The sequence below is a fragment of the Argopecten irradians genome, chromosome 14 (assembly GCF_041381155.1).
Source record: "Argopecten irradians isolate NY chromosome 14, Ai_NY, whole genome shotgun sequence".
In the NCBI taxonomy this organism is placed as follows: domain Eukaryota; kingdom Metazoa; phylum Mollusca; class Bivalvia; order Pectinida; family Pectinidae; genus Argopecten; species Argopecten irradians.
Window position 1 is genome coordinate 24,080,032 of NC_091147.1, and position 481,136 is coordinate 24,561,167.

General features: G+C 34.3%; 18 protein-coding genes across 25 annotated transcripts; 8 read left to right on the forward strand and 10 right to left on the reverse strand.

Annotated features, from left to right (window-relative positions):
- Window positions 1-2,449: 2,449 nt before the first annotated feature.
- Window positions 2,450-3,864, reverse strand: LOC138308300 (uncharacterized). Its single transcript, XM_069249291.1, has 2 exons — window positions 3,550-3,864; window positions 2,450-2,751 (listed from the first exon to the last, which is right to left on the reverse strand). The coding sequence occupies exons 1-2, from the start codon at window positions 3,848-3,850 to the stop codon at window positions 2,450-2,452; spliced, it is 603 nt and encodes a 200-aa protein (XP_069105392.1). The 5' UTR covers window positions 3,851-3,864.
- An 11,192-nt stretch (window positions 3,865-15,056) lies between these two features.
- LOC138307104 (leucine-rich repeat and coiled-coil domain-containing protein PF3D7_0703800-like) lies at window positions 15,057-15,365 on the reverse strand. The gene has a single exon (XM_069247735.1). The coding sequence runs from the start codon at window positions 15,363-15,365 to the stop codon at window positions 15,057-15,059; it is 309 nt and encodes a 102-aa protein (XP_069103836.1).
- A 109-nt stretch (window positions 15,366-15,474) lies between these two features.
- Window positions 15,475-27,374, reverse strand: LOC138307105 (uncharacterized). Its single transcript, XM_069247736.1, has 6 exons — window positions 27,344-27,374; window positions 26,984-27,181; window positions 19,877-20,064; window positions 19,466-19,626; window positions 16,508-16,689; window positions 15,475-15,557 (listed from the first exon to the last, which is right to left on the reverse strand). Exons 1-6 carry the CDS (start codon window positions 27,372-27,374, stop codon window positions 15,475-15,477), a joined length of 843 nt encoding a protein of 280 aa, XP_069103837.1.
- Window positions 27,375-30,887: 3,513 nt separating this feature from the next.
- LOC138307106 (sodium-coupled monocarboxylate transporter 1-like) lies at window positions 30,888-44,373 on the reverse strand. The gene is made up of 9 exons (XM_069247737.1): window positions 44,176-44,373; window positions 41,155-41,223; window positions 37,959-38,032; window positions 37,287-37,424; window positions 36,474-36,609; window positions 33,179-33,387; window positions 32,324-32,424; window positions 31,626-31,744; window positions 30,888-31,181 (listed from the first exon to the last, which is right to left on the reverse strand). The coding sequence occupies exons 1-9, from the start codon at window positions 44,371-44,373 to the stop codon at window positions 31,095-31,097; spliced, it is 1,131 nt and encodes a 376-aa protein (XP_069103838.1). The 3' UTR covers window positions 30,888-31,094.
- Window positions 44,374-54,634: 10,261 nt separating this feature from the next.
- On the forward strand, window positions 54,635-55,486 carry LOC138307107 (uncharacterized). The gene has a single exon (XM_069247738.1). The coding sequence runs from the start codon at window positions 54,635-54,637 to the stop codon at window positions 55,484-55,486; it is 852 nt and encodes a 283-aa protein (XP_069103839.1).
- Window positions 55,487-83,901: 28,415 nt separating this feature from the next.
- LOC138307108 (sodium-dependent multivitamin transporter-like) lies at window positions 83,902-94,852 on the forward strand. Its single transcript, XM_069247739.1, has 16 exons — window positions 83,902-84,234; window positions 86,185-86,253; window positions 86,679-86,730; window positions 87,353-87,420; window positions 87,801-87,881; window positions 88,277-88,350; window positions 88,677-88,814; window positions 89,447-89,582; window positions 90,259-90,347; window positions 90,684-90,796; window positions 91,562-91,632; window positions 92,495-92,581; window positions 93,003-93,274; window positions 93,788-93,888; window positions 94,304-94,422; window positions 94,784-94,852. Exons 1-16 carry the CDS (start codon window positions 83,902-83,904, stop codon window positions 94,850-94,852), a joined length of 1,872 nt encoding a protein of 623 aa, XP_069103840.1.
- Window positions 94,853-100,884: 6,032 nt separating this feature from the next.
- LOC138307109 (sodium-dependent multivitamin transporter-like) lies at window positions 100,885-112,850 on the reverse strand. The gene is made up of 16 exons (XM_069247740.1): window positions 112,518-112,850; window positions 110,923-110,991; window positions 110,228-110,279; window positions 109,396-109,463; window positions 108,953-109,033; window positions 108,710-108,783; window positions 108,252-108,389; window positions 107,197-107,332; window positions 105,861-105,949; window positions 105,118-105,230; window positions 104,515-104,585; window positions 103,430-103,516; window positions 102,546-102,817; window positions 101,893-101,993; window positions 101,329-101,447; window positions 100,885-100,968 (listed from the first exon to the last, which is right to left on the reverse strand). The coding sequence occupies exons 1-16, from the start codon at window positions 112,848-112,850 to the stop codon at window positions 100,885-100,887; spliced, it is 1,887 nt and encodes a 628-aa protein (XP_069103841.1).
- Window positions 112,851-139,856: 27,006 nt separating this feature from the next.
- Window positions 139,857-145,997, forward strand: LOC138307693 (ER membrane protein complex subunit 5-like). 2 transcript variants are annotated; one of them, XR_011206035.1, is made up of 5 exons: window positions 139,857-140,010; window positions 142,058-142,110; window positions 142,460-142,563; window positions 143,175-144,005; window positions 144,629-145,997. XR_011206035.1 is itself a non-coding variant. In XM_069248529.1 (4 exons), the coding sequence occupies exons 1-4, from the start codon at window positions 139,938-139,940 to the stop codon at window positions 143,269-143,271; spliced, it is 327 nt and encodes a 108-aa protein (XP_069104630.1). In that variant the 5' UTR covers window positions 139,857-139,937; the 3' UTR covers window positions 143,272-144,377. The 2 variants fall into 2 exon arrangements, 1 of the variants encoding a protein (XP_069104630.1); XM_069248529.1 differs by lacking the exon at window positions 144,629-145,997 and having other exon boundaries at window positions 143,175-144,377.
- Window positions 145,998-150,137: 4,140 nt separating this feature from the next.
- On the reverse strand, window positions 150,138-284,342 carry LOC138307694 (unconventional myosin-XVI-like). Its single transcript, XM_069248530.1, has 42 exons — window positions 284,003-284,342; window positions 280,775-281,042; window positions 278,233-278,303; window positions 277,030-277,173; window positions 276,275-276,383; window positions 275,586-275,710; window positions 274,807-274,932; window positions 274,366-274,619; window positions 273,218-273,464; window positions 272,726-272,836; window positions 272,113-272,178; window positions 271,597-271,818; window positions 270,214-270,328; window positions 269,724-269,871; window positions 268,375-268,483; window positions 267,499-267,616; window positions 267,137-267,208; window positions 264,857-264,992; window positions 263,060-263,132; window positions 262,824-262,973; window positions 262,119-262,212; window positions 261,691-261,843; window positions 261,067-261,224; window positions 260,352-260,417; window positions 259,838-260,043; window positions 259,320-259,434; window positions 258,471-258,567; window positions 255,962-256,148; window positions 254,776-254,876; window positions 203,228-203,436; window positions 202,910-202,990; window positions 201,095-202,484; window positions 199,868-199,960; window positions 199,080-199,280; window positions 163,389-163,436; window positions 162,679-162,782; window positions 161,565-161,687; window positions 159,004-159,027; window positions 157,476-157,574; window positions 157,030-157,134; window positions 155,819-155,860; window positions 150,138-153,281 (listed from the first exon to the last, which is right to left on the reverse strand). The coding sequence occupies exons 2-42, from the start codon at window positions 281,010-281,012 to the stop codon at window positions 153,093-153,095; spliced, it is 6,519 nt and encodes a 2,172-aa protein (XP_069104631.1). The 5' UTR covers window positions 281,013-281,042; window positions 284,003-284,342; the 3' UTR covers window positions 150,138-153,092.
- Window positions 284,343-290,924: 6,582 nt separating this feature from the next.
- Window positions 290,925-298,010, forward strand: LOC138308351 (EF-hand domain-containing family member C2-like). Its single transcript, XM_069249343.1, has 10 exons — window positions 290,925-291,089; window positions 292,053-292,392; window positions 292,694-292,917; window positions 293,203-293,559; window positions 293,900-294,038; window positions 294,324-294,632; window positions 295,243-295,439; window positions 295,883-296,214; window positions 296,615-296,707; window positions 297,549-298,010. Exons 1-10 carry the CDS (start codon window positions 291,048-291,050, stop codon window positions 297,745-297,747), a joined length of 2,232 nt encoding a protein of 743 aa, XP_069105444.1. The 5' UTR covers window positions 290,925-291,047; the 3' UTR covers window positions 297,748-298,010.
- Window positions 298,011-299,794: 1,784 nt separating this feature from the next.
- Window positions 299,795-314,960, reverse strand: LOC138307255 (uncharacterized protein PF3D7_1120000-like). Its single transcript, XM_069247897.1, has 9 exons — window positions 314,839-314,960; window positions 313,339-313,413; window positions 312,846-312,893; window positions 311,919-311,973; window positions 311,478-311,570; window positions 311,093-311,156; window positions 310,093-310,159; window positions 300,649-300,775; window positions 299,795-300,276 (listed from the first exon to the last, which is right to left on the reverse strand). Exons 1-9 carry the CDS (start codon window positions 314,876-314,878, stop codon window positions 300,165-300,167), a joined length of 681 nt encoding a protein of 226 aa, XP_069103998.1. The 5' UTR covers window positions 314,879-314,960; the 3' UTR covers window positions 299,795-300,164.
- LOC138307254 (uncharacterized) lies at window positions 301,431-307,286 on the reverse strand. Its single transcript, XM_069247896.1, has 2 exons — window positions 302,291-307,286; window positions 301,431-301,619 (listed from the first exon to the last, which is right to left on the reverse strand). Exon 1 carries the CDS (start codon window positions 307,284-307,286, stop codon window positions 302,607-302,609), a length of 4,680 nt encoding a protein of 1,559 aa, XP_069103997.1. The 3' UTR covers window positions 301,431-301,619; window positions 302,291-302,606.
- A 5,264-nt stretch (window positions 314,961-320,224) lies between the features above and the next one.
- On the forward strand, window positions 320,225-344,300 carry LOC138307725 (uncharacterized). Its single transcript, XM_069248578.1, has 18 exons — window positions 320,225-320,280; window positions 321,438-321,492; window positions 323,404-323,549; window positions 323,911-324,041; window positions 330,284-330,413; window positions 331,653-331,721; window positions 332,365-332,480; window positions 333,829-333,910; window positions 334,288-334,455; window positions 337,270-337,356; window positions 338,455-338,549; window positions 339,568-339,669; window positions 339,865-339,925; window positions 340,759-340,863; window positions 341,415-341,479; window positions 341,863-341,934; window positions 342,832-343,001; window positions 343,303-344,300. The coding sequence occupies exons 2-18, from the start codon at window positions 321,438-321,440 to the stop codon at window positions 343,524-343,526; spliced, it is 1,878 nt and encodes a 625-aa protein (XP_069104679.1). The 5' UTR covers window positions 320,225-320,280; the 3' UTR covers window positions 343,527-344,300.
- A 3,744-nt stretch (window positions 344,301-348,044) lies between these two features.
- LOC138306899 (uncharacterized) lies at window positions 348,045-374,641 on the forward strand. 4 transcript variants are annotated; one of them, XM_069247452.1, is made up of 19 exons: window positions 348,045-348,171; window positions 351,256-351,310; window positions 353,165-353,219; window positions 354,594-354,739; window positions 355,200-355,330; window positions 360,378-360,507; window positions 362,246-362,314; window positions 362,875-362,990; window positions 363,486-363,567; window positions 363,904-364,071; window positions 364,473-364,559; window positions 365,433-365,527; window positions 366,029-366,130; window positions 366,448-366,508; window positions 367,718-367,822; window positions 369,073-369,137; window positions 369,529-369,600; window positions 370,178-370,347; window positions 371,123-374,641. In XM_069247452.1, the coding sequence occupies exons 3-19, from the start codon at window positions 353,165-353,167 to the stop codon at window positions 371,335-371,337; spliced, it is 1,869 nt and encodes a 622-aa protein (XP_069103553.1). In that variant the 5' UTR covers window positions 348,045-348,171; window positions 351,256-351,310; the 3' UTR covers window positions 371,338-374,641. The 4 variants fall into 4 exon arrangements, with proteins under 4 accessions (XP_069103553.1, XP_069103550.1, XP_069103552.1 ...); XM_069247449.1 differs by having other exon boundaries at window positions 348,132-348,171; window positions 351,237-351,310; XM_069247451.1 differs by lacking the exon at window positions 348,045-348,171 and adding an exon at window positions 350,724-350,747 and having other exon boundaries at window positions 351,237-351,310.
- Window positions 374,642-375,479: 838 nt separating this feature from the next.
- LOC138306900 (uncharacterized) lies at window positions 375,480-392,927 on the forward strand. Its single transcript, XM_069247453.1, has 19 exons — window positions 375,480-375,605; window positions 376,206-376,445; window positions 377,059-377,107; window positions 379,483-379,628; window positions 380,312-380,442; window positions 381,780-381,906; window positions 382,413-382,481; window positions 382,933-383,042; window positions 383,496-383,577; window positions 384,094-384,261; window positions 384,735-384,821; window positions 385,558-385,652; window positions 386,997-387,098; window positions 387,791-387,851; window positions 388,262-388,366; window positions 389,370-389,434; window positions 389,667-389,738; window positions 391,113-391,282; window positions 391,794-392,927. The coding sequence occupies exons 2-19, from the start codon at window positions 376,425-376,427 to the stop codon at window positions 391,991-391,993; spliced, it is 1,860 nt and encodes a 619-aa protein (XP_069103554.1). The 5' UTR covers window positions 375,480-375,605; window positions 376,206-376,424; the 3' UTR covers window positions 391,994-392,927.
- An 8,119-nt stretch (window positions 392,928-401,046) lies between these two features.
- On the forward strand, window positions 401,047-422,132 carry LOC138306937 (uncharacterized). 4 transcript variants are annotated; one of them, XM_069247521.1, is made up of 12 exons: window positions 401,047-401,169; window positions 401,505-401,539; window positions 405,829-405,960; window positions 408,080-408,106; window positions 408,492-408,533; window positions 409,121-409,147; window positions 409,309-409,356; window positions 410,118-410,156; window positions 410,525-410,560; window positions 419,644-419,743; window positions 420,243-420,581; window positions 420,810-422,132. In XM_069247521.1, exons 3-12 carry the CDS (start codon window positions 405,868-405,870, stop codon window positions 420,998-421,000), a joined length of 942 nt encoding a protein of 313 aa, XP_069103622.1. In that variant the 5' UTR covers window positions 401,047-401,169; window positions 401,505-401,539; window positions 405,829-405,867; the 3' UTR covers window positions 421,001-422,132. The 4 variants fall into 4 exon arrangements, with proteins under 4 accessions (XP_069103622.1, XP_069103624.1, XP_069103620.1 ...); XM_069247523.1 differs by lacking the exons at window positions 401,047-401,169; window positions 401,505-401,539 and adding an exon at window positions 405,031-405,345; XM_069247519.1 differs by lacking the exons at window positions 401,047-401,169; window positions 401,505-401,539 and having other exon boundaries at window positions 405,386-405,960.
- Window positions 422,133-425,515: 3,383 nt separating this feature from the next.
- On the reverse strand, window positions 425,516-436,282 carry LOC138306938 (angiopoietin-related protein 7-like). Its single transcript, XM_069247524.1, has 5 exons — window positions 435,728-436,282; window positions 432,860-432,969; window positions 432,059-432,155; window positions 429,568-429,732; window positions 425,516-427,274 (listed from the first exon to the last, which is right to left on the reverse strand). Exons 1-5 carry the CDS (start codon window positions 436,026-436,028, stop codon window positions 427,030-427,032), a joined length of 918 nt encoding a protein of 305 aa, XP_069103625.1. The 5' UTR covers window positions 436,029-436,282; the 3' UTR covers window positions 425,516-427,029.
- A 27,356-nt stretch (window positions 436,283-463,638) lies between these two features.
- On the reverse strand, window positions 463,639-471,199 carry LOC138306943 (angiopoietin-related protein 7-like). Its single transcript, XM_069247528.1, has 5 exons — window positions 470,792-471,199; window positions 469,415-469,527; window positions 468,402-468,498; window positions 467,434-467,598; window positions 463,639-464,365 (listed from the first exon to the last, which is right to left on the reverse strand). Exons 1-5 carry the CDS (start codon window positions 471,075-471,077, stop codon window positions 464,118-464,120), a joined length of 909 nt encoding a protein of 302 aa, XP_069103629.1. The 5' UTR covers window positions 471,078-471,199; the 3' UTR covers window positions 463,639-464,117.
- Between the last annotated feature and the right edge of the window lie 9,937 nt (window positions 471,200-481,136).

Here is a 481,136-nt window from a genome sequence, read left to right on the forward strand (position 1 = left end):
AAAATGTATATTTTGTGCTGGAATAAATGTATGTTTGTTACAAGTGCTTGGATAAATGTTTTAAATTTGTCTTCATTTTGGATTCTTTTTATGTATACGAAGAATTAGTACGGCCATCAGAATTTAAATATTAACATACATTTGTAGCTTATTTTTGAGAAAACATGCATTTATGTATACATCGTTTATTTAAATCACTTATTCACATATTTTGGACAGCTACAGGTAAATATTAAACTGTCAAACGTAACATAGTGGACATCGATAGGTGAGAAATGTGATTTCTACTGGATACTGTACTCGAACCACAATGAATGACATCACGGCGTGAAAAGAAAACAATAAGAAAAGGAAACGAGGACTTAAATGCTATGATTAAGGAATGGTTATCAATAATAGATAGAAAGTGACATTAAAATGTATATTTAGTTCTACAAAAGAAAGCACTTTAAAAATCTTACATACAATTGATATTTTTTGTTATATTCATATCTTTATTCGTTAAATTATTCGAATCTTTCTACCCTGTTGTGTTCGGTTTTTTTAAAATTAATTTCTATATCCACATGCATCACGACTAAAATAGGATTAGAATTATAGACAGGTTTTATGAGCCCCTCCCCCCAGGCTATACGTTATGATTATATGTGATTTACCTCCCTTTACCCTCTAACTAGTAACATGCGTATAAAACGGTTATGCTGTTTTTCTTTACCTGTCACTGTTTTCTGTTTAATACATCTCTGCACACATCACTATTCGAGTGAGTCATTTTCCTTCGTTAAAAACAAAAACGTTTTTGGCTTTATTAAATAACATTTCTCCTGTTTTTGAGGAATATGTACATTATAAAACGATATTACATTTTTCAAGCCCCAGTGATGGAAAAAGGTATGAGTAATGTCTATCAAACAAAAAATCACTTAAAACACATGCATTTTTGTCAAATGGTTGTTATTTTGGTAAGGATAATTCAGGCACAAAGAATTGCCATTATGTGATTTCTATTTCTCGAAAATAATGACTCCTACTCACGTTATATATTAACTATTGTAAAATATATCTATTGTAAAATATTTAAAAATGTCATATTACTATAAAAAGGCTCTGTAGAGATACAATACCGACTTTCTTATACAACATGTAAAGGCTATTGTATGCATAGGCAGATTATGGTATGAAGTTGCTGTCGAAAGTATAACGGTATGGGGCTACTGATTAACTATAGGCCAAGGCTGGCAACTCCGCCACGTGGAAATACCCACTTACCCTGATTAAGTCATCTAAAAAACACATTTAATCCAAATACCATTTAACAAACTAAACACGGATGTATTCAGGAAATGTTTATTTTTTACCTCTCTCCTGTATCACTCATTATTGACACTTTTATCCACACGAATTAATCTGAGAAAACATCGTCAAATTCAGTCGATTTCCCAGACAACTGCCAATTGGTGTAAAAAAAACGATCAATATGCGGGGATGACAGGTTGTAGGGTTATAATTCAATTTTGGTTTTTACGAGCATTTTCACTGGCTTAAAAATTTACTTTATCAGCCAATAAAGGAAAAAATGGCATCGCCGTTTGTAACGTTGCTACTGATTGGCTGAGATGACGGCGCAATGATTTCATAGACAAAAGAGTCCCAAAATGAATTTTGAGTTTTTCAGTGAATTCATCTTATGGAGGTATAACACAAAAATCTGAGTGTACTCTCATCATAAACCGCTTCGCGGTTTATTTAGAGTACACTCAGATTTTTGTGTGTTATACCTCCATAACATAAAAAATGTATTCAAATTAATCCTTATAATTAAAATTACTAAGTGTCCAGAAGCTCTCGCGATTGGGCCTTTTCGGTTTTCCCCGAAATTGGACGGAGATGACCGAATGGGTTTCACAAAGCACTCCTGGTATCTTTACCAAAAATGACAGTAAAAGCCTTATGGTACTTAATGTTTCTTGGAAGTTTATATTTGATTTTGATTTTATTGCAAGACACCACCAAATCAGTCTGATGATGACACTTTCAACGGATTATCTTTCATGTAATTCACAAAATGTCTATCAGAAGTGTGAAACAGGTCAACTCTCCGCCCTCGTATACGGATCAGCCTAACAACTAGAACACCAAACAACGTTACATCCTCAGCTTCCGAACGAAAGTAATGCCGGTAAGGTAAGATATACACTCAAAATATTTTGACTCATCACAAATAACGTACAGTTGCCTACCATACTTTTGATAATTTAAAAAAATGAAAAGAACAAAATCATTCAAAATTGTCGAGATATAAAGACCGAACACCATAGGGATAAGGGGAATAGTCTCTATAGCGAAGTAGTCTTTATTCACGGGTCCATAATTGTTGATATTGTCAACTTGGAGCCCCCCGTTATTATATAGGAGTGATCGATATCATATCATACCAACATCACAAGGATTAATTGTAAATAATCACCCGAGTCCGTTCACTCGTTGCAATGCTTCCGTCGGCATCTTTTGCGAGGCACCAGTACAAACTGGAATCATATACGACAGTGTCAGTGATCGAAAGAGATGCGTTTTGTGTGGAGTTTGCTTGGGAAAATCTGTTATTAGAGAAATTCACGCCATGAAGAGGTAGATTCCTGTGATTTGAGATCCACCAAACGTCTACAGCATCAGGACTAACGGAACAGGGCACAGTTATGTTCGTACCGTTTGAATCCCTAACTAGTTCTGGGGTTGTAATGTTCGGTCCATCTGTAAACAAAAAGGATATGAATTGAATAGTTCAATTTTTAAACAATAATTGTTGTTATTCGTTGAATGTAACGGGGTTCATTAAACATCTCGCTACTTATCTGAAGGTAGCAGAACTAGTAATTTTCCAAAAAAAAACAAAAAAAAAACCAATGGTTGCAACGTTTTTAGAAGACTTCCTGGTTCAAATTGGGGTGCCGTGGATACCAAACAATATGTACAATGAAAATGTAGTCTGATCATGGATCTGTACAATCTATCCCATGGTGCATTGCGGTCCCCGTAATTTCTAATCTCTCTCAGGGTGCATTGCGGTTCCCACAATTTCAAATCATTCCCAGGGTGCATTGCGGTCAATACAATTTTACCTCTTTAAACGGCCCAGCGAAATTTCAAGATTCTTGAAAAACGTATTTTGGATGCATACTAAATTCTTAGATAGATATTGTTAGTTTCTTTTTGTACCATTTTCCTGTAAACGACTGTCACTTCTGACATAATACAATTTGATCATTAATATCAACCAACCAATAATGGATTCTTTCGCGGATACATTGAATTTATTTGTAAGTAAATAGTCACGATTTGCATACGACGTCCTCCATTTCAAAACAATCACTTTGACGTCATATATAAAGGGGGCGCTTTATATTTTACGTCGTCATGACGTCATTCTGTGACCCGAGGTCAACGGACTGTCAGTTCGTGAGCCGTTGACAGAGGTGAATGTTGGGACCGCAATGAACTCTAGGAGAGATTTGGATATTTGACCACTAGTACAAACACAAATCTACTTACGTCCGACGATCCGTAAAGTTAGGACAGCGGTCGATGCAGACCCTACGCCATTTTCAGCAAATGCCTGATAGTACCCAGAGGCATTGGTACTTGTGTTGATGATAGTTAACGAAGGTTCCAACAAGTTTGAACCTAAATATTTCTGATTGTCAATATCCAACTTATGGAGGACATCATTGTTCCTTTCTGACAATGGTTGAAATATCCAACGTACATCAACAAGAGCTGGGTCCGGTGAGTGTACTGAAATATTTATCGTGAAGTTTTCGAAGTTGTCGACATCAAATGTTATGTCATCCATGTGCGTAAATATCCATGGTCTTACTGAAAAGGTATATCATTGATTAACGTAACAGGATGAAATACAGTAAAATTTGTCTACACAATAGCAATATCTCCCAGGGTACATTGCGATTTTTTGCGTGGTACCGCCATGAACGCTGGGAGAAATTGATACAGTAGATTAAACATTCTCGCTATACCGACGTGGTCTTAATATATCCGTCATTTTAGTTAAAAGTCGTGATTTGGGATCCCATAAATGCGGACCTATAAAACAGCTGATTATTGAACAGGTATAGCTGGTAAGACCGGACGTACTATTGTTTAAACATTTAGAGATGTTATTATTCAGCTCCCATGGTATTCTATATAATCAATATAACATTAGTTAAAATGAAAAAAAAAAATCAAATTTCCAAAATTGGATGATCCTAAAATTTCGTACATATTAAGACCAATTTTGAGTAGAATAACCTGTTATACCTGAAGTACATCATATTAAACCTGCCTACCTCCAAAGACTGTCAACCCGTTTGTTGCATTTCCTGTTCCTTCTCTATTGGTCGCTGAACATGTGTAAGAACCGGTGTAATTCGTGGTCGGATTAATTATTTTCAGATCGGTGGAATCCGCTCCAGAAAATCTGGTATCGTTGACCTCCACGGATTCTTCTTGCTCTCCATTTGTTCTCTTGAATGACCACACTACCGAGCAGTTGTCCGGCACAGCATCCACTATACATTTCAAGGTAATAGATCTTCCCGTTTTTACCCTTTTTGGTGCCAAAACCACACGTGGAGCGTCTGGAATGAAATAGAAGAGATCACACATTGAAAGATACGCTTGTTTGTATTTTATGAAGTTTTGAGGAAATCATTGAAGCGGCCATTTTACGATAAACTGTTCAGAACATGTACATGCATGATCTATGTCTGGACAATGAGTTTATCCGGTATAAAATGTGTTTAGTTATATCAAAGCTAACATTTAACATATATGTTTTTGTACCAGATGAAATTTGATGTAGGTTTAATCTTACATGGGCAAGCAGCAAGACTACAGGGAAATGTTGAATTTCTCTCGGAATCCCCGTAACACGGTAAACCTCCCGGATCAGGGGGAGGGTTTGTACAAGTACGTGTTTCAGTAGCTGTATAATAACCCGAGCCACAAGTTACAGAGCAAGGTGCCGCTTCATGGGAATACGAAGACCAGCCACCGTTATCTACAATAAAAAATCGATTATTTAAAGGATAAAATTGGAAAGTGTTGATCGTTACATACGTGAAGGAGTTGGGAAAATATCGATATTTGCTGACTCGTCACTAAACTGAACAGAACAAGTGGTCACATATCAAATCAAAACGTACGAACAACAAAAATAACGAAAGACGAATGAAATAAAAGACTTGAATGATGGCTTGAATATTGCAATTTAAGCCAGAGAAACATTTTCCGGTCATTGGCAATTCAAATCGCCCTTAAAACAACTTACTTTGGTTGTGTTCATTAGAAATCACATTTCTATTAATAGATTTTCAACAAACTTTTGATTCTCTAATACTTCTATATGCAGTACTTACTAACACACGTGTAATTCGGTTCAGACCATTCCCCGTCAAGTGCACATGTTCGATAGGCTGAACCGACCAATATCTTGTCACCTAAACATTGCATCTTGGCGTAGCCCGTCCCAACACTGCGGTGATCGATTGAAGCAGTGTACGTGTTATCAGATAACTCGCCCGGGCACTCTGAAAACAAACCACGACAAAATAGAAACTATTTTTGAGACTTGTAAGTAATGAAGTTGCCTAATGCTAATAACGTGCTGTTCACTAAAGAGCAATTATGATTTTTCTCACATAATTACTTTGGAATAAAAGGCAATGTGAGGATTAAAGTAAAATAAATATGATGACAGAATCAATCTACTTCAGAAGGAACTCCTGTGTAGTGCAGAAAACGTCTTCACGATAAAACTGTACAATATTAAAATCGTAGAACAGAACAGTTGTTAGACACGTACTCAGTTGTATAGCTTATTTTCATAATTTTACAATAAGGGTCGTTCATGATTTCAAATTCTTTTAGCAAAATAAAAAATACGAACAACGTAAACTTTGATTACGTCACCATGGATCAGAGTCAGACGTAAAGTTACGTTGTTTGTCTCAAATAATTATGGGAATGGAGGAAAAAATCATACACAAGGAAAAATATTTTTTTATTCCACTTTTATTCCATAATTTAATATCATTATAGCTTGACAACGGAAACATTCACAAATGAAGTCCACCAAATCTGGCATTCGATCTGTTTGTGTGCGTTCATTTAGTGTTCTTAATCAATAATTATAATCGACGAAAGATTTCGGAAATATATACACTGTAGCAACCTGATGGCATAATTGACTGACTTAAAGACATTTAGATATAGAAATTGCTGAAAGAAAACTATGAGAGGAACGTCTTTTTTTTTACATTACTTCTTATTTGTACTTATGTTTATAGCCAAAGAACAGACAAAAAGAAATTGTACAAGTTCTAGGGATTTTATCAACATTTCAAGATGTCTGTAATATTTAAAACAAATTATGTTTCGATTCAGATAGCGTTACAGTTGAATAATTTCGCAGGTAGTATTAATCGTTAACTAAACTTAACACGAGAAATTACATCTGCAATACAAAGACTTGGCATTGCATTTTTTTTTGAAAATATTACCACTGAACAAACAGTCATAAATGCTTACTGCGACGCAAAGTGATATGATTAAGGTATCTTACATTTCCTTCCAACCATTCGCCCCCATGGCCCGATTTGGACCAGGTTCTGACCATACCAAGTTGTTTACCACTGTAGACGCTACATGTGACACACCATTGAAACAAAACCATTACCTGATTTCTCACAGCTAGTTGTCCCGTTCTTATGCACAATACACTGGAACCAAGGCGGACACGTCTTCCGACTGCATGGGAAAATAATGGCCTGGAAGGAAATAAGTATGATTTGTGGAAAACATATCGGATATTTCGCTATTTCGAGGGCATTTATTTATTCGCGAGACTCTGATCCGCGAAATATTAAGAAATGGGTGAATCATATATACCCTTAAAACCATATCGTGAAAATTGAAATCGCTAAAATATGATTTTGTCTTTTCAGACCAATTTGGGAAAAAAAATGACCCAGGAAAAAAGCCGGCTATACGGTATTTAAAGGTATCCAGATATTGATTTTAAGTTTTTACATACCACCGCATGTATTGGAATAATTATTTTCTGAATACTGTTAAATCATCAGTCAATTAAAGCTATTTCTAAATGCTAAAATAACGGGTATGGGAGATAAACTGCAAGGACAAGGTGAAACTGCCCAGGACTTCCACTAAGATTCACACCCACTCGTAATACACATCCACTTATAGAAACAGTCTACAGATATTGGAAATCTATAATGTTGAAGACTTCTGTCTTCGAGTATTACTTTGATGTTCGGAGTAAACAATTTGAGAGTAGTTATAATTAAGAAATATAGAAAGTGTCAATAATTCAATGTGTGAACGACTTACATTGAGAGTAATCATCGGTCGTAAGGCACGGTCGAATGCTTAATAGATATAAAAAACACTCTAAAAAGGAAATGTGTTGATATGCGTGATAAATAATTAACAAACCTGACCATCTCATCATCCGATTTATATATTTCTCTCGTTTCTCCTGTATATCTTTTGTTAAAGAATAAGGAAGGTTTTGACCCATGCGTTTTTCAGACAGTAAACAAATAGAAATGTTTTTTTTTAATCCAGTAAACTTAAGTTATTTCAACTGGGTCCCATTCCGGAGCCTGGTCAAATGTTATCATCAACGTTACATTCACGTCCTTTATTCTACGTCTCAATCTTTTTCATTGTCCGCAGGTGTCTTTGTTAGAAGTTTTAACATATTTTATAGGTAGAATGGTTTTCTTGTTTTTGTATCCTTTCAAATCATATCATTATATAGGCATTGTTAATTCTAAACAGAACAAATCCATTCACAGAGAGACATTTTCACTCCGACACCTCATTTTTGTTGTTGAGAAAATCTGTACGAGTTTCTACAGGAGGAAAGCTGCAAAAATGATATGGTTGTGTCTGTTCAGTACCTATTAGGATATTGTCATTTGAAAGTGTTGATTCTTTGTCCAAAATCAATCATAAAATAGTCCTGAAAACAAAGGTAGATTGATGGCAGATTTATCTATACAGAATGTACATGGATTAGATAGAGTAATGTTTATACCGGGTATGCTAAAATAAGCTAGAGATGAAAATAATATCATCAATCATTTATAAAACGACTTTCATTAGTATTAGGTAAGTTCGAAAGAAAACTGGTTGTAGCTCGGAAGTCCACTAGAATATTGAGGAAAAGCTTACACATTTCTGGTTATATTAAAATATTTTGCAATAGAAAATTATTCTTAATTTTCCTGAAGTAGTATATATATATATAACAATTAGGGTCAAAGAAGTAATATCAACAGGATTTTACAGATGACACGAGATCCAATCAAACGTAAATCTGTTGGATACGAATTACTTCAAATGGTAAATATGGGACAAGGAAGTAATTCCAACCGTGTGGACAAAACAAAATTTATCAAGACATACAAAACGAACACGATTACATTATACGATACGAACAGTAATGCGGGACAAAGTAGACAAATATTAAACTATATAGCACAGTTGAGCGCAATTTACCCTTCGGCAAGGGGCAGCCGAAGGCCGGATCTACAAAAATGTACCCATGCTGTTCGGCAGAACGCTATAAGGTATTCACCTCGGTTATACAAAAGGAAATAACTTTCTATTTTTTTATTAAATAAATACAGTACCTCGCGCCATTGCTCCATGTCTCTAGCAGTGAAGTAACCAGAGAAATGCTCAACTTCAATGCCATAGTTTGTCTCATTATGTGGTAACTTAAGCCCTGACATTGTTGCCGGGACAAACACTCTCCAATACATTTTATCATAGAGCGATTCTGAAAATATACATTTTGGTTATTCCATAGGGAGACACTTTTAATAGATACATACCTCAGGCCATTGCGTCATGTCTCTAGCTGTGAAGTAACCAGAGAAATGTTCGACCTCAATTCTATCGGTTCTCTCATTGTACAAGAAACACAAGAGACTGTTCTTATGGTAACTTAAGCCCTGACAATGTTGACGGGACAAACACTCTCCAATACACTTTATCAGTGAGCGATTCTGTAACAGATTCAGTTTAGTATCACTCGATATCCTCTTACCAATTTCTAAATGTTCCATATCGAAAAAAGTAATGGCCATAACATATGAAATACACATGAGTATCACAACTCCTGTCACAATACATCTTCTTGGCAAGTGCATAGTTCGGTATCAAGACTCCGCTGTCCGTTTAAACAAATCACCATATAATTATCAGATGATTAAACACCGTATGTCCATGTACCTGTAATACCCTTTAAAGTACGACACTAAGACAACGGAAGAAAAATCACAGACTAGGAATGTACGTTAGCTGGTAGCTGAAATCACTTCTCTAAAATATGCGTTGATCATAGGTTTCTGTTTACCAGGTTTTTAAAAATGGAATATTGACACGGTAAAGCTAGAATCACAATCAGTGAACATTAACGATTTGTGAGGACACTCCGTAATTACGTGCTGTTTGGTTGGTAAAACAAAACTACTTATAAATATTAATGCTATTGTACTCCAATGGCTCAGTAACAGAAATCACAGTTCCATCAATACATAATTGTATTTCTATTGGTATAGGGGATCTTTTACCAAAATCATCACTTTGTATTTGACCACATTTTGTTTTTTCAACACACCAGCTATTACACAATAACAAGACTGTTGCATTTTTGTTTGAGAACTAAATTGTTTCTGAATCTATGAATACGTAGGTATTTGTTTATTATGATTTCGTTATGACACTTAATGATAAGGACATTATTTACTGTTAGCCTATAGAAAGACTCTACTTTGCTAGCCTTTTTAATGTTGTAGTTTAAATCAAGGTTTAAAGCACAGAGCTCATCCATATGCAGCAAATCAATGTTATTTTTAATGAATGCGTTCCGTATATTGGGTTTTGTTTTGTTTTTATTTTTATTTTTTTTTTAATTTGGGTCATTTAACTTTCCCGGTTTCTGTAAGCATCGTTTCCTTTTACATAAGTGCCTTTCAAAAGATATTAGCAACTTTTACAGTGCTTATGCATTATTCCAAAACCATTGAATCATCATCGAATTGACGAATTCTAATCAATATGCTGCAGTGTACCTCTTAACCGTCATGTAGATCGCTATCTAGACATTCACTATGCCTAATTTACACTTCAAATTTTCTTCGGCATTTCATAACGTGCATTTTTTTCTTATAAAATTCACATTTTTATTAACAAAACGATTGAAAACTATTCTTATAATTATTTTAAATGTTAGAAAAAAAATCGTCATTGACATGCCAGCTTTGCCCCAGAGTGTGACAATTTTTAGCATTTCACAACGTGCATTTGTAAACCATTTCATCAATGAAGATTAAAAATCATCCTTATAAATATTGTAAATGCTGGAAACAATACTTTAAACGTTTTTGACATGCAGGGTTCGTCACAGACTGTGGCAAGTACATATGCCTATTTCTGACTATCGATAGCCAACCACGAACGAGTTGAATACTGCGTATTCCTCTAACTATGGACCGGGTCCCCTACTGTTCGAGTAAAAGGGTTTTTGCTGTACGTTGAAAGTAAAAAAACCATACTGAATACAGAAAAAATAAATAAAACTCATATAAAGAATTAGGGATACATTGACTTTTTAATATTTGATAATTATATATATATGGGTTTTTCAAAAGTATTCATTTCATATGAGATTGTATGAAACAGGTCTAAGAAGATTTTATTTTTGCGAGCTTTGGCGAGCAAAATTAAAACTTTTAGATGAGTTTCGTAAAATATCATATGAAATGAACACAAATTTAACATCATTTTTATCACATATCTACAAATACCTACATAAAAAAGAATTTCACGTCAAAATATAGTCCGAAAGAGGCCGCCATTTTGTCCCGATGTCCTCGTAATCTTGACGTCACGTCATTTTTCCTGACGTCATTTTATTGTTTCCGACGTCACAATAAATTTCCAGACAATGAAAATCGCTCCAGCTCATATTACACTAGTAGCATATGCAAAAATATTATAAGGGCGAAATCACTGGATATCAGGCGGATTATGTTATGAAAATAATCTTTATCCAAATCACAATTCATTTAAGTGACCTAATATGAAAAGATCTTTGGCCTAATATTTGCTTTTATAAGACCCAATGTTTTGTCCATATTAGGTCACTAGCAAAACACATTCATCAAGTCAAATGCCATTTGAAATAGATGTATAAAAATAGCTGCAAAAGTAGTAACAAAAAATATCTCAGATCTTTTGCAATTCAAACCTTATCGTTTGACACAAATACGTTGTTGTTGTTGTTCCCCATTTCTTGTAATGTCTCATTTCTTTTTGGGGTGTCATCAACATTAAATATCAAAGGTTTTGTTTTCATTGCTATGGGTGTTGTCTGCACGAAGCGGTTCTTGGCCGCAATCTTGTTGCTGCATAGCGATTCTACTAGATTTTGGACATCACGTGACTTCGTTTCAACTAACACACTATAGGAACACACTATTATTGCTTTGGTGTCAGTACCATCCCGTTCCGTTTCGATTTCATTTAAACATTGATGTAGCTAAATTTTTATATGTATTTTTTGTGTGTTTTTTTTTAATTCCATAGTGATATTACAAAAACTGTACATCCGCATAGCGGATTATCAAAAAAAAAAAAAAAAAAAAAAAAAAAAATGCAAGAATTTTTAGATGGAAATACAAAATAGTGACAACAATGCTTATTGATATTTTAAAACTATTTGATAAAATTAAATATATTTTAATGTAAGATTCTGCAGACATTTCAAGGAATTATTTTTTTCCAAATCAATAAAAAAACGTTTATATTGCTATCAGGATAACGTCGGATTGTCGCAACATTATCGGATATAATATAAATAAAAACAAAGGAAGACAAATTGTATGTATGTTAGATCTTTTCTGCCTTTCCGACATTACAAACAACAACGATAACGACAATATACATTATGGTGGTTTTATTTACAGTTTGTGCAAACAATCACTAGACAAAAATGAATTTTGTACCCAACGAATGAATCATTGAATAACATGGGATGTAAGTTGTATAGAAACATTAGTTGTTTTAGTTGAATCTATGGAAACACTATAGCATATTCATTGTTATAAAAATTGAACTACGAATTTTTCAACTCAAGACCTACTTTAGCGTATATCAGATGTTTTACATCGATTCTGAAACAAGTTATACAACTTATTCAAATCACTATCGATGGCCCGGATGTAAGCGCGCGAGGGATCTTAGTATGGGAGGAAACCGGAGTGCCCGGAGAAAACCCATGTGTCGGGCAGGCGACCCCTAACCTTTCCACAACCGTGCCGGGGATCGAACCCCGGCCGTCTAGGTGAAAGGCGATCACCTTTAGATTGAATTATCAACCCAACAAATAACTGTCAGTCCTGAACGTCACAGATAAACTTAACATCTAATAAATACGATGTGGTTATTATTATTTTTTTTAACAAAATTAAGGGTCTTTAGTTATTTCCTATGTTCGTCATAAAAAGATAATGTAAAACTGTTATGAATTTGCTCAGCATCCTTACGTACGAAGCTCTCTCTTAGATACGTTTTTTTTGTGATTTAGGTAAAGATGTAACAAATAAGAGTAATGTTATAAGCGACCGCAGAACCAAATGATTTCCCATAGACGACAATTAATGTTAACGTTTGCAACTGTCCATGTTGATTGAAGTTTTAAAGCCTGGTTACCCATCTCTAATATTGAAGAAGGTCATTTCACAAACCTGTGAATACAAATGTTTTTTTAGGATCTACCATCTTGCAAAGTGGGGAGGTTTCCATAAAACGCTTATAAATGTTATAAAAGATCACTACATCATCCAGAAATATACAGTTTTCAATAAAAGCAATACACTTCAAAAGAACTTTGAAAATGATTGGAAAAGGTGGTTACCGTAGTAATTAATATGACATTAAAGTTTTTTATGTCCCTAATATCCATAGTTTATATATCAATACCCCGGCAAAGCACCAAGTATTTTCGGAGGTCTGTGATCACGTTTTTTTCTTTCTTCTTTCCCTTATAAAATCTCTCTTCTTAAAATATATCGCTACACTATGATTGATGATAGTGTAATGTAGTGTATACATATTTAAATATTGTCAATCCTGTCCGTCTGCAGTTGTCAGGGTCTGTCTGTCTGTCCGTCCATGTTTCTGTTTTGTTTATACTTCTCCATCCAATTTGTGTGTGTGTGTGTGTGTGTGTGTGTGTGTGAATACATTTTGTATAGTTTGTTTTGTTTTATCTGTCTCTACTCTTCATTTTTTGTATCGTTACCCCTACCATTAATTTGTGTCTTAATTTGTCCTTCTTGTATATCTGTTCAAAAATATATTCTGGTATATGTTTGCGCCTACTTGTCTTCCATTTAAGAGTGTTGTGTTTATACATGTATATCTATGTACATTTGTATGTGCATATTTGTGTACTGAGTACTTATCTATTGACAAGAATATATATACATATATATATATATATATATATATGGTGTTTGTTGGTGTGTGATTGCATGTTTGTCAATGATGGTAGGTGTAAGAATGGGCCAAGTGTTAACATTTTGTGTGTTAGTGATACAATCAAACCTGTCTATAACGACCACTGAAGGGGAGACAGAAACACGGTCACTATAGACAGGTTGCCTTTATAGACAGGTTGAGGCTTTCGTGCCAACCAACGAGCAAGTAAATGAAACAGAATTACATTAATACAAAACAGACCTGCTACTGGATGTTTATATATTTATTGCCATGCATTATTTAAGAAATAATTGTGTCAATAAATTTCCGTGATTTGTGTTCGTTTTTATTTTAATGCAATCGGAAATTTCGATCATAACAAAATCAACTCGTTTTGATACATAGTAGATTTTTTTTCAGCTATGAACTTAATCATTGCCTAATTACTGACTTCACATGGCCTGGAATTATCTGTGAACGATTATTTTCAGACAATGTATGCGTGTAATATTTTTTCACAACACTTACTCGCTGGCAAGTCGTATGTAATGTTGCCGTGTAACCAGTTTTGACGGATTAATATCGGAACATGAAAGATCGATTTGGAGTCATTTTCTCACAATATACAGCTTAAAAACTATTAAAATCACAATGCAGGTACACATATTAAATTTCAGTAACATTTTTACCAAGTAATGGGACGTATTTTATTTATAAACACGTCGAGAATACCCGGGTTACATCGGGCGATAATCCGACTGACTCAATAGTGAAGAAGTCGAACGTAAATGTATAGGCCTAATTTAAAATAGCTTAAGTACAGGCCATTTCTTAGTTATAAAACAATGCTATATATCGACAATGAATATGTAATTAAGAATAATACTAAATTGAACTGGCTGTATATACAGGTGTGTGAGTATGAGACTGAGTGTGATTATGTGTGTTTATTTTGCATGTATGTATATTCTATATCTGTGACTTTTTAATTTATGTAAAAAAAAACTTTTGAAAAAATAAAACAATTATTAAAAACTTTTAAGTGGGGGTGCTATCTTATGTTGAATTCCGCACCAAAAAATTACCAAAATTTTCATAAAATTCCAATCTTCATTACATCCCCCTGTCAGAAACAGACTTGACAGAATTTTAAAATTTCTTTACATATTTTACATCTACACATTAACAACCCACAAATTAAACATTTGAAACTGATCCACTCTGAATATCCAATCAGCAGCCTCCGAAACATTCACCCCTCTATGAAATCAGCGGTCCCTATAAGGGCTATGCGTCTGTGGTATCTGTGGAGTCTTATGGATCCGTAATTTACAAACATATATATCAACATATATATAGCTGCTGAACTTTTCTACGTAATATTATATACAAGCTACTTTTACATAGTTCATCGGGTTAATTATTCAGGTCTGGTCGTATCCGTCGATTCCTTGGCCTTTTTAAACATCATCTGCTTGTTTTCATTCCATTTCATCTACCGTTTGCTTGTCTTCATCCTCTACCATTCGCTTGTCTGCATCCTCTACCATTTGCTTGACTTCATCCTCTACCATTCGCTTGTCTGTATCCTCTACCATTTGCTTGACTTCATCATCTACCATTTGCTTGACTTCATCATCTACCATTTGCTTGACTTCATCATCTACCATTTGCTTGACTTCATCATCTACCATTTGCTTTACTTCATCATCTACCATTTGCTTGACTTCATCATCTACCATTTGCTTGACTTCATCATCTACCATTTGCTCGACTTCATCATCTACCATTTGCTTGACTTCATCATCTACAACTTGCTTGTTTTGTCATCTACCATTTGTTTGTCATCATCTATCATTTGCCTGTATCCATCATCTACCATTTGCTTGACTTCATCATCTACAACTTGCTTGTTTTGTCATCTACCATTTGTTTGTCATCATCTATCATTTGCCTGTATCCACCATCCACATTAGCTTTTTCTACGTGCGTTCGAATCAATGTTTAATGAAAATTGCAAATACATCTGCGCGCCCGTAATCTGTAAAAACACAAACGAAGTGGACTAGTACAACATGGAATAATGGGAGGGTGGGCGAGTGTTGAATATTTTATTATAAAATAAATAAATAAAAAGACAGAGTTCGATTCCATTCTTTCCAAGAAAGATAGCAAATAGGCTGTCCTGTATTTTCTGTGTTTTTCCCCCGTACAAGTGGCTGTGCTACCTAGTTCGTTATTGTAACAATATATAATAATATAGTCACGAATGGTTAAATTTTTGTTCTGCCACCAAAAGTAAATTCTAAATAATAATTCTGCTGCTAGCTCTAATAAGAATCTTCGTCATTTTTTGTGGGGTTTTTTTCACGGCGTCAGACGAATTTTGATAATATGCAGAACAAATCCAATAAATACCTCCTTCGTTTGAGAAATCGTTAATATCAAATTCGCGTCGGCAGACGAATTTTGATAATATGCGGAACAAAACCAATAAATACCTCCTTCGTTTGAGAAATCGTTAATATCAAATTCGCGTCGGCAGACGAATTTTGATAATATGCAGAGTAAAACCAATGAGTAACGCACTTCGTTTGGGGACACTTAAGTAAGCAATTCTTTATTTCAGATTTGCAATTTGCTGTGTATTTTTATCTTTTATCTTATCTTTTTATACAGTTGCCAAATGCTAAATAGGTTCCGATACACATGGTAATAATGGTATTTAAGTCGATGCATGATTCACTTATAATGCATTCCCAAATTTGTATTTAATACTATTGTTATATTGTAAATAAAATAAAAGATAAAGCTGACTCGTATCAGTCTGGTTGGTGTTGGTTCCTGTCACCGAGAGAAATCAATAGCCCATGCCACTAGGCCGTACGTTATGCTTGAGTTGTATCCATGTATATTGTATGCATTGTCTTACCATTATGTTCCCATCTTGTCACGGTCTGTCCTCTAGCGTACAGAAAGGCTGGTTTTCCCGGGTGATTATTGTCATAGCCACACGAACACAAGGACATCAACGGATCCATGATGATCATCCATCCAAGATCATTAACGCATCCGCCAAAATCCTTATTTATATAAAACGTCCGCTGACACATGCTGTACACAGTAGAAAGAAGGACATTAGTATGTCTCAAGTTATTTATCTGTATACAAGTATGTGAATAGTTTCTTACTGGTTAATATGAATATTGTTATACATATTTTATCTTTTTCCTTTTTTTGTGTGTTATTTTTCAAGACATAATCCGTTTTCAATTACAATTTTTTATGAAAATAGTTTGTCGTCATAATCTAGTATTATTTAAAGATGCTCCACCGCTAACAACTGGTATTTTTTCACTATCCAAAACAGAAGCAGACTATTTAGTATTTTTCTTCTGTTACAAAAGTTACTTACTTTACACCATTACCGCCATTGAAAAGTTTGAGCTTCTAATTTTACTTCAAGTTAAAAATATGAAAAATAATTAATTGCATCCCGAAAAAAATCCGTGGCACTATATTCTATATGAAATGAAGTACTGATTGCGCATGCACCAAAGGCGTAATAAATTATTTTATATTATTTTTGTGTTAATTAGGCATATATATACACGATTAAACACAAATTATTGTTCGAATGATGAATATCATTTATGCTCTATCGGCGGTGGAGCATCTTTAAGGATTAAAGTATCTTTCTTGTAGTTGAGTAGGGTATCGATATTTGTTCGCGGTCCATTTCAAATATCGATACACTGCTCAATTTATCCTTCGATTAAATCACAAGGAAGGTACTTTAATCCTTATATTTACAGTCTTAACTATTATTTTTATAGCCTAATATTTACCATATGTAGTGTTTATGACATTTATAAAGTTAAGATAGAACTATATAGTTTGGCTCTGACAGGCATTTAGCACAGCCACTCGTTTGGCTCTGACAGGCATTTGGAACAGCCACTCGAAGTGGCGGGCATTCCCGCCAATGTATCAATGAACATACAAATACAATGAGATCCATCTAATGAAGTATATATCGGGGGGTTTCCTAGTATGAAACTATTAGTCATTTTATTTATCTGATATTGAAAACTACACAGTGCAAATCAATTTGATTTTTTACGTTTACCATTACCCACGCTTACACAATTCATAACGTGGCAAGATATTTAACGTAGTTATGACGCGATTCAAACCGCCCGTTTCAAGAAGGTGTGACGAATAGAGAGTTTCTTCAACTTTGTGATCGCTTGAGTTCTACTTTGATCATTTCACGTTTTGAATAACTTGAATACATGGATGTTATAATGGGTACATGTTATTATTTGCGGATTTTTGAGATTTTTAAATGAACAAACAATACTGTAGTTGTAGGAGGCCTACACTGTAAGTTACATATTGCCGCTCTCAAACATGAAGTTGTATCGTTGTGTCAATCACTTCAATAAATCCTACATATTTCGATTATAAGTATCGTAAAAGCTACAACAGTAGGAATCAGTTTTATTAATATTTCGAATCACCCAAACGTGTGTAGGACATAGTCTCCGGCGATCACCGTAGTCTTGATAACAAACAGAACTTTTCAGTCCCAGGACTTCCTTGATCGAGCTGTATTGTCGTGCTAGTTTTGGTAAAACTTGTCCTACTCAAAGACTGGTGTTTTTCTGACATATTTTATTCTTTTGTTTGAAACCAAATATGTTATAAATACAAATAGGATGTACATGTTGTAGCGGAGAACACAGTGTTGCTAACACAAGATGTAAACATTGCGACGTCATCGGAATGTGTAAAACCATATATTATACAACATTATATATTTATCATACGCACGGAAGCATAGCTTAAAAAGAGGTACGGTAGTAACATAAACAATATAACTTTTCTACGTTTCACACATACATGTATATGATCAAAATTATTTTGATACATGTTCTTCGGTCGTACGATCGGTACTGAAAACACTAGCATTTTCTGATGCGGACCATTATACAATAATTTATTCATCAGCATGACTCCAAATTACACGTGACTCACTCAATTTATCGAGAAATAAAGTTGAGTAGTCTTTGGTTGAACTCAACGGGGTTTATACTATCAATTCACCACTGACTGTAAATATATAAAGTACACAAAGGAAAGAGAAGAATAAATGCAAATAACTCTAGATAATTGCAATAAATATAAGTCATCGGACCACTGATGAAAAAGAAATAAAATTAGTTATAGATATTAAATTAAGATTATAATATAAAGCTTTCAATGCGTTTGCTTCAAAAATCATTTTTTTTGCAAGTGTAGCAGCATTCCTACACCACTTGAACAGAAACAAAATACACAATTTTAGCTACTGCAGAAAAAAGTAAATTTTAAGAATAAATATATACATCACTAGAGACAAATAATGCATTTAAGGGAGGATCTACCGTACAGTCGGTGAAAATGTTCTCGATTTGATCTTAAAACGAGAAAATCAAACGGTTTTTAATTGTAATGCCCCTAAGCATATACATGATTTGTAAAAAATTCCTGGATCATTTTTTTGGTGATCATAGCGATGTTCCGCGAAATTCAGAAAATATGGTTCCCGCGAAGATAATCGGACATACTATTGGAAGACAAATCACTGAATATTTAGGTTATTCGAAAGTGTTTCTCTTCATAAATATGCATTAAAATGTGTATTTCTATTTTCAAGTAAATTAACTTTTAATCGTCTGAAACAAGAAAAATTAATAAGCTAAATTATCTTGAATGGCATTGTATATCAGGATATGAGAGTGATTTCAGAAAAAAAAACGGATTTAAATTAGAATGGTGAGATTTTAAGGTAAAAGACATCTGAAGGATATTAATATTCATTTGTTAAAAACGATAATATACACACCCAAGTATAGAAAAGTGATTGAATTCCGAGTTGATAGACATCATACTCCAGCTACTGTCAATGAGCCTGTTGGCGTCAAACCAGTTGTCTTTTGTTGATTTGACACCATCGAATCGAAGGTACACAACTCGGTTGCCATCTTCGTACAGTTCAAGTTGTACCTACAATTTGACAATGAGCCTCAAACACGTCATTCATGTTGGAAAGGTTGGTTTATGTGAAAAATATTTTTTGTGAGACATTTCGATGACTTTTTTAATGTGTACACAAAATTGTCTGTCGAAGGTGACTGTGTGTACATCGTAATAATCGTTATTTTCCATCCAAATGATAATAATAAAATAAAAATGATACCTCTTTTAAACTAACATTCATTTACCGGATATTAAATATTGATTCTGATAAATGTACCTCAGTTATATTTTCGGAATCCCACGTGTCCAGAACTTCATTTCTGTATATGGTCGTGCATTGTGTACTTGTCAGTAGACGACATTCGTCTTCAGCTGGAAGCAGTGGTAGTGACGTTCCCATCCAAACGTTATAGGGACTCAGATTGCTGTAGGCATGCGCTCTGAACACCAGCTCCCAGTCGTCTTCTGTTGACAAATGGCGATCTGATATTCATGTGAGGTTTCGTGTAGTGAAGTCTTTCGAACTACCAATACAGATATCAACTGTATATAGGATCTTAAAAAAATGTTCATTTTATATGAGATTTTGTGAAACGAGTCCAAGATTTTTATTTTTTTATTTTTGCGAACCTTTGTAAGATAGATCTTCATGTTAAATTTTACCACATAACTACAAACTACATCTCGTAGAATCTCAAACATGGTCAAAATGTGTTTTAAAAATCCAACAGAAGCCATTATTTTGTCACGACGTACTCAAATCTTTACGTCACCTCATTGTTTAGTGACGTCATGAAGTCACAATGGCTCCATGCTATAATACAATAACATTATTGACATATGAAATTGTTGCAAGGGAGAAGCCACAGGAGATATATAGGCAAGATTATCTGATATATATAGAGAGAGATAGAATACATGGCCAGTGTCTTAAAATATAATCTGTAATTTGGCGAGGGATATTTGTCCCGAGTCCAACACACAGCTTATATTCAAAATCACAGGCCATATATATTTTTGTATCCTGCAACATTCAGTTGAAACACACACATGTAAGCAGAGAAATCCTACTTTATACTTCCTACTGTCTTAATAGATTTTAAATCTATGAAATATAACTCTTCTTTCAACTGAACTTTGGCAGACTAGCTTTGCTAAACAGGTTTTTATCATCAATAAATAAAGTTTTTATCATCATTATTACCAAAATATGTAGTAAGAACTTTCAATATACATGTAATTTGATTCGATTTATTAAACAGTCATGCATTCTTGCATATTCATTAAATATCTTTTAACAAACTTTGTACTAAATTGTACAAAATGTTGACTGTCTGAATAATTAGTAATGTTATCACTCCTGTACTACACATATATGGATCAATTGCCTACCATTATCTACTTCAAACGCACATGTATATAATGAACTCTATAATAAGGACATAAGGTTCCTATTGTATACCGGGCAATAGGACAGACATGTTAAACCTACAGGCTTCTAAAATACTATCCTTGATATTCCAGGGGTTACTATCGCTATCGTTAGATCCACCTTTTGACTATGCCATGACAAACCTGAAGGCTATGTGTTCGATAATAGATCAGGCAGGAAGCTTGGACATTTGATGGTTGTCAAAATAATCGAAGGCAACAAATTCTGGTTGACGTTACGTATAGCTTTGGGAATGATGGAAGACTATGTAGGCATAGGGTTGTTCAGTATTTTCCTTTAAGGTTTAATTAAGTTTTATAAGAAACTATTATATAGTGGATATTACGACAGTGATAGTAACCCCTTGAATCACAGTACATATGTCTGCATATATATTAGATGTTTGCCTTATTATTGTAGCTCTCGATGGAAGAGTCATATAAATGGATTGTTGTAGACAAGATAACCAAATTAAAGTTAGAGTATTCAGGTGAAAACCGCACACTAATATATAGTTGTTTAATTTCGAAGGGGAAAACTTGCAAGGTTTTCTCTTAGATACTGATTTTCAGAGATACGTTTTCGAGCACTGTCGATTTCAAATAGTAATTAGCAATACATGATATCTCTCTCGCACAAATTAGTTTTAGCCCAATTGGATATAATTATATTCTATCAGGAATAGCAATCCTAGACAGCAGTGAAGGCTCTGGGTTCTTTACACACCAAAAGTCTATAAAAGTGGTAGCTTCTGGTTAAGCATACGGGTGTTCGCCCGTTGTCCAGTATAATGGGACAGGTGGGGTGTGTTGCCTTGTTTATTATAAAGCACTGTAAAAAACCAACAGTTCCACTATTTTGAAGCACAACGTGAATATGAAACGCAGTCTTTTGCGATCATTCGCGATCTACGCAAGGCAAATACAAGGCCTTCCTTACATAGATGTTGAAAGGACGTTGATAAATGCAAAAATAGACACTGCTTTTCTTACGTTTTATTGAAATTTTTAAGTAAAAGTTATTAGCTTACTGTTGACACTACACTGATAAACCTCAGTCATTATCAACAATTAATATTGATAGGCATGCTGTTTACATCAATTGTATATTTTAGTCGAAATCGTTAAGCCTTATCATCTTGGTAAATAATTAAAGACCCACGGAAAGATGATATTGACAGGATCCAAGTCATATATCATGATCCGTGATGATAAGGTACTGGCTTGCCTAATAGGGTAGAAATCAATTACATTTGATCAATAGCAGTTACGTGTTAGAACAGTTTCTTATTTCAGGAATAACTAGACTAGATTTTTCATGTTATGAAGATGAAATACAAAAAACTGAGAGTTCCTTAAATTGATTGTGAAAAGATGTTTTAAATATAAAAGTTGTGGTTTATTTAGCGTTCATTCAAATCTATCCAAATCATTCCTTATAATTCAACCAACTTTAACCCTTCATTCATTAAAATACTCTTTTTTCCATTAGTTATTGAATTATAAACAAGATAATACATGTAGTTTTCGAGACTTCGGCAAGGCCGAGGGGAAAAAAGGAACTTGCTATATCTCTCAACTATATATATTACCAGTTATAATATGTCGATACATGCAAGAATATTTAAACGCTTTTTTCATGTTTCTTAAGCATATTTGCCCCCTGTTTATTAATTAGAAATTATCTTAAATTTGAAATTGAACTTAAACACAACCTATGTGATATAATGTTGATATTTGATACGGAAGTAGAAACTACAAATTGTTCCTGCTAGCGATACACATATCGTTAATGTCCATTTGATCATTTATTATTGTATTCAAACTATGCTTTCGAAAACTCTTATCAATAATTCATCAAAGCTTGAGAGGTTTTAATATAATGCTATTGTTCGTTCAAGCATGCCAAACATGCTAATGATCAAAAACGATTGCATTTGTTTTTCAAACATTTATGAAAATAGCCATTTTCAAGCAATTCCTTTGAAAAGTTTGCTGTTACTTATGGTCTGTACATCGTTTACTGCACATATATTATCGCTTTTTGTCAATATATACTATATATATTCTTGTCTACAGCTTGTTGACTTTCTAATTATTAGGTCCGTAGCAAGTTACGTCGCTGAATCAGAAACTGGATCCGCCCAACATTCCCGTTGCTTGGTAACTGGTGGCGTGCGCGGAAACTAGCTACGCCCGACTCTATGGTGACAAGATCGACAAAAATACCCGACTGAGGATGTGCGCTAGCTCGAAAAGTCTTACGCACAGCTAAGGGAAGTTTTTTGAAAAAAAGGGGAACAGAGACTACCATTCAACGCTTTCGAATATTCGGATCCCGACGTCACATCATTTAAAAGTTTTGAAATTTGGACTTTAGGCTTTGCTAAACAGGTTTTCATTCTCATTAAATAGATTATTATTATTACCAAAATATGCACTCTGTATAGTATTTACTTTTCACAAAATATGATCAACAGATCAACAGTCATGAATTCTTGCATGCACCTTAAATGAACTTGTTTACAAAGTATGCCTGAAAACTTTTTGATTAATTAAGAAGATACTCACACATGCATTACACTTATTTGGCTTGTATCAACTTCATTCCATGACCTTCTCAAAACGCACATATACTGTATATCCTGAACTCTGAGAAAACGAATAACGTTCCAATTGGGGTATATGTCGATAGGAAAAACACTAAAAAAACTATAGGCTACTAAAACGACCATTCTCGATATAGTAAATTTGAAGGCTGTTTGCGACAGTAGATGAGACAGGCGATTTGGTCCTTTGATGTTTTTCAAATGAAACGAATGACGATTAATGGAAGACTTTATAGACCTGTGACCGGTCAGTTATTTTTCATCAGAAATGCCTTCAGTTTTACTATGATCTATTACAGGAGTGGACATTATGACAGTGATAGTAACCCCTGGAATCACAGTACATGCATTGGAGACAGGATAACCAAATCAAAGCTAGTATAAGAGTATAAGAACATTGTAGGCGAAAACCGTACACTAATGTATAGTTATTAAAATTCATAGGTTTTCTCTTTGATATTGATTTACGGAGATATTTTTTCGAGCACTGTCGATTTCAATTAGTACTAAGCAATACATGTTATCTGTCTCACTAATCATTCCATTTTCTTCAGGAGTATTTTACGTTCGCGCAAATAACTATCAAAGTGAATACAGCGAATATATTACACTATAAAAACTAACTGTTATTCATAGACTAAAACAAATGTATATACGAATAATTAGCCCGGATAAGTGCAGTAAATATGTTGAAGGTTCAACGCAAATTTAAAACTGTTAAACAAATTTAACACAGGCTCCCGATAAAACTTAGTCATTATCAGCAATTAATATTAATAGGTATGTTATAACCAAACATCGTAAACTTTCATTCGAAATCAATAAGCCTTATCATCTCCGTAAATCAATAAAACGACTTTCTACATGAAAGCCCACGGAAAGATGTTTAATGATAAGATTTAAGTCCCAAGTAATGAATTGTGAATTGTGAATGAAAGTGATATGTATTAGGTACGAAGCGCATTTTCGTCTTTAAAAGGCCGCTTCCTTTCCGAAACGGCTTTTGATTTTAAAATGGGAATGTAAAACGAGATTGATAATTTTGTAGAGCAGTAAAAGATAAAAGCTTTACGTTAATGCTACGCCTATCATCATTTTTAATTTGAACAATTTAATAATAACGGATTAAAAGTTAATTTTAATAACGGGTATCGTCTTATGTTTTCTGCTGTCATCCTAATTACCGCGCGTTAGTTGAATATCACTGCGCCAGACGGTAAAGCAGCGAAATGAATTTTCACCGTTGATACAGATTACGCCAGGAATTTTGCATTTTTCTAAGTGTTGTAATATCATCTTAGGCTATCCAAAATCGATTTTCTGATGTTTTTGCTGTTTTATAGGAACTTTCTTTTTTTTGTTTCGGAAAGGTTTTGGGCATTTAAGAAATAAAATGAATAGATCTGTCTTAGCGTAACATACATTAACTTTTTTTAATGTATCGATACATACAAGGCAAAAGGAAGTAAATGTTTGCTTTACTTGAATACTTGTTTCACACGCTATATCCATGCTCTTTTAATTTGATTGAAATTGTCTTACCACTAATTCAGACAACATGTGTTTTGGGGCTTTCGAGATATCGTGCGCTTTACAATCATAACATAGAAAATTTCACCCTCGATATTCCAGGGGTTACTATCACTGTCTTTATATCCTCTCCAGGATAAGTCAAAGTGAAACTGAAGGTATCTCTTGAAAAAAAAAACCCTGACCAATCACAGGCCAAGAGACTAAATTTGAAAATATGTACTGCTGTCGCAAACAGAGGCTGTTTCGAGGTTTCTCGTATATGGTATTGAAGCAAAAACGACGCATTAAAATCAGGGACGTGTACTTCCCTATTAAACCTTACAATAAAATATTTGCAAAATGTATTTTACATGTCGTTCGGAAAGCTCAAACTCTTATAAATAAAACTCCAATGCGTACAACGTTTTAATAAAGTCGTATTGTCCATGCGTGAATTGAAAACTATGCTTATAAACACAACAACAACAAAAATTATAAATATAAACAAAAACATTTCGAAAGGACCATTTAGAACGCGTAAAGAGAATATTTTCAAAAAGGTTTGTAATTTTTGTTTCATTATGGTATTAAATTTGAAAAAAAGATAGTGACATTAATGCTTGGACAAACAGGTCTCAACTCTACTAAGTATTTTCTTTGGAATTTATCGAATTGACTATATTAAAGTGAAGTTTATTGATGCAAATAACAATAGAATATTTAAATGAAGACTACTTAAATATGTTATAGTTATTCTAACAAAGTCTTACTCTTTTCATTTCAATTTAAAGATGTTCCGCCGCTGACAAATGGTATTTTTTCACAATCAAAAACAGGAACAGACGATTTAGTATTTTTCTTTAGTTACAAAGTTACTTACTTAACAGCATTACCACCATTGAAAAGTTTGAGCTTCTTATTTTACTTCAAGTTAAAAATATGAAAAATAATTAATTGCATCCCGAAAAAATTCCGTGGCACTATATCCGACATGGAATGAAGTAATGATTGCGCATGCACCAAAGGCGAACTAAATTATTTTATGTCATTTTTTGTGCTAATTAGGCATATATATAATATATATTGTTCAGAGGATGAATATCATTTACGCTCTGTCGGCGGTGGAACATCTTTAAAAATACAACAAAGTGTTAAATACACACCCACAAAAATATTACTCGCAACAATACTGTAAACAAACTTTCTTTTGCGGCTTCTAATTTTCACTGTCACCATTTCAAAACAAGTTTGCGAGGATTAACATAAGCGAATTAAAAAATTGAATGGAAATTCCTGTCAATATATAAAGAGATAGATATTAATTCGCAAAGGTAAACTTTCTTCGATTTACTTTAGTCACGAAAGTAATTCACACATAAAAAAGTAGGTTTACAGTAATGTGTGATGTGCTACAGATGGATTTACAGTCCTTACGAAGAGAAGGCAATACTACTCTTTGACTGGTGGCTATAGGTTTACAGCAATGTGTGATGTGCTACAGATGGATTTACAGTCCTTACGAAGAGAAGGCAATACTACTCTTTGACTGTTGACTATAGGTTTACAGCAATGTGTGATGTGCTACAGATGGATTTACAATCCTTACGAAGAGAAGGCAATACTACTCTTTGACTGGTGGCTATAGGTTTACAGCAATGTGTGATGTGCTACAGATGGATTTACAATCCTTACGAAGAGAAGGCAATACTACTCTTTGACTGGTGGCTATACATTTACAGCAATGTGTGATGTGCCACAGATGGATTTACAGTCCTTACGAAGAGAAGGCAATACTACTTTTTGACTGGTGGCTAAAGTGTTTTGCGGCTCACCTTTTTGTAGATAATAAATTGCCCAGTCCGCCGCCTCTTTTACAGCTGATGGTTTTGTATAGGGGGAGTCTGCATTCAATTGACATTCTCCGTTCATATGGTGGTAATTAAAAGACAAACAATGTTGATTACCAATGTTGAAGCACATGATCGCACATGTTGTGGTTGAATTATTTGAGTTTAAGATCGAACCGTTACCTGAAATAAAATATCCATTTATGCGAATGTATTCTCCACTAGAGAAACATGACACATGAAATATTGTTAATGAAATCACGAAAAGTTGGAGTAAAATATTCATATCTTCGTCTGTAAGCTTCTACGGATAGAGTCAATGGGACAAGAGATGAAGTGAATTACTGCTATTTAACACTGCACTGACTGTGGACATAGTGTATGTCTAGGTATACCAGGCGATCGATGAGGATCGATACATGACGAAAAAGATATGTTAATGCTTAAACTAATTTTTTTATATATATATTTTACAGATCACAATTTGATATCAGTATAATTAATTATCATTACGCAAACTATAACTTTTCGTCAAACATTTGTTTATGTACATTTTTATTCGATATGAAATTGTGACAGCTGATGTTAACAAAGCATCGACTTTGAAGGATCGACTTTGATAGATGTTGATGTTATGTAGCTATAACACAAAAATCAGAATATGATCTAAATAAACCGCGAACAAATGTCTCCGCTAATAATAGTGCGTGTCGATAATATACTGACCCCTAAATCATTATACATGTATATATATGTGTGTATCGACCCCTAGACTGGCTAGAATATTAAAAAATAAAAGGGGAGGTAATCTAGCATTCAAATTCTGCTGAGAAAATCCTATCAAAACTTAAAGATGCTCCACCGCTGACAAATGGTCTTTTTATACTAACAAAATCAAGAGCAGGCGATTTTGTATTTTTCTTCAGTTACAAAAGTTACTTACTTTACGTCATTACCACCATGGAAAAGTTTGAGCTTCTAATTTTTTCTTCAAGTTAAAAATATGAAAAATGATTAATTGCATCCCGAAAAAAATCCTTGGCACTATATCCTATATGGAATGAAGAACTGATTGCGCATGTAAAATTATTTTGTATTATTTTTTGTGTTAATTAGACATACATATATACACGATTAAACACCAATGAATATCATTTATGCGCTGTCAGCGGTGGAGCATCTTTAAGATCTGGTGGCCAGCCTAATCGACCTCTTTTTATTGTTATTTCATTGACATGTATACTGTACTGTACAAGCGCTATGACAAACAAACAAACCCTAACCCTTCTCTGAAAGTTTGGTGTTACTGTGTCTTATTTTTTATTTTTATTATAGAAAATAATTTTTATACGGCAAACAGCCTGAAGAGATGGAAGATCTAATAAACTTGTTGTTTTAGCAGTTTTAGCAAGTTTACAAACCGCCATTGATTATAGCCACTCATTGCACAAGTGCCAAGCGTGTATGATTTTAGTGACACTGTAATATATGTACATGTATCTGTGAGATTCTGTGTAAACAGATCAAGTTTCCTCCACAACAGAAGTTGGAACCAGAATTCGAAAAATCATTGAACAACGAAGTTGGCAAAGATTTTAACCTTTATTAAAAGTCCACTTGTTCATCTATATAGATTGATATTTTTAATAGGAGTTAACTGTTGGTAGATTTGGTAAAATTGGTAGTAACTTGTATGTTGCTTTGGCGTGTTAGCTTCATACCCAGTTGATTTCATTTACATTTTACATATCATATAAGAAAAATAATGTGATTCATAGAGTTATAGATGCAGAAACAGTACCGATATAAGCTTTATACAATATCTATAAATTATTTTGATATTATATTAAAATTGTTTTTAAGTAGTAAGTCTTTTGTAAATGTAACACATAGAACGTACGAAACATACTGAGCCATTGGACAGGTGTCGAATATTCAAATAAAATGGAATTACTTCAATAAGAATAAGATGAAATGTACTTTTGAAAAGGATAAATTTAGTCAATGCAGCTTCAAAGACCATGTGCCTAAAAACATGAAGGATAAGACTTAGATACATGTAGGCTTTGCATGCAATCTAATCCTTATATTTACATTTGCCCCTATATAGTCAACGGGAGGGGAGATGCGTTCAACTTAGCGTAATCGCAATGACGTATGAATACAAACGCAGTGCAGGTTCTGACTAAAAAAGAAACATTGCAGGTAGCCTATCCGAAACAATATCATCAGCTTTACCCCCAACTTTGCATTCAAAATAGGCCTACACACACATACTTGCAAAAATCACATTTCATGTTTTTTTCAGTTTCAATTTCAACAAATTTTATTGATATATATATATATATATTTCTTTCATACCTACGGGTGTAATACTGGCTGGTCTAGGGCAATACACTCATGTCGCCTGAGGCTGTATTGCATGGCTACCCATGCAATAAAGCCTCGTGACGTCACGGCGTCAACAAAATCTCTAATTCCCCGGTAAAATTTTAACCTTTTTTTCACGAATACGACTGGCTTTTTATGAAAGATTCAAACAACGGAATTTGTTATGAAAATATCACGTAAATTTTCATGTATGGAAAATTGACTTCCAGTCGTCGATTTCTCCGAGTTTATTTCGAAATGGCGGGATATTACAGCTGTAAAATTGCAATAAAACATCGAGGTATGAAAGAAAAATACTCTTTATAAGTGGGAAGGATATGAAGGTCACAAAATGATAGGGATATTCTACCCTCGGGATCGCAAAATGTAGCAAAACCCTCGGCAAGCCTCGGGTTTTACTACATTTTGTGACCCTCGGGTAGAATATCCCTATCCTTCATATCCACATATGAAAGAGTCTTATAATATTATATACAGTCGAATAGAGATTGAACAGTGTTTTGATTGCGTTAAAGGTTGTACGAACGCAATGGGATACACACATATTATACATATAGCGCTAATGCACTACATTGAATATGTCTGTATCCCATTGCATTCATACCACTTTTAACGCAATCAAAACACTGTTCAATCTCTATTTAAGGAATATATTTTTTTATTTTGTTGAGGTTATGAGGGTATAATGATATTGGAGCACTTGTAAATTATGAACCCCGGCGAAACATGTTTACATAAAATTTACACGGGCTCCATTATCATTATACCCTCATAACCTCTACAAAATAAAAAATATTCCTCATATTTACAGTTTTTCACGTAAATGAATATTATTTGTTCTCGCGGCAGTTGCATATTTATTTTATTAAATTCCCATATTTTTTCTCTCACGTCTTCGTCAACGGATTCGATTGAACAGCTGATTGGAATCGAGTCATTCATATGTTCCCACCAAAAGCGGGGTAATGACCTGACGTTGCTATGCCATCGACTATTCCCGTAATAATAGAATCGCCGCGCGTGTTGTGCTATCATTATACACTGACATTGATAATACTAGAGAACATGGTTATTAAGTCCATGTCAGTGCAAACTGTAAATATTTGACTGTATATGATATATATATCAATATAACTTGTTGAAATCGAAATTGAAAAAAAACAACATGAAACGTGATTTAATAGGACAGACTGTATGTAATACACATGTTTTAATAGTATGTTTTACATGCGTTTACATAAACGCACGTTGTACGTCTGTTCAACAAAGTGTTGGGTATGTTTACAGAAGTTTGGTAAATACGTTTTACATACGTGGTCCGCGACATGCGCTAATGTACGTTTTACCACGTAAGTATTAAACACGTGGTTAATGGATGTAAGGATACCATTTTACTCGTTAATATTACGTCCTTGAACCATATATTAATCAATATCAATAACTTTGACAAACTAACACGATAACAGCAGATAATGCGGAAAGATACGACAATGGACATGTACGAAATAGCATGTTGAAATCATATGCTTTGAAAACATCCCATGGTTTTGCATTCGTTCCAAGACTATTGCAAGTTTGCATTTCAAATTAAAAATCAACATGAGCGAGTTAGTCTGTCACTGATATGTATCAAATGCCTGATACATTTAAATCAGTCCATCTGTTTATATCATATTGCTTTTTGGAGTTATTTATTATTAGACTTCTATATCGGCGTGGTCGTTATTTCGTGTGTCGTTATTTTTTCATTTGCTGCCACTTCATCTTCGCTAAGTTTTTCCCCGATCGTTTTCTGAAAAGGAAATAAAATGGATAATACAGCATAATATACTCCGTATATACTTTCCTGTATAGTTATCAAATAGATTAAACTATATGATAGCCTAACATAAATAAGAATAATTATGTAAAGAACGTTATACATTACTATTGTTACCCGCTTAAACTCGTTAGAGATGTTTAGTAGTTTCCTGTACAGGGATGTAGGTAACAAAACATAAATGAATAAACGCAAATGAAATATCCTGATAAGAAGATAGGAGCGACTGACGTATCAAGTTTACAGACTGACGTATCAAGTTTACAGACTGACGTATCAAGTTTACTTTGAAAAAAAAATGTATAGTTCGGAAACACATTCGTACCGACTAAACTTCCCAATATTGTATTCTTTCGTGGAGTACTGAAAATTATTTCCATTACAAAAGACGGTTTATGTTTATATTATCATACTCACATCAATAGGATCAAAATGTTTTACTCCACGCCGTAATTTCGTTCTGATTGGCCAACACAGAAAACGATCCAAGTAGTTACACACGGGTATATACAGTGACGAATCAATCGGTTTGGCAGCTGTAAACATGCCGTGAAAATTAACAGTGAGAAATGTCATCATCATAGATTTTATAGTGTATCATACCGTCAAGCGTGTACATATGATTTGCACCATAGACCTGTTTTGGTGTAACAGACCCCATCAATGAATCAGTTAACACTAACTTCTCCGAAGTACTTGGGAATATTACCTTTTTTACTTTCAAGCAATACATTATATATTTTTAATTAGTTTTTTCTTAAATATTATTATCCAATTTCATCCACTTAATATAAAATCATATTTTTGCTTACAGATATGTCAATTATTGTTAATATACGTTTTTATTTGTCACTATCTTTTCGTAAAATATCTTAATTCAAGATACCATTCTTGTCGTTTTCCTTTAAGGTCTTATGGTGCGTTTAAGTACCAGCCTGCCTAAGATTCAAGCGGGGGTGATTTATGACCTTCGAGGTTTTCATTTTAAAATCGAATAGCATTGCATGACTGAATATAGAAGTTCAGATTGAATGCAAAATTAACGCATGCGAAAAGCATTTCTTTATTTTCCTAAAACTCGTTTTACAATATTAGGTATATAAGATGAGACTTACCCTTCAGACGGCTGGCTAGTGATCCAATAATGAATACCAGTATAATTCCTAGCGGTAACAACCATTTATAGGACAGAGAGTACAGTATGTCTAGGCCTTGTCTGTGAACACACATGTTCCATATAGAAGGAAACATAAGGTCAAAATAAGGAAATAAAAGTTTGAAAAAAGTTATTGTTCTACATGTGCATGTAGGTAATTAATGCTTTATAAATATAATTATTTGGAGAATCTCTCATTAACAAAACATGTACGGTTCCGTTTACAAGCAGATATAATCATAAGACTTTTATGACGAGTAATAAATTGAAAAAAAACCCGTTTCACAAACTTAAACCGTAAATCAGTTTACCTGCAGAAAACCCCCCAACAAATTCAAAACCGACAATTAAGCTGCAGTTGTTTTACTATTAATGCCGCTTATACACCAGTCCGGCTTATACCAAGAGAAAACATAGATGGTATACGCTTTTCATATTTCGGTATTGCTTTTCATTTCAGAGTGAAAATGTAATCATATGTGTATTTTTCATATAAATACTCGTATGTGGATGAGGATTCTTATTTTGTCGAATGCGCTATAATTATCAATATATTTTCTCGTTGGAAAATTTAACAATATTATGTATGATATAAAGCCGAACTTCTTTCAATTGAATCCGTAATCTTTGATGCATTTCAAGCATACTTTTGGTTCATTTTAACGTTGTGTTCATAGATTTACATATTAATCTTAGTTCGAATACTCGAAATAACTCGAAGTATTATCATGGCGACAACGAATTTGACTTAACGAAGACAATTTAATTTAATTAAAAAATGAGAGCAGAAAGTGAAATTAATCGCAATACTCACGGTTCAGTCAAAGGCATATATGTAGGTATACTAGAGATGTTGACTGCCGTGTACGCTACACCATCACTCCAAGATGTGTTAACGAATGGACAATACTCAATGGAAGCGGGCGGAAGTTTGACGTTGACCCTTACTCCGGAAGAAACCAACTTCCCAATGGAAATCCATCCAATGAAGCAGCAGCAAGCCAGACCACCGATCAAGGCGCCCTGGATATAATTGAAATAACCCCGTTTCTTTGTCATTTGCCAATGTGATCTGTCATAGTTACTTCCCTTATCTCACATTATGTCGAACAATAAAACATTCAATATAAGATATATTTTCTTTTGTTGAAATAGAAAATAAGGTTTAATCTAATGATTGACTTGAATATAGTTTTATGCATATCAAATTAAAAATGAGTGAGAGATGGAGGATAGTATTTCAGGAATAGAAGCATTCTTTGCGTCTTAGTCAACACACACAATGCAAAAGACAAAAGGACAACCTTTCGTCAAAGACAACTTAATCAGAAGGCGCGAATGTGATAGATAGTTGTTGAGGGATCTTAATATCACTGATAGTACAATGGATATATCCAATTTCGAAGATTTATCTCATATTCTAAGAAGTAAAAATATCCTAAGACTAGTTTGTTTTCTAATATACAGTCAAGAGACATGTGTATTTGTCACTGTCATTATTTGTCAATATGTTTCATGTATTTTCAGATGTTTGTCATTTACACTTTGGTTTTCCTCCTAAATTATCGTTATGAAATAGTTCACTCAAGTAAGACCAAAAATTCAGATAACGGTTTTGACAAGCAAGGAGGAAAATGGCAACTCAGGTGTTTACCTGTGTGATCAACATTGATGTCACAAAATTGAGGCAACGGGAAAATATGAAAATACTGTCATAGAATATTTTTCATTATGTCTGCGACGAAAGTTATTTGACAAATTATTGGATTTTATATGAATCTGCTGTTTCGACTACATTGTATATACACGATGTATTAAAAAGCTATAATGTCCTAATGGGCTGTTTAATATGTACATTTAGGAACATTTGCAGACTTAATTGTGCAGTTAACTTCTTTAAATAATTTTTTTTTTAATAATACTTTCTTTCCTCTGAATAGCAACACATGCTACACGTTCCCCCTAATTTTGAATTAGCAGATTATCATTTTAGACGTTTATGCTTTATCTAACCTGGTTAAAACTAGCTGAAATATATCGCTCGGCTAGAAAAAAATCTTAAAATTCTTGTATATATAATATTACGAAAAACAGATTGAGCATAATTTGTTACCGCATATGACAATTTATTACAAATTAAGACTCCTTTTTGTAGTCTAAAAATAAATAAATAAATAAATAAATAAATAAATAAATAATAAATAAATAAATAAATAAATAAATAAAAGTAAATAAATAAATTTTAATCTAGGATTAAAGGGGCTTTGATGAGACTAAACATCATCAGAAAATATTCTTAAATCCTTGATTACATAATTCAAATGCTAACTTCTCTAGCAAATGTTGAATATTAATACAACTTTCTTTTTACACTTTTACACAACTAACTTCTGCTTTTAACGTATTTGTATACACTATTCAGGCATGTTTAATCAAAATAAAAAGTACAAAATGTATATGATTGATGTCTAAGTATACCATATGCAATGCTAAATAGATAAAATATACATATCGAAAGATTCGCTCGCTGTATATTATAGAAGAAATCAACATTTAAGTATTACATTACCTTAATGAGGCGCTAAATACTGAAGCTAAAAACAATCCTGGGAGACACGGGGTGTCATGGAAAATGTCTCGGACCAATTTCGCCATCAACTGAAGAAACACTATATTGTTAGATTAAAACATGTATGGTGTATCGTGAAATGTAATGTGGATTTCGTTTTATATTGCCTAACATCCTAACAACTGCTGTTCTAACGCCCTAACTGTACCGTCCCATGGGTGATAATAAAAGGCAATCTTTGTGATCTTATTCGATTTCCTCTTCCTAACTGGCTTTTGAACGTGTTCCTTGGCACCGGCTCAATTTTGGCCTTCAGTTGAGCGCTCGCCCCTGAAAAGCTAAAGGTTTTTGTCTCCTGACCGATACATACCATAGTCTATATAAGTGCACGTAGAATATGTTCCTGCTTATAAATAAGTGCTCAGCATAAAGGGAGTGGAATGACTGGTTTACCCGTTTCATTATCATGTGACTAGGTCTTGTGCGGTGTTTTTTGTTTGATTTCCTTGACGACGTTCTTAAGTGAGATAGCATTGTACCATGACATAATTCCATTATGTTCTATTATTTCAATTAGACACAACACGAATATACCACAGCCTCCTAAAGGTCACATACAACACATTTCATACATGATAGGTCATCCTTAATTGACCTAATCTATAAATAGAAGCCCTATAAACGTACCAACCCATTAACCGTTACGCTCATTTAAGGAAATCCGCTCGGAGTATAAACGGCATGTTGCTTTAGAGACTGCATCCCTTACAAGTGCGGAAACTCGTGCCCATTGTATAGAGCTATTCTTCCACGTAAGCATACCGCCAAAGGCATCGAACGTCACATCAGTCACATTATACTTAAAGATGCTCAACCGCTCACAAATGGTATTTTTTCACTATTAAAAACAGGAGCAGACGATTTAGTATTTTTCTTCGGTTACAAAAGTTACTTTATTTACACCATTGTGCAAGTTTGAGCTTCTAATTTTACTTCAACTTGAAAATGTAAAAAATGAATTAATTGCATCACGAAAAAATTCTGTGGCACTATATCCTATTTGGAATGAAAAACTGATTGCTCTTGCACCAAAGGCAAAAAAAATTGTGTGTGTGTGTTAATTAGACATATATTTACACGATTAAACACCAATTATTGTTCAAATGATGAATATCATTTATGCTATGTCGGCGGTGGAGCATCTTTAAACTAGCAGAGACGTCCACTAACCAAGTGATACATCTATACCCAATACGCCAAAGAAAAGGTCCGAGACATATTCTTAAAAGAGATGAACGAACTATTCATACCAAGGTCTAAGATATTTAGAAAGAGAGTTTCGAGATACCAAAACGACGTAGGTTAACTTAAGTACTTATACCGACTGCCGCCCGACGTTCCGGTCATTATAGAAATGTGGGACTTATCGACGGTAAATTGTACTTTACCGACGTCGTTTGGTATATCGTATTATCTTTTAAATCGATGTATTGCTTGTTCAGATTAATCACAAAAGCACAAAACCTGTCTACACTAATACCTGGTTTTGATTGGCCACTTGTTTGACCTCAAGAGGATCGCAGCCCTTCACATGATAGTACGCAAACATAACACCGCCCTCCAACACCGCCAGTCCGGATATGGTAAGGGACAAGATCATAGCCAGGATAAACATTCTGTAACATAAAACGCATCTTTATCTAAAACCTTTGCAGAATAGGTAATCAATGGAAAACATTTACATTGCCACTACAAACTACCAATATGTTGCTACTAACCAAAAGGTATGTTATTAGCATTGTCAGTAAAGCTCTGGCGTACTAATATTTAGTCTGTTGTTCAAGACAAAAGGCGGAAGACATTGCCAACCTGTATTCCCGCCAAATATAAGGCTGTTAAATCGACTGATATTTTTCTCTATACAGACGTTTACGTTTAATTTTCATACTTCATTTTTATCTGTTTCTTTTTTAAATGAAAATGACTACTTTAAATGTAAATATAAGCATTGGTTGTCATATTTTTACATGCCTTGGTAGGCTACATACATTGGGTATTCTATCATACCTGCGATGGTGCGCTAACGCGCACCACTGGATGTGCTAGAACACCCAATGTATGTTACACACCAATGCATGCCAAAACTATGACAACCAATGCTTAAATGGTTATAATTTCAGATGATTATATAAAGTATTGATATAAGTATTGATATAAGTAATGAAATGTTGTTAAACTCTTGGCATGACTCGGTTTTTACAACATTTTGTGACACTCGGGTAGAATATCCCCAGATTTATAATATTATATAAAACTGTCATTATTATTTACTGCATTGTTAAGCTTCACGAACTTCTTTGATGTTGACACTGTCCGCGTCGCTTTGATCCTTTGGAAAGATTGCTGACTGAATAATATCTCTAGTCCGGTTGTCATGCCGTTCACAGTAAGGCTCCAAAACGACTGGCGCAGTGTGGGATCAGGGTCAAAACTGGGAAATAATGTACACATTATTATTAATATAAATTACCCAAACGCATCAGAATGCATCTACAGTTCAAACATGTTTAAGAATCAGACATCTTAACGAGATCATCTATTCGTATTGACAAATATGTAATGCTTATTCCAAATGTCTATAGATCTTCTCGGGCGCTTGAAATGATATAAATATTTGATTATCATATTATAATATTAATAATATTTCATACTAGTTAAGATACAAATAAATCCTGCGTCCTGATCGTAAGAGGCTATAAGTGTACTAGTCGTCTCTGTAAATTCCGAGCTGCAGCGTCAGGTAGACAAAAAGCTACCATCAGTAATGTAAAATATATATTTCTCAAGGAGACAAAACCCCAAAATATAACTAAGACACTTAACTCTAAGAATATTGTTAGACAGTGTCAAACAAAAGCATGAGGATCAAGGCAAAATATAAGGTTCGAAATATGTATGTTTCGATTCTTACGGCCATGAAAGACCATCAATTCTTTCCTCCAACCTAGATAATATCAAAGCTTACTTGAGCATATTAAATCTTCCTTTGTCTATAATGATATCCCATGTCTGAGTGAATCCACCTGCTTCCATTGTACCCTTTTATATGTAAAAATGGCAATATTATGAATGAAAACATATCCGACATGATCTATAATGATACACATATATTACTTTTATGGGAGTTAAAATGAGTTGAAGATTTAAAATATATTGGACAATTTATATCATTTCATATCGTAGTTTTATAACGCCATTAAATGTAATACTGCCGATAATATGACACCGGCTTAATGCCAATACTGTGACGAAATATTGGTTTAATGACAATACTATGACATAATACTGATCTAAAGGGACAATTCACTCAGGCAAATTCTTTCACATAACCAAGAAGCAAAATATGGCATAAATGTATTGTTCTACATTTCTTATGAAACATATAATATAAAATATTGACAAATTTCACGTCATTGTTTGGTATTTTAATTGATACCGTAGTAATTACAAATCGTTGGATCAATACGATTAAGCAGGTACAATATGTACGCTGTACCCATATCCGAGCCAAAGTCACACACGTTAAACAAATGATTAACATAACCACTGTGGAGGTGCTAAAAAGTTTAGGCAAGACAATTCACCTAATAAGGTAAACACACTACAGTCAGAGCGATTTGAGCAATTCTAGACAAAAGTAGCATAACTCTACGAGCAAGGGACAGGGGTCAGTTCGCCTTACAAGATGTTCGACCACAATGTGTAATGGCGGACAGCGAGCGACTTTGAACATTTCATACGCATTTCACCACCATGGGTATTTTCTGGCATATCACAGTAAAACCGACTGATCTATTTTCCATTAGAACTGGGTTTTTTTGTGATACATGTACAAATTTTAATGTTCCCTTAGACGGAATTGTCCCTTTAATGATATTACTTTGCCAGAATCATCACAAATCAATACAAGTTTATTGAGGTCAACGTATTTTGTGTTTAACTGTAGAATAACACTGCTAACTTATAAAAATAATTTATTTCTAATTCCATTGCAAAGTTAATGATTAACAAATACAACATTTGATGTAAAAGCTGCAGTTATTGATTGTGAGATAGCTGTGTTTGATATCATAAGCATAATGTAATTAGATTAACATTTATCCTGTGGTGGAAAAAAATGATAAAAAACAATTTTGGAATGATTTAATAAAAATTAATTAGATTGAAAAAAATGATAAAAAACCCAAAGAAATAAATTTGTCGTTGCTCCCAATCATACACATTGTATTACCTTGATTAACACTGCAAGCATACCGCCAAACATGAATAGCGTTTGAAACACATCTGTCCACACAACGGCGCGAAATCCTCCCTTAAAGACAAGAGTTCGCATTTATACTCTTTTGATTTTCATCTTAAATGATATACAGCAAATGCACGTGTTAAGAAATTGTCTAATAATCAACTAAAAGTACATTTTTTGTCGAAGAAAACAATATAGCGCAATCGTGAAATATAGTGCGCTTTGAGACTTCTAGATACATGTAACAAATATGTCAATATGGATAATTTTTTTTTACATTTGCATAAATTCATGCTTGTTTAGGATGGTTAGCATAACTACTGCAGCTGCAGTAATACAGTACAACAAACAGGGCCCAAAAAGGCACCAACACACACATTTCTATTTTCGATTAAAAGAAACTTACGATTATTGTATAAATCGCGACTACACCCATCAGTGTAAGAATGGATACCCACACAGGCACTCCAGCAACTGTGATACAGCCAATATACAGAACATTAAACACAAACATCATGCCATACCATAATAAAACTGCAAGCGACGTCTAAAATTTGATAATATCATAATCTTATTCCTTCTTTTCATATCACATAGATTTTTTTCCAGTTGGAGAGGTATACATTGTGACGTCATTATATTGTGAGCGAAACTCAGGTGATTTTCTCTGAAAATTATGACGTTACGGTCACAAACTCATGACGTCACAATCAATTCTTAACCGCAAGTGCAGATACATCTGTAACATGCAAATCAGTAATAAGTGTGCTGTAATATCCAGTAACACCTTTATACTGAATACATAACACAGTTTTATCGTCAGTTAATTCGAAATTAGTTATTCTAGTTACGGATTGGTGTCACTATTTTCTAATTTCATAGGGATATGAACATTTTTTTTTTTTAAATGTTTATATAACCAAATTGTTTTTAAGTTTCTTTGAAAAAAATATACAATATAAAAAGTATGATTCCATTGATTTTGCTATGGATTATGTTCCAAATCAATACGCAGAGTCAAAGTCTCTATGGTGACGTACTGATACTGACATTATTTTGCGCCATTTTCAGAATGTGTTTTTGCTTATGAAAAAATAGTCAATCAGAAAGTCAGATTCAATTTAACAATAAAGAAAAAATGTATTATTATCAAAATATTCTAATTTAAAAGGAATTTGTTGGTCGTTTGTTCAATATTGGATAGTCTACGTGTTCCCTACCAGGATTTGGAAAACAGGGGAATTCCAAATATTTAAATATTCAATCAAAAAAATCATAGAGGCAATTCTAAGATAAAACTTTCGTACTTTACATTAGTCATATTGTTCTCAGAATTACTGCTGAATCCAAAAATATCATAAAATAACGAAAAGGTCCTTTCATAGGTAATTTCCCGCCATATTGTCAATCTTACCGATTTCCAACGTAACAGCCGGCACAAACACCACGTTGCCAAGGTAGTTTGTCTGTTTATTTTGTAAAAGAAACGATCATAATGAGATAATATTTTGTGTAATAGAAAACTATGCATTTTGATAACGTATGTTTAAGATTCGCATTCGATTATTAATTGATAATTATTGTCACCCTTATTCACATGTTTCCAGAGGAATGATCTTGCGATACTAATTAACAATTAACAAACTAGTTAATTAAAATATATGAAATCGATGAACAGTACTTTGTTTTGTTTGGTTTGGTTTTACGTCCTATTAACAGCCAGGGTCATGTAAGGACGTGCCAGGTTTGTTGGTGGAGGAAAGCCGGAGTACCCGGAGAAAAACCACCGACCAGCGGTCAGTACCTGGCAACTGCCCCACATGGGATTCGAACCCGCTTCCCAGAGGTGGAGGGCTTGTGGTAATATGTCGGGACATCTTAACCACTCGGCCACCGCGGCCCCATTAACAGTACTTACGACAGCCAGCAACCGTATGCAAGAAGCGAACAGTCGGAGTGTGTGTGAACTGTAACGAAGCTCGAAGTACTGCAACAAATAGAAATGGATAATCAGGGGATTTTCTTGGCAATGTTTTATAAAATAAACTATTAGGAAACGCTAAAGATTCACTGGTTTGTTCAGCCGATTGTCAGTATTCCACATCTAAGAGTTATCCTCCCCACGAGATCATGAAGAAAAGCTAAGTCGTCATTTACGATTACCTCTTAAATTATCCTACATTCAGTGTAGGTGTTGCTTGAAATAAATTAATAAAACAAGTATGAATAACTTAGAATGTGTTGTTAACATGGAAGGACCAGAACATTCTTAGTTGACAGACGACACCATTATAAAGATATGACCTAATTTAACCCTGTCACCTAGCCCATTTGACAATCGAATATAATCATCTGAAACATATCATGTCAAGATACACATACAGTACTAAACACCAATACAAAGCTATTGAACCAGTGCAAAAAATAATTCAAGGATTCATTATCAATTTTGTTGTTTGCATTGAATGATGGAGAAAAATTAATTTGCACGAGATTAACTTTCTTGATCAGACAAAACAAGCAACACAATTGATAATCAATTTTATATTTACATTAACCAATTTAAAATTCCAGCCGATGAAACAACTAAGATTCGATGTACTTCACTGACAGTACTGATAGTGCAGTGGATGTGTGACCCCGTTGCTTGATTTAGCATATATCCCGTTCCGAAGAATTGACAGAAGGTATATATATTATATAATCAAACTTTTTAAAGTTATTGTGCCTTATCTTTATACTAACGAAGCAAGGTATTTTTCCATCTTAACAGACATAAGGCATATAAACAGAGTTTTACACTGCATTATTTCTGTTTTGTAACTAACGATTATAAGACATCATGTTTGCTTGCCTATTTGAATTATTTTCAAAGCATAATAAAAAAAATATGTTGGTTTCAATAGGGTAACTGAATGGTGTCTGCCCGTCTCGTAATTAGTTTAGTTGATATTTAATTAAACCTGGTGTGAAGTCGAGCCCCTGTGTCTATGGTATGCGATGCAATCAAATACCCTAGTGCTTTCGGATCTCGATAAAATATGTTAAATGTGGGATTAAGTTGCAGATCATTGGAAAAGTTCTGTGTTAATTTTGAAATGTGGTTACTTCTTTGTCAGATAAATACATCGATTTGAAATGTTGGCGGTTACCAATGATCCTCCATTGTCGCGGGTTTTGACACGATGCTAGGCCTAATGTCACATTAACTGTTATTTTTTTATAGTTTTAGCGTGCTTTCTTAAAATAAATTCTTTCTGCATGTAACTGTGTGTATACTGTTCATTGTAGTATCGATTCACTTTCGATTATGCCTAGGCAATTATGCTTGGTCCGGGGACTTGAACCTATGTCAGCGTTTTATCAAAGTATGTGTATTCTTCTTAATTGTCTGCATAGCACTGATAATTCCTGTCTGTGTTACTGGACGATATTACTACCTTTTTAGGTTAGGCCTCATAACAAATAAAAAAAAGATGTAATATTAGGCTACTAATGCGAATATCAATGTAAAATGTATTGTCATGGCTGTCAGATGTCAGCGCGTGACCAAACATCTTCATTGAGAAATGTAGTGATTGGAAATTACTAGTTTCATTAAGGCGGAGCGAAGTACAAATATAGAAATTTAAAAGTTTGACACAAAAATATAATAAATGCTTAATTAGGTCAATGTGACCTACTTTTTCATCTGGATTTAAATTCACAAGCTCATGAATTACAGTCACATACTGATAATGAGGACAGTGACCTCTAAAACTATGAACCAATACAATATATGTTCTAATAGCATAAATTATGTACCGTATGTCGCTGACCATAAGATGTCCTCATATTAATTATTTTGTTTATCCCTGAATGGCTGTAAGAAGTGATAACGTTCCTTTGAGTTCATTTCATATGAAAATTTATAACCGTCTTCTCAAAGTTGTATTTTCTTCTATATAAAATGAACACTCATTTATGTAAAGTGTTTTACTGTAAATTAATATTTCTTATCAAAACAACTTCGCGAAGATTTAACAATCGCTGATTTAAAAATTGAATAGAGATTCCAAGGAGTGTCAATGTTATAGTTAATTCGTGGAGATATACTTTACCGAATTTATTTGGATCGCGAAATTAGGACAGTAAATCGTAAGCGAAAGAAAGTTCGTACACACTACGTAGATAAAGTTGACTAGTTTATGTTATGTACTTTCTGATGCTATTGTGAATTCCTTTATTCTGATAATTCAGATGAAGAGACACCACACATGGGCTATACAATGTTTTCAAATCTAATATTGAACATTTATAAAGTACCCAATGCCTCTATTATCAATAGTTTTCTCGTCTAAGACAGATGAACATAAGAATCGATTTTCTCATTTATAGAGACTTAACGTTAATGCCCACGTACAGCCCAATTTTAATAGTTTGGTTTGGGCTCTTATATTACGGCATCATATGTAATATCTCATGAAGCATTTCGGCGAAGACACCGAACAAAACACCTCACCCGTGACAGGAATAGAAATCATTATCTGAGCCGCAGAATCAAACCAAAAATAGATTTCTGGAAATTCCCTTTTGAGCATAGTGTTTCATCAGTTTCAAATGTTTTATTTGGGTGTTGGACAATACATGTAGATGTAAAATACTTAAAGAAATTTTGCAATTATTACAAATGTGTTTCTGAAACAATGAAGTAACCAAGATTGGAATTTATGAAAATTTGGTCAAGTTTTGGTGCGGAATTCACAAATTCATAACTCTCACCTCAAAAATTCAGCAAGATGGTACAACTTAAAAAATCACAGGTATGTGATATGACTTTCTCCAAATTTAGTGACTTTATTTAAAAATGGACAGTGATAAACATTACCATTTTCGTTTATGGACATTCCTTTGGTTTTGTGGTCTCTAAATAGAAGCAGTTCATATAATGATCTCTTACCTGAGTCAAACTTGTGATGTTAAGTTGCCTCTGCGTGGGTATAATCAGGTGCATCACCAATATATTTGATACAAACATCGCAATGATTGAGATATACCACTGCATGCCGTACATGTAAACCTCCGCTGGAATCGACAACATCATTATCCCGGACTCAAACGACACCATCATCGAGAGTGCCACGGGTAATATCGCCATATTTCCATCTCCGATTAAAAAGTACTTTGTAGTCTTTTTCTTGGTATCTCTGAGGGAATAATATAACCCTATTCCCAGTGAAAATATCAGAGTTACAATGAATATAATATAATCCTCCCATTTTAAAAACGCCATCTCAGTAAAGTCTGAAATCTGAAAAAAAATAATGACAAACAAAATAATGGACATCAAGTAAGATAATAGTTCATTAAAGTCTGACGAAGATAATATCAATTGTTTCTTGCATGTATGGCGTTAGAGTTGTGCCTTTTCTCCCCACTGTACCGAAAATATATTTTTTTCTTATACCAGATGCTAATATTCTAGGCAGTCTGTCTTGTAACATTTCATTAATTATTGCAATAATTTGAGAAATTATTGTTCTTCCTTTTTCCTGTAACAAGATATATTTGACATACATATTTTCCATTCATAATTTCAACATATAATTTGTTATATCGTTCGTTATCAACATTATTTCCTCTATTTGCAATACTCACTTTTTTCTCGCACTATCCCTTTCTCAGTTACACATACGTAATATCATACCACTACACATAGACATTCAGTTATTCGTATAGTCATAGTCACGCAAGAATCTCACGGCCCTTCACAATGAAACTATTTTATATACATTAGCCATGTATACATAACAAAGAAACTTCCCTTGTACTTTCTGTAACTATCTACACATATAACCACAATACGTGTATTTACATAATAAGTATTATTTGTTTCAAATATAATTTATATTTATGTTTGTGTCTCAATATCTTGTTACGGTTTTGTGCACTCAGCTAAGTAATTATAGTCAAAACTGTAATTTCGACCACCTCTGTATAAAATATTGTTGTTTCATGACCAAGGAACTGTTTCCCGGGGAGTGAGGACGTTTGCAGCGTCGCTTCTGATTGGCTGAGCTATTGTCGCAATGATTTCATACGGAAAAGACTCTAAAAATCAAATCTTGAAGGTTGTCGGTTTTTTTTTCTAGAATTACAACCTTGGTCTATAGAGGTTAAACGGTTATAGGAACACTGAATGATGGGTCAAATGATCGCCATGGACACCGATTAGTATTTGCTCTATGCCAAAACAGCAAAGTACCAAGAGGAAGAGAAAAGGTTGTTTTAAGATTGTTTGTGTGGTGGACTTAACGGAACACTGACAATATTCAGAATATCACTGTCGTCAGAAAAATAATTTAGACCAATACTAAAATTGTGTTTTTGAACAGGAAAAAAAAAGAATATGTGCATCACGTTTTCTTTTCTAATATCTGTAATTGTTGTCTTTTCTAATATCTGTAATTGTTGTGTTGATTCCAAAACATGATATTGCTTTAGATTTATGATTATTTCTCGATGACTACTGGTTCTGGAATTGGACCATACAAAAACATTCAAAACTTGATCTTCAACATTCAATCCTAAATACAAAAAAAAATCATAATAATACTAATAAAAAAAAGAGAAAAATATATAGAAAATAAAAAAAAATACTTAAAATAAAATCCTCTCAAAACAATCTGGTATATTTAACTCAGACTTTAATACTAGAAATTACATACTAAAGAATATTAAGAAGAAGAACGGAGATATTTTAAATGGCTTCCAATCACAAAATTCGGTCGGGGGCACGGCTGCCCTTATTTAAGCAGTTTAACACATTGAGACATTACACACAACAGTGTGTTTTATGTGGTGAAAACACTGCCATTTTAAGATCTATTATTAGCTTCCTATAAAAGTCTATGCTCGTCCTCTGATAAATGACACATACACTTTATTGAGGCTTTATTTATTTTTCCTTTATTATATACACCCATGTCACAATTCTACAGAACAACAAGACACATCCTAATGTTTATAAAAAACCAATAATTGATTTTTCAAACAACAATGTTCACTTTTTCATATTGCCTCAACGACACAAAAACTGCAGTAATTTAGTTTCTCAATGAAGATGCTTGGTAACGCGCTGACCTCTGACCGGCGCAAGAATACATTTGGTATTGTTTTCATTGGTAAACTAGCTAGTTTGACGCCGCTTCAGTTTTGAATGAACTTTCTGCAATGAGTAATATCGCTGCACATTTAGGAACACAAACAGATTTGGGTATTGTCAGTAATATACATCCAGTTTAGAGGAATAAGCATACTTTAGCATCTAAGTAGGCATGAATGACGCGAATAGTTACGATAATGAACATACATACGGTGACATAGATGTAGAAACGATAGATTAAATGAAAACATGCACACATTACGAAAAACGAAGTACGAAAAATGTGCAGGAGGACTTTTTCTTTCAAATGGGCATTTTTAGAACACCTCTCCCCCCGCTTCTTACAATGTACGCCCCTGCGCCTTTGCACATGATTAACTTTCGACTCAGGCAAATCAGACAACAGAAGTGACAATCAATCCCCAAATATTTATACAAGATAGGACAGTCAGGACGATTTGCAATGGATTATAACATAGAAATACAACAGCTATTCAGTGATAGTTCAACTCTTGCTTATATTCTCACTTTTCCCAGCTTTGTCCATTCCGCGTCAATGTCTACAAAATGTCACATTTGATACTGACGATGAGAATACAATATTGACAGTTTAATACAAATAATGACAATTTCTAATAGGAAAGATATACCAATAAAATTGTCATGTCTACAATCGTTGCCTTTGGTCCATGGTCGATAAACATTCTTTGCCTGTTGAGGTTGCCCCATAAACAACATTCTCACATGACCTTGTCTATTTAGGCCACCCCTATCCACACAATCCACATACATGTATATGACCTTGTTTGTTCAGAACGCCCCGATGCATGTTATTCTAGTTATGAGATGCGTCTTTTATTTTACAGATCTAGTTACGAAAACAACGCGAGAAGGAAAATCCTTTAATGCACTTTTTTCGAAGCAGTTTACCAAACATACCATATAAAACGAAAGTGAAAGAGTGGTTCACTGTCACTCCGATATATGACATGAAAAAGGAAGTCAGTATCAGCTTCTGGACGCTGTCCATTATAAATTTATGTTAATCAATAAAAGCGAGATGGACACCCTCCCCCTATCCCCACCCGCTGTAGTTTGGTATTTGTTGTAACATTAAATGGAATTTTTATATATTTTACTCCAATTTTCATAATATTTATTGTTAAAAGTTGTATTCCATTTTCTATGACAAGGTAGTATTATATCTGACTTTTTTTTAAAGTTATAAAACAGTTTTGATCCTTTTCTATCTCTGAGAAAGAGTTGCAGATTGGTAGGCATAGATTGATAATGATTTGAAATTCTGCCATTTTTCTTTAGTCTGGTGGACTCTTTTTATTCGTGTAAGTTTAAGAGAATTTATAAAAGCTACGATATTTATCATTTTCAATCCTGCATGTTGTGTGATTATCTCCTATTTAATTTAGTCAGGTTTTCCATTCCATAAATATTCAAATAGTACTGAATTGAGTTTGCTTATAAATATATTGTCTGATTTAGGTAGAGATATAAGAAGATGGTTGAATTGTGAGATAAGTAGGGATTTGATAATGTGATTTTTTCCAATAGATGTTAATTATCTTCATTTCCATACTTTCATCAAAGATTTTAGTCTGATAAGTTTTTTTGTCAAAGTTAAGTTTTGGCATTTCATGGAGATTTACACTAAAAACAATACCTAGCAATTCAAATTTTTCCTTCCCTACCGTAACTTAAGTTTCGGTAAAAAAAGAATCCACTACATTTCTTTCTACCAATCCAAATCACTTGCGTTTAATCAACATTCATTTTAAGTCCAGAATTTTTGCAAAAGTTAAATAATTGATTCTTTAAGAGTTTTCTCCAAACCGTCGAGTATATGTGAAGTATCAACTTCCTACTTGGATACCAAATAGAACAATTTTCAAAATTTACACCTTTTATATCTTAATCATTTCGCAGTTTTATAGCCAGAACTGCAGCAAAGAATAAACAAATATGGTGTGATTGGGTCTCCCTGAAGGTAGCTCCTCCTAATACCAAAGAAAGAAGAGATATTTCCACCCTGATTTGTAGGGTATTGAACATTACAATGTTGAGTTTAAAACCAGTTTATAATACTATTTCCGAAATCAAATGAAAGAGGATTTTTTATATATGAATAGCCAAGACACCGAATCAAAGGCTAGTTTACACGAATTCAAAGAATCATTCGAACTCAGCGGTACTTTTGCGTTCTAGAATGAGCCGATATTCTATAAAAAGTATTGTATGTTTTCCAGTTGTTGTCACTAAAAGGAAATGGATCATTCGATGATAACCACATTCTGGTTATAATTGGAAAATATATATCTGAATCATGAATGAAACATGTAAACTAGCCTTTGGATGTTTACTGGATCCGGAATATGTATTTTTTGTAATTATAATATAATTATAATAATTATTGTAAATCAATCCTTTTATAACGCAGATATAATGGTTTAGACAAGAGTTGTTCAATTAAAAATAACTGTTACAGTGTGTTTTGTCAGAATACATGGATTTAAATTGATCCTTTTTTTCGGCGATGGTAGTGGTGGTGGCGAGGGGGCTATATTTCCCTCGCTTATTTCCACCTTAATCATGCGATCTATCTTATAATGCGAAATGACTGTTAGAAAGTGTTTTGTTATTCATTTTTTTTGTTTTCTTCTGATGAAAATTATTACATTTATTAATTTTTCAGTGAAAACAGTTGAAAATTTCCCCGCAATTTCACAAAACTGAGAGGACGTTACGTCAAAAATTGGCCTGTAAATATTAGGTTTGTGAAGTTCAGTTGAGAAAAGTAGTTCACAGTGACTACATTAAGCATTTATTCTATTTTAGTAATAAAAACTTTAATATTTTTGTTGAAAATTAGGATTTATCAGAGATTTGGTAGCTTGAAATCGATGTTTAGTCCTGCATAAGAATCTTGATATGACCTGCTTAAGATGATTACATCCTAGGGTCACATTGGCTAGGTCAAGTGCATAAATTAGGTCATATTCAATTAATGGTATCATCTGTCCAATAAGCATGTGCTGTTTCCCCATGTTTTAAGCATGATTTTAAATCTTTAAGACTTGTTTTATGAGCTTAATTTCAAGCAACGCCTTCACTGAGGTAGGATGTTAGAATTATGCCTGCTGACCCACTGCATGATTGTGAAAGACGACTAAATTTGGAATCTGAATTTCGGGGTTATTGAGATGAAAATATTTCATTTTTTCAACCATTTCAAGTACACGTACTTGATTATACACCAATTATAGTTCAAATGATGGGTATCAATTATACTCTGTGGACAGTGGAGCATCTTTAAACAGTAAGAAGGAAAGAATAGAGAAGAGCCCAAACTACCTTTTTGGTCGATTAGGTGAGTAGATTGGGGGTAGATATTGGCTGATGAAAATAGGATCCTCCGCTATAATTTGGTATAAAGGCGAGTATACCGCGCTGCTTTTAAATAAGTCTGAGAGAAAGGCATCAAATGACATAGAAGTCGGCTAAAACAGTAAGAAGGAATCATTGGCTGATTAACTCTCAAAGATCAAATCGCCAACAACGCATACTAGCTTTGTTTTGCTTCATAAACAGCAAGTGAGACACAGACCAAACATATCATGATAATTCATTTTGTATTTAAGTGTACAGTTATATCTTCGCTACTAAGGAATGGCTTGAAAAAGCTGACAACCCTTATGATCAAATGATGTCACTGTAGATATAACGTTCTTTCTTATAGAAAACCAGAAAAAATGGTCTTTATAACTAAAGTGGTCTTCATACACAGGACAATATGTGCTGAAATTGACCATCTGTGACCCCTGAGAAAGTGATTTTAATATTACCATAATATTTGTAACCTTTCCAGGAGTGACTGCCCGGCCAAGTCCATTGTTATCGTGCGTCGGATTAAGGTGAATATCCCCTGTTCTGATCAAAGCAGTTTGGATAGCATATCAGAAGTATTTTGTTCTTTTCTTTTGGATATTTTAAAAGTAACACAAAACAAATTCGTGTTCGTGAGTCATGGCCAAGACAAGCTTATAGAAATGGTCATATCTTTCTACGATTACATGTATTATCAAAACTATAAATGTGATGTTCGACGAAAGGTTAGCCTTTGGTAATACAAACCTTTAGTGTAATTAGAAATGTTGGTTTATAACGAGATATATAATACCAACTGTCTCAGCCAGGTCTTTCGTTATAAGAAACGAAACACACGATGTTTTAAAGGCTATTAAAATACTTTATACATCCAAGGCTATCGACCTTGATCAGATTAACCCCAACCAATCAAAAGTCCTATTTAGCGACCTCATCCCCCAGGCTTAAACAAATCTTAAACAAAACACACGTAAACTGCTGATGTCATAGATGGTTTTTTACGGAGACATAAACCATTCATTTCAGATCACATTAGTGAAAAGTTACTCTTGGGACCGCTGCTTTTTAGCAGGTATTATCTATATTTAATCACCAATGGAGATCAATGTCAACCAGAAAATCAAATCTAAAGCTTCGAATCAACAACACATAGTGTATTCCGTCTTTGCATATTACAGAGTTAGCTCCCTTGCGGGTAGGTATCGATTGTTACGTCATTATTTTGTGAGCGCAATTCACGTCGTTTTCTCCGAAACGTATGACGTTACGCTCGCAAACACATGACGTCACAATCAATACCTACCCGCACGTGCAGATAACTCTGTAATATGCAGAAATTCAAATCTAAAGCTGTATCCCAGAGTTACCTCCCATGCGGGTATGTATCCATTGTGAAGTCATTTTTAAAACTTACTTTACATGTCGTTTTGTCTGAAAAAGTATGACGTTACGCACGCAAACACATGACGTCAGAACCCATACCTTCTCTATGCAAGGGCATATACCTATGTGAGATGTAAATACAGAATATCATAGATTGTGTTCTACTAATGAGATATTATATCAGAAACACTAGTGACGTAGAAAAGCAATATTTTGACTGGTGCCCTATCCTTAGTTATGCAACTGTCCACTTTTTGCATATACAATTTGTAATGCCGAGTACAACATATGACCAATAACGATACTACATGGAGCTTCCTGTAGAACTAGTGAATTCTACAAAGCGACAGTGGACATGACCTTATCAGAATTCAACATTGTTCTGACACATTGTTTAAACATGTATTAGTAGTGGAGTAGCAACATTTATGATTGCTGTAAGCATTTATTTTTTTAATGGCAATGGTATTTATACCATAATTTCGTTTCTCTATGAAAAAAAAAAAAAAAACATGTAATAAATTCCATACCAATTGTTTATCGTTTATGGTTACACACCGGGGTACCTCTGATAGGTCAGTTCTAACATTTCTTGATTCCGATTTGCTTTCAAGTTTGAACTTCTTTTTGCATCGCAGTTTCTTTTAAATATTATTGCATTTACCGTATAACAGATTATAAGACTCTTTCATATGTGGATATGAAGGATAGGGATATTTTAACCGAGGGTCACAAAATGTAGTAAAACCCGAGGCTTGCCGAGGGTTTTGCAACATTTTGTGATCCCCAGGGTAGAACTATAAGACTCTTTCATATGTGGATATGAAGGATAGGGATATTCTACCCGAGGGTCACAAAATGTAGTAAAACCCGAGGCTTGCCGAGGGTTTTGCAACATTTTGTGATCCCGAGGGTAGAATATCCCTATCCTTCATATCCACTTATGAAAGAGTATTTTTCTTTCATACCACGACGTTTTACTGCAATTTTACAACTATAATATTCCAAGTCAATTCCCATACATGAAAAATTACGTGATATTTTCAACACAAATTCCGTTGCTTGCATCTTTTATAGTAAAACCAGTCAATTTTGTGAAAAAAAATGTTAAAATTTTACCGAGGAAATAGAGATTTTGTTGACGCCGTGACGTCACGAGGCTTTATTGCATGGGTAGCCATGCAATACAGCCTTAGGCGACATGAGTGTATTGCCCTAGACCAGCCAGTATTACTCGTGTAGGTATGAAAGAAATCCCTATCCTTCATATCCACTTATGAAAGAGTATTTTTCTTTCATACCTCGACGTTTTATTGTTTTATAATATCCTGCCATTTTGAAATAAATTTGAAGAAATCCACGAACGAAAGTCAATTTTTCATACATGAAAAATTACGTGATATTTTAAAAAAAACTTATGTTGTTTGCATCTTTTATAGTAAAACCGGTCAAGTTTGTGAAAAAAAAAATGTTAAACTTTTACCGAGGAAATAGAAATTTTGTTGACGCCGTGACGTCACGAGACTTTATTGCATGGGTAGCCATGCAATACAGCCTCAGGCGGCACGGGTGTATTGCCCTAGACCAGCCAGTATTACACCCGAAGGTATGAAAGAAAACTGCTTATTTAAAGTATTAAACAACAGAAGGTTAGATTTCTATTTAGATACAATAATTTATTGCGGAAAGATATTACATTTGTATGACATATTGCATGATGGTAAGGTTCTCTGAATGTAGACGAGAAACAAATGATCACCACGGTAGAGTTTAAGAAGTTAAGGGATAAACAAGTTCCCCAGGGCTTTAATGTTATTTATAATGTGTGATAAACATGATAAATAACATTCACTTGTTGGGGACTTGTACTCTGGTGTGTTTGGCTCTAGACATGTTGCTGACATATGATTGTTATAATCGTATTACCTACATAACGCTACCATATATAGCTATTATCGCTGTATCAAAATAAGTACAATTACAATTGTAATGAAATATCGGTAATCAGCTTTAATTTATTAGTTTAACTTTCCTGTGAAATAATAGTAATATAAGCGTGTTTAAAAAAACTATTTATAATAGATATAATTATCATGATAAAAAATGTATGTCAAGTCGACGTTTATCATGTGAAGTCGATTTTAAATATCTATCCTCGAAAACCGACTTACTTTATAAAGCCGAGATCCACGATAGTCACTCGCGATAGTGAAACTCGACTTTCCAATATGATTATGCGGATATGTCGTGTTAAAACCCGCCTTACCGACATAGATATCTCAACAATTATATTGGATTAGTCGCGTTATTGTTATTCGACCTTAAATAACATGATTGCAGAAATATGCCACCACACACATTATCATCAGCATTGATACATATATGGATATCCTATGGTTGTATATGTTTGTCATCGTGTATAGTTCAGGTCGCGTTACGTTCACAAAATAATTGTGTGGAACATCTTATGACTTTACTTTTTAAGTTATTTATTTAGTAAGACGAGTTTTAACTGGACATATTCACATGATGATAATGGAATGTCGAGTTACACAATCACAACTGACTGCCATGGATATCGCCGTGATAAGGACTTAAAAAGCGAATTTTGTCGGAAAGTCGAGTTATATTTTGAATTGTCGATGAATTAAGACGAGGTTCGTGATAGCCAGGTCACAATATTATAACTAAAAATTCAATAAGGTGATTATGACGACAAGTAATACTCAATTTGCCGACATTAATATCACAACTAATTAGATTATAACTGATCAGGTCTAGTTACCGTGCTGCGACCTAAAATAACACGGTGACAGAAATATGCCACCATATTATCCGTAAGTGGTAATATATAGTTAACTAAGCTCACAGCTGGTACAGCAATACCTGAATAATAGTTTTGTACATTACTAGTGACAGAAAAGCATGATAAAAACACCAATAAGCGTACATCTGTCTATCTTTATGAACATTTTATTTGAAAATATACATTAACTACTCGGCTAATTTTTCCGATAACTATTAATTGCACTACAGCCTTGTCAGATCGATACCAGATGATTGGGGAAAAAATCATTTTAAACCTAAAATTGATCTTCCCTTGGATAGGCTTTAGTTGAATCCCACCTGTCTCTGTATCCTTCTGGTAGAATTACTATGCAGATGATACCAGCTAACGAAGCAGGAAAAGTGTGTACATAGTCTGTTCACTCCTGGTCCAAATTTCTCGAAACAAATTGAGTCAAAAACTGACTTCAGTCAATTTTTGTGACATAAGCAACATAAGGAGAACAATTTTTGACCTAAGTTTGCACTTTTGTTTCGAGACATCGAAGCTCGGTCAGGAAGCACATGCATTGGGCGAGGACAATGTGGTGAGTTTTCAAACCTTCAGGTGAATTCTAAGCCAACATTCATCGTCGGTAGATTGTTGTGTGTGAATACCCCGTTTTGAAGAGCTACCAACATCACAATGGCAGATTCGGAACTAAGGAATATCACAATTTCGATACCGTACGTCAACACCGGAAACTTCCGCTTCATGGGTAAAATAAAAGCAATGGTTGATGTTGGTGTAAATGTATGGTTGTTGGATGACCGCAACAGGATAGTTCTGTACAACACGGAGACAAAATCTGTGTGTAAAACACTGGAGCTAAATGAAACCGTACCCGATATCAGTTTCTGTCAGAAAAATCAGAGTCTGTGGTATTGTTCTCAGACCAGTAAGACAATAGGCGAGATAGAATCAGACAAGAAAGTAGTCCGTTTTGCGGTGGATAAGCAGCCATTGTCTCTCTGTGTTATTGCCGACTCTAAAGTCGTAGTAGGGATGATCGGAACCATCACAATTTACACCAATGAAGGGTCAGAGGTCACCTGCGTCATATCACAGGACAATTATACTGTTCGAACACCACAGCATATGGCCGAATGTCCATCTACAAATAACTTGGCTGTCATTGACTCGGATTGGAAATCTCATGGTGGAAAACAGCGACCACGAGTTGTAATACTTGGCAAGTCATTGACTATTCTACATTTCTATTTCGGCCGAAGAAAATTTGAGGACTTTCGACCAAACCTTGATCGCATCGAGGAGGCTTTTAGTCCCCGAGGGATCTTCTATAACACGGATGGGGACATATTTGTGAGTGATTTCTACAACCACGCAGTGATACGACTTTCGGGAACAGGAGTGTACCTTGGGGAGTACCATATTCATATGCCGACACCTACTGCTATTTGTAACAAAGCTGAAGACGAGCTGTGGACACTGCACCAGCATGACTGGGTATTTGGATACAAATATCAAAACCTGTAATTTTCTAGCTCACAACAAAGCGATTCATTTGCCGACTTTCGTCTTTCATTTTAAGTTTACATCCAGTTGTTTGATTTTTTAGTTTGTTTACTATCACTGTCCTATAAGACTATTCGTTTTAACCATTAAAGTGTTGTATGTATGTACGTTCTATTAAAATGTTGTATGTATTTACGTACATGTACGTTATGATTCTTTTACTATATAACTCGGATTAAAGATATTTTATTTTCCCTGATATGAACAGAGTAAGACCATGTCAGTATATAAAGTTCCCTTTTGTAACAGGGGAGGGGTATATATTTCCCAATACACCGGATGCGTTATTTGTATAACATCGAGACATTTAATCAACTTCGATGGCATCTTTTTGTCTGTACTTTGACTGCCTATTTTAATTGTTTTATTTTGTCAATATCATTGTATGAGGAGGGGGACTTGTGTGGTGATGGATATAAATAGATGATATATAATTTGCTGTGATGTAAGTTTTTGGTTAAGAAAACATCATTCAAGATATTTACTTAACATCACTTTCCATTATGAAACACATATACATGATTACATTTTAATTAGATATTATTGATCGTATCCATGATGTTGCGTAGCTTTTTTTCCGCAAATAAAGCAAAATTGATTATAGTAAACAAGTCTTTTGTGTTCGATCGAGATAATTATAACAACATACAGAAATTAACATTTAACCTGAAACAGATGGGATGAATCAGTGAGTCGCCTCATATTTCATGCAGATTTATTCCCTAGATGATATATAGTCGTATATCATTGTTAGCTTAGGTCGCAGTGGTTGGGGTGTTACTGAGTTTAGTATCGAAATACTGTAGAGTTGCAAAATTCAGCGGGTGCAAATTTTCGCGAGTTTCTGTTCGCAGAACTTATTCGCAGTGTTTTATTTTCACGAATTAATTTTGTAGTCTTTGCGTCGTTCATACGACAATATACAATATGTAAGTCATGACTTTGATACATTATGCGAGTTATCAAATGTTGCGAATTTGGCTGAATCCGCGAAATTAATGTTGCGTCTTAATATACTACCACCACGTGGTCGCCATTTTAGGTTCTACTTTATTCATGTCACACTACCAGATACATACGCTTATAATATTCCCACGCTAGGAGATTGTAATAAATGAACCCAGCTTGATATTTACGGTATGCACATATGATTATAGTAAATACACAATTATTAAAACTCCTGCAAATATTAGCAAATATACAATATTAACCACCACCCCATACGTCTGTGTTAAATTGGCATATGTGTTACTTTATCTGTTATTAAATGGTTTCTTAAACGTTGGATGATCATCTGGTGTTTAAGTATTTATCCTATCTGGATTTTCTTTCTGCAGGAAGTCAGGCTTTCCACCACTTCTATTTTCTTAAGAAAGGCAAACTGGATACACGGAACAATCTCCTTAAAATATCCTGACTTAGTAATAAGTCGTTAACCTGATCAATTAGTCAACATCCATGTAATCGGCATAATAATGAAATAGAGAAATAATCTATCGATCAATTATTTCAAAATCAAAATGATGAATAAATAAATGGTATTGTCCATACTATGAAAATTTGGATTTTTGTCGTCATGAAAAACATACATTTCCAGGCGGATTTTATTTCTATTTCAATAATCATGGGAAAAATAATGTAATCAAACAATAGTGGAATACTGAAAATATATAGAATCACAAAATAACATTCAATTAGTTTTCTACTTTTCCAGACTACATTTTTCGTTTGACATGCTTATTAATGATTAATATTTATAGAAAGTAAAAAACAAAATAAGTTATCAAAAATAGAAGAGACTGCGTATTTATTCCATTTTTCCCCATTAGACTTCATTTTGCGTCGGAGACACGCTTATTAATAATTAATTTTATAGAAAGTAAACATATGTTATCAAAATATAGGAATCTACGTATCTATTTGTCTTAGTAACGATTCTTCATATACTTGCATTTGGTCCGACAAATACATGCCCTAATGATTGGTTTATAATTATGTCCACGCAGGGAACATTGGTCGGTGGCGTGATATCATTTCTCGTTGTCGGCTGGATATCTTTGGGGAAATTGTGGATGTCTTTGGGGAAGTTGTGGATATCTTTGGGGAAGTTGCTATCTTCGGGAGTACGTGTCAATGTAAAATTAGAACCTGCGTCTACAAAGAAGTGCAATGTATTAAGCAATTCCGGATAAGTGACCGAGTATGATCAAAATAGCTCATATACAGTTTGGAGAAACAATGACAACTCAAGTATCCATCACCAGGCTCGAGTCGCAAGTTAACCTTGTAAAGATCGTCCCGAATTTATGAATTGTTAATTTAAATTTAAATTCTGAAATATTATTTTATTAGCAAAAGATATATTGAAATGTTCATATATTGATTAAACATCAGATATAGCCTATCTCAGTCGTCTCCTGATACCGCTGGTATAAACAATCAAAATAAGTATGGAACATATACATAATATAAATGAGACATGATATGGTTAGTGGTAAAGTAAAGGAAGGTAACTCCCTAATAAAGAAATCAATTGTACGTATTTACATGTACGTAGCATAATTGTACTGACTGCAGTTTCTTATACTGTTCACAGACAAAGCCTTGAAGTGCTTTACTCTTTATCATATAAATGGTTATTACCAATCGGTGTTGGTTTGGTATTTGCTGTCGGATCAATATTTAGTCGTTTACAAGGTATTATATTTAATGAAGGGTAATTATGTAAATTTGAAATTAAAAAACATATATTCAAATTTGTTCCATTCTTGTAATGACATACTGATAAGATATATTAATGCGTTTGTCATTTATGCTTTCTATGGAGCCCGAGAACGAACATAGAGTTTAAGTCCATTACCTATGATTCCATAACGGTGATCTCGGATTACAATAGTAATAATGTATTAACCAAGACCATGGATTGGCAATTGGAGATCATGGATGAATAACCTTTGAACACGATTTAGGTATGCGAGGTCACGGTCGAATAATCCGAGGTCACAGTATAGTAATCCGAGGTCACATTCTAGTAATCCGAGGTCACAGTTAAGTAATCCGATACAACGGATTTAAAAAATATAAATGTCCCATTTCGAGCTTTGTAGTTTCCAATGTAAAATGGTTGCCATGGTTATAGTCATTTTGCGTTTCGAACGCTTTTTTTTCATTTTCACAACTTAGACATTACAATCAAACCTGTCTTAGTGACCACTCTTCTACAAAGATCACCTGCGTAATAAGACTTCAATGTACATATCCAGTGTCAAAAATGATCATCTGCAACACAATTCAACCTGTGTATAAAGAACAACAAGCTAAAGAAAATATTTTCCTCTGTTTCATAGGTGATCTTTATAGACAGGTTGGTATCTAATTTGAATATTTTTGTCTTAACGTGTATTAATAAAATATTTTTTGTAGCTAAGAAGCCTGTTGATCCTTCCTTTGTGATAGCAGTATGTGGGTGTTTGAAGCATGACACTTAAGAGGAAGACAGATTGTGTAGTCATTATTCAGATACAAACCAGGTAAAACTGATGATAAGACATTAGCTGGGAGCAGACAAAACAAATACATGTAAGACCAAAATGGGGGAACTCTCATTTCTTCTTTTTTAACTTGTAAATGGAAAAAATCAATTTCCATTTCATTCCCGCTCCCACCAATGTATGTTTAGTTCCTATCAAATGATATTTGTTTTCACATGCCATTACTTTATCATTTTTGTTCGTACATGTACCTAGCCACCGTAGATTTTAGGTTGGAACATCTTGCTATGATTAAGATTTGTTTATAATCAGGATATAACTCATATTACATTATATGTAGATAATACAGAGAAGAAGTCTTCAATTAATTATTCTAAGAAATCTGTTTAAAAACAACAGATACAGTGTATTTTTCAAAAGCTCCTATTTGGAATTGCAGGAAACACTGCGAACAGATGAACAACAACGAATATTTAAAATGAACACTATGCCAGATGGGAATTAATACATCCGAAATAAAACTCGAAGCTAGAGACCATCTGCAAGTCGTTATAATGGGCGAGCGTTTCGATGCAAATGATGACGCACATTAGGAAACAGCAAAGAATGGATTCAAGGACGGATGGAAATTAGAATGTCTAAACAAGAAACAATTTAATACTCGTTCTTTTACAGATGAAGTAAAATGTTCCCTTTTGTACTTCATTATTTTGAGCTCTAGTGCCTAGTGTGAATTTATCTGAGATCGATCACATATATGTACAACATATAAAAGCGTATTACTTGAGGATCTTAAAATTATAATTTGGTCGTCTTTGCTTTCATATTTGGATATGTTTTATAAGCTCTTATCAGACGATGGATATATTATTTACAGGACCGTACCAATCACAAAAATACACGTTGTTATGCTAAAATGCAAGTCTCAGATTTTACGTTCTCGCATCACTTTACAAATCGCTGAACTCCGAGGCTTGTAGAAAGTACCATTCATTTTATAATATACATGTATGTATAAAAACCGTTTATGGTGTCCATGAAATTATTTGCAAAGGAACACAAACATCAGCGTTATATCCGATATTATGATCGAACCAATCACAGCCACTAGAATAATGCAGGCCACGCCTCCCAAGACTTTACTGATCGGCCTATCGTCATTGACACTGATCTTCGTACGCCGGAACATCGTGGTGGTATTCTTAATAACGTAAAGTTCCTTCCGGATCTTTGAAATAGCATTCCCCAGCTCGGTGGGGGTTATTTGTGTGATGTTCTTGTGTGAACAACACCCACAGGATATACTCATCCTTGGTGGGGTGGCGAGTGTGGTGGCCATGTCTGTTTTGGTTGCTATAGTTATATTGGTTAAATCGGTAAATGCGATTGGTGTGTTGGTTGAGATGGATGGTGTCAGGGGTTCCATGGCAACTGTGCTAATCGTGGTCGTTGTAGCACTTGATACGATACGTGTATTGGTTAGGTCAGCGGTAATGATGGGCGTCGCCGTTTCCATAGCTACCGTGGTGATCATAGTCGGTTCAGCACTTGTTACTAAACTTGGAACGGTTGCGTCTGCGACTTTGGTGGACATCACCGTTCCAACATCTAGTGTGGAGGTAATGGGCCGGTTGACACGAGTTGATACACTTGTTTCGGTTAGGTAAGTTAGGGTGGTGAGCGCGGTCCATTCACTAGCTGTTGTTGTGGACAAAGTCGATAATGACGACGAAAACTCTGAAACTTTGAAACAGATATAAATCAAATACGATCTATAATATACGAATAACAAATAATAGGAAATTCGTGTAAATCGTAAAGGCACATCCATTGCGTGCAAACATCTAAATTGGAGCCAAATGATAACTGTCCGTGTGGTATTGTTAAAAGACGCAAAACCTGTGTATTAACACCCCAAACCCCGAGAATACCAAACAGAATAAAGCTTGATGGCTTAGTGGTTCGGTCGTCCTGGCAATTCAAATTACCAAAAACATCTTTGGATAGATGTTATGGCGCCAGGTACTAATCACCGGTCGATAGTTTTTTTTTCAGTTTGGTTACTGTTGATTTTCTCCATCTCCTAACCTGTCACCTCTATAAAGAGCTGTTAATAGGACGCCAAACACAAGACATGCCAACTAAACAAAAACCAGTACTGCAAGTAGGACATACAAATACTGTATATAGTATAACTTTCTTTACTATTAAAGTTGTATTACTGGTAATTTTCATTGTAACGATATGTCGCTTTAATATTTGAACATGGATATGTAACTTAATGATTAAGCTCCCCAAAACCATATGTCAGCCTGTAAGAGAGCCGAAATCTTGGGATCATATATTCCTGGTTTTGAATAAAACGCCTTCAATCACCGCCATGTTCAGTACCTTCGGGTTTTGTCGGAATTCCGAATCGTATCACGTGACTGACGTCCACACGTACGTCCTGCACGTGGTGATCAAGGTAACTAACGTAAGCGCACATGTGTTTGTTTACGTTTTCCTTCTGGCTAAAATGAGCAAATCATGCTGGTACATGTATATGTATGTCCACAGAGCGAGTATTTGAAACATCCAATACACGCATTGACGTAATTCAATATTTTGTGTATCAAATATTGTAATGAGCGAGAATTAATTTCTTTGTAAATCCAGTTTGCTGAGGTCGACCACATATTTTGTTTATGAAAAATTGTTGACATTTTCTCTTGGTTTTACAACTCTCGTGTTACTTCGAGATTGTCGCGACGACGTTCGGAAGAGTTCGGAATGATTCGGCATCTTTCGAGCCTATTTTCCACGTGTACACGTTAAAAAGATTTTTTTACATTTATAATTAAAAATACTTCCGGTGCTGTAACTTTATAAAAAGTGGTAAAATTAGAAAGTTTTTAACTCAGACAGACGGCAAAAAATATGTATAACACTTAAACAGTTTTCATTACGACAAAAAGAGCGAAAGTAATAGATCATACAACTTTAATATTCATGTCTCTTTAGGGAATAATAACATTGATTTGTTCTGGTACATTGTATGAATTTTTGAGTGACGTCTGTCATTACATATGGCAGCATGGCACATAAAAATGCATAAAAGCAATTTACATAATAGGTTTATGTTTTGTACATCTTCTGTTGTGAGATATTGTCACCGCAGACACACAGGCGTTGTAAGGGATACATAACATCACTATATTCCCACTATTATTTATTCATTTCCAATTAAAGTTCAAATCAGTACAAAATCCAAAATAGAATGCAACTGAAAAAAATCAATATCAAGACTGATTTAGAATAAGCTATTTCGCTAAATTCGACCAAACTCACCAAATAGTTATCATACTTACCATATTCGCACATAGCTGCGCGCATGGCGCTGACACATTTCGCCGTGAAGAAGACACCGTACCGCACCTTAACACACTGTCGTTCTGAACATCTAGCGGGTTCACCAAAAGCCCATTTACTCCACGTCATAGGACTGCCATTGACCCATACATAGTTGGTGCAGTCAGTTGATGTAGTAGATAGACCAATACTGACGTTGTCAGTAAGTCTGCAATAAAAACACAAAGTAAACTAAAACATCAACATGTCGGACTCCTTTCGAAGCAAATCATCAACAATACTACAGATAAACTGGTTTTCCTGTTGGAATAAATCCCGCGTGTTTAGCAATCACGAAAATAAACCGCCGTAAAATACAAACAAGTAAAGTTAAATTAAAACCCAGGAATTCATTCGCCTTGAAAATGTCCCTAAGTATAAGAAAAGCGGGGTTATCAGTAAGACGCAACGCGAACACAAGGTTGTTTACAGTACAGTAACATGAAAGACCAAGCGTGATTGATATTGTTATATCGATATAATAATAATACATAAAATATACCATATGACAATATTTATAAAAAGCCTTGTATTTTGAGACAAGACTGTTTGACCCTCTGTTTATTACAACCAGTTACCTTATCAAATGTAAATTACGGTAATACATACCATTAAATAGGCATTGTGTTCTAGTTACAGTTTCTTTTTTACTATGAAGTCATTGACAAAAACATTCATCATTTATGTAATTGTAGCTTAATACAGTATAACTCCTCTAACTCGAACCCGCATTCCTCGAATGACTCCCATTTATGAATATTTTAAATGCTAGAAAACTATCCTTAAATCTTTATTGACACGCAAGCTTTGTCACAGACTATGTCAAATTTTAGCATTTCACAACGTACATTTTTATAAAATTCACATTTTATTAACATTACGATTGAAATCATCGTTATGAATATTTTAAATGCTAGAATACAATACTTGTTATCGATATGAGAGGTTTGTCAAAGACTAGCCATTTTCAGCGTATCACAACTTGCATTATTATAAAATGCACATTTTATTTTCATTACGATTGAATATTGCCCTTATAAATATTCTAAATTCTGGAAAACAATACTTCAAACGTAATTGACATGCAAGGTTCGTCACAGACTGTGGCCAGTATATATGCCTATTTCTGACTATCGACTAATATCATATCTGATTCAGGCAACAACTAAGCCCAAATTTTTAAAATTTAGTTGTTGCGCATTAATATGCAATTAGGTAACTTTTGCGAATGACTGTGCCACTTTTAAAAATGCCCGGGGAAACGTTCCTTGTACTTGTATCTGATGTTATGATAATCGAAAAAGTGAAGCAAAAGATAATTAATAAGGAACGTATCACATCGAGGATTGCTTGCTTGTTTTATAAAGCTTAGACTTAAATTTCTGTCGGCACTGTCATTATATTTCTAAAAAAAATACGTGAAGTTGGAATACAACTATGAAAAAACTTACGTGACGTTTCCATGGTGTTTCACGTCCATTTCGAGTACATAGTTATACTTGGTCAATGTATCTATGATAACCAACCGGCCATGCAGAGTCTCACAGGATAACTTAGCTTCGTGCCAAGTCATTGTGGAATTAAGTGTAAAGAACGGTGATTCATAGTCACAAACGTACTCTGTAATAGTGAAATGTTATCGAATGTTCAGTGTAAACATTTGGTCTTTGGTAATCCTCCATTGTCTAGGAGTTACTATCACTATCGTCACATCCACCCTTGACTATGTCATAAGCTTTATTAGCGTATACAGCAAATTACCAAATTTACTGTTTCGTATGAGTCAGTTTTGCTATGGCAAATTACAGAGGTAGATATAATGACAGCGATAGTAACCCCTGGAATACCAAGGGTGATCTTTGGTAAAAAAAGTTACAAGCATCATTAACGAACGGTAGAAAACTGCAAAAGATATAATGTTAGTGAAAATATTCGTAAGGCCCTTAATACCATTTATCGCATAAACTACTCGATGTATAGTTTTATTTGCTTATGAATATCCGTGCATAAGTTACGAATGTGATATGGTCTTTTTATTGGTTGTGGCGACCAGAAAATACATTGTGATAACGTAATTGAACATTGACGTGACATTAGCGAAACAATAGCATAACGCCAGGATTTAAAGACGACATGCCGAAATGACTTGTTGTGCTAAACGTACCGACGTTAAAATAAAATACTTTTAAATGTAGGATGTTAATATTATGTGATTTATTTCAAACTGTGTTAATTTTGTATCATATTTTAAGAACCTTTTTTCATAAAATCTCTCGCTTCATAAAAATGAACATGAAACTGAATACACATATGCAAGATCTTTATGATTTTTCCTTAAAGTACATACAAACGTCTAATACACTTTGCATATTGCCGTAAGTTATTAATTTTTTCTTTACATTTTCTTTTTATTTTTCTTGTGGTACATACAAAGGGCTGATATATTGCCGTTGTTTGTTTAAGCTGTCTCCATTTTTTCTCGTTACGTTAATGTAACTCCGCTAGATTTTTAAGACTTCCTTCCTTTTTCATTATTCTATTAACGGTCCGCTTGAAATTCCAATCCGCAAGATACAATATATTTAATCTATTTTGCATGCATAGGACATATCTTGCTGTTACCTTGACCATTATTCTAAACACTGACGGGCTCATGTAAAGTCGTATTTAATAATCAATTTAGAACAATGATTTATGATAATTGGTATATTGAAAAGGAAAAACAATTAACAATAAAGGATTAACTTTAAATTTAGAAATCTAACGGAACACGGAGTATGTGTAATATGTACGTGGATTATCGCCGCCATGATGATTTCAACATAAAATATACTCTTCAAAAAAAAAAAAAAAAAAAAACGCGTACTAGATATATTTCAATTATTTTTTCTAATAATGGAAAATCAAATTTAATTTCAATTGTTATATGTGAGATTAAGGACAATACCCAGGTGTCTTTTAAAACGAACCGGTATTGCTTGAAGGTCATTTACGTGAACTGTCCTACATTAAGGTCGAATTTGAATTTGTTTGATTTTCTCGCTCCGCTTGCAAAAACCTGTTCTGATGTCTTTCACATGAAACTTAGACTAACAGTCTATAAAAGGCATGGGTTCTCGGTTTTGAACATGTGCAATGAACTGTGTATAACTTGAAATTTAATAATTGTGTTGACTTTCAATTACCTTATCTATATAAAATATCTTTTTAACTAACATTTGTGTTTATTTATTATCAGCCTCAAAATTCAAAATGTCCTTAGAACGAAATAAGCAAATACCAGCTACTCCATAAGTTGAACAAGTAAGACATGTCACATTTAATTACAGTGCAATAAAAAGGTAAATAAATCATACGAGATCAATTGACAAACAACATGTTGAAAACAAAAAAAACAAACATTAAAAGAAACATATATACAATCAATTTAACACTAAAACATTATTTTTTCGAAATAAATGATCCTTTCAGAGTAAAAATACTGAGAGAACCGCATAGTGTCCTATTCTTACTGCAAATTATACTGAATATCGTTTCATTACGCATAAAGAAAAGACATTCATAAATATTTGAAGAAAGAATAGCACAAAAATATCGGGTCGCCAATTCGCTCAACAATGCTACTTTGACAGGATAATATTTAATATAAAAATAACAAAAATAATGTGTTACACTACAAAATCAACAAAAAAAAAAACCAAATAACGACATCATTAATAACAATTAAACAATACTTAATGATATAGAATATAATACTACCTTTGAAATTAGCAATCGAAATCCAGAAGGAAACAAAACCCAATTTCAAATTTCCAAGGAGCGGAGACATTTTGATATCTAGCTGCCCTGTCGGTAAGAGCGATGACTGATATTATTTCTGGTTTTTAACTTTTCTAAGCACCCTTATTAACATATTGCTGTGGTAGATACATGTAGGCGCTTGGTATGCGGGTTGAATACTGGATGTTATAATACCTTACGGTCCATGGATGGATGCCGGCTAGTAATGTAGTCAGTGACCCGTGACTATTTGAGGCTCCCGGGTACTGGCTGATTGATCGTTTCCTAGTCTTACTGAATATCTACAACCTCATTTCTCAACAATTGTCATTTTGTTTCTGGTAGCAAACCTAATTTGTTTATCTATATTTTATTAATGCTATTTCATATCCTCAAAATGAAAAAAATATAATAATATACGCTTCCGAACCAATTACAATGTTTTGGTATCTTACTAGATTAAAAAACGAATACATTATTTTCTAAAAAAAAACCCAAAAAAACAACAACAACATTTTATAGTTGATATTTGATTTGGGTTGATTAAGAAAAGCGAAATCAATAATTTTTCGGCGCCTTTTTCCTATCATTTTAAAGGGTTTTGGTACCTCACGAACTATGTAAATCATGCAGTGATAACAGAGATATTCCAAACAGACAAACCTGTCTCCTGTGAAATCCAATTATGGCTAGAACGAATATACGTACCCGGCCTACTTTACGACACGTATCACGTTCACGTACAATATATTTTCAATGCGATTGATAAATCAATGCAATGATGTGACAATATAAAATGATTTACCGTATTCGCCCATAACTGCATGCTAAAAGTCTATGCATTTTGCAGTTTTGAAGAATCCGAATCGCATCTTTGCACATTGTTGTTTTCGACATTTATCGGGTTCATTTAGTCCCCAATTACACCAAGTTAAGGGTGTACCATTGACACATAGTAGCTTGTGCAGATGTTGGATGTTGTGAAAAAAATCCGATAATGACGTCCTTAGAAAATCTGTTACATGGCAAATAGAACACTTTACGTTATTGCTAATATATAGAACAACGGAGTATAGAAATAAAAAAATATCAATAGGAGAAGCCACCTTCGGTTTTCGAATGATGTGTACTTCACTCGAAACAAGCGCTTAGTTGCAATGTGCAAATATACCTATGCTCAACGTTCCATCGATTTATATGTAAACTCATTTCTCTGTAAACCTACATGTTTTAATTGGTTTTGGTTTGATAGGTGAAAGTACGGTAATGCACGCTAGGTGACACTATGTTATAGGTTAAGGTGCATTGATGGACGTTGTCCGGCATCGACCTTGGTTGATGAAGGTTATTCTACGTCAAAATTGATTTGAGGACAAGATTCTCAAGGTTCTTGTGGGGAATGTTTTAAGAACATTGTTCTCAAGATTTAAGAATCAACTGTCACCTATGAGCCATCATAACCTTCAAAAAGACAGATCGTGCTGGTTTTTTTCATTAATTCATTATTTTATTTTTATTTATTTATTATTGGTTTTTCATCTGTATAACTTTAATTCAAACAAACTCAACTACTCACCAGGCATCAAAACATGTCTTCCTCTAAAGATGAAATACAGTTGTGTGGAAAAAAAAGTTCGTGAAAAATACAAATGTAATTTTGAAAATATAATTTTACGGTTTTATTATTTCTACCAATAGTTTAAATGAATTTACAGATATGTATACACATTTAAAAAAAAAATCAAACTTTTATACACTAAAAGCTATCAATTTAGGTTTTTATTTTCTTTATGTTGCCTTTATAAGAAGAAACTGAACAAAGCATGTTTTGTTTACACCGTTTTTGTGCCGTTTGTACCATTTATCACAAGATTCATGCATAAATGTATGTGAAAAGCTATTGCTTGACTAAAACTTCGAATGTTATTTCAGTATATATGAAAAGCAGGTTGATTTATCAATATAATGAAACAAACGTATACAAAACAATTAAAACAGTAAACAAATTAATACAGAAAAGTAATTACACATTTAAAGTTATTGTAAGACAAGTTTGTATTATATTGTCATAGTGTTTGGCTAGAATATAAGACGTAAGTAGTCTTTGTCGATTCTTTACCACTTAATTCTGATGAGACTCGTCACTCAAAAATGCAACACAGCATCACTGTCTATCTAACGCGGCACAGGAGTCAGGGAAAACTACTATTCAAACTACTTGATGCCATGACCGTTGTTCTAGTAAATACCAGGAGTACACAAAAATGGATAATAATTGAAATGTAGCCTACGTGATGTTTCCGTAGTATTGTGTGTCAAGAACTACGTCATACTTGGTTGATTTTTCCATGGTAACCAGTCGACCTTGATGTGTCTCACAGTACAAGGTGGCCTCAGTCCAGGTCATAGTGGCATTTGATGTAAAGAACGGTGATTGATAGCCCTACACACATCCTGAAAATACGTTAAAGTGTGTTATTTTCGCGGGGATGTTATTTTCACGATTTCATGGGTCATTGGTATGATCGCGAAAATTTGATTAGCGACATATTGAGAAATGGTCGATTTATATATACCCGTAAAGCAAGACCACGAAAAAAAAAAAAAAAAAAAGTTAGAACACTTTGAATTTAATTTCCTCGTTTTGAGAGCAAATTGCGAAAATTTTGACCCGCGAATATACGTAGCTACATTATGTGTTGACGGTAATACATGTAGTATACACAGCCCTTCAAAACGTCTGTTACTGATGTAAAAGTTTGCTGGCAGTTTATCTCTATGAAAACTCTCGAAAAAAAATTAATGGGTTAGAGAAGATGAATAAGTTGATTAATAGTATATACTAGTTCTTATATTAAAAAAAATTTAAAAACATTTTTGTACTTTATGTATATCTGTAAAACTGCACGTCTTACAGATCTTTTGGAGGGCAGTGTATCTATCAGTGATAGTTGTTCTCTTCATTTTATTCGAATTTAGAAACTGTAAAATGTTTTTAAGAAATGGGCGAAAATTTCAATATAGCAAATCGAATTGGGTTTTTTAAAGATACGACAATGAAAAATGATACGAATATCGATATTAGGAAATGAGAAAAAAATGAAATTTCTAGGATCTTCTTGCAACTAGACTGCGATTTGTAATAGCAGTATGGTTAGTAGATGCAGTCAAGGGATATAACTCTTTGGTGCTATCTCTATCACTATGTATTTCATATATATTTGATTTTTTTATTGAATGGGTAATCTTTTTATTACTTTTCTATGAATTGAATTTTGCTAAGAATATGATAACTAACGTTTTCTATATCTCATATTTGCGTGTATTGGCGGATCGCCAGCCGATGTATAGCCACGCCCCCAACAATTCAAGGGAGATCACTCCTGTTTGCTCCGACATCAGTCTGGTAAACAAGATGGCGACCGCCAATATTTCAGATGACTGTTCATCCATAATTTCCTTTTAAACCAATCATTCAACAAAAACAAAGAGCAATATCGTTTTTCAGTGATTTTAAAATAAAAACTGTGAAATTTTCAATTGATATCTTGTAAACTTTCATACATGTATACTGTAGTCAATGCAAGTCAGAGCACCCGCATTCTGTAACCTGTCACAGTTAAATGCATAAGTATCGCTTTCTATAACCGTGTTGAATGACATTCACTGTTTATTATTTAAAGCATGATTAGTAATTATTGTGTGTGAATAAAAGTATCTCCAATTTAGATTTGTTTCTTCTTTATTCCCCAGTATTTCCAGCCATAATTCCAGTATATTTTGCATGTACTTTTTTTCTGTTTTCTGACATTGTCCCTAGACCTAATATTTTTTTTCAACCTTTTTCCAAATACATGTTGAGGTAATGATTATGACAGGACATTTTTCATAAATAAAAACACATAACTAGTGAATAAATTTGATGATTTAATGAACATATATTAAATCAACAATACAAAAAATTCACAGAATAATAAGGTAGAATATTGATGTGCAATGAATTAAACAGGTCAGAACTAATGTAATTAATATATACTGTACATCATTTATAATGTACCATCAAATATATCAAAAAGCCTATATCTTAATGGTTTAATTTATAATATCAAGATAGGTTTGTTGGAAATATTTGTATCTTTATGTTCATTAGAATTTAAATATTAGAGTGTAATTAATAGGAAAATAAAACAGTATATTTTGTCAAAATAATAACACTAAAAATGTTGAAATACATAAAGTTGATAAATTAATGTTTTTGTTTAATCCATATACAATATATACATTAAATGTTCATTAAAAGCACATTGAACATTCAATATTTCAATTCACAGCATGGGGGGACAATGTTCCCATGTATTAGCACTAATCATGATCCTCATCATGATAGTTATAACTGTACATGTACATGTGTGTATCTATGTACATGTATGTGCTGAATATGTCAACTCTTTCATGACTGACAAGTACAACTGGTGGTATGTTTTCCTCTTCAATGTGTTCACTATGAATGACACTCTGTTTGAAAATAAATATTCTTTATTGCATATCTCTCATTCAATTTTCTATTTAGCTGATATTCAGCAAGTATCATATTCAAATAGGGTTCAAGGAATTACCTCTTTACAGAAGATAGCTGTTACCTGATAAGGGAAGTTTCTTAGATTTAGATTTTTCATTCACTTAGATGTAATGCTTTACTTTGGAAAATTTTAAGTTAAAGATAACTTAAGATTTCTTTGTTAAGAAATGTTCAAGAAACATATTGAAACTATGTTCAGTCTATAAATGAATTACTGGGTAAATCAAATCAGACATCACAATGACTTTCAGATTGATATTTGTACTAGTATATGCATGTAACAGAATATGAAAAAATCACAGACATGATGCAACAAATGATAGAATTATGTGTTGTATACATTAAACATTATTATGTTGTAACTATATATGTATTGAAACCTGGTCACTTCTCAAAGCTGTTTTCAGCAGGGTGTGGCAAGCTTATACACATAAGTACAATACACCAGATTAATCTAAATATATAGATCACATTTCAATAATAAGAGTCATTCAATACATGATTAAGAAAGGTTGGGTATAGACTTTTGGAATGCACATGTATATAAAAAATTTGAAGAAAAAATAATGAAGCAGGCTGTGGATCACTCAGGGAACTATGGTTGGCCCTCCATGTTTGAAGTGCTGATCATGATGAAAAAAATAGATATAGTATAGTGTAAGAGTTCAAATAATTACTTTCAAGCGCCTTTAATTATAAAGGACAATGAGTTCTCATCTTAGGAAGTTTTACATAAATCAGAAACTTAACTACCATATATATGTAAAGTTTTCAGTATGTTAGGAATGTTATTGTAAATGTACTTACATGTACTACATAGTGCATTTTGTATAGGGAGTGAAAGTACTTACTAGTTCTGATAATACATACTTGACTCTTTGATTGTATCTAGTCACAAGGCTACACATACACTTGCCATATTTGTAAAAACAAAACTGGAATTAGAATGACATTAATGTACAAAAGTACGTATGGCAATCGTACATTGTATAGACCGTGAATACAGACATGACATGGCCCTGCAGACAAAAAATGTTTTTGCCTAAACCATACAACCATACATGTATCTAATATGGTATTGTACACTTTTGGACTATATATATATCGTTAGGAAGTTCAGTCACGGCCACACACTTAACCGACATTAAACCTTCAAAATATACATGTATGTAAAAATACAATACAAACATTGTAAAGTAATGACCGATTGCACTGACTCTGGGTCCAGTTTCTTAATACTAATATTTATAAGCATGTACTGAACAGTATATGTAAGGCCTATAATGTACGTGAACGAAGAATCAGAAATCAGTAGGTCTTGATAGGAACAAATTTAGAACTAAGTTCAACTAACACTTCTTTTTGATCTGTATAAATGTAACATATGCACAACGGAAGATAGTATGAGTTACTTTAAAAACAGTTTTACCTTTGGGCACATGTGTAAGCTTGTAAACGTGCTGTGACACTGTCTTTCAGATCATCAGCTGTTGCCTCGGGCGATTTTATCCACTTTTTCACCGATCTTCCAGGTTCAGGAAAAGGTTTTAATGAAGTATGTCCAACAAATTTATCTGGATGTCAATTATTGCTGGTATATTTATCTTAACACCAACGTAAAACCTGTATTTCAAATTACGCCCGCCATACAAGTCTACAGTGTTGACGTAAACAAATGGCTGTCATGTCGGAGCATTCGAATTGGCGGCTAAGGTCACGTGCAAAAGGGGGCGGTGCCAAGCAGTTTGATTGACAGCTGGCGATCCGCCAATTGTGAAATAATTAGTGTTTATTTACTCATGTAAACACTGTAGCCGCCATTTTCCTTTTCATCCATACTAAAAAGTAACTTGCAAATTTGACCTCAGGATTATTAATAATTTATTTTAAAAAAATGGAAAAAAAATGCGAAGATATATCAGATACAATGGAAGTCACTACCAGTGACAAATGCATATGTCACCTGACTGTAGCTACATCAATGATTATGGAAAAAAAACACTTTAGTACATTTTATATGTATGACACTGCTAGTGTAGATCCAACTCCACACGGCAACAAAAAACTTCATTGTATTGCCAAGTGTTCGTTGTAAAAAAAAAAAATGAGGTGTCTGTACATAAATCAAATATAAAAAGTCAATTTGGTAAACATACATATTATGATATTATCAATTAGACGTGATAAAGACAGTTCGTTGTTTATTTTTTTTTTTTATTTGTGCAGGTTTTTTTGTATCTTACTATAGTAGAGTGTTTATTATTATCACTAGGTCACGATGACCTGGTCATTACGCTTTCCTAATATTTAAACACTATTCCTTAACACATTGTTCGTCGTGATAGATTGCTTAAGGCTTTCATCAGTTCTATTTCTGATTTCATTTCCGGGTATAATACTAATGCTATTAAGGTTATATTAAGTGTTATAACTGGGATTAACCACTAATCGAATTTTACTAGTGTGATGAAGGTTTTTATGAAGCTGTGGTGGAATTTCTGAAAACCTCCTGATCGGTGGTAGAATTTAAGAATATTCAAATTAAGGCTTTCCGAACTTCTACTACGCCCATTAAAGCTTTGAGAAATTCTACCACCAATATATAGGTTTTCGGAAATTCTATCACTGGGAGAAAATTTCAAATATTTTAATTCATATTTTTTTCCCTTGCCATTATTTGTTAAATCGCAATAATTACATTCTAGAAGTAGGAATAATAGTTGAGACCAACACGTACTTCTGTCAAATATGGCGTAAATTTATTGCTGAAGTATGAAAGTCAAGTCATTTATATTGTATATAACAGCGTATAGCATACATTAATAAGGGCAAAGAACAGCAACTCTTGTAGAAGTGCAGAATCAGAGTTAGGCTTTTCTGACAGACCATGCTAAATGTAAGATATATTTAAGTTATATAGACTTCACCTGTGTGTGATGGCACATAACGAATACAAAACCAGTAAATACGTAGCAGTATATTCCGAATTTGCATATTACAGAGTTATCTGCACTTGCAGGTAGGTATTGATTGTGACGCCATGTGTTTGCGAGCGTAACGTCATAGTTTCGGAGAAAACGACGTGAAATGCGCTCACAAAATAATGACGTAACAATCGACACCTACCCGCAAGGGAGCTAATTCTGTAATATGCAAAGACGGAATTGGTGCAAATGATTTATTAGAAATGAGATTGACGATAAGTTTGTATTTATTATGACGACTACATTAAGCAGGCCGATTATAAGCATTTCTAACATATTAATATAAGAAATATATTCACCTTGATGAATTAATTGGCCTTTGGAAATCATGTAGTTTGACGAATATCATTTATTTCAAAAGCATAACGTTTAAGGGAACATAACAGCATACATAGTATACAAATTAAAAATAAAACCAAAAACATGGATCATATACTAACAAAATTCGTATTTGTATTATACAGAGTTATCTGTCCTTGCGTGTAGTATCGGTTGTGATATCATATGTTTGCGAGCGCACTGTCATATTTTTTCTGAGGAAACGTCGGGATACTCGGTAGCAAAATAATGACGTCACAATGGATACTTACCCAAAAGGGAGGCAACTCGGTAATATGCAAAGACGGAATAGCTGTTCGAACAATGATATCTCAAAGCGAGTAATGCGATATGACAGTCTTTATGGATAACTGACATTCAGTCGCATTTTGACCATGTTAAGTCATGACATATATTAGTTTATGTACATACGGTATGCATGTATTTAGATACATTAATTAAGCACGAAAAATTATAAACATCACACAATCTACGTTCACTAACAAGTTCCTCTTTGTAACCTTCTGAAATATGAGGCTTTGTTTGTACATTATGCATCACTGTAAGACCGGTTTGCATCATTTAAATGTAACATGAAAAATGAAAAAACGCACAAGGCAGATAATTACCTTACTGAAGGACGCCTTTTCCTAATTACCTTATATTACCCAAGGACACCCTTTCCTGCAGTAACAAGCAGTACTATTTTTGGCTTTCCTAGAAGCTCCGTCAATCGCCCCCACAACTATGCTGCCACCCCTTTTTGCTAAGAAACCTGCAAAGTTTAATGCAATCTGGCACAACGATCGAACCAATCACAACAACTAAGACAATACAAGCCACGGCTCCCATGAATTTACAGGTCGGCCTATCCTCATATACACTGATCTTCTTACGGCGAACCCTCGCGGTATTACTTTTATTGACCGAGAGTTCCGCCTTGATCTGTGTGACGGTATCTTGAAGTTCAGTGAGGCCCGGCTGTGTGCTAGGTTTGTTTTCCTCTGAGCAACATTCACATGATACATCCGGCGAGGCCGTTTTTGAGGGTGCCCTCATGGTAGTCTTTAGCGAGTCGGCACTCGATGTTTCAGTTGCATCGGTTGAATTGGTAGTGGTTGCGGGTATACCTATTGCAGCCGTCCACGAAGATGATGGTGAAATTAGCGTATCTGAAGCTTGAGAAACAAATCAGGCATTTCAGTGCTGGTATCCATGGGCTCATGAACATCATATTATGAGAACAATCACGATAGATTTATTGTTTTGATGATTGCCGAAGTGGTAGTCATCATCGACCCTGTAATTTCACTTGCAATATATTTTCAGATAAATTTGACCTGAAATGAGCTTTAACTGAAATTCACCCGAAATTCAACAGAAAATGACCTGATATCATTTTATGAAGTTATCTAAGGTCTTTGTGGCGGTTTTTGGGTCAACCCCACTTAGGCTAGCATAATTTTGATAAAATTTTATTCTTTAGTTGTAGTGATTTGGATTTTGCATTGATAATCGTTATTTCTTGTTTTAATCCACATGGTTGATCATTAACAATAAATTTAAATGTCGCCCTTTTGGGTGTGGCTATTTCAATTTCATTTAGTTGTTGAGTTGTTCTTGATATATGTGGAGGGGCATAAATATCCGTTTCCATTAATGTATGAACACGCTCCGTTATTCTGTTTGAAGATTTCTTATTCTAAGCAAAACATATTCATAATGATAGTTTTCAAAGATGTAAGACTTGTCTGTAATCTCATAGACAAGCATTATGGGTGATGATACAGTATTAGTGGCCGGCACTTAGCAAGGGAGCGGAATTCAGACAAAATAAAACAGATAAAAAATCTATGTCAATTTCGCTCCGCTGAACATACACTGAAATTAGGGTATTTAAAAAGAATATTGTCTAGAAAAGTGTATGAATATTTGATCTGCTGCTTTTACCGAAGACGTTAGAAACTATTAAACATTACTTGAGAAGTCTTAATATAGTTAGTTAGGTGATTTGATAAGCTGCATAATATTAACATCCTCCTGAGAGATAATTCAAGGGCAAGCAGCAAAGACCGACTTTGAACGGTAAGACGCATTATAAAATTGATTTTTCTTTATTTCAGAAAGAAACATATCCCAAATTCGCATTTAGTTTTAAATTCCTTATACTGTCTGTATTTTGTGACGTAAATATGATAGCATTCGTAAAAAATGTAATTTTTTATTTTCGATTTAAACAGAGGATTTTTTGTATTATGTAATATATACTTTGGGATTTAGCACAATTTTTTCAAACTATATTAAAACCCATTCCCAATACAAGTTTATAGCATATATAAGATAAACAAGATGACGTTTAAAAATGAGATGAGAAATGGTATGCAGAGAGTTATGTACATGTATCAAATATAAAATATTTGTCTTTACTGTAGTTCGTTTTGTCTTTCCATTCCATTGATTATGTTACAGGTCGGCTATTAGCACTGTATCGAATATCAAGGGAATCAAGGGAACTTTTTTCAGGTAACAATTGCCTAGCCTATATTTAATTAATTTCATTCCTTAATATATGTGTTGATGTGGCATAGAAATTAATCACTGACAGTAGACGCGCTGATCATCTTAAACTAAATACAGATTAAAATAGAAATAAGAAAATAAATATTGAAACACAAGATAGATTAGACCTATCCCTGACAATGCAACGACTATGTAATAACCCATGTTAACCTTATCATTTAATACACGAATAGAATAATTCAAATCACCATAAAATGTAATCATATTTACCATGTTCGCATAAAAATTTACGAATGACGCTCCCACAGTGTGCTGTTTTGAAGAATCTGGATCGTAGCGTGACACATTGCTTATCTAAACATCTATTGGGCTCCCCAGGGCCCCATTTACTCCACTCCATATGTCTGCCATTAAGCCAAACATAGTTTGTACAGTCGGTAGATGTAGTATAGAGTCCGATGCTGATATCACGAACAAGTCTGTAATGTAGCAACCACCACTATTTTGTACGAAAACGTCAAAAAGTTCGATTAATGTGTATATTCAAGTTATTTATCAATTATTGACCTTTGTTGAGGTTCACATGGTGTTATATCGTCCTTGTGGAATTAAAGGTTTTTAATTTCTATATGAGATATCTAGTGTCTTTAACAAAAGCCAAAAGTATTCTCCCAAGTAAATGTTAATTGCAAGACATACGACGGTCATAGGACGCCATCCAGAAAAAACAACTCAACATTAGCCAATGATAATAGTGGAAAATCAGAGCATATGTAATATAGAGCTATTTTTGCCTTTTATATGTATGTCATGTTCAGGTCACCTTTGCGTTAACCAATCAGATTGCAGATTACAAAATTTTGAAAATTGCATTGGCCATATGATAGTTCGGTGTTTATGATTAAAATATTCTACTGAAGACAGAACATAAAGAATATTTATATTTTGGGCAATAAGTTATGTCTGAAGACTCACTATTTTTCTGAAACAAAACATTAAATTTGCTTCAATAAAATAATAACATAAGAAAGTTTACATTGCCTAACAAATGCAAGATTTTCAGCGTAATTTATGTAAGCAGTGAAGATAAATTTCGATGTATTGCCGTCTGGCGGTAGTTACTGTAAGGCGACGGCAGGAAACATAAGAAAATAGGTAAGTCTTACATAAATTACAGAATAAACAAATTTGAGACCTAAGCCTTTCTCCCAAAAAGAAAATAAGCCACAGCTTATTTTCGATATGTCAGGATATTACAAATACCAAGTATATCCAATTGCATGATAATATTGCAATCATTTGGACATATACACGTTTAGATCGACTGGGTAACATAAAGGACTCAAGATTTATTGATAACTACTATAGATATTGCTTACGTGAGATTTCCATGGTATTTCATATCCATTTCTAGAAAAAAGTTAAATTTCGTCAATGTATCCATGGTTACCAGCTGGCCAGAATTTGCCTTGCAGTATTCATTTGCATCGTTCCATGTCATGCCCCTGTTGGAACCAAAGAAAGGCGATTCTTCGTTCCGAACAAATTCTGAAAAATGAAAGTACATGTATAATCGTATAATCCATAGCTTACTGCAAAAGTGAAATTATTGGCGGGGCAGAAATTTTCGCTTTTTTAAATACCCGCAAATATTCGCTCGTGAACAAGTTTTAAATGCAACTTACTAGATGTTTCAAGTTTAACTTAAGCTCCTGTAAATCACGAAATTAAATTAATGTCAGAAAGTAAGACAAGAGACATTAAATTAGATTGCGAAAATAAGGTTGTTTTAAGCAATCAATACAAAGCTTAAAACTCCTTGAGGCGTGAACATCATGGATACGGAACATTTGCATGATATTGTCTTCAAAATATCGTAGGCTTAACATTTTCTCTAAAACCATTGACTTTTGTTGATAGTCTAATTGTAATTCGACTATTTTAATTTTGTCACATGCACAGCTTATGCCTATGACATAGACATACATATACTAGTGGAATGGCTTCTCTTTATGTTCCCTGATGTATTAGATATGGCTTACATGTAGAACGATACATTTGTATGCTGATACTTCCATATAAATTCCGTAACAATAAAACCACATTGGTTATATAAATAAAACGACAAAGAACAATAGATTAGTCTGAAATGACATGTATGTGATTAAAAATGATACATAAATAAGATAAAAAGCAATACAGATCAACATTGTCAAATACAAAGACATCTCAAAGATAGAAACAAAAAACAAAGCATTAAACTCTAACAAACAAACTGAAGAATCAGAAAGATAAACATTAGGAAAGAAAAAAAAAAGATTAATTACTTGGAGTTAAATAATAGTGGTATAATACCATTGGTAATGACGATCCAAATCCAGAAGACAAAACGAAGAAGGCGAAAAACATATTTCCACATATCAACAGCGCGATCAGATAGCGACAGTTCTCTGTTGGAATGATACTATTGAACTGCAATGTTTGTCACCAATTCATAAAATACCAACAACAATACATGCTTAATGATAAACACGTAAACATATATGTGCGTCAGAGCGATGTTCTGACGCGGTTGGTAAATTTCTTATAAACTGAAGTTATAAATATTGTGGTATTTGTATGTCCTTGCCACTGCTGAGCGTGGGGATGTTCCGTATCTAGAAACAACTATCCAGAGAGATCCACTCTCATTTACCAAAACAAATAAACTCTATTGGTCTTGAATCGCTTCCATTATCTAATACTCATGAGAAATACACAAGGTTATTTTCCATTTCTAAATATGATTTTCTGGTGAAAAACAACAATGTTATATGAACTTGGTCTGGATCGACCACAAATATTCGCCGCGCAAACGTGTCAAATATAAGTACAATAGAATCATGATTCTAAATCGCGATTTGTGTGTCTAATGGGATATTTGGTTTATGTTTCCTTACGGGGTAGATTACATGCTGTATCAGGTGGTAAACTTCATATATATTTATGAATTGCAACAGTCATTTCTAAAACGGAGCATCTGTAATGTAAACAGTTAATATTTATAGAAATAGCCTGCGTGCATGCATCGTTTAAATGTCACAGACTACAAATGCACTTATGTATTATGGTGAATTCCGGATTCCCTTGTTAGGTGACGGTCACTAATACTGTGTCACCATTACATTATATCTGTATGTCAGTTAGCAGGCAATAAACTTATCCACCTCAAAAATGCTATTAGGAAGTTTTTAACAGTTAGATTAAGAATTCTTTAAATAAGATAAAGGTACATATCTTTAACCAATAAAATGAAAAAAACCTATTTATAGGATTGTTACTATTGTCGTTGTGAAAAAAAAATAAACAGAAAATAAAATTATCATATTTAATGCCTTTGGAGATTTCAAAATATGTTGGCGACAGAAAAATAATCAAAGACCACAATCTTTTAAGTTTTGGTTTTCTCTTAATAACCTTGTTTAATTTCATTATTGATAATCCGTGTCTATGAGTTTAAAGGTGAGTCATTCGCCGTCGCTTATAATCAATATCACAAATACGATAAAGGTACACGTTTATGGGACTTGAGAGAACTAGAGCGTAGCCATGTTGATAGGGTACAATTGGACATTTGTGAAAGCGCTGAAAGAAGCAGCTTAACATGTATAAATAACACACATTTTTTTTAGATAACTGTATATAGTCTCACATTTATTACATTACTGATAAAATCAGACGTACCACTACTACCTGATCAAGTAGAGAAAAATATAAAATAAAATAAATTAAAATCAGTAATTAATAGAATAAATGAAAATAAGCTATCAAAATGCTAACTGGTGTTATTATATACATGCAAACTATCGGTAAATTCAGTTCAATCTCAAGTCAATTTCAAGTCAATTCCTTATGAAATTCCTGAAATCATTTTCCTGAAAAGATGTAAAAAAAAAACCAATGTAAGTGTCATTAAGCCATTTTCATGTTAATTTGAATCTAAAAACTGATAATTCTATATTGCTTGTTTTTATATATGAAATTGATCTGAAATTCACTTGAAAATTTACCTAAATTCACATGAAATGAAACTGATCTGAATTTTGCTTCCTGTTCTTATGACTTTCTGATAATTTCAGTTCAAGCTCTTTTCAGGTAAAATTGGCTTGAACATACAGTTCACCTATGGAATTACAGCACCGGTGACTATCTTTTCGCCAATCAACAAAACAGCAAATCTATCAAATGTATGAATGAGTCACAAATCTATATTTATTTGGTAGATGAGTTTTATCTTAGGCCATTGATAGATATGTTCTGGCGTTTTAGCTGTGACTGTTTAACGTCTGCATTATGATTTAGAGTTATCAAATAGTCACAGAAAATCAGACAATAAACAATTTACATTTAGACTTTTAATTGGCAAAAATGGTCATGGCTTCACAGACAAATACCCTCATGAGCTCTGGGAACAGAAGCCCATGAATATTAATAACAAACTAAATTTATTTTTGAAGCTAGGCACTCACGAGAATGATCAAATTCTTGTTCATAAATCTTGTTAATAACTTGTTCATAATCAAATCAAAGAGGCAAGACAACATCGGTGTTTCGCCACTCAAACACAAAGGCACACTTGGAACTGACAGTAGGGGCAAGGCCGAACTTTTGTTGAATCAATTCAAATTCATGTTCACTAAATAAGATCAAGGACACATGGCATCAACAACCAAAACAACAAAATCTCATATTGGAAATATAACAATCAGAACAGACGGTCTTACAAGCTATTACGCAAAGTGAATCCAGCAAATGCACCTGGACCCGACAACATCCCAAATAGAATACTTAAGGAATGTGCTGTACAAATCTCACCCGGACTATCAGCAATATTTCAAAGCTCCCTAAAAACTGGACTATTACCGACAGATTGGTTTTGCGCAAACATATCAGCCATTTTTAAAAAGGGTGAACGACATGCAGCAGAGAATTATAGACCAGTATCATTAACATTGGTACCATGCAAGCTGCTAGAGCACATTATATGTAAACACGTGCTTAACCATCTAGAGCATCACAACATCTTAACATCGCTCAACCATGGATTTCGTTCTGAAGTTTCCTGTGAAACACAACTTGCCGTCACTGTGGACGACCTCATATGCATGAAATCATTCGATAAAAACAAATAAGTCGATCTAGCCATCCTTGACTTTTCAAAAGCATTTGACACTGTACCAAACCAAAAACTCCTACACAAGCTGAACCAATACGGCATCAAAGGAAATCTACACAAGTGGCTCTCAACCTTTCTGACACAGCGTCAGATGAGAATAGCCCTTGGAGGAGAATTCTCTCGAGAAGCCTATGTAGATTCAGGAGTCTGTCAGGGAACAGTACTCGGACCGCTATTGTTTCTCTGTGACATCAATGCTCTACCTTAATGTGTTAGTTCAAACATACGACTCATTGCAGATGACTGTCTCCTATATCGAGAAATCAACAAAGTACCAAGACCATCAATCATTACAGGATGACCTACACAATTTGGAACAATGGGCAAACAATTAGGGAATAAAATTTAATGCAAAAAAGTGCTACATCATGAACATAAAAGGAAAAAGTCAAAAATTTTACACCTTAAACGGACATATCCTGGAGCAATTAAAAAACAATCTACATCTTGGTCTTACAGTTTCGGACGATTTGAAATGGGACACTAATATAACAAAAATAGCAAAAAAAGCTAGCTCCACATAAGGCTTTCTAAAACGGAACCTAAAACACTGCCCAACTACGTACAAAACATAAGCCTATATTTCACTGGTGCGCTTCATTCTTGAGTATGATGCAATGATTTGGGATCCTAATATAAAAAAATATATTGACAAACTTGAAAGAAAAACAAAGACTAGCAGCCAACTTCATTTCCAACGACTACAAGACCAGAGAAGAAGGATGCGTTACAAGAATGCTAGAGGATTTGAAACTACCATCACTTCAGATCAGACGTGAACAACACAGACTGACCTTCCTATATAAAGTGGTGGAGGGGATGCTACCATCAATACCCTCATATGAGTACTTAACCAAACAACGACACAAAAGAAACATCAAAGCTAAGTATTACGAAAATCACATCACCACAAATATTGTTGAAAAAAACGTCACCAGAAATTCAAAACCCCTCACGGTACCGACACACAACTGTGAGCAAGACAGGAATTCCTTCTTTGTGCGTACAGTCATTGACTGGAACCACTTAGAAGATAAGGTACATTGGAGGCTTTTAAACATGCCCTGTAAGATCCTCTCTCTATCGTTGTGTTAAAACCGGAAACGGGTTCTACTGTTCTTACTGTATCAGCCAGCTGCCAGATTCGACGTTGCCAAGCAAGAAACCATGACACCATCATGAATTAAATGAGTTAGATCAGTAAAACATTCCAACCAAAGGCGCTAAGATATCACAAAAAACTAGGCCAACCCAATAATTGAAATCTTCAAAATACCATTTTTTGATCTGAAGGTGTAAGTAACCCTTCCAATTTAAATGGTAAGTGAGAAAGTGATGTCTTTTGTAATCTGTCTCTGTACTGTTATATATGTGTAAAAAGCAATTTTTTTAAAAAATTGTTTTTTAATGAAAAAGGTGCTAATGTAGAAATCAATGATATTGCGTAACATATATTTGAATTCATCCATATTCATTAAGGAGTCATTTTTGTGATGCCTCCAATAACATTTGATACATTAAGCGGGGCTTGATCTGTTCTCTAGTAGACCTGAGAACATCGCAAAGGTATGTATAGTTTGTATCTTTGTAAACTTCTAATTAATTTGTTTAAAACACCTTTGAGTCCAACAAGCGAATGAAAACAAAAACAAATTAATACAAAATATGATCGTTACAATATGCTAGAAAATCAGATAGATCCATCCGCTATGCACTATCGTCGATGATTAACTTCGGCCTATCATTAAGATAAAGTAAACAAATTCATCCAATTAAGCATTGCCAATTTAAACATGTTTTACTCTACTTAATGGATACATGAACAATGATTAGTATATTTTATCAAAATAACATATGAATGTGAAATAAATCCCATAAAACTCTCTTCTTTTGAAACTTTGAAAAAATAACTCCACGTTCTCTTATCTCTTTAACAATTGTATGACCAAATCATATTATTATTTTCTTTTTTCTCTCTCGATATGTTGATACTCATCAATATTGTTTTCTTTTTAAAGCGCTTGCATATCGTGCATGCATGGATGTATTTGTGTATATATGCATTCCTGTATATCATTGATTTCCATTTCATTTATAGAATGGCGTTTTTGAAATGGGAGGACTACACCATATTCATTGTGACCTTGACCTTGTCTTTTGGAATCGGGCTCTTTTATTCTTGTCGGAGTAGAAAGCAAAAGACGACGAGGCAGTTCATTCTTGGCGATGGGCGTATGGCCACACTTCCGGTGGCTCTGTCGCTTCTGGTTACCTATGAATCTGGCATCATAATGTTAGGAATTCCGGCGGAAGTGTATCTGTATGGAATGCAGTGGTACATGTCCGTTTTAGGATTCCTTGTCGCCAATTTATTGACCTATCATCTAATACTACCGTCACAGTGGAAACTCAACATCACCAGCATATTTCAGGTAAACCGATTCTTTGCATGCATTGAGAATAACGTTTAAGTTAAACGTGAATTACAATTGATACATAATATATATTTTTCGATAAAAAGTAATAATTTAGTCGATTATGTATACGATTCAACTTCAAAAGCTTGGAAAAATATATGGGTTTCTTAAAAAACATTTATTTTACTGTCAACAATTCTTTGTAATGTATCCCATATGGCTTAGAGTACTCTACGTACATTGTATTACACAATGGCAGGATTGTGTTTCATGTGTATGAACTTTTGATCAAATATAGCGTCATTCTTGACGTATAACAAAATGGTAATCAATATGTTATTATATACTATAAGACTATTTCATATGAAGATATGAAGAGTAGGGATATTCTACACGAGGGTCACAAAATGTTGTAAAACCGGAGGCTTGCCGAAGGTTTTATAACAGTTTGTGATCCCGAGGGTAGGATATCACTATCCTTCATATCAACGTATGAAAGAGTATTTTTCTCTCATGCCTCGACGTTTTATTGCAATTTTACTCCAGAACTATAATCTTCCGCAATTTTGAAATAAATTCGAAAAAAACGCGACTGCAAGTCAATTCTCCATACATGAAAATATGCGTGATATTTTCATTGCAAATCCCGTTGTTTGTATCTTTTAAAGTAAATGCAGCCTACTTTATGAAAAAAATGTTAAAATTGCAACGAGAAAATAGTAATTTTGTTGACGCTGTAACGTCACGAGGCTTTATTGCACGGGTAGCCATGCAATACAGCTTCAGGCGACATCTGTGTATTACACTGGACCAGCCAGTATTACACGTGTAGATATAAGAGAAATGTATTATCATATATCCTAAATTGTGTATGTATTCATGAATATATATTTTCATTTCCTTTTTTGTACCCCATATTGGAGAAATAAGAAATGTATATGATTGATTGATTACGTCCCACAGAAATGCCTTTGCGTTCTGAGCCTAATTGAATGGAATACTGATTGTGGATTTAATTTTGTTTATCTCTAAGTGTCAATTATACAATTAATTAACCAAATGCTAATTATTGCATTTTTTCTATCTGCGGTATATAGCTATGGTATGTTGTTAAATGTCTATTCCAGCTTCACAAATGATTCCTTCTCATTGATTCCGAGTATATTTATGTGAGATGTAAATTATCTACATATGTTGCCGGCTACGATAAGATTTTATCAAATCGAATCAGTGTAAGGTGCATTAAAATTTTAAATCCCTACTCGTTACATTGTAACATGAGAAGGTGGACGACATCCTGGTTAGTTATATAATATGATCGGATGTGATATGTAAATGTAATGTACGGAAGACAGATGAGAAGACAACGCATAATAGATTTCAGTATGGTCATGGATAATACAAAATGGTCACATTTAAACATTTTCGTTTTTAATAAAAATTGGCTGAAATCATTTATCCGTAGTATCGATTTTTCTTTGGTACCCCCACGTACAAATCTAAGCCAAACAAAGACAACTAAACAAATTAATATTATTTTAAACAGGCAATAAGACTTAATGGCATATTTACATTGCCACCATGTTGTATATGGGTAACTTCAGTTACAACAAACTAGTTACCCCTTGTGTTATAATTTATTTCACCCAAGTCTACTGCGTATAGACACCTACTTCAGCTAATGTGCTTTTTAATTGACTTACAAAAACAAAATATTCGAATTATCCCTGAACAAGTAGCTTACAAATTCTGCATTATGCAGTTTTAAAACATTGTTTCCTTGTCAATTGAAATCTGACAATATTACCTTTCTTGAAATGTTTCACTTGATAAGGTATTAATCGACCATGCAACAATCTGTCTTGAGATGTGCCGCCGAAACAATAAACCCAAGGGGGATAAGCATCATTTATAAGTTACATGTATGTAACATATTAACTTTCTTTTTATAATTTCTAATTTCAGTATTTTGAACTTCGGTATAATTCCCGTGGAATCCGATTGTTTGTTACAATTCTCTCACTGTTGGGTATGGTAAGTGATATTGGTTGCCCTGAACATCATTATAATAAGTGTCTTTTGTTTCTTGTTTCTAACAAGCATTCATTAAAAACATACAAAAATTGTTAACATCTCACAACGGGGACAAATTAATTGTGCGTCGAAGATTAAACAATGTAAAGATTTTGTAGAATAGGAAAGTATCCTTTATGGAATTCGAAATATCACAGGACCATATTTAATTTCATGTGGATCAATGTGATTATATATTTTGTCATAACTGTTTTGTTTTGTTTAGTTTATTTAGAGCACGCTATGTGTTTGGTGATATGTATCCATATAGTAAAATATCAATTCAAACATATAACATTTCAACTCCTTGTTTACACATATTAGGATTACATGCATTCAGAATTTATATAAATCACCAATAACATATGCTGATTTCTAATTACTAGGTAAACTTTCTCGGAAATGTAGTATTTGTCCCGGCTATCACACTGGAAGTTAGTAAGTATTACTGCGATTGATATTTAATTTTGCTAAGATAATATCATATCATTATAACAAAAGAACAAGATCGTTTAATGATCGTTTTAATTCAGTTTCACGTTGAATAATTAAGAGTAAAAACACTAACCTATATTATATGATATCGATATTTCAATTGACTTTCTGCATCGAATTACACTGCCTTCAAATACTGTATAGACGTATAGAAGTGTGCCGGCTTGTTACAAACGTTTATTTAAAACCTCTGAAGCTGAGGTATATATCTTTCTCCGAATCAATTCTAAATATAGATTAATCACATGTGGTGTCAACAAAACAAGCTTTCTCGCCTTTCATGATCACTTATTTGTTCGTAAATCTACTATAAAGTAGGTTTTTTTGCGTTGGGATTTCGCTTTTTTGTGATATGTTTCAAATCACAAATTCAAAACCATATTTTGATAATTGCATAGTGAGCATATATATACTGAATCTCGGTGTAATGCGATAATTAATTCCATAAAACATTGTACATATACCAGAAACCTGCCTTCTGTATACAAACATTGACAAATGTAACTATATTTGTATAGTGTCATCAGTGAACTGTGACGATATGAATGTCAAATGTTTGTTCCAGTTGCTGATATCTCGATGGAGATCTCTATCATCGCACTGATGGGAATAGTTCTACTCTATACAATTATTGTGAGTAACGTATCTGATATATAATTATATGTCTATTATTGCTAAAGAGAATTTTTATTATGCAGAGAATCAAGGAATTGTGTTGGGAATTACTCGATAACTTATAAAATTGACAATTTGTCGCCAACGAATTAACACAAAAACATGACAACATATTCTACCTTAATGTATTACATTATCCATTACTCTTGTGGTAAGATATTGACATGTCATTTGCGTTTTAACACACAAATTTATTGACGCAAAAATAATTTTCTTCACTCATGGACCAAATGCCCTCTAATATGCAATGCTTAACGCGCACTTGGACTATTCAACTATTGATCTTAATAACCCTTAATGTCCATTGATTATTTTGTTTATCTTTATGATATTTATAGGGAGGTTTCACAGCTGTAATTTGGACAGACGTGTTTCAGGCCATTCTCATGTTTGGGGGATTATTCGCTATTATCATCAAGGTAGTTATGTTAGCTGCAAAACCGAAAGTGCTACTAAATATTCAAAGCTAGTTCAATAAAAATTATTGCATAGTTTTATTTCTAAATGAAGTTATTACATAGTATCCGTGTTTCTAGAAAAAAAACACAATTCTGTGTTCTCTATTGATGTAGGATCATGCATGCATAAACTAAGTTTATCATATGAAATAAAAGGATTTTTTGAGAGAGAACAATACTAATTACTGTATTTGAGAAAATTTGCTTTCTTCACTAGCATGTTGATTTAATACTCAATGTGTATAAAATAATATGAACCTCATATGAGCCTCATATGAACCGTATTTATTGAAGTTTATTTACAATTTTTATCCATTATCCTTTTATCAAAAATTTCGAAAAAAATTGATTGACAGGGTACAATAGAAGTTGGTGGAGTCGCAAGCACCTGGTCCAAGATAACAGAAAGTGGACGGTTTAATATGCTAGAGTAAGTATCAACACGTGTCTTCTACAAGCAAATTCGCCTAAGCAACACCTAGAATATATACATCAGATAAGTATAGAAGGGAAGGTCAAATATACATAGTATGAAGTACAGATTTATCAATAACTGTATACTCCCTGTATAGAAGGGACTAGACGATTCAATGTGATAAAGTATTAAACTTTTAAAGGTTTAAAAGTGTGCTACATTCGTTATGTTCAGAATATCATAAAAGGACGACTAATTGTTGGATGTCCCCTGGGTATTTACGACCTTTGTTTTACCCCAGGAATGTTTGTGTTGCACGATCATTTTTTTTATTATTTCAGTTTTAATCCTGACCCAACAATACGCCAGTCATTTTGGAGTCTTTTTGTTGGAAGTGCCATCGCTGGGTTCAGACTACAGTTTAGTCAAGCTACGTTTCAACGAATCAAGGCCTCACAATCCCTATCAGTAGCTAAACGGTAATGTAAATGGTATACGATTGGGTGAAACGTAAACAATGACGATGTGATTGTATTTACAGCATCAGTGGCGGATCCAGAGATATATCTGGAGACGGTGGCTGTCATGAATCAGAAAATGACGGCAAAAGGCAAAAAAAAGCAAAACAAAAAACAAAACCAAAACCAAAACAAACACACAACCAATCAATCATGTTCTGGATCCTTCACTGCAGCAATACGTTGTATACTTCTATGTGTAATAATTTACCTCTGTAGAATAATGGTAAGTAATGGTATGGCATGTACCATTGCACATTACCTACAATTGTTCTAGGACCAGCCAGTTTCCTAAGTAATCGCAATGGTGCATTTGATGTTTGTGTTTGCCTTCGGTTTATGCACAAACTCTCCCAGTGTGATTCGTTGTTCGAAGGGGACTGTAATAAACCTGTGATAGATCGATTTCTACAATGTGTACAATGTTTAATAATCACTGTATATGATTTCCCTTCGCAAATGTGTATATATGTTTAAACACGAAAACACTGCTTTAAGGTTAAGAAGCAGCCGAAGAAAATGTGCAAGATCATTTTAGTGTTGATATACCATAATATGATGGAAATTTAAATTTAAATTTAATTTAATTTCAGAATGTTCTTGACTGCGTCCGTGCTATTCATTGTAATGGAGGCATTAGCTGTTCTGTCGGGAGGTGTGATGTTCGCTTATTATGATACACTTGGATGCGATCCTCTTGTGGCCAAACAAGTCAGAAACCCAAATCAGGTACTCAAAGTGTAAAATTCCAAATCATGTGATATATTTCATAGTTCTTCATTAAAAATTGAAAATATATAACCAAATTATCACTAGATGTATTGTTGGGTTTACTAGCGAAATGGGATAGGAATAACTCGAAAAAAATAAACAAAGAATGTGAACGGTTTCACTTACAGATAACGTTTTACGTCAATGTCATTTTGGTGAATTAAGCATTATCCTCAATATCTTTTGGACTTATGAAGTCATAGACAAAAAAACGGAAGAACATTCTTAATAGACGCGAAGCGTCTATGAAAAAGAATGTCCGTCCGTTTTTGTCTATAACTTCATAACCCCAAAAGATATCAAGAATAATGCTTATTATTTAATTCAGATAACTCAATCAGGTACTAAGTAGGCATAATTTTACAAACTTTTACAATAAAACAAATTGAGTTGCGGTGCATTGGGAAAATAAACATAATTTCCAGACTACAAAACATATATAGGATATAAGTTATGAATCACTTATAACACCATCAAAGCGTTAGTTAGAAATATAACAAAACTCATCATACATTGAATAAAGATATGAGGATAATATGATATCTTTTGTTATAATTCTATGTCTGTTATCAGAAAATCAATTTAAAGAAAATTTAACAAAATAAATCTACAAAAGCATTCTTTTAATTTACAGTTGATGGCATGGTGGGTCAGGGACATCTTTCACGATACTCCTTGCCTACCTGGACTATTCCTGGCAGCATTGTATAGTGCTTCACTGAGGTAATATGGTACTGATAATAAGTAACTAAAACTATTTTAAATGGCGAAATAGGAAATACTTTTTGGTCTTTAGCAAATGTATCATTTTATATTTTCTGAATGTATTAGTCATAAAGATCAATATTTACATTTTCGTTGCATCACTACTAGATAAAGCTTTGCGAGCCCATTTTTTCATATTTTTTTTATTCCTTTTTAATATTACGCATTTAGTGAATCGGTATTCGGCAGGTTGAGATGTTTTGTATATAAATCACATGGATTCTTCACAATCTTTTGATGAACTGTTTTTACTGTAGGAAGTGTTTACAAATATACTGTTTTGTTTAACCTTAGTACGATGTCATCCCTACTAAGTGCAAGTTCTGCCATGTTTTTGGAGGACATTGTCAAACCGTATGCTAAACCGATGTCAGAAAAAACCTCAATACGCCTTGCCCGGTTTTCAGGTGAGCTTTTCGCAAAATGTTTTGTAAATTTTTAATAGTGTAAACCACATTATTCAAAAATGCTTTAACTAAAGTTCCCTAAAATTAAGCCCTGCGTTTTTAATTACGAAGTATATGTACGTAAGGTTGCCGCATAAATAAGTTGATTTGCAATAAATATGTTTGCAAATGCAGAATAGAATGCTATCGTTATCAATGATCATCATCACCAGTTTGGCTAGATATGAGCTACCAAGGTTTGAATAATAACCTTGCCCTTTATTCAAGGTCACAAGAGTCAAAAAGACTAAAATGTTTAAATGAATTCAAACTCTGGTATATTGTTCATAACGTAGCGAAATTGGTCCCGTTTAAGAGAGTTATCTCCCCTTTCTCTGCTCTTCATATCATCCGCGACACTCCTTCAGGTATCGCCGAACTAGTAGCTAGATTTCGCTAGACATCTCTGTTGAATAAACTTAAAAACGGTAAGGTTGTTTATTTTCGTAGAACTTAAACGCACAGTGTGAAACTTTACACTGAATAACATAAGTCACTTAATTTAAATACTTAGTCACAGTTGATCTCCAACTAAATTTTTTATGAATCTTGATTTATATAAATACCGTTATCTAACGACTATAATTAGATTAATTTATTGTCGTTCATATGATGTACAGATTTCTATATCACAAAACTGTAATTCATAACAACCGGTCATTTCAGACCAATCAAATTATTACCTATCAAATTATACATATACTTATTGTTAATACTTTTTGTCAGTTTTTCTGTTTGGGGGACTTGGTGTCTTGGTTGCCTTTGTGATATCAGGAATGAAAGGACCCATATCGCAGGTAGGTCAACGATAATGTATGTATTTACTAAATACCGATTTCATAATACAATTATATGGCACATGGATAGGTAAGATAGACATTAGTTAAAAGAGAGCGACATTAGATACAGGAATACATAATCAACGTCGTGTTTTGTATAAGAAGACAATGTTAGCACTGTAGTGTTATAATTGTCACAAAAGTATGTCAAATCTCTACAGCAATTTTAGGGAAATATTTTTTTCTTGGTAAAAGTAGTGTATGCATTTATCTTATAGGTATTTGTTTTAAATATGACTTGCATCAAAGCGGATAACATGTCGAAATATGAAGTGTTTTCATTTTAACATGTTTATAACATTATAATATTATTCAAACAAACGATCTTACAATAAACTGATGTTCTTCACTGTAACCTGATATACAAATATGAATATGCAACCTATTAATCAATATAGTTTATGAGACAGCAGCGCCAAAATCTGCGAATTTCCTTTCACATCTTTTGTTACGATTTTTTTATAATAAGACATTGTATTTACATGTTAACAAAGGATTCACTTTAATAAACTTTTTATACGATGGAGATATAAATGAAATAGCATACTCAACGCGGTTTATAATAAGAGAACACTATGTTGTTTGTATTAATTAACTCCACCCACATAAATCGATCAAATCCCCCAAAAATAATTCCTATGAAATCCCTGCGCCGCTTTATTAGCCAATCAGTAGTGCCGTTACAGACAACGTCATTTACATAATGAGATGATAACTTATTTTCATTTATTATTATTATTTTTCAACCAGAGGAAATTCTCATTATATGCCAGCTTGACTTATTCAGTAATAATATATTCAATAAATTATATATTAATAGATACTTGATGTGACCGCCGCATGTACGAAGGGTTCGTCGACTGGTATAATGATGATGGGCTGGTTAGTGCCGTCATCAAACGCATTGGTACATGTAATTGTCATTCATTTTTTGTGATATTACCAATCTGATACAGTTATGTTTGATTATATTGATTGGTATTTTAGAAATTAAATACAAACCCTTAGATTAATAAATATGACTTTTCAAAAGATAAATAAATAAATAAAAGTAAAAAAGAAATCTTTTACATTTTCACCAGTTTCCATTCAATAGTGACAGTGGCTCTTTAATTGAAGACTTAAATTGGAGATTACTATCTCGATTTTATCTTTGTTATTTGCCAAATATATCCATACATTTACTGATTTATAATCATTCTGTTCAGCATTTCTACTTACTGTTCGTCGGGTAACAATAGTTTTCCAGCAATTTTCACATATGTCTGTTAATTATAGTGAATGAATTTCTTCGTGACTTCATCATCAATCTGTTTTTACTTTAAAAGGGGGCTATAATTGGCGGGACTGTGTCCTTCCTATTTGTCGGATGGATAGCAGTAGGGAAGATAACGTCATCAGGAACACGAGTAAATATCAAATTAGATCCTGCTTCAACAGAAAACTGTCGGATGTTCAACGAGTCAGGTTTAATATCTGACTTTGGTCAAAACTTGTTCAACGAGTCTGAGTTAATGTCTGCCTATGACCAAAACGTTTCAGATATCGTTAGGAATAGTATTATATCGACAACACAAGCATCCACCTTCATTTCAGAACCGTAAGTAGAATGAATAGGAAGCAATAGTTAGCATCCGTATCTTTTGTAATTATTTATATACAAGAAGACCTTTATATTGAAAATCAATAAGAAATAAGTTTAATATCCTATTAACAACCAAGTTGATTTAAATGCGGCCTAAAGTGGATGTGATTAATTTGTTGCTGTATGTGCGTGTTTTTGGATACCGCAGTATTTTCGTGTTGTGATTCGTTATAAAAGTGTTGCTATTTAATTATCTCAATGAAATACTTACTTGCAAAGCAGACAAATTGTCTAGAAATACCAGGCGATGCATAGATATAAGGCTTACCAAGTATCAATGGAAATGTATTTATATTGAAGTGTTTTTATTTACAAGTACACTATACAATTCGGTGACATTAACCATTATTCACACACAATATGTCTTATAAGTATATTTGCTTTTTACAGAAGTTGTCGCTAATGCTGGTTTTAAAATTGCATTTGTGCATCATTGTTTTGTGTTTTTTTTTTTTTTTTAAATAACAGACAAGGTCTAGACATTCTGTATTCGTTGTCCTATAAATGGCTGTTACCGGTCGGGATATTATTGGTATTAATCGTTGGATCGATTACAAGTCGTCTCCAAGGTAATGGTAACCAACGTAAAATTAATTAATTTACATAAAACTTTAAAGTATCAATAAGGCTCAAAACTTTGAGGTTGAAGTTTCAATTTTTACTTATTAAACGACATTTAAAATGAAAATGGAATCATATTTAAATTATGTGTGTAATAATGAATCAACTGTATGTCATATATATATATATATCAATTCTTTATATATCTGTGGCAATGTCGTTTCGAAAACATTAAAACATCACATGATTTAGGGCAACTCTAAAAATGCAATAGATAGAAAAATGAGTACTTCTTGTATTTAGGATTCTTTGAGTATTTGGGATTTTATTTTTTGTTTTAATGATGCATATATATATTTATAATATGTATTAGTGATTCATACAATATACTTAAATCAGTTTCCTTTCTTTGTATTTAAATAGCTCGACAGCCTGTTGATCCCACACTGGTTGTTCCGGTATGTGACTATTTGTGTTGTTGTTTACCTGAAAGAGTCCGCCGGAAGTTCCGGTGCGGAGTGAAGTATCCTGGGATAGACGAGGTAAGAATAATAATTGGCAATACTGTAAATTAAAATTATCAATCCTTCAATTATGTGTAAGCGGCCTATTATACCCGATATTTACTAAGACTAAAGGGTCAATCAACGTTCGGTTACATGTTGTGTTTCAACAAAAATCACACAGTCGTGACGTCACCCTTTACAGTGCACATATGTGTAAAATAGTACAGTCTGTATCTAAATAGTTTGCGTAATGGTCACATATCTATATTAGAATAACTAGCATCACAGATTCTTTAAAAGCTTGATATTTGGTTAGCTTTCTTTACGATTGAAATCTAGACCATAAATATGTCCACTGCATTATGTATATATATATATATTTGTATTATTTCTACAGATAACTGACGGAGTTAAAGCAGAACCGAATGAGACCATATTATTGACTGAGGATAGAGGAAAACGTTAAAGAAGAAACAATCACAAATGCCCTTACAAATATCCTTACAATTATATCCAAATACTGTTAATGTATTAGGTTTTGACAACCTGTTAAAACCATCATGAAGTGACATTCTGGCTTTTAAGTTATATAAACTATAATATGACTGTACGATTCTTCCTTGTTATAAACATAACCACGAATACACCAGTTCGTGATCGACGTTTAACGATAATCGTGATTTTATTTAAAAACTTGTTAATAATGATTCAATTCGCGTTCGATCTATCTCGCGACATTATGTATAAATTGTGTATCTCACGAAAATAAAGGTATATCTTATATCCTATATTATTATTATTTATTACTAAATAGGAATACTTTAATAATTAAATATTAGTCCTCTGAACATAACAATGACATGGAAACACGTCTTTCCGGTTTGAAATCCTTCCTATAAAAGAGGGATAAAATATAATTAAGTTTAAGTTGTCGACAATGGTGTGTCTCGATCAAGGGACAGGATACAAAGCCGTCATCACAGGGCGAGCGCAGGTGGAAGTCAAAACGGATGAGAGACAAGGGAAACGTTAGGAAGAAGAGTAAAAGATAATATCATAAATTTAGTCGCCTTTTATATTCATGCATTGAGGGAGCAGGTAACCAGTGTCGCTATAACAGACAACTATTATGACAGTTAAATAAATGAACTCAAAATAATTGATTTGAGGGCAAAAAGGGCCCTAATCATGTATTGTCATTTGTTATTTAATATATTTTGTACAAAATTGCACTTGCTTTGAAATATGTTATAAGGATTAATCGAGATATCGAGAAACCACCTATCTCTTCTGGCAAAATCAAATATATCATTTCGACCAATGAGATATATATGCTTCCAAGAGCTAAATCGTAAAACTGAAAACCCATTATGATATTTGTCTATTAACTTCACCCATTCACAATTGATCAATTACAGTGGACTGTCAAATTCGTGGTCGAGTTTATCTCAGCGTTTTTAAATATTCTCTTAAAACAAATGAAACAAATGAGAAGTAAGATGACGTTTATAACGTTAAGAAAACGTGTTCCTGCGCATTAAAATGATAAAGAAAGTCCAGAATAGTTCTTCCTTCAAAATTTAATTACCACATTTTAATTATTTTCATAATTATGAAAATACCCTGTTTGTAAATTGTAAAAAAAACAATGTCGTTTTCTTAAACAATATATATACATGTATATGTAAATGCGCACTTTTAAATTGAAACATTGCACTAAATTTAAGTTGTAGGGCTCTCGTTTTGACATAGACCATTTACGGTGTTCTACATATTTTGAAAAGTTCTTGTTTGCAAAATAAGTAAATACATCTATGTGATTTCTTTTTCTCCTGTCCATGCTTAAAGAATTCGTACCTTTGTGATCTACTCGCTTTGATTTGTGACGGTTCTTTACAAATGCATGATATTTCAACCAACCTTTCCCACTTTTTTAATGGTATTTTTGTTTTATACATCTAAAAGATCACAGACATTGATCCATGTTTAGACATTGTATGATGTTTAACAGTTTGACGGAGTGAAAATAGCATTAAATACAAAGTGAAATATTTGATAAAGTAATTTCGTTTTCAAATTAGGGATCAAAATGAAATTCAAAGTGTATTAAAGCAATCCGAAACGGACAAATACGGGCAGACCGCGGTATTTGTTGGATAGATATTCTGGTAGAAATGGCAGATATTTCAAAAGAATGTATTTGTTGTTGTTAACTGGTGTGTAAACTGCATTCGTTGGACGGATATTTGAAATGACGTGCGTTATATTTACATTTCAACCGACTATTCTTTTATAGGAATGTGATTCTGTAACAAAATTTCGTCTATATGAATTTGATCTATATTTGCTGATGCCATTAACGGAGTTGGTGACTAGTGACAGAAAGCATATATATTGCGCTTAGTTTGATGAAAAATTATATGTTATTTGTTTATCCTGCAACTGTCCCACATACTGACCGATAACTACTGCGGATAAACTTGCGTTTGATCCGTCAATACGAAGTGCTTTTTTCCCTCAATATATAATTACATGTACGTGAATTTGTTTCACATCTGACTACGGCGGCGTATTAGGGCCACTATATAATTTAATTTATCTTGTACGTACAAGTTAGTATCTTGTACGTACAAGTTAGTATCTTGTACGTACAAGATAGTATCTTGTACGTACTAATTTGTATCTTGTACGTACAAGTTAGTATCTTGTACGTACAACTTAGTATCTTGTACGTACAAGATAGTATATTGTACGTACAAGATAGTATCTTGTACGTACAAGTTAGTATCTTGTACGTACAAGTTAGTATCTTGTACGTACAAGTTAGTATCTTGTACGTACAACTTAGTATCTTGTACGTACAAGTTAGTATCTTGTACGTACAACTTAGTATCTTGTACGTACAAGTTAGTATCTTGTACGTACAAGTTAGTATCTTGTACGTACAAGTTAGTATCTTGTACGTACAAGATAGTATCTTGTACGTACAACTTAGTATCTTGTACGTACAAGTTAGTATCTTGTACGTACAAAATAGTATCTTGTACGTACAACTTAGTATCTTGTACGTACAAGTTAGTATCTTGTACGTACAACTTAGTATCTTGTACGTACAACTTAGTATCTTGTACGTACAAGATAGTATCTTGTACGTACAATATACTAACTTGTACGTACAAGATACTAACTTGTACGTACAAGATACTAACTTGTACGTACAAGATACTAAGTTGTACGTACAAGATACTAACTTGTACGTACAAGATACTAACTTGTACGTACAAGATACTAAGTTGTACGTACAAGATACTATCTTGTACGTACAAGATACTAAGTTGTACGTACAAGATACTATCTTGTACGTACAAGATACTAACTTGTACGTACAAGATAAATTAAATTATATAGTGGCCCTAATACGCCGCCGTATCTGACAGATGAAGGAGTGAAACATCATTAAGTCTCAGCTAAAACGGGATGTCATATTCACCGCAATGACGTCTTTTATAAATCTAAAATCTAGTATGGTAGTGTTCTCTTTTTCTTGGCTCATGGCAAATGTGCATATTGTAAAGAAATTCTTTGATTGATAATTATTGTTTTTTAGTATTTCCATATTGTGTCAGTGCTATTACACACTGAACCTGTTTGCAAATGTGCTTATATATTTCCCACAGAAGAAAAAAGAAAACTCTAATTCGGTTTAGTGAATAAATACTTTCCTCCGCATCAAAGAAGCGTCTCGCTTCGAGCGAAACCAAGTAAATAACACGGAAAACCGAGATGACTCGGCAAGCCTCTTCATCTCGGTTTCAAGATGAGAGTTCAAATATCGCTGGATATAATTTTTGTTTGGCAATTAAATAGATAGACTAAATTTACAAGCCTGTAATGACACAATATAAAATTCATTAAAGATGAACAGGCAACGGTAATGAAATAGTACAAAAAGCATTCAGGACCATGTTGTTTTGATTATATCTTCACTAAGTTAAAATTGACGGTGTTATGAATCTTAAAAAAAAATTGTAAACTTTTTGGATTACGAGAAATTATTTATCTTGATTTGATAATTGTTAAACTGTGATTAGCTGTATACGCTTTCGCGTTTTGATTTAGTTGTGTTTTTTTTCTTGCATTTTAAAGTTTTATTTTAAAAGTAACCTTGATAAAATAGTCCATGTATGATCAAATGTATGATTTCCAAACTGTTTTCATTATTAGTTCGAACAGAGAGAAGGTCAGACTTATGGAATCCACGTTGGCTGTGGTTAAGGTTTCAGTGCAAACCGTAAAGTAATATAACTATCGGTAACAACTGGTGCTAATTATTACCAGGCTTTATTTATTATGATGGCATTGAACATAAATTTTAGGAGAAATTAAGAATATGAATTCTAAGAGGCCAATACGGCAACCGTTCTAAATTAAGTTTTTGGTAAACGTCGGTTATCTGACTTTTCTGTATGCACAATCATTCTAATGGATTGAATATGATAATTGATCTTTCCAAAAGGCCCAATGGGCCAAAATGTATGTATATTTTCCTTATATTTGTATAAGGAGTATATTTATCATTTTGAACAGAGACAATCAATTTAAGAAATATAGCATAAAGGTCCTAAAAATTTCAAGAGACCCACTAGGCCATATACACTTGAAAAGTTTAAATCGTATGCAAGGCTACCAGAGACCAGAGAGTTTTGTTGTTCTAAAAATATAGATTTACATACTAAATGTTACCTTCACATGCTCCTATATTTTCGGTTAATCTTATTTTGATACGAATTTTTCAATCCGTCTGGGATAAAACACAAGTAACTCAATCCACGGAGACGTGTTAGTAATGGATGATGTGACATGTAAGTAATGTCGTCGTCTCCATCGCTTTGACGTCATTGTATTCTTGTCGTCTACTATAACTGTGACATCATACTATTGTGAGAAAGTGCAATAACCTCATTGTCCTTCGCTTTGCCATATGATGAGAAAAAAATCTCAATTGCCGATATACCTGCCTTGGATAAAAGAAAACATTCACAACAGTAGAAGGAGGGACTGGTACCATCCCACTTGGTACACATGTACTTGTATTGGAAGTCTCCGCACAAACTCATAAACGATACATTTTGCCAAGGATTTGAATTTAGTTTAAGGTCACACTACTCAAAATGAAAAAAAAACTATTTGTTACATGCGCAAGTCTTCTTAGAAGTTTAAAATTCAAACTCTAGTATGAAATTAATGACTGAAAACAGCTCCATATAAATAGTCGTGCGATATTCCCAAAAGTGCATAATGTTTAAAAATGCTTAAAATTATTGATAAATTGGACAAGTTGAATAAGTCGGTGATTCAAACAAATCAAAAAGTGTATTAACTTAAATTAGTGGTAATGTACGAAACATAAGGCATTTAAAGATAATCCATGTTTTACCTAAAGGATTGGTATTATTTAATTTATATGATATTTCAATGCATCTGTCATTTACTTGAAGGCGAATTCTCTTTATTTCAAACAGCATAACACGTGATGAAAATTAGTAATAATTAAATGTATAATTTAAATATGTATTGTATGATAAACAACAAATAAATATAGTAGTAGAGAAATCATTTATACAAAAATAAGATGAAATCAGAATACAAATTAGGGATGTTTCCTCTGTCATATGAAATGTGTATTTGTATGTGTATTCCTAAAGGGACAATTCAGTGAGGCTAATTCTGTTACATAAATACGAAGGAAAATATGACATAAATGTATCGTTTTACATTCTTGGTAAATACCATAAGAATGATAATTATCTTAAGTGATAGCGTTGAAACAAAGGCATAATATGCACTCTGTACCAATACCAATGTCACGTACATTTACGTTAAATGAATTAAATGCATAACCACTGAGGATTTGATGAAATGATTTTATAGGCAAGACAATATACATTATAAGGTAAACACACTACTTTAAGATCGGTTTGAGTTGTTCTAGACAAAGTTGCTTCGGCATACAAAATGTCCGACCACAATGTCTGATGGCGGACAGCGAGCAAGTTTGAACATTTCACACACATTTCACCACCATGGAATTTTCTAGCATTTCACAGTAAAACCAATTAATCTAGTTTCCATTAGAGCTGGTTTGTTTCCGATTTATATGCACATTTTAATGTTCTCTTAGACTAAATTGTCCATTTAAAGCTGGTATATGAACGGGCGATTTCAGACCATTCTGATGTTAATCAAGGTATTTTGCTATAAAATTCACTCAGTTCCATTGATATTATAGAATATAAGATGCACTGTCAACCCCTTTATTTTCGTGAGATACACATTTTTGCTTAAAGTCGCAAGAGAGCTCGAACGCGAATGGAAAATTCAGTAAAAGCCGCCTCGTCGATTGCGAAAATAATCAGAAAGTCACTCCATCATTACTATAACGGATAAATTTACATTATAAAGTATTTGGATAAACTTGTAAGTATATTTGTAAGGACATCAATCCTCTTCTCCTCTTTCATGTTTACTTTTATCCTCAGTCAATAAGGTCTCATTCGGTTCTGCTTTAACCCCGTCAGTTATCTGTAACAGATAATATAAAAATAATTTACAATATTTTATGATCCACACCTCATTCCTGGAGAAAAGTACATTAAAACCAATATCAATCTAAATAATAAAAGAATAAATTAGTTATTCGCATATACATTTTACAATACGTAAACTGTTCAGATACAAACTATACTATTGTACACGTACATGTGTGTGCACTGAAAGGGATGACGTCAAGATAATGTGGTTTGTGTCGAAAGACAGCACGGAACCGAACGTTAGAGTTGAATGATATTTTAGCTTCAGTCCATACCAGGCATAACAGGCCAGCAAAACACGATATAAAAGACACGAATATTACTTTGCATCATTGCCTTTTATGACTCTTACCTCGTCTATCCCAGGATACTTCATTCCGCACCGGAACTTCCGGCGGACTATTTCAGGAAAACAACGACACAAATAATCACACACAGGAACAACCAATCCTGGATCAACAGCCTGTCGAGCTATCAAAAACAAAGTACGGGTACCGGGTTTAGCATATTGTACTTGCAGAACATTGGAGAATATATGTAGAATTTGTAGACCGACACAATATCAACCATAACCCTACGTTTTGCCACCTACTTTACTCTCAATTAAAACAAAGATTGAATCATACATATATATATTTACAACATACACATATACAGTATCATAGTATACTTAAACATAAAATGATCAAAACTGCAAAAAAAATACATTAATATCGCTTGCGCTTTCAGGGTTTGCCCATCTCACGTAGAAAATGAATAATTATACACATGATTTGATTAAGGTTTTTATCAAGTTCCATTTCTATCTTAAATGTTGCCTTCTAAGTAAAAAACTGAAATCAAAATGTTTTGAGCCTGGTCGATATTGCGATACCGTATTATGTAAACTAATTAATTTTCCGCTTATTACCATTACCTTGGAGACGACTTGTTATAGGTCCAATTATTAATACCAATAATATCCCGACCGGTAACAGCCATTTATAGGACAACGAATACAGAATGTCTAGGCCTTGTCTGTTAATACCAGGGAAAAGAAGAAAATAATGCATAAAAATACAATACTTAAACCAAGTATAAGCTACAACATCGGTATAACGACAACATACTGTACCTATAAAGACCATTATCTTGGTGCCTTGAATGGGCGATGTTAAAACAATTGTACATATGGAGAACAATTGCCGTGCATTCCATTTGCGGATTCGTAACAGTTGCACTAAAGTGATACGGCACCGCCAAATGGAACGCGTTTGGGTTTTTCCATGATGGCGGCACCCCTGTGTAAGATACGCTTCGAATATAAAAGCTAAGTATTTTCGGTGTTAACAATTAGATTGATATAAAAAGCATACCTAAATAGTTTCAGCACACATTGAAATAAACGATCCATGTAATTTTATCGGACATAAATACGCTTTGCATTGTTTTCAACAAAGAAAATATTTAGGTGACAAATGAAGAGTCTCGGGTCCGCCATCTTGGATACAATCCTTTGTTTTCTTTAAATTTGGAATTAATTACAAAAGAAAATTATGCTGCATATTGATTTTTATTGATTCTACTTACGGTTCTGAAATAAAGGTAGATGCTTGTGTTGTCGATATAATACTATTCCCAACGATATCTGAAACGTTTTGGCCATAAGAAGAGATTACAGAAGACTCGTTGAACAAGTTTTGACCAAAGTAAGATTTTAAACCTGACTCGTTGAACATCCGACAGTTTTCTGTTGAAGCCGGATCTAATTTTACATTTACTCGTGTTCCTGATGACGTTATCTTTCCCACTGCTATCCATCCGATAAATAGGAAGGACACAGTTCCGCCGATTATAGCCCCCTTTTAATCGAAATATAGATTTATGATTAAGTGACGAAGAAATATATGCAATAAAATGAAAAGAAATATGTGAAACTTGCTGGAAATAATATTACCCGACAAACAGTAAATATAAGTGCTAAACAGAATACTTACATATCCGTAGATGTTTGGATTATTTTCACGAATTTGAAATAACATCGAGAACGTAATCTCCAATCTAAGGTTTCAAAGCATTTAGAGAATCATTGACGCTATGGAATGGAAATAGTTGATTCTGATTTTGGTGAAGCTTTTGTAATATTACCGTCATATTGAAGAAAAACGTGATATTATAAGAAATCAATAATTATATACAATGAAGATATTACCATTATGTGGATTAGATTAGAATAAATATACTACTAATATACTTATATAGGTAAGTACAGTGTATTTTGAGTGGTGGCATTATCATCACATGTATGAAGTAATGCAAGTAACCTCCATAATTATACAAAAATACTACACATACAGATTATATTATATTTTCATTTTACATGACTATACATTTAACATGTAACGTTAAGTATATGTAGATTACATCAATTTTAAAGGGAGGTTATGGATGTATTCAAAATAAATAACACTTACCAAAGCGTTCGATGACGGCACTAACCAGCCCATTATCATTATTCCAGTTGACGAACCCTTCGTACATGCAGCGGTCACATCGAGTATCTTTTGATATAAAATTTATTAAATTATCATTTAGGAACATCTTGAATATATTATGTTATACAGATATAACAAAATAATCTGAGTGTACTACGCTGCCGCATTAATCAGTCAAACGCGACGTTTAAAAAGGCAACGTCATTTTTTCATTATGGCTTAACGTGAAAAATGATGTCGTCGTTTGTAACGCCGCCTCTGGTTGGCTAATACTATAGCGTAATGATTTCATAGATACAATTTTCTTTATTTGATTTGATTAAATACAAAAATCAACGTAATCAATGCGGTTTATGATAAGAGAACACTGAATACATGAAAATTAACTTTATACGTCCATAATATAAAACAGTTTTTTTTTATTCAAATTAATCTTTTATCAGCATATAAATAAAATGTCTTATCATAATATACCACATACGCTGTAAACGGACATGTTTTCTCGGATGTCATCGATGATATCACATAGACTAAATGTGACGCCATATTTATATTATATGTCAGGTCGCAGTGAAGAACAGCAGTTTATAGTGAGAGCGTTATGAACATTGGCTTGGATAGTTTATGATGCTATGAACATGTTAATATATATATATATATATATAAAACATTTCAATTTAATATATTTTGTTTTCCTTTTTGGTGTTTGACATTTTTAATATTCACCAGAAGTAAATGTATATGTTTCAACTTCTGGTATTTATATAAGCTTTCCCAAACTATTCTGTATTTTTCTTTGTATATAATATATGAATTTGATACTGTTTAAGCTAACTATGTTCACACAATGTTTGTCATGGCATAAATAATTTCCGTAAAATTGCCTTAGAAATTTGATGTACAATTGTGGAGCTGTGTTGTCTTATTTTCCATATACGACGTTAATTATGTATTCCTACTTTTCCTATTTCGCCCTCCTTTAATTTATATTTAGCAAATTTATCCATATTGTGGTATATAATTGTATGATACAATCGGTTTATAGTAAATAAATATCGACATACCTGTGATATAGGTCCTTTCATTCCTGATATTACAAAAGCAGCCAAGACACCAAGTCCCCCAAAAAGGAAAACTGAGGTAACAAAATATATGTATAATTTGATCGATAATCATTTAATTCGACTGGAATGTCTGGAAGAATTATATTTTGTGATAATGAAATCTAAACATATGTACAGAGTTTAATATCAGGATTCATTTAACATCTATGTGAAAATCCGCTGTGACTGAGTATTTAAATAAAGTGACAAAGAAGGTTTAGATTAAAGTTTAACATTGTGCGTTCAAGTTCTTCCAAATTAAAATAACAGTTTATGAGTTAATTTCAAAAATATATTGCGATATTTCGTTATTAGTTTTGTAATTATAAGTTTTCTTACAGAAATCATCCATGATGCAGAAAACAGCATATTCTTTATTTTAAAAAAAATACGAATTACAAATCAGCCAATTTTTACGGCGATCTTACTACACGATTTTTACAGTTGAGTATATCTGTAGATAAAACACTTTCGAAACGCTTTACTTTAGCGAATATGAATTTAAAACTTTATTACATTTGTAATATCGTTAAAAATATCCAAAACTTTTTACGACAAACTCACCGGAAAACCGGGCAATGCGTATTGAGGTTTTTTCTGACATTGGCTTAGCATACGGTTTGACAATATCCTCCAAAAACATGGCCGAACTTGCACTCAGTAGGGACGACATCGTACTAAGATTAAACAGAACGGGACATTTGTAAACACTACCTACAGTAAAAACATTTTAATTATTAAACGTTTGTGAAGAATCCGTGTGATTTAAATAGAACAATGAAATTCTTTCTGTCGAATACTTGATTTTTTTTTAGTTTTATTAATTTAACCTCCTATTAACAGCCAGGGTGATGTAAGGACGTGCCAGGTTTGTTGGTGTAGGAAAGCCGGAGTACCAGGTGAAAAACCACCGACCAGCGGTCAGTGCCAGGCAAATACCCCACACGGGATGCGAACTCGCGACCCCGAGGTGGAGGGCTTGTGGTAATATATCGAGACATTTAAATCACTTGGCAACCACTGAATGCGTATTATCAAAAACAATTAAAAATAAGTAAATATATAAAAATTAGATAAAAACATTTTTTATACACAAAAAAATACAAATGGAGCTGGTAGAGCTTATTATATATTATATATTGATGATGCAACAGGAATGTAAATATCTAACACCCATCATTGCAATTTATGCCAAATAAATGCAAACTAATATACGTAAAATAAAGAATTTGATTAAGATCAAATATTATTTTGTATTTGATTATTTTGGTTTCAGTCACATATTACACCTTAAGGTGACGTTTTACCTCAGTGAAGCACTAAAGAGTGCGGCCAGGAATAGTCCAGGGAGGCAAGGAGTATCGTGAAATATGTCTCTGATCCACCATGCCATCAACTGGTAATTACAAGAACGCGTTTGATAATTAGTTATGAAAATTGATTAACTATTTCCCAGAAACATATATACATAGAGATTAGAAACTCCTTCTTCGACTATGTTGACAGGCAGAGGGACCTCCAGTTTATAGGCATTTTCCTTTGGCTAACTACTTTTAAGTATATTCTTTTAATATTTTGATATTTTTTCATCAACACAAAGTTTAAAACATTAAATCATGGTTTGATGTGATCAGTTTTGCCAATTGATGTTATCTAATATGATTTTTGAAAGTATGAAAATGAGCAATTTTACCTGGTTTTTCGAAAATCGGGCATTCAAAACCGGAAGTGCATTTTGTTTTATTAATATATAAGTTAAAATATTATTTTTCTTATCAAAATCGTACTCAAACCATCTGAAAATTACTTAACTTTTATAACTTATCAAAGTTATTCTGCTGCATTTAACTATTTAAGAGTTTATCTAAAAGCCCCTGGGGACATACAGAGGTACATCTGCCTATCATAAAAATGGCGAAGTTGCCAATCTCTATGTATATATGTTTCTGCTATTTCCACAATCAATGAAAGTAATACTATTTTTATATATGCAATGATATGAATTAAATTTAATTGTGCAGCGGTGTTGCTTTGAAACTGTTAACTTGCGACCAATCTTTTGTCTACCGTTCTAAGATCAACACATTGACGTTTTGTAAGTAATATATATATCCTGTAATTTGAGGGAGTGGGAAAAGTATATTTATTTGGCAAATGTTTTAATGTGAAAATCTCTTCATTTGGTAATACTGTGTATGATACTACTCACGTCAATGACACGATCTCAATTGAGTGTACAGTTTTTGTTGAGCTGAGTTATTTGTACTGCGCATGCGCTTGCTTTCGGTCTTGATATGTCAAGAGTGTCCTATTTATACCCTGCTTTACCAACACTGATAATTTAGTGTCAACTTCCTTAGAAAAGATGGTCGATTCATCAGCAAACTATTTAAAATACATTTTTGCATTTTAACTTGCATTGTAAGCGTTTAGCATTGCACATACTCATTTATCTACATTATAAAAATGCAGACAGACAAGTGGAATACCAGTTTATCTATTCATATATTTTCTCAATGTTTCATTTTAGATAAATCATATAATTCTACTAAATAATAAATTTGTGCTGAAATCCGGAATTCATCCCCTTCAATATGTCACAGTTTCTACATTTCGTGCGGAATTTTCCAAACATACACATACCTGATTTGGGTTTCTAACTTGTTTGGCTAAAAGGGGGTCACATCCTATCGTATCATAGTATGCGAACATAATCCCACCTGACACAACAGCTAATGCTCCCATTACCAGGAACAGCACGGACGCAGTCAAGAACATTCTGAAATTAAATCAAATATAAATTTCTATTTCAGCCATACGTTGATATTAACACTAACATGCATGGTCATGCACATGTTCTTTCCTTGCTTTTTGTGTATAGTGTTTTCCTGAAAAGCAAGATAGGTACACTAAGTGCAAAATACCATTGCGCATCACAACCAAATATTACAGAAAAAAAAATGTTTATACTACGGTGGCTGATTTATGCCATTTCGTCTTTTCGTCTTTTCGCCCCGAAAAGACGAAAATTAACCAATTAAAATTTCGTCTTTTCGAATGTTTTCAAAATGACTTCCACACCGGATCGGAAGACGAAAAGACGAAAATTAAGTTTTGTTAATTTTCGTCTTTTCGGGGCGAAAAGACGAAATGGCACAAATCAGCCACCGTATTATACATACATACACATGTGCGACGATTTAGTTCTTATTAAGGGTTGAACTCAATGTAGACCTATCACGGGTTCTTTTCCATCTCCTGTGAACAAGGGATCACTTTGGGAGAGTTTAAGCATAAAGTGAAGGTAATCATATTTTCTGTCCAAGGTATCAAATTGTGTTAAAACCAATACTTCGGAAACTAACTTATCTTACAACAATAACATGTAATATGTATCATTACCTGCCTTGCCATCTTACAATTGATTTCTAATTTATAATTACACATAGAACTATTGAAAATATTTTTGCTGTGGCGGATCCATGGAATGTTTATTTGTTTGTTTTTGTTTTTAAGTGGGGGCATGGGGTAGGGCTTCATAAAACTCCTGTTTCTACTATTCTTTTCGTAATTTTCTAGTACACATTCCTGACAGCCCAAACCCCTAGATATATATCTAGATTAGCCACTGTTAATGTTGTAACAAGACCAAATCGTCAGTGTTTACGTATTACCCGATCGTGTACCATTTACATTACCGTTTAGCTACTGCCAGGGACTGTGAGGCCTTGATTCGTTGGAACGTAGCTTGGCTAAACTGTAGTCTGAAACCGGCGATGGCACTTCCGATAAAAAGACTCCAAAATGATTGACGTAGTGTCGGGTCAGGATCGAAACTGAAATTATAAAATATATTCCTGTAGTAAGCTATTAAACAAGTGTCATAAATACCTCAGGGGACCCACAAGAGCCCCTTATCTGAAATATTTAAGAAACCTATTGTTGCCCTCAGCAACCAGCTTTATCATATTGAATCACCTAGTCCCTTCTACTTTCACCTACAAATGTAGATTATTGGATATATGGAACATATAATACTTAATCTTATGTATTGGATCTTGTCTCTTCTGTATTTTTGACGTATAAATAACTGTTATATTCATAACATCGTTCATTTGTTTATCCCAAAGGCTTGAAAAATCCAGATAATACTTACTTTAGCAAATTAAACCTTCCGCTTTCTGTTATCTTGGACCAGGTGTTTGCGACTCCACCAACTTCTATTGTACCCTATAAATTCATATGTTAAAAATTTTCTTGCTAGTAATATACAATATTATTATATTGTCATGTTAGCAATTAAAAAAGAAAGAAAATTACATGTAATATCTTATCCAGATTTCAAGATTATAGCACTAAGATGCTATTTCCGTTTTGCATTTAACATTACTCTATGTACCTTGATAACAATTGCGAAAAATCCCCCAAACATAAGGATGGCCTGGAACACGTCTGTCCATATCACAGCTGTGAAACCTCCCTGTAAATGTCATAAAGGTATACAAACGATCTCGAATACACGCGCCATCGAGGATAACAGGTTGAATAGTCCAAGCGTGCGAACATGACTTTGCATATTAGATTAGTCGGTCCATGAATGAAGGAAATGTCTTTACGTCATCAATTTGTTTGCACAAGGAACTACTTAACGCTCTCAAACATAAATGACATACACATAAGCAATGTATTATGTATCAAGCTACGATAGAAAACAGTGGTGCTATGATCTTGTCCGCGACAAATTGTCAATTTCATGAGTAATCGAGTTATTCCCAATAGAAATGTTCTGACTTTTTCCATAACGGTGTAGACACATAATTATACATCAAATGCGTTACTCACAATAATTGTATATAGTAGAACTATTCCCATCAGTGCGATGATAGAGATCTCCATAGAGATTTCAGCAACTGTAACAAACATTGGACATTCATGTCGTCAATCCCAAATTACTGCATCGCTTCACGGTTAACCGATAATGAAATAAAAATAGAATTATACTCGTCATTGTTTGTATGTTGAATGAAGCTTTCAATAAACTGTAAAATGCTTTAATTACTCGGTGCCTAAATTTCGCCTTTTCCATACTGGAACTTTTTGAGATAGCCCTAAAATTGGCAAAACCGATTTTTGGTATATATAGGTTCCCAATATGGTTAAATTTTCCGCTGAAATTTTGAAATCATGCTTAAAAATAAATCCCGAATACAGTGAATTGAACCCGTGCAAAATAAAAACAAAATTATAGTGGCTACTATTGTTTTTATATATTATCTATATGAACAAATAAATTAGTGGCAAAAAGACTTTGTTGTGACGCCGCATTAGGATTATCGACATATAGTATTGCTTTGGAGAAAAAATATTTCCTGATATCTTGAAACATATTGTCTGACGTAGCTTCAGAGGTTTTCAAAATTGTTTGCAAGGTTTTGTAACAACCCCGCTCACTTAACAAGGAAACATCTATAGAATTGTATTGTTCCTAAGAATCATATTTGGATTATCATGCAGTTTGCGAAAAAAACAACCGACTTGTTCATTTTCAAATAATTCAGGTTAGTACTTTTACTCTTACTAGCAATTATTTGATATGAAATTGAATTAAAAAATCATTATAATATAATATGTAATTATTTTAGCAGAATTAAATATCAATCGCACCCATACTTACTAACTTCCAGTGTGATAGCCGGAACAAATACTACATTTCCGAGAAAATTCACCTAAAACACATTATTTTTTCACATTAAATTATCCGCTCAAAGTAAAATTGCTAAATGAATATGAGACACGTATGTTGGATATATTCTTACTACAAATTGTAATGATTTTTTTTTTTCATTATTTATAATGAAAATATACTCCGCAAAGTTTGCAACTCGGATAAGGCCAGCATTCGGGTCACAAATTCACTCAGCAATTTTACTTTGACAAGATGATTTTCATTGAAAAGTAACGCGTTTTGATAAAAAAAAAGAATAAAAGTCAGATTTATTGATCCGTTAGTCACTTTACAAAATGATTTCATGCCTAAATAACAGGATATGACATTTTAAAATAGTCTTTGAATAAATATTTCATGATATGAAGATATAACAAAAACTCAGAGCCTAATCTAAATAACCCGACAAGTAGTCAATGAACAGATTTATGGAAGTTAAACATGATACATGTATATAGGATGTTGAATGTGTGATCAGTTCAGTGGTGATTTTATGAAGCGAGAGTAAGAAGTTATTTATTTTTGCGGACCTTGGGATATTTCTATAACTATGAAAAGTGAGACATTGGAAACCTTTCGACCATTGAGAGTCTTATTATAATGACCAGAAAAATGTTGATTTCGGGGTGATAAAAAACACTTACCATACCCAACAGTGAGAGTACTGTAACAAACAATCGAATTCCACGGGAATTATACCGAAGTTCAAAGTACTGAAATGACAAATTGAAAAAATGTAAATATGTTACAAGTAATGTACATAAATAATAAAGGAAGCTATTCTTCTTGGACTTCTTATTGTTTCGCATCGCACAGCTCATGGCAGATTGTTGCATAGTCGGTAATTATTACCTATCCAGTAAATGTTTGATAGGGATTATTATTTTTAACGTCCTATTTTAACAGCCAGGGTCATGTAAGGACGTGCCAGGTTTAAATTTGTTGTTGGAGGAAAGCCTGAGTACCCGGAGAAAAACCACCGACCAGCGGTCAGTACCCGGCAGCTGCCCAACGAGGGATTCGAACTCTCGACCCAGAGGTGGAGGGCATGTGGTTATATGTCGAGACATCTTAACCACTAGGCCACCGCGGTCCCAGTAAAAAATTTTTAAAGAAAGGTAAAAAATGCTACATTTCAAATAATAAGGAATATTTTATTTTTGTACCTTAATTAAAAAAGCACATTTGTAGAAATAAGCACTTAAGGTAGAAATAGGCGAATTAGAAAAAGTAGAAGTATGTGAAGCAAATAGTACGTCATGTTTTCAATTAATGATTTGGTTTGAATTATGTGTGGGCGTATCAAGACTACGAACATGTGATGTCAACAAGCTTGTAATTCAATACTGTATCGTATAATGTGTACATTTCTACTTTCCATGACTTTACTCTTAATCTTCCGTACGTTGTCGTCACATTCGTGTTACGTACATGTATCTCTCATTAACATATTATATAAGATCATATCTAATCATTATTATCTTATAGCATATTGTTAATATGTACATATTTATGAATTTATCAATCGAAACTCAGACTCAAAAATGCCAACTAATACTTCCAATTTCTTTATGGAGATCTATTGGACGTGGATAAGTTAGCTTTCGAACAAACGACCAATATTTTTTAAGTTTATAGAACAGTCTTGTATGTTCATAAAACTGTCCCTTGGACTGAGGAGAGTTGGCCTGTTCCCAGTGTAAATCTTATATTTTCTCATGTTATTGTTGCTGTTCTGTTGTTTATATTGCCGTTCAGTCACTATATAATTGTCAAAGAGCAATAAAGAACTGAAATTGAAATTGTAAATAATTAGAATGTCTTTTGTCTCTAATCAAGTTTTATAGAACCATAAACTGATTCGACAGGGCAATATCTTATCATAGCTGGCAACACACTATAGTGTAGATCATTTTCATTTGATTTTAATATACTATTTAGTGTGAAGGATTCAATAATGGAGCTGGAATGGACAATATATTATATCTCAGCAATATTAAAGGTGGGTACACAGCCAACAGCATTATAGTCAAAAGTTATCAGCAATATTAAAGGTGGGTACACAGCCAACAGCATAAAGTCAAAAGTTATGACTTTGTTAAATACTCATGTTATTAATAGAGAAAGATCTGTTATTTTTTATATACATTTTATAGAAAATACAATGTATTGGTTGTGATTCACGTTTAACCCTAAATTGATGTTTCAATACTTGTAAAAAAAACTGCGCATGCTTTACCTGAAATATGCTGGTGATATTCAGTCTCCACTGTGATGGTAGGATGAGATAATATGTCAATAAATGAGCGACAAAAAGCCCTAAAAGGGACATATACCACTGCATTCCATACATATACACTTCCGCCGGAACTCCCAACATTATGATGCCAGACTCATAGGTAACCAGAAGCGACAACGCCACCGGAAGTGTGGACATTCGTCCATCGCCAAGGATGAACTGTCGCGTCGTTTTTTGCTTTCTACCCCGACAAGAATAGAAGAGTCCAATTCCAAGAGAAAAAGCCAAAGTCACAAGGAATATAATGTAGTCCTCCCACTTCAAGAACGCCATTCTGTACATGAAATGTAAATAAATGATATACAGCTATGTGCATATATATATATAAAATACAAACTATATATACATATGAATTATTTCGAAGTTTATAAAATACAAACTATACATACGAATTATTTCGATGTTTATAAAATACAAATTATATATACGAATTATTTCGAAGTTTATAAAATACATACTATACATATGAAGTATTACGAAGTTTATAAAATACAAATTATATATACGAATTATTTCGAAGTTTATAAAATACAAACTATACATACGAATTATTTCGAAGTTTATAAAATACAAACTATACATTAGAAGTATTTCGAAGTTTACAAAATACAAACTATACTTACGCATTATTTCGAAGTTTATAAAATACAAACTATACATACCTTTGCGATGGAGTCGGGTCTACTAGAGAACAGTTAAGCCCCTGCTTAATACATCAAATGATACTGAAATCATTAGCAATGCAAAATACGAAAATGACTCCTAAATGAATATGGATGTATTCCCTTCTCTATCATATAACATCATTGATTGTTACATCATATATGTTTACACATAATTCTTAAGCGATATAGCACCTTTGATTGGATGATTTAATGTTCTTACCACTGATAGATTTGTTGAATTTGTGATGACATCGATATGGTTTGCTTGGTAAAATCAAACATTGCAGGTGGCTATTGGCGTCTTAAGACGAAGTGCCAACATTTGTCGGTAGCCGAGTGGTTAAGATGTCTCGACATATAACCACAAGCCCTCCATCTCTGTATCGCGAGTTCGAATCCCACGTGGGGAAGTCGCCAGGTACTGACCGCTAATCGATGGTTTCTCTCCGGATACTCCGGACGTCCTCCACGAACAAATCTTACATGACCCTGGCTGTTAATTGGACGTTAAACTAATAAACCCACATTATCCTTGAAAGACAAAATTAAATGTGATAGTGATGATATCGATGATTCGACGTATGCTGACGACTGATCGCAGGTTTTCATCCACCATCTAAAATGTATTGTGCCCGTAAGAAATGATTCAGTTATAGTACTAGGGTTTATGTTGCGCTTCCATAATTGATTTTTAAAATAATTCTTAATTCCTAATTTTATGACAATCAAATTTATTTATGCCATTAAGCCAGTTAATGCCTGATAGGTTAGGTCACAGCCCTTGGTATATTAAATGTGAACAAAAGTATGCTGAAGTTTTTGCGCTTCGGTGGAGGATTGTAAAGCATTATTTTCCAGTATGCCAAGTTAACTTCTGATCATTCACATGTCGATCTGAGCGACCGTCTGCCAAGTTAACATCCGGTCATTCACATGTCAAACTGAGCTACCGTCTAAGAAGGTACAGTGTGCAGAAAATTTGAGTTTCAGCAACGCGCAGACGCAAAGTGCGCTGGCCAGAAAGTGTTTCTATGTGTTAACTCTAGATTCTTTCTGCATCGCGATCAAACTCAAACTATATTGGGAGCTAGCTTATTATTTTTTGTACCAGTTATTTATTAATTTAATTTGTCTGCATAGCCTGCGGGGTTAGTGGAAAGGATTTCGTCAGATAGTCAACCCCATGAGACAACCGACAATAGGCGATTTCGAAATATTAAATCGTATATTCTGCGGGCAATACGCAAGGAATCGTTAAAATTTGTCAACTGGTAACAGAAACAAAAAATGGTATATCAAATTCAGCTACTAAATGTTAATGACGCCATGAAAAATCCCCCATCGCGCTGTTTGGAGACAAAGCATACGTTTTCTGAAACACTGACACATGTGTAGATTACACATAGTCGCTAACTTTCTTCAGAAAATGCACACGATTTCCCCAATGCATCGGACTATATGGTAAACATTATATTTCTAACACTTTTTGAAACCAACAATGTTTTCATATAGGTCCTACTAGTAGTGGAAATGTAGATGACAACACGTTATAAAAACGTATCAAAGTTAAGAGATCATCAGAATGTCATTATGGTGTAAGTGATATTTAATTTTATTTTAATCGCAGTTTTGGAATGACTCCATATGTAGAAATAGTTGAAGATAACATACATGGAATATATCTTCATTTCGATATTTTTTGCATTCTCATCGTAAAATATATGTCGATGCATAAAGTGTTGGTATAGGTATCGAACACATGACTAAAATTGAGACTATGGCTGAAAATTAATAGAAAATCGTGGAAAAAAATATACATGATGAGACATGCTGGACAATTTTGTAGACTTGTAAAACAGTAGAGTAAATGTGATATTTACACGTATAACACTAGATAGAAAAAAAATGTGTGGGTCCTTCAGCTCAGACTCCAACCATTGAAGCCATTTCGAAAATCAGGCGCATTTTGTGCTTAAAAATACTGAAATTCTTAATTAGAAATGAACGTTTTTATCTATTCATTATGAATATTGATATTTTGAACCTTAATCTCAATCTGAACTTCCAAATTCGCATCATGGTTATCTAGGAATAATTACCTGTCATGAATATTTTTACTTTTGAAATAGTAAGCAAGCCGATCAGCGACCAGGCCGAAATTCTATCTCTTATACACAGGGGCCATTTCGGTCTTTTGTTTAGTTAGTTTTTCCCTTATAAAGACTGCAGAACCAAATCATTCCCCATAGACAAAGATAAATAGACATAGGTAAATTATATGTTTCTCTATGAACTGTAGGAATTACATGGAATGTATATATATATATATATATATATATATTGGATGAGAAAACTTATAAATATTCGTAATTACTGAAACTGCGAAATTTGCATGCCTTATCTTATGGACGGATAGATCTTCTATTTAGATATGATGTTGATTTAGCATCGGAATATGCATACATATACAATTATTATGAAATTCAACACCAGTTGAATGCTGTCAGGAAGTGTTAGTAGACATTGGCAAGTATTAATATACAAAGTCTTTTATATAATCGTCAGTAGATTACGAGAAGACGGACCTTTAGTATAAAAGATACGTCTAATCCCATTTATATTTAAGCTAATAAAATGTTTATTTAGGATTAAATATCGGAAAACTACATTTTAACATTTGATATTTTCTCTAAATCTTGAAAACATGGTATTGAGAGAATATTAAACCATGAAAGTGAGTACATGTTCACTTAGAATGCCAAGAATTACCAATTCCGATTACCCACATATTTGATAACAGTTATTACATCATACCAATGTAAATATTGAACTGATGTATCTGCGATAGACTAGAAGTAAACAGACTTCGAAAGGGTAGCAGCTGCTTGTCTCATAAATATTATTATATATTTACATTTTGCCCAACGACTCCCATTACTCTAATGATAACCGTGATCTGCATTATGAGCCAATAAATGCAGCCTAGACTTGGTGTAGTAATATCTTTATAAATTGATATGAGTCTTGTTTACTAATACCATGTTAGTCCGCGCGGGAAAATTGACATTGTAGTTGAATGAACCCGTTTGGTTATGAAACTATAAAAAAGACAAAAAAAAAAAACAAAAAAAACAACCTTTTAAATGTCTGGATAATTGAAAGTAAAATGAAAAGCTATTGAAAAACATTCAATTTTTTTTTGATCTTTTCAATTTTTATGTGGACTATATTTTTCACATTGCACATCATAGCTGTCGAAGTTAAATGGCTGAAACGGGAAATTAGAATTTTCCTTCGCATCTAAATTACGTTTTACTTTGAACGAGAAAGTAAAATGTAAATATAACAATTCAAAGATTGTTAGATTGCATTTATTGGAGATATAAATGCAATTTGGATGGCAGATAAATAGAAAAGCGCCCTATTCTATTTATCTGACACCCAGATTGCATTCATATCTCCAATAAATGCAATTGATAGGGCGCTATGAATATTTATCTGCCATCCAGATTGCATTTATATCTCCAATAAATGCAATCTAACAATCCTTTAATTGTTCAATAAATATGTATGCATCTTTTCAGCCTAAGTACTGCTGTGCATATATTTATGCACATGCATGAATGTATGCATTAAAGTACTATTCACAAATAAATGTTTGCAGTTGATTAACTCTCGTTTTTTCTTCCCTCATTTGACGAAGGTTTAAGTAAATTGGCTAAAGAAGCACCTTAAATATATGTGCACCTCCCTAAAGTGGTCAGGAAATTTTGTTCTCCAGCAAAACCCGTTAGTTTATACAATGTATATTGAACTCGAATTGAGCGGTCACCACTTGTACGCGATAAGTGACCATTAGAATAGTGTCACAATTGCGTTTGTTGATGAGCATTTTATGCATGTTTGTATATACATAAATACAGTTCGTTTAAACATTCACATATTTATATATAAATTTCATGTATTTTATTAGTTAAAATATTCTAATCTACCTGGTTTAAGCAGTCTTTTAGCAGCAGACTAATGCCATATAAACTGACCACTCATTTATCTCATATGTTCTTTGTTTTTATTATCCCTATTTCTTTTAGTCTTATAGGAAGAAACTTTTTCCTCATTTTGAATAAAGTAATGTTTTTAATTGCATAACAGCCTCTTCATTGAGAGATGTTCTCAGAAACTGAACTGTTTTGAACTAGATATGTGAAATACTGGCAACAATTAATGTTTTAATCAACTACAGTGTACATTTGCCAAAACATGCGCTATATACATGTACTGAGTGCGAATTGCTCTGTTTTGTTTAATATCTCGTACAATTGGCAGTCGAGTGTTGTGTACATATAGAGTCACTGGTCGTCTCTGTGTAGCCTGCTAGCTGTGTTATCTGAGCGCCTGTAAAAATATATATATATATACTTATCATACAGACTTGCATAAAGTGAACAGTCGGGCAAGGATAGCTAAAGTCGGTAAAAATGGTGTGAATGTATCCAGTATAATTTCTTATGAAATAGAAAAATAAAATCTCTCGTCAAAATCTGTCTGCGTACGAAGAAATTGATTTAAAGTATGGAAATTCTAAAACGTCCTCCCGGCTCGCTATGTCCGTGGTTACATTTCCACGCAGCCTCGCTTTCAATGCTTTCAACTTTTCTTTACTTTAACGGTAAGAACTGGGAAACTAAGCAGAACTTGACCGTCGTATTAATATGTGAGAACTTTTGGAAGGCCAATGAACGCATTTAGACTGGTTTTCTTTGCCCGACTATTCACTTTAATATGTTTTGTCCTGTTTGTATGTAGAATAATAAGCTAATTATCTAATTGTTTGGATATTGTCGCAAAAACAAAACGTTGTCTTCAAGTGTCAATAAAACTGATTCGGAAACAATAAGAGATAATTCTAAATAATCTCAGTTTCTTGGTGTTCCCATTTAAAATATCCAAGTACTTGAAAACAATATTAAATTAAAAAATGGTGATATTTCACTGTTTAGACGTATTTTCATAAGGTCGTTTAAGTAAAACGGAACTCGGAACCAGACGGAACTCGGAACTGGAGCTCGAAAATTGGAGCTCTCAGAAACTAAATCAAAGTGGATTCATCAACGCATTGCAAAATCGACAACAGGTAATATTTCTCATATGTCTAAAGTACTAAAGCATATTGACTGAGTGAATTTGGTTCCGAGTTCCGTTTTACTTAAACGGAACTCGGAAATGGGAGCTGATCGAAAACTAATCACTAGTAACGCATGAAAAAGACTACAGGAAACATTTCTCATATGCCTAAAGCATATTGACTGATTTTCTCTAAAATGATAGAAAATTTCCTTAAACGGGTTCCGAGTTCCGTTAAACGGAACTCGGCGATTGGAGCTGATCGAAAACTAAAGATTCATAACTAGATTCATAACTAGTAACGCATGGAAAAAGGCTACAGGAAACATTTCTCATATGCCTATCCTCCTCAGACACCACGTGTACCAAAAAAAATGAGGCCCTGGTGCGACCATAAGGCCACCTGTTCTTATGCGTGACAAAACCTCTTCTAATCTTGAAATATGTGAGTCGAAGTCTGTTGAAAAGACAATGATGTCGTCCAAATATATAAGACACGTCTCCCAATGTAAACCGGCTAATACACACTCCATTAGGCGTTCAAATGCTGCAGGAGAGTTGCAAAGACCAAATGGCATTACATTAAAATGATATACTGCAGTATTAGTTCTAAAAGCTGTCTTTTCCTTATCAGAGGGGTCCATTTCTACTTGCCAATATCCTGACGCTAAGTCAAGCGTAGAAAACTATTTGCTTCCATTCAGAGCATCTAAAGAGTCATCTATTCTAGGAATAAGGAAACATTCAATGGAAGTGGCTTTGTTGAGTAATCTAAAATCTGCACAGATTCGTAAAGATCCATCCTTCTTTACAACAGGAACTATGGCAGCAGCCCAAGGTGACTTGCTGGGCTCTATGACCTTTGCATCCAACATCCGTTGTATTTCTTTATTTACGTCCTCTCGTTTGCTAAGAGGAATCCTCCTTGGAGGTAGCCTAAACGGTTTATTATTTCCGGTATCAATACGATGTTTTATGATATTTGTTCTTCCTAAATCGCTTTTGTCTTTTGCGAAAACATCCTTAAATTCTGTCAATAGTTGACGTACAGCTTTATGTTGTTCTGGAGTTTTGTGCTCTTGACATTTTTCATCTAATTTCTGGAGATTATCTGGTAGGCCTTCATCTTAACTTACAGATCTAACTCTCTCGGATATGTCCATAGTACCTTTGTATAGGACATATGCTTCATTGTCTGTATTTGCAACTCTAATAATGATTTTGTTGTTTTTAGGATCAGACAAGGGCCTGGCTCTTTGGCTAAGCGCTGACTTGATGGCTCTACTAAAACTGCCTCAAGGTCTGTGTCTGATATAGAAGTACCAACAATATTTGCGTTGATAATCATCTCTGACTCCGAAGGTTTAACCACATTCTCGGCTACAGTGATGGAGAATACTGAACCCATTTGACTCTCTTTCTTGCATTGTAGATTATCCCCATCAAAATGTAATACTCCACTACCCATGTCTATCTTGCAGTGATGTGAGTGTAGAAAGTCATATCCCAAAATAGCTGGAGTGGTAATATTAGCAATGACCATACGGAGCTTCACCAATTTTTCACTGATCTCCAATGTTGCGTCAATCGCCTCTTCTGACACTACCAAACCTCCGTCAGCTACCTTAAAACTGGTATGATGTTATCTCAATACAGGTCGATACTTAACATCAAAAGCAGCAAATTTCTCTGGATGTAATACTGAAATAGTAGAGCCTGTATCCAACAAACAATGGATTTCTACCCCATATACTATAGCTGGTATAACTCAACCATCTTTCCAGACCCTTGATAATTACTTCCGGCTGACATAGGGTCTTCTATCCCAGCCTTCTTTAGTTTCCCGCCTTCTGTCCAGCGTTTGCGTTTTCCTCATCTGCTTTCCTCTTCTTACAGTCTCTTGTATATAATATATGACCTGGTTTTTGACAGTAGAAACATTCCCGATAGTTTATGTTGTTGTAGTCCTGTAATGCAACAACTCTGTCTGTTAATTCACTCAGTTTATCTTCTAATACAGATGTGCTGTCAATGCTAACCTCTATGTTGACTTCTAACCATTGCCCTTGTAGAGCTTCGCTTCCTACGTCCGGTTTGAAATGCTTCAAACTCTAGAGCAATCCTTACAGCATCAGCTATTGTTCTAGCCTTGCCCTGATGTATGGCCTATTCCATATCAGCATCATTTAATGCTGCAATTAAATAATCTAGTCCAAGTTGTTGTCTAATTTCATGTGGAGCTCCAGGATAAGTCAACCTAACAAGTCGCTTAATATCTTGTGCAAGTTCTGGTAAGGTTTCATCTTTCTACCTCAATCTTTCCTTGATCTGTGCTTTGTATATTTCAGCTTGGTCCTCATGCTGAAATCTGCCTGTCATCATTTTGACAAGTCTATGATAATTCAGTCTCTCGTCCATCGTCTTATCACTCAAAATCCCATGTGCTCGTCCCCGTAATGCTGTAGAAAGCTTCAACGCCTTGCTTTCATCATCCCATTTGTTACATCTTGACACTAGTTCAAAGTGTACTAAGTAGTCTTGCCAGTTCGCTGCACCATCGAATGTAGCAAGCTTAGTACCTAGGGATGGTTTACCTCCCTGGTCCTATTGACTCCTTTGTTCTCCCCACCCTGTCGATATTGGACCCCTATATGCCCCCGGCCTCTCAACTTCACCCTGAGTAGAGCCAGACATACGGTTAACGGTTACATCTCCCATGTACCTTCCAACATTACTCTCCCTGGCAGTGTTAACGTCCGTGCGCAATCGACATTGAGAACGCCAAGAACCCACCTCCTCTGACCCGGCACCGCTGTCAGTATGAACGCCGGCTGTGTTACCCACTGTCCCAAGTAGTCCACAACGCTGTTTCATAACAGGTACAGGCTCGACCCCCTGACCTTGCCCCTTGCTACTGGACAAGTCCAGGTCTGATCGACCATACAGGTCTCTTGGCTGCATTCCATCATATCCCCTGTATGAGAGGACCTGCATCAGTTGTGCAACAGAGCTCCTTTCTGCGTCTAACACCTCTTGTATGATTCTTATTTCTTTTGTAATTCATCATTTCTCTGTTGTAGCTCTGATTCCAGAGAACTACTTCTATACTGTAGCTGGATCCTATGTCCACAATGTCTTTCCTGACATTACTACGGGACACCCGGTTTTGGATTGGTGTATCTACGTTACTGTCCGCGAAAGTTTCCGAAGACATCCCTCTAAATACTTTTGGACGTACGCCCAAACTATTGTTGTCACCATTACCGCTGGTAGCAGTTGTTACTCTGAATTGTATTTCTCCACTTGGGGATCCAGCTACATACATCCGCGGATTTCTCATCCTTTCCCTAGGAGTTATGGTCTGTGGCAGCAATGGCCCGTCGGCATTGGATGAAGTGTAAAATGGTAAATCCACACTACCCAATAAATCCACCTCATCTACAACTCCTTGAGGAGTTTCTTTAACATGCTCATCTTGTTGATCTGTATGTATTTCTTATATCATTCTATTTATTGCCATGGTGAATGATAATGACCTCTAAGTGTCTAGGTCAAGGACACCGTTGGATGACTGAAAAAAACTATCCCACCGCTGCCACCAATTGTAACGAAACTGGGGTTGTGTGTAATTCAGGCTCTTGCCCTGCTCTACACTTTCCTTACAATCATGTTTCCTTGTGGGTCAAGTCTTACCAGGACAGACACAGACCACTTTCCTCAATCTATTATTCTTCAGGTCCTCTTGGACCACTAGTAGAAGTATCTTCGAGTTCTATAACCATACGCCTTGTCAAATCCTTATTTATCACTTCCAAAACACTTAACTTAAAAGACAACTAGAAGTCCAAAGATAAATTACTGATTCCTTGTATTATCAAACATTTTCAACTCAACAATGACAATTAATATTTACAAGACATTGGTAATGGAAAATGATATTACAGTATTATAATAATAAATACATGGACAATATTGGTAATTATCCAATTACTTATGTTTTCTCAATGAACAACTCCCTCTTTGTATTTCTGAATTTGTAAGTTTTACAATCAAATTAGAGAATTGCCCATAGAAACTCTGTCACAATAATTTAAGCAAGTCAATAATAAATTAAGTCATCAGTTATCAGTAATAGGTCTAAAATATCAGATTACAATACCCTAAGTGAATTTCTGATAATAAATGAATATAACCTGTCCTAGGAGACAATAGTATTATTTTAAGACTTTGAATCCAGTCTAAAAATAGTTACATGAACTTATTATCTATATTAGAAACAGGTATAAACCTCTTCCACAGAGAACTATTACTCTTGTAGGTACTATTTTCCCTAATCCATACCAATAATATTCAAATTACTATACAATAAATTTTAAGTAATTTCTCTATAATATACCACTCCTCTTCCACAAAGTAAATAAATACTTTGTAGGCAATTATCTTTAACCTATACGGTTATAGGACACTTCGATCAGTGAAGTAATTGATAATAACCAAATCTATGCTGCCCATACACTTTCACAAAATCTTTCGAATATAAGTACCTGGGCTCTGAAATGGGACATAAAGTTTAACCCCACTAAAACTGAATCATTAATATCTTCAAGGAAACGAAACGTCATTCATCCCGATATATACTTTGACAATAACACGGTTCATACAGCTAGCACACATAGACATTTAGGATTTTACTTTCTGACGATTGTAAATGGACTCATCACATAGATTATGTATACCAGAAAGCATTTAAAAGGATAACTATTTTAAAAACATTAAAAAAAGAGTGTCACGTAAAACTTTTTTAAACATTTCTAATAGTTATATTTTACCTATTTTAGAATATGCTGATGTTTTATGGGATAACTGTACTGAACAATGTAAACTTCTGTTAGAGTCTGTTCACTTAGAAGCCGCTAGGATTTTAACGGGATTGCGCAGAGGTACCTCCTATGATATACTTTATAAAGAACTAGCTTGGGAATCTCTCTCTGATCGGCGTCAAAAGCACAAACTTATACTTATGTTTAAGATACTCCGTGTCTTTACTCCACAGCATGTGATTGAAATTGTACAACCATTTTTATATCAGCCTGAAAATGAGAGATATCCACCAAGGATGACAAGATATTTTAATATTCCTATGTGCAGAACTGCAAGTTACTATACTAGTTTTTTTCAAGTACCTTTAGAGAATTTAATTCTTTCGCTTTAAACTTTGACTTATCGAATGTTAATACTGTTGCACAATTTAAAACACTCATTTTTAACATTAACAAAATGGAACATGATATAACAAATACCTTTATAAACAAAGGTTCTCGAATTATGAATATTACTCTATGCCAGCTCAGAAATTCCTCTAGCAATCTAAATTCTGACCTATTTCGCGATCATTTGAGAGATTCTCCAATTTGTTCTTGTGGCCTTGGTGATGAAACAGCCGAACACTATCTTTTCATATGTCCTTTATTTAATGAACAAAGATCATCACTCAGAACCAAAATACATAACTCTAGGCCTAATATTCCCCACTCGCATTTTAACACAAAAACTTTACTGCATGGCTGTGACAATTGTGATGAAGAAAAAAATACATATTTATTGCAATGCATATCAGAATATATATCTGAAACTAAAAGATTTTTTTTTTAGATTTTTCTACTATGATAGGTTGGGGAGATACACTAATAATAATATTCATTCATAATGTAATGTTAAATGTTATAATATTTTGTTGATAATTGTACTATACCGGATTTGTTTGGAAATGGCTAATATAGGCTTTGCCTGTTGCCAAATCCATTTGCATATTATTTGCAATAAAATTTGTTGAAATGAAAATGAAAAAAAAATGAAATGAAAAAGGACCTGGTATATTATCTAAAATTTCGTAGAATTTACCAAAAGTTAATAAAGGCTTCGGGCACGAAGTGCGAAGCACTTTTAATGTAACGCATACATGAAAATACAAGAAAAACAAAAATTCAAAATTCAATCCTACACACTGACAGCCGCCATTTTTTTACCCACTGTAAAAAGTCCCATCAGTGTGAATGCGATGCTTTGAAGTCGGCTCAATATATAATCAAGCGGTTCAAACGCTAATCTTCATCCGGCAGAAGCTTAGTGCTATTGCTCTTTATTTGGAAGCGTTCAAGTGATAGACCACTTTCCAATATAATCATCTGACCCAAAACGGAATATCTGTTGAAAATTATTGAAAATTTCTTCTTTCTCTTATGTGAGCCTAACTCGATTTGCCCTCTTCTACTTCCAGAATATAACTTCCATTCGCTCGATTGTAGATCTTCTACTTCTGGAAGCTCTTAATTCCGTCTATAGGCTTCTCTTTTCAGAAGAGCGCAAATCGAGTTGAACTGTGGATTTCCTTCTCAAATGAGGGTTTTGGGACAAGGACAGAGTGTGAATATATGAATAAAAAATAAACAGTAAATTCGGCTCCGTTATTTCAATAAATTGAACCATGAGATACACTGTAAAACTCATCTCAGTCATTCTAAATCGTAATATTAATCGTAATCGTAATACCCCCAAAACTCGCACGCTAATTTGCGTATTCATTAATTTCCTGTTTGCGACGCCACTGTGTACAAGGATTATATGTAATGATATATGAAAAAAGTATATCAAGTACCTCCTGTGGGTGCGGGGCGCGCGAGGGAGGGGGTGTTACGAAATATTGAGGACCCCCCCCCCCCCCCCCATTACGTTTCATCTTCCTACGCCACTGAAGGCATCTGTGATGTATGGTAGCATATTTCTGCCATCGATTTGCCGACTTACGACTTAATAATGTCGACATCGTTAATGCATTAAGTCGACATCATATCGGAAGATGTCGACATAAACAGAAGAATATGTCGACTTACCACATGTACATGCTCACATAATGATTCCAAGATATTTATGTAGACAGTCGGTAACTCGGCGATTAATGTGTTTATGCTCGGGTGTGACACCGACTTGTCTGAGTTATTGATGTCGACATCTAAACTAAAAGATGTCGACATCTGGTCTTGAAAGTAAAAAACCAAAGGCCACCCTTTCATAGAGCACTGTGTATATGCAGCAAAAGCCATTCAGCAGAGATCGACGTTGATTTTGTTAATTCATGTTTTTATTTATTTGATTTCAAAATAAAAAAAATTGTGATCCTGCACATCCCGGCCATGAAACTGTAGCCTGCGTGTACGTAGCTGTTAGCCCGAGCTAAGGAAGTGTACAACGAATTATTAATATATATAACCGTGGGTTGAAAATTCGTTTCAAAACTGTGTGTGTGTTTTGTTGATTTGCATTCGTACCAAGTCCATGTAGTACATACCGTACTATACTATATTAAAAGAATGAATGAAAAAAAAATAAAAGAATAAAATTAAAAAAAAATTGTATGTTGTATTTTCTTGTGAATCCCGAAAAATACCAGTTACGTAATTTAAAAGCCAAAAAGGTCACAGTACAGATACACAATATATACATAAATATTTACATCCCTCGATACATTTATATAAAGGCACAACGATTTTTTGTTACGGTCTTAATGGTCAGATTCAACCTTTGGGCTAAAAATTCTCCAGGGACACGGTTTTAAACTCCCAACTCGCGATACATCTGTATGGTGGCATATTTCTGCCATGGAGTTGCCGACTTACGACTTAATGATGTCGACATAATTAAGGCATTAAGTCGACATCATATCGGAAGATGTCGACATAAACAGAAGAATATGTCGACTTACCACATGAACCTGCCCACATAATGATTCCAAGATAATTATGTAGAAAGTCGGTAACTCGGCGATTAATCGTGTTTTTGCTCGGGTGTGACACCGACTTGTCTGAGTTATTGATGTCGACATCTAAACTAAAAGATGTCGACATCTGGTCTTGAAAGTGGAATTCAAAGGCCACCCTTTCATAGGGCACTGTGTATATGCAGCAAGGCACCATACAGCAGAGTTCGACGTTGATTTTGTTAATTCAGAATTTTTTTTATTTATTTGATTTCAAAATTAAAAATTGGGATCCTGCACGTCCCGGCCATGCAGCTGTAGCCTGCGTGTACGTACACATTGTAGCTGTTAGTCCGAGCTGAGGAAGTTAGAGTGCAAAAGGACTCTGCTTTGTACAACGAATTTCCATCCTCTTGGCCATAATCATTTATTAATATATATAATCGTGGGTTGAAAATTCGTTTAAAAGCTGTGTTTGTGCTTTGTGGATTAGCATTTGTACGAAGTTCATGTGGTACATACCGTACTATACTATATTACAATGATTTTTTCATTTTTTTGCGAATCACGAAAAATACTAGTTACGTAATTTAAAAGCCAAAAAGGTCACAGTACAGATACACAATACCCATTTGGAAACCAGCTTTACTTGTTAGCTTGCCCTGTCCATATATGTATATACATAAATATTTACATCCCTCGATACACTTAAATAAAGGCACAACGATTTTTTGTTACGGTCTTAATGGCCAGATTCAACCTTTGGGCTAAAAATCCTCCCGCGGGACGCGGTTTTAGCTCCAAACTCGGGATATATCTCACTGTAGTGCAACTAGTACGGCAACGATGTTTTGATCCGTTTCCGGTATCGCTTCGATATACGAGTACCGAACAGGTAGGTTCCAACTTGTAGAGTTTAAATACATTGCGCATGGTGTTACAGACCGATATTCAGCTCAAGTGTTGATTAGATATCCTACCTTGTATTAAGATCGTGATTTCACGCAAAGTACTCACATTTATCATACAATTGTGACACTTACATACAGCTTGATGCGAGTTCCTGGCAAAAACGTCAAGTTTTCATCTGAATCTTGCTTATTATCCAAGATATTCACAAAATATGACTGAGAAACAAATTATTAGGTTCATATGTATTAATCTGATATGCGCTTTGCTATATTTGATGAAGAATAAAGAGTGTTTGACCCATTGTTTACATCGTTGTGTCAGTCTTTGCGCAACGGTTTTGATCGATGATATTGCGAAAAAGTGTACGGTTTGGAGTTTGGGATTGCAACGGTTTGGCATTATTTATATGATGGCATCTCCATGCGTAATAAAATTCAACTGTAGCGTATTAAGCACAGGAATCTGAGAATTAGTTACAGTTTTTATAATTATGGACCCACCAGAGTGCCAATAGACTATTTTAAGACGTTTTAGGGACCTAGATAAAAAAAGCATTAAAAATTCTATTCTACATTAAACACACATAGTACAATGTAGAATAGGATGTTTACCGATTTTTTTATCTAGACCCCTAAAACGTCTAAAATGGTCTTTGGGTACTCTTGTGGGTCCACGATTACATTATATATAATTAATGTACATAAATATATAAACTGTAAATAATTATTCTATAAAGTACGTTCATATGTATATATTGCGAAAGGTGGAAAGCTCCCCGACAAAAAAAAACAAGAAAAATCTACCACGCCTGCGCTTTAGCAGCCAAAAATCATATTTCTAGGAAGTCTAAAGAAACAGATTACTAACGTTGGAAAGAGCGTTACTTTTTCCTTTTGAAATCGTATAAAATGGTCCATAGGCACTGTGTTGGGTGTACATTGATACAAACTTTATCTCATTATCAGACTTGTGGGCGTAACGTCTTGGTTTCTTGATGTCTCTTCATCGTTTTTGAAATTACGTCAGATTGAATTTCCTGCCCGTTAATAACCGATATTTATATTGTCGCTGTACACATGTACAGTACCTATGTCTGGCTATTAAACCAAATGTATGATAATTCTCAATATTAACATTGGCAGTTACATGCAGATTTTGGTGTACTAATAATTTCTTCAGAGTTCAAGCGGTCACAAAAACACTGAGTTTAAGTCAATGTGAGAATTCATTGAATATTGAAAAAGTATTCTTATAATTGAAGAAGTATATAGATATATATTTGTATATTTGGTTTATCGGTAGTCAGATACTGTCATTGTTTAATCGGTTGCTCATGACAACACACCGGAAGAAATCGAACAAAGTTTCCCCAAAAATCATCAACTGTTTATCAAATAATATTCTAACTCTATACAAACGTATACGAACGCGTTTTATTATTAAACTTCAGCTTTTTTTTCTTTATAACTGGAACGACTAGTGATTTTGCCCGTGTATTTATTTTTGCATGTATCACTAGTGTAATTAAGCATTCGTTGTCATATTTTGACATGCATTGGTGTGTGACATAAATGGGTTGTTCTCGCATATCTATTAAGGTGCGGATATATGTTAAAACACAGTCACATGATATATATATTTTGTACTATTATGGTGTGCTAATTTGCACCAAGTATTTATAAGTATATTTACATTGTAAGTCCTTGTGCGTGATATTTGATGTGCTTTTTTTAAATTAAAATAGCCGATGTATGCAAAAATATGACATGAACAAGGTTACTGTATATCAAGCTCACTACGGGATAACTAGTATATCCATTTGTAGTCTACTACTAGAACGAATATACGTACCCGGCCTACTATACCTTTCGGCCGCGTAGGAATTGGTACCTATGTGTCTTAGTGGAGCATGCGCAGTGCCTCCGAAAATCACTGGGGCACAATTTTATATACTTTTTGTAGGTTTCCAATTATTTTGTGCGTATACAAGCATTTATATATTATTTTTGTCGAAAACAAACATACAATGTAAGTACCATTCTTAATATCTACCATACCGCTCACAAAACGTCAAATTCGTAAATTGTAGACTTGCTGTATAAATTCTCTTCAGAAACGCCTTCATATGTGTATATGTGTAAAAAACGTGTCTCGCTGAGAATTTGATATTTTACATGGTTCATTTTCATGGCCTAGTAGGTAAGCGATATCAAACAAGTACGATTAAATGCAAACAAACTTTTTATAATGGTTTACATATATAATCATTACTTTGCTCCATTAGCAGTAATAGGCGCCAATTGTAGTTCTAAAGACGACACCATTTTCTGTCTAAAAGTCTTTTGAGCTACAATATTGCAGCTAGGCTACTACAAAATTAAGATTGCGTTTCTTACTTTACTTGAAGCTTTCCTAAGTCGCCTAACCGCGTACACGTTAAATATTATGTCTGATGAATTTAATTCTAATAATAGTACACAAATTGGTCTATTTTCATGTCATTTTCTGAAAGATAGAAATCCAAACCGTACACTCACTTTTGTTTTTAACTTGTGTCTCAACCGTACACTATTGAAATTCAAAACCGTTGCGACACTAGTCTGATATCGAACACAAATTGTTGAATTTCATAAGTATTTTTTTACATTAATGTAAACAAATTATATACCAATGGAAACGGGAAAGTCCAAAGATTTCCAATATTGAATCACAGTAAAACTATACCTCAATAGAAGTCGGCAAATCGAAGCTGAACGAAAAATCTAGCTGTGTTTTCTGTCATGTGTGATATTCAAATCCATTTTTTGAAATATAAGAAAACAGATAATAATATATTTTTTGGTTTGGTTGAAACTTATCATACTCTTCAGCAATCACTACATACCATGAATCATGGTATCATCCGTAACGCCAGCAAATTAGTGATACAAAGCACAGTACCGTGGTCTTCATGTCGCCGAAGCGATACCGGAAACGGATCAAAACATCGTTGCCGTACTAGTTGCACTACAGTGGTAAGGAGCATCTATTTTTTTGTAGTAAAAACGTAGTAAAAAAAAGTCACGTGCTTATACTTCATTCATGCCATTGGCCGGAATATACAATTGTATTATGGGTAACTAGTGATCACGTGATTGTGTGTTTACTTCCAAATATGGTGATAGTTTGCTTGCCATTTCTTCGGAGAAATTGATTTATTTGAAAATATTTAGACTCCAAAATGTTATTAATATTGCATGCATATCATTTTGACTTGCACATATGCACTGTTTTACTATAAATAATGAACTGAAATGAGTTGTAAAACTGCCATTTTTCACGTTTTGTAAATAAATGATATAATACGAATTGACCAATTCAATAGGTCTAACCGTCTAATCTAAAATCAGCGAAGATCGGCTACTCCCGGCTAAATTCGTAGAATTCTAAATTTATATTTATATATATTATTACCTGCTTTACGGTTCAGAACATATACATATAACACAGAGAAAATAAGACCTTCTTCAAAAGGCCTAATTATGTATAAATACCAGGTCAGAGAAATCACTCTATTTGGAAGTAAACACACACTCATGTGATCACTATTTACCCGTAGTACAATTCCATATTTATTTCGGCCAATGGCATGAATGAGGTATAAGCACGTGACTTTTTTTACTACGTTTGACTAAAAAGAACGCATGTTTTTACTACGAAAAATAGATGCAGATGTATCGCGTCCCTGGAGGATTTTTAGCCCAAAGGTTGAATCTGACCATTAAGACCGTAACAAAAATTCGTTGTGCCTTTATATAAGTGTATCGAGGGATGTAAATATTTTTGTATACATGTATATATATATGGACAGGCCAAGCTAACAAGTAAAGCTGGTTTCCCAATGTGTATTGTGTACCTGTACTGTGACCTTTATGTATTGAAAGCCATAGCTGCCTTATATTATAAATGTCCTTTATATGATACGATTTCATCGTTATATGATACAAAATCATCATTATATGATACGATATCATCATTATATGTTACGATATTGTCATTATATGATATGACTTACCATTATATGATACGATTTCATCATTATATGATGCGATATCGGCATTATATGATACGACATTGTCATTATATGATACGATATCATCATTATATGTTACGATATCGGCATTATATGATATGACTTATCATTATATGATACGAATTCATCATTATATGATACGAGTTCATCATTATATGATGCGATATTGGCATTATATGGTACAAGTTATAATTATATAATACGAATTTTCGAGCCACCGTACCTCTGTCTCCGGACGCTGATGCAGGTGCACAGGTGAATTTATCCCGAGAAATTGTACCGGTCCTAGTCACGTGAACGCTTCTCATTAGCATATTTTGCCAGCATATAATGGTGAAATGGTATCATATAATGATGAAATCCCGTCATATAATGATGATTATCGTATCATATAACGCTAAATTCGCATCATATAATGGTGAATCCGTATCATATAATGACAATGTCGTATCATATAATGACAATGTCGTATCATATAATGGTGAATTCGTATCATATAATGGTGAATTCGTATCATATAATGGTGAATTCGTATCATATACTGGTGAATGCGTATCATATAATGGTGAATTCGTATCATATAATGGTGAATTCGTATCATATAATGGTGAATTCGTATCATATAATGGTGAATTCGTATCATATAATGACAATGTCGTATCATATAATGTAATGATGAATCCGTATCATATAATGGTGAATTCGTATCATATAATGACAATGTCGTATCATATAATGTAATGATGAATCCGTATCATATAATGGTGAATCCGTATCATATAATGACAATATCGTATCATATAATGGTGAATTCGTATCATATAATGGTGAATGCGTATCATATAATGGTGAATTCGTATCATATAATGGTGAATTCGTATCATATAATGGTGAATGCGTATCATATAATGGTGAATTCGTATCATATAATGGTGAATGCGTATCATATAATGGTTAATTCGTATCATATAATGACAATGTCGTATCATATAATGGTGAATGCGTATCATATAATGGTGAATTCGTATCATAAAATGGTGAATTCGTATCATATAATGGTGAATTCGAATCCGTATCATATAATGGTGAATCCGTATCATATAATGGTGAATTCGTATCATATAATGGTGAATGCGTATCATATAATGGTGAATTCGTATCATATAATGGTGAATTCGTATCATATAGTGACAGTATCCTATCGTATAATTACAACTTGTACCATATAATGCCAATATCGCATCATATAATGATAAATTCGTATCATATAATGATAAGTCATATCATATAATGCCGATATCGTATCATATAATGATAAATTCGTATCATATAATGATAAGTCATATCATACAATGCCGATATCGTATCATATAATGATGAAATCGTATCATATAATGATAAGTCATATCATATAATGACAATATCGTATCATATAATGATGAAAACGTATCATATATTGGACATTTATAATATAAGGCAGCTATGGCTTTCCATATTTATAGCTTTTAAATTACGTAACTGGTATTTTTCGGGATTCACAAGAAAATACAACATAAAAACTTTTATTTTTTATTTTTTTTTCATTCATTCTTTTATATTATAGTACGGTATGTACTACATGGACTTGGTACGAATGCCAATCAACAAAACACACACACAGCTTTGAAACGAATTTTCAACCCACGGTTATATATATTAATAATTCGTTGTACACTTCCTTAGCTCGGGCTAACAGCTACGTACACGCAGGTTACAGTTCCATGGCCGGGATGTGCAGGATCACAATTTTTAATTTTGAAATCAAATAAATAAAAACTTGAATTAACAAAATCAACGTCGATCTCTGCTGAATGGCCTTTGCTGCATATACACGGTGCTCTATGAAAGGGTGGCCTTTGATTTCCACTTTCAAGACCAGATGTCGACATCAATAACTGACAAGTCGGTGTCACACCCGAGCATAAACACATTAATCGCCGAGTTACCGACTGTCTACATAAATATCTTGGAATCATTATGTGAGCATGTACATGTGGTAAGTCGACATATTCTTCTGTTATGATGTCTGATATTCTTCCGATATGATGTCGACTTAATGCCTTAACGATGTCGACATTATAAAGTCGTAAGTCGGCAAATCGATGGCAGAAATATGCCACCATACATCTGCATCTATTTTTCGTAGTAAAAACATGCGTTCTTTGTAGTCAAACGTATTAAAAAAAAGAAGTCACGTGCTTATACCTCATTCATGCCATTGGCCGGAATATACAATTGTATTATGGGTAACTAGTGATCACGTGATTTTGTGTTTACTTCCAAATATGGTGATAGTTTGCTTGCCATTTCTTCGGAGAAATTGATTTATTTGAAAATATTTAGACTCCAAAATGTTATTGATATTGCATGCATATCATTTTGACTTGTACATATGCACTGTTTTACTATAAATAATGAACTGAAATGAGTTGTAAAACTGCCATTTTCACGTTTTGTAAATAAATGATATAATACGAATTGACCAATTCAATAGGTCTAACCGTTCTAATCTAAAATCAGCGAAGATCGGCTACTCCCGGCTAAATTCGTAGAATTCTAAATTTATATTTATATATATTATTACCTGCTTTACGGTTCAGAACATATACATATAACACAGAGAAAATAAGGCCAAATTATGTATAAATACCAGGTCAGAGAAATCACTCTATTTGGAAGTAAACACACACTCATGTGATCACTAGTTACCCACTAATACAATTCCATATTTATTTCGGCCAATGGCATGAATGAGGTATAATCACGTGACTTGTTTTACTACGTTTTACTACAAAGAACGCGTGTAACTGTTTTGTACCATTATGGGGAAAATCCTCCGCAGATCGTGGTTTCATTTCCACCATTTGAAATTGTTAGCAATACTATCATATCATAGTTTATTTTCCATAGTATTTCCAAACAAATAGTTGTGAGCTTCCGCATAGCCCACTTAGCTTTTTGGGAATCTAATACATACATGTATGTACACATATACTAAGAAACACGGGCTTATGTGCTTACATGGCAGCTTCGACCCGACTGGTAAATTGGGACCTAGGACCTAACTCATTATGCTTCGGTAGGTTCCGTACGAAAATGTATCATTTTGTTTTTCAGAATTACTCTTCATAGATTGAAAGGTCTCAAGGCCCTCTAACCAATATTGTGAATTTCATGGCCCTGGGGTCTCGGAATTTTCCCCAGGGGATAGGGTCTTTACCATAGTTTATATAGGGAAACACATTTATGAGCATTATTTGCTCAATTTTCATAGGAAACAGATGTAATGGAATCAAATACTCTTCATATGTTAAAAGGTTAAATTGATATCACCACTGGCTGATTTCATGGGCCTGGTAGGCCAATATATGGTGCTTATATACAGTGTATGTATTTGTTTCATTCTGTATCCGAACTCGGGTGACCAATCAGAAAAAAAAACATGGCTGACATGTGGCTATGTGTTTTGTTATTCCTGCTATATAAACTTCATTTTTAGTTTTCCCATGTTATAAAACATTTCCAAGAGGAAAGAAAAAGGTAAAGAATTACAGAAATAGAGAAAATATCCATCTTTTATTGGCATGATTTACATCAGTCAGTAGTGGGTACAAAGTTCATTAAACTTTTTAAATGTGCAACTACAGGGGCGTAGGAAGAAAAGGGTCCTCCTGCACATTTTTCGTACTTCATTTTAGAAAATGTTGCCGCTTTGCGGCGCATTTCCTAAAAGTTCAAGCACGTAATGTTCAAACCTTTAATAATAAAAGTTCAATACACATGAACTAGACTAAAACTGTCCATCAAGGGATTCTACTATTTCAAAAATGTTTCTTAAAATATTAAATTGTTTTTATGTCTAAGGAAGACAATTAAATCAATTCATTATTTTTTTTAGTTGAACAACTGTTCAGATCGAGCACGGTTGCATAATGATATGACGACATTCACAATTATAATTTCTAAATGCAGGTAAATGTAAATCGAAAAATTACCACGTTAAGAACGCATTAAAATCTTCAAAATACACCGTAAAACTTATCTTGGCCATTCCAAATCGTAATATTTTTCGCGGGGGAGACCTCCGGACCCCCAGAACACCAAAGTCTCGCGCATTCGGCGCTCGCAAAATCATCAAAATCGTAATATTTTTTTCCGGGTGAGACCCCGGACCCCCAAACACCAAAATCTCGCGCATTCGACGTTCGCAAAGTCATCAAAATACATCGTAAAAATTATCTCAGCCATTCTAAATCGTAATATTTTTTTTTCCGGGAGATACCCCCGGACCTCCAAACACCAAAATCTCGACCCTTCGACGCTCGCACGCCATTTTGCATGTTCATTAATTTCCTGTTAGCGTCGCCACTGATATGGATGTGTACAAGGATTATATGTAATGATTTATGAGAAAAAGTATATAAAGTATATATGGTTGTGTGTTGAATTAATCTCCTCCTGTGTGACCTATTGCAATTGTCTTTTGGCCGGCATCATCCAGTGTCTGTTGTAAACCATTTACAATTTTCTTTATAACCAAGAACCTCATACATCGACATGATATTAGGCCATAGCATGCTGGGATGAAGGGATACAAAGTTTGTTCAAATCAATGATCTTGACCTATGTGCAAAGTCACAGGGCTGAGACATATTTATTTGTTTGTTTAAAAGCAAAACATTATTTATAACTGTGCATATCGAAATTCAGGTGACTGTTAGACATATATATCCTTATTGCCTTCTGCTCATTTTCAACTCTCATCCATTTGTAAACAATTAAAATTTTAACAAACTTCTTCTCCACAACACGATTTTTCTCATTTTACAGCAAGTACAAAAACAACAACAATCAAATTACAATCATGAATATTTTGTATTGATATTAATTTTTTTGCAAATTTTCAGCAAAACAAACATGTTTCAAATTAAATTAATACACATATTGATTAATATATTTGATCTGCATTCATTATTGAATTTAAAAAAAATGAAAAAAAAAAATTATATCATAGCAAAGGTACATGGTTTGTCATTTTAATCAAGGGAGATAAATCCGTTTTGAAGGATTTTCCACAAAGTGGAAAAGTTAAAATTAATTCACTTTCCATGCATTATTCAACCAAAATTTAGCCTGGTACATTTCCTGGTCAACATCAATTATAATTTCAACACAGATTTATTAGATGATGTTTCAAGTAATTGTCGAGTATATATACATGAACTTTGACATCTGCCATGGCACAACATGTAATCTTCAATTTATCAATGTTTCACAATCAAAGTCTACTCTAAGCCTTCTGTTTCAAATGGTGGAATGAAATCACGATCCCAATAACTTCCCAATAATAGTACAAAACACGCGTTCTTTGTAGTCAAAAGTAGTAAAACAAGCCACGTGATTATACCTCATTCATGCCATTGGCTGAAATAAATACGGAATTGTATTATGGGTAACTAGTGATCACATGAGTGTGTGTTTACTTCCAAATAGAGTGATTTCTCTGACCTGGTATTTATACATAATTAGGCCTTTTGAAGAAGGTCTTATTTTCTCTGTGTTATATGTATATGTTCTGAACCCTATCTGAATCAGGTAATAATACATATAAATATAAATTTAGAATTCTACGAATTTAGCCGGGAGTAGCCGATCTTCGCTGATTTTAGATTAAACGGTTAGACCTATTGAATTGGTCAATTCGTATTATATCATTTATTTACAAAACGTGAAAATGGCAGTTTTACAACTCATTTTAGTTCATTATTTATAGTAAAACAGTGCATATGTGCAAGTCAAAATGATATGCATGCAATATTAATAACATTTTGGAGTCTAAATATTTTCAAATAAATCAATTTCTCCGAAGAAATGGCAAGCAAACTATCACCATATTTGGAAGTAAACACACAATCACGTGATCACTAGTTACCCATAATACAATTGTATATTCCGGCCAATGGCATGAATGAGGTATAAGCACGTGACTTTTTTACTACGTTTTTACTACAAAAAATAGATGCAGATATATCCCGAGTTTGGAGCTAAAACCGCGTCCCGCGGGAGGATTTTTAGCCCAAAGGTTGAATCTGGCCATTAAGACCGTAACAAAAAATCGTTGTGCCTTTATTTAAGTGTATCGAGGGATGTAAATATTTATGTATATATTGTGTATCTGTACTGTGACCTTTTTGGCTTTTAAATTACGTAACTGGTATTTTTCGTGATTCGCAAAAAAATGAAATCTTGAAAAAATCATTGTAATATAGTATAGTACGGTATGTACCACATGGACTTGGTACGAATGCTAATCCACAAAGCTCACACACAGCTTTTAAACGAATTTTCAACCCACGGTTATATATATTAATAAATGATTATGGCCAAGAGGATGGAAATTCGTTGTACAAATCAGAGTCCTTTTGCACTCTAACTTCCTCAGCTCGGACTAACAGCTACAATGTGTACGCACACGCAGGCTACAGCTGCATGGCCGGGATGTGCAGGATCACAATTTTTAATTTTGAAATCAAATAAATAAAAACTTTTCTGAATTAACAAAATCAACGTCGAACTCTGCTGTATGGTGCCTTGCTGCATATACACAGTGCCCTATGAAAGGGTGGCCTTTGAATTCCACTTTCAAGACCAAATGTCGACATCTTTTAGTTTAGATGTCGACATCAATAACTCAGACAAGTTGGTGTCACACCCGAGCAAAAACACGATTAATCGCCGATCGCGCGAGTTACCGACTTTCTACATAATTATCTTGGAATCATTATGTGGGCAGGTTCATGTGGTAAGTCGACATATTCTTCTGTTTATGTCGACATCTTCCGATATGATGTCGACTTAATGCCTTAATTATGTCGCCATCATTAAGTCGTAAGTCGGCAACTCCATGGCAGAAATATGCCACCATAGTGATACTTAAAATTCCAGTTTTGGATATTTATTATAATTGTGAAATATACAATGTTATATTATATGGGTATGAACAGAGAATGTTAGCTGTAGAACACGGAATTGTGTAAATATATTCACTTTTCGATTTTAAATGATTTTTCTTGTCTACTGGGTCTTAAAATTAGTTTTGCCCGGTCGCCATTACAACACTGCTACTGGTATACGGAATTCATTACAGCCTACTTGTGGGTTATAAACATCTGAATTTGATGATTTTTCGAGCGCCGAAGGCGCGAGATTTTGGTGTTTTGGGGATCCGGGGGTCTCCCCCATGAAAAAAAAACTGTATGAAAAAAAACTGTACCATTTATAATGGCAGAGATGAGTTTTACGATGCCTTTTGTTAATTTGCTCGCGCCGAAGGCTTCTTGATGTTTTGGAGGGTCTGGGGGTCTCCCCCGGGAAAAAAATTGTACCATTTATAATGGTAGGGATGAGTTTTACGATGCCTTTTGTTTAATTTGCTCGCGCCGAAGGCTTTTTGATGTTTGGGGGGTCGATTTTACGGCTTTTGTTTTTTGATGTTTGGGGGGTCCGGGGGTCTCCCCCGGGAAAAAAATTGTACCATTTATAATGGTAGAGATGAGTTTTACGATGCCTTTTGTTTAATTTGCTCGCGCCGAAGGCGCGAGATTTTGATGTTTTGGGGGGTCCGGGTGTCTCCCCCGGGAAAAAAAAATTTACGATTTAGAATGGCTAAGATGAGTTTTACGATGCATTTTCCAGAATTTGCGAGCGACGAAGGCGCGATATTTTGTTGTTTGGAAGGTCATAGGTTCTCCTCCGGGAAAAAATTACGATTTAGAATGGCAGAGATGAGTTTTAGGGTGCATTTTGTTGAATTTGCGAGTGCCGAAGACACGATATTTTGGTGTTTGGGGGTCCTGGGTTCTCCCCCGGGAAAAAATTTACGATTTAGAATCACTGAGATGAGTTTGACGATGCAATTTGTTGAATTTAGAGCGCCGTAGGCGCGAGATTTTGATTTTTGTGGGGTCCGGGTGTCTCCCCCGGGGATAAAAATACGATTTAGAATGGCTAAGATGAGTTTTACGATGCATTTTGTTGAATTTGCGAGCGCCGAAGACACGGTATTTTGGTGTTTGGAGGTCCTGGGTTCTCCCCCGGGAAAAAAGTTACGATTTAGAATGGCTGAGATGAGTTTGACGATGCAATTTGTTGAATTGGCGAGCGCCGTAGGCGCGAGATTTTGAATTTTGTTGTGTCCGGGGGTTCTCGGAAACAAACAAAGTGTGATTGATTGAATCCTTTGAGTGTGACTTGCCTTTCCTAATGTATAACCCCGTAGTACATTCATTTGGTTATGTGTGGTTGAAGCGGGAGAAAAACAGTTCCCTCTCCCAAATTGTCTCAGTTTTATGAGCTGAAACGGTGTATACCAAATTTGTTTAAAATCCATCAAAAGAAGAGATCAGGAAAATTAAGAAAAGTTGTAAATACATGAAATACATCAGGAATAATACTGTCTCCATAACTCGATAACAGTGCATAACTGTTACACGTACAGCAATAAGTATAGTTTATGCTGCAGCTACATGGACATGTGCATATTGATCATGAGATGTCAGCTAAAATCGGGTGCAGGCAGTACAGCGTATGTTACACATAAGGTATCAAAATATCAGCCATGTAAATTGTTAAATTGTTAAGTTAAAGATTTAATTGTCACCGCCATCTTTGTTATGAGTTTGATTCTGCAACTAATAGTTATTTTTGAAAAATTTATTCCGGAATATTTTCCGGATTCTCTAGTTCTCTTGTTTACTTATTAGTTTTCAAGATTAACTTCCGGTACTTGTAACAAGATGGATTTTCACAAAACGTGTGTGATAATCGGGCTACTTGCGATGGTACATGCTGCTTATTCAGCGGCACAACGTAAGTATCAGTTCATTTGATAATCCTACCAATTCTGTAGATCGATGTCGTTCACATTTTAAAGTAAATCTTCTGTTTGGATGATCGATGTCATCCACGATCGGCGATCAGAAATTTATTTTGAAACCTAAGTTATCCCCCTTACACCCTAATCCAAGCAATGAATTTGTGTCGTATACCTAGACCGAATGATTCTGTCTCTTAAAATGAACCTTTTTATTATTTTGTATCTCTGATTTGTTCATTTTAGAATCAATAAACAAAAATCATTTTAGAGACAGAATCATTCGGTCTATCGTATACCTTGAAAATGATACCAAATCAGAAACATATACTGATATATTACTACCATGAGAGTCGACTGGTCAGCCGTTTTTTTATCGGACATTATTTTGTTAGACACGACTTAATGTTCCAAAAGTGTCTCGTCGTGCTGTACCTCTAACATTGTTGGAGTAATAATATATATGTTTCTGACCAAATTAACAATTTTACTGTCTATTTTTGGAATTTATAACATTTGTTAATCACACTATGATTAATGTTATATGAACTAGGGCTACCTGTTTCCAATGAATTGAAACAAAGTTTGCCTCTCAAAATGCAAATATTTACTTTTAATTTAAAAAACATCTTACATGTACATCTTTATCCATTTTCATTTCAACAAATCCTGCATTTGCGTAACAAAATTATCCCTCAAATACAGGACTTATATGAATCATGCACGGCATGGCAAGAGCGAAGCTCTACTTGTTTATTTTATTTTCTATTTCATGTAGAAGACATAATTTAGAAATAAAAGGACGTACTTTAAACTATAGAAGTATATGATATAATAATTGTCTAGCATAAACTCAAAGAAATGAACTCAAAGATTCAGACTTCTCTGCGTCTATGCAAGGCCTGGAGTGCCGCATATGTGAATCATAAGATTTTGCGCCATTTGTTGACGTGATGTGATGTCATGATTCCTTGTGCTCATCTTCGCTTGGTGGATATTTTAACTGTTTTTAATTTTCAAAGTGTTATTATTATTCAAAAAAATAATAAAAATGTTTAATTACTCCTTTTATGCATTTGCATTAGTTTAACATATGTTTACTGGGAAGAGCAACACCGGAACAATAACGCACAAACCGGAATAATTTATTGAACTGAATCCAGTTTTAACACCGTCTCTGGTTCAGATATAGAATATATATATCTATTTGAATATATAACAAAAATGACAATTTTCTTTTCAACCATGATATGACGTACTGTGTGCGAAATACAGGACAAAATATAATACAATAAAACATCAGTTTTGCTTCTACGTATTGGCCAAACACTCTTATTGTTCCATGGGCAAATTGCATGTTTGAATTCTTGACCGCGAATTGAACACCGAGCAAATATTTAGCACATACGCTCCCCCAGACAACAGTTTTCTATGTTAAAGAAGCGTTTCCACGAGCGTAAATAGCGTAGCCCCGTTTGTACTATATATTAGCCCCGGTGTAATATATCAATCAGAAAATTCTTGACATTTTTTCAAAGGAACATACCTAATATAGAAATTAATGACCCCAGGCTACATCCTTTGACCTTTTCTCCCCTTAAATGATGGAAATTATTCGCATAATGATATTTGTCAGGGAAAATGTTAAGCAGGATTGCAGTGTACATTTAAAATTTTTATCCTCTTTAATATCAAATATGTAATTACATTTACCAAGATTATGCTCTTTTTGAAATTCACTACATTTCATTGTGTATTAATATTTTCAGTGTCAAATTTAAAGAATCACATAAATATTACTTAGCAAGTTTACTACAGTTTTTTGTATCAAAAGCTGTTATAAGTGTTTGTTTCATTTCAAGCACTGCATGTTTGTATATAAATTCCAGTTACATTGTCTGTTGTCAGACTATATAGCTATAACAAGTCTTATATATAATTAGGACTAACGGGCCTTCAGACTTTTGGGCTAAAGCTATATATATAGGGATATCTTTAAGTGGTAAATGGATAGTTAACATCTTGATTTCTTTGTTTTTCCAGACAGATCATATTTAAGATTAACAGAACAAGAATTCACCAAACTTCCTATTGATGTAAGTACATGCTGTATGAGAAATTTAGAATGTTGCTGTCTTACAAAATAAGTTGTTTATTTAAAATTGCACTGTAGATGTTAATACAAATGTTAATACAATGATTTTTGTCAATACAGTAGTTGTAATTATAAGGCTACAATGATGTTGATAAAAAATCATATCAATCAATCAACAAAAACTTGTTTCTATAAAAAAAATAATGATAATTCAGAATTAGTTTTATAAAATTGTTTTTGAAATGACATATGTTAAACTCAACTTTAAGTCAGTCATCATCATTCACATGTAATCTAATTATAATCTATCTACATTTGTATAAGTGGTTAAGAAAATCTTCTATTTACAGATAATAATCCAGTGCTTTGTTGGGCTGTTTCTTACATGCTATGGTGTTGTACACATATCAGGAAATTTCAGAGAAATACGAGCAAGCTCTGAACAAGACAATAAGTAAGTAGCAGTATTTACAATCAGGAAATACAAACAAGCAACGCAAGCAAAATTTAAATAAATGTATAGTGTAACCCCAACCCCTCCCCAAGTTGCTACAGTTTAATTTTCTTTCACAAATTAAACCTGGCATGTCCTAACATGACTCTGACTATTAAAAGGACTTTGAAAACTTCACAAAATTAAAGCCCTTAATTTTTGTAATATGAAAAATTTGTATACCACAATTTTCAGAGATAAGTATAAGTTATTACATGCCCGATTTCCAGACAGAACAGTTACAGCTTATTCACTGCCGTGTGTGGTTTCTTGATTAATTTTGCATATTGATTTATGATTTGCTTTGTGAAAGGTCCTAGTTTGGTCCTATTATTTAAGTCACCATCAATAAGTCTCATCTGATGGTGAATGTGATGTTATACTTTGAGATGATTTTGTGACGTCACTGAAAGGTACAACGTAATTGACAGTAAAGCGTAATTTACCCACATCGTTTTGGTATCTTAAAACCTCTTATTTTCATTGTGGTGAAGCAAATTTATGTCTCTAAGATCTACATTAGGACCTCAGGGAAATTTCTGATAATACAAATACTGCATGTCTTTTTGCAGAACATGGGATATGGTGAGCAACAGACAGTCGTTTTACTGTTTTAACCATCGCGGAAAGGCCATATTTCCTCGTAGAGATGCAAACTCTTGTGGCTAGAAGTGTAACACAGACATTAACCAGTGTGTGTCGTCAGAGGAGAGAGGAAGAACGTCTGATTGAAGAGAAAATGGTGGACTGTGTATCGTTCTTGTAAAGTTTCCTTAATGAGACGGTGTGTATGTTTAGACTGTGAGTTTCAGGTTGGTCCTGATGAGTAGCAAGTGTTTTCTGTGAAGGTTGCAGTTGTTGGTGCTGATTACCCAGGATTTTAAAATCTTCTCACAAGTAACACATGATAACTTTGTGTAAAAATACTGTATTATTTATGCAAGCATTCCTGAAACAGTGCTTTAAGTCCTTATGGTGTTGAAATGGACTTTGTTATTAGTTTTCCATTCAAGTCACCGTTAATGGAGTAATCACTACTCCTGTGTTCAATCTACTGGGAACTGAAAATCCACTACCAGGTAGTTATATATCAGCAATAAACCCTCCCCTCCCCCAACATATTTTAGATTTATTTCAGTACATTTATAAGTATGTGCACAGGCATTTCAAAGTTTAATGGGGCCTATTCGTGACACAGAGTTATCTGCCCTTGGGAATCTGTATTGATCGGAACATTATTACTTTGTGTCAGATGCAAGACAGATAACTGTGAAATGAAAAATAATATTAAAATACTGGTAGTGGTAATTTACAAGATGGTGTATATATACAGTAAAGTAAAGAGAGAAAAATGTGTGTTGTAATTTTTTATGTTGTACATGTATTTGAATGAACCACTACAGGTTGAAGTGTGTTAATTATATAAGCAGAATGTATGAATACCTATATTGTAAAATGTATGATCACTTTTCAGTATGATTTCCGTATTACTGTTAACCACTTTATTTTGGTGTATACAATATTTTGTGTTTTAATTTACCTTGTCAATTTCAACATGTTAGCATATATATATTCACGATCAATATTTTTTACACATGATCTGACATTCATATACAGTCCAACCTGGTTACGTACTGTAATCCAACTTTTATTCCTGTGCGATTTACTTTCGCGTATTTCACGATCGACTAAAATTCGTGTAAGTTAATCGCCGCGAATTATTATGGTAACATTTGTATGGCTGAATAGTTTAAAAATACTTTGTTAAGTTGCATTTATTTCATAAGTAAACTATTTATAAGTATGTGCACAGGCATTTCAAAGTTTAATGGGGTCTATTCGTGACACAGAGTTATCTGCCCTTGGGAATCTGTATTGATCGGGAACATTATTACTTTGTGTCAGATGCAAGACAGATAACTGTGAAATGAAAAATAATATTAAAATACTGGTAATTTATACAAGATGGTGTATATATACAGTAAAGTAAAGAGAGAAAATGTGTGTTGTAATTGAACCACTACAGGTTGAAGTGTGTTAAGCAGAATGTATGTATACCTATATTGTAAAATGTATGATCACTTTTCAGTATGATTTCCGTATTACTGTAAACCACTTTATTTTGGTGTATACAATATTTTGTGTTTTAATTTACCTTGTCAATTTCAACATGTTAGCATATATATATTCACGATCAATATTTTTTACACATGATCTCTGACATATTCATATACAGTCCAACCTGGTTACGTACTGTAATCCAACTTTTATTCGCGTGCAATTTACTTTCGCGGATTTCACGATTGACTAAAATTCGTGTAAGTTAATCTCCGCGAATTATTATCGTAACATTTGTATGGCTGAATAGTTTAAAAATACTTTGTTAATTTGATCATATTTGATCAGAAGTAATATAAACTATCTATGTTCTAAAACTAAAATGATGGTCTGATCCACAAAAGTTAATCTCCGCGAACTTGTTTTGAAGTTGAATTCGCGAAATTGAGCAGCTGGGAATAAAAGTCGGTTGACAGTATAACAAATTCCTGGGGACCCTTGAAATTATATTATATTATGTAAGTTTCATACTAAGTGAGTTAGCATTTGTACAACAAATACAAAGAATGAAACAATATGAGACTTAAGTCAGGGATATACTATTGTTTTATTGAAAATTGGTCACCACTTGTGTAGATAATCCACTATATAGGCATAGTTTGAGTATATGTGTCAACAAACAGCAGTGATCAATTATCACAACTTTAATACATGGTTTTGTCAAATAGCATTATGTGGGTTTAACATAAGACAAAATGTACTCAGTGTTACTGTTACTCAAATATTGTCTTGTATTACACAGATTTTTGTAATATTAAGTGATTTGTGCTAAACAGGTAATAAAAACAGATATAGAATTTGCTAAACAGGTAATAAAAACAGATATAGAATGCAGTTTGCAGGGAATTTTAATTCCATTCAATAAAACAGGATTTTGTATTATCCAAGTTCATATTAAATGGGTTGGACTATATATACATATTTACAATTATTTGCGAGCTATTTGAATATATTTGCGTTCAAGCTCTCTCACAAAACTTAGGTAGTGTACATTAATTGGTCTACACTTCTATTGTTAGAAAAGTAGAAGTCAGTCATGTGGAATATGAAAGGTATGAATGTGATATCTTAGCTCTCTGTTTTGTATTAATTTCAGAATTAACTTAATATTGTACCGTACCCTTATTGAAATTGTTCTACAGCAATGGATCCAAGTTTTGTAAACTGAGAAATAAAAGCTACAAAATATGAAGGAAATCCCTGTTGTCTTGTTTAAAGTAATTAGCAGTAGGTCAAAACTTGGCCCAAGATACTGTGACCTTGACACCAGACTTAAGACATTATGACAGATAGATGTGTAGGCCTAGATATCTATCTGTCATAATGTCTTAAGTCTGGTGTCAGGGCCACAGTATCTTGATCAGCTGGCTAGTCAAACCTTTGAAGAGTTCAACTTTACTGGAGGTTACAAAATAATGGTCCCTGGAGTGGATTAATGAATTTAATGTGGAGTCAAATTAAGATCAAGAAGGAAAACTGAACTACCGATGTGATGTCATCTGTCAGTCCAATTTCAATATTTCCATAATGTTTGAACAACTTTTCAATAACCTTATTCCTTCTTTGCATATTACAGAGTTAGCTCCCTTGCGGGTAGGTATCGATTGTTACGTCATTATTTTGTGAGTGCAAATCACATCGTTTTCCCCGAAACGTATGACGTTACGCTTGTAAACACATGATGTCACAATCAATACCTACCCGCAAATGCAGTTAACTCTGTAATATGCGAATTCGGAATGACTTATACCCTCGATATCCAGAGGGACCCTTGATATCGAAGATGTATAGATAAAGGCCTTTGTTAAAGTATATACTGGTAAATAAATGATCTCAGTAGCTTGCTATGATCTTTGGGCTCTTAATTCATAAGGCATCCATGACCTTGACTTATAGCGTATTTGAAATATGAAATATATATATGTATAGGACAACCCCCATGTAGTATAATTTTTGCTTATAGCACATGATATCGAAACTTAAAATCAGTTTACTTTAATGAAGACATTTTAAAGGGACAATTCAGTCTAAGAGTACATTAAAATTTGCACATATTTCGGAAACAAAACATTTCTAATAGAAAATAGATTAGTTGGCCATGGTTTTACTGTGATATGCCAAAAAAGCCCACTGTAGTGAAATGAATGTGAAATGTTCAAGCTCACTTACTGTCCGCCATAACACATAGTGGTCGGATGTCTTGTACATGTATACTGCCAAACCCTGGCCCTTGTCAGTGTAGTAAAGAAATTAAAATGGTTGTCTAGAACTACATATATCTCTCTTACAGTAGTGTGTTTACCTTATTAGATGTATGTTCTTGTCTTAAATAATTTCATCAACTCCTCGGTGGTTATGTATTGCATTTGTTTAATGTGCTTGACTAAATTTGGCTCGGGTTTGGGTACAGCATACATGTTGTCAGTATTTCTTACTGGTATATGTTTCATAAGGAATGTAGAACAATACAATTATGTCATATTTTGCTTCGTGGTTATGTAACAGAATTGCCCCTTTGACTCCATTTTGGTTGCAGATTTAACCACATACATATATTCTCTTAGTGCATCATGTGACAAAATACTGGATACCGATTGGCTACACACATGGGTACTATTTGCAATAGTGCCAATGCAAGGAAGCGGCACTTTTGAAGTGGCGCGAAATTGAACGTTTTGGGCCTGGGCACTATTCCATCCCTTGGCAATACTATGAGGCAATAGTGCCCTCTCAATTAGGCCATAATAGATAAATAATACTGCATTGTTGTGAAATATGTAGAATGTCTGAGACACTTTTGAAACATTATGTCGTCCACATATATCTCACCCATGTAATCGGTTGAAGTAATGATATCTATTTGACAGATGTCACCGGGATCTCTCTTGTTTTTGTTGTAAAAAATATACCGTATCAAACTCTTTGATGATGACTACTAAGAGAAACAGAACATCAAAAATAACACAAGGCACACAATCTAATGGATTTTGTTTATTTACGAAAATGCATCATGGGCATTCTTGCACAGAGAAAACATCATCTCTCATTTATATCAACAGCTATACAGGTACTATACTAATAGAGATCTAACATGCCAGTAGATTTAGGGACCTAGATACCAGTACTTGTACAATAGTTGTACTGTAATTGCTTGGTACTTGTACAGTAGTTGTACTGTAATTGCTTGGTACTTGCACAATAGTTGTACTGTAATTGCTTGGTACTTGTACAATAGTACGTTGTACTGAAATTGTTTGGTACTTGTACAATAGTTGACATTATTGCTTTGACTTGGTACTTGTACAATAGTTGACATTATTGCTTGGTACTTACATAGTTGTACTGTAATTGCTTGGTACTTGTACAATAGTTGTATAGTGATTGCTTGGTACTTGTACAATAGTTGACATTATTGCTTGGTACTTACATAGTTGTACTGTAATTGCTTGGTACTTGTAGAGAAGTTGTATTGTAATTGCTTGGTACTTGTGCAATAGTTGTATTGTAATCGCTTGGTACTTGTACAATAATTGTATTGTAATCGCTTGGTACTTGTACAGTAATGGCTTAGTACTTGTACAATATTGTATAGCAATCGCTTGATACTTGTACAATAATTGTATTGTAATCGTTTGGTACTTGTACAATAGTTGTATTGTAATCGCTTGGTTACTTGGTATTAGTACAACTATTGTAAAAGTACGAAAAATAATAGCAATTGCTTGATACTTGTAGAGAAGTTGTACTGTAATTGTTTCGTACTTGTACAATAGTTGTATTGTAATATGCTTGGTACTTGTACAGGTATGGCTTGGTACTTGATATAGAGATGAATATCAGTAATTGTACAGTTCTAGCTTACTTGTACATCATAGTTGCATGAACACTTGTTAATCATTGGTTTATTGAGTAGTTGAAAAGTGATGGGAAACACAACTAAGTTACAATACATAACATAGGCTGATTTATTGAAATCAGAGTGCTTATTTGTAATGCTTATCTGTTTATTCAAAGATGTGTATAAACAAATATATATAAGTAGATATAACCATATCTTTGGTTGCAATGATTTAAGGATTTGGGAATGGACTCCAAATGACATCACAAATATATACCTATAGTGTGCTTCTCAGCCACATGGACTCAACATAAGCCAACCAGCTGTTCATGTATACATAATGTACATAATTTATAATAAATACTTGTATGTATGTATAATGTCGGTGGAATGCCAATGTCCTATGCCCATAAATTTGTTCAAAATCCTCCTGAAAACATGTATATATTTGAAAAATCACCATAAAGACTACTTTACATGTGACAAGCATTTCTCTCCCTACATTTAAATTAATCATATAATATGCCACTTGTACCAAAAATGATATCAATTCCTTAACAATTTCTTGTGATGTTAATGCTAGCACGTCTGTGAAGCTATTCTGAAAAACAATTTCGTAGTAAAGCCTAGCCTGTGCATGCTAGTGTATGGTTTATGAGGTCCCAGTACTCACAGGGATAAATCTGTACCAAGCCAATCAGTAAGTGATTGTAGATACAATTAAAGTACCTTGTAACCTAGAGAGAATCAGATGTAAAGCTGATGTAGTACCTTATATCATTGGAGAATATAAAACTCTGAATTTCCTCGTTTTTGGGTAGTTTCTACCAAGAACTTGAGTAAATAATGTCTGTACTGGCTATTCTAATTCAGATCTTATCAGAATCACATGTGATAAAAGCATTTGTTGTATGTATAGTTAAATCAATTTTAGGACTTTCATTGACACGTTAATAAATTTAAGCTATAATCAATTTTACGACATGTTATTATAAATTGATATAATTCAGAAATCTTAATTACCTTAATTAACAAGCAACATTTTGTGGTTGTGAGTATTTAAATAATGGTTGGAAACAAAATATACTCCTAAAGAAGAATAAATAAGAGAAACAAACATTGCATGCTTGTGGTGACAACTTTAAAAAGCTCAGATAATATACAACAACATGTAAATAATAAGGAAATCCTTAATTAATGACAATAAAAATATCGGGTAATACTACAATAAGCTGCACAATACTATACACGTGGTACACCGCCGTACCTTGTAAATATTAGGATTACCGCTGTCACTCGTTGCTTTTACAAGGGCGTTGTATTTCATTACAAGAGAAATATATATATTGCACATGTCCTCTCTCACATAGATTGTCTCAGTTTTAACAGAAGTTCACAAAACGGTTAAAAATTATTAGAAACGTTGATTTGACCATTTGTTGACAACAAACAGAGATATTTTACAGATTATTATAATATATGACGTATCATTTCAAAACTTATATATAAAATATTGAAATCCTTGATTCATTAATATATTAGAGTAATTGTCTGGATTATTGACGGAGTAAATGCCATATCAGATATAATTATACAGGTCAAATCTGTCAGATGAATTATATTATTTTATGACCTTTCTGATAAAGTCTATGATAAGAGTTACTTCCCTTTGTTTCATTCCTTCAATACAAAATAGCATCTTAGAATTAGTAGACTTTGGAGGCCAAAAATGATCCAATTTGATTAAAATACAGATCCCCATTATATATACTCTACGTTATAACGTACGTAGTGTATAATGGGGATCTGTATTTTAATCAGATTGAAAATGATCCTATCTTCTGTTGTTTTTATTCCAGTTTCTTTTAACTGGGACAAAACTCAAAGAATGTAATTGTCTCACCATTCCGATCTACCAGAATCCCTTTGACATATTTACACAAAACATTTGAGTGTCAAATACTTAAACATAAATACAACTGTATAACCAAGATGGATTCACCAGACAAAATTTTATATCATAAAGTAAGAATATTCAGAATAAGGAGATTTCAGTATGAGCATTTTGATTGATCTTAGAAATGCAGAGATAAGACAAAATCATCATTCTCAGAAAAGTCTTGATAAACGCCACATACACAAAACGATCTTTTAGAAAGCCAATCTTTGATACAAAAACTTTATAAAAGCCACGCATATATTAGCTAGTTAGTTAGCACCCAGCAACATACATTCATAAAACAAATAATGATGACAATGATGATGGCTGACTGCAGTTACAATACAGGATGAAATGTACATCATGATGTATGCATGATTCACGGAACTTGTGATATTGTGTATGAAATATGAAGTTTGTCTTCGCAATTCAGAGTTATCTCCCCTTTTCAAAAGACACTGATTGTTACATTTTCATTCCTGGATTATTTCACTCATGAGAAAATTAATGATGTAATAATCATTACCTGTTCACAAGGGCAGATAACTCTGACTGAAAAAAAAGTTGTTTTGAATTAGCCTCTATAGAAAGCGAAGTAATCCTTCTTTTTGGGTCTATCTCAGATCTGCTCCATTAAGAAAAACCACAACAAATGCTAATGTAAAATTGCTGCAATTATTTAACATTTGTTTTTTTATAAATAAACTATCCATAGAACAAATATGTCATCCTAAATGTTGAGTATTAGAATAGAAAAGTAGAATTGTAGAAGAGATGTCTTATAAAAATGCAAGTTCATGGTTCCTAAAACCACTTTATAAATAGTTATAAAAATTCATGATCTTCATAAATTAACTTCATACAAACTTTTGTTTTGATTTTTTGTGAAACCTTCGTATGGTTCAAGTTCACATCATTTATATATTGTGCAACAATAGGTCGTTACGTAAGAAAAGAATACTAAAGCGAAAATATCACAAATTTAAAAAAAAAAGCATTGCGTCCATAACATTAATACATATAATAAAATCAATTAGTCGACATTCTCATTTATATAACAACAATTAGTGGTTCTCTTTTATTACATGGCATATTCTTCAGAGTATTTACAATTGTAATTGTATATTCCGTATTTGCAAATTACAGAGTTATCTGCCCTTGGGGGTAGGTATTGATTGTGATGTCATGTGTTTGCGAGGGTAACGTCATACTTTTCGGATAAAACGACATGAATTGCGCTCACAAAATAATGACGTAACAATCGATACCTACCCACAAGGGAGCTAACTGTATAATATGCAAAGATGGAATACTCACAATAGAATACTGTAATATAATCTGTGTATGTAAAGTACACATATATTTCTTTAAAAACAAGAAGTTGGAACAGCATTATGATTCTATACCTATAAATTTAGATATTGCAGAAAGTAGCAAAAGTACCGTAGCTGGATTTGGTAGTATTAAACTTAAGTTGGTAGCAAAATATCAGAATTTGGATATATCTAATTTACAGAATTGAGTAAAGCATATATACGCTGTAGGATCTATTCCATTTAATAACAAAATGCATTAGGTTTTGTCATAAAATTCATTTGTTAGTTGAAAAATTGCAGTTTTTCAGGTGAATTTAGGTACAAATATCACATCATACTGACTTTTACTTTAACAGATCTACTGCCTGATATTTGGAACTTGTACACATATATAATCCAATATAATTTCATGGACAAGTAATTAAGCCTTGCTTACATTTTACAAAAATAAATCTGATATATAGACTAATTAATTTATAGCCACTGTTGCTGGTAGTTTAGGTGATCAAGTCTCCATCTAAATACTGTAGCATGTCAACAGAACAATTCTGTATTGTTCACAAGGATGTCATTCCTTAAGTCAAATATCAAACTTTACTATGGATACCATACAAGTTTTATAGACAAATCATTAGTTGATTCTGGGAGATTCCCATACTGATAAATAAGAGAAAAATATCGATCAGACCAACTGGTTACACAGAAAGAGGAAGAAAAAAAGATATACAGGTATGTACAAAAAATATACATGGTTTTCATATTTGATCTTATCTGTCTATACATCTGTTAAGCTGAGAACAATCTGATACGACCAATTACTCTCTTATATTCCATAGAAGCAAAACTGTGAATATCAGATGTATGGTTAGCTTAATGCATGACTTCATACATCAATGCAGTCTAAGCAAAACTGGTTGACATGATATAATGTAATGTAAGCTTATTTGCCTGGATATCAAACTGACAATGCATTACCAAGTGATTCTGTTCTCAGAAACCTATATTTGGCTTAATAAATTTTTGGGTCAGCCACAGCCCAATAGCTCCTGTCGCACACGCCTGGCCGTAACATTCATGATGTCCCAGTGTCTCATACTAATGTCAGACTGTTTTAAACAATGGGATTGTTTGATACTGCTTCTTACCTAAAAATCTGACTCAGTAACTCTGCACACCTAAGTATGCTAACAATACTTGAAACACACGACTTGTCACAGTAACAGTGGCTGATGATTGGCTCCAATATTATTACATATATGAATAATTATTATAACATTGCTCATTGTTCTTGTTGGATGCCTTCATTTTCCTCCTCCCGCTCATCGCCCCAGTTTCGAGGCGCACCACCTCGTTTGTTCATGATTTCTCGCTTCCACGCTGGTACCGATGCATCTTCTTCCTCCATCATACGTTCTTCTGCTATTTGTTGTCTTTTTTCTTCTTTCCTTTTTTGTTCGTCCTCTCTTTGCTGCAAATACAAAAGAAAACAAATCAATATTCTGTTCCATACCTGGTTACTTTAATTCCCCAATAATCTAGCTGGTTCAGTGTAACATCGTCACTGAACTCCAAAATGTGCTCAACACTACACTTATAGCCTCAAATAAAGTTAACCAAAGTGTTTTCGCCTAGTTTTCATACCCAATAACATTTTCAGGTAAAACACTCTGTCATACTTCAGTTTAATCTTTTATTGAAGATTTATTTTCACATATTCTAATTGCCTTCAAAATTCATAGTCAGCGAAAAACAATTGGTTCACAGTATCTGAGATTAATATGTCTTTACATATTAGTTACTTGCGGGTAGGTATCGATTGTTACGTCATTAAGCGCAACAGCAGTCGTTTTTTATATGACGTTATCGACAGTGATTCACAATCAATATACCCGCAAATAGATAACTAAGTATCTTCAAAGAATACTCAGACTCCAGATGTTTTATATAACATGGTATAAGTGTACTAAGAATGATAAGTTATCAAAATTATTTAGATTTCATAGATAGCAGACTACATTTTCTACTTTTGAGATGTTTTCGTATAAATCTGCGACTGTTTTAAGCTCAAAGTAACAAATTAACTTCAGATCCGAGTCCAGATTTCCAGTCTGATCAAAATACATATCCTTATTTACACTCTGTTCCATGGAGGATCTGACAACATTCCATTAGAGGTTATGTTATAATGATGACCTTTCAAATTGACCAATCAAATCGCTACAATCTTTGACAAGAACCAAATAGTTTGCAGAGCTTGTATTTAGTCATTGCATCCAATGAGAATACTACTCCTTGGATAAAATGACTACATAAATACACAGAGTGGATTTTGGAAGCTCTGGGCATATATACATGCTGTGAGGAAATGTCAATTTTAAAGTTTTAATTACGGTAGCCAGATAAGAACACAAAGGTCACAAGAACGTGACCCTGAATGGGATGTTGTCAGATCCTTTATGAATTGAAGTGAACAACTCTATTGCCAGACTTCTCAGTCGTTGGTAAATTCAACATTCATAAGTTGGCAAAATGGCATCACAGCATATTGGGAAAGCTATCTTATACAGAACAGAACTCAATAGCGGTCAACCTGAAGAAGCTGAAACGGATTACATTAACAAATACCAGGATTGCTAGCTAGATCTTCTACGCACACAAGATCCTGTGATGCTCATTAGAGAAGGAAATGGACTCTACATTAGATTTTTTATGAAGTATCTTGCGACTTGCACTAATTGCACCGGTCAATAATGCTAGATAAGTCTTACACACACAAACAAGATCCTGTGATATTTATTGAGAAAGAACTTTCTTCATTGAATTTTGTATGACAAGTATTCTCATCAATCATGATAACCAGATCTTACCCACACAAACAATATCGTATGAAACCTAAAGCAAAAGAACTACACCTTTATCATCTATCTGAAGAAACTACTGACATAAGCATAGATCAGGATCACTAGCCTAATCTTCCACACACAAAGACATTCAAGCTTGTCATAGGTTGAATATTTTTGGTTTCACTGATATCGAGCTGTTTTAATGAATGGAAAAGATAGAATTGTTGTTGTCAACTTGTTAATTGTAAGAATCAACCTCTTTCCCTCTACCTTTAGGAACTTTAACTTTCCTCAACATATAGATAAAATTAATAGCACACTTCTTATAAAATAGCAAGGGTGTATATGAATGCCATCCAATAGGCATAGGTATATCAACCAAATAATATCCCGTAAATAAAAAGCAGAAGCGTATCAAGTGAAAATCAAAATGAAACTGAAAAAAACCCATGTTATTAAATAATGTTTATTGATTTCTTGATTTTGCAGTAAAAATTGAAGAAAAATGTGAAGAGTATTATGTACACATATACTTATATGTATACATTGTATTTCATGTATAACAATAAGAATTTGCAGTGAACCTGGAATATTTGTGTCATCTCGAAATAAGTACAATGTATAAAGATCTAGAAAAACTAGTAAATTAAAACAATGTAATCAAATACCTTTTCAGTAAAAGTGCTTCGATCATATTTAATCAAATTTGGTTTATTTTGAAGTCATTTAATTACTTTCAGAATATTTTGTCAAAAATTGCAATATGCATCAGGACTTCTTTGTAACCATTCCAATCATGATTCATTCACCCCTAAAATTTCAAAATGGACTATTCTAGCTTAAGATCTGGAAGAATCTATATTTGAATTTAGGGGTGAATGAGTTTGAAAAAAATATGATGCAATATTTTACAGAGATGAGCTGAAGATTTTATGTCTAAATTGCTTTCCACTTTCAGGTTTTAAGACATTATATTTTGACAGAACCTAAAACTTTTCTAATTATTTTCTTTGAGCTTTAATTAACAAAAATTCCAGGAAAAGCTTTGAAGAAATGTAAGAAGCATGCACATGCAGGGATGTATAAGCCTGGTATATGTTAGATATGTTGGTTGATGGCGTTATGATTGGACGATGATGAGCTATAATGAGAGATGTCTTACAGTTCCATCAGGTGTCACAGGGGACATCTTTTTCTCCTTTACCTGATGACAAAGGAGGAAAACAGGTGAAGCATGAACGATTTATAACAGAAGATTTTGTAATCAGTATCATGCTACCTAGATTACAGAGGTACACCAATAAGGTACTTAAAATAAGTTAATCATATTCGACGCTTAAATACATTTCAAGTTAACAGATATTTTAATTATTTACAACACTAGACATAATTTCATTCAGTTGTATCTTATTAAAGAAATAGCATTCCTGACATAGCATTAAGCATTACTGTTTTAAAGATGCTTCTTTCTGCTTCAGCTTTATACATCTCTGTAGCTGTATATAACTACTTATAATGTAATTTCATGCTTTTAGAGCTTCAAGTTTTCATTAGTTCAGCTACATGCTGTTTGAAACATTAATCACTATCGTGTTAATTACTAATCAAATGCCATACATGCTTTAGTTGTACAATTAATACATTAAAATTAGAGTAAATTTGACAGCAACTTACAAAGCTATAATACCTATAACCTGTTGTTCATGTTGTGGGAAAATTGATAATTTGATTATTGTAATTTCAAGTTATTTGTATTAGATAGCTCCATACAGTGTACAAATGTATGTGTCCATAGGTAATTACTACCCCCTAATATCAAAATGAACTCTTGTTTTTCAGTGGGACCTCCAAATCTTTTTCATATTACTGTTTTATGTAATATAAGATTTTGTTTTAATGCTGGTTTTGTTGTCTTTTTATGTATATATATAATTAACAGAACTTTAATTTGGATATTAAATTTTCTTGTCAAGCAGTAAAGCTTTCCTTTCATTTCTTATATCTTATTAATTTTGCTCATACATGTATTTAAGCAAACACTTTCAAGTTCTTGGTTGTTTTATTTCTTGCATCTATATTTTATTAATTTTTCATACATTTAAACAAACATTTTCAATTTCTTGGTTTTCTTTACATGCATTTGTAGTATCTTAATTTGTAAGAGAATGGTGCTATTTTCTCATAGAAATTATTATACAAATTTTCAATATTTACTTACAAGAGTGATGAATTTTTGATATTGGAAACAATGTTAAAATTGAACTATATACAGAATTCCCTCCACCATTAAAGCAGTATAATTTGTATATTTACATTAATATAGTTACGGTGTATATAATATGTGATACAGATATATATATTTGTAGACTATACCGGTGTGTTTGGAGGAGGAGGGTCGAGGTTGATGTTTTGTGAAATAGGTTTAATGACCTTGACCTCCTTCTCGGGTGATGCGACAATTGGCTTCACCTCCTTAACCTAAAGGCAAATAAGAATCATTTATAAAATAAACGTAACTAATTCAATACCACCACCAGTGATCTCAAATGGTTTTTTTTTTTTTTTTTTTTTTGAAATGTCTAGATCTAGTATCTGTTCTATTTATTATCATTGTGACTTAAGTGTCAAAATAAGCAAATCATTTATCTATAATCTTTATTTTCAACCTATACACCTGTAGTCTTCTTTATCAAAATGAGATTTTTTTCTGTTTAAATATGTATCACTTGTCTTTTGTAAATTACTTGTATGAAGGTTTACTGATTATTAAGATCTCGACCACTATAGTATATATATAAACGGAGATATTTTTGAAGTACCAGAGGGAAAGGTGCTTGTTTTTCTGGACTGATCTTGGCATTAGTTCGCTCCAAGATTTCCTCATCAGTGAGAATACGTATCTTCTTTTTCTCTTTTTCCTGGTGATGAACAAGTGAGAAACATGCATGCAAATACTATAGATATCACAGGTACTAAATCTTAGATTTCTAAAGTAGTCGTGATATAACAAAATGGCTGACTAAATCACTAACGTGATCAGTGAAGGCAATATCGGAAACCTAACAGAAACCTGAAACCTAACAAACGATGGAGAAGATTTAAAAGGATTTCTGACAAAGTTGTGAATGATCGACTTAATTTGAATGAAAAAAATATGAAATGTGAATGAAGTGGAATATTACTACGACAGAACTAGGAAAATAGGTGATAGGAGTTGGGCCAAGACAGCGTCAACATCTTAGGTAGATAGGTCAGTTGAAATTGAGGTGGGATCTAAACAAATCATACTCATTGGACAGTGTCATCGGTTATAAGAAAATCAAGGAACACGTTCTGAGAAGGCTAGGAGTAAACAAGTTATTCAATACTTTTAGGTGATCTTCTTCATTCAAGTTCATTTCAGAGGAAAGTTTGGATGATGTTGGGAGATTTCTAAAATAGATACTCAAAGAAAGGAAGAATAGCCTGGGGTATGGATAAGGGTGAACAAGTAGACATATAATGGCCATTGGATAGCTGTCCAATACAGATCACACAATTAAAACAATCCTTCAAGTAGATAAAACTAAGGTGAACTCAATATTTTCAGTTTTTCATGAGATAAAATAGAAATGTGAACAATATTAAGTATATCACCATACACATCACACAATTTAAATAAAAATAAAATCAGAAACTTATAAACTATTATGTCTATATATATGTATTAAAATACAAATGGCCAGGGTCCCAGTATATGAGCAGTAGAACTTGTTGAGATATGAAAAAGTAACAAGCAATGTTTGCATGTTTTTTGCTTTCATTTTGTTTCTTTTTAATTTTTACTGAAATTTCTTCTGTCATGAGTATCAAATGTCTGTAAGAATTAAAGGTTCACCAAAATAGTATTTTGTTTTCATTAAAACTATGTTAAGAAAATACAGGTAAAAGTAATTGAATTGTAACATACATATAAATCACTTGCTTTTTTGTTGCAACAATTCAATTACTTGCATGTATCATCTCTATATTGAAAACAAAGGCTCGCAAAAGTTTCAGAAAGACTGTTTAGAAGAATATGCTAATAAATTCCACCTTTGCATACCAAAGATTTAGCTCCCTTGTGGATAGGTATCCATTATGACGTCATGGTTTGCAGGCAAAACTCACTGAAAAGTGTGACGTTACGCTTGCTAACACATGATGATACAGATTATACCTACCTGCAAGAGCAGATAACTCTGAAGTATGCAAATAGGAAAATACCAACGGGAGGATAGCCATCTGGTAGAAAAATCTGTAAAGAACTTAGTACAAGGAGAATCGTGGACAAAGGAATAGATAGTTAGTAAAACATGTCATGCTTACTTTTCTTCTTCTCTCTTCTTGTTCCTACAAAATAAGACAATCACATCTCCATGTTAGTTCATGCCAAAACGTTTCTACGTATTAATAAGCTACGCCATCATCATCAACAAAACTGTTACGTAGGTAATGCAATTCAAAACCTTGTGTTAGATACAATTAAAAAATATTAGTTATACAATAAACAACATTTAAATAAATTAAATTTTTCATATCAATGTTAAATATTGAACATTGAATAAGCTTTCTTTGTCATACTAGTGGTTGGATTAAATCTTGTTCATTTGTTTTACAACATTCAGTTTATAACAAATCATGTTAGCTTTGCAAAACATATTAGGCAGATATACCAAGTTCTTTTTAAAACTTCAGTGCAATTTAATGAACAATTAAGGCATCTCCAATGGTAATTTTCTCAGACAGAAAACAGACACAACAGGAAAGTGCGATGAGAGCATCTCAATGAAGTCTCACTAAAATTATTGTCATATTTTACATGCCATGCATTTTGCAAATACTCCATTCCAGGAAAATCAATAAATCTTTTGAAAATAAACTGCAAAAATGTTTTATAGCACATGCATGCAGTACTAACACAACAAACTAAATACTTTTATTTTTATTGCCATATATATTATATTTTTATATCTTTAATTTACACAGATTTACCATATATGTCTGCATAAACAATTCAAGGAGTCCTCAGTTGGATTCAGAAATAAATCGAAAGATAATGAACTTGTTGAAGACATACAAGTTTATATTGACTGGAGGTCAACATTATATTGCATGCCTTTCAAGTCTGGAGAGTCATTGAAAAAACTGGATTGAATGATGATGAAAAGTACAAATCATTCTTTTCAAGTTTAAAAGTCAAACTGAAGTTAATGGAATAATATAAGATCATCAGAAAACCTGAATTGAATGATGATGAACATGCAGTACAAGTAATGCTATACAAACTTGGAGAGTAGTTTGAAAGCTTGTATCGAATGACGATGAACAATTAAAGTCCTGCTTTTCATGTTTAAACAGTGGTTGAAAAGCTTGTATTGATCATGTGATGATGAACAGCATAAAACATACTTTTCAAGTTAGAACAGAATAAGAAATGATTCAAAAGGAGAGTCGTTGGAAAGCTTGTATGGAATGAAGATGAACGGTATAAGTCCAGCTTTACAAACATGGAGAGTCGTTGGAAAGCTTGTATTGAATGACAATGAACAGTAGAAGTCATGCTTTACAAACATGGAGAGTCATTGGAAAGCTTGTATTGAATGATAATGAACAGATTAAGTCATGCTTTACAAACATGGAGAGTCGTTGGAAAGCTTGTATGGAATGAAAATGAACAGTATAAGTCATGCTTTACAAACATGGAGAGTCGTTGGAGAGCTTGTATGGAATGAAAATGAACAGTATAAGTCATGCTTTACAAACATGGAGAGTCGTTGGAAAGCTTGTATGGAATGATAATGAACTGTATAAGTCATGCTTTACAAACATGGAGAGTCATTGGAAAGCTTGTATGGAATGATAATGAACAGTAAAAGTCATGCTTTACAAACATGGAGAGTTGTTTGAAAGCTTGTAATGGAGTGATAGTGACCATGCTTTGCAAGATTGCACATTTGTAGTACAGATACAGATAATTCAACAGGAAGCAGTCATAACAAACAACAATATATCCACTATTATGTGAATACTCATATCTAGTGAGAAGGTATATGAGTGACACAAGTAAAAAGGAAGAAAGAGTGACAGAGTGATGAAAGGAGGAATATATTGTCTTCCTCAACAAAGGCTTACCCTTATAGCCTGATGGGAGAAACAAACAACAGAATTTGTTAGTAATGGAAACATTGTATTAACTTAATCTCATTCACCCCTAAATTTTATTAATGGACTGGTCTAGTCTTTGATTTAGGAGGGTCTAAATAAGTTTTTAGGGGTGAATGAGTTAAAATAAATGATGGGATGAAACAAATGATTAAAAAAGCAACAAAAGAAATGATTTGATGAATGATGTGCTACGATTTCAACAATATCGGATGTAGCCACACCATCGTTTTAAGGGAATCATTATTCATTCTTTCAAGTTGTATGTAATGTTGGTAAAAGGAATACAATATTTGTAATTGTTGTATCAATTGCATAGATTTGTAGGTCTCTTACTAGTATGTACATTTCTCACTATGGTTGTTTAAATAACGAATCCAGGAATAGTATATTAAATTTTTTTTTTTTTCATACACGAATAATTTCCAGTATCCTAACATGTTTACTGCATATACATTAGAAAAGTTTAAAGATGTATTGAAGTTTGGACACATTTCATATTGAATAATTGGCTACTTAATAATTCTAAAAAGCAAATTTAAATTACTGAAACAAAGTAAAACAAATCAAGCACATTTGAATTACAAGGTAACGAACACAAAAAATCATCTTTTTTAATTTATTTAAACTGTTAAAAAAAATTGATATTAAATGAACAGCTACGAAATAGGATTATTTCTATCACATTTAACAAACATGCTCTATTTTGAAAGATTGCTACGTACTGCGTTTGTTTTCATTTCATCCTCTTCTCTTTTAGTTCTTTCTTTTTCCAGTAATAATTTTCTCTTCCATTCTGGTACGTTTTTCCATTTTTCTTCTTCTGCTTTCCGTCTTCTCATTTCATTCTGGTAGGGAAGATATTGATATAAATTGAATCACATTGGATCCATTTACAGAATTTTGAAAAATTGTGAAAACGTTATCTGACAAAAGTCATAGTCTACGAACTTTGAGAAAATATTATGGAATATCTTTGCTAAGTATTTTATACCAGATGTTTTATAAATTGTAGGTATATATAATTTCTTCTATAAGTTGTGAAATTTAATTTTCTAATTTCTGATAAATGACAAACCCAAAGACAAAGGGTGATTTGGTACTCAAATGCTTAACAAAAGAAATTCAGAAATTTCAAGTAAACGGGGCATGTTCAGAATAGTGAGAGCTAAGAGAGTGAATATCGCCCATTCTCTCAGCTGGTTTGGCCTTATTTCAGACAGATTCATTGATCTGCACTCTTGACGCGGGGTTCAAAGTCGCCTGTTCTCTGAGTGACTCTACCCGACACTGCCTGTTTTGGGCTTTTTAAGAAAATAGATTACAATAAAAGGTACCACGGTAAGTAGGTACTAAATTGAACAAACTACAGCTACAGTTGATACCATCATTTTTATTTAGAAACCGCTACACCTCCTATAACTGTTAACCAACTTTTATTTGCATGAGGTTTACTTTCACGATTTTCGCGATCAACTAAAATCCGCGAAAGTTAATCTCTGTGAATTATTATCGGTATGATAGTGTATCATACTCTATCTAGTGTGCTCTGCGAAAATTAATCTCCGCAAACTTTACAGTACAAAAATTAGGGTCAGTCCGGTAACCTAAAACAGACATATTTTTTTTGGCCTAGTAGGATCTTGTGTGTCTTCCTAGGAGTAGACTTTGAGAAATGAGTGAGAAGGTGTAGCAGAATCAGACTGCATTGAATATCCATGACCACAGTTACACAACATATGAAAATCATCTGGCTAGTGTTCTGAGGTTCTGGGTTTGAACCCTTGTCTGTCCACTACATTTTCTTCCTCTTAATCCTGTTACAATTGTCAAACTTACCAAATACTCTTCTAATTTTTCTCTATTCTTCTTTTCCACCATGTCTCTTTTCCAGTTGGGTATGGAAGCATTGATTGGGGTATACCCTGGAATTTGGCTGAAGTCTGCAAGGAGAGGAGCAATAGCGTAATTCAATACAGTGGCTAATGACAATAGTGTAATTCAATACAGTGGCTAATAGCAATAGTGTAATTCAATACAGTGGCTAATAGCAATAGTGTAATTCCACATAGTGTTTAAATAAACACAAGTTATTTGTATCTTTTGGAGAAATTCATGTATTTTCCTTCAAAGTAACAAAGAGTATGGAAATCAAAGTATTTACCACAGTTTTAAACAATATACTGGAGAGAATGGTATAAATGAAAAGGTTTCTATGGCAACACTTGAACAACAGGTACTGCAAGGTATGCTACTATGTGTTGATATTCTATTCATCCTATTATCTCGTTCAATTATATAGTTTAGTTTCATCAACATTTCTCAACTTGATTGAATTCCTTAACTTAGAATTCTACATAGGAAAGCATTACAGAAGTTATGGAAAAAATCATACGTAAAATATTTTCCCCTTAACTTCCCTAATGTTTCTCATGGATAATTCCTAATTCTCAGTTATGGAATTCCATGAAGTTGAGGAATAATGATGAAACCGGGACCAGATATGAAGTTTCTAATATATCACCTTTTAATACTTGTATATTACTTACCAATATCGTCCAAGTCTATTTCCATACTGGAAAGACTGGAGTTACTACCTGGAAAAGACAAAAAACAGTTGATCAGAAAAAATAGCAAAAAACGACTTGATGTATTAACTAGACATGGTATATTCTTTATACCAAATATACATGTAGCTTCATGGAAGGCTTTGTGAAGTGAGCTGGAACAAACATGGTTCATTTTGGTATTTCTTTTTTTTGCCCTGTTTTCTTCTGCACATCAAAACTACATATGGTTTTCTTCTATTAATAGGATATTCTTCTGTTTTTTTGCTTATCAATTTGATTATATTTACAGTAAACCACAGTTTTCTTCTAATACAATATGAAGGCTTAAAATAAGGAAAATTGCTTAAGATTGTAGATTGTTCAAAAATAGTGACTTATCTTGTTTTGCTCAAATTTAAAGAAAAAGGTAAGAGAATTGGCAGTAAATTCTTGACATGTTTATGCCTCATTCAGCATTAAGTGCTGTCTGCCCATCAGTACAGACAAAAACACTCAATACACAACCTTCTAAATATAAACCAAGTGGATCTGGAATTTTAATTAAATCTAAATCAAGAAGTCTTTTAAAAGTGTTGACAATCATAAGGGCAACAAGTCAGAGAAAACGTGAGGCCCATTGAGAAAGCCGAGAGAACAGAACCTACACATGTAATATGTTACATGTGGGCAGGTTAGACAACATTCCTGAGATGTGTGTATCCCCTATATCTCAGACAGACCTCTTCACTACCGTCAGACATGCGGTTTCCTTCTCTAGCTGTTCATCTTAGATATAGGAAGGGTATCTTAACATCAAATAACTGAGGCTATAATTTGTACTACAGTTAACGCGGGGAAGGCCACAGAAGGCAGTGTCTGAATGCAGAATATGTTGCAATGGGGTGCATCTAAATGCAGGCAAATACAACATTGAATGTCTTATTGCAAAAGAAGAAAACACTGCAATTGGGAGCATCTAAATGTAGAATCTGTTGTGATAAGATGGGTATAAATGCAAAATATGTTGCAATAGGAAGCATGTTTCATTACAGATCATACATGTGTGACTACTTGAATATCTTACTTGTAAATTTGCCACAATTATTTTTCAAATAATCATTCCAATAGCATATCATATCTGAAAAATATGCATTTTTTCTTCAAAATAACATATCATGCATAGCTTTCTCTGCCAAAACAGTCAAACGGATGAGGAAGCAATGTCTGTGTGATTATCAGGATTGGTTTGTATGAGAAACTCAAGGATCAGTGCACTTAAGAGTCTTATCAGCTGGTGTTTGATGTCCAAAACCCTGACATTTTACAGCTTACAACCATGTACTGTATCAGGTCAACGTTCTTTGAATCAGAATCCCTTTTATAGCTATGACCTCATCAACTGAGGGATTGACTTCAAATGTCATGCATGATTTAACATGATATTACACATTACATTCCAAATGAAGATATACTTTGTATTAAATGAAGGTCTTGTTATTTAATTGGTAGTCATGCATAAAGAAAACATAAAATGCAGCTGGTAATATCAATAGATGAACAGGGCCAACATTTTTTGAATAGAAATCTTGCTTTAAGGTAGATCACATCACCAATGCAATGTTAAGTACTTTTAGATTTTTTTTTTATTTGCACTTTGTCCAAAGGACATCCAGGACCAACAGATAATTTACATTTACAGATTTGCACTTACATTAATTGTTATTGAGATATTGAAGAATGCCAGAATATCCAGAGAAAAGTCTGACCTATTTAGTACAAGAAACTGCCCCAAATGGGCCTAAATCTCAAGACTCTGAAGTGGATTTTTGAAATTTTCACATTTTATCAGTTATATATAAATCATGAAGTTCTATTAATCACATTGTTGGACAATTCAGATATTTGAGTTACTGATTTAACAGCTGTACAATAATGTTCCATACCTTTCCTACAAGATGACAGGGAAGTATACGTAAACCGGTAGGTATGTAACTTCCGGAAGCACATTAGTTGTGGATACACATAATGTTTATTAAATGGTTCATTACTTACGATATGGTAATGGCTCATACCAAGAAATATCCTAATAATTCTGTGTGTCTTTTATAGGGTACATCATGTTACCAACAACAAGATAACCATATATTAAATGCTAATGTTGTGTGTGTATACATACCTAACATTGGTAAATATCAGCACTGCAGGCAGACATTGAAACATTTTGTATTTAACACCAACAAACTGATTATTGGTCCAAATATTATGCACATAACAGATTGTTTAACCAAAAGTGACAATTATTGACCTTTACATTAATTGTTATATTCATTCATCTTTCAGTTCCATAGAATGACCTTCACGTTATATTTACACACATCGACCTTCCCATTACATAGACTGATCTTCTGTCACATGGTAATAATTATAAATATTTACATAGAATGACCTTCACGTTATATTTACACACACTGATCTTCACCTTACATAGACTGATCTTCTGTCACATGGTAATAATTATAAATATTTACATAGAATGACCTTCACGTTATATTTACACACACTGACCTTCACCTTACATAGACTGATCTTCTGTCACATGGTAATAATTATAAATATTTACATAGAATGACCTTCACGTTATATTTACACACACTGACCTTCACCTTACATAGACTGATCTTCTGTCACATGGTAATAATTATAAATATTTACATAGAATGACCTTCACGTTATATTTACACACACCGACCTTTACTTTACATAGACTGATCTTCTGTCACATTGTAATAATATTTACATTTAGAGTGACCTTCACCTTATAGTTATGATAGACTGACCTTCTAACACCTTTTATTTACATAGGCTGACCTTCACCTTGTTTTTATTTAATTTGAACTTTACCTTATAATGTACCTATTTGTTCTACTAATGTGAGTTAGTAATGTGGATGAGGAACAATTTAAAATGATACTTTTAAAGTTGACATATGGTAAATGGCAAACCCCGGTCGGATGATTCTAAATACTGGTATACTATTTATCATCATCATCATTTGTACTTAAATATTGCGGTCTATAACACTGCACTGACATCTAGCTTTCTAATTTTTTTTCTCGTTCAAGTTGGAACGATACCATATGACCCCAGTTGCTATGGTAACCTTGAAATGAAAAAGATGTATCAGCATGTATCCTGAAGCACATTATTTAATTACATGCTTTTTTACTTAGACATCTCTGTTTTATTTCAAAAGCCAAGCAGAACAAGAATGCAGAGGCCAAGAAACAAAACGACAAGATTCAAGAAGCCCATACAAAAAGCACAACTAAATGCAACTAAGTCAAAAAAGATCTGTTTGAGGACACACATTAACTTCCACCTAAAAAAGAATTTATTTAATTTTCATTTTTTTCTTCAGTCTTTCCTTTCCACTCTATTAAATATCTATTCATCTACCTTTCCACTAAGTTTTATTGATGACTCATGCCCATTTCCCTAGCATATCTTCCATAGGATTCAAAACATGCGTTTTTTCTGTTGAAACATCCATTGCATGTTACTTATTGTAACTAATAATATCCCCCTGACCTTATACCTATACATTGTAGTCCAAGACGAAATCTGAGGTATTAATACACATACATGAATCTTTTGATACTAAACCAGAAGTTCATATCTAGTACATACGGACATGCATGTCATATCTTAAGGGTACTTTGTAAAGGTTAGAGATACACACGTATGCCATATCACACGTAAAGCCGAAAGGTCATCATTTCATTACGTCATTCCCTCCAATGTGTGTCTGAAGGATCACATTGAAACATGTTCTTCACATCGTGGATTGTAACTATAAAATTGCACCTGCAGACAATTAAATTTCAAAGATGATGAACTTTGCAATCTCCATGTTATATATGCAAAGACACTAAATGCCTTCAGCAAGATCACCGTCTACGAGTATCTGTGAATCTCTGAACTTCAATATTGAACACCACATCCGTAGATCTCTTTCTGAGTGACTCCAATAAAGAAATAATTTAGTACACAAACCTTTGTGTTTGATGATGAATACTGATAAATCTTACCTTCCTCCACTGGCAACTCTGTGAACTGTGTATTTCCCATTTTGTTTTGGTTGCACTATAAGATAATCTTTTGATAAAACCTTTTACAATTCTTCAATATACTCCACAAGAAACACAACTTGCATTTACGTTTCACACATGTTTTTCTACCTATAACTAGAATGACAATATCAGTATATAGAACATATGCGGGTCGTCCTAATGCTACATAGCTAATACTGGTATGAAACGAGAGATTTCTCAGCAGATAAAAATCCTCTACTTATTAATGTTTAAGTGTTCACAGCTGATGAAGCATTGGTTCTCCCTTACTATAGATCTAGAGATGCCATCAACGTGGTGTTTGAAATGATGCTGTGTTTCAGTGAACAAATTCACTGGTTTACAAAGTAATTGTACACATATGTGTGACTCAGCGTTTCTAATCTTCCAAATTCCTTACCATAAAAGATCCTCATCAAACAGATTCAAACAGATATGAAACAAATAAGTCTGGCACAAATTTGAAAATCTGATACTTTGTCTAGAATTTGTTAACATAAATACAATCATAAAGCCATCACCACATACACAAAACAAAGGCCTTGACAAATGTTGCTGTAGTTCATGGACAGTTGCCCAGCTAAGATATGAGAGACCGATCGTGGACATTAATGACAAAATCCATTTCTAACATCAAACTAAACATGCCTAATGAAGATGTTTTCTGAGACTATAATTTGATAATTTGCATAGAGCATAAGTGACTTAACAATATTTTTTCCCTTTCCACTTAAAGGTTGTCAGGTTTACATTAATACCATGTATGCATGTCTAACTTTGGTCCCCAATTTCCATTTTAATGCCAATCTCGGAAAATATCCAGACCATCACTCCATAACAACAACAACAAAAATAAAAAGCTCAATTCTATCGATAATGTTAACATTTTAGAGACTGGCTATCAGTTGTACTAATACCTTGTCAGTAAAATTACATTTATGCAATGTTGGCAAATTATTTAACTTACAGTTATAATTTATCATTTTTCTTTGGTATACTTTGAGACAATTCTCATGTCTACAAGCAGAAAAAGACCCGGTGATATATGTTTTTCTCACTGGTAGGTATAAAGTCACAGCTTTTTGATATTAGGTACTGTAGTAATATCTGTACATCTAGTAATGTAACTGTGAGATTACTGAATCGTAGGGAGATGGTATTGATAGACAAAGTCATGTAAACGACCAATAAAAGAAATCTAAAGGGATCAGCTTGGTTATCTTGGTCATAAAACAAACATTTGGATTCAGAAAGAATAATCTGGCACCAGCATCTACCTACTAATTTACAGAATAAGGAATTCAGCCAATGCCACTGACAGAAATAAATAACACTACAAAGAATAAGCAACAGGGAAAGGCTAGAACCTTAAGGAATATCCAGGAATTGGAGCACTTATCTCAATAACTTTTATGTGGATTCACATTGTTGGTAGAATTATGGAAGCATCCTGGTCGTGGCACCATTATTTACGGTCAGGAACCTTGCCTGTCCTGTTCACTCCCACCAACAGTTGTGTAATGTGATGATGAAGTGACAGAGAAACAAATTAGTCCCAGCATTGATATTGTAGGAAGTGCCAAAATACATGATACAGCGTAGAACAGCCAACAAACAAAACATCAGCGTTTGTGTATGCAGGCAAGAGATCTGCCAACATAATAGAATCATACGAAATTTAGCATTCCAATAGAAATAATTCTTTTAAATTACATTTTAGCTTCTGCACACACAGTTCAAGTGATAATATGAATATTTGATCATTTAGTTTTTATTGGCATGCAATAAAACATTCTGCATCCATGAATATACTGAACCTTTTTTTTTAACTTTGATTATCAACATCTTTCTGAACAGTGCTATAGAATCCAGAAATTTTATCATTTGGTTTAATTAACCTGTATTCCAGAAAGTTGTTCTGTATTAAATTTGTCAACAAGGTACTGGTTGTCTATTATATAATGACTGTCTAAGTAAGTACCATCACACCAATACAACTAATGTCTTGAGTTATTGGATATCCCGGATGTCGGTGAGTTGGCTAAGGTTATGAATGACGTCAGTTTCTGTACTGTATTTACTGGACGAAAACAAAATAATTGTCATGTACAATACACCAAAACAGATCAACTCAAATATTCTTCTGGCTACAATACATAAGTTTCGTGAAAAGTTGGCATTCACTTTCTCTAAAGTTAATGATCAAGGATAAGAGTAACATTATTCACAACATAACTCCATGTTAATTGTATAAAGAAATGTACTATTTCCATAAATTTGAACTTTTCAAATAATCAACAAAAAATTTTGAGGCGACTCAAACAAGTACCCAGTAATTTGCAATTAAAGCAAAGCACAAAAAGTTTACATAAATTTGGTGAAAAATGTTAATTTTAATTATGATACAAAAAGGGGAACATTTTGAAAAGGTAAACAAAGCAAAAAACACCTGTTGATTAATTTTGGGTGGTAAATGTTACATACCTTCATCATCAGTTGTAGAGCTTTCAATAGTTACTGTGTAATATAAACTTCCCAAATCCATGATAAGTATTTATGTTTTCTGCCAAACAATGCACATCAATGTCCCATAAAGATGTCAACTAATGTCAGATTAAAGATTCTATTTACAAACTGATATGTAATTGTTACGGCACAGATCTTTCCTGTTGATAGTTTTTAACTGACAATAAATGTTTTCCCTTTTCCTATCACCAAGGATATGAACATTCAAAACTAACAAAACATTGGAATCTACATCTTTAACCTATAAAATCAATCTGATCTACCCATAATTAGGACATAAACCCAACCATCTTAAAGATCTGAAGGTTCTATTACATGTTTTAGGGGATGCAATTATGTAACAACGTTTAATTACAAAGGTATCTTTCATTTCATTGGTTAGAAGAGATGTGTAAACAAACTAAATATGGTTTCCACGATGGCAAAGTTCTATAAATTCCTCCAACCATGTGGTGTTGATTTTGTAAAATAGAAAGAACAGTGCCGACATATTGATGAAACCCAGTTGTTAATTAATGATCCCTTGTTTCTCCAATCTGGGATATGCTGGAAGTTTAAAGAATTAACAGATACAGGGAACTACAAATTGATAGATATTACCCTTCAAACAAGAAAAAGTTACACAAACTAAAGTGGTTTGCTTCTTGAAAGCTCTCAGATGAACCATCGCCAGAGTAACGTAGATCATGCATACATTCCTCGGTATTTGATTTAGTAACGAACTGAAGATGTATCTTGTAATATCAAGAGGTTTTTTTATATGACCCATATTCTAACTGACCCATATTCTATCCAGGTTAGCAGGAAACTATTCTGTATAACTTTAGCAGATCTATATGCTACAGGTTAACAATATCGACATTTGCAATCTTACAATCATGTTTATTTACCATAGCTCCATTTGCTTTGAAGCATTTTCGTTGTTTTTCTTAGCCAACGGGAAGTGCAAAATTTGTGTACAGACTGTATGTGGCACATTAAAGTTATGCATGATACAGGTAATTTGTATGACATATATTGCTGTATGCTGCAGACGCATTCTACACAGGTTGACACATTAAACTGGTAAAATATATAGGAGATTTTGTGGAAGGACTTTGAATGTGACGTATTAGACAGGGTGACGCATAAGCAAGTTCAACTATACTCTCTTTCTTACTTCTGTAAATTCAATAAGTTGATTATCAAACGGTAAACTGTTCAAACCAAATAAACTTATATTGTGAATGTAACCAAGTACAATTTCAAATAACCTCAATGTGTAACAACACTGCATATTCCTTCTGTACTTTAAATAGACATTGCCAGCTGAAGGCCAATAAAATTCCATTATAACAGGGAATATTAATTCTTTTAGAGTAGAATTATAAACAGTATTGTAAAAGAGACACGTACATGCTATCATTTCATTAAAAACTTGACACTGTAATGAAAACAAACTGCATTGCTCTCTGAGTCCCAATCTAAGCACCATTTGGCAACAATGGAAATTATAATTCTGCATTTCAATATCATTATGTGTATGATACAGTTATAACCCACCCACTACTCACAACAGGTTGTTCTCTCAATGTTTCTCCGCTAGAACCTTCTACAACAGCGTGCCAAAACACGCACCTACAAGAGGAAGCCATGTTCTGACTAGCTATAGACCTACCTACCATAAAACGTCCACAAAATATCAAAGTTTTCTTTATCTCAGGAATTCGGCCTCACTGCAATTGCAATGTCAGCGAGAACAATATGTAACAAATGTTCCGAGGTGTTGCCAGTATTCACTCGATATGTATGTAATGTATTAGTAGCGTTTCATCTTCTTTTTAACTTTGTACCTGTGTTAATAATAGATTTTGATAAAGTCACTTTCAAGTCAGACATTTAGTGTAGAACCTGGAAGAGTCTAAAGTTCCCAAACATTCCTGATGCAACAAAACACATGTTGAAGCAAAGACTTTGTGTATTATTTCCGCACTTTTAGAAAGTTTTTGTTGTAATGTATAATCGTCGCCATATGTTGGAGATTCAGTTCTAGTCCTGTTGCCAGGAGATCTAGCAATCATTGTCTTCCTTTTTAACCATTAATTGATGTACACAATTGGTAAGTCATCTTCCAAGGACATGTCTCGAGAAATTTCTGAAACTGTATTTTCACAGTAAATATTGTTGTTTCGTCTATTTTTGTTTTACATCTAGGGCTCTCTTCACATTTTCAATAAACAACCATGACCGTGTGGATTGGATCATCATACAGGCATTCATAATCATGGTCATTTAAAGAGGACACAGAGGCAGGATTTGATAGTGGATAATACAACTTTTTTAGCCGACAACATACAATAGAAATTTTTTAAGGCTAAATTAACACAATTTAAGTTTCATGTCTGAGGTTACCACCAGTATTTAACCTTTCAGTGACCTTTATATCATGTACATTATAATGTTACCCATCAGGTTTTAAATTCAACACTCAATGCACCAAAATGTCAGAGAGAAAATATTACTGGTTCATATCTTTGATACGCAATTGACCGACTTATACTTTCCTATAGTGGTTTACCTACATACTCGGGTGCTACATATGTACAGTAGACATGCTAGATATATCATTACCCTGGCTAATCAAGAGCCCCAAGAGGCATGTAAGATTTCTAAGTCACCCTAGCTTTGGTAATCTTGTAGAGGCTCCATGCCAGGCTTGTGTCAGTTATACAGTAATCGGTGGTTAATATACCTAGACGGCCTGATAACCCTCCAACACTTTGTAATTCAGTGGTTATATATAATATACCTAGACGGCCTGATAACCCTCCAACACTATGTAAGCAAGGTACATTCATCCAAAGATACACATTACCACACCACCCCATCCCAAAGATACACATTACCACACCACCCCATCCCTTGTGCCCAAATTCATCAATGTTTCTGAAATTCCTTTACTTGAAATATCCATAGAAAAGTATCACTAAAATTAGCTCATTAACTCAAGATAATTCCTTTAACTTTTCGTTAAAAGAGTTCCTCAAATCTAAAGATTATTGATGAAACTAGAATTCTTCATGTAAAATAGACAGTATCAAAATCTAGACCCCTTACAGATTATATTAGCTTTGTCAACTGCAAAGTTTATATCTCTGACTAACAATTTAAAGATGCTCCACCACAGACAGATCATAAATTAAACCATTCGTATAAACCATTCGTATGATCGCACTTCATAATGATTTTATTTTCTATAAGCATGTTGTCTTTTCTAGTTCTAAGTTTATAAATGGTACACAAATTGGTAACAAAGCATGGGATCTGGTGGTAGTCTATCGATGGACTTAATAGTTTGCCAGACTCAAACATCTTTAAAATAACATCAGACTCTGCTCGAAAGTAATCACAATAAATATCTTGGTGAAAACTGTTAAATTCTGTTTTTGTATCATTATCTGAGACTCAATTCTTGACACTATCATTTCTTTTAGTGGATGAAAACAGAATTTTGCCAGTAAAAACTTCTTTTAAACAGTTTCCATGGGGATTACGTAATGCCAGTAAAAACTTCTTTTAAACAGTTTCCATGGGGATTACGTAACAATCCTAAACAAAGAAAAGTAAACATCTAAATCAGCTACCTGTTTATCTCAAAGTACTGATGCTGGAACACTGGAATGCTGACTTTCATCACTGTATTGTCAAGATAACAAATCGTACACAAAGAGTTCAGCTTCAGCCAGAACAATGACCTGTCTATGGGTCAAATTCCATCCATACCTCCAAACCTTAAAGCCTTGTTAGCTGAACCAAAAAAATTTCTTAAGATACAATTGGAGATAGAGTTGAGTTTAACAATTCAAGCAGTTGTACGATTTTAAAGAAAATCAAACAGCTTATCTGAAGGCCTACAGTAAATTCATATTCTGTTTACACCAGGTAATATACCTTCTTCTTTAACTGACCAGATATGTCCCAGTTTCAAGAATGTTCATAAACATTAAAGTATTCCATATTCTCTAAAGGAAGGCAAAACGAAAGTTACTGTAAGGTAAAAACTCTGAAATTAAGGAGCCTTCCCCTTAAAATATGAAATGTTTTCCGAGAGGGGATTTTAAGTAAAGAATTCCTTAAGGTGAAACTGCATGAGCCAAATGCTTATGTAGTATTCACTGTTTGTTTAATTTTTCTCTGCACCCCCAACAGAATGAAGTGTTTATACTATTAGTATGTCAGACATGATCTGACAGATGTGATCTACACCCTCCCAACCCCTCCCCCCTCACCTAACCAAAGTCCAGCAGACTCTATCAGCCATACTGTTTGACCAATAGCCCTAATTCCTTCCCTAACTGAGGGGGAAATGTTTATTTTCCATCTTACAACCTTGTAAACCATGGTTCAGTCTGTTTGACCTTGTAAACCATGGTTCAGTCTGTTTGACTCTAGTTCATAAATAAAGATCTAGATAGTAGGATTCCTATCCTGTAATTTCCATCTAGCTTCTGTATTTATCCTCACATAAGACTCCCCTCCCTCCTCCCCCACCCATACACATATGAGAACAAAGAAAAGACATAGAAGTCAAATGTGGTGGAGGTTGTAAACAACTCACCCCCCCTCCCCTAATTGCATCAATGGACACGATCTTGTATTTGTGAACTTCTGTCAATGATGTAAAAGTCATTCAGACAGGTGATGTTGTTATGTCCTGAAGACTCTTTGAGTTATAGATATCAGACAAATCTACTCTGGTGAGGTTCTTCAAAAAATCTATCTACCTACATGTTGGACTTCCAAACCATTATCAATATTCAGCATGGTTACAGCATACATGCAGAATGAATACAGCATGAAAATGCAGCATGAATTCCGCATGGATGAAGCATGAAGCATGCTTCCCAATTTCATCCTCTCTATATTCTTACTAGCTTACCAGTTCAGATGCCAATTTTGCCAGCTTCATTAATTTCAAGTTACATAAAAAAAATAATGACATTAAAATGTACCTTGCATACTAAGATTTACATCTCTGGACATTTAGCCATACTTACTAATATCTTGTTGTGTGTCCTGAAGATTCCTTATAGCTAGAGATATCAGACAGATCTGTCTGATTTTGGATCCTCAATACAGATGATACCTATCTATACCTGTAGACAGCTGTAGGGATATAAACCTCTGAATTTCCAACTGGGAGCTTACCGTGATAATCCAATGACAATAATAATGATTTGGTTACCATGGTGATCAGTCCTTCTCATACCTACACCTGTATAATCTGTGGAGCTATGGAATGAGAATTATCTGTATGTATTATAACATCTGTATACATGATCTTCATTTCACACCTGATCATATAACCTTCCTGTTGGAGTCATGTATTGACTCTTCTGTTCAGCAGACAGAATAGCCATATTCGCAACTAGGGTATGCATACACTTTAATACTTTTGGGAAATTTTATTTTTTGTCAATATGATTTTGTATTAATTGCAGTTTAAAACTAAGGGGAGATAATTTAGCACATAAAGATTCAGACAACCATCAAAACTAAACTCTTAGGATAACTTGGCCTGAATCTAAAGGACATAACAAAGAATACCAAAACTTTGAAGAAAATCTTCAAAGATTTTCTATTAAACTATCTGTTTTAGTAGGGAGATGTCTCTGTAAAAACAACATTCCTTAATTCAAGTACAACTTAATTAGATGAATATTTGTTTTTTTCTTTCATAATCATGTCCAACAGTAGAGTGGTATAGGATTACTAAAATCTGAGTATATCTCCAATAAACAGATACAATTCTTATAAAATAGTGGACATTGTGTGCTTATTGATGAGCATTGGTTTATCACCTATGAAACTGAATACAGTAACTCTACACCCGGTGTAATTTGGTTGCCATGGTAGCCATATGACAGCAGTAACACCAATTCTCCTGTTTCAGCCAAATCTGTAAAAGGTCTAATATTCCCCACAGCTCATTAGGAGACTGATATTGGAGAGTTCACACAAACTACCTGTTATGTTTTTATATTTACCTGATATACTAATAGAACACATGATTTAAAGGTGAAAAGGTTGCTATGGTTACAGCTCTTATATCCATTACACTGTATCTACAAGTGCATATTAATTTGATTCACCATGAGAACAAAGCAACCTCAGAATGATATCACATCTATTTTGAGTATGTGTACAGAATATAAGTATCGTGCTTATCAATACAAGGGTAGATAATGTGAAATAATTCAACCATTAATGTTTGTCACTGATATCAAAAATCTTCAATGAAAATAAATTCAATTCAATTATCTGATATGTGTTACAATGAAAGTCTTTCTACTATCATTTTGATAAACTCCAAAATTGAATCTGTTGAGATTAAAACCAAATTGAATTGTGGGAAAAACCTATCTGTTTCTTGATAGCTTTGCTCTTTTCCTTTCTTATCACCTTTATTTCTATAATAAAGTTTTCTATTTTGTTGTTTCTTTCTCCCTCCCTTTCTATAGTTCTCTTCACCTTTACTATATCTGTAACATGTCACAGTTTAATGAGTATATAAATCTTGCCTCCTGTATGTTTCGTCTGAGCAAAAATAACGCTAGAACATTATGAAACACCCTACCACCATGGGGCCTGGGGAGCTATCAAAATGCCAACAAAAAACCATTGACATTCACAAAGATATTTAGTTTAAAAACCAAAACTTTATTTACGACTGATTTACTTTAACTCAGCCCTTAGATTCAGAATGAACTATTTATTATTTACAACCAACCTTAGATTCAGAATGAACTATTTAACGATTTACTTTAACCCAACCCTTAGATTCAGAATGAACTATTTACAACTGATTTACAACATGATTTACTTTACTTACCCAACCCTTAGATTCAGAATGAACTATTAAAACTTATTTTAGACTTTTACAACCCTTAGATTCAGAATGAACTATTTACAACTGATTTACTTTAACCCAACCCTTAGATTCAGAATGAACTATTTACAACTGATTTACTTAGATTCAGAATAACTTGATTTAAAACTATTTACTTTAAACCACCTTAGATTTAGAATGAACTATTTACAACTGATTTACTTTAACCCAACCCTTAGATTCAGAATGAACTATTTACAACTGATTTACTTTAACCCAACCCTTAGATTCAGAATGAACTATTTACAACTGATTTACTTTAACCCAACCCTTTCAGAATGAACTATTTACAACGATTTACTTTAACCCAACCTTAGATCAGAATGAACTATTTTACAACAGATTTACTTTAACCCAACCCTTAGATTAGAATGAACTATTTACAACTGATTTACTTTAACCCAACCCTTAATTCAGATGAACTATTTACACACAGATTCAGAATGAACTATTTACAATGATTTACTTACCCAACCTTAGATTCAGAATGAACTATTTTACCACCTTAATTCAGAATGAACTATTTCAAGATTTACTTTAACCCAACCCTTAGATTCAGAATGAATATTCAAAATACTTTAACCCAACCTTAGATTCAGAATGAACTATTTACAATGATTTACTTTAACCAACCTAGTCAATGATATTTTTTTTAATGAACTATTTACAACTGATTTACTTTAACCCAACCCTTAGATTCAGAATGAACTATTTACAACTGATTTACTTTAACCCAACCTTAGATTCAGAATGAACTATTTACAACCTGATTTACTTTAACCCAACCCTTAGATTCAGAATGAACTATTACAACTGATTTACTTTAACCCAACCCTTAGATTTAGAATGAACTATTTACAACTGATTTACTTTAACCCAACCTTAGATTTAGAATGAACTATTTACAACTGATTTACTTTAACCACCCTTAGATTTAGAATGAACTATTTACAACTGATTTACTTTAACCCAACCCTTAGATTCAGAATGAACTATTTACAACTGATTTACTTTAACCCAACCCTTAGATTCAGAATGAACTATTTACAACTGATTTACTTTAACCCAACCCTTAGATTCAGAATGAACTATTTACAACTGATTTACTTTAACCCAACCCTTAGATTCAGAATGAACTATTTACAACTGATTTACTTTAACCCAACCCTTAGATTCAGAATGAACTATTTACAACTGATTTACTTTAACCCAACCCTTACTAGATCAGTCATTGTGTTGGAAGAGTTCAATATGCCTTCAGGGGTGAATGAGTTGAATTAAAGTTCCCAATAAAATGACCCATTTACTTTTCACATGATGTTTGTAATTAAATGATCAGACCCAATAGACAGATTTTGTCAAGGAAAATTACTACAAAACAATTCCAGTGTAATTCAAGTGTGCTGAAATGTCAAAAGTGTGTTGGTTGTTATATTGGACTGGGATTCTAATGACAGTTATAAAGTTTATTTCAGTAGAGAATAATCTGTCACATATGGGCTGGGGAGGGCCTATAAGGGATTGAGGATGAGGAAGGTCAAGGAAATGGGCATGGAGAGGGTTCAAAGGCCAGGAACAGGGGAGGGTCTATAAGTTATAAAGGATGAGGAGGGTATAGAAAAGGGTAGACTGACCACCAGTCTCTACAATATTGAAAACATCACTTAAATTTGGCTTTATGATGTATGTCTCTACTACATGTCTGATTCTAAGTATCAAACTAGGGGGAAATAATCAGTATAGAACTCAGTGGAGAGAGTCTTATCAACAACTTAGGGTATGGTGGCCAGTCTAGGAAAAAGGGTATGGGGAGGGTTCAAGGGGGTTTTAGTGACAGTTCTACAGAAAGACCTGCTATTTGTCTCTATAATTAAAATCAATGCTAAAATTTGTAAACAGCACACTTTTTCTTTGAATCATAAGTAACTAAGCTGCTTCGCTGGGTCGCTGGCGGGTGCCCGCTCTTGAGGAATCGAGCAGGGGTAGTGTCAAGTATACCTCCATCATGTTATGAGGTACAAAGTGGGATATTATCATGTCACTTACATCATAATCTAGATAAACAATGATGAGGCAAGTTTTTACCAATTAAAACTTCAAATGAACTTATATAGTCCTTCAATTGCTCACTTTTAAATTTCCAGCATAATTCCTCCTCCATAGGTTGTCTGTATATATCAAGTATGTATTAGCCAAGTGGTTGGGTTGGGTGTTTTTTTCCCTTGCCTAAATCAGTATGTCCTTAAATAACTATAGAAGCTAGAATATACATTCCATTATTGTGCATTAATTCAGGCACCAGGTACATGTACAATTTATATAGTTTTCACCTCTGTATACGGTATAATCATTATATTTTCAATTCAAACCCCATTTGACTATTCAGATCTTGTGCAATTAGTACCTTGTACATGGAAAATTACATATGGTCAGTAGAATTGTTAAAGTTTACCAAAGGTAAGATAAATCTTCTCTGCAATATTTCACACTCATCACTAAAGATTCTGATGAGTTCAAGATCCCCTGATGCAGGCTAGTCTCTTAGACAGGGGGTGTTTTAGATCATATGGTAAAACAAAATGCAGAAGGAAATTTATTACCTTACATAAAACAGTGGAGAGTTCAGAAAAGTCTTTATCTTAAGATTTTACAATTATGAATATACTGTAACACCATAACTTATACAAATAAACATATACAGACACTAATGGCAGGTTTATCAGGTAAAGAGGCTGCCTCAATCCCCCAGGGGAGGGGGTAGGGGGATACATTATTACCTGGGGTAAGGAATATACATTAGTATAATATGCACAGCAGTTTATCTCAGTGGGATAAGATTATCCTGACTGATAGGTGAGAAGGGAGGCATGTAAGGACAGAAGAGAGAAGTGGGGTGGGGGTTACTTATTGAGATACAGGGCGAAAGGTACAGAAGATTTCTGAGAGGTGGTATGAGGTGAAAATACCAGGAAATGGCTGTACCGTTCTGATCCATGATGAAGATGGACCAGTGAGAGGTCAATATATTAGGTCCCATACTAGTGTTTAATAAATATTTTCTGGCCTCCTGTTCCTGCCATTCATCTTAACATCTGATTTACATTAAGATTATAAACTAAACTTCTATAGTTACAGAGCTGTATGTAAACTTCCCAACAGTTTGTGGTGGTCTTCATGGCTCCCAGAACAGTCAGCCATGCACTTAACACAACATACAGCAACAAACAGCATACATGGGAAGCCTGGCTGTAAATAAGACCTTAATCTAATCATCCAACCACTCATAAATCCTTTTTACTTAATTATAATTAATTGATTGTATATAGGTGAAAGGTATAGACTAAGTCCTGACTCTTACTTTTTTTTCAAAATAAGGGGGAATAAATCAAAATAAGGGGAGATAAGTTGAACTATGACTATTTAGACAAAAATGTATTCATAACTTGTTAGAAAGAGGCCAACAGGTAGTAAAATTAATTGATTGATTTATGTCTTTAGAGAATCTTCCTATTATATGAAGACTTTAAATACCTGTAAAAGAGTGATATGGCAAGCAGCTAGATATTTTAAAGTTTAAATAAGTAAATCCCAGATACATCTCGCTTATCTAGCTTAAATTTGAACAAGGAAGCCATTTGTAAACTAACCAGTCATGCTGAATACCAAGTAGACTCCATACAAAGGAGCCATTTTTAAGCTAACCAGCCATGTTGAATAATACCACTTAAGACTCCACACAAGACAGCCATTTTTAAGCTAACAAGACATGTACACTGAATACCACTCAGACTCCATACAAGGCAGCCATTTTGTAGATGAAGCTATGTGGTTTGGCCAATCTCACACATTTAACTCCCTACTGTGCATTGTTTACTGTAGTCGCATTTATTATTTACACAACATATGCTCCTCTCCAAACATACAAAAACCCTACATACATGAGAAACTGCAGAGGGTATATAATAGATCTTAGAAACAAATATCGGTCAGGCCAATAATACACTCAAAATACACAATCAAGTGCTACTTAAGTTTCTCAAAAAACCACATCTGCAACAGTCATCTACTTATGAAAGCTTGATATATTCCCTTAAGTAAGTTACCAAGTGAGATAATTGTGTCAAACTTGGCAAATTCATCAAAATGTACAGTGCAATGCACTATAAAAATCTCCCAAAAGATCTAGCGACATAAGTTAATTGTTCTGTGTTCCACTTGAGGACATCTAAATAAGATATAATATTGTTGCAGCACAATATACAACTCAAGGAAATATTGTCGAAAAAGAAAAAGCTAAAAGATTAACACGATGAAACTTTATCCATTTATTAATTGTTACCCTTAACTTCAGTGATAGTTTCTAAACATTTGATTCCAGTTTATTAATTTGTCAGCCCTTAGGGGTCAGACCAGGCTTATTTATATAAAAAAATAATTGTCTTTTCCAAATGATGTTTCATACCAAATATGGATGAAATCCATCCAAGTATGAAGGAGGATAGGATTTTAAAGCTAAAATTAATAAAATTTGCCCCTTTGAGGTCCAACCCATCAGCCCCTAGGAGTCGGACCGGGCTCATTTATGCAAGAAATGATTGTCTTTCTACAATGATGTTTCATACCAAATATGGATGAAATCCATCCAATGATGGAAGAGGAGTAGGGTTTTAAAGCTGAAATTAAAAAAATATCAAATGCCCCTCTGATCAGGACTAGCACAGTAAGAGCAGATACTATAACTTTAATTGAATCACAAGCTTTCCTCTCAGGAACAAAACAGCAACCAGAACAATTTTCCTTCTATCAAATAGCAGAAATGACAAACAGGTACAATTACTATGCCATATACCAGTATACACCTGTGGATACAATAAGTCGTGTACCCGGTATTTAATTTGCTGCAATGAAATTAATGAAGAAACCTATTTCTATCTTCCCAAGTGTTAAGAAAGAGCAGAAAGTGAGTCTTTTATTGAACCACTAGTCTTCATCACAAGTGAAGTGATTTCATGTTTGACTAAATTATGGAGTTGGTACTATATGTGATACTTATATACCACACTTAAAGAGACCTGCAGAAGCAATCAAGAAATATATATGGGGTTGTGAAAACAGGATAGCTAGAAGTTCATTTTGAGAGATGAGAGATTGTTATAAATAGAATGTTTATTAATTAGAATGTTTGCAGCAGCTGTGAGGAAACCATTCACCTGATATTTCCTGTGTTGCTATGGATACACAAAAACTTAGCTATCAGGTATAATTGGAGGAGAGGTAAAAAGCTGGTGTATTAAGACTGACATCTTCACATTACAAGTTTTACTTGTTAGACACATGAAACCTTTCCTCTTGGAAAGGCACAAACAAAGCAGCCAATTTCCCTAGTTTTAATGTATCTATACACGAAACCATTCAAACCATTTGAGATGTTAATAAATATATTTTTGGCAAAGAAACCTGCTCTGTTTTACTTTAGAAGTAATTATATTATGCATAAAAAAAAAAATTATTGAAAATTTCATCAGAATATCAAATGTTTGTAAAGACCAGTCACCATACAAGTCTGAAATATATTTAATTCTATATATATGAGCTACAAATTCGAGAAATTAAACAATTAATTTTCATTTTATTGTAGCATTTAGAAGTCCTGAAACTGTTGATGCAGGAAATATATGCAGCGACCCCGTAAAGAAAGTGTTCCCCTAGCTTGAGCCATAGACTATTCAGTTTTAGAACATCTGCTCTTATAACTTTGCTGTTTAACCATGGAGAGGATAAATACAATTAGAATCTATGACTGTTAAGAATTATTTTACAGGGAAAACATATTGACCTTTGAATACTGTGGAAGAGGAAGTAAGTAGATAGTTATTTCTACTGGTGCTGTGGAATAATTAGGATACATGATGAGGGCAGGAGGAGAGGGGACAAATTTAAAACAAATTATAGCTATTACATTATTTATTACAATCTGTCAACTAAAACTTTATGTACTTCAGTCTTGTGCAATGCTTTTCTTTGAAATTTCTGTCGACTGAGAGAGTTTTAATCAAACAGTGGTAGCATGCTTGGAATGCTGTAAAAAATATCTTGACCCAGTGCCAAATAATTTGTGAATTCTCCCTGCGAAGTAAACAGTTTCTTCCTACACACGCTGATGATGCTAAGTCTCTATTCCATGTTTGTGATTTGGTGATGTTACACTGTACAGGTACATTTATACAATATAAACCCTCCATCAATATCCTACAAGAGTTTCATGCTGAAGAACATTAATGTCAGGTGTTCACGTTCAGTATTGGAGAGCCATAGCATGTATCCCCACATACCACTGAGCACTGCCTACATACGCATCCCAAAGTTTTAAAGTCTAAAACGGCTAATAAGTCCCATTTGTATGATTTTCATATTCTTAGACATAGGCCTGTAGTCTACATGTTTACAGTGAAATCCATGTAATTTGAAATTGATTACATTAAAACACTGCTTAATTAGAAATGAATGATTATACCTGCTCACACATATCCATAGTCTTTCTCCTCTAGGTTATATTGAAATCTGGATAATTTGAAGACAATTACCTTTCCCCAAGGACTTCAATATAACTACAGGTTCCACTGTATAAAGTATATCCCCAAATTTGAAATGTGTTGAAGCTTGCTAAAATAAGCTATATAATAGGTATCACAATATTAAATGGTACTCAAAATTTAAAACAGTACTAAAAAGAATGAATTCTGAAGAATTGGTTTAACTGGTATCATATGAATAATAAATGAAAGTCGACCATAATCGATATTGATATGAATCCGACATCTGTTTGAGAGTTCACACAGGGTGGCCATGTTTTAACACTGCACAGACAATAGACCTGTATTACAACATACAATAGGCCACTGTAACAAATACAAAATCATTTACTACTTTGAAACATGATCTAGCTCCTGGTAGCTGCTGTGTGGAGGCAGCCATTCTAACTAAAGGTGTACATGCACCAAAAATCAGGAAGTCATGTAGCAGACGGGCGCAGAAAAACTCTTAAAGAAATCAAACATGATCAGTTACAGTAACAAAACTGGAGAACTTACCAAGTTTTAAATATAAGTTGTCCAAAAGTTAATCCAAATGGATATATAGTGGGTATTATTTCCCAAATGTTGAGTAGCTGTTGGTGTGTGAAGTCATGTGGTACAAACAGTGCTTGATTAGTCAGCCTCTTCTGATGCTGCTTATCCTGCCAGTGAAAGTAGGACCTGACCAAGACATCTCGCCCCGGGGGCTCCATTAGGGGCAATCATTTGCTGCTACCTCATATCAAATACCATACACCACTGCGCAGATATTTTAGTAAATAGGAAATAAACAACTGAAATTTTATTGGGATGGTTTAACTCGTAGACAGAGAGGCCACAACAAGGGATTGACTATTTATCAACATTAAAATTATACTTTGTTTTTTTGAATGATGAATTATCATGAATCTTTAAATTAATTACTCAGATTATTACTGTTTTTCAAATTAAATATGGCAAAACTGCAAATTTTTCTTTCTTGTCCATTTCTCCACCATGCCTTAATTCATATTAATAAACCTCAATTATCTTTTTTATAAATTTTTTGAAGTATTTTGATCAGCTCTTTGTTAGCCATAACTGGAGAATGAGATCACAAGGAACTGAAGAGTGGAGCATCTAGGTATAACCCTGCATGATCAGATTCTCTTCCCCATATCAATTTTAAAATATTGTGTACTCTGATAGATCTTGCTTTCAAATTCTAATGAATAACTGTAACAATAGTTCTGAAAAGGAAGAAAAACCTTTTGCACGGTGGTATTATTTCAGTTTTACGGAAGAGATATCTTGAAAACATTTCAAAACTTTTGTGTATCTCAATTTACAGGTGTGTGTATTACACAGAAATTACCCACAGAATATTCCAGAAGCTTGATTGATATATTACATAACAGCTACCCCACAGGGTGCCCCCTAATTATGAGGTACCAGAGGGGAGTAATTGGGAGTATCTAATTATATCCATGAATGATTGGTATCCCCCAGAGCTGGAGCTGTACAGCCCACTAGAGGCTGTGTGGAGGAATCTCAGGCAATACACTCTCGGCCAGGTGGAGTCTTCATGTTAAATAATAATCATTACCATCTTTTCTATGGAGCCATCCAATACTGCAGGGATAATTTCATAGGATTTAAAATGAAAAACTGTCTGTAAGTCCCCCTCCCTGCCTCCATATGTATTTTAATGAGTGGGATGGGACAGGATAGGACAGTATGAGACAGAAAAGACACAGGGAACAAACTACCAGGGTATCAAGGCCTACCAATCTATTGGGGGACGGGCATACATTATTACTAGTAAAACACAGAAGTTGTCCTCACTTAACCAATCTTAGCTGGGGATGAAACATAGCAAAGGAAACTTAGCAAACTAAATCTAATCAAAATTAAATCATTCTAAGCAAAAATATTACAATTGAACTTGTTACTGGTAGCCTTGACCTTAAGAAAACATTCAAGTTCACAAAGGTTACTAAAGTCTGCCTCCATGTGATAGTTAAGTAAGGACTACTAACTTCCTCCCACATCATCTCCCTAATGAGAGACAAGATCTCTGTTGTCCCACCTATACCACAGCCTATCTCTATACGTGTAACAGCCCATCAACAGATATCAGTAGTTAATGTCCTCACCTTGTTAACCGCATACCTGTATATACCTAATTCTAAGTAGGTAACATACTTCCTATTGAGGGGCTGCAGTGGACGAGTCGTTAAAATATTTCATCATAGTACCACCAAGCCCTCCACGTTTCGTGAGTTCAAATACCATATGGGTCAGATGCCAAGGTTGGGGGTTTTTCGCCAGGTACTCCTGCTTTCCTCCACCGTCTAAACCTAGCATGTCCTTAAATCACCATAACTGTTAATAATCAATCTTCCTGTGAAGAGTTGGGTAGGCTGACATACTTGTACAGGGGAACTTTGGTAGGCTGACATATAACTGTGCATGGGAACTTTGGGTAGGCTGACATATAACTGTACAGGGGAACTTTGGGTAGGCTGACATACTTGTACAGGGGAACTTTGGTAGGCTGACATATAACTGTACATGGGAACTTTGGTAGGCTGACATATAACTGTACTGGGGAACTTTGGGTAGGCTGACATATAACTGTACAGGGGAACTTTGGGTAGGCTGACATATAACTGTACATGGGAACTTTGGTAGGCTGACATACTTGTACAGGGGAACTTTGGTAGGCTGACATATAACTGTACATGGGAACTTTGGGTAGGCTGACATACTTGTACAGGGGAACTTTGGTAGGCTGACATATAACTGTACATGAGGAACTTTGGATAGGCTGTCATATAACTGTACAGGGGAACTTGGTAGGCTGCATATAACTGTACAGGGGAACTTTGGGTAGGCTGACATATAACTGTACAGGGGAACTTTGGGTAGGCTGACATATAACTGTACATGGGAACTTTGGTAGGCTGACATATAACTGTACAGGGGAACTTTGGTAGGCTGACATATAACTGTACAGGGGAACTTTGGTAGGCTGACATATAACTGTACAGGGGAACTTTGGGTAGGCTGACATATAACTGTACAGGGGAACTTTGGGTAGGCTGACATATAACTGTACAGGGGAACTTTGGGTAGGCTGACATATAACTGTACAGGGGAACTTTGGTAGGCTGACATATAACTGTACAGGAGAACTTTGGTAGGCTGACATATAACTGTACAGGGGAACTTTGGTAGGCTAACATACTTGTACAGGGGAACTTTGGTAGGCTGACATATAACTGTACAGGAGAACTTTGGGTAGGCTGACATATAACTGTATAGGGGAACTTTGGTAGGCTGACATATAACTGTACTGGGGAACTATGGTAGGCTGACATATAACTGTACAGGGGAACTTTGGTAGGCTGACATATAACTGTATAGGGGAACTTTGGTAGGCTGACATATAACTGTACTGGGGAACTATGGTAGGCTGACATATAACTGTAAGGGGAACTATGGTAGGCTGACATATAACTGTACAGGGGAACTTTGGTAGGCTGACATATAACTGTATAGGGGAACTTTGGTAGGCTGACATATAACTGTACTGGGGAACTTTGGTAGGCTGACATACTGTACAGGGAACTTTGGTAGGCTGACATATGTACAGGGGAACTTTGGGTAGGCTGACATATAACTGTATAGGGGAACTTTGGTAGGCTGACATATAACTGTACTGGGGAACTTTGGGTAGGCTGACATATAACTGTACTGGGGAACTTTGGGTAGGCTGACATATAACTGTATAGGGGAACTTTGGTAGGCTGACATATAACTGTACTGGGGAACTTTGGTAGGCTGACATATAACTGTACAGGGGAACTTTGGTAGGCTGACATATAACTGTATAGGGGAACTTTGGTAGGCTGACATATAACTGTACTGGGGAACTTTGGTAGGCTGACATATAACTGTACAGGGGAACTTTGGTAGGCTGACATATAACTGTCCAGGGGAACTTTGGGTAGGCTGACATATAACTGTACATGGAACTTTGGTAGGCTGACATACTTGTATAGGGGAACTTTGGTAGGCTGACATAAAACTGCATGTACATGAGAACTTTGGAAGACTGACATACTTGTACAGGGGAACTTTGGTAGGCTGACATATAACTGTACATGGGAACTTGGGTAAGCTGATATATAACTGTACAGGGGGTAAGCTGACATATAACTGTACAGGGGAACTTTGGTAGGCTGACATATATAACTGTACAGGGGAACTTTGGTAGGCTGATATATAACTGTACATGGGAACTTTGGGTAGGCTGACATATAACTGTACAGGGGAACTTGGGTAAGCTGATATATAACTGTACAGGGGAACTTTGGTAGGCTGACATATAACTGTACAGGGGAACTTTGGTAGGCTGACATATAACTGCATGTACATGAGAACTTTGGGAAGACTGACATACTTGTACAGGGGAACTTTGGTAGGCTGACATATAACTGTACAGGAGAACTTTGGTAGGCTGACATATAACTGTACAGGGGAACTTTGGTAGGCTGACATATAACTGTACTGGGGACGTTTGGTAGGCTGACATATAACTGTACAGGGGAACTTTGGGTAAGCGGATATATAACTGTACAGGGGAACTTTGGTAGGCTGACAAAAAACTGTGCATGGGAACTTTGGGTAGGCTGACATATAACTGTACAGGGAACTTTGGTAGGCTGACATATAACTGTACTGGGGAACTTTGGTAGGCTGACATATAACTGTACAGGGAACTTTGGGTAAGCTGATATATAACTACTGGGGAACTTTGGGTAGGCTGACATATAACTGCTGACACTGGGGAACTTTGGGTAGGCTGACATATAACTGTACAGGGGAACTTTGGTAGGCTGACATATAACTGTACAGGGGAACTTTGGGTAGGCTGACATATAACTGTACAGGGGAACTTTGGTAGGCTGACATATAACTGTACAGGGGAACTTTGGTAGGCTGACATATAACTGTACAGGGGAACTTTGGGTAGGCTGACATATAACTGTACAGGGGAACTTTGGTAGGCTGACATATAACTGTACAGGGGAACTTTGGTAGGCTGACATATAACTGTACAGGAGAACTTTGGTAGGCTGACATATAACTGTACAGGGGAACTTTGGTAGGCTGACATATAACTTTGCATGGGAACTTTAGGTAGGCTGACATATAACTGTACAGGGGAACTTTGGGTAGGCTGACATATAACTGTACAGGGGAACTTTGGGTAGGCTGACATATAACTGTACATGGGAACTTTGGGTAGGCTGACATATAACTGTACAGGGGAACTTTGGGTAGGCTGACATATAACTGTACAAGGGAACTTTGGGTAGGCTGACATATAACTGTACAGGGGAACTTTGGTAGGCTGACATATAACTGTACAGGGGAACTTTGGGTAGGCTGACATATAACTGTACAGAGGAACTTTGGGTAGGCTGACATATAACTGTACAGGGGAACTTTGGGTAGGCTGACATATAACTGTACAGGGGAACTTTGGGTAGGCTGACATATAACTGTACAGGGGAATTTTACCAATCAAAACAGCTCTTACAGTAATATCACAATGAACTGCCTTAGATTATCATGATATGAAAATATGGCATTGAACTTTGACCTTGAGGTCATCACCACACAATAATGACCTTACAGCACTGCACTTTTACAATGTGTGTCCTTTTAATAACTTCCATTCAAATGTTCTGTGACTTAATAAGATAAAATTGTTAGCCAATATATTTACAAAAAAAAAATTTCAAATTTATAATTAGGATATTGTACTGTGAAAAAGCCATTGGATTTTCAGTTATACCTCCCTACGGACTTCACATATTTAAATTATCAATATCAATCCCTACAGCAACTTACTAGTAAGACAGTCTTTCACCTTTTTCATACATGGTCTTACAAATCCTAATTTCACAAACATGTTTTTCGGATCAGATCCACAGACCCTAAACTGTTCCTCTGATTCTAAATTCAGTCGCAAGTCTTACATATCTATACAAAAAAATAACAACCTGGTCTAGATTTATCAAAAACAAATTATCGTGCCATCCAAAAGTCTGGTAGATATTTAACGGCTGACAATCTAAAACGAATTATGATGCTATCACAAATACCAACATGTATGTACAGTTTTTGTATCAGCTGTTCAGGAACATGCATGAGCTTTTGAGCATGTGTGAGATAACAAGGTCCTAGTACCAAAGAGAGTGCACTGGTTAGGTATATCTTATCAGTAGGAGGGGTAGACTGGGGGTTATACAGTATCAGACAGGTCCACACAGCCTTATATACCTAATCTGTTTGGGTCAGAGTTACATCCTGGTCAAAAGTATATCATTGTACTCTTTATAGTCCTACTGACCTAAACGTCCCATTTAGTCCTACTGACCTAAAAGTCCCACTTAATCCTACTGACCTGAAAGTCCCACTTAATCCTACTGGACTGAAAGTCCCACTTAGTGCTACTGGCCTGTAAGTCCCACTTAATCCTACTGACCTGAAAGTCCCACTTAATCCTACTGGACTGAAAGTCCCACTTAGTGCTACTGGCCTGTAAGTCCCACTTAGTCCTACTGGACTGAAAGTCCCTCTTGGTCCTTCTGAACTGAAAGTCCCGCATAGTTTTCCTGACCTCAAAGCCCCACTTAGTCCTCCTGACCTACTCTGTCCTACTGGCCAGCTGCCTGAAAGCCCCACTTAGTCCTATATCGTCCTACTGGCCAGCTGCCTGAAAGCCCCACTTAGTCCTATATCGTCCTACTGGCCAGCCGCCTGAAAGTCAAACTTAGTCCTTACATTGTCCTACTAGCCAGCCGCCTGAAAGCCCCCACTTAGTCCTACATTGTCCTACTAGCCAGCTGCCTGAAAGCCCCACTTAGTCCTATATCGTCCTACTGGCCAGCCGCCTGAAAGTCAAACTTAGTCCTACATCGTCCTACTGGCTAGCCGCCTGAAAGCCCCACTTATAGTCCTACATTGTCCGCCTGAAAGTCAAACGTAGTCTTACATTGTCCTACTAGCCAGCCGCCTGAAAGCCCCACTTAGTCCTACATTGTCCGCCTGAAAGTCAAACGCAGTCCTACATCGTCCTACTGGCCAGCCGCCTGAAAGTCAAACTTATTCCTACATCGTCCTACTGGCTAGTCGCCTGAAAGCCCCACTTAGTCCTACATTGTCCGCCTGAAAGTCAAACGTAGTCTTACATTGTCCTACTGGCCAGCCGCCTGAAAGTCAAACGTAGTCTTTCATTGTCCTACTGGCCACCCGCCTGAAAGTCAAACGCAGTCCTACATCGTCCTACTGGCCAGCCGCCTGAAAGTCCGACTTAGTCCTGACCTAACATATTGCATCAGTATGTCTCCTTTAGGTTCAGATTTATCAACATTCCTAGCTTTAGAATCTAAGTTAAGGCTCTTTCTTTAACTTTTGTAATTATTTAAATTCCTATGGCTAATTTCAAGGAATTCCTAAGAGATGATGAATGTTGATGAATCTAGGTCACAGTTAGGTGAAGTTCTTTATGTCAGTAGAGCATTATCAAACTTAGTATTTTCTAGAAAGAGAGTGATACTGTCTGATTCAAGCTTTTGTTACAGTGTTTGTTTGTTTGATTTATTAACGTCCTATTAACAGCTATGGTCATGTAAGGACGGCCTCCCATGTATGCGGTGTGTTGCGTGTATGTTGTGCGAGGTGAGTGTACTGGGAGACTGCGGTATGTTCGTGTTGTGTCTTCTTGTATAGTGGAACTGTTGCCCTTTTTATAGTGCTATATCACTGAAGCATGCCGCCGAAGACACCTAGCAACACACCCCACCCGGTCACATTATACTGACAACGGGCGAACCAGTCGTCCCACTCCCTGTATGCTGAGCGCTAAGCAGGAGCAGAAACTACCACTTTTATAGACTTTGGTGTGTCTCGGCCAGGGGACAGAACCCAGAGCCTTCCTCACAGGGGGCGAACGCTTTTGGTACAGTCATGACTGTATTAATGGAATATGACCATATTCTGCTATGAGATTATGCAGTGAAATTTTTATATGGCTTGAGATTATGCAGTTAAATCTTTATATGGATTGTACTGATGTAGCAACCAGCAACAACATATACTATTGACCAATTGCCAGGTGTAATGTTGGTATATATATAGCCACACCACATCCTAGGAAATGCATGCGTATCTATCCAATGTCGGAGCAAACATCTTGGCATACACAATACAAAATGCAAAGTCATGTGTGGTTTGATTGACAGCTGGTGATCATCAATTTCAATGGTGAATTAAAGAATTTTTAGAGATCTTAATGATACCCAGTGCTATTCTGATGTGTCCTTGAACTTGTCAAGACTAAAACATATGATATATCTGTACATGTTTTCTTCATTCATTTTTGCCTTCAAGAAACTGTAACATGACAATTAATTAACTTCTAAGATAAAAGTTTCCACATTTAAATGTGAAAAAATTCTTTTTCCTCTTTCTTTTAATGAAGTTATCTTTAATGCTTGACTTGATGAATAACCTGGGTATTCTATCATACGATGCAATTCAAACTTCCTGAAATCAGAGATATCAGGTAGCCTCCATTTATATACCTGTCAAAGATACTGACTTCACTTAGCCATGGGCAGGAGATAGAGGATCATTTGCTCTATCTGTCATACCGATCAACGTGATGATATGTCAAGGACACTCTGAAGGTCAAAAACAATCCCAATAGATACCTCAACCATCAAAGATATATTCCGGATTTGCATATTACAGAGTTATCTGCACTTGCGTGTAGGTATTGATTGTGACGTCATGTTTTTGCGAGCTTAACGCCATCCTTTTTGGAGAAAATGACGTGAATTGCGCTCACAAATAATGACGTAACAATCGATACCTACCCGCAAGGGAGCTAACTCTGTAATATGCAAATCCGGAATATATCTTTGGAGCTAACTCTGTAATATGCAAAGACGGAATACTTACATCATGGTAAAATCATTTCGCAAATCTTCCAAGAAATGTAACCTTTCATCTTCTATATGGTGTTAAAAAAACCTATTAAAACCTCAAATTTTATTATATTTCAATCTTTTTTACTCCCCACAATGGAAGTGCTTAATCTCGAATAATCAAATTATCTCCCCTTATACTACATAACTTATGATTTCTGTGCTATCATAAAATTATAAAATGTCTTCAGCTAGAAGACTGAACCTCATTCTACATTATTCTACATGGAACCCACGCTACCCTTGTAAATTATTTCACAGTATTCCTGAATTTCCAATTAATGCCTCTATTTAATAAAGTGTCTCATTGCAAGATGCTATTCTTGCATTGTTGTTTTTCATCGCTTTTATTATCTCCTCCTGACCATGATGCCATATTAATTATCAAGTTATTTCCCCTTATCCTCCCATTACATGACTCCTATTCTACCCAAAAAAATCTCTAATTATCTCCCATTATCTCCCCTTATGCTACACTACCTAATCCTCAGATGCTACCTCAGAATTATTGAATTATCTCCCCTGAACATATATTACTGCCACTGATCAGTCCAGATCGACATCTCTGGCCCTGACAGCTTTATTACATTTCTGAATACACATGATACATGTTTATGATAAATATTTATCTCTGATGGAGACCTCTGGGTATCATCTCTACATACTGAACATGTCAATATGGCTGTCTGTATGAGTGAACATTACACAACTTCCTCACATCCATGGACATGTGACCTTGGCTTGACCTTGTATGCTGCCATGGTTAATAATTCATCATAAGAGCTATAAACTTTCCTGAATTTGTCTATGGTAGCAAAGCTCCACATTTGATCAATTGTGTTTTGGAAAGAATAACATGTAGGCATGCAATATATGACATCCACTAGGGAAAACTAAGCAAGTTTCAAAATAGACAGAATATGTTTTATCCTTATGGAAACAATAGTATTGCCTCTATGACTAGTAGCGAAATAAAGGAAATGTTGGTGGACAGACGGACGACGGACGCCGCGCCATGACATAAGGTCACCGGCCCTTCGGGCCAGGTGAGCTAAACACCCTACAAAAACTCTTTAGTTTTTAACCTTAGAAAAACCATTCTAATCCTCTTGTAAAGATACTGTTCATTTAAACTTATATTTCATCTAAAACACTTGGCCTTATGATATAGAAACAGATTACATAAGGAGTATATCCCCGGCCTTGGGGCTACTGGCCTCATCAATCCGCAGAATGGACACATCAACACATCATCATAACCAATCAAAGATTCCTGGTTTCCATCTGAGAGGAGGTACAGGAATGTGGTATATAAGACAGACCCCCCTGGGTGTAATGGAGTGTCATCACTGTACTTAACGGCCAAGATAAGACTACTCCTTCATCAGCTAAGTGATTTATAGCTTCAATTTAAACACATTCAAAATCCCAGTGGCTTAGAAATCAGAGCTAGTTTTACATGTAAACTACATTTTAGCCATCTAAAACCTATTCTTTGGCTAAGAATATCTTGCCAATATATCAACCAACACCACAATGAGCCTTAGACTTTAACCTTGTGCAAGATTATAAGATTAAAAAGTACTCGTTCATTTATATATCTGAACAACAAACACTGCATATATCTGAGCAACAATATCTGTAAAAGAAAGAGAAAAAAAGATAAACAATTTCCACAAGGTCTGAACTAAGAGGGGAAAATAAGTGGACCTTAAAACTTTCTAGGTAGATATTGACAGCTAGTTTTATTAGCTGTGAAGTATGTAAGTTCTCTGAACAATTCAACTTCTTTAACGACTAATCTAATCCACAAAACGACTTTTTTCAATTACCAGGGTCACACGTGTTAAAGATCAAAATTGTAAAACCTAATTTTGAAAAATGTTTAAAATTCTTAGAGTTCAGTATTGGTAGGATTAAATTAAGCTTTTCTATTTTTGAACAATTTAATTTTCTCTATGGCAGATTTTCCAAGGAATAATATATAGACTGTGGAAAGCTTTTTTTCACCAAATTTACCCCTAATGAGCCAAACAGTGGTCTATACATATGGACTTTTTAACACTCACTTTAATATATCAATTATATATATAATTTAACTTTCCTTTACAACTGAAAAAGTACAAGTGATATTGTTAATATACACATATTATCATCTCTTTTTCTTTCTTTATTCATGGCATACCAATTCAATTCTTTTATTACCTTGAGCCTTTCGGCTCATCGGTACCTAACACTTTTAATGTTCTATACGTCCATGATGGGCGAGTCAGGTTCAGATGTCCCGACTTTTACCTCCAGCCCTCCACCTCTGGGTTGTAAATTGAACCCAGGTGGATCCGAGATGTTGTCAGAGGTACTGATCAATGGTCAGTAATTTTTCTCCAGGTACTCCGGTTATCCTCCATCTTCATTGTATAAACCTGACTCATACTAAAATGACCGTGGCTGGGTTTTATTTCATTGTCCAATTATCTACATATCTTTTACATTCTCTTTCTTTATTACAGGTTTAACATAAATTATCAAAGATTATCATTAACATCTAACAGTGCTTTTAACCGTAGTTGATCATTTCTTTCCTAACATTTATTGCAGGACGAAAGGGGAGGGGGTAAAGAAGATGGGGAGGATGGAGAAATTTGATGTGAAAAAAGAGAAGACATGGAAAAAGAACGAAATCATTTATGTGGGGGAATATCGATAATTACTAAACCATCCAGAAGATTCCACTACCACAGGAAATGAACCACGGAACATGTTCCTCAGAGCTGCACCTATACAAACCACGGACAAACTAACACTATACAGACATTTTAGTCACTCCTTCAAGTGCTTCTGATTTATCATCTGGTTTCGTCATCATTACATTATACATAGAACTGATATTTCTACATGCCTTGCCTTAAACCAAAGCCATACACAGGTGGAAACTAATTTTAGACACTGCGAAACACACTTGAGTTTTCACTGGTAGTAAAAAGCCTCACACGGAAGCTAAATTTAGCAGACAAGTTAATTTTTATCTTCATCGTCTGTCTAACGTTACAAAACTGAGTCAGTGAAGATGAAGGAAGGGAGCAGCTATTATCTACAACAGGAACAAGATGGGATCATTCATTATCTGAATGTTGAACCTCAGAAGAACCAGGAAGGAAACCATTTTGGTGTCTGATCCTTAGAATCTTGTCAGAATCATTTCTTAAATCTTTGTACAAAAAAAAAAAATGTCAATCTGATTAATGTTAAAACTTGGTACGAAAAAATGTTAATCTTTTTAATGTTATCACGGATGTACTTTCTGACAATGTAGTCTTTTATCAGGCTATGAGGCTAGTATAGACAAGCAATTTGTACCTAATACCAATGATATGGAGATGAGACTAAAAGTGAAGGGAGAACACACCTTACAGCTAGGGTATATGGGAACCCCAATATAGACAAGGACCCAGACATGTTATGAAGGAAAATCAAATTGATTTGATTATTTCTCTCCTAAAATATCTGACTTGAGAACATTTTGCAATTGCAATCCATGTTTTTCCTGATTCAGACTGATATCTTTATAGAGGTTCTTTTGTTTAGTTATTTAAGCCAATGAAACAGTTATAATTATGAGGATGATGTTTCTAATTAAAATTCACACAAGGAAAGATAATCTTGGATATATCTTGAGAAAAGCTCTGGTGGCCAGTGAGTCTATATAATCACCAACATATTAAATGCATAGTATCAAGGCCTACATTTATACCTAAATTTCAATTTATAAAGGTAAATAGCACATTATTTACAGTTTCCACTGATATTGTCTCCACAAATATACTTTTGAAAATATGATACCAAAACATATTATATTGCTATAGAACAAGAGTTCGGAACATCAATAGCTAATTCCAGGATTTCAAGTATTACATGTATGTTTAGAATTTTAATAAACCAAGAATTCCAAAATTACATAACAAGTTATTACAGGACTATTACTAAATTTCTCAGGTCAGACACAGCGTACATGACTACAAATTACGAAGACTCATTCAGTGGGATGTGAGAACAAATACAGCTTTATTATGAATAAACACTAGAATCAGGAGTAGGTCAGATGTTACGGGTCAGACACAGAATCCCTCCAGGAGGCGCTCTATGTCCCAGTCTGCCAATCAACCAGTATACAGACCACATGGCCTCCTGTCCAATCAGTGAGATCTTACCAGACATAATAGACTATTGAAGTCACTGGTTCATAAGGCTTTTAAGCTCATAAATCCAGTTCGACGATATGATGACAGAGTTGGTCCACATGTATTTACTAGCATAATATACCATTCACAAATCCCAAACACTTTTTCAATTTTATGTCAAAGAGGTTTGAGTTATCTCCCCTAATGATAGTATATGTAAAGATTTGTTGAGATCATAAGTTTGTTGGAGTTATCTCCCCTGCTTCATCACTCTATATCAAAGACAAATTTCCGCATGCCACATATCTGTGAATGTTTTAATACTGTAAACAATATTATTTATATACAAGTATTAGCTTCCCAAATAGCTAAATGAGCTACGCGGAAGCTTAACCCTTTGATTGGACAGAATATGGAAATTAAACAATGATGTGACGATATTGTTTTGCAATTTTAATTGTTCTGTTGAATGTTATAGTGTAAGGTAGCCAGGTCTAGTACAGACGAACAGATTTGATATTACTTTTGCTACCAACAAAATAAAAAGGGCTTTATGCAGATATTGTTATGCTCAGAGATAAGGCAAAGAAAATATTGAACTTAATCTCATATGTTTCTGTGTTTTTCTATGTTCCGTTTTCATTCCGCTTTTAGCATGTACTGTGATTCCGCATTTTAGTCCTGTCATTGGTTTCGTGTGCCGTTAATTAACATCTACGCATTGTCTGATTATTATTGCTACACGATGGTGATCTAAATTAAATAACAAATATAAAATTAATGTCTCGAACATGGTATACTACTACACATATATTTGTTCCATCTGTAAATGAAACCGGATTTCATTCAAAATGCCCGATTTTTTTCTAGAAAATACTTATTCATAATACTCCATGAATGCTTGTTCTACACTGAAATCTGATGCTGCATCTCATGCAAGCGCTGTGCGACCATGCTCTATCAGAAAGATGGCGTCCAAATCAGGACGATTCAAGTCTGTTTCCGTAATTCGTTTTAATATTACTTCAAAGAAAAAGCGATGCTTGTTCAAGCATTCTTGCTATATGACTATCCATGAATGCTTGTTCTCTACTAAAATCTCGATTGATGTAAACTCTGCGTGATCATGATTTATCAGGTTTGTTTCCGTCATTCGTTTTAATATTACTTTAACAGACAATGCTTGTAACAGTCTGAACATCCGTCTGATTCAAGCGTTCTTGCTACATGATTATCCTGCAAGATGGCGTGATTTGCATACGATTCTAACTGCAACACCTCAAGCAGCGTAGCAAAAAATAATATTGATAGCCATAAATCCTCATTTTTCCAGGTACATCACCCTCTCTTTTAAAATGTATAGGTTAATTAATACATGCACACTGTCTTATTGGAGAAAACATTTCATATTATAAAATGACTCAGTTTAGACAAAATGATCACTTTGTTCTAACAGACACACCACACTTAATGAAATGATTCCATTGTCAATATCATGTTACAATAATTATCTATGTAATTAGTGGTTTGTTAAAACAGTATAAATACAGTATGACCTTACTACAAACCAACTTTCTTCCACTGCTACATTTTTTCATTTTTTCGCGATATTTTTTCAAAACAAGTTTGTGAACTTTGTGATTATAAAAATGATTTAAAATCCGTTTCATTATAAGTGAGGTTGATATACATTCCAGGAAATTAACTTTCATAAATTGACTTTGACCGTGAAACTTGGGAAAGTAAATCACATGCTAAAGAGAGTTGGTTTACAGAAGCACTGTCCTAAAGCATAAATACTCTATAAGTTACAAGCATTTATAAGACCAAAGCATTGATGGAGTAAGTGAAGCAGATTATCTGTTATGAGTAGTGCATTCAGATCAATTGTTTTATATTGAAAGAATAAAGTAATTAGTCCAGGCTTTGTCAGAAGAAGCAGACTGCTGGCTCCACTAACTAAGACAATGGATGTCTTTAACACCAGATAAAAAGCAGTTCAATATTCTTTATCAAATCCCGTGGTGCTCCTTCCTATCCTTTGGGATAATGCATTAAAATTGAATGAATAACAATCTTGATTAATCTTTCAGTCCATCATGCATTTGAAATGAGGAAAAAATGAAGCATTTTCTGATGCAAGGCCAGTTATATGGAGATGGCAAAATACTGATTTTAGAAAAGTGTATCTATGTAACGATGCAGGTGCACAGTGAATCTCTGACTTGGGTCAATATACTTGGTGTCAACGGTGACCTTAAACTACACCAGCAGCGATCGTCATATCAACAAAGGACAACATTTTACCTATGCCAGAGTCTGGTTTTCGCTCGGGGTCGGGACTCGAGTCTTTTTTGTTTCTCTGTTGACCCCCAGTCTGGTAGAGGTCCAAGTTGGGGGTAACCCCTGGGGGTGGGGGAGGAGGGGGCAGGAAGTCCTCGTCCAGGGGCGGTGGTGGAGGTGGGGGCAGGTCGTCATCATCCATTTGTGGGTGTGGCATGTGTTGACCTGTAGGCACATCTGTTATCAGTAGATGTGCAAAGTACATCCAATACAAACATAAGCAATAGACCAGAAAAATACAGAATATCGCATAGTATGGGGGCTTCAGGATACCAAAACAATCTGAGTAAAGTAAGATTTACTGTTGATGGTAAATCATACTTTACCCAAGTCATTTTAATATCTCGAAACTTTCCACACAGGCAATGAAACAAAGCCTTCATCTAATATAGTTATCTGTGATAAAGGGAATGATAAGTAGCATTAACATAGAAATATGAGTGTTAATTTAAATGATTGAAGCAAGATGATAATTTAAAACCAAAAGATTTTTCTCTATGAAAGAATGAAGCATGCTATGTTATAAGAACAATATAACAACAGATTACCTATCTTGATTATATGATTTACATGAAGCAGACCTCTTAGAGTTGTTAGTAAGAACAGTTTTAGTTGTTGAATTATAACTATATATAACCAAGAGTTATCTACCCTAGAGAACTCTCCTGTGTTACTTTATTAAGTTTAGTAGAAACAGACGCCTGTATAACATCACAGAACACATTAACTGTAATCTGGAGATGCAGTCGTACCTTTCTCCCATGGTTTTGCACCTGTTGGCTTCAATTTTGGTAAAAACGCTGCTGCAGGATCGGACTCCCTTTCTGGTGTAGGTTTTGATTTTTCTGTAAGACGATTTTAATATAAATTTAGGCAAGGCCTATCTGAGAGCACAGCAGTTGACATATATTTTATCTTTAAAAAGCAATAATGTGTTACCAAATTGTAGTATAATTCTATATACATGTAGTCACTATGAATGCAGTTTGGATGGCAGATATATATATATAACATTGAGTTGCCTGCTGTCTCATCAATCTGGTATTTCCAACAGCGCAAGAGTTACCTCTCCTCATCCGGCGATTGATAACTGGTCGCTTCCAAAGTCGCTTAATGTGCTAGAGATCAATCATGAATTAGGTAGAAAATGATTGTAATTGAGAGGATTGCTATTTTAGACTTACACTGAAATAACCCATTAACCATTCCCTCTCTTATGTATATACATTACAAGGGTATTTTGCTTTAATCTGTATTGCTTATTGCTTGGCTTTGATTACTGACCAAATTGATTTTCATAATAGCCTTGTCAATTACTGGCATTACAGATATTGATTAAACGATTATATATAGCATAGAACATTTCTACTTTCACTTTTTGTAGAAGTACAATTTATCCAAATGTTATGAATTTAGATTTGACCAAAGAGAAACAGAGAACTGTAAGACTAAAGGAAAATTTCCCTGGAGCCCTTGGTTTACCTGAAACTTACCTAGAGGTCTTGGAGGCATGGGTTTCACCCTCGGTGGTTCTACCTGTAACTTACCTGGAGGTCTTGGAGGCGTGGGTTTCACCCTCGGAGGTTCTACCTGAAACTTACCTAGAGGTCTTGGAGGCGTGGGTTTCACCCTCGGAGGTTCTACCTGAAACTTACCTAGAGGTCTTGGAGGCGTGTGTTTCACCCTCGGAGGTTCTACCTGAAACTTACCTAGAGGTCTTGGAGGCGTGTGTTTCACCCTCGGTGGTTCTACCTGAAACTTACCTGGTGGTCTGGGAGGCGTAGGGTTTACCCTCGGTGGTTCTACCTGAAACTTACCTGGAGGTCTTGGAGGCGTGGGTTTCACCCTCGGAGGTTCTACCTGAAACTTACCTAGAGGTCTTGGAGGCGTGTGTTTCACCCTCGGTGGTTCTACCTGAAACTTACCTGGTGGTCTGGGAGGCGTAGGGTTTACCCTCGGTGGTTCTACCTGAAACTTACCTGGAGGTCTTGGAGGCGTGGGTTTCACCCTCGGAGGTTCCTCTATCACTGGTTGTGGCTCTGGCTGTTGAGGACTGTTCTGTACTGTCCGTAGAGTAACCTTACTGAGTTCCTCTACCAGATTCTTGCCCTGAAGCTGCTGCTGTTTCTGTTGATTTGGCCGAATCACAGCAGCCTGACCAGGGAGAGGCATGCCATGCTGAGGTGGCTTTCTATTTCCCTGGTCATGTGACTCCTCCGCTTTACTTTGCTTTTTACCGATTTCAAATGAAGAGATTTGAGGTCGCCCAGGAATCTTTGATATTGGTGGTGGTGGAGGCGGTGGGGGTTGGTTCGATGCTTTTGGAACTGAAGGTGGAATTACAGGTGGAGGAACTTTGTGTGGTGTGGTGTGGGGAGACATCTCCATCATTTCTGGAGGGGGTGGAGGTAACGGAGGGGATGGGGGACGATTATTTTCCAAAGTAGCCGCCACAAACCGTGCTGCCACCGGTAATGGGGGTGGGGGAGCAGGGAAACTGGGCGGACCATGTCCTGACCTTTGACCCTCATGTTTGGGTACACTGTCCATGTGCGTAGCACCAGGTTCTGGGGTTATTACCCTCGGTTCTATTTGATGGCGTGGCATAACTGGGGAAGCCACTTTTTCATTTTTTCTCGTGAGTGAGGATTGTCTCTGTAACTTAGGACTGTGAGGGGCTGACCCTGGCCCAACCTTTGGCAGTGGTGGCGGAGATGCCGTTCTGTGCGTTGGTGAAAATGAAGTCTGTTGCATAGCTGGCAGTTGTCCATGATGTTGAACTTGGGGTGTGTACTGACCTTGACCTTGTCCATAATGACCTTGATGACCTGGCGAAGCAGGAGCACCATAATGACCGCCGTTACTGGCTGGAAGCCCTTGACCCTGGCCATAGTAACCTTGACTTTGATGACCTGGTGATGCAGGAGTCGCCGGATGACCTTGACTGTAGTAGTTTGGACTTTGGTGACCCGGTGAGGCCGGAGCACCATACTGACCACTACTTGGAGACTTGTGTTTATCAACCTGTGTGTAAGGATAAGGTCCGATTGGCTCGTAGGTAGGATCACCGGGCGGTGACACGTCCGGAACATCATAGTATTTTCCGTCACTTGACCTACGGTGTGTTTTTGGTGAACCAGGCAAGTTCACTATGTAGGTGAAAGGCTTGCTTGGGTTCTGATGGTTTGGACTACGAGGGCTGGTTGCCAAGGGACTTGGTGCCATTTTCTTCTGTAGCCGTGGCGACATCTGTAGAGGTGGAATATTTATCGGTGGATGTGGTGGCTGTGCCTGATGTTGTGGACTGTGGTGGCCATCGTCCATGTACATGGCTGTGTCGTCATAGATACCACTGGAGGACGAGGACGTCTGCAAACATTACAATGTATATTGAACCATTTGTTTCTGTTTCAAAAATATTCCTGATCCAGATGTTTCATAGATAGTAAGAAATTTCATTTTATTGTTTTACATAACACATGGATCCATGATTTAACAACTGACATCATTAAGAAACTTGCTCAAAAACTTTAACGTGAAATGGGGACGCCGACGCCGACGCCGACGCCGACGCCGGGGTGACAACATTAGCTCCCCCTATTCTTCGATAGGCGAGCTAATAAAGTAAGGAACAATTGATTGGTTTTGTGGGGCCATTTTATCATTACAAAATACCTTTATCAATTTTGTTTACAAAGATGAAAATGCATGAGATCAAATCTGCTTATGTGACCACCTCTATTGAAAGACCATATTGGGTGGTCTTCATAGACATTTATGATATTGGAACTCACCCTGCTGCCAGTACTGAGGCGAGTACTAGGACTCCGTCGTGGTGGAGCTGGGGCATTTCTTCTCTGACTGCCATATTCCCCCTAAGATATCAATGAAAATTTTAAATGTCTGATAATTATAGCATGATTTCAATTAAGAAATTATAACACTGCAACATCACAGTGAAGCAAGCATACCTTTATAAATAATATCCAAAATGTATTCCATTCATTCAGAATTGTACCGTTGGGCATTTATGAAGAGAAGGGGCATAACTCTTGCAGTCTTACAAGACTTCCTACCCTTTTTAACAGCAGATAATTGTAAATCTTAGTTACCTGGTTTGCGGGTATTGTGTCGTAGATCTGTGACTGAGAGTACAGGTCCCTGGGGCAGGGTGGAGGATTCCCTGAGTCACAGATAAAATCTCCATGGGGCGGGGGAGGTAGGCCCCGATACTGTACATGGCCGTTCATATCGTTCTCGTCGTCAGATGCCACTTGTTGAGGCCTTGGAAATGTGAAGTCGTAGTCATTGAGATCTTTGTCTGAAAGTGAAATAAAAAAGAGGTAAAAAGAGAAAATAATACATTGATATTCTTATTATAAGTTCAAGCATTACAATGTTAGGGCTATAATACATAAGAGTGATCAGTTAAGTCACTTTTCTATCACGTAGCCGACTAGGGTTTGATCCCTGGCACAGATGTGAAAAGGTCTGGGGTCTATTGCTTGATCATATGGGTTTTTCATAAGCATTTCAGTTTCCTTTCACTCCAAGAACTCTTGTGTGTTCACATCAAAAGTATTTGGTATATAGTTAAATAACTTGTAATCAATGTTAAATGAAGTTTATGAAAAATTTTTATCAGATAGAACTGGTTTTCAAATACAAAGTGGTCTTATTTAATGGAGATTTATTCTTTCTGTAGCGGTTTTGGTAATAAATTTGATATGTTTGAACATCAATTCTGATTTTTTTTAATTTCAGAACTCAGTGAAATGGTTCTGTATGCTTGTGTCTCCACAATAACTTAAGTATAGATCTATGATTTTATATGGCCATGGGCACAAGAGAACAAACTCTAATAATGTGCAGACTTGGTATTAAATTGACAAATATTTTAAATTACATTAAGCTTTATTGTTTCCCTTAAACATTTACATCACATTTCTATGCAAATTCAGAAATTTCTCCCAACAGTTGCCTCTAAGCTACAGCGACAAAATCGTTTCATTACCAAGTAAAAAGCCACATGTTTCCATAGACAAGCACTTTACTTCAGGCTACACAGAACACTGAGGCTTTATTAAGTTAGAAACATCACCCTCAAATTTCAAATCAACTCTTCCTTCCATTGATTAAGGCCATTTCATTATCTAAATTAGGAAGGTTAGGATATCTAACTCAATAATGAATGGAAGAATTTAATGAAATAAAGTCTGAGTACTCAATGAGATGGAATACTTTAAATATCCATCAATAAAAAAAAGGAACTAATGATCATGAATGCTTGACTGTGGCTATAAGGTAGGCCCATAGTGATGTAACCTGGTTTTCAACGCTGCAACATGCAATTTCAATTCTTTGTAAATCGAGTCACATGAAATTTGTTGTTTAGGCAATTGCTACTGAAGTCTACTGAAGACACAATTCTGATACAGTAAGTTGCTAATTTTTGCAGGGATGCTATTTTCGCGAATTTGGAAGTCAAAGCTATATGATCTCAAAAATTTGATCCGCGAAGTTTGAGAAATCGTTGAGTCATATATATCTTCAAAGCCAGTTCGTATAAAAATTTAAAACCGCTAAAATTTGGTTTCCTCGTGTCTAGTTCAAATCGCAAAAATTTTGACCCCCTAATATAACCTGTTATATAGTACATGGTTAACAATTTATGCAAGATTCTGTTAAAAAATCCAAGCTTTACCAAATAGCTATACAGTAAATAGCCCACAGAAAATTTTATATATTTTCATAATCTCATTTTTTTGTCTCTGTCTGAATGAGACATGAATGAGACAAAATGAATACAATATCATGTAATAAATCATGTATATACGAGACAAAAAAGATGTGACCATATCTACTGCAAGACAATAGCTAGGTGAGAACATCACCCGGGTCAGAGCTTGCTATAGACACCTGAGTCTGAGCTCACTATAGATTTACTGCCATTATCTCTACCCTATATATATCAGGGATCTGTGTGAATCAGACAGAATGATAGAGGCTTGTAATAGGTGGCCATGTCTCAGACAATTAAATCAGCGTTAATCAATGTATATGGATACATATCCTATGAAGTTTGCACCACACATTCAATAACTGCTTAATCACAATACCTCTTTTTGAGCATTGAATTTGAAGTTAAATATTACCAGCTGATGTTTTATCATGCAATCTCCCAATTATTTAGTGACTATGCTATTTAATGTTGTATCTCTCAATTATTAAGTGAATTTGCTAATAAATGTTGCATTAATGCGAATGACCTTGGTGTATTCATGATCTTAACTTTTTTCAATGACATTGCCAGTCAGATTTATATGGCATTGCAAGCCATGCAGACACATATGACATTTGCTAACCATGCATACACAGATGACATTGCCAACCAGACACAAATGACATTGCCAACCAGACATAATAGCTTGGTCAGATAGCCAGCCCTACACACATGACATTACCAGCAAGACACATTGACATTGCCAGACAAAAACATATGCCATTGTCAGCCAGACATATGACATTGCAAGCCTGACACATGACATTGTCAATAAGACATATATGACATTAAAAGCCAGACACAAAAGCTAGGTGATACAACCAGACATTGCCAGCCAGACACATTAAATGACATTGCCAACAAGACACCAATGATATTGCCAGCAAGACACTTAGACATAGCCAAACAAACACATATGGTATTGTTAGCCAGACATATATAACATTGCCAGCCAGACATATGACATTGCCAGCCCGAGACCATTTGCAGCATTTGTTTTCTAAAATGATGTGAGCTCTGGATTTGATAAATGTATGCCAATGGCTATTCAATATCATTATTGCAGCTCACTTGAATTTTACATGGATTTATAATCGGGTTGAATAAATATAAAGGTACTGGGCAATGATCCTACATTTAACACCTACAGTTTACAGAGACATTTGTTGATACAGAGGCTGTACTGATGAATATACCACTCCGTAAATCTTGTGTACTTCCTGAGTACAAACATCCAGTAGGTTACACCTACTTGGCACATTGATGTAGATCTTCCCCATTCTCCTGTCTTATTCACATATATACCTACTCCTATCTCCGTCTTTATCATCTCTAACATGTGGGAGGTTCTAAATCTGTCTTTATACATCAATCTACTATGATGCAAGGTTGTTTTTCATAACAACTCTTTCTTTCTTTTATAAAGATCAACACAGCCCGGTTTCAAAAGCTTTCATGAAACAAAAACTATATTTAGGTAATATTGGAACAGAAATACATTTATCAGCAAATCTTTTAGATAACTTCCAGGTAGGGTATTTCCACTATGAATCATGTTGTTGGTAAATATTTTTTAAAGTAGATAATTGTTTATTTTAATGTACTTAATATACATAAAAATACATCCAATTTTTCTAAATGAATCATTTTTGAGTGCCAATGCAGTATTCATTTTAGGCTTGTAGAGGCTGGGGAGTGGGGGAAGGGGTTGTTCTGCTAGGATATTACATAAAAAATTCAGACTATAACAATCCATCTGTGTCCCAGACACTTCTGTCCACTAGTCACATGGGGTTGCTGCTGTGGATTAGTACTGACAGTTGAGTCAGAACACAAGCTTGTTGAGAATTGGCCTAAATGTGACACTGGTTACGGTGACAGACTGACAAGCTTAATGTTAGAATTAACAAATCTATTAAAAAAACCGATCCGTTATTTCATGATGTCTGTCAAACCATTGTGAGCTTTTTTTATTCTTTGTAATAATTTTGGAAATGATGAACAATCATTTCATTCATATTAGGACGAAATTGGGAAGGTAATGACAAATAAATACAATGTCACAAAGCTGACATAGTTAGGCAGCAGATTGAAGATCGGAGCTGAAGTTCTGGGTCAACGTAGCCTCAGCATCACTTGTTCTGATTGGATCAGAGGTGACAATGCTAATAGCCAGCCTCAATATGGTAACATCTATGACTTCCTATGGTATTGGTCAGCAATTAGAGGTCTGGTCCGGCAGCAAGTGACCTGATATTCTTTCTATTAAGGCTTCCCAGTAATATGTTTACTTCAAAAGTGCAAAAATGTCACATTGAGACAGGCCCTGAATAGCAATCATAACAAAATCACGTCAGACAGTCGCAGTGTTAAGACATTTATCATCTTGACAAAAAAAATATTTGATCCAAACCTGAACCAGGATCTTGAAGTCCTCTAATGAGATAAACACACATAAGTAAAAAGGTTTATCTGGGGTCAAAGTTCAAGTAAAGTTTCCTTTACCAGATGTGTGTCCATTAAGTTAAGTTGGTTATGTAGAATTATAAATACATCTCTCATTTAAATGTGCCCAGTCTGGAGTATTTTCAGGTACAGCACACATGCTGTTTGGTAAGGCTACACCCAGTAAGAGTTTTTATGAGGGAAAGTAACAAATTACACTCAGATCTTATCTACAAATGGCTTTACCGTAAATAAGCCTGGACAAAGATTTCTGCACATCAACTTATGTTTGTGAGGTCTTACTTTTGTGTCGCTAATTAATTTTTCTCTGTAATTTAATTTCACGGTGGTTCAGAGTAATATGGTTCTACTCTACTTACATGTACGGTACTCATAGCCTTTTTTCATGGTGATTAGTTTTCATGGTCTCTTTTCACTCATGAAATCCGTCAAATTTAATTTGCACACAGGAAAAAGTTACCATATTTACCAGTGCTATATTTCATACAATCTCTGTTATTTTCCTAAAATGAATTTTCCTCGATGTCCTCAATACTTATTTATTTTAAAATGTTCCTGAACAACAAGTCAACATCAGTATTCAATAATACTGCGTTGCCTTTTAAAATTGAAAAGTATCTGGTGTGAAATAGGTTTTCCTTAGTATGAGTGACCTTGGCATTGCAGTACATTTGAAATTTAACTCCATTTTTCTTTCCTCAGTAGACAAACAAAAGCTTATATACTAAGAAATTTCATCTATGTATAATTATAATCACACTGAGATCATTTTGTTATCAAAATATCAATTTTCCAAATCTAAAATCTCTACATTTTGCTGTCAAATTGAATAATATCTACAGTAAAAATGGCAGCAATAGAAGAACTTTTTCAGATATTTCTGTTTTGGAGTTCCTAAAAGAAATGGACAACATATTTGTAACTTTAATTAGAACCTGAAGAGAGGGCCCAGCATTGCTTACAGATGGTGCTACTCTCTCAAACATCTGGACAGACCATCACAGCTATATAAATATTGGTTTGTATTCAGTAATAAAGATCTGTGTATTTGCTCTGATCATCACCATAACTTCTCTGTTGAATGAGGAAACCAAACATCTGGGAAACATTCCTGTAGCTTCAACTCCAACATGATGTGAAGATAATTCAATCTGGTGCTCCTCTTGCAAAGCTCCTCTTTCAGAAAACTTTCAAGAAAAATAACTTTTTGCAAAATATTTCCTACAGAGTATTGGGCAAAGTTAGTTAAAATTGCTTCTGTCGAAGGATGGACTCCATCAAAGCAGTTAGATCTCCTTCACAACTTGACACAACAGTACAACCTAAAGTAATGGCAAAGTGGATCTGTGATTCATAACCGAAACCTTGATTACATATACATGTAATACATGAATATGAAGAGTAAGATCCATTCAGGTTGTATCCCATGTCTCTTTAAGATACAGTTTTCTTTGTTAGACACGGATATTTATTTGTAATGAATATATAACTTAATGAATATTTCTTGCACTTTCTTAACAGAGAAGGCAGGTTTGCCGGCTGGCTTGATAAACGATGAAAACTAATATAATTTTCTGTGGGACAAACACTCCAGTCTCAAAGTGAATACAGTTAATATGCACCATACACAACAACTGTTTGTAACATCTGACCAAAGATTGGCCATGATCGTATCCCTCTCATCAGCTGTTTGGAAGAACACAACTTCATCCAACATCAGTTTAGAAAACATTTGTCCTCCTCTGATCTGGTTGAACAAGCAGACAATTGTTTTTTATCTTAAAACACATTTGCTGATATCCAGATCCTCACAGACATATGTAAAATCACTGCATGTCTTTGAATTGTCCACTGAGTAACATATTCAACCCAACAAGTGTCCCTGTATTTCCCTATAACAGCCCCTCCATCTTTTTCAGGCCACAATTTCACTTTCCCCAAATTAAACGCAGACTGAAACTATGACATATTTGATTTCTTTTGTGAATTTATTAATGGCTTACTCTGTAATGATTTTGTGAAAGTCAGTCAAAATTTTGTCCTATTAAGAGCCCCCCCCTCCCCCCCCCCATCTTTTTCATTCTTTTCATTTTTTTTTTTAACTTTTAAGCTACCATGAGGTTTATTATACACTACTGCACAGAACTTTAATTAAAATGAACTTAAAATCCTATTAAATTCTCATTAATCATTGTTTTTTCATTAAAACTGCTCATTAAATCATGTTTTTCTTAATTTAATGAGCTGCAGTTATTCCATTAAAAATCATTAAAACTAATTTTAATGCTCATTAAGAACAACTTATTTCTCATTAAAATAAGTTTTCAAGGCCATGAAAATTATGCTTCAAAGAGTTCAGCAATTTGATGATCATTACTTTTTGTAGTCTTTGAAATTCAAGATCATTAATTTGCATTTTAATTATCATTAATGATTTTTTGATGATAATTAAAATATTTGATGTAAGTTAATGACAATGATGATCATCATTTAGAAATGCAATACAATCACATTTATCAAAATTTCTAATTTATCTCACTTTAAGGACAATGAAAATGCAGCATGAAATTTAATGACCATTAGCTTTGGATAAAAATCTACCTAGTATAATTATTGGCCATTATTTCTCTATGTGTGTCATGAAATATGTATTTGATACCATTAACTATTTTTTAATGGCCATTAATCAAAATAAGAAGTCATGTGACTTCAATTTTCCCGCCAAAACAGACAAAATCCAAAATGGCTGCAGTGTCTGTTGAAGTGTTGGAGGGGAAAATTCATTCTTCTTAAAATGTAAGTTTTGAGAACTGCTGAAAAGATTATCTCATTCCTGAATATCTTAAGGTACAGATGAACACTTTCAGTATATTTTAAATGTGTTTACAATTCTTTATCAACATGAAATAGGGCACACGAATATAATTTCTAAGGTGTTCCTAAAATGCATGTGGTTTTTATTTTATGTGTTTGTGAAAGAAAAATATTGAATTCTTGTCAATAGAATTGTTATAATGTTTTATAACTATTAGTTTATTTGAGGCAAATATTCATTATTTTGTTTATAATGAAAGTAACACCTGCAAAACTGGTATGTTTTAATCACCTATTATATATGATAATATTTATGGCCATTACAGTAATTGCCATTAATGGAAACAAGGAATATTAATGCCTATGATAATCTGAATTTGATATTTGATTGTCACTACAAGGTTATTGTGTTATAGCCTTCAAACTAGATATTGAGCACCATTATTTTGCGATGCTTATAAAATGATGGTAATTAATCAATTAAATATTGATAAACAATTATGAAATTTGATCGTTAATATGCACCCACTAATTGGTACATTGTTAATTGGTATAAATTTAATGGGTTTTTAATGGGCAGTTGATGGTCACATTTACCAGTAGTGATATGAATATATATATGCATTTTTAGCTCACCATCAGCAGATGGTGGGCTATTTTTCAACAACAATTGATTAATAAGGAATTAATTAAGGCATACATAGCTATTAAAATTTCAATTTGTTTTTTCATTACCATTAATCATTTTAATGTTCTTAATCATGCACTGATTTCATTAATTTTAATGATTTTAATTATTGTTAAACCAGTAATGACGACAATGAAAAGAAAATTAAAAATTATCAATTTTTTAATTAATCTTTAATTAATTTTAAAATATCATTAATCAAATCATTAAAACCTCATTAAGTTATTTTTCGTCAATATGATAATTTTAATAGCATTAAAGATGATCTTTTGTGAAAAGATTAAGAAACAATTAATGTTCTTATTCATGCATGTTTTTCATGGAATTTTAATGAGATTTTAATGCAAGAAAATTAATGATATTTTCATGACAATTTAATAGCCATTCTATACAGTAGTGATATGCGGTCTAACAATGACAGTATGAGATATTCGAAGTCATTACTGAAGACTACAGCACATTCTTCATAAACAATCTTGAATACTGTATACAACATTTCAACAATTAACATTACCTTTACGCATAGCAACCAATATTTGTCTGATCTTATTATCAAAATCCAATCTTCAACAATATAGTCTACAGGACAAAGCAGCTGGATAAGTATACTGTGTAGTCCTATATGGTTACAAATCTACTAATAACCTAAATGTCTGAGACTCCAAATACAAAATCTCCAAGAGAGAATATTAAAATCTGGGATCCATACTTTGATATAAAAACCATAATAAAGAAAATGGCTTATATCTGAATTATCATATAAGGACAGTATTAGATTGATGGTAGATATGCAACACAACTGTTTTGTTTCCTCTCTGAAAGCTATTCACCAGCTGTTCACATGTACTTGAAGGAACAACTGTTTAGGAAGCCTCACAGTGATTGACCAATCACCGGTTGTGTCGCCATGCTTTTTAGTATTAGAAAGGCCTTGACATTTCTCACTATATAGTACAAATACATCAGCACAATATATGTAATAATTGTGACAATGAACCATTTCTAATAACCAAATGGACAATTTAAAATTCTTGTAAAATATTTCTAAGATGTAGAAGAATGTTTTTTAGCCCAAAAGTTCACAAAGCAGCTTTGCCTCAGAATTTGGAAATTAACCTTCTTGCAGTAAAATGAAAGTAGCCCTATATACCAAATGCTACTATAAACTTGTTATGGATGGGCTAATTATTACTAGACATGGGCTTATTACAAGACATGGGCTTATTACTAGACATGGGCTCATTTTAGATAAGTTTATAACCAGACATGGGCTTATTACCAGACATGGGCTTATTTATAAGCTTACAATTAGATATGGTCTCGTAACTAGACATGGACTGACTGACTAATTGGGTTATTACAAAATTTAAGGTTATAACCAAGCAAGCAGGGCTTCTTAACAGGTTTGAACTTATTGCAGACATGAACTTATTCTCAGAAATGGCCTTATGTATTACCAGATATGGGCTTAACTACCAGTAAAGGGCTTATTGTCTGAGGTAGGCTGAAAGCACAGGATAAGTTATAGTGTATTCCTACTGAACTAGTCAGGCCTTAATGTAATCCTGGGTAAAAGATATATCACCAGGTATCATGGAGTACAACATTATTATCAATAAAGATGCATCTGATATTGACTTTTTCCATGATAGATATAGTTTCAGAAACACAAGATAACTAGTCTAGGAGTCATAGAACTCAATGACCCAATCTTAACTCATTCACCTAGGAGTCACAGAACTCTATGACCCAATCATAACTCATTCACCTAGGAGCCACAGAACTCTATGACCCAATCTTAACTCATTCACCTAGGAGCCACAGAACTCTATGACCCAATCATAACTCATTCACCTAGGAGCCACAGAACTCTATGACCCAATCATAACTCATTCACCCCTGGAAATCCAAAATAAACTCTTCCAGCCTTTGCATTAGAACGAGTTGAAATGTAACTTCAAGGGAGAATAAGTTGATCAGAGACAGAAGACCCGGCTTTTTAGGATGCAAGACAAACCAGCTACTTGTTTGTATACAAGTTAAATCTACTGTGAAAAACCTAATCAGAGATCTCCCGTCTCTCCCACAAATAAAATAATCAGTGATCCTAAAGAGGATCAGGCAACAAAGGTGATGGTAAACATCCAGTCATACTAGAACTGACACCGTCTGTTACAGAAAACGTATTTATCTGAAATTATTAACAGTATACATATTTATCTGAAATTATAAACAGTCTTCTTCTGTGTTCAGCTGTCTTAATATACAGCAGGAAGTATCCTTTTATTTAAAATGTTATCTTTTTATATACATTTGCATAATCACTAAACAAAAAACATTATTCAACCTACAACTGCATAAAATCTGTCATTAATGATACATTTCTGTTTTGTTTTCACTAGAAATATCTGTAAAACTGCGCAATTCTTATTGAAAACGTTACATGCAAACATTCAAAACTTTTTAAGTCTGAAACCCTAGACTTGAAGTATTATCAAAACTTTTTATTGTGAAGAATAAATAATGGGAAAAGGGAAACAATGACCTTGACACATAATACATAAAAATTAATAAAAAAAAAATTAGATTTCCTTATCATGTGACATCTAGGACAGAGAGATATGACCTATTGAGTTGTTTCATTCATGGTTTGGAGAACAAAACTTCTCAAAATTTGGTGTACAAGTTCAGACTGATTATTGGTTATGAACAATTCAATCTACACTTCATTCTTGGTGTGATACACTATTATACAACAGGGCCCAGTTTCATGAACATTCCTTAAATTTAAGGAATTCCTTAACTTAAAATTCTGCATAGGAAAGCATTACAGATTTTAAGGAAGGCTCCTTAACTTAAGATTTTTTCTTTAACTTTTGTAATGCCTTTCTATGGGGACATTTAAGTTAAGGAATTCCTAAAGTTAAGGAATGTTCATGAAACTGGGCCCAGTAGTACTTTAAGTCACTTTTCCCTCCATGCCACGTTATACTGTAAAGAAACTAAATTTTGTGGGTGTGGCTAAATTTCCCAGGCAGTTAGAATCACAAAACTTTGTGGTGAAAAGCTGTCAAAACATGTGTACAGAAAAACACATAAAAAAAAGTAAGAGATAAAAAGTAAAATAAAGTTGTTGCAGAAATAAGTTTTTTACAGTACAACATGGTACAGATCAGCCTGTTCTTGGCTGTGTTAGTATCAGATCAGACCAAAAACAATCAAGATTCCCCGTCCTGCCCGCCAGCCAAGTTTTAATAGAGTGATGTTGCACCGCCCCACAGAACATCTAGTGGGTCCGGGCCAGTATTCTAAGCTCACTTCTGATTAACAGTGATGATGATAGATCCCTGTAACTTTGTGTGGACCCAGCCTTCCCTAACATGTTGTAATTAATTATTTTAGAACCTGTAATCATCTATAAACCCTGAAAAGGTCTTTTAGAATCCAATACTCTATTAAATATTAGAAAACATCTATGGAATTGCTGTTAGAATTAATACAGCATAACTGTGTAATGCCAATCAACTGATTTGCTTGTCCAAATATTTAATGCAGTTGACCTGTACATATAATTCCCTTGTCTTGAATAAAAATCCTTTAATATTCAACGGTCAGAACATTGAATAGCTAGGATCACTTTATAGGACAATGTCACCTTGAACATTTATTGAATTCACTTTAGGACAACGTCACCTTGAACATTTATTGAATTCACTTTAGGACAACGTCACCTTGAACATTTATTGAATTCACTTTAGGACAACGTCACCTTGAACATTTATTGAATTCACTTTAGGACAAGGTCACCTTGAACATTTATTGAATTCACTTTAGGAAAATGTCACCTTGAATATTTATTGAATTTTGAGGTCTTAATCCATTCACCCCTGAAGACAAATTTAAACTTTTCTAATTCAAAAGCTAGAACAGTTTATCTTAAATTTTCAGAGGTCACCTTCAGAGGTCACCTCTGAGGTCACCTACAGAGGTCACTGAGTTAATATGTGGTAATTGGTTATTGAGGACTACAAGAAAGTGGTTTTGATTAATAGAATCTTACATGGGTCTGACAGGTAGACAGGGATATCTCAACTGGAGTGAAAGGTGTTGGCTGGTCAACCCAAGTCTCGTCTAGGGTTAACGGCCATTTTCTTTTACGAGGGTTGAGATACCACTGTCCACTTGACAGACCCATGCTTAATTTTTTCTCTCATACTTAAACCAAACATAATGAAAATACAGTTATATAGAAACATTTCCAAAGCACTGCTATGATAGGAATGTCACAAAGTGTCAAAATCAATGAAGTCATCGAAAATAGACACTGCATGTAAAGGTGACGTCACGTCAATGTCTGGTGTCAACATGAGCTGTCTTTTCCCTATCCTGGTAAAAAAGAGAGAACTATCTCTTCCCTAGCAACCGAGGGATAACCCTGTCTAGTATCGGAGAAAAGCAGGTTCTCATTATATATAAGTTGTTTCTAAGAAAGGCTTTACTCTACCCCCAGATTGAATAATAGCAAGCTATCTCAAGAAGGTAAGATAAAATATTTTCCTAAAAACCTAACCCCCAATGTACAGACCTGTCCTTTCTCAATGGCTTGAAATATCACAAAGTGCCATGAATAAAGGATTTGATGAAATGTTGACCAGACTGTACAGTTCAAGGTCATTTACACAGAGAAGGTGCTCTCCTCTTAGTGTATGTGTCAACAAAATGGTAACTATAGAACTATTTTACAGGAAGCCAAATGACTTATACTTTCCACTCCGAACATAAAATTACACACATCTTAACTGTATAAAGATTATTGACACCAAGTTTCACTAAAATCCCTTTAATAGTTTAGAAGGAGTAGCCATCAAATTGTTTTGTAGCATTTAAGGGACATAACTCTGAAAAGGATGGAGTTGTAGCTTCGTTCCAAGATAAACTAAGCTTATTTACACTGTATAGCAACTATTGCTGCCACATTTCAATGAAATCCCTTTAAAAGTAGTCATCTTATTGTTTTTAACAAAGGGGCATAACTCTACAAAAGATGGTGGTGGGTGTCTAATTAAGGACAGATACAATCTTACCACTTTGCACTGGCGTATTTATATGCAGCTAAATACCGGAGCATACTCATGAATATTCATATAATCAACATTGATTTTACCATTAATGCTAATAATGCTAGCTAAAGCATGTGCATAATGTAAAAGATAATAAATGGCTATCTCCATAGAAATAGAATGGGATGGCAGTTTTCCTCTATTTGGTTTACGACCTAAATTCAAGTTCTTGGCTTAGTAATGGAATTCTAGAAACAGTATTTATAAAAGTCTGCTATTGTTTTACATGTAAACATGTAACATGTTACATTGTTGTTGGTGAGCAATTATTTCTTATCACCAGTCATATCATCAGTATACATTTGTTGTATTTATTTAATTGAGCGGTATATGAAAATTTGTTCGCCCAAGAAAATCACATTTCTTTCAAGACAATGTGCAATTAAACAAATAAATGATATACATACATGTGTATAATAACACTTCATTTCATTTCATATTTTGGAATCAAAGTTTCCTTGTGAATTTCTGGAGTTTCTGCCATATCGGATGATGAACTAGAGAAGAACGATCGTGTGAGTCGGCCAGAGGATAGAACCCATAGCCTTCTTCACAGTGACGAGCACTCAACTGCAGGCAAAAAGAGCGCCTAACTGTAGGCCATAAGTGAAACTTTGTCAAGAGAGATGTTAAGAAGAATAGAACAGATATGATCCTAAATTTCATTGTCTTTAATAATCATGTAGTGGGGGCAGCAGGTACAATTCTAATGCCTCACCTGTACGGCAATAAAATTGAATAATTTCTAATTTCGTGTTTTACAAATCCTTAGATATGTATCATAACTATGTCAAATAATCATAGCATAGTACAAACAATAAACTGTAGTTTTTATCCCTGATGTAATCTCACAATTTAGACCCCAGTCTAGAGAGTAAACGTTTAATTTTCGGGTCAAATGGAAATCAAGACATTGTGGTCATAAGTTAACACTTTAATAGCCTTAGATAGTCAACTGTGGTAGGTGAGGCATCGTTTTTACAATCATCAATAGCTTTTATTATATAAAAGGCTACCATAAACAGAGCGGTACCTCAAGATTGTCAGCCCCTGTCAGAATGGACAGATTTTTTCCTCGTAAAATTTTTAAACCCCTCTATCAATGTAACTTGCACACCCCCAACTTCAGATTTCATTTTTGAACAGAAAAAATGTGCATTTTACACAAGTTTTTACGGTAGTCTGTACCACACGACCCACGATTTAGACCCCAGTCTAGAGAGTAAATGTTTAGTCTGTACCACAAGACTACACTTGACATGTAACTCTGGCCTGGTGAACCTCACAGACAGATTCCATTACCGTAAATCAATAACTGGGGCTCCTCACAAGGAAACGGTCAGCAGGCTTTGTTGTGGTAGGAACAAAGCTAAAGTGGAACTCACACAATCAGAGCATCTATACAGCAGAACTTTCATTAGTCATCTATCTAACTTTAAAATATCTCCTAGACCAAGTGATCACCAAGCAACAGTCATTTGAAAGGTTAACATTGCATCCAATTCTGTTTATTGGTTTGATGATAAGATCTGCAATACAATTATGATGACTGTTTATTGTTTTTAGACATTTTGTTCTATATCTGACCTAATCTTTTATAACAAGAATATCACGAAAATGGACATGATGCTAACATTTTAAACACAAAGAAATGAAGTTATTTTCAGCCAAAATATTGTTTTCAATTGTATAATGATCAGATGAGAGAACTTGATGTATTTTGCACTGCATCAACCAAATTTCTATTTAAGTATAACTGCATGACCTTGACCTTTGACCTTCTGACCTGGGAAACAATTATAATTATAAGCACTTTCTTGATAACTAAAAAGGATTTGATTTATCCTACAGAAACAAAAATAAATCTGTTTTTAGTGAAAATATAATCTTTACCTTTGCCATTTGTACACCAAAAATTAATATTCTAAACCAAGCATTTTTCATAAGAAAGGTGTCCATGAAATTTGAGTTTCGTCACTCAAATAGATTGACCTTTCAACCTGAGCCTGGATATTGTCCTCCTTGACCTTAGTCTAAAATGGCCCTTTTCTATGACCTTGACCTTTTCCTTAATCCACATACTGCCATAATACCAATTGCAAAGAACCATACTATAGAAGGAAAGCCTATAATAAGATCAAATAGAACATTCTACAAAAGTCATCACTATATTGTTTTTCGATGCCAAAGTCAACTATTCTGTAATTACATTATGGTAGTTCTTATGGGCATTGTTTTATAACAGTGATCAGGTCTTGTAAACCCCCAGAGAGGTGAGATATATACAGAATTGTTCTTTGTATTTATGTATGACCCACAAACCTGTACAACTTAGTGCAGTAGGATTTTGTGACTTCTTTAGAAGCTAAGTAACACATCTGCCTTTCTATATCAAATTACCAGTAAGACATTCGGTTTTGTTCCTATAGGGAAACCATAATCATGATTTATTGAGAAAATGCAATTATGCTGTGATCTTCAAATGAAAAACAAAACATTTCGGGATTTGTTTAAAGTTTTGTTTCACATTCAGAGTCATTAAAGGATGAGTCAGGGTTAAGGAGGTGGAGGAGATCTGGAGAAAAACCATCACCCAACAGTGGGCACCTGGACGTACTGTCCCACCTGGGATTCAAACTTGTGACCTTACTATAGAGATGGAAGGCTTGTGGTGTAAATAATATGTTGAGATATTTTAATTATTCCGCAACTGCAGACATGGGGAGCTAAAAGCTGGTAATTCAATAGTTGTCTATATTTTTAGACATTTTTATTATTGTTTGCCATTTATTCTATTCATTCATATCAATATGAATATAATATTCCTCAATACCAATGTAAATGTCATAGAATCATATAACAACTCACAAGGACTCCACCACAAACTACTTCAGACCTCCAACATAGCTTATTGTCAAATTCTCTATGAGATTCCAGTAATCGTTGAGCGATTGTGGTGAGATTTTCGGCTGGTGACATAATTTGTGTTTTGTCCTGCAATACCCGATTATTGATTTTCCGCAGACACAGGAATGTTATGGCTGGTGGAACAATGAATGCCTGCAGATAAAACACCCATTTGATCATCTTCTGTGTCTGCTGGTTAAAGCCCTATAACACCAATACAAATCACTTTTAAGGAGAAACTGACAAACGTTTTTCTATTACAATAGTGTCCTTCATGTTTATATCAGACATTCTGAAGTTGTTACAACATAATATTATGGGATGTAGATTTGGAAGTGAGGCAGTCTGAAGTTGTTACAACATAATATTATGGGATGTAGATTTGGAAGTGAGGCAGCTGAAGTTGTTACAACATAATATTATGGGATGTAGATTTGGAAGTGAGGCAGTCTGAAGTTGTTACAACATAATATTATGGGATGTAGATTTGGAAGTGAGGCAGTCTGAAGTTGTTACAACATAATATTATGGGATGTAGATTTGGAAGTGAGGCAGTCTGAAGTTGTTACAACATAATATTATGGGATGTAGATTTGGAAGTGAGGCAGTCTGAAGTTGTTACAACATAATGTTATGGGATGTAGATTTGGAAGTGAGGCATTCTGAAGTTGTTACAACATAATGTTATGGGATGTAGATTTGGAAGTGAGGCAGCTGAAGTTGTTACAACATAATATTATGGGATGTAGATTTGGAAGTGAGGCAGCTGAAATTGTTACAACATAATATTATGGGATGTAGATTTGGAAGTGAGGCAGTCTGAAGTTGTTACAACATAATATTATGGGATGTAGATTTGGAAGTGAGGCAGTCTGAAGTTGTTACAACATAATATTATGGGATGTAGATTTGGAAGTGAGGCAGTCTGAAGTTGTTACAACATAATATTATGGGATGTAGATTTGGAAGTGAGGCAGTCTGAAGTTGTTACAACATAATATCATGGGATGTAGATTTGGAAGTGAGGCAGATGCCATGTACTGACTGTAGGATGGTGATTTCCTCTGGGTACTCCAGCTTTGCTCTATCTCCTAATATGCTTGACTGTCATTTTTAAGTAGTTCTTGGCTGCTGGTTATAGCCAAAAAACCCTATCCGACAAACAAATAGGTATTAGATCTGAAAACTTTTACCCAATCCAAACTTAAATCTTAATCCACCATTTAAACTGCTGCATTAAGTTAGAAAAAAGAACATGCAGATCTCTTATTTCTCTTGCTATATGGAGCTGGAGTTTTATCCTCGTTCAATATCATGCTCTTTTTTAACAAAATGAGTTTAGCTTCTGCACTGAAAGGCTTCTGCACTGAAAGAGAATAACATTATACAGTAAAATCTAAGGGACAAAAAAATGTAATTTTTAGTCTGGTGATCTATCACCTTGTGTTGACATTGACCGTTTGGGACCCTAAGAAAGTGGTCTTATCAAGCAGGTGGTCTTTATACAGAGGTGGTCACTACAATTTTTGTCTGTCCAGTATAATGCAACACTTGTTTGTGAATATCTTATTGTACTTTTGTGACAAAACCACAAACGATGTGATGAAACCATCTATTTGATTGGCAGGCTAATCAGTATCTGTAATCTCTACACAGAAAATCACATACATTGTCATCACTTTGTTGTGTACTCTCAGAACAAATACACATTATACTCTTATCAAACTTCACTAAGACATCTGAAGATGGTGTACATATAAAAGTGTGAAGTAATTAATGTGATTGGTCTTATCATTGCCTAATCTCTAAACAACAATCACATCATGTCCTGTAGGATTGACATTGGGCATAATTATGTACTGTCCAAATAAATGAGATGTCATTTTTATCACTTTCGACAATCTCCCAGTAGGGAAACTAAGGCACAACATGTGTATACAAAATGTACATATAATTTATATACAATTCTAAAATAGCCTTCAGACAAAAAGACATTGTTTCTTATCAATCAGCATTCAATAGCCAGAATCAGAAAACAGACTTGATATATCTCTGTCTAAAAAAACAATCATATCTGTACTCCTCAAATGTAGAAAACGTGTTTTTCTACTACAGTAGTATATTCTTTATTTTCCCAGAGGGAGGTCGTCCTTTCCACTCCACTAATGCATCCCATATACTTGACCCTGTTGATCACTGTAATACAATCTTAATGTTTGATTTCTATGGTGAACACATCACCAAGTCAAGCACCAATGTGATACAGAGGCTGGGTGGAGTTAATGTTTGTTACATAAGACTCTGACATTCGAGATAAATATAATCAAAACGAGGATGTTTTGAACGTTTTTAACTCCTATTACACTTTAGAGAAATTAGTATGTTTCACTGCCTGATTCATAAAGGCACTTATCAAGGATGGCTATTACTTATATATATTACATAACATCTATGCCATTGATAACATTCCTACGATATGAACACATTCAGCACATATTGCATTCCGATGACTGTTCAGGTTTATGACAAAAATTATGAATTTAAAAACAACATTCATATTTATATGTAATGTAGTTTTATTAATTGTCACCTTCTTTATTTTTCTTTAAACTAATATAATTATTTTTAATTTGGCATTCAAATTTTACTGAGAATATAGCCATTTTGAAGGTGCCTTAACATAAAGAGGTTGAAGAGAAAAATGACACTTACAGTGTATTGCATGAGGTAAGCCCATATCAATGTCCCTAGAAATCTCAGCAGTAGTATCTATTATTGGAGGACTTGCTGTGACCCTCTATAGCAATGTCCCTAGAAATCTCAGCAGTAGTGTCTATTATTGGAGGACTTGCTGTGACCCTCTATAGCAATGTCCCTAGAAATCTCAGCAGTAGTGTCTATTATTGGAGGACTTGTTGTGACCCTCTATAGCAATGTCCCTAAAAAAAAATCTCAGCAGTAGTATCTATTATTGGAGGACTTGTTGTGACCCTTTATAGCAATGTCCCTAGAAATCTCAGCAGTAGTATCTATTATTGAAGGACTTGCTGTGACCCTCTATAGCAATGTCCCTAGAAACCTCCACAGTAGTATCTATTATTGGAGGACTTGCTGTGACCCTCTATAGCAATGTCCCTAGAAATCTCAGCAGTAGTAATCTATTATTGGAGGACTTGCTGTGACCCTCTATAGCAATGTCCCTAGAAGTCTCAGCAATAGTATCTATTTTTGGAGGACTAGCTGTGACCATCTATAGCAATGTCCCTAGAAATCTCAGCAGTATTATCTACTATTGGAGGACTTGCTGTGACCCTCTATAGCAATGTCCCTAGAAATCTCGCAGTTTAGTATCTATCATTGGAGGACTTGCTGTGACCATCTATAGCTATGTCCCTAGAATTCTCAGCAGTAGTATCTATCATTGGAGGACTTGCTGTGACCCTCTATAGCAATGTCCCTAGAAATCTCAGCAGTAGTGTCTATTATTGGAGGACTTGCTGTGGCCCTCTATAGCAATGTCCCTAAAAATCTCAGCAGTAGTATATATTATTGGAGTAAAATCTAAGGGACAAAAAAAGGTCATTTTCAGTCTAGGGATCTATCACCTTGTGTTGACATTGACCGTTTGGGACCCTAAGAAAGTGGTCTTATCAAGCAGGTGGTCTTTATACAGAGGTGGTCACTACAATTTTTGTACGTCCAGTATAATGCAACACTTGTTTGTGAATATCTTATTGTACTTTTGTGACAAAACCACAAACGATGTGATGAAACCATCTATTTGATTGGCAGGCTAATCAGTATCTGTACTCTCTACACAGAAAATCACATACATTGTCATCTCTTTGTTGTGTACTCTCCAAACAAATACACATTGTACTCTTATCAAACTTCACTAAGACATCTGAAGATGGTGTACATATAAACGTGTGAAATAATTAATGTGATTGGTCTTATCATTGCCTAATCTCTAAACAAAAATCACATCATGTCCTGTAGGATTGACATTGGGCATAACTAGTATGTACCTTCCAAATAAATGAGATGTAACTTTTATCACTTTTGACAATCTCCCAGTAGGGAAGCTAAGGCACAACATGTGTATACAAAATGTACATATAATTTATATACAATTCTAAAATAGCCTTCAGACAAAAAGACATTGTTTCTTATCAATCAGCATTCAATAGCCAGAATCAGAAAACAGACTCTATATATCTCTGTCTATAAAAACAATCATATCTGTACTCCTCAAATGTAGAAAACATGTTTGTCTACTACAGTAGTATATTCTTTATTTTCCCAGAGGGAGGTCGTCCTTTCCACTCCACTAATGCATCCCATATACTTAACCTTGTTGATCACTGTAATACTATCTTAATGTTTGATTTCTCTGGTGAACACATCACCAAGTCAAGCACCAATGTGATACAGAGGCTGGGTGGAGTTAATGTTTGTTACATAAGACTCTGACATACGAGATAAATATAATCAAAACGAGGATGTTTTGAACGTTTTTAACTCCTATTACACTTTAGAGAAATTAGTATGTTTCATTGCCTGATTCATAAAGGCACTTATCAAGGACGGCTATTACTTATATATATTACATAACATCTATGCCATTGATAACATTCCTACGATATGAACACATTCAGCACATATTGCATTCCGATGACTGTTCAGGTTTATGACAAAAATTATGAATTTAAAAACAACATTCATATTTATATGTAATGTAGTTTTATTAATTGTCACCTTCTTATTTTTCTTTAACTAATATAATTATTTTTAATTTGGCATTCAAATTTTACTGAGAATATAGCCATTTTGTAGGTGCCTTAACATAAAGAGGTTGAAGAGAAAAATGACACTTACAGTGTATTGCATGAGGTAAGCCCATATCAATGTCCCTAGAAATCTCTATTATTGGAGGACTTGCTGTGACCCTCTATAGCAATGTCCCTAGAAATCTCAGCAGTAGTGTCTATTATTGGAGGACTTGTTGTGACCCTCTATAGCAATGTCCCTAGAAATCTCAGCAGTAGTATCTATTATTGGAGGACTTGCTGTGACCCTCTATAGCAATGTCCCTAGAAATCTCAGCAGTAGTATCTATTATTGGAGGACTTGCTGTGACCCTCTATAGCAATGTCCCTAGAAATCTCAGCAGTAGTATCTATTATTGGAGGACTTGTTGTGACCCTCTATAGCAATGTTCCTAGAAATCTCAGCAGTAGTATCTATTATTGGAGGACTTGCTGTGACCCTCTATAGCAATGTCCCTAGAAATCTCAGCAGTAGTATCTATTATTGGAGGACTTGCTGTGACCCTCTATAGCAATGTCCCTAGAAATCTCAGCAGTAGTATCTATTATTGGAGGACTTGCTGTGACCCTCTATAGCAATGTCCCTAGAAATCTCAGCAGTAGTATCTATTATTTGGAGGACTTGCTTGTGACCCTCTATAGCAATGTCCCTAGAAATCTCAGCAGTAGTATCTATATATTTGAGGACTTGTTGTGACCCTCTATAGCAATGTCCCTAGAAATCTCAGCAGTAGTGTCTATTATTATTGGAGGACTTGCTGTGACCCTCTATATTAATCTGTCCAAGAAATCTCAGCAGTAGTAGTATCTATTATTGGAGGACTTGCTGTGACCCTCTATAGCAAAGTCCCCTAGAAATCTCAGCAGTAGTGTCTATTATTGGAGGACTTGCTTGTGACCCTCTATAGCAATGTCCCTAGAAATCTCAGCAGTAGTATCTATTATTGGAGGACTTGCTGTGACCCTCTATAGCAATGTCCCTAGAAATCTCAGCAGTAGTATCTATTATTGGAGGACTTGCTGTGACCCTCTATAGCAAATGTCCCTAGAAATCTCAGCAGTAGTATCTATTATTTGGAGGACTTTGCTGTGACCCTCTATAGCAATGTCCCTAGAAATCTCAGCAGTAGTGTCTATTATTGGAGGACTTGCTGTGACCCTCTATAGCAATGTCCCTAGAAATCTCAGCAGTAGTATCTATTATTGGAGGACTTGCTGTGACCCTCTATAGCAATGTCCCTAGAAATCTCAGCAGTAGTATCTATTATTGGAGAACTGTGACCCTCTATAGCAATGTCCCTAGAAATCTCAGCAGTAATATCTATCATTGGAGGACTTGCTGTGACCCTCTGTAGCACCCCATTAAATATACATTGTAAGGATAGCATTGGTCATTATACAGATATAGGTCACCTAGTTATTACAAAATAATGGCTGTCTGTGTCATGAAGTACATTTAAATATCAGTGAGGGACAAGTGGCAGAAAAACATGTACTGTTTACATCTGTTTTGGCATTATGATGAAACAAAAACATTGACTTAAAATTGACATCATTTCATAAACAACTAATAAATGTCACAAAGGGCCTGTTACATTTAAGCTCAAAATCAGATGGAAGTATTGTATATACATGTATATAGGATATTTTCATCTAATACAACAGACATCTGAACTGGATGGACAGCTGCCCAGAGTGACCTTAAAGTGTCTGACTAAGGAAATGTTGAGTGACACAACTGTACACAACCTTATATAAGTATTACCACTTTAACCTTATCACTTAACTCTTCCCCCATTACATCCGATACTTGTAATGCCTTCTTAATTTGTTAAAAATCACACCTAAATCTACCTCTTCACATTACAATGTAAAACGTCAATCATAACATTTACACACTGTGAACCAGCCAAGGAGTCAAATCCTACATCACTCAGGCCACCAACATTTGAATGAGTCCTCCATCATTCAACAGAGTCGAATCCTACATCACTCAGGCCACCAACATTTGAATGAGTCCTCCATCATTCAACAGAGTCGAATCCTACATCACTCAGGCCACCAACATTTGAATTAGTCCTCCATCATTCAACAGAGTCGAATCCTACATCACTCAGGCCACCAACATTTGAATGAGTCCTCCATCATTCAACAGAGTCGAATCCTACATCACTCAGGCCACCAACATTTGAATGAGTCCTCCATCATTCAACAGAGTCGAATCCTAACATCACTCAGGCCACCAACATTTGAATGAGTCCTCCATCATTCAACAGAGTCGAATCCTACATCACTCAGGCCACCAGCATTTGAATGAGTCCTCCATCATTCAACAGAGTCGAATCCTACATCACTCAGGCCACCAGCATTTGAATTAGTCCTCCATCATTCAACAGAGTCGAATCCTACATCACTCAGGCCACCAGCATTTGAATTAGTCCTCCATCATTCAACAGAGTCGAATCCTACATCACTCAGGCCACCAGCATTTGAATTAGTCCTCCATCATTCAACAGAGTCGAATCCTACATCACTCAGGCCACCAACATTTGAATTAGTCCTCCATCATTCAACAGAGTCGAATCCTACATCACTCAGGCCACCAACATTTGAATTAGTCCTCCATCATTCAACAGAGTCGAATCCTACATCACTCAGGCCACCAACATTTGAATGAGTCCTCCATCATTCAACAGAGTCGAATCCTACATCACTCAGGCCACCAACATTTGAATGAGTCCTCCATCATTCAACAGAGTCGAATCCTACATCACTCAGGCCACCAACATTTGAATGAGTCCTCCATCATTCAACAGAGTCGAATCCTACATCACTCAGGCCACCAACATTTGAATTAGTCCTCCATCATTCAACAGAGTCGAATCCTACATCACTCAGATCACCAACATTTGAATGAGTCCTCCATCATTCAACAGAGTCGAATCCTACATCACTCAGGTCACCAACATTTGAATGAGTCCTCCATCATTCAACAAAATCTTTACACACTACAATATGCTTTGTTTAATGTTGTATGAACAGCCACAATCAAAGACATGCCAGGTTTAGGTTGTAGAGGACAGCTGAAGTAGAGCCCCAAAAATACCCTGACCATTGGTCAGCACCCGACCACTGCCCCACATGGGGTTCAAACTGATAGTCAACCCAGAGGAAGAAGACTTGTGGTAATAGGTTTGGATATCTGAACCCTTTGGTTTGCATGGAGGACCAATAAATCTCCATGGATATTTAGTGTTTAGTATATAGCTATGGGAGGAAAATAATACAACTGCAAGATATGAGATTTGAAATTCTGATTTTTTGAAATTCTGATTCTCTTCAAAACAATTAAATGCCCTGTCCAATTTTGCCAAAATACAATTGATATCACACTCATTTGAAAGAACATCAATTCCACATCAGCATTATATGATATCAATAGTTAAATCTCCACCTGAAAACATGACCAGTAATTATGGGTATACATACCACTACTGTAAAAGCAACATATAGACATGTTACCACACCAACAACCTCACCACACCTCACCTCACAACATACCTGTATACTGAATATCTCGTTTACAGGTGTTTGATAGATTTGAGTAAATCATTTACACCTGATGTGTAATGATGTCACTCAGGTGCAAATAATTAATCAGTTAAAACATCCACAAATAACAGTGATTTCTTTTCTGTTACATATTTGATGATCAAAAAGGGAAAAATTTTCTTGAATTCTTCTGCAAAACTTAAACACTGCAACCCCATTTCAGATTCAGACAATGTTCATTTAATAGCTTGTAATGGTTGCCAGAAACAATTCATGTTTGTTGCGTAACAAAGAAAACAGACTTCCTGACTGTACAGCCCACTAAACCACACAGGGGATGTAGTGTGTGTCAGAGTAAAACCTATAAAAGCCTGTATTCATATATTGTCTGCAGCATCTTAAGATTTACAATTTTTACTTTTCTAATTTTTGTTTTTCATTAACCAAGATGGGAAATAACTTATCCTTGCTCTGCTATCTGACCAGACAAGGAACCGAAGTTTGACATGTGGTGGAGACTTCTTTGTAATCTAAAACACACTCCAGCAGTGTAAACAAAAACACACTCCAGCAGTGTAAACAAAAACAGAAAACAAACAACAGTTACTCCATCTTCAATGTATCAGATCAAGTTATTACGGTGAATGTCTTCAACTTCCGTTACTGAATATTTTTCTGTCTTTAACGCAACATTATAATCGTATATTTGCATGGCAATACTTTAAAACAAATAAGCAATTAATAAACAACAGAATATAGCCATATTTTTGTCTTTCTTAAATTTGTAGAGATACTGTGTCTAGATCATGTTACAGTGCTGTCCAACAGTACATTATCATAACATTCCATCTCTAACTGTAATGCTTTGTCTATGAGTTACTCCCCTCCTAACTGTAATGCTTTGTCTATGAGTTACACCCCCCTCCTAACTGTAATGCTTTGTCTATGAGTTACCTCCCCTCTCCTAACTGTAATGCTTTGTCTATGAGTTACTCCCCTCTCCTAACTGTAATGCTTTGTCTATGAGTTACTCCCCTCTCCTAACTGTAATGCTTTGTCTATGAGTTACTCCCCCCTCCTAACTGTAATGCTTTGTCTATGAGTTACACCCCCCTCCTAACTGTAATGCTTTGTCTATGAGTTACTTCCCCACCTCCTAACTGTAATGCTTTGTCTATGAGTTACTACTCCCACCCTCCTAACTGTAATGCTTTGTCTATGAGTTACACCCCCCTCCTAACTGTAATGCTTTGTCTATGAGTTACACCCCCTCCTAACTGTAATGCTTTGTCTATGAGTTACTCCCCCCTCCTAACTGTAATGCTTTGTCTATGAGTTACTCCCCCCTCCTAACTGTAATGCTTTGTCTATGAGTTACTCCCCCCTCCTAACTGTAATGCTTTGTCTATGAGTTACACCCCCCTCCTAACTGTAATGCTTTGTCTATGAGTTTACCCCCCTCCTAACTGTAATGCTTTGTCTATGAGTTACACCCCCCCTCCTAACTGTAATGCTTTGTCTATGAGTTACACCCCCTCCTAACTGTAATGCTTTGTCTATGAGTTACTCCCCCCTCCTAACTGTAATGCTTTGTCTATGAGTTACACCCCCCTCCTAACTGTAATGCTTTGTCTATGAGTTACACTCCCCCTCCTAACTGTAATGCTTTGTCTATGAGTTACACCCCCCTCCTAACTGTAATGCTTTGTCTATGAGTTACTCCCCCCTCCTAACTGTAATGCTTTGTCTATGAGTTACTCCCCCTCTCCTAACTGTAATGCTTTGTCTATGAGTTACTCCCCTCTCCTAACTGTAATGCTTTGTCTATGAGTTACTCCCCTCTCCTAACTGTAATGCTTTGTCTATGAGTTACTCCCCCCTCCTAACTGTAATGCTTTGTCTATGAGTTACTCCCCCCTCCTAACTGTAATGCTTTGTCTATGAGTTACTCCCCCCTCCTAACTGTAATGCTTTGTCTATGAGTTACACCCCCCCTCCTAACTGTAATGCTTTGTCTATGAGTTACTCCCCCCTCCTAACTGTAATGCTTTGTCTATGAGTTACACCCCCCTCCTAACTGTAATGCTTTGTCTATGAGTTACACCCCCTCCTAACTGTAATGCTTTGTCTATGAGTTACTCCCCCCTCCTAACTGTAATGCTTTGTCTATGAGTTACACCCCCCTCCTAACTGTAATGCTTTGTCTATGAGTTACTCCCCCCTCCTAACTGTAATGCTTTGTCTATGAGTTACTCCCCCCTCCTAACTGTAATGCTTTGTCTTTGAGTTACACCCCCCTCCTAACTGTAATGCTTTGTCTATGAGTTACTCCCCCCTCCTAACTGTAATGCTTTGTCTATGAGTTACACCCCCCTCCTAACTGTAATGCTTTGTCTATGAGTTACACCCCCCTCCTAACTGTAATGCTTTGTCTATGAGTTACACCCCCTCCTAACTGTAATGCTTTGTCTTATGAGTTACACCCCCCCTAACTGTAATGCTTTGTCTATGAGTTACTCCCCCCTCCTAACTGTAATGCTTTGTCTATGAGTTACACCCCCCTCCTAACTGTAATGCTTTGTCTATGAGTTACACCCCCCTCCTAACTGTAATGCTTTGTCTATGAGTTACACCCCCCTCCTAACTGTAATGCTTTGTCTATGAGTTACACCCCTCCTAACTGTAATGCTTTGTCTTGAGTTACACCCCCCTCCTAACTGTAATGCTTTGTCTATGAGTTACACCCCCCCTCCTAACTGTAATGCTTTGTCTATGAGTTACTCCCCCCTCCTAACTGTAATGCTATGAGTGTATGCTTTGTCTATGAGTTACACCCCCCCTCCTAACTGTAATGCTTTGTCTATGAGTTACACCCCCCTCCTAACTGTAATGCTTTGTCTATGAGTTACTCCCCCCTCCTAACTGTAATGCTTTGTCTATGAGTTACTCCCCCCTCCTAACTGTAATGCTTTGTCTATGAGTTACTCCCCCTCCTAACTGTAATGCTTTGTCTATGAGACTGTAATGCTTGTCTATGAGTTACTCCCCCTCCTAACTGTAATGCTTTGTCTATGAGTTACACCCCCCTCCTAACTGTAATGCTTTGTCTATGAGTTACCCCCCTCCTAACTGTAATGCTTTGTCTATGAGTTACACCCCCCTCCTAACTGTAATGCTTTGTCTATGAGTTACTCCCCCTCCTAACTGTAATGCTTTGTCTATGAGTTACACCCCCCTCCTAACTGTAATGCTTTGTCTATGAGTTACTCCCCCTCCTAACTGTAATGCTTTGTCTATGAGTAACACCCCCCTCCTAACTGTAATGCTTTGTCTATGAGTTACTCCCCCTCCTAACTGTAATGCTTTGTCTTGAGTTACCCCCCTCCTAACTGTAATGCTAACTGTGTCTTTGAGTTACTCCCCTCCTAACTGTAATGCTTTGTCTATGAGTTACTCCCCCCTCCTAACTGTAATGCTTTGTCTATGAGTTACTTACCTCTCCTCCTCCCTGACCTTCTAAACCTGGCATGTTCTTCAATAACACAGACTGTGGCAGTAATTGCAATGTTAAACAAACAAATTAAACTAAAAAGAAAATATTTATCCTTTGTTGTTGTTATTTACCGTAGTAGTAGATTGTAATCTGGCCTATCCATCATCACCTTCTCCATCACTGTATAGCCTCCCATACTGACCCCATCACAGTCCATAGAATACATGTATAAACTTACACCTAAAATGTCAGCAACAGTAACTCCTCTTGTTTCATACAGATAACAAAAGTTAATTATACATACTAATTTAATATATGATAAAGGACTGCAGTGCTCAGGTCTCCAATCAAGTCAAAATCAGGCTCAGATTTATCATCAATTAATATATTTCACTTAATTCATACCACAATTTGTGAAGAATAAGTTGAAAAATAAAAGTATTTTAGACCAAATTTAATTAATTTTCAAAGTTATTTATGTAATTTATTTGTTCATTTGACTAAGTAAATAATCAAGCATTCATAAGCAAATCATGTATTTTTTATTAATTTGAAATTTATTTTTGGATACATGTGTATATATGTATATATATGCATAACTTAAATTCCATACCAAAGAGTTTAATTCTTTTTATGAATATATATATGTAACAGAGCACTATGCTGATTTGATATAAACATAATCACTGCCTCTGCCAGGATTCGAACTCGGGACCTCTGGGTTACTAGTCTGACGCTCAACAGATCGAGCTTAAGAGAAGTTCTCCCTAGCCAAGGGGTATATTGCAGCTAGTATTTGTCAGGGTTGCATACTCCCCCCTCAAGGACAGTCCACTTGTCCTTGAGTTTCCAGGGGAACACAACGATACCTTTGAGACATGGCTGAGTATCTCTCGGTTCCTTACAATGGAGCCAATGTAACAGAGCACATGATTTAATATAAACACAGTCACTGCCTCTGCCAGGATTCGAACTCGGGACCTCTGGATTACTAGTCTAACACTCAACTGATCAAGCTAAAGAGAAGTTCTCTCTAGCCGAGCGGTATATTGCGGCTAGTATTTACCAGGGTTACATATATATATGATTTATACCTTAAAGCATCAGGCAATATTACTCACTTTGTCTCTTCTTTCTGTTATTGCAATTCGTTTACACACAGACAATACTCTTTATGAAAGCAAACCTACGTTTTAGAACACCATACATCCGCCCTTCATAGAGACCAGGAAACAACATACTTGTGCTCACAACATATAGCACTTGATATAATGTGAAATCCACTCAAAAATTGTGAATTTGCAGTTTTTCCTATAATATCCTATTTTACAATGGTAGGTTTATAAGATTTCCTATAAGGCTGTAACTGCTTTAATATCTATAGTTTCAGATATAAATTTAACCTAAGGTAAGGAATTGATTTATAGTAACCCTGACAACCAAGGTCACAAAAGAGTTGAACATTACCATGACAACTGCAAATGTCGTCCAAGAGTTGTAATCTAGAAGCAATTATAAAGTTCAACAACTAAATTGAAAGTAAAAGTTTGAATACATGTCAATGAACAGCGAGAGATAAGGGAATTCAAAATTGTACATGGAAGTGGCAAATCATGAGAAAACCATTTCAGATTACAAAGAAACTTTCCAAATATATAAACCAATGGCATCAGCATAGTACTCCTGTAACTTTGATGTAATTACTGGGTAACAGCCGAGACAAGCACTGAGACAGGAACGTGTTAACAGGACCATTTTGTTTGTATCAGACTGCAGTTCATAAACTAATGAATGCCACATGTCCTTATAACACTCAATTTCTGCACAAGAGTCTCACATCATTTCTTCCTTTTATACAGACTTGGTAGAAAATTCCTGTTCATGTATACCTCATGTTATTCTACAGCCAAACACACATTTCAATTAATTGTATCCATCATGCGCAAGTCACTTGACTAGGCATTTTGGATTCCATGAAACTTTAACAACATTGTAGGTCTGATAACCTGGACCCCCTATCACATGGTCTAAATTACACAGAGTCTGTTCCAAGGGTTTAAAGTTAATCATATGGCATAAATAATTTTACATAATATTTCCTGAGCCAGACTGCTGGTCCCAATTCTCTAATGTAACATAATCAAAGTGATGATATATTTGTAATTAATTTAGGGTCCTGAAGGTTCATCTAGCAAACATATGTTTTTCCTTACTTCACAGTATATATGCTTTACGTTCATCTCAATTTTGGCTGAAAATGAAAACTTGCACCAATGTCGATCAATAGCAACTGTTAAAAGACCCTCAATTTCCAAACCTACTGGCAATCTTTGCATTAGATTTAGCTTACTGGCAATGAGCGCTACATCAGTTGGTAAATTGTCCTGGCTGCAACAGGAAATCAATGCTAATTCAATCTGTGTTATCCTTATGAAGATTCATTTCAACTTGTTACTACAATTATAATGCCAAGGGTATCATTTGTTTCAGCAACATAAATTAAAAAGACATAAAAACAAAATTAAAAAAAAAATTCTGGAAAAAACAAATACCATATGTAACGAATAAGCGCCCCTTTCCCTATAAGCATACGGAAGATATCAACAAGACTGGAGCCATAAAGACATGTTTACAAGAATATGGCAGCATGGGTATGCAGCCTAAAACCTATATATCTGTTACAGTTGACAATAAAACAATAGTTAAACCCAGAAGTAGGGTGTTGAATACCAACAATGACTTCCACCAGTAATTCACACCAGATGTATGATACAAAAGGGTACACTAACAGGTCACATAGCAAACATGGCACTATTGCTCTTGTCTTCTTTCTTCCTTAGTACATACTCAGCTTGTGTAAAGCTTTTTAAAGACATCTTATACATCTCCTGAAAACAATACATGATATTGATTGTCTCAGATGTTTTATTCTGTCTTTGTATATTACAGAGTTAGCTCCCTTGCGGGTAGGTATTGATTGTTACGTCATTATTTTGTGAGCGCATGACGTCCCAATCGATACCTACCCACAAGGGCAGATAACTCTGTAATATGCAAATACAGAATACAGTAAAGTGGACTTAGGTCATACGATATAAGCACTATGGCATTTAAAACTATAGGGTTCAAGCCTTTGTGAACATCAATATTATTACAAATGTTTGGTTGTTGCTCGTTGATTACCTAATGTACTATGAACCACCTAGCTTCTTTTGCACATGATTTACTTTCACAAATTACACAATCTAATTAAATTCAGGAAAGAAAGTTAGTACACAGTATCTTATTTAATTCATCTTAACCCTAAATTATTGGTAAGACTTTCTCAGCTGAAATGGAATACAACATTATTATCTCCCCCTAGTTGAAACTTTTGGATCAAATACCTTAAAGAGACAACAAGCCATAATTCAGATTATCTGGAGGCTAGTGTGTTTGATTTGTGATAACATCCTTTAACTGACATTACTGAGGACGTGCCAGGTTTATTGGTGGGAGAAAACAGGAGAAAAATCATTGACCAAGGGTTAGTACCTGGTAACTGTCAATATGGGATTCTAACTCACAACCCAGAGGTGGAAGGCTTATGGTATTATATATCAGACATCTTAACCACTCAGCTGTCAATAAGCAATACCACAGTCCCTAGTGGGTAAGTTTATTTATCTCTTAACCAAAACAATAAGTTTTATTGGGGTTTTTGAAAGAGATCCTAGATAGAATCAGTCTGATGCCATAAGGATATTATGACCTGATATGGATGAGTAAGTGGATGTCTGTATGGCCTTGATCCTTAGATGATCATTATGTGACAGAGATATATAAATGGACACAGAACCAGACAGAACTGTAATGTAAATATTAATGTGTTTCTATAGATATGAAGATGTCGCCTAGACTGTTGCAGACAAATTATCAGGAATTGTTCACACAAAGCTATCAAGAATAGAACAATTTCTTGATCGACTAATGGAGAACCATTATGTCACTATGGGAGAAATCCATTTCTTAAAAGCAACTGGACATCAATTTCCTTATAAGATTAAATCTGTGATTGTAGAGGTTTCTTCACAGTCTTTCTTTTACCAGTTTATTGACATTAATTTATAAAATCATGGTCTATAAATTGGATATTATAACCATAATGGTCAATGGCCATGAGCTTATTCAACGCCTCGATAATGGTCAACGGCCATGAGCTTATTCAACGCCTCGATAGTCACTGCAGTGGCAATATGTCAACATAAGTGATACATCAAACATCTAGAGACATCTAGCAATTGATGATCACCATTTGACCTTGGATGAAGGTCAATTAAAATAATAAAATTGAACAGTCCTTAATCCTTTCATTTCTGCCAATAAGTCTTAAAATAATGTCTTTTTACAATTGTGAAGAAAACATATTCATATCTGACACCCATGAATTTAAACATCGAAGAGATTAGCCCTAACACACTACAAGCCTCATTTAAAGTCTCTAAACTTCTTCTTCATGTTTTCAAGAGTTAAAATTGAAAGGGTATTATATAAGTTGATCAGGGATTAAATTAAAAGGCTAAGTTAGTCAGGGGTTAAAGTTGAAAGAGTAAAATTGGTAAGTTTCGTTATCATTATAACTTTTGCATCATCTTTATATTTATAAATATGGGTATTAGATCAGCATGATGGACGCTTAAAATGCATTAAACTCTTGACTTGGTGATTAAGAATCAAAAGCATCAAAATTAGCGGCATCTTAAGAATAAAGTCCCAAACAGATGTTTACGTAATCCTCATACATAATGTATGTTTATATCATTTGTATTGGATCAATGCGCCACAGCTTGGAGTGTATTGTCAAATCTTTATCAAGTCGACAGCAGTTTCTCAAGATATGAATACGTTAAATAGGAGATATTTCCTGGTATTATGTGTAGAGAATAATAACAGATCATTTTATACTTGGGATTAAAATATTGAACCTGTCGTATATCCTACCATATTTCATCATATAAATTCTTTTATTACTTTTAAAACCTGAGCTTAAATCTTAAGATATCTATCGCTGGTATCTCAGAATACTGGGAGTCAAGCCTTGAAATACTCCTGAGATCAAAGTGAAACTAAAATGGTAGCAAAAATCTGTTTCTATGGAGTCACCAGTTGTGTTATAAACTGTATTTCACAGTCGATCAACTATACTATTATGTCTCATTGCTACAATATCCAAGTGGCCTTGCTTTTTATTATACATAATCAGTACATGTGATGCTGAAATTAGGGTATAAAGGTGACCAGAAATCAGAGTTGGAAGTGTAACAAGAGAGGAGAAAATGAAGCGGCTAATACAGGCTTGAACCCAGGACCACCGAACAATAGCCAGACTCTCTACCGATTGGACTAGCTATAGTCACTGATGATCAACCCTGTCCAGTTTCACGGTATTCCTCAATAATTTATGAAAACCACAAAGACATAACAATTCAGACATATTTTCCAGTTTAAGTGTACAGACTCAATGTTTGACACAGGTATTGGAAAGTTGGTCAATTTTGTAATGGAAGATGAGAAAATGTAACAGCCAGACCCGGACTCAAACTTGGGACCCCAAAAATGAGCCAGATGCTCTTAATTGATAGGGGCACATATCTCAAGGTCAAGGATGACTGTCCCATTATCCTTTTCCTCTACTTTCTTGATAGCACAACTGGAATAAGATAACGTTCTACCTGTTTATACAGTCAGAATGAGATAATGTAAGGCTATTGACTCCCTAGTTTCCAATGTGTGATATCATAGGGCTGTAATAGACAGATACCTGTCTAGGATATAAACAGTTACGTACTTAAAACAAAGCCTGTCTTTGATATCATGTCATAAAACACTGATTACACGCTAACTCAGATCCAAACTGTTGACAATGGTTGAGGTATTAAAGCGATACCACAAAGGGTTTTATATCTATACAATTTACCAATCCTGATAATGTACAGAACAGACTTCACGACAGAACTATTACTCTTCGTTTACAGTTCATGGCAGTGTAATCAGAGTTTTGTATGTGAACAATTTTTTCTAAAACACCATAGCAACTGTTGGACACCCAATCCTGTAGATCAATGGTGTACTTTTAAACATATCGACCAGCATTAAAAGGAGACCAAAAACATTTGTATAGGTGAGTTTTAGACCACTGAGGGCTCAGTTGCGTAGTTGAAGACACAAGTTTTTTTTACGGAAATGTTCGAAATCATAGGAGAAAATTTTTGAAATCACTTATACAAAAATATGTTTGAATTGGTAATGTGGTTGTCCATTTTTTTTCTTTCAGATCCAACACCAGACACCAATGAAGGTCAAGTTGTCTGCATTATTTCCAACATATTTACGAAATATTGGAATCGTGAAACTATTGTGAAATAAGTATTTTACAGTAGTTAGCCCAATTGTAAAGCCATTTACTATCTGCACACTTTCTATGATTTTTTTAATGCTGGTCCATCAGACTTATAACTTGATCTTCTAACTTATGTTTGACATTGTGTAAATATTTCTTTACATTCAGCATTACAGGAATTTTGTTATGTCTGAATATAAGACATTGCATAATATGCAAAAGCTGGCAGATTTGTCTCAAAGTCTTGGAATGTCGTTCGGGTATGGTTGGAATGTGGATAAATCGTTGTAACAAAGACACTTTTCATGTCAATTGAGTTAATTACATTACTGAACACTAATTTCATATCTGTCTCCATTCAGAATTTGTGGTAATTTCTCAGACTGTCCTAGCTATACTAGGGCTATAACAATGATCTTGTCTTTACACTATGTCACCAGCCCAGGAACAGGAGACCCTGGCCAGGCAGTTACATAATTTATGAGGTAGTTAGAGTCAGCCTGAACAGAAGAGGATCTTAAGCCTCATTAGGAACATTCACACCCTAACATACTAGTGGTATGGAAACCTAATTGCTGGACAATGCTTTATAACTAGAGCCCAAACTTAACTTCAACCTGCCTATACAACTATGGTAGATATCCACAAATCCTTATCAGGACTATTTCAAGGTAAAACATTTGGGTATTATTACATTTTGTGACCAGCAACATCTTTTGACATCTACTGTACAGTTTGAGAGGGTGCTTTCTCTTACCCCAGACAGGGATATCCACAGTTTTACCAGTGTGAGATTTGTCTATCTCACCCTAGGGTAAAGACAAGCTACACGAAATCTTTGCATGTGCTCGACAATTGAATGATGTCACGACAACAGTATCATGACATCACGGTAATAGTATTATAATGTCACGACAACAATGAAATGATGTTACAAAGACGCGAAGATGAGAATTCATTGAGGTAACGTCATCTTCGCTTCCATAGGTTTATGAGCAACACAAAGTGGTGCACGGGGTAAGAGAAAAAGAATCTTTCACCCTCTTTTGGGTGAGACAGGAGATCTCAACCCTCTGGATAAGATTCTTAAGCTGTCAAACACTTGGCACAGCCTCATGTTTGACAACTTAAGAATCTTTCCCCTCAGGTTCAAATTATCCTGCCTCCCCCCCCCAAGGAGGGTGAAAGATACTATTAATCTTGTCATCACTTGCTCATATGAACAATAAAATTGTTGAAAACTAGTAGCCATTATAATATTTTGGTAGTTATACTGTGAAACTTGACTTTATAAATAACAAAAACCTCTACAAAAAGACACCTGACTATTACGATCTCTTTCTTAAAGATGCTCCACCGCCGACAGAGCATAAATGATATTCATTATTTGAACAATAATTGGTGTTTAATCGTGTATATATATGCCTAATTAACACAAAAAATAACATAAAATAATTTATTTCGCCTTTGGTGCATGCACAATCATTACTTCATTCCATATAAGATATAGTGCCACGGAATTTTTTCGGGATGCAATTAATTATTTTTCGTATATTTAACTTTAAGTAAAATTAGAAGCTCAAACTTTTCAATAGTGGTAATAGTGTAAAGTAAGTAACTTTTGTAACTGAAGAAAAATACTAAATCGTCTGCTCCTGTTTTTGATAGTGAAAAAATACCATTTGTCGGCGGTGGAGCATCTTTAAGGTCCCAAGTGACTATTTATAATAATCGAACCTGTGTATAAAGACCACTTGGCTTTAGAGACCACTTTCCTCTTGTCCCTTAGGTGGTCTTCATAGCCAATTTGGTTATGTTTCATTAGTTCCACCGCTGACAAATGGTACTTTTTCACTATCAAAAACAGGAGCAGACGATTTAGTATTTTTCTTCAGTTACAAAAGTTACTTACTTTACACCATTACCACCATTGAAAAGTTTGAGCTTCTAATTTTACTTCAAGTTAAAAATATGAAAAATAGTTAATTGCATCCCGAAAAAATTCCGTGGCACTATATTCTATATGGAATGAAGTACTGATTGCACATGCACCACAGGCGAAATAAATTATTTCATATTATTTTTTGCGTTAATTAGGCATACTTATACAAGATTTAACACCAATTATTGTTCAAATGATGAATATCATTTAAACTCTGTCGGCGGTGGAGCATATTTAAAAGAACCAGGTTTGTTTGAGGAGTTGGAGTACCTGAAGAAAACCCCCAACCAGTATTCAGTACCTCAGGCAACTGGCCGAAATGGGATTCAAACTTGCAACCCAGAGGTAGAGGCCTTCTGGTAATATAATCCGGACATCTAATATCCACTGGCCGTCTTCATAGACAGGTTTAATAGTAATTATTATAAGGCTAAAATAGTGCTATCAACATTTGAGGATATCTACCGTACTGTAATAGCACCATCAGAACCTTGTGATGTAACTAAAGCAGAAGATTCCTACAAGTCAGGTAGCCTCTTGTGTCTTCATGGTAGAAAGTTCAACCTGGTGAGTCCCTATCCTATAAATACAGGGATTTTGGAGAACATTATCTCCAGTGAGATAAGATATATAGTAGAACTCTCTTGGGAAATCTATAACCTGGAGACTGTCTACCCAGACTGCATGTACAATCTGTTGTAATACCTGCAGGCTCACAGAATGGTTAAAGCTCACACCAGGAGATATTGGGAACTTGGAGTAAAAGTCTCAGAATTCCAGTCTCAGATTTCTTATGTTACAATTTTCTCACACTGGGCTCATTTCAAATAGAACAGGAATGCAAGGGTCGAGCTGTAAAGTTAAATGGATTTTCACAATTTTTGTTTTGTCCATCCACAAACCCTTAACCACCCCTACCCCCCTCCCAACCCCACCCTAATGCCTGTGTCTTAATATATATCCTGTAGCATTTATAAAACGATAAACTAATTAAATATTGATTAGCCGATAACCTTGCTCCTATAATTACCCATGTCATTACAAAAAGTTTATTCCCATTTCCATGCACTTCCTATTTCATTGAAGCATGTGACAGCTAGCTAGCAAAAAGTAAAAGATCAGAATAAATTTTTATGACCAATTTATTTTAGGCACTGATAGTGAATTTACATTGATTCTCAAATCAGTTATACAAACTTCATGGGAAGTTGATATAACATGTGACATGTTGCCTACAATAGATGATAAATGATCTGACTCTGCATGCACTTATAGATATATTTGCATAATATTCAAAAAAAGTTAAAATAGTTTTGACTCAGATTCCATTACATGTCTGTGAGGAAAAAAACACATCTGGAGAATGAGACACCATCACAAGTATGGAGGCTATAACCTTATAGTGTAAGTCATATTGCACAGTCCTTAAGACAATTATACATAGCTATTTCTAGGTTTAGAATGACCCTCGCCGCTCTGTCGACAATACCCTACTTGCTAGTATACAGGGTTTACTTGAGTACCCTTGAGTAAAGATATGTCTCTTCAGTTTCTCCAGACAATCATCACTACCAATCACATCATTATTATGAACTTCCTGTGCACGAAAATACTAGCTACTCCCTGTACAGCAATCTTAGTGCTAGACAGAAGCTAATATAGTAAATATCACTTCTGTAACTGACAAATAATTTCTGTCTCCTGAATATGTCTTAAATATAAATCTAATGCCATTGATTTCACAAAGACATTCAATTTCGATCAAATGGAGATGTTTCCCTTATAAGATACAAGAGAACATTCATACCGAGGTATCTGGTATAATTTCATGGTGCATGTAAAATGTATAAATGCATGTACCGGTATGTAAAATACATACGTTTTAACATCAGTGCATGAATTTATGCCAAGAAACAGGAAACTTGAAGTGACTACCATGTATAGGTTATGATGATCATTATCATGTACCATGTAATATCACACACTGTCAAAAATGAATTTTGCTGATTTTAAATTAACATTAGATATTCTTAAAATATTTTATCTTAAAATAAAACAATATCATAAAATATTATTTTGAGCATGAATAGAATTGCATTTATGTTATAGTTACAAAAACACTTACCAGACAAGTGTTGGTGGTGTAATTATTCCATGTCATTTAAGTCGAAGGAAGCACAGAAAAATATACAAGTCAAGTGACTTTCTTCTATCAACATAAAATATCAACAAAGATCTCCATCAAAACAAACACCAGGTTTCACTTGTAACGAAAATAAATAACTGTCCAGGAAAAAATCAATCAAAACTGGACAATAAATGTCCAGTCTGGTGGACAGAGAGAGATAATCCAGGGGTTACACACACAGATGGAGACAGGACAAGACTGTCACATCCCTAAGTCTAACACTAGGTATGTCCCATCATATCTCAGCTTCCCCCAAGCAGCAATAGCAGCAGCCATTCAAGTGGACTATTCCATTTACAACCAAGGGGTGTGTTATGGAAAAAACATATTTTTAGCCATTAATATTTATTGATGTTTTTTTTCTCTCTCTCCCCTTGGCATGTGTATCAGTGCAGTGTGCACATGAGGGCAGCTGCAGCATCAGAGTGGGGTTTAGTAGCGGAAGTAAAAGTGGATCATCCCAATCTCAATTCCCAAAGGGGTGGCAGGGTTTAGTTCTTTATACAGATGGTCCAGGGAAATCCCATTTTAATATTAGACATCCCATTTCTACCAAACAGAGGCTAAGCATCCCACCACAGCAGCCGACTGAGAAAGGAGGAAAGTAATCAATAATACAGCAAATATTGATCCTCCTTTTCAAATACAACAAAATCACTTATTTTCCATGTGGCATGCAGCTAGCACCAGGCTGGTAACATTGTCACAGAAACCTGACTGGAGGCAGTGGTGGGTCATAGCATCAGCAACTGTTAAACGCTGTCTGTTATAGAACGTCATTTAAAGCTTATGTAATCAGATATTAATTAATGTTTAACAGCAAATTAAATTCTCAATACACCTAAATGCATGCCAGCGATGAACACAGGCTATCTTATAAAAAACTATTTTTAATGAGAACATGTTTTGCTGAAAATATATTATAAATCGTCATTTTTTAACATGATTCATAACTCAAAATAAAAAAAAATGCATCAGAAGTTGGGTTATTGTAATTTATTTTTTTAATTGAGTAATTAAGGTAGAGATACAAGAGAATAAAAACCACCACCACTTTCAGGTAAATACATGGTAATACTGCCCCTTGAATTCACAATGCGGATACAAGCAGACAATTTGCCCATTCACTGTCACTCTAACTCAAAAGTATTAGACAGCAGAATATAAGACACCTTATAATTAACTACTTAGCCACTGAAAACCCAGAGGTGATGGACTTGTAGTAGAATGTCAGACACCTTAACCACTCAGCCACTGCAACTCAAGAGGTGAATATTTTCTAGAATATAATGTCGTCAGACACCTGATCCACTCAGTCATTGCATGCCAGAGGTGAATATTTTCTAGAATATAATGTCAGACACCTGATCCACTCAGTCATTGCATACCAGAGGTGAATATTTTCTAGAATATAATGTCAGACACCTGATCCACTCAGTCAATGCATGCCAGAGGTGAATATTTTCTAGAATATAATGTCAGACCCCTTAACCATGCACTCAGCCACTGCATGCCAGAGGTGAATATTTTCTAGAATATAATGTCAGACACCATAACCACTCAGCCATTGCATGCCAGAGGTGAATATTTTCTAGAATATATAGTCAGACACCTGAACCACTCAGCCATTGCATGCCAGAGGTGAATATTTTCCAGAATATAATGTCAGACACCATAACCACTCAGCCATAGCATACCAGAGGTGAATATTTACTAGAATATAATGTCAGACACCATAACCCACTCAGCCATTACATGCCATAGGGAATGATTTGTAGTACAGAATGTCAGACACCTTAACCACTCGCCTATTGATAACTCAGAAGTAGAAGGCCATGACATGTATATAGTGGTATGAATTACACAATACTAACTTGGATAATTTGCCAGAAATCTCTGAGTCTTCAATTGTTACACAGACTTTACCAGAAGAGGAATGTCCATTTAACTACAGGCTAATAATCACCAAATTATAATGTTACATACACCATGCCACCACATGCTCAATGATACCATTTAATAGTTACCATGACAATGGAATCATTTTGTAATTAGGAAATAACATGTTATCAGTAATCTCTATCACAGAGGATGACTATAGAGCAATCCTGTGTGCTAGCTATATCACAGAGTAATGTGCTTACAAATCATGACATCATCACTATACCATTTTTATAAGCAATCAGATAATATTCTGAATGAATAAATCATTTTTGAAAATGACAAGATCGCTTTTTTTAACGACTGATTGAGTTACACTGGCAAATTGATTTTATTCATTTTTTTTTTAATTTAGATTTGTGATTTTGTAATGCATAAGGGACCTCAACAGGTTATCAGACATTTGTTAAATAATCCAGTGCTGAAGCTGTTGAAATGTGTTAAATGTGCTAGATATGACAGTGAGTGTAGGGTCAGTCTTTAAAAAGAATTCAGTAAAGTCAGATTCTAATCCCTTAAATCTTGATTTGCTCAGATGGCTTTAATAGATCACCAATAAAAAAAATGCTATTCATGTAGAGGTTTCTGCACATCTACAATCTACAAAACAAATTCTGTACAATCAAAATTCAAACCATTCTATCGATGATTATAATCATAGAATCAATGTTGATCATGCAATGCAATGCAAATACTGTAATTGTTGAATTTTGAGGGGAGAACATTTTGCAATTGAGTACTTATTCAAATCATGGGTTTAATTGTTCACAAACTGCCAATTACTTAAGGTAATATGCTATAAAGGTTATCTTTCCCGCCATTCTTTTCATTTTAATTACTCTGTAAATGAATGTTGGTAGAAAACAGAAGCCTGGAGAGATATAAATCCAATATAAAGCTATTCATTGGACTCTAAGGAAATGATCAATTATGTCCCATACTAAACCTTAATTACACACTCGCAATAAAATGTCAGGTCTTTAATATCTTGAGACATGATTTTCTGAGAATAATTCCAATTTAGCACAGATAAATAGGGTATTTCAGGTTCATGAGCACTCTGCTAACTGTAAGCTGCATTTACCCGCTGTGTGGTGTTCGACAATGCATTGACTTTATTTTGCATGTTAGAACAGATTTTGTCAAATTATGAAGATAATTGGTAGAAACTCTAGTTTTAAAAGTACAAGACAAACGCAAGGACAAACTTCCCCAGCACATATTACTGTTATTTTCAAGTCATTTTGTTACAATTACAGGCTAAAACCACCAAATTGGATTGATGATGGCTTGAAAATTGATTCCAATTTGAACAAAATTGAAAGTCACAATGGGTTACAACTGAACATTTTGAGGCATCATTTTCTGAAAAAAAATTGTTTTTCTATTAAGAATGACATGAATTAGTTTGGTTTGATTAGTTTAATATCCTTTTAACAGCCAGGGGCATTTCAGGATGTGACAGGTTTAGATGGAGGAGTAAAACAGGAGTATCCCGAGGAAAACCACCCAGCAACTGTGCTCCACATGGGATTCGAACTCATGACCCAGGGATGGAGGGCTTTCGATAATATCACCATAACCCCATAGATTATACAAAATGTTTCAAAGAATTAAAGAATCTCTTTGATTACTCAACATTCAAGGTAACTCCTCACCATGTTAACTATTTCCCCCCTAAAATTACATAATGAACTGTTCAATTAAGACTTAGAAATGGAAGAGTTCAAAATGTCGCCAAGGGTGAGCGAGTTAAATGACCCTAGCTGTTAATGGGATGTTCCGTAAGCCTAATCAACCAATTAATTATTACCAATTAATTAATAGCAGCATTCCATACAAACAGACTTTGAATACACCAAATTTTCAATAAATAGGATAATGATGTTTCATCATTATGTATAAATGTCCCCCATTTGACCTGTGTAGCACCAGGATCAATTTGATAAAATTTCAATTATCCTTAATGAAGTGTCAAACACTCATTTTCTTCAAAATCAGCCATATTGATTTAGAAGTGGTAATTACACAACATCGTCAGTTGTTGAACGTTCATTGACACATGGAGATAAAGTTGTTATGTACCAAAGCTAATTACAGTAATTGTTCAAAACTAGAACTGTCGTCCAGATGGGGTGGTATAAGTACAAGCCAGTACAATGAGATTTCAACAATGTATTATGAAATATGAGATTTTCATCTAACCTTTTCAGAGTTAACATTTTTGATTTAACTTAATATCAGTACAATTGTATGTTCTATCATGATTATAATCACTGAATAGGCAATTTGAATATCTCTATACATACCGTATATCTTACCTATCAGAACCTCAGGCCAACATATGTCTCTGGATGACTACAAAGACTCATGGTTCTTGGAAATATTGTCAGGTTAACAGGTCCAACCCAACAACTGAGGGCAATTTGTTGACTCTGTCTTTTGTATCATCTCCATGTTACATAATTATGTCCATGGCATGGCTAGTAGATATAAATGGACTATAAATACACCTCTAAAGCCAATCAATTGATCTCATTTTATGATGTTGATATGTTTTGGTAATGCCATAGAACAAACTACCAATATATATATATTAGTCATGAGTGACGTCTGCAAAATTAAGTTATGAAATAGGTCAGTTACTAGATCAACTAAAATTTGGTATCCACATTCATTTTCTGTAACATTTTATTAATTCAAGTTGTATTTCTTGCAATTTTCACCATCACAAACTCTCATAAAACATACACTGTGTGATCATGGATGCTTATATATGATGGTTCATATCCATGAAAGCACTAATATATTATTGACATAGCAGTAAATGTCGCATGAAATAGCACACGTTTTGAAAGAAACATCATAGTTAATGCCATGTTTCAAACTTTCAGGTTATATCGGAAAACCGAGTTGTATCACATGATCGGTATCAGCGATACCCATATTGATCAGAACTTCTCGAGCCGTATCATGTAGTCAAAATTGGCAATATCCGTAAAGATCGGAACAGTTCGGTTACCTTCGAGCTATATTTTAAACGTGTACACGTTAAAAATCAATATTTTAATTTAATGTTTTATAACTTTGCGAATACGAACTTAACAAATGTCGGTAAATAAAGAAAATTTAAAACTTAGAGAGGCGGAGAAATATATGTAAAACACTTTATATACTTTTTCTATGCCAAAAATACAACAAGTTGCAGACCATACAACTTTAATACATATTTACTAGAAAATGTTGACTATAAAATACAGATTTTATTTCAGTGGCAGTTTCATTCTCCCAAATTAGAAAGAGTAAAAACTTAAAATAATTGGATTATTCTTCAAATAATAATAATTAAAACGAAAAAAAAAATTGTGAAAAATACAAATTAAATCCAAATCCTGTAAAGACTTGGATAATTTTTCCATTAATAAAAAGGTAAAAAACATAAATACAGGATTGAAAATTAATTAAGTTGAACAATAACCACAATGCATTAAGACAGGCCGAGTTTGTAACCTGTAAGTTTAGGAGAGATTTATGGTACTGTGTGCAATCCTAGAAGCAGAAAAACACCTGATGCTATTGTAAGGCTTGCAAAGAGTTTAAATTGAGAAAACAGGTTATTTTTGCGGTTTATGATCAGTTGAAAAGGAAACCTGAGAGGATGTTTACAGAAACTGGAGAATGTGGTGTTTTTACAGACTTATACAGGATAAGAAAACATTAACACTTCCTTATTTATAGTTGGGTTTGTTGGGGAACAAATGTAATAGCAGAATGATTTGAAGATGTATCAACATATTGCAGCAAGCCCTCCATCGCTGAGCCACAAGTTCTCACCACTGCATGGTTGGTGGTTTTTCTCTGGGTACTCCGACTTTCCTCCACCAACTAACCTGATAGATGTCCTTAAATGACCCTGGCTGTTAAACTAAACAAATTTTGTTCAAACCACTGAGCCATTAAAATGGCTTCACAGGAAAATCCAATCAATACAAACCACTGAGCCATTAAAATGGCTAAACAGGAAAATCCAATCAATGCATCTAACAACAGCAACAAAAATTTTTTTTTTCAAATTCACTGAAAATTTCATTCAGATAGCTATACAATTCATTTATTACCTAGTATTTTATAGGTATCTCGTTAATATTTTGTACCTGTTCCACGTTACACACCTGAATATGTTTATAACTTCATTAATTACTTCCAGCTGTACACTGATTATATCTGCTGGTCAGGTGAACCTCAATCATTGTAAACTGTTTAGATCTGCTGATCAGATGAACCTCATGTTTTATCAATCAGACACTTAATCAATTTGACTCAACACTAATTTACATAACGGGAGCATATGGTCAGGAGCAGGACGGACTCCATTATGTGGGGTACGGTACTAGGGGAGGCACGCTCCGTTATTGATCCTGTCAGTAATCTGTTTATAATGATCCATAGCAGTTCCTAATCGTGTGTCCTCCTCAAACATCAGTAGTTGTAAAATGTCAAACATCAACCAAAATATTCATTTTTAGGTATCAATTTATGCAGCTTGATATATAGCTATAAGATGATGTCTTTTGATGAAAAATTAGACCTGCATGAAATTATACAATTTGTCTACAATTCATGCTGCAGTATAATGTCATAAACATGTCTTTGCTGAAATGGTTTTGGTAATGTATATCATGTATATCTGAAAAACAAGAATATTGACATTTACTAAAATAAACTCTGTATTTGAAAAAAAAAAAAATCTGAAAATAAAAGTTTTTTCATTGATAAGATGCAGTTAGCTGCTATTACAATAATTATACAAGTCAACTTCAATCACCATAGAATTACTAAACAAAAAGTCCAAACTTGTCAGCATCTGTGTACTGTATGACTCAAATCAATACCACAAGTACATTACTCCAGGAAATTCTTAATTATTGATTGTGGTTAAATGACCAAGGCAGCCATATAGTGTGTCACATAATGCTCTCTGACCTTTAATATATTGCTTCATTGATTAACTCCCCTTGATCAGAGATCTGTGACGATCAATACATCGAGTGGGTAATAGGCAAATGACCTTTGACCTTTAACCAGCTGTCGAGGTGTCCTCAATGTCTGTGCCTAATATTCCATCGGTAATTTGATTTTTGCAGTCATGAATAAATGAATGACATAACCAGCATTCAATGGTTTGTTGCTCATAATAATAATATAATAAGGTATACAGTGTAAGCTGACCACATCTTGGTAATCATCGGGGGCCTTGGTGACCAGTGGCCGAGTGTTTAAGATGTCATATTAACACAAGATCTTCACCTCTGATCACAAGTCTAAATCCTAAGTGGGTGGGGCAGTTGCCAGGTTAACTCACCATTGGGTGGTGATTTTTCTCTGGGTACTCTGGCTTTCCTCCATCATCTAAACCTCACATATCCTTAAATGACCCTGACTGTTAATAGTCAAACGAATGATCATTGATAACCTTTTGACCTCTTTACTACAACAATAACCCGATTTTGAAATGTTTTTCCTTTTTTTTTTTTTTGTAATCGATGACGCAGGATTGCTCTAAACATATGTGATTTGGCAGTATACTATTTTTTTTTTTTAATTTTCATTTCACAAGTATTGTCAATCAATATACACCAATACAATATAATTTTATACATATCTGTGTAAAATGAAGGAATATAACCAACAAGGGTATCTTATTTTTACCACATAAGGTAACAACATATAACACCCAACACTTGGTCAGTATAAGGATTGAAATCTGCCAAACCTGAGAATATAACTACTCCCAAGTTATCTTCTATAGGATGTCTAATGTTAACAAGGATAAAATCCACCAATCTTCAATTAGTTCTATTAATAGAATATCATTTTGTTTCATTAGTGAATGCTATCCAATAACATGCCTGCGGAATCAGTAACAGATATTGAGGTCAAAAGTTCATTTATTCATTTCATGATGATTAATTAATCCATAACAAAAAAAAAAAAAAAAGAAGGAAAATAAAAAATTGCATTTTCAGAGGATCCTCAAGAGGTGTTGATGATAAGGAGAGGGTCTGGACAGGACAGGACCGAGAGGGGTGGGACAGGACAGGACCGAGAGTGGTGGGACAGGACAGGACCGAGAGGGGTGGGACAGGACAGGACCGAGAGTGGTGGGACAGGACAGGACCGAGAGGAGTAGGACAGGAATGAAAAGGGCCGGAAAGAACTGTGAGTTGGGACAGGACAAAGATGGGTGGGACATAGCAGAGAGAGGTGGGACAAAACAAAGTAAAGCAGTGCACTACTCTAGACAGGACTGGGTAGGATGGGACAGGAACGGGATAGGATAGACAAAGGGAACAACACATGCATGCTCCCTCGCTCCTTATTTCATTGTAGGAGCATATATTTCAGGACTTTCCCTCTAGACTAGGGAGACATTGTTTCAAATGTAGCCAGGGCTGTAATATAGTTAATACTGAGACCTAAGCCAGACAGAATTGGTAGTACTATAGCATGACTCACCATGAACAGTGCTAGTCTATGAATATTAACGAAGGTCAGGAACTTGAGCCAGGCCACATCTTCAGGCCTCTACAATACTGTAATCGGGATCAACACGTAACCATATTGTACATTAATCCAGGAACAAAAATCCAATCGAAATCCAGGCCAAATCAATTTGATGTAATCTACTTGTCTAGTGTTCTAACATGCGAAAGTTTCATCCGCAGTAACCAATTAAATTAATGCAATCACATTAGGTTAAAAATACATGTTGGATATTGGAACTAATTTGGTCCAGGTCAATGTTAATATAGAAGAATGTGTGAATTATCATATCTTACTCCATATATGTATGAAATAAAAGAAACTGGGACAAACTGTAAACCAAGGTATTTTTACGGTGACTTCGTTTCACAGTGATTTAATTTTGCCTAAACGACTTCGTTTCACAGTGATTTAATTTTGCGATTTACAGTTTAAAAGCTGATTATTGTAGTAATAGTTGAAACACTTTCTTCTTCACACAACTGATGATCGCTGGAAAATACTTGAAATTTAATCACATTCAAAATAAGTTAGATTACAGTAAATGGCACCTGTCTCCTTATGAAATCAAAATGAGATACCACAGAATCATGCCCGAAGGGACAGACATTGGTATTTAGTAAGATATGAAAGACTTTTAGTCCTTCAGGAAATACAAATGCTTCAATATACCAAAACGATGTAGGTAAAGTATGATTTCCCACTGATTTGTATCATCTCTCAGTGATTGAGATGTCACATAAATCAAACGTCACAATCACTGAAAGGCAGAAATCAGAACTGACAGTAAATTGTACTTCACCCATGTTGTTTTGGCATCTCAAAAGTGATGTATTGATTGAGCGAATAACAAAATTTACACCAACAAAGCATTTAAAAATCAAGTAATTTTGTGGAAAATTACAGATGAAAGCAGTTTTCAGAAAAAATTATCAAAGACAAAGAACTAACAAGTCAAATCTGTGTTTTTTGTGTTTCCTACAGCCAAAAAAATTTACCAATCATAAAAATCTTCAATGAGTTGATTAAGCTTTGTTCAAACGGTATTTGGTCTTTCAGTAGGAGCCACAAAAGATGTTTGTAGATTTGGTAAAGATACTAATGCTCCTACTACAGGACTGTATAAAAAATGAACAAATTATGACAGGACTAGATTGGCTGTCGATCATCAGCCGTCCCGTCTGCCTGCTATAATGTAATTAGGAGAACTGTTCTCCAACTGTTGACGCAAGGAACACAGCAGTCTGTATACCAGGATGCTTTCAGACATTTCTCAAGGTTTATAAAAATATAGAGTAAGTTCGCAGTACACAGACCATAGGAAGGTGTACGCAGTCAATGGGTTAAGTTTTCAGACAGTGATACAGACCATAGGAAGGTGTACACAGTCAATGGGTAAAGTTTTCAGACAGTGATCAAAGTTTGTACAATTTCAATAAATTTATTTCAAAAATATTTGAAAAAGGATCGAACAACAGGCAAAGCCTATATGAGTCTCTCCCAATAGAAATTGTATGGTTTGCAGTTTGTTGTAAATGGACAAAAATAGCACCACTCTCCTAGATGATCTAAAGTGACCTACAGATTGGTCTTCATTAAAGACCTGCATTGCCATTCAAGACCTATTACTATGAGATTCAAGGTTAAAGCAAACTTTTTCCAAATACTCTGTATCTCTGCATTCAATTTCCGCTCGAATTTTCAAAATCTATCTCTGAAGATCTCTGAATCTACTCCTGTGATTTCCAAACTCTATTAGATTGATATTGAGGCCATGCAACCTCCTCCACAGATTTCAACATCCTCTCTGAAAATCTCTTATGTCTCTCAACTTATGCCTATAAAGATCACTGATCATTCCTTCCCAGGATTTTCTAACTATTACAAGAACGAAGAGCTTTCTTTCATTGTTTTAGAAATCAAATGCTCAATGAGTGAAGATCTTTAAGCAATATCCATAAGATTTCAAATCTATATTTGACAATTTCAGAAATTCCCAAACTTATAATTTCTGATGATCGAAAAAACTATATTTTGACAGATGTCTACTCATATTATTGTTTAAAAGCATGTTTGGTAGACAAATACATTTGCAATGGTTATCCCAGCATATTACCACAAGTCCTCCATCTTGGGTTGCACCCATGTGGGACAGTTTTTGCCACGTACTGTTGGTAGATTGGCAGTTTTTCTCTGGATACTCTGAGTTTCAGCAGCCTCCTAAACCTTACACATCCTTCATTGCCCTGGCTGTTAATAGAACTCTTAACCAACTATACCAAATCTATTTTTTAATCGGCGCCAATGTAATAGAAAATTTCTTGGTTTACAACAATCCATCACATCACATTTTATGTGATGATGTTGTTACACAGTACATCAAGTAAGAAATATATGTGTGTCGTTTCGATGACGAAAGTTATGTATACATGGATATCAATGTAGTCATCTTCATCAGACAAATGACCAGGCAGCAGAAGTATTCAAAGGTATAAAAGTGTATAAGTTGTCAACAAAACGAAAGCTTAGTGGAAGATCGATGCTTAATTTAATGTCGACTTCAATACAAATCATCACATTAACCGTACATGTAAACCTGAAGGAAATGTTTAGAAATTAAATCCACTACAATGGCACATGCCCTCCTAGACAGTGCTATTGTCAATGCTCTCTACAGTCTACCCTTGTTTCTTATATAGATCATCTCAGGAAATCCTCAACAGATTTATACAGGAAGCATGCACAGGCATTTCATACTGCACGTTTAAATGATAAGAACATGTGCTGAACACATGCGTAACGCACAGCAACGTTACTGTTCATTTTGTGTAATAACAAAGAATGCAGTTACCACAATTACACATCGGCTTCAGCATGTGGAAACAATATCATTTATCACCTTTAGCTGAAAGGTTCAATGGCAATAAGACATAACAAATGTCTAAATGTTGTAGAGGCAAATTACTCTGTCTCTCCATTCAAATGATTAGATAATTCATAACCTGTACTAGGAGGAGAATGGTAGATAATTAGAACAATACCCAGATAACAGCTGTGATATACAACAACAGTATCCGTGATTGTAGGTGAATCTTGATTGATATTTTACAATAACTGTATAACTGAAATGGATGTTATCAGAAACTAAAATATTTGGATTATACAGCTGTTTCGACCCAATAAGCGCCCAGGACGTTTAAAAACTTTAAAAGGTGCTTATAAGACATAATTATTGCCTAGACAGTTTTGTGTAGTTTTGGTCTTTAAATGCGTGGGCAATTGAAATCGTGGCCTCAAAAAGCGGGAGGGGCGTTTATAGGGCCATGGGCGCTATTTGGTCGAATATGGTAATAAGGATTCAAAAAATCAAATTAAGTTATATGACTGTTAAGATCTAATTACGAAGTAGACCTATTTATTATCTGTTTCCATGTCAAAATTGTTCGACAAAATATTCTCATACTCCAATGTACAGTAGTCTAACTTGTCTAAAATGGATGTCACCAGAACCAGTATATTTGGTCGGTATATATAGACAGGTTTCCGGATTATACAGGTTTTAATTAATAAAGGGTAAGAAGGAAAAGTAGTATTCTCAACCAACTGTTGTAACTATGCTTATCAACCACATACTACAACAAAATGTTTATATTTCATCAATGATCAACCCATACACTAAAGCTTATTACCTAAATGTTTCCAACATGTATCATAAACTCCAACCTTATCATCAATCATGCATGACTAAGGAGAATCACCAAGGAGAGATAAACCATGATTGTCATCATCATAAAAAGATAAGTTAATAATCATACCATTCTATGATAAATACAGCCGATATTGCTGTAACCAGGATTAGTTCAAGGGATAAACAGTAAGGTTGGAGTTTTCAACGGCTAATTTTTGGAGACATAACATATCTTTTCACACAAGAAAACTCAAAGGGGGATAACTCTGTTGATATGGCACCCTCTGCTGCATTTTTGCAACACATTTTGACAATGAGATTTTTTGAAATGTAGGTTGTAGTGATTATGGGATAAAATGTATCATTAAATTTGGATTAATTTCACGTGAGATTTTATTAAATTTGTCATATGAAATTATAAAATATATGAGGCTAGCAAAAATAAAATCTCATATGAAATGAGCACTCATCATTTAAGATCTTAAATAAATCTCATATGAAATGAGCACTCATTTAAAATCTTATATAAATCTCATATGAAATGAGCATTTATTTAATATCTTATATAAATCTCATATGAAATGAGCACACATTTAAGATCTTATATATATCTCATATGAAATGATCACTCATTTAAGATCTTATATAAATTTCATATGAAATGAACACTCATTTAAGATCTTACATAAAACTCATATGAAATGAGCACTCATTTAATATCTTATTTGAATCTCATATGAAATGAACACTCATTTAAGATCTTCTTTAAATCTCATATGAAACATGGTTCGTACAGATTTTCAAACCAAAATTCCAGCACTTTTCAAGCACTTTTTCTAGATTTTCAAGCACTACTTTTTTTCATCTACATTGGACTCGAAATCAGAATTTTCAGAAAACATGCCTTTTTTCGCAATTTGCAAGTAATTTGTTAGTACAATTTTATCAGAGTAATTAGATTCAATTACACAATCTTATCAAACAACAAAGTCATCCCAAGTAATTACTGTAATTATGATAAATTGATTGACAACAGAGCTTTTGTCAGTGTTCTGGAAGCATGAAGTTTCAATTCCAGCACTTTTCAAGGATTTAAAGAAAAATTTCAGCACTTTTCCAGCACTGACCCAAAATTCAAGCACTTTTCCAGCACTGACCCCAAATTCCAGCACTTTTCATTTTCTGTACGAACCATGTGAAATAAGCACTCAATTAAGATCTTCTTTAAATCTCATATGAAATGAGCACTCATTTAAAATCTTATATAAATCTCATATGAAATGAGCACTGATTTAAGATCCTGTATAAAAGAGGAGAAGTCTCCCTACCTATAAACACCTCTTCAGCCTCATGTGACCCCACGGCACAGTCATCGTAAATATCCAACAGGTCGTCCAACGCTTCCAGAGATTTGCAGATCTCCTTAACTCTAAAAAACAAAAGCAGAAAAAAATACAAAAACAAGAGGCCCAGGAAGCTTCAGACCAATTTTGGTGAAAATCCATTAAGCCGTTTATGACTAGTAGGGATTTTTGTGAAAAGTTAACGGACGCCTGACGCCGGACGCCGACGGACGACAGATGCCGGTTGACGGACGCTGCGCCATTACATAAGCCCATCTGCCCTTTGAGCCAGGTGAGCTAAAAACTATTTATTTTCAACTTGATTTTGTTTTTAAACGATAAACAATGTTCAATCATTATTATTGCAAAGGGCAATAACTCCGTAAGTTACAGTCGAATCAGGTCCATTTCTGAACTTGTCAAAGATCTATTCAATGTTAGTCTACATACAAAGTTTCATTTAGCTCAGTGCATATTTACTCAAGTTATCATGTTCACAAGGTCCAATGGTAATTATTAGTGCAAAGGCCAATAACGCTGTAAATTACTGTTGAATCAAGCTGATTTTTCGAAGTCCTTCAAGACGTTCGAATGCTAGTCTACAAAAAAGTTTCATTAAGCTCGGTTTATATTTACTAAAGTTATCGACTTTATAAGGTCCAATAATAATTATTAGTTCAAGGGTTAATCACTCGGTAAATTATTTTTGAATCAAGCTTTTTTTCAAAATTGTCCAAGACCTTTCCAATGTTATTCTACATACAAAGTTTCATTCAGCTCTGTTTATATTTACTCAAGTTATCGCATTCACAAGGAAATGTAAACAGATGTCACACAACGCACCACCCATGATAGACGAAGAGGGACAAAAGTCAATTGCAATAGGTCACCATGACCTATGGTCAGGTGACCTAAACAGCGCTGTAAATATGAGTAGCTAAGTTATGTTATGATATTGTTGTACAACAGTGAAAATTTTATGAGACATTTCAATGACTAGTATGATGTGTTTAGAAATAGAAAGTAAGATTTAGTTTGATTTTGTTTCACTTTTAAAAGCAGACAGGGTAGATTATTAAAGGAAGTGAAGGAAAGTCAAAATCCATAGGAATGATTAATGGAATGAATGTGAAATAATATGTAATTTGATAAAAACATAATTTCTGCTTACTCATTAGTCTTCAGCTTCTGTTGTTGTCTATTGTCATCCTCTGTGTTTACAATGTGTAACCATGACAACAACTGATCCTGATGGAGCTCCATCTGGTGACAGAAAGTGGAAATCTCCATTTCCTGTTTCTGTTGGATCTGAATTCTAAGTGTTTTAAACTTTCTTCTGGCAAGATATCCACGCACAACTGTAAGAATAGGTATAGAATTTCAAATATTAAAGCAATATAAAACATTCGTGTATCTAAATCAAATATGATGTGTATAGAATTTGTTGCACAATGAAATATTCAGTTATAAACTCCTGGTACCCAGCTGGTGGGAGTACATATAGATTTCTAGCTGTGAATACAGTTTTTACTTCATACAATTACATTTAGATTTCTAGCCAAAAATACAATTTTTACTTCATACAATTACATTTAGATTTCTAGCTGTGAATACAGTTTTTACTTCATACAATTACATTTAGATTTCTAGCTGTGAATACAGTTTTTACTTCATACAATTACATTTAGATTTCTAGCTGTGAATACAGTTTTTACTTCATACAATTACATTTAGATTTTTAGCTGTGAATACAGTTTTTACTTCATACAATTACATTTAGTTTTTTAGCTGTGAATACAATTTTTACTTCATACAATTACATTTAGTTTTTTAGCTGTGAATACAATTTTTACTTCATACAATTACATTTAGATTTCTAGCTGTGAATACAATTTTTACTTCATACAATTACATTTAGATTTCTAGCTGTGAATGCATGTTTTACTTCATACAATTACATTTAGATTTCTAGCTGTGAATACAGTTTTTACTTCATACAATTACATTTAGATTTCTAGCTGTGAATACAGTTTTTACTTCATACAATTACATTTAGTTTTTAAGCTGTGAATACAATTTTTACTTCATACAATTACATTTAGTTTTTTAGCTGTGAATACAATTTTTACTTCATACAATTACATTTAGATTTCTAGCTGTGAATACAGTTTTTACTTCATACAACTAGAACACTGACACGTCAGAAAGGGCCCCGCTATGTGTCTGACGTGCTTAAGTGGAAAAGTAGTATTTTGACAACGAATTCTTCCGTGTTAGCTATATGTTGCTAATAAATAATTAATGTCAACATTAATTGGGAAACCGATGATGGTACATTATTATAATTCTTTGGAAAAAGTCTTCCAAGTATTTAACTTGAATCCTGATTCCAAGCTAACATTACATTAAGAGCATACAATTAACTCAAATACCCCTTTTAAACAAGGTAAACCTCATAGTTTGCTGAAGAAACACATAACAAATGTGAAAGGAAGGGAATAAAGGTCTTGCTCAAATATTTTAATCATGTAAAAGTGCATTAAGCAGTCAAAACTTTGGTGAGTTGACTTCTTGTTTAATTCTGAACAACTCTGCTTCATTATAAATGTTGTAGCAAAATGTTCATGAGAAAATAATTTTTTTAAATTTGACCTTGACCTTTGACTTAGTAACCTTGGCCCATGACCTTACCTTTGGACAGTCAACTCCTTGTTTAATTCTGAACAACTTTGCATCATAATGTTATAACAAAATGTTTATCAGTTAAGAGCAACAACATTGTGATTTTTTTAAATGTTAAAATCCAAGATGGCCGATTTTTTTAATTTAATTTCAGCCTGAAAAATTACCAAGCAGATCTAGGATGGATGGGGAATCATCATGTAAAATATGGGGAAAATACTCCACTCCCTTCCATCATTAATGTGCAAAAGAAAAAAAACGGACAGACGGACGGACGGACAGACGGACAACCTGATTACTATAGGGCACCCGCATCTTGATGCGGGGCCATACAATTACATTTAGATTTCTAGCTGTGAATACAGTTTTTACTTCATACAATTACATTTAGATTTTTAGCTGTGAATACAATTTTTACTTCATACAATTACATTTAAATTTCTAGCCGTGAATACAATTTTTACTTCATACAATTACATTTAGATTTCTAGCCGTGAATACAATTTTTACTTCATACAATTACATTTAGATTTCTAGCTGTGAATACAGTTTTTACTTCATAAAATTACATTTAGATTTCTAGCTGTGAAAACAGTTTTTACTTCATTCAATTACATTTAGATTTCTAGCTGTGAACGCATTTTTTTACTTCATACAAATGACAGTGTTGTCTTGATTCAGACACAAAATTCAATAGGTTTAATTTGATGATATAAGAAATGTATAAGAATCAAGCATCTAATCAAATTTTCAAAAGTACCATGTTAGATCAACTTTTACAGTTACTGGGTTATAGATTACTGAAAGATGCCATGGGAATCAATGGTAGATGTATGTACAATTTTTTTATCTTGGCAGTTGGGATAACAATAAGTAAGATCTACATTACAAAAGCAATGTACTTTATTTTATACCAAAAGTGTCGTCAAAAGTTTATAACGAGACATGACCGTATGACAAACATGCATCAGAAAAAAATAAATCCTGGGCATACTAACCTGCTTGGGCAAGGGTCACTCTTCTTCTGAGAGTTACCTCCCCTTCCTCGAGACGGACACAGTGTCGTTCACACATGAATAGCTTTGTTTTTCCAATCTGCATGAAACAGAATATTTTATCTAATAATGTATTAATTTTACAATTACAGTAAAATCTAATCAGAGGATTTACCAACACATACCAGAAGTAACAGATAGGGTGTGGTCCTCTCCCTCCCCACCCGATATACTGCACTGTAAAGTAGGAGGAAAGTTAGATATGACCTTCTATCCATTAATCTTCTAACGCTCACTTTCTCTCCTTTCTCCAACACAAAAACAGACTATTTCTTCTGTTTAATTTCATTTTTTGATGGATGGCACCATATAAGGAAATAGCATGCATCAAGATTGTTGTAACACTCAGCCTCCCTCCTGCAACTCACTCCCCCCCCTTCCCATTTCGTACCACATCATCCTACCCCACCCCGCCCAACCACGCCCCACCCTCACACTTCCTACCTTATACTTGTCCTTGGCCTCTGAGAGGTGACACCAGAGTAAGATGTGTGTGTTAACATTTGTCCAGGTCTGCTATCATACTTAGTTGTGGCAGTAGACACACTGTCAGGGTGTGGTATCCCCATCCCACCCCTCCCCCCGCTCCTCCTGCCCCGCCCCACCCTCACACTCTATACCTTGTACTTGTCCTTGGCCTCAGAGAGGTGACACCACAGTAAGATGTGTTTACATTTGTCCAGGTCTGCTATCATAATGTGTTGTGGCAGTAGACACATTGTCAGGGTGTGGTATCCCCATCCCACCCCTCCCCCCGCTCCTCCTGCCCCGCCCCACCCCCACACTCCCTACCTTGTACTTGTCCTTGGCCTCTGAGAGATGACACCACAGTAAGATGTGTTTACATTTGTCCAGGTCTGCTATCATACTGTGTTGTGGCAATAGACACATTGTCAGGGTGTGGTATCTGTAGTAATTAATTACATATAATCATCTTATTCTTAATTACTGCATAGCAGCAATGTTAATCATCTCTCATATCCATAATTGTGCATGAAATATGTCAATGGTTTTTCAAGAAGTAGAAAATGTTAACTATTAACAAACAGTCAATGGACACAGGTGATTTGAGTTGATCTTTTTTATTATCTTTTATTTTAAGTATGTTATTTAGAAATAATAAAATATATCTCCAATTCAAAAAGAATGATAGCAAACTTTTCAGGAACTATAAATCAAACTGTAAAAGGGACATAAGAATTAGGACATTTCAAAATAAAAATCATGATTAAAGTATATTCAATGAAAATGTTTGATAAAAAAAAAACACAAAAAAAAACATTCCAAAATAAGTGCAGATTAAATTGTACCTCAGTAAGAAGTCATGGAATCGGATCCTCATGGAATATCCAAACTTTTTGATTTTGATAGTTTCTGCGATTCCTGTATACCGTAGCTGGGCGAGCGCATACTCAGGTACAAATAACATGGGTGTTTTGGTGGTGTTCGGGCGAATACATCTGATGATTTGTGGTTTGGCTGACTGGATCTTTGCCATCAAATCGTTTAGAGAATTCTGAAAGATACAAAAAATGATATAATCCAAAGAACTGTAGCCATAAACACAACCTGAGTAAAATGACCTTATTACCATGACAACCACATTAAAAATCAAAATTTCTTGCACATCTATAAATCATATGCATCAATGGTTCCTTTATTACTATGTTGCTTCATTACAATCAGTTGAGAAGTTGTCAAGGCAAGATTTGTAGACTACAGACCGACATCATGACCAAATGATTCCATTGTATACACATTCCATAAGCATTTCTTTTTGAAACATTGTAAAATACCTACTCCTTTGTGTTATAGACTTCTTACCTTGAAGTGATAAGCCATGGTAGCCGGGCCCTTCCTCTCTACAGACATCATGGGGCCTTTGGGTTTCTGTGTAACATCAGCACATCATCACAATTGATATATACTTAACAGGCACATCATCATACAGATTACTATGATATTAGTACATTATGAATCAAAAAGCACTCAAAAAATGGGTGCAAAAAAGAGGCTTATATGGCTTGAAATGGTTTCCTCTACCTTTCACAAGTCTAGAGTTATCATAACAAAGTAGAGGCCTTTTAAAGATGCTCCACCGCCGACAGAGCATATATTAAATGGTATTCATCATTTGAACAATAATTGGTGTTTAGTTAAATAATATATATATATATGTCTAATTTAAACAAAAAAAAGCATAAAATGATTTATTTCGCCTTTGGTGCATGCGTAATCAGTATTTCATTTCCATATAAGATATAGTGCCATAGCACCAATTTTTTCGGATGCAATTAATTATTTTTCATATTTTTAACTTGTAAGTAAAATTAGAAAGCTGAAACTTTTCGATGTGTGGTAATGGGGGTGTGTAAAAATAAGTAATTTTTGTCAAACTGAAGTGAAAATTACTAAATCGTCTGCTCCTGTTTTTGATAGTGAAAAAATACCATTTGTCAGCGGTGGAGCATCTTTAAATTTCAATCAATAGATACATTTTTTTTGTTAGGTGAGCTAAAATTTTCTGTCAGCAGTTTACCTTGTCTGTTTTTCCTCCTTTCATTTTCTTGAAGAATTCAAATGGAGACTTGGCAGTTGTACCTCTCCGTGACCTTTGTTGTCTAGCACTAGGGGCCAGGGACCCGGTTCTGGTCACACGGGACTGGAATAAATCCTTTATCAGCAGACTCTCACTGGCTGATAACAGAACAAAGGGAAACAACTCTTATTAAGGAAAGAATTCCAGAAAATAGAAAACCTTTTCAGATATTTTCACCATAATATATTATATGAGCTTAATAATTTGACCAGAACTACTTCAAATTATAAATAAATTTCAAATGAATCTTTTTTCTATATGCAATGCCATTTTCAGACATGCCTGTCACCCAGTATACCAAAATTTGAAGCAGCTCTAGGACTTTGCGAACATGTTTATCGAAAAATTGTTGCATCCTTTTTAAATCTTTTTTTATTGCAACAAACATTAATATGTTGTTTTGAGCAGAAATTTGAAGACAGGAAGTATTTTTTCACATGAATATTTTGCATCATATTTTTTTTCAAACATATGCCATAAACTATGACTACCTTCTAATAACATGAGTCATACTGCTCTGAGAAGAGAGTCTTTAGAATAGAACAGAGAGGTTAAATAACATACTCTTCAATATGTATGTGACAGCGTTAGGCAGAGTGTCACGGTTCTTGTCCAGGAATCCCTGCAAGTCATACGATACAGCTCCGGCGTAATGTACAACCGTGAACACCACTCCCATGTCTTTAGGAGTCTTGTAAACGTCTCGGAATTTCTTCCCTGGCAAAAATATACAGATAAAAACTTCAAATTATTCGCATTTCAATGAAACATGAATACAGAAATTTTATCTGGAATCATTAGTGGTTTTCAATAAAATCAAGGAGAAAAGATAATATAAACATTTGTAATGATTTCAACTTCATTTTGGCAAATTAAATGGTAGAGATATTCCAAGAAGTTCTATTATCTGAAGTTTGAGTTTCTTCACAAAATTGTTAAATTTTAATCAAGTAAGACATCACCATCAAACAGAGATTGTTCTCTCTACTGACCTGGGCCCTGGTGGAGTTTGGTTGCTAGGGAACGATCTGTTGCCTTGGGGAATGAACTTTCCTCATCTAAAATGGCTAGGATTCCAGTGTGTTTCTTCAAAACAGAAAACAAAATGTTATCACCAGAAGTTCATATAGTTTAAGTAGCAATAGCACTCGTTGATCCCTGAAGACTCATTTAGACTCTTCTAAATTAAATCGGTAGTAGACCTGTCCATTATGAATATTTAGGGGTTAATGGGTCCATAAATTAAAGATGCTACCCCGCTGACAAATGGTATTTTTTCACTATCAAAAACAGGAGCAGACGATTTGGTATTTTTCTTCAGTTACAAAAGTTACTTACTTTACACCATTACCACCATTGAAAAGATTGGGCTTCTAAGTTAAAAATATGAAAAATAATTAATTGCATCCCGAAAAAATTCCGTGGCACTAAATCCTATATGGAATGAAGTACTGAATGTGCATGCACCAAAGGCGAAATAATTATTTCATTTATTTTTTGTGTTAATTAGGCATATATATACACGATTAAACACCAATCATTGTTCAAATGATGAATATCATTTATGCTCTGTTGGCGGTGGAGCATCTTTAAACCAACAGTAACAGTAACCTTGAAATCTAAACTTTAGAGTAAGAAACAAAATAAAGCAAGCATCAATACTGAAGGATAGGATCACTGAGAACTATAGCACCAACCTCAAAGAAAGTATCCATAACTGACTGGTTACTCTTCCAGTCAAAGTCCACCAATGGCACGCCTTCTTGCAAACAGTCCTGTTGTTCTTTGTAAAAGATGTGCTCATTGGTGTAATTCTGCATCTGTTCATTGGCCAGATTGATACACACCTAGAACAGATTTACATCAAATTAAATACCATACAAACACAAAGATTAGCCCATTAAAAAGACAATATTGAAGGAATTATATTTACCTGTTCAAAACTGTTCTTGGCAAAGTTTTCAAACCCAAAAATATCCAGAATCCCCACAAGCAATGGATCTTCCCTGCAAGGAAAACCTAATATATGAGACTTGGTCAGGATAACATTAACTGCCAGTATGAATGTGTTTTTAAACAATATCTGTATTGCAGATCATACCATATTTGTAAAGTAGTGATGAGAATCATTTAAGTACAAATTCAAAGACCATGAACTATGGGCAGTGATTTGAATAATCCATAATCTGATGATGGATGGCAAAACAAAGGGAAGCATTTAAAAGTAAACATCTGTTGGTGACAAAAGGATTCTTAAAATGATTTTATAACCCAAGAAGAATGTGTTTTATTTTGAATTCATTTTTTTTTAATTTACTTTAGACTTTACAATTGGGGAGAGAAGCATGCAACAAAAAATAATCTACCAGCTGGTATACACCAAAATACATGCAACTGCAGCCATTATCCACTGAGGTATATTGCACAATGAACACCAGCAACTCTGATCACTATACATGCGGACACATTGGAATTTTAGTATAATGAGTCAATATACATTTTACTTTTAAAACCTGATATGCATATATACCCAGATAATACATTTTCTCAGAAAAGAAAGTAGCAACTGATAAAATTAAAAGTTTAAATAATTAAATCATCAACTTCTTAATTTAACCATTCCTGTTTGTCTTTTAATCAACAATACAAACCAGGTAATTTTTTAAAATGGATTCACACAGTTTGCAATGAAAAATTCTTCCATAACCAGATAAAGTTAAAGAAAAGTGACATCAATGCTTATAATTATTTTTTTAAACTACTTAATAACATGAAACACGTTTAAAGGTACGATTCCATTGATTTTCCAATAAATCCTTTTTTCTGTATCAATATGCAGCGTTGACATCTCTATTATGACGTCATAACATTTTTTTTTCTTCACGCGATTCTCAGAATTTTTTCTTCATAGTAATATGAAAAACAAGAGATCCCAGAGGGATCTTGGCGCCCACCAAAGAATGATCTGATAATGGAAAGAGGGATCTTTTCTCTGCTTTTCAAACTTTTACTACATATTTCTACATTTCGAGAAAGATCCTTTCAGTATTTCTGAGATATATAACAAACTTTAACTAATAAAATCTAAGATGGCGGCCATCTTATTGGCCGATCAGTCCCAAAATACAAATACAATGCACACCTAGGGCCCTAGGGGAACCTACATAAGTAATTTGAGAAAGATCCCTTTTGTACTTTCTGAGATATAACAAACTTTAACTATCAAAATCTAAGATGGCTGCCTGGCGGCCATCTTATTGACCATTTAGTCCCAATTTGCAATTTGCACAACTAGGGCCCTAGGGGAACCTACATATGAAATTTGAGAAAGATCCCTTTCAGTACTTTCTGAGAAATAGCGGTAACAACAAACTTTAACTATCAAAATCCAAGATGGCAGCCTGGCGGCCTAGTGGCCATCTTGTTGATCTATTGGTTTCAATTTGCAATATGCCCAACTATGGAAACATACATATATAATTTGAGAAAGATCCCCTCAGTAACATCTAAGAAATAGTGGTAACAAGAAATGTTAACGGCCAGACAGAAGGACAGACGGACCACGGACAAAAAGCCATTTGAAAAGCCCACCATCTGATGATGGTGGGCTAAAAAAGAATCTGCCAATCAGAAAGTCAGATTTAGTATGAAACAGATCATAATTAATTTTTTATGTTTTAACAAGCATTTTCATCGACTTTTTAAGTAATTCATAAAGGTCCTGAGTTACCTGGGAACCATTGGTTGGATCATCTGGTTAATACCATTCACTATCCAACTAAACATTCGGCTATAAATAGACTTGGCCAGAGCATCGCGGCAGTCACTGGCCTGTTGTGGCGTTCTCTCCTTCCGTATCTGTTCTCCTACAAACACATGCCCAGTCAGGCATATCAACAACATGCAAGGTCATGCAGGTAGATAAGGTAAATCAAAGGTCAGGGAGTAAACTAACATTTAAAGGTCAAGGTCAGCAAGGTAAAGGACATTTAACAACAGACAAGCTACACTTTACATTATGCCTAAAGGTAAAGGAGGTCAAGAACATTAGACAGATCAAAGTCAGAGTTCAGATATAGGGGCCAGAGAACTACAATGGTAATTATGAATTTATATAAAAATCATGGAAGTCACGTAATTAAAGTCATATGCAAAAGTCAGGGATCAAAATGGTGAGGAAGGTCATACATGCAAATAATGTCTGAAAGGACATGCCTATGGCAAAAATAACTTCTCATATTAATTACATAAATTTTGTTAACCAAAATGTACCATTTTTCTTTTACTTTCAACCACCACATGCAATTTTACACAGCAATTTACAAATATTGACACCAAAGCACATGCTTATATCAAAGACATACTCAAAACATATATGGTATTATTTTTATAGTTGCTGTCAATCCCATTTACCGAAATTGTGAATTCAATTAAAGGTGGCAAGATTTTTAAAATCATTTTGCTAGGCAACATTCAACCATGAATGATATATAACACTCTATTTCATTGATCCGGTACATGGGAGGCTGATGCAAGCAAAGCAATGATTGGCTGCTTACCCCTGGTTACAGTGTAGTCACACACAAATGATGATCCAAGTTCTTCAGCAGAGACCTTTAGCAACTCGGACACTGAAAACAGCAACATGTGTCACAAATCTATTGACATATATTCTGTAGTATATTTTGGGGCATATTTTACCAATTGTAGACAAACTTAATCAATACTTCAGATTTATATTTTATGTTTAGATATGTAATAAAACAGTTTATATGTGCAGATAGAAAACAAATGATTCATATGCATATAGAAACAATTTCCTCTGAGAAATAATGGAATTAACAGCATCAGGAATGTTTGAACCATGGAAATAACCGATTATAGTAGATATCCAATAAAATAGCACAAAAATTTGTCTTACCAACTTGAACTTGGGGAGGATTGACTATGATTGCCATTGTCATTCATACCTCCCGTCGTAAACGTGATGTCACCAAGGTGAAGGACAGTCGACAGCAGCAACAGAATATTCTCCAGATCCTGAAGGTCAGAAGTCAAAGTCAAAGGTCAAAATTAGATATATATATATATATAGGATCTTAAAGGAGTGTTCATTTCATATGAGATTTAATGAAACAAGTCTTAGAAGTTTTTTTTTTTTGCGAGCCTTGGTGAGCAAAAATTAAAACTTCGAGACGAGTTTCATAAAATCTCATATGAAATGAACACAAATTTAAGATACTTTTTATCACATAAATAATTTCACACCAAAATGTATTCCGAAAATCCAGCAGAGGCTGCCATTTTGTCCTGCCGTCCTCGTGATCCTGACGGTCAGGCATATCAACAACATGCAAGGTCATGCAGGTAGATAAGGTAAATCAAAGGTCAGGGAGTAAACTAACATTTAAAGGTCAAGGTCAGCAAGGTAAAGGACATTTAACAACAGACAAGCTACACTTTACATTATGCCTAAAGGTAAAGGAGGTCAAGAACATTAGACAGATCAAAGTCAGAGTTCAGATATAGGGGCCAGAGAACTACAATGGTAATTATGAATTTATATAAAAATCATGGAAGTCACGTAATTAAAGTCATATGCAAAAGTCAGGGATCAAAATGGTGAGGAAGGTCATACATGCAAATAATGTCTGAAAGGACATGCCTATGGCAAAAATAACTTCTCATATTAATTACATAAATTTTGTTAACCAAAATGTACCATTTTTTCTTTTACTTTCAACCACCACATGCAATTTTACACAGCAATTTACAAATATTGACACCAAAGCACATGCTTATATCAAAGACATACTCAAAACATATATGGTATTATTTTTATAGTTGCTGTCAATCCCATTTACCGAAATTGTGAATTCAATTAAAGGTGGCAAGATTTTTAAAATCATTTTGCTAGGCAACATTCAACCATGAATGATATATAACACTCTATTTCATTGATCCGGTACATGGGAGGCTGATGCAAGCAAAGCAATGATTGGCTGCTTACCCCTGGTTACAGTGTAGTCACACACAAATGATGATCCAAGTTCTTCAGCAGAGACCTTTAGCAACTCGGACACTGAAAACAGCAACATGTGTCACAAATCTATTGACATATATTCTGTAGTATATTTTGGGGCATATTTTACCAATTGTAGACAAACTTAATCAATACTTCAGATTTATATTTTATGTTTAGATATGTAATAAAACAGTTTATATGTGCAGATAGAAAACAAATGATTCATATGCATATAGAAACAATTTCCTCTGAGAAATAATGGAATTAACAGCATCAGGAATGTTTGAACCATGGAAATAACCGATTATAGTAGATATCCAATAAAATAGCACAAAAATTTGTCTTACCAACTTGAACTTGGGGAGGATTGACTATGATTGCCATGTCATTCATACCTCCCGTCGTAAACGTGATGTCACCAAGGTGAAGGACAGTCGACAGCAGCAACAGAATATTCTCCAGATCCTGAAGGTCAGAAGTCAAAGTCAAAGGTCAAAATTAGATATATATATATATATAGGATCTTAAAGGAGTGTTCATTTCATATGAGATTTAATGAAACAAGTCTTAGAAGTTTTTATTTTTGCGAGCCTTGGTGAGCAAAAATTAAAACTTCGAGACGAGTTTCATAAAATCTCATATGAAATGAACACAAATTTAAGATACTTTTTATCACATAAATAATTTCACACCAAAATGTATTCCGAAAATCCAGCAGAGGCTGCCATTTTGTCCTGCCGTCCTCGTGATCCTGACGTCACGTCATTTTTGCTGACATCTTTTTTACTGTTTCTGTCTGACATTACAATGAATTTCCAGCCAATGAAAATCACTCCAGGTCATATTACACTAGTGACATATGCAAAAATATTTCACGGGCAAAATCACTGAATATCAGGCGGATTATGTGATAAAAGAAAATGTAACAAACATTATATTCAGCTTGTGTGTAAGAGCGTATTAATTCTATATCTAATACAACAGGTACTGCAAACGAACCCATTTTTACAGCGACTTCATGTCACATGCCACAAATTTGATTGTACGATTTAGTGTCATATGGATCTACTTTACCTGTGTTCAGCAATCAGAACATTTTCTTAGCGATTAATTTGTGTGATTTCTTATTGCTCGCGATTACATGTTATTTAATCGTACACCAAGATTAGTTGATTTACAGTAAATACCAGTATACAGGTATAGGGCACCCTCTGATAACTTACATCTTGTGTAAATCCAATAAACTTCAGACAATCCTTCAGTTCCAGGAACTTCTCTCGATTCTCTGTGTGGACAAGACTTTTCGGATCAATTCCCTTGTGACGCATGTATCTACAAACAGGAAAGCCATATCAGCTAATGGTGAAGTCAATAAGATTACTCAGACTGGTAGTTATAAACAAAATACTCTTTTATCACTAACAATCCCTTTTATGAGTGTCACATTTTAAAGATGCTCCACCGCCGACAGAGCATAAATGATGTTCATTATTTGAACAATAATTGGTGTTTTATCGTTTGAATATATGTCTAATTTACACAAAAAATAATATAAAAAAATTATTTTGCCTTTGGTGCATGCGCAATCAGTACTTCATTCCATATAGGATATCGCGCCAAGGAATTTTTTTGGGATGCAATTAATCATTTTTCATATTTTTTACTTGAAGTAAAATTAGAAGCTCAATCTTTTCAATGGCAGTACCGTAATTGTGTAAAGCAAGTAACTTTTATACGGTAACTGGAGAAAATTACTAAATTATCTGCTCCTGTTTTTGATTGTGAAAAAATACCATTTGTTGGCGGTGAAGCATCTTTAACTTACTTTGAACTGAAAATATAACCATGTGTTTTATATCTCATTTCGGCTTGCTTTGTGCAGTCAGAAAAGGTCTGAATTTGGTCCCACTGTGATTTCTCAATTTTTGGAATACTGTATCTGCATGGCTTATTGGGTTGAATAAAATATACATCTCCCCCAGGGACCAGTACAAATGGTCTTGTGGTCTTTATACACAAAGTCACATTGTAACAAATTTTGAACCATATGATATAATCTTATTAAGCAGGTGGTCTTCATATAGAGGTAAGGCAGGTAAGACAATTTATGTCACATTTTTTTAGGGGCGAATCCAGAACACTTTATTTTCAAATTGAAAGAGCCCTAGTACAAAGAAATATAAAGGGTTCTCAGAATTTGGTGAGTTCAAAAGGAAAATCATGAGTCCAGGGCCCGGTACCATAAAACTATTTTCAGACAGATTTTTTACTCAAGTATATGATTTTCCATAGGCCTGAGTAAAAAAAATTGTCTGAGAAAGTTTTATGGTGCCAGGCTCAGGACTCATTTAAATCCTTAAATCACTGAATTTTGACTTTATACATACAATAAACACATTTATAATGAAAACACTTATAGTGAATTCATGGTTATAACAAAACATTTCTCATTCACATACTAAATTTCTGTAAGACATTTGTAATAAGAGTATAATGAAATATCCTTATAACAAAGTGGTTTTGTTGGTCTCCACATGTCTGTTACCTCCATGTTTTACTTTAATCAGTTTACCTGTGTGAAGTGATAGAACTGAGTTTGAGAAATCTTGACTCCTCAGGGGTAAGGCCAGAGAACATCCAGTAGAATATATGATAATTACACTCCCCTTCATTCTGGAACACCACCCGCGACTTCTCCAACAGATACTCAGACAGCCTCGCTGGAACAACCAACACAAATTGATCATTGATTACCAATATAGAATCCTAATGAGTTTTTATGAAATGATTCTTAAAGGATTTTACTATTATTTTTTTTTTTTTTTTGAAATTTTTTTTTTATTGGCCAGACTATTCTATAATAGAAACTGCCAGGGTTGGAGCCCTGGGGTCAGCCTCCTTACAAACAAATGTACCCACACACTATTATTTTTATTTTGCAAGCAAAAATTTAAATTTTGGAATGAGATAAATCAAAATCCAGATTAAATCAATGATTTCCTTCTATCCTTGTAATTAAAACTCCTCATACTTATTTTTTTTTTAAACCTTGAGTTACCTACCTCCCATGATCTTGCCAAGGTCATTGAAGTAGAGTTCTATATATTTGGCGTATCTGCTGGAGTTGATATTGATCACTGTTCTGGCATTACCAAAGGCTTCCAGGACAGCATTCCCCTATAGAACAAATTATAACATACTAGGTATGGATTGATATTAGAAGCAGGAAATCAACATACCAGTAAATACTGTCAAACCTGTGTATAAAGGACACCAAGGGGACAAGGCTAAAGTGTCCTTTATAGAGAGGTGTCCTTTATATAGAAAGTGTCCGCTATACGCATTCAATTCATACAGTGATTTTCATTCAAAAACGATGTCTTTTTGTGTCCACTATACTGTATATTTATGTAGTCTAACTACTAAAAGGTTATGTTTTTTTCGAGTGAAAGTACCAACGTTCAGAAAATTTATTTGTGTCCGTTATATATGGAAATTTTACTGACTTATTGACTAAATTTAATGTCCGCTGTCCGCATTGAGGAGGTGTCCGCAATATACATGACATTTATATAGTGATTTTTGTTGGGGATTCCTAGCACTGTCTGTTATGGACAGGTGTCCGCTATATAGAGGTGTCCATTTTTGCAGGTTTGACTGTATTAGACATTTCCTCAAGATATCTACAACTCATTATAAACATACTCTCAATCAAAAGCTCTAACATCATAAAGTTCTGCTTATTTCAATAATGCATGAGGCAATAAGTTATTTATTATGTAAAAGAACAGGAATAAGTATTCAATGAAGGGAACGAAGAATCAAACCAAAAATAGATTCTTGGAAATCCCCTTTTGGGCACATGATTTCATAGAGGGGTGAATGTTTTCGGAGGCTGCTGATTGGGTATTCAGGGTGGATCAGTTTCAAATGTTTAAATTCTGGGTTGGGCAATCCATGTAGATGTAAAATATGTAAAGAAATTTTAAAATTCTGTCAAGTCTGTTTCTGACAGGGGGTGGTAATAAAGATTGGAATTTAACAAAAAAATGGTCAATTTTTGATGCAGAATTCAACATATGTATGTCTAATTAACACAAAAAATAATAAATATTTTGTTTTTGATGGATATGCAATTGATGCTTTCCATTTACTTTTTCGGAGATGCAATTAATTATTTTAAACATTTTGATCTTGAAGTAAAATAAAAAGCTCAAACTTTTCAATGATGGTTATAGTGTAAAGTAAATAACTTTTTTACTGAAGTAAAAAACTAATTCATTTGCTCTTGGTTCTGATAGAGAAAAAATACAGTGTACGGAAAAATATTATTTGTCAGCAGTGTGGCATCTTTAAACTGTTCACAATGTTTTATATAATAATATATAAACTATTGACTTGAACATTTGTAATCTAAAGTCTGTAGTTGTAAACACTGACAATACCTGGTTTATTTTACTGTTGAGACTGCTCTCGTCACTGCCAGCGATGCGCGACAGGTGCTGGACGATAAATTTACATGTTTCCGTCTTTCCCGCACCACTTTCTCCACTGATAACACAACACTGGGCGTTACGGTCTCGCATCAGACACTGGTGCGCCCTCTCAGCTACAGCGTACACGTGGGGAGGTAACTTCTCTCTCTCCTTGTGGTATTTGGCAGAAATCTGGTAAAAATTCAAAAATCAAAATTAAAATCTATCACATGTTCAAAAGGAAATAAACTAGAATCTAAGCTTACCTGTCTTTGATCATCCTTTTTTTTTTTCTTTTTTTTCAGAACTCAGATAGACGGCTCAACGCAGAATATTGGTAATTTACACATACAATTCTTCAATGCTAGATACATGTATTAGATATTGATAATTCTTTCTATTTCAATATTAGATATTGATAATTCTTTCTATTTTACACATATAATCTATATATTCAAAGTTAATTTTAGCTTTGATCATACTTACAGACTTGGAGTAACAGGCCATCTCTTGAAATGGGTTTACAGCGATCAGAACATCTCCGATAAAGGTCTGAATACAAAACATACATTGGATTTACAGCAATTAGAACATCTCTGATAAAGGTCTGAATACAAGACATACATTGGGTTTACAGCGATCAGAACATCTCCGATAAAGGTCTGAAGACAAAACATACATTACTGGATTATACAACCCAAAAAAATATTCTATATCAATTACCTTTACAACTAGTATCAATATCAAATTGTATTAAAAATAAAGTTTAGATCAATTTAATCTAATGCCCAATTAGCACTCAAGGCCATGTATATGGAGATTTCAGATTATGGAGGATTATGAAAGCTGGAGTATCCGGAGAAAAACCACAATCAGTGGGGTGACTGTCCCAAGTTGGTGTCAAGTGGGAATGAACTGACAACCCAAACATGTAATAATACCTGTACAACTTGAGCACTGTGGCTCCTCATCAAAATTTTACACAAAGTGTCTCTATTTAAGGTGATATAGCGTCACTGTGTATATCAAAAGAAAACAATATTAAAACAGATACAGTTCAGATATCAAGTTACTAAAAAAGTGCAAATGTCAGACTTACATAGATTTGGTTTTTCCAGTACCTCTGCTGGATTTCCTTTACGATTGTACTCTCTGATATATCTGCCAGTTCTGTAAGGTTGTCAGTGTTAGTCACCTCCGGTAAAATCCCCTGTCATTACAAATATATTACTTCAATTTCTACATGTAAACTGTACTTTTGAGGCAACTTAATTTCATGTTTTCATAGCAAATAACTTCTCCATTGTAATTTGATTTCAAGATCTAGACTGCTAAGCTTCTACTTTACATGTATATATTTAAAACATTTTCGCGGCAATTTATTTTCGTCAAATTGAATTGCATGCGAACTACGCAAAATTTGTTTGAATGCAAAAATATTGTAAAACAACCTAAATTCTCTCTAACAGACATTACTAAAAATACGAAACTGGAAGACTTTGAATTTGATGTTACATAATTACTGGTGGCAGAATGACAGACACCTAAACCACTCGGAGCTTAAACACACAATCGATGACAATGAACTTACAAGTTTATTGTCCGATCCACGCCAAATCTTTGTGATGTAGATTTCCTCATATCCATCATCATCATCATTTGACGACTTTGTCTCTGGATTATACGCTGACGTCTGATCAGGTCTATTGCCTGAAGCTGTACCTGGCTTATTTTGAGAAGTTGGAGGATCAGAACTACTTTCTCCATCAAGGAATTCCATTCGTGTTCGCGCCTCTGATAATCCGTCCTCTCTAGCCAGTGTAGAATGTTTGGCTTTACTGTAGTAGAGAAAATCAAGTTTTCAGTTTAGATAGGATTTTTACGTTTTACATCTTCACAACAAAGACAGTTATCCTAGGCTGTTTTATAAAACTGTTCTGTATTTGCATTATACAGAGTTATCTGCCCTTCCAGGTAGGTAATAATTGTGACATCGTGTGTTTGTGAGCATAACCCCATACTTTTCAAAGAAAACAATGTTTATTCTGATCACAAAATAATGTCTTCGCAATACCTTACGGCAAGGGAGGCAACTCTGTAACTTATTAATAAAAATATGGAACACAAATAAACTCGCCAAATCGACATTTTAAATAAATTATCTTATATTGTAATTATCTGTTCTACTGAACAATTGTATTGGTCATCATGTTTCATAGTTTTGAGAGGAGTCTCATTTACAAGAAAACTGACTTCCAAATCCTAGAGGTCAACTCCTCAAAAGGTCAACTTGACGCTAAGGGTAGTAATGGGGCATATCTGCTTTAAGTGTTTATTTAAATGTTCATTTTTTTTATCTAAATTGTTACACCAAAATATGTGCCATAGTCCAAAGAAATCTAAACCATGTTGGATAGATAATTTCATTATGTGTTTCAATCAATACCCTTTGCCTTATGCATTTTTTTGAGAAAATCTCTGCATACTGAGAGTGGATGAACAGAGAGACAGATGGACATGGAATGATTAGAAGAGGATTCCTGCATCTCTGATGTGGAGGATTATTAACATCTGAATTTTCTTGCTCACTAGATAAGAACATTAAAATTGATTGCAATTAAATGAGAAATGAGATGCCATGTGTGTAAAACTATGTGTTTGTAAAAAAAATTGCTGAATTCACTATAGATTAGCGAAATTAAAACCTCAATGAACATTATAAACTACTTAGTAACTTACACAGTTTTACTATTGATTCTTATAAGGCCTCCTATTCCTTCCTGATCTGGTCCATCTATTTCATCGTAAATGTCCCCGTCTCCTTCTATTGGTCCAATCTCTGAGTCTCGCATTCTTGTCTCCTTCTTTCTCTCCGCTTTCATCAGGAGAGTTCGGATGTCATTGGAGCTTGTGACAGCTGAAGGCTTATTGCCCTCAATATCAACTAAATTAGGATCTGCCCCGGCTTTTAACAGTAGTTTTACTATGTCCAACTGTAAATGAAACAAATCAAGTTTGGTTTTTGCTTTTTGGTTTAAGCTTTACTTTCTCATATTATCTTATTGGTATAAAAACAAAATTGTGACCTTGAACTTTCATCTATGATTATAAAAACAACTGGCCTTGACCTTTGACCCTTTTATGATATGAACATGAAGTATACAGTGACTACTTCCTCACCTGATTATACCGAGCTCCAACATGGAGAGAGGTCCAGCCCATGTTTTCTTGTACGTCTACGTTAACATACTTCTTCAGCAGTAGGCGCACTACTTTTCTGTATCCATTCGCACATGCAATATGTAACTACAAGTAAACCAAACAAAAATATTTAATTTGATTATTTTTGCAACCTGAATAATTTCATATAGGATCTGACAACTTCCCATAATTGGGTCATGATCTGGTGACCTTTCAAACTGACCAATCAAATTGCTACTTCATCAGAACATGAACCCATATCGGATGTTGTTAGATCTTCTATAAAATGGAGTGATAGAACACAGATGAATGATTATTCATTTGCTGAGAGAATTGTTGCATTTTTCAATATCTGACTGTAATATTAAATAAGCTATATAGGTTATTTCACTTATCGTCCTTTTGATTTTATCCGTGGTTATTGAAGGTCATAGAAATCAACTCTTCTATGAATACAGATAAATTAAATCCCTGTGAACAAAGTGAAAAGCTACGACTTTAAACCGTTACTTCTGTGTATATATATTATTTCTAGTCATTATTATTTTCAAAATAATCCCAAATACATATGTCCATGATTAAGGACTCTTAATAATAACTGTGCATTCATACATGTATATATGTTATTATAATTATTTGTGAAACATTCATATTCAGGTTCAAGTTTTCTTATAAAGTTACACAAAAGTTTTAAACAATTCAGTGGACATGCAGATTAAGATAATCGACCTATATTTGACTTCACAAGTTTTACTGACCAGCGTGATTCCCAGGTCAGACTGTTTATTGAGACCACTCCCAGTGGACAGTAGGAGCTGAACATCTTGGAACATCTGTCTTGGGGTATTCAGTTGTAGTTCCTTCTTCTGGTCAGCTGTCACTCCTGTTAAAACAAACATTAACAAATACAGTTATAATAATCGCAATACCAGTAATGCAAACTCCTAATACATATAATTAGAAATTAGGGTGAGCAGGTGGTGTAATGGTCGAGCAACTGGCCTGTCACCTAGCCGGCCAGGGTTTGATTCCTGACACATACGTGAAACGGTAAGGGGACACCTGCCCGATCAAATGGGTTTTCTCAGGGCACTCTGGTTTCCTCCCACTCTAAGACCCTTTACATGCTTACATCAGGACCTGATGTTATAGAACTTGTGTTTGCAAATTAAATGATTAAAATAAATGAAGTTTGTTGATATCATTAAAAATATGCATATAAAAACACCTCAAATATTGACATTGATATAGATAACAGGAGTTTGACATTTTGTCAATATATTTAGTATACATATATAAAAAAATACCCCCTATATAGTGTGTAGGGGTATTTTTTATATATATGTATACAATATATTATTGACAGAACGTCAAACTCCTTTGTATAGATAAATAAAAACAACTGACAATTGTTTGAATTCAGCAAATTTGTAATAAAAGAGATTACCCATTTTCTCCATATGTTTCAGCACCACTTGCTGGGTCTCAGACCCCTCTGGGGCCAGGTCTGAGGGGAAGAACCCATCTACGTCTAATGCTGTAGGGTCAGCTCCATTCTGGTAATATCAATAAATACAAAAAAATCGTTAATGATAAAATGTTTTCAGCTACTATTAAGTAATCCTAAATGTTAACTTATTTATCTGAATTTGTGACATATTTGAAATGACAAGTTTATTCTTTGTCTGTTTTCAAATAAAAACTGTAAGCCAATGGCTAACTGACACCAATACTACCCTTTATCTGAGACCATAGCAAGAAAATAGCCCTCTATTTTGTTTCCATGGTAGCCGTTGTTGAAGCATACAATACATCAAATTATAGGCATCCATATATGTTACACCCACTGACCAAGTTTGAACAAAATTGATAAAAAAGTTATGAGTTATTGGTCATTCTACAAAACCTATATGTATTGTGATCTTATTACCAGGATAAAATTTCTGCAAAATAGAACATGCATGCACATCTTCACATAGTTTCAAACATTGAAATTCTACAGACAGACTAATCCCAGTATACACTATACCACTAACTTCGTTGCAGCGAGGAAGAGATAAAATGAACTTATATTTGGTCAGTGTACCTGTAATTTGATTGACAAAAACCTGTTAATTTTCACCAAGATCTCACGACACAATAAAAATCCTTTATTTCCACTCAAATTTTGACCAGACAGATTTGAATCTGAAACACACTTACATTAAGAAGCAGTTGTGCCATCTCTGGGAGTTCACACGAGCAGGCCTGATGCAAGGGAGACCACCCATCATCATCTAGAGCATTGGAGTCAGCTCCCTGGGACAGAAGTAGTTCTGCCGTCACTAGATTGTCCTCACTGACGCACTGCAACACGAGGGTTTGTAAGATACACATAGACAAAACATGTCTTATGGACGAAGAAAGGATGACCTTATCAGCCATACCCTACAGAAAATGATCAGCCTTAGGTTTTGTATAATAATAAGTCAAAATACAATGGAACCACAAGAGAGTGATCTGATTAAGCAGACGGTCATTATACAATAGTGACAAATAATTCAAAACAACATCAACAAGAATAGACAGGTTATGAAGAGGTCATTTTCTTTTGTTTTTATGTACTTTTTCAGTAGTACATATACTTATCCTGCCTCAGACAAGAATCTTGTATTCCTATTGGTTACAATGACGTCACATGATATCCAAGATTTAGTCGTATCAGGTAAGTAGAAAGCGTATCGGGTTTGGACGATAGAGTTATCGTTCTTTGCTCCTAACGTCATTAGCAAAAAGATGGCGGTCAAGTAACGCTTCGCGACGACGGCACTCAAAGAGATGGAGACAAAATGTTTGAATGATAGCGATGATGACCACTTTCAAAGCAAACCGAAATCAGCAACACTTATTTAGGATTATTTAACAGAAATGGACCATGACAACGCATTCCAGTCTTTAGTAAGGTGAAAATTGTTTTAAGTTTTGAGTCGTTTTGGTTTTCATACTCAGTACATAATGCATTTTGGAGTTACTTCATTGAAAGGGTCTTCAATGGGATAAATTCGTTACACAGTTTGTTAGTGACCTAATACGGAAAAATATTGTGTCTAAAATAAACATGTATCAGGCTCTGGTTTGTCTCGCCTGATACAAGTTTATTTTAGACCTAATATTTTTCCGTATTAGGTCACTAAAAAAAAGTGTAACTAATAATATGAACTATTTAACCTGTCTATACAATCCAAGGGACCAAAAAATGATCCAAGTGGTCATTATACACAGATCAAGTTGTGTTGAAATTGGTAATTTGAGACCCTGAGAAAGTGGTCTCAGTAAGTAGGTGGTCTTTATACAGAGGTGGTCACTAAGACAGGTTTGACGGTACGTATAAATTTTTTGACCATTAATACAATACAAGAAATGTACCTTATGTAATAATGAAGTGCTGTTTCCTGTTACATAATTCACATCACCTCCTTTATGAATCAGCCTTTGAACTGAAAAAAAATTTTTGAAATTAGAAAAACACATACCCCGGTATTCTACATAATAAAGACAAGAGATCCCAGAGGGATCTTGGCGCCCACCAAAGATTGATCTATGTCTGACAAATGAAAGAGGGATCTTTTCTCTGCTTTTCAAACTTACACTTCTTTTTTCTGCTTTTCAAACTTTAAACTATCAAAATCCAAGATGGTGGTCGCAAAATGCAATAGGCAGAACTAGGGTCCTAGAGGAACCTACATATGATATTTGAGAACAATCCCTTCAATACTTTCTGAGAAATAGCGGTAACAAACTTTAACTATCAAAATCCAAGATGGCTACCTGGCGGCCATCTTGTTGACTGATCAGTCCCAAAATGCAATATGCACAACTGGGGTCCTAGGGGAACCTACATATGAAATTTGAGAAAGATCCCTTCAGTGCTTTCTGAGAAATAGCGGTAACAAACTTTAATTATCAAAATCCAAGATGGCTACCTGGTGGCCATCTTGTTGACTGATCAGTCCCAAAATGCAATATGCACAACTGGGGTTCTAGGGAAACCTACATATGAAATTTGAGAAAGATCCCTTCAGTGCTTTCTGAGAAATAGCAGTAACAAACTTTAACTATCAAAATCCAAGATGGCTACCTGGCGGCCATCTTGTTGACTGATCAGTCCCAAAATGCAATATGCACTACTAGGGTCCTAGGGGAACCTACATATGAAATTTGAGAACAATCCCTTCAATACTTTCTGAGAAATAGCCGTAACAAACTTTAACTATCAAAATCCAAGATGGCTGCTGGTCGGCCATCTTGTTGACCGATCAGTCCCAAAATGTAATATGCAGAACTAGGGTCCTAGAGGAACCTACATATGAAATTTGAGAAAGATCCCTTCAGTACTTTCTGAGAAATAGCGGTAACAGACTTTAACTATCAAAATCCAAGATGGCCACCGGTCGGCCATCTTGTTGACCGATCAGTCTCAAATTGCAATATGCACAACTGGGGTCCTAGGGGAACCTACATATGAAATTTGAGAAAGATCCCTTCAGTACTTTCTGAGAATTAGCGGTGACAAACTTTAACTATCAAAATCCAAGATGGCGGCTGGTCAGCCATCTTGTTGACTGATCAGTCCCAAAATGCAATATGCACAACTAGGGTCCTACGGGAACCTACATATGAAATTTGAGAAAGATCCCTTCAATACTTTATGAGAAATAGCGGTAACAAACTTTAACTATCAAAATCCAAGATGGCTGCCTGGCGGCCATCTTGTTGACCGATCAGTCCCAAAATACAATATGCACAACTAGGATCCTAGGGGAACCTACATATGAAATTTGAGAAAGATCCCTTCAGTGCTTTCTGAGAAATAGCGGTAACAAACTTTAACTATCAAAATCCAAGATGGCTACCTGGCGGCCATCTTGTTGACTGATCAGTCCCAAAATGCAATATGCACTACTAGGGTCCTAGGGGAACCTACATATGAAATTTGAGAAAGATCCCTTCAGTAATTTCTGAGAATTAGCCGTAACAAACTTTAACTATCAAAATCCAAGATGGCGGCTGGTCGACCATCTTGTTGACCGATCAGTCCCAAAATGCAATATGCACAACTAGGGTCCTAGGGGAACCTACATATGAAATTTGAGAAAGATCCCTTCAGTACTTTCTGGGAAATAGCGGTAACAAACTTTAACTATCAAAATCCAAGATGGCTGTCTGGCGGCCATCTTGTTGACCGATCAGTCCCAAAATATAATATGCACAACTAGGGTCCTAGGGGAACCTACATATGAAATTTGAGAAAGATCCCTTCAGTACTTTTAGAGAAATAGCGGTAACAAGAATTGTTAACGGACGGACGGACGGAAGGACGGAAGGACGGACGGACGACGGACCACGGACGAATGGCGATTTGAATAGCCCACCATCTGATGATGGTGGGCTAAAAATATCACTTCATACAGAAGGTATAGAAACAAAATATTTTGGAGAGCCTTATCATGGATCAAATGTTTGGACTGTAAACAAACTACTTTTTTTACTGTAAATGTTTTATATCATAAAAACAAACTTTTTTTCACAGTGACTCAATTTTTTATTTTCATGCCAAACGACATTTTCACAATTTCATGTTTTACAAGTTAAATGCTCTAATGTACTTGTAACTGAATATTTTTATCTGCTCTTTATTTTCGAAAATTTTAATCGCCCAGGAAATACAATGTAGTGTAAAAATAACATGGTTTACAGAAAGTAATGCTTTATATCTTCATTTACATACATGTTTTCATGCATCGGTTCAGATTTAAACTCTGGAAAAGAAGAAGAAAATGACCATGGAAGAAAAAGACTGAAATGTATTGGTTTTCAAATATGTCCTGCTTACTAACAAAAACAGTCCAAATGGATTTTGGGGGTGGGGAGGGGTGTGGACGAGTGGGGTGGGTGGGGATTTAATTACCTTCCCTGTCGTCAAAGTTCTGTACTGCATCCTGTAATAGAAGATTGTTCCCAAACTTGACACAGGTGTTCCTCTTGTTTGGTTTCCTCGGTCTTTTGATGCTGCCTTTGTTGTTTTCTCGTTCGCTTTTGATAAAGGTGAGATAACTCTGCACTTGTTTCTGTCGTAGTTGGTGATTGAGTTTTTGTCGTTCTGGGGTCGACAGCTTGCTAAGCATGGACTCACTTAGCTCTACCATAGTCTTAGTGTGGTATCACCCACTTCACTCCTATGGAATATACAGATCATACAATGTTTATTAATAGAACATAATTCAATTTTTTTTCTCCTCATTTTTTCGGTCTTTTTCTCACTTTTTAATTCCTTTTGCATGGCAAGTTCAAATTCAGCTGTGGCTGTGCACAGTGTCATTCTATCCACATATGTATGAATGGCATAATTTAGATTTGTGAAATAAAATTGCTATTTATGAATATCAACTATTCATTTACTGATTTACTGGTCTTTTGGACATTAAATCTTTTGTAAAACATTTTTGATTAACATTAATATTTTCAGTCAAATATGTTCAATATACTGTAATACATGTTATGTTACGTGTACTTATTCAATTAATGATAAAAAAAAATATTTAAACTATAGTTTTAAGGTACAAATTCAATACATCTAAATTGCAATAGCTGATTTTTTTTTAAATTAATTATAATACAATTTAAAGACCCTGAATTTGCTCATGATTATATTAAAGTTAACATTGTAATTAATGAATATGTGCACATGGTGACTTTGATGTAAAAATATTTTTAAATCGAATCATTTATGTCTAGAAATATATTTTTTCTAAAACAGTTTGAGAATTCCCAGTTAAAATTTGATCATTATAATTGTAATTTCAATGAAAATTACAATTATAATGATCAAATTTTAACTGGGAATGCTCAAACTGTTTTAGAAAAATAATATTTCTAGACATAAATGATTCGATTTAAAAATATTTTTACATCAAAGTCACCATGTGCACATATTCATTAACAGAAGAAAAAAACTTATTCGTCTTCTCTTGTTTTTTTGTTGAGAAAAAAATACTTGGTGTCAGTGAATGAGCATCTTTAAAGATGGTACACCACTGACAAATGTTTTTTGGGGTTTTTTTTCTCTATCAAAAGAGGAGCAGTGTTTCTTCTGTTACAAAAGTTACTTATATCATTACTTTACACCAAGGACGTATATATATTTATGAGACTTATCAATCCTTGCTTTACACGTGCACCATTACCACCAATGAAAAGTTTGAGCTTCTATGTTACTTCAAAGATGAAAATATCAAAAATAATTAATTGCGTCCCCTAAAAATTCTGTGGCACTATGTTCATTATGGAATGAAGAACTGATTGTGCATGCATCAAAAGCAAAATAGATTATTTCATGTTATTTTTTGGTGTTAACTATAGACATATATATTCATGATTAAATACCAATTATTGTTCAAATGATTAGTATCATTTAATTTATGCTCTGTCGGCGGTAAAGCATCTGTAACTGACTCACAAGACTGCTTCGCGAATATTATACATGTTGGGGTACTACTGACTTGACCATAATAATTTAATTCTGGCCATTCAAAATATTCATAAATGAATTAAGGAGAATTATACATTCTGTATGTGTGTATCCATGTATGCAAAAATAAATCTCCACAATCAATTTATGAATATACATATACATTATATATATGTACATGTATCCTTATACATTTTTGTACATATACTTTTTTCATTAAAATTGGCTTGCTATATCATACATGTATATGTGTGTGCACATATACAATTTTTTTTATAAATTATATAAATAAATGTGTACAAATACATAGTATTATATATGCACATATACAATTAATTCTGCTGTACATATGTACTTGCACACAATTAAATTTTAATTGGCCAGCTACATATAGTACAGTTTAATCAGAAACATATATACATATAGATATATATTTCTGATACAATGTTACTTCTTCAAAGACGAAAATATCAAAAATAATTAAGTTCTTGGTGGAATGAAGTACTGATTTGCACCAATTATTTCATGTTATTTTTGGTGTTAACTAGGACATATATATTCATGATTAAATACCAATTATTGTTCAAATGATTAGTATCATTTAATTTATGCTCTGTCGGCGGTAAAGCATCTGTAACTGACTCACAAGACTGCTTCGCGAATATTATACATGTTGGGGTACTACTGACTTGACCATAATAATTTAATTCTGGCCATTCAAAATATTCATAAATGAATTAAGGAGAATTATACATTCTGTATGTGTGTATCCATGTATGCAAAAATAAATCTCCACAATCAATTTATGAATATACATATACATTATATATATGTACATGTATCCTTATACATTTTTGTACATATACTTTTTTCATTAAAATTGGCTTGCTATATCATACATGTATATGTGTGTGCACATATACAATTTTTTTTATAAATTATATAAATATATGTGTACAAATACATAGTATTATATATGCACATATACAGTTAATTCTGCTGTACATATGTACTTGCACACAATTAAATTTTAATTGGCCAGCTACATATAGTACAGTTTAATCAGAAACATATATACATATAGATATATATTTCTGATACAATATAAGAGTTTTGTGAAAATTTGCATTATGTACAAATGTATATATGTAAATTGATATATATAACATTACTTTTATCAGAGACATATATAATTTTATTTACTATTTAAATGTCTGCTTCTATAGGAATACGCACAAATGTATACATACAAATTGTACATATACATATATAGTGCATACATGATACAATAAAAATCAACAATTCCCATATCCCTACTGGTATAATACCTGGAATACATCCTGATTCTCCCATAATCTTATTGCTACATGTATATTTATAAAGTATCTCAATCTCAGCATTTATAACCTAATGATACGAACAGAACAACGGACTGTGACACTATTAGAAACATGCATATTTATTATACTTGATCACGACTAGAATTGATACCCGGTAGGCCTAGTTGATGTTGGATAATGTACCAGTGTGTCTTATTATAGCTATAGATATACATGGATGTAACGTAACCCGAACTTCTGGCGAAGCCATCATAGTCTGAAAGTTAGCAAACTAACAGTCTAGTCACATAAAGTAATTTGTCGTCGTCGAAACCATTCCAATACTTACCTTAATCATGTGTACTCACAATCAAGTGTAGAAACGTGTGATTTTCGCAGGTTGGATCGGAAATGCGAGTGGGTACCCGTGAACATTCTAATAATAAACAAACCATTTGGAACAACCAAACATGACACTTTATCTTATCGAGATAAGCACATTTTAGAAGGGTTCCGAACAGATACGTGTGCAATGACCCGCGAAATTCAGAGATGAAAGTGACACCGACATATTCTGCGTAGGTACATATTTTGAACCAACGATTTCACTTCCTGGATAAAGTTAATAATCCAAACGTAATCGCTGAAAGTACATGTATGTCCATATATAGTCCGCTAAACCTGCCTATATTATTAGGCTTTTTAAATATTTTTTTTGCCTAATATATATATTAGGCTATATATTAGGCAAAAAAAAAAATTTAAAAAAAAAACCTAATAATATAGGCAGGTTTAGCGGACTAGTCCATATATGATTTTTCGCCGAATTTAGCTATATATAGGCAACGACCCCGCAAGCCCCTGTAGCTTATGCTATGTGGCCATTGAATACAATGCCTCTTACATGTAGGCAGATACAATTACCCACTGTAAAGAAATACAGGTGAGGTATACGAAAACAGGCGTGTTGCCAATTGAATTTCAGTCACGATTTCGGAAGAATCATATTGACTATATATAGCTATTGTTCATGCTTGTAAATTAAAACTTTACTTTCTTTCTTCGAACCTGATACAGCTCGAGACAACGTATCTATAGATCTGATACAGGTATGACTATTAATGCATATATCCATGTAATATCATTTCTACACGGATAAACGGAAAGGATGATGATGATCTTTGAACCCGGATATTGACTGTTCCACAAGTATTATAGAACATCTTCCTGATATTTGTTTAATTTCAAAATATTTTATTTGTAATACCAAGGATCAACTTCGCTAGCCAAGGGTATTAAGTCCGATTCTCTTCCTACTAGGTAGTAAAAAGAGAATCGGTCTAATACCCTTGGCTAGCGAAGTTGACCAAGGATTTATATAAAATAAATATAAACTTATGAATACAAAATAAATCTTAAAATAATGAACTATTAACAAATGGATCGGACAACAGGCAAACCTTATACAAATCCTTGTGACCTGTATCTCACGCATACGAACATCGCTCGGAATACAGTCAAACTTGTCTAGAGAGACCAATCAAGGAAATCTTGTCTTTATAGTCAGATGTCTTTATATACAGGTAAAATTGTATTGAAATTATCACAGGAGAACACGCGGGCGGGTTATTTATTGCCATTTAGAACCATACCAAAGTGGTCTTGTTAAGCAGGTGGTCTTTATACAGAGGTGGTGGCTAGGACAAGTTTTACTTTTAATCAAAGCGGTTTATATTCATTAATCTCGATTTTCGGTCTACAGATTGATTTACATATCACACATATCAATACATGCATTCACATTATTTTTCTACGACTGTTAGTTACATGTACACATGTGCTCCTGAAATCATCGATGAAATATGAATGAATCATGGAAATTCTAGATTTATAGCAACATATATAGTCATGATGATCCGCCGACTTTTAGAAGAAGTGTACTAGTAACGTATACACTTGATGTTGTCTCAAATTAAACTTTTCGACCACGATTAGAATCTGGCCAAAGGGTGTCGTTCTCTATCGCACTGTCATCTGTAAATAACCGGCGTGTCCAGGGTACATAAAGGTGAAGATAGAGAGAGAACAATAAAACCACTGGAGCAGAATAAAATGACCCCTTTAAAAGGAAGACAGAAATGAGAAATACCTTTCCTGTGGACAGTAGTTAAGTGTCATGTGAGCCAGTGCTTCCCCACGCACAGTTTTGTCGTTTATGATAAAAAAGCTAGACAATCGTTCTATTCCACATAAAAATGTATTTCTATTTCCACCTTCACAACAAAGTCGTAAAGGAACTAGGTATGGTTTGGGCCCTTTTGGCCCCACATCTGTCAAATTTTCAAATATAGCGTGTAGTGATTAGAATGTTGACTTTATTTCAACTATAATTGATGTAATTTATATGATGGTTGTACACCATTACAACTGCAGCTTTGGTAATTCCATCCTAAACATGCATAGAATATGAAGATGTGATTGCTGTCATTGTTTATTATTTTTCTAAGTTGTTTTTATCTAGAACCTATCAAGCTTATCATCGTTGAATACATTTTTGTTTATCCTAACGATATATCTGATGTACAACCGTAGTTCCATATAAGATAGCGCTCTATTGTATATTAGAAAAAACTATCAAAAGTTTGGAAACACGTTGCACGTATGCTCTGCAATGATCTTTTTCATTGAATTTATTATTTTTTTAAATTTATTTATTTATATCTATTTTTTCTACATTGTATTGCCAAAATATATACATATATGTTTCAAGGACATATATCTCACTTTTAAATCCTTTTTGTTTGTATAATTTCCACTCGAGATTTACAAATGTATTGAAATACACAACTGATATTTTTTTCAGTTTCCAACATTACAAGAAATGTTTCAGAGAAACCTCGTTTGTGTTATATTTTTTTATATATATCTATCACTGTTAATTACTCAGCAAAAGGCAACGTCATATTTAATCCTTTATTCAAACTAGTGATAGTTTGCATGTCTATAAATTTCTTCTTTGGAGCAAATGAACGGATCCAAATTGGTCACAATTGCGAATGCATCATTGCTAAGTTTAGCTATAACTGCATGTTGAACAATAACTTGTTGTGTAACCTGTAAATTTGGACAAAATTGCAGGAAAGTTCATTTCAATAGAAAAAATTCACGTGGTTTGAAACATATTTCTGTCACCAGATAACCATGGCATTATATTATTATAACTAATGATGATACAAGAAATGTCGCAGTTACTACAATACCAGCGGTTGATTTTACAAAAAAACATACACCTATCTAACTATTACTTCCGTACAAATGTAGCTACATGTATATATATATAGTGTTTAGAGTTTGTGAATTAAAGGTCCACTACCTTTCCGGAGCAAAATTTAAAGTACTCTTAAAAACATATATAACATAAGAAAATACATATCGATGGCCAAATAACAGGTTACAACACCAAATATATGCAAGATTTCCTTTGTAATATATGATAACATGAGAGAGTCATTAATTTTCGCTGCCATCTGGCGCACAGGGACCTGGCACGATTTTTTTAAACTAATAGTATACATATATATATATATTATGATACTATAATATATATATGTATACTATTGGTTAAAATTTTTCCTGCCAGGTCCCTGTGGTCTGGCGCAGTGATAGTCAACTACCGAGTGGTATTTAGGACGACGGCGGGAAACACAATACGACACACGTTATTAAAATTAACATTTTATTTGTTTTAATTAAATTGTTCAGAAGATGATGATAAGTGTTGTTTTAACGGTAAGTTAATAACTTTTGCGACTCTACAAAATTATCGATCTCATTTTTTAAAAACTCTTCACAAAACTTCTGCATACGTTTCAACGTTTATTAGATTTAACACAGTAATCAGGTACTTGTAGTCGATAAATTGGTGTTTTCAGTCGACAGCAGATATGTCCATTAGACAGATGAGATTTCCTTCGGTAAATGTTCCCACATCGCGCATGCACACAGGGATTGTTTACCTCGCCGAAAGATAATAATATGAAATAGTGACTAGGTCGTTCCTATTTATTTTTAGTTTTTTTCTTCATTTTGAACAAAATGGTTATACAAACTTTTAAATTTTGTTATAAACACAAAGTACACAACTTTTACCATTATTTTCAGTTCTATAATTCGTTTTATCTTTTATTACATGATTTTTAACGATTTAGTCCCTTTAACATTTTAAAGATTAAAAGCCGTTTCAGGAAGATATTGGGCCTTTAAGGCTATGTATATATCCTTATTCGTTACATTTGTTCATTTAAGACAAATATGAAATAATACACATTAAGTCTATAGATCAACACATAAAGTCCGTTTCAATATGATCGCATCCTCGATATTCAAAGGTCAAGTATCACTGTCGTTATATTCAAGGCAGTATGATGTCATAGCAGAACTGATGGCTCTGTGTGTATCAACAAATGAGACCGGTACAGGTAGTTTGGCCATTTGGCGTACATTTCTACATCAAACGAAAAGAATAACAGTACAATGATGACTTTGAAGTTGGGGATCTTTCAAATTTGGGAAATGGGAAATTTCACTTATTGGCCCTTTTTTTAGGTCGTTTATTAGCTATCGCCTTTCATCCTTGGTCCGTGGTTTGCCCTTCCGTCCGTTAACAATTATTGTTACCAGTATTTCTCGGAAAGTAATGAAATGATTTTTCTCAAATTTCATATGTAGGCTACATGTGGGCCCTCACCCTCGATACTCCAAGAGTTCCCATCAATTACGATCTCTTAACCCCTGACTCGTTTTGCTAATTTATTTTGAAACGTAAATTTTTTCAATATTTCCGTATATCTGGTTTATTGAAGCAACGAATTGTGCTAATAATGCCTGCTTTAATAAATCATAATTTACAATTTTTCGCATTTGCCAAAGATTTGACTATGCTAAATAAATTCAAGTGTTTACAGTACACTTTTTATATAGGAAGCGAGATGATTGCACTTACCTATCATTTATTATAAAGATGCTCCACCGCTCTATCAACAACAGGAGCAGACGAATTATTATTTTTCTTCGGTTACAAAAGTTTCTTACAAAGTACTGTATACCATTACCACCATTGACAACTTTGAGCATCTAATTTTTACTTCAAGATAAAAATATTAAAAATAATTATTTGCGCCCAGAAAAAATCCCATCGCACTATGGAATGAAGTACTGATTGCGCATGCACCAAAGGAAAAGAAATTATTTCATATGATTTTCTATTGATTAAAACACAATTTATATGCACGATTAATAACCCTGATATTGTTTGATTGTTTTTCCACACTGTTGGCATCAATCCTTTGTACTATATATTCACTTACAGTAATTAATGTATATGCTACAGACATAATCTGAATGAACACATTGATATTACAAAAGCTAGGCCTACTTAAAATTTTCTACAAAGATGCCGATTACGGACAGACGAACAGGTGTTACATGTTCGGCACAAACCTTTACATTATAAAAGCATAAATAAATGCATATGACCTAAGATGAGGTTACAACATCAAACAAATGTAAGATTTTCTTCGTAAGCTACACGTACATGTATGTACACATGTATATCGGCCTACATGTACATGTTAACAGTCGAAGATTAATTTCGCTGTTTTGCCGTCTGGCCCAGTGATAGTTAGTCCGCTACACCAGCCTACATTTTTTTCATAACATATATATATATTAGGAAAAAACTATTAATATAGACAAGTTAGCAGACTAAATAAAATACATGACTGCAACTAACGCTCGTTAATTGATACTGGCGACCGATGAGAAACGTAATAAAGAAAGCAACAGATTGACAGGAGAAAGACTTGTGTCCAATCCCATTGTATATAGAATTACACAATAAAATATGTTGAAATCAAATCGGTAATTAGCACGATGGCGGGAAACATACAACATACGCACACAGGGACCTGGCACGATTTTTTTAACTAACAGTATACATATATATATATTATAGTATCAAGGGTATGAACTCGGCGGTCGAGGAAAACGAACCTATTTTCTTAAAACCGTTATTATTTTAATAAATGGGTTCTATACAACATTGAAGGATATCTTACCTTAAAGAGAAATAATTTATCTTTCCATTGAGTGCTTGATGAACAAAATTGGCCAAGTATTGACGAAGTTATGGCTTGATGAATCGGGAAATTTGCTAAAAATATGCTAGGTAGACATTTCCCTGTCCGGTCGAAATGTCGTCTCGGCTCTAATGGGTACCTCAAAAACCAAGCCAAAAATCACAAAATCTACGCTTGTGGTGGTAAACAGTACCCATAACTGTGTTCATCCACAATCTCCTTTGGAGGTGTCATGACCCGTACTTTGTAGAAACTCCATTTAAACATCGTGTAGCTCACTTACTTTAACCGTCACCGCCATGTTCATTTTTCTCTCGGAACGCTTCTCGAGTTTACACTCAAGCACAAAATTACATAATTTGCATAATGTAGTCACGATATGTAAAGATAAATTATTTCTCTTTAAGGTAAGATATCCGTCAATGTTGTATAGAACCCATTTATTAAAATAATCACGGTTTAAGAAAATAGGTTCGTTTTTCTCGACCGCCGAGTTCATACCCTTGATACTATAATATATATATGTATACTTTAAATTTTTTCGTGCCAGGTCCCTGTGCATACGCACAATGTAGGACGACCCGATCGAAGTTATAAAAATAACTCATAACTTTTGCGACTACATTGTATATAAAATTACCAATCATGTTTTACTATTCCCATTTTAAATCTCAAAGGCTGTTTTGAAAAAATACAATGTACATGTAGTTGGCCTCTGATTATTACATTTGTAATATATACATATGTTCTAATTATCATCAGGCAAAACGCTTTCTTGTTTTCCATAGTTAATCCAATATTTTATTATTCGTCCTGTTATAGTATTATAATAGATCATCATTATTTGACTACTTCCGATACTGTGTCGTGATAATTAGAATATTAGTGTATTGCTCCCTACATTTATTTTATGTCAAGCGTTATCGCCCCTTTATATCCGGTGCTGTATGAATGTAGTAATTTACTGTAATATAATCCCACGATATATGATAAATAACCGAACTAATACACGAATAACATTGTATTCATTTTCTACTATTGATTTAGATATAAATTTTGTAATAAGACTGAATGCGTTTGCCTAAAATATCTTTTATAATGAAATACCAATGTAACCATGACCGCGGAAGTACATTTATACCGGGACAGCACCTTGGCAACGGGATAAACTAACAACTTGTGTGTATCTGTTATGGTTCTTGGGTAGGCTGTTGTGCGGTGTTTAATTTGTGAAGACCAACAGCTAATTGAAACAATATGGCGTTGCCATTCCTACCAGGGAATTCATTCAATGGTAATGTAAGTATCTGTGTATTGAATTTTACGTCTCATTTTCTAATTATTGTTCTTCGAAGAACATGAAATAGCACCACCAAACTATCATGCGCCCTACTAGAATCGTGTACATTTTTGTAGGTGTGTTGATGACACTAGGGTGTGCGAACTGCATTTATGCTGTACGTACACATTAACCTCCAAGACAATTTTTCAGTTGAATTTCGCCTTTCATAAAATAAACACAATTTTAAAGAATCTATGGACACTTTTTTGTGTTTTGATTTTTAATCTTTGTTCAAATTGTTTGTCCGTGTCCTTGGTCTACCAGACTGTACATGGATCATTTGGCTGAATAAAATACATGGGCCAACCTCATATATATTACAAATTTTGACTTTTCTTAGAATCCAACAAATCATTTATCATTCTTCTTCCTTCTTTATCCCCATTTCTGTATCATATTGGGGTACAAATGTAGTTTTTTCCCCATTTTCCCCCATGGGAATATTTCACATACCACATGATACTCGATAACGTTTGTGCAGGACTATCGTTTCTATTGGTGATGGATCGAATGACGTCAAAAGATGATATCCCCCGCCGAATGACGTCAAAAGATGATATCCTGCTCTAATGTCATTTCAGCAGGAATTGAGTTAGATTACAAATAGTTCTGCTCCATCACCACTGGAGATATTAGTCCCACACAAACCCTTTCGGGTATCACAAGGTACATGAATTACTCCCATTTATATATCAATTTCGAGATACATGCCAATAATGATGTCGATAATTCACACTTCTGAAGATTTTGACGTCATATTTTGACATTATATATGACATCACAATTACCAAAGGTGGCGACTAATTAACGGTAAATGGTACTTTAATACCCACATCATTTTGGTATCTCAAAACCTGTATTGCACAATGATTGACCTACATGTACCTTCTTTTATTTATTGTATTTTATTTTTATTGCAGCTTGGAAAAACAAAATATCACAAATCACACCATTTTGGGTACAAAAATGAAGTGTCTATGCTGGTTGGCGAAGATAAGCCAGGTATTGGAGGAGAGCCATTAAGAGGACAGAAACTAAAACCCAAGAACACAGTCTACCCAAGTGGGGAGGGCAGTAATGTCCCAGCCTGGGTTGCTTTTGACAGACAGGTACTTTGCTTCGATGCCTACTTCCAAGAGGCAGTGCATGAGAAGAGAGAAGAACAATACAGAGTCAGGAACTGCAAAGTTTATTTCTATCTGGAAGATGACTCCATCCAGGTGATTGAGCCAAGAGCAAAAAACAGTGGTGTTCCACAAGGTGAGAAAATAATTTTGTGTCCTATAACATAATCGAAAACAAAAGTGGATATTTACGTCTAGAAGAACTTACTACGGATCATGTTGACGTAATGTGGTTCTAACTTAGAACTTCTAAGAGAATATTCATACTAAATATTTATCAATTATTAATGTTTTATGATTCTATCACTGCAGAATGACATTTTGTTTCATATTTTTTCCTTTTTTTTTTTCTTTTTTTTTTTTTACAAAATTTGAAACATTAATATCATGTACCAAGTACATTTATAAACTAAATATTCGATTTTTTCTCAATACAGGAACTTTAATCAGAAGACACAGAATTCCAAAACCAGCACCAAATGATGATGAATGTTACACAGTAGAAGACTTCAATCTAGGAAAAGAAATCAGTCTCTATTCAAAAGTTTTCAAACTAACAAATTGTGATGATTTTACTCAAAATTTCCTCAGAAAGCTCGGTGTCCGTGTACAACGCCCAGATTCATCACCGAACGATCCTTACACTAAATACAGAAAAGCTGTAAGTTTTGTTTTATATTAATATTGTGCTTCCATCTGTCTATTAATGTCCACTATTTGGATATATTTATATATTTTGTTTCTCTCAAATATATTACAATTTTCTTTATTCATTGATTTTACTTTTTTGATTTTTTTTTAGTTAAATTATTCTTCTTATTTTATGTGTCAATGATTTTTGTTTGGGGTTTCCAATACACATTGAACTTTGACGCCCTATATTTATTGCACGCTGTAATTCTTTATACGTGTACCTGTTTTCATGATTTTTGTCTTTTTGATTCAGATGGATGAAAGTATGCAGCCCCTGAGACCATACGAGAAGCACGACACACTCAAACAGTTCCTTGACCATGATCGTCACGTTCTCCGCTTCTTCTGCTACTGGGACGACACAGACAACATGTTCGGCGACCCCAGAGAGTTGGTCCTCCACTATTTCCTTGCTGACGACACTATTGAGATCCGTGAGGTTATCCCTCCAAACTCCGGTAGGGATGCCGTTCCCATGTTCCTAAGGAGGGGCAAGCTTCCAAAGAACATTGAGGCTCTGAGGCAGCCTGGTGAAATCACTGACCGTACGGTTCTCAACGTGTTTGGCCCCACTGGTCATGGTGGCAGATACATCTTAGATAGTTTGAAGGTAAATTACTCACCAAAGCTTTCCATCAAAGGAATTCTGATACCATATTTGGCACAATAAAAGTTCCCATCCCTATAACCATCCTTATTTTAAGTGTCCAGCCACTTATTTGGACAAATACAGTAACAACAGTTACAAAATGAATACAATTTTCAAGTATAAATTAAACAGACTCAGTATATTCAACCCAAATTATATATAGGCAGGGAAAAAGACTACTGCTATGACATATTGTGCATATGAGTAAACTTTTGTTAAAATATTGTATTGCTATGAAATATTGTGTAATATGAGGAAATAAAAAATTGTCTAATGATTAATTAATTATTTTAATTGATAGACTGGAGCTGTACATACCCACTTCTACAATGACAAAGACCTGACAGTCGGGTCTGTACTCAACGTCTGGGGAAGGAAAATCATGTTATGTGACTGTGATGATTTTACTAAGGAGTACTACAAAACTAAATATGGCATCGGTAAGTCTCAATCCATATGCATGTACCTCTGCTCCCTTCTTTTGTAGAATGATCCTATAAATACGACTGTGAATCTGAATCTATTGTATAGCAGAAAATCACATTGGTAATAAAGAGTTTATCGGTTACCATATGTGCCATTAGTAGCGGATCTCAGTGTCCGTTTCAAAACTAAATAAATAAAAAAAAAATAACATTATTATAATTTATAAACTAAACCATTAGAATTATTACAATTCTTTTTAATATCAAGCATCATGATCAAATTTTTTTTTACTATTTCAGAGGATTTCACAAATGTACCATACAAGAAGGACAACTATATGAGGTTTGAGAAGGAATTCCCACCCTACAATGGCTGGGGAAGCGAAGAAGACTCCCTCTGCTCATGTATGGGTCTTCTTCCAAAACCGCCAAAGCGTGACTTCATCAAATTTATGGAGAAGGATCGTCGCGGTCTAGATAGCAACGTGCTGCGTTTCCTCGCTAGGATGAACACCACAAAGCCAATCGATATGGACCGTCGATTCATCATTTCTTACTTCTTGTCTGATGACACAATACTTGTGTTTGAACCCCCAGTCAGGAACTCTGGTTAGTTCACCTTTCATCTGTGAACATGTATATTCCTTACCCCACCTTCTTCATTATGACATTTAATTCCTGCACACCCCTAAAAATTCCATAATATATCATTCCAGTCTTATAATAAAGATTGCAAGTGTATCTTTTATGGTTTATATCGCTTTCATGCAAACCTCAAAATTGGACATATATATTTAGATATGTTTATATTCTTAAGCTGCGGTCATGTTAAATGTGGAAGAAATTCATGATCAAGAACACAATTCATTATTATTGTCAATGAATTCATATAAAGAAGATTATTTATTGATATCATTCACCCCTGTAATTTCATAATGGACTAGTCTAGTCTTTGATTTAGAAGAGTCGAAATGTGTATTCAGGGGTAAATGATTCAAACATATTTTCGATTGCTCAATTTGTTGGTACTTGGCACTATAAAGATGAATTTAAGAATTTAGTGTATAATAAATAAGATATTATCAACTGCTTGGTACTAAAGGTGAAATATTTCTGGTTCAAAAGATGATAATTTTAAACTGTTTGGTACACCTGAAATATGAGATAATTGTCGGCTTGTTGTAATACTTTGTAAAATGATGTTTTTTTATGTGAACAGGTATCATCGGCGGAAAGTTCCTTGAGAGGTCACGGGTAAAGAAACCTAACCAGCCACTGTACAGCACCAAGATGTCCGAGTACTACCTGTCCCAGGATCTCTTTGTTGGAGCCTGTGTCACCTTCAACAGTCACAAGTTTGTACTCATTGATGCTGACGAGTACGCTTTCCACTACATGGAGGCTCATGCAGGGGAGGTAATTAAAGCACATAATATCATACCCAATTTAACTACCGTATATAACCTCTTCTTAATGAATGGTATAGCATGCTCAAATTGTATCTCTTTCTTTATGAATGGGGCTCGCAATGGCCCCATGGATAATAATTGTCCCTACATATAATCCACAAGTCCTCCACGGTCCAGCTCTTGGTTGCGAGTCTGCGGGGAAATTGCCAGGTACTGACTGCTGGTTGGTGGTTTTCCTCCGGGTACTACAGCTTTCTTCCACCAACAAACTTGGCATGTCCTGAAATGACCTTGGCTGTTGGTAGGACGTTAAACTAATAAAACCAAACCAAAACTCTAAATGAACGGTTAACAACTCATATAAAATCATATTAATATAAACTTCTGGATTAAACTTTTCTTTTTTAAACATTGACCTACATGTATTATTTTTCTCTTTTTCATTTTTAGTTCAGCAAGTCCAGCATTGAAAACATAGTTTCACGGCTTGGCAACATTCTTGGAAAGACCCCTGATGAGGTCAGATCATTCTTTGCCAAGAACGACCCCAGTGGCGGCGGAATCATTACTTACGAACAACTTGTAGCATTATTACGTCAAGTTGATCCAGAAATGACTGACCAAGAGGTCATGACCTTGGCCCGTTACTATGCCGAGAAGAGTGGTGAGGACAACGTAGATGCCCGCAACCTGGTAGCAATTACACAGGAACAGTTGAGGAAGAGGAACTATGAGGGCTTTGCCAAACTTGTTGAGGACTGCATGCAAAATGACAAAGACAAGTAAGTATAATGTACTTTACTGTACTTTACTGAAAAGTTTCATATGTGTGGGGCATTCGTAGGGCTTAGTGGTTGAAAGTGTCTGAAATAACTGTAGGGTAGTGATGCATGTGTATAAGTGGTTAATCTTTCCAAGGGTAGTTATGATTTTAAAATATTTTCATTTCTCTGGATCCAGTATTGTTTTTTCATTTTTTATTATATTCATAAGTGCAGGTATGATAATTTCATTCATCCAACATTGTAAAAATCATAAAATGTTTGTATTTGATAGTTTAAGTTTATTATTAATTTTGTTATGAGGTTCTTCATCAAAGACTAAATACATATTGATGGAAGATATACAAAATAGCCCAGTAAATCGAATTGATATTAAAATAAATGTCTTTATCTACAACAGAACTGGTTTCCTTGATGTGGATACTGTGAGGACAGTATTCCATGCCCACCATGTACCACTGCCAGACGACATCATCCGAGCTGCGCTCGCCATGTAAGTATATATATCTCATCTAATTAATGGGCTCATTAAATATCTTAATTTACCCCTGAATACACTTTTGAACTCTTCTGATACAAAGACTGTAATAGTTCATTATAGAATTTCAGGGGAGAATGAGTTAAATGCAGTAGAGGTTTAGGAGCTGTTTTGGTGATACAGAATGAATGTCACATTTTGACTGACTGCACGACTTAAAAATGATTTTAGACAAGAGTATTTTTTCTACAAAAAAACACATTTTCACATAGTATAGGTATACATATATATTAATTGGCGCAAATTATAAAATTCAATGTACTTGGAATACCTGTGTGATTATAGAAATGACTCTTCAGAATATTTTGTATGAATTTGATTGACGCTTTAATAAACTTATTTTTTAATCAAAGAAGATCTGTTAACCCTTGAAATTTATATTTTAATACCATATACTTTACTGTACATGGATGTAGATGTCTAAGATAAGAATTATGATTTACTGATAACTGTCTCCTCTTCATGCTAATGATATTGATCAAAATTATGACTTCTATCTCTATATTTGTAATTATCTCCCCTTAATGCTAAATATCACTTCGCTGTTTATGTAGCAGATATACATGTACATTATGTTTTTACCAAAGTAATAAGGACCATATATTCTTGTAGTATAGACCTAATCTGCTGCAAGCTTGAATTTTACTCTCACATATATACAAATCTCTCAATACTCAAGTTGACAAGTCCTTTTTCTTTCTTTATCAACATTTTGGAAACTGGTGATTATTTTTTCTGGATATCAGGCTAGTGTAAAGTTTTTAGTATAATATATATTTTTTTTATCTATGTGCAGTGCTCCAGCCAACGAGAAGGGAGAAGTACATTACAGTGAACTTGTTAACAGTATGAACTGGAGAGATGCCCCTGTACCGCCCGCACAACACCGAGCTGTGCCCGATGATTCAAACTGGAGCGGAACCAAACAGGACAAATCCGCTGTGTCTAACATCAATTACCTACGATTGTTAGATGATATCTTTGGCAAAAAGTGAAGCAGTTAAATTGGATGTGTGACATTTAGGATGTATGAAATCTTGAAGAACTACATTTTATTTATATGAAATGAGATCTATATTGAAGAGACTGTGATATTTGTCTTCGTTTTTTAATATTGTGCCAGCAGATAACCTTAAAAACTGTTGGCTATATATGATGAACATTAGTTTCCCAAGGAAAATGAGTACAGGAAATAATTACAAATGAGAAGAAATGTTGAACAGACTTTTACATACATTTTTTTCAAACGAACCATCACATTTTTTCAAACGAACCATCACATTATGCAATCAGGTTTTACCATGCTTGTTTTTTATCCAAGCTACAACTATATACTGTAGGTTAAATTATGATTCTTGATGGTGAAACTTTTCTTCTTATCAATATATAACTATAGGAAAGTGTAGATACAAATTAAGAAATGGAGTGATACTAAAAAAAACATCACTATAACAGAACCAATATGGAGTTTTTCTGTGATTCACATTCCACAAGACAATGTATTTTGTCAGTGCTTTAGTTCTTTGGACTATAGTAATGTTGTTTTTAACAGATAATAAAAGTTATTATTTATACATGTTACGGAATCTTTTAATATATAGGCACATTTTTTTTGTTTAATTTATACATTGTAAAAAGAACAGTATGGGAACAATTGTGAAATATTAATGTATGATAATAAAAAACCAGTAAATTGATGATTTCTGTATTATCATTTTTTCATATTTTTTCATTTTCTATGAAATCCCAATTTTCAGATGTGACCTGTATACATCCTCCTTTTAAACACGAGTCCCCACCCTGGTCTGTAGGTTACACCCCTTTGTTTCACTTCCTCGAGCAATACCAATCTCCCAAAGGATTCATTGCAGTCCCCATAATCAAATGAAAATCAGGAGACGGCATGATCAGTGATGAATCGGTGCGAACAGAATGAAACGAAGGGGAAGTAACTCGGATAACTCAGAACGCCACCATGTATACCCCAGTGTTTAAATTTTCACTGTTAGTCGTAGCCATTTTTTTTAAACTTTATAATTAAGTTAGTAACTCTAATTAACTTTTAATGGATCCTTATAATACAAGTGTTACTATGGCCCAACTGAATAGCATCAGCCAGATTTTCTTTAAGTATTCTAGCTGTATGTTTAATATTATAAATCTGCAAGTGTAAAAATTAGTTTTAAATTAGGGAAACACTTATTTAGGTTTCAAGAGAAAATTTTAAAAATTTGTATAGAAAAGTGAAACCTAGTGCATGCATTGGAAACACTAGTACCGTGTACTTACTATTTGCTTGTTATTTTCATAGGTTAGATATTTGCGATTTTGGCTAAAATAAAAAAAAAATAAATTTCAATGAGGTTTTAAATTTTTGAAGATGTGGCTATAAAAGTATATGCATTTATATATTATATAACTATTTCAAAACACTCAAATTTTTGCAATTATGCCAATGTCTCGCAATAATCAAAATATCAACCCTGTGTTTTACAATCTATACAGTATTAGCTTATATATATAGGGATTGAATGTATTTTTCTAATTTTCATAGCGGCTATGAATAGCAGAAAAATACATTCAATCCATATATTTACATTAGAATAATTTATGAAAATAAAAATTATTGAAAGGTTATAATATTATATTTAAAATAATGATACCCATATATGACGAGAAACGAGATTAATGGAACAGCTGGATGACAAAATCGTTCTACAACGCCGCGTTTTCAAGCTTCCGACTTCCGGTCGACCTTTTCTTTGCAGATGACAAACCAATAAACAAGAAATATAGTTAAAATAAGATTTGATTAACTTTTTATAGTAAACAACACATTAAAGATTATACATTAAAATATTGTGGGGAACTATTCCTTTATTGATATGAAACTGGCATGATGTTCGAAATCAGCTGATCGATGCACGAGAATCGTTGTATTCAAAGTGTATTCATATATATATATAAATCATGTTACTAATCAATTGGTATGTCTGACAGCAGCCTTTATTCACATCAAAATAAAAATTATAATCAAGGTAAATCATGTTCATAACAATTTTATTCAAAACAATAAAAAAATTTTTTTATATCATAACAAGTTCATAATAAATAAAATCTTAAACTGTTTACAATACTTTCAAAAGTAGAAAACAGTTTTTTAAATTAGAATAATCTTCTTCAGATCTGTGAATTAAATACATTTGTAATGCCACTGTCTGATTTGTATTAATCAATATATGTCTAACGTATATTTACTGCTATAATCTTTTCTCCAGAAAGTCAAATACGGTTCTCTCAGTTACAAGAACATTTCCTTCGATTCCTCACATCTTAATCTTGAAACTGCTTCATAGATATCAAAGAGTTACATTCATTTTATATTAATATTTTTAGTTAAAATTCGAAGAAATCACTCTTTGACTTTCTCCAGCATTTCTTGATCATCCTTCAGAGCCTCGTCAACATTCTGTAGTAGGGCAGTAGCTCTCTCACATTCTTCCTTGACTTCTTGGAGAAGGGACCTGTTTTTAAAGTGAAATAAATACTGAATTTAATAAATACTGAATATTGTCATATTTTCACTCACTGCAGAGTTATCTATACCCTTGCAACACACTATTTATTTCCCAAGATCATCATAAGCACACTTGTTGCTTATTAGGTTAAATGGTTAAATATGGTATGTATATATATAAGCTAAAAGCTTAACACTGAACCTTTCATATCCAGTCAATAAAAGCTTCGGGTTGACCAGCAAAAATATTTCACTCGGGTTGAGATATCCCTGTCCACTTGACAGACCCATGAAAGATAATATTAATCTAATTTAAGTATTGATCTTTTTTCTATAGACACCAAAATTTTGATAGATAATTTAAACATCTGATACATACTTGATAGTTTTCCGTGTATCCATATCAATCCCACTATCACCGAGATCTTCTCCTTTCTCTTGTCTATTGAGTTGTATTTTTTCAAAATTGGACTCTAAAGCCACCATTTCCTTATAGAAATCTGCAGCTATTATAAACAAAGGATCAGAACTTCCACAATATATATATTCAGAGACAGAGAAAAACATGTAATAGTAAGTAATTACAATTATTTTGATTTCAACCATTAGAACTATATTGATTTCCACACTTGTACCATAGTATAAACAAGTCAACAATGGGAAGTAACTCTGATAGACAGGAATACTCATCTGTGTAAGCAGGTAGCATGCAATTTTCAACTGATCATCAAATATGGATTTTGAGTGTATTTTTTTATTTAACAGTTGATTAAATGATAAAGAATATGGTAACTTAAACTGTCGCCCAGGATACCATCTTATACCCCATTCCCCATCCCAAGTACATATGTATCAATTCAGACACACTGAGGTACACGTATTCAGTCACATAAACCAGGGATCAATCTAGGTTTTGGGGGAAACTATCCTTTTTCAAAATAGGAGATATAGGCCAAATATAGGGGAATTAGAATCTTCTTCATTTGGTCCAAAATTATATCTATTTTGATGAAAAAATACTGTAAAACAACTTATTTTATTTTTTGATTTAGTAAAGAAAGATTTTGAGCTCACTAATGAAAAATTTGAGTTTATCTTTAAATATGCAGAAGCTGTGCGATAAATATGAAGAACTTTGTGGTGTTTATGACACGACTCAGATTTCTGTAGGTTCACTTGTTTATTTCGCAAATCTCCCCAGAGGAAGGTACATCTCTTTACATTGAACTTCCCGGAGGAAGGTAGTTATTCCTTTCACTGAACTCCCCGGAGGAAGGTATTCGATTCACAAAACTCCCCGGAGGAAGGTGGTTATCCAAAGCACAGAACTTCCCAGAGGAAGGTAAAAGACTACAACATATGAAAATAAAGGCACAATAAGACAGATGTACAATGTGTCCTTATAACTACACATGCCTAATTGAAACTTAATCTATCTCAGTACCCTCAATACTTTGATAACTATACATATAATTGACCAGAGATAATAAGTGTAAATAATGAGATATGAGAACAAAATTACACATGTAAATTACCTGGATTTCCTATTTGACAATATTTCTATATATGAACACAATATATATGCATTCACCTTCAGACAGAATGTCTCTAAGTACATTATTTATAATAAATTGTTATCTATAATAAAGTTTGCCTAGTAAGACATTTCGTCCCATGTATACACATGTAATTATAAGAGGACGAATTGACTAAATCATACCTCGATCAAAACAGTAATTATATCTATCTAAAAGGCTTATTCACATTATACCTATCTAGTAAACATACTTATATAATACCTCTAATCAACATATGCTATACTAGTGACACGCAGGGTCCTAAAATATGACTTATGAGCACTGAACATGTGCTCCTGCAGACGATACATGATCAACGATAATCAAATGACTAAAATTGGCAAATAAACCATCGTGAAATAATCACAATGACTGAATAATGTTTACAATCATATGGTAGACAAAAATACATATAAACAATATATGGACAGGGAATAAACCTACCCTGTGGGGGACCTAAATTTTCCTTTGATTTAGCCGTGGCCCGGCATGTTGACAACCTGAGTCGAATCTAAAATTAGGCTAGACTAACACCCGGACTGCAAATTCCGGAAAGTTCCGGATTGCAAATAAAATTGTAATAAAATACAAAAAGTCTAAATTTAGGAACATGACACTCCCCTCCTGATATATCTATATCACTACTTAAACAAAAATGTTATGTTCAATGCAAATAAACTTAGGTAATATCACATAAAAGAATGTCTGAATGATTCTAATACAAGCAAAGAGTATTTCCACATTTATTCATTCCTTGAAGTCACTCTGGGCTGTTAAGAAACACAACTTCGGTAACTGGTCTAACAAAGTATGTTGTTTTGCCATCTCTGACCACACGGATTTCCACTTTTCGCACTAATTTGTCTTCACTTATGAACACACGGTTAACAACTGCAAGAGGCCATTCCATGCGCGCGACACTCCGATCCTTCATAAGAACGATGTCCCCTTCTTGAAGATTCCTCTGCGGTTTCTGCCATTTGGTACGCGTCTGCAAGTTGAGGAGGTACTCTCTCCGCCATTTCTTCCAAAACTCTTCAGCCAGTACTTGGACACATTTCCACTGATGTCTGTAAAGGTCTTTCTGGTTGAGATGTTCACAACACACTGAAGATGGGCATGAGGTCTTCTGAGTCAGTAGCACAGATGGTGAAAGTACAGTGGCGTCTTGAGGATCACTAGACACAGGTGCAATAGGTCTTGAATTCATGATGGCCACTACCTCTGCCATCAAAGTGGTAAGTATTTCATGAGTTAGAGCTCTACCCTTCATGTCTATCAGCATGGAGTCTAAGATCCTTCTCGCTGTGCCAATCATGCGTTCCCACGCGCCGCCCATATGGGACGCGTGTGGCGGGTTGAAGCGCCAGACAGTACTGTTCTCTAACATGTAATTCGCGAATTTAGGTTCATCCACGTTGATTGTCTGAAAACCCATGTCTTCTGTAGATCCTACGAAGTTAGTTCCATTATCAGAGCGAAACTCGCGTACAGGTCCGCGAATAGAGAAGAACCGGCGTAAGGCGTTAATAAAAGATGATGATGACATCTCTTCAATGACCTCTATATGAACAGCTCTTGTCACAAGACAGGTAAAAAGCACAGCCCATCGTTTAGACAGTGCAGTGCCCCCTCTAGTGCGTCTGGAAGTAATGCTCCATGGGCCGAAAACGTCTACACCTACATACGTAAATGGCGCACATGGCTCAAGTCTATCAGGCGGAAGATCTGCCATTTGCTGATGACTAAATTTCCCGCGAAGTCGATGACATTTCATACATGCTTGGAGGATTGAGGAAATCAAACGTTTGGCGCCGGTCACCCAGTAACCTCCTGATCGTACAGCACCCTCGGTCAGATGCCTACCCTGGTGACGGACCTCTGCATGAAAGTGTTCGATAAGAAGTCGAGCCACATGATGTTTACCTGGCACTATAATTGGATTTCGCTCTTCCAAAGAAAAGTTTGAACGGTTGAGACGACCACCAACTCGAAGAATGCCGTCCTGGTCCAGAATCGGTGTTAAGGATGAGATGCTGCTATTACTAGGTACTGCCTTTGATTCCCTGAGACACCGTAATTCCTCATTGTAGACCTGTTCCTGAACATCTTTGAGGATGAAAATCCGAGACTTTTCAATAAGTTCTGGGGTGACCTGTCTGGTTCGTCCCACGGACGGGTTTTTCCTGATGATTGCAAGGGACTTGAGGTAAGCGATGCCTCTTACCAATGATTTCCAAGTAGAGAAATGTTTGATCCGTTCAGCTCCAATACAAAGTGATGGGGAAGATGAGGTCTTGAGGACCTGGACTTCTGGTCTAACCTCTAGGTCATGTGTCGGTTGAACAAGTGGATATCTTTCAGTCTCAGACGTACTCCTTTCCTCAGTCAAGACACTTGTTCCATTGAGCCACATACTTTCCTGCAGATCACAAGCATTTACACATCTAGTTCCTTCATCAGCAGGGTTACTTTCAGAAGGAATGTGACTCCACTGTGTTGGTTTCGTAAAGCTGAGGATCCTGTCCACCCGATTGCCTACATAAACGTAGAACCGTCTAACTCTGTTGTGTAGATATCCAAGCACTACCATGCTGTCTGAATAAAAGTGCATGTTTTCAGGTGGAATGTCCAATTGCTCATTTATAGTACGACCAAGCTCTGTCGCTAAGACCGCTGCACAAAGCTCGAGGCGCGGTATTGTATGTCCATGTTGTGGTGCTGTCTTTGCCTTTCCCAACAAGAAGCTCATACCATGCTGATCGCTGGTCTGAAGGAAGGCCACTGCTGCTACAGCATCTTTTGAGGCGTCTGAGAATATGCAAACCTTCTTCTCCAAATCCTGATAAATGGCACCAGGAAAGTATTGTCTAGGGACAGAACATGCGCATAGTCTCTCGAGGGAATTGCACCATGCTTCCCATTCTTGTCTTCGTTCCTCTGGTAGAGGCTCGTCCCATTTGGGTGATGATCCCACAAGATCTCGGAAAAGCAGTCTTCCTCGCAGAATCACTGGAGCTGCAAATCCTATGGGGTCAAAGATACCGTTGATAATCGATAAAAGACCTCTTTTTGTGTAAGCCTTTTCAGTGACTCCCGCGCTAAACATAAATGAGTCTGATGTCAGATTCCAGTGCAACCCGAGGCTTCTCTGTACTGGCGGGCAGTCTGTTGTAAGATCAAGATCTCTAATATCTCCAGCTATGTCATCTGGCTGGAATGCTTTCAAAACTTCTTCAGAATTGGATGCAATTTTGTGAAGTCTAATTCCACCATTCTCGTGTAAACTCCTTTGGGTTCTCTTAATGAGTGATACGGCTGTAGTTGCATCAGGGGTAGATGTAAGACCATCATCCACGTAGAAATTCCTTGATACAAACTCCTGTACGTCCTTGTCAGAATTCTCTGCTGCCTTTCTTAGACCGTACGAGGCAACTGCTGGTGATGGCGAGTTCCCAAAAACATGGGAAGTCATGCGATACTCAATCAGTGGGTTCGAAATGGAGTTGTCGGCATACCAGAAGAATCGTAGAAGGTTACGGTGTTCCTGGACTACTTTAAAGCAGTAGAACATTTGTTCTACATCAGCCATAACTGCAACTGGATCCTTTCGAAACCTGAGTAACACACCAAGTAAACTGTTAGTGAGATCTGGACCGGTCATTAGCACGCTGTTGAGAGAAAGGCCATTTTCCTTTGCAGAGGAGTCAAAAACACAGCGAATCTTGTTTGGCTTTTTAGGATGGTATATTCCAAACAGCGGTAAGTACCATCGCTCTTCTTCTGATGCGAGATCTGGGGCAATTTCTGCATGTCCCTTTTCCAAGACTTTAGACATGAATTCCATCATATGAGAATGTTTACGCTGATCTCTACGGAGACTGGTATCCAGTATCATTGCTCTCCGTAGGCTCTGGGCTCGATTGTCAGGCAATCGCGGACGATCTGGCCTTAACGGTAGAGGTGCTTCCCACTGACCATGACTGTTTTTCTTGAAACCTGTGTTCATCACACGCAGGAATTGTTTATCCTCAATCGAGTGGCCAGGCTTATCGTCGTGTTGAGTCTTGGCAAACAACGGGAAGGTGGTTGTTCTGGGATTGTCCTCTTTGAAATCAAAACAGTTAGGACAGGGTTCCATCAATGAGGGTCGTCCATCAACGAGGGTATGTACCTTATTCGTAGTAATATAGGATGTCTGGTGTACCTTGCCCAGACATACTTCTCCAATAATAACCCATCCAAGTTTGAGACGTTGGGCGTATGGTCCGTCCATGGGTCCTATCCTTTGGTCCATGACATGATGCGCAGTAGGCATGTCGCGTCCTATTAACATCAAGATATCTGCGTTGTGATCTAATGGTTGAATTTGTTGAGCGATTCCCTGCAAATGGGAATGAACTCGAGCTGCCTCAGGAGTAGGGATTTCATTCCGGTTATTCGGGATATTGTCACATTCCAGGAGGACTGGAAGGTTAAGAGAAAACTCTCCATCTATTGACTCCACCACGTATCCTTGGGCTTTCCTCCCAGAGCAAGGAATTACTCCAGAACAGGACGCCATGGTGTACTCTGTATATTGACCGTTTTCTCCAAATCTGTCGAAAAATGCAGTTTTGGCTAAACTAGCATTACTCTGGTCATCTATGACTGCGTATAGACGAATAGCCTTGTGTTGCTCTCCATTAGGATATACTTTGACAAGTACAGTTTTTGAACATGATTTACCCATTCCTGTCGGGTTTTTACACACTTGCGTACAGCAGGCCTGAGTACTGTTATGTTGTCCTGAGACAGTGGTAGAGATATGCTCCCCTCCATGGACTGAAGTAGGATTCTGGGAGTAGTCTTCTATATGGAGTATAGTAGGGTGCCGACTTCCACCACAAATCTCACACTTCACCGTGACTTTGCAGGATTTCGCTAGATGTTTGTCATTACAACATTTAAAGCAGTAACCATGTTTTTTCAGAATATCCTTCCTATCAGGTACAGGCTTGGATAAGAATAAGCGACAGTCTTTCAAGGTGTGACGGGCACCTTCACCGTGAATAGGACATATGTGAGTCGGAGGGTTTTGTTTCTCTACATCAGTCTTTTTACTAGAAACCTTCATATTTCCACTCCTCTTCCCTGTAGCACTCTCTGATACCTTGGTTTGAGTTGACTGAGGAGGGTCCAATTGAAGTCCTGGATCATTCATTCTTTCAGCCATACCCGCTACGAAACTGGAGAAGACACTAAATGGTGGATAGAGGATGTTTTGATCTTTCTTGTGCCTAAAGGCCATGTCCGTCCATTTCCGCTGTACGAACGATGGAAGTTTGTTGACTATAGGCTTCACTCCAGCTGAAGAGTCTAAATGAGCCAACGAAGCAGTGTACATCACGTTTTCCTTTAAGGATTGCATCTCAGTCAGTAAATCAGAAAGTTCATACATCTTCAGAGATTATCCTTGTTAGATAGCCTAGGGAATTGATCTAGCCTCCTTTGAAATGACTGTACAACAAGCTCCGGAGAACCATACCTGCTGTCGATCCTATCCCATATCTTGGTAAGTGCTAACCTCTCATCATGGGAGTGTGCTGCTCTAAGACTTAATGCCTGTTTAGAGGATTCTGGGCCCAACCATCTTACTAAAAGATCAAGTTCTTCTGTAACAGTGACATCAAGCTCTCTTATAATGTTCTTGAAACTGGCTTTCCATAGCATGAATCTTTGTGGTTCATCCGAGAACTGAGTGAATCTTGACAACAAAAGATCCTTTTTTATCATGAACTTGGTGAGTTCCGTAGTGTCCTTACAACTGCTGTTAATCATAGCTGGACTAGGTGTGGCTGGATGTTGTTCAGGAGAGCCCCATTGAGATGAAGCGATATGAGGAGAATCTGGGATGACAAACTGTGGTACGTGTGCCTCCAGTGGTGTAGATTGTACTGGAGGTCTTATAGGACGGTGTGTAACAAACTTAACCTGAGGGGTTTCCTTTGGCAGTTGATTTGAAAATGGGAACTCCGATAAAGCCGGTTGGAAGGTTGGAGCAGTTGGACGAAGTGGAGGGCTGGTGAATTGATCAGCTGTAATGTTACTGAAATCAGGAAGCGGAGGGAGGTTCTGTATTGGTTCTGGACTCGGCTGATCTGCCTGGTTGATATCCTTCCCTACAAAATTCACAGTATCGTTTACAAAGGCTTCTGTACGTAGCTGTATCACATGACTATCAAGGCTGTTCTTATCTTCCTCAATTAGTTCCTGTACAGCATGGAGTTCTGCCTCTGCTTCTTTTAGGTCTCTTTTCGATCTAAGTAATTTCAGACTTATGTCGACTTCAGTTTGTTGTTTTAATACTTTTGCCTCCTTTTCCATAAACTCCATGTTCACCTTTGCTCTTTCATGTTTTAGTCTCTGTTTAGTAAGTATGTAATCAACTGAGGATCTATGGGATCGACTGGAACAAAACGATGTTTGTGACCGTGCCTTGTCTTCCTTTGTTGGAGGGCCTCTGTCTGCGGAATCAATCTTGGAAAGAATACTTTCACGAACAAGTTTGTGACTAGCGAGTTCTCTAAAACTATCTGCTGTTCTTGTCCTCTGAAGAAAATCCATGAATTTGTCTGAAACATCTATGTAGAGAGATTTGTTTACGAGTAATTCTTCTAACAAACCTTCTTCAGCATTAATGATTATCCTATGGATCAAATCATGAATTGTAGCTCCTAATTTCACCAACTTTTTAGAATAGTCTTGAACAACGGCTTGAAACATTGTCTCGCCTTCTGGTGTTAAGTTCCTGGTACGTGTCTCGCTTGCCATACTCATTGTTGTTGATGATGAATTCCTATAGGTCTGGATCGCAGGTCTTTTACTGTGGTGTTTATGACACGACTCAGATTTCTGTAGGTTCACTTGTTTATTTCGCAAATCTCCCCAGAGGAAGGTACATCTCTTTACATTGAACTTCCCGGAGGAAGGTAGTTATTCCTTTCACTGAACTCCCCGGAGGAAGGTATTCGATTCACAAAACTCCCCGGAGGAAGGTGGTTATCCAAAGCACAGAACTTCCCAGAGGAAGGTAAAAGACTACAACATATGAAAATAAAGGCACAATAAGACAGATGTACAATGTGTCCTTATAACTACACATGCCTAATTGAAACTTAATCTATCTCAGTACCCTCAATACTTTGATAACTATACATATAATTGACCAGAGATAATAAGTGTAAATAATGAGATATGAGAACAAAATTACACATGTAAATTACCTGGATTTCCTATTTGACAATATTTCTATATATGAACACAATATATATGCATTCACCTTCAGACAGAATGTCTCTAAGTACATTATTTATAATAAATTGTTATCTATAATAAAGTTTGCCTAGTAAGACATTTCGTCCCATGTATACACATGTAATTATAAGAGGACGAATTGACTAAATCATACCTCGATCAAAACAGTAATTATATCTATCTAAAAGGCTTATTCACATTATACCTATCTAGTAAACATACTTATATAATACCTCTAATCAACATATGCTATACTAGTGACACGCAGGGTCCTAAAATATGACTTATGAGCACTGAACATGTGCTCCTGCAGACGATACATGATCAACGATAATCAAATGACTAAAATTGGCAAATAAACCATCGTGAAATAATCACAATGACTGAATAATGTTTACAATCATATGGTAGACAAAAATACATATAAACAATATATGGACAGGGAATAAACCTACCCTGTGGGGGACCTAAATTTTCCTTTGATTTAGCCGTGGCCCGGCATGTTGACAACCTGAGTCGAATCTAAAATTAGGCTAGACTAACACCCGGACTGCAAATTCCGGAAAGTTCCGGATTGCAAATAAAATTGTAATAAAATACAAAAAGTCTAAATTTAGGAACATGACAAACTTTGCAAACAAAAGTCTAAAAAATAAATGAAAAATAAGTCACAGGGGAAATTGTGTTATAAAAATGGTCATTTTTTAGCTTCAAATTGTGATTTTTTTAAATCTTCAGGGGAATTTAAGGCCAGAGGGAAATTTATTCCTTGAGGGGAAATTTACCCATATAAGGTAATAAATCAGAGCTAAATTGATTCCTGTAAACCTATGATCATTATTAAACTCAATCTTTAGAAATCCAGTATAATGAATTACCGTATAGATAAATAAGCCTAAATATTTCTATCAAATATGGCCCTTTTCCCTATGTGTCAATGTGTTCATTACCTTTGCTTTCCATTTGTTCCTTTCTTTCTTCAATATCTGATATTTCCTGACTAAGATTGCCATCATCCTATGTAAATGTAAAACATTAAAACCGAAATGCAATCTAGCAGAGACTGAATGTACTTCTCATGAGCATATCTTTACGATCACCTGACAACATAAGACAAGAATTCCATGGAAGTGGATGTGTCACCTGCATAGCAGTTTAAAATATCACAAAATATAGTTATTCAAATATTGTGAATAATTAGGAAAAGCTATCAAGTCCCGTAACTCTTGCAAATATTGATGGATTTTGACCAGTATCAAACCAATCCAAGATACTGGTCAAAATCTGTCTCATTGATATATAGCAACATACAAAATTTGGTTGAAATCGGTTAGTTTATACAAAAGTTATCGAGCGGAAACCAAGAAATTATCTGTTTTGACGATTTTAAAAGTCCCGTAACTCTTGCAAATATTGATGGCACTTGCGATACAAAAATCAACAGTAGATACTGCGACTTAATAAACTTTTTCAAAAGCTCTGTATGATTTGAAAGTTTTAAAAAATAACTTAAATATCAGATGAAGAATCGATAAATATAATTTTTGATCAATTAACTTTTAAACCTATTTAAACATTAATCAGTTGTTTTTTAACAATGTGAGAGTAGACTGTGCAGTCCGAGCCAGACTAAGTCTGGTCAGCTTCGAGCCAGACTAAGTCTGGTCAGCTTCGTTATACAACTTTACATACTGACTCAGCTTGAGTTTTCATCAAGCTCAATTAATATTTCAACTGTATTACCAAGTACAATTAAAATCTGCTTCTTGTATCTTTTATACTTTACTTATGTAACAGGGTGCAGGATAATAACACTAAATTTAATATCTGCCTCCCCCAGGAATCAAACTCGGGACCTCTGGATTACTAGTCTAACGCTCAACCGATCACGCTAAAAAGAAGTTCTCTCTAGCTGAGCAAAATATATTGTGGTTAGTATTAAACACTTACATAAAATTTTCTTGCAAGCACCAATTTATCTGCAATTGCTGCCAAGTTTTCTTCAAATGCTTTTCTATAAAATGTAACAGAATAAATAATTTTACATTAATTTCGGTATACATCAAACTTAAAGTACCCCTGACTTAAATAAGGTTTGGTGTTGTGATGTTTTGTGAGATTGAAAATAGTTTTATTTTTATAATGATAAGATTTATATTGATAAATTCATTATTTCATGGTTGGTTAATATTTAGTCATTCTCATGTTTTCGTTTTAATAATATTCTTTAGTCAATATACTTCTCACATTTTCCTCATCATTGGTTATACTTCTCACATATTTCCTCGTTATAATATACTTCTCTCACATTTCCTCATTATAGTATACTTCTCACATTTCCTCTAGTTGACTCTCCTTCTCCTCAGATGATATTTGGTCATTTTTTTCAGCAATTGTCCTCCGCCTTGTTTGGTTTTCCTCTTCTATGCTACAGGTAGAAAATAAAAGATACAATATCAGACTCAAGCATCCCTGCATGACCCCCTTTTTGAGGTCTTGGTTTCACTTACAATTTGACTAAATAGTAAATACAGACTGCATGAAACCTTAATGAATTCTGTGGAGATTTTTTCTATTTGATTTCTTTTGTAAATTGATTAATTGCATACATGGTGCTATAATTTCGTGAAATGTTAGTCCGAACTTTGTCATCTTGAGTGCCCTTTCATTTTCAATTTTCTTAACTGCGCTTGGTGTACTGAAACCAAAAGTGAGACGGCGTCAAGGAAGGTGTTAGGAAGAAAAAAGTAAGTTAGGAAACCTAAATTATACATACCTGTTTGCTGATATTTGAAATTGACCAACTTTATGATTAAGGACTTTAGAAATTTCTACAATAAAACCAAAACAAAACATCATTTAACTTCAATGATATGAATAGAAAACATCCAAAAATCTGTCCCTTCCTAATACAGAAAACAAATACCTGACTGGAACCTTTTTATATCTATGGTAATTAAGATTATCAATTAAGTAAAATTTTTCATTGTGACGTCACTGTGTTATGTTCCTAGTGCCGTCATGTTGTTGTGTTTTCATTGTGACGTCACAGTGTTGTGTTTTTATCTTTGTGACAATACTGTGTTGAGTTAAACAACTAACAACGTCATAGTTTTCAGAGAAAACAGTGTGAGTTTCACTAACAAAAGAATGTCACATTTGACACTTTCAAGCAAAGGAGATAATCAGAATCTAAATTAAAAATATGCAGAAATGGAATGTATATTAGAATATATAATACACTGCATATCAATTATACAAATAAGCAGAATAGAATAACAAAAAATACAGAAACAAAATATACTATACAATACTCCTTAAAATTAAATTGGAATATAAATTTCAAAAAATAAGTTGAAAGACTTTAATATTAAATGTCTGTTTCTTCACTCTTTTTTTAATTTCAATTTTGGTTGATACACTGTCGGGCCGCAGTGGCCGAGTGGTTAAATTGTCTCGAGATCTTACCACAAGCCCTCCACCTGTTCCAAATAAAAACAAACTTTAAACTATTAAACTGCTGGTCAGTGATTTTTCGATGGGTACTCCAGTTTTCCTCCACCAACAAACCTAGCAAGTCCTTACATGACCCTGGCAATTAAGGGGACATATCAAACTAATAAAACCCAAAACCTGGTTGATATAATATTATCAATTTTCAGTGAATACACAATAGATTTTAAAATAATAAAATGAAACTTACCTGTCTTCTTGAAATAGGTATCTTTAACCTGGGCTAATTTGGCTTTTGCTGGCAGAACATCAGAAAAAATAATGAATCTGATATTTTCTCAGTTATCTAACATATACAATTTTCCTGTTTAATTAATTCAATGACTATAATGAAATAATTTAAATGAGCTTACATTTTACATTGCTAGCATCTAGGACAATATTTAAAAGTACAAAGTATGGTATACATCTTTGATCTCCAGGGGTTACAATCATGTATGCTCTCTTCGAATTCACAACTACTGTACCTATAACTGACAGATGGCAGTAATCAATCATCCTTGACTAAATGTTCCAAGGGGTGAAGAGAGTCCATGTGATTGCAACCCCTGGAGATCGAGGACACAATGTAATTCCATAATATTCAATACGTCATTGCTGTCATGTTGTGATGTGGAAAATAAGCAAATAAAAATGATGTTCAAAATCTTAAATGAATTTGCAATAAAATGTGTATCATTCACTTTTGTCTAGTTCAGGCTCCAAACTTCTTCTTTTTGCTCTTTGTTCTTGAAGTTTATTCTCCAGGCAACTTCTCTCTGTAATGTCAAATAAGCTTTCAAGTTAGTAAATTTAATGTGTGTAAGAAGGGTAACACATTGAAAACTATCATACATTTTGGGGGAAAAGTTTTTGTAACAAATTGGGAATTTTTTAATCGCACAAAGAGCAGTTTTGGGAAAAAGTTTCCCATTACTGAACATGGTATTATAGGTGATTAAATATTGTAAAACAGTAAACTGTTTCATTTTATCAAATGATGATGACCATCACAACAGCTTCAGAGTAAGTTGTTTTAGATTAAACAATGAGGGAAGAAATTTTCGTGTTTTGTTTGTCTTTCAGAAATTTGATTGGGGAAATTTTCATTGTAATTGGGAAAAAAATTGGGGAGTTTGGCATTTGGAATGGTGTCGTTTATCAACCCCAGTTATATAAGGAGAAAAATCATTGAACTTAGAAGGGTTGCACATTGAAAACTATCATACATTTTACATTCTGTAAACTGTCATATTTTAGCAAGTGGTTTTTGTCAGGACAGCTGTGTAAAAAATGACAATGATTGTGAAAAATTGTTTTAATGTAAAATATGGGGACACAGTTCTTACTAATTAATGTTGTTGATATACCTACATGTATATACACTTCACATCTTCATGCACAAATACATATTTTTATATAACAAAACTGTAATTTGAATAGATAATTAATAACAAGTAAAAATATATTTCAGCAAGTAAATTTTCGGGGTATTTAGCAAGTGACAAAAAATATGAGCCCGATTAACTTCACTGTACCCAAATTGATACCCTAATTTGGAAAATAGCTGAAACATTTTTTGGATAGAATTTACCTTGAGAATTAAAAATTTTCCTGTGATGACACAAACGATACATCATACATTGATAATTACGCTTCGATTTATGCAAGTATTTCTGTTAATTTTCTCTAAATCATAACTCTGAAATTGATAACTTGGTTTGAAATGTCGGCGTTTGAGAGTGAGGAGGTTAGCTCTACTTTTGAAGCAGATTATAAACTGGTGTAAATCTTGGCTTTTTTTACGAAGAACTTAAATTTGTTATGATAATGCAATCCCGAATGCGTATTTAGCCCGTAGTTTGTTAATCATTTAGGCCCCAGAACAAAGTTCAGGGTTTTGTACGAGCACAGGAACTTGACGTTCTGTCAATAATATATTGTTTAAATATATGAAAACATCCCTATGTAACTTTACATAATATTAATATATTTATTATTGACAGAACGTCAAACTCCTGATATGAGGCGTATTGAAGCAGCTAAAGAATGCGTCAAAACTGGTTACGAGGACCGGCATGTTAAAAAAAATCAATAAAATAAAACCCTAACTGCAAGTCAGTTAGCCAGCTAAGCCTAGTCAGAATCGAGTTAAAAGTGAAACAAAAATAGCACTATTGAGACAATACTGCTATTGAAATTACCGTTTTGTACTTCATTTAAACTTGGACGCAGCATTTCCATATTTCTTCAGTCGATAGAAATAACGTCTGTTTATTTTGTTTGTATTCCCGCCAAACGTCAACTTGGGACAGGGGAGGTAACTCTACGATACGGATAATCACTAGGCGCATTCGAATGCCACTTGGAAGAAAGACCCGATTCGAGACGAGCAAACACGGAATAGGCCTATTGTCAACCTCTTTACTTGCGGGTCAAGGTTGAAATGCACATAAGGAGTTCAACAACGTATTTACGCACACAAAATAATCTCAATATACAAAATGACAGACTGCTTTTGCTTCATCCTCGATACTCCAGGGGTTACTATCACTGACATTATCTTCTGTGAAAAGCAGTTCAGGAAAGAACAAAAACCTGACAAATCATGCACAGGAAGAGAGAGCGACGCTCAACTTCAAAGCAACACCATTTAACTACGGTATACAGCTATACAGTTCATTTGATGTATATCAAGGGATCAAATTTCCTGCGTATTCTGATGCCTCCATTTTTCAAATGAAATGGGGTAAACATAACGTCAGTGATAGTAATCCCTTGAATATCGAGTTTGTTTTAGATACATGTAAGGTCATCGCAAATTGTTCGGCGTGTTATGTGTAACGTAAGAAAAAAACACACAGCGAAGTTACGTTTAAGTATCTTATCTACTAGAGTTGAAATAGCTTCGTTTTTCTATATCGAAAAGCTAGAAATAAAGCTGCATTATAAGGATCTACACCGTTATGTTGTAAAAATAGAACAATGACCAACAACAAACATTAAAACTTATGTACTCGTAAGTTCACACACTTGACACTTGACACTTGACATGACCCCTTCCCTAGGATTTTGTAAACTCACTAAATCTATATAAAAAATCTTAATAAACAAATGCTATAGGATATACGTTTCTAATTGAACAAGTTAATATATTCCTATAATATTATGTGTAGTGCGTGACTGGGTCAGTTCATCTGAGATACTCCGCAGACAGGTATGTATGTCTCTATATATCACTATAAGCATGCCCTATTGTAATGATATCGGATGTTCCCTGTACGATGATAGCTTTAGTCTCTCGTTTATCTTATGCGCGTTTAAATAAATGACTTCATATGTAGTAATGGCTATACATGTAGGTATGGAATTTGAAAAACTTATAATTATTTTTCTGGTACAGTATAAATATTGATTCCTCGATTGACACGACATTGTGAAATAAGTCAGTCTCTTCTAAAAGACAGATTATCTCTTAGATTATCTCTTAGACATGATTGGTGATTCACTAAGCGTGATAGCCCGAGATACTCTGGCCCTGACACCAGACTTAGACATAAATGACAGATAGATGTCTGGTTTTCATAATGTCTAAGTCTTGTATCAGGGCCAGAGTATCTCGGGCTATAAGCGTGAGTATCGTAAATGTATATGTATAAAACAAATAGACAATAGAAAATATAATGATAAATGGTAAGGGTGTGCGACATTCTGTGTCACAGTTTCAATGTCAAGAGTGCCGACAACATTCAATGCTGGCATATATATATGCAATCTTACATATGAAGTGGCTGTGCGAAGCGTGCTTACTATGAAGTATCCAATATTTGAAGGGAAGAGGAAGAAGAAGAGAAACGCAGGGAAAAGATCCCTCTACCCATTGTCTCTGAGATTTCCTGTTATCTGTATTTATGAAAATATATCATTTTATTTATGTAACCTCCGTTATTTTGTATCATTGACCTTCTTATCATAGACCCCTCACAATATTCCAACAACTCATAGCCCTTACAAAAATAGCATCAAAGCTAGAATCAATCAAAAGTAAAACTATTGAATGTGAAAACTTCAATAACATGCATAATTTTCAAGATTTTAGACACTCTTTAGCAATTGATATGTTGTACGTCTATATATCACCTCTTAAGACATCCTCGATGCTCCATGGGCTACTATCACTAATGCTATATGCACCCTTGGATTATCTCATAGTAAAACTGGAGGAAGTTCTTGAGAGGAAGTTCAGGAGACACAAGTAATATTGTCCTTCAATGTTCATCAAGAGAGACATATAACGATACACTGTGGTTGACTGTTGGATTTGAACTTCGAGTCGGACGTCGTCTCTCTGTAATCTTCTAAGGAAGTCTCTGCAGGCCTATGATTGGTCACTTTTTTTCTCCTGAATTGTTTTCAGTTTTACCATGGGATAGTGAAGGAACGGAATAAGTAAACCTAGAAAAATAGTGACACTTGGTGACAGAAATATGTACTCAACCCTTTGGACTTGCTACTAAAATTTAAAATGTACTAAAATGTATTACTATATTGCATATTTTGTCAAAAATTTATAAACAAAAAAACTCCATATGGTACTCAACAGTTATAACTTAAGTTATACCTGATGCATACAGATTTTTTATCAACTTAGTTATGTTCAAATATACCTAAGAAGTGATTTATACAATGGGCACGTAAGTATACGAAATATCATTGGTTTAAACAGGGTCACAAACATTAAAGTGAACAGTCGGGCAAGGATGGCTAAAGTCGGTAAAAATGGTGTGAATGTATCCAGTATAATTTCTTATGAAATAGAAAAATAAAATCTCTCGTCAAAATCTGTCTGCATACGAAGAAATTAATTTATAGTATGGGAATTCTAAAACGTCCTCCCGGCTCACTATGTCCGTGGTTACATTTCCACGCAGCCTCGCTTTCAATGCTTTCAACTTTTCTTTACTTTAATGGTCAGAACTGGGAAACTAAGCATAACTTGACCGTCGTATTAATAAGTGAGAACTTTTGGAATGCCAACGAACGCATTTAGACTGTTTTTCTTTGCCTGACTATTCACTTTAACGTTGAGATTACTACCGGCGTTTGGATCTCCCTATATATTTCTCTATATATGTAATACTGTGTCAGTATTCGCTGTTTTTAAAATAACTTTTAAAGGTATGCAAACTACTACCAGTATGTATACGTGACACTGGAAGCAACAAGTAGTAAAATTAGCCACTATGGGAAAACAGCAGCTACAACCAGTCAAGACAATCAAGAGACATCACCACAAGCTACTACTAGCTTCCTTTGATGCGAAGTTCAGCCAAAGTTTGTTTGTTTTTGTTTGTTTGATTAATTAACGTCCTATTAACAGCTATGGTCATATAAGGACGGCCTCCCATGTATGCAGTGTGTTGCGTGTATGTTGTGCGAGGAGCGTGTTTTGGGAGACTCAAGTGCGGTATATTCATGTTGTGTCTTCTTGTATAGTGGAACTGTTGCCCTTTTTATAGTGCTATATCACTGAAGCATGCCGTCGAAGACAACAAGCAACACACCCCACCCGTTCACATTATACTGACAACGGGCAAACCAGTCATCCCACTCCCGTTATGCTGAGCGCTAAGCAGGAGCAGAAACTACCACTTTTATAGACTTTGGTGTCTCGGCCAGGGGACAGAACCCAGAGCCTTCCTCACAGGGGCGAGCGCTCAACCAAAGGCCAAAAGTGAGGTGGTGTCAAGGGAGACTCTAGGAAGAACAAAGTAATTTAGGGAGAAAGAAAAGATAAGATCCTAAATTTAGTCGCCTTTTACGATCATGCAATAGGGGCAGCAGGTACAATTCTTACGCCCTACCTGCAGGGCCGTGTGTTCAGCTAACAGAGGAGTCAAAGTATTACATAAATAAAGATACAAAAAAAAAAAATACAAAAAATATTGGGTCATGCCTGTGATACAAAAGGTACGTTAAACAGCTAGGTGTGTACGATTTCCTTAATTATTATTCAGAACAGGTAGGTCTTGTTTACCAAGAACCCGCTTTCCCTTAAAACTTTACTCTAATTATGGATTCATTACTGGAGCTATATAGCACGAGTGAGAAAACCCGTTAAACGGTATTCGTGACGCTACTCTAATCTGAACCCTTTAGATAATTATTATTCAGAATAAGTTTAGAATTTGTTTACCAAGAATCTGTTTTCCCCTTAAAACTTTGCACTCTAATCATCGCTTTATTAATGGATCTAGGACTGGGTCGTGCAAGTGAATAAAAACGAGTGAATATATACACGGTGTCCTAACAGTTATAACATGTCCCGACTTTAACAGGTTATAACATTTCCAATATTAAACTTTAATTGAAAATTCAAAGTGACGCTTCCCAAATCTCAAATACTTTTGAAGATAATTGTAAACAAATTCTTATGTGTGCTTGAATTCATATTTATCTCTTAATATTCAACAAATAGAGATGTCTTCAGTTTAAGTTTCATGATTTGTTTACAGTACTTGTCAGCAGTGCATATATTTATAAATAGAGAGCTTTGAAGTATGCCTCGTCCAGCCCTGTTTCAGCAGATACCCAAAATGGAACGAACACCTTATCAATATGTTTTGATAATTAGATGTCTAGACATAATAAAAAAATGTTTGAAATCATTTAATGAAACCTCGACCATTCTGTAGTTTATTTAATGATTAACTTGAATATATATTTGATATTTTATGGGAATATAACACAAAACTCTGAGTTTTCTTTAGATAAGTCGCAAAGAAAATTTCTTCAAAATTCCAAATTCATCTTTGAACTATATATGAAACTATATATTGCGCTGTTATTTCAACCAATCGGAAGTGATGTTACAAAATGCGACGCCGATTTTCCCTTTATGGGCTGAAAAGTTAATTTCTAATCCAATGAATATGCTTGTAAACAGCAAAATGGAATTATTTAAGTCTAAAATATCCCATTTAGCAATTGCGTTTTTTCTTGCTTCAAAACACATGGATTCACACAGTTTGCAAACAAAATTTCTGTCATACCCGTATGAAGTTTAAAAAAAATAGAAACATTAATGCTTGAAAATAATTTAAAGAAATCTTTTCAAATGAAGTTAAGGAATGTCCGTGAAACTGGGTCCAGAGCAGCACCAATAGGTATGAGAAGTATGCCTTGTGTATGCACAGTTAGTGTATCGAATTATCAACTTTACAAAGTATTCTAGTATGTATACAGTTATGTTTCCACACTCAACACATGACCATTTTGCACCAAGAAGATTACAAAAAGAAAGAGTAGCAATGATACTTCTATCACTCATAGACGAGGGTGATGATATTGTTGATTTAGTAACTTTACATAAGGTAAACAAAGTGCAGCTTATCGAGATTGAAGATTTTTGTTTGAAGAGTACGCTAAAGGCCGTTTTATGGGTAGTCCTTTTGATTGATATTGATGTCGGATACCCTTATACTCTTACAGTAGGTCAGTCAAGTATCAGACATATTTATATAGTACTACATACATATATTTGTTTTATAACGGATATTTGCATATGTTTTCGGATATTGCGTCTATTTTCAGTATCACAATCTAAGTTGCTGACGATAGAGTGAGCGGTACTCTGGCTTTTGAAGGTAAAGTTTTTACCATTAAAACTTTGTAGTTATTTTGCTGAAAAATACACCTTAGATTAAAGATAAAAATATTTGTCAATGTATTCTTCAAAATTAAGAAAATAATCTGTCAATTTATTCGTTCGAATTCAAATAAAATATGTTGTTAATGTAATCTTTAAGGTTAAATTTAAGATCGTGACTTTACATACTTTATCATAAATTATCATAAAATATCATTTTATCTAGTGCTATTTATTATATTTACTCTAAAGGGATATTTGAATTATAGTAAACACGTTTATCTCGAACACGCTTATAACGAACTCATGGTTATAACGCAGTAATGTTCATTTCTCGTCAATTTTCATGTAAAATGTCTGTAATAATTGTATAATGAACTACGGTAATATCGAAATGATTAAGTTGGTCCCTAAAGGTTCGTAACAATAATCAACTCTGCAACATTGTTATCTCCATTATTTGTCATGATTTGTTGTAATCGTTGAATTGTTCGTGTTAAGATATTAGTTTTGCTATTTCTAACATTATTTTTTCTAAGTGAATTATCATGTCAAAGTAAAATTAGTCCATTTCTTACTGCATATTGTACTGAATATATCTACTCATTACGCATAATGAAAAGTATTCAGCAAAATATGCAACAAGAATAGGACTAAAACGTGGGTCGCAAATTCACTCGGCAATTTTACTTTGACAGGATAATTTACTTTGGACAAATAATGTGTGTTCATTTTTGCTTTAATTTGAAAAAAAAAACATTTATCTTGAGAAAATAAAATATAAATCTATTATAAATGAATTCCCCGGACGGACAAATAGTTAAGTATTTCTCTAGTTAACTGGATTGGTCACTGGACTCTAAGTATGATTATAAAATTAAATTATCTCCCCCGAGTTTAAAATCTGAAGAAAGAAACAGACATATCGCAGAGACAAAACAAGTCTTATTTTAGTGATATTTTCAATATTGTAATGATTCTATTTCATTTCCCCCATCCTATTTTTATTTTTCTGGTTATTTATAATGATAAAATGGTGTATGTACATCTACTGGCAATTTTTATTGTAACCTTTAAATTATATTTGAGAATATCGTATCCGATATTTGCACCGTAACGTACTGAGATGTAACCAAATGTTATCCATGTTTTTAGATGATGATCTGCGCTGTGATGTTTGGCCTCGTTACCTTGGCGACAGCTGTGACAGGTAATTAAATATATTGGATATATTTGTACCATATTTCTTTCTGTTTATCATATGAAATTTCAACACTAACGTATACAAATTATATAAATGAAGGTATTATGCGTATGAATAGTGAAGAGGTTAAGTGATCATTTGATATCCTTAGATAACCTTAACGTTCTAGCAGAGACATTAGAGAGGTTGGCAACTTTTTTTGCGATCGGTAGATGTACATGTACCTCGGTATGAACTTATGGATATTTCAATATTCTCTTTAACAGTTACACATAGGACGACAATTTTGATATGTACTTTAAAAAGAGTAATGATTTTCAGATGGTGTGGTTTCTGCAAGAACAATGGTGTTTCGACAGAATGTTATGTTAATAAAAGTTAATGCACTTTCGGTTTTAAATGTATGCTTTTCGAAAAAAAACCCATATATAATAACCCGTTTTCAATATGTGCGAATCATATTTTAACATCTCATTCGGTAGAACCTGGTCACATCAATCACACTGTGTATAATGTTTAAACGTTACTTTTATATAGAAATCCCAACATAAACTAATACACTTAAAAGCAAAACAGGATAATACCTATAAACTGGAGGTCCATATACAATAAGCAAATACAATGAAGAAATTTCAAACCTCTATGTACATGTATACGTATTTCTGTTCTACAGCATTTTAGATCCATTGACAAAATGTGTCTGACTGGTTTATTTGCCGAATCATGAGCCAGGCCCTAAGATCATGAAAATGTCTAAAGTGACTAAAAATTTTACTTTCCCATTCAAAAATGGCGTAACTGTTTGCAACGTCATCTGTCATTGGCTAGATCTAAACGTATTGCTGTTTTAGACCTTGGGACCAGTAAAACAAATCCATAATGTTAACTGCAATACTTGGACATTTTAGCTTTTATGCGCTATTGCTGATTTTTGTACACTGTGATTGGTATCTCAGACATAGACGCGTTATGCGTAAGACACGCATTATCGACTTGAAGCTGCCGAGAATGCTTAGCCATGACTGGGCAAAAAAAGTGGACATACTTTTTGTTTTCTTCGGTAATCTCTTGAGAACCATATGGTCTGATGAATTAAGCTATTAACGTCATAGAAATGGACAAACAAATAAGTATGATAACTTATAGATATTAATTACAAAACAATTTATGCACTGTATAATAATTTTTTATGCGTTATGCATGTTTAGATGTAAACATACCTGCAGAAGTCACTTTACAATTACTAACAACCCTGTAGAAATGTGAAGTGAAATTGTAGCCCACAATTTGACTTCATTGTTTGACCGTTTGCACACTTTTTTCTTCACTGAACATGTAAATAGAATGAGTTTTGACTGTACTACCAAAATTTTATTGTAAAATTAACATCTTTCCATTGTAATTATTGCAATAATATATCAAAAGCTTTTTTTTTATTCGTGAGTGTGAAAATTACGACATGTATAACATTAACCGCTGGGACATAGTGTCTCAAAATTAATTTACATGAGCAGTTTGACGCATAAATACTTACTTTCGGTATCACAAATGGCTTTATCTTCTTTACTTCTATTTTAAGAACAACGTGTAAGTATTTCGCTGTAGCTTTCATTTGATATGAAAAAGAAACACTTTGATACGGTATTTATTTCAAAACTGACTCTAACTGATCATGATCCTTATTACACCTTGCGAAATACTGAAAACGTACTTATTATCATGCAATATTATTTCAGCGTAAAAATACTTGAAGATGTCAGCATTCAAAATAATTGATATACTTAGAACATACATGCAATACAATATGCACTATGCTATTTGATCAATCACAATTTATCACCCCTTTGAAAGTCACGTTGGGATATTCTTTAAATAACATGTTTTTAGACCATAGTGAAACATTTTCTGCTTTTTCAGGTCAGTACAGCACCGTCACCAGTTTGGAGAAGGAGTTCTGGATGTGGAAAATGGAAGACTCCCCGGCTTACGCCACAAACCTAGATTACTACGACTTTAATGACAGGCTGCGATCATACAATACCTCAATTTTCGGTAAAAGAAAGGTATAATATTTAAAAAAAATGAATTTACCTGCATTTGTGATTTGTAATTTTCATATATGCATTTGCGATCTGAAGTTTTCTTTACTATATCATTGATTGTTATTAAATCCTCTATGTTTTTTTTATCATGCATAAGGGATGTGTAATGTGGTCGGGTGGAGTGTGCTGATCATTGTCTTTGGTAGTATATTTCAGTGAGATTGCACTACGAAAAGACAAGATTATAACGAGACAATACAAATATGTCGCATATATTTTGATTTAAAGATGTCAATTTTAACCAATGTAAATAACCGGCTATACGGCATTATGAAAGTAACAAACGGAAAACTATTTATTGTGGCTTTACATTTCTGTTCAGGGCGACATCGAAGCATTTAACACTAGATTGGAAGCAGTATCCACAGAAGGCTTCACTGCAAAACAAAAGGCTGATTACGACATCCTATCTGACACGTTGAACACTTATATAGACGGGCACCAGTGGGCACTGTAAGTAAGACGACCCATACATCTTATATACAGGGGCACCAGTGGGCACTGTAAGTAAGACGACCCATACATCTTATATACAGGGGCATCAGTGGGCACTGTAAGTAAGACGACCCATACATCTTATATAGAGGGGCATCAGTGGGCACTGTAAGTAAGACGACCCATACATCTTATATACAGGGGCACCAGTGGGCACTGTAAGTAAGACGACCCATACATCTTATATAGAGGGACATCAGTGGGCACTGTAAGTAAGACGACCCATACATCTTATATAGAGGGGCATCAGTGGGCACTGTAAGTAAGACGACCCATACATATTATATAGAGGGGCATCAGTGGGCACTGTAAGTAAGACGACCCATACATCTTATATACAGGGGCATCAGTGGGCACTGTAAGTAAGACGACCCATACATCTTATATACAGGGGCATCAGTGGGCACTGTAAGTAAGACGACCCATACATCTTATATACAGGGGCATCAGTGGGCACTGTAAGTAAGACGACCCATACATCTTATATACAGGGGCATCAGTGGGCACTGTAAGTAAGACGACACATACATCTTATATACAGGGGCATCAGTGGGCACTGTAAGTAAGACGACCCATACATCTTATATACTGGGGCATCAGTGGGCACTGTAAGTAAGACGACCCATACATCTTATATACAGGGGCATCAGTGGGCACTGTAAGTAAGACGACCCATACATCTTATATACTGGGGCACCAGTGGGCACTGTAAGTAAGACGACCCATACATCTTATATACAGGGGCATCAGTGGGCACTGTAAGTAAGACGACCCATACATCTTATATACAGGGGCATCAGTTGGCACTGTAAGTAAGACAACCCATACATATTATATACAGGGGCATCAGTGGGCACTGTAAGTAAGACGACCCATACATCTTATATACAGGGGCATCAGTGGGCACTGTAAGTAAGACGACCCATACATCTTATATACAGGGGCATCAGTGGGCACTGTAAGTAAGACGACCCATACATCTTATATACAGGGCATCAGTGGGCACTGTAAGTAAGACGACCCATACATCTATTATATACAGGGGCATCAGTGGGCACTGTAAGTAAGACGACCCATACATTTTATATACAGGGGCATCAGTGGGCACTGTAAGTAAGACGACCCATACATCTTATATACGGGGCATCAGTGGGCACTGTAAGTAAGACGACCCATACATCTTATATACTAGAGGGGCATCAGTGGGCACTGTAAGTAAGACAACCCATACATCTTATATAGAGGGCATCAGTGGGCACTGTAAGTAAGACAACCCATACATCTTATATAGAGGGCATCAGTGGGCACTGTAAGTAAGACGACACATACATCTTATATACAGGGGCATCAGTGGGCACTGTAAGTAAGACGACCCATACATCTTATATACTGGGGCATCAGTGGGCACTGTAAGTAAGACGACCCATACATCTTATATACAGGGGCATCAGTGGGCACTGTAAGTAAGACGACACATACATCTTATATACAGGGGCATCAGTGGGCACTGTAAGTAAGACGACCCATACATCTTATATACTGGGGCATCAGTTGGCACTGTAAGTAAGACAACCCATACATCTTATATACAGGGGCATCATTGGACACTGTAAGTAAGACGGCACATACATCTTATATACAGGGGCACCAGGGGGCACTGTAAGTAAGACAACGCATACATCTTATATACAGGGGCATCAGTGGGCACTGTAAGTAAGACGACCCATACATCTTATATAAAGGGGCATCAGTGGGCACTGTAAGTAAGACAACGCATACATCTTATATACAGGGGCATCAGTGGGCACTGTAAGTAAGACGACCCATACATATTATATAGAGGGGCATCATTGGGCACTGTAAGTAAGACGACCCATACATCTTATATACATGGCATCAGTGGGTACTGTAAGTAAGACGACCCATACATCTTATATACAGGGGCATCAGTGGGCACTGTAAGTAAGCAACCCATACATCATATTTAGAGGGCATCAGTGGGCACTGTAAGTAAGACGACCCATAAATCTTATATAGAGGGGCATCAGTGGGCACTGTAAGTAAGACGACCCATACATCTTATATACGCGGGCATCAGTGGGCACTGTAAGTAAGACGACCCATACATCTTATATACAGGGGCATAAGTTGGCACTGTAAGTAAGACGGCACATACATCTTATATACAGGGGCACCAGGGGGCACTGTAAGTAAGACAACGCATACATCTTATATACAAGGTCATCAGTGGGCACTGTAAGACAACCCATACATCTTATATACAGGGGCATCAGTGGGCACTGTAAGGGGCACAGTAAGTAAGACGGCCCATACATATTATATAGAGGGGCATCAGTGGGAACTGTAAGTAAGACGACTCATTCATCTTATATACAGGGGCACCAGGGGGCACTGTAAGTAAGACAACGCATACATCTTATATACAGTGGCATCAGTGGGCACTGTAAGTAAGACAACCCATACATCTTATATACAGGGGCATCAGTAGGCACTGTAAGGAAGACAACCCATACATCTTATATACAGGGGCATCAGTGGGCACTGTAAGTAAGATAACCCATACATCTTATATACAGGGGCATCAGTGGGCACTGTAAGTAAGACGACCCATACATCTTATATAGAGGGCATCAGTGGACACTGTGAGTAAGACGACCCATACATCTTATATACAGGGGCATCAGTGGGCACTGTAAGTAAGACAACCCATACATCTTATATATAGGGGCATCAGTGGACACTGTAAGTAGGACAACCCATACATCTTATATAGACGGGCACCAGGGGGCACTGTAAGTAAGATAACCCATACATCTTATATACAGGGGCATCAGTAGGCACTGTAAGTAAGATAACCCATACATCTTATATACAGGGGCATCAGTGGGCACTGTAAGTAAGACAACCCATACATCTTATATACAGGGGCATCAGTGGGCATTTTGAGTAAGATAACCCATACATCTTATATACAGGGGCAACAGTGGGCACTGTAAGTAAGACGATCCATACATCTTATAAACAGGGCACCAGTGGGCACTGTAAGTAAGACGACCCACACATCTTATATACAGGGGCATCAGTGGGCACTGTAAGTAAGACGACACATACATCTTATATACAGGGGCATCAGTGGGCACTGTAAGTAAGACGACCCATACATCTTATATACAGGGGCATCAGTGGGCACTGTAAGTAAGACGACCCAAACATCTTATATACAGGGGCACCAGTGGGCACTGTAAGTAAGACGACCCATACATTTTATATACAGGGGCACCAGTGGGCACTGTAAGGGGCACAGTAAGTAAGACGACCCATACATCTTATATATAGGGGCACCAGTGGGCACTGTAAGTAAGACGAACCATACATCTAATATACAGGGGCCCCAGTGGGTACTGTAAGTAAGACGAACCATACATCTAATATACAGGGGCCCTAGTTGGCACTGTAAGTAAGACGAACCATACATCGTATATACAGGGGCACCAGCTGGCACTGTAAGTAAGACAACCCATACATCTTATATACAGGGGCATCAGTGGGCACTGTAAGAAAGACGACCCATACATCTTATATATAGGGGCACCAGTGGGCACTGTAATTAAGCGACCCATACATTTGATATACAGGGGCACCAGTGGGCACTGTAAGTAAGACGACCCATACATCTTATATACAGGGGCATCAGTTGGCACTGTAATTAAGCGACCCATACATCTTATATACAGAGGCACCAGTGGGCACTGTAAGTAAGACGACCCATACATCTTATATACAGGGGCATCAGTTGGCACTGTAATTAAGCGACCCATACATCTTATATACAGAGGCACCAGTGGGCACTGTAAGTAAGACAACCCATACATCTTATATACTGGGGCATCAGTGGGCACTGTAAGTAAGACGACCCATACATTTTATATACAGGGGCATCAGTGGGTACTGTAAGTTAAACAATCCATGCATATTATATACAGGGGCACCAGGTTGCATTGTAAGTAAAACCAACTATCATCAACGACGCAAGTCATTTATGCTAGGTTTATCTTAACATCGGGTACTAATTTATACTGATATTGTTTTTACTTAAAAACTCTAAAAATCTCACATTTCCACTTTTATTTGCTAATGTTTTCAAACGAACATTTTAACGGTGATTTGAATTTAAACCACGTGTTTACTATAGCAGAACATATCTGTGGTGGTTAAATTTTAATTTTAATGAAATCCGCGAATTCTAAATACCAGCGAAACATTCAGAAATTATTTCATGTAGATAAGAGCATTAATCAAAATAATTCTAATTTCTAATATAGAAACCAGGGTAATTTTGACATTGCAGATTTAAAATTCTAACGGCTGAGTTTGAATCATTTACATATATACTTCATATGCTGTATGGAAATTACTACCATGAATATTCTGCATGGTCTAAGACAAGTAGTAAAACACTTAACTGAATTAAAATTTGACCTCCTCTGTTATACGTGATTTATGGTTTTATAAGTCAAGCATTATAAATGGTATATAAATCATTAATAACTCTTCATATATCACTGATATTAACTATACTCTCGAAACAGATGTATACAAACTTCACTTCAATACAATACATATAAAGTGTCCTTAAGGGTATTTTTCTGTTGTCAGTACAAAGAGGTTACGTTTGCATATACTTTTATATCATGAGCACATAGAATAGTGACGTAGCAACAAATATTGCTACGTCACCGTTATTGTAGGTTCATTTACGGATTATGATTAAGTTACATAAGTAATGTAAACGTTGTTATATTTGCGAGTTTTTTATTTCACGTTTTTTGTATATAAAGATTTTGTGACATTACTGTAATGGATATGGATATTAATAATTTGCAACATAGTTTCAAATTGACACAAAATATCATGTTCGGGGAAACTTGTGTGTTTAAAAGACCTTTTGCGTAATTAAGGTAAACTTACCCTCGCTTTCATATTTATTTTATAATTAAAAGTATGTTTTAAAAAAGGTCGATTTCCACAAATAACAGAATAACATATTAATTATATATTATTATTATTATTATTTCTCCAAAAGACTGTAACCGGAAGTTTTAAGGTGTTATGGTCATTTTGGTGGAAGAGGTTGGTTATTTCCTTGTGAGGAAGACACTGAAGAGGAAGACTTAGAGCCGTATATCCAGTTCTACTTGTTTTATTCACCTTCTTTTGGTATATCATTATTACAGTTGGGATTTATCTTGCACTTCCTTCCTCATCACCACTACCTGGAGAATTATAACTCTGTATCCATTCCGTCTATGTCACTCTGTCATTCTGACCTGATGTTCTGATCTGATGTTCTGACCTGTTCTCCCTGACCTGATATTCTGATCTGATGTACTGACCTGTTCTCCCTGACCTGATGTTCTGACCTGTTCTCCCTGACCTGATATTCTGATCTGATGTACTGACCTGTTCTCCCTGACCTGATGTACTGACCTGTTCTCCCTGACCTGATGTTCTGATCTGATGTTCTGACCTGTTCTCCCTGACCTGATATTCTGCTCTCTTCTCTCTGACTCTACGAACGAACAATGTGTTAGAACTGTTGTTAGAGATAAATCGATAGAACAATGACCCCCCCCCCCCGCCATCACATAACATGTCACATAACATGTAATGCTGATTGTCATATAGATTATATGCTCGTTAATTTATTGCCGCTCGTATATGGTTTGGTGTATCTAACTATAGTTGAAATGTTTTATATGATAAACGCTTCCTTATACTTATTGCAGACTTCAATAGACGGTAAACGTACATATAGTACTCTTGTTATAACGCGCGATTCGCACGAGAAAACTGTACTGAAATGATTATGACTGCGCTAATTTGATTTTCTGAATATCGTTTATAAAGCCATGATGAAGGTCGCTGCGCTAACCTGTCCAAATTGCTTTTGCTTAAAACATACCGTTATATTAATCTCTCGAAAACCCATATTGAGTTTGGCCTTGGATGACGTTAAGACATGCGTACAATGTATAAAGGATATTTTTTCATGGAAAACAACGCAACGTTTTCTCACGCACAAAGTAATGACGTCACAATCAATACCTGCCAGCAAAGGGGAATAAATCTGTTATATACAAAAACGGAACATCAATGATTTTGTTGTATTTTTTATACAGGTATACTGCTATAAATCCAGTGAGCTTCCTAGAAGGGATCCATTTATATTACCCGGCTGTAATGGCATCCACCAATACTCGGGGAGACTTTGAGAATTGTATTGCACGACTTAAAAGAATGCCAAATCTGGTAGGTGAATAAAAAAATTAATATCCATTGCATGAACACGAGTATAGCTATAGTGATAATTAAATAAGTATTATAGACCAACTTATTTAAAACAAGTTATCCAATATTAACTTCTGGGATTTTACATTGATCGCAAAATACATGTATACAAAAGTTAAACTCATGAAGCTTTACATAAAGAAGCAAATAAAAAGAAAAACAATGGAAGAAAGAAGTAAAGAAAGCAAGAAAAGAAAGAACTAAAGACAATATTTTCATAAAAAGATAAAGTCTAATAGTGTTGGAGCCCATCTAAGGAATCCCTTAACCTGAAAATTCCCCATAGGAAAGCATTACAGAATTTTAACCCGAGTGTATGATTTTAGCTAATCACAGAAGCCTCATGTTGACTTTAAGTACACCTGGGTTGGGATACCACTGTCCATCTGACACGTGACTGTCATACAGAGATTATGTTTTTAAATTTAAAAGTCTGGTGTTTAGTTACTCGCATTTGCTCTAAGCAATGCATATTGATCAGATAAGATTCATTTTACTTAAATCATTAAACTATGTGAAGGAAGTGATTAATTCACCTCGATATACCTGTAAGCGAAATCGACATAAGTAAAAGTATATATTATACATTTAGAGCATTTTGATGAGGTCGATACACGGTTGTATCGGCCAAAGAAAAGTGAGAAAGTTTGATAAGTGACAAAAAATCCAGAAAAATAATAATATGTAAAATAGCGAAAGAGAGCTAGGTATGACTAAGCTTTTGTCTTCTTAAGTCGGCAAATCATGGATATTACTCGGCAACTTCGATGTGACGAATCTGAGATACCAAACCGAAGTGGGTAAAGGACGATTTACCGTCGATTTAGTCTGACCTCAAGGTGTGTATGACTGGTGTGATTACTGCAACGTCACAAATACCGTATGGTGGAATAATTGGCGGTAAATCGTACATTGCCCACATCGTTTTGATATCTCGAAACCCCTACATTGAGACACTCGTCATATTTCGGTAGATTTCATACCTTGGCGGAATGCGGAATCAGCCGATAGTAGCCGAATGTATTACTGATATCCATATAAGATGTTGCGCTGTATGTTTTCGGCTAATGCTATGTAGCATACATTTTAAATAGAAAACGTTTAACAAATGCTCTTTAAGATTTATTTCAGAACTATAGATGACTTTTTCTTGATATAATGTGAAAATAATATTCTGTTTCTGATTTCGATTTGTTACAGATCCAAGAAGTTATAGATTCCATGGCCCTATCGATTACTTTGAACAGAACACTACACAGACATTCCATTGTATGTATATAAACATGGTCATGTTTCTGTTATAAAAAAGTATTGCATTGACATATCTATTAATTAATTTTTTTATAGATAATAAAAAAAAGAGAAAAAAACCGCTAGGTCTTGCAATTAATTGCTTAGTGACAAAGGTTGGGTCGTACATTCACGACAAAACATGACATCAGCCATATATCATTGTTATCACAAAACAATGTTTTTGTTCGTGGCAAAATGTCATCTTTAAGAGGCAAACTGTAGTCCTATTTGTAGGAGTTAGGTTATTGGAAACACGTTATTTTGTACATGTAACATACGCCTTATCAAATATTACTGAAAGATAATTTTTTCCATTTGACAAATTTTGGAAAAGTTATTGCTAAACCTCAAATTATGAGTATTTTCTAACACGACTTAGAACTTTTAGATCACGTCATAGTGAGATACTGCATAATATTCGTTTTAAGTGATAAAACAAACAATCATTATGACGTATAAATCAAAATGCGTTGTTTTAATTAAAGTGGATTAATACAGACCATGACATCTATAATGATATACATTTAATATCACACCAGATTGATATTTCTTAATACACACCTTTGACTCTGTCCCGGTACAGAATGGCCAACTAACTCAAACTTGTATGTTTTTGTAGGAAACTGTTCCAGCACAAATTGCACGGATGCTTGTTAATGACACAGAGGATTCCTATTTCTATAACGCTTTCAAGGAGCCACTGAACGCAACGGGACACATCACAGAGACAGATAAGTATGTCAAATTGCATTGTTAAAGTGAACAGTCGGGCAAGGATGTCTAAAGTCGGTAAAAATGTTGTGAATGTATCCAGTATAATTTCTTATGAAATGGAAAAATAAAATCTCTCGTCAAAATCTGTCTGTGTACGAAGAAATTAATTTAAAGTATGGAAATTCTAAAACGTCCTCCCGGCTCACTATGTCCATGGTTACATTTCCACTCAGTCTCGCTTTCAATGCTTTCAATTTTTCTTTACTTTAATGGTCAGAACTGGGAAACTAAGCAGAACTTGACCGTCGTATTAATATGTGAGAACTTTTGGAAGGCCAATGAACGCATTTAGACTGGTTTTCTTTGCCCGACTATTCACTTCAAGTTGCAACTCTTATAATTTTCACCATCACAAACCGTCATGCAGTGTGTGAAAATATGGATGCCTTTATATGATGTTTCAGATCCATAAAAACACCAGTATACTAGAGAAATAGTGCTAAATGTCGCATGAAATATCACACGTTTTGAAAGACCGTATAAGTTTTAGCATTTCTAACATTCATATAATTACTGTGAAAGCGCATATATTTGTAGTGATATTATGTTAGCGCTTTTCGCACTGAAAAATGCTGCGTTTGAATATACGTGCGTTAGTCGTATTTTCTTTATGTCGTATATTTTAAATCTTATTGTGATTGGGCTGTTTTGTCCTTGCGAATGTTGCATATGTTCAAGTTGCATGTGCGCCCAAAATTTGAACGCGCAAAAACATGTACCTTTACGATATTATTAATTATAAACATCAGACAAGGAGACTAATTCATATACCACGTGATACCCGATAACGTTTGTGGGGGACTAATATTTCCAGGGGTGATGGAATGTAACTATTTGTAATCTTCTCGCTGAAATGACGTTAGGGCGGATATCATCTTTAGACGTCATTCCATTACCAATAGAAACAATAGTCCCGTACATACGTTATCGGGAATCACATGGTACGCGAATTATTTCCATTTATTCTGCATTATTGGCAAGATAATATAATGTTTTGAAGTAAGTTTTTAGCTGTCATATAGTACGTGGCGTTTTAAACAAGGGTTGGTTTCCTTGAAGTCATTGATAATAATTCAAGGAATATCATGACACAACATATGGAGAACAAATTCTCAATCTAAGAGGCTCAAATTTTGATTGTCGGGTTCTATACCACTTGCAGGAAAAAAGTTTTCGAAATTTTTACCACCAAAGAGCTTTTTTATGTTTTTTTAACTTCACCGCTTTGTATTAAAACAATTACAGTGAAACTAAAACCTCCTGCATGTTATCAGCTTAAAACTGTTACAGTATGTAACATGTATTACAGACAAGATTTACGAACCAGAGGAGCGGCAGCTGTTCAAGGAGTCATTCAAGCATACAGCGATTTGAAAGACTATATTGAAAATGTAAGTTAAAGCATTGAGCTAACTTTTATCTAACTAGTATTGTCATATTACTGTGTTTACAAAATGTGTTTGATTTTCTATGCAAAAAAAATTATATGTGCCGTAATTTTCATTTTCACAAATCAAGTTGAGCTTTATATATAATACCATGTTATTCATCTCCAAAAGTTTCCGACATTTTGAGAATTACAGTGTTTTAACTTTACAGATAGTACTTATGAAAGATTTACTGCCAAAAAACATTAAATTGGATATACACTCAACAATTTTACTTTGATAGGACAATTTACTTGAAAAAATGTGTTTAGTTTCTAACTTGTTCTTGTAAAAAGACCGTTACTTACATTTTTTGCACATGGATATTCTGTTTTCGGCAGGTTTACATGAATAACACCAGACCCGAAACAGGGGTAAACACCCTAGACAATGGTGAAGAATTCTATAAGGCTTGTCTTAAGTGGCACTTGTCAGTGGATATGACGCCAGAGGAAGTTCACAATCTGGGTCTGCAAGAAGTGGAGAGGATCTACCAAAACATGTTAAATGTAGGCTAACAATCTATGATAATTCATGTGTTTTTGTGTTGTTGCTGTGTGATTGTCATAAGTAAAACGTATACATATGAAAACACATAATGTTCAAAATAAAATTGATTGATTGACGAGGTTTATGCTCTTCGCTTTGTAACAAGTTTATTGCCTTCGAACATCCTAATTTTAGTTTTACGAATATTTCTTATTTTAAAAATTTCCATCATTTCACTATTTACTGCCGTTGAGCTGTGAACGACAAAAGTACTATACTACAGTAGCGAATTCCATTGTATTGAATGAAGTGACATAACAAGATAGTCGCGTCCCACTCACCCTCAGGTGGCGATGATTGGCTGAACTTGAAGTAGGCGGAGTTAAAATTGATTGAAGTCTCATTTGCTGAAGATCAAATTGCAGCTGAACGTTGTGGCTAAATGTCTAACCCGCCTACCTTTAGCGGCTATAAAACACATTTCTAACACATTTTAATAAAAAACGGCTACAACCGCTGTAAAGAGCGATAATTTTCTTTTTAAAATCATCCTACACATCTTTACAAAGTCCCGTCACTAATAATTACCATTTGAAATATTTCTCTAGATTTTTGACAATCACCTAATTAAAATTCATAGTGTCTCCTGCTAGTAAAATATGCACGAGCGAGGCCAAAGCTATGATTAAACGTATTGATCATAAACCTTAGTGGTAACATGTGTGATGCAACTTATCTGCTTGTAGAATGGATAATTTGAAATAAACTTGATTTCATTTACCTAAAACATAAATCTTTTGACCAATTTAGTAGCTCTAGACCTTCGTTGACAAAAAATCTATTTCCTTTTAACAGTAATTAATTATATTTGTCATGATCATGCAGATTCCTTTTATTCACAAAATGATATGTCACAAAACATAATTTTCGGCAATATCTAGAACTTATAAAAATATCAAAATATCATAGCGAGTATAGCCCTGGATATTGATTCATGTCGATATTTCCTAATTGTGTTTAAATCATCATATTTCTTGTTTTATTTTTTTATATTATATTTGGAGATGGTAACATGCTGGCATTTTATAAAAGTTTCCATTTTTTCAGGTAAATGTTCGCTCCTTATCCGATCTAAATACTATTTAAAAAAGTTAATTATTTTCAAAACCAAACGATATCAAATCCACCTAGATTTAAAAATTGTGTTGTTATTTGTATTATTGTTAAAACTAAGTTCTTTACCATAAAAGGTTTTTTTTTTTACTTCAATTATACATTCGCTATCACTAAAATTCATTTAGCAATTATTGTATCGGTTTATAAGAGAAATCATTACGGTTTTTCGTATACGAATCTGCTTTTCATTTTTAAAATTCCTAGTTTATTAGATCATGACGGGCTTCAAGGTACCTAATTATAAGCTACATATATCTTTTTTGCATCTAATACATACATTGTAATTCAGACCAGTTTTTTTTACAGAAATCCTAATGGTTCGTAAATTTATATACATGTCAAATTTGAGAGGTATTAACATTTAAACAAACCCCGCGTCTTGGTTTTCCTTGTTGTCACAAACATTCGCCTACAATTTATAATTAGATAATAAAGGCCTATGCATATCACAAAAATATAACCTTTCAGAATGATAGGCAAAATATACCAAAATACAAGAGATGTAAGATGAAGATTTGTACATGTACGTAAAGTACTACGAGTCGTAAATTACATGTGTGTGTATCTCCAAACTCGGATTGCATACAAGGTAGATTTTATGTATAGATCATGAGTTTCCTGACAACCCCAAATTCATAATGTTGATAATGAAAACTAAGCCGGGTATTAATTAATAAAGAAAATAACACCAACGATAATTTGATTAAAGTGAATTGTCGGGCAAAGAAAACCAGTCTAAATGCGTTCATTGGCCTTCCAAAAGTTCTCACATATTAATACGACGGCTTGCGTTTCCTAGTTCTGACCATCAAAGTAAAGGAAAGTTGAAAGCATTGAAAGGGAGGCTGCGTGGAAATGTAACCACGGAAATAGTCAGCCGGGAGGACGTTTTAGGATTCCTATACTTTGAATTAATTTCTTCGTACGTAGACAGATTTTGGCGAGAGATTTTATTTTTCAATTTCATTAGAAATACTGGATACATTCACACCATTTTTACCGACTTTAGCCATCCTAGCCCGACTGTTCACTTTAATCTTATAACATTGTAATTGTATATGCTAACATATCGTCGGTCCTCTCTGATACAAGTATACATATACATATGAAGTCCCCGTCCATATTCGGCACAAACACCAAATTGTAACTTCCAAACCCACGTGCCCTTCAAGTAATATTTGGCCCCGCCCACTTCGAAACGAACCATCAATGGCCAATGAGAAAACGTTTTGATTCCCGACGCCGCGGAGTACTTGTCTTTGATCATGTTCTATTGATACTTGTCGTAATTGTATTAAACTTTCGGCGTTAACAGATAAGGTTCAATGGCAGTAAGCTTTACAGAAGTTCAAGGAAGTGCAAAATATGTAACATATTTTCTTTCATACAATGTACTCACACGTGAAATACTGGCTGACTTAGGGCAACACACTCATGTCGCCTGAAGCTGCCTTGGGCATGGCTATCCATTGCAGATGATAAGTTTGAAGAACTGCCTTCCACATCTTTTATGATTTCCTATAGAAAATTTTACATGAAGGAATATTCATAAAACTGCGTTATTAGGTTATATTTTTACCTGGGACAGGTGAGACAGACAGAAACAAACAAAACTTTTTATTGTTATATTTCTTAATTACTCATTTCTCTTTGGACAGGTGATGCAACGACAGCAGTTTGATGGGACTGTTAAGGAGTATTATGCTTCGTTAAACAACGACTCACGATTCATTTATGATGATGCGGTAAATATAAGGGTATACTATGCTCAACAAATTAAGTGAATGGTCAAAAGTTGAGTGTTGTACATTTAAAATCAAAGAATTTGAACATATGCTTTAATAACTTATTACCAACATAACTTTATACATCTAATAAGAATATATAATGATTCCTACAAAACTACAGGCATGCAACAAGGCACACACATTATTTCAAAGTGAAAGCATGCGCACATATGTAGATTAGAGCATACCCATAGTACCTACAGCAAGACTTGCCGGTTATTCACTGAAGTTGTATTGTCACTTGGATTGGTTTTTATTATTAAAAGCGCAATAACTGTAAAAGCCAATCATTTTAACACGTCTCACAATTACTGTCCTTTTCAGCTACGAAATCGTATAGTGTGGGTACGTTTACTGGGCCGGGTGTACTGTTTACATGAACTGACCTTCACCTTTCCACTCACGTGTAAATAATGGTCGATTAAACTCTTTAAACAGTTATAGGATATACACATTTTTTTCGCTTCATAGATTTCTTGATTTTATGACCCCTCAAAGACGAGACTCTTAACTTACATTGCTGAGTATGCATCTTTTAAAATTGATTTTTTAAAAAGTACGACACATATATGCCAAGTAACCGATTTCATTTTATGCGTTTAATCTATATTATATTCAGATACAACGCTTATGACTACCGTTTGATATCGTCTACCTAAATTCAACAAATTCTCTCATACCTCATTTTCCCATGTACAGGTGAAGGTTTCGCTTTATACTATATATTGCACTCTGGCTGGCTAAAGCTATATTACACGACTACACTTTCCTGCCAAATTTTAAGAGCCATTTTCAGAAACAAGACTTGCAGTTGGCATTTTATAACTTATTACTGCAGAATTGTCAAAAAACGGGATAATATTGCAATAAAATTGCAACAAAAGGTTGTATGCGGCAAACGCAATTTTCCTGTTTGAAGAAAACCCTATATATAGGCTGATGTCTAACCTCTTTGTCATTGTCTTTGTAATTGAAAATGCAATGATAAGTTTTCCATTTTATGATCAAACATTGACTTTTGTTTTATATAAAATTGCCTCCATGGTTTTTTTATAGGACCGAATTATCCAGGAATATGAGAGCATTATCCATGAGCGGATTGAACCAAAACTTCCGGAATATTTCAAGAACATTCCAGATATTCCGATAGTGTAAGTCACAGATTTCTAACCCATGTGGTCGGGCCAAAATAGTTTCAGAGTGATGATAGCTCTAAAGTTTCAACATTTGAACAGGAAGACTATTCTGGTATTTCAGAGTTGCTTCCCTTCGTTCGCCTACGACAGACGGTATGAAATAAAATCAAGTGACTCTGATAGGTCAGAATGCAGATAGACTACATTGTTGGGTAATATTTAAAACCAGTAATTGATTTGCGTATCAAGTTTGTCTTAAACATTTAAGAATCTGAACAAAAATAAATAGATTATTTTTTGCAGATAGGAACATATTAAAGATAGTAATAAACAATATATAAAATCAGATCTATTACACCTAAACCTTAAATAGTGAATTGATGTTTTTGAAGACTTCGCCATTGGTCCTGACTGTGTATACAGAGAACAACCAAGTAAATAATTTTACATAGACCACAGTGTTAAACATTGTTAAAGTTTTGTACTGTATTATTAAAACAAAGGAATATTAGTTAGCTATTGTGTTCTATAATTAAAGTCTAGGTTCTCATATAACACTAGATACAAAAAATGTTTGGTCCTTCTGCTCAAACTCCAACCAGGGTAGCTACATTGAAATCAGACGCATTTTGCACTAAAAAATCCTGAAAATCTATATTTTTACCTATTCATTATCAAAATTGATATTTTGAACCTATATCTCAATATGAATTTCCAAATTCATATTTGGTTATTTAGAAATAATTACCTGTCAGAAAACATTTTTACTTTTGAAATTCATAATTAACCAGCCAATCAGCGGCCGGGTTAAAATTCTATCTTGGGCTCAACCTTGTATACACAGGGGCCATTTCGAAGGTCTTTTTTAGTTGGTTGTTCCCTACACTGAGTATTTGCTATTATGTTTACAGGGTACAGAGTTTACATTTGTTTGGTATCAACTGGACTGGATACCGAAGTTTGTCTGGTATTGTTTCAATAAAGATGTTTTTGATATCACGTCGATACAACCTTTTCTTTGATATGTCTACAGGGTAGATAAGCTGTCTTATGATGGTCCTGGAGGAGAGTATGATCCAGCCACAGAAGGCAGTCCGGGAATTTTCTACGTTAATTTATTTAGACCTAAAGAGAAGTACAGAATTTTTATGTTCAGTATTATTGTCAGATTTCTGTTATAATAAAAACATAAGATAATCCCAAAAAATGCCTTGATGAAACGTTAATAGCAAATTGTATTAAATTAATTTGTAGATACAGACTTTTAGTGTATATAGTGCAATTCTCTATTAAGAGAACAATCATAATGTTATTCATTGTTATGTTTCAGTCCCACATATGAATTCATGAGTCTGGCTTTACATGAGGTCAGCCCCGGTCATCATCTCCAGGTAAGGTCGATTATGTATACCATATACATATTTGTGGGGACATTTTGTTGTGGTTTTTTGCTTTTAATGATTCGATGACTACGTTCTGCCGTTTTAATAGTTACTGACAGACGACAAGTTCTCGCTGAGTATCAATTCTCGCCATCACATGTGTACATCACTGAGTCTACTTAAAAATGATTATATGAATAGAATATACCTTGATGATTTAATCTAGTTTCAATTGTATTCAACACTTCATTAACTTGACGCTGTCATAAAAATGTAAACATAATTACCGTTTGTAACAATGACTCTGAACGAAATGAATTTCATTGGATTAAAGAAATAAGGAATAATATCAATAATTCGTCTAGCATATACAAGCAAATTGTATGCATGTTAATTTCAGTTGGACAACGTCCATTTTTGGTCAGTTATTTGACCTGAAATTGGACTGAAAGTTGACCAATAGCTTTCTTGATACAAATTTCACAAAAACATTTCATTTTATTTCACATAAAGGAGTTGTTCAGGTAAATATGCCTTGAACATTTTTCCTGGAAAATTGACCGCAGTCACCTCTCTTTCAAACGAATTTAAGGTCAAGCTCTACTAAAAACAATATACACGTACATAATTACATTATTTTGTCTTACGAAATTAATGAATTAGCTAATTTGTTTTGTCCTATCGCGAGCTCACTGCCCTATTCAAACATCACCAAAGGTCAATAATTCTTTGTGAATCCTATATTTAACATATCATGAATCATTGATGGAAAATCGCGTATTTATAATTTTTATAAGAAGCAATATATATTTATTTGATTACTTATTGTGTTGTTTTTGTAGCATATTGTCGGTCTCAGGGCCAACTTGCCTGATTTCCGAAGCAAACCCGAATATTCTTTTTATGAACCTCCATTCTACTTTCCATATTATACAGCGTACGTCGAGGTAAGACCCTCAATAGTTTTGATAAAAAAATATCACAATAATGGGATATGGAGATATCTCATCCCGAGTTAAAAAAATGACTTGTCAACTCAAAGCTCATATCTTCCACAATGGTTGACATATCCCTGTCCATTTGACAGATCCGTTATTGATTCCTTTTTCTCCCATACTTAATCGATAAAATATAAAATTTCAATTGCTTCCCAGCTTTTTTAATCGTGTCAGTTTTCAAGAACCTGATGATTATACGTATCAAATAGAATTACACTTCTACTAAGCATGGCGTTAAGCTTTCGAGTCTTATGTCATTTTTTTTTTAATTTTTATTGACCTACAACACACTAACCGTATCAGTAAATACCACCAAAGGAACAAAGAAATAATTGTCGTTATATACAAGTGATCTTTATATATAGTAAACTGTGTAGAAATTTACCATTTTTGACCCTTGAAGCGGTCTTATCAAGGAAAATTCCTTTATACAAAGGTGTTCGCTTTGACAGATATGAGTATAATTGAATATTATAATATAAAGGTTGTTATCGATACAGGGATGGGCTCTGTACGCTGAATACCTCGGTGAAGAGATGGGTCTGTATAAAGACGATTATGAGCTGTAAGTTATACATAATGAAAACGTTTTGATATATCGCTTAATCATACATATATTGTTTACACGTGTAGTTTGTTGCTCGAATGACAGACTATAGTTACTTCATAACCATTTTTTTCGAGTTTAAATTTTCAAAAGATAACAGGTTACAGGTGCGTTGTCTGCTGTTTGTTTGATAATTGATTCAAAGATTTTTAAAACCAGAAAGAAAATGTAGCATATCTTTCCATATATCTGATTGTATTCTTCTTGGCAAAACAGTATATTTCGGATTTTATTTTCTACAAAAAATGCTATTTGTGTTTGGCCAGAAAATAGGCAAAACGTTGTCTGAATATAACATACACATTGCTTTTATTCATGAAATAACGAAGCATTTTTGGCAGGATGGGGCGATACAGTGCGGAGATGTTACGGGCATGTCGACTAGTAGTAGATACCGGACTTCATTATTATAAGTAAGTTTTCAGAGTATACGAAATCTCAAATGATACTTACAACGTAATGCCTCAGATCCATAGCCTTAATGGCGTATCATAAACGCACAGTGTATGCATATACATGCATGGAAAATAATACCATGAATACAAGCATGAGCTAGAACTCCAAAGAATAACAAGATATTTTGAAGACAAAATTAGTTTTACATATAATTATACGTTGTTGGTTTTTTTTTTAATTTTCGGTAAACCACTTTAAACTTGGACTAAGATATTCTACATTTTTCCTAACGTAACATATAGTGGAGATATTTCGCGGGATATGGGAATGTTTGCGAGATATCGATCCGAAAATTTTTCGATTGAATCATATATATCCTGAATATCAGATCGCAAAAATTGAACACCACTAAGATATATTTTTTTGATTATTTGTTAATTATTGTACACGGTGATAAGATTTATGTCATCTAATGCAATTATTTACAACGAATTAGTTATATTTATATTTACTTGTCACTTCTACTATATACACTAACCAAGCCAAATTAAAGTCAATGAGGGTATACATGTCACCAAACACGTGACCAATATGACGTCACTAATTTTGACATGGGAACGTCAACTGATGACCGTCAAAATGGCTGTTCCATTTTGATGAACAGTTTTCCTAGTCTAACAAAAGCAATGTAAGACATCTCTAGAATGAATTAATGAACGAATGTAATTAACATGAAGATTGTCTTCAAAGCTCTGGCATCTATATTATCTATAAATAACATAGGAAGAAAGTTAAAAGCTTAAAAACAATTACACGTTCATGTTCAGTTTATCTATTGCTCATATTGGTCGACTTCGCATCTCACATTTTGGAATGATATAGTTTATGATTTGGATGATTTGATCACTTTGTAGTTGGGAACAGCAAACGGCTATAGAGTACATGCTGAACTATACTGCATTATCCCGTGAAGCGGTCACTATCGAGGTCAATCGGTACATTACTTGGCCGGGACAAGCATGCGGGTACAAAGTGGGAGAAATTCGTATCAGAGAGCTCAGGTCTAAGGCGGAAACGGAACTGGGTATGAAATAATTGAAACTATAATTTATCCTAAACCGGATTAAAGCCACAGGACCAGGTGGTCTTTATACATAGGTGACTGCTATAACAGGTTTTATTAAAACAACAATAGTTAAGAATTTAATAATGAAGATACATTGAAAACTAGCAATGATAATTCTCTGACACAGATAATATAAGTAAAAGCCTCTTTTGTCTAATAAAACTATCCTAATGATTATAATCAGTGTAATTTGCTTATAAACATTTTCAATTTCAGTTTTAAACTCAGATCAATTCCACTCTATTTCATGTTTCCCCAGGTTCGTTATTTAACCTGAAAGACTTCCATTCTGTACTCATCACGAATGGCCCTATGCCTCTGAGCGTACTGGAAACGACGGTCGACGATTGGATAACCAATACCAGGAACTCCGCTCCGTCACCAACATCAGCAGCTGCAACCGTTAGACAAAGGGGGATAATCCATGTGTTTGGTTTACTCAGTTGTGTTATATTTGTTTACAATATGAGAAAAACAAACTAGGAACCGTATTGAAATCATGAAAAAGTCACATATCTGTATACTATCAAAGTTCTTAGATAAAATAATTGATAAATTGTATAACGTGAACTTTATGTAACAATGCGAACATTTTTTTTTTATAAATGTGATTGTAACATCATCCACGCTACCCAGGAGTTTACTATCACTGTCATATAATCCACCTCGGAACTCTGTAATAGTAAAGCTTAAGGCTTTTCAGGAGAGAGATAAATTATAAATTTCCAAATTCATATCTGCGATCAAATGTAATATGTCATTAAATGCCTTTTCTTTAGGTCTTGTATTTGTAGATGTAACACAACCAATAACCAAAACTAAATATTGTCTGCATTGTTTTAATATTTCTATGAAAAGACAAATGATAATGTTTAATTGATATTATAATTTTGCATATATTCCACATATTGGTAGCTACTCTGCATTACTAGATAAGCATCATTATTATGTGATATGATATATTTGGTCAATAGTCTCAGAAGTACATTCAGAAGGGAAGTTTCAAAATTTCAGTCCGTTCTTCATAATGTCTTATTTTTTTATTGGTTAATAAATTTGCGCTGAATTAATTTTATAAGAACATATATGCTGAGTAATCTTCCATGAGAAATTCGTTTTAATGTATAATTCCATTAGGAAAAGATACCACAAAAAACAGTGCATTCTAACTTAGTTATTTACACATGTAGTTTACCCAAATGTGATGATTTTTAGATAAATCATTTTCAAAATATTATACGGAACGAAAAAAAACAACCCCCCTCAAAAAAAAAAAAAAAAAAAAAAATGAAAAAAATGGAAAAATAAAAAAAACATTATGTTGGCAGACTAATGAATCTGAAATTGTGAAATTTTAATTTAGATGGTTGACTATAATTTTCTATCAACTCTTAGAAAGAGACAATCTGGTAAAGCATGGACAATAGAAAAATGTATTTGGCAAAAATGCTATAAGCTGAGTCAAATAATATTTTTTTCATGTGAATCAAAATTTATTACATGTATTTGTAATTAATATGTAGTAGAAGGTATAATTGTGAGACGAGTACAACAATGGCAATATATACAAGCAAAGTATATATGATATATATATATGACAAATAGACAATATTTCAAAGTCACAATATACGTAACTAACATAATGCTTCTAAAATTGTTATGCCTCAAATATATATGAAGCAGAATTTTTAATTTACAATCTAAACTGACAATAATTATCATAAACAAAAAATAAGACGCCTAATAGCAACTGTGACATTTTTCATATGTCATATTTCTTACATATTGCTTATTTTCTCTATTTAAACATGAAAATTATGAAATTGTATAAAATTACGGAAAACAGCATCGTGCGACAACCCTGAAACACCATATTTTAAATAAAAGGAAATCAATAGCTGTATTGGATATTTTTGACAGATATGTGACCTAAATAAACTAAAAAAATGTTTGAACTTTCCTTAAATTATTTCAAACAGTCTAGACATTTATAAATCAAATAAATTTTAGGAGATATACCAATTTGGGCACCCAAACCTGCTGAATCACCGGAATGACCTGATGAGCTTCAAAGCTCTCAAATCATAAAACTAAAACTGAACGCTTCTATTTGTGGAAGGTTGAAAGGAAAATACGGATTCAAGTAAACGTTAGAAAATTGTAATAATTATCTTCAAAAAGTGTACCAATTTGGGTAGCGTCACGTTAGCTGCAAAAAGTTTAGTTAGAAAAAATACTTACAAAAAAAAAAAAAAAAAAAAAAAACCCACACACAACAAACAATTAGGATATGAATAACAACGGCCAATGATGATCAGTAATGTAAGTTACCCATACAAAAATAGATTGGATTAATTGTTTAATGATTATAGTAGAAAAGGGAAGAATAAGAGAAAGATTTATCAAAAGAGTTACATGTATAAACTGGTGGTATGAGTTCTAATTCGTACTTGATCAAAATATATTTATATTTTGTACATGGTCAGAAGATACTTAAATGTAGATGACACAAGGAAAATATGGTTTATTTTAATTAATATTTTTTTCAGAAATGTAAGCATACGTTCATTTGTATATTTAAAAAAAATCACATCTGTTGCCAGTGGTCGAAAAAAGACTTGTAAGCGCTTCTAGCTAAAATGTGATATGTTTTTGTTAAAAACTGGTCAGGTTAAGATCAGTTTAAGAAAATAACTCTGTATATATATATTGTGTATTATTGTCAATAAAATTCCATTATGTATGTTAAACTTTTTTTTTACTTTTATGAGTTTACCAAAATGAACTCTGGTTTATCGAAACTGAAGTTGAAATTATTTGTTATGATGCTTTTTCAGTACTTAATAACTTGATTAGACACTGAAACCTCTGAATACGATAGAAGTAAATTAAAAAGTAACCATTATCCTTACATTACATATTTATCTATATATAAAAGCTATACTGTAGAAGTTGTTTTATACAATGTTGTAAATACAAACTATACAAACTCCGGTGATGTCGCATTGCTTAAATACTGTGTTAAAACTGTTCAAAAATAAATCAAGTTAGATAATAAATGTCAAGTTTGTAGTATTTTTGTTTTATATAATTTTATGATATATGTTGATGATACCTTTGAGTTACAATTCGACAATTACGGTACATTTTTTGTATGTACTGAAAAAAAAATAAAACACGAACCATGCGTTCCTTTTGTTGATGCGTACCAGTTGAACTAAAATGATACGGCACAGCTAAATGGTTTTGGCGTTTGGATTTTTTCCATGATGGCGGCACCCATATGAATGAAACGCTTCGAATAAAAAGGTGTTTTTGTGTTGACAATAAAAATGGATATAAAGGCAACATTTTAATAATCGATTTCGGCATACATTGAAATACATAATCTATGTAATTTTATCGGATCTAGCTGCACTCTGTCTTGTTTTCAATAGAGAAAACATTTCGATGATAAAAAAACAAACTCCGCCATCTTGGATCAAAGTTTTTGCTGGTATTCAATATAACAGTAAAGAGATACGGAAATTAACCAACCGGAATCTTCAACCAATGTACAGTATATAATTATTAAGCATGGAGATACATGTATAACACAAAATCCTGCTACACTGTAAATAAAACGTTCAAAAATGGCGCTGGCAAAATATACACTGGATTCGGTGTGATATCACGATGACGTTTCATGACGTATAACATGACGTCACCAATTACTGTGCCGATGGTTCCCATTGTTTTGAAGATATTTAAAATATCGCTATCGCGAGAAAATAAATCACGATGTTAACAATACTCAATGCAATTGGGTTGTCCTCTGTTACTTAAAAAAGATATTTGTTTGATTTTAAACCTGGTAAGAATCTCGCAATAAGCAAAATACATCTGGATTCCAGTTCGGTTTTGATACCCTTTTCTACTTCCGGTTCGTCTCGGGAAAGACGACGGAAACTTCTACTTCAATATCAATTACACATCATACACATTCAAACAACAACATATCAAGGTAAACGATCACTTTTTTCGAATATTTCTTAAGCGTTAAAAAATTAGCTTCAGAGACGAAATAAAATGGACTAATTCACGTACCACCAGATACCTGATAACGTTAGTGTGGTACAAGTATCTTCAGTGGTAATTTAACGTAACTCTTTGGAATCTTTCCGCTGAAATGACGTTAGCGTGGGATACCATCTTTTGTCGTCATACTATCACCAATAGAAACAATAGTCAAGCACAAACGATATCAATCTTTTGACAATCTATTAAAATAAAAGGAAGGAGTTCAGGCGAGATAAAATTGACTTATCGCAGAACCAGACTTTCCCTTTTTAAGATTACAGAGAAAGTAACGTCAAACTTCAAAGCAACACAATCAACTATTGTGTACTGTTATAAAATTCCTTTGAGGTATATCAAAGAATCAATTTACCTGTGTTTATTGTAAGATAGTCAAGGGATGAATATAACATCAGTGATAGTAACCCATTGAATATCGAGGATGAGTTTGTTTTAGACATAAGTAAGGTCATTGCAAATTGTTAAAAAAATTGAAAATAAAAATAACCTCAAAAATAAACAAAAAAATAAATAAATAGATAAATGAAATAAATAAATAACCAAGTTGCGTTTTCCTATTTTATGTAACTAACCTTAAAATAACTTTTTTTCAATATCTAACAGCTAATATGCCATATTGTAACAGTACGTGTAAACATATATAAAATAAAGTAATGTGTTTATTACATCACCATTTCTTTATTTGTATACACTTGAAAGGAACCCCCCTAGGAATTGAATAGACCCCCCCTCTATGAATGGAGTGTAACCCACCTATGAATTGAATGGAACCCCTAGGAATTAAATGGAACCCCCTAGGAATTGAATGGAACTCCTAGGAATTGAATGGAACCTCCCTGGGAATTGAATGGATCCCCCTAGGTTTGTGTAAACTCACTAAATCTATACAATTTGGTGAATCCACCATTGAGATATGATATGTTGCTTTTACGTCACATATAAATGTCAAAAGGTCACGTTTGTTTCTAATTGAACAAGTTAATATATTCCTACATTAGTGTGGTGCATGACTGGGTATGTATTCAGTTCATCTGAGATACTCCGCAGACAGGTATGTATGTCTATATATCACTATATATGCAACTTGGAATTGACTTCATATAGTAATGGTTGTAGATATGAAATCTAAGAATCTTATCGTTCTATTTCCTGTGCTTGCCTCGTATATTTATTCCTCGATATTGATCCGATGGAATTAAGTCACTTCTTTTCTGTATGAGAGAGTAATGAATATCTTTAAAACGATTATTTGTGATTTGAAATATCTTATTGTAAATATTTTTTTTTCTTCGTAAAGGGTCTTCGTACATATTCATGCAAACAACAGATAGCCAAAAAAATATAGATACGTTTATGTATAAGAGGTTTTTATGGAAAGATTGTGAAGGCTTAGTGGTAATGGTGTGCGACATTCTGATTCAGAGACTCATCGTCATGAGTACCGACAACGTTCCAGGCACTAAGTGTAGGTCGGACATTTTCCTCCGAGGAATAAGACGTTACGATTCACTGAAACAAATAATGATTTCTAAATTATGTTACATTTGAGTTAAATTCTCATCAATCAAGTTTGATTCATTGATTTTACTACAGTGTAAATAAACATATTGGGTCGATATACAAATGTGTCCGGATTATACAGGTTTTAAAAATACGTGCTATAAAAGAGGGAAAATGCCATATAGACAGGTGATCCGGATTAGACCGAGGCCTGTTTATATTAAAGTAGGTATTGCTAGTTTATTATATGGCACTTTTATGAATCGCAATATCAATAAAAACTTCCAATGCGGCTTTATTTAGTAGCTTATATAAATTCAGTTAACATCATCAGATGCTGAGCTATTCAAGTCGCATTTCGTTCGTGGTCCGTCTGTCTGACCGTCAGTTAAAAAATCCTGTTTACGCCATTGGCCTGGTAGCCATCTTGATTTTGATAGTTGTACTTAAATTTTTGTTACCGCTATTTCTAAATAAAAACACAGAAAGGATTTGTCAGAAATGTTATATATAGGTGCACCTTGAGCCAATAATTTAGGAGTGATCGAACAATGAGATGGCTGACGGTCGGCAATCCTGGATTTTGATGATTGAAATTTTGTTCCCTATATTTCAGAAACTATTCAAAATGTTTATTCATATACTCTTCATGGTTTTTAGTGGTGCATGATGCACAAGTAGTATTTGTTAGGTTTCCCTGGACTCTAGTGATGCATATTGGACGTTTGTAATACTCAGAGTAAAGATGGCTGACAGGCGGTTTGATGGTTAAAGTAATTATTTCTGTTATTTGTTAGAAGGTGTTAGTTAAGAGAGGTATCTCATATTTTGGATTTTCTTTGTCCTTTAAGAACATCCGTGGCATTTTGTGAATGGAAGAATGGAAAAGAAATATTATGACTGATATGTAGCTATTTAGAATTTTGTTACTTTCACAGAAAGTACTTTTAAAGAGGTTTAGCTCCCTCAAATTAAATTTGTAGGATATTAGTTTTCATGTGTTCTGCATATATATTGCGGAGTAAAAGTTTTCAAATACACCATGGGTAAATTAAAATGGTCATATTGAATATAACAATTGGCATCTTTTTGCTAAGCAGACTGTATTTCAAGTTTTCTAAAGAGTATGCGATAGTTTTAAAAGAAGATTGAACTGAAGAGAAAGAAGAAAAAAGATCACTGGTTCCATTTGCTGACTTAGATGATTATTTAGTGTGTGCCAAGCTCCCGCTGGGGATTTGTTGTCGCGTGTCTCTATTAAATCCCTCTCCCTCCCTCGAATTTCATAACTTACAAAACCTGCTTCAAAACTAGAATTAACCAAATGTCAAAAATGCTGGTTGAACCGGTGGAAAACACACAACGAATTCAAATGATATACAGTAAAATACTTTGAACCCAGTAACAAACTACTGCGAACTGATTCAAATGTATCCGGGTACGATTTCCCTTCGTATTATTCAGAACATATAGTGGTTTGTTTAAAGTGAACAGTCGGGCAAGGATGGCTACAGTCGGTAAAATTGGTGTAAATGTATCCAGTATAGTTTCTTATGAAATGGCAAAAATAAAATCTCTCGTCAAAATCTGTCTGCGTACGAAGAAATTAATTTAAAGTGTGGAAATTCTAAAACGTCCTCCCAGCTCACTATGTCCGTGGTTACATTTCCACGCAGCCTCGCTTTCAACTTTTCTTTACTTTAATGGTCAGAACTGGGAAACTAAGCAGAACTTGACCGTCGTATTAATATGTGAGAACTTTTGGAAGGCCAATGAACGCATTTAGACTGGTTTTCTTTGCCCGACTATTCACTTTAACAAGATCCCGTTTTTCCTTTAAATTATGCTTTCAAGTCACTACACTATTGATAGACTTCAAGTATCGGAGCGTGCAGTTGAATTTAAACCAACATACCTGTATATTGATAAGATACAAATGGACTACAGTATGTAAGTAACCAATTGACCCTAATACCGAGCGCAAAATATCTATCTACAGCATGTTTGTATTTTTTTCAATTATGTATTCAGACTCGTTTCTGAAATTAGCGTTCGCATTTTAGAAAGACCTTCATGTAAGTGTCGTGCTGTCACGAGGCTGTAATGCATATGTAGCCCGTTACACATGTAAGCATCGAGGGTCATGAACAATGGCATGCTATTAACCAGTTGAATTATAAAGTTTTTATTACGAAGCATCCTAATATATTTTTAAGTTTCCACGTTTAACTTATAATCATTTTACACCAAGAAATGGAAACAAAGTAGCAACGATACGTCGGTCACTCAAGTTGCATGGAAATTACATTGTTGATTTTAAACTTTACAGAAGGTACATAACTTGTGCAGCTAGCTAAGGCTTCAGATTTTTGTTTTAAGAATATGCTAACACCTAGTGCCAGGCACTACCGACCGATTATATGGCAGATTTATGGGCAGACATTTTAATTGATATTGATTTCGGATACCCTTGCACTGAGAGTTGTATATGTTTATGGTATCTTACATTAGACCAGTCTAGTATCATACATACTTATATATGTATATATACACATAAATTTCCAATCGGTATGTATATATACATGTTTTACAACGGTTATTTGCATATATTTTCAGATATTGCGTCTATTTGCAGTATCCCAATCAAACGTGCTATTACTGAGGAGGCAGAGTGAGCGTAAATTCTTAAGGTAAAGTTTTTATCATTCAACCTGTCGTTCTTGCCGAAAAAATTGTATTTATTGTATAAAATGATGCTACTTACATTTAATGATCAAGTTTGCTAAATACAATTCATGTTCATGATTTAAATACTTCATCTTTAGTAAACGTTCAGAAATTTCAGAAATATGTTTGAAAAAACACATCAGAGATTTACATTTTTTATGACTGATTTCACTACCAAATAGATATGTATCAATTTGACAAATACGAACACATGCATGAAGAACAGGTTTGATGAAAACGCTAATAAATTTGACAAATACGAACGCATACATGAGGACGTTATTTAGATTCTATAGCGTACATTTAAAAAATCTCAATCGTTTCGCAAACTACTTAATTTAAATTATTTTTGCGGACACCATCGTATCATAACTTAATGACTTTTTGACAGATTATCTTAATTAAAAGTTTACAACCGATGACAACAATAGTTTAGTGATCCTATTTGCGTCTTTGTTGATAAAAAAGGATGTTACCATATTTCAAATGAACATCAATTTTTAATTATCTCCTAATTTGTTCATACTTTATTGTAAAACATCCCATACCACTATTGACAGCTAGTTTGCCAAGTGTTAAATATACCGGTTAAACACCAGTTAGATTTCAATTTTCTTATGTAGTAAACACATTCATAATGAAAAACTAGCATACCTTGACAGCACCATATTGCTAGATATTGTTTATTGTTCGCTTCATTTGTATTACCATTTGGTCAATATTCATTTTATCTATTAGTTAATGTTATTGTTTCCCTTAATCTTTTGGGATATCTTATTTACAGTCAACACGTTATATGGAACACGCTAACAACGAATTCATGGATATACAGTCGTAATTTTCAGTCTCCATTAAAGTGAATAGTCGGGCAAAGAAAACCAGTCTAAATTCGTTCATTGGCCTTCCAAAAGTTCTCGCATATTAATACGATGGTCAAGTTCTGCTTAGTTTCCCAGTTCTGACCATTAAGTAAAGAAAAGTTGAAAGCATTGAAAGCGAGGCTGCGTGGAAATGTAACCACGGACATAGTGAGCCGGGAGGACGTTTTAGAATTTCCACACTTTAAATTAATTTCTTCGTACGCAGACAGATTTTGACGAGAGATTTTATTTTTCCATTTCATAAGAAATTATACTGGATACATTTACACCGTTTTTACCGACTGTAGCCATCCTTGCCCGACTGTTCACTTTAATGTTTTGTAACTGTGTTTTACTGTATATTGTGCAGTAATTAGTTAAAGTATGGATTCAGTTAAAATTAAAATTATCATTTAACATTTAACGTGTTTTTTTTTATTAATCATCATGATTTGTTTTAAACAAATAAATTGTCGCTGTATTGGTACAGTTCTTTCCTTATTTTGTTTTTTGGCATTATTATGAAAACACATGAATCTCGATTATTAATAAATATGCATCACATCGAGTTGGACTGACAAAAGCACATTTCTTTATTAATGTTTGACTGGCTTACTAGACTAGCAACTAGATTCTAAGTTATATTGATAAGATTTCTCAGCAGAATTTTAATATTAAATTATCTCTTTCTAGTTTGAAACTTGAGGAGGCGAAAAAGATATGGCTTAAAATTATCAAGCGATATTGTAGTAATGTTTTTTTTTTAATTCTAGAGACTTGTAACCATTCTACTGATTAGCCAAACCATCGTATATCTTTATAAAGATAATGACAAAAGGTTGTGTTTTTCCACTGATGGGTACTATCTTTAAAAAAATAGACAGATTTGAGCAGGAGGTATCAAAACACTTGTACAATATCGTAACGAGATGTAACTGAACACTCTCCATGTTATAGATGATGTCCTACACGGTGTTGTTTGGCTTCGTTACCTTGGCGACAGCTGTGACAGGTACAGTTATCAACAAATCTATCAGAGATATTTGTACCATGTTTTATTCTGTTTATCATATGAAATTACAACACTAACGAATATTAATTATGTAAATTAAGCTTTATGCGTATGAATGGTGAAGACGCTGGGTGTTTATTTGCCACTTTATAAATAGCCTTACATTCCAGTCCATAACACCCGTTAACAGCTACATATAGGAGAATAAGTGCAACATGTAAGAAAAGAGTAGTAATTTGCAGATTGTGTGACCATCTGGAAGTAGTGTTTTGATAAATTAATAAATAAAATTAAATGTACTTTCATTTTTAAATGTACAATTTTCGAAAAAAGAAAAACTTGTGAAAAGCAATATGAAAATATATACAATGTTTGCAAAGATTATATTTAAACATCGAACACCTGATCATCAGAAATATTTATAAACTTAAATATTTAAATATAGTTTTATATAAGTTTTATGGCGCCGGCCCTGGGCCCAAGATGAAACAATCTAAGTCCAAAACTGCCTAAAGTTTAGACTTAGCCAATCATAGATCGCGTTACAAAAAGTTACGTCATTTCTGATTGGCTAAGTTTACACTTAAAACAAAATACAGAAATAACTTTTTTTTAAATAATGAACGTAGTTAGCTGAGGAAAAATACCTATGAATCACAGGTCCATTTACCGTTAGCAATGGAAATAGAGGCGTATTCGATCTCTATGTAAAGTGCGAAGTCTAAAATTTAAATTGTCTGAGACCCAAGACTGTATCAGGATTTTTTTGGTCGGTACCCATAACGCGTCATGCTAACTTCTATGCTTGGGCATTTAACTTTTAAGTTTTTAGTTGACTTTGTGTAATGTTTGCCGTATCCTACACGGCCAACTGTACATGTATATATGTGAGACACGCATTAACGACCTGATGCTGCGTCGATGTGAAATCTTTAGACACCTTGATACGGTCTATATGGTTTTGTTTCAACTAAATGATTGTAATTCGCAATAAAACAAAATTGATATATTAATAGATCACCCACCGCCGACAGAACAGAAACGATATCCATCATTTGAATGAAATACATGTGTTAAATTAACACAAAAATACATATAAAATAATATATCTTGATTTTGGTACAAACTCAAACTTTTCAATAATAGTAATTACGTGTAATTAAGTAACTAACTGAAGACAAATACTTATTCGCTTGCTCCTGTTTTTAATAGAGAAAATTACCATTCGTCAGCGCTTTAGAATACATCTAAACGATGTGTGCTATCATATTGAGTTCAAAATATCTGCTGTAAAAAGCGCTTAGATTTGATAACTGATTATATTTTATGTTTGTACACCTTGGTGAAACATTGTTTTGTTATTTGCTTTTTCAGGTCAGTACAGCACCGTCACCAATTTGGAGAAGGAGTTCTGGATGTGGAGGATGGAAGACTCCCCGACGTACTCCACATACCTAAGTTACTACGACTATAACGATAGACTGCGATCTTACAATACATCGATTTTCGACAAAAGAAAGGTATCATTGATTTATCAAAGTATTTGCAAAATTGAATTTATCTGCATTTGTCATTTGTAATTGTCATTTTATTATTTGTTCTCCGACGTTCTTTAACTTGATATAGTGTTAATATTTTTATTGAATTGTTTCTCCGTTATTTATCATGCATTAGGGACGCTTAATGTGGTCGGGTGGGGTGTGCTGATCATTGTCTTTGGCAGTATGTTTCAGGGAGATTGGACTATAACATTTTTTTTGCGATTTCAAGGGACATCTCTTCTCAAGAATTGTTCAAGGAATTGACCCGCGAAGTATTGATTAATTATTGAATCATATAATCAAAACACTGAAGCAATTTCACGATTTTTAAAATGGCTAAATTTATTTTTTTTTAAACGAAAAAAAAAAATCACCGGCGCAAATTACCTGTTATAATGAAATTAACAAACTATTCATTATGGCATTACATTTCTTTCAGGGCGACATCGAAGCATTTAACACTAGATTGGAAGCAGTATCTACAGAAGGCTTCACTGCTAAACAAAAGGCTGATTACGACATCCTGTCTGACACGTTAACCACTTATATAGACGGGCACCAGTGGGCACTGTAAGTAAGACGACCCATACATCTTATATACTGGGGCATCAGTGGGCACTGTAAGTAAAACGGCCCATACATCTTATATAGAGGGCATCAGTGGGCAGTGATAGTAAGACGACCCATACATCTTATATAGAGGGACATCAGTGGGCACTGTAACTAAGACGACCCATACATCTTATATACAGGGGCATCAATGGGCACTGTAAGTAAGACGACCCATACATCTTATATACAGGGCATCAGTGGGCAATGTAAGTAAGACGACCCATACATCTTATATACAGGGCATCAGTGGGCACTGTAAGTAAGACGACCCATACATCTTATATACAGGGGCATCAGTGGGCACTGTAAGTAAGACGACCCATACATCTTATATACAGGGGCACCAGTGGGCACTGTAAGTAAGACGACACATACATTTTATATACATTGGCACCAGGTGGCACTGTAAGTAAGACGACACATACATATTATATACATTGGCACCAGGGGGCACTGTAAGTAAGACGACACATACATATTATATACAGAGGCACCAGTGGGCACTGTAAGACGACCCACACATCTTATATACAGGGCATCAGTGGGCAATGTAAGTAAGACGACCCATACATCTTATATACAGGGCATCAGTGGGCACTGTAAGTAAGACGACCCATACATCTTATATACAGGGGCACCAGTGGGCACTGTAAGTAAGACGACCCATACATCTTATATACAGGGGCATCAGTGGGCACTGTAAGTAAGACGACCCATACATCTTATATACAGGGGCATCAGTGGGCACTGTAAGTAAGACGACCCATTCATCTTATATAGAGGGCATCAGTGGGCACTGTAAGTAAGACGACCCCTTCATCTTATAAAGAGGGCATCAGTGGGCACTGTAAGTAAGACGACCCATACATCTTGTATACAGGGGCATCAATGGGCACTGTAAGTAAGACGACCCATTCATCTTATATAGAGGGCATTAGTGGGCACTGTAAGAAAGACGACCCATTCATCTTATATAGAGGGCACCAGTGGGCACTGTAAGTAAGACGACCCATACATCTTATATACTGGGGCATCAGTGGGCACTGTAAGTAAGACGACCCATACATCTTATATACAGGGGCACCAGGTGGCACTGTAAGTAAGACGACACATACATTTTATATACATTGGCACCAGGTGGCACTGTAAGTAAGACGACACATACATATTATATACATTGGCACCAGGGGGCACTGTAAGACGACACATACATATTATATACAGGGGCACCAGGGGGCACTGTAAGTAAGACGACCCATACATCTTATATACTGGGGCATCAGTGGGCACTGTAAGTAAGACGACCCATACATCTTGTATACAGGGGCACCAGTGGGCACTGTAAGTAAGACGACCCATACATCTTATATACAGGGGCACCAGTGGGCAGTGTAAGTAAGACGACCCATACATCTTATATACAGGGGCACCAGTGGGCACTGTAAGTAAGACGACCCATACATCTTATATACAGGGGCATCAGTGGACACTGTAAGTAAGACGACCAATTCATCTTATATAGAGGGCATCAGTGGGCACTGTAAGTAAGACTACCCATTCATCTTATATAGAGGGCATCAGTGGGCACTGTAAGTAAGACGATCCATACATCTTATATAGAGAGGCAACAGTGGGCACTGTAAGTAAGACGACCCATACATCTTATATACAGGGGCACCAGTGGGTACTGTAAGTAAGACGACCCATACATCTTATATACAGGGGCACCAGTGGGTACTGTAAGTAAGACGACCCATACATCTTATATACAGGGGCATCAGTGGGCACTGTAAGTAAGACGATCCATACATCTTATATACAGGGGCACCAGTAGGCACTGTAAGTAAGACGACGCATACATCTTATATAGAGGGGCATCAGTGGGCACTGTAAGTAAGACGACCCATACATCTTATATAGAGGGGCATCAGTGGGCACTGTAAGTAAGACGACCTATACATCTTATATACAGGGGCATCAGTGGGCACTGTAAGTAAAGACGACCCATACATCTTATGTACTGGGGCATCAGTGGGCACTGTAAGTAAGACAACCCATTCATCTTATAAAGAGGGCATCAGTGGGCACTGTAAGTAAGACAACCTATTCATCTTATAAAGAGGGCATCAGTGGGCACTGTAAGTAAGACGACCCATTCATCTTATAAAGAGGGCATCAGTGGGCACTGTAAGTAAGACAACCTATTCATCTTATAAAGAGGGCATCAGTGGGCACTGTAAGTAAGACAACCTATTCATCTTATAAAGAGGGCATCAGTGGGCACTGTAAGTAAGACAACCTATTCATCTTATAAAGAGGGCATCAGTGGGCACTGTAAGTAAGACGACCCATTCATCTTATAAAGAGGGCATCAGTGGGCACTGTAAGTAAGACAACCTATTCATCTTATAAAGAGGGCATCAGTGGGCACTGTAAGTAAGACGACCCATTCATCTTATAAAGAGGGCATCAGTGGGCACTGTAAGTAAGACGACCCATACATCTTATATAGAGGGGCATCAGTGGGCACTGTAAGTAAGACGAACCATTCATCTTATATAGAGGGGCATCAGTGGGCACTGTAAGTAAGACGACCCATACATATTATAGATAAGGGCATCAGTGGGCACTGTAAGTAAGACAAATGATAGCTAACAATGCAATATTTTGTTTCGATAGGTTCATTTTCACATCGGGTATTAATACTTTATACTTTGTCTAACTGAGGAACTTACATGTTTATTGCTTTGAGAAGTTATTGCATAGCGGTTAATTTATATACCAGAGTATAACACCACTGACAGACAAAACAATATATTTTACCTTCGGTGATACGCAATCAGTACCTCATTCCATATAGGGCATGGTTCTGGGGAATTTTTTCGGGATGCAATTAATTATTTTCAATAATCTATATTTATCTTGGAGTAAAACTTTTCAGTGATGATGTAAATTAAGTAACTTTTGTAACTGAAGAAAATACTTATTCGTCATGTGTTGGATATAGAAAACAAATACTATTCGTCAGCGAGGTGGATCATCTTTATACTATTTCTCACGGTCTTAGACAAATACTTTAACGCTTACCTGAAAGGTGTCGCCTCCTCCTTAAGTGCGATTTATGGTTTTATAATTCAGGTATTGTAAATGGTTTATAAATTTATATTAGTTCTTCATATTGCACATAATATGAAGCATGCTCTCGAAACTGATGTGAACAAACTTTACTACGATATAAGTAAACCTATACATATATAATGTCCTTCAGGGTATTTGTCTACATTCGGTAAAATTAGCTACTTTTGTGAATATGAGTTTATATATGCACATACGAAAGTGACATGTAGCAACACACATTGCTACACCACTGTACGTCTCTTATGCATGGATAATTATTGTAGGTTCATCTACGGTTAAGGATGAATTGATCTTTTGATGATGCTTTAGAAGTACTGTTACACTAGTAAAATGGATATAATCGAGAGTGTTGCATTTCGTAATTGTTATGCGTTAACACGTATTTGTTTCGCGTTGTTATTTTCGTAATGAATTTGATAACATGTATAAACATTTTGCAACATTATTTCAAACATTATAAAATTCATCTCTTGCGTAAATGTTCATGTTAACAAAATCGTATAAATAAACACTGTTTATCAAGACTGTTAATTAATAAGCTGCTCATTTCATAGATATAGTTTTTTTTTCTTTAAAACACGCAAAATGCTTCCAACAAAATTTCATGTTAAGTGAATAATCGGGCAAAGGAAGGCTTAAGTCGGTAAAAATGATGTGGATATATCCAGTATAATTTCTTATGAAAAAAAATCAATTGGCAACTGTTGTATGCATTAGCCATTACTTATTGGCTAACAAGACACTAAAAGTTATATTAGTAGTTATTAAAGTGAATAGCCGGGAAAAGGAAAGCTAAAGTCGGTAAAAATGGTGCGGATGTATCCAGTACAATTTTTTATATAAAAAAATTTCTCGTCAAAATCGCTCTGCATGTGAGGAAATAAAATTTTATCATATAAAACTTAAACTGTGCTAAATTTAAAACGGGCTTTTCCATTATTTCAATTGGAAACTGGACAATGTAAGTAGCGTACGTTTTGATATGTAAGGGGGTTTGGAATGCCAATGAATGCCCTCAGACTGATTTTCTTTGAACAACTATTCACCTTAAGGTATGTCGTATAATGGAACAAGAGATCAATTTCCAAAAATGATATAGAATAACACATTCATTTTACCAAAGATAATTTGTCAATACAACCGTGAAATCGTCACTGTCAAATAATTAGTACATCGCAAAAATCAATACTGAACTGGAACTGAAGCTACATGACATGTATTAGGAATGGACGCAAGGTAAGATACAATGTACATCGATACGCAGGTAAACGGGTGACCCCCATCTCTATACCACGAACGTTAAAAGCTGATCATCGAGTATATTATATAATTGTTAATAAATATTAGAATACATTTTAAATACATATTATACACTTCAATCTGAATGATGGTAAAAATACATTATTTTAGTGGTTATTTCATTTTAGTACATTTCGCGCGAGAAATGCCTCATTAAAGCATGGTTGTGCTAATTGGATTTCCTGCGTATCTTTTGTATAACTATAAAATAACGATTGCATGAATTTATCACTTCGTTACCCTGTTTAAGATTACATTTGTACTAAAAAATATTGCGCAAAAATATGTACATTTAAGGTAATTAATATGGATTTTGGCCTTTTGATACCTGTTTCGATAACATTATTCTGTATTACGAATATTAATCTACGGGCAGATATAGATTGTTACGTCGTGTTTTATGAGTGGAATATCAAATAAAAAAAAAATAAAAAAAGAATACGTAGCTTTTGCTTACAAAGGTATGACGTCACAATCGATACCTACCTGCATGGGAGCTAACTCTGTTATATGTAAAGATGGAATACCAATGCTTTTTGTTTTACATTTGTATTTTATTTCTATTCAGATATACTTCTATTAACCCAGTGAATTTCCTAGGAGGGATTCAGTTATATTACCCGGCTGTAATGGCATCGACTAACACTCGGGGAGACTTTGAGAATTATATAGCACGACTTAAAGGAATGCCAAACTTGGTAGGTAGATACAACTTAAAATATTATTGAATAAGTCAACAGTATGTTTATAGAAATGATTACATTAGTATTCTAAACAAACTTTCATTTGTGGCGACCAAATCCCGCGATTTTGATATCAAAACCAGTTCGCGAAGATTTATATTTTCAGGTAAATGATGAAAATATCAATCCGCGAAGATTAAATATCGCAAATTTTATTAGATCGTGAAAATCGCGAAAGTAAGTCGCATGCTAAATAAAGTTGATTTATAGTATCAACAAAGACCGAAATATCAATAATAAATAAATGTAAGAAGTAAACAAAATGTAAAAATAAACAAACAAAGAAAATATTATCGTTAAATATAAAGATTAACAGTGCTGATAATGTATGTTTTTGCTAGGGAAAAGAAAAAATTCTTATATAGAACGTGTAAGGCAGCACACACGCGCTAGATGGTTGCGTGACGTAATCAATACCTGCGACATTATCGCGACGTACGTTGCTGTTGACGTCATCAATTTTGACACATGCATGTAATGACGATTTTAGGATGACGGCGCGATGAATTTGCTTCCAAGCAGTTCAAATTCCATCATTTTTATGTATTGAGAAAAATAATCAAATTTGGATATGGCAAGTAGACAGAGATATACAAACGGAGTTTAAGATTTCGGCTATTCAACATTCGGAACTTCGTGTTGACTAACCTAACATTCGGGTTAATATATTCATGTTCACTTGACAAACCCATACCCGACTCTATTATACCTTATCTACAAACAAAAGAATAGCATACGCAGTTTCTGTTATCAAGTTTAAAAGTCTAGTGTTCACTAACATAACATGCTTTTAACACCTGCATAATTGCATTTGCTGCAAGTTTTTACATGTAAGATGAATCAGATAAAGTTTATCTTAATAAACTCAATAGGAAGTGATTCATACACCACAACGTAAAATGTAAGCGAAATTCACATAAAATACATATTACGTAGGACAGATAAAGCCTGTGCTGTATTTACATATTACAGAGACGTCTGCAATAGATGCTGATTGTGTGATGCCATGTGCAAAGTGATTTTTGCTCTTAATATAATAAAGCCTCAATGGATACCTATTCGCAAGGGAGATAACTCTTTAACATGGAACAAACGGCCCAAAGGCCTGTTTTATTATGCCAAGCAATTTTCATAAAATTTGTTGTTCATTTCTTTTTTTACATTTCCTATTGGACACCTCCTCTCCTGCCCGAGGAGGATCAGAGTCAAGGTTTATACAAACTCTGTTCCCCGTCATTCAATATCTATTGAGTCTATCCCCTCTTATGCAAGGGATGTCATAGCACAAGGGTTTACAGAATATTTCTGGTCAAATGCCTTTACATTCAATCCGTCTTTGCATATTACTTAGTTAGCTCCCTTGCGGGTAGGTATGGATTGTTACGTCATTATTTTATTAGCGCAATTCACGTCGTTTTCACCGAAACGTATGACGTTACGCTCGCAAACACATGACGTCACAATCAGTACCTACCCGCAAGTGCAGATAACTCTGTAATTTGTAAAGTTGGAATACTGTACTCTATGAGAAGTAGCGATTTAAAGGGTCATACATGTACCTCTATTTCTCCTATTAACGGAAAACTAGTTGCGCTTTAATTTTTTTCACTAATTTTCTGCATTTCCAAATTTATTATAGTACTGAAAATGTGTATCAAATGATCTTTGGTTATTTTTTTTTGTTTTGTTGTAGATCCAACAAGTAATTGATTCCATGGCGCTATCGATTACTATGAACAGAACACTACACAGACATTCCATTGTATGTATACCAAAATGATGATGTTTCTGTTATGAAAAAACTATTGTATCGGCATATTAATGAATTAAAACTATTTATAGATGATAATAAAACAAAATGCACGGTATTTCAATTAATTGCTTGGTAACAGCAGGTTAGGTCATGCATACACATTAAAACAATTTATATTATTGTTATGATAAAACAGTATTTTTAATATCCTGAATATAAGGCTATTGTCAGTCGTAGGCTTAATGTTATTGATGGAAACGATATGTTTTAGATATAACACACTATATACCAAATATTACTGGAATTTTTGTAGGAATTTTCTACCATTATCATTTTATCGGCAGATACTGCACAATTTTGGTTAGGTGTTAAAATAAAAATTGTTATGACATAAATGTCTAAATCACAATTCGTTGTCTTCATAATAGCGGTTCGATAGAAAACATGAGAACTTGAATGAAAAACATTTCATGTTCTTTACAAGAGACAAAGTTCAATTAGAAAATAATGTTTTTGACTCTGTTCTCGTACGAAATTACCACTCTAACTCAAACTTGAATGTTTTGTAGGAGCCTGTCCCAGCACAAATTGCACAGATGCTCGTCAATAACACAGATGACTCGCATTTCTACAACCCTTTCAAAGGGGCGTTGAACTCTACAGAATACATTACTGAAGCAGATAAGTATGTCTGATTGAAGCCATTCATTCAAACAACCACCTTATTACTTTAAAAGTACATATCTTCGTGGTGATTTGATTTTAACGCTTTCCCCACTAGAAATGCTGCGCGTAAACATAAGTGCACTAATTGTATTTTCTGTATTTCGTTTATATAAAGTTAAAGATTGCATTTGCGATAAAAATTGCGCCGAAACTAGAACATTTATAATGTTATTATCTAAATCATATTAATTATTCAAGATAAATTTTCGTCAGGGATGTAAGTAATATGTAATATGTTGCTGTGTTTTTAACTGACGTTTTCAAGAATTGGCGTTGTAATACAGTCAAAGGTACAGCAAAATATTGAGAACGGGAAAGGCACAATTTGAAGAGGCTCTTATTTCGGTTGTTGGGATCGGGTATCAAATTCAAAAACATTGTATCCACGTATCTTGTAGATTTTTTTCCACAGTTTCCTTCCTCATAACAATAGTATTTACTTGACTAATTACAGACAAGATTTACGAACGAGGGGAGCGACAGCTGTTCAGGGGCTCATTCAAGCATACAGCGATTTGAAAGACTATATTGAAAACGTTAGTTAACGTATTACTGTACTTAAATTCAAATATAAATTGCATAAATATGCATTAACATGTTAAAATTATAGAAGAATATTATTTTAGCATAAAATGTGGTAATCTTCACAGTTTTTTAAGCTCGCAATTTCTCTAGGTGGGGTTTATGTGGTTTTGAATTAACTCATTCGCCCTTGAAATGGACAAGTCTAGTCTATAATATACTAGAAGAGTCTAAATACGTCTTCCATGATGGATATGTTATATATAATTAGGTTGATATTTCTGTTTAGCTTTTATTCTCGTCTGTTGCTATTAAATAAAATTTAATTTCTAATTTTCTGCTTTCATCAGGTTTACATGAATAACACCAGACCCAATACAGGGGTAAACACTCTAGAAAATGGTGAGGAATTCTATAAGGCCTGTCTTAAGTGGCATCTGTCAGCGGACATGTCGCCTGAGGAAGTTCACAATCTGGGTCTGCAAGAAGTGGAGAGGATCTACAAAAACATGTTAAATGTAGGTTTATCTGCTACGGCGTTTCCACTTTTTCTGTATTGTCGTATAATCGTCATCAGAAAATATTTATATAAATCAAGTCATTTAATGTTCAAAAGCAGACTGATTGATATCAATTTTATGTTATCCACTGTGTATCACCTTCATCATTTACATAACTTGTTTCCCATTGATCCAGTTTCACGAAAGTGATTTAAATCCCATGTCCTACTTAACAGCATGAATTGTTGCATAAATTAACTAAAGGAAGATTTCCAATGTGAAAGCATTTATACAGAAGCTAAGGAACAATGCTATTTTAAGGAAATCCTTTTTTAGAGAAATTTAATCTGAGACATTTCCCATATGAAAGAATTATTGCAAATCTGGTTTCTATGATAACTCCATTTTTACATTGGAAGGTGATGCAAAGACAACAGTTTGACGGGACTGTGAAGGAGTTTTTTGCTTCCTTAAACAACGACTCACGATTCGTTTACGACGATGCGGTAAATATCAATTTGTAATCTATATACGTTGATATTCATAGAAAAAATTGACACACTTGTATCAGTTAACATATCTTAATTTATGCTGCTATCCAAACAAAATTTAAACAAAATCAAAGTTAACACTCTTCGGGTGTCATTTGAGATCTTCCTCCCGAATTAATTTTTCATAACAACTGGTGCAGTTCTGGTTTATCTTATGCAATGATATCGTCTAACACTATGTTATATGACTACCTATACGATACAACACAATCTCGTGACGTTACTAAGTCAACAGACAGGTTGATTCCTTGCTAACATTCAAATGCCATTTTTGACGCTTGACTGCTTTGACTCCAATGGAGGCAATCAGGGATCAGTAAACCATGAACCTAATTATCGTGTACTTGTGTGGAGTATTGAGATGCATATTTTTTATATAATTAATTACTGTAGATTTCTAAACATGCGGGATTAATTGCAATAAATCGATGAGTTATGATTGATATGTATCACGAGGCTATGAGAATACGGATAGCAAAATTATGTGAAATCCTCGGCAAACATTGAGATTTACTACACCGGGTGGCCCTCGAGTAGAATATCTCGATATCCTTTATATTAACATATGAAAATAGACTTATAGTATACCAATGACGCAGATACCGTTATCACTCTTGGGACATCTGGTTCTTTTCTCTTTGTGTGAGAACATCTTCACTACTTTTCATATACCTGTAATCTTTATACAGTTGTTTTCATAATTGCATTGAGTGTACATACCATCAATTATATTATATCATTATTAATTTCATTTAATGTCAGATTTTTGTTGATCATTTGTATTACAAACGATGTGTAAACAAATTTCTGTTTTGGTGGTTTTTATAGGACCGAATTATCCAGGAATATGAAAACATTATCCACGAGCGGATCGACCCAAAGCTTCCGGAATATTTCAAAGACATTCCAGATATACCGATAGTGTAAGTTAGATTTCGATCGATCGAGAAAAATTCCATTCACAATACGTTTTTGATGCTCATTCTAACATTGAAGTATGACACATAGGCATTAAGACCAAATTTTGAGTATTGTTTCCCACTACTCAATGTACAAAGTTTGCACTTAGCATAATAAGAAAATTCAAATGAATAGATTATTGATGATAATGAACATAACTGCACATCAAGTAGTTTTTTCATCATGAAACTAAAACCGCTGTTTCCATATGTCCATAGTCTCTATACAGAAGAGAGGATGGTATGCTGGCAGGGTAAAATGAATAGGAAGAGATTGCTATTATGGCGGCACTGCACAAACATGTTTTTGATAATGTCAGTACAGAAAAATGATATTATGTCGACAGGGTGCAGAATACGTACACTGTATTTTACTTTCATGTCGACAGGGTACAGAATACGTAATAGTATCTTATCTTTATGTCGGCAGGGTACAGAATACGTATTTTACTTTTATGTCGACAGGGTACGGAAGATGTTTAACGACGGCCCTGGAGGTGGATATGGTTCAGCTACAGAGGATAGCCCGGGGGTGTTTTACGTTAATGTATTTAGACCAAGAGAGAAGTAAGATAATTAATACATCCAGTGTCGTGTTTTGTTACTTTAAAAAAATACAAACAAACAAACAAAGATAATTCCAACGTCAAGGTGTCTTTAGAGATAAAAGTTTAATGACAGATTGTATCAATTCGAGCATAATCGTGAAGAAGATTAAATAACACAGAAAACAACATACACAAAGAAAAATTATTACAATTCAGACTCATAATCTTAACGATGATTGTCGGCTTTTCGGGATTATAAAGATACGATGATTTGTCACTTCTTTTAGTAAGCATATTAAGAGAATAATCACAGTATTTTTCATCGTTGTATTTCAGTCCTACATATGACTTCATGAGTCTGGCTTTACATGAGGCCAGCCCCGGTCATCATCTCCAGGTACTGCAATAGATACTGTGTAACATACACATATTCGTATACACATTTTTGTCATAGTTTTGAGCTTTATGTGTATATATTCGTTCTTGCTTAATGTTATTTGTGCCATATATACCCACGAATCAAAAAGTGTTTAAACCAACAATCTAATGGCAATGCATTCAATTTCATTTTACAAGAAATCAGTAAGAGCCTTAAATGAATTTTTGCCGCATTGCCAAAAATAATGATATTTAATGTACACTCCAATGAAATCTGTACAAACTGTCAAATCATGAAGCAGAGTTTTTGTGCATATTTACACATATGATATTTATTACATGTATAAAGTTACGTCTTTAGGCATATGTTGCGGTAAAGTCACCATTCATATTTGCCTACGCCTTTGAATTATTCCCTTACCTTTATTGTTCAAAATTTGAAAAGAAATAACACGTCAAAATGTTCGCCTAGCTATACTGGAGGACATATACTAGCTAAGAAATTTGCTTATTTTATGCTTATAAGTCATATCAAGCTCTATCGTTATGTTTTTGTATTATTTTAGGAAATTTTCTAGGAAAGATTTTGTCTAATTTGGAGTTTAAAAAAGTACTGAAGTTTGACCCTTTGAAACTATGATATATTCTGTCTATAATTTGGACCAGGAATCTAGGAGTTTAGCTGTGAAAGCCATACTGAAAGCACATTAATAATCATCGATGAAACAAACAGATGGTCTTAATTGAGGATATTGTTTTCGATTACCAACACTTTCTAATAGAAAATACAATATTTATCTATTTGATGAGTTATTCGTATTATTTCAATCTGATTAAAATACAGATCCTTATAACAAAGGGTCATGTTCGGATGACCTTTATACCACGTGTAATTCAGATTAAATGCATTTTCTGCATGTTACTCTTATCTCTTATCTGTCAATTGACAACGCGGTTTCGCCCCAACGTACAATTACGATTAGCTTTATTGTGCTCTTTGGGCGAGATGACTACCTTCACGGAAATAATTCTGACAGATTTTCAAACTATTTCGTCCCCTGAAATTCACTGTCAAAATTTTGCCAGCAGCAATTTGATTAGCCAGTTACAAAGGTCACCTGGACATGAACCTAATGGGATTTTCTCAGATCATCTTATCTAACGTAGTGATAAAAAGGATCTGTATTTCAATCAGATTGGTATTATTTCCTTTTTTTTATCTTTGCAGCACATTGTCGGCCTCCGAGCCAACCTGCCTGACTTCCGAAGCCAACCCGAACTTTCTTTTTACGAGCCACCGTTCTATTTCCCATTTTATACAGCGTACGTCGAGGTAAGATATCGTAATGAGTTTGCATAATTTCACTATCATTTGAAATAGTATTTCCTCCCACCATTCACTGATTTATCCCCGGTTTAAGCTGATAAAGATTTCTTTGTCAATCCCTAGGGTATGACAGATGACGGTAAACAATTACATGACGTCATGCATTCATGCGTCGTAGACGTCGAGTGCATTGTCGCGATAGAACTTATCTTTTATATGGCTATTATCTCGCATTTTTTCTTTGGTATACGGGAGAAAAGAATCATTCCCTACCTATGAGGGTGTGACAACGAAATCACAACACTAAGGGTTACTCATGAATGGGAAGCCTCGGATTGGGCTTTCATGAATTATCACTCGCATTGTACTTTTGTTGTCATATAATGTATAAGAAATGGTTATATTAGTCTTCACATCGAGATAGTTCTACAAAGTTCCAATATATAGTTACTTCTCTGGGTACATTATGAAAATATGTACAAAGAGCTGAATTGTTTATCATTCGTGTTGCTGATATTACGACTTTCAAAGTTGTGCTGTTTAATTTTTTGTAGTTTGTATTTTACTCCAGTTATTTTGAAAATTGGTTTTGATTTAAATGGATTATAAATCACAAGTTAAGTGGTTCGTGGACAGATGTCATGGTAAAGCTGAGTCAAGGAACATAATTGAGGTATACCTATCAGCTAGTACAACAAATATATCCACTAGGCGTGGCTCCTGAGTCGTATCTCAATCTGTTTATCTGTATTAATCTAAAAACTATATCTATTGAGTTGCACTATTCAGCCAAATCTGCCTATAGATGTCGGTTGGTCGGAAAAAAAGATAGCTCTGGCTTTTACTGGGGTAGGGAAAACACCGCTAACGCGCGCTAGACAATGACGTGACGTCATCAATACATGCGGCAACCATTGTTATTGCGATTTCCATATGACGACGTCAATGATTTTTTTCTCTAAAGAACTGGATTTTCATTTTCAACATTTTTTGTTAAAGTATGGACAAAAAATTGTCAAACATGGGTCTGTCATGTAGACAAGAATATATCTTGTGATAGATTTGACGGTCAAGACAAAATCTTTTATTCATGATGAGATATCCCTGTCTACATGACATCTATCAATCTTTATAGCCAAGTGATCTTTATACACAGGTTGATTGTGAAAAAAAGAGGTGGGTTTTATACAGAGGTGATCGTTAAGACATGTTTGACTGTAATTGGATACAATATAAATATTTTCTTGTTAAAACAGGGATGGGCTTTGTATGCTGAATACCTCGGTGAAGAGATGGGTCTGTATAAAGACGACTTTGAGCTGTAAGTCATACACGTTAACAATAATTTGATATATAAAATTAATTTATACATTTTGTTTAAATTCTATAAGCTGTTGTATGTTGAAGAAGTTAATTGGGAAATCATTCTTTTTCGTTTTTTTTTTTTATAAGATAAAATGTTACTTTATCTGCACTCTGCTTGATAATTGATTACAAGCTGTTAAGATTTCAATAATTCTGTTTTTTTCACTTGGCATAACAATATATTTCGGGTCTTGTATTCTAAAAAAAACATACTAATTGTATCTTACCAGAAAATAAGCAAAGCTTTCTTTGATTATGTAATTCGGTTTCATTCTCAATAATGGGGAAAAATTCTACTACATAAACATGGCTTGCATTCATTAAATTACTAAACAATTCCTTGACAGGATGGGGCGATACAGTGCTGAAATGTTACGCGCTTGTCGGCTGGTAGTAGATACCGGACTACATTATTATAAGTAAGTCCTTAGAGGTAAACAACTATCTTATTGGAGCCACATGCTCTGTCTCATCACCATGTTTATCCTGAATGATGAATAGAAACAAATTTATTAAATGTATCTATGATGTGTAACCCCCCTAAAAATAACAAATCATTTGTCAAGAAAAAAAAGTTTACATATAATTTTACGTTTATAATTTTCGGTAAACTCCTTCAAACTTGAACGAAGGCATTTTAGTCCGCCTTTCCCATATACAAAAGAACACTGTTTTGCGGGGTATTTCTATGATGGTAAAAAATCGACCCGCAAATTATTAACCTGATTAATATTTATCTTGAAAGCCAAATAGCGAAAATTGCAACCCTCTATTAAATTTTCTTATTAAACGCTGAAATCGCTAAAATTGTATCTAGCGTAAATAACAAGATATCTGTTTATTTTCTATGAAATGTTTCATAACATTCATATCGATTAATCACAACAATTTATTATAAAAATCTTCATCATATTCAATTAATCTGTTGTTCATATTGATCGAACTCGTATCTCACATTTTCAAATTGTTTTAATTACTGTTTTGATAATTTTGTAGTTGGGAACAACAAATGGCTATAGAGTACATGCTGAACTACACTGCTTACTCCCGTGAAGCGGTCACTATCGAGGTCAATCGGTACATTACTTGGCCGGGACAAGCATGTGGGTACAAAGTGGGAGAAATACGTATCAGAGAGCTGAGGTCTAAGGCGGAAAAGGAACTTGGTATGTAATTTTAAAAACAGTTATTCATCCTAATTCGGTTACACCTAATTCAAACGTGTCTATTCCGGATTTGCATATTATGAGTTATATGCCCTTGCGGCTAAGTATTGATTGTGACGTCATGTGTTTGCGAGCATAACGTCATACTTTTCAGAGAAAACGACGTGAATTGTGCTCATAAAATAATGACATAACAATCGATACCTTCCCGCAAGAGGGCTAACTCTGTAATATGCAAAGACGGAATATAAAGACCAACGATAAGACCAAGAAAAACATCTTTTTACACAGACCAAAATGTGTTGAAATTGATAATGCGGACCCGCGAGGTCTTATGACACACGTATTCTTTATACCGTCTTGATGGCTAAAGCAGGTTAGATTGTGAAAATAATAGTTCAGAATATAATAATGAAATTATCTTAACATTTAATAATTATTATATTTCAATTTGAACTATAATAAATATACCTGTGTTGGATAAACGGGGTCAAAATTTTAGTTCTTGTCTAATGTCTTTAAATTTAAAGTTGTTAAAGCTTCTTTAACACAATGCTATAAATATCATGTGTGGAAATTTACAGTTTACAGATGTATAACCGATGTTTTCTTTACTGTTGATAACACTGACGTTGATAATCATCTGACATATTAATAAAAAGCCTCTCTCTAATAAAAGAATCCTAATAATCATAATCAGTATAATTTGCTTATGGACATTTTTTTTTTCAATTTTAAACTCAAATCAATTCCACTCCATTTCTTGTTCCGCTAGGTTCGCTATTTAACCTGAAAGACTTCCATTCTGTTCTCTTGACGAATGGCCCTATGCCACTGAGCGTACTGGAAACGACGGTCGACGATTGGATAACAAACACCAGGAACTCCGCTCCGTTGCCTACATCCTCAGCAACAACCATTAAGCAAAGGGAGATAATCCATGTGTTTGGGCTCATTTTTTGTGTCATATTACGATCAATATGTGTTTAAAATATGAGTAAAAGAAACTCGGAACAGTATTGAAATCAGTTTTTGTTTTGGCATGTTTTTGGTGTTTAAAAAAAGAAACTAATAAATTGTATAACAGGGACTGTATGACAAAATGCGAACACTTTATGTACATGTGATTGTAACATCATCTTCTATACCCAAGGGTTTACTATCAATGTCGTATATGACACCTCTGGACTACATGAATATCATAGTAAAACTGAATGCATTTCAGTAGACAAAATACTGACCAACCACTGTTAACACATATTATGCATTATTTGATATATTTATATTTGTTCGTTGATTTTCTCTGTCACCATTTTCCAAATTAGAGGTCGAATTCTGTATTGTTTGATTTATTTTTTCACTCACTTTGCAATAATTAAGGTACATTCAGATGGAAGGTGTCTACAGTTTGGTTGGTGTTTTGGTTAAAACTGATTTTTATTTAATTTTCATTTATCAATGTTTTAGTTTCGAAATGATTTTCTGTTGCAAGATTCTTTTTTCGTTTGCATGCCGAGTAATATTTTTGTAAAGTGTGAGAAATCTGTTTTAATGTATAATTCCATTGGAAAAGATACCACTTATGCAATTATTTATTATCGTTATTTTAACATATCAATGTATAAGTACTGGCAAATAGACAGTTCTTTTCAATTTTAGTTTTTTTAACGATTTTCTAAAATCTAATTGATCGGACATCTAGCTACGCCTTTGTAAGTCTTTTCCATTCATGATGTGTTTATAATACTAAATAGATAAAGGGGGACAACTCAAATATAATTTTGCTAAGATGATATATATATGAAATATAAGTTAAGATATTTATCTTAACCTTTACATTATAGTTTTACATGCCATTGAGGTTGTAGTAAACGAATAAGAAAGTTTGATTACATGATATGCAAAGTCCCGTGGCGTCACATGGTAAACTATTGTGACAAAATTGTTCACAAAATCGTTTGGTTGCATGTGAATTGGTGAGATCTGATAAGATCCTACATTTGGTTACAATTTCACGTTACAATAACAACACAATTACGGTAAAACTGTTATATGTCTTCTGTGGTATATACTGAAAAAAAAAAAAAAAAAAAAAAAAAAAAAAATCGCGAGGTCATTATTTTCGTGGTTTTCTAATAACCAGAAACTTATTTACGGAGGTTACCTTTCGAGGTTCACCGGTTCTTATAATTGTTTGAACTACTATTCTTAGGTTCGTCAGTGAGTTTCTGAATATTTGGTATTCAATGAAACAGTAAATATATATTGCGAAAATAAACCAACCACCAAATTTAACAAATGTACAGTATATCGTTATAGAGAATGTAGACTGACACTTCCTATGTCAAAATATTTGTGTACATTCAAAAGGAGAAGATTATTACAGGTTATTATTATAAATATGTAATACGTGATATAAATATTACTTATGCTTGTTAAACCTATATCTGAATATCTTATTTATGCCATATATTTACTTTTAACTATGTCGATTTTTTCATTTTGTTTTAAAATTGATTTTAATGCCTCTTTGTTAACAGGCTAATGCTTCAAACATTAATCCATATTTTTATATTTTCAGATGAATATTTTTTATTTGTATCACATATCCAATGATTTCACCGGTGTAATATATTTGCATATGTTACTAGTATAATATGACATGAAGCGAAGTCAATACAGAAACAATAAAATGATGTGGGACGGCGGGATAAAATGGCGGCCTCGCTGGAATTTCGCAATATATTTTGACTTTAGATTCTTCAAAATGTAGGTTTTTGTAATTTTGTGATAAAAACTATTTTGAATTTGTGTTCATTTCATATGGGATTTTTATGAAACTCGTCTCGATGTTTTTAATTTTACTCGCTAAGGCTCGCAGGAATTAAAACTTCTAAGACTTGCTTCATAAAATCTCATGAAATGAACACTTATTTAAGATCCTATATTCCATCTTTGCATATTACAGAGTTAGCTCCCTTGCAGGTAGGTATTGATTGTTACGTCATTATTTTGTGAGCGTAATTCACGTCGTTTTCTCCGAAAAGTATGACATTACGCTCGCAAATATATGACGTCACAATCGATACCTACCCACAAGGGCAGATAACTCTGTAATACGCAAATACAGAATAACAAATTGTACTTGAATATACAATATTTATACAGAATCGTGAGAATATGAGCCAATTTACTTTTGCTTCGACCAAATAAAACGTTTTCATATAGACTTTTAATTTCCTGTGAACTATGTAAAATTTCATCGCACGCAAAATAAGCTTATAGGGACTAAGTTAACTAAAATACAAGCAAGTACCTGTTCTTTCTTTGAAAACAGCGTAATAAAGGTTTACAATATTACAATAAATGTATTACAAATTCGACATCACAAAATCTCGAGTTTAAAAAAAGTTTTAAGACCACACTTGAAGAGCTCATGACGGAGTTTCACAAATATTCCTTAAATTGAGGCAATTTCTGAACATATAGTTTTCCACTTAAAAGCATCATAAGAACTAAAGACGATTTCTTAGATTTAAGACTTAAATAACTTCTACTTCCCTATGGGAAATTTAAAGTTAATGCGTTTTCCCATGTTAAGTGAGTTGTAGAACTGCGGGCTGAATTTTAGATGCGAATTAAAATATCATAAAATGTAATTCATCAATCAGTTCCTGGTCATCAAATTATCAAATTATCTAGTAATTAACAACAAATAGCTTAAGTCCGTTCATGATTTATTTTTACTTATAACACACAACTAGTAAATTAGCCGATGTATTTAATGTTTCGATTATATTTCTTAATGATAACATCGTAGGACGTATGGAGAGCAGGCAGCATAAAATAATCTGAGACCTGGCCCACTTATTCAAAAGATGATTAGGCTAAAAACAGTTTAAAGACGTATTTGGAATCAAGATAAAACAATTTCTGGTAATGCAGATTTTGCAATATTTTGTAAGATTATTAAAAACGTCTTTATCTATCTGCTTGCTGATTTTGCTGAAATTCTTGTAGCAAATGAAAATTTCTCGAATCATATAATTAAGCTAATCATCCTTTGAACATCCAGGCCAAGGTAATTTTGTATCATTGGCCATAATGAATTATATAAATAGCACAAGTTATGTTGGTATGTTGATTTATTGTCATATGATGACAATAGCCTACAACAGGCCTGACACAAATTAGTGTATATAAGTAACAAACATTGGCCACTATGTAATACATCATCACCACCTGTGACCGGACCTTGAACTCGCAATCTAATAAAGAAATCCTGCCTACATGGGATATCCGGATTCGATTATTTGTTTCTACTCTCACATCACATATTTACCATAACCGATGAAGGATACAAATGTAACATGTACAGTGAGCGTGTTAAGTTATGTCATATCCGTTCTATCAGGATGGTTTATATGTTAAAACGATTCTACTTCTCATATGTGAAATTGTGTGAAGCACCTTTTTAATTATTTAGGATACATTATGTGTGGCATAATGTCGCTTTCTGACGGATTTGGTCTGGGTGCCACATGGATGGAAGAAACCACACTTACAAGTACGTGTATGCCTTTTACTAAAGGAACAAATTAATATAGTGACTCAACTTCTGTAGTTAGGGCATAGCATAACGCACTTATGTATTGACAGGTTTACATATCAAACATTAGTTGTTATTTTTTCAGAGACAAGTATTCATTGTATCAGGCCATTCATCAGAATATAATGTCTCACATTTCCTGTTTAGATATGCAAAAAATAGCATTTTATGGAGAAAAAAATCCCACACTGGTGCTTATATAGTTTTGTTTTACACTGCTTGAATTTGTCATAAGAAATAGCTATATTTAGCAAACAATACCTATTAGTCATTTATTTGCTTCTTATATATATTCGGTTGCAAATATGCCTTAACATGAAAAAAAAAAATTAAAAAAATACTGATGACTTTAATAGAAAGATTCATAGAAATAACACATAATTATGGCATATTAAAGTGTCGTAACAGTTTCTATGACAGGTAGGTAGGGGAATGTAAACAAACTACACCCAGTAAAAGTTTACATTAGTTTTGAAATTCTGTAGTAAGGCATAATCAAATGCCGTGTTGCGGAGCACGTTCACTTCTCATATGTGAAATTGTGTGAAGCACCTTTTTAATTATTTAGGATACATTATGTGTGGCATAATGTCGCTTTCTGACGGATTTGGTCTGGGTGCCACATGGATGGAAGAAACCACACTTACAAGTACGTGTATGCCTTTTACTAAAGGAACAAATTAATATAGTGACTCAACTTCTGTAGTTAGGGCATAGCATAACGCACTTATGTATTGACAGGTTTACATATCAAACATTAGTTGTTATTTTTTCAGAGACAAGTATTCATTGTATCAGGCCATTCATCAGAATATAATGTCTCACATTTCCTGTTTAGATATGCAAAAAATAACATTTTATGGAGAAAAAAATCCCACACTGGTGCTTATATAGTTTTGTTTTACACTGCTTGAATTTGTCATAAGAAATAGCTATATTTAGCAAACAATACCTATTAGTCATTTATTTGCTTCTTATATATATTCGGTTGCAAATATGCCTTAACATGAAAAAAAAAATTAAAAAAATACTGATGACTTTAATAGAAAGATTCATAGAAATAACACATAATTATGGCATATTAAAGTGTCGTAACAGTTTCTATGACAGGTAGGTAGGGGAATGTAAACAAACTACACCCAGTAAAAGTTTACATTAGTTTTGAAATTCTGTAGTAAGGCATAATCAAATGCCGTGTTGCGGAGCACGTCAATGTAAAACACACTCAAGTTGCTGGTATGTTCTGAAGGGAGGCTTTCCTGGCGGGGGCATACGGTTATCGTCATACATTGGAGGGGCGCAGGAGTCAGCCAGAACAGTATATACATAACAACAACAATAACTGGAGATTCTACCTACCAACATTACTAGGATTCTCGAGTGTTTTATACTTCGTTATTCTGTTCTACAACACCATGGATGCCAAAACAGACCAATTATAAAAATCTATTTTACGGGATTCAAAGGAATGATTATCCGTTCTACAAAGGTAGGATTGAGTCATTGTGGTACATGTACATGTATATTGATGAAGCCTGCGTCGTTACTATAAATAACTTTCAAGATTCCCTTGGTTTGCACATGTGTGTTATATACTTCTTTTCCGAATAAGAGCTCCTTGTGTTGCATTTGTTTTCTTGTCTAAATTAATTAATGGTGTTTTCAATATGCAACTGTATCTTATATCTTTAACACTATAATATGATCACGATTCAAAATGTTTATTAGTGTTTTGTTGTGTTTTAAAACGCTGTTTTATTACTATAAGCCACCTTTCTTTTGAGTTTTATTTGCTTTCGAGAAATTCGCAAATTTTGCTATTCAAGTAAAGAAGTTAACATAAATCTCTGCAAATTAGTATCGAACTCATCTTTATTGATATAAAAATTGCTTTGTTTTAATTTGCGAATGCTAATCTTCACTTCATCTTGTCTTGAGATAGAATTAAATAACGACATTTAGTAACAGCGAAAGAAAGTTGTTACAACTTATACACCAATCAGTTTAGCATGTTTAGAATATAATTAACAATAACAAACAAATGACATACTTGATGCGAAAGACGACAGATATAACAATCATACTTTGCTTCTGTTCCACAGATGTGGCTGTTGATATATGCCTTGTGTGTGTCTATCATCACCGCTGAAGGTTTGTGTACTTTTTACTGCTGACTTGTTAATGACGTAGGGTTACATATACAATCACATGCTCATTAAATTAGGTTCGTTATATAAATTGGAACTTCAATTTTCATTATATTTCTGAAATAACGTAATATAAAACTAATACATGTGCAAAAATATTAAATGATAATTACATTCACTTACCACTTCTACTATATAAACTAACAAATCCAAATAAAGACTTTAGGGATATGAATGACATCTGAAACGTTATGACTGTTGACATGGTAACGTCAACTTATCAGCGACAAAATGGCTGTTCCATCTTGTGTAGTATATTGTCATTGATGAACGGTTTTCATGTCCTTACTGAAATAAGTTTAGCCAGAGCCCCCTAAATGTGTTAATAATATAAATATAAACTTTAAATTGTCCTCCTATGGGATATATTTTAGTATAGATGCCAGAGATTCGCAGACTATTATCTCATAATGCGCTATATTGCTGTATTGCTCTGTATTCCGTCGTCGTATCTCATAATGCGAGGATTGTCAGCATGAATTGTTTAATGGTTAAAGATGTTTGTGCAATAAACGACACAAGGATAAAATCTCATCAACCATAAAACACACACTATAAAATGGGAAAACATGTGTCAGAATGTACATGTACTCTAAATTTTATTATTGTGTATTACATGCCAAGACTGTGTATAATGTATTTTTATCATATAGCTGGCCAGTCTAGCAATATCATACGACCATGTCATAAATATCGTAAGACACATGTGTAATAACACTATTGTGACGGCACAGGTAGTTTTGACGTCATAATCTTTATAATTTTTATGAACTTACATGATTGACTCAGTAGACGAAAACGTCACATCTGAGCCGGATTTCTACTGTTTTACACAAAGGTGAAAAGTAAAGTTTAATTGTATTTCTATAAATAAAAGTTATATGATAAATAGAATCTTACCCTCGTGACTATGTGATTTGAAATTGATCAAACTCGTTAGATAATCTGATATGCGACTCGCCTAAAGGCTCGTGACATTTCAAATTACTGAACTCGTTTGATAAATTTCATATCATATAGTTACTCATGTAAGATTCTCTATTTTCTAATCTAGATGTAAATAATATAGAATAGAATTGATCTTACTATCAAATGAACTCAGGAAATGTTTCTTTTTAGTAATATCAGCTTTATAAAGAACGAAGATTGTCGCGATGAATTATATTTCTGTGCACCATATATCATACTTTACCTATACTGGTATGCAATATATTCCAAACTTCCACAAATTGGTATCAGCCGGCGTGATATAGCATCCCTTACGCATTCGGTTCAAAGTGATATTCTGTCGCTATATACTTTAATTGTCATTAAAAAGAATTGTATCTGTTCCTGATATGCACAGAAACAAATTCTTACATAACATAACATGTAGAATACGTTGACCGCGGAATGTTAACATTCCAAAGCCGCTGATGATGTCAACTACGTCACAATTAATGACTTGAAATAACTTATATTGTCAATCCCACTAAAATTGGCTAGAATCTATGTTCCTATAGATCTACAGGAAGCAACAATCACCATGGGAATGGTCGGTAAAACTATGTATTTTCACCATTTACCTCCAATATTACACACACTTACGGAAACCCCATTCGAAAGTTAAAACGCATTTAAATAAGATTGTTCTCTGAACCCACCACTCTGCCATGTTGGATCGGCGGTGGCTAAGTGATTAAGATGTCCAGATATATTACCACAAGCCCTTCACCTTGAATTGCGAATTCGAACCCATGCACATCAGTTGCTATGCAATAACCGTTGATCAGTGGTTTTTCTCCGAGTAATCCGATTTCCCTCAACAAACAAACCCAGCACATCCTTAAATAACCCTGGCTGTTAATTTTTTTGGTTTGTTTAGTTTAACGTCCTATTATCAGCCAAGGTCATGTAAGGACGGCCTCCCGTGTATGAGTTGTCTAGCGTGTATGTTGTGCAAGGTGCGTGTTTTGGGAGACTGCGGTATATTCATGTTGTGTCTTCTTGTATAGTGGCACTGTTTCCCTTTTTATAGTGCTATATCACTGAAGCATGCCAGGTTTTGTTGGTGGAGGAAAGCCGAAGTACCCGGAGAAAAACCACCGGCCAGCGGTCAGTACCTGGCAACTGCCCGACATGGGATTCGAACCCGCATCCCAGAGGTGGAGGGCTTGTGGTAATATGTTGGGACATATTAACCACTCGGCCACGGCTGTTAATAGTATGGATATTTCTTTTCTGTTACTTTTCTCTAAACTCTTACAACACCTACGTTCAAGTGTTACTTTATGCGTCTTTTCCTCTCCGGTTGTTGATATTTTATCATTCCTGTTGTAGCTGATGACCAAACATTTGATCTCATCCTTCGTAATTTCTGGGACATGCGTATGAGGTTCTCTCCAGAATATTCTACGTACCAAGGCGAATATAAATACAATGACGTCACACAGTCGATGAACCTTTCTGTTATCGAGAGAAAAAGGGTATATCTTTATGTATTCTATTTCTATATTCAATTGACTGATCGCCAGCTGTCAATCAAACTGTTCGAGTACATGTACCGTACTTATCATTGCATTTTGTATTGTAATATTTGCTACGTAACTGAATGTTTAAACGAGCCATTGAGAGAACGAGGCATGATGCTATACATCTTTTCTGGCGATTGGTCAATTGCTAAATTGGTTTTTATACAATCATCATCTAAGACCCATGGTTGACTGCATTCCGCTGCCGTTACGTGGACGCTATACAATATGTCTGAGTACTGTATTACAATGTTCAATTGATCAATGTGCAAGATAATTGATCAATGTGCAAGATAATTGATCAATGTGCAAGATAATTGATCAATGTGCAAGATAATTGATCAATGTGCAAGATAATTAATCAATGTGCAATATAATTGATCAATGTACAAGATAATTAACCAATGTGCAAGATAATTGATTAATGTGCAAGATATTTAATCCGTGTGCAAGTTAATTTGTCAGTGTGTAAAATAATTGGTTAAGTAAGTTCTTTTTTAATTTTATTCGGTTTATAATCAGTTTGATGGTATCATTAGTTAATAAACGTTGTTCTAAGTTGCACATTTTCAACTACACTTCATTTGCTTTCATCATCATTAATCCAAAGGGATATCTTTTTGCTTCATGTATTTCAGAACGAAGTTAAACTGTTTACATCAATGCTATCTGTAATAGATAAAAGCACACTCAGTAAATCCAAACAGCTGGAATACGATATCTTCAATGATACTCTAACAACTTTTCTGAGTGGTTATAAATGGGCCACGTAAGTAGCTCCTGCAACATTTTCTTAAGACTTATATTGGTTCATTACGAATTTTCACCAATTTCTTACTTCACTTTAGAACTTTAATTTCTTCTTACAAGTAAAATCACTAAATGTCTTTTTTGTGTTGTAAGAATAAAATCGCTGATTTCCTCAGCGATGCGAAAAATACACAATTTACCGACCACTCGGTGTCCACTAACAAGCATATTATTACAATAATATCAGAAATATCAGTTAAAATCATATAAAATAAATTCATTTGTATGAGCGTCTATAGTTAAAGACGTACTGCAAAATTAAATAAAATGGAATTATATGGAATTTATTCCACCAAAGAAAAATTTTTTTTGACAAAATGTCAAGGAATGGGACTTATTCACGTACCACATGATAGCCAATATAGTTTGTGCGGGATTGGTTTCTCCAGTGGTAATGGAACGTAAATCTTTAATTTCACCTCTTAACGTCATTTCATCACCAATAGGAACAATAGTCCCGCACAAACGTTATCAAGTTTCAGATAGTACGAGACTTAGTCCCACTTGTCAGGAAAAAAACACAGAAACGATCAAGGTCGGTCGTCACGTGCTTAACCATTTATTCGTATCGTGATGACGCAATCGATGTCAGCTGTACAGACCAGAGATATTTTCAAAATTAGAGCAGATTAATCGAATACCTGATTATTAACTTTGTGGCTTTATGAGGATCGTCTTCAAAGAAGCAGGGGCAATAATGAGACTCAATACCCAAAAGTATTAATTAATTACATCTTCTTAATACCGGATTTATGATTATGGTTAATACATTACGTATAAATAAAAAGATGGGTTTGACAAGGGGAAAAAATGTGTCGCCATAGGGGTCAAAATGGGCGGGGAACGTCACGTCACAATAGGATGAGCCTGTTTGTTTTCTACGTTTTTTTTTCTTTGCAGAAAATGGGATTAAATTGCAATTAATAGTTATGTCAACAAAGATACAATTATCAACAGTATTCCGTCTTTGCATATTACAGAATTATCTGTTTTTGTGGGAAGGCATTAATTGCCACATCCTTATTTCTATAAAAAGGGCAACAGTTCCACTATACAAGAAGACACAACATGAATATACCGTAGTCTCCCACAACACGGACCTCACACAAAATACACGCAATACACCACATACATGGGAGGCCATCCTTACATGACCATAGCTGTTAATAGGACGTTAATATATCAAAAACAAACAAACATTATTTCATCATAATCAGCTTAAAACTATGACGTTTTAACTCACAAAATAATGACGTCGCAAAATATACGTCCTCATTGTTAATGTTTTATTTTCAGATATGCGCTGAGTCCTCTTAACTTTTTAGAGGGTATTCACTTATTTACTCCAGTTGAGAAGGCGAAGACAAACACCAGAGGAGACTTTGAAAACTATATCGTCAGAATGCACAACATGCCAAAACTTGTAAGACAGAGAAACAATATTTCGTTTTTATTTGTTAAATGAAATAAGATATAATAATAATGTTTTAATATCTAAACTTGTAATACAGAACGGTTGCCTGTTTTTTTTTTTTTTTTGTTTTTTTTTTTTTTTTTTTTTGAGAAACAGAAAAAAACAATTAACTTATTCTTTAAAAAAACACACATTGAGTATGTATTTCAACTTTTTATTTAATATCGGATCTTTGATAGCTGGAGTTATTTTAGAATCAATTAGAGTTACCCCAGCTGCGGTATTATGATGCAGCATTCTGACATAAGCAGCAAAAGATTGGTATCAATTTTGGACTTGTACGCCCTTTCATTTATTTTGAATGAAGACACTTTTCTTGTCTGATGATAATTTGAGAAGTCAAAGGCCAACTGGTAGAATTGATGTTTACCTTGTGTAAGTCCTAATTAATTGCATATTACAGTTAATATGCATTGCATATTACAGTTAATATGCATTTTATTGTTTTTTAACAGGTTGACGAAATAATCTCGAGAATGAATGAAGCTATACGTCTGAATTTGACATATCATCAAGTTTCTATAGTATGTATCCACTTCAATAGCACATACATTTCAAGATATCATTTTCGAATGCTATCATTAACATGAGTGAATCACATGCATACGGTATAATGCTTTAAATTCGTAGGATCAAAATTACGCGGTTTCCTATAAGGAACATATTAGCGTAAGTGCATTTTCGCGGTTCACATTGTTCATCTATCATTCGTGTATAAGTGAAATACCGTTTTTATTGGGTATATTTTGTTGAGAATCTGTGAACACGAATGCATCGAAAATAAATCATCCGCGGAATTTCATCACTAAACAGTACAATGTATGTCGCTTAGCGTATACACGTGTAATGCGAAAATTTGGAAGGAACATTATTAACTGAAAATTTAAAAACAAAATAAGATAATTTGGAAACATCTAGCTTTCCAAGTAACATTGCTATAAGTGACATTCTATTGAGAATTGCGTTACATTGCAGCTTACTGTGCCAGGACAAATCCAAGAAATGTTTGTTGATGTCATCGAATCAAACTTCAATAGACCTTTCAACAAATCGCTGGAGGAATCTATAATTCCTGAAAAAGACAAGTAAGCTGTATTAAAAGATATAAGTTACATGGAACATGATATTGCTGAAATTGATCATCATGTAAAAGCAGTTTGAAAGATCTCCGTGTCTCAATGAAAAAGGGATACAACAAAATCAGCACACAATATATAAGACTTGAAACCAAAAATAGCATTGTTACATTTACAAAATATAAATGAATGCTTGCCTGTATAATATGTACTTTTTATTTCAGTATAGTTCACTTTGTTTCCGTTACATCTCCAGTCTTTTTTGATAATTGATGTCAACTTGCTTCATTATCATAATACCATTTTTTTTTAATTGATCGTAATACCAACTTGTTATATTTATTACCCATAAAGTCACTGATAGTTACAGACACCTCAATTCCGTGTACATATTCCTTTTTAAAGTCTTTATATTACAGGGGTTACTATCACTATCTCAAGATATTTGATTTATATTTTAAGGCAGTCATTAAGAGAACGAGGACTTGAGGGAATTAAAATAGTTCTTGATTCGTTTAGACGACTAAAAGAATACATAGAAAATGTAAGTTCACCTGTACAACATTAACAATTTGTATGATTAATGTCCAATGTTTTTAAGACAACAAAAATCATTTAGTCTATTTTGGGTAGTTTATCGCATAACAAATGCATGAATCATTACTGTGCGAGAAAAAAATCGTAAAGAAAATGCTTTATGTTACTTTCCAGCGTAAATAATTTAGACGGTAATGGTCAATGAATTCATTAGTTAACTTCCGCTAATACAACGATTCAGTCACTGTAACAGAAGTTGGGTGGAAAATTTAAATGAATATTGTACAATATTTTTTTATATTTTGCATACCTTTCTGATACTTTTCTACAAATTATATATAAGGAATTAGTCCATATCTCATTGCGGTCCCTTATTTACCATGGTAAAATAAAGGGCCGACAACTCTGATAGAAATAGTATATTGACTATTCATTCTATATGTGTCATCAGGGTTAAAAGTCAACAATATAATGTTAATATATAGTACTACATATTCAATCGTATGTCTTATTTCTATACTAGACTTATCTACAACATACCAGACCGGATATAGGTGTAAAGTCACTACGTAATGGGGCCAGTTACTACCAGGCCTGTCTAAAATGGCACACCTCCCTCGACGTGACTCCAGAAAATGTCCACCAGGTGGGGCTACAGGAGGTCAGCCGGATATACGGTAATATGCAAAAGGTACGGCTCGCCATATATGTAACATTAAGATGATGTAAAACTTTAAAAAATATTATTACACTTAAGTCATATCACAATAGTGTGTATGCTTGATGAATGATTCTAAACTTTAAAAGGAAATATTTCCACTTTTCTTATCTGATTCTACTGTGAACGAAATTGATCAAAGGAATTTTTAGTGCCAACACGTTCAAATTTTAAGATAAAAATAATAAATGAACGACTTGTGTCATAAAGTGTACTTTATATTTTTAGAAATTCGCGTATTGTTGTCACAAGAGTGTCACAGACACTTTATATGTCCGGGGAACGCATTACATGTACGTGTTTTTTTTTTTCTTTTTTTTTTTTTTTTTTTTTTTTAATTAAAGATTGCTTTATGTTATCATATACAGGGCTATATGATATACGCTGGATGAATTTTTCCCTACAATTTACGTGAAATGAATTCAGTTATCACATTTTAATTACAGATTTTAAAAAGGCTCTCTTTTAACGGTTCAGTGGCAGACTTTTTGAACAGTATTGGGAGCGATTCCAGGTTCATCATTAATGACGCTGTGAGTTATTCAGGGACTTACATGTAATCTCATAAGATTTGCTCTTGGATTAAGGTTCGAATAATACTCAATCATAAACTCAATCTACATACTTTTCCCTTCTCTGTGATGATACACATGTAAAATGGAAATATTAGTTGAGATTAATGAATAAAGACACTGATACTGGTATTTACATGTACAAAAATTGGCAAGAGGGTACCATATCTGATGAACTTTATGAATAACGTACATTTGTAACCGTAACACAATTCTCCGTGGTAATGGGATGAGTTGCCCTGTTTTTTGAAAGGATCATTAATGCCCCATTATCAATAATATTCCTTTGAACACAGTATTCCTTATTTCATATGTTTCATAATGATATTATGAAAATATTTCATATGTTTCATAAATATTATGAAAATATTATATCTACTCAAAACATTATCTATTTCAGTCAAAATTATTACAACGATCATATATTCAATCTAATAACCCTAGGTTATTGAATGATGTTTGATACGGATTTGAATTGTACTTTAATATATCTAAACGCAGTAGCTTGTAACTTCGTAACGGATTCAAATTCCATTTGTTGGTAGTGAAAAAAATAATCATAGTCAAATTTGGAGGATGAAGCACCTGTCGAATAAGCCTTATGACATGAAAGCTAAATGTTTACATGACCTTTCAACTTGATAATATGATATTTGTATATTTGGATGTTATTCCTAATCTGTTTTATTTTCACAAGGACAAAATTATTGAAGCCTACACGGAACTAATAGATCAGAGAATCAAACCATTACTGCCTAAATATTTTAACAACATTCCTAACGTGGAAATGGAGTAAGTGATGCCTGTAAGGTGAAGAATATAAGTACCTGCCTATAAAAACACACAATTCACTTAATTTAAGGCCAATATATAGATATATGATCTTTATACATTGTGTACATGGGACAAATATGGTTATTGACCAATTCTTTATTTGCATATTACAGAGTTATTTGCCCTTTGCGGGAAGGTATTGATTGTGACGTCATATGTTTGCGAGCGTAGCGTCATACTATTCGAAGAAAATGACGTGAATTGCGCTCACAAAAGAATGACGTAACTGTCGATATATACTCGCAAGGGAGATAACTATGTAATGACCAAAGACGGAATAGGGACCCTGACAATGTGGTATTATTAGCGGATGATCTTTGTACACAGCTGAAAGCAGGTCTGGCTGTATCGTTATTTTTTTAAGTAAGAAGGTGGCCAACAATTATGTTTCTGCCATTCTGCTATGAATACTACATTAATCTCGAAGCTAAGGACATTGAGATTACGATTTGATTCTGTGGTCGGTTGTATAAGGTCTCTGAGCGGTGTTTTTTTTTTTTTTTTTTTTCTCTCTTCTGCCCCAGCTTCACGCCCTCAACAAAATCTGATACAGCATTTAAAACATAACAAACAACACATGTTAAAAAACTAATCAATTTTGATTTATTACCTGACTGCTTTAAAGCATATTTATAAAGCATTTTCTTTTCATAAAAAATCACATTCAATTTTTTGTCTCATTGTCAATTGTGCACCAGTAGCACTGTTTCACGCGCCAGAAATGCGCGCAGTAATCTACTCATTTACGTCCCAATCAAGTTTATCGATACAGTGTGCTATAGTATGATTTTAGAGAAAGGTAGATGACGGTTTTTAATTCCGACATCTACCTTGACCTTAGGTAGCAGGGAAGCCTATTAAACTGTTTACTCGGTCCTCAGTTCTCTAGGTTTTCCCTGCTTACCCTTATCAAAGACGTGACTGTTAGATCACGCTTTGGCAAACCTCATCCCGTGACTTATAATAGTTTGTTTTCGGTGGCGTTGGGTCCGTTTTTAGGATTCACTTGCACATACAAATACGGTAATTAAGGGGGAATGCTACATGTTGTTGATATTTGACATAAAAATCGCAACTTTTTTTGGAGGGGAGGGGGATGGGTGGGGAGGTGGTGTTGTCGTGAAGCAAAATGAAATACTTTTAAACATTAAAACAAGCAATGTATATCGTTCAAGATATTGCTCTTGTTTTCTATCAAAAAGATATTATCTGTAGAGATCGAGAAAAATTTAAATTGATACATTTGATAACATTTGTTAGTTTTTATTAAATAAGTGCTTACATTGTCTTTTTGTTTTTTAGAGTGGTGAGATCAACATTTGATGGTACCGGAGGTGCTTATGCATTAGCAACGGAGATTAATCCGGGAAGATTTTTAATTAATCTTTACAGACCAAGAGAAAAGTAAGTATGTACTTATGTATTGTGTCAAGGGAGGCTGATTTCGAGTTCCGTTTAAGGATTTTGTATTTGAAAATAAAATTTTAATTTGAACATATTACAAATGTTCTCTGTTGTGTTTTGTCATAGATAATTTGTGCTAGAGCTAGTTTAAATACGTTTCAAAATAACATATATTTCCGATTATGTAAAATGGAACTCGGAACCAGTTCCGAGTTCCGTTTTACACCAATGGAAATAGATGTTACATGTTAAATGTATTTGGAAACGTATTTAAACTAGCTCCGTCACAAATTGTCCATGACAAAACACAACAGAGACCATTTGTAATATGTTCAAATTACATAAACTTATTTTTTAAAATTTTCTTTAAAAAAAAAAAATCCTTAAACGGAACTCGAAGCTTAAACGGAACTCTGAACTCTGAACTCGGAACCAACTTTAGCCTCCCTTGTATCAATATAATTTAGTATGTAATTGTTATATACTGTGAGTTGCTCAATTTCTGCGAAAATGGTACTAATGGCAAAGTGTTCTTCATACAGAGTTCAAATGTGAGAATGGATAATTTGGGACTCCGAGAAAGTTATATCATTAAGCAGGTAGTCTTTATACCGAGGTGGTCGCTAAACCAGGTTTAACTGTACTGTCAGGTTGTGATGAGATGTCAATGTTGAATCATTTTCCACCCTCAGTCCGACCTTTGATTACATGGCACTTAGTCTTCATGAGGCATACCCAGGGCACCATCTGCAGGTATATGTACAACTATTTTATGAATTATTGTTTTTAGACGATAAGTAATTAATTTATTTTTAATTTATGCGTTTCCGTTATTTTTTTAAATTAAATATACGGATATTCAATTATTCGCGAAATGCTTGAAGTCCCGCTCGAGACCTTTCGAAAAAAAGTGATGCCATTATTTTACATTCAAGTAGCATTGCTTTCGAATTGATTAGTTTTGGATCGTTTCCCATGGTGGTTTTTTCCCAAATTGAATTCATCCATACACTTTGATTATCTACAATTTCAAATGGAAATACTTGTTTTATGATTGGCTTTGATATACTTTTTACCATATTTAGGACAAAATATTAAACATTTGCTTTGCATTTGCTTAAGTAAAAGGTTGAAGCTAATTATGTCTATCATACTCTTGGCAGCATAGCTATTCAATGACAGCAGATCTACCTAAGTATAGGCGATTCCCGGAATACAGCTTCTACGATGTCCCGTACTTCTTACCCTTCTTCTCCGCCTATGTAGAGGTAAGTCGACACATGTTTATCTCGAGCTAAGTGTGATGTAGATGTAAGTCGACACATGTTTATCTCGAGCTAAGTGTGATGTACAGGCAAGTCGAAACATGGATATTTCGAGCTAATTGTGATGTACAGGTAAGTCGACACATGTGTATTTCTAGCTAAATTAGCTAAATTTGATGTAGAGGTACGCTGACACATGCATATCTCGAGCTAAGTGTGATGATCAGGTAAGTCGCAACATGGATATTTGAGCTAATTGTATTGTAGAGGTACGCTGACACATGTATATCTCGAGCTAAGTGTGATGTACAGGTAAGTCGACATATGTATATTTCGAGCTAAGTGTGATGTACAGGTAAGTCGACATATGTATATTTCGAGCTAATTGTGATGTAGAGGAAGTCGACACATGTATATTTCGAGCTAAGTGTGATGTACAGGTAAGTCGACACATGTAATTATCGAGTTTAGTTTGATTCATCGGTTGTAAAACGTGGATCCTCTAAATACAACTATATTCTGCCTATAAGTAACAGCTGAAGAAAAATTCGAGAATTTTGACGAGTTTGATTAATTTCATATTACATAGTCACGAGTGTAAGATTATATTTATCACATAACTTTTATTAATAGAACAAACGTGATTTTGTTTACTTTTATCTCTATATAAAACAGAAGATATCCGGCTCGATGTGACTTTTCTGTCTTCTGAGACAATCATGTGACGTCATATAAAGATTATCAAAACTACCTGTGATGTCACAATAGTGTTATTACACATGTATCGTACGATATTCATGACATGGCAGTATGACATGGCTAGACTGGCCAGTTATGTGATAAACATTGATTTGACATCTATATATGCCATGTTCATTAAAAACAACACTTCTTCGGAAAATATCTTTTCACATTATCACAGGAACGCCACACACACAAGGTAGAGTAGTCTTGAGATAATACGGAATATTAGAATGATAATATATTATGTTATTGTATATTCCAGGGATGGGGACTATATTCAGAATATCTTGGAGAAGAAATGGGCCTGTATAAAGATGACTATGAACTGTAAGTAGGCATGGTGGACTATTTAACTCCCCAAATCTGATCATTCTCAGAAATCATCACCTCATTAAACCGAGCAATTCTTTCAAATAGTGTAATAAAGAGTAGAGATATTCTATCTGAGGGTCATAAAAAGTAGTCCGGAAACAACAGGCCTGACAGTGTGGGCTGAAGACGCGCAAATGTCTTGATTATCGAGGAGAACACACTATAATGTTTGATTTATTGTTTACAGAATGGGGAGGTACAGTGCTGAGATGTTGCGGGCCTGTCGGCTGGTTGTTGACACAGGAATACACTACTTTGGGTATGTTTTATCGAACAAAACCACAATTTTTGGGACAAAATGTAATTTGGTCAATATTTGCTTCACATGTCACATTAAACAAGAAAAAATTACTTAAGACATAAAATCATATTATAATTAGACGATTCAGATGTCATATTAAACAAAACATCCAGTTTTTGGGATAGGGAGTTAGGTGGTCAATAGACTATGATTGATATATATAAGTTAAAATGTAAATAACGAACACATTTTGACAAAAAACATTCGATAACTAGAACTGTCGCCAGTGAGGACGACTAATACCCCCGCTGCACAAATTTATAGGAGATATTACAGAAAACAATATAGTTGACTCAACTTCCCTTTATCCCATGGTTTTGTGTTTTGGTGTTACAAATTTTACCAACATCTGTCCAGTAATTTAGGAGAAGTTTGCCGGATAAAGTTGTGTCTATAGACAGACGGAAGGACAGACAGACGGACAACCGATTCTAGTATACCTCCTTAACATATAACTTAAGTATATCCACTAACCTGCAAATTAAAAAAGTACACGTATATCTAATTCTCTCTGAAATTTGGTTTTGTGTGTGTGTTATTTTTGTCAACAAGATATCGACCCGGAAATATTCATCATTTCATGTTATATTTTTATGTATATTATGACAAGAAATGGACAATTTTTAGTTGTTAGAGTACTATGTTACATATAACTTTTTAAGCTATTCATAACCTACTACCTAAGTCTTACAAATTAAAAATGTGATACGTCTACATTACTCTGACTAATGGGCACGACTGAAGCTAAGTTTTTGGATATACTACATAAATAACATCAGAGAATAAAAAATTCTAGTAAATGTCATTTCTATCAAATGACGAGTAACATTACAGACATGCTAACAACCATATCAGTCATGCTAACAACCATATCAGTCATGCTAACAACCATATCAAACATGCTAACAACCATATCAGTCATGCTGCATAAACACATATACAACATAAGTGATATCTTGATATAACCAAAAAAGTGGACCATCAAATGACGAGTAACATGGCAGACATGGTAACTACAATGTCAGCCATGCTGCATAAACATAACATATATACATGTACAACATAAGCCATATCTTGATATAACCAAAATGGTGGAGCATCAAAACATGCCACCGGACTGCAATGACTTCAGTTGTGAGATAAAATTGATAAATGACACGAGTTGTGCTATCAGTTCCATATTTTTTTAAACATCTATCGGGTTTGCTAAGAAATAGAATTAGCGCCATCATCTTACCAATCACAAGTCTAAAAGTTTATTTTATATCATTTTATTAAATTGTTAGATTATTATAATGGATACATCTATAATCAAATATATATCTCTTTTAGGTGGACAAAGCAGAAAGCTGGATATTACATGCACAACCACACGGCATTTGGCCCTGGATTTATAGAAAACGAAATCAACCGTTACATAACATGGCCAGGACAAGCGTGCGCGTACAAGATGGGTGAAATTAAAATACGCCAATTAAGAAAGAAATCTGAAACTGAATTAGGTAAATTAACTCGATGCAAACCAGGAGAGTTTCAATTCTAGACGTTTAAAGGTTTTTTATTTTGATGAATAATGATTACAAAAAATATACACTTCCATAATCATAGCGAATCTTGCAGCTCTGCTACGTTTTGCGTAATCATTTCAGATAAATTTGCAATAAGTCAAAAGTCAAAATCAGAACTTGCCAAAGTTAAGGCTGCATACGGCATACGGCAACTGGGAGGGTAGCGAAAGTTAATCGAGAGAAGATGTTTTTATTGCGACCCTATATTTATGTAACATAAAATATGGGGCCGCGGTGGCCGAGTGGTTAAGATGTCCTGACATATTACAACAAGCCCTCCACCTCTGGGTCACGAATCCCATGTGGGGTAGTTGCAAGGTACTGACTGCTGGTCGGTGGTTTTTCTCCGGATACTCCGGCATTCCTCCACCGACAAATATGACATGTCCTTATAAGACCCTGGCTGTTCATGAAACCAATGTATCGTAATTTATTGCTTTTGTAGGTAAACTGTTTGACATTAAGGAATTCCACTCCACAATTTTGGAAAATGGACCAATGCCACTGAACATCCTTGAGACAGTAGTGGAAGACTGGATTGATGAGACGAACAGGTTGTCTAGTGGTGCGGAAACATATGATACAAAGCTACAGACCGCTCTTCTGTTACTCACTGTAATAACATGCATGGCGAGTATGGGATAATGGATTTAATAACACTTGGTGGGTTTTCTTTTTCATTACATATACTATGTATTGTTTGATATGCTTAGACTGTTTAAGGATTAACTCGAATATATCCTTTTTTATTTTATGGAGATATATCACAAAAAATTCAGTGTACTCTAAATAAACCGCTTAGCGGTTTATGATGAGAGTACACTTAGATTTTTGTGTTATATCTCTTTAACAAATTATCCTTACAATTCAATTTACTAAAGATAATATATCCAAAGTTCCGAATTCATTTTGGGACTGTTTTTTGTCAATAATTACTTATTTCTAAATCATAACGCCGTTAAATCAGCCAATCAAAAGCGTTGTTACAAAGGGCGACGCCATTTTTTCCTCTAGAGGCTGATAAAAGAAATTTCGAGCCAATGAAAATGCTTTTTACAAGCAAAATTGAAATATCATAGCCTAATATAAGGTGCTTTAATGTTCATTGTGATAATGTTAACGTAATTATCTATTGCTTTTTTGCCTTTGTATTCATGTACTTGGTTTTTTTTGTAAAAGGGTATTTTATATATTGAACAACGAATGGCGCAAATTTCTATCCAAACTGATCATTTTCAATGTTTCAAATTTGTGCTGAAAGTTGACAGTGCTTCTAAAATCGTCTCTACAGTATCAAAATGTTAATAAATGCTTTAAATTAATTCGTTAATAACCATGTAAATTTCATACATGTCATATGTATTTATATTAATAGCTTTAACTCATCTACTATTTTTTGTCAATTGTATCATGTATTACTATAATTGTTCCTTGTAATGTAAACATAAATCTATATATATTGTTTATGTTACGCTGTTGTCCAGAATACCGGTGTACGATTAATACAGTCACACATGTTGTTCATTGCTATTCCTTAATAAATATGCCCCGTCTTTGTACTTTACAGGGTTTGTTGGTATATATTGATTGAAACTTTACTTGTTTTTTTATTTGTAAATACAACGTAATACTTCTCTGAGAAAACAACATGATATTTGCTCACAAAAAGTGGCGTCACGGTGGATATCAACTCGTAAGGAAGGTAATCTGTCAAAACACAAAAAACGACAACATAAATACTCTTCATTTAGCTTGTTCTATTTTAAACGTGATGATAAATCAATCAGACGTTTCAACGATGTGCCTGACATTTTTTATCCATTTCACTTACTCAGAATATTCATCGCATTAAAGTATTTAAACAAGCAGAATCAATAAAAAAAGTAATCGGGATATTAAATAGCGGGCACACTTCTGGGTAGTTTATTTTTCGCGAACTAAAATCCGCAAACAGATAACTAAAACCTACGAATTGAAACCACTAGCTTGATAATTGCTACTTTATCGTACCGTTGTAGGACTTTGTTCTGTGTAGCCTATCAAAAATAGCACCACTCTCAAGCGGTTTTAAGCAAAATCATGTAACAATTGACATGCACTATTAAATCTCAATTGATCTGTGAATATTGCATTTAGAGAGAACGGTGTTCGGCGGAATTACATCCCCCATAATAAGTTTCGTTTACTGAACCGCAAATATGGACCCCAGGAATTCAAAGCGCAAAATGTTATAGGACGTTTTATAATCAATTGAAACACAACAAACAAACAAACAAGGATGTGTAAACATTTCTGGCATTAGATCATGGCTCAAATATACAGACGATAAAAAGGATTCGTGAATATATTTGCAGTAAGATTATAAGGACTACCCTCTTAAAATAGTCTTATCAGCCGAAAAAACCCGTGCGTGTGATTTAAGGACCAATGAACGTCAGTGATGGCTAAAGAATGTTCGTCATAGGTTATAGAGCAGAGTTTATGAGCTGTAAGATGTGCACTAGCTAATTAGTTTGCACACCTGTAAGGGGAATTACAACAATACCACAAACCGCAGGTGTTACACATCGCCTAAAGACTGTCAGTGTCATTAACCTGTCAATTGTTAATTATTTACAACTAGCCATATCGGTCAGTCAGACAGTGTTAGGAAAACTATCAATAGGACTAGATCATAGCTAATAAACAAAGGAAATTGACATTTACTATGTACATTGTACATGTGATAATACGAAAAAGACAAATCAAATATTCTAATAAAAGATATATCGAAAGTGTTTGCTAATATCACAGGAAAACTTTCCGTTTCTAAAGTAATATAAATTGTTGCAAAGTCATTCAAATTTCTACACCAAAGATGAATGTTCTATTATTTATTAAATCAGCAGCATAATAGGTTTTTTCAGTAATCAAAATTGTTTTCTGAACACTATTACAATCGATGAAGGGTTTGCGCAATAAAACATATTCAAAATACTTAATTGTAACCCGAAAACAATCTTATATGGAATGTGGTACTGATTGCGCAGTAAAACAAATCAGTTTATATGTATTTTTCTGTTAATGCACTGTCGGCAGTGTAGCATCTTTAACCGACGTTTGCAAAATTACATTTGATTTTTTTATCGGGTCTTAAGTCGTAGTTTATGTATTTGGTTACACACGTGAGTGTGTACGCATAAACGACAATCATACCACAGCTCTAGACTTATCTATTAGTGGGAAATGAATAACTTTAATTACAGTGTATGGGCCGAATACAGACACGCCTGATTTTTACAACAAAATTTTAGATGCTGTTTTCAGTTTTGATAATGAGTTTCATATTTTTTGTGGAGACTATAATCTAGTCTTAGACCCAGACCTAGACTATGATCAAAGTTATAGATAGACAAACAACCCAGAAGCAAGAAATAAAATTATTGAGATAATTGAAGAACTAGGATTAATTAAATTTAATTATATACCGACAACATCATCCAGACACTAGAAGATACACATAGAGAAGATCTAACCCGTTAAAATAAGCACGACTTTTTTTTAGTATCAGGAAACACGAAAGGCAATATACAGAGCTCTAATATAGATACTGGATACCGTACAGATCATTCATCACCAAATATATCAATTAGATTTAATGATTTTAAAAAGGGTAAAGGTTTATGGAAGTTTAATAATTCGCTTTTGCATGATAGAGAATACTTAGACACAATAAATAAGCTTATTTCAGAAGTAAAAATACAATATGCTATTCCAGCATATAACATTGATTCTCTTGAGAACATTTCTGATAGTGATATTTAGTTTCGAATTAATGAACAACTCTTTTTTAGAAACATTCCTACTTGAAATTAGAGGGAAACAATATCTTTTTCATCCTTCAAGAAAAAACAACACGTATTGAAGAAGATACTCTTATAGAGTCTATTAGATATTTAGAGGCAAGAGAGAAAATCATAATTTTAAAAAATTAGATGAAAAAAAGAAAGAGTTAGAAAAAATAAGGCAACATAAACTGAAGGGTAATATCATACGTTCCAAAGCCAAATGGATTGGAGAAGGTTAAAAACCTACCAAGTATTTTTCAACCTAGAAAATCGGAACTATACTTCAAAAATAATTCCAATTATAGAGAAAGATAATGGAGAAATAATTTCAAAACAAGAAGACATTTTAGATGAAGTAAGATTATTTTATGAGAATTTATATGCCAGTAACAGTAATGAAATTGAAGATATTGATCTTGATACTTTTTTAAATAATGATAATGATGTTCCAAAACTAAATCAGACAGAATCTATGTTGTTAGAGGTAATTTTTCTATTGAGGAAGCTGCTAATACTTTCAAGAAAATGAGGAATGACAAAGTCCTGGTTCCGATGGCTTCACTGCAGAATTTTTAAAATGTTATTGGGGAAAATTAGGACACTTAATTGTTAGGTCTATTAATTATAGTTTATATTTTTATTATAATTCAAAGGCAGGGAATTGTAACATGTATACCAAAGGGGGATAAACCTAGACAGTTTAAAAAAAAAACTGGAGACCAATCTCATTGCTTAATATTGTGTATAAAATTGCATCTGGCTCAATTGCATGTAGGTTGAAATTTTTTCTAAACAAATTGATAAGTAGAGATCAGACAGGTTTTATTGCAGGTAGGTATATAGGTGAAAATACTAGATTGATCTATGACATTATGGAATTTGCAGAAGATATAAATATACCTGGTATGCTTTTGATTATAGATTTTGAAAAGGCTTTTGATTCTTTTAGTTGGAAATTTATTAACAGGGTTCTCTCTTTTTTAAATTTGGTCCCGATATTTGTAAATGGATAAAAGTTTTGCACTCTAATGCACTTTCTTATATAAATCAAAGTGGAAATCTTTCAAACTTCTTTGAAGTCAAAAGAGGCTGTCGTCAGGGTGACCCTATTGCTCCCTATATATTTATTTTATGTGTCGAAATACTTGCGATTAGAATTAGAAAGAATAAGAATAAGAAAAAGATAAGTTCTTTCCCAATATGCGGATGATACTTCCCTTATTTTAGACGGTAGGAAAATATCTTTGAAGGAATCTGTGAACGAGCTTAATAACTTTGCAAAAATCTCTGGTATGAAAATAAACAAAAGCAAAACAAAAGTTGTGTGGATTGGTAGTAAAAAATATAGTGATTATATATATTTCCCAGAATGGAATTTGCAATGGGGTATAACAAAATTTACAGTTTTAGGTAAAGACTTTAGTGTTAATTTACATAGAATCCCCAGACTAAACTATGATAAAAAATTAGTTAAACTTAAATCTTTGATAAATACCTGGAAGAGAAGAAATCTCACACCTGTTGGCAAAATACATATTATCAAGTATCTTCTGATATCTCAATTTAATCACACCTATTCATAACATTGCCAAATATGGATAGCCTATTTAAAAAAATGAATACAGAACTCTATAACTTTTTATGGAATGGTAAATCTGAGAAGAAAAAAGAGATATAATTATTAAAAGTTTCCGGTTTTTTTTTATCTACAACTTGATAATCCCAAAATATATATATTGAGAATAGTGGTTAAATAATTAATAACTAAATATTTAATTTTCTTTCTTTTCATACCAAATCTGGCTTTCTGATTGGCCAATACGTTTTTTGCATACCAAAATAAAAAACCCGAGAATGGCACGAAAACCCGACGTAATCGTGACGTCACAATAGAAACATTGACGTTGTGTATTGAGATTTGGAAAAACAATATCTGGGGTGATCCCTTGGAAAATCAAAGGAATCCTACGTTTAAACGCATTTTATTTTATCAAGCAGTCTGGAAGGTAAATTATTTCATGTATGTTACTATTAATTAATTTCAACGGGTTATGAAATAAATCTTGTTTCTTCATACCCCAACGAAATTAAAAAACAATGACATTAATGCATTAGAAACAGGAGAGGAGAAATGTAGCGGACAGACCGGGATTTGAACCTAGGAAACCCGAACACATAGCCGAATGTTCTACTGCTGGTTACATGTAGCTGGTCATCTATGATCGACTCAGTCCAATCTCACTACAAAATCTACATACTAATGAAGCCAAACAATACTTATTTTAACAATATGTTACAAAATGAAACCACAATTAATATGGTAATCCACAAAACATTACTTACTTCTGCAGTTATAACATTAAGATTAAATCAGGTTAATATAGTCAATAGATTCGTAGTTTATTTTAACGAAAATATGTTTGTTTCTTTTCCCGTGCGAATTCGAAATTTTTTCATAACCATACAGTCAAAGATACCTTACAATGTTTTTGTGTTTTCTATCCCACTTCTGACACCATGTAGCTTTCTTGCCTTAGGTATCATTGTTATAATTTAGATTTGACAAAACAGCAAATTGTTTCCCTGTGTATTGACCACGTGTAATAATACATCCGGTATACTCCATCCGGTTCAGGGAGTACTCATTATATAGCATTGGGGAGCAGTCATTATCTTTTAACAAATTAACTAGTCTGTATTAACGTTACATTATGAATAACATATTATTTATACATAGATAACGCTTATTTTACGATGCGGCTTTTGAAGGGAAGATACTGCAAGGGGTCCATTGTGGTGCGTCTCTTGAAGGGGAGATGCTGTAAATTATCCATTGTGCTGCGTCTCTTGAAGGGGAGCATTCTGATAGAAAAATTAAAGCAGCGAAGCGGAAAACATCTTAACCAATATCACAGGCCTATAACGACTTCCCTTGAAAACTACAGAGAGAACGACGCCCAACGTCAAAGCCACAAAGTCAACCACAGTGTATCGTTTTACGGTTCCTTTGATGACGACTAAATTGCCTGTTCTGTTATGTTGCCTCCAATTTACTATGAGATAATCAAGGGGTGTAGAGATCGTTAATGATCGGAACTTTTGGAGAGTCGAGGAGGAAGGAGAAATACCGTAAGAGGTGATCCACGAGTGATAATGTCAGTAGGGGAGCAAGGACGACAGAGAGGCAATAAGTCCAATACATTTCCAGCATGCCATTGTTTATTTTCCGGTAATTATTTCTACTAATACCTATCATATACAAACATATTGTAACTAAACTCCATATAAAACATTATTAATGTTTAACAAATAAGTGTATTTGAGCATTCCTATGTACATTAAAGGTCCAATATACATTTTATTTCAGACACATTAAAATTTGAACAGACATATCGAAATTATTAAAATAACAAACATTCATCTTTGCATTCAGTAACCTTAAAAATATAGGCATAGAAAAAAATGGTATTCTTCATCATTTAGTATTAAGATAATAAGCTTTCGATATTTATTTCGGCCATTTTGAAATATGGCCGCCATGGCCGTCAGAAACAAGATCCGCTTGGGGTCCAGTTCTATGTATTAGGTCATAGTTATTGCTTACCAAATTTGATACTTTAATCACAAAGTGAACGATTTTATGCATAAACTGTATTTTGGTGCAATTAAGTTTAGCTTACATGTGAAATAGCGCAATAACGTAACACCACAATGGCTATATAAACAATATATTCCGTTGTTTTCATATTACTCCCTTGTGAGTAAATATCGATTGTTACGTCATTATTTTGTGAGCGCAATTTGTGTCGTTTTCCAATCTTTCCCAGCGTGCATTGCGGTCCCCACAATTTCACCTCTGTAAACGGCCCAGCGAAATTTCAAGATTCTTGAAAAACGCATTTCGGACACATACTAAATTCTTTAATATATATTGTAATTTTTTTATGTATCATTTTCCTGTAAACGACTGTCAGTTCTGACATTATATAGATTGATCATCTGAAACCAAACAATAATGGATTTTAGATTTAGGTAAATAGTCAAGATATGCATACGACGTCCGCCGTTTCAAAAACAATCACTGTGACGCCATATATAAAGGGGACGCCATGCATTAAACAATCGTCATGACGTAATATTCTGTGACCCGAGGTCAACAGAGGGCCAGACCGTGAGCCGTTGACAGAGGTGAATGCGGGGACCGCAATGAACCCTGGGAGAGATTGGTCATTTTCTACGAAAAGTATGACGTCACGCTTTTAAACACATCACGTTACAATCAATATCACCCCCAAGGGCAGATAACTCAAATAATATAGATTAGTACATCACGTGACAGAATACTGGATTCTGATTGGCTACACACATGGATACTATTTGCAATAGTGCCCGGGCAAGCGGGCACTATTGAAGTGGCGCGAAATTGAACGTGAATGTATTGTGACGTCACCATTACATGACGTCATTATAGGGTTGCGCTTCGACGTCAAGATGGCGGACAGGCTGTTTTGTGCGGGGATGGAAGCGAATCTTGCTTTTCTACAGAAGACTGTTCACTAGTGTTCTATATTGATCTACTTTTAATTTTCATGAAGCTGAATCCCGTTTTTATAGAATCCCATATCTCTGCCACAATTTATATATTGTACTTTTAATGTAACAACGTGGTGTGGAAATGAAGATAGCGTTGCGAGGTAGGCCTATCGCTTGACGTGCTTCTCAAAGTTTGCGATGACATGGAAAACGGTCTCATGTCAGGGTGATGTACTAAACCCATTATGGCCTGGTTGAGAGGGCACTATTGCCTCATAGTATTGTCTCATGATGGGATAGTGCCCTCGCCTTCGGCTCGGGCACTATTCCATCCCTCGACAATACTATGAGGCAATAGTGCCCTCTCAACCAGGCCATAATAGATAAATATGTACACAACGCATAATTGACGCAATCATATTCTAGCGAAGCTGTTCTAGCATAAAAAATCGCTTAATTGTCAATGATATATTCACGTTTATAAATATGTATTGACACGCACACAGACTTGTTTCTGTTGTTTATCTTATTTGCATTACCTTTTTATTGATTCTAATGATAACCTTTGCTCTTCTATAACATGTTTATTGCGCTTAGATTTATTGCAGCTAAAACACGATAGGCGATCGTCAGCCAAAAGTGCTTGATATCGAATTGATTTTTTATACATGTTATATAATTTAAAATTTATAAATAAGTAAATACTATGCTGATCTCATTCGTATTAAATTCACAATGGCCGCGGCGACCTAGTGGTTAAGATGTCTCGACATATTACCACAAGCCCTCAACCTCTGCGTCGCGAGTTTGAATCCCTTGAGGGGCCGTTGCCAGAAACTGACCGCTGCTCGGTGGTTTTTCTCCAGTTACTCCGGCTTTTCTCAACCAACAAACCTGGCACGTCCTTACATGAACCTGGTTTTAATAGGACGTTTAACTAATAAAATCCAAGCCCTCATATCCTCATGAAAAAATTCTATCTCCTGACGAACATGCTTTCCTAATATATATATATATGAATGGATTATGTACGAGGTGTACATATGTCTTTTTTTAGAACAATAAAACCTTATACAATTTTAGTTGCAAATTACGAAAAACGATATCGCAAAAGGCTTCTTAATTTTTTTTCAAAAATAGCAAAACCTTTATATGGTACATATATATTATTGTGTATGAACCAAAAAGCTTAGAAAACAAGTCAGAAATATTTACAGTTTCTATTTTCTCCAAAGTCTTGTTTTTTATAATGAAATTTAAATTGATATTACTTATAAATTTGAAACAATTGCAAAAGTTTACTTAATTTCTTTTTATTTCCATCAAATTGATCAGATGGCCCGACTGTTCACTTTAAGGGTACACTTTAAACCCGGAAGATCATTCATCACCTATAAATGTGTTCCTGTGTATAACCTGGTTAGTGATTACGTACGAGTCTATATGGATACAGTCTAAGTGGTAAGTATATTATTATTTGTTTATCCCTTGCATATTCAAAATATCTGTTTATTTTATGTTTTTAACTTTTAATATTTTAACATTTAAATAATAAAAATATTGTTTACTCTTTTTCTTGACAATACAGTATTGTTACAGCTTTCAACTATTGGTGTTGCATAAAATGAACTTTGATATATTTTTACAGGACGTAATTAATGTCTGAGGCTGAAAAGACACATCCACTAATGCCGTATTGCCAGATATAATTTCGTGTATGACATTGACAATTTATGGTACTTAATGATTGATATGTCGATTTCGTAATTGTCACATTTTCGTATTTTGTGTTACAGATCATTTTGATATACCGGTCGACGGACAAACCGACGTGAGTATATTTAGAAGTAATGGAGATAAAAAACAATTGAACGTTTAAGATTAAATATCACAATGATTGCATACCTGTGAAAATATGTAGCGTATGCTAGGTAGATACTATACAGGACATTCTAAGGACTTTCAGTAGTCATTACAAAGGCACATATCTAAGTTGAATTATGCTATCACTTCTTCCTCGTTTCTTTTAAAGCCATATGTTATTTTATAACCACAGTTGGTATCTTTAATAAACCCAAGATAGACTGACCACTAACTCCAAAATATTACAATTATCAACAATATTGAGCTTAAATGAAGTTTCAAACCCCGGGGAAATAATCTAGTATTAAAATTTGCACAAAAGTGGGAGGATAATGATTTTGAATTTTTCCCGTCCTTTCGGTGTATGACTATAGGAGCAAATACAATGATTTTTCTAAAAAAAATGCTTTCCTTATAGTTTTGTCTCTTCAGACTTAATGTAATATGAAATTTCATAGAATAACAACGTTATTCCATAGGAAATATTACAATAGCTGTTGCTGTTGTTTGTTGTTGTGTTGCTGCTTTTACTTTTTTTTATTCTAAATGAATCTATCAACGTTTAAAGGTGATAAAAACAGAACGGACATGAAAAATGAGATAATACGCTAGAAACATTTGTAATGCCTATCTAAACATATACCAGTTTGATATTTGCTTATATTTTGTCTCTAAATAGTAAAATTAATGAAAGCAATCTTCACATCTTTTCGACGACAGATTTTTTTCTATGACTTACCTCCCTTGAGTTCCGATGAGTTGTGACGTCATCTGAGACAATCAACTACCGGAAGCCGGTGTGCCGATCGCGGAACTGTCAACATGCATGTGTATTTTAGCCACATGTCTTAGTACTTACGGAAATACACACGGAGAAAAATATGTTATATTTCGACTTATTGGGTAGCGTGATTTATCCCCTACATAATGACACATTATTGACGTCATAACCTATGAAATGACGTCACTACATGTAAATAATGATGTCATTAATGTCGCGGGTACATATGTCATGTGGCTTATGGTGTGCCAGGGGTTAAACCACGAATGAATAAGTAGTTCTTTCCTATTCAGTCCACCCTGGAGTAATACGACTGTGCATGTATGTAATTTATAGTTTACACATAAAATTAACCGAGGAAGTTTTGATATACATAGAATCTACTGGTAATTTTATGTGCGAAATAAGATCGTAGCGAAAATGGACAATTATTGGGGCCCACCTCTTTAGACCTACGTTTTAATAGAAAAATTATCTGTTACAAACATACGGAGACATAAAAAATACATGCAGATTAAAAAAAAAAAATCAATAATTTATAAGTTGTGTCTTTTTGCCCCCCATTTTCGTCGACTGAAATGTTCTCAAAATGCGCATTAAAAATAAAAGAGGTCCTTCTGCACATTTTCCATACTTCATTTTAGGGATTTTCATATTTATTTTGGGTTACACAACAATGTACCGGTGGTGTGAAACCGGTATGTTCAGATCTAGTCCGCTAAACCTGCCTATATTATCAGGCTTTTTAAATTTTTTTTTTGCCTAATATATGGGGGGGGGGGAAAGCCTAATAATATAGGCAGGTTTAGCGGACTAGTTCAGATCGAGCAGGGTTGCATAATGATATGACGACATTCACAGTTATCATTATTTAATTGCAGGAATTTAAATTCGAAAAATTACCATGTTAAGAACGCTCTAAAGTCATCAAAATACATCGTAAAACTCATCTCAGCAATCGTAAATACATTTAGTAATATTTTTTCCTTCTCGGGGGAGACCTTAAGGACCCCCAAAAAAACAAAATCTCTCGCCTTAAGCCCTCGCAAAATCATCAAAATACATCGTGAAACTCATATCTCAGTCATTCTAAATTGTAATATCTTTATCAGGGTCTCCCCCGAACCCCCAAAAACACCACAATGCTCGCAAATTTGGCCAATTTTAGTACTCATTAATTTCCTGTTATATTCTACATAGTACACTTGCGTATATATATGTAGAATGCGAGTTTTACCGATTTTTTTATTTAGACCCCTAGATCGTCTCATAATGGTCAATAGGCTATCTAGTGTGCTGTGGTCTGTGCGTATACTTTTAAAATTTACTAAGGTCGACAGGTTTCTTATTTCCAAAACTCCGCACGGTTAGAAAATATAATGAAGCGGTCTTGTAAATGATTTGTGTTTTATAAGAAATATATGTTGTTTCATGGTCCTGTGTTAGTTGAACTATTACATGTGTATCTTGTCCACGAGTACATGTCATCCATATTAAGGTCATTGTATCTAGTTTCTGTGTTTTGTGTCCCGTCTTTTTTATCGGCCGTGCGAGTATTGTTACTACTGTACATGTTATTTTATTTCGTACACATCCGTAAAACTCATTATAGAACTTTAAGAAAATACATAAGTCTAGCCCTTTCTGTGCGGTGTTCTGAAGGATTAAGCTTCAAATAGGAAATATAGAGGTGTGCAGTACGTACATAAGGCGGGATAGGGGCACGTTTATCGCGGTATGATAGGGTTTTGGATAGGGTATGAAGGATGGCGTTTTTTTTTTTTTTTTTTTTTTATAAATATGCATTATATGTACATGTATGTGCATGTAGCATGTAGTTTCATTGTAATTTGGGTCCATTTTCTTGTAAAGTTATATTTCTTTTTGTTGGTTTAACTTTAAAGTCTATGTTTTGAGTTTTAAGTTACAGACAAAAGTCAAGCGCAACCCCCTTGAACCTGAGTCAGTGACACACACGTACACGGTGTCAAATGGCTTTTAAAGATGCTCCACCGCCGACAGAGCATAAATGATATTCACCATTCGTACAATAATTGGTGTTTAATCGTGTATATATATGTCTAATTAACACAAACAATAATATAGAATAATTTATTTCGCCTTTGGTGCATGCGCAATCAGTACTTCATTCCATATAGGATATAGTAACACGGATTTTTTTCGGGATGCAATTAATTATATTTCATGTTTTTAACTTGAAATAAAATTAGAAGCTCACAAACTGTTCAATGGTGGTAATGGTGTAAAGTAAGTAACTTTTGTAACTGAAGAAAAATACTAAATCGTCTGCTCCTGTTTTTGATAGTTAAAATTTACCATTTGTCAGCGGTGGAGCATCTTTAACATACTGAACATAACAATTTTATAGCCCAGAATATGACGATAAGAATGAGTAAGCTATCGTTTTTATTATATCATTGTATGTTATAGATTATATATTATATACGGATTCATTTCCACTATTCAATATAGCAACTACACGTAGCGCGACTGTTTTAAATATCTATAATCGCCAATACCGCAACACTGCCCCATTGAGTTTCCCGGCTCTTGTCACAGCTGTTGGTCTCAGATGACGTCATGAATCTACGGCCATCTGGCGATGCGATCGTTCTAGACAAGGGTCGTTGTGGACTTCGTTTCAAGTACATTTTATGGAAATTACGTCAAATACAACCTGTATTTTTTGTTGGAAATCATAAAGTGCACCACAATAAACAAATATCAACACAAAAATAGCATATTTAAAATCTGTTTTATCACCTTCAAGATAGTTGCTAAGGATGATTTACCCAACAATGCGATTTGCATCCGTGTGATCAAGTGTGATCGTTTTGAGAGATAAGGGAATATACGTGTTGTTACTCATTGTCAAACGATTATAGATAACCTCCCTCACACACTGCAGAGAAGGCTGTGAATACACTACCGACTACATACTTCTGTGTTGCCACACTGCAAAATTGATATTGGTAATGCATAAATAATTTATTCTAGCTTATCACAAGTATTTACATTGGCTGAACATCTGACATGTAGCAAATACATGTAACAAGCACTTCCATTGGCTTAAACTCTCAGCTAATAACAAACATTTCTATTTGCTTAAAATGTTAGCTAATAACAAGCTTTTTCATTGACTTAAAGTCTTAACTGATTACAAACATTCCCATTGTAGTAGCTAATAACAAGTTATGTAAACATCGCTTTTCATGCCTTACGACTTTTTCATGACGTTTTATTGCCTTATTTGTATTTTAAATATTTTCGCGGATAATTATTTTCGCAAATTCTTATCATCCACAAAATAAGCGAAATATAATTGCACACAAAAATACTTTCACTACCCTATTACCGTTTACCTCAGTTACGTGTCAGTGTAAGCTAAAAAATAAATAGCCATGCACAAAACAAAATAAAAAAGTCAAATTTAAACGATGGCGTTTTTCTTGAAGCCTCGTTTTCATCACCTGTGTGACAACCAGGGCTTTATAATGTCCGGCCCAAGTCATATATCCCAGATCTCAGATGGACATTACGACTGCATCGATTGTCAGGAAGAAGATCAACATTTTTCTAATGGAACTGTAAGTTTTTGTTTATTGTTGTTGCTGTTTTTTGTTGTTGTTTTTTTGTTTGTTTTTCCCTTGTGAAATAATATCTTTCATATAATTGATTAGTCCGCTAAACCTGCCTATATTATTAGGCTTTTTTAATTTTTTTTTTTTTTTGCCTAATATATAGTCAGCTCGCGGTACCTCTTAAAAATGTGAAATCGTAGGCCAGATTTGGCCTACGCTACGTCAGCGGTATATTTCTAATATATCGTCCATGCAATGCCGGGAAAACATACACATACCTATATATTGGGATCTTATGTACTCCACTGCCCCCATGTTACATCCCATTTATGAAATTAAACAACTCTGCACAATGAAATACTTCCGAGACCCTTCTATTTCACACATTTGTAATGGCCGCCGTATACACATTTAGTAGAGCAAACGGCAGCCAATCAACTTCGCTTCCGGTTTTATTTTTAAAAAACCACGTGTAGTTGAAAGATAAACAAAATGCTAGCCAGTTAGAGTTTTTATAGTGAAATTATGGTCGACATACACGACATGTTGTCAAATATTCAAATTGAACACGACTATTGCTGGTACCGCATCACTTTCGCGATATTCACGTTGCATATACATGTAGCATATACACAGTTGAATTTTGTTTATCTTTCAACTACACGTGGTTTTTTAAAAATAAAACCGGAAGCGAAAATGATTGGCTGCCGTTTGCTCTACTAAATGTGTATACGGCGGCCATTACAAATGTGTGAAATAGAAGGGTCTCGGAAGTATTTCATTGTGCAGAGTTGTTTAATTTCATAAATGGGATGTAACATGGGGGCAGTGGAGTACATAAGATCCCAATATATAGGTATGTGTATGTTTTCCCGGCATTGCATGGACGATATATTAGAAATATACCGCTGACGTAGCGTAGGCCAAATCTGGCCTACGATTTCACATTTTTAAGAGGTACCGCGAGCTGACTATATATTAGGCAAAAAAAAAAATTAAAAAAGCCTAATAATATAGGCAGGTTTAGCGGACTTTCATATAATAAGGGTCATGAAAAATAAATATCCTTATCTCTGTCGATAGCAATATCATTTATACCCAGCATATGACAGAGCACTTTTCCCCCTCATTATATCATTAGGTTTGATAACTAATTTGCTGAAAACATTAGTTTTTTCTGCTGCCAATCTCGGCCTTAGAGTATACAAGTGCATTTAGCAGACATGCCTATCCGATCTAGGAAGATATGCGAGAAGGTCTAGATAAGAAAAATGTATCATGCATTGACTCGTGTGATATATTAGCAATATGTACATCGTATCGATTTTGGACCACAGTATAGGAAGTGTGAGAGATCGGGTGGATTTTGGTAATAAATAATCGAATCTGAAATGTGATTTTTTTTTCAAATCCTTTAATCTTCTCTGGCTCTGACGAATTTTTTGGCTTTTATATCGGTAGCCAATGGTTGAATTATTTATTATATAACGCTATCCATACACAAATACGAATATTTCTTTTAGAAAAAAAACTTTTTTTTAAAGCTTAATGGAAAAGGTACATACCTTAACCGAAACGGCTCTTAATTCTAATTCGTAAAATTACCGCGCAGTAGTTGACTAACGCTACGCTACACGAAAAACAGTGGACTGAATCGTCATTGTTGACAAATTAATGGGGGAATTTTACGAGTAATTATGGTATAACTTTATTTTAGGCTATCGATACAGATTTTTAACACTTAAATTGTTATGAATACACTTTTAGGTTTTTTTCTAAAAATCAGTGTATCTTTTAGTAACTAAAATACCTATTCTCTGAATTTCTAAATAATAACAACATTGACGGGTACATTCTTACTTCAGCTATTGTTTTGAAAACTCCACATAATTCCTGTTGTAAATGCCTTCGATTAATGTTTTTTTCTTTCATTTTCATATTGGAAGGCTTTTGAAGAGAACAAATGTCATGTTTAACGAAAAAACTTCAGTAGTTTGTTTATCTTGTGCTTTTTTTTTTAAACTGAAAAAGCAAGATAAAAAAACATATCACTGAGATTGACAAAGAGACGAGTTTGGAAGTAGGATGCTCAATCAGGTATGGATTTGTTTTGTTTTAATTACAGTATGCTTCCATTCGATCCGACAATTCGGTAAGTATCACATATCAACATCATAGAAAATAAAATTTTGAAGTAATGTTGTAAATCTAAACGTAAACAGATCTTTAAACGAATAAAATGAACAAATATATTCTCCAGGGGTTTAAAACGATAACAATACGTTAAATTGCATCTTTACAAACAGCTCAAGATTAAAATGGAGACAACTCGAGAAATACAACAATGAACAAATTGTGAACATTTTAAATTGTGTAACAGAACATTTATCTTTATTTACGATATTTGTTAATATAAGCTCTGAATTTGTCTAGATAGAGATAAAGTGACAACACAGCAAAGAGTTGTCATTTCGTTTTTATGAGAATATCATGTGTTAATTAAATAGAACAAACTGTTGTACTATTATGGTAACTAGGGTTCCTCGTACGCCTCTGTAAATGGAACGCGGCAGTCACAGGTATGTTAGTGTAATTAAGTGATTCGTTAACGACTTCATCAGTTTCTATTAATTACTTTATTTATCACCCAAGGCTAAAGGTACATTCGTCCTGTTTCTACATTGATTGTATGACACATAACCATATAAAGTGATGTTTTTGTATATGTCACTAATGTAATACGACTTGAAACACTTTTTATTGGTTGTACTGGGCAGGGAAGTCATTATGAATGCATGATTTTAAGTCAGAATTCGATGAACTGTAAATTTAAATTTGTGTCTATTAAGAAAAGTTCTATGAAACTCATTTATAAACCCCACAAAAATAAAAAGACTCGTTCAAATAATACCTATAAAATGACCACTCATTTAAGATCATATAATATAACATATTTTGATGTTTTTAAATTTTGACCATTTTACTGCTTAGGAAGGCAACGAACAAAATATAGGTTACACATATCTAATGATCATTATGGACTTGGATGATTTGCAGTATCAGTGAAGTACTGTATAAACTTAAAGACTGTCAATTAGGACCTACTGGTTTGTTTTTTGTTTATTATTTTGTGCTAAGCGTAATATTTTTTTGGTTATCATTTTAGGAAAGTTCCGTTAGATCACAAATGTCAGTAAGTATTTTCTAATTACATCTGAAAATATGTTAAGTTTAAAAGACGCACTTATTTCGATTACAGCAATAAGAGATACGGCACTTGAGGAATTGAAATGGATTTCTTATCATATCTTCATAAATGAAATGTATTATCATCAAATGTGTATAATTTTACAGATGCCAGACTCCACCTATGCCACCGTGAGAGGTGTCTATCAGTTTCGTGTAAGTAACCAAGATAAGAATTGTCATTTCTTACTGTATAAAAAAAGATATAAGGAAATATAATTTGCTGATTTAGTCTTCAGCAATGACTGTTGTCATAATTGAAACGTTAAAGTAAATATACTTTGTTCAAGATAGTATTTGTAATGAACATGCCCCGTGTGTATGTTTCGCCAAAACGAAACACGATATACGAGGCAATACAAAATAAATAATATAATCAAGATACGTTTTAAATAAACTATTACTTATTTAGCCGAATGGCCACCGAACAAGAATTCCAACGGTGAATAAAATTACAGTTAAATACTATGGAATAATATTTGATTCAGTTACAGTAAAACGTTGGGATTTTTTTTTCGATATAATCCCTATTTCAGTTAAATCCGTAAATTCTACACACCAGCGAAACATTACAAAACATTGCATTATCACCTACCTAAGAACAATTATAGATCTGTGAATCATGGAATTTAACCTCCGCTTAATTGTCCCTTTTTAGAAACTGCGAAATATTGACCCCTTGAATTCAAAGCAGCATTGTTGGAAAAATCGGAAACGTTTATTTGCCCACCTCTACACTTTTACAGTAATAAAAGAAAAATGCGTCTAAATCAAACACTATCCATTTTTAACATTCAGTAGGCAGCAATTGTCGGCCCATTCTGACTTGACTTCGTAATGATAGTATTCATGCGAATTAATAAATTTACTTTAAAGTACAATAAAGATAAAATGACATAAGCCATATGTTTTTCCAGTCAAATGACCGAGTCTCGGGGGCTGTGGAAGCTCACAAGGTGAGTTAAGAATATTTTTTTAACATCTACCCTTTGGTTTGGTTCTGTGGTTTATCTTCAGTGTTTCTGTAAGCATGGTAACACATGCATATGGGGAAGGGGATTTCCGCTAATTATGCGAAGGTCGCGAAAATTTTCTCTGCGCGAAATAGTTTGTATATATATGGACTTTGGTGCTTTATGGTCTGAAATTGTATCTATTGCGACAAAATCAATACCACACGAAAGATGTGTGCATGCAAAATACGAAATTAAAGACTCGCGAAAATATCTGCGTTGGCAGTATAGTAATGGTTAATAAAGATAATTATTGTTAAAAACTTTTCGGAATATATTCGACATACTATCATAGAAGTTTTCTGTTTCAGTCGAAATCTCGCTCCAACAGATGTATCATATCTGTTCTTGCAGTCACAGGGGGCCAACTCAATGAAAATGGATGTTGTCATACATTTTTTGTATTTGGAGGATGGACTGATGAGTATATATGACAGTCATATGATTTTTTTCGAAAAATACGAGATTTGAAAAATTATTAAAAAAATCGGGATATTTACTATAAAACAGAGAAAGGGACGACAGTCGCCATCTTGGATTTTTTACCCCCGCCTCGATTAAAATTATTTTTTTCACAATAGTATACCTTTTTGCCTAGAGTCAAAGTCACGCATCAGTCCTCCGATAATCCATTATCACACACATACCAAGTAATCGCATATAATCCATGTCTATATGGTCCAACGCAACATTTTAATCCAAAATTTCCGGCGCTTTCTGACTTGTGACATCGAAAGCAACGTCCTAGTGGAGAGCGATTAGAGTGACGTCCCCTTAGTAGAGACGTTCCGAACGCGCCAATGCAATTTGATGGGTTTAATCAGAGGTATTCCGATACGTTTGTTTTCGCGGAAAATTTGAATTTTTGACAAGCAGAAAAGAGAAAAACGTAAAAACTCATCATGAGTGGCGAGAAATCATTAGTGTCATGGTAAGATGTTTTTGTAAAACTTATATATGTCTATCAGAGATTATAACATCTGCATACAATGCCTAATTATTAAATATCTAAACGTCAATCGGACACAGAAATATTCAGTAACTGCAGTCAGTTATTTTTTATGTAGAAAATCAACGTTGACAGTTGTTATGTAATAGCATCAAGATCTCTTAATTCATTTATCACAACCATGAGTATATGCCTTATTGAGATACCTGAGATTGCATGTCAACATTGCAATAAATAATGAAAGTTATTAGAATAAATTAATAGATCCAAAGGCCTTTATATTCACTTGAAATCAGACAGAAATGGGGTACTGCCTAAAGGCCAATACACTACTTTTGAGGGAGAACTTTAAATGCATGGTGCATCATGCTCCTCAAGTATTTCATTACAGAATCTGGGATAAATTCATGAAATTGTAAGCTTGATATCATATCAATAAAATGCTGCACCAAAATATCTCAATATATACAAAGCATTTAAATTTTATTTAAACTCATATACATTAATGATGTATTGAAGTTAAGATCTGCAAACAGCACAACAACCAGTACATTCTGATGTATGCACATTAATATTACATGCATTTCTTCCATTTTTCAGGTTACAATCACATATATCTCCTAATGAAAATGGAAAAGTTGAGCTTCATCACTTATCAAATCTACTGCCTGAATACAGTTCACATGAAGTCGGTCGCACAGTTAGGAAATTATTTAAAAATATCATTGTGAAGTCAGGAAGGTCCACTGACAATTATAAGAAACACACAAAGATCTATTTTGGGATACAGTTAAGGTGTGCATGTGATAAAATCCAGCAAACCCAGCATGCATTTGATGACATTTGTAATTTTGTTATGGACCCTTTTTTCATAATGTCAAAATCACCAGTTACAGTAAAGATTGGATTTTTGAATGGATATTCGGTTAACAGCACAAAGGTGATGTCAGAAATTTATCTGCACAACACAGGAACTTTTGAGGTCTTCATAGCAAACACAGAAATTAATCTTAAACATTTGAAAATAAACAACCAATACAACATTGATGAGGAGAGTATTAAGTCAATACTGAACAGTGTAGAGAGTATCATTCTTTGTGGGGGAGCTAATGTGCATGATGTCCCAGAGGAAAAGTTAAGGAAAGGTTTACAGGAACAATGGCGTGATAAACATAGCAGTGAATCCACAATATTAAGAAGTTCCAAATGTCTTCGAGCTATACCATTCTTGTCAGCAAGCCAGACTTTTTAAGTATGCAGGAGGTTGTGCCATAAACCCATCCTCTCGGGTAACACCGTCGTTGACACTGCAGTAACTGAAAATGAAATGGAAATTGGAAATGATATACTTTTAACAAATTCTGATCATTCGGACATGAAAACTGTGTTTAATAAAGTGCTAAAATCAGAAGTTCCAGAGAAAATGATGGAGTTCTTTCTCAGTCAAGCAGAGAGTTTAAAGGTTAACCCTAAAGGACGTAGATGGAATAAAGATATAATACGAATGTGTTTAACATTATACTGTAGGTCACCTCGAGGTTATGAAGATTTATACAAAAGTGGATTTGTAGTCTTACCGTCACAACGTTTAATTCAAAGATACAAAAATAAAGTACAACATGAAGCTGGTATTAATAAAGACATATTGAATTGGATGAGAAATGAGGCAATTATGAATGATTTGAGCAAGGAAGGCTATGAAGGGGGACTTATGATAGATGAAATGTCTATTCAAGAAGACTTACAACTTCGGAGAAAAGGTGATGAGTACGAACTTGTCGGATTCACTGAATGCACTGAAGAATCACTCTATATGAAGACTCTGATGACAGGTAAAGATGATGTGAAGCTGGCAAATCATGTGTTGCAGTTAGTTTTCCTGGGTCACACAGGATTTAGATTCCCTCTTGCTCACTACCCTACAAATCAAGCCAGTCCAAGTGAATTGTATTTGATATTTTGGAAAATTGTGAAATCACTTGATCTTTATGGATTTACAGTAAAATATGTCAGTCTGGATGGTGCTCAATGTAACCGTGATTTTATGAAAATGTTTTTAAAAGAAAAAACCTCCGACACTTTTACTACAATGTCTTTCCCGAACTTATTTAATCCATCAAAGAAAATATTTATGATCATGGATTACTCACATGTAATGAAAAAAATCCGAAATAATTTGTCAAAGAGTGGACATTCTTCAAAACACACAAAAATTTTACTTAAGAATTCCAAGGAAATTACCTGGGATCATTGGTATAAAGCTTACCAGTGGGACATTAGTTCAAATCCTTTTAAGGTATACCAGCAATTGACGAATGACCACTTCTTCTTAACATCACAATCAAAAATGCGAAATAAGTTGGCTGAAGACGTTCTCAACAAAGACATGCTCAATTTAATGAAATTGTACCAAAACAGCTTGGGAGATGACGGACACCATCTGGATGGAAGCATCGACCTGTTGGAACACACATCAATTTTAGTGAATAATTTCAGAGATCAACGTCCCATTATTGATTGTGGAGATGAACGACTGGCAGAAAACAGAAGAGTATTATCTTGGTTCAGAAGTTGGGAAAGTGAAAGCAGCCCAAAAGTAGAGAAAAATCTCATATCACATCAAACTCGAGAAGACATTGTATCATTGCTGCTTGGTTTTGATGAAATGTGTTCAGATAAATTTATTCGGTCATCATCATCAATTGTACCAAGAAGAATCAATTCTGATGTAATTGAAAACATATTTTGCCAGCAGAGAGGTCTTCATAATGGTGCTAATAGTAATCCAACTTACCTTTTCTATTGTCAAAGTATGAATTCTATTATTCTTGGATCTACAACTATTTCTAAAAAATCCAATGCTTCAGGAACAGAGGCACATATGTTTAAGCAGGTTCCACCACCAAAAAGGCCAAGGATGTCAGCTACCCCTCTAGGAGTTTCTCAACTTCATAATATACACTGAAAGGTAAGAAAAGACTTGTCAGTTTTGTAATATAATGATATGTGAAAAAAATGATATGATATACAGTATTACCAGTACAGGCTAATTATACACATCTAAGGTTTGGTGTCTAAAATAATGTAGAAAATTCACAATGTTATAATGTATATAAGATAATTCACAGTTACTGCATCTATGACACAGGGCCTTGGTACTTATTCATAACCTTATAAACAGTTTTTATATATATTACATACAAGGCCCTGTGCAACTAACATTCACAATGCATATATGTATTCACAGGTCCCAAATTTCCAACTTACCTTTTCTATTGTCAAAGTATGAATTCAATCATTCTTGGTTCCACAAATATTTCTAAAAATAATCCCATGCATCATATTTAAACAGGTTCTATCACCAAAAAGGCCAAGGATGTCAGCTACCCCTCTAGGAGTTTCTCAGCTTCAGAATACATACTGAAAGGTAAGAACAGACTTGTCAGTTTTTTGGTTGGTATCTAAAATACTGAAGAAACTAACAATGTTATTATGTGTAAAACATTACTCAAAGTTACTGCATCTATGACACAGGGCCTTGGTACTTATTCATAACCTTATAAACAGTTTATATATATATTACATACAAGGCCCTGTGCAACTAACATTCATAATGCATTATAGGCCTCAAACATTACTGTTTACTGTTATTAATGAAGACATATTTGAATAAACAGTATATAATTTCAAACATATATGAGATAATAGTTAGATATAGAAACTCACCTAAAGACAAAGTGGGCAAGTATACACAGATGATGAACAGTATTCCCAATCTTCATCATTCTCAAGGCCGACGCAATCCCTGTGATACCACAATGTACATATGTCACAACATATCCAATCTTCTGGGTCTCTGTATGATTTTGAACATATGCCACAATTTTCAATAAAATCCTCAATGGTATCATCATCAATAACTGTGTTTTTCCTTTTCCCTTTCCCTCTGCCTTTGCTTGTATTTGATTTAGATTTTCCTTTTTGACCTTTTGACCTTGTTTTTACTCCCACACTAACAGCTTCTGTTGATGGACCAGGGATATCTGTTGATTGACCAGGGATATCTGTAGATGGACCAGGGATATCTGTAGATGGACCAGGGATATCTGATGAAGGACCTGAGATTTCCATTGATGAGCCAGAGATATTTAGGTTGTCTGAGAATTCCAATCCTTTACCTTGGATATCTGGACCTTTATCTTGATCAGGTAAGGACACAACATCTGCTGAAACTTCCTCACTGGTATCATCATCAATAACTCTTTTTTTCCTTTTCCTTTTCCCTCTGCCTTTGCTGGTATTTGATTTAGATTTTCCTTTTTGACCTTTTGACCTTGTTTTTACTCCCACACTAACAGCTTCTGTTGATGGACCAGGGATATATGTTGATGGACCAGGGATATCTGTAGATGGACCAGGGATATCTGTAGATGGACCAGGGATATCTGATGAAGGACCTGAGATTTCCATTGATGAGCCAGAGATATTTAGGTTGTCTGAGAATTCCAATCCTTTACCTTGGATATCTGGACCTTTATCTTGATCAGGTAAGGACACAACATCTGCTGAAACTTCCTCACTGGTATCATCATCAATAACTCTTTTTTTCCTTTTCCTTTTCCCTCTGCCTTTGCTGGTATTTGATTTAGATTTTCCTTTTTGACCTTTTGACCTTGTTTTCACTCCCACACTAACAGCTTCTGTTGATGGACCAGGGATATATGTTGATGGACCAGGGATATCTGTAGATGGACCAGGGATATCTGATGAAGGACCTGAGATTTCCATTGATGAGCCAGAGATATTTAGGTTGTCTGAGAATTCCAATCCTTTACCTTGGATATCTGGACCTTTATCTTGATCAGGTAAGGACACAACATCTGCTGAAACTTCCTCACTGGTATCATCATCAATAACTCTTTTTTTCCTTTTCCCTCTGCCTTTGCCTTTGCTGGTATTTGATTTAGACTTTCTTTTTTTACCTTTTGCCTTTGTTTTGCTTTCAGTACTCACAGGCTCCGATGAATGGCCGAGGATATCTGTCGATGGACCAGGGATATCTTTCGATGGACCAGGGATTTCCATTGGTGAATCAAAGTCATGTAAGATGTCAGTGAATTCAAACCCTGTTCCTGTGCTATCTGGACCTTTATCTTTACTAGGTAAGGACACAGCATCTGAAGAAACATCTACTAGGTTTGGAAATGGCATATTTGATCTTTCCTGTAGCTTTGAAACCAATTCCTGGCCTAAGTCACTTTTATTGGACTTTGAGATTGAACGTTTAGATCCGTATGCTTTCACTAGTTGTGATAGTTGTTTCTTGGTGAACTGTCTGTAAAAGTTTCCATTCTCTAAGGCACAGGCCTTCAACTTTAGATGTGATATTAGTTTGTGTTCGGACTTGTCATTCTGTATAAAAGTCATGTCAACATCCTTTGTTTTCGGTTTTGCCTTTTCCATAACCCTCTTTCTTAATGCTTTGCCTTTTTCTCTCTTAATTGCTGTCAAATAATCCTTTCTGAACTGGGAAACAGATACAACAAGGAATAGATTTATTATCATTTTCAGAACCTTATCCAGAGCTTCCACCTCTTCAATAAGCAAGTCCAATACACTTGAAACTTCCTTCTCATGGTCTGGATCTCCACCATCTACACTGCCACGACGACAAGATCTGTACACTGAACAAAACTTTTCAAGCAGAGAGGTGTCTTTGTAGAGACTGTCACGCACATTTCTGAAGAGGTATTTCTTTTGTTGCACAAGATTTTCATAAGAGAGTTTCTTTCTTATTTGTAGTTCCAAATATTCAAAAAACTCAAATGCATCATCAGAAATGTTGGTAAGTCCTCCTGAGACATATTGCTTCCTTGCTGTTTCCTGTAATGTTTCTTGATGTTGTGATGAAGATGAAATATCAGCAGCTGAAACAGACATACGGTCGGTAATGTTGAGCTGGGCTTTTAACTTTTTCAACTCCAACTCCAATCCAGGGACAAACAAACAGTTGTGAATTGACTTTGAGATCCTGTATCTAATTTTGGCAATGGCATATCCACCTATGTATCTGGTTTTTCCTCTTCCTGCACTTGGTATTTCACTTGTTACAGAAGGCTGAATGTTCAAAATAGATGGAGACTTTTCAACTGCATCCGCCTTTTCTTTCAGGACGACTCCTTGCATCAGAAACATCAGAGTGGTTAAGAGTTGTCTGCCCATTTCATCACTACCAGTCACCATTTCAACAGAACGTGTATATTCCACACTGCTGAGGTATGTATTAAACTCTGTATAAAATGCTGTAAAGTGTTTTTGTTCTGGCTTCTCTCGAGGTACACACGTATCATAAATTGCTCTGATCTGTGAATCATTGATTTTGAAGAACTCAGTCATTGCTGTACTATTTCTGGAAATCCTAGTTAGTGAGTGCCGAGCTTCAGTTTCTCTTGGTGTATCGATGAAATCCTGAATAGCATTTTGTAACAGTGGGTTATATTCCTTAATCTCGAACGCGTAGTTATGGTCAGAAGTTACTAAAGTCTGGTCAGCTTCTAGGTCTGTGTCATCCAAATCTGTTAGTAGTGCAGAATGTTCATCAATTTCATTTAGAAACTCTGAGTCGTAATCTGTATCGAACACCTCTGGCACAGGTTCAATATCTTGTCCTTGGCTGAAATCTAATTGAAACCGACAGCATCTCAGTGATTCATCTGTACCGGTATTTCTTTCATTTTCAGATTCACTAAACTTGTACACTTTAGATGGATGCTTCTTACATAAGTGTGGGTCAAAATTGATGACTCTCAAGCCTGATGTTGATACTGCTCTACCAACAGCCACCCCTAACTGTCCAGGATTGAAAATGTGTTGACAGTCAACTTCAACGGTTGTCAGAGTCATGCCCTGTGATTTGTGGATGGTAATGCCATATGCCAGTCGGATTGGGAACTGTGATCTGGTAGCAATATTACGTTTAGTCACTGGATCATATTTGGAAAATAAATGTCTCTTAACCTTGACAGACACTTCTTTGGTGTTTATTTCAAACTTTAGAAAGATGTCATCTTTTTCAATATCTGTTACTGTACCGATGGATCCATTTACCAGTTCGTCAGTTAAATTTACCAATAGCATGACTGGTGCGTCTTTCTTCACAGCCAGATATCTTGGGGCTTGCATTGATTTCAGGTGCACACTGTCCCCTTGATCATCAGCTATGTACAAGCGGATGGTGTTTGGATTATCATCCAGTTTTGACGCATTGTACATATCTGCTTCCAGATTGCGAGCAAACAACTTTACAACATGCATGGGATCCTTTAGCGGACGATTCAATGAAGCTATGAAAAGTTCAGTTTGTTGTGACAGACATCCCCTCTCAAGTTCATTCACTGCATTAGCTAGATCTTTCTCTGTCTGTCTGTAAACAGTTGCCAGGTGTACTTTATGTGGGAAACTAGATGTAAACCAATCACTTTCAAAGCAGTAGTGCCCATGGTCACCGTATAAATAATCTTTTACAGGTGGAAGTTGGAAAAAGTCTCCACTGAGCACTACTTGCAATGATCCAAATGGGTTGTCATTCCCTCGAATTTTCCTACACAAAAACTCCACTTGGCTTAAGATTCTTTTACTGATCATGGAAATCTCGTCAATAATGAGCAGTTCAGTGTTAAGAATTCTCTTCTTACAATTGACGAAACGTTCATCCGTATTCACTAAATTAAAAATCTCGCTGTTTGAGTACCTACCATCGCCGATACCAGACCATTTGTGTAAAGTTGTTGCGTTTGTATACAGCGTTGAAGCTATCCCCGTTGAGGCAGTGATTGCAATGATTTTGTGTGATGACAACTCATCATATATTTTCTTTATGATAAACGTTTTCCCAGTACCTGCTTGGCCGGTGATCACAAGATTATGTCCATTTCGTACAGCTTCGTACGCGTAGTTTTGCCTTTCATCCATTGCCCCAAATTTTCCGCGAAAACAAACGTATCGGAATACCTCTGATTAAACCCATCAAATTGCATTGGCGCGTTCGGAACGTCTCTACTAAGGGGACGTCACTCTAATCGCTCTCCACTAGGACGTTGCTTTCGATGTCACAAGTCAGAAAGCGCCGGAAATTTTGGATTAAAATGTTGCGTTGGACCATATAGACATGGATTATATGCGATTACTTGGTATGTGTGTGATAATGGATTATCGGAGGACTGATGCGTGACTTTGACTCTAGGCAAAAAGGTATACTATTGTGAAAAAAATAACTTTAATCGAGGCGGGGGTAAAAAATCCAAGATGGCGACTGTCGTCCCTTTCTCTGTTTTATAGTAAATATCCCGATTTTTTTAATAATTTTTCAAATCTCGTATTTTTCGAAAAAAATCATATGACTGTCATATATACTCATCAGTCCATCCTCCAAATACAAAAAATGTATGACAACATCCATTTTCATTGAGTTGGCCCCCTGTGCTTGCAGTAGTATTTCTGATTGGTCTATTATCCGCCGGTATAGCGTTAGCAGCAACGGACATCATATCTGAAGCAGCTGAAGTGGGAAGTCCGACAGCAGGTATATATTCAATAAAACTTTTGATCATCTCAGGACATTATAAGATTTAATTTATATATCTATTACGAAAGACTGCTTTGCATAAAATTATGCTTGTCTTGAAATGTTGAAGAGGTTATTCCAAGAAACCCTTTATCAACGATAATTTAATGCATGGCATGGTACAGTCGTTTTGATAAAACTCCCAGGGGCCTGGGAAACATTGTGACGTTTTACACATATTTTTCATCTTAAAACGAAATATGGGAATGAAACACAAAATATGAAGTGATAATACTTACATCATGTATCGTGTACGTGTTCATCTGTGCAAATATCATGCTATCTAACCTGTATTAATATAACACGTGTCTTGCACCTTACCCTGTGGCCATGAATATTCATATATGCTGAATAATAAAACCGAACCTCTCAGACATATATTCCCTGTAATACTACGTAACGCAATAGAGATAAGACAGATATACAGAAAATATGCATATAAAATCAATATCTACAGATTCACAGCATGGAAATTTGACAATCATCACATGGAGTTCTTGGTCGGACTGGAGTAATTGTTCTCCATCTTGTGGAGAAATCGTGTCAACGAGGGAACGAATCTGTAGCTCCATTAGCGGCGAGTGTAACGGGTCCAATTGGCAAGCAAAATCTTGTGAAAGCGGTTCGAGTAGTTGGGACAGCTGGGGAGAATGGAGCAAGTGTAGTGCAACGTGTGATAATGGTATACGGACAAGAGAAAGAACCTGTAATGGCGGATACCTAGGGGTACAGTGCGGAACAGGCTATCCTAATTTCTTAGACTCTGAAGAATGTGAAAACCCATCTTGTGTGGTTCGTAAGTATCGAATGAGATGGACGGATGAGAAATGGTCAAACTAACATAAATGAACAAAAAATTAATAAATGCTGGTTTACTATAATATAATTTCCACACGAAATAATCCAAACTCGGAAAACTTTATAGATTGTTTACATGTTTTAGATTTTTTTTTTGTACAGGCGTCAAGACAACTATCTGCAATAGGCAAAACTAAGAACGATCGTAAAATGTTATATTTTTCAGCCTTTTGTTTTGGCAATGAGACGAACTGTTATCGCCGTCATCCTGACAGATGTGACCTATATGTCATATGTTACAACAAAGGCTCCATGGCAACACGCCTGTGTTCTGGATTTACAAAGTGGCAGGTTCTAAGCGATTGCAATGGCGTGTGTGATTGGCCGCATAACGTTGATTGTTCTATGTACAACTGAAAATTTCCTCGGGTTGTTTTTGTTATCAATCATAATGCTATTTAATAATTAGAGGTATTTTTGTCAACACTAAGAACGATTATAAAATGTTCGTTCCGCCTTAATTTGTAATCACATAACTGTATAATGAAGTGTTTCATTTGAAAAATTAGTTACTATTAAAAAGTAGTAATTCTCCTTGGACAAGTTGGCGAGATTAAGATCTCATATTAACAAACTTGGTATCCTTTTATCGCAAGGTGTTACAGGTACAATTTCAGGACTCTAGGCCTTCCAGAACTTCAGAAGATGTCATTTGAAGATTTTTGGCCCATGTGACCTTGATTGAAGGTCAAGGTCATTAATAGCATCGAAGTTAGTAAGCATTATATCAACAAATTAAAACCCAGCTAGTAAAGTTTCCTTTGTTGTATATGAACATTATATTACATAATGGACACTATGGAGTCCATTATGTAACTCACTATCCATTATTATAGGGTCCATGTCCATTATTCCCCAAAATAATGGACAACCTATTTTGAACAAAGGAAAAAAACGCTGCTGTATGGAAAACCAAACATGTTTATTTGACTATCTAAAATTTTACATTTATATTCACTCCTCTATCGAAATTATTACTTCCCCTTCCTAGCTGTTACTGTTCTGAAAATAAAAAAAAACATAATTAGATTCTTGCATTATTATTTGTTACATGTTTTTAAAACTTGTAATTGACGAGGAATAGGAATTCTAGATTCTTGACTGAGGTGGGATAATATGCAGTCTTTTAGCTCAGATATCTCACAACCCTTATAACATATAATCTGATGATTATGGTTAAACATAATATACTTAAGAACGAAACCTGTCTAATCTGACACCTGCTTTCCCTATATCCTATCTGTAACTGTTCCGTATTCAACAATAGCAACAATAGTATACAACAGTATCTGACTTTCCTACACCCTGAATAATCTGACCAAACAAGTTGCTCCCATGTGGTGTCGGATTAGACAGGTTTCACCGTATACCAGTGCAATGCTATCATAGCAATCAGATATGTTTTTTTTATCATATTTATAACATGCGTATGGTAGATTTTTTAGGAAAAACAGTTATGTTTAAATTGTAGGGAAAACTCACCTTGCTTGTATGTATTTGATGTAAAGTTAGACAATGCACCTGTCCTTGTGCGAATAAATAGGTCACTTCAAACAGGCAAACAATTACTCCAGTTAGAACGTTATATCATCTGAATCACAGCTGCGTACATCCCTACATGTAAATGATGGCCGGGTAAGGAAAATATCACTATCCGACATGTTCAAAAACACTGTTGTACCTCCAAAGGTGTAAAACTAAATGATTGTGCATGCATCTCAACATTGTTAGTCCATTATTTGTCACAGGTGAGTGAACACCTGTGCAATTCCTGAAATGGGATGTCCCATTTCTCAAACAGGGTACGCAAGGTAGTGATTAGTGGTATGATGGGTTTTAAGTAGGATAAATTCCTCAAGCAGTCCATTATTAGAGAGAATGGATTGTACCGAGCCCGTATCCATTCTCTCTAATAATGGACAGGTTTTCGGAAATTATCCATTACGTACAGGCCAAATATTAGATATCTAAATATCTGGGCCTTTTTTAACGTCTGAATAAGTTTTTTGGAAGATTTTAGAATTTTTGGCGCATATGACCTTGATTGAATGTCAATGTCATTTATATTAAAAAAAACTTGGTAATACTTATCTATTTGACCAACATTATAATACTGCTGTCACACATTTAACTCACATTTCCCCATAGGTAGATATATATGATACAATACTAATTTACATGCAATATGCTTACGTTTACATTTATTTAAAGTCAGAGAGTTCCGAAAGTAAAACAAAGATGGCGATCTAAAAAATAGCAGATACTAACATTACTTAGTCTCATGGATTTGATATAAATTATCCTTATGTCATATCTTAGAATGTATAGGAATATACATTGATACATGTAGCTACGATAATGAATACATATTGCTATAATTAATCATATACAATGTACTGATCTAATAAATGTACGCAATGGTGAATGAATATATGACTATATGTCTACATACAAGTATGAAAGAGTCTTATGGTATAGGGCGTCGAGTGTTATTGGTAACTAAATATTAAGGCTAAAAATACGTGTGTAAATTGCACAAAAGGACCTCGTTTCCATCCACACAGCATAACCATTACGAAAACGTATTCATAAAAAGAGATCCCATTACGAAATGTGAATTTTGTATGATGGCATCAATCGCTTTAAGATGGTTCCATGCTAATGCATTACAAGTAGCTAAATATCAAATTACGCTAAATTGGTTACGTTCTCAGCACACTGTAGTATTTCGTTTACTAAATCAATACCATCCTATACGGAGTTAATCATATTACACAACATACCTTTATCGTTTGTTTTAAAAGATGCAGTGAGTGATTGTTTACTCATGGTGTCTGGGTACAGTGCTCAATGTGCAATTATATGCATGACTTTACACACATATGAAAAACGTATTGATTAAAGTTTTTGTCCCACATGTGTGTTGCCTGATGCTCACACAGGTGAATAGTTGAGCGTATTATATTGATATCATTGTATCAACCGTCAGTCTGGTTTTTAGGAGAAAGGAAAAGAGACCCGAAAGGGAAATTAAGCTATGATTAGGTCTGATTGTGATTTTATTCACAAACGTTTGGTGTCTGTCTGTGTGTACAACGGATTTTATTTATAGGTACATTCTTGGGAACTTGCTTTGATAAAATACAGGTTTGCATCTCTTGGTGTTGGAAGGTATGGTGGTTATTTGTATGTATGTGTTGTATGTGTGGTATGTATTTATTATGCATTAATCTAACTGTGAATATATGTATGAAAATGTTGTAGGTATGTGTATATGAAATGACTTTTTTCTCTCTAACAAAAATATGACAGATATCATATTTAATATTATTATTTTTTCTAGTATAAATGATTTATATGACAGTGAGAGTGATTTTATTTTTTTGTTTTTGATAAATGCCCATATTTATGAGATAAACGTGATGAGTCATTATCATACCGGTATATAAGTAGTGTGTTGAGTGGGAGCCCTCCTGTGTGGGGACATTTGTTTATATTTTTGAAGGCCGAACCAAACGCCACAACTTTGACAGCCTTCAGATGTATAACATGTCTGGGGTATTAAAGATGCTTCAACTTTGACAAATAGTATTTTTGTATAAGTGCAGACGAACTAGTATTTTTCTTCAGTTACAAAAATTACTTACTTTACATCATTACCACCATTGAAAAGATTTAGCTTCTAATTTTATTTCAAGATACATATACCAAAAATAATTAATTGAATCCCGAAAAAAATCTGTGCCACTATGTTCTATATGGAATGAAGTACTGATTGCGCATGCACCAAAAGCAAAACAAATTATTTAATATAATTTTTTGTGTTAATTAGACATACGTATATATACATGATTAAACACCAATTATTGTTTAAAAGATTAGTGTCATTTATGCTCTGTCGGCAGTGGAGCATCTTAAAATGTTTTATTTTGAAAAAAATATACATTTTTGTTAATATAGAGACTATTATCTCAAAAGAAACATTTCTGAGAAATTTTCTGCAGCCTACAGAAATGTTTTCGACGATTACCGGTTCTCCGAGCTTCTGCGATTTTCTGTGACATCCGGTTACGTATTAATCAGCATTCCACAATACCCTAATCGATAATGTTAAGTGCAGTTTCAAACCCAAACTTTGCAGTCATTCCTGGACTTAACAATAACGAAGATAATGTTTTAAATTTTACAAAAACATATTTAAACTTGACATGTGTTCCGATATGGTAACAAAATAAAGATAATCAAGTTTTATACCGGTTAATGTATGTCTACATGTAAATGTCAGTAAAGGTCATGTAATATTACAAAAACCGAGATCTAACGTGGTTTCGAGGAAATTGATGATAACCAAAGAGAAAGAGAAATCACTATAAAAAATATTGTACTAAAAGAACACACGCACACACAACATATACTAGTACATATCCATGCTTACTATTCAGATATATAAGACATAAGAAATGCATATTGGTTATTCTTCATCAAACTAGTCCGTTCACACAAGAGTTAGATAACAGGTACTGTTTTTGGTTGAAAAGTACATTTTATCAGCAAAATAACATCTTATAAAACACATTGTTTAGAAATTTCAAAAAAGCGAAACAAATATTTTTATTTTTATTTTAATTAGACACATACGGATAAATGTACACGATTAAATATCAATTATTGTTCAAATAACGAGTATCATTTACGCACTGTCGGTGTTGGAGAATCTTTAAAGTTTGGCCCTAAATGATCCTGCATGGCTGTTGACGAGCAGTTAAGCTTAAACAAACAAACAAATCAATATTACAATTTTGTATCATAAAGACTTGGCCTTACCTCCTATTATATCTCGTTGTTTTGTATAATGACAACAGACTCCATAGATTACACTATGTACATGTTTATTCGTCTGGGTACTTGTGGGAACTGCCTTGCCTAAAACAATGCATCTAACTACAATACATGATTATATTTACAATGTACAGGGTACAGGGCCTGGACAATTACATTTTTGTAATTGGTGTGTTATCAGGTACCGGACAATCAGACGGGCTCTGTCTGGAATTAGATGCTGTCTGGTTACGGTCATGTCAGTTCAATGAACTGTTGGTATGACAAAACTGATATACTCGTGACACTACACCTCCCTTTACAAGGTTTTTTTTCTCTTTTGAATAATCATCGTTAATTTCATATTTTCTTTGTTTTCTTTTAAAAAGTCTGTTCTTGTTTATTGTTTACAAATGTGTACACTACGTTCTTGTTATTCTTGATGCACATACAATACCAGTTATAATTACTTCTCCTCGATAGGATAAACTTAATGTATAATTACATGTTTAGTTTTGCTTCAACATTCTGGGGTCAGCATGGGCACAATGAAGTAATATTTGTTGTTTGTTTTGCGCATTCAATCTTTAGTTAATACATTGTGAATGGAATAATCTATAAACAGTGGTTTTACTATATCATGGCCTAGTCTTAAAAATGTAGTCTCAGGGTAAGGGAGACAACTCGTGATTTTTTAATACAGACTTTTGAATTATGACATATGCCATAAACTTTTTTTGATTTAATTTAATAACAGTTTTTGAAACATTTTGCCGTTTGAAATTATGTCTGTCGAGTGTTTAAACAAGAAGAAAATTTTCGTATAATTGTAATATAGGGTATTTAATTTGATTTACTTTATTTAGATAACATTGGAAGTTGATAGTTCTTTTGTTGTGCCAATGTTGTCGCGAACGGCATCCGACATTATAAACCGTATTAACCAGATGTCAAAGTCACAACTACGACGTCATAAATTGTATCGATATAACTGGGATTGTAATATGAAAATAATCCAATCAAAACGGTCGATAAATTAACATCATTTTAACATATCCATTAACAATTTTCTTTATGTTTACATCAAATACAGCCACCAACAAATGTCCCTTTACAAACATTTTATTTACATTAAATATGTCCATGAACAAATCACCCCTTACAAACATTTTTTTTTATATTTACACTAAATAAATATTCACGGACAAATGTCCCTTTACCAACATTTTTTTATTTACATCGCAACGCACATTTTTATTTACATCAAATATGTTAACGGACAAATGTCTCTTTACAAAAGCCTTCCTATATTTACATCAAATGTTTCCCTTTACAAATTATTTGTTTTAATATATCCACCGACAAATTACACTTTTAAAAGTTTGTTTGATTATTATATCTACATCGAATGGATCCATTCAGTCAATGGTAGTTGTAAACAGGTCCTCTATGCAATCCTGAAACTACTATTGTATATCTTGTATTAGTGGTGTAGGATTGTTTTCAGAACTAAAAATCCAGCATTACACAGATAACATTCTTTTTAAATAAAAATGTTTCTGGTATGTCTATCGAATCATCATCTTCGTCGTTTTTAAAGGTTGATACACCACACTTGGGTCTGGGAAGTACGACCACCGCATTACCTGTTTGTCAACAACAGATTTCCTATAAATCCCATTCAGCTGAGCATGCACACATCTGTTATGCCACCAACCACTTTTGGTGAACGGACCACAGTGTCCAAACCATTTATCGTTGTCACTATCCATCGTGGTAAACTGACAGTTATTACTGTGCGCCATTGCATCATCTGCGAAATGAGAAAAAATCTCTATGTAATATTATATGTGACATTGTTATCATACTTAAGAAGAGCTTTTAATATGTTATTCACCACCAACAATTACCAACATTCTGAGAATTACAATAATTACGTTGCATAGATTTTAATTTTACAAATAAGAGCTGAAAATGGGTCCTGCCAAAAATCCCTTTATTTACTTGTACAATGCAGTTAAATGAGTACTTAGGTATTCCAACAATGGCGTTAAAATTGGGTCAACAATTTCATTTCACGTTTTTACTGCGCTATATTTGTAGCAGTTGAAAAGCGATTTCTACGGGTATGATTCCATCTAAACATATATTAGGCATAAAACAAGATTTTACAGTGCATAAATTCCGTGATTTAACTAATAATTATCAGGCACCTGTCTGTGCATTTAAATGATACTTATAGCTTTATTCATCAATCCTGGTGGTATTCAATACATTACTGAAGAATAAATAACGTCGAAATTTTCACCCGGTTATGGCAAACATCAATTTAAAAAGGCAATTATCGATCTCAGGTAGTAAAATTAATTGGCAATCTACGTAAATCATTTTTACTTCATGAATACAATAACCTTAAGACATACTACTTTCTAACATTAGACTAGATCAGTTTTAAAGTGATTTACCAATTCACATTAATGACTTGATTTCGAAAAAATAAAAAAAATATACAAAATAACGCACCTGTCTTCAAATTTGTTTGTAAGAAAAACATTTAGTTTTTTTTCTTTTGTGGTAACTGTTAATACTAGATTTTTTGGAATTTTTGCCTATTTTTCTGTATTCAAGTTGAGCTAGGTCTTGTGAAGTTTTGCCACGGTCTTTTACGGACTACGTGTACCGTGGATAAAGGGAAAGTTCTGTTCCCGGAGGTTAAAGGTACACTACGGCTTTGGCACGGTCTATCAAGAATACCACTACGTTTTGATCAAGCTCCGATACGTTTTTCACGGTCCGCCAAGGCTTACTAGGGATGAACGTCTGATGCCGGGCTTTTTTGGAGCAAATGAAACAATATCTATTGCCGAAAATGTCATTTCAAACATGTTTTAATTACACTTTTTTTAAAAGAAAAGAATGTCTTAACTATATTTGGTATAGCCAAGATTTTTGCAATAATAGCTATAATTTGATGGTTTAAAAGTGTTTGATAATGACTATATCTATTTATTTATACAAATAATTCCAATAATAGCAAATATGTACCAGGCTAGCCAATGATGCTCCATCATATATTGCTTGCAACGTAAGACCATAATAAGACGTAACACGCCATAGCGCTTCGGACTTTCAACCGCTACAAGCTGTGATGTGCCTTGGCAGAACGCATCAAAACGTGTAGCCAATCTGCATCAACCGTGATAAAACGTGGAAGAAACGCAACAGAACGTCACAAAACTTGAAAGCACCGTGAGATTCCGGGGAACGTGCTTGCTGCCCGTTCCACCACGGACCGTCCGAAAGTTTTGTTTTGGCCTCGTACGCACTGTTACGTTTTGTTACGTCAATCCCGTTTCATTACGTCCTTTAAAGTTAACTGTACCGTGACTGCCTTGGCAAATTTTTTGACAGTTTAAAAATCTGTCACGACATCCACGGTAATCACGACCGCTCAAGTTTGTCTATCACGTCCTTCTGCGCTGTCTCACGTTGTCTCGCGGTCACCATGTTTTGTCCACGGTGGCCTGAAACGGGGCTGCCATGGCCGCCGGGAACATAATGTTAACCTAGCATGACGTGTGATACGGGATTAAATCCTCAAAACATCGATATTTGTTCATTTTCTATCATTTCTATATTTACTTCCACCCCCACCACCAACCACCACTGTTAAGAACATTTCATTCACAGCTCCATGTAACAGTTAAAGATGCTCCACCGCTGACAAATGGTATTTTATCGCTATCAAAAACAGGAGCAGACGATTTTGTATTTTTCTTCAGTTGCAAAAGTTACTTACTTTACACCATTACCAGCATTGAAAAAATTCCGTGTCACTATATCCTTTATGGAATGAAGAACTAATTGCGCATGCACCAATGGCGACATATTTTATATTATTTTTTGTGTTAATTAGACATATATATACACGATTAAACACCAATTATTGTTCAAATGATGAATGTCATTTATGCTCTGTCGGCGGTGGAGCATCTTTAACAGTATAACTTATTGAATATTTTGTCCAATAATTACAATTTTGAAATACCTAAAACCACAGTTAATCTAAGAAATGTAGATTGAAGAAGTGTAAATTGCTGACTTACATGTTATGTTTCCGGAAAAGCCATTCACAAGCAGTTTGTAATTTTGAGATTCATCAGCGACCTGGAAATTGGAGTACTCTGCATACCCCCTTTCCTCAGTCAACGCTACAACTTCCACACGCAGGATCTTAGAGATGTTTGTTAGGAGGTGGAGATTATCGTTACCTGTAAAAGTAAAGAAAACCAGTTAACAACTGATCCCCAAAACAAACAATAGCACAAGTATTCTATCCAATACACACGTTTTCATGATAAAGAAAGAAACATCCCAGCATGTTCCCTAAACATGGTTTTCAATAAGAGAGATACATTCACTTTATGCCATTCTTATACCGGCTCATTTCTGGACTTGAGTAAAGCATTCGCCTGGGAGACTGAAGTTGGTTCCTAGATCTGAGTTCCGAGAGCTAGTTTAAGGAAATTTTCTATCATTTTAGATAAAATCAGTCAATATGCTGTTTCATGCGTAACTAGTGATGAATCCACTTTAATTTAGTTTTCGATCAACTCCCATTTCCATTACTCAAACGGAAATCGGAACTGGTTCCGAGTTCCGTTTAGCTTAAACAGAACTCGAAACTCGGAACCAACTTCAGCCCCATTCGCCTTTGTTATGTTTCTGGCCGAAACTGCATGTTTAGAAAACTACGTCACATACATGTTTGCAGTTACAACTTGGCGGAAAAAATTATCGCTTCAAGGTCAAAATGGTATGCTGAGGCACCAATAACGATAATTTCATATATAAATGAGTAAAAAATGATCAGTTCAGAATTCGCATGCAGAATGGTGTGGGGGCCAATGGGATAATCAGATGAGTAACAGTGCACGGAACGAAAAAATACCCAATCAATGCCACAACATTGTTTTGTCGCATTGTCGCATAATTTTGTTGTGTGGGGCCGAGTGGTTAAGATGTACCGACATTCGAATCCCATATGGGGCAGTTGCCAGGTACTGGCCGCTGGTCGGTGGTTTTTCTCTGGGTACTCCGGTTTTCCTCCATCAACAAACTAATCAAACCCCTACCCCTGTTGGCGCAGACCGGGTAATTTCTACGCTCAGCGTACTGTCGCTCATCGCACCATCGCTTTCGACAAACGACAATACTATAAAGCCGAAATCAACCATCTTTATGAAAATTGTCATATATTTGGTCTGAAAAAGCGATCGAAAGCTGCACTGAAATCAATAGTTCAAGACTGAGATACTTTGCCGCCAACTTGTTGAATTGTGTTAACTAGTCTAACGTTTTGTCACGCGCCAGATTTAAAAGCGGTTTATAAGGATTTAAAGATACTCCACCGCCGACAGAGCATAAATGATATCCATCACTTGAATAATAATTGGTGTTTAATCGTGTATATATATGTCTAATTAACACAAAAAAAATCATTTTGCTTTTGGTCCATGCGCAATCAGTACTTCATTCCATGTAGGATATAGTGCCACGGAATTTTTTCGGGATGCAATTAATTATTTTTTGTAATTTTAACTTGAAATAAAATGAGAAGCTTAAAATTTTCAATGTGTGGCAATGGTGTAAAGTAAGTAACTTTTGTAACTGATGAAATGTACTAAATCGTCTGCGCCTGTTTTTGATAGTGAAAAAATACCATTTGTCAGCGGTGGAGCATCTTTAACAGTTCCCAAATGTAAAGATGACGTTGACAAAAAACCAATTAATGTGAAAGATTGATTGATACAAGGATGACCCCTTTTTATGAAAGTCCAATGCCATATTCAAATATATAATTTGCTATACACTGTTTAAGGATATCGGACAAAAATATGTACGGTCCACCAACATAAAAACTGTATAATAGTGTTGACGACATCATTTCCAATTTTAAGTATTAACGACATCATTTTTATAAAAGGTAGATACAAAATGTATTACATCTTAATATGGGGATTATAAATGTATATGTGACATAGTTTGCCCGCCGTTTATACTGAGTCTCATAGTCTCTAAATGTGGCAGTTTCTGCTCCTTCTAAGCGCTCAGAATAAAGAAGCGGTCCACCCGTTGTCAGTATAATGTGACTAATGTGACCGTATGTGGTATGACTGTTATATATGTTTGACAGCATGCTTCCGTAGAATGGCTTTAGAAAAAATGACACGAGTTCCACTGTCACAACAACAACCTACTGCAGTCTCTCGGAACAGGCACGGACTTCACAAACGCACACCACCATATATATATATATATATGGAAGGGAGTCTTAAAGTGACCTTAGCTGTTAATAGGAAGTTAATGTAATGAATCAACCATCCAACCAGTCAGCATAATTCACAAAGCGAAATGGGGATATTTATATGATTTGAAATTCACCATTTTTTCATACTTATTAGGAATTCACTAGAATATACACAATTTATACAAATGCAATATTTACTTATACAACCTGGCTTGTTTCTTGTATATCTGCTGTTAGATTCACAAAAAAAACAGTTAAAACTACAAAATACAATTATCGTATTTTACCGAGCCAGAAGTCTCCTTGGAGATCTCCAAATCCATTCTTGTAGTCACTCCATGGACGATAAAAATCGACATCTCCTTTCGTTCGCCTTTGGATGACCTAATTCAAACATAATTTGGTAGTTAGTAACACTTAAACTGATGCTCATTTTAAATTATCATACTCTTCATTACTGACTCTAATTCATGCTCCATCTTAATCAATGGGATGCTTCCCATCTTAATCAATGGGATGCTTCCCATCTTAATCAATGGGATGCTTCCCATCTTAATCAATGGGATGCTTTCCATCTTAATCAATGGGATGCTTCCCATTGAAAATGTGCACTTTACCAAGTTCTGATTCACATGTCTCTGCGATGAGGTTAACATTATCCCTTCTGTTGGAACATAATTTGATGTACATTTATACAAAAACTAAATGATTATATTTTAGAAAGCAAAGTGGGGCTTGCTCGGATCACATTTATTACGTCAAATATCATGTTCAATGGTATATATATAAGGTATTGGCACCATTTGTCTGTCCAGATATGACTTTATGAACTATGAATTATGATATATTTTGTCATTCAAATATAAATGACGATTGCTGATAATCAGTATTTTTGTATCCTCATCATTTTTCATCGACATCAAAAGGTCTAGGGAACCAGATAACAACTACAACACACGTCAAAAGGGACATAGAAGGTCCTACGTCATATAGCAGTGAAACAAAATTGTACATTATAAATCTTCCATGAAATTATTCCGATGGCTACAGTTTTCCTATGATTAGTGTATAAAGTGAATCCTACTCACAGTCCAAGGTCCATTTTCAGTATCCATATCACAGTATACAGGGAGGCCTTTCTGTCCTATATTGTATACCCCAGATGTATATCCAATCAATTCTGCACAGTGGTATATCACTATAATAATGAAATTGATAAATAAATAAATATGTAATGATGTTGCAATATACTATATTTTCAAACTTAATTATAAACATAATTTTATATATAATAGTAATTATATACGTAAAAATGTCAGAGTTACTATAACAATGTACATTATTCATCAATATACTTACACATACTTACACACCTCGTTATAGACCTCACTAACAAATCTCAGTGAATAAAATAAAGAAAAACAAACACACCTGTTCCTAAAAGATAGAAATTTCGAATACACATTTAGTAATTTAGACAAAAACATCTTCTTTTACTGTTATTGTTTAAAAACATAATGATATTAAAGGGACAATTCACTCAGGCTAATTCTTTTACATAAGCAAGAAGCAAAATATGGCATAAATGTATTGTTCTACATTTCTTATGAAACATATATAATATATAATATTGACAAATTCCAAGTTATTGTTTAATATTTTAATTGATATCGTTGAAATATCAAATCGTTGATCAATACGATTAAGCAGGTACAATATGGACGCTGTACCCATACCCGAGCCAAAGTCACGCACGTTAAACAAATAAACTACATAACCACTGAGAAGCTGATAAAATGATTTTTAGGCAAGACAATTCACCTAATAAGGTAACCACACTACTGTCAGAGCGATTTGAGCAGTTCTAGACAAAAGTTACATTGCTCTACGAGCAAGGGACAGGGTTAGGCATACAAGAAGTTCGACCACAATGCGAGCGAGTTTGAACATCTACACACATGTCACAACCATGGGCTTTTCAGGCATATCACAGTAAAACCGACTGATCTAATTTTCATTAGAACTGGTTTTTTCCGATATATGTACACATTTTTATGTTCTCTTAGACTGAATTGTCCTTTTAAATGTATTTCATCTATCTACTTACATCTTCAATTCTAAAGTTTCTAGAATATTTAAAACATCACTAAAATTTGGCTCGATTAATTTTATCTCTCCTACATATCTGATTCTAGTCTAAGTTTCAAACTAGGAAGAGATAATCTAGTTTCTAATGTACAATTATGATGAAGACCATGTCATGTATGTAGTCAAAATGTTTTTTCAAATAATACACAGTACATTGTACCTACTGATTGACTGTTATAATTAACTGTATTGGAGCAATTTCTTGGTACAAGTCCTTCCTTTAAACTAAAAGTCTTCACGAGTTGTCTTTCATAAATTATTTTGTTAAAAAGTTGATCCGTGGTTCAAACGATTTCAAGTATTACCCGCCGACAACTTTTTCAAAATGACTTCCACACCGTACCGGAAGACGAAAAGACGAAAATTAAGATTTGTTAAAGTTTGTCTTTTCGGGGCGAAAAGACGAAAATTAAGGTTTGTTAATTTTCGTCTTTTCGGGGCGAAAAGACGAAATCTTTTAAAAATCTTTTTAAAAATTAAGGTTTGAAAAGACGAAAATTAAGGTTTTATTAATTTTCGTCTTTTCGGAGCGATTTTTGAAGCCAAAAGACGAGAACCAAAGCCGCTAATTAGCGTGTATCACTTTCGTTTTTTCGTGTTTGATTTTTCGTCTTTTCGCCACGAAAAGACGAAATTTAAATTCCGGGGCGAAAAGACGAAATGGCACAAATCAGCCACCGTAATATCCTCTTTGCTATATAACTCTACCAACTGGGAAATCATTTACACATGTATAAACGCAAAGGTTGTTGCGCAAAAATACACGCACCGAGCCTCTGCCTTCCCCCAGTAGAAGTAGTGTTAATGCGCATCCGAATAGATTTGCTGTATCTTTATTATAAAATCGACGATATACACATGAGTTTGAATATGATGCTTTCAAATCATACAGTGTACCTTATTTATTCGTTTATTTCGATGTAGATCAAAGAACGAAACTGCCTGTGTTATATGTTACAACCCATGTTACCAGTACTAATGCTGATTTTTAAGGAATCTGAATCTCAACTCAATGATTTATTTCTGTGTGTGTTTAAATATTATGAAAGAATAATTTGTTAGAGCAAAACTATTACGAGAAGGATCAACTGAGCTTTTTATTAGCACAGTACCAAAATATTGGAATCTGATGGATGGAAATATACACTTTTTTAAGTTTTATAAACGAGATGTGTCATATCTGATGTCAGATAACCATTTGAGCGCTATTTTCAATCAATATTAGCATGTTTCGTGTGTGTCTTAGTTATTTCATTTTAACACAATGACTCTGAAATCTCGCGGGGTCTCTCAGCATGGTTGATTTGAGAAAGTTTGAAAATGAAACGAAGAATGAAGTTTGATTAGAATTTTCCCAAATCAACCTGATGCTGAGATATTACACCGTACATTTATCCGTGATGATTATATATACGCAGTTTATTTCCGATGCCTATTCTGATTCAATACAACAATGTGATAGCTTAGAGGACTGTATCACGTGACATGTGCACGTCATCTGGTGTTATCTCTCTCAGGATGAAGTTAAAATAAGAAAATTTTAATAAAATCTTCATTATTCGTTTAAATTTCAAATTATATATAAAACAATGATAGAGTAACTATTACAATAAACTATATTCAGACACAAATCTATGAAGATATAATGATGATTTTAAATATGATAGTTCCAATTGATTCGTGGAACAAGAAAAAAAACCTTAAAACTCTCAATTAATTCGCTGGTTTGGTGAAGATGTATGTTTGAACTTGTATAAGCCTCATTTTGTCAAATAAGAAATTCGCAAAGAAAATTGTTTAAAACTTACCTTTGTTAAAGTACCAAGTCGATTGAGAAATTTCAGTATGTGTTGACACTTCAAAAAAGCGAGAGTAAATCTCACATGTTGAGTTATCTGTCGTGTACAAAAAAGCAAGACATGATTCAGTTTTGCAATATTTGGCACAGATAGCATGATTCGAAATGTTAAAGAATGAATCAAGTTTGTACAAACTTTGATTCGCTGGTGCCACACGAAGTACTCTTTTGCTAAGTTGCGGAATTCCAACCCTGGTGAAAGCCTCTACTGTCGAAAAGACCAATGCTAAAATGCTCAGTTTGATTTCCATTATTTTCACCTTAATTCACAGGCAACTGATTATTGTTTTTAATGAAGGCGAGTTACTTCTGGCAATATATTATACACTTGACGTTTTATAGTCAAATCGTTGTATTCTCTGGTCTGTAAAACTGACTCTATTTATAAGAGAATATCTGAAATAGGCGTGGTTCTTCATCTGTCAATCTCTAGTCTATAGCAGCCATGGATTATGCCATGCAAGCAATTACTTGTTTATCGTTTGGAGGGAGAAAGCGGGGTGCCCGGAAAATACCCACGTGATTAGCCAGGTGACCCCTAACCTTTTCACATACGTGCCGAGGATCGAACCCTGGCCTGCTACATTGTAAGTGAAAGGCGAGTGGCTTAACCAATAAATCATCCGATCACCCGAAAAATCATAATTTAAAGAGCCCTACTTAAAATAGTGTATACTTACCCATAATGAATTTTAAGTTAGGGAATTCTTTGAATCTAAGTAATGTTCGTATTAAAGACTTTGAAGACAAAATGACCACAGTTAAATTGTTTAGATTCCGTACACTTTGTCGTTTCATTTTTTCATTCTTTTTGAAATATACCTAATGAATATTCAGCCAATAAAAATGCTGTTGGCGAGAAACGACTGGCTATGACTACATTATACAATATATTACCAATTCTTCATTGATATGGTGCTTTATTACCGATTACGTGTTAAAATTGATTTTAAAAAATGTTTATGTCATATTTCTGTAAAAATCGGTTCGAATATGTTCTTTCTACTTCATAAATAACTGATTACTTCAATGAAAGCTAATCAATGAATAGGCTGGATCATGTAGACGAAATACACGGTATCAGTCTGGCGCTATGAATTATTTCAATGAGTTATGTACGGTACAGTAGATCTACATGTAAATCGGCTGACAGCACACCATCAGGTCCTCAGTGATTATGACAGTGTCACTTTTAAGATGTCTAAGTCAATCAATACTAACAATTTAGCTATAAATATGAGGGCCGACATAGAAAATAATCGGCGTCGGACACGTGTGCTTCAATACATGTAACTTTTAGAAATGAAAGTCCGGGGAAGTCCCCGTTACTATAAATAGTTTTCACTGTCGTCGGCGCAAGATTTATTTGCTGATTTAATTTAATTTTTGAGTACAGTCAAGCAAATCATTGTTAACATGTTTCTTGACCTTTTTGCGTAAGAGTTTAGAGTTTTTTAACTGTAAAATTGCGGACCATTATTCGTGTGTACTGGTAAAATAGCCGATCGGTTTCGCACAGGTGCTTGTGAAACCGATCAACGTCAAGTCGTGGGACCATTTTCCGTGGATGCATTTGTTGATTTGTGGAGTCGTTGTATTGTTAATATGGTATGTTATGAATGATAAATTTGTGTATATTGTTCAGCATTTTACTGACTTTCATCGTATTTATAAGTTATGCCAGATTGGTGAGAAAAAATGGTTAAAACTGACCACATATTGCTATGTATCTCGTAAAATAACACATCACACGTACTTTTTAGAAGAAATCTTTGTTTCTGAAAAAAATGTTTGTAGATATTACAAGATAAATATGAAATTGGGATAATAAGTTATCAACAGTATGGAGTTCAGTCATTATTTTTCAGCACTTTTTGATTAACGAAGGATTCCATAATATTAATTACTTCAACGAAAATGAATTAATGAACAGCCCGGATCACGTTAATGTAGCTATCAAACGGAATCTGTCTTTTATTAACAATTTAAATAGCAAAACTGATAAACGGGTTACATATAATGAATACATGTAGCAAACGCGTACCATTGGCTATGCTAGAAAACCCTTTGCATGTTACACACCAATACATGTCAAAAATATGACAACCGATATCGGAATATTGTTTTATTTATACCTTCTCATACTCTCTCCCTGGACATATTTATTCATTTTCATTCATCCTCCCTCTGTTAGTCTTATTGTGGAGGGGAAATAAAAATGCTGTTTAATTTGTTAATGTTCCCAATTGATTACCAGATATATGATTATTGAAAAATGTATCATTCCATTTTAAAAATACTTTTTCGAAACTACACACTCGCAATTAACATATATACATATCCTTAATACAACAGGGGTCAGGTGAGTAAATTAACAGGTGGGGTTGAATGGGCTGATGGACGCACGACTAAGATTTATCATAGGATTATATTCGGTACAGGTTATTTAACAATCGATCTTAACTATTGTAATCCGTTCAAACAAAGCAATATAAGTTTTATTATAACAATTACTGTTGGCGACTTAAGATGAAGGAACATCGGTTTCATTGGTAGCGCCAAAATAACTAAATAACTAAAAACGAGCATGTGTCATGAGATTGAACTATTGTCAAGGATGGTAGAATCGCTAGTGAAACATCGTCTTTTGCTGTAAAGGGTGTTTATGAGTCCTTTATAGGATGTAGTGACCGCCTAGTTATAGTTAGGTCGTGTCTAGGGTACAGTAGTAGGACCAGCGTAGCATTGCAGGGGCACCTCGTTTAGCCTACTGGAACTGTCTAGTGACAGGGTCTTTAAGTTGATGATGTACATGCATAGAAAGCGACTTAAGGGCCAACACATGTTGAAAACAAAACACGTGTCACTCTTAATAAAAATAAACATAAAGCAACTAGAAGATCACCTTATCAAAGAGTTGCATGCACATAGTTAATTTAATGATAAATGATGATACATACATTTAAAACGTAACGGTATGTTGTATTACAAATGTGTTAATCGTACCATAACTGCCGAAAGATATGATGAGATGCAATTTTGACGCTTTTGTTGAAATTGCAGTCATAGTTTGCTGACACGGCGTGAACTACCGGACTTGCTTAATAATTTATTACAATAATCTAAAAACATTAAAATAAATTCTGCTATTTTTTTTATATTGTGGAGTATTCGACACTTTGATGTCGGAATCAATTGCGCGCATCTGCTTTGTTATTGGGCAATTAATAACAATTAATAACTATGTACAGCTTCATCTGTCAGCATCTAATAAATCATTAAATTATGATTATTTATTGTTTAAATGAACAATTACACTTTCCCCTGTCAATAATACAGAAACGTGACGATGGAAGATTAAAAATGCGTCAATAAGTCGATCAATAAGTCATCTTTTTCATGTTAAGCATTAATGTGGAAATTAACACGTTGTATATGTACAGCTGCTATTGGAATATTACGTAAGCTTTCATCATGAATTATGTTGTTATTGCACGTGTCTCTCTACGGTGACCTTCAGCCGGGGCATTAAAGCCGACAAAAAACGGTCGGTTGAATGTTAAGGTGTGGGACATGGAACCTGAGGGGTTAAGTGTTGTTGTGAGAAAATATACGTTGCATAACTACGATACACACATAGCGACACTAAACCACAAATTGCAACGCTATTGGACTATGCGGCCATTCAACACATATGACTTTATATTGATACCTTTATAACTAGACTGGCCACTAGTCTCTAGAATATTAAAATAATCATTAAAATTTGGCTTTGTTATTTTTGTCTCTACTACATTCCTGATTCTAGAATTTTAAGTTTTAAACTAGGGGGAGATAATCTAGTAAAGAATTCTGCTGAGAAAGTCTTATCGGCAACTTAGGGTCTGGTGGCCAGTCTACTTTATAACCGATGTGTAGCCTTTCAAGGAACCATAATAAAAATAAATTCTGCATTTTTCTATGCATGTTTCCGATAGTATATCAGTATAGAAAGTTTAACAAACTAACAACGCACTAATATTTCAGACTCCAGAGCTCAGCTGTGGAACGGAGGATTAACCTTATCACCATGTGACTAGGACCTGGTGTGTATTACAACAACAAATGAAGGGCTATGATTTTTCATAAATCATTTTTGTGATTTTTAAAATCAAATATATTACAGATGTCAGTTTAAATATTTTCATTACCTGTGTCCTTCATGTCAATATTGAGGTCAGCAAAAATCATGACAGGACCAAACAGATGCTTATTTTGTATTTTGTTTTTACATAATTCACCCAATATCAGGTTGTTGTAATTAGCGGGCAGGTGAAATGATTCAGTTACAAAAATTGCTTACGTTACACTATTACACTGAAACCATCACTAAAAGGTTTAAGCTTGATATACTTTTTTTCAGTATAAAAAAACTGATTGCATCCCGAAAACAATCCATGGTACTATGGTCTATATGGAATGACAGTAAAAGCAAAACATTAACAAACAGACAACACCTTTTTAGTCACCTAATTAAGTGCCTTGTTGAACAGGTGAGTAAAAAGGCGAATTTCTTTGTCGGAGACACTGGAATGTATTGTCAGTATGTGTCTAACGAAGCTATTATGATATGTTGTGTCAAGATATTTTATTGTTAGTGATAGAGTAAATATTTGCTATAATATCTAAATATAGATATATAAACACTACACTTTGTTTAGTCATAAAAAATGATGATGTAGGCATATTTTTTCTCATCTGTACAGGAGTAATACTGGTTTATCTCATGCGATAAACTCATATTACATGAGGTTATATTACATCGCTATTCATGCAATACAACTTCGTGACGTCACTGCGTAATTTAAATTACAATTTTTAGTCGAATTTGAACGTTTTGTTCAGAAACTATGCTGGTTTTACTGTTTAAATATGTAAAATGTAAAAAAAGGAATTTGCGTTAAAATATTTCGCAATTTTTATGTATGGACAATTGTTTTGCTGTTCTGGTTTTCGAAAAATTTTCATAATTGTAACAAAATGTCAAGTTATAAGAGAAAATATGTGGATGTGAAGGAAATGGTTGTTTTATTCTCGGAATTAAATCGCAAAATTCCAAAGGAATCATCGGGTTTTATTACATTTAGTGACTTTTGCGTAGAAAACCCTTATATATATTATGGTATAGAATGTTAAGTGCAGTTGCCTACTATTAAGGTCTGGATGATGTCTGTCCATTGTACCAAGTGACATCGCGTTCATCCCCACAGCATGATTATTGCGTTCACGTATTCAACAAAAGGGATTCCATTACTAAACGTTATATCTATATACATGTATAAAGATGATAGCAGCAGTCGCTTTTACATAGTTCTATGTTAATGTATGTAGATAAATATCAACCTCCATCATACAGAAACAAGCAAAAACAAAAAACACTAACGAAGGTCAGGGGTCGATACGCTCCATTGAAGACGATTCTTAGTTCTTGGTTCTTCATATTGCATAACATAGCATATATTAAATCAGGGCCTTTCTGCTTAATAAAAATCTCACCCATGGCCATTCGGTCTAACTGTACACTGCTACCTTATGTTGTTGTTGTTTTAAATTGATTAATATTTGTTATTTATTTTTTACTTAAATAGAGATAACATAATGACTAGTTGTTGAATATTGAATTTATTTCACACGAATGAGTTATTTTTTAAAAGTTACAAAAGACACGAGCTTTAGCGATTGTCTTTTGTAACTTTTAAAAAATAACTTACGAGTGTGGAGGAGAAATAGGTTCCCATGTACCCATCTGGCAGTTTTTCAAAACGTGGTTTTGTAGGACCGGTATGATGTCGTTTTCACTCAAAATAAATGGTTAATTACGGTGATAACCACGTTGTAGTTGTAATTGGCATCTGCGTGAATCATAGATAAAACATGTGAACCAGCCTCTCGATGTTTACTAGTTCTGGGAATATGTATTTTTTTGTAATGGATGTTCCATCTCGCTTCTTCTTCTAAAAAGCATTAATTTGTCCTTTTATAATGCATATATGTTTTGAAAAGAGTCAATTCAATTTAGAATAATTGTTACGATGTGTTTTACCAGAATATTTGGAGTCTCTCTTTTCCCACCTTACTCGTGCGATCTTTTTAAGGTACTTTTTATAGTACACATATGTTTACATAAGGCTTAGTTCAATTCGAAATGACTGTTTTAAGGTGTTTTGTCCGTCAATTTGTTTTTCGTGTGACGAAAATTGTCATATATCGATATTTTTAGTGAAAAAACCCTGAAAATTTCCCTATTTTCCCGCCACTACACAAAACTGATAAGACATAAATTCATTATTATGACTTTATCGTGTTCAGCATGTTTCAATCATATCAAAAATTGTATTTATTTGCCTCTGTGTGTTGTCTGGTTCTCCATATATGCGCGTATATGCGAAGGTGTGATTTTGGACATTTTTGAAAACTGAAATTCAAGATGGCCGCCACATGACACCCATGGGACATAAATGTCAATACCAACAAGCATGAAATGAAACTAGACATCATACCTGTCCTAAAAAACATGTTTCAAAAAATTGCCATACGGGTACATGGGAACCTATTTCTCCTCCCCCACTATTTTTTTATATTTACATTAAATATATCCAACATCAAATGTCACTTTACAGAATCATTTTATGTTTACATCAAATAGATCAACGAACAAATGTTTCTGTTAAAAAGTCTTTTCATATTTACATCAAATATATCGACGAACAAATGCCTCATGCTAATTTTTTTATGTTCATATCAAATATATCCCCGATTAAATGTCACTTTACAAAATCATTTTATATTTACATCAAATATATAAACAAACAAATGTCTCTGTGCAAAAGTCTTTTATATTTAAATCACATATTGTTATTTGCTTTGTCCTAATCTTTTATGTCCCTGCACGTAAAGCGTTAGAATGGTACCTGCTGCCCCTATAGCATGATCGTAAAAGGCGACTAAATTTAAGATCTTATCTTTTCTCTCCTTCCTAACTGACTTTATCTTAGGCTCTTTATCTTTCCTAATGCCTTTCTTGGCACTGCCTCACCTTTGGCCTTGAGCGGAGCGTTAGCCCCTATGAGGAAGGCTCTGGGTTATGTTCCTTGGTCGAGACACACCAAAGTCTATGAAAGTAGTAGTTTCTGCTCCTGCTTAGCGCTCAGCATACCGGGAGTGGGACGACTGTTTCGCCCATTGTCAGAATAATATGACCGGATGGGCTGTGTCTTCTTGTTTTGATATTATTCATATATGACAATGACATTCCTAAACGAACGACAGCTTACTTTTGATAAAATGTAAGTTGTATGTGCCTTGGTATTGCAAGGCGTAGTAACTAATTTTGCTAACATAGAACCCATTATCTCAATTGCAGAATCTCGAAGAAATTCCCGGCAGTCTCGCAGCTCTTGTAACATATCGTTGTGTATTCAACATTATTATATTGGTGATTGTATAACGTAAAGTCAAGTTATTTAAATTACCGACATTAACTTTGCTTATTGAAACGTTGCGGATATCTCTGGACTAACCAATGGCGTGTGTACTGTTACAGTGTTACAGAAAGTCTAAAACGTAGCATGCGTTTCAATATTTCCTATATGGTAACAGAATACATGAATTCACGTTTTATACCCGTCATAGTATATCTACATGAACATAACATCAGTGATAGCCATGTGCAATTACAATACAAGATACCTTACGTGGTTTCTAGGACATTGACGATAACCATTTTTGGATGAACAAACGCAAAAAAAGACACGTGTACGAAAAAAAACCCAAAGTGAAATGAATTTTCAAAATTTTATTGTAAAAAAGAAGACACACACAACATATACTAAGTACACATTCATGTTTTTTCAGACATATGAGACATAACAAATTCACAATGTTTAATACTGCTTAAAATTTAAAATCAATTAACAAAACACTTATGTGCAAGCTACTTTTTTAAATATCGTTTTATCAGCAAAATATCATTTTATAACAAACATTGTTTACATATGTGAGTTATTATTACAAATTTACATGATAATTCTACAATATAAACTAATTAATTGATATATGACACAAATTTAACTGAAAATGTGAAAAAAATGAATTACTAAAAAGACAATATAGTATATGATAGAAAATAGGAATCAGAAATATTATCGCTGTTAGGCAGTCGTTGACAAATTATCAGTTAAGACATTTTATTACAACACAGGAGGAAAAAAACAATATATTCTAAAAACTAAAGATGTTTAAGAACGCATTTTTTTATCATATATATATTGTTTGTTTATATATTTGATGTATATATATACTTGCATGAAAAAGAGAAAGATTATCTAGTTAACTTGTACATAAAACAAGTTTTTTCTATGGTCTTCCTAAAATTCATAAAAGTGGTATAATAGGAAAAGCTATCGAAGAACAGAATGATATTTATGTTGAGGTTGAAAATCCTACAGATTTGAAATTTAGACCCATAGTTGGTGGACCAAACAGTGCGACTCAACGTTTAAGTCATTTTCTAGATCCTATTTTAAAACCTTTATGCAAAAGTGTGAATAGTTATATCAAAGACGATTTTGACTTTCTATCTCGTTTACCTCGGCAGACTCAACACAATTGTAAACTTGTTTCTTTCGACGTAGTGAGTCTTTACACTAATATTCCTCATGACCTAGGTATTGAGGCGGTTAAATATTGGTTGAACAAAAAACGAGGAAGCATCGATTCTCGCTTTAGTAATGAATTCATACTTAAAGCTTTGGAAATTGTTTTGAAACGTAATGCTTTTTCTTTTGATGAAAGCTTTTTCCAACAGATTAAAGGCACTGCAATGGGTACTAAAGTAGCACCCACGTATGCAACTTTGGTTTTGGGATACTTAGAGGAAACTCTTTATTCTAAAATTGAAGTTAAGTTCGGAAGTACTTTTAGTGAATTTGTTAAACATAATTTTTTAAGGTTCCTTGATGATTGTTTTATCATATGGCCACCAGACAAGGATATAGATATTTTATTTCATATGTTGAATGATCTCCATCCATCAATTTGTTATACAATGGAGTGTAGCGAAATTTCTATGCCATTTTTAGATGTTTTAGTTCAAACAAATGAAGCTGGTATAATTACTACGGACTTATATTGTAAAGCAACAGATGCACTCAATTACCTGAATTTTTATTCTAATCACAGTAAACATACTAAAGTGAATATTCCCTTTAATCTCGCCTCAAGGATTATTACAATTGTTAGTAAGAAGAAAATACAAGATATTAGACTTGGTCAGTTACAACGCCTTAAGGATTATTACAATTGTTAGTGAGAAGAAAATACAAGATATTAGACTTGGTCAGTTACAACAATATCTTAAGGCTCAATGTTATCCTGTTGAGGTAATAGAGCATGGTATTAGAAAGGCAATTGAAAAGGGACCTTTTACATCCCGTATACATGATCATAAAGTTAATACGGCTTTGATTCCTTTTGTTTCTACTTTCAATCCAAGAAATTTCAATATTTTTCCTGTTTTGCAAATTTACAATTTTGCAAAGCAGAAGACAACCTAAAAATTTAAAACAAATGTTGACAAGTTCCAGGTTCAATAAATCTATTGCTGACCCCGTGGTGTCGAAATGTAAGATACCTAGATGCGGTACATGTCCAATTATTATTGAATGTAGTACATATGTTTTTAAAAATGGCTTGCATTTTACTGTAAAAGCAAACATGAATTGCAAATCGAAGTGTGTGATATATGCTATAATTTGTTCTCGTTGTGGTGATTTTTACATCGGCCAAACTAGTAATGAACTTAAAACACGTATGACTGTTCATAGGCAACAAACAAGAACGGATTCTCTACGTAATTTGAATGTCAATAAGCATGTTCATGATTGTGCAGGTGATCAATTTAATGTTATACCTTTATATCAATTACATTCTTCAGACTCTGTTTTGTTTGAAAACAAAGAAAATCAACTTATAAAAATATTAAAATCAACTCTCAATAGGCCATAATAGAAAATGGCGCAACTTCATATTATTGTTATGTAAACGTGTGTACCTTGTGACGTCACGCTATTTGTGACGTCATTAATTCGTTCTTTGAAAAATAAACATTTCTACTCCTGAAGAGCCATCATGAAATGGTGAATGTACAAGAGGAAAGTCGTTGACTTTTATTTTTTATATATAGATATAGATATAGATATATATTTGTTATTCTGAGAAAAAAAATTAGTTTTATTAATACAAACTAGTATATTTTTAAAGACTACTGAAAAATAAATTATACATATCGAACACCTCATCAGGGAATTATGGTTTTAATCTCTCGTGTATAGGGTCAAAACGGCAAAATTTCCATAAAATCCAATATTTTGTCAACAAGGTATCTTTAAGTGACAATAGCTCAAAAACGAGCACACGGACATATGTTTTTTTCTATCATTTTCTTTTATTGTATGAACTCCTATTTCCAAAAATCTATACGAGAAAAAAAGTTCAATACAAGAAAATTTGACTCTTCAGAGGATTACATCCTTAAATATGTTTTAAAGGGTGTGCCATTGTTGTTTTTGAATCTTAAAATGTGAACCTAAATAACGCTGGCTGTTGACGAGCCGTTATCCTTAAACAAACAAACAAGTCAATATCACAATTTTGTTTCATAAAGAATTTGAGTTCCCTCTCCTTACAATTTCATCTTTATCCACCGCACAATCATCATTTATTTCATATCCTATAAGTATATATCCATGTACTCCATGGTTTGTAGTGTCAATTTCGTTGCAAACGGTATCAAACAATAGAAGCCGTATTAACCAGATGTAAAAGTCAGTACGGTGGCGTAATGAATTATTATACTAGGATTAAAGCATGAAAAATTTCAATCAAAGCAGACGTAAAACTATGATAATTTCAACACAGCATTTTTTCAAACATTTTTTTTTTATATTTACATCAAATATTTCCATGCCATGATAACAAAATGGAGGCATCTTGTTGTGTGAAATCTAAATAATGGCGGATGTAAGTGAATGTGGTACATTACTGTATAGAGAGATTATAGCGAATGCTAAATAACATCGTATTACTTTTTAAAAACGGTTGCCATGGTAACAAAATGAAGGCCCCTAATTGGTTGAAATTAAGATCTAGGTGAAAATCGATATATAGGTTATGAAATATGCTAAATAATATGGAAAACTTCCGAAATGTTTGTTATCATATTAACAGAATGGAAAATCTGACTGGTTAGATATTTTCAGATATCAATGAAAATTAGTACCAGATATTAACAGCTTTGAAATACGATGCGGTGCTGTAGTTCAAAATTCTATTTCACTATTTAATCTTTTTTTTAATTCAATTTCAAATATCGTATAGCGGGTAATTTCCGCGGGTATGATGTTTTTCGCTAGCATATGATTTTCTCGTTTTAAGATCAAATCTCGAAAATTTTGGTCCGCGAAAATAACAGGCTATACGGTTGTTTTATGTACATAACAGATAAAGGTTTTCTCCCCTACTTCACAGAGATATCCCCTGGTTGCTAGGTAAAAGATATCTTATCTTACACAGGGGGGTGTAAGACAGCTCACACGCGCCAGATAATAACGTGACGTCATCAATACATGCGGCGTAACTGCGTCGCGCATTGTATATGACGTCATCAATTTTTACGCATAACGACGTTCCTGCGATGATGGCGCGATGAAAAAGCTGGAAACCAAGTGGAATTTTATCATTTTTTCTTCTAAGTATGGGAGAAAAAGGATCAAACATGGATCTATGAAGTAGACAGGGATATCTCAACCCTCGTGAAAGATTGGCCGTCAATCATCGGCAAGCCTCGGGTTGACGGGCCAAAATCTTTCACTCGGGTTGAGATATCCCTGTCCACTTCACAGACCCATGTAAGATTCTATTAATCGTATATTGTATCGTTTAAATTTGAATTGCTCATGTACAAATGTAAATACATTTCTTTCCAATTACTGTTTGATTTCGAATATAGAAAAGAAACTATTTGTCTCGCCCAAAAGCCTATCTAATTGTTAATCATCTTTTATAACGTTAGGTAAAATGCAAGAATGGAAATGCACAAATATTATAACATATATGCTACTTTACAATATTCTTTCACTTTTTGTTGTTTTTATTATGGTAATAATGGTCAATTTTTAATTTAAAATCACCTAGAGTAAATGTTGACCATTTAGAAAACTCTCACTGGCTACATTCCAACCTTTGAAAAACTTTTTATTCGGGTATTCATTTTTTGAAAGAGTATGTGCTTAAAGATTAAACATATGGCATATTTTAAAAATGATTTAAGAGTGTCGACAAAATCAATATCATATCAAATATTTAGACCAAACTCAAAACTCCAATTAAAAGCATTTGCTTGAAAAATAAATGTGTAGTCAAACTGATCAGTAAATATCATTATAAATGGGTTTAAAATAAGGAAAAAAACTAATTTCACTAGAATAGATAATTATAATAAAAAAAAACTAAAACCAAATATGTCCAAAAAATGGACACAAGTTGGATACCTGACTCATAAAATACAAATTAAATAAATAATCGTTTATGAATGAAAGGAAAACTTTTTGCTTAGATAATATGAAGTGTTTTGTGTTCATGTAAGAACACCAGATTCCTTTACATCCTTTCTCACAGACTCATCGATGTTATACAAATTTTCACCCAGGACGACCAATCATTTCTCTTCAGTTTTTGTCTTGTAAAACACTGAAAGTACTGAAAAGAACAAAAACTGCTGACTGCAGTATATGGGAACAACGAACTTTCATTTCACATTTGTAAGCTATTGTATAATTTAAAGCAAATGTGGAATTTGAAAATTTGGATAGTCTAAAGTAGTCTAGAGTTTTCTATACATAATTGAAATCAAAAGCCCCGTTTTTTTAAAAACTTACTATCTTTAGCGCAGGCAAATTTCAGCGCAAATACAAAAACAAAATCTAGATTATAATGTAATACTTCGGATATAAATAAGCATATTTCGATGGTTCAATACCAAAAATACGGATTTTTTTTAAATGTAGCACTGTATAGGAATAAGCTCTTCAAATACAACGCAAAAAGCGTTAAAATTAAATTATCGCTAAAATTAGTACGTTTACAGTATTTCTTTGGATTAAAGAAACAATAAGTCTATCGAATCATCATCTTCGTCGTTTTTAAAGGTTGATTCTCCACTTGTGGGTCTGGGAAGTACGACCACCGCATAACCTGATTATTAACAACAGACTTGCTAAAAATCCAATTCAGTTGAGCAGGGGCACATTTGTTGTGCCACCAACCACTTTTGAGATCCACAGCACAATGTCTAGCACTTATTCTGTCATTATCTCTGTCTAGCGTGCTGAACTGACAGTTGTTACTGAACGCCATGGCATCATCTGTAATTGAATAGTATGAGCTTTTAAGACAACAATAAATTGTTATGTAGTACTACTGTGATGAAACGTTTAACTCTTTTTGGGATGAAATAGCGGGACCTTATAATATATAACTTATTAGTTACCATATTTGTTTTATATATGTAATGTGAACACATATCTATTGGAACTATCATGCCAAGAATTTTATGTTTACTTTACCTTCAGAAATTCTCAAAATGTTATTTTTTATTTGAGCAATTCAAATTTCCATTTGGTTTTTCTGCATGATACTAATAAAAATGTAAATGTAGTGAGATGGATAGAATGCTGGCTGCTGCTGATTGATGATGATATAATATCTTAGAATACAATAGTGAGATATACTAAAATATGGATGTAGGTTATTTGGGTGCAAGTATTGCATGAACAACTTCAGACATCATACCAAGTTCTGGTCTCTGGAATAATCAGACTTTACTGTGCCATCACATTGTTAACCAAATCACGGATTTAAGATATTGTTCACAGCTATTGGATGATGTTGAGTCAACAAATCACACGGTAAACTAGAATACAAATGTGTGTGACAAAGTAATCATAATGTCTAATATCCATAAACAAATTATTTGATGACTACAAATAGTGCGTCTAATAGAACTCGTCATCACGTAGTTCGTCTTAACCTAGGTAAAGAAATAAATTTTTACAATTGATTTAAAAAGTGTAGATAGAGAGAATAAACGATTGTTAGCGACGAATGTTTATCACCAACGATCCACTTGCAAACGTAAATGCTAATAGATAGCAATCATGTATACGATACAGAGTTCGCTCTGTCCCCGAAATGAAGCGGTTTTTAAGTTCAGGGGGAAATGATAATTAGTTTGGTCATAAAACGAATTATGGCTAACTTGAAGTCATAAAACTTAAAAGTTATATTGGGTGGATTATCATTTACACATTATAGTTTGTGTTTTAGAACGAGGGTCTAACTTTCATATATTGCACAATTTTTTGCACTAACATTGTCCTCAATACGTTTAACTGCTTGGAACAATTTTTATCATCACTGTTAACAGATACTGAACCATGCGGTGCTGCTCCTATTATCTTAATTGACACATTTAACTGTAAGTATGAATTACGGTTGTTTTTTTAAATTAAGTAAGTTAAGTAGGTAATATGACTAATCATGTTAGTCAGCTTATCACAAGCCTCCCGTCACCGCCCCCCCTTCCAGAACATTAACAATCATTGGCATGTACTTAATTAGATGACCGATCTCTGATTGTTTTATTTATCAAATGGAAGGAAACCTCCATGGTCCCGAGTTATACGAAATTCCATTCGGAATTCAAAGTAAATACACACCTGTGCTTTGTGAGCGCAGACATTGGAAAGACCCGAATTATAACGTGGCATCCTGGGAAATTATTTTATACAAATCCATTCATCAAGCGAGACTTCATTAGCCATATCGTTGTCCACATTTATTTCATACTAATGGGAATAACTGAGACCTAACCTAATCAGGCCATAAATGAGATAAATGGCATCAATAGGATTTGATATACCGATAGTACTAACGTAATCAGTACGAATTTCAAATAAAAAAAAAAAAAAAAAAAAAAAAAACTTAAAAGAATTGAAAAAAAAACCCTTCCAGCTGAGTTCTGTGATATACGATTTGAATTTGTGCACTCATAATTTCAGAAAGAAGACGTGGTTGCCCGGAGTTTTAAATTGCGAAAATGTGGAATGGAAACATACATGATATATTTCCAGAAAACCCATTCACAAGCAGTGTGTGTTAATTTTGATTTCATCAGCAACCTGGAAATTGGAGTACTCTGCATATCCCATTTCCCCAGTCAAAAGCTACAACTTCCACACGCAAGATCTTAGAGGTACTTGGTAAGAGATGAAGGTCATCGTTGCCTGTAATGAGTAAAGACAATATTTAAGCGAGTGGTCCACAAGATAAACAATATCACAAACATATCTCTTTCCCCATTATCATGCGTAATGTTTATAACAAAGTAAGTTTATCAAACATCACACCAGGATAGAGAAAATTCCTCATGGAATAATGGATTTAACATCAGAGAATATGAAAGGTTGCTAGTCCAAGTCTTAGTACACACTGGCCCACATTTGGACTTGCGTTGAGCGTTCGCCCTTGCAAGTCATGGTTCTTAGCGCGGTGCCCCTGACCGAGACACACGCATAGTTTTTCCCCAAATAATGCTGCTACCTTCTTAGCACGACAACATATAGAAAGTGAGAAACTTTTGGCTCGTCCGATGTTACCGGATGTGGGTGCTTGTTTTTGCGTTTCTGATGCATGCTTCAGTGCCAAGGCGTGATATAATATAGCAAGTAGTTCTACTGTTACGAATATACTGTCGTCTTAAAATTATCCTGGCTGGTTAATAGGACGATAATGTATATGAACGAACCATCCAACCACAAGCCTTCATTACCAACAAGCCCATTCGGGAGATCTACACATGAGTTTACAATTCTCATTTTCAGATTTTTTTCGCCTATATAGAAATTTTTATAAAATATACATAATCGTTTCAAATGCAATATTTATTTATTGAAACCTAGCAAACTAGCAGGTGTTTCTTGTATATATTGTTCACATGTAAAACAGTTTAAAAATTATGAACTACAAAACACAATTATCGCCTTTACCGAGCCAGAAGTCTCCATTGAGATCACCAAATCCATTTTTTAGTAGTCACTCCATGGACGATAAAAATCTCCCTTTGTTCGTCTTTTTTATATCCAAAAAACAATTATTGATATCCAAAATGAATTCTTGATATTCAGAAATCAATTATTGATATCTCAAAATATTTTTTGATATGCAAAAATACAATTTTGGATATCCAAAATACACAATTTTAGATATCAAGAATACGAGATTTATTGATATCAAAATATCCATTTTTTGACATCCAAAATTCTAGAGTAATTTATTGATATATCAATAATTCGAATTCTTGATATCACAAATTCATTTTTGGATATCAAGAATTAATTTTTGGATATCAATAATTCGAATTCTTGATATCCAAAAATGAATTCTGGATATCAAGAATTCGAATTATTGATATCCAAAAACACAATCTTTTAAAATTCAAATTTTGGATATCAATAAATCATTTTTGAATTTCCAAACATATAATTCTTGATGTAAAAAAATAACAAACATTTCTTTATCCAAAAATCAATTCTTGATATCCAAAATCAGAATTTTGAAATCAAGAAATGATTGTATTTTTGGATATCAATAAATCAATTTTTTGGATATCAATAAATCGAATTTTGGATATCAAGAATTCGAATTTTGGATATCCAAAAAGCGGAGAAAATAGTACAACGGTGCCCCATAATTAATCTTTATTAGATTCAGGATTACCTATCATATTTGGACAATGGGCCTTTTGATATAAAAACCCATCCTGATACTTTGATATCAGCTGCACCATCAAAGTGACAGTACGTCCACTACGGATTATTGGAATTACCTAAAAGTGAACTGTCAGTGTGAACATAATTCAAATCGTGGAGTTCTTTGAGGGGATTGCCATATACAGAAAATTATTGGATCGCCACCATGTGAGAACTTCAATTTTATTTTTTTCATTTAATGGTGCCATAATTTTAAATAAACGAGAACAAAATACAAAACAATTAAGAATCTAATTGAATTCTTTGTTTTGTGTCCTGCAAACTCTAACATTACCAACTGTCAAAATCCGAACCTGACAACAGCGCAAATATTCCTTATTGCTTTACTATAGCAAATGCGGTCTATGGACCCAGAGGTTAGTAAGCGATAGTGTGAAAGTACACCTGGGACGGTACATTCCCGGACTGAGGACACACATACTGAGATGTGAAGTTCCTGGGTGATCGTGTATATTTTATCAATAAATTCCATAAAATATAATATAATCTAGGCACTGGGACCCTACCAGTAGTACTGAAGGGAACAGTAGTCGTGATTTGGGAAAAATAATTGTTTGCATCTCATGAAACATATTATTTTCTACATTAACCAAACAGCACACCATCACAAAGTATTCGTCAGTAGCTCAAAACAAACGAAAATTTGGACGCATAGTAGAATACAATTACGACTACTGTTCAGTCACGACTTACTGGTTAGTCCCAGTAGGGTAAATTAGAAAAATAACCTTGACAGTGCATTATCATATTTTGTGTTATGAAACAAAATAACACAACCTAATGTACGACACATAATTAATGTTGCATCAATGTGCAAATAATATCTACACTTAAGTAAAATATATAAAAATCAAGGATTTTAAAAATATTTCAAGCGGTGTTGTTATAATTATATTTTCGATGTAGTGTGTACGCGAAAATCCAACTTTTTACCAAGTATTACATTTTTTTTGAATGAAAGAGGAACGATTTTGCTCAAAGTTTCATTTGCAATAACTATAGTCAGGATATAAATGGCCTCTACAATCAACAGATCGCCCAGATAGCTAAACATACTAGTTGGTGATCTTAAATACACTCCTTTAAAGATCAGAGGTGAAAATAGGAAAAGGCTAATGGTGCCATCCTTGTATTTTAGCTACGATGGAGGAAATATGTTTCTATAATTTTAGATCGAAATATGAATAATTTTCTACAATGCCAATACAAGTTTCGGTTATGTTACAGCGCTTCACGGTTTACTGATATTCTAAAGCTTTAATTAACCCATGGGGATGTACATACATCCAAAACTAGACCGTTATTTTAATATTGTTGTTAATAATTTAATAGCTTTGTCTGTATAAAGTGTTGTAACGATTGTCGAAATTATTGTGATAATTTTACCATATCCATATCCTATTGTTATGACAAATATGTGTGTTCGAACAAATATGTCTTGTTTTGATAATTTTGAAATAGCGAGTAAATATTTAAAACTTACCCCTGTTTAAGTACGAAGTCGATTGAGAAATTTCAGCATGTGTTTGACTCTTCAAAAGAGCTCAAATAAGTCTTACAGATTCTGTCATCGATCTTGTAAGAAAAAGCCAAACATTGTTCAGTTTTGGCAAATCAATGCACACATTGTGCGATTAAAAATCTGAGAAACTGAAAAACGTTTGTTCGATGGTGTTGCAAAACGAAATTCTCTTTGGCTCAGTTGTGGAAATCCAGACTGTACAGTCAAAAAGATCACTACTTAAATACTCAGTTTTTACTTTTCTATTTTTTTTTTTCCGTTTCCTGTATTTCTCTACCATACTCAGTTATGTTAAAAACTAAATAACGGTTAGAGGTTTTCTATTATATAATCTAGTAACATAATCTAGTCATTTATTTGTTTATTTCCTACCCGAGGAATCCTTCCTGTCTTAGCCAATGCCAACACTTCGAACCCTCTTAGTTGACTACTCATTATAGAAAACCTATGAGTGTTATGCTGATTTTGATATTGATCGAAATAGAATCTGTCCGCCAGGCAGCCATCTTGATTTCGGTAGTTGATCTTTGTTACCGCTATTTATAAGAAAGTACGGAAGGAATCGGTCTCAAATTTCATATGTAGGTTTCTTTAGGGCCCCAGTTAAGCTTATTGCATTTTGGGACAAATCGGTCAACAAGATGGCCGACCGGCCGCCATCTTGGATTTTGACATTTGAAGTTTGTTACCGATTATTTCTTAGAATGTACTGAAGGATCTGAGTATAATTTCATATGTAGGTTCGTCTATGGCTCTAGTTGTTCATATTGCATTTTGGGACAGATCGGTCAACAAGAATGGCCGACCGGCCGCCATCTTTGATTTTAGTATTTTGAATTTTGTTACCGCTATTTCTGTGAAATTACTTAGGAATCTGTCTCAAATCTCTTTTTGTGCATACATCTTTGCATTTTAGGAGACACTGGTCTTCAATATGGGCGACTGGACGCCATCTTAGATTTTGATAATAAGGTATGAAAAGCAGAGAAAATACCCTCTTTCCATTACCAGATATTGATCATTCTTTGGTGGGCGCCAAGATCCCTTTGTGATCTCTTGTTATATTTTGGGCCCCAACACAGATTCCCTTAAAAATTTATAACATATTTTACTTATATAAAAAGCTAGCTTCAAAGCATTTTGACATGTTTATTGCCTGGCAACTCGTATATTATATTTATGCTTGTACAAACAAAACACTTTAAGTAACTGTTCTTGTTTGTAAATTAATATTTTGTTGTCCAATAACAAAATGATGAGAAAAAGAAAAGATTATAAGGTTGAATAAGATTTTATTTTCACGTGTATTTGGAGCCATAAACCCCACTTATGCCTACGTGCCAAGTTCCTGTAGTGTACATGAAGTTATGTTCTCCTTACATCAAGCAACCTCGCGTCTACCACCACCGTACATATTTCACGTTCTTAGTCTCTTTCCGTGCTCATATATATATCTTAATAACAAATGATGCTTTAGTAATCATGCCAGAACAAGAAAATTTAATAAGTCGATACGCTCTACTGGACATGGTTCCAGTGGGCTAGTTTCCTTATCAACACAATGTAGATGTCTAAATTAACACCATCCTATAATGCATCATCATACTAATATTGCTCACGCTATTGGATTTCAACGAAGTAAAATTAACATTGGTGGAAACAAAATACTATTGCTTGGAACGAAAAAAATATAGCGTTCTAACGCAATTACGATGTTTGACTTTTATCTATGTCAGATGTTGCATTCTGTAATTATTTCACAATCAATATTCATTTTAACTATTGTCAATTACAAGTGAATGTGTGTTTACATTAATTAGTAGCATATTTCTTGTATTCATAATCATAAATCTAATAATAGTGTTTTATTATTTTGAACAATTATTTAAGCATAAACTGCCTTCTTATGGGATTTATGGTCCTCTATTTCTTACAAGATTGCAGACAAATTGAATAACGCGCATTAAAAAAAAGTGCGTTTATGATTAAAGGTTTTTATCAGTGTCAGTTTCCAAGAATAAGAACTTGTATACATAAAATAAATAAAGACAAGGCAAAATGAAATATTGGCGTTCAAAACACTATAATGGCCAGAAGACAATTAGGCAAAAATTGATTGCAGTTTGTTCGCAAACTTTTGTGAAATCCGTTATAAAATTTCTTTCATATCCCAAAAAACAAAATTTGACATTGAAGCTTAAACTCCAATCCATCAGATCATTCTGTCCAAAAGACGCGCATCTACACATATTTTTGTTTGTATAAATATAAAGTTTTAAAGCTAGATATGCCATAAGTGGGTAACAATGTGACAGTTTAATTTAATTGTAAATGGTCTTCAATAATCTATCAAAAACATTAGATTTGATGAATTAAGCATTCAAATGGACACATGTATGGTGCCTTATAAATATTTAGTTACAACACAGAATTCATGCAATGTAAGTTTTGAGCTTTTCATCCTCGATACTCCAGGGGTTCCAATCACTTACGATCAGTAAACCCATGAACTATCTCATAGTAAAACTGAAGGCAGCTCAGAGGAAAAAATCTGAACCATCACAGGTGTGAGCGACGTCCAACTTCAAAGCCACACAGTCAACCGCAATGTACCGTTATACAGCTATTTAGATGTACATCAAAGGACTAAATTAAACAGTTATGTTCTGCTGAGTTCAATTTTGATATGAGATTGTCCAGGGATGAGGGTCGAGATCTTAAGTGATCGGAACCCCTGGAGTATCGGGGATGGAGTTTTTTGTAAGCCTTAGCCTTATGCATGTTTTGAAATTCCAACGGTATCAGTCAAAATACTAAACAATGTCGTGGAATTTTTCAAAATTTCTTGTTATATGTTTCATAAGGAACATAGAACAATACATTTGTGTCATATTTTGCTATGTTGTTATGTAACAGAATTAGCCTCATTGAATTGCCCCTTTTAAAAAAAGTAACATTAATGTTTAATAAAAAAAAGCTAATGCTATTTGATCCAATATAATACGATTACACCTGCGATTCCATTGATTTTCCAAGGATTTTTTTTTCAAATCAATATGCAACGTCGATCGTCGGGTTTCCGCGCCATTCTTGGGTTTTTTTTTCATCGTCGTATGACGATGAATCAGAATGATTTTTTTTTTTAGGTTTCCCGCAATATAAATATATAGTAACTTACTTACTTTTTGAGAAAATTAACTTTTTTTGGTCACTGTTCACCCGATGCAAATATTCATTGTTGCCATATTTGGAAGGTGTTGATTCCGGTTGAAAACAAGAGTTTTGACGTTCTTCAACGTTGCGAATTTAAACTCAACAAAAGAAGCGGAACAATATCAATAATCAATTATTTTCAGCACTAATATCGACATTGGTCAGGCATATGACTCGATACCAGGTAATAAGAATTTCCTCTTACTGTTGCGATAGGAATATATTACGATGTCAGAAAATAAAGTTTAATTTAATTTCTTTTGATTTCCATTTCTATATTTGATGATTTGATCCCGAACCTTTCAGTGACGTCACTTTTTAGCACTTAAGCCTTACAAGCTACAAGTGCAGAGGCAGTGAACAGATTTTCTGATCAAGCGGCCAGGGTTAGATTCGCACCGCCAGTTGTGAAATATTTTTTATATATATATATATATTTATATATCATGTAAACCTGCATATTCAAACAATTCACAAATCTACTGAGGGCTACATATACATGTAGCTATTACTACAAAATGAATAACTCTATCCTAGGACCTACTATAGGTTTTACAAAGTGTACACATTTCGTTCATTCTTTCCTTAATAAACACCAAGCTCAGTTGAAGTGTAATATACTGACAGAAACGTTAACTTGTAAATTGATACGCATGTCATTTAGAAATATTGGAGACCTTTTAATGAGTATATAATGACGTTTCAAATAGCTGCTCGTATTAATTTTGTGGAAATGAATATCATATATTCCGAATTTGCATATTACAGAGTTATCTACACTTGCGGATAGATATCGATTGTTACGTCATTATTTTGTGACGTAACAATCGATATAAATAAATGACGTATGACGTTACGCTCGCAAACACATGACGTCACAATCAATACCTACCCGCAAGTGTAGATAACTCTGTAATATGCAAATTCGGAATATATATGTTATAAAAGTTATAATAATTACAACTCGAGTAGTAGTTATATATCTAACAATGTTAGTGTAGAGGTACTATACAAACACACTAACACACTGATAAACTGTAGAGTATGACATTAAGATAAATTTTATATCTAAAACAATTACATGTTAAATATCTCAATTAATTTTTTGTTGTGGTGAAGATATCTGTTTGAACTTTTTCATATGCCGTGTTCTGAAAAATTAAGAAATCGCGAAGAAAAGTATGTAAAACTTACCCTTGTTAAAGTACGAAGTCGTTTGAGAGATTGCAACACGTGTTGACTCTTCAAAAAAGCGGGAGTAAATCTCGCATTTTGAGTCATGTGGCGTGTACGAATACGCAAAACATTGTTCAGTTTCGCAATACTTGGCACATATTGCAAGACTCGAAATCCCAGAAAATGAATCAAGGATGTATAAACTTTGATTCGCTGATGCTATGTGAAGTACTCTTTGGCTAAGTTGCGGAATTTGAACCTTGGTGAAAGACTTTACTATCAAAAAGACCAACGCTAAAATTCTCAGTTTCATTTCCATTGCTTCCACCGTATTTCATTGACTACTCAGCTTTATAAAACCTGTATATTTTCGAGTGTTTTCTGTTTATATATCATACACTTCACATTGTACAGTCTGGATCATCTGTGGCTCGCGGAATCTCTGATGACTCTTTAGCTCAGTTTTGGAAATCCAGCCCCTGTTATAGACTCTCAAGTCGAAAAGGCAAACAATATAACATACCCATTTCCACTGATCTTTTCCCGTTACTAACCTGTTATTTCAATATTTAATCAGTTATTTTCAATCTCTCACCTGTAGCCAACCATAGATATTTTATACAGATGCTTACTTAGCAATCTAAGAAGTAGAATATAGAATCAGTAGTGCGTGTAGCGACACGTATTAAATATGCAACCTATGTGTCGATATAAGTGTCAACCTTATTCCCCCACAGACATTTTCTGATGACATTGATAAAGTCAATCTACACTATGTCAGCAGTTTGTAAATCAAACAACCCAGATGTATGAATATTCATACAAGGTTAATTGCCAACAGAAAAAATGATTTCAAAAAAAGACGGGATGATCCTCATTTAGGATTAATGATCCCTAGTTGGCTTTTAAGTTATTTTTGATTTCGAATAAATAAAGTATAGAACAAAATGACAAAACCAATATTGCCTTTTGAGATAATCTGCTGCTACATTTCTGATCCCTTAATTGTCTTGATGCAAAAGCTCATCACATAACTCTTCTACTCGCTATCTTGCTCTTTTGGCTCTTCTTGGATAAAAACCCATGTATTTAATGTTATGACTATTTTTAATTTTTTAGTGAAATTCGAGATGGCGGCCATCTTGATGACGTCATAACTGGAAGTTCATCCTAACTTAAGCAACGTTACATTTTGATTTGTGATCAGTGGGTCATAAGGGTTAAAACAAATATGGGTTAGGAGGGGTTTTTTTTTGGGGGGGGGGGTGCATGAGGGACCCTCCTAGCCCATGGCCTTTACCGAAGTGTTGAGGTGTATCCAGGCTTGGCTTCCCTTTAGATGTCCTTCCTAGAATAAGGACATACCACAAAAACACTTTACAATGTCAACTATTTGTATCTCAAACAATCCAGATGTGCATGTATAAATATTGATAAAGCGTCGTCTTTTCATTGCGGTTTATTGCCGACAGAAAAATTAATTACGTAAAATGACGATTTATGATCCCTAGTTGACTTCAAATCTGTTTTCGATTTTAAATAAAAGATATCATTTTGGTTAACAAAAAGGATTTATTTACTCATGGTGTCTGGGAACAGTATACAATTTACAATTGATCTGTATGTAGAACAATGATAATGCACATCAGACAAGTATTGATTCGCGTTTATTGTCCTAAAGATGTGTTGTCTGACGCTGACATAGTTGAGCGCTTCATATTGATATATATAAACAGTTCGCCTGACTTTCTAGCGGAAAAGAGAAAAGACACGAAAGGGACATTTTGCTTCACCATTTCTCTGCCACAGGAATTTCTTTGATTTTCTGAATTGCCACGATTTCTGCTGGCATTTCAAACCTCCGAAAGGTCTGAATGGAGTTTTTTTTCAGCAAACAATTTTCTCTTGATTTTTTTCTGCGAAAAACAATTGCTTTTATTTATATACTGCAGTGACATTCTTAAACGAATGACAGCTTACTTTTGATAAAATGTACATTTTCTGTGCCTTGGTGTTGCAAAGCGTAGTAACTATTTTTGCTAATAAAGAACCCGTTATCTCAATGGCAGCATCTCAAAATCCCCGGCAATCTCGGAGCTTATGTAACATATCAATGTGTATTCAACATTATTCTATTGGTGATTGCTTAACTTTGCCTTTTGAAACGTTGTGGATATCTCTGAACTTACCATTGGCGAATGTACTGTTTTTTAGTGTTACAGAGTCTAAAACGTGGCATGTGTTGCAATATTTCCGATATGGTAACAAAATACAGGAATTCACGAGAAAACCATTTTTGGATGAACAAACGCACAAAGAGACACGTGTACGAAACAAAGTGAAATGAATTTTCAAATTTTATTGAAAAAAAACCAAGACACAGACAACAAATACTAATTATAAATCCATGATTTCTTTTCAGACATGTCAGACATAACAAATTCACACTGTTAATACTGCATAAAAGTTAAAATTCAGTTAACAAAACACTTATGTGGGAGCTACTTTTTAAATATCGTTTTATCAGCAAAAAAAGCATCTTTTAACAAACTATGTTTAGATACGTGAGATTTAAAAAAAATTCGTATCAATTCGTCTAAACAAACTAAATAAATGAAATAATTGGTATATGATACAAATTAAACTGAAAATGTGAAAAAAAATGAATAATCAAAAGGACAAAAGTCTTTGAGAAAAAAAAAAGAATCAGTAGATAGTATCACTGTTAGGCAGTCGATGACAAATTATTGGTGAAGACATTTTTTATATTACAACACAATAGATGAACAATATATTCAACACTAAAGATGTTTTAGAACGCACTTTTTACTTTTATCTTAGATATATTATATATTATATAATTTACTTTCTACTTTGTTTTATCTTAATATGTTTTAAAATGTTCAATGTTGTTTTTTAATCTTAAAATGTGAACCTAAATGACCCTGGCTGTCGACGAGCCGTTATCCTTAAACAAACAAACAAATTAATGTTACAATTCTGTTGCATAAAGACTTTGAGTTCCCTCCCTTTACAAAATTAATCTTTATCCATCCCAAAATTATCATTAATATCATATTTTATAAGCATCATAATGTATTGTATGAGCGTCAGGAATGACATGTCCAATACCAGCTACATGTTGCAACATTCCAGTGCCAAGTGGACACACAAATCACTTCACACTAATCTTTGCTCTATGATTTACACATTTAATCTACAGAAAATCTATTGTGAACGAAATAAATTAAAAATATTAAGTTTGCCATATCGTTGCCTAGCCTAACAAATGTAGTTTAGTGTTAAGGGAGGCAACTCATATTGTTTTCGTTTGAATAACACTTCAGTTGGTTTGTAGTGAGTATCTCATCGCAAATGGTATTAAACAATAGAAGCGTATTAACCAGATGCCAAAGTCCTTAAGGTGGCGTATTGAATTATTATAATATAACTGGGATTATAGCATGAAAAATTTCAATCAAAGCAGACGCTAAATTATGATAATTTACAAACATCTTTTAATATTTACATCAAACATATGCATGGGTAAATGTTCCTTTACAAACATATGTTTATATTTACAGTATGATTTTCTGTCTATATTTCATTAGTTTCAAAATTAAAATTAAGCAAAAACAGAATCTGGATGATTTGAAAATAGCGAGTGCAGGAATATATATTGCGGTAAGATTAGGATTCGAGAATCCCAATTAAGTGAATATCAGTGTATAGTAATAATTTTAGTTGCTAAATATAATGACAACAATGCGAAAATGCGAGAGTTGCCATAACAAAATGGAGGCATTTTATTGTATGAAATCTAGATAATGTCGGATGGAAGTGAAAGTGGTACATTACTGTATATAGAGGATATGACGTCACTTTTTAAACAAAGGTTGCCATGGTAGCAATATGGATGCTTCTGATTGGTTGAAATTAAGACTTAGGTGAAAATCTATGTACATTTGGGTTATGAAATATGCTAAATAACATGGAAACACTTCCGAATTCTTTGGTTACTATGTTAACAGAATAGGCGAATCTGACTTGTTAGATATTTTCAGATGCTAGTTTACAAAATTCTTTCACTTTTGTTGTTGTTTTTATCATGGTGCTAATAATAAATTGTAATTTAAAATCACCTAGGGTAAATGTTGACCATTTAGAAACTCTCACTGGCTACATTCCAGCCTTTACAAGACTTTTCCAGGAATTTGTTTTTTGAAAGAGTAAAACTTATACATATGACATATTTTTAAAATGATTAAAGAGTGTGGACAAAATCAATAGCATGACTTAATTGTCAAATATTTGAGCCAAACTTTTTTGTTTGTAAAATCAATTTGTAGTCAATCTGATCAGTAAATTTAATTATAAATAGGTTTAAAATAAAGAATTTTTATTAGAATAAATAATACAAAAATAAAACAAATATGTCCAAAAAGTGGACACAAGGCTGACAGTTTATTCATAAAATAAAAATTAAAGATGCTCCACCGACGACAGAGCATAAATGATATTCGACATTTGAACAATCATTGATGTTTTATCATGCAGATACATGTCTAATTAACAAAAAAAAATAATATCCAATAATTGATTTTGCCTTTGGTGCATGCGCAATCATTACTTCATTCCATACAGGATATAGTGCCACAGAATTTTTTCGGGATGCAATTAGTAGTGTTTTTTAGTATTTTTAACAAAAAGTAAAATTAGAAGCTCAAACTTTTCAATGGTGGTAATGGTGTAAAGTAAGTAACTTTTGTAACTGAAGAAAAATACTAAACCGTCTGCTCCTATGTTTGATAGTGAAAAAATACCATTTATCAGCGGTGGAGCATCTTTAAATAAATAATCGTTTACAAATAAAAAGTAAACTTTCTGCTTGATAATATGAAGTATCTTATGTTCATGTTAGAACACCATAGATTCATTTACATCCTCTCTCGTAGACTCATTGATGTCATATAATTTTTCATCAAGAATGACCAATCATAAAATTTCTCTTTATTTTTTGTCTTGCCATCGCTTTTTGTGAAAACACTGAAGGTACGGTAAAGAACTAAAACGCTGACTACAGTATATGGGAACATTTTAAACAAAAACACTTTAAACACGAGCTTTTATTTCCCATTGGTGAGCTATTATATGATTTTAAGCAAATGTTGAATTTTGAAAATTTGGATAGTCGAAAGTAGTCTAGAGTTTTATATTCATAACTGAAATCCAAAGCCCTCTTTTAAAACTTGCTGTAAACATGCTAACTTTAGCGCAGACGATTTTTACCATAAATACAAAAACTAAATCTAAATCATGATGCAGTAATTCGGATAAAAAACATAAGCATAATTCGATGGTTAATACCAAAGATATGAAAAATTCTTAGATGTAGCACTGTACAGAAATAAGCTCTTCAAATACAACGCAAAAAGCGTTAAAATTAAATTACCGCTAAAATTAGTACGTTTACAGTATTTCTTTGGATTAAAGAAACAATAAGTCTATCGAATCATCATCTTCGTCGTTTTTAAAGGTTGATTCGCCTCATTTGGGTCTGGGAAGTTCGACCACCGCATAACCTCATTATCAAAAACAGACTTCCTAAAAATCCCATTCAGATGAGCACGGATACAAGTGTTGTGCCACCAACCACTTTTGAGATCCATAGCACAATTTCTATTACTTCTTCTGTCATTATCTCTGTCTAGCGTGCTGAACTGACGTAGATTACTGAACCCCATGGCATCATCTGTAAATCAATAGTATGAGTTATTTTAAGAATGAACTGGTTAGAAATGATTTTAAAAAATGTAAAAAGAAATAAATGATTTTTTTTATTTTACTTTGAATTTATATTTGCCTTATATTTCGTATTATTAATAAACTAGCTTTATACCGTTTTTATCTCATTATGAGTTTTAAGGCCACAATAAATTGTTACGTAGTAGTGCTGTGATGAAACACACAAATGGATCACAGACTTTCTCTCACAACGCACCCAAACAGTAGTACTTGAGGGAAAACAATCAAATAAAATACAAGTAACCTCAGGAGTCCCTCAAGGAACATGTTTGGGCCCAATTCTGTTTCTCATATACATTAACGATTTCCATCAATACATGCAGTACAGCACACTAAGATTATTCGCAGACGACAGTATTATATACAAAACAATAAACAACAAAGACGACACAATAAAACTACAGAAAGATCTGGACGCAGCAGCACAATGGGAAACAGACTGGCTAATGAAATCTCACCCAGATAAATGCAACATAATTAGTGTTACACCAAAACGCAACAAAATACATCACAACTACACACTCCACAATCACACACTCGAGCAAGTAAACTCAAGCAAATATCTAGGACTAACACTACAAAAAAACCTAAAATGGGACATGCACATATCACCGCAAATGCAAAACAGATTACTAGGGTTTTTAAAGCGCAACTTAAAAATCAATTCACCACATATAAAAACACACGCATACAAAGCACTAGTTCGACCCAAACTGGAATATTGCTCTTCCATATGGGATCCCCACAACACATACCAAATTCAACAGATAGAAAAAACACAACGCAGAGCAGCAAGATATGTTCACAACAAATATCACGACACCAGTTCAGTTCACAAACATGATACATCAACTCAACTGGCCAACATTACAGACACGACGGCTACACACAAGATTGATACTTTTCTACAAAATAATACACAATATAGTTTGCCGTCGAATACCAGACCATACTCATACCAGTAGACCACAGAACCAGACACTCCAATCCACACTGCTTCAGACAAATCTCTGCTACAAAGGACACATACAAATATTCATTTTTCCCACAAACAATAACACAATGGAATCTCCTCCCTGTAGCAGCAGTACAATGCACTACACTCGAGGACTTCAAGGCACATATTTCCAACGTAGCCCTTGAAGCCCTCACACAATAGTTCTGCACACACCTTTTATCTATATACTTAAAAAAAATTTTTTTTTTAATCACAAATCTAATCCTTTCACACCCTTGCACCCCTACATGTCCCCCGTGACATAATCGTCATACTTTGACGGCGTCCCGTATACATAAGAAGAAGAAGAAGAAGAAACATTTTACTCTTTTTGGGATGAAATAGCGGGACCTTATAATATATAACTTATTAGTTTCCATATTTGTTTTATGTATGTGATATAAACACATATCTATTGGAACTATCATACCAAGAAATTCATGCTAACTTTACCTTCAGAAATTCTCAAAATGTTATTTTTATTTGAGCAATTCAAATTTCCATTGTGCTTTTTCTGCATGATACTAATAAGATGTTGATGTATGTGATGATGTTGCTGCTGCTGACGTTGATACAATAGTATCTTAGAATACATAGTGTATTTAGTATAATTGAATGAAGTATTTGGGTGCAATTTGATGATTAATTAGCAACTAAATCAGTATTGTAGGAACATACTTCAGACATCATACAAGTTCTGGTCTCTGACTTTTAGTGTTTACTAGGTCATCCCATTGTTACCAAATCACGGATTTTAAATCATTTTCACAACTATGTGAACTTCTCACTGGTAAACCAGAAAACAGATTTATCTATCTGTCATAATGTCTTACTTCGTAACAAATTTTGATGTTACAATAGCATGTTCAATAGCCTCGCCATCAAGTAGCTATATATATAGCTCGTCTTAACTAGGTAAAAATTTAGATAAGAAAATAAACGATTGAAGTGAAAGTTTGTCAACCCGATCCACACGCAACGTAATACTGTATTAGCAATCATGTATACGTTCCAGAGTGCTCTGGTCCCGAATAAGTGTGATTAGCTCAGGGGCAGTGGAAATGATAATTATTTTGGTCTTTAACGAATATGGCAAATTTGAAGCGTAAACCTGTATAGTTATATTGGTTATTATCATTTATATATTATAGTTGTATTTAGAACGAGGTCTACATTCATAACCTATACACAATTTATACTTACATTGTCTCAATACGCTAACTTTTGGAAAAAATTTATTATCACTGTTTACCTATACTAAACCATGCGGTGCTGCTCTATGATCTAAATTAACACATGAAACTGCGTAACACAGCGTATAAATAACATTTTCTTAGTCTTAGTTAATTTTAATCAGATTATTAGGTAATATGATAATAAATCATAACATCCAGTAACACTAGCATCACAAAACATTAACAAAATCAAATGTCATTTACATAATAATATACTCATTCTAATTGAACCATTTTCAAATGAAAAGAACTACCATGCTTCAGTGTTATACGAATTCTATTATGAATTCAATCTACACACTTGTTCTTTGTAAGTTCAGACATGTGAAATACTGGAAGTTAACTTGGCTAATGGGAAATAACGTTATACTGTAGAAGAACAGAGAAAATACACATTCCTGTCGAGTGCCCCGACCAAAAATCGAACCCAGTTCTCCGGCGTGGACCAACTGAGCCAAAGAGGCATGCTCCGTCAACTGAGTGACAGAGACCAATTTAACACTATGTACAAACCACACCGACCTTTTACAATACAAAACTCCGCCAAGCGAGACAACTCCAGCATACTTTTGTCAACGTTAAATATACTAAGGGGAATAACGGTGAACTAACTTATCAGACAATAAGTTTATCAATATATCTTATTATCATATACTTCATAATCAGTATAATATTACTTCAAAATGACTCAAGATGCCTGTCGAGCATGATTCTGTGTTATACGAATTTGATTTTGGACTTCTAACAACAAAAAGAGCACGTGAATGTGTAATGAAAACTTACATGATACATTTCCGGAAAACCCATTCACAAGCAGTTTGTAATTTTCAGATTCACCAGCAACCTGGAAATTGGAGTACTCTGCATACCCCGTTTCTCCGGTCAAAGCTTCAAGTTCCACACGCAGGTTCTTAGGAGTATTTGTTAGGAGGTGAAGGTTATCGTTACCTGTAAAAGAGAAGACAACCATTCAAAGATTGGTCCCCGAGACAAACAATATCACAAACATGACTGTTCGCTATATCTATAAAATGTTGTAACAAAGCAAGTTTATCCAAAACACAACAGGATAGAGAGGAAATTCCTGGTGAAACATGGATTTACATAAGAAAAATATAAAGAATGCTATTTAAGTTATTTTCACACTGGCTCACTTTTGGACTCGAGTTAGCGTTCTCTTTTGCGAGTAAGCTTCAAAGCTTGGTTCCCTAGCCGAGACACACGCATAATGTCTAAAAATTCTGCTCCTGCTTAGCGCTCAGCATAAAAAGTGAAGCAACTTTGGTTCGCCCGTTGTTACCATAATAAGACTAGAGTTGGGCCTTGTTCTATGTTCCTGATTCATGCGTCGGTGACAAGGCGTGATTAAAGTAGCAATAGTTCCACTGATACACCACGAATATACTGTCGTCTCCCTGAACACGTAGGACGTAGTCCGAGGTTGATAATTCACACGAAAAACACAATATACATTGAACACCGTCTTAAATTTATCCTGACTGTTAAAAGGACGATACAGTAATGAACTAACCACCCAACCGGCAGGCAACATTCAACAAGCCAAATGGGAGATCTACACATGATTTGCAATTTACAATTTTCAGACATATTGGGAATTCACTAAAATGCATGAATACACAATCGTTGTAAATGTAAAAATTGCTTATACAACCTTGCATGCCTCTTGTATATTTGTTCACAGGGAAGCAGTTAAAAATCGTGAACTACAAAATACAATTATCGCCTCTTACCGAGCCAGAAGTCCCCATGGAGATCACCAAATCCATTCTTGTAGTCACTCCATGGACGATAAAAATCGACATCTCCCTTTGTTCGTCTTTGGATTACCTAATTAAAATAATAAAACTGTATTTTTAGTTACTAACAGGAAATGCTCCCATCCCAAGTAATTGATTTAATTCCGTGGTAAACCTTAATTAAACCATCGGGCGTAATGTTTACTAATAAGATGCTTCTAGTTTGATGATAAAGATGAAAAGGAAAATATATACTGTACACCTACTAAATGTTTGAACATATCTAAATCTATACTCTGATGCAGATGAAAAATCTAAACAAAATATATGATTGCTAAAAGTTTTCCTTTTTCTTTGAACATATTACTCGATAAGCTGATTGCACGTTTACGCAAAATATTAGAAAATGTATATATTCTAGAAGAAACATGGGATCAGTTTTGTTATAGCAAATACATTAGCAGGTATTCCTACCATCCATATTTGGCTTCATGAAATATAAACATTGTTTTGTCCTTAGTCTACGACTATAAATGACGGTTGAGGAAAATCGATTCATTTCTTTCGTCCTCAATATTTAATAATGGCTGTTTTTGGGATAGGTTGAGTAGATAAATTCATTTATTATACAGGTGCCTATGTTTATCGCCAGAAACCACCACTAAAGTTCTACAGAGCCAGGTAAAAACTACATCAGGTAGCGCATAGAAAGGATGACGTATTCATGTACAAGTGTCATATCGCATTGGAGAGTAGAGTCAATTTCAATCTCCAATGATGCATATTACAGAGTTATCTGCACTTGCGGGTAGGTATTGATTGTGACGTCATGTATTTGCGAGCGTAACGTCAAACGTTTCGGAGAAAACGACGTGAATTGCGCTCACAAAATAATGACGTTACAATCGATACCTACCCGTAAGGGAGCTAACTCTGTAATATGCAAAGACGGAATAAACCAGTATAAAGTTTTGCTTGGATATGAGTTTTATGTGAACAATACTCACAGTCCAAGGTCCACCTTCAGAATCCACATCACAGTATACAATAGGACCGTCGTTTCCTATATTGTATACACCAGAGCTATATCCAGTCAGGTCTGCACAACTGTTGATCATCACTGAAATAATGAAATCGAAAGAGTAAACAAGGCATTTAACATATTCATAAACATATGTATAAATATATAATTATTATAACTCGAATAGCATTTAGGTCAGCACAACTGTTACTGCAATAATAAAGAGTTACCATAGTAAGACATAACAAGACACTTAACATATCCATAAACATTTTTCTTAACACATTCATAAAATATAAATCACAATGTAAGAGTTACTATAAAAATACACTATATTCATAACCTTTAAGGTAAGGTAAGCTAATTTATAAATAACCGAAAAATATATCGAAGAGGGCAGCATTATAGTCTATCTTTCGTTGTGTATTTTAAGAAATATACAGATAAGACCCCCAGACATATGTCCAGTCAAGTCTCCACTGTGTTATATTACTGAAAAAATGAAATTGAGAATTATGCGGCCATTTTAAAGTAACTACATTGTATAACAATTTTCAAAATATATTCATAAATTTAATATTCATAAACACATAATATGTAAATAAAATCGAATAGTAGTTAAATTTATAGCACTGTTAACTAAACCTAAAGCACGTAACATAATTAATGTTGTATCAATGTGCAAACAATTTCTACATTTTCCTCAATTTAATTCAGTAAAAAAATATCAAAATCAATAATTTTCAAAAAAATTTAAGCCTCGTTGTTACTACATATTTTCGATTTCCGTTTGTACGCGAAAATCAACATGGTGAACTTTTTACAATAAGATTACATTCAGATCGAAAGAGGAAGATTTTGCTCAAAAATCCATTTGCAGTAACAATAGTCAGGGTATGAATGGCTCCTACTATCAACAGATCTCACAGTTATCTAGACATACTGGTTAGTGTGTAAAGTACGACCCTTTAAAGATCAGAGTTGAAAATATGAAAAGGTTAAGGGTGTTTTCCTTGTATTTTACTATGATGGAGGAAATATTTTCAATTTTTAGATCAAAATTTGTATAATTTCGACAATGCTAATAAAAGTTTTTGTTATGTTACAACGCTTCACGGTTACTGAAATACTAAAACTTTTATTATCCCAATGGGAAGTCCATATATCCACAACTAGTCTGTTATTTTATTATTGTTATAAATAATAAAAGATTTTTGTCTGTATAAATTGTGGTAACGATTGTTGAAACTATTGTGATAATTTTTACATATCCTGTTGTCCTTGTTATGACAAAAAATGTGTGTTTGATCAAATATGTCTTTTTTATAATTTTGAAATAGCGAGGAAAATGTTTAAAACTTACCCCTGTTAAAGTATAAAGTCGATTGAGAAATTTCAGCATGTGTTGACTCTTCAAAAGAGCTGAAGTAAGTCTCACAGATTCTGTCATCGATCCTGTAAGAAAAAGCCAAACATTGTTCAGTCTTGCAAATCAATGCACACATTGCAAGATGAAAAATCCCAGAAACTGAAAATCGGTTGTTCGATGGCGGTGCAACACGAAATACTCTTTGGCTCAGTTGTGGAAATCCAGCCCTTGTAAAAGACTGTACAGTCGAGAAGATCACTACTAAAATACTCAGTTTCATTTTTTCTATTTTTTTTTAATTTCCGTTTTTACCGTATTTCTCTACCATACTTAGTTACGTTAAAAATAAAATGTCGGTTAGTGGTTTTCTTTTATATATCCACTTTACATAATCTAGTCAATTTTTGTTTATTTCCAACCCGAAGACTTTTTCCTGTCTGAGCCGATGCCAACGCGTCGAACAATCTTAGTTGACTACTCATTATAGAAAACCCGATATAGGCGTGGTTAGATATTTGTCAATCTCTCACTTGTAGCCAACAGTAGACTTTGTTATGTAAATGGAAACAAAGCAACCGATGAAGTAGAAAGTCCATCAGTAGATAGAAGCTTAAAAGTCAATTTTATACCTGCTATACCTGTGACGTCATCCTTAAACACTACATATGAACAGGTCATACTTTTAAGTCTGATATCTCTGGATATTTCCCACGATCACTCTTTGGCACTACCCTGTCTCAGTTGTTAGGTTTCTATCTCTTGGCTTACAACAATTTAAAAGTTAGCTTTACCTTTACTGTAGCATGATAGGCTGAATTTTGAAGGGTGTTGTGTCCAGGCTGTGTTCAGACGAGATTTGAATATGGGTTCAGAGTTTTGTCAGTTACCACAGTTGCTAAAAGGCTATTCCAGTTATCTGTGACACAGTTTGAGAAAGAGTTTTTAGCACAGCTTGGTTCTGACTTGTCGTTCTGTCTTACCATGATATAAAGTTTATCTGGTATAGTGTCAAGTATTTGTGAAGTGTCAATGAAGTTAAACGTTCTCACGATGGGAAGTGACCGAAATCAAGAAAATATTAAATTTTATAATTCGAAATAATATTTTTGCAAAAATTTAAGAAATGTTGATAGGATTGGACATCAAAAATAGCCATTCGTTTTACAAGTGTAACACATAAACTTAGTATGTATACTTGCATTGGACTCATAGTAAAACTTGACAACAGAAGACATAAGTAATTTGATTATTTGATATATATCAAAGAACGTTTGTAAGGGTATACTGTGATTGAATGTGTTGCTTTGAAGTTAGGCGTCGCTCTCCTTTTAAGTCTTTCCCGGCCTGTGATTGGTGAGATGCTATGAGATAGTCCAGGAGTGGATATAACGTCAGTGATAGTAACACCTGAAGTATCGAGGATGGCATAATTTGTTGATGTTAGCTCTACAGTATGCACCGCGACGCACCATGACATATTCAGGCTCTCGCTTTACTGATTGTATAAACATATATTTCTGATAGTACATGTAGCTACTACGGTATAATAAATATGTAATATACACCTACATTGTATATATTATCAATGATGGACCTTTGTGTTAAAACGCCCTGGTAGATTTAAATGAGTTATTTGATATTCTTTCAGTGCGTTATAATACCATATGGACCGAAGCAAAGGTCCTTATTTTTATATCAGATATGATAATTATTGTAAAATGTTTGCTTCGTGCTAAGTAATATAGAAAGAATTTCCAATGTTAATTAGTGGTTATAATTCGAACAGGTAATCAGGGAATCGAATAAGTAGGCTAATATCGATTTGGGTATGACTTGGTAAAATCAAATCGAGTCAATATGCTTTCTAAAAATGGAAATATCGAGTCAGTATGCTAAATATTGCCGTCCACGTGACAGTGTATTAGCCAATGAGCCAATATTTAGACATAGGTGGTTTTTTTTTTCAGAAACAGCTAGTTAATATTCCTATTGTGATGTCACTCCCAAGTGGATATTGCGATTGTGACGTCATATTTCCCCGACGATGAGTTCTTTAAAAATGTATGTAGTTGAGCCTTTTCCCATGCATTTCTATATCATTTAGCACTAATCAAACATTTAGAAATAACTGTAATATTTAATATAAAAATGGAGCACCTGAATGGTCCATAACACACACACACATATGTTTTAAGCCCATCATCAGATGGAGGGCTATTCAAATCGCCTTTCGTCCGTGGTCCGTCGCCTGTGGTCCGGCATCCGTCGTCAGGGGTCCGTCCGTAAACAATGCTTGTTACCGCTATTTCTCATAAAGTACTGAAGGAATCTGTCTGAAATTTTATATGTATGTTTCCCTATGGTCCTAGGAATGTCTTGCTGATTTTGAGATTGATCGAAAAAAAACATATGGCCGCCAAGCAGCAATCTTAGATTTTGACAGTTATGTTTGTTACCGCAATTTCTAAGAAAGCACTGAAAGGATCTGTTTTAAATTTCATATTTAGGTTTTCCTAGGAACCTAGGAGTGTCATGCTGATTTTGAAACTGATCGAAAATACAATGTGGCCGCCATGTAGCCATCTTGCACTTTGGAAGTTGATGTTTGCTATCGCAATTTCTCAGAAAGTATAGAAAGGATCTGTCTCAAATTGCATATGTAGGTTCCCCTAGGGCCCTAGGAGTGTCGTGATGATTTTGGGGCTGGTCTAAAAAACAATGTGGCTGCCAGGCAGCCATCTTGAATTTTGGCAGTTAATGTTTGTTACCCAAATTTCTCAGAAACTAGTGAAGGCATTTGTTTCAAATTATATGTGTAGGTTCCTCTAGAGCCCCAGTAGTGTCATCCTCATTTTGAGACTGATCAGAAAAACAATATGGCCGCCAGGCAACCATCTTGGGTTTTGGCAGTTTATGTTTGTTATCAGTATTTCTCAGAAAGTACTGAAATAATCTGTCTCAAACATCATATGTATATTTTCCTGTGGCTCTAGGAGTGTCATGCTGATTTTGAAACTGGTCGGAAAAACAATATGGCCGCCAGACAGCAATCTTTGGTTTTGGTAGTTGATGATTGTTATCCCTATTTCTCAGAAAGTACTGAAGGGATCTGTCTCAAATCTAAGGTTTCTTTACGGCTGTAGTTGTTCATATCGAATTTTGGGACCGATCGGTCAACAAGATGGCCGACCGGCCGCCATCTTGGATGTTAGTATTTGAAGTTTTTTTACCGCTTTTTCTGAGAAATTACTTGAGGAATATGTCTAAAATCTTATATGTACGTTCCCCTTGGGCTCTAGTTATGGCTACATCTATTGCATTTTAGGAGACGTTGTCTTCAATATGGTCGACTGGACGCCAGCTTGGATTGCGATAGTAAAGTAGGCTACATCTATTGCATTTTAGGAGACGTTGTCTTCAATATGGTCGACTGGACGCCAGCTTGGATTGTGATAGTAAAGTATGAAGACAGAGAAAAGATAGGCCTACTCTTTGTCAGACATAGATCATTCTTTGGTGGGCGCCAAAATCCCTCTGTTATATTTTGGTCCCAACACAGATTCCCTTAAATTTTATAACATATTTTACGAATAAAAAAAACATAGCTTCAAAGAATTAAGACATGTTGTTGCCTGGCAACTTGGATGTTATATTTTTGCTCTGGCAAACAAAACACTTGGCGTGAAAGTTCTTGTTTGTAAATTAATATTTTGTTGTCCAATTACAAAATGATAAAAAAAGAAAATTTTATAATGTTTAGAAGGTTTTATTTTCACATGTTCTTGGAGTCATAACCCCGACTTACCGCATCTACGCCTATGTGACAAGTTCCTGTAGTATATATGTTCTGTTCTCCCTGAACACCAAGCGACCATGCGTCTACCATCACCGTACATATATCACGTTCTTAGTCCCTTTCCGTGCTCATTAATTATAAATATCTTAATAACAAATGATGCTTAAATAATCATGCCGTAACAAGAAAAGGTAAGAAGTTGACACGCTCTACTGGACATGGTCCCATTGAATGATTACAATCTCAACACACAGGTTTACGACGCGCAAAAAATAAGTATTTTTAATATCTTTTTTTTTTTTTTTTTTTTTGCGAGTCGTAAACCTGTGCTCAACACAATGTAGAAGGTCGATGTCTAAATCAACACCATCCTATGATGTATCATCATACTAATATTGCTCACGCCATTGGCATTCAACGTAGTAAAAATAACAATGGTGGAAACAAAATACTATTGCGTGGAAACAAAAAATATATAGCGTTCTAACGCAATTACGATATTTGACTTTTGGCTATGTCAGATGTTGCAATCTGTAATTATTTCACAATCAATATTCATTTAATTGTAGTCATTAAAAGTGAATGTTTCTTTACTTTAATTAGTAGCATGTTTTTGCATTCATAATCATAAATCTAATATACTGGATAGTGTTCATATTATTTTGAACAATTATTTAAGCATAAACTGCTTTCTTGGAGAATTTATGGTCCTATATTTCTCACAGGATTGTAGACAAATTGGTGCGTTATGATTTGGGTTATATATTGTCAGTTCCGAGCAAAAAGAAATTTTAAAAAGACATTTATATATACAATGTATATCAAAGACAGGGCAAATTGAAATATTGGCGTTCAAAACACTATATCGGCCAAAAGACTGTTATTTTTTTCCAAATGAGAAAAAGTGAGTGAGAAAGAGATGTATATTGTAATTATCTCTGCAATTTTACATGTGTGAAATAAGGCAATTATTAAAAATTGATTCCAAATGAAGCAAAATCTGAAATTGTATTATCTGTATTTGTATTCTTGAATGAGTTTATGAATTATCAATCAAAGTCAGGTTTTAGTATAAACAGTATTTTATTCATATTTCGATAGATGTACGTTATAAACATGGACTATTTGAACAGTTTTTGTTCTAATATAATTGCATACACCCGAACGGAAAAAATGAAACATAATAAAACAATGTATTAAATCCATACACATAGTATATATGGGACAAGGAAGTAATTCCAACCGTGTGGACAAAACAAAATTGTCAAATTTTCGAGCTGATCTGCCTCTTTATCAAGACATACAAAACGAACACGATTACATAATAGGATACGAACAGTTATGCGGGACAAAGCAGACAAATATTAAACTATACAGCACAATGGAGCGCAAGAGCTGAAGGCCGGATCTACAAAAATATATCCATGCTGTTCGGCAGAACGCTAAAATATGAGCGATGACTGGAAAGCGTGCCACGTGTGACGTCAAATGTGTGGCGAAATTTATTTATATAGTGCTCATTGGTATAGGATGCAAATTTAGTCGCCTATCTTCTCAGTGTGTTGACAAAGAAGCAAAGTCCCAAATTTAGTCGTCTTTTGCTGGGTAGCATACGTAGAATAGAACGGGAAAATGCTGTAAGTAGGGGATAATTAATTGAACAGCAAATGATCAATTGATCCAACAGACTTACGTTTGATTGGATCATCCGTGTCATCCGGGAAATCCTGTTGATATTACTTCTTTGACCCCTACACATAGTATATATATATAAAACACATGAATGATGTTACATGTACTTCAGTGAACATGACAATACATGTTTATAGTATAATATAATAAAACGATCTTTGACTATTGGATAAGGTAACGTTTTTTAAGTTGTATGACTTAATAAATTTCTACTATGGCTTAATTATTGTCATATCATTTCTATAATAATGAGCTCAATAATATTTCGGTCGAAAGCAGAAATTTAATTTTTCCTGACTGTTCCCAGCCACCGTAAAAATCGATTGCAAAGCAGTAATATTTCAAAACCTATTTGAGGTACCGTTATCGCTTCTATCTTCGTGAGAACTATACCGTATCAAGTTACTAGCTTGGAAGAGTTGATATAGAGCGTTGATACTAATTTATAAGTTTATATAGAACCATCAATAGAAGTATATATACAATGTCACAGTTCACTGGGCCCTGCAGGTAAGGCGTTAGAATTGTACCTGCTACCCCTATTGCATGATCGTAAAAGGCGGCTAAGTTTATATTATCTTTTCTTCTCTCCTTAACTCACTCTATCTGTCCTAATGCCTCCCTTGGCACCCCATCACGTTTCACCTTAAGTTGAGCGTTCGCCCCTGTGAGTAAGGCTCTGGGTTCTTTCCCCTGGTCGAGACACACCAAAGTCTATAAAAGTAGTATTTTCTGCTCCTGCTTAGCGCTCAGCATACAGGGAGTGGGACGACTTGTTCGTCCGTTGTCAGTATAATGTGACCGGATGGGGTGTGTTGCTTGGTGTCTTCGGCGGCATACTTCAGTGGTATAGCACTATAAAAAGGGCAACAGTTCTACTATACAAGAAGACACAACACGAACAAACTGCAGTCTCCCAAAACACGCACCTCGCACTTCACACACGCTACACATTGCATACATGGGAGGCCGTCCTTACATGACCCTGGCTGTTATAGGACGTTAAAATAATAAAACAAACAAACAAACATGGTTCACTGGAAAACATATTCTGACAAAGCCAATGTGTGTTTCAGCATCCCCATTACAGTTACAATACAACATGTACAATCATTGATAAATGTCAGCGCTCAATAAATACACTGTATGTTGTTTTTACACTTAAACAAGTTGATATTGTAAACGAAATTTAATGATATAGAGGCCAACTTATGATTTGGTGACAATCTTTTTTGCGCTCACGCATAGACCGACAATATAATTCACTAATTGTCCTAAGATCTCAAGATTTTCAAGATTTTATTTATTCACTCAGACACACAAAATAGTGTATAACAAGAGATCAGACATTTTTAACAGAATGGATGCATGACAGGCAAAATGTAACATTAATTGCAGAGAAAATATGGAAAAATACATACATTTTAACATTTCATAATTGTACCTGTATAATAAACTTACCTACTACATAAACACAATGCTGGGTGATACATGTGTGTTATAATAACTTGACTATTTTTTGGATAAACAAACTGACATTTATATATAGTTTCTTATAAAATATTGAGAATATTCCTTTCATTTTGTAGTAATAAGGATTTTTGTGGTAGTAATTTGGGATATATTTACTACGCAATTGGGCTACATTATGGTTGTTACACACAAATAAAAAATGGAACTCGTCTCCAGTACCAGCGCTGCAAAGTGGACATACTCTATCTTGACGTTGTATCCCAGCCCATCTTCCAGTTTCAACCGGAAATTTTATATTTGAGGTTCTAAAATTGCATATTGTTATCCTGTCTTTTACATTTAATCGCATAAGATAATCTTCCAAGCCAAAATGGTATTTAAATATAGAGTATGTCCGTCCTCTCGGCGTGTTTGTATAAATTGGTCTTGCAATTTTTGAGTAATAATTGAATGTAGATATTTAATATTAGGTAAACAATTTCTCTGATGTATCCAATCAAAACTTAATCCAACACTGTCTAAAATATTTTTAACATATTTCATCCATTTAAACTCAATCTGACCAGTTACATGGAGAGTATACATCAAGTTGTACATAAAACTAGACAGTTTGCTTTCATTGGATAGAAGAGTTTTAAAATTTTATATCATTTTTAGTTTTATTTTAACAGTAATAGGATACCTGCCGGTTTCTCCGTAAATCATAAAATTAGATGTATGTTTTCGTAGACCAAGAATTCTTGTACAGAACTGTAGATGTATTTTTCCAACATACTTGTATTTTCGAACCCCCATATTTCACATGAATATAATAATATTGGAGTAACTAATGAATCGAATAACTTTTTTTGTATTTTTTTTTTATTATTCAGAAGTTTTCAAAATGTAAAAGTTACATTAGATATCAGCACACAAATCATTCATAGTCTTCATTCCCTCATTCATCATCATCATCATACATATATTCACTCAATATACAACGTCATTCATTAATCACCATATCCCACAGTAGCAAATTATATTTGATTACCATTATCACACTCAGTAAACAGCATCACTATAGTTACATGTTACAGCTTTGCACACTAACATCATCACTCAATTCGCATCATCATTACCATGATCATCATCATTGTCAAAATATCCTTTCTACATGTATTTTAATATCATGATCAATAAAATTAAATCTTATATTTTGATATCATAATCAAAGTTATCACCTGTCCTCTTATCCTCAAACATAACATTATATATGATATCACCCACAACATCATGAATAGAAAACGATAATTGTATGAGGCAATCACTATGCATTTTACATGTAAGCATCCAAATTGATCTGAATGAGTTTTATTTTTCTAAATATTTTTTAATTAATTTGTGTACATACAAATAAAACAAACATACCAAACCTAAGGAGAGAGAGAGAGAGACAGATAGACAGAAACAGGCAGACAGAGACAGACAGTCAGACAGACAGAGACAGACAGACAGACAGACTAGACAGACAGATAGACAGACAGAGAAAGAAAGGTGGGATGTAACTATGAGACATCAAATATTCAACATTGCAAGAAAAGCAAAAGTAAAATTTGATTAATTGTGGCAATAGTATTCAAGGTCAGGAAGATAAATAAACAAGAGAAGTAAAAAAAATGGGCAAATAATGTATACCTTTTACAGTGCTAACAGTTTTTTCCATTTCTTCCGATTCTTATCAAACCTTTCTTTAGCAGAATCACCTTTACTAGTAGCTATATATTTTTGTACCCTATAGTGTTCCTTGATAGTGTTGATTAAAGCATTTACACTTAAGGAGTTATGCAGACATCTCATCCTGTAAATATAATGTTTGATTATAATGAGAATTTCATTATCTATCCCATTATTTTTCAGATTCTGTGAAAGAAGACCAAAAAGATATGATTCTTTATTAAAACTGAAGGGAATGATGAGTGCATCTAAAAGATTTTCAAAAGTATAAAGAAGGTTCTGAACCTCTTGGCATTCCCACGGCACATGTATAATAGTCTCAGTTTCAGAATTACAGAGAACACATAATGGGGGAATGACAACATGAGATTTAAAAAGTAGAGAGTTTGTAGTAAGAATATGATGATTCACTCTATACTGAAACCATTGAAGCTTTGTGTTTTTAGTGATAGTGAAAGGAAGTTTGAAAATTTCATTCCAAGTAGGATTGTCAAAGTCAAAAGTCTTATACCATTTTTTCTGTCCAGTTGGAATTACGTTATTTTTAATAAGAAAGTTGTAAAAGTGTTTAGATTCTTTGGACTTCATTAGGTAAGGATATACAACATTAGCGTATGGGAGAGCTGCATTGGCGCAATATTTCTTGACTGCGGATAACACACTTAGATAATGTAGAAAATATGAATCGAATAACTTTAAGTTGTATATATCAACAGGTAAATTAATATTTCTTATCTTATGGTAAATAGCAAAAAGTGCTTTATTGGCTTGAATACTCAATTGTTTTTTGGCAGCTGTGAAGCTTCCATTGTAGTTAAATAGTACACCTAAGTATGAGAAAGTATCTTGAATATTTAGTTGCTTTTTGAACACCAAAAATCGGTTTCTTCCTGTAGGTTTTCGTTTTGCAAAAATTACAAATTTTGATTTCTTTGTGTTAACCTCAAGTTTCCATTTTTGACAATATTCTTCAAACATATTTAACATCTTTTGTAAACCAGACGCTGTTTCGGACATTAAAACAGTGTCGTCAGCGTATAGAATAATAAACAGTTTAACATACATATCAATATTGTCGCGACACAGTTCATACATTTTAGACAAACAATCAACATTTTTTTTCAATAAAAAAAGTTTCTAAGTCGTTCAAATACAGAGCAAACTAAAACGGAGAGCAATTTTCCCCTTGTTTCAAACCGATGTTGGAGGTGAACATTTGTGATATTTCATTACAATTTTTCACACAAGATTTAGTGCTTGAATACATACCATATAAAACATTAAATATTTTCCCAGTTATATTATTTTTTGTAATTTTTTCCATAAACCTATACGCCAGACCGAGTCGAAGGCCTTCCTAAAATCAATAAAGGCACACTAGAGCCTTTTACCTGAAGCCAGATACAAAGATGTCAGAGCATGTAGAATGAAAATATTATCTATGGTCGAGTGTCCCTTTTCTAAAGCCCGCCTGAGCGCAACTAATAAGATTAATTTCATGTGACAGTGTTTGAAGTCTGGAATTTATTATTGACGTAAAAACTTTACCCAAGCATGAGACTATCGTTATATAGCTCTGTAATTATCTAATTCTTTACGATCACCTTTGTTCTTAAAATTGGCTTAATTATGCCAGTGCTCCAACTTTCTGGTATTATACCTGTG

Bases quoted from the DNA above. Each gene is read 5' to 3' on its own strand.
- LOC138308300 (XM_069249291.1), bottom strand. From the start codon at position 3,850: ATGGATGACATAACATTTGATGTCGACAACTTCGAAAACTTCACGATA. The intron at 2,752-3,549 runs GTAAGTAGATTT...TTTTGTTTACAG, and splicing joins AACTTTACGGATCGTCGGAC to ATGGACCGAACATTACAACC.
- LOC138307104 (XM_069247735.1), bottom strand. From the start codon at position 15,365: ATGGTAGATGATGAAGTCGAGCAAATGGTAGATGATGAAGTCAAGCAA.
- LOC138307105 (XM_069247736.1), bottom strand. From the start codon at position 27,374: ATGTCCACAGTCAGTGCAGTGTTAAATAGCA. The intron at 27,182-27,343 runs GTAATTCACTTC...ATTTTATTTCAG, and splicing joins CAGTGCAGTGTTAAATAGCA to GTAACGGTTCGATCTTAAAC. The intron at 15,558-16,507 runs GTAAGACAATGC...GAACGCACGTAG, and splicing joins GACAAGATGGGAACATAATG to AAAAAGCTAATGTGGATGGT.
- LOC138307106 (XM_069247737.1), bottom strand. From the start codon at position 44,373: ATGGCGATATTACCCGTGGCACTCTCGATGATGGTGTCGTTTGAGTCC. The intron at 37,425-37,958 runs GTAAGCTTTGAT...ATTATTTCCCAG, and splicing joins GGAAGATTTAATATGCTCAA to TTTTGACCCTGATCCCACAC. The intron at 32,425-33,178 runs GTGAGTATTGCG...GTGTGTTCACAG, and splicing joins TATATGCCTTTGACTGAACC to ACAAGGCCTAGACATACTGT.
- LOC138307107 (XM_069247738.1), top strand. From the start codon at position 54,635: ATGGCAGATTCGGAACTAAGGAATATCACAATTTCGATACCGTACGTC.
- LOC138307108 (XM_069247739.1), top strand. From the start codon at position 83,902: ATGGCGTTTTTGAAATGGGAGGACTACACCATATTCATTGTGACCTTG. The intron at 87,882-88,276 runs GTAGTTATGTTA...ATTGATTGACAG, and splicing joins TATTCGCTATTATCATCAAG to GGTACAATAGAAGTTGGTGG. The intron at 92,582-93,002 runs GTACATGTAATT...TTACTTTAAAAG, and splicing joins TGCCGTCATCAAACGCATTG to GGGGCTATAATTGGCGGGAC.
- LOC138307109 (XM_069247740.1), bottom strand. From the start codon at position 112,850: ATGGCGTTCTTGAAGTGGGAGGACTACATTATATTCCTTGTGACTTTG. The intron at 108,784-108,952 runs GTACATAGAGTA...ATGAATTTATAG, and splicing joins TTTTCGCAATTGTTATCAAG to GGTACAATAGAAGTTGGTGG. The intron at 104,586-105,117 runs GTGAGTTTGTCG...TTGTTACCTCAG, and splicing joins ACGCATTGCCCGGTTTTCCG to TTTTCCTTTTTGGGGGACTT.
- LOC138307693 (XM_069248529.1), top strand. From the start codon at position 139,938: ATGGATTTTCACAAAACGTGTGTGATAATCGGGCTACTTGCGATGGTA. The intron at 142,111-142,459 runs GTAAGTACATGC...TTCTATTTACAG, and splicing joins TCACCAAACTTCCTATTGAT to ATAATAATCCAGTGCTTTGT. The intron at 142,564-143,174 runs GTAAGTAGCAGT...GTCTTTTTGCAG, and splicing joins AGCTCTGAACAAGACAATAA to AACATGGGATATGGTGAGCA.
- LOC138307694 (XM_069248530.1), bottom strand. From the start codon at position 281,012: ATGGTAGAGCTAAGTGAGTCCATGCTTAGCAAGCTGTCGACCCCAGAA. The intron at 262,213-262,823 runs GTTGGTGCTATA...TCTGTTTTGAAG, and splicing joins TTATGGATACTTTCTTTGAG to AAACACACTGGAATCCTAGC. The intron at 260,418-261,066 runs GTAAACTGCTGA...GATGTTACACAG, and splicing joins AAGGAGGAAAAACAGACAAG to AAACCCAAAGGCCCCATGAT.
- LOC138308351 (XM_069249343.1), top strand. From the start codon at position 291,048: ATGGCGTTGCCATTCCTACCAGGGAATTCATTCAATGGTAAT. The intron at 291,090-292,052 runs GTAAGTATCTGT...TTTTTATTGCAG, and splicing joins GGAATTCATTCAATGGTAAT to CTTGGAAAAACAAAATATCA. The intron at 296,708-297,548 runs GTAAGTATATAT...ATCTATGTGCAG, and splicing joins ATCCGAGCTGCGCTCGCCAT to TGCTCCAGCCAACGAGAAGG.
- LOC138307254 (XM_069247896.1), bottom strand. From the start codon at position 307,286: ATGTATGAACTTTCTGATTTACTGACTGAGATGCAATCCTTAAAGGAA.
- LOC138307255 (XM_069247897.1), bottom strand. From the start codon at position 314,878: ATGGAAATGCTGCGTCCAAGTTTAAATGAAGTACAAAACG. The intron at 311,571-311,918 runs GTATGTATAATT...TTCTACCTGTAG, and splicing joins TTTCAAATATCAGCAAACAG to CATAGAAGAGGAAAACCAAA. The intron at 300,776-310,092 runs GTAATGAACACA...TGTTTATAATAG, and splicing joins GGAACAAATGGAAAGCAAAG to CTGCAGATTTCTATAAGGAA.
- LOC138307725 (XM_069248578.1), top strand. From the start codon at position 321,438: ATGATGATCTGCGCTGTGATGTTTGGCCTCGTTACCTTGGCGACAGCT. The intron at 339,670-339,864 runs GTACAGAATTTT...GTTATGTTTCAG, and splicing joins TTATTTAGACCTAAAGAGAA to TCCCACATATGAATTCATGA. The intron at 341,935-342,831 runs GTAAGTTTTCAG...ATCACTTTGTAG, and splicing joins ACCGGACTTCATTATTATAA to TTGGGAACAGCAAACGGCTA.
- LOC138306899 (XM_069247452.1), top strand. From the start codon at position 353,165: ATGATGTCCTACACGGTGTTGTTTGGCTTCGTTACCTTGGCGACAGCT. The intron at 364,560-365,432 runs GTAAATATCAAT...TGGTTTTTATAG, and splicing joins GATTCGTTTACGACGATGCG to GACCGAATTATCCAGGAATA. The intron at 365,528-366,028 runs GTAAGTTAGATT...TTATGTCGACAG, and splicing joins ATTCCAGATATACCGATAGT to GGTACGGAAGATGTTTAACG.
- LOC138306900 (XM_069247453.1), top strand. From the start codon at position 376,425: ATGATTATCCGTTCTACAAAG. The intron at 387,852-388,261 runs GTATATGTACAA...TACTCTTGGCAG, and splicing joins ACCCAGGGCACCATCTGCAG to CATAGCTATTCAATGACAGC. The intron at 389,739-391,112 runs GTATGTTTTATC...TATCTCTTTTAG, and splicing joins ACAGGAATACACTACTTTGG to GTGGACAAAGCAGAAAGCTG.
- LOC138306937 (XM_069247519.1), top strand. From the start codon at position 405,811: ATGGCGTTTTTCTTGAAGCCTCGTTTTCATCACCTGTGTGACAACCAG. The intron at 405,961-408,079 runs GTAAGTTTTTGT...TTTTAATTACAG, and splicing joins AACATTTTTCTAATGGAACT to TATGCTTCCATTCGATCCGA. The intron at 410,157-410,524 runs GTGAGTTAAGAA...TTTCTGTTTCAG, and splicing joins GGGCTGTGGAAGCTCACAAG to TCGAAATCTCGCTCCAACAG.
- LOC138306938 (XM_069247524.1), bottom strand. From the start codon at position 436,028: ATGGAAATCAAACTGAGCATTTTAGCATTGGTCTTTTCGACAGTAGAG. The intron at 432,156-432,859 runs GTGAGTAGGATT...TGTTTGAATTAG, and splicing joins CTGAAAATGGACCTTGGACT to GTCATCCAAAGGCGAACGAA. The intron at 427,275-429,567 runs GTAAGTCAGCAA...CTCATTTCGCAG, and splicing joins CTTTTCCGGAAACATAACAT to ATGATGCAATGGCGCACAGT.
- LOC138306943 (XM_069247528.1), bottom strand. From the start codon at position 471,077: ATGAAACTGAGTATTTTAGTAGTGATCTTCTCGACTGTACAGTCTTTT. The intron at 469,528-470,791 runs GTAAGTTTTAAA...TCATTATTTCAG, and splicing joins GACTTTATACTTTAACAGGG to TGATGATCAACAGTTGTGCA. The intron at 468,499-469,414 runs GTGAGTATTGTT...TATTTTAATTAG, and splicing joins CTGAAGGTGGACCTTGGACT to GTAATCCAAAGACGAACAAA.